This window comes from Symphalangus syndactylus, chromosome 3 (genome assembly GCF_028878055.3).
Source record: "Symphalangus syndactylus isolate Jambi chromosome 3, NHGRI_mSymSyn1-v2.1_pri, whole genome shotgun sequence".
Classification (NCBI taxonomy): domain Eukaryota; kingdom Metazoa; phylum Chordata; class Mammalia; order Primates; family Hylobatidae; genus Symphalangus; species Symphalangus syndactylus.
The window spans coordinates 102,022,911-102,599,626 of NC_072425.2; the positions used below are offsets into that span (position 1 = coordinate 102,022,911).

The 576,716-nt window shown below is 37.8% G+C and overlaps 4 protein-coding genes, 1 long non-coding RNA gene and 2 pseudogenes across 17 annotated transcripts; 4 read left to right on the forward strand and 3 right to left on the reverse strand.

Moving 5' to 3' along the window:
* The first annotated feature begins 35,025 nt into the window (after window positions 1-35,025).
* LOC129479464 (G2/mitotic-specific cyclin-B2-like) lies at window positions 35,026-36,385 on the forward strand (annotated as a pseudogene).
* A 2,615-nt stretch (window positions 36,386-39,000) lies between these two features.
* On the reverse strand, window positions 39,001-39,113 carry LOC129479916 (uncharacterized; annotated as a pseudogene).
* Window positions 39,114-57,848: 18,735 nt separating this feature from the next.
* On the reverse strand, window positions 57,849-298,680 carry UMAD1 (UBAP1-MVB12-associated (UMA) domain containing 1). Its single transcript, XM_063637086.1, has 6 exons — window positions 298,619-298,680; window positions 297,008-297,103; window positions 264,907-265,015; window positions 144,730-144,803; window positions 67,784-67,998; window positions 57,849-64,964 (listed from the first exon to the last, which is right to left on the reverse strand). Exons 2-6 carry the CDS (start codon window positions 297,101-297,103, stop codon window positions 64,847-64,849), a joined length of 612 nt encoding a protein of 203 aa, XP_063493156.1. The 5' UTR covers window positions 298,619-298,680; the 3' UTR covers window positions 57,849-64,846.
* A 167-nt stretch (window positions 298,681-298,847) lies between these two features.
* On the forward strand, window positions 298,848-302,780 carry RPA3 (replication protein A3). Its single transcript, XM_055272603.2, has 4 exons — window positions 298,848-299,119; window positions 300,325-300,399; window positions 301,751-301,859; window positions 302,416-302,780. Exons 1-4 carry the CDS (start codon window positions 299,021-299,023, stop codon window positions 302,496-302,498), a joined length of 366 nt encoding a protein of 121 aa, XP_055128578.1. The 5' UTR covers window positions 298,848-299,020; the 3' UTR covers window positions 302,499-302,780.
* Window positions 302,781-306,052: 3,272 nt separating this feature from the next.
* Window positions 306,053-315,038, forward strand: LOC134736320 (uncharacterized). The gene is made up of 3 exons (XR_010120280.1): window positions 306,053-306,611; window positions 312,391-312,496; window positions 313,818-315,038. It is a non-coding gene; the product is annotated as an uncharacterized lncRNA (long non-coding RNA).
* Window positions 315,039-321,823: 6,785 nt separating this feature from the next.
* On the reverse strand, window positions 321,824-362,904 carry MIOS (meiosis regulator for oocyte development). 12 transcript variants are annotated; one of them, XR_010120273.1, is made up of 13 exons: window positions 362,658-362,866; window positions 361,597-361,694; window positions 355,963-357,296; window positions 355,536-355,634; window positions 346,086-346,340; window positions 343,208-343,377; window positions 340,483-340,548; window positions 339,485-339,643; window positions 333,898-334,050; window positions 332,575-332,779; window positions 322,989-323,118; window positions 322,405-322,484; window positions 321,965-322,057 (listed from the first exon to the last, which is right to left on the reverse strand). XR_010120273.1 is itself a non-coding variant. In XM_055272607.2 (12 exons), exons 3-12 carry the CDS (start codon window positions 357,254-357,256, stop codon window positions 321,961-321,963), a joined length of 2,628 nt encoding a protein of 875 aa, XP_055128582.1. In that variant the 5' UTR covers window positions 357,257-357,296; window positions 361,597-361,694; window positions 362,658-362,904; the 3' UTR covers window positions 321,824-321,960. The 12 variants fall into 12 exon arrangements, 9 of the variants coding, with proteins under 9 accessions (XP_055128582.1, XP_063493138.1, XP_063493137.1 ...); XM_055272607.2 differs by lacking the exon at window positions 322,405-322,484 and having other exon boundaries at window positions 321,824-322,057; window positions 362,658-362,904; XM_063637068.1 differs by having other exon boundaries at window positions 321,824-322,484; window positions 362,249-362,848.
* A 25,991-nt stretch (window positions 362,905-388,895) lies between these two features.
* On the forward strand, window positions 388,896-575,228 carry COL28A1 (collagen type XXVIII alpha 1 chain). Of its 2 annotated transcripts, none has more exons than XM_055272611.2 (35): window positions 388,896-388,923; window positions 393,491-393,651; window positions 394,504-395,060; window positions 402,381-402,401; window positions 404,572-404,628; window positions 406,414-406,467; window positions 408,683-408,724; window positions 410,689-410,715; window positions 415,377-415,421; window positions 419,346-419,390; window positions 420,441-420,494; window positions 436,334-436,402; window positions 437,522-437,590; window positions 451,505-451,573; window positions 454,021-454,089; window positions 466,277-466,345; window positions 469,087-469,155; window positions 470,190-470,258; window positions 477,850-477,921; window positions 478,670-478,738; window positions 481,464-481,535; window positions 484,878-484,946; window positions 485,878-485,946; window positions 489,672-489,740; window positions 489,836-489,904; window positions 505,144-505,212; window positions 507,174-507,242; window positions 551,707-551,775; window positions 552,458-552,538; window positions 552,628-552,663; window positions 557,813-557,849; window positions 559,554-560,102; window positions 562,188-562,345; window positions 572,567-572,705; window positions 574,300-574,682. In XM_055272611.2, exons 2-35 carry the CDS (start codon window positions 393,528-393,530, stop codon window positions 574,470-574,472), a joined length of 3,378 nt encoding a protein of 1,125 aa, XP_055128586.1. In that variant the 5' UTR covers window positions 388,896-388,923; window positions 393,491-393,527; the 3' UTR covers window positions 574,473-574,682. The 2 variants fall into 2 exon arrangements, with proteins under 2 accessions (XP_055128586.1, XP_055128587.1); XM_055272612.1 differs by lacking the exon at window positions 388,896-388,923 and adding an exon at window positions 390,532-390,655 and having other exon boundaries at window positions 574,300-575,228.
* The last annotated feature ends 1,488 nt before the right edge of the window (window positions 575,229-576,716 follow it).

Genomic DNA, 576,716 nt, shown 5'->3' on the forward strand with positions numbered 1-576,716 from the left:
CCACATTTTGAATGTGTGCTGTATTTCTGTCCACAGCTGCAGTTGTAATTAGCAACTGACACATTCTGAAACCCATGGTGGCCCAGAAGAGCACATATGTGCACAGGCTGTGCCAACCTGGGGCAATAACTGCAACTGAAAGGAATGGGCACAGCTTGGTCAGATGGAAACTGGGGCAGGCAGAGAAGGGCTGGTGTTACTGTGATTACTAGAAGGAGCACAGCTGTGACCATCTCAACCCTTCTCAGCCAGAGGATGACACGGAAGCAGGGGACAAAAATGGTAAGAGGGTGACAGGAGGGAGAGGCAGCAAGAAAGAAAGCAAAAGAATCCAGAGAGGGAAACCCACAGATGCATGCTCTTCGCAGGTGGAGTATATCACAGATTCTGATAAAAATATTGTATGTGGTTGAGCACAAGTGAAACTTGGTGTTCTAGAAGACTGAAGTTTGCAACAAACAAATTCAGGGTTTGACCTACACCTGACAGATATAGGTCAACCCTCAGCCTGCTGCTCTCAGCAGCTGTAGCCAATAGGAGACAGTGCTGCCCAGCATGCCGGTTTAAGCTGCTGCTAATAGAGGGAAATCAACCTAACCCCATATTTCCTGCCTCTGCAGTCCTCACTTGTCTATTCATGGCCAACGCAGGCGCAGGCAGAGCTGCTGGCTTGCTGTAACTGCTGGATGACTGATATGTGGAATCTGGTGCTAGCATATATATTCCCACCTCATCTAGCTAAAAAATCTTTTGTAAAGCCTTTTAAGGGAGGACCATTAAAATTCAATATTCCCTCATTAACCTAAATGCTTTCTTAAATTCATATAACCAGAAGAGACTTACTAATTCTTCACACCAACAGAACTTTAGAGATGTTTAGAGAGAAGAAATTCCGTGACAGAGGCCTATTTTTGAAAGGATACAGCAGAGGTTAAGTGACTTATTCCATGTTACTTAGAGGTGATAGTTAAGACAGAAAGAGAACTGAGGGAGTGGTCTAAGTGAGGAAATTATGAAATTAAATCTGAAGAAAGAACATCATCACCAAATCACATTGGGTTAAATATCTATTGGAAATCCCAGTTCAGTAACACACATTCCTTTATCCTACATGTTCAGAGTAGTGTTAAAAGTGACTTCAGATATTTCCTATGCTCATGTTTTTTTAAAAAATGTCCAACCATTCTCCTCAATGAACATGACATTAAATCAAGCTAAGTCCAGTCACATGGCCTCAACTTTACTCACTAAAGCTAGCAGGCAAGGGCCTAGTGAGTTGAATTAGAGGTTTAATTAGAAGAACAAGCAATAAATGCTAAATGTTCTGTTGCAACTGTGTAACTTTCTGTGGGATTTTATGCCTTGTATCTTTTTTCCTGAATTCCAGACCGGTGGGGCTGCACTAGAACCCCAGAAGCAGAGAATTCCGTAATTCAGACTCTTTGATTCAGATATTTTTCTTTTCATCACCTTGAGAGAGCAAATAAATCCCCCAAACTACTTTTCCCGCCTCTCAAGCTTCTAGAGGATATTCTTGACTGGAATTTGTCCACGTTCTTTGTGTTTAAATAAATGTAATTAGGCCTGTTTTTAAACACTATGGAAAATATTAAAAAGAAAATAAAAATCATCTATAAACTTACCACTTAGTGGCAGCCACATTAACATTTTTGTGTTTCCTTATTTCTACACATATGTATACTTTCCAAAATTTGTCATAAATGTTTTAAAGGTGCTTCATATATTGCCAAATTGCCCTCCAGAAAAGTTAAATCAATTTATAATCCATTTTCAGTGAGTGGTGTAATTTTTAAAAGCCAGCTTTAAATTTGAGTTGAAAAATGATGCCCCACAGCTGTGTTTATTTTCTTCTATCTCCCTCACTCCTACAGTTGACTATTTGTTTCCTATGGTTATGGCCAATTACAGTGGACATTGTGTTTCAGTCCTCAACAACAATGTAGTTTCTGGAATTGACCCCAGCTCTAGGAATGAGTCCTGATTACTATTGAACCAAGCATAGTAATCCAATCTCTTTGGCTCGTGAAAGGTTCAAAATCAAAACATAGCATTCCTGTGACAGGAGATTTAATCCAGGTTGGTCCTAATCTGAGTCAATAAGGCTGAGAAGAAGCACTTGTATTTTGTTGCCAGAAAAGAGATTCTACGGCCTGGTGTGGTGGCTCACACCTGTAATCCCAGCACTTTGGGAGGCCGAGGTGGGTGGATCATTTGAGGTCAGGAGTTTGAGACCAGCCTGCCTCTACCAAAAACACACAAATTAGCCGAGCATGGTCCCGGGTGCCTGTAGTTCCAGCTACTCGGGAGGCTGAGGCAGGAGAATCGCTTGAACCCAGGAGGTAGAGGTTGCAGTGAGCCAAGAAAAAAAAAGAGAGAGAGAGAGATTCCACTTCTCCTCTGCTGAATGTGAACAGGAAAGCGTATTGTCCCCACGTGCTGCTGGGTGTTATCTTGTGAACCTCAGAGAAGTCAACCTGACTTTCTGGTTACATGCAAAAATATATTATTTCCTTAGTGTTTAGGTTAGTTTGATTTGGGCTTCCAATTTTTACAGTGAGAAGCTGTCAGAACCCTTTTTCTTTATGGGATTTTTTGGAGTTTTTTATTTTGTTTTTGCCAATTCCTATTAGGCATTATCAGTATTTTTATTGTTGATGTGGTAAGAACTCTACTGAGGGTGTAATCTTTTTTGTCTGTATATTATGACTATGTCTCCAAGTTTATCGCTTGTTCATTATTTGCTATGTAGTCTTATTTAATGCAGAGAAGAATATAGTCTTAATGTAATTAAATATACCAGTATTTTTCTTTGTGATATATTCCATTGCTTTTACTGTTATTCATTCAGTAATAAGTGTGTGTGTGTGTGTGTGTGTGTGTCTGTGTGTGCGTGTGTGTGTAGCAACCACAAGGTTCCAGGCTATAATACACAAGTGAGCCAAAAAAGATACAGTGCCTGTCTTATATCCTAGTTTATATCCTAGTGGGGGGATTGAGGGTAAGGCAAACATTAAACTGAAAAGCCACACAAATGAGTGTGAGCTGCCAGTGGAAGGTCCTACAAAGAGAAGGTACACAATATATGAGAACTCTAGTAGGAAAATTAGGCCTAACTAAGGAAATCAGGGGAAGCTTCCCTGGGGAAGTGGTGATTGAACTATGAATGATGAAAAGGAGTTAGGTAGCTGGGTAAGGGCATTACAGGCAGTGGGAACCAGAGGTGCAAAGGTCCTGCTCAGGAACAAGAACAGGAAATATGAGGGATGAAAGAAAGTAAATGTCACCAGATCCTGAGAGGGGCTTGCTATAAGATGAAGCTGGAAATGTTGAGAGTTTGGGGGATGGAGCTGGGAGAAGCCGACTATGCAGGGTTAATAAATCCATGTAAAAGAGTTCTGCCTCCTTCCTAAAATCTATGGTGTCATCTTTGACAACCATATTACCTTTACCCCCAACATCCAATTCTATCAAACCCCCAAATCCTATCACTTTTGCTTTCTACATATCTCTTTAATCTATTCACTTTAATCTGTCCATTTCTCTTCATATTTACCAACACTGCTTTAGTCCATTCTATCATCATTTCTGCTTGCACTAATGGAACAGCCTCCTCATTGATCTATTTGCTCCTACTCTTGCCCCAGTTTAATCCATTCCATGGTAATGAGAATTCAGACCTGACATTGATAGCATTTGATGACATAAGATAACATTAGAAGATCTAATGTACAACAGGAGGGCTCCACGAGATAATATTGTACTGTACTTGAGATTTTCCCTAAAAGAGTAGATTTTAGGTGCCACACACAAAAAACAAGTAATTATGTGAGATAATGGATGTTAATTTGCTTGACTATAGTAACCTTTTTACTTTCTATATGTATATCGAAACATCATGTTGTACACCTTAAATATATACAGTAAAATTTTTAAAATAAGAAATGCAAGAAAATAAACTTGTTAACAAAAAAGAAAGAAAACACTGACAAAGAACCAGTTTGGATTTTTGTTAGTTTGTTTTTTGAGAGGAGACGGTATGCAGTGGGCAATTCATGAGCTCAATCTTGGACCTGTTGAGTTTGAAATGCTCTTGGGATGTCCTGGAGAAGAAGCCAGGTAGGAGGTGAATGCTAGGTGGATATCTTCTGCTTTCCCACATAGAGCCACCCTCCGCCCTTCTCTATTCTGCTGTATCCAGACAGACTGACCTGTATGAAATGCATCAACATCCCATGTATCCTCAGCACCTGGTTCCCATGTTCTCTTTCTTCTAGTTAGGTTCAGCCAATGGGAGGTAGAAGCAGAAGACTGAAGGAAGAGCGTGGAGGCCGATTATTTATTCCATATTATCTCCATACTGCATTCTCTCTTCCTCTTCCTTCTCCTGTCCCTCTTCCCCACCTTCTCCTACTTCTACCACTCCTTTGCCACCTCCTCCTCTCTCTCACTCTCATTCAGTAATCATTTCCACCTCCTTCCTTGTTTAGGCCTAAAGTAGTAATGTTCCCTGAGATACTGTACCATTATCCTTTGTTGCCTTCCCTAAACCCTTTGTAAATGATCTCTTAACTAAAGTCTTCTTAATTACCCATTTTGAATGTGCCATACATTTCCTGCATGGATCCTGACTAATACTGAAAAGTTGGAAATGGTTAGGCTGGAGTTTGAGAGTCACCTGACAGGAGGTGGTAACTACAGCCATAGGCATGATGAGAATCCTTGGGAGACAGTGTAGAGAAGGAATGGGCCCAGAGGAACTCAAACATATAATGGTCTCCAGAGGAGGATAATCCTGCAAAGTCACTGGAGAAGTAGTGGCCAAAGTGGTAAGAGAAAAATTAGGGAAGTGTTATGAAAGCCAAAGGAAGCAAAGGGAATAAAAAAAGGGTTTGCAGTCAAGACTATCAACTGGTGCTACAGTCATTGGATTTAGTGACTTACGACATCCTGAATCTGTTACATATTTTCTGTGTTCCCTTGTAGTTTATAATGCTTTTAATTTTTTATATTTCTTTAACTTTTCTAGAATTTATTTCAGAATATAGTTTAAGGTGAAAATTTATCCTTCTTTAGCCATTATTCCAACATCATTTACTAAATAATTCATCCCTTTCTCTGTTACAATTACTTCATCATATACTGTTTTTAAAAGTACAAAGTTGATGCCTAAGCACTTTCTATTCGATGTTTAAGAGCTTCCTATTTAACTGTCATTGTGGAAAGGGTTGTCACTTTCATACGTTTCAATATCCTTTTGAGCAAGTCTAACTTCTTATTTCTTAATTTTCAGAATTATATTATTAATAGTCCCATTTATTCTTCCAGATGAACCTTAGAACCATTTTATCAATTAAAAAAATCCACTGGGATTTTGTTTGGGATTGTTTTAATCCTACAAATTAAATTGGGAAGAGTTTAACTTTATTATATTTAGCCAGAAACTTCACACACACACACACACACACAGACAGACACACACACACACATCTACTTATCATCAAGTCTTTTTTTAGTTCTAAGAGAATAAGAAGCATATTTTGTGAAAGTCACTTCCAAATATTTTATATTTACATTCTTCTGTCTGATTTTTCTTAGACATTCTTTGTTATTCTTTCTCTGACATGGTTTTGATGTAACAGTAATAATGTCTGTGGTAGCAAACTAGGAGAAATTAAGAAAATAAATTAAATAAATCCTAACATCAACCCCCAGATCCCAACATTGTTAACTTTTTGTTGTACCTACTAAACACTTTTTTTTTTCCCTGAGACAGAGTCTCAGTCTGTTGCCCAGGCTGCAGTACCGTGGCACAATCATAGTTAACTGCAGCCTTGACCTCCCAGCCCCAAGCAATCCTCCCACCTTGACCTCCCAAGATGCTGGGATTATAGGCGTCACTTTTTATACTCTTACCTATGTGTATTTTTATATGTTCCTTATACAAATGAGATACAATGTTGTTCTGTAACCTTCTTCTTTCACCTGCTCTACCAGGAATATCTTTCCTATCAGTACGTACATTTCTAACATATCATCCGTCATTGCTGCATGCTCTTCCATTGTATAGACGTACCTTAATTTATTTAACCAGTCTCTTATGTGACCTTTGCTGTTTCCCAATTTCCAGCATGAAATAATGCTGTGATAAACCTCTCATCTCCTCAACTCCAAAGATCTTTGGAGTTTTATTTTTATTAAATATTAAATATATACAAAAATATTTATAAAATGAATGTTTAAGTGTTTTTAAAAACAATACAGTGATCACTTATGTAGCCACTATCCTAAGAAACACCATATCTAATCCTCTATATGTCCCTCTCCAATCTCATCCTTCTTTACTCATCATTCCCTTTATTTTGTTTGTATTTTACCACATGCATATTTTTCCATGAAAGGGCCACATAAGCCAAGTGGCCCCCAAATGCCAAAGGAGCTGAGAAACCAAAGAAGGAGGCAAATAAACCCAGCTTGTCAGTATTGGCTGATTTATTGAGAGAACTTACAAACAGAAGCGTGGTCTTGGGTGGCCACAAGACAAGCAGATCTCCGCATTGTTAATCCTCAGAACCACGGCTTTATACCACAGGGAAAAGGTATACGTGCTCCAGCAAGACAATGAAAGGCAACCCTCCAGAACAGGTGAGAATGCTATGTGCGTCACAGCCTATAATTTGTGCGATAACATCAAGGTTGCTTTGATCTAAAAGTAGGAGTACATGTTTGTACACTAAGGACAGTAACTAAAACAGAAATCAGGAGGCATTCATGGGACTGGGGCTAATCAGAAGTCAACATGGTTGATTAGCATCCAAGATGGAGTCACTTTTGTCTCCATACGCACATATGCCTGAACATATATAATATGTGATTTTGCATGGTTTTGAACTATATAAATTGAAATTTTACTGCATAGATCTGTGACTTGCTTTTTCCACTCAATGTATTCCTGAGATGCAACCATGTTGTTGCACATAGCTACAATGTATCCATTTTTACTGTTATATGGTATTCAATTATATGAATATACCATATTTTAAATCTATTCTCCTGTTAATGAATAGATTTTGCTATTACAAGTAATGCTACTATGAACATCCTTGTACCTGTGTCACAGTACATGCGTATAAGAATTTCTCTTGGCCAAATATCAAAAGCAAAATTACTGGATCAAAAGCATGCACATTTTCAACCTTTTAGATAATGGCAAATTTTCTTCCAAAATGGTTGAAATAATTTACAGTCTCACTAACAGTGTATAAAAACTCAGTAGTTCCACATCTTTTCTCATTCTTGTTATTTGACATTTTAAAACTTTTGTCAAACTAATGGGATTGAAATAATATGCCATTGTGGTTTTAATTTGCATTTCCCTGATTACAAATGAAGTTGAGCATATTTTCATATGTTTTTTCACCATTTGTGTTCTCTCTTCAGTGAAGTGCCCATTTAAATCCTTTTCCCATTTAAAATAAATTAGGCTGTATTCTTTTTTATGGGCTTACAGTTTTTATGTAGTCTGGATGCTAATTCTTTGTCACAAAGGCATAGCAAATCCCCTCTCCCAGTTTGTGGCTCTTCTTTTTCTCTCTTTAGGTATCTCTTGATGTACAGAAGTTTTTAACTTTAATGTGGTTGACTTTAATAATTTCCTTTACTATCTGTGCTTTTCAACATAGCTTCAGAAACCCTTCCTTTCCTTTAATTGAAAAGGGCATTCTCTTATATTATCCTTCAAAAGTTTTAAAGCTCTACCTAAAGTTAAGTCTTTAATTCATCTAGAATAGATTTTTTGGCATGTGGTGTGAGATAGGGGTTCAAATTGAGTTTTCCTATAGGAGCAACCAGTTGTTTCAGCATCATGTATTTAAAGCCTATGCTTTCCCAGCTGATTTTCAGCTCTGATCAGCCAGCTCTGATATATTTGACAAGCAACCTGCCAAGTTCCACTATCCACTCTTCAACCCTTCCTCCTTCAAAAAAAAAAAAAAAAAACCTCGAAAAACAAAACAAAACAAAACAAAAAACCCCACCTTGTTGGGTTTTGAGTGTAATTGAATTAAATATATGGGCCAATTACAATAAAAGTGAAAACTTTACAATATTGAATCTTCCTATCCATAAACATAGTATTTCTTTCTACTTATTTAAACGTCCTTTAATTTCTGTCAATAATTTTATGATTTTCTTGTGTACGGATCTTATACATATTTTGTTAAATTTATCCCTAGGTATTTAATGTGTTTATAGTATTGTAAATGTTACCTGTTTTTATTTGTGGCTATAAAGAAATTCATTTTTAAATTATTAACCTTATAAGTAGCAATTTTGCTAAAAAGGCTTAATTCTAATTTGTATGCAGATTCTTTTGTATTTTCTATGCAAAAAACTCATCATCTGTGAATGATGACTATGTAACTTTTCTGCTCATCTAATCCTTACAAACTGTATATAAATTTTGTATCATCTTTCTAGTACCTGACTAAAGTTTTTTGTGGGTGATATTCAGAAGCTTATTATTTGTATTGGGTGTCATTCATGGTGCTTTTGTTTCTTAACTGTGGATTCATATTTCTATGGGAATTCTTTGAAGCCTAGATTGAAGGGAGTTCATTTAAAGAGGATTTGCATTTGTTTCTGCCAGATGCCCACGGGTACTACTGAAGGAGGGCCACTTTAAACTAAATTCTCAGCTTGAAGTTTTTCCAGACCACCCAGGTAGTAAAACTCAGGCAGCAATACTCACACATAAGAGTTGGCTTGTACTTATAAACTTTCGGGGAGATTTTCCTTCTCCTTTACCCAGTGCCAAGTTTTAAGATAAGCAAATTTTCTTGTTGTCTGCTGTGGGGGCAATTTTGTTTCTGGTATACCCTTTCGAGCTTTATGTAGGATGCCGTCTTTTAGACTACCTTCTTTGGGCTGGACCTAGGCTTTGTGACCTATTGTCCACATCTCACAAGGCTGTGAAAACTGGAGCTCAAGATCCCCTGGATCTGTCAAAACTGCTCAGTACAGAAGCCAGCATTAGAGCCTCTGTCATCTTGCTAGGGCCTTGCTTTGAATTTGTTTTGGCCTTACTTTATTACCAGTTCATTGATGCATTTTAAAACATATTTCTATATTTTATTCATTGTTTTTAATTATTCTCAATAGGAGGGTTGGTAAGGGTATCTAGTTTGCCAATGGTCTTCCATCCACCCCACTTCAGCTACCCATTCTCATACCCTAGAGCTTTTCATTCCCAAAATCTGTTTCACCTCCTAAATTTTGAATATCTACCCTATGGCCAACATTTCCTGTCTTTGAGTTCCTTTAATTTATCTGTTCTATGTTAAGAGTTATTCAACCCCATTAGGACTGCCAACCCATTCATCCTCATATGTTCGTGCTCACTGTCCACCTTCTCAAATTCATCTTAAAATTCTTCTTCTTCTTATTATTATTATTTGAGACAGGGTCTTGCTCTGTCACCCAGGTTGGAGTGCGGTGGCACAGTTACAGCTCACTGCAGCCTCAACTTCCTGGGCTGAAGTGATCCTCCTGCCTGTAGCCTCCTGAGTAGCTGAGACTATAGATGTGCACCACCACGCCTGGCTAAGTTTTTTATTTTTTGTAGAGATGAGGTCTCACTATGTTTCACAAATTGGTCTCGAACTTCTGAGCACAAGTGATTCTCCCGCCTCCCAAAGTGCTGGGATTACAAACCTGAGCCACCACGCTTAGCCTCAAATTCATTTTTATCCAGATTAGAATCTATGCAGGGTAACTGTGTTGCAAAATACAATGTGCCTTCTGCAATTGTGCCATGCTGTGGTACTGATCCTGTATTCCATCATCATAATCACTCCCTTACACACACCTTCCATGTCCTTATTCCTTTCCCCTTCTAATATTTAATCTGTCAACAACTACTGATTAAACCTAAATATACCCATCTACTCTGTACCTAGTTCTGGAAGGTAACAAGTAACTATGCTGACTGATTTCCTTTGAAATGTATGTGGCTTCAGTATGCTCAGCAATCCTATTATATTTCTCTAGTCAGTTCATTCTACTACCTTTCAAAGCAACTGATTCACACCTTCCTCTATGCAAATCCCTAGCCTTCCCTGAGCCACTGCTTTCTCAATTGGTGGATTCCCTTCTATTCTACTGGGGACAATAGAATCCAACAGTGGAGAGCTTTCTCATTCACCCACCACCAAATCCACTAAACTCCTTGAATCTGTAGTACTGTATATTCTTAGCTTTCCTTCTTGTAACTTTGATGAACTGTCAAAAAAGTGACAAATGCAAAAGTGAAAAACGCTTGAGTGTATGGATCCCACTTTTCCCCTCTACCTATCATTATATATAACTCCCTGTCATTCTGTTTGTCTTTTTGGTCTGAGAATGAGCACATGCTGTCAGATTTTTTTTTTTTCTTAAAACAAAACAGGAGACTTCTGCTTCTGGGAAGATGTAATAGACATACTTTCCCTTATTCCTCCAGCTAAATCAAATGAAAACCTCTTGGCATTACATATAAAAGAAATATTAAAACATTGAAAGGTGGAGAGAAGAAGGCAGACCAGATGGGGGATTTGGAACCTGAGGAACAACATAGTAATAGTTCTCTGTGCTTTTTGTTTGTTTGCCTCATATATCCCAGGCTTTGAGCTGAATAAGCTGGTAAGCCACAAACACCAACAGGCACAAACCAAAAAAAAAAAAGCCTCAACAAAAGCAAGATCTGTCAAGCCAAAGAACCAGGAAAGGGTCAGCCTAGTAAAACAGAAAACTTTTAGACAATGACCACTCCTAAAATGACAAAAAAACAAAAACAAAAACAAAAAAAAACAAAAAACTGTGGCCCTATTCCCATACATGCTAAGCAAGTCCTACTAGGAAGCCTAGACTGTAACCCTCTGCTAGGCTACACTGAGGCCCTCCCAACATGCTGTCCAAGAATGCTGAGTAGGGAGCACCAGGCAGTAATGACACACACTTTCCTCCACCATCCCCCTCCCCAGTACCAGTAGAGACCACATAGGGAGTTTGGACTTCCACTCCCACCCCCAACTGGGGTGCCATTAGAGGAGGCCTGGTGGAGCTTCAGGGTTTTCACCATGACCCAGTGGGAATGAGGCCACCTCTTCACCCCTGTATCAGTGGAGGCCTCATGTAGAGCAGTTATGAGGCACTTCTACCCCTCCCTGCCAGGAAGGTATCAGTGGAGGCCCAGTGGGAAGCGGAATTCCCGCCCTGCCCAGCAGTAATGGGGAGCTGTCAAAGAGCATGGACTTTGCCTGCCTGGGTCATCTTTGCAACCTTAGTGCCTGCACACTGCTTGGCATATGATAGGGGCTAGTTGCACAATGTTGCTCCGATCACTCATTCCTTCTGTACATCAGTTTCCTCCTCAGAGGAAAACGAGAATGACCATATTAGTGTCTACGTATAGGTTGTTGTGTGGAGTAACTGAATTTATACGTGTAAAGCTCCAAGTGTCCAACACATGAAGTGTCAGCCATTGCTGCTGCTGGTGTTGTCATTTATTCATTCCTCACTGGTTTACATGCCACTTAAATCTAACTTGTGTCACATCCCATGACTTTTGTAGTGTCTTCATTCTTATTTTCTATATATTCTGTAACTGCAATCATATTTCTCTCTTTATGCCCAAGAGATATGGAGAAGTGTGTTTTTTTATTTCCAAGTGGGTGGGAAATTTTTGTCGAAATGTTTTGTTCTGATTTGTAGTTTTATTATTCTATGGTCAGAGAATATGTCTGTGCACTTCGTGTTTTAAGAGATTTATTGATGTTTTCTTTATAGTCTAGTATATAAGCTATTTAAAAAAATAATTTCTTCAATTAAAATAATTTCTCCCTTTTTCCTCATTGTGAAGGCTTTTATGCTAGGGATATATCCTATAAACATACTTTCCAACACACCAAACTAGACAGTTAAATGAAATAAAAGCTTCAATCATGTTGAGTTAAAATGCTTTATTCCTATTCAATTTGCAGTAAGCACAGATTGCAAAGTTCCCCAGAGGGAGAGAAATGGGAGTAGGTACACTCAGCCTGCAGGTATGATTTGTTATTGTTCTTCTGCCTCTTTTCTCCCTCTAGTTTTCTTCTTGCAAAGAATTCCTTTAATTCCTAATTGTAGCAAATTGTATTTTCCAGTCACAGCGATATTTCTGGTCTCACATGCTCTTCGAGGATCTTGCTACTTCCCATCAAGAAGTGGCATCTATCCCCTTGTACTAGGGTGGACCTTTATGATTGCCTCAACAAAAAAGGAATAGAGTGGAAGTCATGCTGTGTGACTTCCAAGATGGGTCAACTAGCAGACATGTGAATGAACCTCAAATAATCCCAGCCCTCAGCCTTGGAGCGAAGACCAAGGCCAAGCCAGCGCTACAGTGCCCTGTGCGAAATCTGTAATGCACAGACTCAGTGAACATACTAAATGGTTGTGTTACATCATTGAGTTATGGGGTAATTTATGACTCAGCCACAGTAGCCAGGTCACTAAGGACACCAACTTATCAGAAGATTTCATGTAGAAGGAGGGTGTTATAATGCGAAAACATTAGACTAGGACCTGAGAGACTTGGGTTGTGAGCTAGATTAGCTCATAACTGGCTATGGGTCCTTGACTAAATCATGTAACCTTTCTGGGTCTTAATATCCACATCTGTCAAAGAAGATACCTGAACTTTTTAGTCTTCTTCAACTTCTACCATTAAATATCTCAATATAGAATATTTAATATTATAAGTGTTCTTATATTGGAAATATTGTTTCTTAAGATGCTGAATATCTATTTTTCATCAATGCTAATCTTGATTTTACAGGGCAATCTTATTTCTCTCATTTCCACATTATTGGAAATAATTTTCCAAAATATTGGTAGTAGAGGATAGAATCATTTTTGTCAGCCCAAATTTAGCATAAAATAAGTTAGAAAGCTGGGTAGGCATTTGATGGAGAACAGAGGGTTCCCCAGTCTCAGTTCATGGTAATACGTTAGCCACTACTCTGATTTTTATATTGTTCAGTGATTTCTGCCCACTATTTTGGGTGTTCTTTGTTAGTTACCACGTAACAAGCTGCCAGAATATGTTTACTGAGATTTTACTGTCTCTGTCTAGATCTAGCAGTTGGAGAATTTTAAGTATACTTTCCAAAGCTAAGTCTGCTACGGGATAAGTAAGGCTGGTTTCTCATCAGTTGTAATTCTCTGAAAGTTGCATTGTTAGGAGGATTCAGCTATTATTCCACATACTGTATTCCAGAAGCAGCTACAGCAAGTGCTTAATACGTGCTTTCCAACACACAATACTCCAAGGTCCCTAGAGTGGGATGACTTGGTACAGCTGCCCCAGGTCAATATTCAGGGGACCTAGCTGTTCTGGCAGCTTGTCAGTGACTCAAGGAGCACCAGCTGTTGCCTGTAACGTGCTTGTACCACCCTTGCCGAAAACAGTCTTAACCTGCTTCCCCTTCCTGGACTCACCAGAATCAGTGAGTCTCTATTCCCTTTGTATCATAATGCTCCCCAACACAGAACAAAATTAGTAGGCCACTCTCTGATAGGAATTATGTGCTCCCTGAGAAGCAGTTGTTATTTCCTAAATCTGTTTATGATAGTTGTATTTTATTATAATAATGATGTGATTTCATTAAATATATAAATCAATAAAATGTGAAGACAAAAGAGCTGTTTCTATGAAAACAAGTTGAAAGCATCACAAAGTGTGAGTAATACAGCTGCAAAAGATTGTGGAAAAAAATCTAGAAGGATACTGTGCTCAGATCTCTTCCCATTTCTCTAGAAGCTCTCACTCTCCTTTAAAGAAATCCATACTTTAAATATTAGTTAATATGTAGGAGTTGTGCTTTATTCAAGAGTGATGTTCTGTGATGTCCTGTGCTCAAGGAAAAGGCCTTGCTGGCCAGGCCTGGTAACTCAGGCCTGTAATTCTAGCACTTTGGGAGGCTGAAGCAAGAGAATCACTTAATCCCAGGAGTTCGAGGCCAGTCTGAGCAATATAATGAGCCTCATCTCTACAAAAATTTTAAAAATTAGTCAGATGTGGTGGCATGTGCCTGTAGTCCCAGCTACTTGGGGGGCTAAGTGGGAGGGTCGCTTGAGCCCTGGAGGTCAAGGCTGCAGAGAACTATGATCACACCATTGCACTCTAGCCTGGGTGACAGAGAGAGACCCTCTCCCTGTCTCAATTTAAAAAAAAAAGAAAAAAGAAAAGAAAAGGCCTTGCCCCTATGTTAAAGGATTGGAAAATTGATGACATATACTTCTTTTTTTTTTTTTCAGTTAAAATGTTTGTGGAAAATCACATTTTTTGACTTGTTGCTTTAACCTACTTTTTAACAGACCAAACTCCTGGTCCCACTCCTGAGGGATAAGTTGGCTTGGACTATACATAAATTTGGCTCATCTCTATTTGCTGTTTCACCACAACAAATAAAGAGCTGCAGGGATGGCCCCTTCCTGCAGCCAAGCTACACACTGCCTCTTTGTGACTTTGTTTCCATATTGAGCTTACTCTTGACATGAGCTTTGGCCTCGTCTCCCCAACCCATTCCCCCCTTCACCTCTCAAATTAATTCTAAAGGAATGTGATTTATTCCAGGTTCCACAAACCTCACTGGGATAGCTCCATATAAGCTCATTTACCTTGGGAATTCTCCGCTATCTACCCAAATCTAGGAAAGATCCTCTGCCTCTTGCTCCAAGCAATCCTGTAGTACAGCACCTGGTACCTTTCCTTGATTCAAACAATATGTATTGGACACCTACCATGTGTCAGGCTCAGCATCAGGTACTGGGTATGTAGTGGTGACTACAATGGGCTAATTTCTATTGTCAACAACAGCTATGAGTGTATTATCGACAGAAGAGCAAAGTTTTTTTCTCTTTTTTGTTGATAAATTGGTAAACTGACTACAGAGAATTTCCATCGCACTTTTGCCTTGGGAAACAAATTCTTTATTTGGTTTATGTGCTTATGCATGCATTTATATACATATGTACTTATTTGGGTTTCTTGGGGGAAATTAAATGGGCAAGCGCATGTAATATTTTAGCTTAATCCAGAGATTGGCGAACTTTTTTTTATAAAGAGCCAGAGAGTAAACATTTTTGTTTTGTGGGCCATAGGTCTCTATCACAACTATTAAACTATGCCCTTATAGCACAAAAGCAGTCATAAACAATACATAATTGAATGAGAGTGGCTGTCTTCTAATTTTCCTTACAAAAATAGACAGGAGGCCTAGTTTGTACACCCCTAGAATCTATCGAAATACCTCAATGGCTCCCCCACTTGCAATTAAACTTGCTCAAGTCCCTCCCCTAAATAAAAATCAAAGAAGCCCACATCACCGCAAAAAGTTGTTTTGTACTCACCATCTCTCTTTCTCCACTGCTCATTTACCTTCAACTCTAGACAATCCGACCTCTGTGCTCACCACCTACTAAAATTGTCCTTATCAAGGTCACCGACGATCTCCATGTTGCTAAATCCCTCAGAGACTCCAGTCTTTTCTTTCTTACTCAATCTCTACACAGCTTTCAGCACAGCCAGCCACTCCCTCCTCCTTCTGGAAATACTCTCCACTCATCTTCTGAAACCTTCCAAGACTGATTTCCTTCCTTCAGCAGGAATACTTGTCAATCATCAAAGGCTCCTTCTCCTCTTCACAAACTGCACGATGGAGTTGCTCAGGACTCTGTCCTGGGTTCTACTGCTTCTCTCCCTAGGGGACTTCATCTATTCTGTAGCTTTAAATGATATCTTTATGCTGGAAACTCCTAAATTTACTTTTTCAGCCCAGATCATTCCCCCAGTTCCTTACTCATATATCCAATTGCCCACTTGATATTGCAAGTCTCTCAGATAGATGTCTTAAATGTAAAGTGCTGAGCAAATATAATTGAATAAATACATACATGAGTTTACCTGGTTTCCCAAGCAGAAACCAGAGCCTAATCATTAACTCCTCCCTTTGGCATTCTTTCGCATTACCAAAACGTAAGCCTTCTGTTTCCTAATCATCTCCTGGATCTTTCCCTGGCTCTCTATACCTAATTCTTAGGCTGGTATAGCAGCATCTGTTGCTAAAATACTGAAATATTTCCATATTTGTTTTAAAGAACTGCTGGCCTAAGCTCCTGTTGTGCTGGCTCCACCTCTGGGGCCCACCTGCCCCATCCAGCCTGGTCTAGCCGATGCCTGAAGACTCTGCTCTACTGCTGAGGCTTGCATCCATTCTGATGGATCAATGTTTATGCCAAAATAGCTAAGTATTTTAATATTATCCCTGCCTAATACCACAGTGACTAAAATATTCTAGCACTAGGAAATTATCTTTCACCCAGATTCCTGGAAAAGCTATCTGATATAGTTTGGATGTTTGTCCCCTCCAAATCTCATGCTGAAATGTGATCTCTAATGTTGAAGGTGGGTGTAGTGAAAAGTGTTTGGGTCATGGGAGTAGATCCCTTATGAATGGCTTTATGCTGTCCTCACCGTAACGGGTGAGTTCTCACTCTATGAGTTCACACGGGATTTGGCTGTTTAAAAGAGCCTAGCACCTCCTCCTTCTCTCTCTTGCTCTCTCTCTCACTATGTGATATGCCGGCTTCCCCCTTGCCTTCCACCATGATTGTAAGCTTCCTGTGGCTTCACAAGAAGCTGAACAGATGCTGGCACCATGCCTGTACAGCCTGTAGAACTGTGAGCCAAATAAACCTCGTTTCTTTGTTAATTACCCAGTCTCAGGCATTCGTTTATAGCAATGAAACAGACAAATACACCATCCAACTTGTTTCCCTACCTCCTGCCTTATTCATCTCCAGACTCTGCACAGCAGCCAGGGTGATTTGTCTAAAATGCAAATTGATGACATCTCTCCGCTGCTTAAAATCTTTAAACATGGGTAACTCTCAAGATAAAGCCATAGCTCCTTAATAACGTTCCCCAGACTTTCATGATCTGACTCCTTCTCATTGTTCAAATCTCACCTCCTCAGAGGCATCATCCTGATCCCATTTAAAGTAAGTTCTTGTTATTGTCTCTTAGCAACTTGTTTGTTTTCTTCATTGCATTCATTACAATTTGACATTATTATGGTGATTATTTTTATCTGTTTCCCCAACTAAACAATAAGCTCCCTGAGAGAAAATACCATGTCTATCTTGCACACTGATATTTCCCTAGCTCCTGAATATGGTTAAGTGAATAAATCTGGACCCCTGAATACTGTCTAGCTTCATCTCTTGCTATATTTTTTCTTGAGATTTATGGTTTAGCTATATGCAGTCAACATGCATTCAACAATTATTTGATAATGACTATTCTGGGTTCCCTAAACATTCCACATAGAATACTACCCTCTGCCTGGAATAGTTCTGTTTAATCCTCATGCCCTTTCACCTGGCAAACTCCTGCTTACCTTCCAGGTATCAACACTGTCCTTGCACCTGGACACCTTGTTAGTTCTTCCATGATAAAATCTTTATACTATAATTTAAATGTCTGTTTCTCTCTCTGCTTTTCTCACTAGGATGGTAAGGCAATGGCAATTAAGGCACTAATATGTTTGTCATTTTTCACTGTTGCCTCTGAAGCATCTTGCTCAGTGCCTGGCACTCAATAAATAATATTTAGCAGACGGATTTCAATCCTAAAGCAGATAGCCCAAAGTTCTGAGAGGGTACCAGTGAACTCATATCCATTGGGGTGGCAAGATTTTTTTTAATTTGTAAGTGGCTACAAAGAAAAAGGTGTTTTTGTTTTTGTTTTTTCCCCTAAGAATACATTTTCCTTCAGCTGTGTGCTTCTGCAATACGAAGTGACCCACCTGCAACTTATTGTTTGGCTTTAAGGGCAGAAACTTGTTCATAAATTGCTAAATTTACTTATAGCCTAAGTGAAAAGTGCAAAGTGTAGATGACAAAAAAGATATATGATGAGAATGGGTTTTGTAATGTCCCAAAAGGACACAACATGATAGCAAGATCTCTTCCTTAAAATAATTTTTTAAAAATGTATTCATTATGAATTCATGTAATTTAGTTAAAAACAGAACCTCTTTCCTGTACTCATTAATGGCAGTTTTATGGTTTCATTCTGCCGGACACATAAATATGTTATAATATAAACAAGCCAACGGTGTAATGAATCATTTCAGTCTTATTGTGCATATGTTTAGTTACCACAAATCTTGGGGAAAAAAGCTATTCACACTCTGCATTTTTAAATTATGCTAATGTGATTAGTCATTATGGTCCTACTTATTCTTTATGATGGATGCAAGATGTTTAAGCCTCTCATAGTACTTGTGAGGGGCCTGATTAATGCTTGAGACCCAATCAAGAAGCTGTTGATGAAGTTCTTTTTAACATATTAAAAAGTTATATACAACAGAAGAGTTGATCCCTTGCTCATATAAGATTACATAAACTAATAAAATAAGTGTAAATTGTATTAATGTACATTTTTATTCTTCCACAAAAATTTTAGCTGCTACCATAACCATTTAATGTATTTTGCCAGGATCTGTCCAGGCCACTGTTTTTGAAACGAAAGTGTAAAAATGACAGAGAAAGCTGCTATTAATGTTAAATATAAAGATGCACGGCCGGGCGCGGTGGCTCACGCTTGTAATCCCAGCACTTTGGGAGGCCGAGGCGGGCGGATCACGAGGTCAGGAGATCGAGACCACGGTGAAACCCCGTCTCTACTAAAAATACAAAAAATTAGCCGGGCGTGGTGGCGGGCGCCTGTAGTCCCAGCTACTCGGAGAGGCTGAGGCAGGAGAATGGCATGAACCCGGGAGGCGGAGCTTGCAGTGAGCCGAGATTGCGCCACTGCACTCCAGCCTGGGCGACAGAGAGAGACTCCGTCTCAAAAAAAAAAAAAAAAAAAAAAAGATGCACACACATCCACACCAGCAAACAAGTGTTTTCAAAACCTAGACTTCAAAACAGTTCACCCATTCTTGCATTTTGATGTTGTCATGATCAAGCAAAGTGAAAAACAGAAAAGACATATTTTGGTTGGTTATTATGCTGCCAAATCAGATTGTTCCCGTTATCGTCTTGCATAAATCCCAAGCTCAGAGGGAGAAGTGGGGAGCCAGGAGAAGAATATGGATATGTGTGTGAAAAGAGCAAAAGAACAATTTTAGAATTTTAAATGAGTCCAATAAATTGAAGACCTGATTAACAATCTTAGAAATAAATTTCAGGAGAAATAAATGTCATATATACTTTATATTCAGTGTTTTTTAAACTTTTTAAGAAGTAGAACCCAAAGAAATCTTATGAATGATCACAATCCATATATGATGGTGTGTAAGGCCATTCTCGTATTGAAATAAAGAAATACCGGAGGCGGGGTTATTTATAAAGAAAAGAGATGTAATTAGCTCATGATTCCGCAAACTGTACAGGAGGCATTGTGACGGCACCTGCCTGGCTTCTGAGGGGGCCTCAGGGAGCTTTTACTCAAAGCAGAAGGCAAATTGGGAGCAGGCATGTCACATGGTAAAAGCAGGAGCAGAGAGGGAATGGGCCCAGAAAGAACACACTCACTACCATGCAGACAGCACCAAGCCATGAGGGATATGCCCCCATGACCCAAACAGCTCCCGCCAGGCCCCACCTCCAACACTGGGGATTACATTTCAACATGAGATTTGGGCAGCAACAAATATCCAAACTATTAATATATCAGATAGAATATGAGAAATAAATAAGAATATTTCATAAATATTTCATTAGTTTAAATTTATCATATTTATGCATATCAATGAATTGGAAAAGTAAGACTGTTTTGATATTTCTGTGATTTCTTACTAGTTGCATAGTATTGAGATTTTCTTGACAACAAAAATAAGCTGCTGGAAATGGTAAAAATACGAGTTTTTAAACAAGTTGCCTTGTAATATCAGGACACTATTCCATTTATAAGTAATGAGAGGGAACTTCATTTGTTCTGAGAGCCACATTCTAGTTTAGTCTGAGACGAGTTGGCATGTTGTTGGTCTCTATTGTAATAATATTCAGTACATGGCAGGCTTGAATGTGCCTGTTTTAAAAATAGCATTTTGTGGCCCAGCGTAGTGGCCCATGCCTATAATCCCAGCACTTTGGGAGACCGAGGTGGGCAGATCACCTGAGGTCAGGAGTTTGAGACCAGCCTGATCAACATGGAGAAACCCCATCTCTACTGAAAATACAAAATCAGCCAGGCGTGGTGGTGCATGCCTGTAATCCCAGCTACTCGGGAGGCTGAGGTTGCGGTGAGCCGAGATCACACCATTGTACTCCAGCCTGGGTGGGCAACAAGAGTGAAACTCCATCTCAAAATAAACAAATAGATAAATAAATAAATAAATAGCATTTTTAATAGATAAAAAATTAGCAAAATTCCAATCAAATGTTTCTGACCCATGAGTCTCCTCAAGGACACAATAGCGTGGGGCAGGGTAAGAACATTGTTCTGGTTGGTCCTCTCCAAGCTGTAGTCTTCTCCACTACACAGGCAGGATTTTAACAACCTATCTGCTAGCTTTCCCTGCATGCCACCCCCCATACTGCCCTGCTGTAGACATAAATGATGTATTCCTTTTGCAGTGTTCTTTATTTCAGTTAATGGTATCATGACCTTAGGAGCTGCAAACCCCTTCAACTTTTCCTTTTCCTCACTCCTAACATTTAATATCTCCCAAAGGTCTACTCATACCATCTCCAAACTATCTATGGAATCTGATCTCTCATCTCCCCTTTGTCCCTGCTACAACTGCCTCCTGACTGCTAACTGCGGACTTCAGCCTCATCCTATCCCTCCCTGCCAGAGCTTCTGTTCTGAGACACACATTTGATTGGATCATTCCCTTGTTTTAAAGCTGGTAACACTGTCTTGCACCTAACTGGTTAAAGTTAAACCCCTCAGCAACTACAAAAGGCCCTGCATAGCCTAACCCCACCAACCTCCAAACTTCTTTCTTGCCGACTCCTTCAACCCAGGCAACCCTGAACTTATCACACTGCATGCACCTTAACCTTTGCATCTGTCTTCTTTGTGCCTGAAGAACTACTCATCCTCCAGGACCCAACTCAAACACTACCCCTTTTTCAAAGCATTTCTTGATTTTCCCAGGCAAAGCAAGTTGCAGCTCTTGAGCTTCCTTTGTAGTACATATCCTTGTAGCATCTGCTCTAATGTTTTGACTGCAATCATCCTCTTGTATGTCTCTCTTTTCTCCCAAATACTATGAACTTTTAGAGCACAGGTATTGTATCTCATCCATCTTTTTAATCCCAAGCATGTACCATCGTGCTTGATATGTGCCTGAAACATGATACACTTTCAGTGCGTATTTTTCAACTCTTTATTACAGCATTTCATGTGGAGTTTGTTCTTGATTCTTACAGTAATACACAAACAGAAACCACAATGGCATCCTGTAGGTTCCCTGTTGCAAAGAGCACACAGTAAATTGTCAGTTTCTTTTCTCCTTACTCTAATTTCTCCATTACATTGGGCACTTAAATCCTTTATCTTCCTCTGAGTTCATTAACATATTTCAGAAATGAATTTTGAAACATCTCTTCTTTATGGTGTTTTCTTTCCAAAATTTACTTATCCTGTCCCCTCTCAGGTTATATGAAACTTTCCTGGTGTTTAGAACCTCAAACAGAACTAACTTCTCTTCCTAATTTCAGGTCAGATTTTGGGGAATGTGTTCAGTTATCATGCTCCAAGATAGAGATTCCCTTTCATTGTTTTTTTCCTACTACATTTTATGCTTCCCCAAAGAGGTTGTATTCAAGTGATTTGCAAATCTTAGGTCCTCTGCCCCCATAGCCCTTGAGCCCTGAAGATGCTAAAGTAAAGCTGGAATTTTAATTATTTTTGTATATTAATGCTACATGCTACATTGAAGAATAATCATGAGTAAATTTTTACTGAATCATGGGATAGATTCAATCAAAATTTATCCCATGATATTATTACTTCTTTACAAACTCAGTTGCTTATTATTCCTGACCATTTGGATATTTTACAGATTTTATCATTTATTTGCTCGATGATTTTACTTGAAGAGAATTTAATAACACTTACTAGGATGATTGTTCTTTGTCATCCATTCAACCATTCCCACCCCTTTTCAAGGCGTAACATTTCCTATTTCCAATCCTCCTTGGGTTTGTAAAAAAAAAATCGCTTGGCAATGGTTCACTAAGAATTGCAATTTAATCCTTTGGAATAACAGGCTTTTCATCTGTGCTCCCTGCAATGATCCGACGATCTGCCACACAATCAGTTCCTTAGAAAAGAACAATGCAACTCAAAAGAAAAGAAAGTGCTGGCAACATGGTAAAGAACATGAGGCCTGTTATAAAATTTGTAAATATAAATTAACCTTCGGAGTAAATGGCATCAAAATATGAATTATTGCTCCCTTTCAAAAGAAGAATTAGGACATTTTTGGCAGCAAATGCAAATGAACCTGAGTGTCTGTGCTTTTGATCCGGACTGTGTAAACACAGGCTCATAACTAGGTAGTTTAGTGTTTATATTGGTGGAGTCTCTAAAGTTATGCTTACCAACCCAGGAACAATGCAACATTCAAGAAAGAGCAAACACAACCTTAATTCTTACCTCCCATGGCCCTTGACCTAAGGAGTGTTTATCTAAGTTGTTTTGCATCTTGTATTTTAGGGAGCTGGTTATTATTAAAGAATACAGATACAGTCCTATATATCTAAAATGCTACACACCCATTTATTTAAATGGGATTAGTCTGTTATAAAATATCCCCGTTTTAAGGCAATTATAGGCCATCAATAATCTGCAGGGTAATTTATCACCTCGTTTTCAGTCATTATCACTGTTAGTCAACCATGTGTTCCACAGCCTAAACATCGATGAGAGTTCACTGGGATTAGTTAGGTGTTTTAAGAGTCATTATCATCACCATTATTACTACAAATCACACCATTTATTTAGCACCAACAATCTGCTGAAGAAAGCAGGGTGGCACAATTTACAGTGGATAAGAAATAGATGCCACCTACAAAAGGAACATGGGAGTGAGCTCCAGCAAGAATGAATGAGGGAAGATGACTTGGCACGATCTTTAGAAAAGTGTATGGGGGTTATATATTTTCATATCTGGAATGCGGTCTCCTGGAAAGACACATACTTTGTAAAAATCCTTATGTTTCTCCAGTGGCCTGATCAATAGAGAACTAAGAGAAGTGACCAGAAGATATATTTAAAATGACAGAATTTAGAAAAACTGCTCATGACTATGGTACAACATGAATTTTTTTCTGCAAAGCCGATTGAGACTATTACTCTCTCAAATCAGTCTGAGCCTAAAATTGGTGTCTGAGTCCCCTTCTCTACCAGCACAGGCTATTTGTGTAACATCCAGAGGAGTGAGCCATCTAGTCAACCAAAGCAGGGTACAGAGAGGTTGGCAATCTGAGCTCAGCCAACAGATTACCACATAATAAAAAGGATGCATTTCCTTCTGATCATTACAAGAAATTTAAGACTCTACTATGCCTTATTTGGAACCTACCAGAAACCAACTCGAATATTCCTTTTTCTTTCTATAAAAGGTAAACATTAAAAGTCAAGTGACTTTAATGTGATTATAAACTTTAACTTGGATACTAAGCTTTTAAGGACAGAGCAGAGAAAGTTTTTATTTTTTATTTTTTTGGGCTTTCATAGAATTGGCCAAAACTTTGAACAAAGCTTAAGGGCGAAAGGAGCCATTTGGTGAAAATGTCTGAGTTCCTGCTTTATATTTTTATTTAAGGATTGTGAAAATTTGGAGTAAAGCAATAGTTCATATCAATAAAAGTTTAATTTATTTTATGTTTATTGAGAAGGAATTAAGTTCAAAATCATCTTAAATTTGGTGGCTAGTGACATCTGAATAATTAATGAAATTAGTTTTCATGAAAATCACATATTTTCTTTATATGAGATGTGATATGATTTTTGACATTTTAAAGGAGCTGTAGGATAAATAATCTATTATTATTGGGGTCAGATTTGTACACATGATAAATATTTGACCTTTTATATATCTTTAGGACTTCTGGTTACAATAATACTTAATAAAGGTTAAGGGCACTTCAAATTTTAACAAGCCCAGATTTTCTGTAATGTCTAAAGATTCATAGTACCTTCATTTTACCCCAATTAGCATCTGTACACATAAATGTAACTGAGGAAAAAAGAAAAACTTTTCCACCTATTTCAGTTTGGTGTTCTGAGTCTGAGATAAGTACATATTATAGAAAATGACTGCAGGAGAAAATAAAAAGCAGTGGCTTAGAGGATAATAGAGTCCAGGAATTCTTAAGTATCTGGGAAGATTTTAAAAGTAAATACAAAAAAGAAATTTTGGTGGGCTTTTCCAGAAAGCAAAGTAAGCCAATACATTTTATTACGTATTTATGGCTTTGGAAAATTTTTGTTTTCTACAAACCTACACCAGCTAGAAAAATAATTGCCAACTCTTCCCACAACGACTGATGCCATTTGTGATGTTGCTACTGGCAGAAAGATTTTCTCAGAAGACTGAAAAAAAAAATAAAGTATAAATATTATGGTTTTTTATTGTCTTTATGAAAAACTATATTTTTGGCCCTTGGACCTAAGAGATAATTTACATAGCCGATTACAAAAGCTCTCACAGAATGACTGCACACCTGCATTGGGTGAAATCGAAAGAAAAATGCTCTTGTTCAGTAACGCACCATATGCAAATTGGGGGAATAAAAGGAGCACAACAGCTGGCATGAAAAGAATATTTTACAGATTCTTAGGGAGCACTGGTCTGGAGGCATTCAGAAGCGCCATCAGGCTGGCAAAAGTGCACTATGCAACTAGGGTAACCTTCAGTATGAAAAAAAACAGCTTTTAAAGAAACAGATAAATGTTATTATGATCAAAGTCCAAAACTCATTGGCATTGATAACCGAGCATTCAGCAAAATGGAAACAGCCATTAACAAATTCATTAACAGCCTCTTTACATTCCCACCATCAACTGAAAACATATGTTTAATCTGTACTCTCCTTAATTTATTTCAATTATTATTGGTAGAAAAAAGGTAATCTGCTTGAATATCATAGAGATATGTCAATGACATGCTTCTCGTATTTCCAGGTCAGGTTGTGCACACCTTCAGTCAACATTTATATAAAATGACAGCAACCTTTGAAGGCGTAGTTCTTCCTTGAGCAAAGAAGTAATTATTCATCCAAAGGGACAGCCAACAGGATCTTAGAGGCAATGTTGCCTATGGAAAGAGCTCTGGACCATTCATAAGTTCAACTCACTCATCTATTAAATGGGGCTAATACCTGTCCTGCACATTTGCACTGTGAACATCAAACCAAATCATAACAGGTGAAAGCATTTTATGATGTGTAAGATGACAAATAAGTGTAAAGGATTGTGATTCATAAGTGAATTCAATAATAGCTACTCTTAGTTTATAGATATGAGAGAAGTCTCAAATCCCCAAAGAGTTTAATGCAATTATAATTATTTGATCCTTATATTTATTTTGATTAATAATCATATTCAGCAAGAAAGCTGAATTTCCTTTTCAGGCCACCCTCTGCCAGTATTTAAGCTTGCTTTTTATGTGTTTGTGAAACTCACTGAACTCAGCCAAGATTTTAACAGGGAAGTCCCAATGTTGATTAAAATGGCCTATTTTGGCACGTATGTCCTAAATCTAATCACCAGTGACAAGATAAAACAAAACAAACAAAACCAATGTCTCATTCCATGCAATCCCAGAACCCTAAGCTGTTCTCATTCTTGGTCTACTGACCAAAAGACTACCATTTTAGGCAAGAAATTACACAGATCATTGCTCTTCTATGTAAACTTCATAATAATACATTCATAATACACTAGGAAGCAACATCAAAAATATTCAAGGTTCAATTGTGCTTACAGAGTACATTTTGTTATTGTAGCTTTTATTTTTTTCTTTCTAGAGAAATTTACAATTGAGTATCTGGTCATGAAGTTCCTAAAAGCTGTTAGCCATGCAAGTAAGCTTTGAGGTTAGAGGTGGATAAGCCCGGAATAGAACTTCTTTGCCTCAAGTTTTACATGCTTATCATTTGGACTAATTTTTCTTTATGTGTGTAGGTGAGTGTCTGTGTGTGTGTGCATGTGTGTGTATGTCTTGTCTTTTCCTTTTGAGGGAAGAGGTCTAAGAATTGGTGGGCCTTTTTACAATAAATCTGGATAATATAACGACCATGTACAATGCTTTTTCCCCCTTTCTGTGGCCACTAGCCTTCAAGTCCTGAGAGTCCCTGGCCCCCATTCTGTGTTGCCTTTATGTAAACAGGTTGTGTCACATTGCAAGCTTAAGGCAAAAGGCCTGGCTGGGCCACTTTAGAGACAATTTTTTCATTTGTAAAATAAGCACTCTTGAGTTAAGGCTTTCAAGGCCCCCTTCAGCTCTGAAACACTCATGGATTATTAAGCAACACCTCCAAAGATGACCCAATGTATTCAGTGTATGAGCTTAATAAACTTGCTCATGAAATTTGAGACCTACTTCCAGCATCTATCATAAAAAGTTTTCCTATCTTCTTTATTGACTTGAGTTTTCATTTCTGTTTCTACAATTGACAACCATCTAACAACAACAAAAAGCCACAACTAAAATAAAATTTTTGCAAAAGGACATTTCATTTCTACTTCTACAATTGACAACCATATAACAACAACAAAAAGCCAAAACTAAAATAAAGTTTTTGCAAAAGGACATTCAATAAGTCAATCTTATCGGAGCTAATTGTCTACTCCGTGGGAATGAATATGGAGTATTTTACTGTGAACAGTTACACTTCAAATGAAAAATATTTACTGAGATGATCACTGGAATACCTATTGGTGTCAGAGCAGCAATGCTAATTATTAGCTGGCCACTTAAGCTGGCTAGTATCTACTCTAAACTGTTATTAACTGGCCTAGAATGAACTTCAGTTTCCCTATCTGTAAAGTGAGAACTGGGCCACTGATATAGCTCTTGAAAAGTATTTGTAATCATTTTAAGTCTCAGAGGGTGAATGACCACCTGGGAACATCTGAGATTTGGGGGGATGCATTTACTATTGGTGCCATTAGAGAAACCATTTAGTATTGCAGCAATGATTTAGTTCTGTTGCCTCAAGGGCCCCAAAGAGTTAATGCTCTTCCCATAAAGCTCCTGCCTTCTCTGTAAATCAACAAATTTATCAGATGGTGCTTTTGACAAATCAATTTGCTTGACACAGGCGGGCATTTTACTTCCAACATCTATTATAGAAAGAGTATGTTGACTCCTCTTGGATCGTAAAGGAATCAGGGGCCAAACCCCAACAGGCATCTACACAGCACTCTGCATCACAGAGTAGTTTGAAATTATTTATGAAACAGAGTTGTTAACTGCTGGGACCTTTTACTGCCATTATTGTAGTCTCCGATCTTTAGGAGAACAATGCCAAATGGTGGTGGCAGTTACTTGATAGAGTTGTGATTTTTAACATTTCATTATTAATGATAGCTATAGGATGTGAGCATCTATCCACCACCTGTTCTTACCTTCTTCCATCTGGACTCAGACAAAGAGGGACATTAAAGAAGGTGAATCCTACTTATGTTCTGGATCCGTTCTTCTTATCTCCTTAAGCAGCATTTTGATCAAATATTACTACTCTCTCCTGAGTCATCAATTTTTTTTTGCTACATTTTTCTTCTAAGCCATGTGAAAAACTCCAATCTTAAATAAATCATGTCCTACCTGGATTTTACGGCCTTCTTTGCTCTCTCCATCTCTTTCTTTTCTTTCCTTGCTATGTCTGGGAAAGAGAAGTTCATACTTACTGTCTTGGCTCTATCACTCATTCATTCCATGGCCCCTGTAGCCTTCTCTGAATGTGGTTCTATCTGTTTTGTTTGTTTTATTTTTGAGACAGAGTCTGGCTCTATTGCCCAGGCTGTAGTGCAGTGGTGCGATCTTGGCTCACTGCAGGCTGTTCTTCCTGGGTTCAAGAGATTCTCCAGACAGCCTCCCCAATAGCTGGAGTTACAGGCAGCCCCCACCACGCCTGGCTAATTTTTTGTTTTCTTAGTAGAGACAAGGTTTCACCATGTTGACCAGACTTGTCTCGAACTCCTGACCTCAAGCGATCTGCCCACCTCAGCCTCCCAAAGTGCTGGGATTAAAGGCATAAGCCACCGTGCCCAGCCTGAATGTGGTCACTATTTATGACAGCCTAGGTCCTCTACATTTTCAAGAACCTACAAAATGTTTGAGATCTAAAATCTCAAACATTTTAGAAAAATGTTTGAAAAAAATGTTTAGAAAAACATTTTAGAAAAATTAAAAATTGACTCAAATACAGAAGAAAATAGAACATTTTAATTTGTAATAATTTCAAAGGGAAAAGGTTAATCTCCTAAATTTTTATGACATAAATTTAATATGGAGTTTGGTGCATTTTAATGTTTGCTGTAATATATGGTTGGATCTTCAGAAACCACTATGCTCAGGATCTAGAAGAGTTTTAAATGACCCTGATAAGAGATCTAATTGCCAAATCTAGTGGGCCATTTTTAATCCTTATTAAAAAATGAAGCAGCATTGGATAATGTTGACTATGTCCTCCTTTCTCCTCCTTTGGTTTCTGTCATAGCACCATCTCCTAGTTTTTAACCAACCTCCTTGAATACTACTGCTCAGTCTATTCTGGGGTTTTCTTCTACATCCAGAATTCCATCTTGGTTGTCTTTTCTTGTTAAATGTTTTCCTTGACAATCTCATCCACATTCAGGTTCCATGCCCATTTATATTCTGAGCTCCATCACCATCTGCACTGGCAGTTCAACTTCAACTGCCCCTGAAAGTCTGCTCCTGCTTTCACAGATCCTGAGTAAATGGCACACTATTAATTCAATGGCTCAATCCAGAAATCTGGGAGTCATCTTACACTCTTTTTTTCCCCCTCTCATCTTACAGTCAATCAATCACCAATTCCTGTCAATTCGATTCTTGCAATCTCTTATATCTGTCCACTTCTCTTCATCTATTAACAGCACAACTCTGGGCCAAGCATGGTGGCTCACATCTGTAATTCTAGCACTCTGGAAGGTCGAGGCAGGAGGATTGCTTGAGCTCAGGAGTTCAAGAGCAGCCTGGGCAACACAGCAAGATATCATCTCTCCAAAAAAATTAAAAAATTAGCCAAGTGCAGTGGCATGCACCTGTAGTCCCAGCTACTTAGGTGGCTGACGTAGGAGGACTGCTTGAGCCCAGGAGATCAAGGCTACATAGAACTTTAATCACGCCAATGCACTCCAGCATGGGTGGCAGAGAGAGATCCTGTCTCAAAAACAAAAAAATTCACAACTCTGATTTTGTCACTCCCATGCTTAATCTCTTCAGTGGCTCTCAATGACCCTGGAACGAAGTCCAAAATCTGACCCTGACCCTCTCCATGAGCTGGCTGCTGCCTCCTCTCCAGTCTCATTTCCACCCATTCTTCCATTAGGGAGTACTTCTTTGAATCTCCAGATCATTTCCACAGCACACCACCACCTGCCACCATTACATTATCTTTGCACTATGGGCCTCATCTTCTGCAATTCCCCATCACACTTTTACTTACTTGCTTAATGTCCATTTTACCCAGTAAAAAGAGTACTTAATATTTGTTGGGTACTTTCTATGTGCCAGGAAGTTTTACACACATTATCTCATTTTAATCACAACAGTAACTATGAGGTAGGTTCTATTATTACTTCAATTTTAAAGATAAGGAAACCGAAGCATTGAGAAATTGAAGGCCATGCAGCTAGTATGGAGTAAATTAAAACTAAAACCCAGGCAGTCTACATCCAGGGCCCATATCCTATCCACAATTGCCTCAGTGGCCAGGTGCCGTGGCTCATCCCTGTAATCCCAGCACTTTGGGAGGCTGAGGCAGGCAGATCACCTGAGGTCGGGAGTTTGAGACCAGCCTGACCAACATGGAGAAACCTCGTCTCTACTAAAAATACAAAATTAGCTGGGCGTGGTGGCACATGCCTGTAATACCAGCTACTCAGGAGGATGAGCAGGAGAATCACTTGAACCTGGGAGGCAGAGGTTGAGGTGAGCAAAGATTGCACCACTGCACTCCAGCCTGGGCAACAAGAGCAAAACTCTGTCCCCGAAACAAACAAACAAGCGAACAAACAAAATATATATATATCGCTTCAGTGAAACAGTAAGGTCTACAAGGGGAGGGGCTGAATCTTGTATCTCCAGAGCCTAACACAGGATTGGCACAGAACGGGGGCCAACATGAAATTGCTGAAATAATAAATACAATTCAATTCTTAGATTGGCATATAGGGTCCTCCACAATCTTACCCTGACCTACCTCTCCAGACTCATATCCCAGTACATCTGTCCCTCCTTCCCCATGCCCTATCTTCTAGCCATATATGCAGTTCCAAGAATAGGCCATAGTGGTTCACACCTCTGACTTTTTTATATTCATAATTCACTCACTCACTTATCCATGTGTTCATTCACTCACTTATTATTCATTCATTTGCTAAACACCTACTGAATGCCAGGCAGACAGAAAAGTCCTGTGATAGATAGATGCTATAGGAACACAGAATAGGGATATTTAAGGAGTTTGGACTAAGGAGTCAAGAACATCTCCCAGGAGAATTAACGTTAAAAGTGAGTTTCATTTCCTTAGCATGTGCATATCTGCATGGCAAGCCCTTATTCATCTTTTGGACTTCACTCAAATGTCTCTTCCAGGGCTTTCTCCAAGGCAGAACTTGCAGACATTGTATTGCATGTGACCTTCCCCAACACCCCATCAGACTACAAGATCCTCTTAGCCTCTTGGTGTGTATCATGTCAGTACCTCTTCTGTTCCTGGTACAGAAGAGGTACCCAATAAAGAACTGATGAATGACCAAATAAAATAATGGTCCTTTTTGTGACAATACTCCATTTTAACTCATTGTACATATCTTTGCACTTACCTGAAACCATGGAATTGGGGCTTCTGTTCATTTACAGAATAGATATATTTTTAACATATAAATGAGAGAGATTAGGGAACATCTAGCACTACTATATCATTTTATTTTAGACGTGGATATATAAATTATGTAAAATAGCAATGTAAACATATACAGACACCACTCATATACTTTTGTCAATTTAGTGACTAATGACTTGAAGAAATAAGAATTCCTACTATAAGGCATATTCTCCTGAAAGCTTTGGGCACTATGGAGAATACTACATGACAGAATGCTAGTATATTTTCTGAAAGACAAGATGATCCCAATGATTTCCTCATCAATGAAAAAGGACTTTTTCATTATTAGAAATGAGCCTCAAAGGTTAGGCTGCTAATGTGCTTTTGTATACGTGTGCAAATAAATGCCATAAATAACACTTTGGACTAACATCAAAGCACACTTCTGTCTCACAACTCTTCTTTTTGGGGTTGACATTTGAAGAGGTTCTTTGAAAATTATAATGAGATACAAACTTATTCCAACGTCCTCTTCTCAACTAATACATGAAGGGCAGCTGTGACTGGCTTTCAGTGGACCAAAGCTCTTCCAGGAGTTACTTAGGGAGAAGCCTCACATTCTGCAATCCTGTTTCTGTTTGAATCTGTGAACCTGAACTACCTCTCCCTCCATTCTCTCCTGCCCTCCCCAACTCTCTCCCTCTAGATAGGTTTCTAATCTGTCCAGTGAGTAGCTGGAACTACAGCAGGAGTCAGTAAACTTTTTTGGTAAAGGTCAAGATAGTAAATATTTTCAGCTTTGGACCACATGGTCTGTGTTGCAACTATTTAACTCTGTTATTATAGTGCAAAAGCAGCCACACAGAATATGTAAACAACGGGTACCGGTGTTTCTCAACAAAAATGGGCATGCCTATTTTCCAATAAAATTTTATTTACGAAAACAGGTGGTGGGCCAGATTTGGCCAGTAGATCATAGTTACAGGCTCCTGGACTAGAAATATTCTAGGATCCCTGTTAGCTTTTCTCTGTCTTAGTATTCCATTTTCATGAGTCTGTGAGAGTTCACAATTGGGAGACAGCTGGAAAAAAAGAGAAGCATACTTTGAAGAATCATTGGCTGTGTGAAATTACTATATTTGACTTTTCTTTCCACTTGAGTCTTTTAACTTTGCAGCATAATGCCCCTATTATATTTAGCAATTAGAGTGCCATCACAAAGTAAAATGTAAAACCATTATTCCTTGAAAAGAGAAAAGGCTTGTGGTATGAAATGATGCATGCGAGGAGTGTGGGTGATAATTTACTCATACAATCATTTCTATTTCAGTTCTATGGCAAGTATTTCTGGAGATGGCTCAGATGGCAAGGAGATCTTTAAGATGTGCATGCCATAATTAACCTTTTTGTGTGTTCTGATAGAAATATCAATAGTCTTTCCTCCTTTAGCACTTTTAACTTTACTTATGGTCTATAGAAATGATTTGAAGAATAATCATTATAAGGGAAAAAACGCCTTTACATCTTGGGTTTAAAATAAAACATGTATATTCTTCCTATTATTTTTACTTTATGGCTAAGTTCTAGACACTGAACATCTGCATTTCTTTTTCCCTCCTTGCAAAGGGAGCTAGACCAGCCAATGCTTCTGTAGAGTGTAGATCCATGATGTACAAAGTGTAGTCTCTGGACTAGCAGCATCAGTATTTGCATCAGCATCTACTGGAAACTTGTTAAAAATGCAGATTCTCCAGTGCCATCCCAGACCTACTAAATAAGAAACTCTAGGAGTGGGCCCAACAGTCTGTTTTAGCAAGCCCTCCAGGTGATTCTAATGCCTGCTAGAGTTTAAGAACCACTGGTATAGATTAGATTATTACCTTACAGAAGCACAAGTTAAAGGGAAGACCTGGCCTCATATAAACAGCAGAATGACCTTAGAGCTTGGACATTTAGAAGGCACAGAATACAGGCAATAAGCCTATAACTACATTATGAGAAGAAAAAGGACCTGAGAAAGAAAAACAATGGGAAGAAGGGAGACATAGAACTTGAATGAGTAGGAGGAACTGGAAAACCCCAGGGTTCCATTTGCAGCTGTGGCTACAATCCTCTATGATTTGATGGGTGAGGACTGTGCTAGGCGAAGGGAAACAGAAATGAAGAGAACAGTCTCTCCAACCACAAAGAATTCACAGTATTAGAGTGGAAAAAGAAAAAAATGGCTCCTTTGAGAATCTACAATAGACCTAATATTTTAAGTCAAAGGAGGCTGGGCACGGTGGCTCATTCCTGTAACCACAGCACTTTGGGAGGCCAAGACAGGAGAATCATTTGAGCCTAGAGGAGTTCTGGACCAGCCTGGGCAACAGGGCAAAACAATGTCTCTACAAAAAATACAAAAATTAGCCGGGCTTAGTGGTGTGTGCCTGTGGTACCAGCTGCTTGGGAGGCTGAGGTGGGAGGATGACTTGAGTCCAGGAGGTTGAGGTCACAGTAAGCCATCATGTCGCCACTGCACTCCAGCCTGGGCGACACAGGGAAACCCTGACTCAAAAGAAAAAAGGATCAAAAGAGAGAGGTTGGACATCAGGAGACATAGAGGCAAGATGAAGAGAACAAAGAAAATAGAGGATATGAGGATAAACAGAGTATTAAAAAAATTTATTTGTGCTAGAACATAAAACATTTAGGAAATTTGTTCTTTTAATTCCTCCAATTACTAAAAGGTGAGCTCTGCTTTGATTTGGAGATAAAAATCCCTGACTGTCTTTATTCTCTTACTGCTTCACTGGACAGAACCACAGGAGAATTGCAACCAAAAGCCTTTCATTTCCTTATGATGCTTATCGCCAGCAAATAGCCATAGTAACACACTGACATAAACCATTAAGCTATGTATGGGTCGGTGCTATTTAAAGAATGTTTGCTTCCCCACCCAACCCCATTCTTATGTTGAAATCCTAACCTACAATGTCATGGTATCAGGAGACAGGGCCTTTGAGAGGTGATTAGGCCATGAGGTAAGAGCCCTCATGAAGGGGATTAGTGTCCTTATGAATAAGAAACCCCAGATAATTCATTTGCCCCTTCCACCATGTAAGGGTGAGAATACAGCCATCTATAAACCAGGGAACAGGCCCTCGCCAGACACTGAATCTGCTGGTGCCTTGATGTTGGCCTTCCCAGCCTCCAGAACTGTAAGAAATAAATTTCTGTTGTTTATAAGCCACCCAGTTTATGGTATTCTGTTATAGCAGCCTTAATGAACTAGAAAAATAAAAAACAAAACAAAACAAAACAAAACAGGAACATGTTCTTATGGTAACACAACCTGGTCATTTTTCAAGTCCTGCCACAGAGTATCAATCTTGGAGCCCCATCATAAAATCATTTTTGGGTTCCTAAGGAGAATGTTATAGGTGAGACCGTGCTATTAAAAAAAACACCAAATCAAAGATCATAGTGTTTTCTGGAAGATTTTTAGAAGTCATCTTTTCAAAACAGCCTCAAATGTTTTAAAAAATGACTTCACTATTTTAGTAATATATACATATATATAGATTTTAAATTCAAACAATACAGAAAAGCACAAAGAAAGAAGTAAATAATTTCCCAAAGTAAAGATTACTAACATTTGGTGAATGGAATCCATAAATACAAATAGAAAGCTAGACAATCAGGAACAGTTTCAGAGATCATATGGTACATGCTATTTTTTAAAACAAAATTTTTATTTTTGAATAATTTTAGGTTTATGGAAAAGTTGCAAAGATAATCCAGAGCATTCTATACCTCTTAACCAACTTCCTCTATTGCTAGCATCTTACATTACTATGGTACATTTGTTACAACTAAGAAACCAACACTGGTACATTGCTATTAACTAAATTCCAGGCTCTTTTTAAATTTCACCAGTTTTTCTACTAATGTCCTCTTTCTGTCCCAAGATTCACATTGCATTTAGTTGTCAGGTATTCTATTAGGACTCTCCAAAGAGACAGAACCAATAGGATAAATGGGTATATGCATAGAGAAAGAGAGACAGGAGTTAATTCTAAACCTAAGAGTCATGTGACTATTAGACATAACATTTTAGAAGAAATTGGAAATAGAGTTACAGCCAGAGCAGCACAAGTAGCTAAGAAAGCTCAGAACACCAAGGTACCAGTTCAACCCAGGGAAACAACGAATGTCAACAAACAACTGAAACCTACTGCTTCTGTGAAACAGCACAGATGGAAATGTTGGCTCCAAAGGGTCCTTCTGCCATACCTGAGGATGCCTCCATGAAAGAAGAGGACATCTGCCAAGCTTTTTCTGATGCCTTGCTCTACAAAATTGAGGATATTGATAACGAAGATTGGAATAACCCTCAGCTCTGCAGTGACTATGTTAAGGATATCTATCAGTACCTCAGGCAGCTGGAGATTTTGCAGTTCATAAACCCACATGTCTTAGATGGATGAGATATAAATGGACATAAGTGTACCATCCTGATAGACTGGTTGGTGCAAATCCACTCCAAGTTTAGGCTTCTTCAGGAGACTCTGTATGTGTGTGTTGCCATTATGGATTGATTTTTTACTGGTTCAGCCAGTTTCCCAGAGGAAGCTTCAACTAGTTTGGATTAGTGCTCTGCTCTTGGCTTCCAAGTATGAGGAGATGTTTTCTCCAAATATTGAAGGCTTTGTTTACATTACAGACAATGCTTATACTAGTTTCCAAATCCAAGAAATGGAAGCTAATTTTGAAAGAACTGAAATTTGAGTTGGGTGGACCCTTGCCACTACACTTCTTAAGGCAAGCATCAAAAGCCGGAAAGGCTGATGTTGAACAGCACACTTTAGCCAAATATTTGATGGAACTGACTATCATTGACTACGATATGATGCATTATCATCCTTCTAAGGCAGCAACAGCTGCTTCCTGCTTGTCTCAGAAGGTTCTGGGCCAAGGAAAATGGAACTTAAAGCAGCAGTGTTATACAGGATACACATAGAATGAAGTATTGGAAGTCATGCAGCACGTGGCCAAAAATGTGCTGAAAGTAAATGAAAACTTAACTAAATTCATCGCCATCAAGAATAAGTATGCAAGCAGCAAATTCCTGAAGATCAGCATGATCCCTCAGCTGAACTCAAAAGCCATCAAAGACCTTGCCTTCCCTCTGATGGGAGGGTCCTAGGCTGCAGTGGCCCCTGGGGATGTGTGCTTCATTTGTCCACTTTTTCTTACTGGTTTAGAACTCTTAATTTTATACATAGTTCTCTGGTCTGTTTCATGAAACCTCTTCTCAGACCAATGTTCTAAATGTATATCGAAGAAAAATAAAGCTACTGGTTTTTCTTAAGGTAAAAAAATAAAAAACAAAAAACAGAATATACCAATTTATCCTACTAGAGAGATCCTAAAAGATATTTATTATAAGGAATTGGCTTATGCAATTATGGAGGCCGAGAAATCCCAAGATCTGCAGCTGGCAAGCTGGAGACCCAGGGAAGGTGACGTGTATTTCCAGTCTGAAACTTAGCAGGCTGGAGACTAAAAAAACAGCCAATGTTTCAGTTTCAAGTCCAAAAGCCAGGAAGAAACTGGTGTCCCATCTCAAAGCAGTCAGGCAGGAGGAGTTCCCTCTTACGGAGTCTTTTTGTTTTATTCATGTTGTCTTCAAAGGATAGGATGAGGCCCACCCATATTATGGAAGGCAGTTTGCTTTACTCGGTCTACCTATTTAAGCATTAACCTCATCGAGAAACACTGTCACAGACACAGAAGATTAATGTTTAACCAAATATCTGGGCACCCCATGGCCTAGCTAAACTGACACATAAAATTAACCATCCCAAGTATACATGCTATTTTCAATCTATTATGTTAATATAATATCTGACTTGCCAGATCATGCCGTGTCACCCTTCACTTTAAATGCACAAGCAGATAGCACTTTGGATGCCCTATACTTCTGTCCTGACCAGTTCAGCTGGAAGCTTTCCATGAACCAATTTGGGTGTTTGAACCCAAACTTTTTTAAATTATATAATTTAAATAAATGTTAAGAAAACTGACAAAATATAAATGCAAAAAGAACAAATTTTTGTTTCCATAAAAACTAGATTGAGTATGCCAGAAAGACTGGATAAATACAGGGTGATTAAAAATTTGCTTCCAAGGTGGGTGCAGTGGCTCGTGCCTATAATCCCAGCATTTTGGGAGGCCAAGGCAGGAGGACTGCTTGAGCCCAGAAGTTTGAGACCAGCCTGGGCAACACAGCGAGAATCCTTCTCAATTTTTTTTTTTTAGTTTGCTTTCAAAATAGCTGTGAGCATGAGGCATGACACATAGGGGGCCGGGGGAATCTAGGAGGATTCTACACTCAGTTCCTTTCCAAGTGTCTTTCCTTTCTTGTTTTGTTTTTTAAAAATTGAAACTGATAATCTTAGAGAGTGGTAATTCATGCAAAAAAGATGGTGAGGGGGAATTCCAATCAGGGGACCACTCTCAAAGAAAAGATCTTGGCCCCAAATTAAGAGACTGGCAAATGGCAAATGACTATATATAATTTATGTTAAATATGCCATTGGGGAATGTATTACTCTGTTTTCACACTGCTAATAAAGACATAGCCGAGACTGGGCAATTTACAAAGGAAAGAGGTTTAATTGACTCACAGTTCCACATGACTGGGAAGGCCTCACAATCATGGCAGAAGGCAAAAGAAGAGCTAAGTCATGTCTTACATGGCAGCAGGCAAGAAAGCTTGTGCAGGGGAACTCTCATTTATAAAACCATCATATCTCATGAGACTTATTCACTACCATGAGAACAGTATGAGGGAACAGCTCCCATGATTCAATTATCTCCACCTGGCCCCACCCTTGACACATGGGGATTATTATAATTCAAGGTGAGATTTGGGTGAGGGACACAGCCAAACCACATCAGGGAAGATGAAAAAGTTCTGGAGATGGAAAGTGGTCATGATTGCACAACAATGTGAATGTAAGTAATCCCATGGAACTGTATACTTTAAAATGGTTAAAATGGTAAATTGTGTGTTACACACGTATTATCACAATAAAAATATGCAAAGTGTGTATTTTTTCAGATTCCTTGTTTCAACAAATACTTTTTTATTAATGAAAATTGTTGCGTTCAATAAACAGGCTTATTCTGTATTAAGTTTATTTTTTATTTTAGTTTAATAGGAGAAAAGGACACCAACATGAAGCTGAATGAATTTCAGGTAAATGATTCCCTTTTGAGATTTTAAGAGATATTAATTCTCTAACATTGCTCTAAATTTAATAGGAAAGATATGAAAACCTGTAAGAAGTTAGAGCAGTGGTTCTCAATCCATGGCAGTGCCAATTCCCTAGGGTGCATCTAGAAATGCATGGACATGTTTTTGGTTGTCACAATTATGAGGATCCTGGCACTCCCCAGAGATGTCAAACATCTTATTACATACCTGACAGACCTCATATCAAAACATACCCAACTCAAATGTCAATAGCTCCCCCAGTGACAAACACTGGGGAAGAGTCAATGTATGTTTTATTTTTATTTTTTCTAATAAAAGTCAATCTGGAATTCAAAAGTTGATTAGAATAAAATATATGTACATTACAGTTATTTCACATAATTTGTAGATTTTACCACCATTCATTTTTAAATGATTTTAAAGTTCCTACTGTAAATATATGCACATTTATAAACAAATCTTAAATTACCAAATTTGCAATGTATCTATTAGATATTGAATATGAAAATTTAGGATTGGCAACTGATAGTTATATCCTACCGCACTATTTCTATGACATTTTAGAGGGGAAAAAGATTAATTCATTTTAAATGAAAAATATATAATATTTCATAAATTTGTGTATCATCCTGTGTGTGCAGGAGCTATGTTATTCTTCTCTGTATTATTCCAACTTTAGTATATATGCTGCAAAACCAATCAACATATTTTAAAAATTATATTTCAATTTTTTACAATATCTGACAACTTCCTTATGAAATTTGATAAAAGAGACATCATTTCACTTTCTTCCTCCTCTCTCCCTCTTCCAAATGCATTTTGTTGGTTATATTATTCTTCATAACGTCTGGATTTTTAACATTTACATCTTGTTCTGAAACCATAATTCAAACCACTGTTTACTCTTCATTTCTATTTTAAATAATTTGGTGTTCATCATCTAACTTTTCTGTGCCTGGCTTCTCCATTTTTATACTCTTTGATTCGTCTACTTCGTTGCCTAGATTTTATTATACAAAAGTTTTAAATTTACTTATTTTTATTCTATAAAAGGCTCATGGATTCTCATTTCTTTACATTCTTTAATGCTTACTATCCATCTGTTGCATTTATCCTTAGGAGGATAATTTGGGCTTAAAATTTTAAAGTCATTCACTGTCTTCCTCATAACTTTGTAGATACTGCTGCATTGTCTTTGGCTTGGAAGATGGTGTGCAGACATCTGGGGTCTATCTTATTTTCTCTTTCATAAGTGACTTGGTTTTTGCTAGTATACCTATACTATTATTATTTTTAAAGAATTTTCTTTTATTATCTCAAATGTAATATGTTTGATACCTATACATGATTAAATATGTAAATTATAATCAAAATAAGATTTAAGCTTTTAAATAATTACTCAACTGAAGAACTAAAAGAATCCCCAATAGCACTGCATCTACCTATGGATTCCTCCTCTGTCCCATGTGCCTCTTCGCCCCCTGAGGCAGCAACTTTCCTGTATGGTTATCCTTCCTTTCAATATTCCTAATGGTTTTGTCATGTAAGTATGTATTCCTAAAAAATATCCAATATTATTTCATTTTGCTTATTTTTAAGTTATACAGAAATGGTATAATACTATATATTGTCTTTTGGAACTTTTTTCCTCCAACTTAGTATTTAAATTTTTACAGACTCATGTTGCATTGTGTTACTATAGAGTACTCATTTTTAATAGCATTATTGATACATAATTTACATAATCAAGTTCACCTGTTTCAAGTATATATTTTAATGGCTTTCGGTGTATTTACAGAGTTGTGTACCCATCATCATCTTCTAATTTCAGAGTATTTTCATCACCCCCAAAAGAAATCTTGTGCCAATTGGCAGTCATACCCAGTATCCCTCTCCCCTGCTTCCCTATCCCCTGGCCTGACTTTCTGTCTTTATTGATTTGCCTCTTTTAGGCATTTCACATAAACGGAATCATTCAATATGTGATTTTCTTTCATTTAAAATAACATTTTGAGGTTCTTCCATGCTGTAGCATGTATCAGTACAATCATGCATCACTTAAGAACAAGGATATGTTCTGAGAAATAAATTGTTAGGCAATTTCATTGTTGTGCAAACATCATAGAGTATACTTACAAAAACCTAGATGGTATAGCCTACTACACATGTAGGTTATATGGTATAGCCTATTTGTTCCTAGGCTACAAACCTGTATAGCATATTACTGTACTGAATATTGTAGGCAACTGTAACACAATGGTAAGTATTTGTGTATCTAAACATAGAAAACGTACAGTAAAAGTATGGTACTATAATCCCACCGGACCACTGTTGTATATGTGGTCCATTGTGACAGAAACGTCATTATGTAGCACATGACTGTACTTCATTAGTTTTTATTGCTGAATATGACTCTATTGTATGGCTACACCACATATTGCTTGTCCATTCATCAAAACCATTCATTTTCACTACTGTATAATATTCCACCAAGTAAATATTCTACAATTTATTTATTTTGTCTATCAAAGGATGGATATTTCAGTCATTTCCAGTTTTTTTTTTCTTTTGTGAATTGTGCTGCTCTGAACAAGTTCCTAGGCAACCATGGGTAATAGTTTCTCTAGGATATATATCTAGGAGTAAGTTACATTCATTCTCAAATTTATTGGATAATGCCAAATTGTTTTATGAAGCAATTATACAAGTTTACCTTCCCAACAAAGGTATATAAGAGATCTTGTTAACCTCCATCCTTTCCAACACTTGACATTGTCCAATTTCTTAATTTTTGCCAATTCTGGGTATATAAATGGTGTTTCACTTCAGTTTTAATTTGTATTTCCTTTATTACTAATGAGAATGAGCATCCTTTTATATACTGCCCATTCACTTTTCTCCTTTGATATGCCTGTTACCATGTTTTGATCATTTTCTATTGGTTTTTCTCAATTGGTGTGTACATTTTTGTTGTAACTATAAACTGTACCTTTTTTATATTACATTTTAAAACTGTCCATGACCACTGTTTGGAAAAGCAGTTGAAGAATGCACCTTCATTTTACACTGAAGGTTGCATCTCCCTAGTTTGCAAACTGTTCACTGGAACATAGTCTCTTTCTTCCACATTCCTTTTCAGAGAACTCTTGTGCAGGGGCTGTATCTCATATACAATGGTGAGAGAAGACTGCATGTTACATACTAATACTTATAATTTCTATAAAGTTTAGAAAAATGCAAAACATTGCAATTAGTATAGGTTGTTTAGCAATGTACATCTCTGTAGCAGAATTTTATAGAAAGTCAAGGCAATTAGAAATATCAGTGTAATGTAGGGGTTACTTCTGGGAAGGGAAGGGAAGGGGAAGTGGTATCAGGGAAGTGGGATCAGGTATATGTAGGGGGATACAATGGTATCTTTAATATTTTATTCCTTAAACTGGATGATGCATATATGAGTGTTGGTTATATTTCTATTTCTATATTTTCTCTTTTTTTTTTTGAGATAGAGTCTCACTCTATCACCCAGACTGGAGTGCAGTGGCACGATCTCGGCTCACTGCAACCTCCACCTCCCAGGTTCAAGCGATTCTCCTGCCTCAGCTTTCCGAGTGGCTGGGATTACAGGTATGTGCCATCACGCCCGGCTAATTTTTGTATTTTCAGTAGAGACAGGGTTCACCATGTTGGACAGGCTGATCTTGAACTCCTGACCTCAGATGATCTGCCCACCTTGGCCTCCCAAAGTGCTGGGATTACAGGCAGGAGCCGTCATGCCCAGCCTGTATTTTCATTTAGCCAACATGTTGTCTAACATTTTTCTGAAGGGCAGAGATCATTGTCAACTCTTGTCTATCACTCCCACATCCAGTCAGTCACTCTACAAATTTTGCCTCTTAAGTAGTCCCTGGGACTGTCCCATCCACTCCATCCTTACAGCCCCTTAGTGTGGGCCTTCATCATCTTTACTTGGACTATAGCAACCACCTCCTACCTCCAGCCTGAGCCCCTAGACTCTAGACTACTACTGAAGTGGTCTAACTAAAATGCAAACTATCACTGTCACATACCTCCCCGCTTAAAACCTTTCAACAGCTTGCTGCTGCCTGGAGAACAAGGTACAAGTTCCTGTAGCAAGGAACACCAGGCCCTTTGTGATCTGGTCCCTGCTTTTCTCCCCAATCTTGTCTGTCACCACTTCCTGCCCTGCATTTTAAGTTGCAATGACACTGGACTACTTACAGTTCTCCCACAGAGTAACCAGCTCCTCCTGGTTTGTGCAAGACTCTTCTGGTCTTAGCACTGACAGTCCTGCATCCTGGGAGCCCCTCAGTCCCAGGCAAACTGGGACAGTCATGGTATTGAACCTGAAAGTCCTGCATCCTAGGAAACCCTCAGTACCAAGCAAACTGAGAGAACAGTTTCCCAGTCTCTGTGCTGTTTCTGCAGATGTCTCAGCAACTTAGTCTGTCTCCCTGACCTCCTGCTTCCTATTTATTCTGAAACTATTACCCAAAGCAAACAGCAAACAAACTATAAAGTAAAACATAACAAACACAAAAAATAGGCAACTAATTTCTGTATATGGGTTTTAGGGCCTGACACCTTACTAAGTTAATTACTATCACGTTAGTTTTAGATTCTTTGTGATTTTCTTTGTATATTATCATATTATCTGAAATATTTATGGGTTGGTTTGTTCCTTTCTTTCTTTTTTTAAAGCAAACTTGGAATAGAAGAAATATTTTCACCTTTCTAATCATTATGCCTTTATTTATTTTCCTCATGTTATTATCTGGCTAGAAGCTTCGGTTTTAATGGTGATTAAAAACATGATAGTGAGCAAACGTATCCCATTTGTGATTTTACATGGAATGTTTTTAGATTTTCATCAAGAATGATGTTTACTGAGGTTTTGGCTGATAACATCATTCATGTAAAGAAAATTATCTTTTATTCATACTTTGCTAAGACTTTTTATACTAAATCAGTGGTTAACTTTATCCAAAGTTTTTCTGTTCCTATTGAGATTATATATGGGTTTCCCCTTTTAATCTATTATGTAGATCACAATTCTAGATTTCTAAATGTTAAACTACCCTTGCATTCCTGGGATAAAGCCAAGTTGGTCATGATAAATACACTTTTTTTTTTTTTTTAACTCCACCGGATTCCATTTGGTATAATTTATTTAGGCTCTTGAGTGACATTGGCCTATAATTTATTTTCTCAAACTGAATTTGTCTATTTTTGGTGTCCAGGTTATATGGAATGATTTAGAGAGTATTTGTTCTTTTCCATTTTGCTGTGTAAGTTTGTAAAAGATAGAAATTAACTCTTGAATGCTTAGTAATTCTACCTATAAAATTAAATGGATTGGTCTTTCCTGTAGGAAATTTTGAACTACTAATTCAGTTGCTTTACTAGTTATAGAATCGGCCGGGAGTGGTGGCTCACACCTGTAATCCCAGCACTTTGGGAGGCCAAGGCGGGTGGACCATGAGGTCAGGAGTTTGAGACCAGCCTTACCAACGTGGTGAAACCCTGTCTCTACTAAAAATAAAAAATTAGCTGGGAGTGATGGCATGCATCTGTAATCCCAACTACTCAGGAGGCTGAGGCAGGAGAATCACTTGAACCCAGGAGGCAGAGGTTGCAGTGAGCTGAGATTGCACTACTGCACTCCTGCCTGGGCGACAGAGCGAGACTCTGTCTTAAAAAAAAAAAAAACAAAGTTACAGAATCATTAACGTTTCTTAATTCCTAATTCAGCTTTGGTAAGTTCTATTTTTCTAAAGATTATTTCACCTCACCTTCAATTTATTGGCCTAACATTGCCCATAGTATTTTCTTTTTAATCTGTGCTATAGCTATATTTATATTCTCTCTTAATCCTTACATTATGTGTACTCTTTTCTCAGTCTTATCAAAAGATTGTCTATTTTATGAGTCTTTTCAAAAAGCTAATTTTATCTTCATAATTTTTTCTTTTGTAATATCATTTTCAACTTAGGGGATTCTGTTTCCTTTTTATTTTCTTTTATTCTTTTCCAAATACTTATGATGGTGCTTAGTTCATTTTCAGACTTCTTTCTTTCTAATATAAGTATTTATGGTTGATAGAATGCCCTCAAAAATACTGGTTTTGACATGTTACATTTTCATTACAATTTGGCTTTAAGTATTTTAAAAAATTCATTATGATTTCTTAATTGAGCAATGAATAATTAAGTATTCTATTTCCAAAGATGTGAGGACTGTAAAACTATAATTTTGCTATTGACTTTTACCTTAACTAAATTTTTGTCAGAAGTATCATCTTTCTTTTCATTTTATTTTTTCTGAGACAGAGTCTCGCTCTTTTTGCCCAGACTGGAGTGCAGTGGTGCAATCTCAGCTCACTGCAACCTCCACCTCCCAAGTTCAAGAGATTCTCCTGCCTCAGCCTCCCAAATAGCTGGGATTATAGGCATATGCTACCACACCCGGCTAATTTTTGTATTTTTAGTAGAGACAGGGTTTCATCATGTTGGCCAGACTGGTCTCAACTTCTGACATCAAGTGATCAACCTGCCTCAGCCTCCCAAAATGCTGGGATTACAGACATGAGCCACTGTGCCCAGCCCCAAAATACCATCTTCCTAAGGAATAACCTTTAGTGTGTGATACAGTTTAGCTGTGTTCCCATCCAAATCTCATCTTGAATTGTAGCTCCCATAATTCCTACATGTCATGGGAGGGACCCAGTGGGAGATAATTGAATCATGGAGGCAGGTCGTTCCTGTGCTTTTCTCATGATAGTGAATAAGTCTCACAAGATCTGATGGTTTTATAAAGGCAGTTCCCCTGCACACATCCTCTTGACTGCCACCATGTGAGACACGCCTTTGCTCCTCCTTTGCCTTCTGCCATGATTGCGAGGCCTCCCCAGCCACGTGGAACTGCAAGTCCATGAAACCTCTTTTTCTTTATAGAATACTCAGTCTCAGGTATGTCTTTATTAGCAGCATGAGAACAGACTATTAATACAGTGTGAGTCTACCGATGGTAAATTCTCAATTTTTGTTTAATGGCAAATGCCTTTTACTCTCATGATTGATAGATAATAGCTATTCGCTCTCAACACTTTATTATTCTACTGCTTTCTGTTTTCTGGTATCACTGTTGAGCACTCTGCTGCCAATGAAATGATTATTTCTTGGTATGTGATGTGTCTTTACTTTCTGGCTCTTTTAAACATTTTTGCTTTGTTTCTCTAGAAGCCACCACTATGCTAGCTATTGGTTTTCTTTTTCATCTTGCTTGGGAATACTGTCCTTTATGAAACTGGGGATTCACAGCTTTCAGCATTTCTGAACATTTCTCCTTGATTAATTTTATTATCACTTCTTGGTTGACTTATTCTTTTCTTCTGCGACTCTGATTTGACTTATTTTAGACCTTCTTATTTTATCCTCAACATTTTAAATTATTCTAACGTCTTCTGGCCCTTTTTCTTTCAAGATTATATTCTGGTTAATTTATTCACTTCAACCTACAAGTTCATTAATTCTCTTTCATCTGTGGCTAATCTGCTTTTTAACATGTCTTGTGTTTTCTTTCAATGTTTACATATTTTATGTAGACATTCCATTGTGTTATTTGTAAGAATTGCCTGATTATTCCTGATAATTTTCTGTTGCTTGCTCACTATTTTGATTCTATATTTTACTTTTTAAGTACTTCATAAACAGCATTTCTATGTCTAACAGTTCTAATATAGATGGCTTATTTCCTCTTGTCGCTTCATGTCTTTGGTTGTGAACTAATACTTGTCTGATTATACATTGTGGGAATCTGACGAGGTATCCTTAAGATTCTTTCCTATGGTGATTTGGTGTGTTTCTGCGAGTAGGTGGGAGGACTACTAACCTGGGGCCATTTACTACTCTTTGAGGGACCTGGGTTAACGCAAAATCTCAGATTTAGTTCCTTTTTCTTGCTGTTGACCCCAGGCTCAGTATCCCTGTTGCAATTTACAGTGCTTCTATTGGCATTTCCCCTCAGAATAATCACAGTTTCTCTCCCTTGCTTCTTGCTCAGGACATTTATCTGCTCATGGCTCTAAGCTTCAATATTGTCTCAACTTGTTCCTTTTTATTTTTTGGAGGGGAGGAGAAGTTGGACTTACAGATAGTTTTACCCACTTCCAGGAAGTCCAGCAGCAAACCAAAATGTTTTATTTCGGATATAATTGGTTTCGAGTACAGTGTCTTGTCTGCCATTGCTGCTGTAAGTGAAAGTGCTATTCTTAATCTGTGAAATTCAAGAAATAAAATAAATGTGCTGACCATTCTGCCTGTTTTCTCAGCACATTATCATTTAAAGGGTCAAGTATCTACAATTATTTTTGTATTTTCAATGTAAAAATAAGTAAACTGGGGCCCAAATAGGCTAAATGACTCACTCATTTCATAACAAAGGAAAACTAGAAACCATGTGTTTATGTCCAATCTGGTAGTTTTCGCAACAAATCCTTCTAATAATCTTTAGACCTGATTTTAAAAGACATGTTATGTTAAATTCCATCTGTAATTCTTTAAGTTATGACAAGGTCTACAATTTTATTTTTAAGTCTATGGATTCCCAAGTCTAGACACATATATTCATGTACAATCATATACACACATAAACTCAAGCCTATATATAAACTATTATAATTTAATATATAGATAAGTATGACTATAAAGAAGATAACTTGAAAGCACTAAGGGAAACTACAGAATCCTAACCTTCTCTTTTTCTAGTAAGCATGGCCTTTAAGATCAAAATACTTGTACACAACACAGAACATTTGTTTTCAATTACGCACAAGAGCAAATAACTTCTGCTAAAGATTATGAGGACCTGGATTAGCTATATACTATGTCTCAAGTAGTCTTTTAAATAATCTCTGCATTGAATTAACTCATGGGTTAGAATTATAAATTACACAAATACGTCAATGAAAAGGAAAAGTGAGATTTCTTGTGGGCAGTATTCATCAGCAGTTCTCTAGAAAATCTGTCAACATACACAGTCAGTAACATAGCACAAAGTTAATATAGTTCAGGGAGAACAAGGGGGAAAACTAGAGGCAATCAGTAAAGCAGTCATTTCAATTTAGAGAATCTTGCTATCAATCAGAGAATCTGAGAGGAAAAGATTACAAACACACCGTCGGATATGCCAGCATTCCACGAAGTTATAAATAGCTGCTAGTAGCGACCTTGGGTTTTCTTAAATACTATCTGGTAATTTCTATTTTATTAGCTTTGCTTAGATATATTTTATTTTGGTTATTTATTTTAACAGACAAAAATTATATAAATTTATCATGTACAATATAATGTCCTGAAATACATATATACTGTGAATTGGCTACATGGAGCTAATTAACACATGTATTACCTTACATACTTCACTTTTTTTGTGGTGAGAACACTTAAACTTTACAGCTTAAATCTAGGAAGCGTATTTTTAAAGTAATCAGGTTGAGGTCCTAAAATTAATTTTAGATGTTTTGAGGGTCGAGGGTGGAGACAGATGTTTCTTAAAGTTCTTTTCAGATGACTTGGCCATATATACCCCTTCTTAAAAGTTTTCATAGATATTGTCCCCCCCAGAGGGGAAAATTCTCCAAGAATATTTCAGTGTCTTTGTTATTTCCATGTTAACATGCAAGGGAAGATAATGTAGTTACTTTTTTTTCTCCTTTGATTTTCTCTCCTGTTCAGTTTTCATTCTCCACCCCTTTCACCCCAACCTCTACCCTTAAAAAACTTCCAGCATGTAGCTCCACTTCTCAAAAGCGATATTGTTTTAGTCTAATGTAACATTAGTTTGAATATAGTTGTGCTTAAGCATTTGTGAACCTTTAACAAATCTGTATTGCTGAGATTATTACAGCATGGTCCACATATGCTACTACTCTTGAAAACCACTAACAGATGAAGCTGTTTAGGAATTTTATGGGCAAGGGTCGAAGTGAGCTTTGAGTGGCAGAACCTGTATCACCCTGTGAAGTGTGGAAGACACTAAGATATGTCAATCTGGGTGGAGGGTAACATGGAAGAGGCTGGTTTCAACAAGCTAAGCCTGTACAATGGCATTCCCAAATCAACTTCTAATTTTGCAATAAATGATTATACACTAAAGATATTGCTCAGGACCTTTGTTTTTCCTAACTTTTAGCTTTTATATGATAATGTGTCACATTATACACAATGAATAATTAAATTACTTATATTACATACACCTGTAAATCTACTATACAATTTAAAAGTGAAATTATTGATATATTTCATAGACCCTAGGTGATCTCTGAAATTTTCAACAAACCCACCCCCTAGGAGACTACTCACTGTATGTGGGTGTGAATGGACACTTGAACATGTTTGCCTCTCTGGAGGGTCGTAAAATACGCATCATCAACTTAAACACCCTCTGTACTCCACAGTGCCTTGCATTGCTATTATGTTATAATAACAATGACAATTTTACTTAATAGGGAAATTGGCCAATTCTGAGTGATTTGACAATAAGAGAAGTTGGTGTTTAATAACACAATAGATTCTTTTTTTTTTTTTTTTTTTTTTTGAGACAGAGTTTCGCTCTTGTCACCCAGGCTGGAGTGCAGTGGTGCTCTCTCGGCTCACTGCAACCTCTGCCTCCCAGGTTCAAGTGATTCTCCCACCTCAGCCTCCCGAGTAACTGGCAATACAGGAGCGCAGCACCATGCCCCGCTAATTTTTTGTATTTTTAGTAGAGATGAGGTTTCACCATGTTGGCCAAGCTGGTCTTGAACTCCTGACCTCAGGTGATCTGCTCACCTTGGCCTCCCAAAGGGCTGGGATTATAGGCATGAGCCACCGTGCCTGGCCCACAATAGATTGTTTCTAATTGCTTGAAAAAATGTCCTTCAGAAAAGTCTCCTGACACAGAGTCACAAGTTAGGGCAGGGAGCGAGGCTTGTTAGACCTGGAGCCCAATGGAAGGCAGCAGGTGACAGCTGGCAGTTTCTCAGGAAAGACAGTTTACTCATTATTTTAGTGTTTGTGCTAGTGAATGCCTTCAAAGTGAAAGTTAATTTCCCTTTTGGATTACTTAGGATATTATTTTTAATGCTGAGGTTTTCCACATCCTTGGACAGATTTTTTTCCCAGAATGAGCATTTTTGTTGTTGTTGTTGTTATATGGTTATTTCCAACAACACGTAAAAATCAATTTGGGGGAGATTTTGTTATTTCCCATGATTTCCTCGTAGACGTTATTAATGACAGTCTTTGAAGAAAGAGAAACACAAAAGCATTTAGTGTTATGGATTAAAATGAAAGTTCAGTATTTTACTGGGTGGCAGGGGGTGGGTGGTAAAGAGAGGAGCGAAGCTCTCCTTAAAACATACAAAGGATGAAATTCCACCTACTCTGTCTAAAAATTCCAAACAATTAAAACACGAAGTTTGAATAAGAATAAGCTTCAGGATATTAAGACCATTCTGGACCTGTCTAAAGTCATGCCTGTTTATTTTGCATCTGTCATCTCAAATATGGTCTGTTAGAGAATCGCAGGGACAAAAGGCCTTTCTTAATCTATCCAGCTGCCTCCCACCCCTGCCAGAGCATCTCTGGGCTGTGCCTAGGGTAAGAGAGGCAAGCCAGAGGAGCATGAAATCAACCACAGTTTCTGCTTCCTTTTCTCACCGCTCCCCCCAACTCCACCCCCAATCCCATCGAGACCTCTAATTCTGAGTGGCTGGAGCTGCTTCTAATGCCTGTCCATGTCCCTCTCTGCCAGCTATGCACATGGGGCAGCCTCTAGAGAGGAGCACAATCCAAACCAAGAAACACTCAATGTCAGCTTCCTCAGAACTAAACTTTTGGGTTACTTTCCAAGCAGGCAACATTTTGGGGAATTTTGCTGTCACTTCTTCTGAAGGGCTTCCTAGGATAGGTTTTAATGTGCTTACAAGAAGCTGTGTTTAAGAGAGTATTAAGTTATTAGATTACTCCAGTAGATAAAATGTACTATAAGCATGACAATACGCTGTGAAAAAAATCTCGTATTTCTACTTTAATACTATCTAATGTTATGAAAGAGTGAGTTCTTTGAACTAGATGAATCTTGACTTATAAGGCAGACTGAATTTAGAGCAGATACAGAAGATGTAGGGATTTTAGAAGTGGCACAGAAATTCCTCTTTGATTAGGTTTAGTGGTATTACCTTTTTTAGACTTTCTGTATGTTTCAAGTTAGATGAGAGAATAACAACTTTAGGAAAGCAAATATATCTTTAGCCTTGGAATGGCAAATAGGCTTCTCTCCCCTTTTGAATTGAAAACCAGCAGGCAAAGATCATTGTTATTAGAGAGAAATGAAAGGCTTACTAGAAACGTACCCACAAAGCTTCAATTGGACAAGCCCTGGAAAGTTCTATATACAAGTTAGGATCTACCTAAGCCCAGGGAAATATTGGGTTTGGATTACAGTGACTGAGAATGGCTGAATGTTAGTGAGGCATTTAACTACACCTAGACACATGAATTCCTTTAGTTTGAGCTCTATATTGTGTCTCTTAATTACACAGAATGTTCCTTTATATTTGTATTTATGTGCTTAAATGAAGTTCTATTTTACTGGAGAAAAGAATTGTGCTTTGGCTCTGTTGATACACGCCTATAGGAACTCCTAACCAGAACGATATCACCTAGACCCTACCATCCACCTCACAGAACCCAAATTGTGTGGTTCTGTCAAATGATATAAGACATGGGAATAAAATAAACACTTTAGGGAACATTTACTAGTACACCCACTTAAAAGACATTCACTGAGCATCTCTCCATTCATGTTACTGGATACCAAAGGCCAGCACCAGACATGTAAGAATTCCTTGCCATATTTAAGAAATGAAAAGGGATGGATAAATCTAGACAAAGAGTTTTATCCCTGGTTCTAAAGGAAACTAACTTAAATTCCAGGGAATTTCAGAGACTATATGTTTTTCTATTTTTCTTCCTCAATATATATCATCTCCAACCTCACCCTGCCTTAGAATAAAGGGGATAAGGTGGAAAGAAAAAAATGAGCCAAATATCCAAAAGTGAAATAAACATTTGAACACAATCACGCAAAGGCCAGGGAACCAGAAATTAATGTTTCCTTACAAAGGATGGACGATGACTAGTTAGGGCACTAACTGAGTACTGAGGTTTGCAGAACTGAGTACTGAGTACTGAGGTTTGCAGAAAGGGCCATAGTGGGTGCTTACTGTCAGGAGAGACTTAGCCTAGCATTTCATGACTTTTGTGCTTTCCACTTTATCATCAGACAATTCCCTTCCTATAGTTTAGAGTAAAAAAGCTGATATATGATAAAATGAATACTACAACGAATTGGGGGAAGAGGCAAATTTAGTTGATTTGAAGGAAAATGATGTTTCAGTAGAGATGAAAATACATATTCAATTATGTTTTTGCGAGGATGGCTAAAAGGTAGTGAGACTTTCAGTCAAATATTTGGGACAAGCAACAATTAAGTCAAATGCGGGGAGGCTTTGTCCCAGCCACATCTAAGCAAGAAGGAATTCGTTACGGAATTTGGTACAGTGTCAGAGAAGACAAAAATCCAATGCTTAGCTATGAATATTTTCTAAAATTATCCCCTGAAGCTTCATATATTTGAATTAATAACAGTTCCCTAGGACAAAATGGAGTCTGGACTATGTGCCTTTCTAGCAAATACAGTAGTTGTTAGTAGTTGTTACAATGATTTTTAAACCACAACTATCAATATAAGAGTGGCTGCTGTATTCTGTGAGCCATCTGCTTCACACAGCCAGATGAAGTCATAGATATAAAATGCAGCTATGAGTTATATTATTGTATCTCCATAATGGTAGCATTTCACATATATTTTAAAACCTAGAAAAAGTGTCGAAAAGATAGGGTACAGAAAGAATTACATGTCCCCTCATCCAACCCCCAACTACAGCTTTAGTGACTCAAAGAAATCTTAACTAAATAGTACAGTTATTTTCAGATAAGATATTTAAAAAGTAGACACAGTTACTCTCAGAAGTGATCTAGTGTCCATGTCTACTTCATCCTTTATAAAAAGCAAGTATTCTCTGAACATCTCATTCATGAATAGAGAGAATGAAAGTGAATTAACTGGGATGAATAGTGACTTTAACAACAGCTAAAGGGATGCATCTAACGAAAATACCCAGCAGGACTTTGAAAATTCACTCACTGCCAGGCATGGTGGCTCATGCCTATAATCCCAGCACTTTGGGAGGTTGAGGTGGATCACTTGAGCCCAGGAGTTCAAGACCAGCCTAGGGAACATAGCCAGACCCTGTCTCTATAAAAAATAAAAGAAACTACCCGGGCATGGTGTCATGCGCCTGCAATCCCAGCTACTCAGGAGGTAGGAGGATCACTTGAGCCCAGGAGGTTGAGGCTGCAGTGAGACATGATGGAGCCACTGCACTCCAGCCTGAGTGACAGAGCAAGACCCTGTCTCAGAAAAAAAAAAAAAAAAAAAAATCACTCGCCATTCATATTCTAGAGAACTGTATCATCTCATTTGAGGAAACAGTACTTCTCACCTTCTCTGAAAAATATCCCTTGCCCCACCTACTTCCTTAGGCTACAAAAGTATTTCTCATTTTTTTTTCATTACTGTTCTCCAAAAGAGAAAAAAGAATTTAAGTACTCTCTTACGAGAGAATTAAATACTAAGGGATAAGATTTGTTGGGTGGGGATGAGCCTTGGAGGGCCACAAACCGTTTAATATTGAAGATATTTTTGGTCTCCCCAAAACCAGTTTTCCCATTGAGAATACTTGGGTTACGGTGACTTGACCCTTGTTCCTCCATCATATACTCTATTCCTTCTGAATTGTAGGAGGTTATTGCTAAATACTAAGCACTCAGGAAAGGCCTGTGGATGGTCAGCCAAGAGATCCAAGGAGAGGATGATCCTGAACCAATGCCACAGCACCCTCCAGACTTCTTCTTATGTTAGTATATACAACTCCTATTTGTGTAAACATTCCAGATATACTCAAATTAAAATTAGGTGAGGAACAGGGTTTTGCAAAACTGTTTTTTACTGTGGTATAATATATATAACAAAATTTGCCATTTTAACCATTTTTAAGTGTATAGTTCAGTGGCATTAATTACATTCACAATGTTGTGCAACCATTACCACTATTTCCAAAATTTTTCATCGCCCCAAATGGAAACTCTGTACCCATTAAGTAATAACTGCCATCCCTCCCACTAAAGTCCTTGGTAATTTATAATCAAATTACCATCTTTATGAGTATGCACAGAGATGCAAATTCTAGATATTTCATGTAAGTTGAATAACACAATATTTGTCGTTTTATGTCTAGCTTATTTCACTTAGTATAATGTTTTAAAGATTCATCCATGTTGTAGCATGTATTATAACTTTATTCCTTTTTTGTGGTTGAATAACATTCCATTGTATACACATTTCACATTTTATTTAGCCATTCATCAACTGATGGACAAGGGTTATCTCTACTTTTGGCAATAATAGAGTTTTTAAAGATAAGTAATATATGTAAAGCATTTAGAACAGTGCTTGGTACCTAGGAACTCAGCAAATGTAAGCTAAAAAAACCATTATTACTATTGCTAAATACCAACCTACCACATCCACTTTGTCAACTGTCTTTCGTTTCATGGGGAAATGAAGTAGTATGCGGATACACTGAAAGTGTCATGAAGACCTACCATACAATTCGGAGCAAATGGTAGGTTCATAGGTCTGTGGCCATCTGTGGTGCAGGTATAATGGATACAACCCCACTTATATCTGTCTGCCCATCCATTCATCCAGATTTTATTAAGTACCTCCTATGGGAAAAATACTATGCTTCAACCCTAAGCTGAAGTGACATATAATTAAATTGTTAAATGACAAAGAAGAAAAGGGGCAGCACTTAACCATTTCCAATGATGATGAAATAGTTCTACAATCAATCATGAGCTTCAAAACTTTGATTATAAGAGGTGCATCTCTGGCAGAGGATCTGCTTTAGGGGAAGGAGCATATACTAAAGAACACATTTAAACAGGGAGTGGGAAAGAGGTGGGGAGGAGGGAAGGTAATCTCCCTCTAGTGACAGTGGTGATAACACATCTTACTTCGGCACTGAAGACCTTTGACACTAACGTAGGTGGTCAATCATTTGAAATCCAACAACTCCAATAATGTTTGGAAGTCAGGTATTCATTGAGCACCTACTGTATGCAATGTTTTATTACATAAAATAATAATCAGCTTGCCTTTACATATCTTACAATGTACTTAGAGAGTTAAGATTCATCACACAATATTGTGAGAAAACAAGTGGAAGAAACAGTGGGAAAATCCAAATGCCAGAGCCAGAGGGGCTCTGAGATGACATGTGTCGGCCATTCCTGGAGAACACACTCATGAAGGGGCTGAAAACGGAGGTGCAGTGAGTGTTAGTATGTGTGCAGGCAGGATATAAGACCAAAAGAGGGAGCACTACCATCAACAGAGGAGTGACATGGCACCAGAAAGGAGATAAGGAATGAGTACGTGGAAAAGAGGTTGGCTTGACTGGGCCCTGTGGGAAATAAGGTTCAATAGTGAGAATGGGGCCAAAAAGGAGACATGTACTCAATAGTTCATTATTGCCAGGCTAGTGACAAGAGAATATGGCTTCATGTCTAGGTGCTGTACCTTTGCATTCTGTTTTATCACCACCACCCCTGTCCATTTGTCCATTCTTTCTATATCTTGTTGCATTACAAATCATACACTCCAGGCAAGGTAATTAAAAAAATAATAAACTAGCCCCAACAAATTTTCTTTGGATGCTCTGAATAACCACTACTCTGAATCACCTCCTTCCCTGACTTTCATTTAAACTGGCTCACTTACTTGGCATTTCATGATGATCAAACCTGTCTTTGGTGGTCAACTTGATACTGTTACTGCTACCTGCAATATTAGACTCTAGAATGAAAAGTGCTAAGGATAGAGAACTTGTCTTTTGTGTATTATGTCTTGTCATGCTTAGGGTACATTTTCTGGCACTCTGTATTTAACAAGCATAACAAAGCACACCCAGGCTGAAGGATATCACATTTGCTGTACTTCAACACAACAAAAGCAGCAAGCCCAGCGGTCTCGCCCCCTAGGGTGGTTAGAAATTTCACTGGGAAATGAGGCCCTTATCACAATCCACATAAAAAAGAAATCATGCCTCAGGTGTATCTCTACATATACTAGAAAAGCCCCAGTGGAAATAAGCCTGAATGGAAATAACCTACAACCAGAAGACAATTGGTTTGCTTAAAGGAGGTTTAATTCCTACAACCACTCTGATAGTTAAATATTGCCAACTGTAGAAACTTAGTCACTTAAAATTACTCAGGTGGGAAACCTAAGGTGGGTATAGAGTTTCAGCAGGTAGTCTTTCAATTTGGAAAAGAAGAAACTATTGACCCCTGACGCTAATTTAATCTAGCATTTTAATCAAAAGGCCAGGCGTGGTGGCTCACTCCTGTAATCCCAGCACTTTGGGAGGCTGAGGCGGGTGGATCACGAGGTCAGGAGATCGAGACCATCCTGGCTAACACGGCGAAACCCCCATCTCTACTAAAAATACACACAAAAAATTAGCTGGCCATGGTGGCGGGCACTTGTAGTCCCAGCTACTCGGGAGGCTGAGGCAGGAGAATGGCATGAACCCGGGAGGCGGAGCTTGCAGTGAGCCCAGACTGCACCACTGCACTCCAGCCTGGGTGACAGGGCAAGACTCTGTCTCAAAAAAAAAAAAAAAAAAAAGAATTTGCTTTTAAGTTCTGGAGACTATTTTTGCTGAAACTCTTTCTAATGAAAAATTGTATGACTTCTTGATGTTACAAAGTATTTGCAACTTGTTATTTAGGTAACAGAAATGAGAATTTTGTTAACAACAGGGTTTTTTTCTTCTTCTTCTTATAGGCTAAATCAAATTTTTAAGAGATTGGCTACTATTCCCCACTTATTGAAAATGATGTATTGTATATCCACACTTGCATCTTGGGAGAGAAGAGGACCCATGAAGAGGTTGCAATAATTAATGTGGTAACCACACTAGTTAGAAATTCAGTTAACTAATAGTGCACAAAATCATTATAATCCATTACAGAAATTAAAAAGTTAAATTCAGTCAGTAAACTGGCTATCAAATAAATGGACCAGTTAAAGAATATTTTAGAACCTGTTTTGATTGCATGAAAAATCGAAATTATGGTTTTCCTTCCTCAAATAATTGTTATTTTTTCCTCAAAAGCAAAATGAGCTTATCTTTCAATATGGTCCATCACCAAAAGGGTTAACATTTCCAAATCCTTCAGTAAGGTTAGACTACATAAAAACAAAATGCTACAGCCCATTAAAAAATCAGGTATTCCATTTTATGGTATATATTTACATCTACTCAAGTCCATGCTTTGAAAAGAGCCATGTAATTTAATTGGCATTAAATAATGTTAATTTAATAGAAGGAGGAAGAAAGGTCTTCCCAGGTAGATATTAGAATAAGCCAAAAAAAATAGGCCAGGCATGGTGGCTCACGCCTGTAATCCCAGCACTTTGGGAGGCCAAGGTGGGTAGATCATTTGTCAGGAGTTTGAGACCACTTTGGCCAACTTGGGGAAAGCCCGTCTATGCTAAAAACACACACAAAAAATTAGCTGGGCGTGGTGGCTCACACCTGTAATCCAAGCACTTTGGGAGGCTGAGGTGGGAGAATCACTTGAACCTGGGAAGCAGAGGTTGCAGTGAGCTGAGATTGCACCACTGAACTCCAGCCTGGGCTACAGAATAAGTGAGACTCTGTTTCAAAAAAATAAAATAAAATAAAAAATAAAGTAAACCAAAAAATAAAACTGAAGTTATAATACATAGATCCAGCCAGCCATGGTGGCTCAATGCCTATAATCCTAGTGCTTTGGGAGGTTAAAGCAGGAGGATTGCTTAAAGCCAGGAGTTCATGACCAGCCTGGGCAATAAAGTGAGATCCCATCTCCGCAAAAATTAAAATATTAGCCAGGCATGGTGGCAGGTGCCTATAGTCTCAGCCACTGGGGAAGCTGAGGTAGGAGGATCACCTGGGCCCAGGAATTTGGAGTCTGCAGTGAGTTATTATCACACCACTGCACTCCAGCCTGGGAGCAACAGAGCAAGACCCTGTCTCTAAAATAATAATAATACATAGATTCATAGTAACTTACATCCCCAAAATTTAATCTAAAGACTTAACACTGTCTGAAAGATTATAATAAATATAAAATGTCTTTATTGTATTAATGCTGATACAGGTCACCAAACAAAAGGGGTAGAAATTTAAAAAGCTAATTTATTTAGAATACAAGATATGTTTGGGAGCATTAAGGAAATGTAGCATATTCTAATACGGATATCTGAAAGGTTTCCTTAAAGGCTTCCAACACAGACACAAGGGCAACATCTAGTAGTCTAATTTAGATGGCATATAAACTCATGTATCTCCTTGAATCAACAGTGACTCAATCATTCACCTACTGGACAAATTTTACTGAGCACACGCTGTATGTCAGGCATCATGTTAAGCACAGAAGTCTATGTTGGTACCAATTCAGAGTTATGAGGCAGACAGGGAACAAACAATTACAATACTATGGATCAAGAACCCTGAAAGAGGGGAGCACAGGTTAGCACAAAAACATGGAAAGACATCAGTGCAGCTCAGCAAAAATAAAGGAAGACTCCTAGAGGAGATGATACAGAAAAAAAAAGTCTTGTAATAGGATTTAGCCAGGTGAAGAAGGGAAGGTCAGGGCATTCCAGGGAAAGGAAATAGAATATAAGGATAATCAAAGAAATTATGGCATGTTAAATGGTGCAGGGCATTGCTCAATAGGGCAAGAACACAGAATATATGAGTTGCAATATCATTTGCGGAGGCTGGAAAGGCAGGTGGGGGGCCCTTGTTTGCCTTAAAATGCCTCAATTTTCCAGAGACACCACAGAGCCCCTGAGGAATTTATCTGTATTTCTTAATATATTTCAACTGGCTTGAGTGTAGAGGATGGATGGAGGGAGGCTTAACTGGATGTAGGGAGATCAGTTGGGTGAAATGATAAAGACCAGGACTGAAGCAGGAGTAGTAGTAGGTCTGGAGTACACATTTGACAGACAAATCTTTTAGATGTATAATTAACAAAAGTTTATCATCAATTGAGTATGGAGGCAAGAAAGAAGAATGGATAGATTCTTAGATTTCTTGCTTGGGTAATCCAGGGCCTCAAATAATATGGTCAAGACTTCGAAACATGGAGGGAAGGATGGCTGTCAGTAGTAACCCAGCAAAATAGGTGCTTCTTTCTCCTAAAATCTATGTACTGGTTTATGGATGATAATTGGACTAGGCTAGGTTACGTGTTTATCACCTTGTGGTATAGAAATGGCCATAAGTATCACTGCTCCCACCAGGACTACATAAAGTGGTGCAGAATTCCTCAAAGGAAAGTGGGCAGAGGGAGAGATATGAAAAAGAGTGTAGAGCAAATAAAAATAGCAGCTACTGTGATTTGTTATAGAAGCTGAGAGTAAGGGTCAAGGGAGATATTTGATAGCAAATTATGTATATGGATATGGAACTTGAGAGAGTTCTGGGCTGAAGATTGATTTGGCAGATAAGGCATGGATATTATTGTGTAGGGAAAAGAAAAGGTAGAGAAGAGAGTCAGAGGCAGAATTCTGAAGAACACCAACATTTTACAAGTAGAAGTGAAAACAAGTCCCCAAAGGTCTAAAATGGAACGGTTACAGAGATGGAAGGAAAACCAGAAAAGGTGTCATAGACATCAAGGGTGGAAGACAATTTCAAGAGAGTAGGATTAATCAATAGTGATTAATTGCCTCAAAGAGAGATAGCCTGGGCGTGGTGGCTAACGCCTGTAATCCCAGCACTTTGGGAGGCCAAGGCGGGTGGATCACCCAAGGTCAGGAGCTCGAGACCAGCCTGACCAACATGTTGAAAACCCGTCTTTACTAAATACAAAAAAAAAAAAAAAAATAGCCTGTAATCCTAACTACTTGGGAGGCTGAGGCAGAAGAGTCCCTTGAACCTGGGAGGTGGAGATTGCAGTGAGCTGAGATCGTGCGATTGTGCCACTGCCCTCCAGCCTGGGCAACAGAGTGAAACTTCGTCTCAAAAAAAAAAAAAAAAAAAAGAGATAAAAGGCATTTGGCAGGTTTTAAAGGTGGGCCGAGTATAAACCAGTTCAGGGGAGGTTCTAATGAGGGACGCGAAGTCAGACTGCAGAAGTTGACAATGAATAGAAAGTAAGAAATTGGAGGCACAAATATAGACCACTCTCTCAAGAAGCTTGACTCTAAAGAGAAGGAAAAAAGAGTTGATAGTTGGAGTTAGACAGGAAAGCGCTAAACATGTTTATATGACGAAGGGATAGAACTGGCTGAGTAGGAAATGTAGGACAGAGATGTAGGAGAGTACTGAAACAAAGGTGCACTACTGCTCCTGGAAAAACCTTTTTTTTAAAAAAAAACAAGGTCATTAAAAATACCCAAACGTGCTTGGAGGCAAGCAAATGAAAAAGGAAAACATTTTTCAAGGACAGGTCAGATAGGACTAATAAATTCTGGGACAGGAATACACACTACCATAACCAAGAACACACAAGGGAAACTTGACAGCTAGATAAAACCTTGGACCAACATACACTGTATTGTCTAGAATCAGCTCTTACTCATCATGAAGACATATGTAGTCATTACGGGCAGAGGAGAACACAACATGAGAAACACGGAAAATACCCTAAACAGATAAAAGGCACAATTTGTAGAGGCCTGGTAAGCTAAGCATTATTTTCAATTGCACAAACACAGTTCTTCCCAAGGCTGGAGAAATGGCAAAAGTTTTTAAATTCTATTCCTTTGCTTTTGGGAAATCTCATGTATAAATAACTTAATGATTTATTTCATTGGTTCACTCATTCATTCAACAAATCCTGACTGAGGATTTATCATGTGCTAAGCACAAGCCCAGTCAGAGCACTGATTCTTAAGTGAAATAGGGGATGGGGATTAATTTTTGAAAAAGCACATTCAATTTACCTATGATCTTTGTAATGGAAAATACAAAGTATAACCTGTCAGAAATCTTCTTGGCTGGTGGAATATATAGAGGATACAGTGAAAAAACACTGCAGGTCACATTAGTTTTAAAAGCAGGACAGACATTGGCCCAAGGACTGAAGCATTTCTGTTTAGAAGAGATTCAATATGAAGATAAAATATGTAGATTCCTTCTTCCTCCTTGAAGTTCAATTTCTAATTTCAGGATATGGAATAGGCAAAACATGGAAGAAATATCCAATTAATTTGTGGAGATATAGACCTGTATTTTTTTTTTTCTAGCCTACTGACCATCTGTTCTTTAAGGTTCTTAGCGGGATCATTCCATTCTCTAAATCATCTTCATTTCTTCTATATCTTTAGGGTTAGGAAACTCAAACAGCTACCTGAGGTAGAAACTTCCAGATTTGCTTTACAGACAGTAGCTAAGTTTCCTGCAAAAAGAAAAGGAAAGTTTTGTGTTCCTGTTATAAGCTGTGTTAATTGATGGCTACAACTGGTATAGTGTGAGATAGAAGACTGCATACAGTCTAGTCTGTTCCAGGCTCAAAAATAGGTGTGGATAAACATAAATTCTCCTGAAGATCCAAAAGAAGGATGAGGGGAGAAAACTGCAGGAAGAGAATGAGTATTTAGGTTTCATCTTATACCAACTGCCTGTGTGCGTTTCGGCATCCATTTATTTATTTATTTATTTATTTATTTATTTATTTATTTTTGTCCTGAGAAGGCCTATTCAAATGACTAAGTTAACAACATCACACACAACATGTTAGCGTACAATGTACCCTGTAGATGTAAAAATTCACCTTTGTTTTCCCCTTGTTCTTGAACGAAATCTTCCTTGCTAGCCTCCCAAATCTTCCCAGCCATTATGTAGAAATACACTCATTTTAAAACAAAATAAATTATGTACCTTTTGAAAAAATTAGAAGAAAAACCATACACATAAACACACATATGCACAATGACATTGACACTACTCTGTTCCTTCTCCCATGTGCCTCAGAGTTATAGCCAACACCTGTGGCCACACAAGGGGCAGATTTGGCAGCTGCAGAACCCAGATGTCAGACACTGGATTGTACATGCCTGGCAGCAGTCCTACGTTGGAACCTGTCTCCTTAACTGACCTCTGAAATGCTCTATTGTCTGACTCCCTTTCTGGCCTGGGTAGTGACTTGCAAGCTCTCTGTTGGGGCCGGTTCAGAGTCAGTCAACTGATGGTTTGTTCTGCATGCAATTATCCTTTGCTTTATCTTTGATTGTAAGGCATTTATTTATTTATTTATTTATTTATTTATTTATTTATTTATTGTAAGGGTGAAAATTGGGATTGGATAAATTCTTGACAAGGAATTATGTTCAAGTTTCTTGCAAAGACTAAATAAGTTGTTTTTTGCTTTGATTGTGTGTTTCCCAAATGAAACTGAATGAGATCCACTCACCCAATTTACGTTTTAGCATGCAGTGAGCTTTCGCTAATGAGAAGTAAAATTATGAGATTCTTGGGCACTTTTCCCCTCCAAAAGAAGATTGGTTTCCTTTTATTGCTGCTTTTTCTTCTTCTTTCTTTCTTCCTCCTCCTCCTCCTCCTCTTCTTCTTCTTCTTCTTCTTCCTTTTATTGCTGCCTTCTCCTTCTCCCTTTCTTCTTCTTTTTTTTTTTTTTTTTTTGGCAGGGTCTTACTCTGTCGACCAGGCTGGAGTGGCACAATCACAGCTCACTGTATCGCCTCAGCTTTGACCTCCCCAGGCTCAGATGATCTCCAACCTCAGCCTCCAGAGTAGCTGGGATTGCAGCTACCAAGCCCAGCTAATTCTTTTGTAGAGACAGGGTTTCACCATGCTGCCCACGCTGACTTCTACTGCTTCTTAAAACTACCTCTTAATGTTGAAAATGAAATCCATCTTTCTTTAGAAAATTAAGGAGGTACAATTTTATTTTTGCTATTACTAAAAAAAAAAGTCTCACCTTTTACAGAGAAGAGCTCTTTGTATCATGAGTTGTCCTGATTCTTTAAAGAGGAAATAATGACATTACAATCTCATTTCCATACCACTTGCTGAAGAATGACATTATTTATAAGATGCAACCATCTTTGGAATAAGGTAGGAAAAGGCCAGGTATCTACGAGGGCTCCACTTACAATGCAACACTGTTAGCCCTACAAGGAAGGTCTGTGGTATATATAATTATTCATGGCAAGCTAAGGGGATACATGCCTGACATTAACAGGAAGATAAATTTTGAGGAAACCATAGAATATACTGTCATATCCAACATAAAATGGTATTCATCTGCACCATGTAAAACGTTCCAAATTTTATCGACTTTCATAAAAATGTAAATATGTCTCTTGGATAGCGCTGATTAAGACTTGGAAAAAAGATGGAAGATTCCTGAGTTCATACTAATATAAATAATTGATAAATAAATTGGGCAAAAGAGACAAATCTCTTATGCAGAAGAATTCCAAATAATTTATGTGATAGTCGCCTTTCAAGGAGGTGGAGTTTAATTACCCACTGCTTGAGTGTGGGCTGTGCTTTGTGATTTAATTCCAAAGAGTATAGAAAGGTTGGGAGGAATAACTTTTGCAGTGGAGAAACCTGAGAAGCACTACTTTGGCCAGGTATTCAAAGTCAGCATCATCAGTAATGAGTCATGTTTATAGCTTATACTACCCTCAATATGATATAATCTCACTGAAGGGCGTATCACCCTTTTAATATTTCTCCAAAAACCCATATCTCTAGTCTAACCATGTGAAAACATCAGATAAACCCCACTTGAGAAATATTCTACAAAATACTTAACCAGTACTCCTCAAAACTGTCAAGGTCATCAAAAATAAAAAGTCTGAGAAACTGTTGAAGTCAAGAGGTGCCTAAGGAGATATGACGACTAAATAAATGTAATGTGCTATCCCAGATAGGCTGCTGGAGGAGAAAAAGGACATTAGAGGAAAACTATGAAATCTGAACAGGGTGTGCAATGTAGTTAATTGCAATGTACCAGTGTTGATTCCTTGGTTGTGACAAATGTACTGTAGTTATGTGAGATGTCAACAACAGGGGAAACTAAGTGAGAGGTATATGGGAACTCTCCGTAGTATCTTCATAATTTTTCTGTGAATCTAAAACTACTCCAAAATAAAAAGTTTATTTAAATTTTTAAAAGACTGACATATTGTCATATCGACTGAAACAGAGTTCCCTGCATCAATCAATACCTCTTTCTCTCTTTCCCACACACACCTATCTGCCAAACCATATGGCATAAAGAGTCCTTTTCCTGAAACATAAGAATACTTAATCCTTCAAGCCAATGTAGTATGAATGGAATTGGACTTATTCTGAAAGTTTTAGATTTCCCAATAATACCTAGATTTCTCAATAATAACTACTAGGTCATGCCCTCAGTAATATGCGACAAATGCTCAAAAGATAATGTCCATAAACCTGTATTTCCCAAAAACATTAAAAGACAAAACATCCTTCAACTACATTTCCAATAAACTTATATGTTGTGTGAGTTATTGACATAATTAATAAGATAATGCATTAATCTCTGAAAGAAACATATTCTTTGCTAGATTACTGAGGGCAGTGTTCATTTATTGATCAATTGTTACCATGGGAGGCACAGAGGTAGTCTGATGCACTACGGTTTCAGAACATGAGTGAGATTCTTTCCTTGCTTCTCCTTACTTGTCATTTAGAATTATGAGAAATGAAATCTCTGGGAATTTTAGAGGAATTTTTTAATGCTGTTTTGAATTCACCATTTTTCTTTAAGAGAAGAAAAAAACAAGTGTTGACGTCAATGAATGTTTACCATAAAAAACTATTATGGATTTGATCTGCAATTGTTAATAAAAATCATGCCTTTGTTAACATTTTAATGGTACAATTTTAAAGTTCAGTTGATCAAAATTTAATTAGCCAGGATAATAAACTGGTCAGAATCGCCTCTCTCATTCTGTTTTTAGGAAAGAATGCAAATGTCTTTAAAGAAAGCTTGGGAAAAAAATACATGCAAGTTCTTGAACGTATTTTAGGGCTAAAAATAAGATTCAAGGCTGGGCACAGTGGTTCATGCCTGTAATCCCAGCACTTTGGGAGGCCTAGGCGGGTAGATCATCTGAGGTCAGGAGTTCAAGACCAGCCTGGTCAACATGGTGAAGCCCCGTATCTACCAAAAAAAAAAAAATTAGTCAGGCATTGTGGCAGGCACCTGTAATCGCAGCTACTCGGGAGGCTGAGGCAGGAGAATCGCTTGAACCCAGGAGGAGGAGGTTGCAGTGAGCCGAGGTCATGCCATTGCATTCCAGCCTGGGTGACAAGAGCAAAACTCCGTCACAAACAAATAAATAAGTAAGATTCAGTAAAATCACCTGCACATTCTATACCTATAGTACTTTGCAATAATAACATATATTAGGAAAAAGACTGTAATAATGAGAAAAAGAAAAAAATGTTCACTATGGAATTCTTAGCTAAGGCAGAACAGTCAACTAACATATTTTAGGAATATGTCTCATAGTAAGGTATTTAATATGGAAAAAAATACTGGGAAGGAGGGGGATCTACAGTTAGTATAGGTACCTTGTTTATATATTACTCTTCAAGAAGTTCAATTAATATGTATTTTGCATTTCATTATAGCATTGTGTGTGTATGGTCAATAACGAGAATTATAACAATCCCTTTCCCAGAATACTGATGATGCGCTAGGCTCTAGGCTGCCAGGCATTTGACATACACCACCTATAACTTAACATAACGCTGCAAGTTATGAACAATTAGTGTTTAACAATTGAAAGAACTGAGGGCACCAGAAGTCAGGGGACTGATTGAAAGCCCCACAGCTTATAAGGGAGAGAGCCATTACAAACTCTGTCTGGCTGCCTCAATTGCCTGAACTCTTTCCCACAATATCATACAGCTTTGTTATCATATATTATAATTACTAACACTATTAAAGCAGGCAATTATTTATCACTAAGCGGTTTAAGTCATATAGTCTTTCTAGGCTTCAATTTTCTCTTGGGTAAAATGAAGTTGACTTACTGATTTCTAATGTTTCATAGAAATATTAATTTATATACAGAATAAAAAATTAAATCGTAATTTTCACAATATTTTTGTTTAAAAAAGAAGATCATTAACATTGGCCCTTACTAAATGTTGTGATGATGGGATCAATCTAGAAATGCTCATGTCATCTCTCTCAAATCACTCCAGTCCTATTAAGCCAGGACTAGTGATCTTACCATTTTTAATGTTATTCCTTAAAACTTACATGTAAGAGGAAATTGCATATTTTTCCCAGCACTATACAAACTATATACTAAAACTTTTTGGCTCCTAAAGAATTAACAACTTGCATTCAGATATAAATAATGCAAAGAAACCCACTTCTCTGGATCAGAAAATAATCAAAAATTTTATTTTAATTCACATTTATTTAAATATAACATTTTTTATAGACACATGAAGGTACTTATAAACATTTATAACATGGTAGACACAAATATAGATGAAATGTTTAGGTATTTTCGACAAAATTTCACACATAAATTAGACAAACTGACTATGTGCTTGCATTTAGTTTCAAGGGAACATTAACGTAGATATTTGAAAAGGATGTTCTTTTACAAAACTACTATAAAATATTCACATTTGCATCAGTAATAAGTCATATTTCCTAGACTGATGCTTTATAAGAACTATGTAAAGATCTAATTTAATCATTAACATCATATGCTAACATTATATGTAAAGGAAGCATTTTTGTCAATAGAAATGTTCCTCTAACTTTTAAATAACATAGCATTTGTATTAAAACCATGCCACATTTATTAAACAAACATGCATAATACTTTAAAACTGGAATAATTCATGTACTTTTATGCACAGTGTTTAGTTTCACTATGGCACTCTATCTTTGTGAAAAAATATACTTAAAACTTGGCACAGAGTTAATAAATCATATTGCTGGTAATCAAAATAAATGTGATTTCAATTTCCCATGGCATAGAAAATTCTCTATCACAATTTACCTTTTCCCTTTACAGTTTATTGACCAATGGCAGTTCTGTTTTCATTATAGTAAATAATAGATATTCAAGAACTAAAAGTCATATCTAGGTGTTCTGCCTATACTCTAATTGGAAATAAGTTGATTTTAGTTTTTCCAGCAGTAAAACATTTCCATCTGTATTGTGGCCAACAAATTTCTAAATAAGGGTGTTATCAGCAATAATATGTATCATCATGAGATTTTTTTCTTCAGGAGGCAGAGAGGTTGAAAGGAAGTGTGTATCTCTTCATAAACTGGGAACATACGTGATAAAAGGAGAGCGAATGGCAACCGAGGCAGAAGCAGGGAAAGTTCTTTGGAAAGCTGGTCAGAGAGCACACGGAAGTAGCAAAAAGGCAGAGAACAGAGGTGGGAACACAAAAATTATTCATGATGGAAAGGGCTGCCATGGGTTTCAGAAAACCGAAATGGGCCACTCCAGAAAGAGCACGCAGAGCAAGTCTAGCATTCTCATATCAGCAAACTAGCACTGCTGTTTAGGACAAGTTTTAAATTTCCACATCAATGCGTCTGAGGAAATTAAGCTAACTGGCAACTTTTTTTCTGAATTCATTCATAAACACTGTGGAAGAAAAGAATTCAGGAATAACACTAATTCAACTTCCTATAAACCAGAGAGGAGACTTCACACCCACTTCTAGCTCAGACTTTGGAGCTGTGGTAACTGAAAAATGCCACAATTCTTTTTCACAGTTCTTCTAAGATAAATTTGAGGTGTTATATTTTGAGAGACCATCTGAAGGAATTGACTCCTTTCATAAAACCTTCATAGCCTAATTTTTATATTTATTATATGGGAGAAAGGAAGTAGAACTTAAGTTCAATTTGTGTACAAATGTAACTTTTTCTTAAAAATAGAGTAATGAACATAATGCTATTTTCTTTGCTTTATGATCCTTGCTTTGCTGAGGGCCTTAAACAGTGAAATGGCAAAGAACATCAAACGGGTTAAATAAAATAGGTGAACATATTTTAAAGCTGTTAAGGTGCCAACAGACATAAAGATTATGAATCACAGAGCACTGAATTTTCAAGAGTGAAATCATACCAAAACCGTGATAAGTTTTCGCTGACATCATAGGAGAGTAAGTGGTCGGGAAGGTCAGTGATGGTGCCCTGTACTGCCAGAACATGCGGGGCCAGGGTGAAGGGCACATCGCTCAGGAGCTCGGCCATTAATGAGCTGTTCTCCAGAGTCTGGCCTGCCTTATTTTCCATCTCAGGGTCTGATACAGTCACACTGGATGAATTTTCTTTGTTGGTCTAAAAATACATATATTTAAAACATTTAGGCCTTGTGAACTTTGAGGTTTAGTAACGGTAAATGTGGCATTAATACATCAAAATGATTGAGAAATGTGGACTATATAAATATTCCCAGATTTGAACGCAGCTCTTTACTTTACTTTAGGATTACATTCATCCAAATCTCCGTTAGGCTTTAAAATGAATGCTAAACTTTAACTCAGACTGACCACCCACAGACCCCTTAAACACAAAATGGCCTTCTTGTTATTTCCCTTGCTCAGATAATGTCTGCAAAGTCTGTCTCTGCTTTTCCAAATCCTATGTACGTTTTCAGGCTCTGCTAAATTCTCAGCTGCCCTATAAAATCTTGTATCACTGGAGTCTAAAGTGATCTTGCCCATTTCAGAATGCTTATGGAGCAAATTGCCTAAGATGTTATTTGGTGTTGCCTATATGTGTCCTTGCTAATTGCTGTTCCATATGCAAATATATCTTATCTCCAACTAGACTATAGGGTCCTTGAAAGCAAGCAATCTATCTGGCATATCTTTGTATTTTCAACCTTGCACACTTTACTGTTTGACACTAATATATACGTACTCATAATTTATCTCTAATGTATACCATGAGTATTGATTGATTGCCTGATTGTCATTGGAACTAGCCTGTTATGTCACAAAACTTACACAATTTTTTTGAAAAGGATATATCTTGTTCAGTTTCTTTACAATTAATATCTCTTGCAAATCACCTAAATATCAATCAACAGAAGAATGGATAATATATTGAAATTTATTTACAGCAATGAAGATGAATGGCCTGCCACTATGAGCACCTGGAACCTAACTCAAACCAGCCTGGGCAAAAAAATGACTCCCCCCTCAACCCTCAATCTCAGGCAGAATAAAACTCCCAAGTCTTTACAGAGGCCTACTAGCTCCTTCACGATCTGGCTCCAGGTGTGCCTCTGACCTCATCTCCAGCTCGTGTGCCCTGGCCTATTCCTTTTCAATTCCACTGTCTCCTTGCTAGTGCTCCTTGCAAGTGCTTGCTCGTGCACACCGAGCCTGCTTCTGCCTCAGGGCCTTTGCTTTCCATTCCCTCTCACCAGGACACTCTTCTCTTAGACATACACAGGGCTACTTCCCTTACCTCCTTCCAAGTGCTAGCCCAGATGCCATCTCAATGAGGCCTTTTCTCACTTATATAAAACTTACTTTTATGTGGTTTTTGTTTGTTTTTTATTTTTTTGAGACGGAGTCTCGCTCTGTCACTCGGGCTGGGGTGCAGTGCGTGATCCTGGCTCACTGCACCCTCCCTGTCTCAGCCTCCCAAGTAGCTAGGACCATAGGAGCATGCCACCATGCTTGGCTAATTTTTGTATTATTTTTACAGACAGGATTTCACTATGTTGCCCAGGCTGGTCTTGAACTCCTGGACTCAAGCGATCTGCCTGCCTCCCAAAATGCTGGGATTACAGGCATGAGCCACTGCACCTAGCCAAGAAGCTTTTGTAGCACATGTTCACTGCTGTATCCCACATGCCTAGAACAGTGCCTACTGCTCAATAAAGATTTATTGGGCTTTTTTTGGTTGGTAGGCTATTAATTACTGCCTCAACTTCACAACTTGTTATTGGTCTATTCAGGGATTCGACTTCTTCCTGGTTTAGTCTTGGGAGGGTATATGTGTCCAGGAATTTATCCATTTCTTCGAGATTTTCTAGTTTATTTGCATAGAGGTGTTTATAGTATTCTCTGATGGCAGTTTGTATTTCTGTGGGATCAGTGGTGATATCCTCTTTATCATTTTTTATTGTGTCTATTTGATTCTTCTCTCTCTTTTCTTCTTTACTAGTCTGGCTAGTGGTCTATTTTGTTGATCTTTCAAAAAACCAGCTCCTGGATTCACTGATTTTTTTGAAGGGTTTTTCATGTCTCTATCTCCTTTGCTTCTGCTCTGATCTTAGTTATTTCTTGTCTTCTGCTAGCTTATGAATTTGTTTGCTCTTGCTTCTCTAGTTCTTTTAATTGTTATGTTAGGGTGTTGATTTTAGATCTTTCCTGCTTTCTCCTGTGGGCATTTAGTGCTATAAATTTCTCTCTAAACACTGTTTTAGCTGTGTCCCAAAGATTCTGGTACGTTGTGTCTTTGGTTATAAATGCTGACAAATTCTTTGACTCTAAGTCTAAAGGAGAAGAATAATTTTCTAGGCCGGGCACGGTGGCTCACGCCTGTAATCCCAGCACTTTAGGAGGTTAAAGTGGGCAGATCACCCGAGGTCGGGAGTTCGAGACCAGCCTGATCAACACGGAGAAACCCCGTCTCTACTAAAAATACAAAATTAGCCGGGTGTGGTGGTGCACGTCTGTAATCTCAGCTACCTGGGAGGCTGAAGCAGGAGAATCACTTGAACCCAGGAGGTGAAGGTTGCAGTGAGCCAAGATCGCCCCATTGCACTTCAGCCTGGGCAACAAAAGCAAAACTCCGTCTCAAAAAAAAAAAGAATAATTTTCTGTATGAGAAATAATTTTGTAAAACTTTTTATTAAAGTATAAAATACACACAGAAAAGGTTACCTCATAAGTGTATAACTTGCTAAATTTTTACAGACAACACACATGAGCAACCAGCACCCAGATCAGGAAATAGAAAAGACCAGCCCTCAGAAGCCCTCCTGGTGTTCTCTTGCAGTCACAATCAACCCCCGTCCCGTCAATCACGATCCTTATTGCTAATAACACAGAATTGGTTTTGCCTGGTTTTGTATTTTAATTAATTAATTAATTTATTATTTTGAGACAGAGTTTTGCTCTTGTCACCCAGGCTGGAACATCCAGCTACTTTCTGTATTTTTAGTAGAAACAGGGTTTCACCATGTTGGCCAGGCTGGTCTTGAACTCTTGACCTCAGGTGATCCACCCTCCTCAGCCTCCCAAAGTGCTAGGATTACAGGCGTGAGCCACCATGCCTGGCCTGGTTTTGTATTTTAAATGAATGCAATCATACAGTATGAACTCTTGCTTCTGGCTTCTTTTACTCAACATTATGTGGATGAGATTCATCCAAATTATTTCATGTTAGTTGAAAAAAATCTTGAAGAACATATTGTTGGAGAAGTGATATATTCTGACTGATGTTTTAAAAGAATCACCCTGGTTGCTGGGTTGACAGCAGATGGTAGAGGTGGAGTGGCCAGGGAAAGAAGTGGGAAGATAGCTGGGAATGAGAGATTACTTATGAAGTCGATTAGAGCAGGGATAGCAAAGGTGAGATAAAATGGTTGGATTTTGGATAGACTTTAAGGGTCAAATGAACACAATTTGCTGATGGAATGGATGGTGGGAGTATGAGAACAAAAGCACAGTTAAGGATAAAGCCAAAGTTCTTGGCCCTGAGCAATGAGACATATGGAATCACCATTTATAGGGATGGGAAAGAGTACCAGGGAGCAGGAATGGGTGGGAAGATCAAGGGTTCAGTTTTGGAAGTTTCAGTGCCTAGCAGACATCAGGTGGAGCTGTTAGTAGGCAGGGGGATATAATTTGAATCTGGAGCTGGATGAGATCTGGTGGAGAAAGTGGAGAGAAAATTAGAACAGACAATATTTTCTAGGTGTTATGATGTAAATGGGGAAACATATATGGGCCAGTAGTTAAAAAGGGATGTGTAGTCAAGAAAAGTTTCTTTTGATTTTTGTTTTTCTTTATAAGTTGGGAGAAATAATGACAATTTATAAGCTAGTAAGAAGCAGCTCATAAGAAAGGAAAAAATCCATAGAGAATTTATAGAGAAGGAACTCGTCACAAAGCATCTCCAACACCTAAAACAGGGGCCGTCAAGAAATATTTTTTAGTGAATGACCTCGAATTAGTAAAGTTAAAAAGCACATGCCTATAAGAGTGGTCTTATAATTTCATGTGAAAGTAACACCAGATTACTGTTTTAGGACTGCAACTAACAAATGTAATCATACTCTGTTATGATAAAGCTTGTTATAAAGATGTATGTCTGCAGTGGGCAGATCCTATCTCCTGAAATCTAATTGGGACTCACAATGCTAATTATCCTCGGGTCAGCCAAGAGTGCAAGTATGAGTAATGACAGCACCATTCTATTCTCTTTAAAGCGCTTCCCTATACACTGGTTTATATAGAAAAACTGAAAGGGAAGCAACATTTGGGTTTACCATAAAACCTCAAGATTCCATATGCACCGGGGCTTTGATCACCTGTGAGCCCGAGAACAAAGTGGTTAGGAGCACACATTCCAGAACCATGCTGCTTGGTATAAATCCCAGGTCTCTTGTTTATTAATAAGCAAATGGCCTTGGGCAAATTATTTAACTTCTCCGTGCCTCAGTTTCCTTAGCTGTATTATGAGATTGATAACAGTTAACTATTTCATAGGATTGTTAAATGCAAGGATTAAATAAAGTTACATTTATAAGTAAGCAGAACAGTGCTTGGCACATGTTAAAGTAAGTGAATAAATAACATTTTAGAAATGCCAGATCCCATTTGGGTTTAGAAGAAGTTTAGAATCCATTCATCTCTTTTGTTTTGACACTCACTGGTAGTTCAAATAATACCTTTCCCTCTCCTTTTATTTCTTGCTTTCTCTTTTAATCTCATGTGTAAATGTTCCCTAGATCTGGTAGTCTTATTCCACTCAAGCTTTCTTTTCTTTTTTGGTTGTGTATAGAATGTTCTAGAGTTTCATTAGCAAAATCATCTCCTTTTTTAAACAAAAGCATTTCTGACATCCCACCTTCTCCACTAAAGTGGAGGTATAGGCATACATTCTTTTATTGCACTTTGCTTTACGGTACTTCATAGATACTCCATTTTTTACAAATTGAAGGTTTGTGGCAACCCTGCATCAAGTAAGTCTACTGGAGTCATTTATCCAGCAGCATGTGCTCACTTTGTGTGTCTATGTCACATTATTATAATTCCCGCAATATTTCAAATTTTTTTGTTATTCTATCTGCTTTGGTGAGGCATAATCAGTGATCTTTGATGCTATTATTGTATTTGTTTTGCAGTGCCACGAACCATGCTCATGTAAGACGACAAATTTAACTGATAAATGTTGTGTGTGTTCTGATTGTTCCACCAACTAGTTGGCCATTCCCCTATCTGCCTCTCCTCAGACTTCCCTGAGACAGCTCAGTATACTTTTAATTAAGACATGTACATTTGTTTAGACATACTGCTATTGCACACTTAATAGATGACAATATAGTGTAAGCATAACTTTTATATGTAGTGGGAAACAAAAAAATTTACGTGGCTCGCTTTAATGCAATTTTCACTTTATTGCAGTGGTGTAGAACTGAACCCAAAATATCTTCGAGGTATGCCCGTACATTACCTGTAGCATTTTGCTTTCTAAACACATGACTTCTTTTTTTTTCTTTTTTTTTTTTATGGCTGAGTAGAGCAGACTTTACTGATGGGACATGAAGGCCCCTCCTCTTTCGGAGGTCTGCGTGGAACTGAGGAGGGGAGATTCTTGATGTGGTGGGAGACTGAGTGTGGCAAGGACTGCCCAGCAGCTGAGGGTCTCTCTCTTCCTCTCGAAACACACAGCTCCTAAGGCTTAACTCTCCAGCAGCAATATTTACTCCCTTGTTCATATTTTTATTAATCCTCTTTTTTTTTTTTTTGACAATTCTTTGTTATTTGTGAGAACGTAATTCCTTGAGGACAAGAATGTATCAAACTATATCTAGTACAGTAAAAAAAATTGGGACATGGTTTCTCGTTCAAGTTGTCCTGATAAAACTGCCATCTGACCTGAAGGGGGTTGCTTTACCCATTTGAGCCTCAGCCCACTATTATGTAAAATGAGTGAAGAGGGACAAAAGATGAAGATGATGAAGACAACTAGGATGACAATGATGACAAGACAGCAACTACCATATACAGAACCCTTTGTGTCAGGCTGTATCTAAGCTGTTTAAATGTATTTGTTCATTTAAGTCTTACGACAGCCTTGTAAGGGTGTGTACTCCTATTAGTCCCGTATTAAAGACAAGAGGACACTGAGGCACAGAGAGGTTAAGGAAGTTGTCCCAGGTTACACAGCTTGTCAGTGGTGAAACTGATAATCAAACCCAATGACCATTAAAGCTCTATATTCCAAGATCTTGCACATTTCAGACATGCTTTGGATAGAATGATTGACTGAATGAACAGTGCTTCAAAAATTTTAGGGTACAGTATTAGAAAATATAACAGTTACTAAAGTAGCATATCTTGGCTTAATTTAGGAAGAAAAAAGATGCTAATATTTTGTACCCTAAAGAAGAAAGGACTGAGAAAATCATTAAGGTGACAGATCTTACAGACAGGCTGAAGAAGGATGGAAAAGCAACTCTAATTTAAGATATATTTATCCCTGGAAATGAATCTACCAGCAGTCTGGATAAGACCATGGGAAAAACACCATGGACAGTGAAAAATTGTCTGTGAGTTGATAATTATTGAAACAGACATGAAGGTAAGTGGGAATGCACTATAGTATTCTTTCCACCTTTGTATAAGCTTGAAAATTTTTCATAATTAAGTTTTTAAAAATTAGTTTAACAATATGATGGGCAAAGTGTTCCACCAAATGCCTCCTAGGATGATGTGAATTTCAGCTGTGCTGTAAGCATTACTCCAGCATCTATCTCTTAACTGTTGGCTATAGTGCAACATTACAGTCTCCAAGGAGGCTGCCTGCCCTCTTGGCAGCAGGGTGAGTGCCATGATGCAGCTGCTGTAGGCATGCTGAGAGCTGGAAGGGAAGAAATATAAGCCAAAACAAGAGTAAGTCACAAAGAAAATGTGAGTCAAAATTCAAGGACCCTACAGCCTATAAACCTGATCACTAAGTCTGGCAGCCAATGGAAGCAGTGGTGGGGGCTGGGGGTTTAAACAGGTGCATGAGTTCCCCTGCAAAAAAGCAGCTTTCTCTTAGACACAAAGTCTTGTGATTTTTTCATTTGCATAATAAAATGGGTCTTTAATGGGAAGAATTAGTATGTTAACCACAATAGAGCAAGAAGAAAAGACTCAATTAACCTTTTGGTTAATAGCCAAATTCTAGAAAATTAATTCAAATACTAAGTTCATAAAGCATATTTGTTATTTTTGTGATGAATCCTGTTCACAGAAATGCTGCTATCAGAATGTTTCTGAGCATAGTTTCTTCATAAACCTAGCTTTAATACTTCTTTTTCAAATTAGTGGTTGCCCTTACTTAGTTTAAATATGAGCATACCATGTCAGATTTTTTTAATCTTACAAAGAAAATTAATATTCTTATTTATATCATTACAACAAATAAAGTTTGCTGTTATAAGCTGTTTTCATGTGTTTGTGTAAAAACTATTTCTTGTTCATCAGTTAACCTGTTAAAAAATTGACTGGCAAAATTTATTTTCATTCCTTACATTCTATTATCTTTATTTCAAATAATTCAAAGAGGTTTACAGGCACTCTTCCTCCCTTTCTTGCAGAGGGGTGTAAAAATTCATGAGGTTCAATCTTAAAAATCTTCTCAGAGCTTAGGAAAAAACACACTCCAAGAATACAAGGCATATAACACTTTTCAGCAAAGGGTTGGAAAAATGAAGTCACTTCCCCGGAGCAACAGAAGGTTAGTGGCATCCTTGTGAACCTCACTCTTGGGTGTTTGAAAGCAAGGAAATTCAGGTTTAAGAACAGACAACTACATTTTTCCTGGCACAAAATTCCAGTAACCACCATGAAGTCTATTAGGAGGCGCCAACTTTGCAGACGCACTAACAATTGGAGACCTCATCTACTTAGCTATATCCAACTAAATTATGAATATTTTATTAATATGAAAGTCATCTATATTTGGCTTCTTTTAAAACCTCCTGCTTTTTTCTGCAACCTATGCCTCAGACAGAGATAAAATAGTATGCTATAAAAGCAAAATATTGATACATTAAAATTTAGAAACCAGCCTTAACTAAAACAGCAATAGAACCTATTAAAAGAACATGAAACCAGGTATAAAACACCCTTCTAACACATTCAATTTACATGCAAAGAAGGTAGCTATACCAAGCATATTTCTAGAAAACAAGTTACAAAAAGAAGAGGTAATATCAAGCTCTGGCTGTCAATGCCTTTAAATTCTAATGTCTATAAATAAAAGACATGCTTCTTTGAACAACAGCCTGAACAAGCAACACTGTCACTTTATCTCCCTAGATAACTATCCATTCTATTCTGGCTTCAGCTGGTATCTGCTTGCATTACATCAGCTTCTTGACTGTGGGGTGAGGTGGAGGGGCAAATCTGAGTTAGAAGCATCAGGGGACAGAGGTTAGGAGAAGGTGATATAAGCTATGGCACAGTTAAGGCAGTACTCAAGCTTTTTATTTTTTGTAAGAAGCTGGTCACTAATAAATGTCTGTCTAGCTATTAAAAGCCTGAGAGTTGGTGTCTTGCACCTATATAATTCCTAAGCAATAGTCTCTTTTCACTTGGGAGAAATCATACTGCAACGGCAAAGATTGTTTCCTATTTTTCTACAAGTTCCCAGTACCCAGAACAGCACCTATATATACAAAGTGCTCATTAAATATTTTTGAATGGCACTAGATCTGGTCCCCTTCTTTTTCAGATACTCTATGCACTCAGACTTGATTTTAAAATTGAAGGGTTAGGTCAAAGAAAGAAATAAAAACCCAGGACATGTTGTCACTGATACAGAAATTAGGAGGGAGAAGCTGAATTCACAGAAGATTTCTATCTCCATGTGGCCTGGGTGTTAGGTTCGCCTAGAAGTGAGGGCTCCAGTTCAAGAATGCTGTATTTCAGTAGCAAACTAAGAGGCTAGGTTAGAAGGCAGATTATTTTCTCCATTCCTTTCCTAGTCCCTGACATCATTTAGGTTTACCTTCTGGCTCATGATTTTTTTTTTTAAGTATTTTTTCCATTTTCTCTTCTTTCTCTTTCCTTCAACATTTCCACCTGCTTGTGCCCCCTGGTTCTCCAATCTGTCTTTTAAAAAGAAAAAAAATGTTCTCCTGACTTCCTCTTTTCAGAACTCCAGCTGAACATACATACAAGTGCAGAAGGGGAAGTAAGCAGGCTGTTACTTGCTTCTGTAATCTGTTCCATGTATTCTTGGAAAAGTGGTTTGTCTGAAGCTGGAAAAATCTTCTGTACTAGCCAACTAGAGTGGGGGCGCGGTGGAAAGAGGAAAGAGAAGCATTTCAGGAAAGGAACCAGGCAAGAAATAGTGCGTTAAATGCAGGATTCTATTTAATACTGGTTTTGAAAACACAAAAGGCTGTTTCAGTGATTTTTTAAAAACTGTTTTAAAGTTGGTTTATAGAAATTCATAAACTCTGACCGTAAGCTGTCCGGGCAGCTCATATTTTCCCAGTAGGCCTTCCCCCCTCATGATTCTCAGCACACATTTCACCTTTCTCTTCTCTCCTCTAGCCCTATATCACTACCTTCCTCCTCACTGCTGGCAGGTGGGCCAGCCTCCTATTTCACAGAGAAAACAGGAACCACCAAGTGAGGATCTCCTCTATCTGCCCCACCCCCCCAAAAATGTAGCTGCATTTGTATCCAACCCCTTCCCCTGAGCTTCCAGGGCTGCAGATCCACCCAGTGCAAACTCTTCAAGGACATGGCTTCATCAATTAGGGGGAGTCTCCAAATTGCTAATCTTTCCTAGAAGCAATTAACCATTTTAAAAAATTCGACTCAACTCTATATTGCCCATTGGAATATCACCTACCTAACTCCCATACTATCTTTCCATGTTTTTTTCACAGCCAGGCTGAGACCACTGTTGGCACACGCTGTCTGCCATGCCTCCCTCACCCACTGCAACCTGCCTCCGGCCTGCACCCCTCTACTGAGTCTGCTTTCACAAAGGTTACTAATAATCACTCTCTTGCTAAATTCAGAAAATGTTTGGAAGTGCTAATCTGAAATGACCACTTTGTAGCACTTACTGCTACTGACTCTCTCTCTGAATTTTTATTTCTTGGCTTCGGTACACTTGTTAGTTTTGTTTTCTACATGTCTTAGCTGGTTATTCTTTTTGTCTATTTCTCAAGTGATGGTGTTCTTTAGGGTTTCATTTCTGTTCCTTTATTCTTCCTAATCTCAACACACTTCTTTGGATGAGCTTATCTGATATGGATCATGCCTACTGCTCCACTCTTCCACTCCCCCAAAAGTGGTATGTATGTAGATACATGCACATATACCAATCTCAAACTCAGATTTCTCTCTAGAGTTCCTGATCCATATGTTCAACTCCTATTATACATTTCCTTTTGGATATTCCACAGGACATCTTACACTCAACATGTTTTAAACCTGGCTCTTAGCTTAGTCCCTTCCTTACCTTAACCTTACCTCAAACTTAATGCTCTTCCAATCTTCCAATATTTTCTGTATCAGTGAAGAGAACCTACATAGTTGCCCAACACAGAAACCTGTATCATCTTTGACATTTCCCTCCCTCTCACTTCCTCCATGCAATAAATCACTGAGTCCTATTGACTTTTCTGCTTTTAATATCTCCCCTAGTTCATCCATTTCTCTTCAGGTTCATGTCATTCTCTTCATTCAGGATACTAAGGTCTTCTTCCTTGAATGCTACAAGAGTTTCCCATGTACAGCTTTACTACCCCATACTACACTCTTCCTACCACTTGTAGCATATAAAACACATTCTCTTCCTTGCTTAACATTCCTCAATGCCTTTGAAAAAAGACCAAACTCCTTATCACGACACACAAGCATGACCTGGCCTTGCTTACCCCTCCAATTTCTTGTACTGTTATTCCTAAACTCTTTACTGCATCCATACCAAGCTATCTGCTGTTATCCAAACCTTTTCATGGTGCCTACTGCTTTCTACTCCCTCAAAAGTAGATATGTATGTAGATTCATGCATGTGTGTGTACACACGCTTTCTCTTTAGTTCTGAGCCTTGGCTCATTTAATTACTTTAACCTAAGTTAAGACATCCTCTCTTCTACTCCCTTCATCTTGCCTATTTCAATTTGCCCTTCCAGGTCACACAAGCCTCTTTTAGAAAGACTTCCCCAACTAACTCCCCAAAACTGGGCCAAGTAACCATCCCTGTGTTCCCATAACACCTTGTGCATACTTCTCTCACAGCACACATCACACTCGACTAGAATTCCCTGTCACCCACACAAAGCTATGGGCTGTTCAAAGCCATGGGCTACAGCTTTCATTCCCATTTCCTTCTCAGCCAGCACAATGTGGGGCTCATAACAGATAATCAATATATGTTTACTGAATGACTGAATAATCTAAATTTCTTCATAAATTTTATATTCACATTTCTTCTGAATAAGCTAGGAATTAGGATGTTGGGCCTCAATTCCTGCAATTGTTTCTTTTTCTAAGATTTTACTAAACCCATTTTGCCCATTATCAACAACATGATAAACTACGGATGGTATTAAATGCAGAGATAAACTGGTTTGTGACTCCAGCTACATCCATTTCCTCAAGCATGAGATAAGTTGTTCCTTGACTTGCCAAATGAACAGCTTTACAAATATACCCCCTAAAGGAGGTTTATTGGGGTCCTGCTACAATGTAGATGAAACCGTTGGGGAAAGATTTTTCCTACAGACCCATCTTCTCACTGAGCTAGCCTCATATACTCCAAAGTCCCCTTAACCAACCTGCCTTACACAGCTCTTCTCTCCCAGGAACCGGTGTTTCTCTCCAGCTACATGGCATAATCTGGAGGGCCTGCAGTGTAGCCTATGCTTGGGGACAGTGGACATGAACAGCAACAGGGTGGCAGGACTAGGTAGGTACTGAAAAGGAAGGACAGCCTCAGAGATGAGAGCTGCAAAGGAGGGTAGGAAAGGGGATGGGGAGGTGAATTCCATTTATTTGATTGCTCTTCACCTCTGTTAGAGGGAAAAAGCCTCGTATCTACTTCTCTGGTTTCCATAAACAGGAATTTTTTTCTGTAAGGAACTCTGGCCTTCTGCTCCACCCCTTATTCCTCCCCAAGGAGGTAGGCTGAGTTACCTAGTTGGTGGGTCTATATTGTTTTTAGTCACAACACTTATGACACTAAACGCGTGGGCTTTTTCCTCATACCAACCAATTCTCCAACTCCCCGAATAACAACCGAGTGTTCTACAATTCATTTCAATTCCAACGCTAACTTCCTGGAGGTAGCCCAAACCCTACAGGTTCAGGGCTCAGTCTCACAAGGCTGCACCCATTTCAGATGGCAATCACAAATTCAGGTCACAAGTACAATTTGACTGACCAGCTATAAAGTTGGGGATTCCCACGACCCCCTCCTCTGGGTTGATAATTTGCTAGAGCAGCTTACAAAACCCAGAAAAACAATTTTCTTCACATTATTGGTTTATTACAGAGGATATCCTCATCTCATGAACAGTCAAACAGAAGAGATGCATAGGGCAAGATCAGGGGAAAGGAGCAAGGGGCTCCCACACCCTTTCCGGGGACCTCACCCTTCTAACACCTCAATGTGTTCACCAATCCAGAAACTCTTGGAACCCACTATTTAGAGGTTTTTATGGAGGTTTTATTACATAGGCATAAAAATCATTGCCACTGGTGATTAACTCAATCTCTAGTTCTTCTTCCTTCCCAGAGGTTAAGGAGTGGGTCTGACGGTTCCAACCCTCTAATTACATGGTTGGTTCCTCTGGCAAATGGTCCTTCATTCTGATGCTATCCAGAAACCACCAAGAGCCATCTCATTAGTACAGTGGGTCCTCAGATAACATCGTTTTGTTCAATGTTACAACATGGATGAGAAAAAAAACTCAATTCTTCAAGGGGCCACTGTGTGTGTGTGTGTGTGTGTGCGTGTGTGTGTGTGTGTGTGTAGTTTTCATGTTCTCCTCATGTCTAGGTGGGTTTTCTTCAGGTACCCTGGTTTCCTCACACATCCCCAAGCTGTGCATGTTAGAACTGGTGTGTCTGCGTTGTCCCCATCTGCTTGGGTGTGGGTGTGTAGGAGTGTGCCCTGTGATGGGATGGTGCCCTGTCCAGCTCTGGGTACCCCCTGACACCCTGAGCTGCTGGGATATGCTCCAGCGAATCCAAACTCGAATAACTGGGTGAGTAATGTTCTTACTTGTCCTTACTAATATTTCTAAATATAGAGCTCACATTTATTTCAGTGTTTACTATTAGAAGTGTTTTGATCTTTATTTAGAAGTTTGGTGATTTTTTTTTGTGACCACAAATATACCATAGCAACTTAACTCTTATTTCTATCAATTAACCTATGGTAAAACTGGTTTTGTTATATGTCATTTTGCTTAAAGTTGTAGCTTCCAAGAACCTATCGAGGATGTCAGTGGAGAGTTTACTGTATAAAAGTGGGCATGGTTGAAAGGAACTTGTTATGGATAACAAAAGATGCTCCTCTCACCCCTATTACTCAGGAAATTCAAAGTGTTCTAGAAGCTCAGTGCCAGGAACCAGAGACAAAGACCAAATATATATTTCTTATTATCACAGTGGATGACAGACGTAAGTCTATATTTCTAGGTGGGCTAAGCTAAACCCTAATATCCTAAGGCCCAGGAAGAGTCTCTTTCTCCTTATCTCTCTGCTTGGACTGGGGAAAAAAAGTGACCAAAGGGAGAGTCTGTTGTGGTGCCTTAAACTTCCCCACAGATGTAGACATGGGACAGTGGGAGTGCACAAGTCCATCTTAGCTATTACACTATCCACCCACAGCTGTATGTATCTTGTTTCTCTGTCTGGTGGCTCTTTGGTCTTATTTCTCCATTGGCTCTGGATATAAGAAGGAAAAACAGTGCCCTTTATTAGGACTTAGGACCCCCACCAACTTCTACTGCCCAAAGCAACTCCATTTACACAAAAAAGGCATATTAACCACACCAAAACAAAACACAAAACAAAAACCGAAGTAAAGCAGATGTTAAATGATCTGGAAATTTAAAATATAACAAACTAAGGGTTTAAAAAACTTGCATGCCCTAAAGTACTATATGAAACAATATATTGGTATAATTTTATCAAAGTTTCATGATAATTCAGTTAGATCTAAGAGATCAGAAAAGTTCTCATCAAACCTTGGAAAAATAACAAATAACATTTGTACGGTGCTTTACACAGTTTTCAAAGTAGTTCACATGTATTTAATTGGAACCTCACAACTCACTAAATTTGATACGGAAGCTATTTCATTCTTATCTTCTGAGGCTCAGAGGTTAGTGACTATCACACCACCACTAACTGGCAGAGACTTACACTTTGGGTCTTCTGACTTAAAATCCAATGCTCCCTGTCCCATACTCCACGTCAATGACAGTCACATATAAACTACAAAACAAGTATGTATCCCCTGTGTCCAGATCATAACAATGTCGATGCAACCTACATAAGCAATCTCTAACAATGTAATCCAACTTAGCCAAGCTGATTCTTTTTTTTTACATGAAATCAGCAATATTTCAATTTTATGTACTGTAGCATAATTTCACAAAAAATGTTTTACTGAAGTTTACCTAGACATTATCATAATTTCTTTATGAGTCTAAGCAAACTGAATTGGTTAAAGCCTTCCAGTAAATTTCCAGCAAGGGAAATAATTTGAAAGGATACTTGTCTGGAGTTTTTTTGTTTTCTGTTTTGTTTTTAGGTCTCAAGTTCAGCAATTTCTTTATGGACAAGCGTCATCTGGATTGGCAAGTGAAGGTCCAAAAATAAAGACTGTGCCGCTATAGAAACTGAGTTTAAACTAACAGTTAAACTAAGCATCTTATTACTAGGTCAAATCTACCAAGCTGGCTACAACATGTAGTAGCTTAGAAAACTATAGCATCTAATCTCAACCAAGCTTGCAAAACAGTTAAGGCTTTTGTGCACGAATTCTTCAAGCTTATTATGTATACCACAGGTCTGAAGAACTTGATATCCCTTGTTAGTCACACTGGATTCTATTAATACTTAACTTCCCATTTATATAGCCTTATTTATTGTAAGTATCTATTCAACTTCTTCAGAATGTAATGCAACAAGATCATATTTTTTCCAGATAATTTAAAAGGAAAACAATGAGAAATGATCTTGCCCATCTCCTCAGCATGCTGAATATTAATTTCACTGAAGTGAATAATACTCATTTCAGTGAAATAAAGTACTTCAATCATCTACATATACAATAAGAAAGAAAATGGAACACTTTCCATTTTTAAACCTGGTAAGAAAATATATTATACTTATCTGTTTTTATATAATTAAATAAATTGACGTCACTTATATGATATTGACTGAATGCAAATAAATGGCATAAGATACAGTCAGAAATACAAAAAGAAAGTAAATCTAAAAATATTAAGTACCAGCTACATGTTGGGTTTTTTGGTGTGTGCTTTGATAGAATGAACATTTGCCATTCTCATAACCTAAGTATGATATATATTTTTAAGAACAAATAATTAAATATTATGACAAACAACAATGAATACAGTTATTTCATGTTAAGGCTGTTGTCTGAGCACAAAAAACTAATCTTCTCTGCCGCTCTTAATATATGCTGAAAATTTATGCTTTGCCACTGTTTCTACCATTATTATACAAAAACATACATATATAATACTTAGTATGTACTTAGAATTGCTCATGTTCACCCTATGTATAAACATCTCTCTAATCTCAAAAAGTAAATAATTCTTCAAGAAATGGGAAAATATTGGAGAAGAAAAGCCTTATTTTCTGTGTAATTTGAATTTGATATATAGGGTAATCCACATACTTGGAAACACTATAGTTGGTGAATGCGCAACTGTGTGTTTTCATATACAGATGAAAGTAAGGAAATGTGTCATACCAAATCGAGTACAGAAATTATGAGGGTAGGCTAATTAAATTCCACTGGGCGTATGAGTGATAGTGTTACTCACACTTGCTGCACCTAACCCAGAACTCCACTAGAAAAACAATGTTTGGCAAACTGAAGAGGTGAGCAGAAAGCTGTGTCACTTGACCTTGGCTCTCACTTGCAAAAGGTTGTATTTCAAAATAGAAGATGGGGTTGGCAAAGTAAATACTGCTGTGTTTTCTCCACCCCAGTATGAGGATGAAGTGGCCATTCAGAATGGCAGGAGGCTGAGTCCCTTCTTGGTGCACAGTCAGAGCCCAAAAGAGTGTGCTATTATTTCATTTCATGGCTAACTCAGGACAGTAGTTTGTTATTGTGGTAAAATATACAAAAATAAAATTAACCATCTTAACCATTTTTAAGTGTATAATTCAGTGGCATAAGTAAATTCACAATGTTGTGCAACCATCAGTACTATCCATCTCTAGAATCCTAAACAGAAACTCTATACCCATTAAACAACTCCCCATCCCTCCTCTCCCCAAGCCCTGGGTAAGCTTTTTGTAAACACTTTGCGTTTCTATCAATTTGCCTATTATAGGCACCTTATATAAATGGAATCATACAATGTATATCCTTTTGTGTCTGGTCATTTTACTTAATAAAATGTTTTCAGGGTGCACATATGTTGTAGCATATATCAGAATTTCATTCCTTTTTAAGGCTGAATAAGATTTCATTGTATGTATATGCCTCATTTTGTCTATTCATTCATCTATTAACAGACATTTGGTTGTTTCCATCTTTTGTCTAATGTAGGACATTTTATTATTATTATTATTATTATTATTATTTTGTTTTGTTTTGTTTTGTTTTGAGATGGAGTCTCACTTTGTCGCCCAGGCTGGAGCGCAGTGGTGTGATCTTGGCTCACTGCAAGCTCCGCCTCCTGGATTCACGCCATTCTCCTGCCTCGGCCTCCTGAGTAGCTGGGACTACAGGTGCCCGCCACCACGCCTGCTAATTTTTTTTTTTTTTTTTTTTGTATTTTGTATTTTTAGTAGAGACAGGGTTTCAAAGTGTTAGCCAGGATGGTCTCTATCTCCTGACCTCGTGATCTGCCTGCCTCGGCCTCCCAAAGTGCTGGGATTACAGGCGTGAGCCACCGTGCTCAGCCAGGACAATATTTTTAAGTAAAAGATGGAAAAGTTGAGAAACAAGTCTAACAGATTCATTAGGATTTGATGAATATAGGAATACAGAATATTTAAGTAGATGGAAGACAATTAGCAAGGGCCCGAAGTGAGGGAAACACAAACTATGATTCCTGCTTATTTTGAATTATAAATTTATTTAGGTAAGATAAATTTGTACATTTTTATAATACACTCTTTGCTTGTCTTTAAAAATCATAATTAAAGTAAATCTTTTCAATTTAATATTTTATAAATTAAAATCTGAATATAATTGACACTATTTCAATCTTGTTTGAAACAGCTCCATAATCCCTAAGACCTTTCACACACACTGGAACTCTACACTACAATTCTTTTCTGTGGTTATTATAAGGGTACAAGATGTCCTTACCCGCTCTTGGAGAAAGTCTACCCAATAAAATAGAGTAAATAATACTAAGAAGTGATTAAAAATGAGAAGCCACAATCGTATCTAAAAATCATGAGAGGAAAATTTAAAGTTCACACAGCTTAATAAATTTCAAAAATTATAATGCTTCAACAAAGTAACAAACTTTACATAAGCAACCTGGAATTTCTTAAAGGAAAATACAGACTGGTGAAAAAATGCTTTCAGATCAACAACAGAAAAGTTGATTAATGTATAATCAATTCTTAAGGTCATCTTTTTCCAGGATTCCTAGTATTTTTGGGAAAAAGGTAATTATCAGAATATATGCTGTTACTTGTACGTCAAGTTGAAAATTAATCTGCAAGACTTAGTAGAAAGAGCACTAGACTCAAGTCTCAATGACCCCTGCCTCTACCTAAACTGTGTGACCTTAAGCGAATCATTTAACCTTTCTGGGTTTCAATTTACTCCTCTGAAACATGAGATAATTGAACCAGATGATCCAGCTCTCAAATGCCATGCTTCCAAGTAGACTTAGACCACAAATCTGCAATAGTAAAAATTCTTAAGGAAACAATACTTAAATCAATATAAATGGTAACAATAGAAAGAAAGTAATTACTGAAAAGATACTCGTAATTCAGAAAGATATTCCAAAGGTTATTTGAAGGACTCATATAACGGAAGAATACCTAATTTCACATTGCTCTTGATTATGGTAAGAAACATAAACACTTAGGAGTCAAATAAGAAAAATACAGTTAAGTGCCAATCTTCTCATAAGCATGGCCTAAAAATAATCTTTATAATTATTAAGAAGTCAGAATGTATTTTCTTAGGCTAATGAATTCACAATAGAGATAAAAATCCTACATACTTGTAATACACAGATGTAGAAAAATTACTATAATATGCCTTGAAATCAGAAAACCATAAATTAGGTTAAATTAAAATTTATCCTGAATGCTAGTGCTTGAAAAGGCAATTTAGTTTGGAGGAGCTGAACTCTGGCAAAGGAACTTAGGAACACTTTCAAGATTGCTGGCCTCAGTTTGCTGGGGGGTATTTTCATTAGAAATATCTCTAGCAAATACATGAGTTGTGTTCTTTAAAATTTTTTGTTTTATTCCCATAAACTGCAAGGTGATAAAGTAAAATTTTCCTGAGATTAGTGGCAAAATCTGGAGAGAGAAGGGTATTAAGAAAGATGTACATGTATGAAAGAAAGCCATTAGCTAGAGGTGGAAATGACTGGTTACAAGAAGTGAAAGTGTGAGCATAATCCGTCTGCTAACTGTCAGAAATGGAAAATCGGATGTTAGAGGGAAGAACCTCACATACTTCCTTCCTGGCCACCATGTGACTTTTCCATGGGTCAGGCTGGTTTTTCTGATGGCCGAACTAGGGAAGAGAAAAGCCCGGAATGACTGAGAGGAAGAAGCAACATCACACAGCTCTCTAGGACCCAGATGATTACGTATTTCACCAAAGTTTCTAGGTAGTCAACTTTTAAAACCCAGTACCAGATTTTCCTTTAGCCTTCTAGAAATCATTGCTATGGTTTCAACTGCCAAAGTGACCTAAAAGTGAACACCTGTAATTTCCCAAAGTGTTTTTAAGTGTATAGAAACTATGCTTACAGACCAACAGAGCTTCTGTTTTTCCCTCCTCTGCCCTCTTTGCAGGTGAGTTGATAATAAGAATTCTCTAAAGAAACTAAATAATTTATGGTTCACTCCTGAGGGTAAAAATAAGGTGGTTTAAAATATGAGCCTTGATACATACTAATAAATAAATTATATTAACTGTTACTGATTTTAGTTTCATTAACTTTACACTGAGTCAGTCTTAAGCTTCTGATAGTGTGCCTATTTCTACTACCACAATTATCGCTTCACACTGAATGAGCACTTACTTGCCAGTCACTGTTTTAAGCCCTCTACCTGAGTCTAATTTAATTTTTCCTTTATGAGGTAGGTACTATTTTAACCTCCACTTAACAGATGGGGAATACTGAAGTACAGAGAAGTTACAGTCTAACTCTGGAGTCATAAGCTTAACTACTATTTTTTTTTTTTTTTTTTTTTATTTGAGACGGAGTCTTGCTCTGTCGCCCAGGCTGGAGTGCAGTGGCGCAATCTCGGCTCACTGCAAGCTCTGCCTCCCGGGTTCACGCCATTCTCCTGCCTCAGCCTCTCCGAGTAGCTGGGACTACAGGTGCCTGCCACCACGCCCGGCTAATTTTTTGTATTTTTAGTAGAGACGGGGTTTCACCGTGGTCTCGATCTCCTGACCTCGTGATCCGCCCGCCTCGGCCTCCCAAAGTGCTGGGATTACAAGCGTGAGCCACCGCGCCGCCCGGCCGCTTAACCACTATTTCATGCTGCTTCCCAAATCCAACAGAGTATAAGGACATTTCACTTCATGCCTTCTAAAATGCAAAGCTATTGTTTCTAGAGACCAAAGATTATCTTCTCTTTCAGAAAGGGTTATAGATTCTTTTCTAATCATCATACTTATGTTTTCTCCCAAAACAAACAAAGCAGATGGAATATGGAGGATACCATTTTTTTGGAGGGGGAAAAACATTGGCCGTTGTATTATGTGTTATTTTTATATCCAGCTCGATATGCTAATTCTATGTGGATCTTAGACACCCTGAAATTACAGGCTGTTTGGACTATTTTAATCCCTAAAAGCACTGTTGTGATCCCTGAATAATACATTTTAAAAATAACTGTTTACCTTAACCAAATGTATTCCAGTTAAATTTAAGAACTTAAAGTCACAACACACTGTCCTTTGTTCATGAGGACGACTCTTCCTGAAACAAGTCCTCTGTGGTCAATTGTCCAGTAACAGGGACTGACTGCATTCAACTGCCCACATTCTCTAGCCCATAGCACTTGGCAAGCAATGGCAAGAAGGTGCCAGATGGCTGGGACCTAGGCTGCAATCTGTTCTCAGGAAATGAAAATATACCTTGCCTTTAACAGGCTGAAACACATGATCTGGGCCCACTTAACATGATTCCTGAACCAATTATGCTAAGAGATTATATCAGAGGCTAGAAAAGAGAATGAGAACATTTCCGGGACTGAATATAGTTGTAAACTCCTGGGTGGACCCTTAAATGTGGAAGAAAAGGGGAAGTACATCGTCAGTATTTATGCCCAAAGTAGTACAAAAAAGAGTGGTGCTTTCATGCTCAAAGAGTACAGTTGACTTTTTAAAAGACCCATATGTATATTTTACTTCCTATTTATTTAATTGCTTTGAACTAAAACCTAAACAAAAACTGATTAATGTGATATAGTCCAAAACAGAATTTTTATGGAGGTTGCTTGAAAAGTTATTGAAAATATCTGGGATCATCAATTATAAAAAGTAAAGCAAATCACAAGTTGAAAAAAATTTTAAATTCTGAGTAGACAGTGAGAAGGAAACATAAAATCTATTCTCACTTGCACAAAAATGTGCCCAACTGATGCTATTCCTTCAGTTTTCCTTTTTATACCCAAAAGTTAATTTGTTTTTGAAAAGAGACCTGTATGGTCAATATATGTAAAGTATATGCTTTTCTGTAGCATGAGCTTTGTATTGTCCCCAGTGTGGTTTACTTGAGTTTAGGGAAGCTCAATTAATATAATATATCACATCAATAGAATAAAAATTTAAAACCACATGACCATCTTATATGGTCAACTCAATAGGCTCAGAAAAAAACATATGAAAAAAAATCCAATACCCTTTCATAAAAAGAAAAAAAAAACACCCAATGATATGGTTTGGCGGTGTCCCCATCCAAAATCTCATCTTGAATTGTAATCTCCATAATCCTCACATGTTGTGGGAGGGACCTGGTGGGAGGTAACTGAATCATTGGGGGTGGTTTTCCCCATGCTGTTCTTGTGATAGTGAGTGAGTTCTCACAAGATCTGAGGGTTTTATAAGCATCTGGCATTTCCCCTGCTGGCACTCATTCTCTCTCTTGCTGCCTTGTGAGGAGATGCCTTCTACCATGACTGTAAGTTTCCTGAGGCCCTCCCAGCCATGCAGATCTGTGAGTCAATTAAACCTCTTTTCTTTATTAATTACACAGTCTTGGGTATTTCCTCATAACAATGTGAGAACAAACTAATACAATAAATTGGTATCGAGGTAGTGGGGCATAGCTCAAGATACCTGAGAATGTGGAAGCAACTTTGGAATCGGGTAATGGGCAGAGGTTGGAACAGTTTGGAGGACTCAGAAGAAGACTAGAAGACGTAGAAAAGTCTGGAACTTCCTAGAGACTTGTTGAATGGCTTTGACCAAAATGCTGATGGTGATATGGACAATGAAGTCCAGGGTGAGTAGTCTCAGGTGGAGATAAGAAACTTGATGGGAACTGGAGTAAAGGTCATTCCTGCTATGCTTTAGCAAAGAGACTGGCAGCATTTTGTCCCTGTCCTAGAGATCTGCGGAACTTCGAACTTGAGAGATGATTTAGGGTATCTGGTGGAAGAAATTTCTAGCAGCAAAGCATTCAAGAGGTGACAGAGCATAAAGTTTGAAAAAATATGCATCCAGATGATACAGTAGAAAAGAAAAACCCATTTTCTGGAGAAAAATTCAAACCCTCTGCAGAAATTTGCATAAGTAATGAGAAGCCAAATGCAAATACCCAACAATGAGGAAAATGTCTCCAGGGCAGGTCATAGAGCTTCGTACTAGCTCCTCCCACCACAGGCCTGGAGGCCTAGGAGGAAAAGATGGTTCCCTGGGCTGGGTCTAGGGCCCCCCCCAAGCCCTGCTGTGTGCAGCCTTGGGACTTGGTGCCCTGTATCCTAGCCACTCCAGCTATGGCTAAAAGGGACCAAGGTACAACTCAAGCCGTTGCTTCAGAGGGTGCAAGGCCCAAGACTTGGCAGCTTCCAGGTGGTGTTGGTATTGAGGCATGCAGAAGACAAGAATTAATGTCTGGGAACCTTTGCCTAGATTTCAAAGGATGTATGGAAACTCCTGGATGTCCAGACAGAAGTTTGCTGCAGGGGTAGAGCCCTCATGGAGAACTTCTGCTAGGGCAGTGCAAAAGGGAAATGTGGGGTTGGAGCCCTCACGCAGAGTCCACACTGGGGCACTGCCTAGTAGAGCTGTGAGAAGAGAACCACGATCCTCCAGACCCCAAAATGGTAGATTCACTGACAGCTTGCACCATGCACCTGGAAAAGCTGCAGACACTCAATGCCAGCCTTGAAAGCAGCTGGGAGGGGCTGTACCCTGCAAAGCCACAGAGGCAGAAGTGCCCAAGGCCTCAGGAGCCCACCTCTTGCATCAGCATAACCTGGATACGAGACATGGAATCAAAGGAGAGTATTTTGGAACTCTAAGGTTTAATGACTGCCTTATTGGATTTCAAACTTGCATGAGGCCTGTAGCCCCTTTGTTTTGGCCAATTTCTCCCATGTGGGACAGGTATATTTACCCATTGCCTGTACCCCCATTGTATCTAGGAAGTAACTAACCTGCTTTTGATTTTACAGGCTCATAGGCAAAAGGGATTTGCCTTGCTTTAGATTAGACTTTGGACTTGGATTTTTGGGTTAATGCTGGAATGAGTTAAGACTTTTGGGGACTGTTGGGAGGATATGATTGTGTTTTGAAATGTGAGGACATGAGATCTGGGAGCAGCCAGGGGTGGGATGGTATGGTTTGGCTCTGTGTCCCCACCCAAATCTCATCTTAAACTGTAACCCCCATAACATCCAAGTGTTGTGGGAAGGACACGGTGGGAGGTAATTGAATCATGGGGGTTTCCCCCATGTTGTTAATGTGATAGTGAGTTCTCACAAGATCTGATGATTTTATATGCATCTGACATTTCCCTTGCTGGTACTCATTCTCTCTCCTGCCGCCTTGTAAAGAGGTATCTTCTGCCATGATTGTAAGTTTTCTGAGGCCTCCTCAGCTACGTGCAACTGTGAGTCACTTAAACCTCTTATCTTTTTTTTTTTTTTTTTTTTTTGAGATGGAGTTTCACTCTTGTTGCACAGGCTGGAGTGCAATGGTGCAATCTCAGCTCACCACAACCTCTGCCTCCCGGGTTCAAGAGATTCTCCTGCCTTAGCCTCCTGAGTAGCTGGGATTACAGGCATGCACTACCACACCTGGGTAATTCTGTATTTTTAGTAGAGACAGGGCTTCTCCTCGTTGGTCAGGCTGATCTCAAACTCCTGAACTGACGGGCTCTGCCTGCCTCAGCCTCCCAAAGGGCTGGGATTACAGGTGTGAGCCACGGTGCCTGGCTAAACCTCTTTTCTTTATAGATTATCCAATCTCAGGTATTTCATTATAGCAATGTGAGAACGGACTAATACACCCAAGAAAGAAAGAATAGAAGGGCTTTTCTGCAACCTGATAAAGTGCGTCTATAGAAAACCAAAGCTAACAACATTATTAATGGTGAAAGACTAGATGCTTTTGCCCTAAGACCAGGAACAAGACAAGGTATCCATTCTTGCTACTTCTATTCAACATTATAGCAGAGGTTCTAGTCAGGGCAATTAAACAAGATATCGATTATAATCATAATAGTTATCTAAATTAGGAAGGAAGAAGTCAAACTATCTGTATGCACAGATGATATGATTTTCTATGTAGAAAATCCTAAGGAATTCATCAAAGTACTATTGGAACAAATAAGTTCAGCAGGTTGCAGAGTACAAGATCAACACACAAAAATCAGTTGTATTTCTATATACTTAGAATGAACAATCCAAATATGAAATTAAGATAATTTCATTTACAATACTATCAAAAATAATAAAATGATTAGGAATAAATTTAATGAAAGAAGTACCAAACTCATACTCTGAAAACTACAAAGGATAATAGAAAAAAAAAAAAAAGAAGACCTAAATAAATGGAAAAAAAATCCCACACTCATGTATCAGAAGACAGTATTGTTAAGATGGTAATACTCTTCAAATTGAGCTACAAAATCAATGCAATCCCTATCAGAATCCCAACTGATTTCTTTGTAGAAAAGTGGATCCTAAAATCCATATGGAATTGTCAGGAATCCAGAATTGCCAAAACAATCTTGAAAAGGAACAAAGTTGGAGGACTCACTCTCTGATTCAAAACTTATTGCAAAGCAATAGTAGTCATGAGACTGTGGTATTGACATAAGGAGAGAGATATTGAAATGAATTAAATGTCCTGTGTGATATTATGATATACATATATACTGGTTTTCGTCCACAGTTTCTGGCTCCTAACTCCCATAGCATTTGTTATATAATGTTGGGGTGCTTTAGGCCTCAGAAAAAAGACTCTCTCTTTCTGACCTTCCCCTGCCCTCTTTTCATGGCCCAAGGCAGGACTCTACTCTGAATGTTGGGCTATACGACCCTCATTCCAGAGAGGGTCCTGCCTCATACCCTGGAGGAAGAAATGCTGCACAGAGAGGCCAGAAGAATGTGAACAGACAGGTCTTGCTGGGTTTCCCCACTCAGTTTATTAATATTAGATCATATCCATTTTGTCCAGTCACATTTCTACATAGTTGTCAATCGTCTCTCCAAGGATGTCTGCATAAAAGCCTAGGAGGACAGGGTTCAGGGGCTTCTATAGAGCTGAATATGTGGAGGCTGACAGGAAGGAACTCACTTACGTGTTGGAAGGTTAGCCCATGCCAGCTCCACAGGAACAGAGTTCCTGTGCTCACGACCCTTCCAGACCTTACCCCATGTATCTCTTCATCTGGCTGCTTATTTGTATCCTTTAAAATATCCTTTGTAATAATCAGTAAACATGTTTCCCTGAGTTCTGTGAGCCACTCTAGTAAAGTAGTCAAACCCAAAGAGAGGGTTATGGGAACCCCAACTTAAAGCTGGTCTGTCAGAAGATCCAGGGGCCTGGACTTGTGACTGTTGTCTGAGGTGTGGGGCAATCTTGGGGACTGAGCCCACAATCTGTGGGATCCGACACTATCTCGAAAAAGATGAAGTAAAATTGAATTGGAGGACACCCAGCAGGTGTCTTCTACAGAACTAATTGCCTGCTTGCTGGTAGAGTGACATCCCCACATATTTTGAGGTCACAGACATCTTCTGTGTTGGCTGCTGTCATGTTGATGTGAGAGTAGAGGAAAAACAGTTTGAGTTTTTCCAAACATGCAGAAATAAAGCCACGTATCTGCGGTCAACTGATTTTTGATAAGGGTGCCAAGACCATTCAATGTGGAAAGAATAGTCTTTTTAACAAATATTGCTGGGACAACTGGATAGTCACAGCAAAATAATTAAATTGGACGCTTATCTCAAACCATATACAAAAATTAACTCAAAATTGATCAAAAGCCTATAAAAGCTAACACATAAAACCCTTAGAAGAAAACATAAGGGTAAAGCTTCAGGGCCTCACATTTTGAAATGGATTCATACATATGACACCACAAGCATGAGCAACAAAAGAAAAAATAGATAAGACCTCATCAAAAATATAAACGTCTATGCTTCAAAGGACATTATCAAAAAGTAAAATGGCAACCCACGGAATGAGAGGAAATATTTTAAAATTATATATTTGATAAAGGACTTGCATCTAGAATATATTTTTTAAAAACCTCAACAACTCAAAAGACAATGAATTAAAAAGAATAAGCGAAGGATCTGAGTAGACATTTCTCCAAAGCAGATATACAAAAGTCCAATAAGCATATTACTAGTCACCAAGGAAATGCAAATCAAAACCACAGTGAAATACCACTTCTCACCCAGCAGGATGGTTATAATCAAGAAGTCAGATAATAACAACTTCTGGTCAGGATGTGGAGAAACTGGAACACTCCCACACTTCTGGTGGGAGTGCAAATGGTGAGGCTACTTTGGAAAATGTTCTGGCAGCTTCTCAAAAGGTTAAACAGAGTTATATAAAACCTAGCAATTCTACTCCTAGGTATGTATCAAAAAAATTGAAAACAGGCATTCAAACAAATACTTGTACATAAATGTTCAAATAGTATTATTTACAATAGTCAAAAGGTGAAAACAACTCAAATATTCATAGACTGATGAACAGATAAACAAAATGTGGTATAGCCACACAATGAAATATTATACAGCAATAAAAGGAAAGAGAAGGAATAGAGTACTGCTTCAACAAGGATGACCCTTGAAAACGTTACATTAAGTGAAAGAAGCCAGTCACAAAAGACCACATATTATATTATTCCATTTGTATGAATCATTCAGAATAGGTAAATCTATGAGAGACAGAATAGATTAGTTGTGAAAACTTCACTTTTACTTCCAACATATCAAAGCTACATGTTCAAGTAAAAATATATATACTGGTCATAAGTTAGGTTTTATATATCTTTGAACACTTTAAATTAGACTCATAAAAGAAATATTTTCATTATTTCCCCAAACATTTTTGGATATCATAAATTCACATTCATTTTAAAATTTATTGTAACCCATCTATAATATTTAGATGAACTTAAAAGAAATGTATATTCTACTATATAAGGTGCTTAAAAATCACTAATATATCTTTGTAAGACCCCCAAATCCTTCACTTCATTTTATTGTTAGCATTATTCTAGTAATAATTATCCTCAGATATATGAATTAATTGAAAAAAAATCAAGCTCTTCCATCATATTAAGATATATGTTTCTTAAAAAATTACCTTCATGTTTAATAATTATCAAAATATGGAATTACTTACATTGTTTTGACTGATTATATACCAGAAATAATTAAAATAATAAGTCAGAAGAAATTTTATAACACTTGGCCTTATGGTCATGGTAAATATACATATATTTTAAATTAACATATCAATTTTCTTTGTTGCCAAGAAATATGATATCGTGATCAATAAAAGATGTTCAAGATAAAAGATACAATTCTTTGGGGTGAAGTAGATGGGAATCTGAGTTCAAGGAGAAAAAGGAATGATGTAAAATTTCTGAATTGAGAAAGAGCTTAGCTTGTTCATGTATTTTTTAAATGGATGATGTAATGTATCAAATTGCTATGGGATCTCAATTCCATTGGATATATTATTAACTATATTTGAAAGAATATGAGTTTCATATTCAAATATCAATATTTGTAATATGTAAAAAATTCTTGTCTTTGTAACTATTAAAGTTATAAAGGAAAAGTTTTATGATAGCTTAAAAATGTCATGGGGGTAGATAGTTTTTAAAACTTCTTTTAAGAATAATTGTTCTAGGATTTATATACAAAATTGTATCTTCACAATTACTAGCTATTGCCAAATTGGTCTCTAGAGTAGTTGTATAGACTTATACTGGGCATGAAGGTTTTCCTTTTCCCGACAACATCATCAAAAATGGGTGTTTTCAGACTTTTTAATCTTTGCCAATCTGAATGTGAAAAGGCATCATATTTTAATTTGCGTTTGCTCCACAGTTTTATCTAAAACTCCTTGCTTCCCACTGAGCATATCCTCCTAACTCTTAAAAGTCTCAGCTTAAAACCACTCAGAAAGGCCTGCTCTGTCCACTCCATCTTAAAGTATATGAACCCATTCACCCCCATTCTCTACACTGCTCTCTGTTTCACTCCATAGGTTATTTCATTTGCTGTACTTACCACAGTCTCATGTAATTTTATTTGTTTGCCTATTTTTATTTTAGTTTAGTATTTGGTCTGAATCTCCTACTAAATGGTAAACTCCATGAGGCAGGGTCCCTGTCCACTCTGTTGTATGTGCAGTATATGAGAGAATACCTGGTATAAAGTAGACACTCAATAAATACTGTTGAATGAATGACCATTGCAGCGTTGGGCCATGGAGTGGTGTCATCCTCTATCCTTCCTTCAGAAGACCTCCCAGAATTCACTAGACCACAGTACCTGTCTTGCTCTTGGCCACACTCCTTAGCTTTACAGTGGGTAAACTTCTTTGTGCATAACCGTACAACTACTTTTATAGTGAACTGTGTTGAACTGCAGGACACAACATAAACATGGTAGTTAACAACTCCCCATTTGTGTGACCTCAGAAAAGCTACCTTATGTTTCTGTACCTCAGTTACTTTTTATTCTCAAACACAAGAAAAGCAACTGTGGGAAGTGTTATAAGGAGGAGCAGCATGCAATGAAAAGAAATGGGATGGGCAGTAAAAATGGAAATAAGTGAATCTATTTGTAAGATGTGAGGATTGAATGAGATAATGTTGGCAAAGATCCTCAATACAGAATGCGGAATGCAGTAAGTAATCAATAAATCTTAGTTACTATTACACTCTCTATAATGAAATTTGAACATGTCCATCAAGTCCATCATACTCAGCATTATCCCAAATTTCAACATAAGGGAAATATTTCATTCCAAGAAGTGCAAGTAATATAAAATCGAATCATAACTTACATAAGAGGTAGAACAATAACACTTTAAGAATGTGGCATATAGAGTTTTTCAAAGAACAAGAGAAATTGTATTGTTATCCTTGCAAATTGAGAAAGTAGTTTAAATAAAGTTGGCAGTAAAATATGAAAAAATTGCCAGCATATGGATAGCTTAAAAAATTCTTTCCTTCAAAAATACTGATAATTGACCTAATAATCCTAAAAGCAGACTTGACTTTCTGGTTGTCTTTTCCTTTAAGTTTGATGACTGAATAATAATTACAATTTTTATAATGATTTACTGGCTTTCAAACCCGTGTCACCTTCCAGGCAAGATTTCATAAATCTCTCCCTTTCCCTTCCTTTAACAATGCTCAGAAAAATAACTTTTTCAAGCAAACATTTCAATAATAGTAAGCTTGATGTAGCATATCCTGTATTGTCATTTTTGAGAACACCGTGTCATTTGACTCTACCTTCCTTGGTGGAAGTACTATCTTTGGTATTGAGTATAATTTTAACCAAACTGTGAACACTTTAGACACCAGACCAACTGTTGATATAGAAACTGAAGACTTCCTGCAGGAAACCAACCAACACTTGTGTAACTTCAGCCCAATTACCAATTTCACGGCAATGTATTAAAAATTGCTAAAATGTGTTTTCTTTCTGAAAACATTAATCATGTGTCATTTTATTTTGAGATGGCAAACTGAAACACAGATTGGCCATAATATATATCTTGAAACATTTAGTAGCATAACAGAGTCTGTTAAAATCAGTTATTTGAGGGAAGAATGAAACAGAGACTAGTAAATTTGAAACAGGCTATACTTTAGTCAATTAATAATGTTAACATTGGTTAAAAATTATCACTTTTCAAAATACTATGCCAGATAATACGTCATTAGTTCAAAGGAGCTCCTACAGCTATCTTTCAACAATTCATTTATTTAATAAGTTTAAAAATTCCTCACTGGCTTAATTCATATTGGTTTGATACATCAAATGATGACTGTCAACTAAAAATATCTTAAGAATTTTGTAGCTACATGTAAAAAAAACCAAGTGGCTTTAAGAAATTTGGCCAAATAGGTGTAGATAATGGTTTTGGTTTTTGCAGTTAAAAAATGTGCATCCTGGGTGCCTCATGCCTGTAATCCCAGCATTTTGACAGACTGAGGCAGAAGAATTTCTTTGAGCCAGGAGTTCAAAACCAGCCAGGGCAACATAGCAAGACTTCATTTAGATTTGAGTCCCTATAATGTGCCTGGCACCAAACAGAGTGGGGAAGAGTCATGATGCTGCCTTGGTGAGAATTACAGTCCAGTGCGGAACTTGGGCAAAACACTAGGAAACCAACTGTGGGAAGTGTTATAAGGGGGAGTAGCATGCAATGAAATGAAATGGGATGGGCAGTAGGGATGAAGAGGGAAAAAGACAACTAATTTTGACTGCACATTCAGAAAAACGCTCACTGGGGAGGTGATGCTTCAACTGAAATCTGGAGGAAAGGAGACAATGTCATAAAGAATGGGACCTGAAGCTAATTCAGGTAGCCAGGGTAACTGAGCATGTGGCCTCTCCGATGAAATGGTGATGACAATACTGTCATTCCTATCTCGCAGAGATCCAGTGACAACATATATATATAAAGCTATGTAAACTGTGAAGCATCAGCTAGACTGAAAACCATCTTGGTTTGCTCAGAACTAAACTGCTTCCTGGAATGCAGAACTTTCAATGCTAAAACTGGACAGTCCCAAGTAAATCATGCTCATTGGTCACCCTAAGCTGTATCACTTTAAAACAATTATTATGATAAAATATATTTTTAAAATAGAATGAAGTCTTTTAAGTAAACTTATGTGACTCAATTTCCATACTTCCATGTTAAAATATTTGAAATTTTGGAAGAGTTATTACTGAAAAGCATTGGTTTTAACAATCTAACTCTCAGTACACATCAAGTTTTAAAATCCAATTCAATGTTATAATAGCAGTATTTGGAATAGCCATCAAAGCATATCAAAATTTTACCATGATTTTGAAAATCCAATTTAAAAATATTACTACTCAGCTGAGCTTTTTAAGATAGTCTCATCTGTTTACATTTATTTTATACATGTGATATTTTATGAACATCGTATTTGTAATGAAAGTATCTCTGGCTATTAGTGTTGTATGAATTGTAATATCTCTTGCAGGTAATAATTACAAATTTTTACATATCTATGGAAAATAAGATGTCAATATGACCAGATTTGACCAAAAACTCTTAGTTCAGTGGGAGAGTATTTCTAGGGAACAGGAGAAGACTACAGATATTTTAAAGAAAAGAATAAATACTTGATCTTTACTTTTGCTTTGAGATAAAATGGATACTATGAGATATTATGAAATATCATGCTATATATTCTTTACACGTGTCTTTTAAATCTGCACAACTACCTTACAGATAAATAGTATTACCCCCAATTTACAGATAAGAAAGTGAGACACAGACACATTAAACAAATGGTCCAAGGTCATAGTTCATACATCACACAGCACTACTCACTGTTCTTAAGAACTGAATTCTGGATTACTTTACTATGACTGAGTAAATCTCTCACTCAAATATAGACTGTTCTCACAATACTAGCAAAGAGAGTGTTAAAGCTTAGCAAGAAAAAATAACTAGTTGCCTAGTATTAAAAATTTACCAAGGAAATACATAGCCTGGAGGCCTTATTCTTACTGGCATCATTTCTCAGTTATATGCTAACATGATAGCTGTTATTGGAAGATACCCAATAAAAATTTGTAATTTATGACATATTTGTATTACAAGTATGCAAGGAAATTTGAAAACCCTACTACAGTATTAACTAGATCTATTTAAAAAATATTTCTGCTGCCATAACGGTTCTGTATGTAAGGTTTTCATAGGGAAAACCATCGCCATTTTAAGAATAGCTAATAACTGATATTTCAAATTTATGAAACAAACAAAAAGGAATATTTACCTACAGTATAGAGAGACTCTTTGCTTTAAAGAGTTCAGTGAAAAATTCTGAAGAATAGACATTTCCTCTTATAATTAAAGTGTCAGAGTCACAAAAAGCTAGTTTCACTGAGAAGGGCACTGGTCTTAACATTTAAAAGAAATTTCTAGTCTCAGGCTTTACTACTATACTAAAATGCTATGTGACCTAAAGCAAGTCACGTAAATTCTCTAAATTCTATGAGGTTTCCTTAACTCTAAAATGACAGGGTTAGAAGAGAAGATCTTTATCCCTATAGAGCAGCTCTGTTAAATAGAAATTAATAAGAACTACATATGTAATTAAAAATTTCCCAGTAAAAAATTAGCCACAGTAAAAAAGAAACAGCTAAAATTAATTTTAATAATATCTTTTATTTAACCCACTATATCTAAAATGTCAGTTCAAAAAATAATCGGTATAAAAAATTATTAATGAAAATTTTAAATTCATTTTATGACACTAAGACTTTGAAATCCAGTGCATATTTTACACTTACAGCAAGTTTCAATTCAGACTACCCACATTACAAGTGTTCAATAGCCACATGTGACTGTGGCTACCATATAGGACAGTGCAGCCCTAGAAGTCTATTATATAATAATTTATGTAAATCTTTTTATGTAAAAAAGATTTACCTTGGGTGGGGATTCCTTTGTACTAAACAGAAATTATCCATATTTTTTCTACTGTTTTAAAGTATAAATTGTAAAAAGATAAGTTCTTAATGCAAACTAAAAATCTTATTAGAAGCATAAAGGCTGTAAATAGTAAATTAAGGAGTCCCTAATATTTCATATGAACATGTTTAACATATTAGTTGGATCACTAGCATCTTACATGGCACTGGAGGGTAGGGATGAGAAACCTGTGGATGGTAGATGCCTAAGAAAAAATGTACTAACTTAATGAATCAGCCTTGTGTTCTTAGAGTCTAACTTTATTTCTTACAGTCTAACTTTGAACTAAAATGGAAAAAAGATAAGAAAAAAGAATCCAGATAATCATGTGTTAGGTGAAGTCATACAAAAGAAGGGGTGTCATTTTGATCTTAACATCAATGATGTTTCCAACACATTGCCAATTCCAACACAGTGCTGTTGGGGAAGATACTACCAACGCCAGTCAATGCTATAAAATGCACCTGGGCTCCTTTAAGAGGACATACTAACAATACAAAATAAAAGTTAATAGCAGAGACATAGTTAGGTAGGACACTTTAAAACAACCAGGACCTACGTGATAGATAGTATTCAAACATTTAGCTGCACCTTGAAAGGAGAAATAGTAAGTCTGCAGCAAAGAGCCTGTTGAAAGCAAAAAGAAAAAAAAAATTCTGGACTGTGTCAGAATTTGTGCCCTCATGTCAACCAGTTTCCACTCTGAGATTCAGATTAAGGTTCTACAATAATCACATCTGCAAGTGACGGCATACAGGGTATGTGGGAAATGCTGTGCCAGCCTCTTATTAAGAGAAAGAAGAAGAGGGGACCAGAGTGGTCCTCAAAATAATTTTGGCGTACATTTTTATTTAGTCAGGTAGAAGGTGGCTATGAATTTAGGAAAAGTATTCAGGCATTACGCAAAAGCATTCCTTCATTCCCACTGGCAAGCCAGAAAGGAACACTTTGTCATAAAACCAAGAATTAGTATCTCACTCAGTTGACTCTTGCAAGCAAATGTCAATTTTAAACATAAAGCATGGCAGGCAAGGGTGCAGGGGCCAGGGTGCAGGGCTTCCCTGTTAGTTTTTGCAATTATGGGAAGGAATGGCTTTAGGGGGTTATAGAACTGACATTACTTGGCCTGGGGCATGTTAGTTGTTCTGTCAGTTTGGTAAATTGTGGAAGTATAATTTTTCCTGGATGGAAAGGATTTTATCTAAGAATCACGAAGTGATAAGGAATCCTCACTGCAGAAAACATAGCAACTCTTTCATTACATCTCTTTTTTACTGGGTCTTAAGTTTATTTCCAGCCTACTAGGTCTATATTCACGAACAAGTTTGAATTCCATCCAAATAAACAGCACAATAAAATGTTAGGTAATAACAAATAAGACAACTATAGGTAGTATACTTCATCTCTTTTCATATATTATGTGCGTGTTAGAATACGAATATTATTCTTCACTGCTAATCCACTCAGAGGCTAGTTCAAATAGGGGGGAGGGAGGAGGGACAGCATTAGGAGATATACCTAATGCTAAATGACGAGTTAATGGGTGCAGCAAACCAACATGGCACATGGATACATATGTAACAAACCTGCACATTGTGAACATGTACCCTAAAACCTAAAGTATAATAATAAAAAAAATAAAATAAAAACAGTAAAAAATAAAAATAAAAAAAATAGACTAGTTCAAATAAACAGGGAGGTACACAAAGCTCTCTAAGCAATTAGAAGAACAGTACCCTAAGTTCTAACAATCTTTCACTTTAAAACAGGTTTACCATTCTTCACAGGAGAATATACCAGTCTTTAGCAATCATTTTAGTTCTAGAACCACCCAATGAGCAACTGATTCAGCCAAGAAAGAGGTTCAACTTCACAGTGAATCTCAGAATAGACAAACATGGGCCCTGATAGGGACACCTGCATGCTAAAGCAATTGACCTTTCACAAACTTTGCAGTCAAATGCTCAACTTTAAAAAGCAGTGAGCTTAAAATGGCATCTTCTGCTTTTCTTTCTTAAAGTGGCAGAGAGACTTTACTTATTTTCTGCAAAATCAGCTCACTAACTAGATTCTTAAATTTGTATGTCCAGAAAAATCCCTCTTTGAAGGGCTAGGAGTACTGGGTGAACCATCTCAAAAAGAATCATATTATTTAAGAAACGGCAAGAGTATCCATTTGGCCCATGGCGTTCCCCCTTCACAGTCACAGGACAGACCCTACTGGGTTTTTTTAACTACCTTTGTCCCCTATAGACTGAGAGGTCTGGGAGGGCATGGACAGTGTCTACCTTTTTTAACAATAACTGTATTCTATCTTCATCCCTGAGTACCGCGGCTGGCATATCACAGGTGCTTAAATATTTATTGAATGGGGAGAAAAAGAATTTTCTCAGGATAGGCTAAAAGAAACAAGGATGGATCACCAGTGACCAAGATTCTGAAGAATACATATTGAGTAAGGGATGTACTCTTTATTTTAATAATAGCTTTCTTCAGATAATAAGCTTTCTTAGTGAAATACCCACAATAGTTTTTTTTAAAAAAAGGTAACTTAATTTGCCTTGCCACGTTTTACTCAACACCATCAGGGAACTGCCCACAGGTTATCAGAAAATACAATACTATTTCTCTTTTAGACCTTAATAAATCATTCTAAAATTTGACGGATCACAATCACAAGTTGGAAATAAGACATCTTAAGACCTTGTGTCATATTGGCAATGCCAAATCAGGTTTTAAAGCTGTCTAGGTCTTGGTTGTGCTTATCAAAATAAGGTCCACTTTTTGGATTAGAAATACAACAACAAAAAATAAACGATGATAAAAACCATTATGTGTAGAAATTTCTAATTTGCAAAGCATTTCCACAATCATTTGCTTTTAATACCACCCCTGTGCAGAAGGCAGAGTTATCCTCATTTTACAGAGAAAGAACTGGGGCTCACAGAACTAAGCTACTTAGTGTCACGTAATTATAAATGAATAGTTGGGAATTTCAAGCTTGAAATGAGGACAAAGATGTTGCTGAAAGTATCAAAAATGATTGGTTTATAAAACATAAACTTTAGTTTACTGTTATTGCTTACCTAACATACCCAACAGAGACACTGTGCAGAAATTACATTGTTTACTGTCTGGTGTCATTGTCCAATGTTGTCATCATTATTTTTGTTTCATACAGGGCCATGGAGAAAAGTGTATGGCATCCCATATCAGATGATAGCTTTTTAAATTAGATCTTTTATTCATTTATAATACAAGCTGACATGAATTATTATGGAGTGCAAAGACAATTGGAAACAAAATACAGGAGGTATGTCTCTTTACAGCAAGCTAAAATCTGGTTGGATATAAAGAGAGAGATGTATCTCGTTACTCTTCAAATTAGAGCAGAACTATTCTGGAATATTCCAGATGGGAATATTTTCGAATTCTTTCTTTGATATTGTCTTTTCTAAGCTGCTTGCATGCCAGCTTTCCCAGTGATCCAGTGAATGTATATTAAAATATATTTTTGTATGCAATTGTACAAAAATGTGATCATTTATGAGCCAGGTGTGGTGGTTCACGCCTGCAATCCTAGCAGTTTGGGTGGGAGGATCACTTGAGCCCAGGAGTTGAAGACCTGAGCAACATAAGGAAAACCCGACTCTACAAAAAATACAAAAATTAGCCGAGTGTGATGGTGTGTGCCTGTGGTCCCAGTGTACTTGGGAGGCTGAGGTGGGAGGATCACTTGAGCCTGAAATGTGAGCCACGATCGTGCCATTGCACTCCAGCCTTGGCGACAGAGCAACACCTGGCCTCAAAAAAAAAAAAAGATCACTTGTTATATTGACAGTTTGTACCTATAATTCCTTGCATTCTTTAGTGGAACCACATCTTCAGGAGTCACTAAAGTACCCACAAGTACACATTAGTTTAAATAGTACTGTTTACCCGACTAATAATACTCCTTCTTTTGCGGAGAAGGGAGTAAGAGTGTATAAATGCACACAAAGTAATTTGGGAATGTAAAATAAAATATTAGAATGTTATATGTTTAATCCCTGTCTCCTCTTCCCAATCCCAACCCTGGCACAAGTACACTGAAACACAACTAAAGGGCTCTAAGTTTCCTATTAGTGGGAAAATAGCAATCAGCTGTCTTAGCCTTCAGGTTTTGACAAGAGAAAAGAAGGTACCCAACTCCTAACCTGCTAGCTTCTGACATCTACAGACTGCTAAGCCAGGCTATAATGGGGTACAACTCCTCCAAGCTTCACAACAACTGTGGAAGGTCAATTCAGAATATTGCTAATTTCTAGCTTTTTTGCCTAACTTTATTAGGAACTTTCCTTGATGATCATCTAAAACTAGTGCTTTTTAACCTTCTGTGAAGAACCTTTGATAAAACATCTGGAGACTTTCCCCAGAATAATGCTGCTGCTATGCCACTGTCAATAATAATGATGATGACAATAATAACAAAAATAAAAAGAGCCACCATTAATCGAGTGCACACTATATACAATAAATTGTGCTAAGTGCCGTTCAAGTAGTAGTCAGGGATCCTCTGAATCAATCCTCCTTCCTCCCATAGTCCCCCAGTCTACAACAGTTCTCTCTACTGCTTCTTTTATTGGCTTGGCAATAAAAGAAGAATTGGCTTGGCAATGCCAACATTCACGTAGTTACGTGAACCTGAATGCACACTATAATCACCCAGGGAGCTCTTTAAAAATATAAATTCCCCAGAAACCACACCCAGAGATCCTGATTTAATTGGTCTGGGGTGGGGCCGGGGCATCAATATTCTATGAAATTTCCCTCAGATTATTCTGGTGTGCAGTCGGGGTTGAAGACCACGAGCATATACAACCCATCCAACACTTCATCCTCTCAGTTCCATGTCCTCCAAAATCCTTTTCTTTCAACCGAGCTGGGTATTCCCATGATCATCTCAGACCCTGACACTAACAACTACACTAACCCCAGAGCTCTATTTACCTAACAATCTACCTCACATACTCTGGAAGCTACACACTGCCAATTCTGTGACCTGCCCTGACCCCCAAAATGGGGGGGGTCCATTTTTGCACTGTCCAGGTCACCATCATGTCTATTCTTTCTTTATCCAGCTTGAATTCTCTGTTTCATCATTGTGTACACCCCAATTCCATTGCCTGTTTGTTCCAACCATGTTTTCAGCTAGCAAAACCTCAACCTCAGTTAAGCCCAATTTTCTGCCAACTGCAAACCTGCAGGCACTTGAGCAGCTGGATATGAGTTGGAGGAAAGCGCAGAATCAAGATGACTAGTTTCATTTTAAATTTATGGTCATAAATCTCTAGATGTGATCTTCGTCTTCCCACAAACAATCTACCAGCCTACATGCAACCGTACCATATATTCTTCCCCAATCCCCATTAAACTTGTCAACTTGACCCTAAGGCCAAACCACTCATTTGTAGATTGCATTGCTTCTTAAGAACTTTGTTCTTGGAACTACCTTCTCTTCTTCCTTATTATGACCTTTCCCTCTCTCTCCCGGATCATTCCTATTAGCATTCGAACATGTTATTGTAAGTCCTATTTACAAAGAAACCCTTTTACTCATGTCTCCCTCTAACCTACTGTTCTATTGCTCTGCTCTCGTGTACAGCAAGAGTAAAAAGGCTCAAAAAAAGTGTTCATCGGGCCGGGTTTGGTGGCCGAGGCAAGAGACCGGCTTGAGCCCCGGAGTTCAAGATCAGTCTGGGCAACATAGGGGGACCCTATCTGTACAAATAATTTTTTTTTAACTAGCCTGGCATGATGGCATATGTCTGTGGTCCCAGCTTGGGGGAGGCTGAGGCAGGAGGACTGGCAGAGCCCAGGAGATTGAGGCAGCAGTGAGCCATGATTATGCCCTTGCCTTCCAGAACGGGTGATGACAGAGCAAGACCCAGTCTCAAAAAAAACAAAAAAAGTGCCCACCCTTGCTGTTTCCATACTTCCTTACTCCATCCCCACTGTGTAATTTATTTCATTTATTAAAGAATGAGGAGCTACTATAATATGTGTAAAGCATAAAGAATAAAATACAACAATCAGCTGTGTTTCACCACCCAATTTAAGGAACAGAACATTACCAGGAACTCTGGAGTCTGCTCTCACTCCCATCTATTCCTTTCCTCCCCTGCTAGAAAGTAAATGCTAGTGTGAATTCTGCATTTATTCTTGCTTTGCTCTTCTTTATAGCTACATGACAAATATATAGATCGATATATCTATATATTTCTCTCTAAATAATATATTGGATAGCTTTGCATGTTTTGAATTTCATAATTGTATTTATTCTTCTGTGGTTTGCTTTACTCTCTTAAAACTATGTTAAGATTCATCCATACTGCCATGTGAAGCAGTTTTAAATCTATTTTCACATCCTTAGGGTATTTCATTTGTGAATAAACATTATTTATTTATTCATTCTGTGGACGATGGATATTTGTGTTGTTTCTAGCTTCTACTACCATGAATAGCACTGTGATCATTCTTGTATGTCTATTAGCGTACAAGAGTTCATCTAGAGCACATGACCAGGAGTAAACTTGCTGGATCATGAAAGAATCACATATTTAATGAAGAAATGCCAAATTATTGTTAAAAGTGGTTTTACTAATTGTATTAGTTGACTGGATAATGTTGATTTTAAGATAATAATCATTTAACGTTTATTGATATTTGCTCTATGGTCCTGTATGCTTTTTATTTTCATAAATCTTCCATGCATCCTTGAGAAGAATGTCTCTTCTATACGTGTATGGTCAATATCAACCTTATTAACTCTGTTGCTCAAATCATTTATTCCCTCACTAATTTTTACTCTCTATTTCAGAGGTCAACAAACTATATCCTGTGGACTCAATCTGTTTAGTCTGTTGTTGTATGGCCCAATGAGCTAAGTATGGTGCAAAGAGGAATACACAAAACAGACTATATGCGCCCTGCAAGGCCTAAAATATTTATCTGGCCTCTCTTTCAGAAAATGTTTGCTGATCCCTGGTCTATTCAATAAATCAATTACTAAAAGAAGTAGATTCCAACCTCCAATTCTGATATTTTTTCTTTTTATCCTTGTGTTTCTGTCCATTTTTTACTTTATATAATTTTAGTCTGTTATTGGGGGCATACAACATTAGAAGTGTCATATTTTCCTGGTGAAATGAATCTTTTACCATTATCTAGTGACCCTCTATCTCTGGTAACAGCTTTTGCCTTAAAGTCCATTCCACCTATATTTGTAGTTATGTCACCCTATTTCTCAAAACATTTATGTACCCTTATGTAGGGTTTTCATGTAAACCACAGTACTGTATTTAGATTTTTAAAGCTAGTCTATCTTTTGAATTTAATCTAATAAACTGTGCTTTTTAACAGGAGAATTTAATTTACATATAGTAACTGATAATATTCACATTTGTTCTATCATCTTGTTATGCTTTGTCTCCCTTTCTTTTTCTCCTCTTTTCTTAACTTCTTTTGGGTTGACTAATTTTTTTGTTCCTTTCTAAATCTCCACTAGTTTAGAGTTATACTATTTCTTTTCTTTAGTGAATACCCTAGAAATGTTAACATGCATACTTAGTCAGTGGCTTTTGTTTTTGTTTTAAGCAACTTCCTACATAAAGCAAGGACTTTAGAATGCTTTCACTCTAATCACTTCTCTGCGGAGTTGTTGGCTGTAAGCCATTACACTATTGTTTCACCAATCAATTTTAGTTTAGATTTATTCTCATATAAACCACTTTCTTAGTTCGTCATTCCCTCTTATAGCTCACGTCTTCCATCTGGGATCATCTTCCTTCTGCCTGACGTATATCACTTAGAATTTCCTTTAAAGAGAGTCTCTTGCTGCATATTCACTCAGGTTTTATATATCTGAAAAAAATTATTTTGCCCTTAATCTTCACATTTTTGCTGAACATGGACTTCTAGATTGAGTTATATTTTCTCACCACTTTGAAGATATTATTTGACTGCCTTTGGATCCAGTGCTGTTACTGACAAATCAGCTTTAGGTCTGTTAATTCCTTTAAGGCAGTCTTTTAAGGTCATTTTGTTTGTCTTTGGTGTTATACTGAGTCACCATTATATATCTAATGTAGATTTCTTCCATTTATTCTTTTTCGTATTTGGGGGGCTTTTTAAATCTGAAGACTGATTTTCTTCTTTTTACTAGTTTTGGAAAGTTCTTAGCTCCTAATTTTCATATATTGTCCCTGCCCCATTCTCTGACCTTGTCTCTCCATTAAGATGGATGTTAGACACACCTCTTCATTATATCCTTCATGCTATTATTACGCATTTCTATGTCTCTCTGTGTTATATTCTGAGTAATCCTTCAGATCTGTTTTCTAGCCTATAAAATCTCTCTTTGCTTATGTCTAATATACTCTTTAACCTATGCATTGAATAACTGTTTTTAATTTCTAATGTTCTATTTTTTTCCAAATACACTTAATTTTTAAGTCTCATGATCATTATAATATTTTAAGTTTGCCTTTTATTTCTTTAAATATAGTAAACATATTTAGTTTATATTATGTAAGATATACCAATATCTGAGACCTTTGCAGATCTGACACTGCCATCTATTTTTGCTAACTCTCACTCAGCCTTGAGACACACCTATCTTGATATATAGTAAATTTCTAAATTTCAAAGGTATAAAAAATAAATTATAGCATGAAACAGAAAAGATAAAACATATTCCCTACTAATGAAGAAAAACCAGGTTGGCTAGAAAACCAAAGATTGTAACATAAGACTTTCACAGCTAGTAAAATTACTGTTCCTTTGTAAAGATAATAGAAAACCACTTTCAAATATCCAAGAGCTTAAGAATATACTGAAGACATTTATAAACTAATATGTAAACATGTTTACCACTAAAATTAAGAAATTCAGTAAGGTTAAATTATGGTATACAAATTGACAGTAAGCATTAAAAGCTGTTAAATATAGAAGTCAGTATAATTATTATAGCTAAGAAAACCTATTAAGAACAGTTAATACAATTAATTAAATGGAATCTTTAAGACTATATTAATAAAGACCATAAAATAGCAAGACTGTGGATGATTAAATTTCTCATGCTATAGGAAGAAAGCAAAAGATGTAATTCTTTGATTTGATAAAAAGGCAAAATTTAGATTAGAGAATGTTTTCAGTGAATGTAAAAATATCCACTTATGTAAATAAAAATAATATCATCTTCCAAACCAATTGAGAAGAAAACAAGCAAATAAAGCAAGATATTACTCATAACTAAATGGAACTAAAAACTAAATGGACCACAAACTAAATGGAAACAAAACCTCAGAAAACCTAAAATAACTGATGTAAGATCATACATATATCAGCTATTTCAGTAAATGTAATTGTTTTAAATCCCTTTATTAACTGACAAATAATCTCCACTGCTACTTAAAGGCCTTTTATCATGCTGTTTATCATGTTGGCATACTATTGTATTTTCTTCATAGCACTTACCACTATTAGAATTATTTTGTTTATTGTACAATTTCCCACACTAGAATATAAACTCCCCAAGAAAGGACCATGGCTGTCTTGCTCACTTCTATGTATTGCTAAGAGTTTAGAAAAAAAAGTGTTGTTTCAACGAGTGAATGAATGAATGAAAATCACAGAGCAAGACTTTTTTTAAAAGCAAAAAAAAAAAAAAAAGCGGAAGTTACAATGAAAATGTCATATAAAAGTGATAGCAAAATGCTTTTAGAATACATAAAGACATTTTTGCTGTTGATAAAAGATAAAATCTATAATGGAATTTAAGTCACAAATCTTGCATCAAATAACAAGATCAAGATACACACAAAACAATAAAAAAGCAGAAATACAGACAGAAAATGATAGAATTACAATGACGATGAGTAACTAATACACTTCTAATAGTCTTTGACAGATTAAGTGAATAAAACATAATAGGATCAATGATATGGTTTGGCTCTGTGTTTCCATCCAAATCTCACCTCGAACTGTAAACCCCACCTGTTGAGAGAGGTGATTAGATCATGGGGGCAGTCTCCCCCATGCTGTTCTTGTGATAGTGAGTGAGTTCTCAAGAGATCTGATTTTTTTAAAGTGTGTGGCTTCCTTTGCTCTTTCTCTCTCTGTTCTGCTTCACAGTGGGAAGACGTGCCTTGCTTCCCCTTCACCTTCTGCCCTGATTGTAAGTTTCCTGAAAAATAATTGGTAATATCTCCCTGAATTACAAGCTTACTGTCTGCTATGGACGAATTGTGTATCTCTTCATCTACCCTACACACCCCCACCCATACGTTCAATTCATGTGTTGAAACCCCAACTGCCAATGTGATGGTATCTGAAGATCAGGTATTTGGGGAGATAATTAGGGTAAGAGAAATTCATAAGGGTAGGGCCCTCATGATGGGATTTGTGGCTCTATAGGAAGAAGAGGGAGAGAGTGTTCTTTCTCTGCCTGTGAAGACACAGCAAGAAGGTGGCCATCTGCAAGCCATGAAGGGGTTCTTCATCAGGAACCGAATTGGCCAGAATCTTGATCTTAGACTTACCAGCCTCCAAAACCATGAGAAAAATAAATGTCTGTTGTTTAAGCCACCCAGTCTATGGTATTTTGTTACAGCAGCCTGAGCAGACTGAGACAGTGTCCAATGACATGGTGGAGTGCAGCCTAAAAATATAAAAAGCCTGGGAAATAGGATAGGAAATTTATGGATGTCATATCATATCAGGTTATCTAGAAATGTTAGGGACAGGCCAGGCATGGTGGCTTATGCCTATAATCCCAGCACTTTGGGAGGCTGAGGCGAGTGGATCATCTGAGATCAGGAGTTCGAGACCAGCCTGACCAACATGGTGAAACCCCGCCCCTACTAAAAAATACAAAATTTATCCAGGCATGGTGGTGGGTGCCTGTAATCCCAGCTACTCAGGAAGCTGAGGCAGGAGAATCACTTGACCCCGGAGGCAGAGTGTGCAGTGAGCTGAGATCACAACATTGCACTCCAGCCTGGGTGACAGAGCAAGACTCCATCTCAAAAAAAAAAGAAAGAAATGTTAGGGAAACTTGGGTAGATCTCCACATTCTTGAGGCTGATGACATGATAGGTTACCCATGGAATCTCCTTGGAAACCAGTGCTTGACAGAATAAGACGGGAAGCAGACTTCTGTAAGATTAGATAGGAGAATACTGTTCCTCTCTGGCATCTTCATTTCAAGTATTTCAAATAAAACCTGAAAAAGTAACCACCATGTTCTGGCTGCTATTCCATGATTAAAGACATATATAGAATTATGTTTTTGTATATTTAGCATATATGTGTAGTTATTCTAATTTGTTTTTCACAGTGTAAAGGTTAATAGGCTCCAGTAAGTATATTTCCTATCCTGCCATCTTTGCCTATTTGTGTAAATGTGCCATAGTAACCAAGAGTTATTCTCTGAAATCTGCGCTCTTCCTGACAACCCTATTTTTTTTTTTTTTTTTTTGAGATGGAGTCTTGCTCTGTCGCCCAGGCTGGAGTGCAGTGGCGCAATCTCAGCTCACTGCAAGCTCCGCCCCTCGGGTTCACGCCATTCTCCTGCCTCAGCCTCTCTGAGTAGCTGGGACTACAGGCGCCCGCCACCACGCCTGGCTAATTTTTTGTATTTTTTAGTAGAGGCGGGGTTTCACCGTGGTCTCGATCTCCTGACCTCGTGATCCACCCGCCTTGGCCTCCCAAAGTGCTGGGATTACAAGCATGAGCCACCGTGCCCGGCCGACCACCCTATTTTAATTGAAGGTACTTACCTCGTTCTTCCCAGTCATGTTGACCACCTGCACTCTGTAGAGTACTTACTACAGTCTGCAGACAGAAGCACCTTTCTTATGTCTACAGCTTGTTCTAAATTCCTATAAGGTAACAACTGTACTTTGCCCATCTCTGAATCCCCCTTGGTGGTCACATGTAAGGACAGTTGCCAATATCAAGAAATACTAACATCACAGTATGCCTCATGTGTGTAGTAACTCTCTTTTTCACTCCCAACGCCAACAGTCCAGAGATGACTCTGGTCTTAATTTCCACGACATTTCTGAGTGTATGTGTTCTCCTGTAGTCTGTTCCACTGCAGTTCATCTGGCATGGTGAGGCCTGCCCGATTTCACAGCCCAGCTCTAGTCTATCACTCTCCATCAAAACCACGGAGTGGCTCCACAGTGTCACCTGAATTAAGTATAAAGTTTTCTGCCAAACTTTCAGGGCCCTCCACACTGTGGTCCCAAGCTGCCTTTCCAGTCTCATCTCCTATCCCTTCCTTTGCAAAATAACTACAGTTCTAGCAAGACAAATCACTCTTTTCTGAACCTATGTTTTAGTAGATCCAGTCCTTTGCTCAAACCCTTTCCCTCATTTCTATCAAACTTTCCCTCTTGTCTATGAAAAGCTGACCGACCTGTTAGGTACTATCTCAAATGCAACTACGAAGAAGCTTCTCCTGATGTCTCCAATCAATGTGATCACCGCCTTCACTGAATCCCACCTGCACTCTGTAGAATACTTACTACAGCCTGCAGACAGAAGCACCTTTCTTATGTCAACAGTTTGTTCTAAACTCTTAGAAGTTAACAACTGTACTTTGGCCATCTCTGAATCCCCCTTGGTGGTAGCATGGTACATTATGCAAAGTAGAGTTCAATGATCATCACTGAAGAGAACTGTTAAAGAGTAGATGTCTTAAAAGAGGCCGTTACTAAACTCACCATTAAAAGCCAAAAACGTTCCCCTTTCACTTAGGAGATTAGTGGAGACAAATGGCTCTAACACTATCTTCCGGGTCTACTCATTTTTCTTCTACTTTTCCGTATAAATAGAAGTTACACTGTAGTGATTAAAAGCACCCTGTAAAAATGGTTTCACCAGACCATATCTGGGAAGAGAGGATCAGTCCTCTTTAGTGAGTAAGGAGGATATAAGGTGACATGTTTGAATTGGAGACAGAAAGGAAATGGAATTTTCAAGGGAAAAAAAATTACAAAAGAAAAACCTGTTTCACAAAACGCAGTCTGTGGAACATCTTTCCACTGAATGTCAAGATTAAGAAAAACCAATAAAACCTTTGAAACTAGAACCATGTGAAAGACCTAGTAGGCTCAGTGGCAAAATACAAAGCTATGGTATGAAGAACATAAAATCTTTCTCAAGTAACTGCAAAAGCAATTCTTCAATATTCAGGAGCCTCCATGGCCCCAAAATATGCTTAGCACAAATTGCTTATTACACAGATAGACACAGTCAACATTCAAAGGGCCAGCGTTTTCAAAAGAACTTTTACCAGGGCTGTAATTAGTTGTTCAGGCAAAAACTGCATACACATCTAATTGCACAGACAATTGGCTAATTGTATCTTCAAAATAAAGGGTAAAGGGTTAATTGTATCCACATCTGGCCACAAAGAAAGAAGTTGTCCTTTGAAAATATGACACTACATTTAGAAGAAAATTTGCATTAAACAACCCTCCCTATTACTACTAATAATTATAACAATACCACATGCTTATAAATTAATACCTTTCATCGTGATCCTGAAAACACTTTACAAACATTAATTAATCTCACAATACTCCCACGAGGTATGAAAGGCGATTATCCCAACGGTGTCAGTGAAGAAATACAGCAAAGTTAGGTAATTGTCAAAAAGCCACAAAGGGAATCAGAGCTCCCAGTTAGTTCCAGGCTCTCAATGCTGACTCAAGTCACCAGGGAGGTTCAATGGGGAGCTTGGTTCACATAATCAACAAAAAAGAGCCTAAAAACAACACAAAACTAAGGAATCCAATTTCAGAAGAGTAAAAAGTGGCCTGTGATTTACAGGCCACTTTGACTCCTTTCATTGAAAGGTACCCAGAAAGACAGGCTCAAGAATGGAGCTAACAAATAGAACTTCTTTGTTCCTTAGTTTGATTTTATGATCAAGTATTTTAGATAATTTTTTTAAGAGTACAGAGAATTGATATGATGCATCACCAATGAATGGTACTTTCAAAAATATATAACAAGAATAAATTTCTGTAAGAGATAGGTACTTAGAATGTCCTGGTGACAGCAACTGTTTAAGATGGGGACATGCTGAACACAAAAATATGGGTAAGAGGCTAAAACAGAGTAAAACTAATGTCACCTTAACTATAAGGCTTGAGGATTTACATCAAATTAATAGTCAGGAGAATCCAATTAATACTAGCCAAGAATATCTAACTTCATACAAATAATTTTCCTTATAAATGCATAAGTATATCATTAGTATGTATTGTAATATTATCTTAAGAATCAGAGAAATACAAGCATTTATTTTATCAATAAAATACACATTTTAAGGACTGGTATAATTAAAAAATATTCTTGTAGCCACATGAGGAAATGTTTGGGTGATTTGTTTATTCACAAAAACTAATAACAAATTTTTCTATGCAGATACTTAAAAAGATGGGAAGATATAAACAGGCTTCAATTTACATTCACTTCACTTATCCAGTACTGTAAGATATATGATGGGCAAGTAAAGATTCATAGAACTTACAGTCTATGTGTTTGTTTATATTGACTCAAAACCCTGCTGTATCTCTTCTTACAAAGGTTCTGAGGTAATATCTGACATTAGAATAAAGAAAATATCTGACATTAGAATAAAGAAAACCATTGAAACAGAAAGTCTGGGACAAGGAAAGTGAACCAAAACATGCTGAAGGTAAGAATCAGTATGACTGTGGTTTCCACACTTTGAAGTTGGCTCACAGTTTTTGGGCACCCAGAGCAAAGAAGAAAAACACGCATGTTAAAAGAAAGAAAGAAAAAAGGAAAAGAAACCAAAAGGGAAAAGAAAGCGAAAGATATAAAAGAGAGAAACCAAAACATATAATTTTTTACCTGATAGAGGTAAAAAAAATCAATATAGTATGAAAGTGCTTCAAGCAGAGAATGCACTTCTGATGGGAGAACCTGGAAAGGCTCCAGGGAAAACAGTCACATTCTAGGCTGGAAATGAAGGGCAGGGCTAACCTCCAGCGCAGCTACTACAAGAAAGGTATTCCACACTCAATCTGTAGCAAGCAGACAGGGAGCTGTGTGATTACAACGCATGTTTAGGAAATGGCAAGTTGATTCCAGCACAACGTACAAGGTAGACACAGTCCTAGCGGGGGGTTGGCCAGACCTGCAGGTCCACTGGCAAATGCCTGTTAAGGAACAAATAACATAGTAGATTTTTGAGGGCGAGGTGGGAAAATAATATAACTTTTCTTTTTTAAAGTAGAAAACTCTAGCACTGTGTAAAGAATAGACCAGAAAGGCAAAAGTCAGAAGAAGATTTGTCAGAAGACTCTGTAGTAAATCAAATGAGGGAAAATAAGGGCCTGATCTCTGGTCCTGGCACAGGAGAGGTAAAGGAGAGGACAGATAGGAGACTCTCTGACAGCTCCTAGTGAATATAATCAAATGTGAGGAAACAGATGAGTCAGTCACACATTACTTGAGGGTGCCTGGCCTCTTAATCCTGTGTGACCAAGGAGATCCAGAAGCTGATACTACATGCTTTTTCTAATGTTTTACTAGGTTTGATGACAACAAAATTAACATATACCTTTGTGTCATAATATTTTCCATCAATGAAAGTATACAAAATTGTTTTGTAAAATGCTCGTGCATTGCATTTAAAATTATGTCAGAATATGAAACGTATGTTTCTTTAAAAGAAAAATAAAATGTGCTATTTCAGCCAGATTCATTATATGAGACCTAAAGCACTGTGGTTCTAGTTCTAGCTCAGGTTTCAGCACATTCCTTTTTTTGTCCATTTATATTTACGAAAAGGAAAATGGGCTTAACTTTTTATCCAGGGATTTATATGATTTGCATTCACTAAGTGTCTTATTATCTACCTCCCACATTGCCAGGGATAACACAAAACTATGATCAAAGTAGATGCTTAAAAATTACATGCTGAATGAATAAATTCAAGAATTAAAGTCAAACAGAAATCACCTGTTCCCCAAACTTGTAGAGAGTTATTGCTCTTTGCACTGGACTATCTGTTCAATGCAGGTGTGCAAATGATTGCTGCTGCTCATTCAGTAACAATTTAAATGTTCATCAGGAAAGATTTGTTTCCTAAATAACTTATCACCAAATTTGCTGTTATGAAAAATTGCTAGATGCCCTATACAAAGCCAAGTCCTTATTTATGCCAGTGCTAAGAATTGCTAGAAAAAGAACATTGACAAGAAAATGTTTGGGAGCTATTATAACACACTTACATTTCCTTAGACAGTGACATGACTATATGATCAATATTATATAATTAGACATGTTATCCCTTATAATAGTGTTCCATCTTTGCATTTTGAGGAAAACCACTGATTTTTATAATTTAAGGATAACATTATTGTCAATGACCTCCTAACCACATACAAAATAGAGTTCAAACTTTTAAATTTGACATTCAAAGACCTAGATGACCTGGGCCAATCGATTTTCTTGTCATAATTCCCTCTAATCTGTTCAGTCATTCCTAAGTAGTGGAGAGAGTACCACTGGTTGTACAAGCATGGAGGAGGAGGAGGAGCACTGGGAAGCTGGAGTTCAGGACAGCTTCAAAGGCAAAAAGGAGAAGGAAAAATGAAACGCAAGGTTGTGTGCAAGACAGGTCAAGAGCTATCCTCTTTCTTTTTCTGGATCAAAGCCTTTACAGGCAGCCCCTTAGCCCCTGCACAAACTAGCATGCGTGTGTACACACAGAAGTCAGCAGGGATGGGGTCCCTACGGGTTGATATAGCCGCAAGAAGCTCAGGACCAGGGGCTCTAAGAAGAAGCATGAGTCAGAGCTGTATTCCCCAATTTTGATTCAGTGACTCGGCTTAAGTGTTTGGTCTGAACCCAACAAATCAGAATTTGAGTTTGTGCCACAGATTAGGTATGTGACCTGAGTAAGTCAAACTTTCACCTTTCTGAGCATCAGTTTTCTCAACTCCTCAAACAGGGAGAGCTATATGATATATGTGCATGCACTGTACTCCGCACAGTCTCTAACCACAGTAGAACAACAAATAACAGCTTTTATTATTATTACTGAATGCCGGATCTCATTCATCCATTTTAACCAACCAGCAACTATCAAATATCCAAAAATACTGGCCAGGTTGTAAATTCAAATGAATTCTGTGAAAATATTTTGAAATTGATGAAAGGTTTTCATAAGTATTTTCACAAACAAGACGGTAGTGGTGAATGACAAAGAGTCTCTTTCATTCCACAACTTTTTAAACATTATCCAATAACCTGACATACTCAAAAGAAGAAAAAGACTTTGAAAATGGTCTTACAGTGGCTTCTTGAATAATCGTTTGCCAAACAAAAGTCATCTATAACATTTTGGCTAAAAACTGATTCTATGAACAACCTATAAGAAGAGGGGTTAAACATATTTATATATTTCCAACTTCATGTACATGTGAATTGGAGTTTTTGCTGCTGGTAGTAATTTTCATTAAAAGGCAGAATTGTCTTATTGGAGGTAGAACTTCATCTTTGTCTTAAACCACATGCCATTGAGCCAAATATCCCTTTTCTACTGACTGATCACAAAATGTTCCATTGTGCCCACTGAAGAACTTAATTTGTTTACTGTTAAGTAATGAACTAGAAGTTATATCTTACTATTACTTCTAGCTCATTATGCATTTAAAATTTTTAATATCACTGCATTTTCTCAAGTTATCTTTAGTTGGTAAGTAAAATCAGCTTTATGTATATGATACTGGCATAAAATTTCCTCTTCAAATATATGTATTAAAACATGAGTCAATTCTAAAACTGTGGATAAATAATATTTTAAAATACTAAAAATATTTTTAAAAATATATCAGAGATACAGTACGATAAATATCCTAAAATAATAGGTGGCACAAGTTGAATACAGGGGGACTGCCCTCTGCTATTCTCGTTTGCCTGCCAAATCTATTAATCTACCTTTTGCAGACCTTCGTTGGCCACTGCAGCCACAGCAATTACTCTTTGTATCTGGAATTTTTCCTATAGAATTTAGTCTATACTATGTGATTTTATTTTTACTACATGATTAATGTAAAATCATATGCTATAATATTCCATTATTTAAATTTTCATGTGATATATAAACACACATATATATATATATATATATATATATATATATATCCTGGACTGTGAGACTGATAAAACACTTCAGGGGAAAAAGAATTAATCCATCTCCTTTGGCACTGAGCATAGCACTATGCAAATGGGGCACACTATAAATATTTTCTGAATAGTCTTATAATTCCTTATAATCCATTAAAGTAATTGCATCTTAAGGAATGTTCTCTAAATGTTGATGAAAATAAACTAAATTTTAGTTCTAATTATTTTGAATTGAATGATCCATAAAGGCAAAATTTGAGTTGTTATAAGATTAGTAGTTGTGTATTGGTGGACGTTTCTTCTTCTTCTTTAATTACAGGTAAGTATGGTGATGGGGTGGCAATGTGCCTAGCTAACAACATTTCTGAGCCTTCCTTGCTGATAGATATAGTCAATGAGATGTAAATGAAAGCTGTTGTATGGGGCTTTCGGAAAATTACTTAAAGGGGGGTGAGTTTTACCCTAGTCCCCTCCTGCTATGGTTGAAGATGCAGTGACCATCTTGTAATCTAGAGGCAACCTGATATATAAAAATCACACATCTAATAAACAGCATGGGTTGACCAGCTATCCAGGTAAAAAATCAAGAACCATTTTTCTATTCACGAATTGAGGTGAAAGAAATAACAAATGGTGGTAAGTGAGCGGCTAATGCACAGGACCAGTTTAACAGGATGGAATTTACCTAAAGTTTTATCAAGTGGATAGTTGATCCACTCAGGCACTCAAACATTTCTCAAGTGCTTGCCATTTGTGAGACTTAGTACTAGATACTAGAGAATCGAAATGATGATGATTGTGTCCTATCTTCAAAAATTAAAGGTGGTGATGCAGAAAGAGAAAAAGTTGAGGAAACTATAGTATCATGGAGCCACTATTATCAGCCCTCAATTGCCTAACCTGAGACATTTCTAGATAAAGCAAAACAAACCCCTGTTTTGTTAAGGCCACCAGTTCAGGAATATCCATTACTTTCAGTCAAATGCAATTTCTGATTCATCCATGTACATACAGTCAGCCCTCTGTATCCTTAGGTTCAATATCCATGGATTCAACCAACTACTGATCATAATTATTAGAAAAAAAACAATACGACAATAAAGTATAACTTTAAAAAAACTATATAATAACAGCTATTTATATAGCATTTACATTATATTAACTTTTACAAGTAATCTAAAGATGACTTAAAGTACATGAAAGGATGTGTGTAAGTTATATGCCTATACTGTGCCCATTTTATACCTGAGACTTGAGCACCCTCAGATTTTAGTATCTGCAGAGGTCATGGAACCAATCCCCTATATACTGAGGGACAATTATACATGTTATAGGCACCATCTAGGGAATCCTATTTGAGTGGTGATTAAAAGGTCCTCAGCTTTTTCACAAACACCTTTTTCCTTGGTACTGTAAAGTGTATATTTGTTATAAAATATATCATGCTAATATTATTCATTCTTTGGAAATAGGGTGATATGGTTTGGCTGTGTTCCCACCCAAATCTCATATTGAATTCCCACATGTTGTGGGAAGAGGCAGGTCTTTCCCGTGCTGTTCTCATGATAGTGAATAAGTCTCATGAGATCTGATGGTTTTAAAAATGGGAGTTTCCCTGCACGAGCTCTCTCTCTTTGCCTGCTGCCATCCATGTAAGATGTGACTTGCTCCTCCTTGCCTTCCACCATGATTGTGAGGCCTTCCCAACCATGCAGAACTGTCAGTCCTTAAACCTCTTTCTTTTGTAAATTGCCCAGTCTCAGGTATGTCTTTATCAGCAACATGAAAATGGACTAATATATATGGACTTAAAGTTTCTGTAAAACTATAAATGCTATCTGAGAAGAGTTAAACTTTAATGTATCAATATAATTGACTATCTCATTGTGAATTGACTTATTAATTAACTTCAGTGACGGGTAGGCCCTGAGGGGATGGAACACAAGATATTAATAGAAAAGTTTTCCTGTAGGAAGATTACACTACCCCCCCAACCTCCTACCCACTTTATTCCCATCCCTAAGATATTGACAGGCAGCCTTAGGGGTCAAGGATATAAAAACAGAAAGGAGAGCTACAGACCTGAATGGCACGTGTGCCAAAGGCAAACTTACATCTCTGTTACATAATGCTACCCATGACCAACCCTCTATATGGGCCTATTTTATTTATTCTACAAAAACACACAAACAAACAAAACCCAGTTAACTAATAAACAGCATGGGTGGACTAGCTATCCTGGTGAAATATCAAGAGCCATTTTTCTATTCACCAATTGATGTGAAAGAAATGACAAATGGTGGTAAGTGAGCAGCTAATACACAGGACCAGTTTAACAGGATGAAATTTACCTAAAGTTTTACCAAGTGGATAGTTGATCCACTCAGACACTCAAACATTTCTCAGGTGCTTCTTATTTGTGAGTTAGTACTAGATAGTAGAGATTCAAAATGATGATGATAGTGTCCTATCTTCAAAAATCTTCCAAACTTCTACTGGTGATTGTCATGTAAATAAACCATGACAAAACATTGTGAAGTATGTGGTACCACAAGTGTATACAAAAGCTCAAGTAGGATAGCAGAATTCATTCTAAGGATGATGAAGAGTGGTCAGAGAAAGCCTCACACAGGGAATGATACCTAAACAGGATTTTCCAGGATGATAGGATTTTGCTATGGAGATAAAAGAGGATATGCATTCCAGTCAGACAGAACAATGAACAAAACCTGATGATATGAATGTTTTATGTATGACAAATATTTGTTATTGCTGTAGCATTGAGCACTGAGGAAGAAGTAAAAGAAGGGGGAATTAATTAGAACACAGATCAGGGAGGGTGCTGGATGCCATGCTAATCAACTTGGACTTTATCTGGTAAGTAGTTACTGAAGGTGAGCCAGGGATACTTGGAATGGAGAGAGGCTGGAGGAAGGAATATCACCTGGGAAGCCTTAGTAATAATCCAGATGACAAAGGATGAGGACATGCAAGTTACAAGTGGTTCCTCTCTGATTCTGTGGAGCGGAGGGCAAGGTGGGAGGTGGGGGAGGGAAAGGAAAGGAAGGTTAAAAATCATTCAGCTGATGGTAATGTTTGTTTTTTGGAATAGTCACTTTTTATCCACTTGCCCTCAACATTGTTTATAAGACACCCAGGAAATGCACGTTCTCTATGAATTCACTCTTTCCAAGTTTTTTGTCTGGGATTATACTGCTAGGGATTTAATATTAAATGAACCAAAAATAAAGAGGTGTGAGAATGAGAAGCTGAAGCTTTTTGCTGTAGGTGTCTTCTTAGCTTTAAGAATCAATATTATCACTTTACAAGAAAGCATTTTTCACCTAAAGGGAATGGAGAGGGGATGCATTAGATTTCTTATATTGAAATCTGTCTTTAAATCATCCTTATTACCATCTTTAAACATATTATTGTGAAAATTATCCAGAAATATATACACTAATAAAATGTTTTGTAAAAATAAAAAAGCACTTTCTCTTTTTTAAAAAATGAAAAGTAGGCAAGATGTGAATAGAGTCTGCCCAATTCCCAATTCCTATCTCCCAAAAAACATGTGGACAAATGAGAAAGCATACCTGAGGCACTTTGGGCTTCAAAAAATATTGGGCAAACAGAGTACAGGAGGGCCAAGCATCACCTTTGCCAGATTTGGGAATTCTTTGAGTTAATAAGAGGGCTGAGTTATGGCGGGGGTTGCCAGATCAAATATAGATAACTGTTTTTGGTCTAAGTATAACCCAAATATTGCACAAGACAAACATACTAAAAAATTATTTGTTGTTTATTGGAAATACAAATTTAACTGGGCATCCAGTAATTTTATTTGCTAAATCTGGCAATCACAGTTAAGGGAAAAAAGTTAGCTGAATTAATGACCTATTTATCTTTTTGGGAGTGACATTTTGGCTTCCTTTATGTAATAAGGAGTGTTATTAACTACATATTAGGGGATTATGAAGCACAACAATATAAAAGTGTGAGCTTAAATGACTAATAAATTACAAAAACTTTCCCAACAACATTGGGATCTCATCTTTTAAATACTGTGCCCTGTATAAAACATCAAGGGAGGAGCACTCCTAATTAATAAAACAGAATATTAAAACCTTAAAGAATAAATAATGTTCATTGACACATTATTAGCACTATAACCTCACAGACAAGTATTCTGAAAAGCAAACAGCCCATAAAAATATAGAGGCATGAAAATTTTTCTAAACACATGTCACCTAAAAAAAATTTATTGTTGACAAAGCATATTTTCATTATAAATGACAGAGAAGACAACCAAAAAAAAAAGGTTTTTCATCTTCATAGAAGTCTTACTAATATGTCTTCAATTGATTGTTAGAAAAATAGGATGACGGGGCATCTCTGGAATCCAAGCAAGGTAGAAAGCCCAACTGTTCAAATCTAGGAATTTTTCTGTATTTACACTAAAGCGTTATGGCTATTTCTTATGCACTTTAAGCTTACTTTTATTACTTCCAGAACCCTTTCCACATTAAGGCACAGATATAAACTGAGAGCTACTTACAGGGTAGATACCAAGTGGTCTGTGTGCTGGTGGGATATAGACCTCCACCTTGCATGCATATCAGCTGAAGAAAAAGAGCCCTTATTCATCAAATTTAAAAAGCGCTCTCTCATTTCATGCTAATTGTATGGTCCTTTGCATGATATACAAAAGATTGCCCAAGATAAAAGGCATGAAAAAGAAAACGACCAGGCTCGGGTTGTTTTTTTTTTTGGGACAAGATTAACTTACTACCTTTTCAGAGAAAGCAGATGACTAATTCAAATATTACACTTATTTTCATAGACTGACCTTACAGATTTCATTATTATCAGCATTTACCCAACTGCCTCTCTCTTTTTCATACAGTGTGACTTCATTGTACTATTCTCAGTGCGCCCAAACCCTTTAAGTTTTTGTCAAACAATACATACATTAAAAATTTTAAATAAAGTACTCAAGCTTTTCACAGGTAAATAGCTAAAGCCCTCTGGAAAAGAGAGGCTTATTATTAATAAATGCTTTCCAGTTCCTACCATATGTAGGTTTTGCTTTGGCTGATATAATACAAAAGCACATCAAAAACTCATTTTTGTTTACTAATAAGTAATAATAATGTAATATTACAGTAATATGTAATAATATAATAAGTGATAGATTATTACTCAAGGGTTGTAAGATGGTAAATCATGATAATTTATGACATAATTTATGGGATATAGTAAAATACGAATTGGGTCTCTGAAAACCAATTTAGATTTATGTTACCATAAACATCAACTAGATACTAACAACCACATAAAAGCCATCTGGGGAAGAGGCAGAAAGGAGAGAAACAGTAGGTACAGTTCAATCATTTGGCTGCACAACCGCAAAGCAGTACTTAACCTTCCATATCTATCGATTGCTATTAGTCAACTGAATCAGGACTGGCAATTTCAAAGAACAGCTGCTTCAACCTGGAGCCCTTGAAGAGACCAAAGAATAATTGGGCTTCTCAGATTTCCAAAGAATTGACTGTTCAGAGGTTAAAAACCAAATCATATAAGCTTTTAATATCTGATAATTTACTGTACATATTACGAATTTTTAAATCTATTAGACTGGCATTGTCCAATAAATCGGTGAGGTGAAACACGTATAATTTTAACTTTTTTGATAGCCACATTAAGAAAGTTAAACAGGTGAAATTAATTTTAATATCCTTTTTTAAATCCAATGTATCAAAAACATTATCATGGCAACATGTAACTAATATAAAATATTCAGATATTTTACAATCTTTTTTTCATACCAAGTCTTTGAATCCCAGCATGTATTTTACATCTGAATACAGACTAGTCACATTTCAAGAGCTCAATAGCCACAAGTGGCCAAGTGGTGACTGCATTAGGCAGTGTGGTTAAAATTTCACAAACTGGGGGGTGGGGGAAAAGCTTTGTTTTAATTACTACCTAATGTTTTCCTGCGAGTCAGATCTCAAGCCACTAGTGAGGTTACTTGTTCTTCTGTGTTCATGAACACAGTAAGCTACAAAATACCAGAAAGCTATACCACTAAAAACAGGGATGGAATCCTAAAAAAGTCATGCTTAATTTTCATTAATAACAAGTACTTACATATTAAACTACTGTTTTCCTGGTTACTTTTCAGATTCTGCAACAAACTCAGGAGTTTCAGTTTTTCTCTGAGGATCTAATTATCAGCCAAATCACCCAACATTCAGTGAAATATTCACATCTTTACTATTTGCTAAATATTTGAATAAAATAATATTTCAAAGTAATAAACTATTCAATTCCTAAATCCAAACTGGCTTATGACTAATTGGTAGGAATTGTAGATTTTCCTCATGAAAAGAGTTTGAAAAAAATCAAGAAAAGAATAACTAAAAGCAAATGAGTACCAAAATACACTAAATTCCAGGCTAACAAGCTCTTTGGCCCTTATGAAACTACAAAAGACAGCTTAAAGTCTTGCATGCTAAACTGAGACCTGACAGGCCATTTTGAGGAGCTGAAGCATAGATGATCATTAGTAAAAAAATAAGTCACAGAGAGGTGCCAGTATTCAATCCTCAAATCTGAATATTCAAAATTTAAAGGACATAATATCTTAAAATAAATGTTACTTCGTTTTTTGTTTCTCATTTATTGTTAGAAAATTTTAATTTCAACTTGAATTGTGAACCGACTGATACTGCCAGGCAATATATGTAGAAACCAAAAAGTCAGTGGAATTATAGATGCTATAATCAATATATAAAAAGATCTTGAGATACAAGCTGAATATTCATCTTAATCACTTATAATGAGATTAGGTAATTCAGTTAAATACGTCAGAAAATGAAACATTCTCATATTACTATGCTTTAGTCTACAATTTATCTATAATTTAATCAATAATTCTCATAATATATCTTCCTCAGATCTCATACTCTCCTGTATCACCATCTTTCTGCATTAGTAACTCCTTAACCCTTAACTGAATTGAGGAAAAGCAGTGGTTAAAACTGATTCATTTGGTTAATTAATGTTTAGCCCTGTGATGCCCTAAAATTTGCCTGAGTGACAATTACCTCTAAAAGACATAGTTATAGCCTTCAATCCCAAAGTTAGTCATGGTCAATTGTTTTGCTTGATCTTGATATGATGAGTCTTAGAACTACAACACAATTTTTTTAACTACAAATCTTTGGCAGAGTAATAACCCATACATTTTCAGATATGGAGAACAGAGTTTAACCGAGCCTTATCCAAAATAGGTGTGTAAGAAACATTGGGTGAAATAAATGGGATGGTCTGCTATTTCAACAATGTACCTGGATGAGAAGTTAGAGAACTGTATTAATAATTTATTAACCAAGCTGAACAGGTTTTAGTTAGGCAATGATAAAAATGCAAATGCAAAGTTACTCATCAGATATTTTTGTGACAAAATACCTTTTTCAGAATGTGAACCCATTTTTCTTTCGGAGCGAAACTAAAACTATTTTTGTTGAAAGCACAAAACACTGGTTTTGGTTCTCCATGTCAACAGGCATGGAGAAAACAAGTAATATACACGTAGCTTTGTCCAACTCAAAATGGCCCTCCTCTTTCAGATCTGATTCAGTGGCCCTTTTGCATATGTGTGATTTCTGCAGGCTCCCAGCATGTGTATAGCATGCCTAAAGAGACCCTGCAGAAATCACATTTATGCAGCTCTCAAGAATCTTCTAGTAATTACCTACAACTTATCAGATATAGCATAATATAAACAACTGCTGAATGTTATTTGATACATCAAAAATGGGGGCTTAAAATTTTGAGAAGTAGTAATATATTCATGGTTTGAAGAAAATCTTCAGATGCTTGTCATTTACTTATTTTGTCAAATTCCTAATTTTTGTGCAAGAAGATCCTGTACTATGGGGCTAAAAAACATACACAAATTTACCCTTAGGAATCACTGCTTAAAAATAAGAGGAAAGGGCTGGGCATGGTGGTTCATGCCTGTAATCCCAGCACTTTGGGAGGCTGAGGTGGGTGGATCACCTGGGGTCAGGAGTTCAAGACCAGCCTAGCCAACATGGTGAAACCCCGTCTCTACTAAAAATACAAAAATTAACTGGGTGTGGTGGCATGCACCTGTAATCCCAGCTACTCAGGAGGCTGAGGCAGGAGAATCGCTTGGACCTGGGAGGTGGAGGCTGCAGTGAGCAGAGACTGTGCTACAGCATTCCAGCCAGGGAAACAGAGCAAGACTCTGTCTCACAAAAAAAAAAAAAGGAAAAAGCCTGGGCAACATGGCAAAACCCTGTCTCTACAAAAAATACAAAAATTAGCATGTTTTCTTTATCCAGCCTTCCACTGATGGGCATGGAGGTTGATTTCATGTCTTTGCTATTGTTAATAGTGCTACAATGAACATAAGTGTGCATGTGTCTTTATAATAGAATGATATATATTCCTTTGGGTATATACAGTAAAGGTATTGCTGGGTCAAATGGCATTTCTGTCTTTACGTCTTTGAGGAATCACCACTGTCTTCCACAATGGTTGAACTAATTTACACTCCCACCAACAGTATATAAGCATTCTCTTTTCTCCCCAACCTTGCCAGCATCTGTTATTTTTTGACTTTTTATTAGTAGCCATTCTGACTGATGTGAGATGGTATCTCATTGTGGTTTTGATTTGCACTTCACTGATCATCAGTGATGTTGAGCTTTTTTCCATATGATTGTTGGACAGGTGTATGTCTTCTTTTGCAAAGTGTTCGCGTGGTACACATAAACCATGGAATACTACGTAGCCATAAAAAAGAACAAGACCATATCCTTTGCAGGGACATATGGATGCAGCTGGAGGCCTTTATCCTTAGCAAACTAATGCAGGAACAGAAAACCAAGTACAGCATGTTCTCACTTATAAGCAGGATTTAAAATGATGAGAACACATATCGACACATGGAGGGGAACAACTGGGTCTTATCAGATGGTGGAAGGTGGGAGGTGGGAGAGAAGCAGAAAAAATAACTAAGTACTACTAGGCTTAATACATGGGTGAAATAATCTGTATGGCAAACCCCCATGACACACGTTTACCTATGTAATAAACCTGCACATCCTGTGCATGTACCTCTGAACCTGAAAGTTTAAAAAAAAAAATTAGCTGAGCCTGGTGTCATATGTCTATAGTCCCAGTGACTCGAGAGGCTGAGGTGAGATCACCTGAGCCCAGAAGGTGCAGGTTGCAGTGAGCTGACATCATGCCACTGCACTCCAGCCCAGGTGAGAGTGAGACCTTGTCTCAAAAAAAAGGGGGTGGAGGGAACATATTGAACATCTAAAAAGTACCATTGAAAATTTGTCTTTAGTCAGGAATGGATACAAAAATGGATGAGATACAGAAAAGAAAATCCAAAATACAACTAAGTTTTGAGGAAAGTCATAATACATAACAAATAAAAAATCAATGTGGCAGGTTAAACTGGACAAGAAAGGCAAGAGTCACTTTAGGATTTGAGAATTAGAATCATCATTCAGCTGGTAAAATGGGAATTATTAAACATAACCTGAAAAACTAACAGAAACTGTTAAGAACCTGATGAGAATAATTCACTTCGGAGAGATGAAGTAATGTTTCAAATATATTCCCATTACTCTAGCACTGAAAGGTAAGGAGGTTATGCAAAGTTACAGCTTTTCATTATTAAGAATAATACTTAGATAATAAGTTCTTCTGTCTTTAGTCTGACTGTTCCTGCACACATCAAACATTAAATATTTATTGAGTGGCTGATGTATGTCACGCACAGGGAATAATGACGAGTCAACCCGAATCCCCACTTCATGGCACTCCTGGTCGCATGTACAAGGTGTTAAGGGACCAGAGGGGAGACTAAATGGCATTGAAGATGAAAGATATTTGAGCAGGGGGTTGAAGGATGAACAGGAATCTGCTCAGTGAACACAAGAGGTATGGGATAAAGTTCTGCAGAGAAGTGACAGAAATTGCACAAACTTCAAGAGAAAGGAATATACTCAAGATACGGTAAGAAACTCTGTATGGTGACACAGAACAGACCTAAATGTTTACACAGAGGGGCAGGACCAGATCATGAAGGACCATATATGCACGGTGGACAAAAATTACTGGATTTTATCCTACAGGCAGCTGAAGAGCCTCTGATGCCATCAAGTAAGGCAACTACATGGTCAGATTTGTGGGTGAATGGATTGAGTGAAAGTAGGACTGGGCATTAAGGGCTATTACAAAAACTTCTTTGTAGTAATCCATGTGAAAGATAAGGCCAGAACCATTGTAGTTGCAGGGGGAGGTAGAGGAAAGGACAGATAAGCAAGGCAGCCACAGGAGGTAGAAATAAAGTGACTTGGTGATCAATTGGGTTGAGAATGAAAGAGGAAGAAGTCAAGGATAATTCCCAGGATTCTGACTTGAGAAGATACACCTCCATGCCAAGTCATTCTATCAGCTTTCCTTTTGGACTTTGGCTCACTCAGATTGGTCACTGCTGCTTTGCCACATTCTCTTTGGTCCCAAAGAATGTCCTCGAATGCTACTGACACTGGTGGCATATATCCCAAGCAGTCATTCCCACCTCTGAGTGGCGGTGATAAGAGAGAAGCACCACTTCTTCCTCTCCCAGCCTCATCTCTACAGCCTTCAGCAACTAACAGCAGCAATCTTTTATAGAACACTCAGTTTAGTTCTGCACACAAATCACTGAAGTCAATATATATTGTGGACCTCACAGGAGAAGGCACTACGGAAAAGAGAAGCAAAGTGAAACAGCAGGTTTCTGCAGCGTTATTTATATAGTGGAGACAGGAAAACAACATGATGCAAAGCATAGGTTTTGTGGTTTGTCAGGCGCAAGTCTCAATTCCGGTTCCATTAATGTTACTGTTTTTTTGTGACCTTGGGAAATGGGTATTGTTGAGCCTTGGTTTCCTCCTCTATAAGATATATAGATAATATTGCCTACCTCGTCTGTAAAAATTAATGAGTTAATACATGTAAAGGTCCTACCAGCATTGTGCTTAGCTTATCCAAGATTTTTTTAATTAATATCCTTCTTTATTTCTTGTCCCACTATGACTACTCAAAGATTTCCTGCCCCCAAATAGAATCCAGTCACCACTAATGAATGCTTCTCTCTATTTGTCCTCCCACCCCCACTGATATCTATTGTTGGACAAATGAAGCTTCTAAAAGCAAAACAGGTTGATACCTATGTCAGAGACCTCTTATAGTCTACCCAATATTCATCCTTCATCTTTAATAGAATCCTGATTTTGCTAGGGGTAGCAAAGTACCAAGCTAAAGTAGGCTCCTTCCCAGGCTCCCTTGCCACTAGGGGTGGCCTTATGTTACAATATGGCCAGTAAAACTCTGTTAGAGATTTTTTGAAAAGTTTCTGGACACAGATAGTTTTATTTTCCCTTTGCTGTCTTCCTCCTTCCTGGAAAGTGGATATGATGGCTGGAGCTGCAACAGCTAACTTGCAACTATGAGGAACTATAGGACTTTGGTCTTAACATTCCTGAGCTCCTAAATCAAAACTTTAACTACCTTCTATGAGACTTCTTGTCACATGAGAAAAATTAAGCCCCAAATGATACCGCTGCCTTTTACTGTAACTCTCAATTGAGCATAATTCCTAAATGATTTAATCAATTCTACTCTACTCTGGCATGATTTTTCAGGCATTAACCATAATTTCCTTCCAATCTAAAAAGAAACTAACACTTACTGAGTATCTAGTATATATCAGATACTGTGTATATAGACATACAAATAAATATTACATTTTGACTCACCAAATTCTTACAGTAACCCTGTACAATAAGTGGTAAAGCCAAGATCTGAGCTACAAGTCTGTCTGATACAGTTCACATTCTTACAGCTATCCACACTACAGCAAGGGTTATGAAAATTTGCTACTGTGAGGAACCATTACTCCCAAGACAATCTTTCTCTCTAAGTTAGAAAGGCACTTGTCCTACCTCCTCTATACTGATATCCAAAACCCAACTGGTAAACCATCTAAAAAGCATATCCAGAGATTGAAAGTGTATACAGAAGGGAGACCATGAAGTGGCTGATGTGACAAGTAGTGAGAGTTGCAGATGCCTGCGGTACACCCTGCCTGAAAGCAGCTTGGCAAGGGTGATGACCTGGAAAGGAGGCTCCTTTCACCTGCGTCTTCAAATCAATAAGGACCCTGAAGAAATCACATTGCACTGGAGGTAAGTGTGTAGCCGACTGCCAGACTCCACCTGAGGCGTGGGAGAGACAGGTTAAGGAAGGTACCCAATGTCACACACATTCTCGCAGTCAAACCCCTATGTAGGATTTTATCAGAGATTTGAAAGAGGAGCAAAAGATGATTAAAATTAGAGGTTATGTATACTACTTACAACCTATTAAAATAAAAAGCACACTCTAAATACAAATATATTTTGTAGAAGTATTACATAAATATACTTACATATAGGAATATATTTTAACCCTTTCCTCTACAAAATGAATCTGAGGCAACGAACAAGACTCACAATAAATTTTAAAATTATGTCCAGGAAAAATATAGAACAGGAGCATCAGGTGAGAGTAAAATAAAGTATGCAGATGCATATCTCATAAGGTCTTAAATAGTTACTAAAACTGAACTGTAAATTTAGGTCGGAGCTTCCCCCTAGCCAATGGAAAATGGAAAAAAAAAGTTAGGCACAAAATTTACAATGGCCATGAGAAAAAGAGGTTATTACCACCTCAGGAAAAACAAAATATTTTGTTAGTATAAAAGCAATATGACAGTGGCTCACGCCTGTAATCCCAGCACTTCAGGAGGCTGAGGCAGACGGATCACAAAGTCAAGAGATCGAGACCATCCTGGCCGACATGGTGAAACCCCATCTCTACAAAAAATACAAAAAAAATTAGCTGGGCGTGGTGTTGGGTGCCTGTAGTCCCAGCTACTTGGGAGGCTGAAGCAGGAGAATTGCTTGAACTTGGGAGGCGGAGGTTGCAGTGAGCCAAGATCACGCCACTGCGCTCCAGCCTGGCAACACAGCAAGACTCCGTCTCAAAAAAAAAGCAATATGAAATTAGAATACCTAAGTAGGACTTCACATAGGAAACTATGTAATGTAATAGACAATGCCTTAGTAACACCTCCATAATAAATATCACAGTATATTCCACACAACAGTTTCTCACCAAGTTATTCAATCAAACTGAACAACAGTACAAGGAAGGCAATCTGTGCGGCACTAAGGCAATGAGGTAGAAGTATACAGCTCTCCGATGGGTTGGTTTGAGCTAGTCATAAATGCCAGAATATCTTGATGAACAAATAAACAGCATGTTCTTCAAACTATTTTCCAAGAGAAACCATCTTAAAAAGTAGGGTTATACAACCATTTACCAGCTTTTCAGCTAAAAAGTTCTGAGAAAGTTTTCATATGCTTTTTTTGTAATGTAAATGGTACTTCAGTACACTATCACTGTGCTCTTATGTGTAGCATACACCAATCTTTTCTCCCTCTGCATGTGGCATAAAAAGGCAGAAAAAGGGGCTGGACGCAGTCACTCATGCCTGTAATCTCAGCACTTTGGGAGGCTGAGGCGGGTGGATCATGAGGTCAGGAGTTCAAGACCAGCCTGGCCAATATGGTGAAACCCTGTCTCTACTAAAAAATACAAAAATTAGCTAGGCGTGGTGGCGCGTGCCTGTAGTCCCAGCTACTTCGGAGGTTGAGGCAGGAGAATCGCTTGAACTCAAGAGGTGGAGGTTGCAGTGAGCCAAGATCGCGCCACTGCACTCCAGCCTGGGTGACAGAGTGAGACTGTCTCAAAAAATAAAAAAAGACAGAAAAAAATGTGGATTGTTATTACTTTAAAAACAATTATAGCTTTTAGCTTTTATATTAGGAGGTTCTAATACATATATCTTTCTATTACATAACTAGTATCAGAGAAAATGTATAAATTCACACCCATAATAATTTCTTAATTAATTTAAAAGGTGATGTGTGAAAGGTACTTTCCAAGGAGTGCAACATCCCCAAAGCAGTTATCACACACCCTTATACAGATGAAAATCAATCTCAATTCTTGAATAGGGCAGAAAGAACACAGATGTTCATTAAAAACAAAGAAATCTGGGCCGGGCGCAGTGGCTCACACCTCTAATCCCAACACTTTGGGAGGCCAAGGCGGGCAGATCACAAGGTCAGGAGATCGAGACCACGGTGAAACCCTGTCTCTACTAAAAATACAAAAAAAATTAGCCGGGTGCGGCAGTGGGCGCCTGTAGTCCCAGCTACTCGGGAGGCTGAGGCAGGAGAATGGCGTGAACCCGGGAGGCGGAGCTTGCAGTGAGCCGAGATTGTGCCACTGCACTCCAGCCTGGGCAACAGAGCAAGACTCTGTCTCAAAAAAAAAAAAAAAAAAGAAACCTGGCACATAGTAAGGAATGGGGCTGGCTACGCCTGGAGAGAAATGTAAAATCTATGTAAATTTTACTAAGATTAACTCAAGTATAATTTTTTTTCTATGTATTCATGCTGGTGCACTCATGTAGGCATGTTCATAAGAAGACGCCTCAGTAGGTACAAAGTGGAATATTCAGATAAAGTCAGTTAGACCAGATACATACCTACATGTTACTTTTCCACTGCCTGAAGATTCAGATGAAATTTATCCTTCAAGAAGGAATCTCTAGTGGTGGGAAGACATCATAAAAATGGCTGCACTTAAACTCTCTTTATAGTCTCAAGAAGTTACAATGGTAATATAAACCAAAGGAGGACAAAATAAGGACCATTTGCTACTAATTAAAAAACAGAGAATTTGAAAAAAAAAAAAAAAAAAAAAAGATGGCTGTGTGAAATAGGGAACAGTTGTTCTCCCAACATGGACCTCTCACCCTGCTGATTTTGTGGTTTTTAAAGCTATAAAAGTAGAAACTGGAAACAATGACAACAAGGTGACTATCAAAGTAAAAAGAGAATATTATATATCGTTTTTTAAATAATAATATCTGAGTCGAAGACAGAAAACTAGATTTGGTAAACAAAAAGCTAGTATTTCCACATTTTGAGTCCCCCTTCTAAATACATATAATTAACACATGTGTACCTCCACGAACTGCAGTAACAATGTTCCAGTTCTTAGATTCTAATTACAATCAATTGTGATCAATCAACAGATGTGTTGGGCACTTAAAGTTACATAACTTTAACAAACAAAGATTGCTAAAGTTAAATAAATATCATTGTGGTCATTTTAAGGTACCTAACTTCATCCAGCAGAGCTACAAAAGCAGCAGGTTAGCGGGTTTCTGGCAGGGAGTAATTGGTGCTGAGCAACAGACTGTGTACATGAGCAGAAACATTGCATAAAACTCACATTACTGGCTTACCCACACCATATGTGCAGTTTGGATGGAAACAGGGTTGCTCTCATACACCTCACATGGTTTGGCCTCATTGGCTAGGGTAAATGAACATTATGTTTCAGTGTGCTAGTTAACCCCAATGCAAGCCAGAAGAAAGCACCAGAATTACGACCTTTCAATTATAATTTTTCCAGCAAAAGTGAAGTTAGGATACAGATGTTGCAGTAACAAAAATATACCAATTTGAAGTTACGAAAAAGACCTTCACAAACTTTGAGAAGCAGGCTATAAGTTTATCTTGGCAGTGTTTTGGGTAAACAACCTGTGCTAATCTTACTGTAAAATAAGTCAAGATTATCTATAGACTAAAAGAAGTAACAATGTGAGTATTTTTAATTGTGCAGTGACCAAATTTATGATTTCCCAACACAAACACTCTTAGCAAAAGCAAGAATCTTTGAAGTAATTTTTGCAGTCTGACAATTTACCTGCAAGGACCATTGAACTTTCCCCACCCAACAGGCCATCAAGCTTGATTAATCAATGCCTAAAATCTCTTCATTAAGCAGCAGATTCTCATCTCCCTTCCTCCCCTATCAAAGCATTATTTTAAAGGTTGGCATTTTGTGGCAAAACCCCAATTCACTTTCCAAAGAGGTAAACAGCCATGACTTCTGGGCAGGGAGGGCGCTCAAACATTGCATCTAATTCATTGACTTCATGGACTAAGAACTGAAGTTGAAGAAATCTTAGCAACATATCCTACATCATACTTAGTGAGCAAAGGAGTCCAACAAAAGTGCACTCTCTATTTTGTTATATGACCCAGCAATTCAGATGAAAATAAAGGTTGGAGAAAGGCATTCTACAAAATCTTCTTACCAAAAGGTATGCTGCGTAAGAGGATAAACACGTCAAAGAATTAAATTTACCTGTTCAAATGACACAGTGCAATAATCTAATTATGCTTCATATCCCAAAGAAATCAGAAATTAGAAAGGGTTTTATATTAGGAAAAACAAAGAATGAACAAAAATCCTGGCAATTCTTTGATAAAATTATGTTCTCATCAACTAATTATCATAAAGCTAGAAATTCATATCTTTAAATTAGGAGTCTCAGCATCATAGATAAAAAGAAAGAAGTGAGATGTTTAGACAAATATATGTCCAAGCCAGTAACCCATAAACTTGTGGGCGAAAATATGCCTTTATAAGTGATTCAATGACATTGACAGGTTGATTAATGAGAAAAGTTTGGGCCATGTGATGTCCAAAGAGATAGGAAGAATAACCTCCCAAATCACCTCACTCTTCTCCCTGCTGGAAAGGTCTCTGTGTGTCAGGGGACAGATGTTTTGACAAATCATGGTCAGATGTGGTACTCTGTGATCAACTAATTAAGAGACCTTAAACCTAAATGAGTCAAGGGAGGAAAGTGCCAACATATCTCCTTCATGATCATTCTCAATAGACCAACTGTTTCACTGTTTTACTATCATACAAAATGTTCTTCTATTAAGCAAAAACTATCCTTGAGTAAATATGTTGTTTCCTTATCACCAACATTACTATCATTTAAAATATAAGATACATTGATTATAGACAAATTGGAAGATCAGAACACTGGAAAGAATGATTTAACCTATATAGGTATCATCTCAAGTGTAACTACTCTTAAGGTTTTTATGTATTACATCATCTTTTTCTGCATAGTTTTTATATAGCAGCAATCATACTGTATACACAATTTTGTATATTGCATTTTTAACTAAAATTACAAAACTAAGTACTATATCTGTATATTTTATTGAAAACTCATCATCAGTGTCATTTATAAAAACTGAAAAATATTGCACTGACTGAATATGCCATCTTTTTTGAGCATAAAACTTGTGGATTTAAAAGACTATTTTCTTAGAACAGAATCCTAAAAGTAGAATTACTGTCAAAGTATATTAACATCTTTATGGCTCTTAATACCTATTGCCAAAATGCTCTCCAAGAATGGTTGTACCAATTTAAACTGCCTTCAATAGCAATATCCATTATATTTGTATTTGGACTATGAATATCTTCTGTGAGTAAAGAGTTTCATAATCATCTTGTTACCCTCCCATGCTTTAAATTAATATACTTATTATATACCATGTTGCATTAAAAAATTCTTAAAACTGAAATCCTGGCATCCACTAGAAGAACTGTTGCTATATTTGAAATTGTTCTTGAAAATCTCCCCTCCAGTCTCCTTTTTTCTACACTTTGAGTCCCCAGTTCCCTTCTACACAAAACCCAGTTTTTAATGCAGTAATCTTATTCCATTCTTTGAGGAGTAGTAACCAAAGTCTGTATCACATGGGATTCACAAATCTCAAGGATATTTTCATTCATTTCAATAACTACCTGAAATAAAAGCAACAAGGAAACCGGTCCCTACAGAATCTGAAGGCTCCTATGGCTCTATGAAAGACATAATGGATGTAAGAAAACACATCAGAAGAAAAGTGAACACGTTTTATTAAAATGTGCATCTCATACCTTTTTCATAAAATCAAATTTTAGGCTGAGGGAAAGGAGTGGGTAGGGAAAGGGAAGATGCTGATCAAAAGGGACAAAGTTTCAGTAAGACAGGAAGAATAAGCTTTAGTAATCTAATGCACAGAATGGTGACTTTAATAAATAATAATACACTGTATACTCAAAATTGCTAAAAGAGATTTTAAATGTCTTTACCACAAAAAAAGATAAGCGTGTAAGGTGATTTGTTAATTAGCCTGATTTAATCATTTCACATTGTAAGCATGTATCAAAACATCACACCGTACCCCATAAATATATGCAATTATTACTTGTCCATTAAAAATAAAAGTTTTTGAAAAGAATGGAACAAAAGAATCAACTTTTCCCTAAATTACTGAACTATGAATTCTATAATGCAGCTTCACATACAATGCAGCTTCCATACCTAGCTCAAAAGAATTCAAGCTTTTGTTTACCATTGTACAATATTCCAAAGTGACCGCTGTGTACTAAATTGAGAAGTGTGTTTGAAATTACCTGAATAAACAAAGTCCCTTAAATCCTTCCTTTACCTACTAGAAATATCATGCCCCTAACAATTTTAGCAAAAAAACAGTTTTTATTGTTATTGCTACTACCTTACTATTTTTGCAACTCTATTAAGTTTGCTAGTACAAATTGGCCATAAGATTGTTCTATCTCTTCATTAAGAAATTTATATTAAATATGCAATAAGTTACTTTTGTTAACAGAAATTCGGGGGAGATGTTAGTGCCAGTTTCTTAATATAAATAATTTTTGTGTCTTCTGTCAGTATAACCACAGGAGTATCTCAATACCACCAGCTGATAATAATCTTTATAAATCCTACTTTGCAGCTCTACCATCTGTTAGTTATTATTTTATATGTGTCTCCATATGCATATGCGAATTCGTTATCACTCAAGACAAATACACAAATGGAATTATGGTTTTGTGGGGAGCATTTTACTGGCTTGTTTTTGTATTTTATTATCTTTAAGACACTAAGTAAATAAAAATAAGTACATAAAAATATTCCTCAGTCTTTGAGATCAAAAATAAGTTCAAATTTTTAAAAAACTGCAGTTACAAATACAAGAAATTTAAGTTCAACCAACACTTAAAATAAACAACCTAAAAATATCTGCTAAAACTAGATTAAAATTCAGTCACCAAAATTAGACATACTTATATTAAAAACTAAAACTAACACATTCTCAATTCCCAAAATACACCTTAAAGGCAAAAAGAACAGGTCCGCTGGTAAATTATTAGCTAATATGGTTCCAGTTTTCACAATATAAAACACTTTCCAAGACTACAAATTTAAAAAGAATGACGACTTGCTTACATATAATGTTTATTCTCTTAAGAGATGAGTCATAATGGCAAAAACTCAAAACTGGGCCCCTACAGGTTTATCTCCCTGAGCTGTAAGTTACAGGCTCCAAGACTAGTAGAACACAGTAAAAATAGATGCAATATCGTTACAACTCACTATCAAAATTTACGCAGAAGGACAAGAAGGAAAAAAGAATGAAAAGGATGTGTCTAATCCTTTAATTGGTTAATTAGTTTGAATGGTAACTCTTCCCTCAAATATCAGAGTCTAATGACATTAATTTTAAGAAGCCCAAACATGGATTTATACACATTCACTCTCTCCATACCAAAAACATGGTGAACTTTGTTAAAAGTTACAAATGACTCTTAAAACACAGAGTAATGCACAACTTAGTAAAAATCACATTTCGATGATTAGACAGTTCAGTGACGTGTCTCCTAAAGTTACCATATTTTAGGTGATAATATCTTAGGATGATACGTAGGAAACTATGATGTAGATGTAGTATTAATTAATTTATTATTGAGAGAAACCTGAAACTACCTAAAGAGAGAGAGTGAAGAAGAGACAAACAGTACTTCAGGAAGTACTGAAAACTTACGATTTTTCTGGAGTGAATGCTAAATTATCATCACTTTCATGAACTGCAAAGTCTCTCAAATTACTTAATACAAATACGCTGTTTTCCATAGACAATCATTCGTGTAAATGCGCTAAAATATCCCATAATCTAACTCTGTAAAAACTAACCTATTTGATGCCCAAACCAGATCTTCTTCTTTAAATTCTATTCCATCTAGATGTTAGAATTTCCGTAATGTCGAGAGATGTACTTGAATGGAGAACACAGTTTTGAAATATACTTGGGCTATAAAGTGTAATGAAAAATATCACAGACACTTAACAAATATTTTAACTGTCATTAAAATTACAGTGTAGCATAGGCCAGGCTACATTCATTTCATTTTTTAACCCCTTATTACCAGCCATTGAGATTCACATGTGTAAAGCAATTTCACATTGGGATTTGCTTCTGTATTTCTAAAATGTTCTTAATGAAGAATTTCATTTCCCAGGAACTTCTTAATCATAAAAAATTAATCATATAAGTAGACAAAATTATTAATAGTTCAAAGCTCATCTAATGCATGATGCCTTTTTTGACTCCCCTGGACAATATCCTTCTTCCATCGAAATCTCACAGCTACCTTTGTAGTTATGACGCGTAAGGAAATTATTTCACTTTACAGTATAGTGATTTGTTAAATTTTCCATGAATAGATTGAGAATTCCTGCATCAATAAGTCAGAGTCACTGAGTCTTACGTATCTTTGTATCCTCCCTACCACCATGTCTAACACAATCCCTTGAAACTAAGAGGCAATCTATATGTTTATCTGAACTTGCCAAAATAAATCTCTTTCGGTATACTAAAAGCCACCTTCTCCAAAGGGTTCTTAGAAAAGTAAGCTATATTTTGGCAAGTACAAATGTTATTTTTAAGCTTTATGGAATCCATGCTAATTTACTAATTATGTTCTCATTATAGAGAATATTTCAACACTGCTTAGTCATTAAAAAATAAAATAATTAGAATCTTTCCAGTTAGCACAATAGTTATGATTTCTTAATCAGATGTATATATATATATATATATATATTTAAAACTAACTGAAGTTATTAAACTTTTCCCTGCTAATGTAGTAAGAGTGCCGAAAATAATGTAAATTAACAGATTTTTTAATGGATAACTCCAAAGAAATGCAAGAAAATTTTTTTATGGTGAGAAAAGACGTAACTGTGTGTTTATTATGTAAAGTAGAAAACAGAATTTAATAAATATAAATGGATTATGTATTTTTTCATTTATCTATCCAGAAATCATTGACAGGGCATTTATGTTACATCACATATGTCTAACAGTATGATAGTTACTGAGGTCATAAAGCTAATTAAGCTATAACCCCTGCCTTTCAAGAACCTGCACTATAGTGAACTCATAAAAGACAATCTAAGCATTAAAAGGACATTGGGGTTGTCTCTGGCTGAGGGAGCAGAGAAAAGGGTTTGCAAAGGAAGTGACATTAGAACAGGGTTCAAGGTTTAAGCTTCATTGTGCAGGTTTCAAGGGATTTTAGGGGGGAGCATGGAAGTAAAAAAAAAAAAAAACTTGCTGTTCTTTTTTAGAAAGAGATTTGGGGAAGAAACTGCTCATCTAATAATAGTCTAGTGAGCAGATGAGGACCTAGTTGATGTAGGAGAAACCACATTTGGAAGATATTGGGTAGGCAGAAACATTAGGACTTGGTTATAGATTTAATGAGGGAGTGAGAAGAAGGAGTCAAAATGACATTTAGGCCTTTAACCTGGCAGATGGACAAAGACATTAAATAAAATCTAGATGATCAGTTAGCAATTATTTATTGGGTAACTACTGTGTACCAGACACTATTCTAGACATACAAAGTCTGTTTTCATTCCAGTCAGGAGAAGCAGATAGCAAATGAATAATCCAAGATAGTGATAAGTGTGATGGAGAAAATAAGACAGAGTTATGTGACAGTGACTGGGGGAGGGACACATTAGCTGAGGTAGTCATGAAGAGTGACACTTCAATGATAAGGAGGAAGCCAAGTGAAGCTCTGGTTTAAAAAATCACTAGCAAATACAAAGCCTGAGATAGGAAAGGGCTTAACATCATCAAGAGACAGAACGGCAGGCGGCTGGTGGATGGGGATGGGGAGAAAAATGAGATTAGAGAGAGTATGGAGTTCCTTGTAGCCCACTGCAAGGAGCTTAGCATTTATTCTAGTTACTGTAGATAGTCAGAGCTTTTAAGCCAAGGAGTGATGTGATCTGACATATTTCTGTCTGCTATGTAGAGAATGGGCTGGAGGAGAAAGAATGGGGGCCTGATAAAAGGGGTGGCTTAGACTGTTCTAACAGTGATGATGTTGAGAAGCAGTCACATTCCGGATATAGAGGGCAGGATGGCAGGACTTAGTGACAGACTGGATGTGCAGTGTGAGAGAAAGAGAAGAACCAAGGTACCTCAGGGGGTTTGGTTCTAAATCATTATATAGATATAGGGTGGTGATATTAAACAGGGATGATTAAAACTTGGGCACAGAAAGGCTTCAGGGTGGTGGCGCCAGGTATCAATAGTTCTTCTATGGGTTAAGGAAAGGCTGAACTGTGTAGAAATTTGTAAGTGAAATGTTACATAGGCAGTTGGGTACAGAGTCTAGAACTCAGGGGAGAGGTCTAGATAGAGACATATTTTAGGAGTCATCAACTTCTACACAGAATTTAAATCTAGGAGGCTGGATAAGACTCATTTTTGACTATATCTAGGTAGTGTATGAAGGGTAGAGAGAGTTCAGCAGTGTTTTCACTTTTGTTCTGTTTTGTTTTGTTTTCTTGAGACAGAGTCCCGCTCTGTTGCCCACACTGGAGTGCAGTGGTGCGATCTCAGCTCACTGCAACCCCCGCCTCCCGGGTTCAAGCAATTCTCCTGCCTCAGCCTCCCAAGTAGCTGGGACTACAGGCACAGGCCACCATGCCTGGATAATTTTTTGTATTTTTAGTAGAGACAGGGTTTCACCATGTTAGCCAGAATGGTCTTGATCTCCCGACCTCATGATCCGGCTGCCTCAGCCTCCCAAAGTGTTGGGATTACAGGCGTGAGCCACCGCACCCGGCCTCATTTTTGTATTTTATTTTTGGAGATGGAGTCTCACTCTGTTGCTCAGGCTAGGGTGCAGTGGCACAATCTTGGCTCACTGCAACCTCCGCCTCCCAGGTTCAAGCAGTTCTCCTGCCTCAGCCCCCTGAGTAGTTGGGATTACGGGCGCATGGCGCCACGCCTGGCTAATTTTTTGTATTTTAGTAGAGATGGGGTTTCATCATGTTGCCCAGGCTGGTCTTGAACTCCAGAGCTCAGGTAATCCACCCGCCTTGACTTCCCAAAGTGCTGGGATTACAGGCGTGAGCCACCACGCCCAGCCTCATTTTTGTATTTTAAAGGGGAGGAATAACAAATCCCATTGTAGATGCTTACTGTCAAGTTAAATTACTACTTGGCTTTTCTGTGGCAAAACATATATAGCCTCTGAAAGTATTTCATTGTTTCCCTCTTGCATTGGGATTTAACCCTGTGGTCTCATTTATAGTCTCCCAGTCCACTTTTCTTTTTTTCTACATTAGTGAGCTCTCTGATAGCAAACACTGTCCTCTCATTGCCCAGCCACTACTTGAATAGAAGGCAGTTTTGAAACATCTGTTACTGCATGAGTATGTACATCCAGCCTTAATGATTAACAACTGACTATATTAATAGAGAGACTAGAAAGTAGCACAATAATGAGCTTGTTTGAAAGCTCCGTGGATTGTAATCTTAAAAGCATCTTTCCATAAGAATTAGTCTTGGAATTCTTTCTACCAATGAATCAACTTTGAAAAATAGTCAAGTTCTGCTGACATTTCCAATGAATCACATAACTAAGTGCTATGGTCTGAATGCTTTGTGTCCCTCCAAAATTCATATGTTGAAACCTAATCCCCAAGGCGACTGTATTAGGGGGTGGGAGGGGAGAGCTTGCATTAATGGGATTAGTGCCCTTATAAGGGGCTGAAGAGACTAGAGTTCTCCCTTTATCATGTGAGGACACAGCCAGAGTGCAAACCAAAAAAAACGGGCCCTCACCAGACACAAATCTGCCAGCACCTTGACCTTGGCCTTTCCAGCCTCCAGAACTAAAGAAATAAATTTATGTTGTTCATAAGGTATCCAATTTATGGTATTTTGCTGTAGCAGCCCATATAAAAGAAGACACTAAGCAACTAAACTCAAGTAATCGTGGATGATTTTTGAACCATCCTGGTGGTTATTTCCCAAATCCCAAACATATCAACTTTTATTTCCTATCAGAGATGCTACTTATGGTCAGCACTCACTACATGTTTCTGCCGCCCAGGCTGGAAGCCTTGAATTCCTGGGCTCAAGCAATTCTCCCACCTCAGCCTTCTGAGTAGCTGGGACTACAGGCGTGTGCCACCACACTCAGCTAATTTTTCATTTTTTGTAGAGATGAGTCTCTCAATGTTGCCCAGGCTGGTCTCAAACTCCTAGCCTCAAGCAGTCCTCTTTCCTTGGCCTCCCAAAGCACTGGGACCACAGGTATGGGCCACTATGCCTAGCCTCACCAAATGTTTGAATAAATGAAAGAGATCAAGTTGCTTCAACATATAAGATGGACATTTTTCTTTGTCCTTGTATCCTACTTTCACCATTATATATTCAGCTCCATGCACAGTATCTTGAGTACAGTCAGTGTAATAAATACTTACTGCATGCATAAGTGAAAGAATGAATGCACAGTTTTATGAGAAAGATGATTTTCTTCCTCCTCATGAATTTACTTCCTATATCACATCTTTAAATAAGATGTTTTAAATAAGATGATTTTTCCTTGATTGTAAAATATTTGTTCACGGTGAAAAATATAAATGTAAAAAATAAAAATATCTCTTAAAAATATATTACTCTCTACTTATTACTCATGATTGTACTTATTCATTTAACAAATCTTTTCAACTACGTACTGTGGGCTACGCATTAGGGAACCACGGTGAATCACACTGGCCAGGTCCCTGACCTCCCTCTAGTTGTATGCAGCAATACCCTCATGTGCTACAACTAGAATACAGGTAGAGGTGTGTCACTACGTAGAAAGTTTCAAATTTCAAGATAATCCTTCCACCCTAGTACTTAACATTCCCCTTAAGTCTTAAAGATGATTATTTTGGTGATTAAATAATGTTAGTACATTTCTATATAGTTTTCAAAAGTATCCTAACTACATTTTCATGTAAACCCTTAGAGAGCAAATAGTTTTCTCATGTGAAAAAGAACAAACACCCTAGTTTTTCTACAGAATACTTTCAAGGAGTGTACTTTGATGCTGGAACTAGTAAGGCAATGGAGTTTTGAATGTTTTTTTTTTTTTGAGACGGAGTCTCGCTCTGTCACCATGCCGGAGTGCAGAGGCGTGATCTCGGCTCACTGCAACCTCCGCCTCCCAGGTTCAAGCGAGTCTCCTGCCTCAGCCTCCCAAGTAGCTGGGACGACAGGCACATGCCACCATGCCCAGTTAATTTTTATATTTTTAGTAGAGACGGGGTTTCACCATGTTGGCCAGGATGGTCTTGATCTCTTGACCTCGTGATCTACCCGCCTAGGCCTCCCAAAGTGCTGGGATTACAGGCGTGAACCACTGCGCCCGGCTGAATGGAATATTTTTAAGCCTTTCTCTACAAGTTAATGTACTGCCTATTTATTGAAATATATTAGTAAATAATCACTCAATTAAAAATAGTTTAAATGTTTTAACTGAAGGACTTGATTTCTGTTTTGTTTTGTTTTTAACAGAAAGTTTTCATTTCTAGCACTAAAAGAGTTTAGCACTTGGCAAGGCACTCCCTGTACTGCTATCCACTGACTTTCAGCAGACCACTTGTTTCCCTGTATTCAGGCACCTATGGCATAGCAAGAGCAGAAGTTACTATTTATCCTCGGAGGCATAAGTAATCATAGTGACTTGTTCAGTTTCACCGAAAAGGACTTACTCTGTTTCACTTACCTCCAAAGGTTGGTTGGCTTCTATGTCCGAAGTTTTGCCTCTTGCTGCCGTTCCTTGCTCATCTGTTGTATCTCCTATGAAGTAAAATATATATCTGTTTTTAAAACTTGACCATATTACTGAGGCCAAACTACTTGCTATTTGTTTGAAGTATCTTTTATTATACATTTCACATCATGGAAGAAACCACTATTTCCCTTGTTTCAAAGTAAACAAGCTAACTTAAAAACAGTAATTATAAACAGGTCTCATATATCATTCATAAATACATATACACACAACCTAAATGTATCCTGTTTTATCTAGATTTACTCTGGAAAAATCAAATAAATTCATATTTTATAAATTAAGTCATATTTCAAATAAACTTGGAAAGCTTATGACTTAAGGCAAATTATGTTGAAATAAAAACTCTTTATGATATGGATAACTGTCCTCCAAGTTAGTTTTTCATAAGGCTTACTCTTTGTAAGCGTTTGTGTGTCTGTGGATTTGCGTTGGAGTAGATGTGTATGTTTATATGTAATAATTAACCAGATGACAGATAATCCTTACAGCAGGAAAGAATAATGAACAAATGCATAAACTAGCCTTCATTTAATACTTTGATTCCTAAGGCTAGTGCCTGACTGGGTAACATTACTAAATGAAGTTGGTGAGTAGGCTGGCTTGAAGGACATAGGATAGACACAAACACACTTGGGTAAGTATAAGCAGAATTTCATAATTGGCCCATTTTATTAATTATCGCTAATGGTTTGTGATTAATACATGATAGAGACTACCTATTAGCCTACTTCTTTGAAGCATAATCAGATGCTAATTTAGCAATTTGTAAATTGCTTTTTCTTTAAAATTGGGCAATCTTAGGAATGTCCACAGCAGGGAAGATTACCAAAGAAATGGATGATGGCTTAGCTGACACTAATGGTTAGAAATTTGTTAATGTAAGGAAAAGTCATGAGTCTTGACTGGAGATAAAGTAAGAAAACCTTGTCTAAGCTTAACTTCTCCATATGCAACACAAAAGTTTAGTTTACTAATGGCTATAATCAAGGAAGAGTCTCATGAAAATTGTGAAGGATTAAATATAAGCCTGTTGATGAGAATGATACATTAGACTTTGGGGACTCAGGGGAAAGGGTGGGAGGGGGTGAGGGATAAAAGACTATACTTTGGGTATAGTGTACACTGCTCAGGTGATGGGTGCACCAAAATCTCAGAAATCACCACTAAAGAACTTGGCCGGGCGCGGAGGCTCACGCTTGTAATCCCAGCACTTTGGGAGGCCAAGGCAGGCAGATCACGAGGTCAGGAGATCGAGACCACGGTGAAACCCTGTCTCTACTAAAAAATACAAAAAATTAGCCGGGTGTGGTGGCGGGCGCCTGTAGTCCCAGCTACTCGGAGAGGTTGAGGCAGGAGAATGGTGTGAACCCGGGAGGCAGAGCTTGCAGTGAGCCAAGATTGCGCCACTGCACTCCAGCCTGGGCGACAGAGCGAGACTCTGTCTCAAAAAAAAAAAAAAAAAGAACTTACTCATGTACCAAACACCATCTGTTCCCCCAAAACCTATTGCAATTAAAAAAAAAGTTTGATTAAAGTAATAAAAAATATTTATAAGCCTGTTAAATTATAAAATCATGAAACAAGAACTAAATTGGTAGCTTACATATTTAAGATAAATTAACCCACAAAATGTTTACAATGCATATTCCACCCTATTACTTTGTTCTCTGTTTTGTGCAACATCATTATTGTTGGGCAGGGCCCAGCACACAATAGGTGTTCAATAAACATTAGTTGAATAAATTAGTGAACTTCTCTTTGTAGTTGATGGTAAAACTGTGACAAGGCCAGGCATGGTGGCTCACGCCTGTAACCCCACCACTTTGGGAGGCCAAGGTGGGTGGATCACTTGAGGTCAGGAGATCGAGACCAGCCTGACCAAAACATGGTGAAACTCCATCTCTACTAAAAATACAAAATTAGCTGGATGTGCTGGCACATGCCTGTAATCCCAGTTACTCAGGAGGCTGAGGCAGGAGAATCGCTTGAACCCCGGAGGCAGAGGTTGCAGTGAGCTGAGAACGTGCCATTGCACTCCAGCCTGGGAAACAACAGCGAAACTCCATCTCAGATAAAAACAGTGACAAGATAAGACTTTATGATACATAATAAAAACTATATTTGAGCATACATGTTTGTAAAAACATATTTGTGAAGCAAAAGAAATCCCCTATGTCTGAAAGTGAGGGATAAGAGAACCTCCAATTTACACTGGAGAAACCAACGCATGAGGAGTTTGGTTTGCTTAGTTATAGGCATGAGACCACAGGAACCTGAGTGGCCAAGATAATACAAATGTCTGTACAACAAGGTCAAGGTTGTGTTTAACAATGCACATGCATGATGTTTCTAAGAAAATATGTATAACTCACTATAAAAGGTCCTTTACTCGAAGAAATATTATTTATCTTTTAAAAAGATTACTATTCCATCCAGTCACACAAACACTACATTTGGTTAAAATCATGCAGCACAAAGTCCTTCCTTCGCCATTTTCTGACGTGGAGGTGAGTATCTGCACAAAACTTTCTCCCTACTGCTTGAAAAACCAGAAAGGTTATCAGCCAGTGTTCTTAACTTCACACAACACATCTGCCTGGAAGCAATCGCAGAATCACTATTTACTGAAATGCCATGTCTGGCGATGACTCAGATAGGACAATAAATGATTACAACGAAAACTGCCATCTGCAAGATTGTTTCTCTGTAAACAAAGGCATAAAAATGAAAGCTGAACAAACAACAAACAGAAAAGAATGGGTCACAACGAAATATAATTTTTGAAGTTTTTTTTCCACCCCTTGAACAATTATTTTATTATGGTAAAAATTCAGTTATTTTCTGTATTTTCTCTAATCCATATAAAAGTTAAATACTATAAAAATAAATAAGCAAAAATGGGTATGAGAAATATGAAATAAGGTACTTAAGTTTTCAAATATCAGTTAATTCTAATTTATATCTTAGATAGATAAATTTCATTTGCAACTCAGACATTATAACAAAAACAAAAACACTGACAATTTCATAATACCTTACCTTTCATATAGGCTTTTAAAAAACATCGCATTTGATTACTGTCGGGCAAGCACAGTAAGATAACTCTGCCCACCCCCAATTTACAGGAGAGTGAAACCTAAGGGGCAAAGGCACTCAGTGACCTGCCCAAGGTCTCCCACATAGAAAGCAGTCACAATGGGAGCAGAACCCAGTCTCTTGACATCTCTGGGGATTCTGTGGTCTGGCGAACAGTTCCAATGCATGTGGGCCAAGGTGGGAGGAAACTAGACTCTGAGTTAGGGAACAGGGTGTGAAGAGAGGAGCCAAGGGCTCTGATAGGGAGCTCTGAAGGCAGGATCTTGTGCCTTCTTGTCCTGCAGACAGTTTTCATTACTCCTTTTTGCTTCCATAGGCCCCACAGATTATCTGTTTTCTTCCCTTTTCAATGGTGACATCAAATACTTCTGACTGATGCAAGACTTTATTCTTCCTTCTGCTCCTTCAAAGCAAATACACAGTTCCCTTCATATTTTTGAGGAAGTTTTTAAGGCTAGAAACAATTTTACAAGACATAAAAATTGTCCTTATAGTACAGCCATGCGATTTTCTTTGTTTCAAATGTAGTTTTTATTTAGAGTGAGTAAATGATAAAGGCTACATATACATACTAATGAAGCTCTTTTAGAATTTAAAGGACTGAGGTGAAATTCATCTATATTTTAGATGAGGGGTTAGCAAATTTTTTTTTGTAAAGGGTCAGATAGTAAACATTTTAGTCTTTGCAGGTCATAAGGTCTCTGTCACAACTTCATAATTCTACCATTGTAGTCACAAGCAGTCATAGAAAATATGTAAACTAATGAGTGTGGCTATGTTCCAATAAAATTTTGTTTACAAAAACAAGTGGCAGCCTGTAGTTTTCCAGTCTGTTTTAGAGAAATATACGCCTTCCATCTTTTCTGGGATAAAAAGTTGAATGATGGCCAGGCGCAGTGGCTCACACCTGTAATCCCAGCACTTTGGGAGGCTGAGGCAGGTGGATCACTTGAGGTTTGGAATTCAAGACCAGCCTGGCCAACATGGCGAAACCATCTCTAACAAAAATACAAAAATTAGCTGGGTGTGGTGGTGTGTGCCTGTAACCCTAGCTACTGGGGAGGCTGAGGCAGGAGATTTGCTTGAACCTGGGAGGCAGAGGTTGCAGTGAGCCAAGATCACACCACTGCACTCCAGCCAGGGCAACAGAGTGAGACCCGTCTCAAAAAAAAAAAAAAAAAAAAAAAGTTGGATGATGTTTCAGCTATATAAGGAGGTGAGAAAGGAATGGTCATTAGAGTACCATCATGATCCCATTCTACTGGGTGAGGATGGTTGAGGGGAGAAATGATGCTGAAGAGTGAGCACTACGTATAAAGGAAATTGGAAAGGACAGAAATTTCCAGTGATGGGAGAGGAACCAAATCCTACTTAGGTCACCCAGAGGAGGCTTGTCTGAAGGGGTTGGTGGCAGGTGGGTGATGGGGCAGACACTTGGTTCCCACTCCTTATGTAATCATAATAGGTTCATTGTCCATGCATGTGGTAAGTCAATACACTGAGTGGTATGATTCGGATGTGTGTCCCCTCCAAACCTCATGTTGAAATGTAATCTCCAATGTTGCAGGTGGACATGCTGGGAGGTGTTTGGGTCATGGGGACAGATCCCTCATGAAGTACCCTCCCTGTGGTAATGAGTTCTCACTCTATTAGTCCATGTGAGAGTTGGTTGTTTAAGAGTCTGGCATCTCTCCTGCTTCTACTCTTGCCACGTGACACACTGGTTTCCCTTCACCTTCTGTCATGATTGTAAGCTTCCTGGGGCCCTGACCAGAAGCAGTTGCCAGCATCATGCTTCCTGTAGAGCCTGCAGAACCCTGAGGCGAAATAAACCTCTTTTCTTTATAAATTACCCTTCTCAGGTATTCCTTTATAGCAACATAAACAGACTAATATACTGAGACACTGGGCTGCAGCAGTAAAAGAACTTTAATCTTAGGGCCACCAATGAGGAGACATGAAGAAACCTCAAATCTGTCCCCCAGAGGAGTTTGGGGGTAGGGTTTTTAAGGGTTTTGGAGTAGGCCAAAGTGTGGAGACCACTGACTGGTTGAAAATTGCAGGGTGAAGTCATGGGGCAGGGAGATGAAGAAAGGGTATTCTCTTGCTGATTTGGTTCCTCTGTGGGGGTCTTTAAACTGGTTGGTGTTAGTTGTTCCACTAGAATCCAGGATCTGCTTAAGTAATTCTTCAACAAGAGCTTAGGATTCTAGTGTCAGGGATACTATCTTGAAAGAAAACCAGAATCCTATCTATAGGAACAATGGGGATACAAATGGTCAGTATCTGGTGTTACATAAATTTTGGTTACAAAGAAATGGTTCAGCCGGGCACGGTGGCTCACGCCTGTAATCCCAACACTTTGGGAGGCTGAGGCAGGTGGATCACCTGAGGTCGGGAGTTTGAAACCAGCCTGTCCAACATGGAGAAACTCCGTCTCTAATAAAAATGCAAAATTAGTCAGGTGTGGTAGTGCATGCCTGTAATCCCAGCTACTTGGGAGGCCGAGGCAGGAGAATCACTTGAACCCAGGAGGCGGAGGTTGTGGTGAGCCGAGATCATGCCATCATACTCCAGCCTGGGCAACAAGAGCGAAATTCCATCTCAAAAAAAAAAAAAGAAAAGAAAAAAAGAAAAAGAAATGGCTCAAAGTACAGCCGGAAGAATGCTTAATTATATCTATATATTTCTGTTCAGAATTCCTGTTAACCCTGTGAGGTCACTTCCCTTATGCTTCCTTCAACATGGAGGAAATTCCATTAACATTCACCTCAGGCCTCTCTCCACTCTCCTGTCCACTGGGTGTTGCATTTGGGAGGACTTGGCCGCAAGTGGTTCTGTCCCCTTGTCAGAGGCCTTTGAACCAGTGACTCTATCTTGAATAGGATCTGGATAAAATGAGGCTTAGACCAGCTGGGCCACATCCCCAGGAGGTTAGACATTCTTAGTCACAAGATGGGATATGAGGTCACAAGATAAACATCACAAACACCCTGCTGATAAATGAAGATGCAGTAAAGAAGGAAGCCAAAACCAAAATGGTGACGAAAGTGGCCTCTGGTCATCCTCAATGTTCATTATATGCTAATTATAATGTATTGGCATGCTAAACAATACTCCCACCAACATCATGACAGTTTACAAATGCCATGGCAACATCCAGAAGTTAGTCTATAAGGTCTAAACGGAAGAGAAACCCTCGGTTCTGGGAAATCCCTGCCCCTTCCCTTAAAAACTCATGAATAACCCATCCTTCAATAAATAACCATAAAAATAGCCAACCAGCAGCCCTTGCAGCTGCTCTGCCTATGGGGCAGCCATTCTTTTACTCCTTTACTTGCTTAATAAAGTTTCTTTCTGCACCCTGTGGACTCATCCCAAATTCTTTCTTGCAGGAGATCTAAGAACCCTCCCCAAGATCAAGATTCCTTTCCAGTAACTTCTCCTTGCCTCTCTCTTAAGAATCAAGGAACACAGGCAGCATGTTGCTGTCTGCTCTGATCCTCCACAGAAACATCCTCCCACTTGGGGAAAAGCCTGGCCAGCTCAGCATATTCTGTAACTGAGTGGAACTAGCTGACAAAAAAGCCAAGCTCTGTAAAATATTTGGAGGTTTATTCAGATCCAATGTGTGTGTCCGTGACCCAGGAAACAGTCTCAGGTCCTGAGAAAGTGTGCCTGAGGTGGTCAGGTTACAGCTTGGTTTTATATATTTTAGAGAGAAAGAAATTACACGCAAAGACATAAATCAATACATGTAAGGTATATATTGGTTCAGCCTAAAAAGTTGGGCTATCTCAAAGTAGGGGTTCTTACAAGTCACAGTTGGATTCAAAGATTTTCTGATTGGCAGTTGGTTGAAGGAGTTCAGCTTTGTCTAAAGACTAGAAGTAAATGCTTGAGTTAAGAAAAAGGGCATTGTGGAACCCAAGGTTCTTGTTAAGTAGATGACGCCTTCAGGTAACAGCCCTATAGAGAATATCCTAAGTGTCTCTCTTCAGACCTTAAAGGTGTCAGCCTTTCATTTAATCTCTCCTAGATCTGGGAAAGATCTAGAAAGGGAAGGAGATTCTCTACAGATGCAATTTTCCCCACAAAAGACAGCTTTGCAGGGCCATTTCAAAATATGTCAAGGAAATATATTCTAGGGTAAAACATTTTTATTTCCTTCAGGGTCTGCTATCTGTCATGAGGTCCTATACCAGTGTCAGGTTGGAATTTGGTATCTTATTGCTACAAAGAGTCTGTTTTTTTTTTTTATTTTTTGAGACGGAGTCTAAAAAATAAAAATAAGAGTCTGTTTTGTCAGTCTTATAATCTCTCTTTTAACATTAATGCTAGTCAGTTGCTCCTAAACTCCAAAAGGGAGGGTGTATAACAAGATCTCCTGTCATAATTGGGAATTCAGTTTTTCAGGCCCAGAGGGGCTCTGTTCAGTCTGTTGTGGCGGTTTAGGATCTTACTTTTGGTTTACACACTCAATCTAATTCTGGGATTCAGATTAGGACGCCCTTTTGCTCCTTGTTATAAGCCACATTCTTCAACACCAGCTTTATAGGCAATAAAGATGAGAGTTTGGTCTCCATCTGTTCCTTTCTCCCCGCCCCTCGACTGGCCAGATCTCATTTGGGGAAGAGGGCTGTTATTATTGGCATGCCCGTTAGCCCAACAAGACTGGAAATGGGCTGCTGTGGACTGCATTGGAGCCTGTCTGCATGCAAAGGGCTGTGAATACAGAAAACTGTTTTTCTTTTTCTTTTCTTTAATTAAAGATGATTTATCTAGAACTCTGTATCTGAGAATACAATCTATGAAACACTGGTTGCAAGGGGTTCACATGGAAAAAAATATTTCTATGGTAAAAAATATGAGAAAAACCTTCAGAATGCAAGTTCTCTTCCAGTTGATTTCCTAATGCACTTTAGCATCTAAGAAATTCTGCAGTGAAGAAACTTAAAAAAAAATTTTTTTTCAAAGTGTATTTGACTGTGGAGCCATTTTATTCATCTGACACCTATTAAACATCTTGCAGAGCTTCATTAACACGCCATGGGAAATGCTGATATAACATTAATAAAGTTAAATTTGGTTATAAAATATATTCTTTTCATCTGACTCTTCAGAAGACTCTCTATATGGCCAAATTTATTTGCTTTTGGACATTCATTTTAGACAATGCTAACCCACACTTTTTTCCTTTCAATGTTTTTTCATGGCTGCCTTTTAATTCATGACTCCCTGTTAATGCATTTGGGGCAGACTAGCAGTATGTGACTGCATTCTGCTACACGATTCTGATTCCAGAATAGTTGATCATCTATAAAGAAGAAAAAGATAGCCAGGCACCTTGAAGACACAGGAGAAAGCCCCAGTACTTAAAAATATCTCCCCCACAAATTCCACTAATTAGAGATTCATTAGGGTTAATGAGCTCGCTTTTAAAATGCAAATACCCTCTGGGAGTGTTTGCCTATTAGTCATTCACCAAGTGAAGTAGTGGAAAGAACAGGGGAATGGCCACACCATTAACTCCTTTTCATTCTTCAGTCATACTCATTATTCTAGGCAGCCTGGCACTGTGGAAAGAGAATGGATTTGAAATCTGACAGAACTCTACCCAAATCCTTTACCAAATCTATGACCTCGTACAAGTTACTTCTCAGTTCCTCAATTTCCTCATCTGAAAAATGGGAATAATGATACATACTAAGGCTGTTATAAAGATTAAATGGGAAAACATATTAGATACTAATTGCAGAGAAGGATGGGAAGCCAGGGTAAGGTCTTGGTTTCGACTGCTATTTTGTCTTTGCATGTAGCAATTAGTGATATGCTCATTTAGCATCAGAGAATCTATAGACTGAATGTGTGTGTCCTCCCCGACCCCCGCAAAATTCATATATTGAAACCTAATTCCCAATGTGTTGGTAGTAAGAGGTGGAGCCTTTGGGAGGTCATAAGGTCATGAGGGTGGAGCCCTCATCAGTGATTAGTGCCCTTAGAAGGGGCTGAAGAGAGCTGGGTTGTCCCCTTCTGCCATGTGAAAATGAAGCAAGAAGATGCCTTCTACGAACCAAAAAGCATGCCCTCATCAGACTCCAAACCTGCCAGCATCTTGATCTTGGACATCTCAACTTCCAGAACTGTGAGATATAAATTTCTGTTGTTTGTAAGCCACGCAGTTTATGGTATTTTGTTACAGCAGCCCAAACAAACTAAGACAGAGAGGATGAGAGGGGAAGGTCCTTACATGTAATCTTATTAAATGCTCTGGCAGCATTGTGAGGTAGGCTTTATTGTATTCATTTAACAGAGGCAGACCTGGTACTAAAACCCAAGTCTGTTGACAATGACAAATTATTCCATAATATCATGGTGCTTCCCATTACTTATCAAAGCTTGAGTTAAGTTATCCAATTCAGTTTTAAACACATTACACTTAAATCTCTTCCAATTCAGTTTAGTTTCTCCTCCTACTTTTTCTAATTCTGTCCATTTAATCCCTGTCTGTTTTCCACCATAATGAAGAAAAGAGGCATAGAGAGAAAACAAAAGTACTAATTGGTTAAGACATGGCTTGCCCAGGAGCCTGGTCAGGATTCTGTTGACAACTGTTATAACCTCAAAGGAAAATGAGCCAAGAATAGGAACAGCTAAGCCATAGAGGAAGGAATGCAGTTAGCAAACAAATATAGGAAAGGGTTCAAGCTGACTGTGAATTAAAGAAAAGCAAATTAAAATGGCACAGAGCATGTAATAAATTAGCATACCAAAATTATTAACACCCAAAATTGGCAAAGGAAAGAATTGGCACATGCAAAGTGAATGCTCAATAAACATCTGTTGATTTGACTGTAGGTGGGAGAAGGACAGTAAGAAAGAAAATGCTGCATACACACTCACTAAGAGCTAATAAAAAGAATTATAAATGATTGCTAAAATATAAAGAAAGTTTCAAACTAAGGGTTCACCAGAACAGGTAGTCTTATATATTAGTGAATTTTCACACATATTTCTATACAACTTTTAGGCACCATGTTAGATTTTAAATGTGATTGCTATTCAAATTATACAGCTCAAAAACATGCTTACTACTTTAAAAGCATTGGGCCACACTGAATAGTTAAGCTTGCTTAATCTGGAAAGTAAGAACACCAACAAATCTAAATGAGGTCATATCCACCGGTCAGTCCTACCGGCCTGCTCTTAATTAACTTGTCTTGGGCTTCACTGATGTCCTTAGTTCTGAGTCTTGTTACTTTGTAGCTATGGGGTAATAATTTTTCTGGAAGATCTTGACGGAACCCCAAAACATCAATTTAGCCATTTAACACTTTGTTAAAAACAATTCTTACTTCTAGGCTGGAAGACTAGAAACTGAAAAGGCCAAATTAACTTTGTATATGTACACTTGTACAATACTGTATTATGCTGTACAAATCTGCATCTTGAAAGATTTTTTTTGTTGTTGCTGCTAATATCTTTCCCATGTCAGAGTAAATTTACATACTGCTGGAAGCATAAGTTGGGTCAACCATTCCTCAGCCTGAATCCCAAAATATTGCCAATAGAAAGCTCTACAAAGGGCTGTTCTCAGCATTACACTGACAACAGGCTCTACAGACTCTGCTGAGGACAAACAGGACTGCCATAAAAAAATATTTTTGGTGTGTACAGCTTAAAGCCTAAATATGTAAATAGAAAATAAAATATGCTCCAGCTGGGCACGGTGACTCTCGCCTGTAATCCCAGCACTTTGGGAGGCTGAGGCAGGTGGATCACCTGAGGTGGGGAGTTTGAGACCAGCCTGGCCAACATGGTGAAACCCCGTGTCTACTAAAAATACAAAAATTAGAGGTGTGGTGGTGTGGGCCTGTGGTCCCAGCTACTTGGGGGCTGAGGCAGGAGGACTGCTTGAGCCCGGGAGGCAGAGGTTGCAGTGAGCCAAGATCGTACCACTGCACCCCAGCCTGGACAGCAGAGCAAGCGAGATTCTGTATCAAAAAAAGAAAAAAAGAAAAAAAGAAAAAAAGTCACTTGCAAATCACAGATCATGTAATAATCAGAAGAAAAAAACACATGTTAGAGATAGCACAATGTGATAACTAGATGAAGGCAGAGTTCAGTTTCAAAATGCAGAAGCTGGTTGGTTTTATTAAAGATGTCACACACGTCATTCAGCTATACAAGATGAACGTGATTACTGCCCTAATTAGGATCAAAATTTGCTATGCCATACTTAAAATGTTCATATCAGGAAAGAGATTTGGTCCCTTTAACAACTCAGCTAAGCCTAAACACTACAAGGCCAGAGGGAGGAAGTTCTAACCTGTTCACTGGCCCACTGACTAGAAGCAGACACACAGCAATAGTGAATCACCATTAGGAGCCTGAGAAGAAGGGCCTGAATGGGCCTGAATCCAAGTTTAGGGTTATAAACTCAGGGCTGCCCTCCTTTATTTATGAGACTTTTAGTTGGGCTACAATATGCAGACAGAATAAAGTGAAAATCATAGGCTGGCATGGGATGGATGTGCCCCCCAAAAGCAAGGTGCTATTAGTAGCAGGGAACAGGGTTTTCACCTGCAAAAACACAGATAAATCCTGGGATGTCTAGTTACCAGTAGGGCAGTGCATCTCACATTCCGGTGTACACAGGAATCCCCTGGGGTGCAAATTCCTGAGTCTCACAAGAGAGTCTGACTTGAAAAGTCTGGTGAAAGGCCTAAGAATCAAAATTTCCCAGATACTCTAATGCAAGTGGTACATGGACAACACTTTGAGAAACACTGAAGCAGACAGAGAGCCTTAAACAGTGGACAGACTATTATCTGCCTACTTTTTACAGTCACTGTCTCCTCCTTCCTTCATCGATTCCGCCCACATTGTTCTAATATGTAAAGAATAGATAACTCCGTATGAAGATTGGGGCTCACTAAGTAAATGTTCCCAAAGGAATTGAAAGCAGAGTCTCAAAGAGATATTTGAACATACACCCATGTTCACAGTAGCACCATACACAACAGCCAATGGTGGAAGCAACCCTAGTCTGCATTGACAGATGAATGAATTAAAAAATGTAGTATAAACATATAATGGAATATTATTTAGCTTTAAAGGGAAATTGATACATGCTACAACATGGATGAAACTTGAAGACATTGCTAGGTAAAATAAGCCAGTCACAAGACAAATACTTTATGATTCTACTTATATGAGATACCTAAAGTAGTCAGATTCATAGGGACAGAAAACAGAATGGTGGTTTCCACGGTCTGTGGGGAGGGGAGAAGGGGTGTTTTGTTTAATGAGTACAGAATTTCAGTTTTAGTTCTAGAGATCTGTTGTACAACAATGCGAATGTACTTATCACAAATAAACTATATACTCAAAAATAGTTTAAGGTGGCAAATACTACATTGGTTTTATTACTAGTAATGAAAAAATTTAAGAAATAAGATGTTTTTCTCTATTTAAAACAATAAATTGGTACTTTTTCAATTTGTTTTAGTTTTGTTCTAACAATTGTTTTCATACAGATGTTATAATAAGTCTCTACTCCATATTCACATTGTTATTTTAATAAATAGATATTTAAAGGGAAAAGGAAAGTCATGTGAGGGAAATGTGTTTTTTTTTCTCTCTGCCGTAGAATTGGTTATGGCTCAATAAAAAGACTTACTACCTGGCTACAAGAAATAGTTTGACCACCTGCCCAGCTACTATGCCTTGCAGCAAAAAAATAATAACCAGTATCAGAGGAACACACTTTGACCACTTTGTACTAGTACAATAACGTTGTTTTTGTTGATGTGTATCTGCAAGTTTGCTTGTATGTATATCACCAGTACTGACAGTGTTTGTGATACTGCATATCAATATGCTCGACTCTAAAAAAATTTAAACTGCTGGTTATAAAAATAGAAATTTTTAAGTAAATGAAGAAATTGAAAATATAAAGTGTTAGGTAACAGATGAAGCACAATTACAGATTATGGAGAATTTCAGGGCTAATACGTATATCCTTTAATGATCTAGAGCAAAATACCTAGATTTCCTCTGAAGATGGGACATTTTTCAATCTTCTTAAGTCTTGATGTCACTAGAATGGGAAGAGGAGGTTGCTGCAAATGAAATTCAAGTGTTTTGGTGGGGAGAGGTTTGATATCAACAAATATTCTAAGTCCCCACCCCCACCAACTCCCCAGCCCCTTTACCTGACTGCTGGCTGTGCTTCCTGTAGAAATCACAGAAAATCTGAGGAGTTGAGAGAAGGAAAAGGAGAGTCACCAGGTACGAGGCAGCGGACAAATCAGACATTGAGAGCCTGCTACTGGTAGATCCTAATCTAACAGCTTGAAAACTCTGACCTCAGGAATTCCAAAATAGGATGATACTATAAAATCAGAAATATAGAAAGGTATAAAAGCAAGAGCTCATTAAGAAGGAAGAAGCACTGGGTGACAGTGAGCAAGTGGCAGGACTAAATAGTATGAGAATAAATAGTATGAGAACCTGCTTGATTACAGAGTAAAATGTGATGATAGAGAAGGGACCACTCTTAGCCTAAAATATTCCCCAACACAGATTTCAACCAGCTAACAATTATGTACTCAATCTTCATGCTTCAGCTTCAACACAACTACCTCAAGACTACCCCAATAAAACCCATGTCTGCTTTACAAGTTATATGTTCTCCTTCTTCTCCAAACCACTTCACACATATGCAATCACTTAATTACACGCAGTCCCTTGTTTAATAGTTGTTGTTCCCACTAGACTATCAGTTCCACAGGGACAATAATGTGTCTATTTGCCACAATATTCTCAGCATCTGGTAAAGTGACTGGCACCAAGTAGGCTCTGACTAAACGGCTGTTTCCTGACCGCGGCATCGCGGCAAACATGGTATGATCAAGAGAGGGCGGAAAAAGTCTCAGAAAAATTTAAGTTTCTGATGAAACTATGGGTTACGTGAAGGAAATTTAAGAGGATACACTTTGGTAATAGGAAATAAGCTTATTAATAGCACTTTGACCTGGGTGAAAGGCAGAAGCTGAACAAAAGGCTTAAGGAGAGATCTACAATCACAACTCTAATGTGAAATTTGGACAGGATTTCTACAATAAGGACAGGGTAGCTCAGCTATAAGATACTTGGAAATACTTCCCAGAAGTTTGCAAGGGTAGAAGAAACAGGGCAAGGAGTCAATAGTGACTTTGAAGCTGCATTAGGAAAACTGATAGGTCTCTGGTATTCTGTGGACAAGACAATATGGGAGAAAGGAGAAAGAGAAGAGATTTTACTGGGTTCTGCATAGTTACAATGGAGTTTGAGGTAAATAACATGAAATATAAAAGTTGGCTGAGACTCCAAAGGAATTTTGATAAAGTAATTTTATTTATCATATTGTATTCAATGCTGTATTTTAAAGTTTACTAATATGTATTTGATTAATTTAAAACATCTATTTTTTCAAAGCAGTACTATACTAGAAACACATGGCAACAAACTTACAATTTTTTTTTAATTCCTCTAAAAATAACAGTACTGTTTAAAAAATCTGGAGTCATTTCAGTTTGAAAAGAAGGAATCACTAATATCAAGACTGGTTAAAGAGCAAAAACATTTACTCCTTTAAAGTTAAGAAAATTATATATGGTTTATATACTTTAAACCTATATTTCTAATTACCAACAAATTCCACAGTACTGCTTGGTTTCATAAATTAGATATTCTTGAAATTAGACTTACTTCATTAAATCCCCATCATATATTTATATCATCATGACTCAGTGTTTTCGAATAAGTTCAGCGGTTTCCTAGGGGGCAGGTTTAGTGAAATTAGAATTCAACTGGACACGTGCCTTATTGCAAAACAGATTTTAAAAATTCTAATCTCTAATAAGTTGTTTTAAGGCTTGGAGGACTAGCGTGGAAAAAAAAGAGAAACATATTAACTAACCAGCTGTTTTATGCAAAGTTGTCTAAGAGTAGCGACTTCACTCAAATCAACTTGTCTCAGTCAAATCCCTTCTCTTCTCCCACTCCCATGCTTTAACCACATCCGGACTTAAAATGAGGCAAACCTTCCTCCTCCTATGGCTGTCAGGTTCTCTCTTCACCCTGGGAGAAAGCACATCAATCCCAGTGAGAGCAAGGCATCTGGAAACCAGAGCACAGTGGCAATAGGGAGAGCCTTTCAATCTAAGGCAAGAGCAAAGTATTTCTCTTCTCCACTAAACTGATAATAAATTCAGTGGGCAATAACACAAATTATAATAACAATAAAGATTACAGTTATTATGTAAAAAATATTTCTCTGAACAAGGCTTACGGGGGGTGGGAGGGAATACTGAATGTTTACTCTTCTGTAAAGCATCAGCTGATCTGTACACTATGCATCTACCTCCCCATCTCATAGCAAAATTAGTAACTGATGATGGTTGACATTTTCAGTAATGTAACAAACAGGAGTTGTGCACCATCTGATAGACTGCAATGAAAAGAACACATAATTATTGTGATATTCCTAGCAAAAATTTCTGAATCATAACCTGCATCTAACTGCAAAACATGTCAGACAAACTCAAATTGAGGGATATTTTACAAAATAATTAGCTTGTAATTTTCAAACATGTCTAGATATTGAAGGTCAAGGAAACACTGAGGAACCATTCAAGATGGAGGGAGATTAAAGAGACATCACAAGTAAATGCAACATGTGACTGGATCCTTTTGCTGTAAAGGACATCACTGGGACAAAACATAAATGTAGGAGATGCCCTTGCTTTTAGGAAATGCACACTCAAGTCTTGGGAAGTAATGAGACATCATATTGTCAATTTACTCTCAAAAGATTCCAAAAAAAACAAAAAGCACTTTGTACTGTTTTTGTGATCTTTAAGTTTGAAATTATTTCAAAATAAAAAATAAATAAGAGGAATAGTTAGGATGATTAGAATACATGGATATGATATATAGATAGGTATAGAGATAAATATATTGATAGATACATCTCACAAGTTCCTTTAACCCACCAACTAAAATGGAACTAATCCTTTACCCCTTTCACCTTCTCCTCCTAGGTACTCTTTGTGTCAAGGAAGAAAAAGTATCACCAATTGCCCTTCTTCCTCTTCCTCCCTCACTCCCCACATCATGTCAGTCAGCTAGCTGGCTCTTTTCTTTGCTGGCCTCCACATTCAGCTTTCTAAAGCCACTGACTCTACTCAAGTTTAGGCTACCATGATTTCTGTGATTTCCACAAGTGGCCACACAATCAATCTCCCTTTCCCCACTTGTTCTCTTTCCTTCAATCCATTCTCCTACTCTTTCTTAACACAGACCTGGCCTTTGCCCCATCCCACAATTATTTTATGGCCCCTATTGTGTTTAGGATAAAGGTCAAATTCCTTTTCATGGCTTATAAGTCCAGGATGATCTGTCCCCTGACTAACTCTCATCCCTTTTCATTCCTTTGGCTCCAACTCTACACTCCAATCATAAAACAACTTTCAGATCCTCAAATCTGCTTCCTTTCAGGTGTGCTATTCTGTCTGTCTTGAACATTCTTCCCCATTCCATCTCACCTCTTTCCACTGAATACACAATCAATATTGAAGAAATAGTCAATTTAATGAGTAAATGAATGATTGACTTCTTAAAAGTCTTACTGCATTTCTCCCAAACCATTGTTCAGAAAGTTTTCATTCTATCACAACTTTTTACCACACCCAGATTCACTTCTTATATAAAATTCTATGCCTACTTGATTTATTGGTGTCTTTTTCTCTTTACCTGCTAAAATCTGAAGGATTGATATCAGATTCTTTAGACACTTGGAAATGACCATACAGGAAAAGTTCCCCACAAATACTACACATGCCACAAAAACTCCAACACAGTTCAGACAATTAGAGAACCTTTCTAAGAAGGGGGGGCAGAAACTAATGTAAAACATATTCAGGTGATATGGTAATATGTAACTGGGTTGGTCTTGTTTATTTTCTGATATAGCACTTTTCCTCAAAAGATTTTAAGTAGGCCAGGTACAGTGGCTCATGCCTGTAACCCCCGCACTTTGGGAGGCCAAGGCAGGTGGATCATGAGGTCAGGAGATCGAGACCATCCTGGCTAACACGGTGAAACCCCATCTCTACTAAAAAAAAAAAAAAACACAAAAAATTAGCCAGGTGCGGTGGCGGGCACCTATAGTCCCAGCTACTTGGAAGGCTGAGGCAGGAGAATGGTGTGAACCTGGGAGGCAGAGCTTGCAGTGAGCTGAGATCATGCCACTGCACTCCAGCCTGGGCGACAGAGCAAGACTCCATCTCAAAAAAAAAAAAAAAGATTTTAAGTAGAAAATTTGAAGTCAAGGAAATCATAATTTCCTTGAAAATTTCACAAAAGGGGACAAACTCCTTATAATAAGCTCTTTCCAATAACTTTATTGAGTAGGAATGATTTTGCTGATTTAACAAGGGAAGGAAATAACAAAAGAGAGTTTAAAAAGTTCCCAGCATCATGAAACTCCTAAATAGCAGAGCCATATTTAAACTAAAGTCTGCCTAGAGTCAAGATCCACACTTCTTCTAATACAATTATAAAAGGAAACAATTCACTCAAAATTTTCTTCATAAGCAATATCCACCTTCAGAATGGCATACTATCAGTTTGCCATAGGCAAACTGGATCCATTTATCATCTTTAATTTCTTCCTTAATTCTTTAATTTCTTCTTCATCTTTAATTTCACCTCCTTTTGGTGAATGTACTGAATTAGAGTAGACAGCATACTGTGTCAACTTTTGGTCTTATTTTGCTTAACCAGAAGTACAGTATACTGATCATTTTATAACATTGTACAAAACAAACTGAATTACCGTGTGTAACAGGGTGCCTGTGAAAAGTTTTTTGTTGTCAGTTTTTAAGTATTCTGCTGGTGTAATTGTTTCTGGCTTTGGTGCTTTGCTTCTATTTTCTTTTAAGGACTTGGAACCAGTTTTACACCTCTCTAATGAAAGCACATCAGTTTACCTCTATAATTCCCAACAGTTCGTTTTTAAGCTACAAATCTTGGTAGTTAAGACCTGGAAGCAGCCTTTGAGATTATTTTGGCTACTGCCCTTCATCCTCGTTTCCAAACCCATTTTATAAGTGAAATCTGAATACAGTGTCCTGATTGTCCATTCTGATTCTCACTTCCCAGCCTCGTAGCTCAACAAACACCCAAAGACACAAACCATGCAGCATCTGAATTTCTTTTTTTTTTTTTTAAAAATAACTTCTATTCTACAAAAGATAGGATTCTCAAGTTGTCATATTCCAATTCTACAGTCATGAGAAATAATTAATTCCTTTGATTTTGATAAGAGAAAAAAATGTATTTTAATAACCAACAGCCCTGGCTTACAGACTATTTTGAGCAAGTTACAACTATCTGTAATTGATCTGACCTAGTTTCATTTTACAAACTTAGACAAGATGCGTGCAACCAGCCTGTCTCTTACAAGGATTAAATGAGACCCTAGATAGTCTCTTCCTAAAAATCAGCAAAACCACCATCTCAAAAGAGGACAGTTAATCTCCAGATCAGATTTTGCCAGTGAGTATGTGGGTCCACATAACAGATTATACACTAGGTTGGGTGGGGTGCCTCATGCCTGTAATCCCAGCGCTTTGGGAGGCTGAGGGAGGCGGATTACCTGAGGTCAGGAGTTCGAGACCAGCCTGGCCAACATGGCAAAACCCCGTCTCTATAAAAAATATAAAAAAATTAGCTGGCAGGACATAGGCGTGGGCAAGGACTTCATGTCTAAAACACCAAAAGCAATGGCAACAAAAGCCAAAATTGACAAATGGGATCTAATTAAACTCAAGAGCTTCTGCATAGCAAAAGAAACTACCATCAGAGTGAACAGGCAACCTACACAATGGGAGAAAATTTTTGCAACCTACTCATCTGACAAAGGGCTAATATCTAGAATCTACAATGAACTCAAACAAATTTACAAGAAAAAAACAAACAACCCCATCAAAAAGTGGGCAAAGGACATGAACAGACACTTCTCAAAAGAAGACATTTATGCAGCCAAAAAACACATGAAGAAATGCTCATCATCACTGGCCATCAGAGAAATGCAAATCAAAACCACAGCGAGATACCATCTCACACCAGTTAGAATGGCCATCGTTAAAAAATCAGGAAACAACAGGTGCTGGAGAGGATGTGGAGAAATAGGAACACTTTTACACTGTTAGTGGGACTGTAAACTAGTTCAACCATTGTGGAAGTCAGTGTGGCGATTCCTCAGGGATCTAGAACTAGAAATACCATTTGACCCAGCCATCCCATTACTGGGTATATACCCAAAGGACTATAAATCATGCTGCTATAAAGACACATGCACACGTATGTTTATTGCGGCACTATTCACAATAGCAAAGACTTGGAACCAACCCAAATGTCCAACGATACACTGGATTAAGAAAATGTGGCACATATACACCATGGAATACTATGCAGCCATAAAAAATGATGAGTTCATGTCCTTTGTAGGGACATGGATGAAACTGGAAAACATCATTCTCAGTAAACTATCCCAAGGACAAAAAACCAAACACCGCATGTTCTCACTCATAGGTGGGAATTGAACAATGAGAACTCATGGACACAGGAAGGGGAACATCACACTCTGGGGACTGCTGTGGGGTGGGGGGAGGGGGGAGGGATAGCATTAGGAGATATACCTAATGCTAAATGACGAGTTAATGGGTGCAGCACACCAATATGGCACATGGATACATATGTAACAAACCTGCACATTGTGCACATGTACCCTAAAACCTAAAATATAATAAAAAAAATAAAAAATAAAATAAAATAAAAATTAGCTGGGTGTGGTGGCGCACATCTGTAGTCCCAGCTACTTGGGAGGCTGAGGCAGGAGAATTGCTTGAACTCAGGAGGCAGAGGTTGCAGTGAGTCGAGATCACACCACTGCACTCCAGCCTAGGTGACAGAGACTCCGTCTCAAAAAAAAAAAAAAAAAAAAGAGGTTATACACAAGACATTCTGCTATTGTTGCGGTTTGTAGGCACAGAAGGTCAATAACGTGGATTAACTAGGATTAAAGTATTATTTTCTGATTACATTTGTGGTTCAAGTTTATAGGTACTTAAAACTATCCTTAGGATTAAACAAAAAAAACCCTACAATTTAAAATGAATAAAAAAGAAAATAAAACAAATGTAAAAAATTGAAAGTAAACTGAGAAAAAATTATTTTATTATCCATGCAATAGCATGTAGATACACGACTTCGACACATTTTCTTATCTCTGAGGAAAAAGATGAGTTAAGACAACCCCTGACACAAATACTGGTATCTCACATGCACACATGTATGACGGCATTCAGATGAATACATGCTATAAGAAGGAAGAAAATCACTAGAGTGATCCAAAAGAACAGAAAAGTATATGAGAATATGTGAGAAAAAAAATCTGAGAGGAAAACTGAAAGATTTTTATTTTTTCCCTTATTTATCCTGAAGTTTATTTTCCGTTAGTATTTAAAAAAATTATTCCCAAGCTATTGTATTTTTTAAAAAAGAGAGAAGAAAAATAGAGAACAGACAATAAAAAGAGAAGTTTTTAAAAATGAGAGAATGGAAAAAGTATAGAGTAGTATAATGGGTAAATAATGTGGTTTTCGTAACTACTTTTCCTAATGTAATGATAGATTATTTTTACATTCTACAACTTCATTAGTTTTATGTTTAACTTTGTGACTTGCTGCTTCATTCATATGTCTTGTTTTGTTTTGTTTTTTAAGTCAGGTTTATTGAGGGATAATTTACATACTATAAAACTCACCCTTTTCAGTGTGCAGTTCTATGATTTTTTAAAATCATTTTGTTTTAGTATAATTAGTGTGTAACAATTACACATTTTCAAGTATCAAATTTGATGAGTTTATATATATTTGTGAAGGCATCATCACGACCTACATAATGATCCATCACCCCAGAAAAGTTCCCTTGTACTACTTTGTAATCCATTTTTCCAACACTATACACTCATTCCCAGGCAACCACTTTGCTTTCCATTACTATAGGTTCACATTTTCTAGATTTTTATTTAAATGGAATCACATAGTGTATTTTTTCATTTCTCCTGAGTAAATACCTAGAAGTAGAATAGCTGCGTCATATAGTAGGCATATGTTTACCTCCTTTACAAACAGCCAAACTTCCAAAATGACTGTACCATTTTATATTCTCACCAGAAATATGTGCAATTCCAATTTCTCCATATTCTCACCAACATTTGGTATGGTCAGTCTTTGTCATTTTAGCCTTTCTAGTGGGTGTAGTAGTGTATTAGTCCATTCTCCTGCTGCTATGAAGAAATACCTGAGACTGGGTAATTTATAGAGGTTCAATTGACTCACAGTTCTGCATGGCTGGGGAGGGCTTGAAACTTACAATCATGGCAGAAGGCACCTCTTCAATGGGTGGCAGGAAAGAGAATGAGAGACAGCAGGGAAAATGCCACACACTTATAAAACCATCAGATCTCATGAGAACTCACTATCATGAGAACAGCATGGTGGAAACTGCCCCCATGATTCAATTACCTCCAACTGGGTCCCTCCCAGGACACATGTGATTACGGGGATTACAATTCAAGATGAGATTTGGGTAGAGACACAGCCAAACCATATCAAGTAGTATCTCATTGCAGTATTAATTTACATTTCCCTAATAACTACTGATGCTGAGCATCTTTTCATGCACTTATTTGAACAGACAGAAGCCATACTGAAATGGATCAAAAGAAAGCATGAATGGTGAAGAAGGAATGAGCTCAAATCACTCTTTGGAAAATTTTGGCAGTGAAAATGGAAGAAACATATATGATAATGAACTTAAAGAGGGTTTATTGGCTATGGGCAAGGACCAGTAGAGGAGATTAAAAGAACAAGAGAAAGACATGAAATAATTGATGAAGAAAGGTTAGAGAAGAAATGGGATCAGAATGTGATAAGGATACAGGTTACCTTTGTGAGGAAGAGACAGAAAGTGAGATTGAAATTAGGCGAAGAAATACATTTTGAGATGGTGGCCAGGGAAACTCAAGGGCTTTGTTCAACCTTCCTGGCAAAATTAGGGAGGAGCTTATCTATTGACTCTAAAATAGAAGGAACTTGGCCTGGGGCTTGAGAAGGATGACAGGAGTTGAAATTGGTGTCATGAGAAAGCGGTGGGTTGGGAATCAAACAGAGATAAGTAGTGAGATTATCAAACAGCTTTAAGAGCACTCACAAAGAATCTATGTTTGTAAAATTTAATATTTGCTGTATTCCCTTTCCTTGGTTGTCAAGAGTTCCCCCAAAAAAGGACATAAATGGGTCAAACAGTTCCATAACTATACCACCTCACAACACGTTTACATTCTCAAGCTCTCTGTCTCTCTTTCTTTTTTGAGACTTACAACCTGTTTGGTACGTAGAACAGGTTCCACTCTATACATGAAGAAACAGAAAGTGAGAGAATGGCTTTCCCACAATGCTAGGCTAGCTGGAACTTGAATCCAGATTTTTTGATTCTGATTCTAGTAATTAGCATGTCCCATAATTCTATTGCTGCATCCTGCTGCTATCTACCTTCAATGCTCTTCATAATTGTTCTGACCTTAAAAACTGCCTCAGTTTCTTAATTGTTATTCTACCTTTCTAATCCACCCCACACTCTGCTCCATTCCTTCCTAAACAACATTGCTCATGTTCTACAGAAGCAGAAGTCTGTTGAGAAGTCAGAGTAGCATCTAAGCCTGAGAAGCTGCTCAGAGAAAGGGGAAGAAGAGTTTGGTGCACCTGAGGACTCAGTTTGCAAACAGAAAAAGCACCAGCTATCAAGCTGCAGCCACGGCTTGCCATTTAGAATGGATTGCCTGATTCTCAGTGTTTTCTTAGGGTCTGTGTTGAAGAGAGACAAAAGAAATCAGTAGAGAGCAGCCATCAGTGAGCCAGAGAGAAAGAGCAGCCCGGGTTCTTCTCTAAAACAACCAATCTAATACAGACTCGTCCTCCTTATAATACCTCCCAGGGCAGGGCTGCAAGGCTGGAAATGGTAAGAGCATTTGGGCTGTAACTCCTCACTCACCTCCTCCCTTCAACCAGCCTTCCAAATTCCCCTAACTGAAATAAAGCCTAAGAGTCTCCTCCAGAAAATCAATATATAATAATGTTTTAAAGCAAACCTGAAACTGGCATCTTTACTTTGCTTAGGATGAAAATTTTGGTTTCTAGTGTGTTGGGCAATCTGTATAAAAAGTTATAAAGGTTAAGTGTCTAGTACAAATAAATCTTGGTTATTTGTGAACACAATAGGTTTCTGTTTGGTTTTGTTATTGTGTTTTTTTTTAGAAATTAAGCTCCCTCTGACCTTGAAACAGTTATTTTGCTACTGTAGACTGTGATGCAAATTAAGGCATTTCTATTCTTATTTCAAAGTCTGCTGCATAAAATAAGTGTATGCCTTTAAAAGTCAATTGATAGCCTAATGTTGCACATTTAGCTACATCAACACTTCAACAGCTTATTTCATTATTATTTGACTAACTCATTTTAAAATTTATCAAGAAAAGTATAATTTTCTCCTCTCATGGTTTCTGGTCTTAAAAAACTAATACCCTAACAGTTTTGAAAGATCCCCTAATGTTGCAACTTGTGTACAAAGCAGGTCTAAAAAGCAGCCTCACAACTTTATTATAAAAGTAGGTCACTTTTTTAAATGCATTAAAGTTAACGTAAATATAACTGCAATTCTTTATTTTAAGCTTTGTTTTGAAGACAGATCTCTCACAAACTAAACCATCTTTAAAACCTGTAGTTTTTAGTTTGCACTCGTTACAAAAACAAGCAATTATTCTATAGCAGAGCATCTCATGTTTCCTAGAGCTAAATGATATCGTGAAGTAGCAAAAATCTTGTGGACCAGAATGATAGCAATATTTCTCCTTTGAACGACTAAACAAAAAAAAAAAGAATAAATTTAAGGGGAAACCCCTCTTTTAAAAAAAAATAAAAAGGCTTCTTGTGTTATATCTAATCCACTTTCACACAGTTTTTCTTAATTACACTACAGCTGTCTGGTAAGGCACAACTGACCACTTCCATCATGAAAACAAACTGTACCCTACCATCTAAAGTTCTCGATTAAAAAGCAAATGTTTTTGTGAGCCCAGAGAAAACGGGTGCAGCTGCTCCATTTCACGAGGCAGGCACCTCTACTCCATTCAGCTGTGAAGAATGGCAATGACTGTAAATTGTTCTTCCTGATCGGTTCCACAATAAAAACAAACCACACTACTTTCAATTTTTCAAAGCCAATTTTTTTAAGCCTCCAGTACACTGGAAACAAGAGTTGTGTTCTTCTGATTCATGGCCTTTGATTTCTACATAAACATCCCTGTATGCATGTAAAAACAGGTCCCCGCAGGATACTCAGAGACTGTATATATTAACTTACCAGATGTACCAGAAGATAGAAATGCCATCAGCCTACCTTTCAAAGCAAGATACTATTTAACAGCTTAAACTGCCTGTGACTAAAGAATGACTGCAAAGAATATACCGTATGTGGAGAGGCATTAGGTAGTTCATGAGAAAACTTTAGCATATTCACAAAAAGTACAACAAATGGTTTTCAACTTGTGTTTTAAGGCTCTCCATTAAAATCCATAGTAAGGAATTAAGGTCAAGAAACATCTGCATTTTGCAACTAAAACACAAATGTTTAGCTATTATTAGAAATCTAATAATAGCTAAAATGATTGACGCAAGTTTGTTGAGAAACTTCTAAATATTCCCAGTTAATTTACAATGCTCAAACAGTAATCACAATTTAATCTTGAGGTCTCCAAAGTATTTTTTTAATCAAACACACACTTGTCAATTTCAAAATGTTAGAGCATGCTTCTGCCATATTTATATAAATCATATATATATAGATATATATATATTACAAGCATGCAGCACTATACTAATATTTAATGCACATTTTTAAACATATACAAAAATAGTTATTAAGAATAGGATAAAATTGTTTATAAATAGAAGTTTTAAGACTTTGCACACCTCCTATGGGTAATCTTGCACACCTCCTGAGGCACCAGCCCCTCCACTCTCACTCCAACCCATGGAGACCCTAAGTGGGCCATAGCTAATGTGAGGCCAAACCATGCCCTTAGTGGCTTTGGATGAATTATTTGATTGCTCTAATTTCTATCCCTGCCCTCAAGAAGATTGTTTGTAGAAACATAAGAATATAATCTAGTTTAGAATAGCTTTTAATTCTGACTCATGACTGGAGGGTTGCAATGGAACTCAAATGTGATAAAACATTATGGAGATTTAAAGTACAAGAAAATGTTCAGATCTGTGAACCCCCAACTTCAGTGGCAAAACTGCTAGCAGCCAATGATTATTCTCTCACACCTGACAGCAATCAAAATCACCTAAATCAGCAAAGAGGTTTATACTGAAAATAACATCCTGTGGCTGCTGCAGTGATGGCACCCCCTAACCATCAGCTTTTCCATATAGCTCCAATATATTGATACTTCACCTTTCCAAACTGTCTCATTTACAACCTCATTCTCTCCAAAAACCCTAGCTATATGTGATTTCAGGCAAAGGAAGTTCTCAACAAGTGATGAGACTTTATTTTAATTAAGCCCTGTCAATAATGCAATGTAATACATATTTATTGGGTATATACAACTTAGGCTGGTTTTGCTAGAAGCTGTCAATACAAATATCCTTGTCCTCAAAGAGTTCCAAGAAAAAAAAAAAACTAACAAACACCTCCATCTAACAAAAATTTACCTCATATTTGCCTTCTTTCTTTCTGTCATTTGTTCTCAGGCTCCTTTACAGGGTCCTCTTCCTCCACCTCCTGTGTTACTCTCTAGGGTTGCTCTCTTCTCACTCCATCTCTAGGGGATCTTATCCAAGACTAACTCAACATACACCAAGACATCTTTAATTACCAAAGCCATTTCTAAATAACAAATATTTTTCTTAAGTTATACATCATATGCCCCATACTTTCAACTGCTTACCTGATTTCTCCAACTAGATGTCCAAGAGCAGTTCACCTCAACACTTCCAGATGATTGTGAACTCATGATCGTCTCCATAAAACCTGCTCCTCATTTTTTTTTATACTTTAAGTTTTAGGGTACATGTGCACCTCCTCATTCTGTACTTTCTCAATTCATAAGAATCATCATTCCTTCAACTCTCATAATCACTGAATGTCAAATTGTAATCAATCCTACCTCCTAGATGCCTCTCAAACTTGTCTCCTCTCCATCACCATCACCTTAATTCAACACCCTCCTAACTGGTCTTTTCTAATTTCTGCCTTCCCTGACTCACCCCTCAACATCACAGCCGAAGTAATGTTCCTACATACTCAGACCACCTACCTCTCTTGCTTAAACGAGGCGAAGCAAGCAGTATCTTAAGAGTGGTGTTTTTATGCCAAGGGGGATTGGGAAATGTTTATAAGATGGAAGGAAAGGGACTGTACTAAGAAAGGAATGAGAGTCAATGATAAATGGAGCAAGGTCCCAGAGCATTAGCCAGGCTAGGCAGGTTCCAGAGCCCTGGAGGAGGGGATGGCTTGATAGATACACTTGCCTCCAGGGGAGAAAGAAAGACTGTAAGGATGAATGTGATGAAGGTAAGTTTGAATGTGGAGGGGAGGTAAGCTGAGGGAGTATGTGCCAGATATTATCTATTTCCTTAGAAACATGAGAAAGGAGGTAGATTATTACTTTAAAATGAGGGGATAAGTAGGGCTGACTGCCTGAGAAAAGCTGTTCCAGTTTGGAACAGTCACTACTAATAATGAAGAAAGCAGCTGATTAGAAATAAGTTTGAAAAAATAAAAAAAGGAAAGAAAAGTCATCCTGAGCACTTGAGCTGAGGCTGGAAATCATAAATCTGTACCAGAGACAATCAGCACAGTGAGAGGAGAGCTGGTTGCAAAGGTGGTGAGCAGGAGAAGCGGGAAGAGTGTGATTATGGTGCTGATGGGCTATAAATCACCAACAGCTCTCAACGCCTACTTTTATCCATTTAGCTCAATTTCCCCAGGGCCAGTGCAGTTTAGCCCCTCTTCCTCTCCTGGAATGTGTGTTCCAACCATAATGAACATACTGTACCATTTCCAGAACATGCCACACTATCAGGACTCTGTCGTAGGACATGCTGTTTCCTCTACATAAATGCACTTCCCCCTACTCCCCTCTCCTTCCCTCTGTCTTCCTTCACTCCAAAAAGAAACATTCCAAAATAAATTTGATTGGCCTGGGTGGGCAGCCCACCAAACCAATAAGCTGGGTACACAGCAAGCACTCGACAAGCATTTCACTGGGGAAGGAATCATATGATATGTAGCAAAAACCCATCCTGTCAATGAGGGAGGCTCTCTAAGGCACATGAAGAAAAGGGGATAATGGGTATCATCAAGCATCCCCTCCACCCCATCATGTTTAATAAATTTGTATATCATTCCTCAGGTCCTTGTTTCCCTAATCTAAATTCAAAATATAATCCTCTAAAGTTCTCCAAAACTTAAAAAAAAGAACATTAAAGAGCAATTATTTTTGAGATTTTTATGGAATTTAAAGCTACTTAGTCTCCCTAATTGACAGAAGCAGATATATTGTTTTCACTGACAGTTCCTATCTCTACAACTATTTCCCTTACCATGTTATCCTAAAAGACAAATGAGTATCTGGAGCTCAGCTTGACTGGTATGCCCAAATGTGCAAATTGCAGCCAAACAAAAGCTAAATTTCTGGACAGATGAATGAAAAGGGACATCTGGTCTTGGTGTTTCTGCTCCTCCTTTCTTGATTCAGAGTTCAGAAATTCACAATGCACTGGTCCTTTTAGTCACTACTCATTCTAGCCCCCCCTTTTAATCATCTCCATCTAATACCAGAGAGATCTACAGGTATTAATTAGTTGCTCACTCATTAATTCAGTAAACAGCTACTGACTTAATTAATATGTTATAGACACTGGAAAACATACAAAGATGAATAACATAAGAAGCTTACTGTCTGGGGAAGAAGAGAAAGTACAAAATTATTACATATAATATAGTAAAGTGCTATAATATACTATGCATTCATTTATTTATTCAACGAATATGAAATATCTAATATATACCAGGTACTACTTTTAGTGCTGAGGATTCAGCAATGAAAGAAGTAGGAAGAAAAAAAATAACACTTGTCCTCAAGGAGTCTAATTGACAAACAAACGAGCAAATAAAATGAAGCAGGACATTGAAGGCAGCAATTCCTCCAGAGCAGGAGGAGTTTTCAGGCCTCCTCAGAGAAGCTGATAGCAGTTTAATCTCGGAGGATGAGCAGAAATGCACAGGCAGAAGAGGAAAGTGATCCAGGAACATGGTCCGAGGAAGCAAACAGCCTAGACATGTAAGAGAACAGTGTGTGTAATTCAGAATGGCAGAAATACTTGCTCCAGTAAGAAGTCTGAAGGGGGATAAGTAAGCCCAAATAACCTTCTGTTAGACTGTAGTTAAGAAATGAGGAAATCCCTCTCAAAACACACGTTTGGCAAAATTATGCTTGTTCTCTAATGAAGGCTGCTTTTCTGTTTCCATTTTTTTCCAGAGGTACAGAAAAATAAAATTTTTAGGCAATGAGTTTGACTAAATTTTCATTTTAAATTTGATAAATCTGCCAGGATATTGGGCATATAAAAACGAATCATAATATTAATTAATTAAAAAGTAAGCAAACACAAGAACCAAAACAAATAAATTTCCAGGTTCCTATGGGCTGGAAATTTTAAAAAGAAGCCTTTCTAAGATAGGAAAGTCATGAATAAGAAAAAAAAGTCATAATAGAAAAACCAGTATGTTCACGTTCACATTCAGAGTATGACATATGCTACACAAATTAATATTTACATATCTGAAAGACAGCTAATTCCTAGAATGAAGAAGCAAGAAAGCATATACAGTATTTAAGGATGTGAGGCAGTAGAACACAGAGGTGAAGAGCCAGCTTGCTTGGGATCTCATCTCAGCCTTGCCTCTCACTAGCTTTGTAACCTCGGGCAAGTTGCTTAGTCTTGGCTTCTTTATATGTAATACAGAGTTATAATAATGGTATCTACCTCAAAGAATTATTTTGAGGCTTAAACTCATAAATATAAACAAGGCTCTTCAAACCAGTACCTGGCCCCTAACTGTTACTGTTGTGAGGTGGTAATGGTTATTGTTGCTATTATGATCCAGAGCTGGCACTTTACTACAGAATCCATATTAAGCTACTGGCGATCTCCTGAAAAAATGTTTATCCTTTTATTAAATTGTGTAAAAATGCTGCTTTCCAGCTACTACTACTCTGGAATTGAAACCTAAAATAAACATGCTTAGCAATGCAGATTGTTTAATCCTACTTTTGTTTAAGAGCTTAATTTCTGGCTGGGCACGGTGGCTCATGCCTGTAATCCCAGCACTTTGGGAGACTGAGGCAGGCAGATCATGAGGTCAGGAGATCAAGACCATCCGGGCTAACATGGCAAAACCCCGTCTCTACTAAAAATACAAAAAATTAGCTGGGTGTGGTGGCAGGTGCCTGTAGTCCCAGCTACTCAGGAGGCTGAGGCAGGAGAATGGCGTGAACCCGGGAGGCGGAGCTTGCAGTGAGCCGAGATTGTGCCATCCAGCCTGGGTGACAGAGTGAGACTCCGTCTCAAAAAAAAAAAAAAAAACAAAGAGCTTAATTTCTTGAAATGCTCACTCTTCACAATAAACAGTAATGATCATCTCTGAAGCAATACACTCATGCCATCTTTTTTTGGGGTGAAAGGACCGTAAAAGACAGAACTTGAAACTGTTGCTTATATTATACCTGTCTAGAGGATTTATGAAGGCAGAATAGGCAAGAATGCCTATAGAATCCACCAAAATATAAATTCCACTAGACAGTAAGTTTCCATAAAGGCAAGGATTTTTGCTGAGTTCACCAATGTGCAGTCAATATCTAGATCTGTGCCCGGAACATGGCAGGATCTTAATATTTCAAAATAAATGAATAATATGGTTTAAAATGAATTGTCCAAATCTTAGATAAACAAGTACACATTTGTAGGAAATTACATATATATTTAAATGAAAAAATGAATACTAGGTAAGTTTTTAAAACAATCACAGGTTTGAACTTTAAATGAAGTGCTATCTTCAACATTAACCAGCTCACAATATAAGAAGGAAAAAAATTAAACACTGTGGAGAACCTGTAGATTGCCTAAAGAGGGCTATAAGTTTTAAACCAAAGCAGCACCTGTATTATTGAGAAGAAGAAATTCAACAAGAAGCAGTTATAAATATATAAATTATAAGGCTTTGGGAGTTCTTTTATTATGTGAGTAACAGCAAGTATTTTCTGGACTTGCAGCTGGTATACTATTTCTAAACTACACAAGGACCTATTTTATTCACTACGGAGTTTGAAACCTGAGGCAATATCAGTTTATTAATCAGACGAACTTTACTGTCAAACAGTAAAAGTTTTATTTCCTAATATAAACTGTGGATCTGCAAAAAGAAGTAACAAATAGCATGTCATTGGGCATACCTGGAATAAGCAATAACTTGTAGTAAAATATATTTTTAAAAATTGATTAACTACACATGTACTCCGGGAGAAAAACAGACAAGTAAATTTTGCTGCTATTGGCAAGGCTGCTCTATTATAATCTTATGTTTTAGCGCAATCACTGTTAACATTAAAAGAAGAAAACTGCTACATTTGGGTTCTATCTGCCATATTTGGATTCTAACAGAAGACCCATCCCAAACAAATGACCAGAAGGCTAATTCTGATTACAATTCTTATTCCACTATTACAATGATATGTAACTGAGGAGAACTGTTCTACCATTTGTTATATATACAAGGACTACTTTGTTGGCTAAGAAATTAATAAGTATTCAAAAAAAACCCAGATACTAAATAGAGGGAAACAATTATTTCCAAAATTTTGAGTAGAACATTCTATTTATAAAACCAGATAGATATATGCTTACTAAATAAGCCGGTAGGAATCCCAGTTTCCCCTCCTACTTAGCATACTGTATCCCCAGTGCCTAACAGAGAGTTTGAGGCTTAATAAATATTGACTGAACATATTAATGATTTCTCAGTCAACAAAGGTATTGCTCATAACAAGAATGTGAGCTTCTTAAGGCCAAAGACCTCACATCATTCATAATCCTCAGGGCAGGCCTACCTCAATCCCTAACACAAAGACAAAACTCAAGAAATGACTAATGGGTCAGTAAAAGTAAACAAAGTCAATGACCTAAACAGTTTTCAATTTTAAAAAGCAAATTTTAGGATTGTAATATTAAGCTACCAAAATTATTAAATTTGTTTAATATGATAAATTTACTTTTCATAAGATTTTAAATGAGAGTAGCCAAAAATCAAAATTTAATCAGAATTAGAACTTTTTATAAGTCATCAATAGTTTCTGAAGCAATGGTGTCATTAATTAAATATCATTGTTTTTAAGCACTGGAGTACTGCACTTGAAGCAAAAGGAGTATTTTGAAAGAAAGATCTCAAGACCAGGTTAAAAATTTGGCTACTGGAAGAAAAAGGGCAGACACAGAAGAGACAGATACATAGAGTAAACTGATGAGAGGCCAGATATCAGTGAAGGAACTTGATATTTTTGATCAGTGAGATGTTGTCCCCACTGGCATAAGTAGAAAGCTATATATTTGTCAGATTTGGGAAGGGAAGACTAAAAACAGGACTTCAATAATTTAAGTGTGTGAACACTTAAAGACAACTTAAGACAATACCTGATTTTCTATGTCCTTTAAAAAAAAAAAGAATGATATTAAGAATTACAGCAGAGGTGTCACCAGTAGTAGGCAGTGACAGCTGAAGCACAAACATGATCAGAGCTAAGATACAGCAGGCATATACAGGGAAGGAAGTGCTTTCAAAAGAAACAGCAGGCCAGTTTTGGAGATCAGAAGTAAAACAGTCAAAGAAATTCTAGAAGCCAAGATCAAAAAGGGTGCTTAGAGAAAGGGCAGGGTACCCTGGCAAAGACATCAGAATGGTTCTTGAGTATATACACTGAATCACATATTGTAAACAAGAGGCAGAGTAATTGGACCAGTATAGACAACATTAAAAATATGACCTCATTGTTAAAATACACTGCTTCCAATTAATTCTGGCACTGTTACCTAATGGAGTTCCTCATACAGTCCAAACTTACCTCAAGTGATCCAGCTCCCATCACTGCCTTCAGATGTTACTTCACTATCTGCATAATTGACCTAGGTATTGAGAACTGCCTATGAACAAGTTCACACTACTCTCACCTTCCATAGTCTCAGCTTCATCTAAACAAATTTGTCTTCCAACAAGTTGCTTATATCCACTGTATAACTTCATATTGCTTTACTACTTATCCAAAGCAAAGATATTTTATTTTTTAAAATTATTTTTATTACATTAAATTCTCCCCTATTCTAAGAACTGTAGCTTCTATTGTTTCAGCACTCAATATATTGATAGCTACAGGTCTGGACATTCTTAAGTTGATACAAGACAAATGTGGTCTTAATACTGACATTTGTAAGAGATTTCTGCTTCCCTGCTTTATTGTAATGAGCTTGTAAGATGACCCCCCAGATATCAACGGCTCTTTGTGACTGCCATATCACACCGCAACCTCATATCTGCTTTGCTGTCTGATAGCACCTGACTCCCTTTCATTACTATTAAGCATTGTCTCTCATTAAATATCTATTTCAATTATTTGCTCTTACATGTATTAGCTTGCATTTTCTTAGGCTGAATCTCACTATTTCCTATGATATTTCTAAACCTTTTTGGCATCTTCTTTTCTACTGCTATTTGAAATGCTTCCCAATTTACTATCATTTCTAAAACTAGTTGACATACTTCGTTTCCAATTTCAGATTTTTAATGAAAATGCAAAGGAAAACCAGATAATATATCTTCCTAGAGGCTGTATTATTTCATCTTAGAATGAATTTAAGTAAAAGCTGTAAATCATTATGCTATTAAGTCAAGTAAACCTGAACTGTTTACTTATTACATAAATCACTCTACTATTTTTGTAACTAATTTTGCAGTTTTAGTAGAGATGGGGTTTCTCCATGTTGGTCAGGCTGGTCTCAAACTCCCGACCTCAGGTGATCCAGCAGCCTCAGCCTCCCAAAGTGCTGGGATTACAGGCGTAAGCCACCACGCCCGGCCTAAATTTCAATCTTAAATATATTTAAATTTTTAAAATTCAAACGTCTTTGTTACTCCAATGACTGTAAAAATGTCATTGGCTTTGCATGTTCTCATTTATAAATGAGAGCTAAACATTGAGCACACATGGACATAAATACGGGAATGACAGACACTGTGGTCTACTGGGGATGGAGGAGGGAGGAGAATGTGGGCTGAAGAACCATCTATTGAGTACTATATGGCCACTACCCAGGTGATGGGATCCATACCTCAAACCTTAGCATTATGCAATAGTCCCATATAACAAACTTGCACATGCACCCCTTGTATCTAAAATACAGGCAAAAATTTAATTGAAGAAAAAGTAATAAAGAAATAATTTTAAAATGTCATTGGCTTTAAGTAAATAAAAAGCACTTCAATTAAATATCAATTATCCATATTTAATATTTTAAATACTACCTATGTTTATGACAGTAATATACATTTTTCCCTACTAGGCTGTTTATAACTTGTTTCCAATGCTCAAAACAGTTAAAAATATAATTTGGCTAGAGAATTTCAGGATATCTATTTCCTAAATACTAGGTTTACATAAACACAAAACTCCTGTTTTATATCATTGTTTATTTAATATCACTCTAATATTCTCTATTTTCTTTTAAGAGTGCCGACTTAAAAGCATTTAAAAAAAAATCAAACCTGCTAAAATTAGTGTTATTCAATGCATTTTAAATTAATGTGCTTTCAACTCACGAGGCCTTCGATGAAAACAAATTCTAATCCAACCCAGGAAAGTGGAGTTAAGTGTGCAATTTAGGAAAGAAATATGGCAAGTCCATATACGTGACTCAGTCTTCAAGCGATGTTTACATCACTCTAAGACAGGGAATCCTGTCTCTGTCTGCACTATATTATGACCCTTGTCATCGCCTGCCCTGGAGCAGTTGCATATGCATCTACTTCTCCCACTAAGCAAGTCTCTCTTGAATGGCAGAAGCAAACGAAACCTTTGTAATTTCCATGAGGCATCCCATAGCAATTTGCACAAAGCAGCCACACAATCAGTGTTAAGTTATCAGAAGAGCAAAGTTCTTGACTTTGCCTTAACACACAAGACCCATGAAAAATGACAGGAAAAGTAACTTACGCACATGGGGTGGGGTTAGTGGTAGTGGTGGTAAGAATGTTAGCAAGAAACCTCGAATGAAAATATTAAAATGTGTTGTGACTTAATCAGTCGCTGATGTACTTAAACAAGAGTCAAGATTTTTTTTTAAGTAACTTTTCATACTTCCCAAGTTAGAAGCTGGGGAAGCTTCATTATTTTGTTTGAAAGTTCTCCGAATTAGACACACCCATATGACACAGCCAATGTAAATAATTTGTTCTCCTGGTGTTGCCACTGCTGAACAATGATGAACGGATCAACAGTACAGATATTCCCCAAGGAAGAGTGATCTATTGTGTAACAAATACATTCCAAAACAAGGAACTGTATTTAGGATAGGTTTCTACTTTCTGAATTCTGACACACCCTTAGTCCCTAACTGCCTATAAATCAGTCTCCTGAAAAACCTGCAACTGATTTTTCAAAAGCAATGCAATTCAACAAACATTTATTGAGCGCCCACTGTATAAAAAAGCACAAGAATGGAAACCTGAGGGAAAAGGGCCTGCAAAGGAGATGGAGAAGAAGCAACTTTCAGAATAGAAGGAAAAGATACAGAAGAGAGAGGTGTCTGAAATGCAAAAGAGGAGCTGGTCAACATTCTCAGATGTCACAAAGGGGGAAAGCTGAGATTCTAGAAGAAAAGGTATCAAAATTCTTACTGAGTAAATGCAAACAATTGGGATCAATAAATAATAAAATGAGTGTCTTTCCATGTAAAGAATGATTCTGCCTTATAAATCTATTCCCCAATAATAAGTTCTAGTTCTATTAATGTCACTACTAACCTGCCTACCATCCAAACTTGAGATTTCTTCCTTTTCCTTTTAATAACAAATGTGATCCGTTACCAAGTCCTATTACTCGCACCCACAGAATTAGGGTCCCAGGCATGGTAACACAGGCTGTGTACTGCACAAGGATGTGAAAAGGGGAGGAGCATTGAAACCAAAGACATATCCTTAATAATTTTCCAGCAGATGGCAGTCTTATTCTAATAAACATATTACAACAATTTTCTAACAGATGGAGGTAAAATGTCTTAAAGAAGTGGTACTTTTTTTTTTTTTTTTTTCAGTTAGGTCTCACTTTTATCACCCAGGATGGAGTACAGTGACACGATCACTGTATCCTTGACCTCCTGGGCTCTGGTGAGTCTCCCAAATCAGCCTCCCGAGTAGCTGGGACCACAGGCACATACCACCATATTGGCTAATTTTTTGTATACTTTGTAGAGACAGGGTTTTACCGTGTTGTCTGAGCTGAACTTGAATTCCTGGGTTCAAGCAATATGCCCACCTGGCCTCCCAAAGTACTAGGATTACAGGCATAAGCCACCGTGCCCAGCTAGGGGGACCTTTTTTTAATTCACAAAATGTGCTATGCAGGTCAGTGGTGGCCCTGCCCACAGTATTTCCCATCTATTTTCTAGCCTTCATTCTGGCTGCAGCTACCACAAATCTGATTCACATAATATCTTACAATAGCTTCCAAACTGATCCCCTAATTTCTCCATACTTCATTCCATCCCAGAAGCATTTGAAAAAATTCCCAAAAGTAGTGTTTTGCTAGTATAACTTTTCAAAAAATCTTCAGTGGTACTGTTATTTTTTTCAATCTCACATTCAAGGCCCTTCATAGCATGTCCTTAACCTTCTCTTTTAGTCTGTTCTTTCACTGTTCCCAAGAGGTGCCCTACACCTAGCTGAACCTAATTACTCTCTACCTTACATATGTCCTGTCCTTCCCTGCCTTGCTATCTTTGTTTATGTCATTTCCTCTGCCTCGAATGCTCTCCAAACTCAGTCTTCCTGCCATAAGTGCTAAATTACATTCAGTAGTATATTCCGAGGAGAGGTTTTTGGATGACTTAATATTGTCTTCAGCAAGCATCTGAAGAAAAATCCCCTCACTTTGGCTTTGGTTGGTATTCCAGTTATCTATTGGTGTATAACAAACTACTTACAACTCAAGACAATGATTTTTTTTTTTGTATTTTTTTGTATTTTTAGTAGAGACAGGGTTTCACCGTGTTAGCCAGGATGGTTATTTTTATTATATCTCACAACTCTGTGAGTCAAAAATTAGGGCAGAGCTTGAGCATTTCTTCTGTTCTGTGTAGTGATGTTAGAGGTTGCTCTAGGGTACTGGTAGTCAGAAAACAGTTGAAGGACAACGTCACTCACATTTGGTAGAATGGCTAGAAAGTTGGGTTCAGCTGGGAATGTCAACCAGATCATCTATACACATGCCTCTACAGCATGATGGCCTCAAGCTGGTTGGACTTCTAAAATGGTGGCTCCGGGCTCCAAGAGCAAGTGTTCCAGCAAACAAAGCAGAAGTCACATGGCCTTTTGCAACTGACCCTTGTAAGCCAGGGTCTCTTTGACCATATTCTATTGACTGAGGCAGTCATCAGCTTGTCCAGATTCAAGAGGAGGGGGCGTTGACACAACTTTTCAATGGGAGAGTGTCAAAGAATATGCAGCCATGTTCTAACACTGCCTAAGTTAGGGTAGAAGGGGGATAATATGGCAGACTTTCTCCCAGAAAGGTCTGAGCCACTTCTCTTACTGTTCCCTGAATATGTCACCGTCTTATACTTTTTCCCCTCGTATATCTTTCCTCTGCCTGGAAAGCATCTCCATTCCTCCTGCTTCCCTACAAGCATGTCTAATTGTCATACACCTTTAATGTCTTCATCCCTAAAGGACCAGCTTAAATTTGCCTTCCTCCAAGACTCCTTTCTAGATCCTTTCAGTCAGTTTTAATCTGTTGTTTCAGGTTCCCTAGTACTTTTTCTTCATGATAGTACTTTTCCTATTTATAGTTTTACATTAGATTTTCATTTATGTACAAAGCAAAAAAGAGAGAAAGGCAAAAAGAAAAATAGAATGCTGTAAGCCTGTGGCCTTGTAAATTCTCAGTCAAGTTTAAAGAAGGCGCAAAATGCTCGATGTAACTGGACTCTTCTGGAATCAAGTAGAGGGCTTGAGTCCTATGTCCAGGCTGATGCCGGATGAAGGTGACCCAGCACATGTAGACAACATACTTTAAAATATGTTATTTATAGGAGAATGGCGTGAACCCAGGAGGCGGAGCTTGCAGTGAGCCGAGATTGCGCCACTGCACTCCAGCCTGGGCGACAGAGCGAGACTCCGTCTCAAAAAAAAAAAAAAAAAAAAAAAAAAAAATATGTTATTTATATGTTTATTCTAAATTAATAGCAGTTGTAATTCTTATAGATTCCAGGAAAGATAAACAAACTTGGAGAGAAGGAAGGTTTAGTGTCTTGTGTCCTGCTTAATGATAGTTTCTAATACTACATACACTTTTGTCCTCAAAAATGTTCAAAATGGAACTTTCCCATGTCAGAGTAAAATCCATATCTGGCATAATCTACTGAAGAGATATACTAACGGGCCTGTGAGGTAATACAAACAACAAAAGCCAGTAATTCAAGCTATCCAGTTTAAATAACCATATAAGAAGTGCAATTTTGAGCTAGAAAAGATCTAGTTCAATCTTATGATGAAAAATCTGAGGCCCACAGAATGTGACTAGTCCCCAAAGAATTCATTTTCTGTATAAAAACAAACACAACAAAACCAAAGCTACAAAGATCTGTGAAGCAAGATATGTACAAAACTTCTGTGGCAGTATTGTCTCAAACAGGGTGGGGAGAGAAAACGTGTCCATAAATGCCCACTACTCGGAGAAAGGATAAATTGTGGTATCTTCATACAAAGAAACATTACACAGTAGTCAAAATTAATGAACTAGAGCTACAAATATCAACACGCATAAATATGAAAAATGCAACATTGAATAAGAAGGCAAATTGCAGAATACAAAGAAAATGACAAGACATATAAAATGTTTAAGTAAGTAAAACGGTACTATAAATAGGTTGGAATTACACACCATATATGGTAAAAGTATAAGAAAATGGCATGGGAATGAATGGCTTCTTCAATGGGGGCTGAAGGTGTACAGAGGCAGCTTCCACAGTATCCACCCACTATGTTTTCTTTCTAAAGTTGGAAGGTAGGTATGTGGATGTTGGTTGTATTATACTTTATAACTTTTATAAAGCTTATTATATAATAAAATTTAAAGATAAAAAGATTGGTAAAAACAGCTTTTACACTTTAAGATCTTCACTATAAAAATTCAGCATAAACAGAGGGAAATAAAGATTAGGCAGTCTACATAGGGAATGATTCAAGACCACTGGGATAGGCTATGTGAGAAAAAGGAAAAGCAAAGATGCCTCTAGTTCTCAAAATAAGGTAAGAAAAACAAACCAAAAATCCAGCCAAGGCCAAACGCGGTGGCTCTTGCCCGTAATCATAGCACACTGGGAGGCTGAGGTAGAAAGACTGCTTGAGCCCAGGAGTTCAAGACCAGCCTGGTCAACATAGGGAGAACCCTGTCTCTAATTAAAAATAATAATTAAATTTAAATAATTAAATAATTTTTAAAAAAACCCAAACAAGCAAGCACATTTTAAAAATCTTAAATAAACCACATCCCAGATTCCTCCCTCAACTTTCGCATTTCTGTTTTGAGTGAACCCTACCCCAAAACTTCCACTCTAAACAAACCATAAGAAGATAGGATCAAACACAACACAACACAGAACCCTGCTGCAGCCTCTGGAATGGTGGCGGGAGTGGAACCAACAGCATAACTAAGACTTAGTGGGCATATATTACGTACCAGGCATTGAAAGCTTTGAGCTTTTTCTGCATTCTCTACTTAATCCACACAACATCCCTAAACGTGGGAATTGCTACCATGCTCATTTCAGAGAAGCTAAAGAAATTGTCAAGGCCCCACAGCTAGCAAGTGGTGGAACCAGGAGGCTAGCCAGATCCAGATAATAATCAACATGCTTTTCTGTCTATCTAAAATGAGAATGACCAAATATCTGTAAATTAACTCTTCAAAAAAGTTACCTCATTTACATCTGGCTCCAAAGCATGTTTAATGAGATTAAAGTAGCTTTACTTTGGTAGTATAAGTATTTCTCCTTCTGCAACACAGCACAAAGAACTTTATTTTATAGATCACTCTCTTAAAAACAACACCTGTACTACGGTTCACATGGTTGTCAAGGTTTAAAAATGAATACAAATAATAACAAAAGCAATTCCAAGGGGAATGTTTCTTTTGAGAGACAGGATTAGATGGAAACATCCTAAAAAATGAGAAAAGGAACGCCATCTGGAATAATTTTATTTTCTCACATCTTGGATACCTCATAGTGTGAAAAAATGTGAAAATAAAGGATCAGGAAGTCTTGAAGTTGAAGAGTCTCAACATCTCAGAATCCAAGATGACACCTTGAATACATAATATAATTGATAGTTGCTTATGAATGGATATTCTGTCTGTATTTTTCTCCTTTTACTAACAACTAACACATTTACGTCATTCATCTGTTAATAAAAGTAGTAACTCATGTCTCAAAGAAAGGCAAAATCCCATTCATTTAAAACAAAGAAGGAGCATATTAGTTTACCACAAAACAGAACAATGTGTAGCTATTCTATCAAAGTGGTACTTCCCTTTCAGGCAAGCAGGTACCACACACTGTAGCAGTGCCAAAGACTCCCAGGAAAACTCGGCAACATCAAAGCCTGAGGTCTTCAACCCTGGCTGCCCAGTAGAATCACCCAGACTTTAAGGAATTCTGAGCAGACTGTAACTCTACATATGATAGGTAAAACAGTGTAAGTGTCTAGCAGATTACATAAGAGAATATTTTCTTGATCATGGGGGAGGCGAAGATTACTTGCACAGCAGAAAGTGCTAACCAAAAGGGAAACAGATTGAGAAACTTAACATTAAAATTAAAAAACTTTTTAACAAGAGACATCTAGTAAAAAGCAACCCATGATGTGGGAGACAATAGTGACCAGCGCATTCATCAAAGAACAGAGTAAGGGGCTTGGAGCTGCTGTAGCCATCTTGCCACCAGAAAGGGGCAGCTGGTCTGAAGATGAGGCTTGCACACAAAGAATAAGATCCTGGGCCATCTTTGGAACCTTAAATCAAGATATGCCCAAAGTCAGTCCAACTCGTGGACTGTTTGGTTATATGTGTCAACAGATGCCCTTTTTCATTTAAGCCAGGATAAGCTAGATTTTCTGTCACTTTCTTCATAAATAATTGCAAACAATACTCAGTTCAGACCCACTCACACTTTAATTCTCAACTCTCTGGGCACATTAACAAGCTCTTTTTTGGTCAATTCACCCGGTGTAAATCCCCATGTCCTCAAGTCTGATTTCATGATAACTCCAAACTGGGGTGGTTACTTGCCTGATCTTACACAGAAAAGGCTATCTTCATTTTCCAACAACTATCTTTACCCTTTGGGGTCCGACTTCACACTATGCCTAGTTTTAGCATTTAGTCTGATATCACTTCATAGTCCTTTCTTTCTGATTAAGTCTCCCTATTTCTTGAGTCCCCCACTCCCAGGGCTCAAAGCTCTAACAAACACTACTTATTCCAAGCAATGTAGTTCACTTGTTTATTCATTTGTTCATCTAAAACATTTATTTAGTGATAAGTGTGTGTCAATCCATATATTTATAACCATCACCATATCTTATATAATAATCCCTTGAGATTTCAAATAATCATTAAAACTTCCAAAATTCTACCTTCTTAACTTTTATGTTTAAATAGCTCATGGGAGTCTGCCTTGCACCAGTGGCACTGGGATGCTAACATTACATACACACTTAGCCAGCATGTTTTTAGTAGTCATTGCTTAATTTTAAAAATGGTTTCTTAACTTGTAACCACTCGGATTTTTTTTTAAATCTTAAATTTTTCCGCAAAACTCTCCTTGACTTTTAATGTACTTGGAAACCATTTTGGAGTGTCTTTGCCAATACAAAAGCCCTTTCTTTAAGCCTGGCATAGGCTGGACTGTAGTGAGTGGCATAAAGAGGAAGCAGAGAGATTTTTCTCCTTTTGCACACTAAGTTTTTAAAAAGTGCCACCAGATGTGAAAGAGAAAATTTAGACTCTGAATTCTGAAATTCAATCTCGCAAGAAAGAGGCAACAAATTCTTAAGACATAGTATACTTCAGCTATCTGCCATAACACCATTTCCTCTTGTAAATGAGCTCTTGATTAGAGAAAGTCTGCATCATTTTTTACTACAGTTAACAAGGTTTATATTACTTCAGTGAGTGCTATTGGGAAGGAAAAATGGGGTGTCTTTAAAAGGAACTGGTGGTCAAATAAATGAGACACTAAACAAGACCTTAAATTTTGTACATGGAAAGTCTCTGCTTTACTAAATAACATTTCTGATGGATTTTTTAAAGAATAAAATATTTGTGTCTAATCCTGATATTACAGATTAATAGCTGTCCAACATAGCCTGAACTGAGCAAAATAGCAGTGAGAAAACAGATCAAGGCAGGCATTCGATGTGGAGTGAAGACTTGGAATTTGATTTTGAGATAGATTTGAAGCCACCGGAGGGTTGTGAACAAAGGAGTGACATGATCTCACCTACACTTAAATTAAAAAGAAACACCCCAGCAGCTGTATGAAAAAAGACTATAAAAACAGAAGAGAATATTATACTGCTAATAACTAAATGAAATAAATCTGTAAGTTGCTGTGAAAGGATGTGCAATCATACGGTTAAGTTGAAAAGCTAAGATGCAGAGTATGATCTTGTTTGTGGAAAAAAATATGTATATACACAGACACACCACATGTACACATACTGCAGTGATGTCCTTTGGATTTTAGAAAATTTACAGCTGAAAAAAATAAATCCACATACCCAAGTTGTTTTAAATATACTTAGAAGTTTTCCAATAATGGAATTATTCATTTTAAATATAAACTGAATTAAAATTAAACCTTAATGAAATGAAAATTTAAAAATCAGTACATGTGTTACATTTCAAGTTCTCCATAGCTACATGTGGCTGGTTAGTGCACACCACCCTACTGAACAAAGCAGATCTAAACAACTGTAAAACATACATAAGGAAAGCTACCCATTTGATGAGGGATTAATAACCAGAATATATAAGGAGTTCAAACAACTCTGTAGGAAATAAAACTAATAATCCGAATAAAAAATCGGCAAACAATTTGATTAGCTAGTTCTCAAAAGAAGACATGCAAATGTCAAACAGGCACATTAAAACGTGCTCAACATCACTGATCATCAGAGAAACGCAAACAAAAATTACAATAAGATATCATGTCACCTGAGTTAAAATGGCTTATATTCACAAGACAGGCAATTACAAATGCTAGAGAGGATGTGGAGAAAAGGGAACCCCTGCACACTTTTTGTTTTGTTTTGTTTTTTTCTTTCTTTTTTGAGATGGAGTCTCGCTCTTGTCGCCCAGGCTGGAGTGCAATGGCGTGATCTTGGCTCACTGCAACTTCTGCCTCTCAGGTTCAAGTGATTCTCCTGCCCCAGCCTCCTGAGTAGCTGTGATTACAGGCGCCCACCACCACACCCGGCTAATTTTTTGTATTTTTAGTAGAGACAGGGTTTCACCATGTTGGTCAAGCTGGTCTCAAACTCCTGACCTCAGGTGATCCACCCATCTGGGCCTCCCAAAATGCTGGGATTACAGGAATGAGCCACTGCACTGGGCCCGTACACTGTTGGTGGGAATGTGAATTAGTACAACCACTATGGAGAACCTTTTGCAGGTATCTCAAAAAACTAAAAACAGAGCTACCATATGATCCAGCAATCTGACTGCTGGGTATATACCCAAAGGAAGGAAAATCAGTATATTGAAGAGATATCTGCACTGCCATGTTTGTTACAGCACTGTTCACAAGAGCCAAGATGTGGAAACAACCTAAGCACCCATCAACAGATGAACGGATAGTGAAAACGTGGTATTTATACACAGTGGAGTACGATTCAGCCATAAGAAAGAATGACATCCAGTTATTTGTGACAACATGGATAGAACTGGAAGTCATTATGTTAAGTGAAATAAGCCAGGCATAGAAAGACAAACATCGCATGCTCTCACTTATTCGTGGGATCTCAAAATCAAAACAATTGAACTTATGGAAACAGAGAGTAGAAGAATGGTTACCAGAGGCAAGGAAGAGTAGTGGGGAGTTGGGGGGATTGATGGGGATGGTTAATGGGTACCAAAAATAATAGAACGAACATGACCAAGTATTTGACAACACAACAGAGTGACTATAGTGAACAATAATTTAATTGTAAATTTTAAAATAACTAGAGTAGAACTGAATTGTTCGTAACACAAAGGATAAATGCTTGAGAGGATGGATACCCCATTTTCCGTGATGTGATTATTACACAATGTATGCCTGTATCAAAACATCTCATGTACTCCATAAATATATACACCTACCGTGTACCCACAAAAATTAAAATAAATAAAAAGATGATGTTACAACAATTTTTAAAAATACATAAAGAAGGTTAAGTATTTTCTTCTTGGGATTACAAATGAGGGTGGAGTAGGGGTCTTTTACTTCTCACTTTATGCCTTCTGGAATATGTATGCTACATAATAAATATATTTTTTCATGTTTAAAACCCTTAACTACAGACCAGGGTGGATCCAGGTTGTAGGGTATCTCAATCTTATGCAACTTTTCTAGACCTTTTAAAGAAAAAGAATACAAAATTATGAATAAAAAATTAGAAGAGAAAGTGGAAGTATATTTAGAACAGAAAAATTACAAATTTTAAATAGCTGAAAAAAAATCATGAAATTCAGAAAAATACCATCCTATTTTTATTTATCCAACAAACCTCTATAATGTTTTTTCTAAAATTTTTGATTATGCATATTTTGACAAATGACAATTTTATAATACAATTTTCTACATATAAAATTAAAAAATAATTTGGTATCTCTTCTAATTATGCTATAAAAAGAATTTTTAAAAATACGTGTTGAGGAAAGCTTCTTTTCACTTCACAACTCACGTTGGGTTTTTAGGATCATTGTAAAATTTGGGAAAACTTTCATAAAATTTTTTTCATTTATGAGTTGCAAAATTTCAGGGTATTTCAAAGTTTCATATGTGGCAACTAATCTATATACTCTTTGAATTGAAGATACTCCTTAATTATAAAGCTGATTATAGTTACATATTATGACATTTTATGTTGTCTTTCTCGATATGTATTTTGTGGTTAAATCAAGAGAAACTTAAGTGTTTTCCTAGTGTATTCATATGATTCACTCTTTTTTATTAACTAAGTTTTCAAGTAGTCTATCAAGCCTGTTTATTATCTCTCTTAGAAACTTTTCTTTTCAATGAATTACTGCTTTTGTTATAATCAATTTTTTTACAACATGCTTTTTGATATTAAATAATTTCTACTTATTTCATCATTCATCTTTGTTGCTTTAGTTTTATGTTCCATTATCTAAATTGTCTCAGTTCTTTAATAAATAAGTGCAAAAATGAGAAAATAACCCTATGTGCCTAAATTAGGAGTCTATAATTTCTCACTTGTGTTATTGAAATGTTTCAAACTATCTTTCAAACTATAGTTTAAAGTTGTATATTCTCAACTCAATTTCCCTTTAGCCAGATCTGATAAATGTCTGTGATCATTCCAAAGCAATCCCATGTGAGGAAATGTGATAGAAGGACGGTCAGAGTAGAAAAGAGATAGCAGTGTTAATTAATTATGCTTAAATACCTTTAAATTCTTCAAATTTTGCAAAACCATATGCTCATGTGAACACATTGCTAGAGGTCCTCACAGAGCCTTGGAGGAGGTCTGTGCAAGTCAGAGGTCCTGAAACCTAAATCCCAGTAAATTCACTCCTGGTAAATTTGCCTCTGATTACAGGTAAACAGAGCAGTTAGAAGATCCAACTAAAGCCAAAGGTCCTTGGCTCAAGCCCAAGAGGAGCTGGGTGTTTGTCCCCACCTGTCCCTCCACCCTCATATATAACATTCAATTTCAGGGTGACATATGCTTATAGGAAGTGTTAGTGCAAAGTCTAATTTACTTTCCCTGACTTTTCCACATTGTAAAGCTAGAATTGCTTACATTCCTCATTTTTGCCAAAATTGAGATTCACACAGGTTGAAATCTTAGTTAACCAAAAATCTCTAACTTATCAGAAATTTCTTCAGTTTCAGTTTCACCAATCTATTGTTTCCATTGGCACATCTAGTCTCTCTCTCTTTACAATTCTTGAAACTTTATCCCTAGTTTAACATACCAACTCTAAAAGTTTTATTTGCCCCACACATTCATTAAAATTATCTCTCATTTATAAAATATGGGCCAAAATCATGATACGTATAATTGGGGAGAGATATAGTCATCGACAGAGCTCAATACTGTACTTCATAAGCTGAAGTAATGTAACTGGTGGTATAACACAGAAAACAATAATGACAGCATTATATTCACATTGCTCAGCTATATACACAAAGAGAAGCCTGCATAATATCAAATGGATAAATAAAGTAGAAGTCTCGACTGGCTTTTAACAGTTAAAGCTGGTTTTCAGTTTCTCTTTACAATTCATCTTGTATTTTTAATATAGGGAATTTCAAGGTATTATGGGGTCATTACTTCTTATTAAATACTTTATTGACACTGTTTGCTATCTCTATTTACCCTTTCTTACTTTTAAATCCAGCAATAGGATTAGAACAATTATTGCTTTCACCAAATTCTGAAACATCTCAAAAATACATACAGTTAAGAGCACTCTGCAGCCAAACTGACTGGGTTTATACCTCAGCTCCGCCATGTTCTAGGTGTGTGATTTTGAGCGAGTTACTTAACCTCTCTGTGCCTCATTTATCTTATTTGTAAAATGGGGATAAAATAATGCCTACCTCATAAGTATGCTAGTGAGGATTACATGAATTCATGTTTGTAACTACTTAGAACAGTGCCTTACACACAGTAGTGTTGTATACGTGTTTGTTAAATATAAGAAAAATATGTAACCGTGTATAATATAAAATGGGCAGTCATTAAAGAAGCTATAATCAAGAAATCAGGTAGTTATTCTAATTTGAGTGGAGTTTTACTATTTTCCATCAAGTACTGTACATTTCAAACTGCCAAAGATAATTAGTTCAAATTTAGAAGCACAAACACATTTCTGGGCCAAATAAACAATTTGTACATTATCAATACCATATCTATCTCTGATCATAAGGAAGTCAAAGACTGACAAGCAGCTTAGCAGAGTCTGATGTATGTGAAATGGACTCTAGCTGGGCAGCTTTAAGGAAGTTATTTAATTTTTTGGAAACTCCGTTTCCAGATTTGGGCAAATGGGTACAAATACTACCTAAACTTCTTAAGATATTAGTTAAAATTACATTATATAAGACATATATAAAGAGCTAGTATGTAGTAGAAGATACTTAATAAATATAAGTTATTATAATTGCAATTGACCATAATTCTATTTTGCTAACATTCCTCTTTATATATTATACCTTACATTATAGACAACTGCCTCTCACCATTCTAGCAGTATAATTAAGAATATTTATCTTCCCTATTCACTTTTGTTAAGATGTCAAACATAATCAATGTCTGACCTTGTCTTGGACTGAGACTGAATAACATTGGTGAAAGAGATCCTTCATGGATATTTATGAATGCAAATGTGACACATAACATCCTTTCATTAGTAGTTACATTATTAAAAGTTTAACAGAACTTAGATAAACTATCCTGGAAAATAATAATCTTATCTTGGATGTTTTCTGTGTAATAAATGTTTCAATTTATACCACCTTTTACGAGAACATAGAAAAATCTCAATATATGCTATTTTATAAATCTTTTCATCATGTCTACATATTAGATCACAGCAAATATCAATGCCCAGTTTTATTTTAGAAAAATATGAGAGTAAAGATTTATGACTTGCCCTCCTAAGCATGCCAAGAGGGGAATTCACATAATTTCTCACTTTTCTGAAGGAAGCCTTTGCAACCAGTACTGAGAACACTATAAAATTAAGTACTGGAAGCTAAAATATTCTATAAGCCATGAAAAAAACGCTTACCCACTCCCATTCCTGGAAAATGCATTAACTAATGTTCCTCAAATATTTTTCCTTGGATTAGGCAGAAATAGTTCAAACCCACAGAAGACACATAGCTTTCACGTGGAATATTGGCTATTAAAGTGTGCACTGCTGGAAAGTAATTAAACCCCACTGTACTCTCACTTAGGTGAGATTATAAAAACCTAGAAAAGAGTCCTTCAAGGAAAATGTGTCAAAACCATTTAAATTAATTTAGCACATCAAATTTCACTCTATTTATTGTGGAATTGTTGCAGTTATTTTAACATTAAAAATAAGTAACTGATAAATTGAATTTGTTATGGAATCCCCCACAAACCTGTCCTCAAATCTATCATAAAACACCAATACCAAGTATGGAAAGGCTCATGCTAAAAAATTTGAAAACATTATCAAGGGAAATTTTTTTAAGCAAATACAGAAATCAATGCAATGCAATCGCACTGATCTGGGCGAAGAAGAGCCCACAGTAAAAGAAAATCATGCGTAATAGGATATCTCTAGCACAGCAAGAAAAAGAGGGATAAAACAGGGAATTAGGAGTGTGAGAAGTTTGGCAGTTCTTAGATTTACTGATGACCCTGTCTGGCTGATAGAGCTAAATCCTAAAGTATCCTTCTGATAAATATTACATTATTTTCCCCCAATTTTTGCTCCTAAAAATAAAAGAATTTTTAAAATTTTTATATATACAAATATATATACACATGTCTATAAATGTACTACTCACCCCCAAAGAACAACATGATAAATCGTATTTTAGCAGAAATGAAGGTAATAGATGGGAATTTGGTAAATGTGTAAATCAGCATTATGATTATATTATTAATATTAATGTACCACCACAGGAAAATGTTGATAACCTTGCTGTAAATGTAAATCTAAGCCAAAAATAAGTCCTTCCTCACTTGCTCCCCTCAAAAAATTACAGCAGCTCTAACAATAAGATGTTGATTAATTTATATTCCAATCTGGGAATGGTTAGTTCTGTGGCAGAAGCAGATTTCAAAATATCACTGTTAGTCTGCATATTTCTAGAAATCTTTATTTTATAAATGCATATTGAATTTTTATGTTATAATTTATGGAATATAATTTGGTTTAAGGAATTATTATAATTTTATGACATAAACAATTACATAATAAAAAGTAAATAATAAAACATATAACTTTATAAAATAAAATATATAGGCTGGGCACGGTGGCTCACGCCTGTAATCCCAGCACTTTGGGAAGCCGAGGCGGGCGGATCATGAGGTCAAGAGATCGAGACCATCCTGGCCAACATGGTGAAACCCTGTCTCTACTAAAAATACAAAAAAAAATTAGCTGGGTATGGTGGCAAGCCCCTGTAGTCCCAGCTACTCAGGAGGCTGAGGCAGGAGAATCGCTTGAACCCGGGAGGCAGAGGTACAGTGAGCCGAGATCGTGCCACTGTACACCAGTCTGAACACAGAGCAAGACTCTGTCTCAAAAAACAAAACAAGAAACATATAATATATAATCATAAAACATATACTTTATTAGATGATTATGCATTGTTTTCCTACTTTTTTGGTTCAGAAATGGCACATCACCTAATAATTCAAGGATTTAGATTTAATTTCTATACATTTTCCCCAAAACACAGGCAAAACTCTTTTCCTTTAAGGAAAATTATTTGTTAAACTGAAAATAATGAAGACTAAGTTTTCCGTTAAATGGAGAAATAAGGAAACCTAGCAAGTAACAATGAAGATTTCCCATTTCCTGAAACCCTGACCTAAGGGGCTCAATGCTAGAGATGAAAGGACCAAAAACCTCCATGTCTGTTCTGTTTTGAGTTACTCCTCTGGCAGCCTCCTTGGCAGTTTCAATTGCCTAAAAGGCTTATTATTTCTTGGAAAAAATATACTTCATAATTACTAAGTATCACGATAACCTAAGATTTGACGCTTTCTGACTGTCACTGTAATGGAAAGAGAGCCATCCTCTACTACTCTGTGACCTTGACCAAGTCACTGCATATCTTTGAGTCTTGGTTTTCCTCATCCATGAACCAAGATGAAAACATTTGCCCTGCCTTGTTCTAGGGATTTCTAAAAGGATCTAATAAAGTAGCACGTATGAAATGCTCTATGATATAGCAAGTGTTAAACAAATGAGGTGCCATTAACAGTTACAAGAATAATACTGATTACCTAATTAAATTAAATATACTTAACTATAGTGGGGCCTTTTGAAACTCTCTCGTTTAAACAATTTCTGTTCTCCTGTAGCAACTCCAAAACAATACTAGGATTTATTCCTTCCTATTATTTAGGGAAAAGTCTTCATGGCCTAATGGCTAAAGTATCTCATTACTATTTCTCACCATGCACTTGAAGGCAACTTTGCCTACTTAACAATAAACATCATTTCTAATTAGATGTATGAAGTGCCTAAAATAAACATGGCAATAACTTCCAATAACAGTTCACACACACACACACACACACACAGACACACACACACACACACACACAAACATGCACTCCACTTAAAAGAAATATAAACATTAAAAAAAAATCTTTTATATCTATAGGGCTTTAATACCTGAAGATAGCAATAAGAAAGAGGATTGTATGTGTAAACTGTGCCAAAGCCAATAATAAGGCATTCTCGAGTTGTGTTTGAAATTCTTTAAATAAGGTGGCCTTTTTAGCGAATTAAGATAAAGGTGTGAAACATTTGAGGGACAGGGCATTTGGCTGGCATTCTGCCACGTTCTGCACCAGATAATTTCAGTTGCTGCTATTTGTCTCATATGTTTTTTATTCTTCCTCTAGGGAAGTCAAAGCCTTTTCACTTGCAGGCAAATTTTACTGTAGCTCTGGTAACTACTTTACAAGGTGATAAGCATTCACAAGAGGCTTTTATTAGGCCAGTAGCTAAGGCAAAAACTACATGCACATATTTAAGCAACATGTGTGAAATGAAAGACTTTAAACGTGTATGAGTTCCAAGTTAGCACACTAAAACTGCTTATCTAATGAAAAGGCTGGGGATAAGAGGAAGGAGCATTTTTAAAGAGTCTAAAATGCAATTATAAAATTGTATATTTTCTTTGCCTTCAACTCAACATATCAGGTTGTTTAATTAACTATATCATTTCCTGCATTTGCTAACCCATTGCTCTATTTTGCCCATTTGCCCAAAGTGCTTCCCTCTTTTTCCCAACTGATTTTGCAAAGTTAGAACAGTACACTGTGTTTTACCATGTTTCTTCTACTCAGCTCCACACACAGTGAGCCAAAGAAGTACAGTACAAACTCTATGGTGCATGCAAACTATGAGAGCAACTAAGCATTTAAATACGAAAATATTAATTAAGACGCAAGGTTTAACAGTACTACGCTAATTGGAGAGGAAAAAAAGACCATCAGAAAGGCACCAATTGGCTGAGTGTGGTGCCACGTGCCTGTAGTTCTAGCTACTCAGGGGGCTGAGGTGGGAGGATCTCTTGAGCCCAGAAGTTTGAGGGTGCAGTGAGCCATGAAAAGGTAAGTCTTGGTCCCAGACAGACCTGGATAAGGAAAGAGAAAAGAAATAGCCCAGGAAAAGACAAGAATAAGGAACCAGCGTAAACTTCCAGGGCCCAGAGAGGCTGAGCAAAGAGCTCCAATGAGGGGGAATGGAAAGAAAATGTGGGGACACAGACCATTTGTCATTGTACTAGACTACTTTTTACAGACCACGAAGTAAAATATACTCAGTGATGTTCGAGTCTCCTTCTATGATCTGCAAGTTAATATCATAAATCTAATAAAATAAACTCTCCCTGGTTTATAAAGACAGTGATTTTCCTGACAACTCAACTTTCACCTGACCTGTTCGCTCGACTATAAGCTTACTGAGAATGGGTTCCATCTTATATTTATTCCCAAAAGTTGATCACAGTGTCTAGTACATTAGTAGATACCAAAATAAATGCTTCCTGAATTCTACAGCACAGAGCCAAGGGGTAAGAAATGGACTTGGCCAGCACAGAGGCCTTTCTCAGTTTATCACTGATAGGCACATCCCGTAAGGAGTTCAGAGTTTCCCAAAATAAAGTCATGATATAATTAGAAATCAGAGAGAAGCAACAGTAGAATCTCAAAAATAAAGTACAGCTGACCCTTGAACAACACAGGTTTGAATTGCAGGAGTACACTATACATGTATTTTCTTCCCCCTCTGCCACTCCTGAGACAGCAAGACCAACCTCCCCTCTTCCTCCTCCTCTTCACCCTACTCACAGTGAAGATGACAAGAATGAAGACCTTTATGATGATCCACTTCCACTTAATGAATAGTAAGTATAGTTCCTCTTCTCTGTTTTTCTTAATAACATCTTTTTTTCTCTAGATTGCCTTATTGTAAGAATATAGATTATAAAACACATACCATACAAAGTATGTGTTAATAGACTGTTTACGTTATCAGTAAGACTTCCAGTCAACAGTAGGCTATTAGTAGTTTAAGTTTTGGGGGAGTCAAAACTTATACACAGATTTCCCACTGTGCACAGGGGTCAGTGCCCCTAACTCCCATGTTGTAAGGGTCAACTGTATTATGAGAAGACAACCTACAGAACGGGAAAAAATATTTGCAAATCATGTATATCTGGTAAAAGGCCTGTATCTAGACTACATAAAGAACTCTTACAATTCAATAATAAAAAGACAAATAATATGACTTAAAAATAAACAAAATATCTGAATAGACATTTATCCAGTGAAAAGATATAAATGGCCAATAAGCACATGAAAACATCATTAGCCATCAGGTAAATGTAAATCAAAACCACATCACACTCACTAAGATGACTAATTAAAAAAAAAAAAACAAAACAAAACAAAAACACAGTAACAATTAGTGTTATCAGGACATGGAGAAATGAGAACCCTTGTACACAGCTGGTGGGACTATGAAATGGAGCAAATCCCTTTGAAAAACTGTCTGGCAATTCCTCGAATGGTTAAACATTGGACTGCCATATAATCTAGCAATTCTACTCCTAGGTATACACTCAATGAAATGAAAATACATGTCTACACAAAAGCCTGTACACAAATGTTCACAGCAGCATTATTCATTATATCCAAAAAGCAAAAACAACATAAATGTCCATCAATCGGTGAACAGATAAATAAAATGTGGGATAGCCATACAATGGGATATTATTCAACAATAAAAATGAATGAAGTAATGATATCTGCTCCAACACAGAGAGGTCTTGAAAACATAAAAGAAGCCAGCCACAAAAACCTACCTATTTTAAAATTTCATTTATATGAAACGCCCAGAATAGGCAAATCTATACAGATAGAAAGTAGATTCCTGAGTGACCAGGGCTAGGGGAAGGAGGATTTGGGGGAAATAGTGAGTAACTGCTAATGGATACAGAGGTTTCTTTTGGGGTGATGAAAATGTTCCAAAATTAACTATGGTAATGGTTGTACAATTGTGTGGATATGTTAAAAGCCATTGAATTGTAAACTTTAGGTTAATGTTATGGTATATTAATTATATCTCAATAAAGATTTTATTTTAAAAATAGTTTGGGGTGATGGAAAAGCTTTAGAAAGAGACAAGGGTGATGGTTTCACAACATCATAAATACAGTCAACACTACTAAATTGTACACTTGTAAATGGTTAAAATGGAAAATTTTGTTATATATATTTTAACACAATATTTTTTAAAAAGTGCAGAATGGAAAATATACATGTATATGTATAATATACACATATATGTATATTAGCTTACTTTCCCCTGCTTTAATAATGAATAGATTCTTTCTCCAACAGACTCACTTTGTCCAGAGTAGGAAAATCTCACATCTAAAACGTGTTATGAGCCCAAACATACATAAGGGGAAAGTATTAGCATGACTTTGGAAAATTTATTGAAATAAATCAATCAGTTAAAAAAATCTGTAAAAGATATCAAAACATCTTTAAACACCACTGAACATTCTTTTTTCAATGTTATAATTTATAAATTTTGTATCTGTTGTTCTTTAACCTGCCTTAACACTGTTTTTGACAAATGATGTTTGTTAATTGTTTTGCTATTTCATGTTGTGAGGAAATTAATTGACTGTTACAATTCAGGTTTTAACAAATTGCATTTCTACTATCCTTTGCTAATTATGCTGTGCTAAGATTTTGCATAACAATTCACACTACATTTAATCTACTTTAATTTTAAAGCAACTTATTTGTAAGTACGTAAATGTATACAAATTTCATCCTGCACCACCAGACCAAAACTGATTGTGTTGTTTCTAAACCAATTTTAGATACATACTTACACAGAAATTCACATTCATGTGAATAAACTAAAAGTAACATTTAAATACATACCACCCTCTTCAGATTTCAACAGGAATGTAAATACATATATACACAGAGACCAAACAAAAACAACCTAGTGCATGGAGTGTAAAACACACGTGCTTTACAATAAATATTTCTATACAAATCTTTTCCAATACACTGAAAATTATTACCTTAACATGATTATATTTTGAACATATAGCACTTTGATGGGGTTAGTTTAAAGCAAGTCTATTATGACAGAAAGAATAGTAAATATTCTACCACAGTGCCATTTTATAGAAAATAAAGCATCAATATCAGAAACTGTAAAAATTAAAATGTCAAGCAATAGTAACTTTCTCATCAATCAAGCTGATTTTAGAGAAATAAATATAGAATTTCAAATGTTTGATTATTCATATTTATTTTATTCTTAGTTGACAATCATGAAAAATCACTTGAAAATTACGGTTCTTTTAGGCTCATTACGAAACAGTATTAATCCTTTAATCCTTCTAGAAATTGTCCTGACCCTTTTCACAAGATGGCGCCGAAAGCGAAGAAGGAAGCTCCTGCCCCTCCTACAGCTGAAGCCAAAGCGAAGGCTTTGAAGGCCAAGAAGGCAGTGTTGAAAGGTGTCCACAGCCACAAAAAAAAAAAAAAAAAAAAAAAAAAAGATCTGCCCGTCACCCACCTTCCAGCAGCCCGACACTGCGACTCCGGAGACAGCCCAGATATCCTCGGAAGAGCGCCCCCAGGAGAAACAAGCTTAACCACTATACTATCAAATTTCCGCTGACCACTGAGTCTGCCATGAAGAAGACAGAAGACAACAACACGCTTGTGTTCATTGTGGATGTTAAAGCCAACAAACACCAGGTCAAACAGGCTGTGAAGAAGCTCTGCGACACTGATGTGGCCAAGGTCAACACCTGATTAGGCCTGATGGAGAGAAGAAGGCATATATTCAACTGCCTCCTGATTACGATGCTTTGGATGTTGCCAAACTTTCATAGTATCAACAAGCATTTACTAAACATCTATTATGTACCAAGCCCTGTGCTGTACAGTGGAATTGTCTCACATCAATATTCATTTAAAAATAGTATTTATGAAAATTTTTCAGACGCAGTTGGTGAGAAATATTTTTTCAACACTATAACTATAAAACGATTGATTTTATTACACTAAAAATAAAAAATATTTTTTATTTAGTAGTAAAAAATGACTTTATTTTTTCATTTTACAAAGGTGTTCTATTTTTAATAAGTTGACTTAAAGCCTTTTACTTAATAGTCAAGTTTTACAAGGATGAAGAAATGCAGGTTTTTCTCTGCTCTTATCATACTAATTGTAGTTAACTGAAAAGTCTACAGTTGTTTTCAGCAAATCAATGGTTTAAGTTTGTTTAAGTTATTGTTGGTTCAATAAGCAGAGAGGATCTCAACTGGCATTCTAATCAGGTTTCAATTCATTACATTACAGTGGTTTATTTTTATTATTATTATTATTATTATTATTATTATTATTATTATTATTATTTGAGACGTTGTCTCGCTCTGTAGCCCAGGCTGGAGTGCATTGGCATGATCTCGGCTCACTGCAAACTCTGCCTCCTGGGTTCACGCCATTCTCCTGCCTCGGCCTCCTGCGTGGCTGGGACTACAGGCGCACGCCACCACGCCCAGCTAATTTTTTGTGTTTTTAGTAGAGATGGGGTTTCACTCTGTTAGCCAGGATGGTCTGGATCTCCTGACCTCGTGATCCGCCCGCCTCAGCCTCCCAAAGTGCTGGGATTACAGGCGTGAGCCACCGTGCCCGGCCACAGTCTTTTTTTTTTAAGACTATTTTTTCCTTGCTCTTTAAAGGAATCCAAAGTTCTCCTAGTAAGTTGAGCACCTAGAGAAACTTTATCAAGACTTAACTCCCTGAATTACTGTCACTTCATACAAAATAGAAGCTTTATAACCTGAAGAAGTTTATGTAACTGCACAACTGCTCACTGCCATGCTATTAGCTACCTTAATGGTTTTGTCAATTAAATGGAATGTAAAACAAAAAAAGAGTCTAAAAGTCAGGCTTTGCAAGAATTTAAAGAAAAAATGAAATCCTAATTTCAACATTAACAGAAGCAAACTTTAAACTTATTCCCACAAAGGGCAGACATGAATTCTCACAATACATCCTTGGAGGTAACTGCAAACATTATACAGGTTTGGACCCAAATACTGGAATTCTTTACTCATTAAAATTTGCAATTGATAAAACAGATTTGGGTTAAAAGAGAAAAGGAGAAAGGAAGAAACAAAGAAAAGCCAGTTTTCAAATCGTCTTCAATTCTGGTATCTACATGTCAAGACATAAACAGATGCTGGATACAGTCCAAAAAAACTAAAATGATCACAAAATCATTGATTGCTGTATAAGGTATATTACAACCGAGGGTTATGACTTCTCAGTATGGAAAGGGCAATGCAAAAGACAGATTAAAAGAGTATATAGTGTTATGAACAGTATGAAGGGTATGTCCTACTTGAATTTGTCCACTAAATTTCAAAATTCTAGAAGAAAAGCAATACCAACTTATACTTGAAATAATTTAGGGCAAATAAAAGAATGTTTTAAGAAGTTGATAGAAAACTTGTCAATCTTACCATAAAAAGTAGCATAAAGCTAAAATTATAACCGTTTGAAGAAGGATTTAGTTGTTTTTTAAGGATTTATAGACAAAGTAATCTTGCAATTCCATTTGTGTGGGGAGAGAAAACAGATAACTTTTTTTAAGGTTATCGCAAAGGATAGACATGAATTCTCACAATACATCCTTGGAGGTGCTTGTAAACATTATATAAGTTTGGACCCAAATACTGAAATTCTTTACTCTTACTAAACCTTGCGATTGATAAATTAGATTTTGGTTAAAAGAGAAAGAGGGAAAGGAAGAAACAAAGAAAGAAAAGCCAGTTTTCAAATGAAAGTGATAGCCTGCTGCCCAGAATTTCAAATCTGTCTCATGCCTTGAAAGTAGTAGCAATCCAGGGTTTCAAGAACTTTTAACAATCATGCTTCTACCTGAAGGGGAAAAAGGGTTCACTGTATAGTAATTAGATGCTTACAGTCTTGACTTATTTAAGCTGCCTTCCTATTTTCCCCATTGACACAGGTAGCAAGGATGCTGACTCAGATTTCTCTTCAGGCCTGCCTGGTTAATCTTCCTGTGCTCTCCTTTGTATAGACAAATAAGCAGAATCTGAATGTCTTCACAAGTTTCTCTAACTACTCAATAGCAAGCTGAGCCATTTCTTCCACTTTTCATGAATCTGTCGTCACTACAAAGTGAAAAATCAAAGGATCTCATAATTTCTCTGCAAAAAATAACTCGATTAGTATAAACTCTTACAGTTTCCATTTTTAACATAATATCAGGAAATATTAAGTGCTTTCTGACCCTAATATAAATATCCAGATTTTCTAAAGTTTTTGCTTGATTGATTTGCTATGTCACTAGGAACATCAAACAGTTTCCTTGAGAAAAATAGATCTTGAAGAATCTATTTTAAGTTTGGAAAATATTTCTCACCATTTTTAGACAGCAAAGGTGCTGAGGTCAAACCACATTGCACAAGAGCAAATAATCAGTTACTTCAAAAAAACACTTGTTAAGCTTGCTACCAAAACAAAACAAAACTATTTTATTTTGTTGAGAGTACCATGAAAAGAGCAGGTGTTAGTAACGAAGAAAAATACCAAATCTCACCTAAGGCTACAGCAACTTACTAAAAATATGATAAATTTCACAGGGACCAGGCAAGGTAATGACAGTGAGATATAATATTGACTGCATGATTAAACCTCAAATGCCTGCTGATGCAGCAGTTCATTACTAAGTATTTACATGTACTCATCCGTGGTCTGTGGAATTAAAATCTTTTAACAAACTATGCTAATTTCCTACTTTAAAACTACATTAATCTAAGCTACTTAAAGTATACTTACATAACAATTAAGTGACACTTGAAATGCTTTAAGTTTATAATTTGTCGTCCAGATTTTATGCCTGAATAATGGTGCTGAAAAGTAAAAATAATTTCTCATCCTTTTTCCTGAAATTTCTCCCTGTTCTTTCAAGAATCCAAACAACAGGATTTCATTCCCTGTGCTGAGCCTCCTTTCAGTTTCCTCTTCCTACCTGTCTCAGCTGAAAACTTAAGACCATTCACCCTACAGCCAATGGTTCCACCTTCTGCAGCTATCATCTAAATTCCAAATGCAGCCATGACAAGGCATCTGCACATGGCAGCTGTAAAAGAAACACTGGCACTTTACTGCTGAGAGGAAAGGTAGTGCCATTTTTTGAGCATTGGTACCCTCCCAGAGAGGATGACAGCTGGCAACTCTGTCCTACAGAAAATAGGAAAGCAAGAGAAACATATACAGAAATGCCTACATATGACGTCACTCGGTAGCCACAGCCCTAAAAGTATCCCAGAAAAAGGGCAAATCAGCGGTAAAGCTAAAGCAAAAAATTTTCCTGAACAGCATTTGGTTACAAGGACAAATAAAGTTCATTTATATTCATTGCTTAGTGGAAGATTTCTTTTACAACCATGTTATTTTGCAAAACTTTTATATCAATGCAACAACTTAGTCCAATGACTTTGAATAATAGTCCATTAAACATCACCAGGTCCTGCTTGAACCAGTGGTTAGTGTCAAATACCACAGCAAGTCATCCAACTCAAATAGAGATGATTTAAATTTTATGACTTGATGAATACAGCAATGATTTATTTTTTGGCACTAAGGGCATAGGCAGAACAAGCCTCTGTTTTGTTTGTTTCATTTTCAGGTTCAGAGAGTCAGATCCCATGCTGGAAAAAATTTTACAAAATATACTAAATTCTTCCAATGCCTACACCAGTGGTTGGTCACACTAAACTTCTTTAAGAAATGGAATTAATTCTTTTAATAACTACTGTTTAATATTCTATAGACCCTTTGATCAATTCAGAAAAATTATACCCTTTTATGTATTAAAGTGACATTCCTCTGTTAGCTTGACTTTAGAATCCATTTTCTCAATTGATAACATGAAAAACTAGATTATGTTGTTTGTTTTAAGGTGACTAGCAAGACAAAGTTTTAGTGATGCTAAATTTTCCACTGCAGAATAATGACTAATATTTATTGACTTAGTGTATGCAAGTGCTGGGCGAGGCCTCTGGCATGTATTATCTCATTTAATCTTCACAACAATCTGATAAAATTTAACTACTATAAATTATGCTATCTGCCCACATTCCACATTCTTAAGTTACTATACACAAAAACACAATATACCCAGCTTCAAGGAGACTAAATTTAGCAAAAACTTAGGTAGGTAAATCAAGCAAAAACAATCATTTTTTGATAGGTGAAAATATAAGCACAATTAACACTTTATAAATCTCAATGTACACTTTAAAATAATAGTACAACCACTGCTGTCCCCCAAAATAAATAAACTGTCATAAGTGTAATGAATCAAATAATACTGAGTTTTTCCCACTGATTTAGTTCTTCATTCATGCTGTGGCAGTAGTTTGTTTTCTCCAGGCTTTTAATCCTACAACATGACTAAATGTTATGTGTTCTTGTGATTGAATAATGCACAAGATAAAAACAAAGTCCAAAGGTAAGAACTGGTGGTAGGTAGAAACCTAAGGTTTCTGCTGGAGAGAAGGGGAAACTGCTGTTGACTGAGCACCCACTGGGCTGGTATTTTAATTTACATAAGTTATTAGAGCTAAACGTCACAACAGCCCTACTGAGTCCATGTCATCATCCTTGTTTCACAGCTGAGAAAACTAAAGCCCAGAGAGGTTAATTAATTCACCAAAGTCTCAGCTGGCAAGTAGCAGAGCTGAGATTCAGCTCCAAGTGTCTGACTTAGTAGACAATGGGGTTTTCCCCTAAATTAATATATAGAAATTATATATAATTTGTAAGCTTAACTCCTTTCTCTCCAAAAGACGACAGGATTCGCAAAATGTAGCTTTAGAGAACCTATTGGGCAGGGGCATGGCCCAAGCCAAAGAAGGAAAACCCCTCTCAGAGCAAGGTGACCATGGCAGCTTCTGGAGAAGCAGTGGGGCTTCGGGGAAACCAGAGGCCTGGTGACCTCTGGCGATCCAGGTTGTTTTCAGATTGTTTCCCAACACTGGGGAATGAAAAGCGGCCAGCTCAGCAGGAGGCCGCTGGAAGCCAGGCTTCAGCTGTCAGCGATGCATTGGTAAAGGATGACATCTGTCTTCTGAATTGTGGAAAAGCTCAGAAGAGAGATACGGTGACTCCCATCTCAACATGGACCAATGAGTCTGTTGCTTCTTATTTTCCCAGTCACTGGATATGAAGACATCAAGAAAGGACTTTAGGATTCAGAGAGAGAATTATTTCTTAAAGAAAAGAGTAAGACTTTGGAAGAAACATTTTTAGTAAATAAGATGAAGAAAAACATGTTCTGCGAAATGAAAACCAGTAAATAAGGGCTATCATGCACATCGGGAGGCCTGCATTGATGCAGATCATTTGAAGAGCACACTGGAATCAAATAAATAAAGACGACTGAATCTCTGAAAGTAGTGCGTGAATAAATGTAATCTAAATAAGCAGAATTCCTCCTCCTATGCACAGAAGTAGAAACTCAGCAGGTGAAGAGTCATTTAAACCCACCTTCATCAAATTGGGAGGTGGAAAATTGAGCTGTGATCTGAAGATCCATGTTTTAGAATGACAGCTGGTACTTATAAGGAAGAAACGTGCAATTTCAAAATAGAGCTGCAAAAATCCAAAGGGATCCATCTCAGGAAGAAGACCTAACCAACAGACACTTTCAAAAACTAAGTTTTTCAAGTAGTAATATGCAACATTTATATTAGGAACTGAAGAGAGAAATGACTACTAAGAACACTGAAAATTCTTACTACAACCAGGAAGGCCTTTGTCCCAAGAGAATGTGTTGAAGACATTGGGGAGGACAACACGAAACTGCATTTCATGCATTTCACTGCAACATTCAAAAGACATGCCTCTTTCTCACCAAATGGTAAAGCTCTTTGTAAGAAATGCCACAGCTTCTCCATTACCAGGAGATCTAAATATTTCATCAGGGAAAGCAATTCTCCAATCATGGACAAACAATGGTAGATCCATTCCTATGGATGTGCCTAATGATGGTACAAACTTTCAGAAACACAATTCCTATAGCAAAAAATCTGTGGAAGATACTTTCTGGGTGTTTCCAAGTTCTCCTAAATTCAGTGAGGCAGACTTTGGGGAAACTAAAACTATTGGGTCAAAATAATCAAAACTGCCTTGATAGAAATTAACTCTGAAGAAATTCATATTTAAGATAAGAATATGGCTGGGCGTGGTGGCTGACACCTGTAATCCCAGCACTTTCGGAGGCCAAGGTGGGTGGATCACCTGAGGTCAGGAGTTCGAGACCAGCCTGGCCAACATGGCAAAACCCCGCCTCCACTACAGATACAAAAATTAGCTGGGTATGGTGGCACGCCCCTGTAATTCCAGCTACTTGGGAGGCTGAGGCAGGAGAATCACTTGAACCCAGGAGGAGGAGGTTGCAGTGAGCAGAGATGGCGCCATTGCACTCCAGCCTGGGCAACAAGAGTGAAACTCTGTCTCAAAAAAAAAAAAAAAAAAAAAAAAGGTGAGGATGTGGGATTTACCCCAGTGGTTTTCCAAGAAATGTCTACAACACATTAAAATTAAGCTTGGATTAAAAGTCTGCAGAAGTCTTTAGAGTATGTGTGTATCTGCACATATTGTACCTTTAGAATTACCTTTAAATTATTACTACCTTTCCTTCTAATTTGATCCCATAATGGGTTATTTTTTGCCAAAATGTCTGTATCCTCAAGAGTGGTGTGTTACCAGGCCGGGCGCGGTGGCTCACGCTTGTAATCCCAGCACTTTGGGAGGCCGAGGCGGGCGGATCACGAGGTCAGGAGATCGAGACCACGGTGAAACCCCGTCTCTACCAAAAATACAAAAATTAGCCGGGCGTGGTGGCGGGCGCCTGTAGTCCCAGCTACTCGGAGAGGCTGAGGCAGGAGAATGGCGTGAACCCGGGAGGCGGAGCTTGCAGTGAGCCGAGATCGCGCCACTGCACTCCAGCCTGGGTGACAGAGCAAGACTCCGTCTCCAAAAAAAAAAAAAAAAGAGTGGTGTGTTACCAATGTCAACTTTTCTCTTTGACCTTGCAAAAATATTAATTTAAGGCATAATCACTCTTCATGGACAAATCATTGTTTATTAAACTGTAACTTATTAGATGTGTTCTTGAAATTTTTTTACACCATTGGTTTCGTGAGACGTAAGTATTTCATGACAGAAACTACTAAAATAATACCCTGTTCACACTATATTTATTAAATATAATTTTAGGACTATAAAATATAATTTTATATTTACTATGTAAAAATAGAATTCAAATTCAATGTGCTTTTTGGTATAGTAGTCTTAGATCTTAGATATTTCCTGAGCATTGCAGGAAATTGCAAAGCATTGTTAATATACTTGGGGTTAAACACATTGTTTTATGTATGAAAAAATAAAATTAGCTAGCATATCATTTTCCTTTAAAGACCACAAGATATATCATAAGGTGGTTAATGCAAATTAATGGAAATGATAGGTAACTATTTTAAGGGAAGAATGGAAAACAAGAGAGATCAAAAAAGTCTTTGAGGCTAGGCATTTGGTGTCAGCATGGTATGGTGAAGGGCTTTATTTTAACAAAATTCCTTGTGATCTTGAGTATTTATGATGAAACTTGAAATGTACAGTAAAATTTATATACTTTTGAATATAATGAAGAATAACATCTTTCAAATTTACTTGGGTGAACACTGAATAGGGAGAGAGGTTTAGCTCTGAAAGTAAAAGCACCAAAACATAGCTTAATTAAATAGAAAAGATAATTTCAAAATATTAAGCTTCTTATATTCATGAAATAAGGTTTCAAACCTAAAGACCTTAATTAAAATTTAAAAATCTTAATAATAAATAAAGGTTAGCTACAACACCAAGGCACAGGAACCAGAGAATTTCTGGGAACTAAGAGAAGATTCACATCCACACTAGGGTAAATATAGCAGTTTAATTTGACCTGGTACACCCAAAATCATACCACAGGGGGCTCACAGCTCTGAGATGTCGTGAGCTAACAAAGTCTCCTATGATTACAAAACTGGGAACAATATCTCAAAAGGAACTTAAGCCTATAGCCCTGCAGTAACTCTAAAAGAACTTTGATAATAATGACATTGATCAAAAACATCAAAAGTTTAAAAAAAGGGTGGTTGCGCGGGGGAGAATACTCTTATACATACCTTGTAATTAAAGCACACACTGTTAATTCTTAACTATAACAAAAAAATGAAAAGAGATTACATTCCTTTGAAAATCCAAGGAAATTAAAATCTCATGATTATCTAAAAGAACCTGAAATTACACTCATATTTTCTTCTCTAAAGAGAGGTGTTCATGTTATGTGTGACACAAGTCTATAATCAATTTTTAAAATATCTGGGAAATCTGTCCTGGTGTATGCTATCTAGATTCAAGATAGCTCAAAGCTACTAATACAAATGGACTATTTTAGACATATAAAATGCACATCTATAAAAAGTCATATATTATTATAAATAACGAAAAGTTTAGTGACAGAGCTGAAAATAATATTTTGGGAGAATATCTAACTTCAATTGACATGACTGGCTAGTATTAAATACTGGCCTGGGATAATTTTGTACCATGTCTGGTGACATACTAGATGGCAAAGTCATAACTACCATATATTGCTAATGTTTTCTGTGTATCATTCATTTCATGTCATCATATTAATTCAAAACATGAGCACCATCTATTCTAACAAGGGACCACAATTATAAAGTACGGAATTGAAGGAGGAATTCCTTCAATCAGGAATATGAAGTTTATCCTTATTGCTTGGCCTTGCTTTCTAAGATAGCAACTGTCATGTCATTAAAGATATTCTCACTAAACCAATCAGTAAGATCAGCAAAGGAAATGCATCAGTGAAGCACCCAAAATGTCAGGCTTCAGGGCATACTTAAAGCCTAGTGGTATCTTCAAAACTATACACCAAGACCACTGATGTCTTTCTGAGGTTTAAATTGGCATTCAGCTGACTACCCAGAGATTCTGGAGTTTCCAGCCAAATAAAGGACAAACATACCAACTGGGTATCATGTGCTACTTGATGCTGTTTTAAAAAAACAATACAAGATAACAACACTCTTTGTCCACAAAAATGCCTGACATTTCTGGCTTAAGATTTTTGGGGCCTAATAAATAACTCCATTACTTATGACAGAGGTTTCTTTCATTGATGGGTTTATTAAATAAATAAGTAGTTCATCAGTTTACAGAATGTGTTGTTTCACACAATTTAATATGAAACAACTAGCAGGTGGTACTATTAAGAACCATCAGTAGTAGGAATTGTTTCATAGATGACCAACTTAATCTACCTTTGGAACACTGCCACCCTTTATAAGGTTTTTCCACATAACACATTCAAAGTTTTAGTGCCCATCTACTCAGGGTGTTTATGAAATCCTTGTGCAACTTTAAACTTGACCTATCCCACTGAACTATATTTTATGGGACTGTGTTAAAACTGTTGTGTATTCATCCAGACCACATTCTTTAAGAGAACTTCCAGCCAGGATCATGAATGCAATTTATGAAATCACTCGGCAGCAGCTGTAGAATGTTTTCAATGAGGTGGAAAATCAGACTGAATGTTGGATCACCAAAAGCTGGTGGTTATGTTGAAGTCTATAAATTTAAACTGCAATGTTAAAGTCTTATGCACACTGATTTAAGTAATTTTAAATTTTTTTTCTGTCACAAATACAACAAAGATTAAGGTTTAAAGTTAACATGGAAATTTTTAAAACACCCCAAGTGGCTATGATGTTATATATATCTATTAGAAACTTTATTATTTTTCCCAGGTTGGAAGACTAATAGCAACTCATTAGAAAATGTTTGCCTTTTCACCTTACTGTTCTCCCTACTTCTTTCTCTTCACAGAATTTATTGATTATAGAAGTTAAGGACAATTAGTAAATTTCAAGAAAAAACACTCAACTGGAACTTCATGGGAGAATCTACTTTTTTGTGTTTAACAAAAACATATCAGTTGGCTAATATTCAGCCAATGAATATTTTCTTAAAAGGAACATGAATTACTCATTGCATTTGCTTACTAAATAACAAGAATAATTTAATGAATCTCAATGGCTAGAGCAAGCAATCCAAGCGAAGATGTAAGAATATCGATCTAAAATTGACTATATAAAACAAAATAATGGTCATTAATATTTATCTCAGATATTTTTCACAGTCCTCTAAGGTGGACCCTCTTACTGTCTCCATTGTACAGATAAGGAAAATGAATCATAGCACTGTTAAACAATTTGCTCAAGGTCATCAGGTCAGTTAAGGCAGGAGATAAACTTCAAAGCTAGTCTGTGTCCACAGTCCAAGCCCTTAGCTACTACACTTCTCCTGATTATGGTATTTTTATACTTAAGGCTTCTTTTACACATTTTAATGGATCGTTATAAAGATTCTGAGTCACTGATCAAACAGCTTATTTCAAATTTGCTCTAGCGTTACACTCCATAGAAGAGATTTCTATTCTTTCAAAAAAAATTTTCTGAAAACTCTCTTTTATTGCGGCAGCTTATAAACAAATAGGCAATTTAGCAGTCTTTTGGGTTAATTACCATGAGCGAATTAACTTAAATGCCTATGAGTCTTTGGCATAATTCTCTAGAATGCAAAATGAGCCAATCTTATTGATTCTAGTTTTAACAATACCTCTAGAAGTGTTTTTTTGGGGGGGCGAGTGGGGGGGGATTGTTTGTTTGTTTTTCCTTTTCCTTTTTCTTCCTCACTGCTACCACTTTGGTCCAGGACATCATCATTTCTTGCTTAAACCGCTGAACATTGCTTCCAAATGTCCTCTAACCTGTTTCCTTTACAGACCATGCCCTACACTATTACAATAGTTCCATCCTTAAAACACATACTTGAGGCCGGGTGCAGTGGCTGACGCCTGTAATCCCAGCACTTTGGGAGGCCTAGGCAGGTGGATCACGAGGTCAAGAGATCAAAACCATCCTGGCCAACATGGTGGAACCCCCCCCACCCACTGAAAATACAAAAATTAGTTGGGTGTGGTGGCATGCACTTGTAGTCCTAGCTACTCGGGAGGCTGAGGCAGGAGAATTGCTTGAACCCGGGAGGCGGAGGTTGCAATGAGCCGAGATTGGGGCCACTGCACTCCAGCCTGGTGACAGAGCAAGACTCCATCTCAAAAAAAAACAAAACAAAAACAAACAAAAAACATACTTGATCATTTTACTCCTTTCCCCCAGGAGGAACTTTCAACACATTTACAACTCAAAGTTCAACAACTTTAGTGTAATATACAAAGCCCCACCACCATTCCCACACTGCTTCCACTTTGACTACTACCCCTATCCAGCCCCAACCATCTTTTAAATCGCACATATCTCAGTATATTTCATCAAATATTATTTCCTTTGAAAATTGTCATCTTTCTGCTTAATATTGCTTAGATTTAGGTTTGGGAGATTTTGAGGGTTTTTTTTCCCCAAGGTTTTTGTTTTGTTTTGTTTTTAAGAGAAATGCATGCTTATTAATACATGCCTATTATTTAAACCTATCCACTCAGATCATCTGGCTCAGATCAGGAGCAGAGAGGGTGAGACAGACACCCAGTGTACCTTTTGAAGGGCTTATACGTGAGGATGTAGGCAATTGTTTTTCTCTAGAATAAGAATGAACTAGGCAAGTATGAATGCAATTAGAGGTAAGCTTAAAGGTAGAAAAAGAAAGAGAAGCTGGATGAGACAAGATCAATTGCTTAAAATGAGGACTAGCAGAGCGTGCAAGAAGCAGCAAACATGTCCATCAGTCTCTGTGGGCACATTAGCACGTGGTTCTCAATCTTAGCTGCACGTTAGAATCACCTGGGGATTGGCTAAAAAGTCCCTGCCAGGTGTTCTTCAGGCCAATTACATCAAAATCTCTAGGAGTAAATCGCAGACATTGGTATTTTTTAGAGCACCCCAGATGATTCCAAAGTACAGCCAAGGTTGAAATTCACCCAGTTAAGACAAAAGTGATGAGAAAAGACCACAGAAGAGAGCTGACAGCTCACATAACTGGAAAGCAAAGATACATTATCGTGCCCATATCACAGTTGTGATTTTTTCCAGGAATGCTTAATAGCCTGGGAGCAAGGGCACAAAAAGGGAAAAGTCGAGTTTATCCAGAGTTGAAAAGTGGCAGGGTCCTAAAGAATAGAGACCTGATCTTAGAACATTGCAACTATTGACCATGGGCTCCAGACTGGGTAAGAAAAGTCAGGAAGTGATGAGAGACTGAGCAAACAGCTGTCAATGAATTCAGTGAATGAGTGGGAATAGTGGCAGGAAAGAGGGACAAGTTGACATGAGAGGGTAGGATTTCTGGGTTTAAAATTTACGTTTTTCAAGGTAGCACTACTCTGAGTGATTATATAATCTGGAGCAAGACCACAGCAGAGAATGACTGCGGTAGAAAAGAGAATGGCTGGCTCCATTGAAAAAGTCTTTGGAGACTGAGGTTAGCATGTTCACCAGGGCATCATGAATTTTAGAGTTGTCCAGGCTAACTATAGGATCTAGGAAGGGAAAAAAATCAAGTCAAAGGGCTCTATGAAGTCTGGGGCACAATCCAGAGTGAGTAGAGGATAATGGGCAAATACAAGCTCAGAAGATGGCAGCCTTATCAATGAGGTAGAAAAGAAATAGCCTGAAGTGGCAGAATGACTGCAAGAGACTGACACCCTAATCACAGAAGCCAAGTACCACGTGTGTGACAGAATGAAGAGCATCTGTCTGAGAGAACAAAGTCCTCTCAAAGGATGAAAATGAAACATCATTTCAAACCCATAATTGTCCAGCTCATTCCCATCTTCGGCTTAATGTTCAACATTGGCTTCCACGGCTCTTAAGATGAAGACATGACCAGTGCCTACAAGGTCTAGCATGACCAGGGTCTGCCTAACTCCCGAGCCTCATCATGTTCCATGCTCCATCCTGGCTCTCTGCACATCAGTAGAAGGGCCTTTTCCCACTCACCAAATGTGCTATGTTCCCTCCCACCAAAGAGCCATTAAACATTGCTGTTCCCTCAGTCTCAAACTCACCTCTCCCTTCTCCATCCAGTTAACTCATTCATGTTTCCATTTCCAACGTAAATACATTTATGTACTTATGGAAGCCTTACTCAATCTTCCACATTTGGTCAGCTGCTCTCATACCACTTATGAACATTGTAGTTTTACACTTATTTAGGTGATCATATATCTAATGTCTGTCTCTACAACTGGACTGTCAGTTCTATGAGGGCACAGGCTGTATCCATCATATTCACCATACATTCCTAATGCCCAGCAAAGTCACTGACATACGGTAGGCCCACTATAAATACTGTTGAATAAATGAATGAAAACATGGATACACCACAAATGAGAAGGAACATAGTGAAAAGGCTACGGGAATCTTAATACTATTCATATAGCAGCAAGAGATACCACTTCTTGAGTGCTTCTTGTGTAGCAGATATGGCTACTTATTTAATCCATGGATCAACCTCTGAGATAGGTTTCTTTTTTTTTTTTTTTTTTCCTTGAGATGGAGTCTCACTCTGTCACCCAGGCTGAAGTGCAGTGGCGTGATCTCATCTCACTGCAACCTCCGCCTCCCGGGTTAAAGTGATTCTCCTGCCTTAGCCTCCTGAGTAGCTCGGACTACAGGTGCACGTCACCACACCTGGCTGATTTTTGTATTTTTGGTAGAGACAGGGTTTCACCATGTTAGTCAGGCTGGTCTCAAACTCCTGACCTCGTGATCCGCCTGCCTCGGCCTCCCAAAGTGCTGGGATTACAGGTGTGAGCCACTGTGCCCGGCCTGAGATAGGTTTTATCATCTCAATTTTGTAAATGAGAAAACTGAACACTCAAAGAGATTAAATGACTTGCCTGCTGGCCCCCAGCTGTGAACGGCGAGAACCAGGATTTTCCCAGATAGAGGTACCCTATCTTTATGTCAAGTTGACTATAAAGACCCCTACAGTTAAAGCCAAATTATCCTCAAAAAAGCAACTCTAGATGTGTACACATGTACACACATATCTGAACATGTACCAGTTTGGCCTCAAGCTGGTACTCTGAATAGGGCATTTTACCACAGAATGGAGGTCCCAAGAGTTAAAAATAGGGCCAACAGAAGAAAATAGGTTTGGATGGTGTATTAGTCAGGGTTCTCTAGAGGGACAAAACTAATGGAATAGATACATATATGAAGAGTTTATTAAGGAGTATTAAATCACACAATCGTATATAAAAAAAGTTGATTAAGGAGCATTAAATCACACAATCATATATAAAGAGAGTTTATTAAGGAGTATTAAACTCACACAAAGGTCCCACAATAAGTCATCTACATACTGAGGAGCAAGGAAGCTAGTTCAAGTCCTAAAGCTGAAGAACTTGAAGTCTGATGTTCGAGGACAGGAAGCATCCAGCATGGGAGAAAGATGGAGGCTGGGAGGCTAAGCCTGTCTAGCCTTTTCACGTTTTCCTGCCTGCTTTATATCCTGGCCAAGCAAGCAGTTGATTAGAGGGTGTTCACCCAGATTAAGGGTGGGTCTGCCTTTCTCAGCCCACTGACTCAAATGTTATTCTCCTTTGGAAACATGCTCACAGACACACCCAGGATTATTACTTTGCATGCTTCAATCCAATCAAGTTGACACTCAGTATCAACCATCACAAGTCCACCTCTTGTCAACTTGAACTCATACACATTTCCTGAGGTCATATATAATTTTCAAATAAAGACAATAATAAGGTCATAATTATGCCTAACATAATTCAACTATGCTATGTACAACCGAAAACACACCAATCCCCAACCAAAATGCTATTTACATAAAGTTAACAATACTTAAATGCTGATATGAAGTCAATAAATCTTATGTCACATGATAAAGTAAAACAGAAAATGAAGGCATTTTCTTAGTAGAGTGTATACATGAACAAGCATGTTTTTAACAAAAAGAGGAAGAAATACTCATTGAGAATTACAGTCCTCATTTCTGCAACTGGTCATGTGGTTGTAGCTAGTATTGATGACTACCTTTTTCTACTACCCATTCTGTATTCCCTTTGCCTTCAGCACACACCTCAACAGGTCATGGGTTTTTTTCCTGGTGGAGTGACCCAAACTTTCATTCCTGAATGGTCTTGTCCATTTGTAGTCCTGCCTGGAGTGGGCTGTTGTAGTTTCCCACTGACCTGAACCACAGGGCATGGTAATGCTAACAGACACCCTAATGGATCTCCTCTATTCCATGCATACTCTTCTTTACCTCTGTTGTGAAGTAGTAGGCTGATTTCATCTTGATAGTCCAGGTCAATCACCCCAGCCAACACTGTATCTCCCTCCTTAGACGGTTGACTTAAAGGTGGGAGGTGCCTAAAGGGTTTAGCTGGTAATCTTAACTTCCAGTTTAATGGAATCGTTGTTGTGTCTCCTGGCAGTGTTCCTCCCTCTGGAACTAACACCTCTATCTGGAACTAACACCTCTGGGCCAGCAGAAAGTAATGTCACAGGAAAAGGAAGCAAAATTTTGCTAGTGGGTCACTAGGGGTGAGGGTGAATGGTGCCATTTCCACTTCCACCCCTTGATTCCTGGACCTGTGAATCCTGGCTATGGGAGAAACAGTACCATATATTGGACACTGATTCAGAGCATACACGGCCTTCTGGAGAACTTTGTGTCAGCCCTGTAAAGTGTTGTCACCTAATTGGCGTTGTAATTATGACTTCAAAAGGCCATTCCACTATTCTATCAATCCAGCTGCTTCAGGATGATGGGGAACATGGTAAGACCAGTGAATTCCATGAGCATGAGCCCACTGCTGCACTTCTTTAGCTGTAAAGTGAGTGCCTTGGTCAGAGGCAATGCTGTGTGGAATACCATGATGGTGGATAAGGTATTCCATGAGTCCATGGATGATAGTCTTGGCAGAAGCATTGTTGAGGTCACCCGTTAGTGAGCACTCACATGGGATACAAATATCTTCACAGTTTTTGACCAAACAGGTCCATCCACATATCTCTTCCCCAATTTTCTTTGTCACCAATTTTCCAATCATGCTTCTTCCAAGTCCCTGACCATCCAGCCAAACCACTGGCTACAGCCCATGAGTCAGTATATAATCATACATCTGGCCATCTCTCCTTCCATGCAAAGTGCACAACCAGGTGCAATGCTCAAAGTTCTGCCCATTGGGAAGATTTCCCTTCACCACTGTCCTTCAGGGATGTCCTAAGAAGAGGCTGTAGTACTGCAGCTGTCCACTTTCAGGTGGTACCTGCATATCGTGCAGAACCATCTGTGAACCAGACCCTAGTCTTCTCTTCCTACGTCAACTGATCATAGGGAACTCCCCATGAGGCCATTGGTGCAGTCTGGGGAAGAGAAGGCAGGGTGGCAGGAGTGGAGACCATGGGCATTTGAGCCACTTCCTCATGTAACTTGTGCCTTCACCTGCTCAAGCCCAGTCACATATATACCACTTCCATTTGATGATGGAATGCTGCTGTGCATGACCCAATTTATGGCTAGATGGGTCAGAAAGCACCCAGTTTACGATAGGCAGTTCAGGTCACATGGTGACTTGATGACCCACAGTCAAATGTTCAATTTCCACCAAAGCCCAGTAACAGGCCAAGAGCTGTCTCTCAAAAGGAGAGTAGTTATCTGCAAAAGACGGCACGGTCTTGCTCCAAAATCCTAGAGGCCTCCACTGTGATTCACTTACGGGAGCCTGCCAAAGGCTCCAAATAGCATCCCTATCTGCCACCGATACATCAAGCACCATTGGATCTGCTGGGTCATATGGCCCAAGTGGCAGAGCAGCTTACACAGCAGGCTGGACCTGTTGCAGAGCCTTCTCCTGTTCTGGACTCCACTCAACACTGGCAGCCTTTCGGATCACTCGATAAATAGGCTGGTGTAAAACACCCAAATGAGGAATGTGCTGCCTCCAAAATCCAAACAGGCCCACTACGTGTTGTACCTCTTCCTGGGTTGTTGGAGGAGCCAAATGCAGCAATTTATCCTTCACCTTAGAAGGAATATCTCAACAGGCCCCACACCACTGGACGCCTAGAAATTTTACTGAGGTGGAAGTTTCCTGAATTTTAGTCAGATTTTTTTCCATTCTCTGGCATGCAAATGTCTCACCAGTAAGTCCAGTTTGTTTTCTACTTCTTGCTCACTGGATCCAATCAGCATAATGTCATCAATGTAATGGACCAGTGTGGTATCTTGTGGAAGTGAAAAGCAATCAAGTTCTCTCCAAATAACATTATGACACAAAGCCAGAGAGTTGATATACCCCTGAGGTAGGACAGGAAGCTGAAAGCAAATTGCTTCTGGTGGACCTTATGGACAGGAATGGAGAAAAGGGCATTTGCCAAGTCAATGGCTGCATACCAGGTACCAGGAGATGTGTTAATTTGCTCAAGCAATGAAACCACATCTGGTATAGCAGCTGCAATTGGAGTCACCACTTGGTTAAGCTTACAATAATCCACTGTCATTCTCCAAGATCCATCTGTCTTCTGCATAGGCCAAACAGGAGAGTTGAATGGGGATGTGGTGGGAATCACCACCCCTGCATCTTTCAAGTCTTTAATGGTGGCACTAATCCCTGCAATCCTTCCAGGGATGTGATACTGTTTTTGATTTACTATTTTTCTAGGTAGAGGCATCTCTAATAGCTTCCATTTCCCACCATAATAGCCCTCACCCTACTAGTCAGGGAGCCAATGTGGGGGTTCTGCCAGCTGCTAAGTATGTGTATACCAATTATGCATTCTGGCACTGGGGAAATGACCACAGGATGAGTCTGGGGACCCACTGGACACACTGTAAGTTGGACCTGAGCTCCATTAATTACCTGACCTCCATAAGGCCCTATTTTAACCAGAGGACCACATTGGGTCCCCTGGAATTAACATCACCTGAGATCAACCGTGCATTGGGGAAAGGGAAATGATGAGGCATTTCAGGGACTATCTGAAATGACATTATCAGTTACCCTGATAAAAGGCTGGAGGTCTCCTTGGGGAAGGATGGGAGAAAGATTAACAGCATAAATTGTCGGTAGTATAATGGGGTCCTTCCTCAAGGGGACCCGGCCTCCCCTTCATTCAAAGGGTTCTGGGTCTGTAAACTGGCTCAATTCTGGAAATTGATTGAGGGGCCATGACTCTGTTTTTATAATTCAAATTAGTCTTTCGTCCATTCGATCTGAAAATTTTCTTCTCATATAAATTAAGTAGGAATGCAGTAGGCTTCCTATCAATTTCACTTCTAGGAACACTGTGATTAATTAGCCAATGCCAGAGCTCTACACGAGTCAGACTATTCTGATTGTTGCTTTGCCTCTGCTGTCCATTACAGTAGCTATGCCTACCTTGCCTTTGATGGTTGAGTGCCACCACTTGGCCCCTGCCACCTCAGGATCCAGTTATTCCCATCATATTTAAATTTTGTAGTTGAGTGACTATGGTTGCCACTGTTGGTTCTGACATACAGAGAAGAGCAATTATCGGGCTCTTGAAAGATACAGGTGCTGCCCTCACAAATCTATTTTGCAAAGCACTGGTCAAAAGTATATCTTCTGGACCCTCCCAGCTGGGAAGAGTAGGTCTAAAGTGACTAATCCACTCCACCATCCCAATCTCCCTAGGCCTTTGGATCCCTTCCTCTACATTAAACCAAGGGAGATTAGGCATTTCCAGCTCGCTCACAGTGGGCCATATTTTAATCCATATTTCAGCTAATCAAGCAAATAAACTATATTAGAACATTTTTTAACTCCCTGAGCTGTAACATTAAATGCAGAATCCCTACTTAGTGGGCCCAAATCAATAAATTCAGCCTGATCTAACTCTATGTTCCTTCCACCATTATCCCACACCCTTAATATCAATTCCCATGCCTGTTCTCCAGATTTCTGCTTATATAAACTGGAAAACTTAAGCAGTTCTTCTCAAGTGTAGCACACCTCCTCATGGGTCACACTCTGAACCTTGCCTCTAGGGGCCCACCAGGACTTTCCTCTGGTTATAGGTCTAGAAGCAAACAGGGGTGTTGGCAGTGGCTCCTGAGGAGAATCAACATTATCTTGTCTAGCAACTGCCTCAGGGGAGGCCATCACTGTTGCCTCAGGCAGTGCAGGGTTTATCTCCTCAAACAAAGGTGGAAAGGCTGATGGCAGCATGAGTTGGAGAGGGAATGTTGCCAGTACTGGGAATGGAGAAGCTGTTTCTTCTGGCAAAAAAGATTCATCAGGGTTTACAAGCTCAGTGTCCCCAGCTTCATCAGGGTCCTCCCACACATCCCCATTCCAAGTTGCAGGGTCCCATTCTTTTCCAATCAATGCCTTCACTTTAACAGTAGACACCTGGTGAGGCTGTGCATGCACCTTCCATTACGGGTCAGCCACTCACATGATAAGAGCTTGTGTCTGTTTTGTCACAATTTTAGCTCTTTCTCTACAGGAGGTAAGACTCTCACTGAGGGCAGTCTTAGGAGATTTAAGGCTCAGTATATGCTTCTGAAGCCAGGAGTTAGAATCCCTGAATTCATCATTTTCCTTCATCACTTTGTCCAGTGAACTTAGGAGCAACCAACCAACTTCATTACATTCCTTAGTTCTCCACATATAGCCAAAGGTATTATGTACAGAGTCACTAAACTCTTTGCTTCACATGAGCGGTAAATCAGGTGTGTCAAATGCATTTATTTTGCATAACTGTCTAAACAGTTCATGCCAAGGACTATCAGTGTTCTCCATACTGTTAGAAGTAGAGTCCTCAGCATTATTGGGTCTAATCATATTAAGCAGCCAACTCCAGAATACCCAAAACCAACGAAAGAACTCCATCCTTAATATTCTGTTCCTCTAGAACCACTCCTGGTACCAAAATCTATATTAGTCAGGGTTCACTAGAGGGACAGAACTATAGAGAGAGAGAGAGAGAGAGAGTTTATTAAGGAGTATTAAACTCACATGATCACAAGACCCACAATAGGCCATCTGCAAGCTGAGGAGCAAGGAAACCAGTCCAAGTCCCAAAGCCGAAGAACTTACAGTCCGATGTTCAAGGACAGGAAGCATCCAGCATGGGAAAAGATGTAGGCTAGGAGGCTAAGCCAGTCTAGCCTTTTCACGTTTTCCTGCCTGCTTTATATCCTAGCCAGGCGGGCAGCTGATTAGACAGTGCCCATCCAGATTAAGGGTGGGTCTGCCTTTCCCAACCCACTGACTCAAATGTTAATCTCCTTTGGAAACACCCACACAGACACACCCAGGATCAATACTTTGCATCCTTCAATCCAATCAAGTTGACACTCAGTATTAACCATCACAGATGGGGAGTTCAGTAAAATCCCTGAGAGGGCAGGTAGCAAAATCCTCATGGGCAGTCACAAAAAAGATCAAGGAGGAGGAAGAGGCAGCACAGCGATTGATTCACTGCCTCTGCAGAGATCTTTCCTGGGGTGGAAGTGAGTTTTCATTCCAGCAGAAGATCATAAAAGTGACAGTTCCTGCTGATGACAAAAGTCTCCTCCATATTTTATGAAACATAACTCTGCCATCACCATTTAGTACTTATTCAAATGCATGAGCTTCTTTTTAAGGAAAAATGGCTCCTAATGGCAGTATCCCCTATGGCTCACAATTATGCAGCAGTAGTGTGGTTTTCATGCAGGCGCCTTAACATTTAAAGTAGAATTCAAACTTGACCACAATGACAGGTCCAGAGCTCATGAACCTCTGCACACATATGGAACATGTGAGAAAAGAAACTTTACTATGTTTTTTTTCTATCTAGTTTTGGTCAAAAATCCAAATGACAGAAAAAGAGATTCACATACTGTATTAGTTTCCTAAAGCTGCCATAGCAAAATGGTACAAACTTGGTGGCTTAACACAACAGAAATGTATTCTCTCATATTTCTGGAGACTAGAAATCTGAAATCAAGGTGTCAGTAGGGCTATGCTCTCTCCGAAGTCTCTAGGGGAGAATCCTTCCTTGCCTCTTCGTAGCTCTGGTGGTTTCTTGCAATCCTTGGTGTCCCCTGGCTTGTGGTGGCATCATTTCGATCTCTGCCTCTCTCACATGACCATTTCCTCTGTGTCTCCCTGTGTCCAAATTGCCCTCTTCTTATAAGGACATCAGTCACTGAAGGAGGAGGGCTCAGTCCAATGAGTATGACCTCATCGTAACTTGATTCCCTCTGCAAACAGACTCTATTTCAAAATAAGGTCACATTCACAGGTACTGGGGGTGAAATCTTAAATATATCTTTTTGGGGGGACAGAATTCAACCCATAATTCATACTAACCACCTAGTCTGGATTACTAGAAGGCAGCACCCCTGCACTTAGCCTTCACTGAAGGCTCTTAATTCTTCAGTAAAATGCCCCTTGTTTTTATAAAAAAGTTTAAATAAAAATATACAAACAAACAAATTGGCTTCTTCTACAAAATCACTATTGAAGATGCTTTTTTTTCTCAAGAAGTCTTTTTATAATTACCATGAAAAAAGTTCATTTCTGTTGATGACAGTGAAAATTTTTCTTTTGTTTGGCAATTAGGAAGCTTACTAGTCAACACTACAGTACTACACTAATACTCAGTAGTCTATAGTACCATAATACTACAGTAGTCTGGGTGTTTCTCAAGTTTAGATGGGGAGAGTAAGTTAGGGAGGGAAATGATTAAAAACACAGATGCCTGGGACACACTCCAAAACTATAAAATCAGAAGTGATGGGGAAGAGGCCCAGGGTTATTCACTTCTGACAAGCAGCCAAAGTCATTCTGCTGTACACCCACTTTGAGTGCCACCAGCCTAGGGTTTTTACATCCCATTTCCCCCTTTATTCGCAGAGATGTATAGTTTGCGAGTTTTATATTTTAATGTTCTTGTGTCCTTTATTGCAAGCTATATTTTTTTTAGCTATTTACAACTAAGATTAAGAAGCAATTTCTAAGTATTCTACTTCTGAACTATACATTTGAAATAATACTTGTGACTATATTTTAGGTTCTGTAGCACTTTTCCAAAGATGACATACATTTTCAAACAGACGGCTTTATTCATGCTTACCAAGTCCCTCTGAGGTACAGTGGAAGAAGAAACTATTATTCTCTTCAAAAATAAAGGCTCAAGTCCAAGTCAAACTGAGTATTTATTAAACACCTTTAATGTTCAAGACACTTAAATATCACCTCATCAGGGCAGGTAATAGCCAGGGAGGTACTTCTCTGAATATGGAAAGGTTAGTGTACCACTTAAACACAGCACACTGATTTACCATCTCTTGTTTGTACAGAATTAAATAGTCTAGACAATTTAATTATTTTAATTGATCAGTGTAAGTTGTTGTGAACAATTCAGAATAAAAGCTCCAAGTACAAGTACTTTCTTTCCACATTATTCTTCTCATCTTCAGTTCACATATGAAAACTAAAGCCTCCTAAACTTAAGATTATAAAGTACTGCAAAGTACAATAGTCACTAAGGTGAAAAAAAATACTACTTTCTATGGCTGTCTATAGCTCAACTATCTGAAAAATATATAGTCGGTTTGAAGTCTTTTGTGAAATCCCTTGTGAGACTCTACTGTTGACTGTGGTTAGAATACATTCAAAAGTATAATCAGATTGCATCATCACCATCACCTGCTCAGAGGCAAGTTGAAGAAACATGTGCTCATGAGGCTGAAGCTGGCTTATTGTACTACACTCTCATGTGGGCTTGCCAGAGAGATTAGTCACCATTTTGCAGCTGGTTTCAAATTCAGTTGCTGCGATACAAGTGCAGATGCAATGGCTTACCCTAATTATATTGCTCCAGTTTAATCTTTCCATTTGTAGCATACTATATACTGGATCAAATTCAAGACTCTGGATTGGTTTCAAATAGAAGAGATTTCAAAATCACACATTTGTTATCCTCTCCTAAAGTTTGCTAATCATATTTCATCATTGTATCTTTTGGATCTTCTGAATTCATCCTAAAGGTGTTTTTAGCTCTCTAAACCGTCACTAAATCTTGATAATTAATAAAAACACAGAAAAAAAACAGTTCTTAAAGCTTTTTTTAACACAATAAAAGGAAAGTTATGTCATCTCCAAAAATACTCATATATTTTTTAAAATTTCAATTTTCTTCCTCTTTGGAATTAAATATATGAGCAAATTCTAAGGAAATTAATTGTAATCAGTGGTTTCTAAACTTAACTCATGGTCAAAATCACTTGGGAAGCTTTAAAACACACATACATTTCCCCCACTTCACCCTATACCTGTTGAATCATAATTTAAAGAGGTTTCTTTTTAAATTAATCTAGAAGTTAAATAAAGCTAATGCTGGTATTGCTTCTGAGAGTCAGAAAGAAAAAAGAAAGGTTCCTGCCTATCTCATGCAGGTCTTTTTAACTGCCTGCTACTGTCCATATTTAATAAATGCCATCTGTCAAGAATGATGTCTATACAAAGAGATGATGTAATCAGAAGAACTTTAAAATAAAAGAAAAAATAAAATCCTAGCATCATCAGATCCACAGAAGCTACTCAGATAAGAGGCTCCAAGAAGACATTTTTGGATGTGAAAAACAATGAGAAGGAGTGCAACACACATTTACAATCGTCTTAATTTTGTAAGTATCTGTTTCAATTTGTTGGATACATAGTTTTTTCCTTCAAAATAACTTAAAGACACACATAGTCAAATTTAGATTATGCATTTTTACTCCCTTCTTATTCATCTGTTCCATGCTAGTGCTGGGAATATGGTGGTAAGAACAGACAACCCATGCCCTCACTATGCATACAGTATCATCAACGGCATTATAAAAATATCAAAATAGTTTTATGGTTAAAATAAACTATATTATAAGAAATTCACGTAAGTATATTTCAAAATACCCTTGGGGATAAAAATAACATATTCAAGTTATAGCTGACACATTATTTGGAAAAATCACTCAAGTTCTGCAATTTCTTCTTCCCAAATTAATATCAGTTTTACTTCACTATCTGATCTAAAATTTATAACTTATTATACAAAAATGTGAAGTTAATAAGTGAATGGTATATCATAGGTTATTCAACACACTGCTAAAATTAAAAATCATTGTGTCAATTCTAAAAACTAGATTTCCCTAAACTCTAAAAGCTACACAACTATGACAAACAGAATCTATAGTACTCTGTGACTCTTAATATTATAATTAAACATCAAGTTTATTAATAGAAAAGTTTCGTAAACAGATTTTCACATGACATAATATGTTAATTTGATAATTATGGCCAATCATAAACTTAAGCATAAAAGTTGATGGTAAGATAAAAACAAAATCTTGAGGACAAAATTTCAAACTCATGCTCTCATCCAGGCCAGAGTTCCTGAACTATACAATTACAAACTAACTTTTTTGTTAAACTGCATTTTACTCTTTACAAATACAAGTAGTTTTCCAAATACTCCTTGCTGTTGATGCCCCAAAATGGGAAAAACAGATGAATTAAATAAGTAGAGGCCATGTTAGCCAATGTGATTGAGACCATTTCTTCATTTCATAAAAAAATCAGTTAAAGTGGGAAATCATAAAAAATACATGCATACCTTAAACATTTCACTTCAAAACAATAAATCATATTCATTTAATAAAGTAAATACTTCTGAAGTGGCAGAGTTGTCTGAGGTAAATACCTGAGGTTATTGTCTCATGCCAAAGAAATTAAAGGACGAGGACACACAAGGAGTGAGTTTAAGAGTGGAGTTTTAATAGATGAAAGAAACAGGAGGCTGGGCGAGGTGGCTCATGCCTGTTATTCCAGCACTTTAGGATGCTGAGGCAGGCGGATCACTTGGGGTCAGGAGTTCGAGACCAGCCAGGGCAACATGGTGAAACCCAGTCTCTACTAAAAATACGAAAATTAGCTGGGCGTGGTGGTGCATGCCGGTAGTCCCAGCTACGCGGGAGGCAGAGGTGAGAGAATCGCTTGAACCCGGGAGACGGAGGTTGCAGTGAGCCAAGATCATGCCATTGCACTCCAGCCTAGGCAACAGACCAAGACTCCATCAAGAAAAGAAAAGAAGAAAAGAAAAGAAAAGAAGGAAGAAGAAAGAAAGAAAGAAAGAGAAAGAAAAGAAAGAAAGAAAAAGAAAAAAGAAAAGGAAAGGAAGGAAAAGAAAGAAAGAAAAGAAAAGAAAAAAGAAAAAAGAAAAGAAAAGGAGAGGAAAGCTCCCTCATGCAGAGGAAGGGGTCCCGAACGGGTTTCTGGGTTCCAGGGCAAGAAGAGGTTGGTTTTATAGGAGGCGGTGTCTGATTTACATAGGGCACGAGTGATTGACCAGACCAGGTGTGCCATTTACATAGCATGGTCCGCCTCCCAGGTTCACGCCATTCTCCTGCCTCAGCCTCCCGAGTAGCTGGGATTATGGGTGCCCGCCACCATGCCCGCCTAATTTTTTTGTATTTTTAGTAGAGACGGGGTCTCACCGTGTTAGCCAGGATGGTCTCAATCTCCTGACCTCGTGATCCGCCTGCTTCGGCCTCCCAAAGTGCTGGGATTACAGGCGTGAGCCACCGCGCCGGCCTCCACCCTAATCTTTTATTAGGCAGATGGGTTTGCTACCTGGCCAGCGCCATGTTGCCTGCCTCTTTGCTGTGCACGTGGTGACAAACAAAAGGGAAGGTGGAGCCTCCATGTTGAACATACCTGGCTTCCAAGTGGCCTTTTACTATTGGCACAGCTGCCAGCATTCACCTGTGCAAGCTTCCAGCTTGCTTATCTATGTCTGCAGCTCGATCTTTCAGGCTGCTCTTTTGTTAGAAAAGAAATGATTTGGAGGCTGCTTTTTATTTAAAAGGAAACCTTGCCAAGGACTCTCTTAGCCTCACTAACTGCCTAAATTTCTTTCTAGCTCCTGTATCACTTTGAAGTTATAAGAATAAATACAATTTTTCTTGGCATTGTTCCTTCCCATGTTGTAATAATATCGAATCCTGATTCAAGCTGTTATTCAATACAACATACAACTATTTCTAGGACATCTATAACTACTTATGGCATGAGTAATTTTTGCCTCTGGATTGCTCTTATCTCCTCCTCCTCTTCATATTTAGATCCATCCTTTTCTGCCACAGCTTGTTTGCTTTCTGCATCCATAATTTCATTTTCAAAAAAAATTTTTTTAACTGTAACCATATGTCTGACATATATTAGTTTCTAATTTAAAAAATTCTTCAATTTGTCTGAGATACTTAAAAACAAATATATAACAGCAACAAACTATGTTTTATACTATCTCCTTGTAATTAAGGATTTTTTAAGTGATAGTTTTCACCAAAGTTTAGTAAATGGATAAATGTAAATTTTGCTCTATGCTATCACTATAGTATTTTTTTAAATGTTTGATGCTATTCTATTTTATATGACTGCTACTACTGCCTTATACTTCTTTTCCCAAATTAAAACTCAAAACTCTTTTTTACATCTTTTACATCTCTTTACAAACTCTGATTCATGGGTTACAGGAAGGATATTACATTCAATGGTAAAACTATGACTTTTAGGTCATTTTTTTTTCTGGAAATTTGTGGATCTTTATTTTCATTTTTTAAAATAATTGCTATTGAAAAACTTTATCCTCATTTGAATGAAAACAGAGCTCTTCTTTGTACTGTTCATCACTGCATACCCAACACCCAGCACAGCACCTAGCACACAGAAATATTCAGATATTGTCTGAATGCATGAATGTTTATGTAATTTCATGGAAGCATTAATTATTGAAATAAGAGTGCACTTCCCTAAGTTACTTATCAGGGAACTAGCTTTGATTGTCAGTAGCTTTGAGTTTCAGATTTGGGAAAAAATTCATTAAGTTAGCTATTCTAACAGCTAGCTGTAAGGTCTAAGGTCAACTCTTCTGCCACTACTATTCACCAAGATCATTGATGAAATTTTATTCATAAATCTGGTGAAAACTTCAGTTCTTATCCTCTTGTAGTTCACTTTGTCTCAGGTACTCAGAAAAAGGATGTGAAGACAATGCACAGGGAGTACAATCGTTTCAGGTAAGTTTATTTTCTTTATATGTTTCTATGCTGAAGGTGCATATTAATGGTGAGATATTCTGTAATTCAGAGTTCATCTCGTAGAACACTAAAAAAATGTATTTTTTTAAGTTCTAAGATTTGTGGATTTGCCTACAACAAAAAACTGCAATTTGTTAGTTCTAGTTTCATTGCTGCCTATGGCAACTGTAATTCCTCTGTAGTTTTTGCGGTTGTTGTTGTTTTTTAATTCTAGTGCCCCTGTTCTGCTTAGTTCAACTACATGGTACAACAGGTCTGCAAGTGTTACTATCAACTAAAAAAAAAAAAAAAAAAAAAAAAAAAAAATGTAAAATTTTTGAACAACCAGTTCATGAGGAAATAAAAAATTACTCCACACAAGTGCCCAACACCCTAAATTCTGACTTTCTCCCAGCTTCCAACCTGCTACTTGCTTTAACCTTCCCACAGGAAGGTTTTCAGCTGAGGCATTTATTTGCAGTTAGGGACACCTGATAGAGTTCTAAGTCTTTCTTATGTAAGACCAACATATAATACATTGTACACAATCTCCAACTGTTTTTAAGCAAATGAGAATTCAAAGATATTTACAAATCAATCTACCACTGATTCCTAGATCCTAAGGCATCTCACCCACACCTAAATTGACAGCTCCTTTTTTATTTTAGCAATTAAACTATATAGATTATTTCTAAAGCATTTAACAAAGTTTCGTAGATATAAGTACTCCCTGTTTATTCATGTTTAAGTACTACCTCTTAATTCATATTTTAATTAAATCATGCAATTATAATAAACAAGTACATACATTTAGGAGCAAACAGCTTGATATTTCAACAGCACTCTGCTGGAGCAGCCAAAGAAAGTCTGTTCGTCAGAGAATAAACTAGATGCTGTCAACATCCAAGGATTTATAGAAAAGTTGGAAATGCTGGTCAATATGCAAAGTCACATAAGTGGAGGTCAGTTAAGACTGATATGCTTTTCTTTGAGAAAAGGCCATGAATCAAGTCTCAACACATTTCAGGAATTTCTATCATTTGTACCACCCTCTCTGACCACAGCACATTAAATTAAAAATCTTCACCAAAAAGATAACACACAAAAAAACTCAATTTTTGGAAATCTTAAAACATTTAAAAATAACTCAGCAAAGAAGTATTGACAATGAAAAACGTGTGGGCCAGGTGTGATGGCACATGCCTGTAGTCCCAGCTACTCAGGAGGCCAAGGCAGGAAGATCACTTGAGACTAGGAGGTCAAGACTGCAGTGAGCTGTCTGTGGTCCCACCACTGCACTCCAGCCTGGGTGACAGAGTGAGACCCTGTCTCTGGAAAAAAATTTTTTAATTTTTTGAAAAGAGAAAAATGTGTAAAATGACAAACGAATGGAAATAATACAAATTAAAATTTGGAAGCTGCTAAATAGCATTTAAAGGGAAATACAGGGCATTTTTAATGAACATATTAGAATTTTTAAAAGCTTAAAAATGATGATCCAAGGACAAACAACCAACTTAAAAAGTCAAAATGAAACTAACAAAATAAACTCCAAAGAAAATGAAAAAGGAAATAATTAAGGTAAGAGCAAGAAATGATGAAACAGAAAATAAAATGCAAAACAGGAACAATACATCCTAAAACTGGTCTTTTGAAAACACTAAGAAAATAAATAGTAAAGCAATAAATAAACAATATTGCCATGGGGGAGGAGCAGAACATAATGAAAATCCCAGAGATTAAAAAATGGTAAGAAGATATCATTAAAAAAAAATCCGTCTATAAATTTATATTTTCTTGTTTGTTTGTTTGTTTTGGTTTTGTTTTGTTTTGAGATGGAGTCTCACTCTGTCACCCAGGCTGGAGTGCAGTGGCTCAATCTCAGCTCACCAACCTCCGCCTCCTGGGTTCAAGCGATTCTCCTGCCTCAGCCTCCTGAGTAGCTGGGACTTACAGGTGCACACCACCACGCCCGGCTAATTTTTTTTTTTTTGTATTTTTAGTAGAAACAGGGTTTCACCATGTTGGCCAGGCTGGTCTCAATCTCCTGACCTTGTGATCCGCCTGCCTCAGCCTCCCAATGTGCTGGGATTACAGGTGTGAGCCACCGCACGCGGCCCTAGAATATTTTTTAAATGAGCAATCACCTAGAAAAATATCTTACCAAATTGACACAATAGGCTAGTCTGCAATTATCAACAAATTCATTCAGTACATAAAAGCTACCCACTAAAGAAACACCAGGCCCAGATAATTTTTACAGGTGAATTCTATTAAAATCAAATCTTATACTAATTCTAATAACACTCTATGCCTATTATGTTTTTTCAATAAGCCTTTAGCCAACCAGGAGCAACCCAAAAAACAAAATGTACTGTATTTAGTAGTTAACAATTGCAAATATTATAAGCATTCTTTTTACAATCAAAAGTGGGGAAAAGATGTTTTCTTTGACACTTCTCTTCAACATACTAGAGGTCCGAGACCATGCAATAAGACCAAAAGATAAAATGAAACCACAAGGATTTGAATGAAACAAAACTCACTATTCACAGAGGTTATAATTATCTACTTAGAAAATTCAAAAGAATCTGAAGATGAATTATGAGAAGTAAATATTTTATCAAGATGGTTGCTACAAATACCAGCTACATGTTTCTATGCTGGCAACAAACAGAAAATACAATTTAAAAAATATTTACTATAATAATAAAACAAAAAAGCACTCTAAGAATAAATCTGACAAAAGGAGAAATGTGATTTTTATGAAAAATGCACAGCAATTTTACAAAAATTTATTAAGGAAACCTAAGTAAATGGACAGAAATATATTTCTGAAGAAGACAAAATATTGTAAATATAGCAATTCTCCCCTAAATTAATCTATATGTTCAATAAAATTTCAACAAAAATCACATCAAAGTGGGTGGGTTTGAGTGATTATCCATTTATTATTCATTTTTTATTTATTTGGCATAAGATGAACTGATGCTTCATCATATAGAAAAGCAGAGAACAAAGGAAGGTTGAGATGGTTTTAAAGGATGGTAATATAATGAGCTTTATGACATTGGCTCAGAGAGAGAAAAATAGCCTGATAAAGTAGGAGAACCAAAGATACTATACATGTAAGAGCAAGCTTGGAAGATACGTGAAGAAAAGAAGATGAATTAATCCAAAATAGTCCTAAGAAAATAGGTTATCCCTACAAAAAAAAAATTCAAATTGGATCACTATACCACACTGTAACCAAAGTTAACCATAGAGCTTGAAGAAGATGCTATAGGAAGATGACTTTCTGATCTCCAAGAAGAGACTTTTTAAATCAGACTGAAATATGAAAGTTAAGGAAAAGTTTTATGTATTTTAAAACTGTCACATCAAAATGTCTCTTCATTAACAGATAAAAAGAAAAACATATGTCATTAACTGGATTACTGTAAAATGCAACAAAATTCATAACTAGATCCCTTTAGAATCAACTTTTTAAATGACAGACAATAGGGAAAAGAGATAATAGTGATTTTACTGAGCAAAAAACCACATATGACTATTAAACATAAATAAAAATGTCCAATTCCATTATAAACAAGAAAATGTAAATTAAAAACACAAGATACCATTTTATAACCAACAGATTGATAAAAATTTAAGTCTCACAGTATTACATGTTAAAAAAGAAAAGGATAAGTATAAGTAGAATTTTCATATACCACTTGGGAAAAAAATTTGCCATTATTTACTAAAGTTAACATGTGCACAGCCTGTAATTCCTCCTGGAAATAAAATCTAGAAGAAAGCTCACATATGTGCACCAGGAGACATGTACAAGGATGTTTGTAACAGCATCATTTTGTCTTTTAATTGAACTTTTTGAGATAATTATAGATTCACAGGCAGATTGGAGAAATTATATGGAAATATCCCATGTAGCTTCTACCCGGTTTACCACAATGGCAACATCTTGCAAAACTATAGTTCAGTACCACAACCAGGATATTTCATTAACACAGACCAGATACAGAACATCTCCATAACCACCAGAATCCCCAGTGTTATCCTTCTATAGCCACACACACTTCCCTCTAACTTTCACCCCATCCTTACCCACCGGCAACCACTAATTTCTCTATTTTTTGTGTATAGTTTTGTCATTTCAAGAATGTTACATAAATGAAGTCATACAGTACATTACCTTTAAGGATTGGCTCTTTTCACTCAGCATAATTCTCTGGAGATTCATCCAGGTTGTTGTATATATCAATAGTTTGTTACTTCTTCTTGCTGAGTATTATTCCATGATATAGATATACCATAGATTTAACCATTCACCTGTTGAAGGATATTTGTGTGTATCCAGTTTGGCTCTATTATGAATAAAACTGCTATAAATACTCAGTTCTTATGCACATATACGTCTTCAATTTCTCTGGGATAAATGCCCAAAGTGCAATTGCTGAGTCGTATAGTAACTGCATATTCAACTTTTCAGAAACTGCCTATTTTCCAGAGTAATTGTACCATTTTACATTCCTATCATCAATAAGTGATCCAGATTCTCTTCATCCTTACCAGCATTTGGTATTATTACTATTTATTTTAGCTATTCTGATACAGGTTTGTAGAGACCCATCATTATGGTTCTAATTTGCATTATGGCTAATGACACTTATTCATGTGCTTATTTGCCATATGTATATCCTCTTCAGTGAAATGTCTCTTCATGTCTTTTGCCCATTTTCTAATTTGGTTTTATGTTTTTTTGTTTTTTGTTTTTTTACTGCTGAGTTTTGCGAGTACTTATTCTGGGGACTAGTCCTTTCATTTTGAGCAATTTTTGCATAAAGTGTGAGACACAGATCAAGGTGGTTTTTTTTTTTTCTGCCTACTAATGTTCAATAACAGCACTGTTTTTAGAAAAACAAAGCAAAACCCCAAATGTTCATCATCAGAACAGATATATAAATTGTGGTATATTCATCAATGGAATGTCAAATAAAAATGAAAGAACTAAAGATACATAGAGCAATATAGATGAGACCAGATACATGATACTGAGTGAGAGAGGCAAATTGCTGAAGAACATATGGTACATACATTGTGAGTGACTCCATTTATATATGGTTGTAAAACATACAAAACTACACATATTAAAAATGTGTTAACACTATTTAAAAAGAGACCCCAAAAAAGCAGAATTTAAAGAGTGGAATTTACCTCTGAGGTGGGAGTAAGGGAGAGACTAGAGAACTTCAAGGTTTACAATAAATTATATTTCTTAAACCAATTGGTGGGTACACAGGTGTTCATCACATTGTCATTCTGAATATCTTCTAATAATTTTAAAAAAAACTTTAAAAGGTTATTTTTCAAATTGAGATTTGCATAAGCAAGAGCTAAGAATAATATCTGGTAAGATGTCACTTTAAAGATCTTACCCTCAGCAGGTAAAAAAACGGTTATTATAAATTGTAATACAGGAACATACCAAACAGACCCTTGCTCGGGAAAGATGACTTCTGAGCAAACAGACGACTTCTGACAAAGCATTCTTATCCCACAAGACTCGTTTTGCCCTTGCAGGCTCAGCGCCTGACTTTTCTTTCAACTTCAAGTCCCCCAGTCATTCACCTTCTCTCCACACTGTTCCTTCCGCTTTGTTTTACAGCATCCTGCCCTCCTCGGGTGGCAATGCTTTAAATGAACACCAACATCTGACCTCTCCAGCTTATCCACAGGACTTATCTTCTTAAGAGATGGTGTGAGGACAAAGGGTGAGCCTTCCTGACTTGAATTAATGAGGACTCACAATTGAACAAGTTTCTAATGTTCATATTTACAAAGAATATAGTCTAGAATCTCAGTTAAATCCATATTAAAAGTAACTCCATGCATAATATTATTCACACATATAATTGAGATAAATCTCAGCATAGGGATAGAAAAACAAAGTTAATTTCAAACAACTAATAAAATTATTTAACCATTACAAAATCCCTTAACCATGTCGAATTTTGCAAAATATGTAAGAAATTATTATGCAAGACACTGAAAGATGTGTTATAAAGTAGTTAATTGGTATTTTTAATAGTTAGGACTCTGTTTTCCTCTTCTGTCTTCTCCGTCTCTCCTCTTTTCCTCCCACACTTTCTCCCTTCCTCTCCCCTTCTCTCTCTCTCTGGCTCTCTCTCACACACACACACACACACACACACACAGACACACAAACACAAACACACACCCCTTGCTGGTTAAAAACTTCTTAAAAACATACAACTGCCTATATTTGTATATATACATATGTATTTGGTGTCTTGTTATAACTTCCCTTTAAACCACATATTAATGGGCAAAAAAAGTCTTAACATTCTATCTGTTGAAAAGCTGGGTGTCCAGTAAACACAGTTGCTCGTTTCAGTCAAATCAGCTTATTTACTAATTATAAAAGATAATTTTAAGATGGCCAAAACGAAGTAGTAGGAAAAGTATATTACTACTTTAATGGAATTTGCTTCTATTTTTGAGGTCTGTCCCACAAAGTACAAATATGTTGACTTATTTTTAAAGGTTTCCTTTCAATGTTTCAAGTTATAAAGCACTGCTGCTTTTGTAAAAGATCCTACTGATTTCTTAATAGAGTGTTATATCTGATCCCCTTATATCCAAAATGGTAAATGCTGTCTAATAAATACATGGGTGATTGAATAAGGGTCACTGACACTTGGGTAACTGTTTAATACAGAAACAATTTATAATATATATCTCTCTACAAAACTAAAGCTGAGCAATCAATAATTTTGTCTTCCTTCGTCTACAAGTAGCTTATTCAACATTGACTAGTAAACCAAGGGTGAAAGGGAGGGTTGTAAATCACAAAGAAAAGATTCATTTTATTCTTAATTCCCACTTGAATCTATGTAAAATGTTAAGTTACAGACAGTTAAGGAGAAGCTGTTGTTTTTGAATATGTAATTGCTATTTAGATGATAATGGCATGGATGTCGCAGTAGAACCATGATCCAAATTTGAATAAGGTCTTAATGAAGGAGGCTAAGAGAAGAATGACGACTGAAATACAACAGTGTCAGCAACAGACCTTAATGAAGCAAATTACTTTCAGTACCTTTGTGATTCAGGAGGAGCTGCATTAAAAAAGTGACAACTAAAGGATCAAATGCAGGACCTTTGCAAACTAAACATGCTTAAAACATGACATCACTGTCTGGGCAACAAGGCATTGTGGAAAGCAGCCTCAATGTTTGGGTTTTACAGCTCACATAGCAAAATAACTACATTAAAAGATCTGGCTAGGCAAACCAGTTTCCTTAGAAAGCATCTTTATATTTCAAGTTAATGACATTTCTGAACAGAGGACTATAAATGCCCAAAGATACCTTGGCCGATTTTTAAAAAGCATTATATATTAACACTAAGAATAGCTTTAAGGCAAAATTAAGCCAGATTTTGGATCACAGAAAACTAAAGAGGTCTTTTTTAAATTCCAAAATGTCATTTATTCTTTTATTATTTGTTAGCTTTATGAAGTATACAATGCATTCTACTTAATAAGTAGTGGAATCACTTTATATATTCATATTTTAAAATCAATTTCCCTTTTACAAAATCACACAGAAGCAATTTGAGAGCATATGGCATTCCCACTGCCAAATGGAACATACGTTCAACATGTTTAAATGATTTATCCAAGGTAACATTGATGATGGTGCTAGAAACTGAACACAAGGCTTCTGGCTTCCAAGGAAAGTCATTCAAGGCAAGCAAAAAGTACCACAGTTACAAATTTAATTTGATACCTAGAGGATATTTTCTGAAGTCTTCTGAGTTACAGTAACTTGGTGATAACATTCATTCCATATTAATATTGTAGGCAGACAAGGAGTTTATAACCATAATGAATATAATATTTGCTGTACAGACCAGTATTCACACAGGATTGTAAAAACTGATTTTGCCTGTTTATTCCATCTCCTCAAATAATGTGCACAAACAGCAATCCTACCAACCAGGGAATGGTAGTACAATAGTTATGTATTTATAATCAGAAAACAACTCAATGCTAATTAATTAGTGTCCTGACACAGTCATGTTACTGTTTCTAGGGACTGACTAAAAATGTTTTGACTTCAAAGATAAGAATGAGACAAGAATATAAGCCTGGCATTATGAAAGATTTGCTGTCATCTCCCTGGGCCTCTGTTAGGATCTTAGCCACCCCTGCAAATGTTTGTGCCGCAATGGATTTTATTTTACATCTAAGTAAGTCAAGATGCTCTATCCAAAATATAACAAAAACAACAGATAGGATGTAGAACATACTGATTAAGAGCACAGACTCAGACAATCTAGTTTAAAATCCCAGCTGTCACTTACTAACCATGCACTCTTAGGCAAGTTAGTCAACCTCATCGACACTTAGTTTTCCCATCCGTGAGTAAGAAATAATAGTACTAAGTTCTTAGAGTTCTTATGTAAATGAGTTATTATTAGTTATCTTCATTATTACCTACTAGTAATGTGCCTTTGGATGGGTTACTTAAGTTTTGTATTTCTCATTTTTTCCAATTTTAAAAAATGGTATCTAACATTTTGAGGCACAATTTAAATGAGGCTTTGGAAACTCTGGAAATATTACATATATTGTTAGCATTGTTATATAGTTTTCATTTTTGGTTTTGGAATCACTGAACCTAGTTCCCATGCTCTGTTGGTATTTCCTGAACTTATCCCTCTCTCTTCCAATCATACATGCTGTAACCAGCAAACCCAGACTAGGGTGATAACATGAGCAGCCTCACTACTTCCACCTCTTCTAGATTTTCCCAAAATCTGTACCAATGGATAATTTTTAGACTCTTTTTGATGATTTTTTTCTTCTCAAAAGGTGATTATCCATTTTGTTCTGACTCAACATGGGCTTCACATATTTTCACTAATTACTCTCTCTTTCCCAAATCAGTCAACACACACAACACTATTGAGATAATCTACTTTCTTTGTAGCATCCTGACTCCATCATAACTTTGAATGGTGACTTCCATAATTTATTCTAGGGAATAATGACTTCATCCTGTATTTTTCCATGTAAAAATAGCAACAAAGATTTCTAATAAAAGATAATAGAGTACACATACCTTTTTAAAGCAGAGGTTATTTTTTAGAGCAGTTTTAGGTTCATAGCAAAATTGAACAGAAAGTACAGAGAATTCCCATATAACTCCTGCCCCTACACATGCACACCCTCCCCCATTTACAACCTCCCCACCAGAAAGGAATGTTTATTACAATTGATGAACATACACTGACACATCACTATCACCAAAGTCATATTTTACATTAGGGCTCACTCTTTTTATTTTATATTCTATGAATTTGGACAAATTTATAATGACATGTACCCACCAATATATTAACATAAGAGTAGTTTCACTACCCTAAAAATCCTAAAAACATTCAGTTCTCTCTTTATAAATAAGTTCAACTGTTTCATCTTGAACTCTAATTCATTATCCCTATAATAGAAATACTAATATGTTTATCAAAATAATGGATAAGCATAGTACTTAGAGCCAGATGATTACATACAATACGTATTAAGCATTTTGTAATAACACACTGAATATAAACACTGGGTGCAGGCTGTACAGAGCAGTGACCCAAACCAATTATATTAACTTAAACCTACATAGTTATTTTATTGTGCTTACATTATTTAGAACATGTAAAATTACTTTTTAAACTCCAAGCACTCTAATAATATAGGTGGTTATTATGATTAAACATTTTTAAGATTCTATTTTTTTATAAGTTAGATATTTTTCCAAAACAGAATCTTAATGACAAAACTAAATCACAGTGCATCAACTATACGAACTTCATTACAATCATCTTGGAAGTTTATATGCCACTTCCTATTCCATGCATGTCAACAAGATTTCTAAGTTGAGATCTCTTCTCATCATTGCATAAAATGTTCAAAAACAAAGACTGGTTTACAACATGTGAGAACAGGAGCTCCCTTCAATTCAGAACAACAACAATGTCAGAAAGAGTGTCAGTAGTCCTGTGTTACAGATGCCAAGAAGCACCATGGTTCACAGTCAGCGCCCTTCCTCTTCTCTATCTGTAACAGCATGCTGAGTTTATCAAGAATCTTCTTCATTCAGATGATGAATACTGTTTAGAATCTGCCCATCTTCTAGGCCTATTTTACTTTACCCAAATAAAACACATCTTTTTTTTCAATTGATAACCCTTTTGGGATTAAAGACAATCTATAAGTTAATCTGGCATTTAAATACAGAAGCTTTTTTTTTTTTTTTGAGATGGAGTCTCGCTCTGTCACCCAGGCTGGAGTACAGTGGTGCGATCTCAGCTCATTGCAACCTCCGCCCCCTGGGTTCAAGTGATTCTCACCCTCAGCTTCCTGAATAGCTGAGACTACAGACGTGCACCACCACGCCCAGCTAATTTTTTTTTTTTTGTATTTTAGTAGAGACAGGGTTTCACCATATTGGCCAGGCTAGTCTTGAACTCCTGACTTTGTGATCCGCCCACCTCGGCCTCCCAAAGTGCTGGGATTACAGGCATGAGCCACCGTGCCCAGCCCAGAAGCAATTCTTTATGGCAGCAGTTGTTAAACTCTGTGATCTCCAAGACCTCTTCATGCTCTCAAAAATTATGGAGGACCCAAAGGACTCTTACGTCAGTCATATCTGTTAATATTTTTCATATTAGAAATCAAAACTTCAAAACAAATTTTAAATATATTTATTAAGTTAACTGTTTTACATATTTACATGAAAGTTTCTATGAAAAATGCCTATATTTTCCAAAACAAAAAGAAAGGTAGTAAAAAGAGTAGCCTTGGTTGCAGTGAATTATTAGGAAAGATAAATGGAGATTGAAGAAAGCAAATACACCCAGGCATCCTCAGAGGGCAGGCAGTCATCTGAGATGTGGGTAACGGGCTTGTCATGAAATAACCATGGGAGGACCCACAGCTGCAGAAACCTGAATAGAATGAAAGGGAACTGATAAACAGATAGGAGGCAAACATAAGTAAATACCCTGTCGTTCTCTTAATCATCCTAATCAGCCTCCTAATCATATTTCACTATGAAATATAGGACCTTATAAGCAAGACCCATAAGGTCAACTCTGAATCAGAAAAGCTCAGACACACAGCGTTTAAATAGAGGGGAAGGTTCAGAAAAATACTACTTCATACATCTCTCATCTTCACAAAGCAGCACAGATTTACAAGCATATAAGAGTGAGCACTGAGAAAGTCTCTAGCAAACAACGGATGGCAAATGAAGTTGAGCAGGACAGTTTCCAGTATTACTAATTTAAGATATGTAAAATGTCACATAGATTGTAGTGTGCTTTGTTTTCTTTTAGCAAATGCAGAAACTGTCACATACCTTCAATTTAAGGTCCCCTAACCTAGTTTCCCCTTAAAATTTTAAGTTTCTCAGCCACAAATTTATCTTTACATGAGGTTTTGGGGCTCTAAGCCCCACAGTTAGAGAGGAAATGATACAGTTCATTCCTTAAATAGGTATGATAGATTCCATTCCTCCTCACACATTTTTCTCTACGAGAATACAGAACATGTTTATTAAATGTCTAATACACAACTGGAGTATTAACCAAATGGCCATAGAGATCCAAGTGTGAATTATACTTGTATGACTTTTTCTTTTTCTTAAGAGACAAGGTCTCCCTCTGTCGCCCATGCTGGAGTGTAGTACCGTGATCATAGCTCACTGTAGCCTCGAACTCCTGGGCTCAAGCAGTTCTCTTGTCTCAGTCTTCCATGTAGGTGGGACTACAGGTATGCACCACCATGCCTGGCATTTTTTTTTTTTTTTTTTTAAGATGGAGTCTCGCTCTTGTCACCCAGGCCAGAGTATAGTGGCACATTCTCAGCTCACTGCAACCTCCACTTCCTGGGCTCAAGCAATTCTACTGCCTCAGCCTCCCGAGTAGCTTTGATTACAGGCACCTACCACCATGTATGGCTAATTTTTGTATTTTTAGTAGAGACAGGGTTTTGCCATGTTGGCCAGGCTGGTCTTGAACTCCTGACCTCTGGTGATCTGCTCACCTAGGCCTCCCAAAGTACTAGGATTACAGGCGTGAGCCACCGCACCCGGCCCTTTGGTTTTTTTTTGTTTTGTTTTGTTTTGGTTTTTTTTTTGTTTTTTTTTGTAGAGATGGGGGTCTCACTATGTTACCCAGTATGGTCTAGAACTCATGGCCTCAAGTGATCTTCCCACATTGGCCTCCCACAAACTGGGATTACAGGCATGAGCCACTGCACCCAGCCTGACTTTTTCTTAATATAAATTTTTGGACTTCAGTTGTTTTCTCTACACTGAATATTTGTGTTCCCTCAAAATTCATGAAATGAAATCCTAATCCTCATAGTGATGGTATTAGCAGACCTTTGGGAGGTAATTTGGTATTGAGGGTGAAGTACACATGAATGGAATAAAATAATCCTCAGAAAGCCACCCTGACCCTTCCAACATGTGGGGAGCAGGGAGAAAGTGCCATCTATGGACGGAAAGAAGGCACTCACCAGACTGCCTATTTGCCAATGCCTTGATCTTGGACTTCCCAGCCTCCAGAACTCTGAGAAATACATTGATTACAAGCCACCAATCTATGATACTTTGTTAAAGGAGCCCAGACTGACTAAGACACCCTCCACAAAAGTAGTTATTTATTGGAGTGAGCAACTCTAAATATTTGAATAACTTGTAAGTATCACCACACTTCATGAGAAGAAAATATTAATCTTTACTTTCACTTCAGGAATTTATTTTTAAGTGTGGTTTTCTGGCTATAATCTATGAATAAACAAAAAACGTATTTCCACTTATATAAATAGTATTATTTGTAACCCGGAGCTCAGTTTACAGTTCTTAACATGCAAATTCATCTACTCATTCTCCCCCAACAAATATTTACTAAAAACTTAATATTTGTAAGGCATTATATGAGCACTAAGATTACAGAACCTTACAAGTTGTGGTGCACCAGCAGTTGTGGAATTGAAAAATATGTCTGCCCTCACTTAATATAGCTTTAGGGATAAATGTGAAAAGCCTGGAGGAAGGAAGTAGTCTTTTCTGGTCCTAAACTTGGAACTAAATCTATTTCCAAGATGACCTTACAGATTGGACCATCACATCCAGGCACCACCCTAAGGATTCAGTTCTCTAGCAGTTTCTAAAGTGAAACTTTCCACTGCTCCTGTTTAGTTCAGTCTGGTGCCACTATTTTTAAACAGCTTAATGATTTTCCTATTTTAGTGTAAGTAAAAACTAAACAAAACTGTACTTCTAATTCAAAAATTCTTACAAAATTCTAAGGAACTAAGGATATTAAATTTTTAACTTGAGGTCCAAGTTTATGAGTGATTAAAGCATAAATATATTTAAGTTTTAAATCAGTTGGATAAAGAATCAATGAAAACTAAAAACTAAATCTGTTATATTATTAAAATGAGTCTGATAAGAAGGAAAAACACAAATGCATTCTTAGAATTCTATTCTCCCATAATCAGTGAACTCAGCACCCCTTCAGAGTTGGGGGAACCCAGCCAGGCACGGTGGCTCACACCTATAATCCCAGCACTTTGGAAAGCCGAGGGGGGCAAAGATCAGCCTCGGCAACATAGCAAACCTGGTATCTACTCCCCCCCGCCACACACAAAAACTATATAAAAATTAACTGGGCATGATGGTGCACCTCTGTAGTCCCAGATACTTGGGGGGCTGAAGTGGGAGAATCATTGAGCCCAGGGAAGTCGAGACTTCAGTGAGCTGTTATCAGACCTGGGCAACAGGGTGAGACTGTCTCAAAAAAAAAAAAAAAAAAAAAGAGACAAGAGAGTGAGTTGGTGGAAACAAAATCCACAGCCAGAAATGTCAGTGTCTGGTTTTTGGCTCCAAATCACTTTGAGGTGAATTCATCTTAAGACAAGATTCCTATTTACCTTACCACTAAATAGTCATTAAAGAAGTGGAGCAGGTAATTATTAAGAGCTGGAGAAAGAAGGTTGAAAGGATGCTCCAAACCAAATTTAAGAAGCTGAGGCTGTAGCACCCACATTACAACTGGACTACTTGATAGTCAAAACTGTGGAATCAACTGCCTAAACAGGATCTCCAGTTATATGAAATACTACAAAAAAAGAAAAAAGGAAAAAACAGACAGAATAAAGCCTGCAATGATTCAACCTCAAACACATTTTGTTAAATCAGATGGATCTGGGTCTAGAAGTGACTTCTAAAGAAGAGGCTAAGCTGTAAAAACACTGAAAGTCAACTTACAGCTACTTCTCAATCAAAACTTCTACCAGTTTGGTTGAAACTGATGGCAGAGATGCAGCAGGAAATGCACCATTATATAAACCTTATTTTAAAAAGCACTAAAAAAATTTTCTCTAGTTACTTCAAGAATGGGAACTGTTATATTTTGCAATCTTCTCACAGAAATAAATCTGCCCTGTCTATATCTTACTAAATTTCATCCCAAAACACTAATGAAGCATATAGCAATTCAAAATAAATAATATCACATCAGATATAGAACTACCTATTTATTCTTAGTGCCTGTCAGCACAGTGTCTAACTCATGGGCATTTAGTAAGTATTTGATTCAGATAACATATTGTCTAGCCAGAACCTAAAGTGCAGAAATTCTCTATTTCTAATTAAAAGAAATGCACATTCTAACAATCAAATGAGTAGTGGGGTCAGCTTGCTACGGAATCCAATCCAGGCAACTCCCCAAAGTTTTTATTTCACAGCCCTCATGAAGGTGAGCTGAGGGAATATCAAAATTTTCCTCTGAAAACACTTCTGGTCTCAAACAGAGAGTCATTTAAGCAATGGAAAAACTCTGATTTATACTTCTCAAATTGGAAGATGGATACCCAAGAGTACATGCACCATGTGAAAAGAGGCATAATGACAAAGAAAAAATACAGTAAATCTCATATCCTCTAGTTTACTATTTGATGCTACATAATTTAAAGCATTTCATGTTAAAATAACCACAGCTTTATTATACACTGGGTGCTAATGTCACATGAATTTGATAATACCAGCTTAAAAAATTAAAAATGTCTTTAAAGTTAGGTGCCCACCCCAAGGGCTTTAGCAGGTACATATTCATGCTTCTTCCTTCCTGAGATACTTGGAAAATTTTGAGCAGGACTGCCACAAAAGGAAGCCACAATAATGTTTCAAAATGAATTTTACATTAGCCATTTTTTAAAGTTTCCAGTAGGTACCCATAAGATATCTCTTTTAAGAAAATAACTTACAGGAAATGAAATAAAATGGACAATTCATCTGTTTCATAGGTGTTTTAGAAAAAAAAACAAATGCTGCAACTTGTCTGGCAGAATAGAAGATCTGATATTAAAGCAACAAACACTAAGCAGTTCTTTGGGAAAATAATTAGATAGCAGAAGATATTATTCCTAGATAATAAGGAATCTGTTCAGAAAGCCAAACAATCAGCACTATTGCAAAGTGTATCAAAGGGTCTGGTACACATTCCATCAAGAAGTGGAATATGATCATCAAGATTTTAAAGGGTGAAAAAATAATTTTTTAAATAAAAAGAAAGGCAAAACAATCTGACTTATCCTGACTGAAAGTCATCTGATCTATCACAAGACCATTCCTACTGACTGCTTGGAATGTGTACTAAGACAGAAGTTATATAGACCTTGGAGCAAAGACAGGGTGTTTACTGAGCTCGCTAGGCTTAGGTCAGAGCTGGTTCCACTTCACATAGTCAAATGCCCAGGAAAAATCAATAAATCTGTGACTAGTCTTATGTTATTCTTAACAGATTTCAGATGGAATGTCTGAAAAGGGCAGCCTTTAAAAAAAAAAAAGAAGAAGAAGAAGAAGAAGAAAGAAAAAGAGAGAACATCTACATTTTAGTGTGGTTTCACAGGGCCCTACCTATAGAGTCAATAAGGGTAAACCAGTTGGCAAGAATCAGTGCCCACTATTGAGAGCTGACTTTGAGCAGTTCTAGAGGCAGAAAATCTTTACGGAGTGCTTTATTTAGCTTGAGCATGTGAGTCATTTGTTCTGTATGAGGGAGAGCTACTGGCAACAAATGAGGAAGAGCCTTCAGATCAATAAATTTCAGACAGTTGACACTGGTTAATAGCTGGGGAGAAATACACTTCCCTGGGATGAAATGACATCTGAATTTCTACAATTTTACTAACTAAATTCATATAACAGGTTACCTCTTCCCAAATCAGGTCTTGTGGTCAGTTCCAGTGGCTAAGCTCAGGACTTCTAAGAAGTATTTTTTTTATAGAAAATTAGAGTTTTATACTAAGATCTAGTATTATTTCACAGTTTTTACAAATTGTCTTTATCGTGATACTTCACCATCAGACCACATTTGTTTTGGGATTTTTTTTTTTTTTAATCTACCTAATAATTCTTATCAACTTTGGCTAAAAGAGTGAGTCTTGTGTGAGTTCAAGGAGAAAACAAATTACACTGGTAGCCTGGGCAACATGGCAAAACCCCATCTCTACAAAAAATACAAAAATTAGCTGGGCATGGTGGTGCATGCCTCTAGTCCCAGCTACCCAGGAGGCTGCAATGGGAGGATCGCTTGAACCCAGGAGGTAGAGGCTGCAATGAGCTGTGATCACGCCACTGTAATCCAGCCTGGGCAACAGAGACCCCGTTTCAAAAAAAAATTATACTGGTAACAGTTTATCAGAAAAAAACAAAAAAAAACAAAAACAGAGATATACACAGTAGGGTTTAAAAGAGCCTCCTATAGATAAAGGTCAATGATCCATCTCACTGTTTCACACCCCTGCCATGGTTGGATACTAAATCCAACCATGAGTGCATAAGATGTAGTGTGCATACTGCTGCTTAACTTATAATCAGCATTTATGACCACAGAAGACAGATGTAGAAAAATAAAGAACCTAAAGGTGACACATTGACAGATAATTCCCAACACACATAGATATTAAAGATGCTAGGTCTACATAGAACACAAGTTGTTGAGGATCCTTGCTGAGTTGCAAATGCTCAGAAGCAATCTTTTTTTTTATTCAGGGCCATGGTGTGAGGGGTCAGATCCTGTGAGTAGAAATTCCACTGCCAGAAATTCAATGTGTTACAGCTGCTAGTGCCAAAGAACATGAAAAGCTTGAGTGTTCTTGCTCTGAGACTAAACATTTAGGAAGTTCTATGCCTGAAAGTAACAAGGAAAGACCATGGTTGAGAAACATGTAACAAAAATTAAATCGACAGAATCAGAGTAAAAAAAATCAATGTATTATGTCTAGAAAAGACACAAAGACAAAGTTAGGAGATTATTCTCTCTCTACGGCCTTTCTTATCTAATATAACATAATCATTCTGTGTTACAAATGAAATCTTAAAGTTGGCTGGGCTTGAGAATTCTCTATGAGATAAACTGTGGTGGGGAAAATGTTAACAGCAAGTAAACAAATTATTGCACGGCTACCTGGTTGGCAGCAACAGTGATTTTCTCTACTTGGAAACAACAAGCTTCTCAAAAGAAGACGTACAAATGGCAAACAGGTATATGAAAAGGTGCTCAACATTAGTGATCATCAGAGAAAGCAAATCACAATTACACCAAGATACCATCTCAGCCCAGTTAAAATGGCTTTTATCCAAAAGAAAGGTAATGACAAACACTGGCAAGGATATGGCAAAAGGGGAACTCTCAAACACTGTTGGTGGGAATGTAAATTAGTACAACCACTATGGAGAACAGTAGGGAGGTTCCTCAAAAAACTAAAAATAGAACTATCATATGATCCAACAATCCCACTGCTAGGTGTATCCCCAAAAGGAAGGAAATCAGGATAACAAAGATATAGCTGTACTCACATGTTTATTGCAGCACTATTCACAATAGCTAAGATTTGGAATCAACCTAAGTATCTATCAAAAGATGAATGGATGAAGAAAACGTGGTGCATATGCACAATGGAGTACTATTCAGCCATAAAGAATGAGATCCTGTCATTTACAATAACATAGATGGAAAAAAGATATTATGTTAAGTGAAGTAAGCCAGGCAGAGAGAAACAAACTTCACATGTTCTCACTCATTTGTGGGAACTAAAAATTAAAATAATTGAACTCAGAGAGATAGAGAATAGAATGATGGTTACCAGAGTCTGAGAAGGACAGTGGTGGGGGTGGGGTGGGGAATGGGGATGGTTAATGGGTACAAAAATATATAGTTCGATACAATAAGTAAGATCTGGTATTTGATAGCACAACAGGGTGACTACAGTCTGCAATAATTTGTTATACATTTTAGAATAACTGAGGGAGTACAATTGGAATGTTTGTATTACAAAAAAATGATAAATGCTTGAGGTGATGGATATCCCATTTACCCTGATGTGATTATTATATGTATATGCCTGTATCAAAATCTCATATAACCCATAAATATATATACCTACTATATACTCATAAAAATTAAAAATAAAAAATTACCAATAAGCACAAGAAAAAGATGCTCAATTATCACTAGTCATGAGGAGAAAAAGAAAACATGCTCCATTCCTTCTTTGGAATGCTCAAATATGACTCACACAGACAAATTTCCAACTACTTCACAGTGCCCCTCTATAGGTATGGAGAAAAATCTAAGGTTTGCTCTTGTTCAAATGTCTAATGACTCAGTTGAAAAAAACTCAGTTGCCTTCTATCAACAAAGCATTAGTATTCCAGAACAACTGACAATAATGGCAACAAAAAGAGAGATCTCAGTCCTCAGAGGGAAAGCTCTTCTTTTTAATAATTGCCATTTTAAGATAATATGAAATATTAACTTTATTATCAATACAAAAACCCACCATAGAGGAAAAATTATTACATACACTCATGGTAACTAGTGCTAATATGATTAGAGTTTATAAGTTTAAACTTAAAATATCACATAAACATCTTACAAGATATTTAAAGAAGGATATAAAACTTCACGTTCATATATTGGTAAATTATTAAAATTGTAATAAAGTCATTACAAAATAAACAAGGCATAAATTTGTGCAATCCACTAAAAGTTATAGAATTTAAATAAACAATTTTTAAAATATAGTAGAATTTCACCTTAAAATAGACCTTAATGTTTAAAGGATGCCTCCTGATACACTGGAAGTTCTAGTTTCATGAAGCTCTTTTGGGAATAAAAGAACTGCCAACATCCAGGAAAACATGAGAGAGAAACCCAAATAAAAAGTTGGTTAACTTCTTCCCCCAAAACATCTTTTCCCCTTGGAAAGTGTATACATTACTAAGCTATTGCAGAATGAATGAAAAGTTTAAGATGAGATTTTCCTATATTATACATTGGCCTTAAGTCTACCGAAATAATGTAGATAGATAGATAGATAGATAGACAGACAGACAGATATAGATATTTTAAGAGTAACTATTCATATTTACTTAGTAAATGTTTGGTGAATTGTATACTGGAAATAAGAAGCACAGTGCAATTTCAGTAGTAATAGTAAAATGTACTTCTGCTTTTAGAAGAACTACAGCTCCCTGAGAGATTCAAGAATTCAGGGACATATACCTTTGGGGTTCCTTTTGACTTTGGAGTTATACAAGTAATACTTGTTTATTACAGAATAATAAACTAGATATAAGTAATCAACAGGAAGAAAAAAGATTAAATTACCTGTAATCATATGGTCCTTAGGTAAACGTTTTTCCTCCCACAGCTATTTTAGACACATAAAATATATATAACAAAAAGGTTCACATGAAATATACCATTTTAAAAACCACATTTTGGCCAGGCACAGTGGCTCACGCCTGTAATCCCAGCACTGTGGGAAGCCGAGGCAGGCAGATCACGAGGTCTGATCACGAGATCACAAGACCATCCTGACCAACATGGTGAACCCCGTCTCTACTAAAAATACAAAAATTAGCTGGGCGTGGTGGTGCAGGCCTGTAGTCCCAACTACTCGGGAAGCTGAGGCAGGAAAATCACTTGAACCCAGGAGGTGGAGGTTGCAGTGAGCCGAGATCACGCCACTGCACTCCAGCCTGGCAACACAGCAAGACTCCGTCTCAAAACAAACAAACAAACAAAAAATACATTTGCTTGTGTTTTGATGATAAATTACTAAAAGTGGAATTTCTAAGGCAAAGGGAATCAATCTACCTTGTTAAAGCTTCTGATACATATTGACAATTTGTCTTCCAGAAAGACTGTATGAATATAAATTTCCGCCAGCTTAGAGGCAGGTGGGTGCACATAGCATTCAATCCATTTGCCTGTTTTCTCTGGGCTTTCATTCAGTGTCATTCTTCTCTCTTGGAATGTCTTTTGCCTCTTATTTCTACCACATGGTCTGCAGGAGTACACGAAAAAAGTTATAATTCTCCTCATGACTGCTAGCAGCACCAATTTTTGTCTCTACTCCTGCCCACATTATTTTCCTGGTGGGGACCAGACTATACCTCCCCATCACCCTCCACCACCACCAGACCCTTCTCTACCTGCTGACTAGCTGCTTTCCAGAGTAAGGGAAAATGGTGATATGTGTGCGAGAGTGCAGAAAAAGGGGGCGAAGTACTCTGTTTCATTTACAGAATAGAACCCCAGGGGTAAAGAGGAATAACTGTTGATAGCTACAGTTATCAACATACTTTACTATGTGTAGAAGCTTAGTGTTTTCTCAATCTAACTTCACCTCAGTTTCTAGCATTAAACTATCACTCCTAAGTTTTGGAACAGTTATGAAATTTTTCCTTCCATATTTGCATGAGTATTTTAATACAAGATTAGTCGGGGCTAAACTGAGCTACTAGCCAGATAAAATTTTAACTAAAAAAACTTCATGACTTTTGTTTGGCAGCTGGTAAACCACTTTTACCCTCCTGAGAAAGAACTCAATGTATCAGAAAACACTTCAATACCATCAAATTTTAATTCAATAAAGATTAGAATAAATTAGGGATTTATCAGTCTCTTTAAATACATAGAACAAAAAAGTGTAACTAAAATGTAAAGCTCTTTCTAAGAAAACTTTAGAGATAAAAATCCAATTTACTTCCTCAGTCACTGGATAGAGAATCTATGCCCCAGCAAAGTGATCTGAAATGCATAAGATGAGAAAGAAAATAAGCAGCAGAGTTCCCATCTTCTCCTTCGAAATGTAATCTCTTCATATAGTGAATGTCATGCAGGGCTTGAAGTCAAAATGCTCTTTGCAGGGCAATATCAAATATTGATATTTTAAATTCTATAATACAAACTATCATTTTAGATGAAATTATGTATTTAGTAATTCTAAGTTTAAATTGCTATTAATGTTCGGTTTATTTTAATTGAATATAAAATCATGATTACGACTACAAATATCTAAAGAACGGTTATAAAAGTAGATATTATCAGTTGTTTACAAGTTTTTTTCCTCAAATAACCATTTTTTCCTTATTCATACATTTTATCTGCCTAATACTTGCTTGAAAATTAATGGTGGCTCTTTCTAGAATTTAAGGAAAATTTTGGAATGAAAAACCTGAAATTGCATCAGTTTTTTTCCCCTACAAACTGTAAAAAGACCACCATTATTCAATGTTGGCAGCATAACACCTCTGCCTAGTTCCAGGAAGGGTCACATGGAGCAAAAATTGAGAAATACAGGTTTGTACCATGCTGAGCTCTACATGCTTCAAGGTCCTGTAACCTTGGAGACCTAGAAGGAGCAGAAAGAAATTGCACTCCTTTAGGGGATAAAAAACATTTAAATATATCTGGACCGAAAACATTAAAATATATTTGATGTATTTACATATTTTCATAACAGGTATAAATCATAATTGAACTTCTGTGGTGAAAATTTAACCCAACTTTAGCAATAAAAAGATGCCTACAGGCTAGAAAAGCATTTATATGTGAAGGGAATGCTTTCACTATAATTGGTTCATACCATAATTTGGCATTTCATATAAGGTAGCTCAATACTATATTTACCTTCCTTTCTCTCCTTACCAAAAACAAAAGAGTTTACATATATTAAAGTACTCTCAATATATAAATATCAAACAGAAATATTTACATATGTGGCTATTTAGAATTATCCCTAAGATGTCCTTTTAGCTCTAAAACTTATGTGCTGCATCACCCCACCTTATAATTGCAAAATATTTAAAAACTGCAGCTCAATTTATAATAAAAAAATTTAAAAATACAATATTTTTTCTTACCTTTAAAACTCTTCTTTAACATCTGACATACTGGGCATGATTAATATTCAACTCCAGTAAAAACATAATATATACTTGGCTTTAAACTTTATAAAGTGATTTTGGAACTAGAAATTTGGGATGGTAAAAGGAAACACATACACTTCAATTTTTCTCCTGAACTTCCATGCTTAAAAAAAAAAATTATGGTTTCATTTATTGCCTTCAGCATTTTGGAAATACATTTCCAAATATGTAACATTTAAAATATGTGAGGGATACAGGTGAGCTGCTAGTTAAAGACTACATTATCATTAGCAGAATTGCTGACTTAATAACATAACTAGTCCAGATTAGTAAAGGAATCCCTGCCTAATATCAGTAATACGTTCCTGAAAATCAAATGGGTGGGAAAATATAATGGCAAGCCTATTTCCCATCACTTTAGATGGGAAAAATTACAATGTGGAATACATCATCTAAAACCCTCAACCAATTTCTTAAAACATCACTAAAACACAGTAAAAACGCCTATATATAAGTAGCAAACTATTATGTGAGCATGTTAAACTTGTTTCCTGATCACCAGTTAGTATGGTTGTTAATCACTAGCTGCTTTGTAGCAGTAATATGGTCTCCCTTGGTACCAGCAATATCCAAAATGCACATTTTTGATGGCAGTGGGTATACCATTCAAAATGTTTACTTATGACTCTGACAATCTATTAATTTCATTTAAAATTGAACTCCAGACTATTTCCAATTGTTTTGAGTTTAGAAAGACATAAATATAAATGTTTTCTATATAGACACAGACTGAAGAGCTTTATTGATATATACATATAAATACATTTCCATGAAGTTTGGGCATGAAAAACAGGGGCTCTACCAAGAAAAGATTATCCAGGGAGATAGCATTACAAGCACATCTGTCAAACATCAGTGCAGACATTTTCAGCTGCAAGTAACATAAACCTAGCTAAAAGTGGCTTAAACTTTAATGGGGGAATTTATTATCTCACCTAAAAAGTCCAGAGGTAAACAGCTCCCAGGTTAGTGAATAGGTCAGTTCAACAATGTCATCATGGTTGCTTCCTCGTTTTACTCTGCCATCTTTGACATATTACCTCTGTCTCAAGCTAGCTCTCCTAAGCAAAGTTGGCAATGATAGACAAAACATCATCAGCCATTTCACCCAGATCAAGTAACTGCCATGGGAAGAGGTGGCTGTCTCTTCTGTCTGTATCTGCCCATGAGTCTCTCAGTTGATCTTCCTTCATGTCCAGTCAGAAATGTGATGGGTACCCATTCCTAAGCCAATCACTGGCAAGGTGAATTAGACTATCATGACTGGCTTAGGCAAATGAGCACTGACTTTCTGGGGCTGGGAATAAGGTTGGCTCTCCTAAAATGCATGGTCAAGCAGAGGTAGGGAAGTAAAGGAAGCCCCTCCTCCCCACAGTAAGGCAGGCTTACCCTGAATGCTTACTAATTTGCATTTATATAACTAAATAAAATAAGTATAATTTAAATCCAAGTAATAGATAAGTTAAACAAAGACTTATTTTCATTGGAGAAAATACCTTAATAGAAGATACTACCAAGTTTTCTAACCAAATATTAAATGATTTACAAGTCATTACAAAACCTATTAACAATATACGGACTGAGGATCAGCTTTTTGAAAGTCATGTGCTTACAATTTTGTAAAATACGCAGCGGGTTAGATGTCCTTTAGGAGATTACAACATAATTGGCAAGAATACAAAAATAAAGGCGTAAATAACATTACAAAACAATAATATAGGAGCTGCTACAAAATACCATATGATTAAGAATCAAATAAATGATAGAAGATTCACAACATGAGATCAAAAAGAGAGCTATCTAGAAACTGAGGAAGCCACGAGAGAGATTTCATCTGACATGTTTACAATGAACAGGACACAGACAAAATGAAACAAGCTGGGCACTCTGCATGAGGAAACACTGGGCTGAGGGCAAGGAAGCAGAAAAACACCTTGGATTAGAATAGTCAGTGAAAAGGCAAACCATGAGCAAATAATCACTACTAATTATAAGTACATTTTCCTTTTTAAGATAACAAGTAAAAAGGTTCTCACATTCTACTTTCTGAAGCCAAACTAGTAAAAGTACCCAATGAGATATGCCCCACCTGACAACAACTCTCCCACCTTTACCATTAAGATAAAAATATCCTAAGACATCACAGCCCAAGTAGCTAGTAAACCAACGCAACATCTAAAAAAGTAATTCTTAATATTTTTGGGGTTACAGATCTTTGAGAATCTGATGTAATGCAGGGAATGTTCTCCCCCCCAAAATACAAACCTAAAATTTTACATGTAGTGTCAGAAGTTTCCAGACCACTGCATGCAGCCCTCCAAACTCATCATGGGTTAAGAACCCCTAACATAGCAACAGCAACAGGGACAATGACTGCTTATCTCAGTTATCAACTTCTTCAAGCTATTTCAGGGGTTACAGTTTTCCTTTGGTGCTGCCAAGCATATTTTCAGCTGGTGCATCAGGAAATGATGGATGCCAGAAATAAAAATCAGTCATTCCATAAGTTTACAGCTTAGTTATTTGACTTAGAATACTTAAAATTTTCAGAGCAATTACTCCTTTAAGTCAGTAGCACTATAGTGTAAACCTTGAATATCATGTATTTAATACTTATTAAAAATATGTGTGTGTATGTATAGTCATAAAAGTACATATCATTTTTGATGGAAATACCAGTTGTAGGAAGTGAATCCTTTTCAAATTTAACTGATAACCAGAGTTTGGCAGCAATTCTCTTTAATAATGTTCTGCTAGTTAATGCACACTTTAAACACTTCAGCTTTTAGTGAGTGTGAATAGACTTTCTGGTGGACTGATCATATAAGCACAGATCAGCCTTCCAGTTTGAGATGAGGGAAGGCCTATATGTGGCCCTGGCAGGGCACACACCATTCCTTTGCCTACAACATACATCATTAGTGATCCCCAAATTCTTTCCAGCTAAACTAAGTGCTACCTCAGAATCATTCTCCCAAGCATTTCACTGAACTGCCCAGGGTCAGCAAAAGAATTACAATTTCATTGTACTCCCTTTTGTCAGTACAGATCTGTGTACACAGTTTCCTTTTGCTTCATCTCCTCCAACAATGTAATGAAGACACCATGATATCATTAACATTTCACACAAAAGGAAAATGAGGCTGAAATGGTAAGTAGCCTGCTCAAAATCATACAGCAAGTAAATGACAGAACTTAAATAGAATCCAAATACTATTATTTCCAGTTCAGTACCTGTATTACTTAGGGCTTGGTTCATCAGCAAATGACATAATAAAATAGTTGCTCAAACAGAACAGAACTTTGTGTCTCACATAAAGGAAGTTCAAAGGAAAGTTCAAAGGACTGGTATGGCAACTTCACAACTCTTTGACTTCACTCTTCAGCTATCCTCACAACATACCCTAGTTCTCATGGACTTAGATGGTGGCTAGAATTCTACATAATCATCATATCCACATTCCAGGATAAGGGAAGTGGGGGCAGGGGAGAGGAGTAAGGAAGGTACACAGCAGTGTGTTTTTAAAAGATTTCCTAGAATCTGCAACACAACATTTCTTCTTATATCCCACTGGCCAGAAACTTCATCATAATCTTCACGCCTAACTGGAAAATGGCCACATGGCAAGATAAAGGGGGAAACAGATATTGAGGGACTAGTAGTGTCTGCCCCATGTCACAATGAAGCTAAAGAAGATTTAAAAGGTTAAATTATCAGGTGTTCAGAAAAATAACTTGCAGCATGATGGTTCTGGAAAGTTTATTAATTTGTTGTTGTTGTTTCTCTGACTTACTCTGTCAACCTGGTATGAGTATATGTGCATGCTTTCTCAGTGATGCATTCAGGACATGATGCTGCAATTAGTTTTTTCATTAAAAGATAATTCTCAATCTTGATGAAACTATAAAAATTATCTACCTTTTTAAAAAATTCTCAATAAATTTCTGATAAAAAATACAAAAAAACAAAACCCATAACTTTACTGCTTTAAAATGGTCTGATAGTTCCTTACTGCCAATGGGATAACATTCTAACATTTGAGAAGGCCACACAAGGCCCACAGACCATGTTTCTGGACACACTTCCCAGTAGAGGCCCTGATACACCCTCTCTATTCAGCCAAGAATACTGGCCATGCCTACGTATCAGATTCTTCTGAAGCTACATAACTTTACACAATCTGCCCCATCACCTAGAATGGTTTTGCTCCTCTACCATACCTTATAAAAATAATCATTCCAGCAATTCTCAGACATCAGTATGCATAAAAATACTGTAGAGTAAAACAGTCAACTCTTCCCAAGTAGCTATACTAAATGCATTGCTTGTTTAAAATGCTGATTCTCTGGCTATAGCTCCCAAAATTCTGTTTGGCTATGTGTGGGCAAGGCCCAGGAATCTGGAGCATCCCTACCAAGCAGCAGAGCACCTGGGATAGAGAAAGTGCTCAAGAATGTTCACTTACGGATTACTATAATCAAAAAAAGATACCACACTAATTTACCACATTCTTCTTATTTATTTAATGAGATATTATTCTTCCAAGGTAAGGCCATAATTCTATCATGATATAATGAAGGAAGAAAACATGTAAATTTTTTTTTTTTTCAGATCAGGAGTGAAAGTTTATTAAAAAGCTTTAGAACAGTACGGAAAGGAAAGAAAAGAAGAAAAGTACAACTTGGAAGAGGGTCAGGCAGGCAACTTGAGAAACCAAGTGGGCCAACACTTAAATTTTTTAGAAATTCACATTTATAAAGATTAATGTGGCCAGGTGAGGTGGCTCACCCCTGTAATCCCAGCACTTTGGGAGCCTGGGGCGGGCAGATCACAAGGTCAGGATATGGAGACCATCCTGGCCAACATGGTGAAACCTTCTCTACTAAAAATACAAAACTTGGCTGGCGTGGTGGCGCACACCTGTAGTCCCAGCTACTTGGAAGGCTGAGGCAGGAGAATCGCTTGAACCCATGAGGCAGAGGTTGCAGTGAGCTGAGATGGCACCACTGCACTCCAGCCTGGAGACAGAGCAAGACTCAGTCTCAAAAAAAAAAAAAAAAGATCAATGTGTAAGCCCAATAATAATTCTTCCCTTCATAATATGCATTGGTTGCATGCAATGAATTAAAAAAACAGATGTTCAATATGATAATTACTTAAGTATAAAAGAATATTGTAGTACTAAGATTACCAGAAAGACATTCAGGTCTTCCAACCCTATATGAATTACTCATACAAGGTAGAATATTCATACTGTACATTTTACTTAGAGTCTCATCCTCATTATCTATATCTTTAATATAATGAAATAATAAAGTTTAAATAAATATGAAAGCCACTCATCATAATTTTCGAGTTAAATCTGACAAAATGTGAAGTTACAGCATTAGTAAAGCCTGTAGGGAAACAGTAGGAGAAATTCCATTTACATAACATGGTGTGCATACTTAAAATGTTTTCCCTACAGATATTGTATGGAATAAGCACCCTTCAAGGAAATAGTACCATAGTGAAACAGTCAACTACCCCCAAATAGCTGTATTAAAACATGGCTGCTTGAATGCGTTAGTCTGATTTTTAAAAAGTACCTCAGATGCTGGTTTGAAAAGTTTACGGGTGTTAATCTGTCAAATAATTTCACATAAATTTATAGTTCTACTATGGCTAAAGCCAGAGTCATAGATCAGTTGGAATTCACATTGTATAATTAATTTAATAAAATGCTTCCCAGTTGTTCCACTGATTTTTCAAAACACATCTAAGGTTTCAAAAACTGTCAGCACTCCGTATCCATGAGCTCCTCATGGGTGGATTCAACCAACACTGGATCAAAAATATTCAGAAAAAAAAATTGCTTGTGGTTGCCAAGCCTGGTGGCTCAGGCCAGTAATCCCAACACTTTGGGAGGCCGAGGGGGGTGGATCACTCAAGGCCAGGAGTTCAAGACCAGCCTGGACAACATGGTGAAACCCCATCTCTACTAAAAACACACACACAAAAAAAAAATTAGCCAGGAATGGTGGCACACGCCTGTAATCCCAGCTACTCGGGACTCTGAGGCATGAGAATTGCTTGAACACGGGAGGCAGAGGTTGGAGTGAGCCAAGATCGTGCCACTGCCACCAGCCTGGGTGATGGAGTGAGACACTGTCTCAAAAAAAAAAAAAAATTGCATCTGTGCTAAACATGTACAGGCTTCTTTTCTTGTCATTATTCCTCAAACAACACAGTAAAACAACTGTTTACATAGCATTTACATTGCATTAGTTATTTTAAGTACTCTAGGGATGATTTAAAGTATATGGGAGGATGTATGTAGGTCGTATGCAAAAACTATACTCTTTTATATCAGAGGGTTGAGCGTCCATGGATTTTGGTATGAGCGGGGGTCTTGGAACCAATTTCCCACAGATACCAAGGGAAAACTGTATATTACTCATAGAAAATGAATTTCAGCTGGAAGCAGTGGCTCACGCCTATAATCCCAGCAGTTTGGGAGGCCAAGGCATGCAGACCACCTGAGGTCAGGAGTTTCAGACCGGCCTGGCCAACATGGTGAAACCCTGTCTCTACTCAAAATACAAAAATTAGGCAGGCGTGATGGTACGTGCCTGTAATCCCAGCTACTTGGGAGGCTGAGGCAGGAGAATCACTTGAACCCAGGAGGCGGAGACTGCAGTGAACAGAGACCGCGCCATTGCACTCCAGCCTGGGCAACAAGAGCAAAAACTCCGTCTAAAAAAAAAAAAAAAGGAAAAGAAAACAAATTTCATTTCATAGGATTATGTATGAAGCTTTCTACTCTCTTTCTATTTAATGATTTAATACATTGAAGGAAATGTAATTACCCAGAAATTCTGTGGTTTTATTTGCTTTTTGCTTATGGCTCAACTAAAAAAGAAACTGTAACTTTATATTTTATGAAGTCTGTTTCAAAGTGTCTGAACACATTATTTGATGATGGACAATTATTAGAGAGTGAACTGTAGTGCTTCGCAGCCTTGCATGAACTCTAGAATCATCTGGAGAACTCTGGGGGGAAAAAATCAATTCCTGGGCCTAATCCCAGGACCTTTTAATCAGAATCTAGGAATGGGTCCCAGCACCAGTATTTTTTTCTAAGTATCCCCTAATGCACAGAAGGGTTAAAATCACAGAGTTAGAGAGATAGATCCCTAATTTACATTTGAGTCAACTAAATCCACTGAGTCCCCGAAAAAAATGAATGACTTTCCCACAATTAATTGTGCCAAACAGAAGGCTCAGTTCTGCCTCTGAGTACAGTTGGCACCTCTCCTCTTCCTTCATGCAATTGCCTTTCACTGTACATTCAAGGAGTTAAGGAAGGGTGGTGCACCCCACACGGGGACGGATTAACCTAACTTTTTCACCTCTGAAAAACTGAAACTGAAACACTGCTAGATTAACAGGTAAACCAGAATCAGATAACAGTGACTGAAAATACTGTTAATTCTATCCATTAGACACACAACTCCACATTTCTTAATAGAAAAACAAGCATCTACATAATGAAGTTAGCTGAAAAATCCTGGCATACTTGCTTTACAATTTAAAGGTCAAAAGTAAAAACACACAAATTGCTAAGTAAATTAAATGTAAATCGAGTTTTTCTGGATATCCCGATATGTGGGTAAGGAGACAGCGACACAGTAAGTTGCTTTTTAATCCATAAACACTAATTTTTTAAAGATCTGGTATACATTTTTTGTAAGAAAAGTGAATAAAAATAGGAAGCACATGTTGAAAACCTGTTTAGTTTTTGTCACTGTTTTAATTAAAGCCTTCAACCCTAGACAGAATCAAAGTGACTTACTGTCCCTCATTCCTTAGAATGTAAATTTTTATGTACACAGCTAAATTTCCACTTTTAAATAAAGGAAACAACACAGCGATGAAGAGACTACCTTTAAAAGTTCCATATAAAAATATGATAGTTTAACTGAAGTATGTATACGTGGTTTGGTTCCCAGAATAAGGAATTCAGTAGGAGATAATCTTAAAAATAACTCACTTCTTATCAATATCTGATCATTTAGACTGGAAAACAGAAGGTAAGACTAAATTACATATTTCAATATGTTTTAAGTATTTTAAAAGGTGAAATCCAAGCTGCTGTGAATTATTAAATTCTGGTTCTAAATTCAGCAAGTGTTACAAAATAATTAGCTTAATGGAAACTAGAAGTTCTTATGCCCTACTTTAAGAAGCACCTGCATATTCTGAAAACCATGATGCATTTCAGTTGTACTGTAACCCAATTCCTTTAATCTCTACAATAGTGTTTGCCCAATTTCATTCTGCCTGCTTCAAAGTTATATTCAATATTTGGTCAACAATATTAGTGAACCAACAACAATACCTAAATTGTTCCTCTTCATTTATATCCTATTATTTTTTGTTGTTATTTTTCCTTCTTTTTGCTATAACATAATAAGCTAATTCATGCTTTTGTCTTAGTTTTGGAAGGAATTATATCCTAACATTTATGCAATATCCCTTTTCCTAACTTAAAATTACTATGAGCTTGCCACTACACTAGTAAATTTGTAATCAACTTAAAGATAATGTCTTAGAAGTACAATTAAACATGTCATAACAGAAGAAAACCCTGGTAATTACGAATAGTGCTGTGCTTGCTGGATTTTTAAATAGTAGTATAAGGCTATGAAAAATCGCCACCCAGTGATGCAAATGAAAACTGCAATTTGTTTTTGTGTAAAATGAGTACCCTGGAGGATTACTTCAACTTCATTACTGAATGAAGGAATAGCTATTACCTTCTTATGTGAATAGGAACTGGTTACAAGGGAAAGGATGTTTTTCTACAAGAATTTTTTTCCCTTATTCTTATTCAGCACACTAGACATTTTACAAAGGCTAAAAGCTTTGGAAATCTTAATGGGGAGAAAGGTTTTCCGTCCAAATGTGAGCTAACTGTATATGAACAGCCCAGATATTCCTATTACCAAAGCAAGTGTCTAGACTCTGCCCAGACCTGAATTTCAAGTCATGATGTGTTGATTCCATCAACTCTGCAATGCCATCTAATAATTGTGACCTAAAACCTATTTGTGTTAAGCAGAAATGCTTGCCTAGGGGAAAAGGTATTCTCAAGTGGAAAAAAATAGATAATTTATAGCTTAAACAACATAATTTACTCTGACCTTTCTAGAAATGGGTTATAAAGGCCACATAAGGAGATAATCTAACAAATTCTGTAGTGTCCATATTGATAAAAACTTGTTGCTACAAATATAATCATGTTTATAAGTCTTTACTTAGTTGTATCATTTAGACATCAACAAACACACAAACCAACAAAATATATTTATTTTTCTGTAATGTACCTATTGCACACGATGCCACAAAAAAAGTTACGTGAATATATGCTAATCACAATATATGTGTATGCAACTAAAAAAACTATCAGAACTAATAAATAAATTCAGTAAGGTTACAGGATACAAAATCAACAGCATTTTTATATGCCAACAGCCAACAATTTGAAAAAGAAACCAAGAAAGTAATCCCATTTATAAAGCTACCAGTAAAATAAAATACTTAGGAATAAATATAATCAAAGTGAAAGATCTCTAAAATAAAAATCATAAAATACTGATGAAAGAAACCAAGGAGAACACACATAAAAAAATGGAAAGATATTCCATATTTATGGATCGGAAGAATCGGTATTGTTAAAATGTCTGTACTACCCAAAACAATCTACAGATTCAATGCAATCACTATCAAAATACCAAAGACATTCTTCACAGAAATGGAAAAAATAATCCTAACATATAGAATCACAAAAGACCCAGAGAAGCCAAAACTGTTCTAAGCAAAAAAAAAAAAAACAAAATTAGATGAATCACACTACCTGACTTCAAATTATACTAAAAAGCTATAGTAACTAAAATAGCACAGTACCGGCATAAAAACAGACACATGGACCAATGGAACTAAATACAGAACCCATGAATAAATTCACACATACAATGAACTCATTTTCAACAAAGGTGCCAAGGACATAGATTGGGAAAAGGAAGTCTTGAATCAGTGGTGCTGGGAAAACTGGATATCTATATGCAGAAGAATAAAACTAGACCCCTATCTCTTGCCACATGCAAAAATCAAATCAAAATGGATAAAACACTTAAATCTAAGACCTGAAACTACGAAACTACTAGAAGAAAGCATTGGGCAAACGCTACAGGACAGTAATCTGAACAAAGATTTCTTGAGTAATACCCCACAAGCACAGGCAACCAAAGCAAAAATGGAAAAATGGGATTACATCAAGTTAAAAGGCTTCTGCACAACAAAGGAAATGATTAATCAACAGTGAAGAGACAACCCATAGAATGGCAGAAAATATTTGCAAACTAGTCATCTGACAATGGATTAATAATCAGTATATATAAGGAACTCAAACAACTCAACAGGAAAAAATAAAATAATCCAATTTTAAAATGGGCAGGCCAGGCATAGCAGCTCATGCCTGTAATCCCAGCACTTTGGAAGGCAGAGGCAGGAAGACGGCTTGAGCCTAAGAGTTTGAAAGTAGCCTGAGTAACATAGTGAGTTATTGTCTCTTAAAAATATATATATTTTTATCTATATATATTTATCTATAAATTAAATATATAAATATATATTTATTATATAAAATTAAATATATATTAAATAATATGTAAATATATATATTTATATATATCTGAATAGATATTTCTCAAGACATACAAAATGACCAATAGGTATATTAAAAAATGTTCAATATTGTTGATCATCAGAGAAATGCAAATCAAAATAAAAATGAGATATCATCTCAACCCAGTTAAAATGGCTTTAATCCAAAAGATAAGCAATAACAAATGCTGGCAAGGAGGTGTAGAAAAGGGACCTCATATCCTGGTGGCAGGAATGTAAATTAGTACAGCCACTATGAAGACCAGTATGGAGATTCCTCAAAAAACTGAAAACAGAAGTACTATATGATACAGCAATTCTACTGCTGGGTACATACCCAAAAGAAGAAATCAGCATATCAAAGAGACGTCCATATTCCCATGTTTATTGCAGTACTATTCACAATAGCCAACATACAGAATCAACCTAAGTGTCTCCATCAACAGATGAATAGATAAAGAAAATGTGGTACATATACACAATGGAATACTATTTAGCCATAAAAAAAGAATGAAATGCTGTCCTTTGCAACAACATAGATGGTACTAGAGGAGATCATGTTAAGTGAAATAAACCAGGCACAAAAAGACAAATTTCACGTGTTCTCACTCATATGTGGGAGCTCAGTTTTTTTTAAATTGAACTCAGGGAGATGGAGAATAGAATGATGGTTACCAAAGGCTAGGAAGGGTAGCAGAAAGAGGGAAATAAAATGGGGATGGATAATGGGTACAAAAATACCATTAGATAGAAGGAATAAGATCTAGTATTTGGTAGCACAATAGGGTGACTATAGTTAACAATAATTTATTGTATATTTTTAAATAACTAAAAGAGTGGAAATTGAATGTTGCTAACACAAAGAAATAATCGCTTGAAGTGACAGATATCCTAATTACCCTGATTTGATCACTACACATTATAAGCCTGTGTCAAAACATCACATGTACCCTGTAAATATATACAACTATTATGTACCCATAATGATTAAAAATAAAAAATTTAAAACAAAATAGATGTGTGCAAGTATGTGTCCATGTTAATAAAAGCATTAAAAGTATTTTCTATTTACCATTTGACCTACTTGACTTTTTCCAGAATATTTTATACAATATGCTCTGAGACTAAAGTAGATATTATATATGTCAGTACAGAATGATATGATAAAAAGAGAAACCTAGCAGAGCAAATCCATTTTTTAAAAAAGAGTTTACCAGATAATTAACTATAACTTTAAAGACAATTAAATATATTCCTAATAATCTGTCAGGATCTTTATCTGTCAATTCAGTTAAGTTCTTCACCAATGAAGGATGTTTTCACTAATTAAACCATATATATCAACTTCCAATTTCAACTTCAAGGAGTTTCCTGAAATATTTTAAAATATTTTAAAAATATTTAAACTATTAAATAGTAAAAAGTTTGGATTAGCCAAAATCAAAGCCAAACTTTATGAACAGTAATACAACAACCAACTTTCTTTTATTAAAACAAATAAAAAACAGCACTTTCTCTTTTCAATTGTAGAGAATACAACTTTTTTTTTAAAAACAAAGAGGTTAGGATGTCAATAATGTCTTAGAATTAAAACTGATGATAGAACTTTTTTACAAGGAGATGGATAGTTTAGTGGTTTAGAGGATGGCTCTGAAGTCAGATTGCCTGGGCTAATTCCAGATCTGCTACATACTAGCTGGAGAAACTTGGAAACATTAAATCCTAGCCTGTTTATGGTGATATAATAGTACTACCTCACTCACAGGGTTGTTCTAAGCATTTTACACACATGAACTCATTTAATCCCCTCAATAACTTCATGGGATAGGTACTGATATCGTGCTTATTTCCTAGATATGCTAAGTGGTACTGGGAAGGGTAACTAACTTGCCAAGGGTACAGAGTAAGTCAGGGAGCCACGAAGCCAACCCAAAGGGTCTGACCCAGGGTCAGCACTTTTAACAGCACGTCACTGTAGAGCCTCTGAGATGCTTCTGCGGAAGAAGGAAGAGGGTATGGGTGATGAAAAGAGAAAGAAGACAGAGGAAGTAAGAGCTGAGAGATGATGCTGACTGATACCATCAAAACTTCAGGAGAGTAATGGTACCCACAGAAGACTAAGTACAGAGGATTTTATGAAAATGATGAAGGGGTGGAGCTTTGCACCTGGGGGGAAATGAGGCTAAACAGAGACAAGCGTCAGCAGACAGAGGAGCTGAAGGGCAAAGAGGCCTCAGCCAACATCTGGGGGACCTGTCTTGTTTGGGTCATTTGAACGAGGTACAGCACCAGCTGCACTGCAAATTAAACTGCTATCCTGGGACTATGACAGAAGTGATTCTTCACCATGACTGTTCAACTGCTAGACATACGGTGCTGGGTATGACACCAATCATGCTAATCCAAGATGGTCCTGGGAAAACTCCCTCAGATGGAGCAGCTGGTACTGAGAGCATATTAGAGTAATTAGGTCCCAGAAATTCCTTCTTAAAATACGAAATTTGGAAGTTTGTGTGCCTTCTGAGGCTCAGTTAAAGAAAGACTACTTCTTAAACTAGTCTTTTCTGGAAAGGGAAAGGAGATCCATAGTAGATAATATTCTGAAGCAGAAGGCCCTGGAAACCGGGCTTCTGAGATAGCTACAAGACATGCAATGGAATGTTTCATCAGGACTACATGCTACCAGAAATTGGAGGAGATCTTAGCAGCACCAGGAGCCACTGCAGTGGTGGTTAAAATTTGTCTCAGAAATCCTATAAAGTGGCAGAGAAGTAGGGATAAAGTACATGAATAAGAAGTTTAAGGTCCAGCATTAGGAATTCTATGGGCTTTCAAAGATGCCAGTACACCCAACTTACATCCTTTAAATGGCTATTTGATAACAAAAAGAATAATGTCAATTTCTAATCATAAAGACAACAGAAAAGAGGCTGGACGTGGTGGCTCATGCCTGTAATCCCAACACTTTGGGAGGCCTAGGCAGGAAGATTGCTTGAGGCCAGGAGTTCAAGACCAACCTAGGCAACATGGCAAGACCCCATCTCTATTTTCTTTAAAAATAACTTAAAAAATTTTTAAATATGTACATAATAAAAACAACAGAAAAAAGCAGAGCTCCCTGTATATTTGTTAAGACTTCAGAGGTATTTTAAAATCAGGAATATATAACAGAGTAGAAAACATGAGTTTTTTGGAAAAAATTCTGAGAGAAGAATTTATTGTGAAACTCCTGAAAAAGAGAAACTTCACAGGAGGCCTGATGTACCCCTGAAGTTTTCTGTTAGGGAGGCTAATTCAAGAAGTGTGAAAAAAGTAACACTGGCAGCTTTCAAGGAACCAAAATCAGAGTTAACAGAGTCAGTTCTGACTTGGAAGCCAAGGCATAAATTCCTGACACACTAAGAAAGAAGGGTCAGATTAGCAATTAAGTCCACTGCACCCCACCTTATCCCAGTCAGGAGGCTACCCAGAAAAATCATTAGCCCTGGTCAAAGACTAAGCCCCACTATTTTACCTCAGGTATAAGGGATCTGGTCTGAAGAAAACAATTCTGAGCAACCTCCCAGCTACTGTCCCTGTCCCTGGACACACAAGACAGGTTCTCAAAAACAACAGGCCTGCCAGAACATGGCTGTAGAAACGATGGAAAATTCTATAGTAAAGTTTATCCAGGAGAAAAACTGTATTCTGGTCTCCCAGAGATTACCCTTAAATCTAAGGGAAACATCCCTTATTTCTCAAAGCCTACAGAGCACTGGCTGATGCTAGCAGATGCCAGTCTGACGGGGCCAAGATAAAGGAAATAAGAGGTAGGAAACCAGTATCTGGAAAAGGAGACCCAGATAAACATTCCAGGGAGTGAAGACCATATGAGTTAATGCAAATCTTCTCAGAGAAGGAGCAGGAATTTGGTGGGAGGAGGTCCAGCATGGAAAAGGATGAGAACCACAAGGAAACACTGGTTATACCCCACGCCATAATTTGGAAAGAGAATTTCTGGGAAGAGCATACAAAGATGTTGTGCAAAACTTTTCCTCAGGGGAAGAAATGTGACATGACATGGAGGAAATTTTACTTTTCAGAATTCTCCTGGTGAAGAATATTGTATTTGATTGTAAGAAATATTTTTTAAAGACACTAAAATCTTTAAAATTTGCAGGTATTAATTTTATAATAGAAAATAGTCTTAAATAGGAAACACTATTTAACATATTTAGATTTTAAAGTCTACTTCATTCAGCAAATATTTATTGGATGCCTAATTTAATTTCAGATGCTAATTTATGAAACAAGGTTAGTACTATTTATGAGACAGAACTTGAATTCATCAAGGATTCTTGAAGACTTTAGATTTTCCACAGGTAAAAAAAAGGGAAAAAAAGAAGTGATTTTACGGATTTAACTTGGAGAACACAGCCAAACCAACATGTTAAGAAAAGTCTCACTTGATGACACTATTCCAAGTAATTGATGACCTTTATCTTTACAGATTTTACTTTTTAAAAATTAAACACAAATTAATTCTGAAATTACAAGAAATAATTTAAAATCAATCATATAATTTTCAAGTAATTTTTTAAAGAAAACATAATTCATCTAATTATTTTGTTTCTTAAAAAGACTCACCTAAAAGGACGAATCCATCTGCTTCTGTCTCTGGTACTGAGGGCTTTTTAGATTCCGGAGGCTTTCTGAAGAAGTGAAACATTGCTGCTGCTGCTGCTGCTGCTGCTACCTGAAATAGAAACATTACACAGTGTCAAATTCACATGCAACTGTAAAACTCTTACCCTTTTTAGCAAAAAGTTAAGCATAAGGATATAACAATAGTTACTCTTAGGAATTCTATGGCCAGACGTAAAACCATGAGCCTTCTCTAGCTGTCAGCCGAGAAAGCTAGAAAATGATCTTCCAATTTAAACTTCTGTATCCCTTGAAGTTCACAGTGCAACCTCTCTCAATTTCTGAAGATTCAGAAAATAACCCAGGAAATCCCTACATACAAAACTCAAATCAACAGATAACACGAGAATCTGGAAGTATCTTGCTAACCATAAAACAGACACTGGTTTGGGTAATAGGAAAAAAAAAAAAACCTGTCCAGGTTTCCTGTCATGTTGTAACTACCGTTACATGTTATCATGTTATCAAGTTGTCATGTTACAACTACTGTTGTAACTCATGTAAAACTAAGGCCACCGGAAAAAAAAGAAAACATTTCAAACATCCCCTACTGATGGTTACCTAATTTAGACACTCAAACACTGTACCTGTATTAGTCTATTCTCACACTGTTATGAAGAAATATCCTCGACTGAGCGATTTATAAAGAAAGGAGATTTAATTGACTCAGTTTCACGTGGCTGGGGAGACCTCAGGAAACTTAAAAGCATAGGGGAAGGTACCTCTTCACAGGACGACAGGGAGAGAATGAGTGCCAAGCCCCTTATAAAACCATCAGATCTCATGAGTACTCACTCACTATCACCAGAACAACATGAAATGGCTCCCATGATTCAATTATCTCCACCTGGTCCTGCCCTTGACACATGGGCATTAATACACTTCAAAGTGAGATTTGGGTGGGGACAAAGAACCAAACCCTATCAGTACCCATTATAAAATTGCAGCCAACTTTAAATTCCCATCAGTGCAGATCCTTGTGTTGGTGAGATTATTGTGACCATCCCCAGTACACACATGCTCACACGCACACAAATACAAGCACACATACACAACCCTCTTTTGCTACTATTCCCATTGTTATACATTCAAGTATGCCAACAATTTCTAGAAAACAACTAGGGAAAAAGTTGAAGGGTACTTGCAAGGACCCATAGGATTCTGAGGACAGTTCCTTACAAGCCAAAAAAATAAAAGAGAAAGCAAAGAATAATCCTGGTGGCAGCAAGTGCTCCAAGTTTTCATTGTCATCTATTTCACCCATAGCAGAAAACCAAGAAGGGAGGGTGAAGATTTAATCTGAGGGAAAGCCTTCCAGCAACTGAAAATTATACTGGGATTTGTGCTGGTTGGCCTGACCTGAGCTGTAGAGCAGAGAAGGATATGAACCCCAACATAAGTGAATGGTAAAAGGAATCTATTTGTTGCTAGAAACCATATCTGGCAGATTTCACTTTTAAAAAAGGAATTCAAAATGGAGAAGAAAAACACAAGCCATGTGAAGAAGAAAACATTCTAATAAGAGAAAAGGAACAGCTTCTAAAATCCTTAAAGAAAGTGCTTACTGGATATAGTAATAGATACAAAAGAAAAGTTCGAAAATAGTTTGGCACTCTCTATAGAGAGCAAGGAGAGATGGCCTCTACTGAAACTGGTGAAAAACAAGATTAGATGAAAAAGCAAAAGAAAAAGATGAAAAGACAAGGAATCAAATGAAAAAAGTAACTGAATAAGATAAAGGGAAACCCCCACAAGGAAAAAATGAGGTCAGAAAAGAACTGGTTTGCAAGCAGAAATGTAAGAAAATAGAGTTCAAATTAAATGACTTACACAATTGGAAGAGGCAACTACTTTTCAACCTCGAACAGTTAAAAACAAAACTGAGAAGGCCTTTAAGGAACAATAGCTAATTAAAACTCAGCCCCAGCTAAGGATCAGATAAAGGGTATAGCTGATATTAAAACCTCAGTGTAGACTAATGTGGCACTCAGTAAATTCTTTCTCTTGGGATAAAATCGTTCAGAAAAAAGAGACTAAGGGTGTGGGTCTCCAACTGAAGCCTTATGGAGCCAAGATATCCTCAAATAAATAAAGAGAAGAGGGGGGCATGCACAGAGGTGAAAAAGATAAGAAATACAGGAAATCTAAGAATTATATCTAGCAAAAATTTTAGGTCTGGCTATTGACACATGAAGCTGACTGAAGTTAAGTAGATAAGAAGCCAACACAATTTTTGAGAGTTGTACTGCAAAAATAATCTGGTCTCAATTCAAAGAGGAATATGATTATTGAATGCTTAAAACAACCCTTAGACACCAATTTTCTACAGATAAGAAGCTGCCAGAGAAAACTGTTCAGCCCCCAAGGAGGCCCAGTGCCCATTTCCGTTGTAGCCAAGGAAGTTACCGAAAAGGAAAAAATTCCAAGAGGTTGAAGCTAATGGCATGAAAGACAATGGATGGAGGAGCCTCTCCCAGGAAGCAGAATCTGGACATAATTAAGGAACATTCTTGGGCCCAAGATAGGGGTCCCCCAAAATTCTACTGTGGAACTGCAGAATTGCTACAACTTTTGACTGTTCTATCTCTCTCTTTGTTCGCCTTTGTAAATGGGAGTGGTTTTGGCAATTATGCTTACCAGTTCCACCAGTGTGTAAGGGGAAAGGAGGGGCAGATTACTTGTCTTTTTAGTTCATGAAGTCTCCAGATGAAGAGTACCACATCCGAACATGATGAACAGACTCTTGTGTATCAGCCAGAGGCACTGAACTTTGAGCATGATCCTATAACTGAATGGGGCAATGAGACAAACAGCCTTGGGGAGGGGTGAGTTACTTTGCCTATAGTAGTAGAGAGAGAGATCTGAATACATGGTGAACACAAATGAGAACCACGGAATCGTTAGGGCTGTTTACCAGCTCTGTTTTATGGAGACATAATAGGACAGTTTTCTCTTCCCTCCTTGGAGTTAGATGTGGCCATGTGACTTGCCTTGTTCACTGTGCCACATGCCATTAGAGTGCTACAAGAACTTTTGTGGATATAGAGAGACCCTTTAGAAAGTGGCTCCTCTTCTAACATATGAATAACAGCCTTTTAACAGAAGGACTCAAATTTCCAATGCCTTTTCATGTCTGGCCACAAGTCAGAAATGGAACAAACATGGCTATCACAAAAGTAGTTTTAATAAGTCATTCTCCAACCCCAAAAGTTTAAGTTGTTATAAAAGCCAGACTAAACTCAAGTGTAGTATAAGAAAACAAACAACTTGTTTTTAACCCAAGTATTGTGTATGGAATTTATAACAAGTAATTAAGTGAAACGTTAAAATTTTTAATGACCTAAAACATCAAATTTAAACACACTGGCTGCAGCAGTCTGTTACATAGCATGACTTGCTGGCAAAGCATAACATTATAATCTGTCACTTCCAAACATCAGAACATTATAATATCCCAAATATATTATAGAATCAGGGATAATTTAGGCTCCAGAAGGCAAGGCATGCAAAAAAACAGGTCAGGAATAAGGCAAAGGAGGCAGAGACTATAGAAAAAAACGGAGAATGGCAACAAAGATTTGCTTTGGATAATTTCAGACAGTTCCAAAATTATTACAAAGGCATCAGTCACCCTCGTGTCTATCACTCCAGCAATCTGACCACCAACTTAACTCCTTCCCCAACTACAGTCCACCTCAAGATGTTGTTCTGTGGAAACATGCTTCCTAGTTTACAATAAGAGTCTTGGGATTCCCTTGTATGATCAATACTGCTGCTGATGCTAAAGACTTATACCACCAGGTACCTAAGGTCAGTCTAACCATGTATCTTGAGTAATCCCCTCCATGCATGAAAAGAACATATGCTAAAGCACTAAAATCTGCAATCAGCTTATCTTAATCCCATGATATTCTTTTCATATCACTCAAAAACACAGTGGTATAAAAACTTAACCTGGAGTGGAGAAAAGGACTGGCAAATACCATTCTTAGATCTCCCCTCTATGAGGGGTAGGGCAAGATTTAGTTACCCTGCCTAAGACTAGTAACTGGAAAGGCGAAGGGGAATAACTACAAATGCCACTAACATTTACTGAGTTCCTACAATGTGTCAGACCCTATATACAATACAATACTGTATACAATAGTCTCCTCCTTATCCCTGGGGGACATGTTCTAAGATCCCGAGTAGACACCTGAAACCAACAATAGTACTAAACCCTATATACAGTATGTTTTTTCCTATACAAAAGGTCCCCCAAGTAATGTCACTTCATTTTAATATTGATGAGAAAAAAAAACTTGATTCCCAGCTGGCGCCACTGTCTATGTATGTGTAGAGTTGGCCCATTCTCCCTACGTCTGTGTGGGTTTTCTCCCCAGTACTTCAGTTTCCTCCCACATCCCAGAGCTATGTCCATTAGGTGGACTGGCACTTCTACGTGGTTCCTCTCTGAGTGAGTGTGGGTGTGTGTGTGAGTGCCCTGCAATAGAGTGGTGTCCTGTCCAGAGCTGGTTCCTCCTGAGGCCATGAGGGCTTAAGCTGCCAGAAGAGCCTCTGGCCAGCTGTAGCACTTAACTAGAATAATTGGGTAAATAATTATCTTACTTGTTTTATTAATATTTCTTACATGCATGTATCACTAACATTCATTTCAATGTTTAACATTAGAAAAGTTTTTATCTTTATTTAGGAGTTGATGTTTTTATGAACAGAAATATGCCATAAGAAATGAACTCTTGCTTATATCAATTAGCCTATGGTAAAACTGGTTTCATTATATGTTGTTTCACTTAAAGTCAGTTTCTAAGAACCCATCCATGATGTTAAGTGAGAATTTACTGTATGTACACACCTATGATAAAGTTTAATTTATAAATTAGGCACAGTAAGAGATTAGCAATAACTAATAATAAAATGGAACTATAACAATATATAGTAATAAAAGTTATGTGAATGTGGTCCCCCTCTCTCTCCCTCTCTTAAAATCTTATTGTACTGTACTCATATATTTTTTTACTTAGTTGCCATAAGTAACTGAAACAGTAAAAATCAAAACCATAGATAAGAGGGGGGACTACTGTATGCTCTATCTCCAATAATCCTTACAATAGCCCCACAGGTATACACAATTATTCACATCGTGTAAGTAAAAGAAGTAAAGTAGGACCAGGCATGGTGGCTTACACCTGTAATCTCAGCACTTTGGGAGACTGAGGCAGGCAAATTGCTTGAGCCCAAGAGTTGAGACCAGCCTGGGCAACATGACGAAATCCTGTCTCTACAAAAAAAAAAATTAGCCAGGTGTGGTGGTGTGTACCTGTGGTCCCAGCTAATCGGGAGGCTGAGGTGGGAGGACTGCTTGAGCCCAGAAGGCGGGGGTGAAAGTGAGCCACTGCACTGCAGCCTGGGTGACAGAGCAAGACCCTGTGTCAAACAAACAAAAAAGAATTGAAGTAAAAAACTAGGTTAAGTATTGGTCCAAGTTTACGTAGCTAGTAGAGTAGAGCATAATCTTAAACCAAATCCTATTGGCACCAAAACTGAATGCTTTTCATCAGTAAAGCATCAGAGACCAGAAACACTTAACACTTAGGACATCTGTGTTGGACTTTCTTTAATATAATATTTCTCAATGTTAGTCAAATACATTTGATTAATTCCATTTCTGTCTTTGTCAATCCCTACTTTCCCAAGCCTTGCTCAGCTCTAGGCTGTGAAGACATTTACTAACTGTACAACATCTATGAAGACCTTCACTTATTTCATACTTTTATAATATAAACATTTATTAAGTGCATAGGCCAGACAATGATTCAAAACTGCAGGTGTAGCAGTGAACTTACATTTAGGGAAAAAAAAACTGCGACCTCAGCCCATCATATTTCTGAGGCAATCCTTAGCAGAATTAGGAATAATTTAAGTGGAGGGGATCTGTATAATCCTGCTGCCCCAAGCCTAGTATGTGGTAAGCTCTAAGTACTCTTGCTTCTGATATGCATGGCCTTAACAGCTGGACTTCTGCCTGGAATTCTCAAGCACACTCCAGTCTCATTTCCTTCTCTGTAGTTTTCAATATTTTTAAAATTGTCTACAATGAGCAAATTTTACATTTATAAACAGGAAACATACCAAATTTTATTCTCAAAAACCCATTATTAGCTAGTGGCAACTTGCCTAACTGAGCTAGAACCCAACCCATAATGCATCTTAATACTCAAACACAGGGATCCTGGAACTACCTCTATACAGGTGGGGGATAAAGAATTCACCTCTCAGCCAGGCACAGTGGCTGACGCCTGTAATCCCAGCACTTTGTGGGGCCGAGGCGGGTGGATCACCTGAGGTTAGGAGTTAGAGACCTGGCCTAGCCAACAAGGTGAAACCCCATCTCTACTAATAATATAAAAATTAGCTGGATGTGGTGGCGCATGCCTGTAATCCCAGCTACTCAGGAGGCTGAGAGGCAGGAGAATCACTTGAACTTGGGAGGCGGAGGTTGCAGTGAGCTGACACCCCACCATTGCACTCCAGCCTGGGCAAAAAGAGTGAAACTTCGTCTCAAACAATAAATAAATAAATAAATTCACCTGTCCAAACCACAAAATGGGAGAAAATTCCTGGAAATCACATATTTGATAAATAATGTATACAAAGGATATATAAAGAACTCTTAAAACTCAATAATGAAAAAACAGCTCAATAAAAACTGGGCAAAAAATATGAACAGCGACTTCACCCAGCAAGATACATGAACAGCAAACCACCACATGGAAAATGACCCATATCATTAGTCAATAAGGAAAAGTAAATTAGAATCTCAATGAGATACCATTATATACCTATTAAAATATTTAAAATTAAAAGGATTTGCCCTGGTCAGGTACAGGGGCTCACATCTGTAATCCCAGTACTTTGGGAGGCTGAGGTGGGCAGATCACTTGAGGCCAGGAGCTCGTGACCAGTCTGGGCAACATGGCAAAACCCCATCTCTACTACAAAAAAATACAAAAATCAGCCAGGTGTGGTGGTGTGTGCCTTAGGTCCCAGCTACTCGGCAGACTGAAATGGGAGGATTGCTTGAGACCAGGATGTCAAGGATGCAATGAGCCAAGATCATGCCACTGCACTCCAGCCTGGGTGACAGGGCTATGAGACTCTCTTTACAAAAACAAACAAATAAACAAAAAACAAAAACAAACAAACAAAAAAGAAAACACTTTCCCAAGTGTTGGCAAAGGGCAAAGATATGGAGAAACTGGAACTCTTGTACACAGGTGGTAGAAGGGTAATATGATACAACCACTCTGGACAACAGTTTGGCAGTTTCTTAAAAACATAAACATATATCCACCATATAACTTAGACCTTAGGAAATGAAAACATACGTCCACACTTGTATACAAATGTTGTAACAACTTTTTTTTTAATAACCAAAAAATGGAAACAACCCAAATATCCAATAACAGGTAAATGGATTTTTAAAAACTGCCATATACATCCCATTCAGTAGTAAAAGGAGAACAAAATAGTGATATATGCTACAACATGCAACAATCTCGAAAAAAAATCTGATGGAAAGAAGCCAGACAATATAAAAGTTCATACTATATGATTCAATTTATATAAACTTCTCAAAAATACAAACTCGTGTACAGTGAAAGAAAGTGTATCAGAGGTTGCCTGGGGAGGGGAGGGACACAGAGGGAACAAAGGACGGACGGATAACAAGGGAGTAGAAGGAAACTCTTGGAATTGATGGATATGTTCATTATCTTGACAATAATGATTGTTTCAGCGGTATAAGCACACATCAAAACTCATCAAATTGTATACTTTCAATGTGTTACCGATCAAATCTCAATAAAGTTCTTTAAAAATTTATTAACACAATTAGATGTCACATATAAGTTTTAGTTCACAATTATTGGGAAAACTGTCCCAAATCTCTTAACCCACTTTGTGTTACAGGGACAGTCTTTATATAAAAAGCAAAATGTTTCTTTTCTGCATGCATCACACAAAACTAAAAAATAAAAGGACACTGTATTGACTTTTAATGGTATACACAGACTGCATAAAAAAGGTCCTGCCTGATTGCTTAGCAGGGCAGATCCTATTGTTCTGAACAGAGGTAGGAGAGCACAAGAATAGATTTCTTTTTTCCTATTACTCCAAGGCTTCCCTTTTAAGTAATATTATCCATGACAAAAGGATTAGGCAACATGGTTTTCTCAATTTGATTATCTCCTTTGAATTTCAACAGACTACTAGTTAATGTAAATATATCAAATAGACTAAAATTCCTGTGTGATTGATGCAGCTACTGTCTATAGACAGAATAATGTAAATACATGTGTATGAATGTGTGTGTGTATATATACATATATCTATATACACACACATTTTATTCCAAATACAATAAATACGTAAATTTCACAGTGCTGAAAAATTAAAATCCTGAACAATGTTTACTCTTCCTCCTTTTGTACAGTGAAATGCATGATTATGCAAATATAAAAATTTAGACAACAAGTTTACTAATTTCTCCTCAGAGATACCAAAATAGTATATAGGAAGGTAGGCCATGCTTTTGGTAGCTTTAATCTTGAGTGATAAGAATACACAACCTAAAACAACACTAGACAGCATAAAACATTCCAGAAAGATCAATGTGAATTAGAACTCTGCTAGGCTTCGCAGTCTAGGTAGCCTTGAGTTTAACTTCATCTGATGTGTATAAACAAAGAAGAGAAGGAAGGCCTTTCCTGTAGGAAGGATCAACATGAACAAAAAGCATAGTGGGTATAGAGGAAAGCAAAGAGATTAACCTCACTAGAGGAAGGAACCATGTAGATAAGCAACAGAAATCAAGACTGCAAAAGAAGGGAAGAAATAAATTACTGAAGAGGTGGAAGCGTCAGGAAAGTGTCAGCATATTCAGAGTGGCAAAACAGGATTTCTTGGACATTACTGGGCAGTCTGGAGTCTTGAGCAAAGTTATTTAAGAGAGATTAAGTGTAAAATGGCATGCTAGAGAGACTGAGGAGAGCCTGGAGTCAAGAAGTTAGATAGTTGTAGTGAAACAGGACTGGATTAAGATGGGTGAAGTTTGAATGAGAAAAGAAGGGATATACACAAATGATATGGAAAAGTGGTATTATGAATAAGAAAAGGGAAGTAGGGGACTTTATCTTAAGAGAAGAAAATAATAGTAAATTCCATTTCAATCGGATTTTCCAAGACAAACTGGAAATCCAGCTATTATGTTAAAATCTAGGTTTTAAATAATAGCAAGAAATTCACAATGTTTACAAATACTGTGCAGATGGTAGAAATCCTCTAAAACTGGACTTGGCCTTCAGGTGGCAAAGTGTTTTAGACCTAGGTTAGGAATTAATAGCCTAAATCTAATCAGTAGAAGGAAAAATTGTTTAAGACTTTAGAATTCAGTAGATTTCCTGGCTAGCTCACCCATTCAGGTTATTCCTACCTTTGCTTGTTTTGACTAGGCTATTTTATAAATCTGTAGGAATAGGAGATCAATTGTAGAAAACTGATAGTCATCCATGTAATTCCTATCCATAAAAATGCTTCTGGTAAAATGCATTTGTTATTGCCCCAGGGATACTAACCAATTTTGCATCCATTTATAAATTTAACATTCCTTATTTGCCTATCAGTGTGTGATGATGCTTTGATTTCTCTTTTGAAACAGTTGCAGTATCTCACTAGTTCTCTCCTTAATTAACAAGTTCAGTATTTAACAGATTTTAGATTCATAGTAGAGACATGATTTAATCCTCTTTTAAAATTTATCCTTTAGTATCACTTAGACTACTAATTAGGATTACATAAAGACTCTCCCCCTGTTTTTCCATCCCACCTAGGCTTTTTATTTTGTAGTTTTTGATATTGGTGTAATGGGGAAGAGATACAGATGCCTGAGAGGATAAGCAAGGGAAGACATTTCAAATGATGTCACTATTCAGCTCCACAGAACAGCTTGGAAACTAATTAATTAAACTGAAGCATTAACATAAATTTTACTTCCACCTCATTTATGCTCAGACTTTTAAAAAATGAAACAAAAACAAAGAAAAACAAAGAAAGAAAAAACTGTATCTTAGATTTAGGTGTTTGCTTCAAACTGCAAGTCCCAACCCTTGAGTGGAAGTAAACAATTTAGCAGGTCAAGACCAGACTTTTTTATTTTTTAATGGAATGAAATAGAAAGAAAAAAAAAGTAGAGGAAGAGGGAGAGAAGGCAAAAAGATTGAGGGCATTATACATGGTAACTAATGCTTTATAAACTTTTGCATCTGGGTACCTGTGCTGGGGTATAATAAGAAATCTATTTTCTAGTTTGGGCTACAGGCAAAAAAGTTTTTCCAAAGCACTCACATGCTTTTTTGAATTTTTTTGAGAAAATTGTGCACCCTCTTGCACTTTTTAAGTTCACATATAAAACTTTCCATTGAAAATTATAAAGGACATAGTTTCTAGCATACTATAAATATTTACATGTTGAAACAAAATCATTATATCTTTCTTTTAACTTTATTCAATGAAATGTAAACACCATAACCTTTTAACACTCACCATTAACCATTTTAAAAATACATCAAGAGGGGTTGCTGGCAAGATGGCCGAATAGCAACAGCTCCATCTGCAGTTCCCAGTGAGATCAACACAGAAGGCGGGAGATTTCTGAATTTCCAACTGAGGTACCCGGCTCATCTCATTGGGACTGGTTAGACAGTGGGTGCAGCCCACGGAGGGCGAGCAGAAACGGGGGGGTGGGTGGTGTCGCCTCACCCAGGAGGCACAAGAGGTTGAGAAACTCCATCCCCTAGCCAAGGGAAGCCTTGAGGGACTGTGCCGTGAGGAACAGTGCACTCCGGTCCAGATGCTACACTTTTCCCATGGTCTTCGCAACCCACAGACCAGGAGATTCCCACAGGTGCCTATGCCGCCAGGGCCCTGGGTTTTAAGCACAAAACTGGGCGGCCATTTAGGCAGACACCGAGCTAGCTGCAGTTTTGTTTTTTTTTTTCATACCCCACTGGCACCTAGAACGCCAGCAAAACAGAACCTTTCACTGCCCTGGAAAGGGGGCTGAAGACAGGGAGCCAAGTGGTCTAGCTCAACGGATCCCAACCCCATGGAGCTCAGCAAGCTAAGATCCACTGGCTTGAAATTATCGCTGCCAGCACAGCAGTCTGAAGCTGACCTGGGACGCTCGAGCTTGGTGGGGGGAAGGGCATCTGCCATTACTGAGGCTTGAGTGAGCCGTTTTCCCCTCACAGTGTAAACAAAGATGCCGGGAAAGATCCAACTGGGCACAGCCCTCCACAGCTCAGCAAAGCCGCTGTAGCCAGACTGCCTCTCTAGATTCCTCCTTTCTGTGCAGGGCATCTCTGAAAGAAAGGCAGCAGCCCCAGTCAGGGGCTTATAGATAAAACTCCCATCTTCCAGAAACAGAGAACCTCGGGGGAAGGGGCAGCTGTGGGCACAGCTTCAGCAGAATTAAACGTCCCTACCTGCCAGCTCTGAAGAAGACAGCACATCTCCCAGCACAGCACTCAAACTCTGCTAAGGGTCATACTGCCTCCTCAAGTGGGTCCCTGACACCTGTGTCTCTTGATTGGGAGACACCTCCCAGCAGGGGCTGACAGACACCTCATACAGGAGAGCTCTGGCTGGCATCTGGTGGGTGCCCCTCTGGGACAAAGCTTCCACATGAAGGAACAGGCAACAATCTTTGCTGTTCTGCAGCCTCTGCTGATGATACCTAGGCAAACAGGATCTCGACTGGACCTCCAGCAAACTTTAGCAGACCTGCAGCAAAGGGGCCTGTCAGAAGGAAAACTAACAAACAGAAAGGACTGGCCGGGCGCAGTGGCTCGCGCTTGTAATCCCAGCACTTTGGGAGGCCGAGGCGGGCGGATCACGAGGTCAGGAGATCGAGGCCATCCTGGCTAACACAGTGAAACCCCGTCTCTACTAAAAAAAATACAAAAAAAATTAGCCGGGCGTGGTGGCGGGCGCCTGTAGTCCCAGCTACTCGGAGAGGCTGAGGCAGGAGAATGGCGTGAACCCGGGAGGCGGAGCTTGCAGTGAGCCGAGATTGCGCCACTGCACTCCAGTCTGGGCGACAGAGCGAGACTCCGTCTCAAAAAAAAAAAAAAAAAAAAAAACAGAAAGGAGTAGCATCAACATCAACAAAATGACGTCCACTCAGAAACCCCATTCAAGGGTCATCAGCATCAAAGACCAAAGGTAGATGAATCCACAAAGATAGGAAGAAACCAGTGCAAAAAGGCTGAAAATTCCAGAAACCAGAATGCCTCTTCTGCAAAGGATCATAACTCCTCAGCAGCAAGGGAACAAAACTGGTGAGTTTGACAAATTGAAAGAAGTAGGCTTCAGAGATGGGTAATAACACACTCCTCTGAGCTAAAGGAGCATGTTCTAACCCAACGCAAGGAAGCCACGAACCTTGGAAAAAAACGTTAGATGAATTGCTAACTAGAATTACCAGTTTAGAGAAGAACATAAATGACCTGATGGAGCTGAAAAATACAGCACAAGAACTTCCTGAAGCATACACAAGTATCAATAGCCAAATCAATCAACTGGAAGAAAGGATATCAGAGATTAAAGGTCAACTTAATGAAATAAAGCATAAAGACAAGATTAGAAAAAAAAAATCAAAAGGAATGAACAAAGCCTCCAAGAAATATGGGACTGTGTGAAAAGACCAAATCTACGTTTGATTGGTGTACTCGAAAGTGACAGGAAGAATAGAACCAAGTTGGAAAACACTCTTCAGGATATTATCCAGGAGAACTTCCCCAACCTGGCAAGACCGGCAAATTCAGGAAATACAGAGAACACCACAAAGATAATCCTCGAGAAGAGCAACCTCAAGACACATAATCAACAGATTCACCAAGGTTGAAATGAAGGAAAAAATGTTAAAGGCAGCCAGAGAGAAAGGCTGGGTTACCCACAAAGGGAAGTCCATCAGACTAACAGTGGATCTCTCTGCAGAAACCCTACAGGCCAGAAGAGAGTGGGGGCCAATATTCAACATTCTTAAAGAAAAGAAGTTTCAACACAGAATTTCATATCCAGCCAAACCAAGCTTCATAAGCAAATGAGAAATAAAATCTTTTACAGACAAGCAAATGCTGAGAGATTTTGTCACCATGAGGCCTACCTTACAAGAACTCCTGAAGGAAGCACTAAACATGGAAAGGAACAACAGGTACCAGCCACTGCAAAAACATACCAAATTGTAAAGACCATCAACACTATGAAGAAACTGCATCAACTAACTGGAAAAATAACCAGCTAGCATAATAATGGCAGGATCAAATTCACACATAACATTATTAACCTGAAATGTAAACCAGCTAAATGCCCCCAATTTAAAGACACAGACTGGCAAATTGGATAAAGAGTCAAGATCCGTCGGTATGTTGTATTCAGGAGACTCATCGCATGTGCAAAGACACATATAGCCTCAAAATAAAGGGATAGAAGAATATTTACCAAGCAAATGGAAAGCAAAAAACAGCAGGGTTTGCAATCATAGTCTCTGATAAAACAGACTTTAAACCAACAAAGATCAAAAGAGACAAAAAGGGCATTATATATGGTAAAGGGATCAATGCAACAAGAAGAGTTAACTATCCTAAATATATATGCACCCAGTACAGGAGCACCCAGATTCATACAGCAAGTTCTTAGAGACCTACAAAGAGACTTAGATTCCCACACAATAATAGTGGGAGACTTTGACAATTCACAGTCAATATTAGATACATCAACGAGACAGACAATTAACAAGGATATTCAGGACTTGAACTTGGCTCTGGACCAAGCGGACCTAATAAACATCTACAGAACACTTCACCCCAAATCAACAGAATATGCATTCTTCTCAGCACCACATCACACTTTTTCTAAAACTGACCACATAATTGGAAGTAAAACACTCCTCAGCAAATGCAAAAGAACGGAAATCGTAACAGTCTCCCAGACCACAGTGCAATCAAATTAGAGCTCGGGATTAAGAAACTCACTCAAAACTACAAACTACATGGAAACTGAACAACCTGCTCCTGTATGACTACTGGGTACATAATGAAATTAAGGCAGAAATAAATAACTTCTTTGAAACCAATGAGAACAAAAATACAAGGTACCAGAATCCCTGGGACACATCTAAAGCAGCGTATAGAGGGAAATTCATAGCACTAAATGCCAACAAGAGAAAGCGGGAAAGATCTAAAATCAACACCCTAACATCATAATTAAAAGAACTAGAGAAGCAAGAGCAAACAAATTGAAAAGCTAGCAGAAGACAAGAAATAACTAAGATCAGAGCAGAAATGAAGGAGATAGAGACATGAAAAACCCTTCAAAAAATCACGGAATCCAGGAGCTGGCTTTTTGAAAAGATCAACAAAATAAATAGACTGCTAGCAAGACTAATAAAGAAGGAAAGAGAAAAGAATCAAATAGACGCAATAAAAAATGATAAAGGGGATATCACCATTGATCCCACAGCAACACAAACTACCATCAGAGAATATTATAAACACATCTATGCAAACAAACTAGGAAATCTAGAAGAAATGGATAAATTCCTGGACACATACACCTTCCCAAGTCTAAACCAGGAAGAAGTCGAATCCCTGAATAGACGAATAACAAGTTCTGAAATTGAGGCAGTAATTAATAGCCTACCAACCAAAAAAAGTCCAGGAACAATTGTATTCACAGCCAAATTCTACCAGAGGTACAAAGAGGAGCTGGTACCATTCCTTCTGAAACTATTCCAAACAATAGAAAAAGAGGGGCTCCTCCTTAACTCATTTTATGAGGCCAGCATCATCCTACACCAGGCAGAGACACAACAAAAAAAGAAAATTTCAGGCCAACATTCCTGATGAGTATCGATACAAAAATACTCAATAAGATACTGGCAAACTGAATCCAACAGCACATCAAAAAGCTTATCCACCACAATCAAATTAGCTTCATCACTGGGATGCAAGACTGGTTCAACATACACAAATCAATAAATGTAATCCAGCATATAAATAGAGTCAATGACAAAAACCACATGATTATCTCAATAGACGCAGAAAAGGCCTTCGATAAAATTCAACAGCCCTTCATGCTAAAAACTCTCAATAAACTAGGTATTGATGGAATGTATCTCAAAATAATAAGAGCTATTTATGACAAACCCACAGCCAGTATCATACTGAATGGGCAGAAACTGGAAGCATTCCCTTTGAAAACCAGCACAAGACAAGGATGCCCTCTCTCACCACTCCTATTCAACATAGTGTTGGAAGTTCTGGCCAGAGGCAATCAAGCAAGAGAAAGAAATAACGGGTATTCAAATAGGAAGAGGGGAAGTCAAATTGTCTCTGTTTACAGATGACATGATTGTACATTTAGAAAACCCCATTGTCTCAGCCCAAAATCTCCCTAAGCTGATAAGTAATTTCAGCAAACACTCAGGATACAAAATCAATGTGTAAAAATCACAAGCATTCCTATACACCAATAATAGACAAACAGAGAGCCAAATCATGAGTGAACTCCCATTCACAATTGCTAGAAAGAGAATAAAATACCTAGGAATCCAACTTACAAGGGACATGAAGGACTTCTTCAAGGAGAATTACAAACCACTGCTCAAGGAAATAAGAGACGACACAAACAAATGGAAAAACATTCCGTGCTCATGGACAGGAAGAATCAATATCATGAAAATGGCCATACTGCCCAAAGTAATCTATAGATTCAATGCTATCCCCATCAAGCTACCATTGACTTTCTTCACAATTAGAAAAAACTACTTTAAATTTCACAGAACCAAAAAAGAGCCCGCATAGCCAAGACAATCATAAGCAAAAAGAACAAAGCTAGAGGCATCACACTATCTGACTTCAAACTATACTACAAGACTACAGTAACCAAAACAGCATGGTACGGGTAACAAAACAGAGATATAGACCAATGGAACAGAACAGAGGCCTCAGAAATAATACCACACATCTATAACCATCTGATCTTTGACATACCCGACAAAAATAAGCAATGGGGAAAGGATTCCCTATTTAATAAATGCTGTTGGGAAAACTAAGTAGCCATATGCAAAAAACTGAAACTGAACCACTCCCTTACACCTTATACAAAAATTAACTCAAGATGGATTAAAGACCTAAACGTAAGACCTAAAATCATTAAAAGCCTAGAAGAAAACCTAGGCAATACCATTCAGGACATAGGCATGGGCAAAGACTTCATGGCTAAAACACCAAAAGCAATGGCAACAAAAACCAAAATTTTTAATAAATGGTATCTAATTAAGCTAAAGAGCTTCTGCACTGCAAAAGCAACTATCGTCAGAGTGAACTGGCAACCTACAGAATGGGAGAAAATTTTTGTGATCTATCCATCTGACAAAGGGCTAATATCCAGAATTTAGAAAGAATTTAAACAAATTTACAAGAAAAAGCAACCCCATCAAAAAGTGGGCAAATGATATGAGCTGACACTTCTCAAAAGAAGACATTTATGCAGCCAACAAACATACGAAAAAAAGCTCATCATTACTGTCATTAGAAAAATGCAAATCAAAACCACAATGAGATACCTTCTCACGCCAGTTAGAATGGTGATCATTAAAAAATCAGGAAACAACAGATGCTGGAGAGGATGTGGAGAAATAGGAAGGCTTTTAATACTGTTGGTGGAAGTGTAAATTAGTTCAACCATCATGGAAGTCAGTGTGGCGATTCCTCAAGGATCTAGAAACAGAAATACCATTTGACCCAGCAATCCCATTACTGGGTATATACCCAAAAGATTATAAATCATTCTACCATAAAGACACATTCACAGGTATGTTTATTGCAGCACTGTTCACAATAGCAGACTTGGAACCAATCCAAATGCCAATCAATGATAGACTGGATAAAGAAAACGTGGCACATATACACCATGGAATAGTATACAGCCATAAAAAAGAATGAGTTCATATCCTTTGCAGGGACATGGATGAAGCTAGAAACCATCATTCTCAGCAAGCAAACACAGAACAGAAAATCAAACACCACATGTTCTCACTCATAAGTGGGAGTTGAACAATGAGAACACATGGACACAGGGAGGGGAACATCACACACTGGGGCCTGTCAGGGGGTGGAAGGCTAGGGGAGGAATAGCATTAGGAGAAATACCTAATGTAGATGACAGGTTGATGGGTGCAGCAAACCACCATGGCACATGTATACCTATGTAACAAACCTGCATGTTCTGCACATGTACTCCAGAACTTAAAGTATAATAAAACAAAAAAAATTTTTTAAATACATGAACGAGTTCTTTACTAACAGCAAGAGACTTTACATTGTTCTTTTTTCTCCTTCAACTCATATTTCCACTCCACTTCCACCCTCAGAACCATGCACCTTTTACAATGGTGTATACAGAAGAATACAAAGTGGTGGCAGCAAACTCACTTTTAAGAGAGCCTGTCCTGACTGGGCGCAGTGGCTCACACCTGTAATCTCAGAACTTTGGGAGGCAGAGGCAGGCGGATCACCTGAGGTTGAGAGTTTGAGACCAGCCTGACCAACATGGAGAAACCCTGTCTCTACTAAAAATACAAAATTAGCCAGACATGATGGTGCATGCCTGTAATCCCAGCTACTCGGAAGGCTGAGGCAGGAGAATCGCTGGAACCCAGGAGGTGGAGGTTGCAGTGAGCCAAGATCACACCATGGCATTCCAGCCTGGGGAACAATAGCGAAACTCCATCTCAAAAAAAAAGAGAGAGAGCGCCTGTCCTAAATATATACACTTGCTATATACCTACAAAAATATTTTTAAAATTAAAATACATAAAAAAGAGCCTGTCCTCTAATTTAACACTCCTAATCTTTTCATTCATCCCCTAAATGTAATGTCACATCATACACATACATAGCATCCATTAAAAAGGGAAGTTATATGAGTTAGTAAAACTTCTCTAATATAACCTTATAGATGCTTTCAGCCAACTGAGAATTTAAGTGTTATTACTTTTAGCCAAAACAGCACATATAAAATACTTAGGAAGTTGGAAGATGGTAAGCTACAAATCAATTATAGAGCATCATGCCAGGGAGGACTCTGGAGGAATGCAAAGGGTTCCAGAGAACTTCACTGTATAGGGTTCAACAGGAGCCAAACTGAAACTTTTTATTTAATTTATTTTATTTTTTTCTTGATCCTCATAATTTCAATCATTTTCTTATTTTACTTTATACTAAATTAAAGGCAGGAAAAGCTTTTTCCAAATGAGACACGTGGATTTCAAACATGAAATCCTTAAACGCGATATAGGAAATCCTAGGTGAAAGAGTACTGGGGGAAGGAGCAGTCTAGTTTATTCCCACAACTGGATGACTTTTAATGGCTGGCTCTGTCGGCCATGGAGAGCAGGCCAGAGGCTTCACTTGATAATCTCAACTGCCAGCTACTCATCATTAGCATGTAAGATATCCACTACCAGGAACTGTCTGGAATCATTGCTGTTACTGTAATAGTAAATCCTGCTAGCATGGCAAGCATTACATAATCCAGAGTTACAAATTTTCTAGAATAGAGTGGGCCCACCAAATCCATAGGTCCTGCAATCCTACTATGAATCAAAAATATTCAAAAAAATAAAGAGCAGTACAACAATTAAAAATAATACAAATTTTTCTTTTCTTTTTTTTTTTTTTGGAGACAGAGTCTCGCTCTGTCACCCAGGCTGGGTTACGGTGGCGCAATCTTGGCTCACTGCAATCTCTGCCTCCAGGTTCAAGCGATTCTCCTGCCTCAGCCTCCCGAGTAGCTGGGATTACAGGCACCCGCCACCACGCCTGGCTAATTTTTGTATTTCTTAATAGAGATGAGGTTTCACCATGTTGGCCAGGCTGGTCTCGAACTCCTGGCCTCAAGTGATCTGCCCACCTTGGCCTCCCAAAGTGCTGGGATTACAAGCAGGAGCCACCACGCCCAGCCCAAATTTTAAAATATAACTATTTACATAGAGTTAGATATTCTAAGTAATTTAGAGATAAAGTATATGGGAGGATGTACATAGGCTATATGCAAATACTATACCATTTAATAAAAGGCATTTGAGCATCTGTGGATTTGGGTATCAGCAGGAAGTCCTGGAACCAATCCCCTAGGAATAACGGAAGGATAACTGTACTGTCTCTACAGAATCACTTCCCATATCCATATGATAAAGTCATCTTGAAAACTAACAACTTCACCTAAGAAAATTTTAGAACAGAACCTCCCCTCTTCTCAGATCCTATTTCCATCGCTGAATACAGATGGCCTCACTTGGGTAAAACAGACATCAAACAATTTTACTCTCCTCCATTACTTTGTAAATAAATTTAAGCCTCAAAGTATCTACTAGAGAATAGTCAGGGAAGGTTTTGGTTTTGTTGTTGATGGATTTAAGGATTTGTTTGTTTTATTTTTAACTGAATGCCCTGTGGTTTTCAGTAGCCTAGCAGTGATAAGAAATGACTGCTTTTTTTCTCTACTGCTTCTTATTCACAATATGAAAAACAGAACAGAATAATAAGGTCTCCCCTCAATCTACTAATTTAGGGAGGAAAAATCTCATATTACATTAGACCAAGGTTTCTCAATCTCTCCACTCTAAGCATTTGGGATCAGATAATTCTTTGTTGTAGGAGGCTGTCCTTAGCACTGTATCATGTTTAGCAGCATCCCTGGCTTTAACCCACAAAGTGCCTTCCTATCCCCCCAGCTGTGACAACCAAAAATGCCTGCAGACATTGCAAAATGTCTCCTAGGGGACAAACTGCCCCTGCCTGGTTGAGAACCAAGACATTACAAGAAAGTGACTTCTATTTCAACATTAACCACTCAGCAGCACTCTCTAGGTAAAGACATTCCCCTAGGTCTGGGAGTGTCAGACTTCACCTGAGACCTCTCAGAATACTGCCCTTTTCTTCAGTATGAACAATGACAGTGAATAATAAAAAATGTGTTGTAACTCCTCTGTGAATGGGTATGATCACCTAGTGTGTGATGCATTTCAATCAGAAAACATCTTAATTTCAAGAGGTTGTTTTTTTTTTAAATGCTATACATGTGAAAACCATAGTTTTTTTCCTAAAGAAGGATGCTAACTAGCATCCTTAGAAGATAAGGTTTAGAAGATAAGATTACTGCCTTTTTGAGAGCTTATAAACAAACTGCACTAAGAATTTATCATTTGGGTCTCAATCACTGACAAAGAAGGCAATTTACAGCCTTTAGTGTTATCCTGAGTCATCTAAATTAATGACACAATAACACATTCATATGTTTTAGGAAAGTTACAAATATAACTACATAACTGCCACAAACAAACCATTTTGATTTGAGTGTAAATAACACTACTGTACAAGAAGAATTTCTGAAGTAACTTCATTTAGTGTTGCATTTTTAAAATGAAGAAACACCCTGCAAAAGAATTCAGACAACTCTAACAAAAAGCATCTCTCCACATAAAACAAATACCTTAGGTGAGACAAACACATCTAAATAATGTCCTAAGGGAGAATTAAGTCATGGGATGTGAGGTCACACCTCTTTACAACTCTCTACAGCACTGGGGACCAAGAATAAATTTAAAAATAAATAAAACATTATTCAGTGTGGGTCTTTAAAATATTCTATTTGCTCGCTCATTTTAATGTTTACACAAAATAGGAGCCATCACATTCAACATCCAAAAAGAATCACTCCCTAAACTGCCAACTAAAAGTTACTTGACTTTCAATATAGCCTAACTGCATCATCATAAGGCTTATTACTTCCTCCCCATTGAAGAACAAACTTCTTTTAACACTCAGTCATTTGTTTGTTCACTATTTAATTCATTCAACGAACATCTTTTGAGGGCCCAAAATTGGCCAGGCACTGTGGTAGGCCCTAGACAAACAAAATTAGACAAGGCACTTTCTCCAAATTCAAGGAATTAACCAATCTACTTCCTGCCTCTTTATCCTACTTCCCTACCACCTCTCACAATGTCAATGGACACAAAGCAAGGTGCTAAGTCCTGTATAAAACCAGCATCAACCGTGCATCAACCATGCAAAATGTTACTCACATTCTAGTCTAGTCAAAAAGCATTGCTAGCTGTCTAATGACTTGCTTCAGACTGCTGAGTAAACAAGACAGCCAGCTGTTTTACAACAAAATGTACGTAAAGAAATACACCAAAAAAAATCGGCAATAACTATATCAACTAAAAATAAGAGACCATATCTCAAAGTCTGAGTCAAACTTCCATGAACTGCATGATCAATGGGTATAGACCAAGAAGTACAATCGACCAAGAGTATATTTCTTTACTGGGAAATCCTATCAAAGGAATGAATAAATGGCTAAGTGGGCAAATGAGCAATGTAAAACAGGAGTATGAACCACAAAGAAGATGTGGAAAATACTTTGTCCATCCCCACTGCCTGAGCTTAATTCTAAAATACAAGAGCTATACCTACCAGAAAAAAAGACTGCCAGACATCCCACTGCATGGAGACCCCAAAGTCTTACAGGACTAGATTTCCTCCCTTCCTTCTACCCCTCCCTGACAAGATCTTCTTCCACTTCCATTCAGAGGTCACAGCTCTTGTAAGGGGAGAGAGGGAGGAGTCAGGAGGGCAGTGGTTTGAATGGTGTCTAATTGCCCAAGGAGGACTCTGTAAAACAGAGTACAAGACAGGAAAAACTCTGAGCACAGCAAAGAAAGAAGGTTGAATTTCAAGTTCAAAGAACTGTAAACTGCTCCTAATTCTTCAACTCACTCACAGACCTTTTAAAGTCTGAGTCTCGGAAGACCCAATTTCCACCCAGCAGAGTCACATATGATGAATGCCTGTTAGCCACTGGGAATTGAGTGAACCAGGGAATGTGTACATCCATCTGACTTTCAGGACTAGACTCAGAAACAAGAAGCTGCCAGCAATAAAAAGTCAAGTGAGGGAGACTAAAGTAATCTGACACAGTCTCTCCTTCAATGAGAGATCACCAGAATGAGATCAACATGAGGATGGGAAAAATACATACCCAAAGCAATGGCCACAGGGAAAATAATATGGACAGGAGGCAGGAAAATACTAGACAGAAGAGGGCAGTTCCCTTGCAAAAGCCCCACCCTCAAGCCTGAAAACCTGCAGCCCTAAATGGGAACAGGCATTCCTGTTTCCATACCCAAATGTTGCCTTTTGGCCTGCCACACCCTCCATCCTGTACCCTTATAAATCCCAAACCCCAGCCAAACAGACAAGCCACGCCCGCCTTTGTCACAAGTCCTGCAAGGAGGTTCAGGGAACTCTCCTGTTTCAACAACGTTAGCTCTAGTACTAACATACACTCTTGTGGATTTGTAGATCCTTGTCCTTTCTGGTTTCTATGTAATTTTTTAAATCTTTTATTGATTTAGCCGTATATTTTTAAAAATATTTAATCCAACTTTTTTAGATGGACTGTACAGGGAGCGATTTCTCTGAATGTCTGATTTGCTATATTACCAGAAAGATGTGCTCTGCTATTGCTTTGGGCTCTTTGGTTACAGAGGGGTTGCTCAAAGGTCATGCACCTGGCTTTCTGTACCACAAATGCTCTTTTAAGAGAGCCAGTATGGGAGTTCTGCTAGTTGCTGAGTATAACAAATCCGGGCCGGGCGCGGTGGCTCAAGCCTGTAATCCCAGCACTTTGGGAGGCCAAGGCGGGCGGATCACGAAGTCAGGAGATCGAGACCATCCTGGCTAACACGGTGAAACCCCGTCTCTACTAAAAATACAAAAAATTAGCCGGGCGAGGTGGCGGGCGCCTGTAGTTCCAGCTACGCGGGAGGCTGAGGCAGGAGAATGGCGTGAACCCCGGGGGGCGGAGCCTGCAGTGAGCCGAGATCGCGCCACTGCACTCCAGCCTGGGTGAAAGAGCGAGACTCCTTCTCGAAAAAAAAAAAAAACAAACAAAAAAAACAAATCTGACTACACATTAACCAAGATCTCAGTGAAGGTTATAATAAAGTGTTGGGGAGGGACAGCATTAAAGGTAAAGGTAAGTCACGGCCAGAACCTGGAATGTCTTTCTTATATGTCATGCCAAGGAGTTTGGACTTAACAGTGATGCTGGAGGAAATCACTGGATGGAGAGTGATCAGTCTGGTATTTTAGGTGGACCATTCTGGGTTCATGATGCAGAATGGCTGGATTAGTAAATCAAGGTGCTTTTGGTACAAGTAACATTGCCACTTTAACCAGCTTAAACTTTGTTTTACCTATTAATTGTGGTAATAAACATATTACATAAAATTTATCATTTAACAATTTTAAGTGTACAGTTTAGTGGCATTAGGTACATTCACATTGTTGTGCAGCCACCACTACCATCCTGTTACAACTGAGGATCAAGCAAATAATGAGACATGAAAGCCTACAGCAAAATCACAATTTAAAACAAAGCAGACATTACAAGAGTAAAATATTATCATTACAGTAGTTTTGGGAGAAATTAACCATCCATTTAGAATTCTATACCACAGAAAGATAATAAAACTATGCTTTGAGAACTCGAATGAAATAAACACTCAGAAAAACAAACATGAACTGATGAAGCTGTAAAAATATTAAGCAAAGAAAATGATAAATATATGGGTAATTTCAAGCAGATATAACTGCATAAAGCAATAATAATGTCTAGGCGGAGTTACAAGAATGTAAATTGTGGGATTACAAGAAATCAAAACAGAACTAAATCTCTAGACGACAGCATAAAAATTGGGAAAAGGTAAATGGAGTTACAGGTTCTGTCTTGACCCAAAGTAACTTTTGACTTTAAGATTAATATGCATGCTTCTTAATCTGTCCATGCTGCTATAACAAAATACCATAAATTAGGTAACTTATAAACAGAAATTTACTTCTCACAGTCCTGGAGGCTGGAAAGATCAAAGCTCCAGTATATTCAGTGTCTGATGAATGCCCACTTTCTGGTTCACAGACAGCCATCTTTTCACTATAATTTCACATGGTTGAAGGAGCAAGGGATCTCTCTGACTCTTTTATAAGGGCATGAATCCAATTCATGTGCCCTCTCAAAGGCCCTACCTCCTAATACTATATGCCATCACCTTAGGGGTTAGGATTTCAGCATATGAATTGGATGGGGGGGAGAGACAAACATTCGGATCACGGCAGCAGGTTAAAATTTGTAGGGTGGCCCCCCCCAAGAATACAGAATGTATAACATTCAAATTAATACGGACTGATAACATTAAAAAAGAAAAAAGTAACAAAAAAATAAATGCAAAAGAAGGCAAGAAAGGAAAAAATAACAACAAAACAGAACACACGGGAAGCAAAAAATGATGTGGAAATTAATCCTGCTATGGTTTGAATATGTTCCCCAAAGTTCATGTGTTAACTTAATTGCCGATGCAACAGTGTTGAGAGCTGGGACCTATAAAAGGTAACCAGGTTATGAGAGCTCTGACCTCATAAATGGATTAATGCCATTATTGCTAGAGTGGGTTATTGGAGGAGTAGGTTCCTGAAAAAAAGAATTAGTTTAGTCCCCTTCCCTTACATTTCTCTCATGGTCTCTTGCCTTTCTTTCTTCCTCATAACAAGCCCTTGCCAGATGTGGGCCCCTGGACCTTGGACATCCAAGCCTCTAGAACTATAAGACATCATTTTCTTTCCTTTTTTTTTCTTTTTTCTTTTTTTTTTTTTGAGACGGAGTCTTGGTCTTGTCGCACGGGCTGGAGTGCAGTGGCACAATCTTGGCTCACTGCAACCTCCACTTCCTGGGTTCAAGTGATTCTCCTGCCTCAGCCTCCTGAGTAGGTGGGATTACAGGCATCTGCCACCATGCCCGGCTAATTTTTGTACTATTAGTAGAGACAGGGTTTTGCCATGTTGGCCAGGCTGGTGTCAACTCCTGACCTCAGGTGATCCACCCACCTCGGCCTCCCAAAGTGCTGGGATTACAAGTGTGAGCCACCATGCCCGGCCTTTTTTTCTTTCTTTCTTTCTTTTTTGAGACAGGGTCTCACTCTGTCACCCAGGCTGGAACACAGTGACACGATTTTAGCTCACTGCAACCTCCACCTCCTGAACTCAAGCCATCCTCCCACCTCAGCCTCCCAAGTAGCTAGGACCACAGGCACACACGCCACCATGCCCAGCTAATTTTTGTATTTTTTGTAGAGATGGAGTTTCACCATGTTGCCCAGGCTGGTCTCGAACTCCTGAATTCAAGGGATCTACCTGTCTTGGCCTCCCAAAGTGCTGGGATTACAGGAGTGAGCCAATTCCCCTGCCAATTTTATTTTCTTCATAAATTACCCAGTCTGTGGTATTCTGTAATAGCAACACTACATAGACTAAGACAAATCATAATACATCAGTAGCCACAATCAATATAAATGGACAAAAGAGAGAAAAAACAAATCACCAGCTATATGCACTATTTACAAGACAGACACACCTAAAACATAAGAACACACAAAAAGTTAAAGCTGTCAGGCCAACACAAACACAAATAACAGAAGAGCCACACAGTATAAAGTCTAAGGTTTACTGGAGAAAACTTAAGCAGAGAAACAGCAAATCACTCATGATCTGTCAAATGCTAGTGCTCTCTTAGAAAGGAATCCATCCCCCATACATCTAGGCAGTTATGTCCTAATGGAAATCTCCTGATTTAGAAGGAAGTGACTTCTTTAAGAAGAAGGGGGCCACTGGAGCCCACTGGCTGGTATCAGCCTGTTTTTACCTTCAGCTGAGACCTGCCAGGCCAACTGTCAGCTAAGTACAAAAGAAATGAGAAAATAAGCATTCAAGCCCATGGGTCTTGTCTCCCCTAGGTGAGATATAGGATGGAAAAAGACGAAATAAATTCTAACCAAAAGACAGCTGGCACGTCTATAATACTAGCAAATAACAACAACAAAAACTTTAAAGCCAAGCCAGGCACAGTGACTCACACCTGTAATCCCAGCACTCTGAGAGGCCAAGGAGGGAGGCTTGCTTGAGCCTAGCAGTTAAGGACCAGCCTGGGCAACAAAGAAAGAACCCGTCTCTACAAAAGAAAGATTTTATTTTAAATTAGCTAGGTGTGATGGCACATGCCTGCAGTCCCAGCTACTCGGGAAGCTGAGGCGAGATCACTTGAGCTCAGGAGTTCAAGGCTGCATTGCACCACAATCACGCCACTGCACTCCAGCCTCAGCAACAGAGTAAGACCCCGTCTCTTAAAGAAATGTATATATATAGAGCAAAAGTCATCAGGGCTTCAAGGAGAAGTTTGACAATGCTACCATCTATAGGCTATGTCACATATTTATCAATAATTGAGACATTAAGCAGACAAAGAGAACAGAATTATGCGAACACTGCAATTTACACACTGGATCCAACAACTGGAAAATACATTTTTTTGCCAAGCACACATGAAAAATTGTCCATGTTCCTAATAAGCCTTAAAGCAAGCTCACATAATTTCAAAGAATTAGTCTCATATAATTTCAAAGAATTAGACAAACCATACCCTCAGATTATAATGCAATTTCACTGGGAATTATCAAAATAATTTTAATAAAACCTATACATTTTGAAACAAAAATAATGCATGGGTCAAAAAAGAAATATGCTGAAAACTAGAAAATACTTAGAACTTAATGTACATCTGCTTATAAAACTTGTGGGAAATGTCTAAAGCTCTAGTCAAAGATAACTATAACGATCTAAAAGTTTTATAGGTGAACACTACCAAACACTTGATAGATAATTTCAGTTTTATGTACAATCTTGGAGATTGAATACAAAACTAGTATAACTGATAGGGACAAGCGGCAGAAGGGTGGGGTCCCTGGCGAGGGCTCCACCCTTAAGCCTGGACCCACAGCCCTAAATGTGAACAGGTTGTTTTTGCACCCAAATGTTGCCTTTTGGCCCACTATGTCTCCCCTATTCTGTGCCCATATAAACCCCAAACCCCAGGCTCCACGAGCAGAAGAGTGGCAGAGCAGCAGAACGGTGCAGCAGAGGTGCAAGAGAGGAAGCATCTGAGTGTCAAGGGGAGTTTGGCTGGGGACGGTCAGAGAGAAGATTGGCCATGAGACAGCCGAACTCCAGGGGAAGATCATCTTCCCACTCCATCCCCTCTCCAGCTCCCCATCTGTATAAGTTCATTTTCATATTGCTGATAAAGACATACCTGAGACTGGGTAATTTATAAAGAAAAAGGGGTTTAATGGACTCACAGTTCCACGTGGCTGGGGAGGCCTCACTATCACGGCAGAAAGCAACAGGTACTTCTTACATGGTGTCAGGCAAGAGAGAATAAAAAAAAAAAAAATCAAGCAAAAGGGGTTTCCCCTTATAAAACCATCAGATCTCGTGAGACTTATTCACTACCACGAGAACAGTATGGAGGAAACTGTCCCCATGATTCAGTTATCTCTCATCAGGTCCCTCCCACAACACATGGGAATTATGGGAGCTACAATTCAAGATGAGATTTGAGTGGGGACACAGCTAAACCATATCACCATCCCACTGAGAGCCACCTCCATCACTCAATAAAATGCCCACATTCACCATCTTTCAAGTCCATGTAACCTGATTCCTCCTCGACGCTAGACAAGAATTCAGGATGCGCTGGGTGTGGGAACCCAAAAAGGCTGTCACACTGACTCCAATGAGCTATTTAACACTTAAGCCATTCCCAGACGGCAGGGCTAAAAGAGCACTGTAATGCCGCTAGACACTGCCATGGGGCTGGAGGCCAAAATCATTCACCCCAGCTCCTGCACCTGCTCACCTGCATACTCCCCCTCCCGTAAGGCAGCCGAGCAAATGAGCCACACCCTGGTTGCAAGTCCCACAAAGGGGTCCAGGGAATTCTCCTGTCTTATAACCATAATGCCAAATTTTGACAAGGGCTATACAAAAAAGGAAAATTACAGACCAATCTCACTCATGAACATGGATAAAAAAAAATCCTAAACAAAAACAACAGCAAATCAAATCCAGGAATATATAATAAAAGACAATATATCATAACCAAGCTTCCAAGATGTGAGCTTGGTTCAAACACTGAAAAATATATACTCATTTCAATCATCTCAATTAAGGCAAAAAATGCATTTGATCAAATTCCATAACCATTCAATTAAAATGCTTATCAAACTAGGAATAGAAAGAAAATTCCTTAACCTAATAAACAGAAATTCAAGTTGGGAAGGACTTCGGGGAATACTCCTTAAAGGAAGCTGAATCTCATGGAGGTATACTCTTGCCTGTCCACTTCTCTGCCACATAGAATGTGAATTTACTTGATAGCTGAAGCTCCATCACTTACCTGGCCTATGAGGTGACCATAAATATGGAACTAGACATTGAATGTAGAAGTGCAGAAAGACAGAAAGAACCTGGGACCCTGAGTCTTACTGCACTACCACACAAGTACTAAGTTGCACAGCTGTGGACTTCTTTCACATGTGAGAATAAGCGTTTGTGCATTAAAGATACTTTTGTTTATGCAGCCAAACCCCATCTTGACTTAAACACTATTTCTATTCAAAATGGTACTGAAGGCTCTATCCTAGGCAAAAGGTAAGAAAAATAAATAAAATATGTAAGAATTCTTAAGAAACAAACTATAATTATTCAAATATGAATAGAAAATTCCAAAAAAACTGATAGAAAATTCTTAAAATGGCATTTCAATACACCAAAACAATCAGTTAAAATCTTTAATTTAAAAAATGATACCATTCATAATAGCAACAAAAACAAGGTATCTAGGAATAAATCTAAGCTAAAAGTCAAAACTTTTATGTAGAAAAGTATGGGACTTTTTGGAAAGATTTTAAGAGGACCAAAATGGCTCAACGATAGTAAGAGTTGACATTCAGCTGTTACTTTTCCTGAAATACATCCAAGGATTCAATGCAATTTTGATCAAAATTCCAACACAGTTTTTCATGGAAATTCATAAGCTACATTCTATATGGAACAGCAAAGAGACAAAAATCACCAAGACATTCCTGAGAACACAGCCCCAGACATCAAAAGTTATGATAAGGCTACACTATTAGGGAACATCACGCTCCGGGGACTGTTGTGGGGTGGGGGGAGGGGGGAGGGACAGCATTAGGAGATACACCTAATGCTAAATGACGAGTTAATGGGTGCAGGAAATCAACATGGCACATGGATACATATGTAACAAACCTGCACATTGTGCACATGTACCCTAAAACCCTAAAGTATAATTAAAAAAAAAAAAAAAAAAAAAAGAAAATAGGTAGTGGTTCAGGGATAGAAAAATAGATCCATAGAATAGAATTGACTCCACACATATCTGTAAATTTAAGGTGACAAGTGAAGGTCAGTGGCAAAAAGGTGATACAGTCAAATTAAAACAAAATAAAGAGATTGGAGACCTATCTGACAACATACATGAAGAGTGAATTCTAGATGACAGACTATTAAATATGAAAGGCAAAGCTCTAAAAATTTTAGGGAAAATAGAATACCTTTAAGAGTAGGATGTATGAAAGAATTCATAAATGAGATTTTAATGGACTTTTCTCCTACACTAAACTTAAGGGGGAAAACGTTTAACTATATTAAAAGAGGTCTTTCTAATAATAAAAAAAAAAAGGACAGAATGAAGGAAATGGAAAGATAGGCCAAAAACGGACAACACTTGTACCATTACAATATCCCACTAATAAAAAGCTCTTAAAAGTCAGTAAGAAAAAGAAAAATCAAGGAAAAAAAGATAAACAAATAACCAATAAAAATCTGAAAAAGTGTTCAAACTTTTCAGTAATCAGGGAGTGCAAATTAGGGTCACGACAAAAAAACATTTCATATCCATCAAACTGGGGGAAAAAACTTCAAGAGTTGCCAAGAATATACAATAACTGTAACTCTCTAATACTCCAGGTAAGAGAGTAAACTGGTACCACCATTTGGGGAAATCATTTTTTTACTAGTGGCAGAGATCCAAGTTACCCCAAGTTACCGGTGGCCTATCCTTATGGGTCAGTAGCAACTTCAGTTCTTGCCTCCTCAGACGAAAAAATTTGACTGAGGGGCATAAAGCAGAAAAACAGACCCAGGCAAGTTCCAGAGCAGGAATGGAAGTTTACTTTAAAAGGACTTCCAGCCTCCAGAACTGTGAGAAATAAATTTCTGTTGTTTATAAGTTTAAAAAAAAAAAAAAAAAAGGCCTTAAAACAGGAAAGAAAGGAAGGTGTGCTTGTTAGAGACCCAAGCAGGAATGTTAAGGTTAAAGAGAGTAGGTCAAGTGTCCGATTTAACAGTTGATCCTTTTTTGTTTGTTTGTTTGTTTTTGAGATGGAGTCTCGCTCTGTGGCCCAGGTTGGAGTGCAGTGGCGCGATCTCGGCTCACTGCAAGCTCCGCCTCTTGGGTTTACGCCATTCTCCTGCCTCAGCTTCCCGAGTGGCTGGGACTACAGGCGCCCGCCATCACGCCTGGCTAATTTTTTGTATCTTTAGTAGAGACAGGGTTTCACCATGCTGACCAGGCTGGTCTTGAACTTCTGATCTGAGGTGATCCACTCGCTTCGGCCTCCCAAAGTGCTGGGATTACAGGCGTGAGCCACCGCGCCCAGCCCCGATCCTAGGAGTTTTATAAGCTTGTCTCTGTCCCATGATTCTTTCCTTAGGATAGGCTGCCCGCAGGCATAGAGCCCTCCTTGGCCTTGGGAAGTGTTTTTAGGGAGTTACGCGCATGCCCATCTGAGGCTTGCTTCCTTTTTCCGGTGGAGTGTACCTAGAAGAAGGTACTTTACCATTTTTGTCTCTTTTTTTTTTTTTTTTTTTGAGACGGAGTCTTGCTCTGTCGCCCAGGCTGGAGTGCAGTGGCGCGATCTCGGCTCACTGCAAGCTCCTCCTCCCGGGTTCACGCCATTCTCCTGCCTCAGCCTCTCCGAGTAGCTGGGACTACAGGCGCCCGCCACCACGCCCGGCTAATTTTTTTATACTTTTAGTAGAGACGGGGTTTCACCGTGGTCTCGATCTCCTGACCTCGTGATCCGCCCGCCTCGGCCTCCCAAAGTGCTGGGATTACAAGCGTGAGCCACCGCGCCCGGCCCATTTTTGTCTCTTAATATGCATGCCCAGGAAGCTGTTTCTCCCTCGGGTCTACATTCAATTACCATTTTGATAACAGGTGTGGACCATCAGGAAATGGCCTCTCCCTGGCGCTGTTGAATTATCATTTTTAGAGGAGCAAATTCGATAATTGCCAAACCATCCCCCAACATTTCTAGTGGGTTGGGGGAGAGCCCACTACTGTCCCGCGCTCATGCCTACCTGTAACAGAAAAAAAATATGATCTACGTACATTCGTCAACATAGATGAATCTCAAAAACAAAAGTCAGAAGATATATACGTTTCTATTTACATAAAGGTCAAAGATTGGCAATATTAAACAACATACCATTTAGCAATGCCTGCATATGTGATAAAACTGTAGAAAAGCTTAGGAAGCTTAACACAAATTTCAAGATAGTGTTTACTTATGGCTGTAGCAAGGAGGGCTTAATTGGGGAAGTGCAAACTGGTAAAATTTACTGATAACTGGTAAAGTTCCATTTCTTCAGCTGAATGACAGGCCCCATGGATTCATTTCATTTCTCTCAAAACTATGCAAATCGGCTAGCTATACTTTTCTCTGTACATCATGTATTTCATAATATTTTAAGTGACTCAAAAATACGCGAAAAGGCTGTTTTAAATTATCTTCTTGCTCATTTCCCTGTTTTTAAAGAAAGCGTTTACTTAAAAGCGGTCTTAACTGCAAGTAAACAAAGATATTAACATCTGGTACTCTCAGGACTGCTCTTTAAAAAAAAATTCACTATTACAGGGTACGTACCAAGGCTCATACCTGTAATTCCAGTACTCTGGGAGGGAGACGGGGGAGGGAGGGATCGCCTGAGCCCAGGAGTTTGAGATAAGCCTGGTCAACATGGCGAGGCCCCATCTGTACAAAAAAAAAAAAAGATCCTTTATTAGCTGGGTGTGGTGGTATGTGCTTATAGTCCCAGCTACTTGGCAGGCTGAGGTGAGAGGATCGCTTAAGCCTAGGAGTTAAAGGCTGCAGTGCGCTATGAGCATACCACTGCACTCCAGTCTGAGTGACAGAGCGAGATCTTGCCTCAAAAAAAAAAATGCTATTAAAGACATTGATGTGTGTACTCTCCCCTATATAATGCACATCAACTTGCTTTGCAAAACAATGCTAAAGTACAAAAGACTTAAAGCTTTAATATAAAATAGACTTTACTGACTTGCACCAATACAACCACAACTTTTTTATACACCACTGACGCACATCATTAAACACATTTCTGTTTAATGAAATCCTTTAAACTACTGTTAGTGGGTAAAACTAAGACAAACCTATTAAGTGCTAAGTAAACACTAAGGGAGACTATCATTTAATTATCGTACATGAGATTCAAATCTTAAATTGCCACTTGAAGTCTCAAATCGGATCTTTTTTGCCTAAGGGAATTCGAACGATGACAATTCTGTAGCTTTGGGCAAATTCACAGACTCAGTTTCCACAACGTTATAATACCCAATTAAAACTTCTGTCCAACTTCCACATTACCGTTTGAAGGTATTTTTATGTGCACTCATTCTAGAATATTCCTGGCAAGGCCGCCGGCTTCGGGTCACAAGATGAGCCAGGGACAGATTGGAGACTACCCCCAAATCTCCCAGGAATCGGTTATCTTCCAGACCTCCAGATCGCCCTCCGGAGTCTCGCAGTGTGGAGGGCAACGACAGAAAGACTGCTGAGAGGGTTTAAACTGTTGAGTCAAACATACGGCCAAAAGTTAGAGTCAACTGGGACCTTGCAAATCATTCCGCCTAACCCTTGGTTTTGCGGACGGGGAAAATACGCCTCAGAAGGGGGAACCCTAGCTCGGGGAACCCTAGCTCGGGGTCTAACAACGATTTAAGCTTGTCTCCTCTAGTACTGGCCAGTGGTCCTTCCCCGTTACCCATCCTTAAGTGCTTCTATTGGCTGCCAAGACGGAGGGGTTAGCGGGGTGAAAGAACCGGCGCCTCCGCAGTGTGGCCAGGTTGGGCTAAAAAACGTCTTAGAAGTAATCGGATCAATCTCTCTTCTTACAGGTGGAGAAACTGGAGAAAGTAGAGTGACGCAGCTAACGGAGTAAATCGACCCTCAGCCAACAAATGGCAAAAGCCTGAAGAAAGTGAGCAAGATCACTGATGACCCCGCTCCCCATCTCCAAGGGGGCGGGTATCACAACCCTACTCCACACCACGTATCATTCAGCAAAACTCCCGCGCCTCCCACGCAGAACCGGGGAGAGGGAAGGCAGGGCAACAGTAACAGCTGGTACGCAGCACCCACAGCACCGCGGCAGCAGCTAGTGCCGACTCCCGCCTAGCTCTTTTGACTCTGTTCGCGGGAAGAATGGGGAAACAGTAAGGTTGCGGCGCCTCCCGCGAGAAGAGGTACCTGAGGATGGCGCCGCAGTCCCCCGCCGCACCGGCACCGGAGCTCCACACCCCACTTCCGGGGTCAAGTCACCGCCGGGAATCCTATGATCGCAGAAGGGTAGTCTCAGGTTCCGCCCCCATCCAAGCCCCGCCTCCACTGCCTCTCGCCCAGTATCTGGCAACTTCCGGGACGCCGCGCGTCACTAAGCAGCCAATCTGCACTTCCGGACTCATCCCGCCCCTTCTCCACCCCTTTCAGAGACGCGCGATTGCGATTTAGGTTTCCGCGCATTTAATTGGAGAAGCTGGAGCGCTAGTCTTCGCTGATTGGTGCCGTGAAATCTGCCCCATAGACACCCGCGGGGCGCACAGTTTCAGTCGTCCGTGGGTTTCCCGCCAGCCGCAGTCTTGGACCGTAATTATGGTGGACGTGATGGAGTTTCCCAGGTCGCGCATCAACGCCGGCATGCTAGCTCAGTTCATCGACAAGCCTGTCTGCTTCGTAGGGAGACTGGAAAAGGTGTGCGGGTTCGCAGTCATGGGCTCCCAAGTCCGTAGCTGAAGGGAGGGACCCCGTGACCGCCTGGGTGGCGGATTCTGAGTGGATAACGGGGGATGAAAAAGGACGGAAAGCCTCCGATCACTGCTCTCCCGACTCCTTTATTTTGCACAAGGAGACTTTTTGGAAATTCTTTAGCCGTTACAGCCCCATTTTGGCGCTGTTTTATGGCACGGAAACAAGGTGTTTTCAAATGTTGAGTTCTAAAGTCCAGTGCCCGTCGCCTCCGTTCTAGCCGTGCTTACGTAAGGGAAATTATAAACATCACTCCCACATCTACCTTCAGATTTCTTAGTTTACTCAGACGTGACGGACACAGACAAAACTAATCTGCTGGTTTCCTTCTCTTCTAAAATTACTTATTTTTGCAAACCTCATTTCCTCGTTGTAATCGCTTTTCTGTAAAACATGCCTTGATTGTCCGCTTTGGGTCCCGTAGTAACGAGTTATCTAACCCCAGTATTAAAGTGAAGTTCCCTCATTCTACAGGTGAGAAACAGGCCCAAAGTCTTGGAATCAGTGACCTGAAAAGCTGAGGAAAAGAAAACTATTATATAAAGACTTATTTAGTAGCTCATTTCATCCACACATCCTCTTCCTTAAATGAGTGTTGCTCTGACTTCCCAAGTAGGGAAACTGAGTAGGAGTGGTAGGTGGTTGACTAAAATGCTCAGAAACTCAGCAAGTGGCAAAGCTGGCATTCAAACGCGATCTGAGAGCGCTCTTTACAGCTGCTTCCCAGGAGTAGGACCCAGATATTCTAGCAAGCAGTTCTCCTTTTACTTCATCATGCCTGATTTTTAAAACATACCCTCCGTGGGATATGTACTGTCTAAATCATGAGTGCCAGCAGATTTCACTTTTAGATAGGGTGGGCTTCCTTTAATTTGTTATTAGAATAGGGTTGCCATATTTAGCAAATACAGAAACTACTTACACTACAAAAAAAATTCTTGTTTATCTGAAATTCAGAATAAACTGTGTGTCCCATGAACAGATTTGATAACATGAGATTATAATTTGAACCAATAAGTTGAATAAACTGAATGAATAAACTGTTCAAAAAACAGTTGATTTGTGCTCAACTAAGGATCAATGTACTCATCTTTTGTCAAACTTTTTTGTTGTTGTTTTAGTGAGATTTTAATCATATGTTTCGTTTTTAGATTCATCCCACTGGAAAAATGTTTATTCTTTCAGATGGAGAAGGAAAAAGTGGAACCATCGAGTTGATGGAACCCGTATGTTTAAGTATTAATAAGTCTCATATATATTATAGTTAATTCTTCATCTGGATTTGGTTTGTTGCCGATGTTTCTAATTTTTGGGATGGATTTTAAAAAGATGAGCTGGTAGAACGTCCCTGGCTCTAAAATTTAATTCTTGTACTATTCTCTCGTTATATTTCCTTTTACATTTTTAACCAATTATTTTTTGGGCTTCATGATTTTTGAACATATCCCATAAATGTTGGATAACAATTCTCATTCCTTATGAAAGACCATAAAATCACATAAGAAAAATTTAAATTGCCTTTTTCTTCCTCAAGAGTTTTTTTGTTTCGTTTTTGTTTTTTGTTTTGAGGCAGGGTCTCACTCTGTTGCCCCAGATGGAATGCAGTGGCACCATCGTGGCACACTGCAGCCTTAGCCTCCTGAGATCAAGTTGCTCCCATCTCAGCCTCCCCAGTAACTGGGACTACAGGCATGCTCAACCATGCCTGGCTAATTTTTGTTTTGTTTGGTTTTGTTTTTTGTAGAGATGGCGTCTCCTTATGTTCCTCAGGCTGGTCTTGAACTCTTGGTCTCAAGCAATCCTCCTGCCTCGACCAGCCCCTCAAGAGTTTTCAATTTTATTTTATTGTCTATTTTCGTTCATATATTTCCAGTTTTTACTTATGTTTGCATTTTATGTTTAACGTACTTAAAACTTTTTTTGGTATTTTATGAAGACAAATCCATATGCTGTTTGGTTAATGTATGCAGAACACATTGTGAAATACAGATTATAGAAGATTCCTCTCATAGGAAATTACTGCTTATAGAAATGATGGACATTTTCAATAGTGATTTTGTCTTTAACTTGACTTGTAGCTTTGGACTTGAAGCTACTACTAAAGGTAACAGGAATTTTAACATGCTGACAGTTAAGTACTCAAACATTTGTTAACAAGTTACTTTGGGAGGCCGAGGCGGGCGGATCACGAGGTCAGGAGATCAAGACCACGGTGAAACCCCATCTCTACTAAAAATACAAAAAATTAGCCGGGCGTGGTGGCGGGCGCCTGTAGTCCCAGCTACTCGGAGAGGCTGAGGCAGGAGAATGGCATGAACCTGGGAGGCGGAGTTTGCAGTGAGCCGAGATTGTGCCACTGCACTCCAGCCTGGGTGACAGAGCAAGACTCCGTCTCAAGAAAAAAAAAAAAAAAAAAAAAAAAAAAAAACAAGTTACATTTTAACTTTTATACTGGTAATTTTTAAAATTACTTTGTTACTTGAAGTGAAAGATTAGTAACCTGTATAACAGTTTTCCAAATTAATTGTCAACTGAAAATGTGATAACACCAAATTGACATCTTGTTCTGTGTCTTAGCTTGATGAAGAAATCTCTGGAATTGTGGAAGTGGTTGGAAGAGTAACCGCCAAGGCCACTATCTTGTGTGCCTCTTATGTCCAGTTTAAAGAAGATAACCATCCTTTTGGTAAATAAAGCATTCTAGTATTGACTGGTTTTATGTAATTAACAGAAAAACAGTTTTATTTTTAGTTTGATATATATTGGTCTAGAGTTTTAGTACTGCCACATTTTCAATTTCTATAGAATTTTGTGATCCTAAAGGAAAATGGGGGTACATTTTGTTTTGGCCTGCTTCTAAGTAGTGCTTATATATGTAAGAAACTCAGTAAAGATTAATTAATATTTGTTGAAAGATAATTTTTTAAATATAACAAAAATAGTATTAGTTTTTTTGTTGTAATATATGAATTGAAGGAACTGAATAATGCATAATACCCAAAACACTACCAGGCGGAAACTGCCTGTGTAATGAACATCAAAATGGATGGTAGTCCCATGTCTTTTTTTTTTTTTTTTTTGGCGCCACAGTTAAATATAAGAATCCATAATCCATATCTCCATTTTTAGAAATTCACTTCCAAAAGGGTGAGAAAAAGGAAATAGGTAAAAATATCTTAGATAATAATTGTTGTTACACCTTTCCATTGTAGATTAAATGTTTGCTTAAATGTTTCTTTCAGATCTTGGACTTTACAATGAAGCTGTGAAAATTATCCATGAGTTCCCTCAGTTTTATCCTTTAGGGATTGTGCAACATGATTGATCTTGATGGATTTTCATACGATTGTAAATGAGCTATATTAAAGACTATTAAAGGAAGCCCCTCTTGTTTGAGGGAGAGATTTCTGTGCTTTCTCATATTTAATTTGCTGTTTTTAAGGTATTCCAACCTAGAGTTTTTGATGGAACTGATATATTGACAGTTCTCACCTAAGTCCTTTTATAAAGAATTGCTACTCCAATATATGGTCAGATTAGATGGAAGAATAAAGCAGTTGTCTGATTTAGGTTTCTATTTTATTAATAAAAACTAAAATGGTACATACGATTGGTCATTTCATTTTCATTCTTTTAGGCATGTATTCAAGCACAAACCTGAAATTTCGTAGCTGTAAGGTCAAGATTTAGACCTACCAAATAAAACCTTGCGCCAGCTGTGTTAAGGATTTGCTCACCTTTTCCCAAACTATACCTTGATAATTATTCCCTTGATACTCTACTTACAAAATGAATTAGATGGCATTAAAAAGGCAAACAGAGACTGTTAAACATTTTATGTTTAACGTTTACTCCTTATGTTCACTGAATCCATAGGATTCAGTGATGATGCTAAGAGTTAAACAGAATGACAACCAAGAAAGAGATCAGTGGGTTAGAAGGCAATACATTTGCTTTGGTACAAATTAAAGTATTTGATAGGTCCTTTAGTAAAGATGTCCAGAAGGTATTTGGAAATGTAGGACCGGACAGATTCGAGATAAAATTTGCTTAATATATTTAAAGTAGAAAAAGTTTAAGAGGTAAATCCTCCCTTATCTGCAATCTCAAAATTGAAAATGGTTTGAAAAGCAAAAGCATTTTCTAAGACAAAACTCATTTAGCCGCAACACCTGGTAAGAATTGTAGTGAGGCCGAGGCAGGCGGATGACCTGAGGTCAGGAGTTCGAGACCAGCCTGGCCAATATAGTGAAATCCCATCTCTACCAAAAATACAAAAATTAGCCGGGCATGGTGGGCACCTGTAGTCCCAGCTACTCAGGAGGCTGAGGCAGGAGAATTGCTTGGACCCCGGAGACGGAGAGTGCAGTGAGCCGAGATTGTGCCACTGTACTCCAGCCTGGGTGACAGTGAGATCCTGTCTCAAAAAAAAAATAAAAAATAAAAAAAAAAATACAGTGAGGGTTATAGTCTATATATACTACTATAGTAGTCATAGTCCCTATCAGTTTTTGTAAACATTCATATATTTCATTGCAGAAATATTAATATATTTGATTAAAGAGTGCTGCCCCTCTCTGTGTAAAGTGTTACAAAATATATGGTTGTTACAACCTATGACTTTGCTAAAATTCAAAAATTCAGAATTTTGAAGCATATGTGGCTTCAAAAGTTTCGAATAAGGGATTGTGCTTCTAAATCAGGGCACAGAGTGCAGAATTGAGAACATCATAAAATAAACGACAGAACCTTGGTGCACCTGCACCATTTATGGGGCAGAACTGAGAGTAAATGGGATGAGGAAAAGGATCATTGAGTTGAGAGAGGAATCACAACAGTGCCTGACAACCATTAAGTATTCAGTAAATATTTGTTGACTGAAAGAATACAGTTGAAAGGCAAGGAAGAGAGACTTTCAGCTGGTGTGGTGGTTCACGCCTGTAATCCCAGCACTTTGAAAGGCCGAGGCAGTTGGATCACTTGAGTCCAGGAGTTTGAGATCAGCCTGGGCAACATGGAGAAACCCTGCCTCTACTAAAAATGCAAAAAATTAGCAGGCCATGGTGGTGCACACCTATTATCCCAGCTACTCGGGAGGCTGAGGCATGAGAATTGATTGAACTCGGGAGACAGAGGCTGCAGTGAGCCGAGATTGTGCCACTGCACACCAGCCTGGGCAACAGAGCAAAACTCTGTCTCAAAAAAAAAAAAAATAAAAAAAGTTTCAAGGATTAGTGAACAATGTGTTTTGAAAGCTCAAAAACAATTGAAAAATGAGGATTAAGAATAAAAAACTGACATTAATTCATAATATACAGCACACATTTCTAAAAAGGATTAAACTATAAAAATAAAAAGGGAAACATTGAAAAAAGGAAATGGTAACTACAAAAACACCCAAACTAATATAGAAGATATAATTAGGCATTGAATTTAGCCCCAAGTCTTCCTGGGAAGCTAAGAAAGGAAAAGAACAATAGGTTATAGAGTTTTAATATCATTAAATTCACTAGGACAATCAAACTTTTTACTAACATTGAATTTTTGAAGAAAAGCACAATCTAATGTAGGGAATGAATGATGAACTACAATATGGTTGTCTTTAGCTGTAATTTTACAGATGTTCTTCCAGTGTTCACTTTTATTTTCATCTGAAAGTGACAAAATTGAACACAACTCCGAAAGCACCTCTTCATAAGGTGAGTTAAGTGCTCTGAATGATCACCTAGTATTACTAAGTTTATAGAATTTTGAGGTTGTCTTTTGTTTTTCTAGAGTGAGGTTGTCTTTTTAAGGTATTTATTTAATATGCATTGTATTATTTAACAAGCACTTTGAGTAAAAATCCTGGGCTAACTACTGGAGATACAAATAAAGGTCTAAAACCTGCCCTATGAAATCTCAGTCAACAGCTGTCTAGTATAATCTCTAGAAATGTCTCCACTCTTACTAGCTATTTAATATTTAACTAGTCCAAGGTTTCAAAGAAATCCACCAGCATTACAACAAGCAAATTCTGTAGGTTCTATTTAGTGAAACTCCAATTTGGTTTCTTATTTAATTTGCATAGAATTTGATTCTGATAGGTTGCTAAAAAAAATTAATAATTCTGGAACCACAGGTTATCTTTCCTAAGAAGATGATGTTAAATCTAGAATACCAACAAAGCATGTGTTTTAAGTTACTTTCTAATAGTGATGTTGGTTTGAGGTAAGCCACTTATGTTCTTTATGACCCCATTTGACCTACAGCATAACGTTTTGAGATGGCTAATGAAGGCCAGAAGTGTAGGCCATAAACAATTTATAGTGTAATACATTCATATTGATTGCAAGGATAAGACTGTAGTTTGCATGCTATTGTTTCCTTACATATTACAGAATGTAAATTTTAGACAAATATGGTGGCTTTTGCATATTAAAAAATTCAGTTTCAACATGACTGTTTCTTTGGTGGGCAGATAAAGAACAACAGTGAGGTATTCAAGATGCAAAATTCAGAAAACTTCCAGTTATCAAAAAATAGGGCTGTAAGTTGAAAGAAAGGAAAATATATGAGCAGAGTGACAGTTTTGGGCAATGCCATAAATGACACTATGACTTAATTAGCCCTCTTTTCTAAGCAACTATTCATTTTTCACAGGAGTTTGAAATATTACCCAGGAAAACAAGCCAATGATTTTGGCTGTGAGAATCTCATACCATAAAATGTTAAGGTAATATAGTTTGTTTAATAATGGGCTTAAATGAATGGTTTTGTTAAAAGATCTTAGTATCTTTTCATCTGAATCTTGAAAGATAATTAGCAGGGAGAAATCTTCTGTTGGTAATTACTAATTAAAAACTAGATAATTTAGCATAATTTTTACCTTGGCTACTAAATTAGGAAATATTTATTATTTAGATGGTAACATTTATTTTCATTAATTTAATTCTGCTTAACACAACATGATCATTTAAAGTTAAGTTGTGTCAAGTAAATTTATCATAACCTTACAGAAAATCAGAAACAGTGCTACATTTCACTCAAATGTTTTAATATTTTTATTTAGCATTTCAGAGCTTTAAATGTTATGAAAATATGGGAACTGATGAGAGAATACACTTTTCTTTTTAAGAGATGCATCTATTCTTTTAAGTGATCAGGGTCCCATTTAGTCAATTATTTTTTCCATATGGCTCAGAAATGTATGTCTTTGTTGGTCATGTATTTGATTGACCTTTTATGAAAGGCAGACAGTTGACCAGGGGTTGCCTCATTTTAGAATCTCCTCAGAAATGACTAAATGTTTTCCAGATGAACATACTGTGGACCAAGTGGGGAGCTAGGAATTAGAAATCATTGCCTCTAAGCCAGGGGAATTTGTGGACTATTTCTGTTGGGACTCAGTGACCTAAAGGAATTGACCCACTGAGCAATTTCCTTCACTCTCCACAGTGTAAGTAAGTCATGAAAACAACTCAAGGTAAGACATATATATTTATGGCTGCACACAGTGGCTGACGCCTGTAATCCCAGCACTTTGGGAGGCCACAGCGGGTGGATCACCTGGGGTCAGGAGTTCGAGACCAAGCTGGCTAACAGGGTGAAACCTCGTCTCTACTAAAAATACAAAAATTAGCTAGGCATGGTGGCACGCACCTGTAATCCCAGCTACTGGGGAGGCTGAGGCAGGAGAATCGCTTGAACCCAGGAGGTGGAGGTTGCAGTGAGCTGGGATCGCGCCACTGCACTCCAGCCTGGGTGACAGCGTGAGACTCTGACTCAAAAAAAAAAAATATATATATATGTATATATGTATATATATACATATATATATACATATATATATATATGTATATATATATATATATATATACATATATATATGTATGTATATATACATATATGTACCACTTGTTTCCATAGCAGAATTTAAGGCAGCTGCAAAGGCTTCTATCTTCTTTACCAAATGTAAGCTTTAGTTACCAGTGGAGGTATAAGGGGGCAATCAATTTATTACTGTGTTATTTGTCACCAGACCACTCATCTGCCAAAATTGACACTAATATCCCACTTTATCCCTTTTTAAGGAAAATAAAAATAACATTTCAATAGGAATAAAATATGTTCTATGTTGCTTTTCCTCTTTAATCTTCTGTCTCATAACCTAAACCTATTTAACATAATTTTTTTTTTTTGAGATGGAGTCTCACTCTGTCACCCAGGCTGGAGTGCAGTGGCACAATCTTGACTCACTGCAACCTCCACCTCCTGGGTTCAAGCGATTCTCCTGCCTCAGCCTCCCGAATAGCTGGGAATACAGGCATGTGCCACCACACTCGGCTAATATTTTGTATTTTTAGTAGAGACGGGGTTTCACCATATTGGCCAGGCTGGTGTCAAACTTCTGACCTTATGATCCACCCGCCTCGGCCTCCCAAAGTGCTGGGATTACAGATGTGAGCCACTGCGCCTGGCCCAACATACAAATTTAAGAATACATTTTAAGCAGTACAGGGAAAATAAATGATGAGTATATACAAACTCTAAAACTCTACCTAAGATAATTTATTTTTCAAAAAAATAATGCTTCACTGTATAATCTGTTATTCAGAGTTGAATGGTTGGTACTTTTTAAAAGGAAAAATAGGCCCCCGCAAAAGGGCCAAAATACATTTGTAAGGTTCACCTAAAATAATTGGAAAATATACCAGTTATGTACACATTTATGTTTTCTTAATCAAAAGAGTAGAAAGAAGTATAAGACACCAAATGCTTCTAGGTATGACTCCCTAAACAATCTGGAACACAACATTTAGCTTCCATAATTTTAAAACACAGGAACTAGAGATAAATTGTCTGATAGATTGTCTTATTGGAAATTAGGTTAGGGGATTGCAGGGATTTGGAGAAAGAAACTAATGCATAATGACACCCATTTGCAACCAAAGAACACTTCAAGGGATTTATCTAAAATACATTTCAGAAATGGATGATTTGGGTTGATGCATTTGAACCTTTAAAATTTTTATGAGTTAAAATCATTAAGTCAGTGACATTTAGAAACACTGCTGCTGCCTTCTGTGTTCTCAACAGATTCTAAATTCAGCTACATGTATCTTGTGATTACAAGATATGCTTACAAATAGCAATAATTGTTCCAAAACAAATTACAGAGTGGCACAGGAAAACATTCCCCCTCCAACAGAGAGGGGTAGTGGATTACCTCACTCATATAGCCTGAAGGTTATATAATGAAGATTGCAGACTTTAAAATGAAAAAGAAATGTATGCCAAAATAGAAAAATGATTTCATGAAAAATAAAGATAGATTCTTTTGTTTAGAGGAAAACACCTAAAGAATCGATGAGAAAATTCAGGCACAAATATTTAAGTGTTTATGGCTCTGTAAACTGTTTCTAAAAAGCTTATTTATTCATGTCCATAACTATTCATAGGATACAGTCATGCAAATAACAGCTTTATTCATATAGGGCTTGAAAATATTACAATTATATTGCACAACAAATGTACATTTGTACATATACATAATATATTACATTTTTACATTGTATGCATATAATTGTATTATAACGATGTTACATTTATATATAATACATTACAACTTAGAAATGAGTAATTTCTACTTAGTTAGATTCAGAATCCAGACAAAAGTATTACTCTTAATTTTAACCCATACATTTTAGTAAGAAGTGGACAGAGCATTAGCATGACATATTTGAATTACTTCAGTATACATTTTTATATAAGTAACCTCCAGGAAGTTGCCACACACATAGCACTTATTGCAATAGAGATTTGAAGAAGTAGGCCAAGGGACCATTTTATTTTTGTTTGTGGCAGTTCATTCCTTTAACTCAGTTTTTCTCCATCTTTTTAAACCCTTCACTGATAAATATTAAAAATCTCATGATTGAAGCTTCCCAGCTCAGCATTCAGTAACACCCTCCTCCCAGAACCCAGAAACCTAATAAAAAATTACTGACAGTGAGAAGACTGAATGTACCTTATGATAATTTCTTGGTGGTCTACCTGTTCAATATACTACAAACTCCATGAGGATAGGGAGGGGAAACTGGAAGATAATGGATGGGGATGGAAAAAAAAAAAAATTTTCACTTTTCTTTATACTTCTTGACTTTTGAGCCATGTTGTGGTGGTTAATTTTATGTGTCAACCTGGCTGGGCTAATGGATGCCCAGATAGTTGGTAAGACATTATTTCTGGATGTGTCTGTGAGGGTGTTTCCAGAAGAGATTCACATTTGAATCAGTAGACTGAGTAAAGATGATCCAGCCTCACCTATGTGAGTGGACATCATCCAGTCTATTGAGTGCCAGGATAAAATGGAAAGGTGGACGAAGAATGAATTTTTCTGTTCTTGAGCCTGAACATCCATCTTCTCCTGCTTTTGGACATCAAAGCTTTTGGTTCTTGGGCCTTTGGACTCCAGGACTTGCACCCCCCAACACACACACACACACACACACACACACACGTTCTCATGCCTTCAGCTGAGAGATACATCATTGGCTCCCCTGGTTCTCAGGACCTCAGAATTGGACTGAATTGCACCACTGGCTGTCCTGGTTCTTCAGCTTGCAGATGGCGCATCCTGGGACTTCTCAGCCTCCATAATCATGAAGTCAGTTCCCATAATAAATCCCTGTGTGTGTGTGTGTGTGTGTGTGTGTATCCTACTCATTCTGCTTCTCTGGAGAACCTGATACACATGTGAATACATTTCCTATTCGAAAATTAAACTAAAAAGTCTTCATGATAAAGAGTTGTTCCTGAATAGTTAGCCCTCAGGTAAACCAGGTTCATTTTTCAGTAGGATTCATTGTAACTGAATTGGCCAAGTCCAGTCACTTTGGTCTGTTAGTATATGAAGGTATCCTGAAAACAGGGAATCAGACATTTTGTTATTCTTGAAAATATGATTCTTTCTATAGTAGAAATGACTGAGAAACAAGATGAATACCAAGGACACACAGTTACTGACAAGAAGATTATAAAGCATAATATGCTAAGCAATGTTATAACAAAAATTATCTCTGAAACAAGACCATCAGGGACCTTTGCAGTACTATTAGTCCTCCTCACCCTAATTGCTGTCAAGGTATGGAGAATCTGGTTAAACGTTGAAAGCGAAATGATTATCATAAAAGAAACAAGGCACTGGGTGCAGTGGCATGCACCTGTACTCCCAGCTGCTAAGGAGGCTGAGACAGGAGCCCAGGAGTTCAAAGTTGTAGTGCACTAGGATCACACCTGTGAATAGCCACTGCACTCCAGCCTGGGCAATATAGCAAGACCCTGTCAAGGAAGGAAGAAAGGAAAGGAGGAAGGGAGGAAGGGAGGAGAGGGAGGAAAGAAACAATGACAGTGAAAAAATTGACCCAAGCTAACCTTCTAATTATAGCAGAAAAGGTGTAGAAAGAGGGAATTACATATAATTCAGGGCTTTTCTATATAGGTATTTTTTTTTCCTCAAAGTAAACACCATTAAAATTGAGCATGGAAATGAAACAAGCAGTGCATTGTAAATAAATACAAACATTGAATAGTCATATAAAATCTATGTTTAACCTCATTCAGAATTGAATATATGTAAATTAAAATATTTGCAATATTTTCATCTACTACATGGCTATAAGTAGAAATTTTTAAATGCTAAGTGTTGAAGGTGTTGGGAAAACAGGCACTTTCCTATGCTGTTTAGTTTATAGGGAGATAATTAGTTCAACTTTTGGAGGGCTATTTGTCAATATCTATCAGAATGTAAAATACACATAACTTTTGGCTCATAATTCCACCTAATTTACCTGAGAGATTAACTCACTCACAAGTACCCAAAGATTTATACTCAGAGATGCTTACTGCAGTATCATTTGTAAAAATGAATGGAAATACCCTACATTTCTATCAATGGGAGATATAGACATCTAATCACACACCATTCAGTCGGTTTTTTAAAATTAGATATATGTAGGCTAATAAGGGAAACTCTTCAAAATACATATTTTAGATAGGAAAAAAGCCATTAGAGGAGAGTTTATGCAGTATGATCTTATCCAGGCAAAGAGAGAGAGGCAAAGATGAACACAGAGAAACACAGCCAGAGGTGGTTTACGTATAGAACATTTCCTTACATGTGTACAGAGTTTAAAGCAGCTTTCCCTAGAAAGTGAGAGTTGGAGTTTAGGGAGGTGACACATAGAGCAGGAAGATAATGGGGCAAACTGCTAAGAAGAAATTTACTTCCACTTTATGTAATTTTTTTTTCTTGTGATAAGCCTGCATTTTTTCCCAATTTTTTACTGTGGCAAAATACATATAATATAAAATTTACCACCTTAACCATTTTTAAGCATACAGTTCAAAGATATTAAATACATTCACAATTATGTGTAACTATCACCACCATCCATCTCCAAAACTCATTTCATTGTGTAAAACTGAAACTCAGTATCCATTAAACAGTAACTCCCCATTCCCTCCCCTTTAGTCTCTGGTTACCACCTTTCTATTTTCTCTTTCTATGATTTTGACCAGTCTAAGTACCTTATACAGGGGGAATCATAAAGTATTTGTCTTTTTTGGTTAGATTATTTTGATTAGCATAATATCCTCAAAATTTATTCATGTTTCAGCGTATCAGAATTTCCTTTTTTTTTTTTTTGTCAGGGTCTTAATCTGTCACTCAGGCTGGACTGCAGTAGTGTGATCATAGCTCACTGCAGCTTTCACCTCTCAGGTTCAAGCAATCCTCCCACCTCAGCCTCCTGAGTAGCTAAGACTACAGGCATGTGCCACCATGTCTGGCACATTTTTGTATTTTGTGTAGACATGGAATCTCACTATGTTACCTAGGCTCTTCTTGAACTCCAGGCCTCAAGCAATCCTCCTACCTCAGCCACCCAAAGTGTTGGGATTTCAGGCGTGAGCCACCATATCCAGCTCCTTTCTTTATAAGGCTGAATAATATTGCTTTGAATATGTATACCACATTTTCCTTATTCATCTGTCCAGGACACTTGAGTTGCTTTCACATTTTAACTGTTGGGAATAATGCTGCTATAAATATTGGTACACAAATAACTCTGAGACCATTTCAAAAAATTGCTTTCAATTATTTTAAGTATATACCCAGAAGTGCAACTGCTGGATCATATGGTAATTCTTTTTTCTTTTCTTTTTTTTTGAGACAGGGTCTCACTCTGTCACCCAGGCTGGAGTGCATTGGCACAAGCATGGCTTGTTGAAGCCTTGAACTCCTGGGCTCAAGTGATCCTTCTGCTTCAGCCAAGACTACAGGTATGCTCCACCATGCCCAACTAATTTTTGAAATTTGTTTTTGTAGAGTTGGGACCTCGCTGTGTTGCCCAGGTCTTGAACTCCTAGGCTCAAGCAATCCTCCCACCATGGCCTCCCCAAGTGCTGGGATTACAGGTGTGAGCCACCACACCTGGCTGGTAATTTTATTTTTATTGAAGAAACACCATACTGTTTCCCACAGTGACTTTACCATGAGCCTGTATCATTTTTATAATAAAAAGTTAGCTTTAAAATTATTGGAAGTTCATATAATATACATCATACTAACAGAAGAATTCATCTGGTCCAGTTCATTGTCTATGAAATATAAGAGTACTAGACTTCAGTCAAGAGACTTGAGATCTAATTTCAGCTTTACCATCCGGTTCGAATACCTCTCCAATTGTCCAAATTGGTAGTTAGGCTGAAAATGACAAACAGGTGAACACTGGCCAGTTGGTAGTTGGTGCCTAGAATACTACGCTGAAAAAAGATCTGAGGGAAAATGGGAGCTTGATGAGCCACTTGTGCCAAAAGTAAAGAAGTGTGTGGTCATTCACCACCAGGTCAAGCCCAACTTGGCCTAACCTGTCCATCTCATGGTGTCTGAAACGAGTTGCTGTATTTCTCACTGGAGAATTTTAACATATAGAGGAAGTTTGCTATTGGCTCACATGTAGAAATCTTGTTACTATGTGGTTTTCTTATCACCCAGTGCTTCTTACCATGACCATTTTCTTCCCATTTTTCAAAATACAAATAAGTCTCAGCTATCTACATTAATCAATGTTAGGTAAAAATGTCCTCTACTTAGCAGTCCTCAAAGCAGCCTTTGTTAGCTTCTTCTTAAAATCCCACAAAGACAGAAAGAAATGAAAAGTCACAATACCACTACCAACAGATTGTGGAAAGAATGTTAATCAAGTATAGGACAGAGCAGCTGGATTGAGGACCTGTGATAGCTCCATTTCATTGTATAATCAGTGCATCTCAGCTCTGAAGAAAATGCACATGCACTTCAATTGGGTGACCAATATAATGTAGTAAAGGTAGTATCTTAATTCAGAGGCAGATAAAACCAACTGTTTATATTTGAATTTGAAATTCAACAGGGGAAGGGAGAGGAAACAATGAGGAAATAGGAGAAAGCCATGCTGGAAGATGAATTTAGATGAGGAGGGAGTTTAAGCTCAGTAATATTGAGAACTTGAGGAACTTGGTCCCAGGAGCAGAAAGAGATGCTAAAATACCGATTCCAAGTACCATTCATTTTCCTTGATGTATCATTTTACCAAAACTACAATCTGTCACTTTTTTGTAGGACTATGGAGACCCACATTATCTGCCATCTGTTTTAGAAATGCAGCCCACATCATCCCGACATCTAAATGATGATGTTCTTATCACTTTGTTCTCACATCTGCCTGCTGAAATATAAGAAAAGCTTTATTTTGCTGTATCTCAGTATCATTTGTAAATCTCCTTCCTCAAACTTCCCCCTTTCTGGATAAATTCCGACCTTTCAAAAATGCCTAACTCTATTCTTTTACTTTTTGTCTGAAGGAAATAATTTGGCAACTTCATTGGTCACCATTGAATGCAAATTGTAGCATTTCATAAATTTGCATTTCAAGGAACATGACAGTGATTAATAAAAAGTTTGGAAATCTTAGAGGGTTGTTCTTGAAACAAGAACAATCCTTCCATGCTTCCTTCCTCAATCTAAGGTTTTGTGATGCTCTCTGATGAGCAAAAAATCACCTTACCACGTCTGACAGAGTGACTCAGAAGGGATTACTTTTTGTTATTTTTAATGCCATAACTTAATTCTTTTATTTAAATGCTAATTGATTATCCTAGCACAATCCTCTAGTGGCAGAATCAATTTCAGTAATGATGTTAATGGCTGCAATATGATCAACTGAAACCTCCACCACTTGGTACAAAAGGAGTGGAAATGATAGGCAGCTCATTAATCATTTATTCCAGAGATGAATGTGTTCAGTTGCTGATAGGGTGCTGTAGGTGAATGCTGCCAAAATGAGAAATGTCAATTGTCAGGCCTCATGCATAATAACTGTGGAGCTATTTTTAAGCCTCTTTGAAGATTAAAGTTATGCCCTTTTTCCCTACAGTTCCGTCACATATGCTTGGCAAATTTTGGTCTCTGAGAATTCATTTTCACTATGCGCAGATGTCTCTGCTTGAGAAAAAATATACAGCTCAAAATCTAGCATATTTGAAAAGTTATCTAGAATCTGCAGAGGTCCACACACTGGAAGAGGACTCTAAATGAATACACAAGAAGTAAAAGATGCAAACCTGGAGATATACTGAGTAACTAACTGTTTTGGCCAATTTTTCCCATGAGATATGTTTTATCAGGATGATACACGTTTTTAATTTCCCAGGTCCCCATAGGGAACATACATTTTCTGTATTCATATAACATTTTCTGAAGACAGAAGTAACAAAATTCAATAAAATATATTTTAAAACAATGAAATGTTTCTAAAAGAGTGGTTGTTCCCAGATGACCTTGAAAATCTGTCCCCAGCTTACTTGTCTCTAAATTGTGTCTGGTTCTTCCAGTAGAAAAAGAGAAAAATGTACCCTGTCTGGAGTATTCTCTTTTGGAAGCCAACAGTATCTTAAAATTCATTGAAAGAGTTACACTCAATTTTCCAAAAAGCATTTAATGTATTTCAGAAAGCTGTCTATGTTCAAAAATGCTAATCTGTACTAAGAGTGACAAGTGACCATACATTCCATTTTTGAAGAATGGAAGAAAAAGATCAGAAGATTTAAAATGATAAAACATATTACTTTTTAAAGAAGTATTACTTTATCAAGAGATACTTCTCCCACATTTGTCACATTGCTGAATATGTTTGCTTTATAAATTACACATCTTCATCTATTTTGGGAACATTTATGTACCATAAAGATACACATCCATAGTTGTTCAAATATTAAGTATACCTACTTAATGCATAATAAAAGTTTGCAAATTGACGAGGAAAATAGTTTTTTGACATAACACCACAGGAACTTTGTAACATTCAAACTTTTACTATGAAATAATACATGGTGCTAAAAAGGATACTTAGCTTTACATTTTACAGTAGCAACTTATTTAACTATCATCAGCAAAATATGTGGCTGCAATGTGATATAAATCTGGATAAACATGAATTTGGACACCTATTATTTCAAACTCCAGGCTTTCTTATGTGTAAATGGAGCTAAAATTCTTTAAATAAAAAGATGTAAGATAAACAGTTTGCATGAATTCTTACATACATATCTGTTTCATGTTGTGAGACATTAATCCCTTCAAATCCTCCTCCAGACTTCCCTGTCTTTGTGACTTTATATTTTAAGAGACTAATTTGATTCCTGCATCTAAATTTCCAGTTAAGAAATTATGTTAAGGCAATATGCTTTTCATAAATCGAATGATGAAAGTCTCTACTGAATTATTATTGCTGCTGTTTCTAACGTTACATAAATTATCCTTTAACCCTAAAGCTGCCTTTTTAGCAAAGCATTTTAAAACATTGTGCCATTAGTAGATGAGTAAGAAAATTACATTTTTGAAAAATGTTATGGAAATCTCTATTTCCTCAAATTATTTTTAATTGGAAAATAATTTTTAAAGTCCAAAATGAGAAAATTAAATAGACATTTTCTGGCTTGCAGAGATGCTAAAATGATACTCATTTTATGCAAATGCTGTAGCAGTTGTAAATATTAAGCTCAATAGATTTGAATCTGCTGAAAACTATGCTTATATCTACCTCTTCCATTAGACATACAACTCCTCCAAGGCAACTATGGTGCCATCAATCCTTTAACATCAGAACCTTTAACAGTGTCCAGCACACGTAGGTATGGTTCTGTGTTTTGGTGAAGCAAAGACACACAGGCATGTTAGAATTCATCAAACCTAAATAACCTGCTATTATTGGAAATGAATTGAGCAAAGTGCACGCCAGATTAGACTGGACAATAATCACATAAATTCAGTACATAGAGGAGGACAGCTTTCCCACCACAGACCCAGAGCCAAAAAAGAGTCAGGAAATCTCATGACGAAGATACAGGAGAAAAGATATTGAAATAAAGTTATTAATCATGTACCACTAAGCTCAGGGAAAGCAGAATTATTTTACATATTCATTTCCCAATATGCTAAGTGGAGAACATAATGCACTACTTCCAAATGTAATGAAGAATTGAGAGGACTATATCTTGTTATTCTTGTATATTACTAGTGTAGAGTAAGAAATCTAGAAAATGCTTTCTGAACAATTAGATCTCAATCCAAATTTTCGTAATACTTTGTAGCCTGTTTTTTCACCTCATAGAATAAATCTTAACATATGATTGTTTCACTGTGTTTAGTAACAAGATACAAGGTCATGGATAACTTTTCTAAAAGCCAGTATATATATATATATATATATATATATATATATGGTGTGTATGTGTGTGTGTGCACGAGAGACAGAGAGAGACAGAGGAGAGAGAGAGATGCATGTACATTTATTTATATATTAATTATTGGGAAAAAAAGATACAGATATGAAAAAAATGTTACTCAAAATTCCACTCTTTAAAGATGGCCACTGTTAAAGTTTCTGTATTAACCATATCCCAGACAAATATATTTACATGCTAGATATACTATCCTAAAACTTCCCTTTCCTTTCACTTACCAATATATTAAGAAACCTTTGTCAATGAAAATATCTATACTAATTGAATTATTTCTTAGTTACCCACTGTATGTATATACAATAATTTATTCTTTTCTATTATTGGACATTTAGGTTTCCAAGTTTTTATTATAAACAATACTGTGTAGAACCGTATCACAAAAATATACATCTTTGTGCACTTATGCAATCGATCCCTCAGAAAATATTCCCAGCATACTATGTCAAAGGGTATGAACTTTTTTACGGCTTCTGATTAATACAGTTTACCTGTCCTCAAGACTTAAACTCTCATTAGCTGTTATCTCAGAATGTTTCCTTCCCACATCCATGAAAATGCCTATTATTTTAAATCTATGCAGTCAGGTGAACAGTATTCTACTTTTTAATCAGCATGTTACTGATTTAACATTTATTTGTCAGCCATTCTATTTTGCTTGCACAAGTCTTTGATTGATATTATCTACTGATTGTTTTTTCCTCAGCTTTGAAAATGTCCTTTCTGAATTAAGGCAATTTGTCATAAATGTTGTAGTTTATCAATTTGTTTGCCTTGTAACTATTTATGATTTTTGCCATATCAAATTTTGATGACTTGGAAAAGAAGCAAAGGTGTGCCTTTTGCTTTCTTCTTTTTCAATGCCATGTGCAGAACCAGTGACAACAGCATCCACTTCTTAAGGATTCTAGTATTTCTAGAATAGAAATACAGGAGGGGAGAAAATGGAGAGAAAACATTTCCTTTGCATAAAAACTAACCTCAAAAACAAATTGAGATCAATTTTTGAATTTTATCAAGTGTTTTGTACATCCAAAGAGCTATTGACGTGGTTCTCTTTTGGTGTATTAATACTAAACATAATTAAAATATTACCCAGTACTTAATTCTTGGAATAAACCCTTCTTTGTCGGAGTGAATCATTCTGTTACATACATAACCTACATAGTAGTACACAGAAGCGGAAAACAGAAATTAAAAGGGCAGATTAGGAGGTCAAGACTACTGGAATCTGTCTTGGCTGTATTTGCTACTCATGTAACCTAAGACAAGTGACCTGACGTCCCTATGCCTGAGTTGCCTCATTTACAGAACGGGGACAATAATGGCGTAAGTGCCTCATAGGTTTATTGCAAAAACAGGATAATGTGCTTGGCACCTGGCACATAAAAGGCATTAACAGTAATTTATATACTGCTGCATTTGACGCTAATTTTACTTGTGACTTTATCATGTTAAATTTGTGTTAATTTGATACCTGGGTTGTTAGCTTTTAAAAACCTTGGGAAGCTTTCCTTCTCTCTCTGTACTCTGGGAAGAGTAGTATTTTATAAAAATTAATATATTTATAAAGTGCTACTTGTTATAATCAACAAAGTAACCTACAACATTTTCAGGTAGGAGAGAAAACTGGCAGATGATGTAATAAAAGGAGTGAGTAGCGGACAGGGGAGCTGCTATCTAGCAAGGCCTGTTTCTGTCATTGTGATGTGGGTCACTAGACTTGATACAAAATATTGACCCAAATATGTGTCTCCTACCTCTCTGATGCCTGTCTGAGCAGATGTCAGAAATTGTGCCCACTAGCTTTAATTATGGCTATTCCGGGAGAGCAAGTCTCACGGTATACTTTTGAAATTATCACTACCACCCCAACATTGTAATTTAAATGAACATCAAGTGTAACAGAATGGCAGAAAAAGTACACAGAATAATCTTGGATACTTTCTCCAAGTATCCAGGTTAGGGAGTTCAATTTAAACGTAATTAAATTAAGAGTTGAGAACAGATATAAAAACTTAAAGTTTTCAATAGTCAGTTGTTAAATTCGCCATAATTTTTTCCTCTGGGTTCATTTTTATATCACATTTAACTCTTAGGAGGCCATTTGGAGGATTTCTGCATGCAGCAAAAACAGTAATACTCCAAATTTATCCAAATTATGACATTTTTCTTTTGAGACAGGACTTAGCTACTTTTGTTTACCCTACATTTGGAGTATAACTATTACTGGGAATTTTCATTCTTTTTAAAAAAACCTATTTCACCTAACTCACACCAAGGAAATTTTCATTCTTGAGACAAATGTAGATTCTTTGTTAAAATTATACTGTATTCATTGAAAAAGTACTGATACATGAGCAATCTATGAAAATGAAGGTAACAATGACTGCTAATCACTACCATTTACAGAGCACTATGTGACAGGGATATAGCACTTCATGGTTATTGCATCACCTAATACTCCCACACTCTATGAGGTAGGTATTTCTGTATCTTTCTTTTAACATATGAGGAAACTGAAGCTCAAAAAGGTCAAGTCACTTACCAAAGATCCCGAGGCTAGGATTATAATTTATGTTTCAAAGACCATGCTTTAACTACTTGCAGCCAAATGAATGACTGAAATTGAGTCATCTAATAAAATGCAGAACTACATTCTTTTAAATACTTACTATGTGAAGCATTGACAATGGGAAGCTACTTTTAAAATATACCATTTTAAAGGATAATACCTATTCTGGAAAGTGGGTTAAATTGAAAAACAGAGCCTAAAAGGAATGTTACTTCTAATATTAAGTATGAAGTCTGTCATCAAAATAAGTACCAATATTACTTCACGTGGATTATTTATAAAGGAATCATAATTTCTTGATTAGATACAATGACTTCAACCCAGACTTATTCAATCTTTTAAAAATAATAAAAACACTTTTATTACACTTGTCTATTGATCATGTTTAGGTAAAGTATCTTGTTGAGTTTATAAAACCAAATACCAGTGACTTAGTGATAAAACTGAGAAAATAATTTGAATCTACCTTCATTGTCCACGCACACTGAAATGCAAAACAGACACCAGAGACATAAATTGCATGTTTGGGCTTCACAGAAAACATTTTAGAGGTTGACATATACATACAATCTTAAAAATGTCACCCTCATATATTAGGATTACAAGTAAGCATATTAGATAATAGACTTTACATTCATGTTTTATACTGTATTTCCAAAACTTGTAACTATTTCAGATAAATTCAATAATTTTATATTTTACTTTAGCTAATGAGAATGAAAATGTATATGAGTCTGCCATTACTTAAAGCTGACTTTCATATTTAAGACAGTAAATTTGAAAGGAACACTTCAAATGAAATATTAAAGATAAAGGGTATATGTTAATAAAATGAAATCAATTAAGATTTACTCAAATGAAGGCTGGAAAAAGTACCCTTAATAGCAATCTTTAAAAAAAAAATTGCAATTCCCATGTCTTTCATTTGAAAAGACTGTCATGTAGGTGAGACATTTAGAGTAGATATGTACTACTCCCAATGTTTTCCTAGAAAAGGGTTTTATGTATCAGATACTCAAGGTAAAAAATAAATTTAATCTACTTTTAATATTTAGGTTACACCTCAAACTAATCTGACAAATCTGTTTTTATAAGGCAAAACTGCTAATACGAAAGCTCTTAAAATTCTTCAGTTTTATTTCTCCAAAATCTATAAAATAAAATTAGGTTTACTCTTTATGAACACAGCTTCAACTACAAAATTCCTAGTTCAGTCCCTCTGCATATGGCAGATGACAGAGAAGCATCTTGTAAATTCTTTGTATTTCTCTTACAACTATCTAGCTATGAAATGAGAAAAAAAAAAAAATTTAAATAAAGTCCCTGACTTAGCCCCATTAACACTTACATTTAAAAACTTACATCTAAAGTGGTCGCTGAAGTGACCCTATTTCCCCAACACTTCTTAGTCTACCTTGGAAAGAACAAGGTATGGTATTCCAAATCAGGACGGAATCTGACAGCACAGAAACACTGACATAGATTACACTAAATGGCTAGTTACACATAATCTTGCATAGACTTTGTATGCAGTAAAATGTTCTCAGGTGATGAGGATAAGATGACAAATTAATATGGAGAAAAACCTTTGAAGACAAATCAGGACATTGGAAAGCAAAAGGTACAAAGTGAAAATTTTGTATGTTCACCTGAAATGGTACATGTTTTTCTCTCCTGAAGAGAAAAAGTTGTAAGATAGATTCTTCATCTTGGCTTTTCTAGGAAGACCATAATGTCTATGCCAAAAGATTGCTTATCTTAAAATCAAAGTAAATGAGGGAAAAGGCTCCTTTAAAAAATACATATTTATACATACACACATATAAATATACACACACACATACACACATATATATAACAGACAGTAATAAAAAATATTCTCCAGTGTGGGATAGGGGCTCTGCAATTCTAAAAGTAAAAATCTGTAACTTTAAATTAATCTGAAAGAAATCTAAGCACAGCTGAACTTAAAACTATTGTCTGAATCATATAGTTAGTCATTTTATTTTAAAAGTGCACATATTTTACTGAAAGATATCCAGTTTCAGCTTTGAAGATATAGGCTCAAAGTCTGTTCTTGGCTCTTCCAGAAATTCTGCTTGTAGAGTGTTCATAATTTCAACCAAAACTTAGAAAGTTTTTCTAAAGTAGACTTTTCAACCTGCTGAACAGAACTCATGTCTATACTTTGATGTTTATTTCAGCAGCATTTGTCTCTGTGAAGCACATCAAAATCACTCAAACATCAAAACTGCTGATCTGATAGAATGATTTATTTTCCCATTACAGGTAAGTCATGAATGACTTGTTCTGAGGTATGTTTCTGAGCTATGAAGGACACCTATTAGAAAGTTCCACACTTGAAGGTTTCTCTTAAGGTGATAACATTTTATGGCTGGACAGTCTCTGCAGGTACCAGATTCCCTGTTGTATCCAACTGCATACATTTACACGTGCATGCAGACACAGGGCACTCTGCATGGTCCCTAAAAAAATAGGTCAAATAACAGTTAAAAATCCAAATTAGACATACATATATTTATTTATTTAAGTCTTTTTTTTTTTTTAAGAGACAGTGTCTCGCTATATTGCCCAGGCTGTACTCACACTTCTGGGCTCAAGTGATCCTCCTGCCTCAGCCTGTTGAGTAGCTGGGACTACAGGTGTGCACCACTGTGCCCACCTGTTTACTTATATCTATCTATAATGCAACTTTTCAAAATGGCATTTGGAAAAATATAGAAACTAAAACCCAGAGAAAAAAAGCATCAAAAGCATCAAATTATAAATTACTGCCAAGCTGAACTTTAGGAAGAAGTTAAGAAATACATACCTTTTACTTTCTACATATATGGCAAGATATTTCATTTATAGTTGCGAAGGTGACAGGGATGTGCTCAGAGTTTAAATTAGCTAGTGAGACAAATTGGGTATAAATGCTGTATCAATCAGGAGCACAGGGCCACTGGCACCATTCAAAATAAAATTCAAATACGTCTTGACAGTCTCAATTGCGTGACTACATAAAAAGCTTACTTAGAAGAGAACTGAGGCAGCAGTATGATATGCTTTTTTATCATTTCATTAGTAATTCAATTGCATGGTAAATTACAGCATATTCAGTGTAAAAACTGTAAACATATCCTCTCCCCTAATAAAGCTAAATAATGTTATTCAAACATTTAACTCATACAAAACATTTAAATTAGTTCTGACATAAGTATTACCTTTATAATTTAAGGTTACATAGGATATCTAATGATGACATGTTCATACCACCTTTGTTAACATGAGTGACAGTAAAAAATAAAATTCATACTTTGGCTAAATACTAATAGATAAACCCAAACTATTTAGAAGCAATCTGTGTTATCCCCCATAACTCCAAGCCTATCAAAGAAGAAATGTGCTGATTACCTGAACCAACTAAGCATATGTCCAGCATGTCCACCGTGCCTGCAATTATGACACCATGTAAACCAGTTGTTAAATTGGGCTAATTTTTTGTCCTTGCTCAAGTCCACTTTTTCATCTGATTTGGTTCCTCCTATGACAAAATAAAATGATCTTCATTAACTGTATCACAATATTATATTTAAAGTTACTTTCAAAAAGCATTTCTAAAACTGTGTTCTAAATATGAATCACACATCGTATTGAAATAGCAATTTTGATGGTAGGTTCTAGTTTAGATGAAGCGAAACTGAATGACAGGAGCTCCCCTACATTTTTAATAGCCAATATAAAAATGGAAAAAAATAATCAAAACCCACTAAGAAACAATCTAAATTTAAAACTTTGGAGAGACCAAATCAGTAGTTTAAAATCTTTCCACAAGGAAAATACCAGGCCCAGTTTACAAGTGAATTTTACTTAACATTCAAGGAACAGGTAGGGCTGGGGGTGGTGGCTCATGCCTGTAATCCCGGCACTTTGGGAGGCTGAGGCTGGCAGACCACTTGAGGCTAGGAGTTCACGACCAGTCTGGCCAACATGGTGAAACTCCGTCTCTGTTAAAAATACAAAAATTGGCCGGGGGTGGTGACACATGCCTGTAGTCCCAGCTACTTGGGAGGCTGAGGCACAAGAATTGCTTAAAGCTGGGGATTGGAGGTTGCAGGGAGCCGAGATTGCACCGCTGCACTCCAGGCTGGGTGATGGAGCAAGACTGTCTCAAAAAAGAAAAAAAAACAATCAATCAAGGGACAGGTAATTCTCATCTGTACAAGCCCTTTCAAAGAAGAGAAAAAGCAGAAAGTTTCCCAATGCACTTCATGAGACTTGTGTAACTTAAACAATTGCTTAATTAGACTTAATATTTTTACTTAATTGCTATCTATAAAGACATTATGCATCGATAACTATGTTCAAAATTTTGCTTGGACCATTGCAGGTCACACTTTCATGACCAAAAGGATAATCTTGCAGTCGGGATAGTTTTAAAAAATATCCGTTTTTGCTAGTAATATAAGGTGAAAGGATGTGTAAGTAATTCAGTGATTTAAGATGTAAACACGCTAAAATTATTCCTGAAAGGGTCACCAACAATTAATAATGAGAGGGCAAAAAGGAAAGGGGGAAGAGATAAAATATAGATCTGTTATGGACACTACTTTACACCTTTGTGTAAAGCTCTCATTAGTGCTTGTCACTTTGTTTTCGTAACTTCTAACATAAACAGGTAACAGACTGAATCAGAACAAGCATATCCTTATATTTTTCTGATGAAACTGGAAGTATTAAGGTCTATCTCACTGCCAAGTATAAAGGCTTAAGATCAAATGACTTCACATTTTTAAAAGATTTATAGTGAATTATGAAGACAAGTGCCACAGAACACTTTAGGGGAAACTAGAGTTTCACTTATGCATTAACGCATAATGTAAGAAGAAAATGAAGGAAACCAGTAGATAATCTAACTTTTAAAAAATGTGTCATTGTCCATAAGCTAAATTCTGTAAAGGCAAGGATTTTTGTTTTCTTTACTGTAACATTTCTAGCACTTGGAACAATAGGTACCAAATAAACATTTGTTGAATAAATAATAATTATAATGTTTATAACGATGTTAGAACTGCTTCAATAGATTTCTAATCTTCAAAGCACAATTGAGTATAAAAATATCAAGTCTCAGTTAAACAAGCTTATAGAAATTCCAGCTATTTGAATCACAAAGCACGATGGATGGATGCAATCTCTGATTGCAGGCAAAGCACCAGGGAGGTTTAGATACTCCAGCCATTAGCCAGCATTTGATTTCTTTTTTTCTTTTTTAATTTTATTATTATTATACTTTAAGTTTTAGGGTACATGTGCACAATGTGCAGGTTTGTTACATATGTATACATGTGCCATGTTGGTGTGCTGCACCCATTAACTCATCATTTAGCATTAGGTAGATCTCCTAATGCTATCCCTCCCCTCTCCCCCATCCCCACAACAGTCCCTGGTGTGTGATGTTCCCCTGTGTCCATGTGTTCTCAAATTGTTCAATTCCCACCTGTCAGTGAGAACATGCGGTGTTTGGTTTTTTGTCCTTGTGATAGTTTCCTGAGAATGATGGTTTCCAGCTTCATCCATGAGGACATGAACTCATCATTTTTTATGGCTGCATAGTATTCCATGGTGTAGATGTGACACATTTTCTTAATCCAGTCTATCATTGTTGGACATTTGGGTTGGTTCCAAGTCAATAGTGACTACTGTCAATAGTGCCGCAATAAACATACGTGTGCATGTGTCTTTATAGCAGCATGATTTATAATCCTTTGGGTATATATTCAGTAATGGGATGGCTGGGTCAAATGGTATTTCTAGTTCTAGATCCCTGAGGAATCGCCACACTGACTTCCACAATGGTTGAACTAGTTTACAGTCCCACCAAGAGTGTAAAAGTGTTCCTATTTCTCCACAACCTCTCCAGCACCTGTTGTTTCCTGACTTTTTAATGATTGCCATTCTAACTAGTGTGAGATGGTATCTCATTGTGGTTTTGATTTGCATTTCTCTGATGGCCAGTGATGATGAGCATTTTTGCATGTGTTTTTTGGCTGCATAAATGACTTCTTTTGAGAAGTGTCTGTTCATATCCTTTGCCCACTTGTTGATGGGGTTGTTTTTTTCTTGTAAATTTGTTTGAATTCTTTGTAGATTCTGGATATTAGCCCTTTGTCAGATGAGTAGGTTGCAAAAATTTTCTCCCATTCTATAGGTTGCCTGTTCACTCTGATGATAGTTTCTTTTGCTGTGCAGAAGCTCTTGAGTTTAATTAGATCCCATTTGTCAATTTTGGCTTTTGTTGCCATTGCTTTTGGTGTTTTAGACATGAAGTCCTTGCCCATGCCTATGTCCTGAATGGTATTGCCTAGGTTTTCTTCTAGGGTTTTTATGGTTTTAGGTCTAACATTTAAGTCTTTAATCCATCTTGAATTAATTTTTGTATAAGGTGTAAGGAAGGGATCCAGTTTCAGCTTTCTACATATGGCTAGCCAGTTTTCCCAGCACCATTTATTAAATAGGGAATCCTTTCCTCATTTCTTCTTTTTGTCAGGTTTGTCAAAGATCAGATAGTTGTAGATATGTGACATTATTTCTGAGGGCTCTGTTCTGTTCCATTGGTCTATATCTCTGTTTTGGTATCAGTACCATGCTGTTTTGGTTACTGTAGCCTTGTAGTATAGTTTGAAGTCAGGTAGCATGATGCCCTCCAGCTTTGTTCTTTTGGCTTAGGACTGACTTGGCGATGCGGGCTCTTTTTTGGTTCCATATGAACTTTAAAGTAGTTTTTTCCAATTCTGTGAAGAAAGTCATTGGTAGCTTGATGGGGATGGCATTGAATCTATAAATTACCTTGGGCAGTATGGCCATTTTCAAGATATTGATTCTTCCTATCCATGAGCATGGAATGTTCTTCCATTTGTTTGTATCCTCTTTTATTTCATTGAGCAGTGGTTTGTAGTTCTCCTTGAAGAGATCCTTCACATCTCTTGTAAGTTGGATTCCTAGGTATTTTATTCTCTTTGAAGCGATTGTGAATGGGAGTTCACTCATGATTTGGCTCTCTGTTATTGGTGTATAAGAATGCTTGTGATTTTTGCACACTGATTTTGTATCCTGAGACTTTGCTGAAGTTGCTTATCAGCTTAAGGAGATTTTGGGCTGCGACAATGGGGTTTTCTAGATATACAATCATGTCATCTGCAAACAGGGACAATTTGACTTCCTTTTTTCCTAAATGAATGCCCTTTATTTCCTTCTCCTGCCTGATTGCCCTGGCCAGAACTTCCAACACTATGTTGAATAGGAGTGGTGAGAGAGGGCATCCCTGTCTTGTGCCAGTTTTCAAAGGGAATGCTTCCAGTTTGTGTCCATTCAGTATGATATTGGCTGTGGGTTTGTCATAGATAGCTCTTATTATTTTGAGATACGTCCCATCAATACCTAATTTATTGAGAGTTTTTAGCATGAAGGGTTGTTGAATTTTGTCAAAGGCCTTTTCTGCATCTATTGAGATAATCACGTGGTTTTCGTCTTTGGTTCTGTTGATATGCTGGATTATGTTTATTGATTTTCGTATGTTGAACCAGCCTTGCATCCCAGGGATGAAGCCCACTTGATCATGGTGGATAAGCTTTTTGTTGTGTTGCTGGATTCGGTTTGCCAGTATTTTACCGAGGATTTTTGCATCAATGTTCCTCAAGGATATTGGTCTAAAATTCTCTTTTTTTGTTGTGTCTCTGCCAGGCTTTGGTATCAGGATGATGCTGGCCTCATAAAATGAGTTAGGGAGGATTCCCTCTTTTTCTATTGATTGGAATAGTTTCAGAAGGAATGATACCAGTTCCTTCTTGTACCTCTGGTAGAATTGGGCTGTGAATCCATCTGGTCCTGGACTTTTTTTGGTTGGTAAGCTATTAATTATTCCCTCAATTTCAGATCCTGTTATTGGTCTATTCAGAGATTCAACTTCTTCTTGCTTTAGTCTTGGGAGGGTGTATGTGTCCAGGAATTTATCCATTTCTTCTAGATTTTCTAGTTTATTTGCATAGAGGTGTTTATAGTATTCTCTGATGGTAGTTTGTATTTCTGTGGGATCGGTGGTGATATCCCCTTTGTCATTTTTTATTGCGTCTATTTGATTCTTCTCTCTTTTCTTCTTTATTAGTCTTGCTAGCGGTCTATCAATTTTGTTGATCTTTTTAAAAAAACCAGCTCCTGGATTCATTGATTTTTTGAAGGGTTTTTTGTGTCTCCATTTCCTTCAGTTCTGCTCTGACCTTAGTTATTTCTTGCCTTCTGCTAGCTTTTGAATGTGTTTGCTCTTGCTTCTCTAGTTCTTTTAATTTTGATGTTAGGGTGTCAATTTTAGATCTTTCCTGCTTTCTCTTGTGGGCATTTAGTGCTATAAATCTCCCTCTACACACTGCTTTGAATGTGTCCCAGAGATTCTGGTACGTTGTCTTTGTTCTTGTTGGTTTCAAAGAACATCTTTATTTCTGCCTTCATTTCGTTATGTACCCAGTAGTCATTCAGGAGCAGATTGTTCAGTTTCCATGTAGTTGAGTGGGTTTGAGTGAGTTTCTTAATCCTGAGTTCTAGTTTGATTGCACTGTGGTCTGAGAGACAGTTTGTTATAATTTCTGTTGTTTTACATTTGCTGAGGAGTGCTTTACTTCCAACTATGTGGTCAATTTTGGAATAGATGTGGTGTAGTGCTGAAAGGAATGTATATTCTGTTGATTTGGGGTGGAGAGTTCTGTAGATGTCTATTAGGTCCGCTTGGTGCAGAGCTGAGTTCAATTCCTGGATATCCTTGTTAACTTTCTGTCTCGTTGATCTGTCTAATGTTGACAGTGGGGTGTTAAAGTCTCCCATTATTATTGTGTGGGAGTCTAAGTCTCTTTGTAGGTCATTAAGGACTTGCTTTATGAATCTGAGTGCTCCTGTATTGGGTGCATATATATTTAGGATAGTTAGCTCTTCTTGTTGAATTGATCCCCTTACCATTATGTAATGGCCTTGTCTCTCTTGATCTTTGTTGGTTTAAAGTCTGTTTTATCCGAGACTAGGATTGCAACCCCTGCCTTTTTTTATTTTCCATTTGCTTGGTAGATCTTCCTCCATCCCTTTATTTTGAGCCTATGTGTGTCTCTGCACGTGAGATGGGCTTCCTGAATACAGCACACTGATGGGTCTTGACTCTTTATCCAATTAGCCAGCACTTCATTTCTATTAGATCCTGTTTTACTTTGGAAATGGACTCTTCTGATTTCACATACCAAAAAAAATAAATAATTTGCTGCTTTTTCTTTTTTTTAAACTTTTACTTTAGTTTCAGGAGTACATGTGCAGGTTTGTTATACAGGTAAATTGCGTGTCATGGGGGTTTTGGTGTACAGATTATTTCGTCATCCAGGTAATAAACATAGTACCTGACAGGTAGTTTTTCGATCCTCCTCCCACCTAGCACCCTCCAGTAAGCCCTGGTATCTGTTATTCCTTCTTTATGACCATATGTACTCAATGTTTAGCTCCTACTTATAATATGCGGTATTTGGTTTTCTGTTCCTGTGTTAGTTTGCTTAGGATAATGGCCTCCAGCTCTATCCATGTTGCTGCAAAAGACATGGCTGCATAGTATTCTATGGTATATATGTACCACATTTCTTTATCCAGTCCACCACTGATGGGCATTGAAGTTGATTTTATGTCTTTGCTATTATAAATAGTGATTATTCTCTAACTTAGCTCAGCAATGCCTTTAAAGATCATATTCAGGCTCTCCGTAATTTTCCTACTGTTTCTTATCAGTTCACTTCCTAGGTCCTTTCAAAACAATACACTTACTCTTCCCAAACACCCCCTGTACCTATCATAATACTTACCAATCTCTTCACCCTAGTTCATGTTTTTTACTCTTGGTCTACAACCTGGACGCCTTCCCTGCAATCTTCATATATTAAATCTACCAAACTTTAAAGGACTGGCTTAAATGGTAACTTCCTCCTGAAGCTTTCCAGATATCCTTCAGATAGAAGTAATATTTCCCACTTTCAAAATTCCTAATTCTTTCCTTATATAATAGTCCTAATTCATGTTGTGGGTTTAGATGTGTTTCAGAATCCAGGATGTTTGGGATTTTAGAAAAAAGTAGCAAATATGTGTACCTTGAGGGAAGTCTAAAGTACCCTGTAATCAAACTCATTAGTATTTCTGCAGTGAAACATGAATATTCACTAATAAAGAGAAATAAATATCTTAATAGCCTCACATCAATTCTGAACAGGTTTTGTGGCCAAATGAGATTACTGTAATTTTATTTTTAAAAGGCATTTGATTTTCAGATCTTTTTAGGGACTTTGAAATGACAGATAAGGAATTGTAGACCAGTATTTATTTTCTCGAAAATATCACTTATTTTATATTCGTTAACTACGCTTATTGCACACCAAAAGCTCCAAGAGGTTCTTTGATTTATTCCTCTCAGCACATCAGCATTACATTAATGTATCAAGTAAAATCAGTGTTCAAATATGTATTATATATATAAATAAATTATTTCTGTAGCAAATATGGAAAAAAATTCTATAACAAATATGGAAAAATGTTAATATTTGATAAACCTGAGTGCTGACTATTCATTGTATTAGTCATCATAACAAAGAGTTTGAAATGTTTTAAGATTTTTCTTCAAATTCTAGAAAATTATTTTCTCTTCTTACCTATTTCAAAAATAGAAAAGATTTTGAAAAACTGATATTCAGCAAAAAGGAAGAGTGCCCAGGTGTAAGAATGCAAATAATCCTTATAGCTTCCTGAGGCTTATGGTCCAAAAGATGTGTTACATTTAATTATTTCTATATATCTCAGTTCATATACATATATGACTTATTTATGATATATTTTACCTTGAGCTCTCATTGTTGTAGATATTCCAAATTGTTATTTTCTGTTTATTAGGACCAGAGTAACATAAAAGAGTGATCAGTATGTAATGTATAAAATAAAAATCCTCGATTAAAATTTAAATCAAAACTAAAATGTACATTTAAAACATTACATATTCCCTTCATTTCTTTAAAAAAAGCATCTAGATGGAAAAATAATCGCTAAGCCAATGATACCAGCAAGTCTTTCATAAATGTTAATGTAATGATAAAGCAGACTACTTAAATGAACAAGATACAGAATAGAATTATACAACGTCTGCACTAGAAAGGACCTCCAGTCCAGAGGAAGGTGCAAGTAACTCTCAATGTCACAGAGTGCATGTCACAGAGTTAGAATTAAAACAGACATTCTGACACTCTAACCAGTTCTTTATTCATTACACCTGTGTGCCAAATACCCAAAATGATTTTAATTGAAAATTTTGCCACAGTATCATTTTCAAGTTAGGTAAAAAGCTGGAATAATTCCAGCCACCAGGTATAAGATATTTAATTATCTACTATCCTCAAAATTTTTTTTCCCATATGTTTACTATAAAGAGTAAAAAATAATATTTCTAACCATTAAAAAATATAGGCTGGGCATGGTGGCTTATGTCTGTAATCCCAGCACTTTGGGAGGCTGAGGCAGGTGGATCGCTTGAGTTCAGGAGTTCAAGACCAGCCAGGGCAACAGGGTGAAACCCTATGGTCCCAGCTACTTGGGAGGCTGAGGTGGGAGGATCACCTGAGCCCAGGAGGCAGAAGGCAGAGGTTGCCGTGAGCCGAGATCATGCCACTGCATCCTATCCTGGGTGACAGAGTGAGATCCTGTCTCAAAAAACAAAACAAAAACGAACATTGTGTGTGTGTGTATATGTATATATTCCAAATTGTTATTTTCTGTTTATTAGGACCAGAGCAACATAAAAGAGTGATCAGTCAGCATGCAATGTATAAAATAAAAATCCTTGATTAAAATTTAAATCAAAACTAAAATGTAATTTAAAACATTACGTATTGCCTTCATTTATTTATATATATATATATATTATATATATATATAAATTTACTAGGTAACTGACAAACAGCAGAAGCAGCATCAAAATCTAGAAGTCAAGGGATCTGACTTCTAGGCTAATACTTTCTCTATGTATTTTCTTATTTATTATTATTTTTTAATTAAAAATATATATATTTTTAATTTGGGACAGAGTCTTGCTCTGTCGCCCAGGTTGGAGTGCAGTGGCACAATCTTGGCTCACTGCAATCTCTGCCTCCCGGGTTTAAGCAATTCTCCTGCCCCAGCCTCCCAAGCAGCTGGGATTACAGGTGCATGCCACCACGCCCGGCTAATTTTTTGTATTTTTAGTAGAGACGAGGTTTCACCGTGTTAGCCAGGATGGTTTTGATCTTCTGACCTCATGATCTGCCGGCCTCAGCCACCCAAAGTGTTGGGATTACAGGCGTGAGCCACCATGTCTGGCCAAAAAAATTTTTTATAGAGATGGGCTCTCACTATTTTGCTCAGGCTGGTCTCAAACTCCCAGGCTCAAGTAATCCTTCCACCCTGGCCTCTCAAAGAGCGGGGATTACAGGCATGAGCCACTGCACCTGACCCTTCTCTTATGTATTTCACAGGTAGGTTTTGAAGATGAAGGAAAAAATGTCAAAGTGCTTTAATGATGTCAAAAGATCCTTAGAAATACAAAGTATCTGTTAATAGGTGCGGGTATACTGACTTTTAAATAATCAAATTTGAACGAACTCCTCTTAGTGGAAACAGTGATAAGAAAATGGTAATATTTTAAGATTATTTCATATTTAAGTTTTTCTCACAAACTTTAAATTGGTCAGAACTTGTGAAATTACCTGAAGTATCAATAGATATAGATTTTGCTTTTAATTTACATAGTTGATAAATTATAGGAACATAAAAGCCTTCAAGCTAGTAAACTGCCCTTTCTTAGAAATAATAACAAACTCTAGCTAGTTTGTATTTTATTTGCAACATTAACTCAATTATGTAAGAATCATTTCAGTTCATAAAAGTATTTTGTAAAATTATGTCATACCAGGACAGCTAGAAACTGGTGTTCCCATATTAATGAGACAAAGCGCACATCGAGGAAGGGGTTTTCGACAGCCAGGACAACTTGTGACTTTAGATTTCGTTGGTGAGCCACTCACACCATACTGACTAAAACCTCTGCCCTGATGAGGCACAGCTGAACAGCTGTAGGAGATTGACTTGCCACAGAAATTGCAACTCACAAAAACCTACAAAACAAATGAAAGAAAAAATAAATGTAATGCAAACCATAATGGAATGCTAAATAACTTAGTGTACACCTAACAAATTATTTTTAAGTACTTTTAAAAAACTTTATATTTCAAAATTTATCTGCTAAGGCTGACTAGCTCTCATTTAAAATTTATACCTAGCAATTACATTTTTTGGGTACTTCCTTTTTAATTATATTCTTACTAATACCACAGAAATTGGTGGAAGAACTCAAAGTTTAGACTCTAACATTTTAGAAATAACAATGACTTCAGAATTCACACTGGGCCATTACAAAATATCCCAATATGACTTCTAAACCACAGTTCAGTGATGTAATCTTCTGAACAAAATTTTCTTATAAAGAAAACGCTGTTCCTAAGACAAAAAGAGTTAAAAAACTTATAATGGTAAATAGTTAAATTTTTAGAATAATAGCAATAGAAGCTGTTCATTTTGTTTTTACAGTAAATTGCTAGGCTCTTAATCACTTATCATATAGATTAGTAACATGTACTACCATGTAATGCTATTTTATCAACACTCTGGTTTTAATATAAGCACTTTCTCAAGTTCCTAAAATAAGAAAATAGCACCATCCAGTGCTCATATTGAGGATAACATAATATTTAATATCTGAACTAAGACGCAGTGACTTAATGTGGTATACCTTATGTGACAACCATCTCATTTTTTAAACTAACGCTAAAAAAAATTTCCATGTGTAATTAAACATATAGATATAGGTAATACTGCTAAAGTCTAAAAAACCCAAATCCTGCCTTACTGCACATAAATAATGCCAAAAAACTTAATACACAAGTGGAATTTATAAGATAATGTAATAGTTTAGAATCTGAAAGGGCTGGAAATACACTGGAAAACTTCAGGCCTGCTGTGGTTTGTTCTATCTGCGAGTAAAGCTCAAGCCACTGAGATGACTGTTAGCAAGAAGCAGAACCAAAGGACAGGAAGATCAAGGACAAAGTTCAGTCTAGAAAAGACAAAGACATCAACGGGAACTCAATATAAGCAAAATAACGAGCTAATAGTAACTTATTAAATTGAACATCAACATGTTACAATTTGATTTTCTCCAAAACAATGTACTTACTTGTGCTAAAGGCTTGGAACTGGGATCCAACTTACTCCTGTGAATATCAAATTCAGCTCGTTTATGCCAAAACCTCCAGGCATCTAATAAATTTCTATAATTCTCAATCCAGTACTGAACCCTTTCATCTTTAAGAACATCTGAAGGTGAACCCTAAAATGAAAACATGAATTATTTCAATTGTTTAAAATCTCCTGGCTAGGCCAGAGACTTCTGGGTAACATGTAAGTATGAGTAACACAGAAGAAATAGGCCTTTTTTTTTGGGGGGGGGGCCAAAAGCTGGCTCCTAATGAGAATAAAGAAAATTTATGGACGCTCCATTAATTTATCTCAAGCTGGGTTCCACTAATGACATAAATATGTACTTTATATATCATACCTGGCCAGGGAAGTGTAATTCTCTACCTTTTAGTTAAGTTTAAGAAAACAGAACTTTGTGGTTGAATGTTGTAAACAGTGATATGAATGCCCTTTATCCCAGCAATTAAAAACCTCTGGGTTCACAAACTCTGTTTACTATCAAATCCAAATGTAATACAGGCTGGGCGTGATGGCTCATGCCTATAATCTCAGCACTTTGGAAGGCCGAGGTAGGCGGATCACTTGATGTCAGGAGTTCGAGACCAGCCTGGCCAACATGGTGAAACCCTGTCTCCAGTAAAAATACAAAAATTAGCCAGGTGTGGTGGCAGGCGCCTATAATTCTAGTTACTTGGGAGGCTGATGCCTGAACCGGGAGGCAGAGGTTGCAGTGAGCTGAGATTGTGCTGCTGCACTGCAGTCTGGGTGACAGAATGAGACTCCATTTAAAAAAAAAAAAAAATCCAAATGTACACCAAAATTGCTCAGTCACATCTGAACTAACAGTTAGCTTGGTCCTTCCTATCTAGCAATGCATGGTGAACTGAGATGCTGCTTTTATGTATCTACTTATCTGTAAGTTAAACCTGTCTATTCTTACTCTTGCCTTCAATTAAAACATACATTTCTTGCCTTAAAAATAATAATAAAACAAGAAAAAGCAAAACCAAACCAAATACCTTCTTAGTTCTTTTGCCCCTAGCCACAGTTAAAAGCAACACCTTGTTTTAGTTAAATTTACTTTAGAGTTCTTCTCATTAAGATCTTCAAGTTCTTGCCAGTAATAATTTTCCTAAAGTTGTATTTTCCCTGGCAGCTGTGACATTCCACATTTCATCTATGCTTGCTTTAGGTTTTCTTTTTTTCTTTCTTTTTTTTTTTTTTTTTTGGAGACAGAGTCTCACTCTGTTGGCCAGGCTGGAGTGCAGTGGCACGATCTCGGCTCACTGCAACCTCTGCCTCCTGGGCTCAAGCAATTCTCCTGCGTAAGCCTTCTAAGTAGCTGGGATTACAGGGGTGTGCCACCACCTAATTTTTGTATTTTTAGTAGAGATGGGGTTTCCATGTTGGCCAGGCTGGTCTTGAACTCCTGACCTCAGGTAATCTGCCCACCTCGGCCTCCCACAGTGCTGGGATTACAGGCGTGAGCCACCGTGCCCGGCCGCTTTAGGTTTTCTTAGAAGACTTTCAGCCCTGTCCAGGATATCTTCCTTAACTTTACATAACGGAGAAAGGAGAGAAAGTCTCTACTTCCAGTGATGCTTTGGCATCAATCTGAAGGTCAGTTTTCTCAGTCCTACTTGAGGGCCAATAGAAAAGTGAAATTTCAGAGAGAACCTGGCATATATCTTACTTATAAAAAAAAGAACAAAAATCTGTAACAGCAAATATAATCTTTAGACATCCAATCAGAAACTGAAACAACATATCTTTCATCTATTAAATTCAGTGTTAATTACCAGAGTTAAATTTAGCTAAAAGAACATGTGAAACACATAGTTTACAATTTCATTTCTTAAAAAAGTAGAGATCTACTCTAGCCCTAATTATGACCAAGTAGGCAGAACTAAGTACCAAAGTAGCATATAATCCCTGGTTTAAAAAGAAAATTCACAGAAAAATAAGATGTTTTCATATCTCATTCTTTCCCCTTATATGGCAGGAAGGAGATAAACTAAGTAAGAATTTGGTCAATACATATACAGTAAGTCTTCTCTAGATCCTCTCCAATAAAGCCTAAAATCAAGCCACAACATGATATGTAATGAAAATAGTTCAGAGATTGAGTCTGACCAAATTAGAAGGGCTTGGGAAAATAGTGTTTTGATTAGTGAAGAGATAAGGAATCTGAACCGAGAAATGTAAACCAGGGGGCTCCAACCCCCGATATATCCCCAGGTCCATGGCCTGGTACAAAATGGGTCACACAGCAGGAGGTGAGTGGCAAGGCAATAAGCAAAGCTTCATCTGTATTTATGGCTGCTCCCCATCCCTCACATTACTGCCTGAGCTCTGCCTCCTGTCAGATCAGTGGTGGCATTAGATTCTCATAGGAGAGTGAACCCTACTGTGAACTGCACACGTGAGGGATCTAGGCTGCATACTCCTTATGAGAATCTAATGCCTGATCACCTGTCAATGTCTCCCATCATCCCCAGATGGGACCATCTAGTTGCAGGAAAATAACCTCAGAGCTCCCACTGATTCTACATTATGGTGAGTTGTAGAATTATTTCATTATGTATTACAGTGTAATAATAATAGAAATAAAGTGCACAATAAATACAATGTGCTGGAATCATCCCTAAACCAACCCCCTGGTGCTAAAAAGTCCCTGGTGCAAAAAGGTTGGGGACTGCTGATGTAAACTATAACAAAGTTAAGATTCTGTAACTGAAAAGCACAATAACTGAAATGAACAATTCCCTGGGAAGTTTAACAGCAGATAGAGGTGATGGAATAAGTCAACAGAATCAACAAATCTGGGCCGGACACAGTGGCTCGTGCCTGTAATCCCAGCACTTTGGGAGGCCGAGGCGGGCAGATCACTTGAGGACAGGCATTTAAGACCAGCAAGGCCAACATAGTGAAACCATGTCCCTGCTAAAAATACAAAAAACTAGCCAGGTGTGGTGGCACATGCCTGTAATCCCAGCTACTCGGGAGGCTGAGGCATGAGAATCACTCGAATGCTTGAACCTGGGAGGTGGAGGTTGCAGTGAGCCAAGATTGTGCCACTGCACTCCAGCCTGCGTGACACAGCAAGACTCTGTCTTAAAAAAAAAAAAAAAAAAATTAACCAATTTGAAGAATAGTGGGAAAAAAACATGGAAGGAAAAAGAATAGAGCCTCAGGCACCTACGAACACTATGAAGTGGTTTAATACATATGTAATAAGAGTCCTAGAAGAAAAACAGAATAAGATTGAGGCAGAAAAAAATATTTAAAGAAATAATATCCCCGTACTTCCCAAATCTGCTGAAAAACAGACTTGCAGATCCAAGAAGCTCAGTGAACCACAAACAGGATAAAATGAACCACAACCAGGCACATTAAGGTCATACTACTGAAAAATCAAAGATACAGGAAAAATCTTGGAAGAAACCCAAAAAGATTATCCTATATATAAATAATAGAAAACACTTTATTGATGGTTGCAAGGAAAACAAATTTACTTAAACATTAAAAATCAGAATGTAGGCTGGGCATGGTGGCTCATGCCTGAAATCCTAACACTTTCAGAGGCTGGGGCGGGTGGATCGCTTGAGGTCAGGAGTTCGAGACCAGCCTGGGCAACATGGTGAAACCCCATTTCTGTCAAAAATACAAAAAATTTAGCCAGGAGTGGTGGCGTGAGCCTGTGGTCCAGCTCCTTGGGAGGCTGAGGTGGGAGGATTGCTTGAGCTCGGAGGCTGCAATGAGCTGAGATCCACCCTAGCCTGGGTGAAAGAGAGCTAGACCCTGTCTCAAAAAAAAAAAAAAAAAAAAAAGCCAACGAAAAATGAAATATCACAGACAGGGAAACAAGCATAAGAACAGCTGATTCTCATCAGAAACAACAGAGGCCAGAAGACAGTGAAACTACATCTTTAAAGTGTTGAAAGAAAAAATAAGGGTGAAATAGACATTTTCAGTTAAAATTTGAGAGAATCTGTCACCTATATTACAAGGAATGCTATAGGATTTACAGAAAGGAAAAAGAATGCCAGGAATGGTAAATAAGTGAATAAATATAAAAGCCCATGTTTTCTTTTCATAATTTACATAAAAGACAAAATGCCTGTTAAAAAAAACACTGTAAGTTGGAGTATATAATATCTGTAAAAGTAAAATATATGACAGTAGGACAAAGGAATGGATGAAATGAAATCACACTGTTGTGACATTTGTGAAGCATGAAGTAAAACCCAGAAAGTGTCAGAGTGACATAAGAAAGGGTAAAGTAGAAAGAAAGCATGATGTGTCAGGTGAGAAATGTGAAGTATGAGGGGGTAAAATGTTGACTTTGATGAGTTGAGGGATGCATATTGTTAGACCCACAGCAACATCTTTTTAAAAAGATAATGAAAAGAGATATAGCTAAAAAGCCAATAGAGGCAATAAAATGAAACATGGAAATATTAACCCAAAATAAGGTAGGAAAGGAACATAGGAACAAAAGGAAAAAGGACAAACAAAACGGAAAACAAATAGCAAGATGGTAGACTTAACCATGACCATATAAATGTAAATGAAGGAAACACTTCAATTAAAGGCAGCAATTATCAGACTGGATTTTAAAAAAGCAAGATCTGTATTGTCTGCATTTTAAATATATTTTATAAATCTTGGTAAGAAGTTACTAACTCATTTGCACTCTGTAGCCATTCTATAGCCATATATATACAGTTTAATTTAAAAGACATAATTTTATTTCAGCAAGAAAAAATGTTATAGAAGGGTACTTTTTCTTCCATGGGCAGTGGCTTGATACATTAGACAAGTTTACTTTGTGGTCTGTGGGCTAGTATCTCTATATATACACAAGAAGGTGCAGTGGGAGAGGGGGCATTTTCCTGTGTTTACCCAGTACACAGTATGCTACCATATTGTGATATGAGGATAAGGGCAGGAAAGAGGAAGGTACCAACACCATGTAAGGATAAGATCAGCTGGAGGGCTACAGGAAATCTCAGGAGAATACTCTAAATTTTACCATTATTTCCAGCAAAAGTAAAGTTGATAGCAATCTATGCCTGGAATCTGTTTTTAATCACTGGACAGTAAAAATTGAGAAAATATAGATAAATTGGTTACCCCAAATACCCCCATTGATAATAAAAAGAGAAAATGAAAGCTGAGAGCTGTGGTATAACTAGACTTCAGCACTTCAAGTAAGACTGTAGTTGAGATCAGGAAAAGGCAATCTTTCTTGTAGAAGATGCAGTTATGTCAACAATTGGAGAAACTGAAGAGAGTTTCTCTGTTCCATTTGAGCTTTACATAAATTCAGATGCAGTCAAGACTGGCCCTTCTCAGACTGAAAGGAAAAACTGGATAACTCAATGAAGAGGCTTAGGGACAGTAAGATAAGGCACAAGTCTTCAGTAGATCAACTGATTAGGTTAAAACTAAATGCCTTCTAAAGATCCTAAGCAAGCAAAAGTGCATATTTACTTTCAACTGAGGAAAGAAAATATAGAATATTGTTACTTTTTTAAAAGCTGCTGTCAAACTGCACTGACCTGTAACATACAGTAACTTGCTGTTTGAACATCTCCAGTTCTATCAACATAACTCTCCATTAAGTCCACTCCATCTTTAGTAAGGCCTGTAAGCAAAATTCCTTCCAAATTTCCAGCCTCTTTCATTTCATTGGTCAACTTTTCGATGTATCTATTTAACTGGAAAATGTAAAGTGATTTTTCTAAAGCAATCTGTTTCACTATGTATTTTGTACTTCAAAACTACTACATTTTGAACAATTTCATTCCTAATGGAAAACATTTTAAAACAAAAGACTTTACTAAAATATAAATATGTAACTAAGAAGCCTACATCTATTACAAATTTCAAAGCAATATCCATAATCATTTAAAATATTTTAAAAAGGCATTTACTATGTTGATAATTAATCCATGAAAGAACTACAGATGGTTTATTATTTTAAAGAGAATTGTCCACATTATTCTGAGAAGTTTTTGCTGTCTATCATAGTAGTATGTAACAGAATCACAAAATCTGGAGTTGGAAGGGAACTTTAAGATCATCAAGAATAACCTCCTTTAGGTCTTCCCTGACTTCAACCCACTCCAAACTCTTGCCAAGATTCCTCCGTATTTCCCCAGCATTTTTCGTAAGTACTTAGCATATAGTATTACTAGTTGTTTACATGCATTTCCCCCTCATTATATACACAGCATAGGCATTTAGCATTGTTTAATGTATTAAAAATGAGGAACCCTTTCATAGCATCACTAAGAGGTGAGTTTAACATCTTTACCTACTAACTAATCTTACCCTCCAAAGAAGAAATATACTAAAATATTGTCAGTATTCTAAACAAATAAATTTAGTTATGGTAGACATTTTCAAAATATTTTTATCTAATAAATTCTTACCATACTTTTTAGAAGAATTAGCTTATCAATCTCATACATATGTAATTATAAAGACTAGTTTCTTACATAATTGTGACAGTATATATTAATTACTTCAAATGTGGAATTAAATCAGTTTTCACCTGAGTATCACTAAGGAATTTACAAGCAAATGCCACTCTGTCACGTACTGCAACTTTGTTTTCATACTGGAAAGAAGAGAAAAAGCAAGGAGTTACTTCTAGGAACACTGGTTTTAAATTTTTGCAGAGACTGAATGTTTTATATAAATAAAATGAATACGTTATTTCCAAATTTATTAATAAGTTATATTTATCTTGCACAGCCATTAATTGCCTGAGATGCCTTTCTTAACTCTCAAGAAATTCAGCAATAAGGTTTTGTCCTTGCAAAGTAAAAATTTACCTTTTAAATACTAGCCAAATTCAGTTTTTAAAAATCCAGGTCAGTCTTACATAACTCCAATATAAAACATATACAATGATGTACAGTATATCAAATTTAAGATGCCACATAATCTTTCCATCATAGAAATTAATTTTAGAGAACTAAGGAAATCTTTCCTTGGCTACTAAGTTAATCAGTAAATCTAAGAAATTTGTGAATTGGCTACACCAGTACACAATTTAGAAGAACAACAATATACGTTTCCAAGTACAAAGTGACAAGTTTTAAAACATAGACACATTCCTGTAGCTAAAGTTGTTATATAGGTGGTTTGTGGCAAAGATTTCAGAGGCATTATAATAACTAAAATTTTTGTAAACTCGTCAATATCATGAAACACTTTTGAAACATATTTACTACAAACGTAGGAAGGTACAATTAATTTTGTAATTTGTAAACATAATTTAAGGGTGGAAAAAAGATCCAATTTCCACTGAAGTCATTCTATGAAAATTTTACTTTTTTAACCGTAAGATCACTTCAGTTGATACCTATATCTTATCATATTTTTTCTATAAGATATGGTTTTGCCCTAAAGAGAGAACATATTTCATATAACTAGATTTAACTCTTAGATTCAGATGCATATGTTACAAAATTTTGATCTGGAAAGGGTTTTAAACATTATTCTGTCCCATTTTACATCTCGGGAAAGTAATACTCAAAAAAGTTAACTGAATGGCTATGGTAAATGGGGCAGAGCAAGGAGTCAGGCCTGTATTTTCTGACTTCCCAATTCAGTACTTTTCACATTCTTACTATTAACATTTTTTAAATAGAGCAACATTAATTATAATTATTTATACATAAAGTATAACTAAATACATAAATGAAACAGCTTGGAAATATGAACTTCGTACTCAAGATGACTGTTATCTAATAACTCAAATTTATGTATAGCAAAAGAAGGATACTGGGGCAGGGCATGGTGGCTCACACCTATAATCCCAGCACTTTGGGAAGCCAAGGCAGGTGGATCATTCAAGATCAGGAGTTCGAGACCAGAATTGGTATTTCTGGCCAACATGAGGAAACCCCGTCTCTACTAAAAATACAAAAATTAGCCGGCATGGTGGTGCATGCCTGCAGTCTCAGCTACTTGGGAGGCTGAGGCACGAGAATCACTTAAACCCAGGAGGTGGAGGTTGCAGTGAGCTGCCATTGCGCCACTGCACTCCAGTATGGGTACAGAGCAAGACGCTGTCTCAAAAACAACAACAACAACAAAAAAAAAAAAGGGAAAGAAAAGTACTTATTATGGGTCACTTAACTTAAAATACAGAAATTTAATATTTAAACAATATACATCTTCATCAATTCAAAAGTTAACAATCCACTCGTTTATCTAGTCTCTATCATTCTCTAATACTTCCTGAAAGTATTATTTTATCTCTTCAAGATACATTTAAAGTCTTCTGTTTAACAAAAAAGATTAATTACATTTAAAAAATAAACAGTCTTAGCATTATATATATTCATTTGAATTGGTCAGAAAAGTTCAATAGTAATTTATTAAAAGTAATAAAGTACATAAAGTGCAAAATACACATTTATTAAACATTTCATTAAGCTGCTCCAATAAAATACATATTTTTACAAATTCTTAGGGACTAATACTTAAATCACTTATTCAAGAAATGTATAATTGATAAGAAATGGTATAGTAGGAAACACAGAAATGAATTTCAGTGTAGAAAGTTCTTCCCATTGCTAGAAAGAAGCCAAGTAGTGCAAGGAAAGTTGTAGCACTATTGTTTAGCTTAAAACCCAATAGCTAAAACTGGTAAGCAAATCTCACTTCATTCTTTCTTTCCCCATTTTGTTATAAAGAACCTATTTGATAGTGTTATGATCACAGGTGGAGAAAAAGAATAACACAAAGACCAAATAAAAAGCTGAAATAGTCCACTGTAAGTACTGTTATCATTCCTAACAGGAACCACAAAGACTAACTGGGAGAAGATGTATGGCCACCTCCACCATAACTGATCAATAATCGTGAGTTGTTTTATTTAACACACACACACACACACACACACACACACACGTGCATGTGTCCACAGTGTATTTAAACAGCGAATATATTTTTATGTTTACATAGCTGTAGATTTCTACAGCTCAGTTCTTAAGCTAAAGGATAAAATCTTTATTCCTTCTATATCTGTAAATTATATTAAAACCATAAAAATCAAATCCAGTTTGGTATCAGTTAACTAACTCTAGGACGGGAATCACACTCAAGAAGAGCTGCTCAAAACAAAAGCCCAAGATGCCTTATTTTAAATAACATACACATCAAAATATAATATTTTATGCAACAGACATTTGAAAAGTTTAATAAAGTTAGATAAAAACTCCTATCTTAATTCAAAGGAAGATCTCAAAATCAAGTTAGCTTACCAAAACTCCATCATAAGATCCTGTTTCACTTGTCAGAAATGCAAACATGACACACAAATACGGGTTGTTTAGTTGTAATCGCAGTGTGCTACACATTTCTCTCCAAAGGGAGTTCTTCTCATCCGTATAACCCGATAAAGCCATTGCTACCACATTGAGATTCAGATCTCCTGCATATTAAAAACAGCCAGCTAATCAAAGTGATCAAAAGCTTAATAGCTCTTCTACATTTCTTAAACCATAAATAGAAATCAGAGAGTGACTTTTACCCTCAGAAAAATGAGCTCAGAGAATAAGGGTTTTGGGCTGCTCTGCCTATGGAGTAGCCATTCTTTTAATTCCTTTACTTTCTTAATAAAGTTGCACCTTACTCTAAAAAAAAGGGGGGGGGGATTCGGGTTTTGATTCAGACTGGAAAATTTGGCAAAGACAATAAGCAAAACATTTCTATCCTTATAAAACTCATGCCCATGTGTGCAAACTCTGTGCAGGAAAGCAGATCTTTTAATTTTCAAGTTCTCCATCCAGGCAGGGTCTTATATGTTATTCCTGTATATGTTCCCATATATGTATGTTATTGCTTACTAAATGAAGAAAAGTGAAGTCATCCTATCAGAATCACTGTCAACTTTAACAAGTTTATTAATGCAAAGGTATTTCAAAAACACTTACAGTAAATATTGCATCTCAAGACTGCAATATTCAACATCATTTTATTTTCCTATTCCTAAATATATAATGCAGATACTTACGTATATAAGTGTCAATGCAAAGTGCAGAAAGTAGTATTTCAATACTTTAATTACAGTATTACACTTAAAATTTTTCCAGGACAAAATGAACTATAAGAATTACCACAGAACTGCATTTAGACCCATTTGCAACAAAGCATTTGTTACCAATAGTCTTTTAAACATTTGTTCTTAGCAGTTTAGATGCATGCTGATAAGCTGCTAACTTTGCCTTCAGCAGTATGGCTGCCTAGTCTTCTAACCTAAGTTCAGCTTCAAAAGAAAAAACTGAATTTTCCTTTAACTTTCACTTTTAAGTATTTTCTACACTTATATGTAAGTTTTCTTAATCTATTTCTTGATTCTAATCTTTTTCTTTCTTTTCCAAATAAAGCAGTGTTTCTCACTTTATGTTCTTAACAGTTTTATATCCCTCAGTTCTTTTTTTTTTTTTTGACAAGAGAATGACATTTTTAATGTGCAACAAAAAAAGTGAATCCAGAATTCTACATTCAGTGAAATTATTTGTCAAAATTAAGGGTGAAGCAATAGCCTCACTGACCTTTCTGAATTACCTGGTATAAACCACACGATTTTAAAAGTCTCATGTTACAATCAACTGATCAGATCAATGCTGCCAGAAGATTCTTCTTGTAGGTGTATGTACCCTAAAACTTAAAGTATAATAATAATAAAATTAAAAAAAAAGAAAAATACACTTACATTTTATTTTTTATTTTTTATTATTATTATACTTTAGGTTTTAGGGTACATGTGCACAATGTGCAGGTTTGTTACATATGTATCCATGTGCCATGTTGTTTTGCTGCACCCATTAACTCGTCATTTAGCATTAGGTATATCTCCTAGTGCTGTATATTCCTCATTTCTATGAACATTTTCCCAAGTTACTTTGTGCTTGCTTCCTTTGCCTAATACATTAGATTTAAGGTCTTTTAAAATAAAAATAAAAATAGCAAAGAAGTATCTTTGGATTTTGTATAGAACAATTTACTTCTAAATGGAAAAGAATGTTTGACTCAGAGAAGTCTTCTCTTCAGTCCTTAGAATCACTGGAAAGATACATTTTCCCTATTAGTTAGTAAGGGTGTTTAAATCAACCACCAAATTTCCCAGGTACACAAGATAGGAAAGTATCACCCTTTCAAATTATAGCAAAATTATAATTAGAAATGGCTTTAAATATCAATTCTTTTTTCCATCATCACCTATTTTCTATTGCACTCTTAAATGAGGAAGACTTTTGTTAGAGCAAAGGTGAAGGAAAAGATGCCAATCTGAGCAAAACATTAACTATTTTAACTTTAAGACTACAAAAAAAAATTACAGTGAATTTCATGTTTTTCTCTATGCTACAGCTGAACTATAATGGGTTTCAAAATGGACCAGCAAGTAAGGATTCAGTATTCTGAATATTCAAAAATTATTTTTTAGGTGTACTAAAGACCAATAGCTAGATATATTTTAGTTATTTCCAAGTGAAATATTCCTGATAAGAAAAAAAACTCTGAGGTTTTGTATTAGGATTTGTTTTTCTGAGGATCCTCTGGCAAAATGCCAGAGTAAAAAAACCTTATTTCTTTCTTTTTAAAAAATACTAAATGAAAACTGTATTTTAATCGCCAGACTCAAGAAGCATTTTTGCAGATCAAAGTATTCTTTTTATAAGAATTTATATTAGCCTAAATAAAAGTGTCATTTGGAGTTTCTTAAAGGTCAAACAATAACCATCCCAAAGAAAGTATAAACTAAAACACTCAAATATGGATCATAAAAATACTTGTAGGCTAAAGTAGTCCTAATCTTTAAGAAAATGTATTTTTAAAAATGTTATGTGAACTATCTTTAAGAGAAAACATTGAAAATGGACACACTTGAGCACTCCTTATAATATTATACCAACATTTAAGACACATCTTTGTTTTTACAGACCTAAACCAAGGCATAAGAGATAAGCTAAGTATTTACTGTTATAGATACACTGCTGTGTTAATTTTCTCTTCCAACAAAAATTAAATGAAAATTTTAAGTGATTGGATATTTGAAAATTATTAGCCTCTTTAAAAGATTCTATGAACTGCTAACATCTTAGATTATAACTAATATCTTACTTTATAACCTAATACCTTTTTCGGAAGATGCCCCTTCATTCAGGATTTGGATTGCTCGGCGAATATCCAAGTTGAACAATGCCACAGCAGCAGCTCTCTCCCATTCCCCTTCTTGTACAAGGGAGTTCAAAAATGGCCCCACGTCTACATCCGTTCCTTTCTTTATCCACCCACAAAGCTGTAAAGCTAAGATTCTCTCTTCATTTAAATTTTGAATATCACTTTGCTTATCCAACCCACTCCAATTATGTCTGCTGCTTTCCACCATTCCTAAAAACAGAAAACATTTTTATATTGTTTTATTTCAAAATATATTTGGAAAATAAGTCAGTTTTACAGAGAACTATGTTGACACATTTAGAATATTTAACTTCTTGGCCATAATTTTATGATGGTGTAAATATGAAATATGCCACAAACACAACATATTTTGCATGTTTCTAAGTACAGTAGCTCCTTGAGTTACCAAAGAACTACTGAAATAAGAGCAAATGCTCAGATGGACTAAACTGAGTTACTGCTTCAGAGAAAGCTGCCTGGCCACCTAATCTAAAATAGATATACCTGTTATTATCTCACTCACCACCCATTGTTTCCTCTATTTCCTTTAGCACTTAACATGTGCTCCCATTTATTAATTTATTTTTCAGTCTTATCTCTTCTCCCAGTAGCACATAAGCTCCAAAAGGGCAGGTGTCTTGTCTGTTTTATTCACAAGGTATCCCTACTGTCTGAAATCCAGCAGAAGTGCTCTTGCTTTCTTCCTTCTCTCTCTGTACATTAAAAACAAGATTACAGACTTCAAAGTACTTTGAAAGTTTAAGGTAAGTAATAACTTTAAAATATAATGGGACTAACTTGAGGGCGATTTTTCCCCTTACTAAATCAGAAAACTTCATTTCTCATTCTTTTTTCAGAACAAACCCTTGCCTTCATGTAGCATTATTTACATTGCAATCAAGGCAGTTAATCCTAATGACATGGTAATTTCACTTAGGATGATACTTAGTGCCAAATAAAGTCAAAACGAATAAAGATGACACTTAAGAACTATAATAACAAATTCTTAAATGTTCTAGAAAGTTTTACCACCAAAATTGTCATTATATAATTATGTTTTTTAACAAAAAGGATTTTCAGAATAAACTAAATTACGAATTAGGCAACATGAATGTCCAACATTACCAACTTTTTATTTTTTGTAATAATTTACATTTGTAATTTACAGTAATTATACATTTATATATTTACATCTAATACTGCAATTATACATTTGTAAATAACTAGATCAACGGCAAACAGATAGTTTCTAGAATTCCTCATTCAACTTGTTGGTTGTAGGCAGAACTGTTAAAAAGTGCTGCATTCCTGGCCCGGCCCCCCCTCACCCCCGCCCCGTAACCACACTCTTGTGTAAACCCCTCCCCTTGTGTACAGGTAGAATCTGTAACTTGTCTCGAGATAACAGAATACAGCAGAGTTGAAAGCATTTTGCAGATATAATTAAGGCCCTTACTCAGTTCACTGAGTGAATCAAGGGAAGATTATCCTGTGTGGGCCTGACCTAATTAAGTAAGTCCTTTGAAAGACAGTCTAGAGGTAAGAGAGTAGCAGCAGGAGACAGATCTCCTGCTGATGATCTTGAAGATGTAAAAGCTGCTGTGCTGTGAGAGGGTCTGTGAGAAGGCCACGTGGCAAGGAACTGTGAATAGCCCCTAAGGAGCTGAGAGCAGCCTCTGGCCATTAGCCAGCAAGAAAATGGTTACCTCAGTCCTACAGTTGCAAGGAACTGAATTCTGCCAACAACTCCATGAACTTGGAAGAGCGCTCCGACCTCTAGAAATAAATATAATTTGGCTGATACCTTCTGGTTAGCCTTTCTGAGACTCTGAACAGAGGACCCAGCTAAGGTGTGCCCAGACTCCTGACCCATGGAAATGACGAGATAGTAAATGAATGAAAATACACTACCAAAGTTAGTTTAGCTATAGTCATTCTGGTCAAGGAATTAAAGGCATAAACAAACACAAGCAAAAATAAGAAAACACTAAAAACTTAATTGTCATTTGCAAGTTAAATTACATATATAAAATTTTTCTTTTTTTTTTTTTTTGAGATGGAGTCTTGCTCTGTCACCCAGGCTGGAGTGCAATGGCGCGCGATCTCGGCTCACTGCAACCTCCGTCTCCCAGGTTCAAGCGATTCTCCTGCCTCAACAGGTGCACACCACCACAGCCGGCTAATTTTTGTATTTTTAGTAGAGACTAGGTTTCGCCATGTTGGCCAGGCTGGTCTCAGGACCTCGGCCTCCCAAAGTGCTGGGATTACAGGCATGAGCCACCGTGCCCGGCCTATTTTTACTCTTTCCAAGTATTCAGACTAAATGATTTTTATCTTTTTTTTTATTTTTTGAGACGGAGTCTCGCTTTGTCACCCAGGTTGGAATGCAGCGGCGCGACCTCGGCTCACTGCAAGCTCCGCCTCCCGGGTTCACGCCATTCTCCTGCCTCAGCCTCTCCCAGTAGCTGGGACTACAGGCGCCCGCCACCACGCCCGGCTAATTTTTTGTATTTTTAGTAGAGATGGGGTTTCATCGTGGTCTCGATCTCCTGACCTCGTGATCCGCCCGCCTCGGCCTCCCAAAGTGCTGGAAGAAAAATTTTAGGCCGGGCACCGTGGCTCATGCCTGTAATCCCAGCACTTTGGGAGGACGAGGCGGTGGATCACCTGAGGTCAGGAGTTGGAGAACAGCCCGGCCAACATGGCGAAACCCGGTCTCTACTAAAAATACAAAAATTAGCCAGGGGTGGTGGTGTGCACCTGCAGTCCCAGCTTCTCGAGAGGCTGAGGCAGGAGAATCGCTTGAACCTGGGAGGCAGAGGTTGCAGTGAGCCGAGATCACACCAGCCTGGGTGACAGAGTGAGATTCTGTCTCTTTAAAAAAAAAAAAAAAAAAGGTAAAATAGTACATAGTCAAAGGTCTAAACTCTCTTTTATACCTAATTCATACTTTTAAAAACCTTGTGTGATTATCTGATTTTAGATTTTAGGCTGTGGCAAGTCTAAAATATTATGCATGTTAGTACATATTTTAAATTATATCCGATTGCTTTATGAAAAAGTTTCAAGATGTGTTATTTGTAAAATTTTGGAAATTCAAAAAATAGTTAAATAATTCCACTTGAAGTTACTTATTTTTAACCTGACTATTGGAAACTACTGCCAATTCAGGTCAAGGAGTTAAGAGGAAACTTCCAAAAAGTTTTCTTACTTTAACAGCACTTCCTACCCACTAAAAAGAAGCAGCATGCTACTTTATTTACAACTATGAGGGGAGTCAGCCTAAAGACAAAATCACTTTTAGCTTATGAAAGTGGATTTTTAAGGACTATAATGTGAAAACTTTTAGCGATTAATGATAAAAGTTAATAAAACACTTATTTAAAAAATTGAAATATTCATTCTGAATAACAAATTTAAATTGTCAGGGCAGAATGCAGTCATTTAATTTTAGGTAGAGGCTGAGATGTATTATAAGGTGTGTATTTTCATATCGCTCCTATAAATTTTGGATTTAAAGCTGGTATTTAGTGATAATACAATTTTAAAACAGGTGAGCAAAAATCAGCAATTTATTTTTCAAATGATTCCTTACAGCTTAATAATATAATAATGTTCTAATTTCTTAAGAGTTTTTATTTTATAGAAATCATGTCATGGAACAGAATAGAGAACAATACAGTCACGAGTTGATTAACAGAAGGGATACCTTCTGAGAAATGTGTCATTAGGCAATTTCGTTGTTGTATGAACATCACAATGTACTTACACAAACCTAGATGGTATAGCCCACTACACACCTGGGCTACATGGGCCTGTTGCTCCTAGGCTATAAAGCAAGCTTGTCTAACCCACAGCCCAGGACAGCTCTGAATGTGGCCCAACACAAATTTGTAAACTTTCCTAAAACATTATGAGATTTTGGGGGGATTTTTTAAAAACTTTTTTATTTTTAGCTCATCAGCTATCGTTAGTGTATTTTATGTGTGGACTAAGACAATTCTTCCAATGTGGTCCAGGGAAGACAAGATTGGACACCTCTGCTTTACAGCAAGTTACTGTACTGAATACTGCAGGCAACTGTAACACAACTGTAAGTATTTGAGTACCTAAACACAGAAAAGGTAAAGTTAAAATACAGTATTAAATCTTACGGGGCCACCATTATATATGCAGTTGATTGTTAACAGAAATGTCATTATGCAGTAGATGACTGAAAATGAATTCAAAGAGGACACTGCTAGGAGGTGGAAATATTAATATGTCCTGCATGTTAAGAACATGGTTATTGTATCACATATTTTTTCTGCTTAGAGATCCTTTTATTGATAACTATGCTACAGTTGATTATCAGAATTATCAAATAAGCAATATGATGTCGGCATGGGTTTTAACTTATGAGTTTAACATATATATAAATTTTTAATATATCTCTGAAAATGAAGTAAAATATATTTATGCATGTTATGTAACACTAAAGTAACAAAATTGTATCTCCTAAATTTGAGACTGTCCTATATATAAATAATAGAAAACGTTTTACTGATGGCTGCAAGGAAAACAAGTTTATTTAAACATTAAAAATCAGAATTTAGGCCAGGCACGATGGCTCATGCCTGTAATCCCAGCACTTTGGGAGCCCGAGGCAGGCAGATCACTCAAGGTTAGGAGTTTGAGACCAGCCTGGCCAATGTGGCAAAACCCTGTCTCTACAAAAAATACAAAAATTAGCCAGGTGTAATGGCACGCGCCTGTAATCCCAGCTACTCAGGAGGCTGAGGCACAAAAATCACTTGAACCCAGGAGGTGGAAGTTGCAGTGAGCCAAGATTGTGTCACTGCACTCCAGCCTGGGTGACAGAGAGAGAGACTCTGTCTCCAAAAAAAAAAAAATTAGGATTTAAACATTTCTTTCAAATCAGCAATCAGACACTATGCTCTTTGTAGCTACTAATTTGTTTCATTTTAGTATCTATGTAGTAACTAAGCAATACAATTATCCAGTTTATAAGAAATCCTAGCTATTTTGCCCCTTGAAGTCATTTTGCATAGACAAATTCTCAGTTCTCTAGATTAGATTTTACCTTTTTGTTTGTTTTAAAAAAAAGAGAGATAGGGTCTCTATGTAACCCAGACTGGTTTCAAACTCCTGGGCCCAAGCGATCCTCCTACCTCAACCTCCTGAGTAGCGGGAACTGTAGAGTTTACTCTTTAAGCATGAAAAATATTCTTTTCATGATGGATTAAAGCAGGCCAATATTTTTTATACAACTTTCTGCCATCTTAAAAGGAAGGAATTATACCTACTAATAACACTGTGAACTTGCTATACAGGTCTGTAGAAGAGATTCCCTCAAAAGCATGCATTTTTCTCATCCTGGTTGATTTAAACACTTAGCCCATTCAATAAACTAGCCTCAGTTCCTTTGCTTCCTTATCTCCAGTGGTCTACACCTCCAAGACTTTAGGTACTCCTTTCACAGCCACACTCGAAACTGTCCTCCTCCAAAAGACCTGCTTTCTAACCACAACCACGTAGCCTTCCAAAAATCTCACTTCCTTATATTTTTCACAACCTCGCAGTGTCTTCACCACTATTATTTTTACTTATCAGTCTTATCCTGTCTTCATTTTCATCTCTATCCAAATAAGATCCCAAGGGTCAAGTGAATCACTCTCTTGCCAATATATTTAATTATCTTGCCCTACTGTCCTTTATTCTACCTTCTGGTAAAATAATGTTACCCAGTAATCCTCCCATGTTTCTCAAGACTGCTGTCTCTCCTCTTCTCCATATCCTCTTCCTACAACCTCCCTGCTCCTTCTCAACAGGAGCCATAAAATGGGAAATCCCTCAGCCTCTGGCTATTGAAACTTAAACATCCTGCATACGGCATCCTTTTCCCCTTTCCTCTGGCAAATGTGGAGGTGTGCAGCCTTGTATCTAAAGCTAAAGAAACCTGTGCTCTGGATCCCATTCCCTCCCATTTCTAGGAACTTTGCTTCATTCTCTTCTCTCTGCATCTTTAACCTCTTTCTATGGGCTTCCTCCAATTAGCATTTAAACATGCTTAAATTAATCCCATGTTGAAAACAAAAATAAAGCAACACAAAGCTCCTGGCTCCAGATTTGTCTCCTCCTACTGAGTATCTTTTTGTCCTCCTTTATATAGTCAAATTCCTTGAAAAAAGTATTTATAATCGATGACTTCATTTCCTCAACCCACTCTGAATTTCTAATATAACTGCAATTTGCTATCCATACCACCAGTGAAACACCTTCTCCTAGTCCTAAATTCATTGAGTCCTTTTTAGTTCTTATTTGGCTGGATCTGAAGCATGGAGCACCGGACAACTGACCTCTCTTCCCTCGTCCACATGAATTTATATTAGGTTGGTGCAAAAGTGATTGCGGTTTTTGTCCTATAGATCTTTCTCCTACATCTCTCGACCATCTGCCTCAGTCTCCTTTAAGCCATCTCTTTCTTACTCCAAACAATTCCATCTACTCTATCAAATATCATTTATTTCTAACATACATTATATTCCTCCCCTGGGCTTTGAACTCATATCCTATTGCCCAAAGGACATCTCTACCTAAGCATCTTGATTTCAACTTGCTCCAAAATAAACCCAAATACTCTTCCTGTGTTATTCCTAATTAACATAATTAAAATTAACTAGTTTCCCAAACTAAATATATGTGTGCTATCTTTGACTTTTCCATCTTCTCCACCCCTTTATCTAATTAATCATTAAATTTTGTCCTATTCTCTAATGTATCCACATTTCTCTAGCTCCTCTGCTACTAACCTTGGTAAGGATAGCATCACGTCTTGCCTCCTTGCAGCAGGCTTCTATCTGATATCCCTACTATCAATCTTGATCCTTTTAAAAACACAAATCTGTCATAAATCCATCTGTTTCCCTGTCTTACAGGATGAATCTCCCTGAATTCTTAACATGATTTCTAAGTCTTTCCTGAGTTAGCCCACTGCTTACCTTTCTAGCCTCCATTCTTTCCTCACTTTCTCTCTCATGCTCTGTTCCAGCCATAATAATGTGCTATGCTCTCTACCCTCTGGGTCCACTGCACATGCTGCTCCCTGTCTGGACCTTGTCTTTAACTGTACCTCCTCTGAGAAACCTCTAATCCCTGCAACCAGATTAGGAGTCCTTCCTGTAATTAACTGTCTGTTCTTCCCTATGTTGTAACTGCCAGCTTACTTGGCTATATTTTAAACTAGAATATAAACTCCTCAAGAGCAGGGATGACATTGATCCTGCTCAATCTCCATGAAGGAAGAGATTTATGTATCTTCTTGAGAGTTATGTCTCTAGTTCCTAGGATAACTCCTGGCATATAGCATGCATGTAATAAATACTTGCTGAATGAATGAGCTTACTTCATATTGTAGTTGTAAAAATTAAAGTAACATGGGAAAAGCAATTAATTCATAGCAAGCACTTATACATATACTATTTGTTACCAAAATTCAGATTTAGCTGTATGCTCTAATGAACTTGTGTATTAGGTTACTGTGGACAAGATGGCTCAATGTGTTGACTTACCATGTGTTGATTATTAGAGATACGATTAGAGGAAAAGGTATGGCCAAATAAAACAGAAGACTGAAATCTAACAGCGGCATATTTGACAGTATTTCTCTACTTTTCACTTTTGGGTAGTAGAAACAAAAATATCTATACCAAACAAAACAAAAAGCTGAAAACCTAGCAATGAGAGAATGATGAATGAGGAAATCTTTCCAACAGTAGTCTTTCTTTAGTCTGGGTAGAGACTATTTTGACACAGGGGTGGGATACTCAGTTTGTCTCTAGTGCACCAGAAACGTAAACATATTACATTTTCCCCTTTTGCTTTTCCTCAGAGGTTGGCTTTTCCTTAAAATATATCAAAATACAAAAAACACAATAACCAACCTCTAAATAACTGAGTGCAGTGTGGCCTGATCTACTATATAGCTAAGACACTATAAATTCTATAAACTTGGTGTTTAATTCTTTGTAGCAATAGGCAATGGCTCTAAAATCATGAACGATGGTACCAGGTTCATTTGTGGGGGTAAAACAGTATGTGTGCCCTTTTACCTATGTTAATAAAAACAGCAGCTTCTAACTAAACTTATTCATTTTACTATTTATAATAAAGGTTACTTTTTTTGGTGGAGGGCTAATACAAAAACAATAAAATCAAACTGATCAGTAAGTAGTCTACTGCATCTTTCAGTAAAGTGAACCAAAGTAATTTGAAAGACCTTAAAAAAACACTATAATGTAATAGTTTAATTAAAACACTTAACCTACTCTAAAATATTTTATTATTTTGTATTTTGTTTGTATGGTATTGATACAAGCTCCGTAAAAAATCAAATTGGATTTACTACTTCTATTACTGCTCTTTGACTAAATAATGTTAACTACTTTTCTAACAGCTTGACTTGGGCCCAAATTTGACTTACCAAAAGCTAGAGAACGAATCCTAGATCACAGAGATACAGGTTGAGCATCCCAAATCTGAAAACTGAAATCCAAAAGGCTTCAAAATCTGAAACTTTCTAAGTGCTAAGATGATATTGAAAGGAAATGCTCATGGGAGCATTTTGGATTTCAGAATAGGGATGGTCAATCTCTAGGTATATAACGCAAATATTTCAAAATCTGAAAATATCTGAAACACTTCTGGTCCCAAGCCATTTTGGATAAGGTATACTCAACCTACAATTCTAATATAACCCATTATTCAATTCCAGTAAAAGAATAGGAACAACTGTTTAAAGCAGTCAGAAAAAAAAAATTTGGTTTTTGTCACTTTTACTTTATTCTTTAATAGTTTACCATACCAATTTTCAATCCTACATTAACTCACACATTAATTCATTCACTAACTAACCAAGGACTATATCGGGTATAATTCCTCCAGGTTAGGCCATATTTCATATCACACTCCTTGCTGTTAGATGGCTCAATGAAAGTATTTGGGAAGCAAAATAAAAGGGATCTCCTTCAATTAGAGATCTTTTTAGTTTTTAAGAAGCAAAATGTTGCGATAAAACCTGAACTAACAATCAGTAACCTATAAATTGTCTAGTGTAAAACCTCTCAAAGTGGGTTTTCAAAAAAATAACATTGAATAAACGTGTGAATAGATTTAAGAAGATCAACATCACTTCAGAGAATTGCGACTGCCTGCAAAAAGGGGTTTGGATATAAATACAAGTATGCATTTAACTCAGCAATACACTGAAATATCCAATCAGAAAACAAAAAAAAATTATGTACATGATCCTGAAATAACTAGATAATTTCTGCCAAATGATAGGGGGCAAAATAAAAGTACAAAAGTTATAAGCATATTGGAGAAAATGAAACAGAATTTTCTTACCCAAGGATGACTTTACAATTGATTTAATTCCTGCATAAACCAATGATACTTTGTTGCCTGGAGATTTCTGATCCATATCTTCTGTGTATTGCTTCATAAGTATTTAAATGCATAGGAAATACTAGTGATGCATAACAAAATATTTCAAAGCTAAATTTATTTTGATTTGGAGCCAATTCATAATAAGTATCAGTGTAAATAAGGTGGTTCGACTCTATTGCAGAGATACACTTTTCTTCCTCCTACACAATCTACAAAGCAGTATTTCAAGTTCAAAAGTTTAGAACAATTTTACTTTATAATGTTAGTATTATGTAACTTGTATTTGTATATAAAATATTCAGCATATTTACAGACTGACCTTTCAGCAAACTTCAAGAACATTTCCACCTGATTCACCTCACAAAATTCACAATGAAAAGGATATAGTGCAGAGTATACCAGAGTGACTTGAGCTGTGGATCTTCATTTCCAGCTAAAACGTGGTTCCTCCACACATGCTCTGTATCAAGTCCATACCTCGATAAAGCCCGAAGACGCATCTTCGTTGCTATATCTTTTTCTAAAGAATTATCATTTTCTTCTTCCGTACATTCATATAAATGACGACCACAAGCCCACATTAAAGATGTAATTGGGCTCCAGGCAAGAGATATCCTTTCAAAAACAGTGAAGTCAGACATTGTTCGGTTGGGAGTTACAACTATCATTCGATTTTGACTTGTTGGATGCCATGCAAAGGAAGCAATGTAATTGTCACAAGGTTGCACACTTCTTTCAATTATTGTGGGTTCAGTTTCATCCCCAATGGGAGTGGGTGTATGCTGCATATCATACAATCTAATAATATTACTATCCCTTGTTAAAGTGGCAAGTAGACCAGTCCTAGTGGGACACCATGCTACTTTTGTTAAGGGTTTTGGTTGCTCAGTCAATGTCAAAACTGGCTTCTCAAATTTTCTAAGATCCCATATTGCAACCTGACCTTCATAAAAGGAAGCAACACGATCGTGGAAATATGGGTCTACTGTCACACCCTGAACAGCTTTTGTATTTACGAACATCTTTTGGCTTGTATTCCGAAGATCAAATATAGCTAGGTTACGATGCATACCAGCAAGGAGAAGTTTCTGGTCTCGTGGAAGCCAACAAAGAGAAAGACAAGCGTCATTCTGTCCTAACTCATAAAGTGGTTTTGTTACTAATAATGTTGTTTCCGTTTCACCTGCTGAAAGTTTCACTTTTTCCATGGGAACTATATCAGGAGTATATTTGCTGCAGATATCCCATATTAGCACTGAAAAGTCAGCTCTGTGCTTATCTAAACCAGCAGCTAGCCAGTTACTATCCAGTGGATTCCAGGCAAGGGTATTACATTGTCGTGCATGTTTTGGAACAAACTCTTTTCCTATCAAATCTTTGAACTTTGAGTTATGATCTTGACCAAGGCTTGTAAGTACAACTCGACCATTTGCTTGTCCAACTGCCAGCAGACATTCAGGATCATAATTGAGATACCAGGCAACACATTTCATATAGGGTGTATCTGAATTTATTGACAGTAACGTAGCTGCAGAGTCTTCAGATAAACGTAAAGATCCAGCTTTGAGTTCTGAATTCACAGTAGATTCCACATGATAAAGACTTAGTTCTGAGTCACACACAACAAATCTATCAACCTGGTGTGGTGCCCATAAAATATCAGGTTTGGTACCGCTCATGTTTACTGATGTGATCAAAGGGTCCACTCAGATCCATTCACTGAAAATGTTTAAAAATAAAAAGTTTTAAAATATCAACAAAATAGAATTCTTATGTTGAATAAACTATTCAGAAAGTCAGAAAATTCTCTATTCAAGAACCCTCTTTTTCAATATATTTGTATTTCTTCCATCTGCTATGAATTCAAGAAAATATTTATTGAAAAAAAGGAGAAAGAACAACCACTTCCAATAATATGAGCTGGTAGGAATCTGAGAATCCCATCCTGGCTATATTTCCCATGATCAATTATCTTAATTGCACTGTTACTAGTACCTTCAGCTTAACTTCAGAGTCATAATGACTTCAGTGTGGTAAGCAAATTAATAAGTATTATCCCTTTGAAGGGGGGAAAACTTATGAATCATGTTCCTAAGCAATAGTTTAAAGCAGCACTGCCCAATAAAACTTTCTGCAGTGACAGAAATGTTCCATGTTCATGCTGTCCAATATGGTAGCCACTAGCCACATGTAGCTACTGAGCACTAGAAGTGTGACTAATTCAAATTTTAAACCTTAATTTTAACAAATTTTAATATAAATAACCATATGTGGTCATCGTAATGAACAATGGAGATTTAAAGTACAATGTCATACTAAGATAGCGGTTTCTTCAACTTTAGTAATAAGCATCAGCCTTGTATGGCAGAATAAACACTGGAATGTACAGAACAAACCTGAGTTCTAGTCCTAGCTCTGCCATATATTAGTTATATGCCTTAGAAAAGTCATTGTGTGTGGGGAATCCCTTTGTTTTCTCATCTACACAATGTAGGAGCTGGTTTAGATTAGTATTTCCCAAACTTCAGTCATGTAACACTTATGCCATTAATATTTTTCTTTAAACTGACTCATTTTTAAAATCTGAAAATTGACTTTAATCTCTTCATAAGGTCCATGAATCATGGTATGCTATGCTAAATGTATTTTTAACCTACACTGAAATATGTAACTATTAAAAAGGCTTGATTGTGTTTTACCTACAAAGCATCCTGTTTATGACCAGTGGTACGCACATACCACACTCTGAGAAAGTGGATTAAGTGATCATTAGAGGCTCTTTCAGTTTTCGCTTCTACAAACTTTGAGTAAGTGTTAAAGTAGAATTTTTGAAAAAAATAAATATCCTAGCAGCAGAAGCACACAAACTAAAATAGCTATAGTTAAAAATGGTGTTTCAATAATTGAGTTGCCTACAAAAATTTAAATGCCTGTTTCTAACTGAGGCTGGCAAAAGGTAATAGATTCAAAATGAATGAACATACTTAAAATCTTCATTGCAATTGGCATCTGTACAACTCTGTTGTCAGTTCTCATAAGGTAAAGCTATGGTTCACTTACCTCTCTATCTTTAGTGCCATATATAGCGCCTGGCATAGACTCCTAATAAAGATACACTAAATAGATCAACTCAAACATAATTGCTTTTCTTTTTGATCTTGCAAAAGTTTCAGTTAGGAATTACCAGTCTAAAATTTCATAGACTCATATAATTTAGACCAGGGGTCCCCAACTCCCAGGGCCGCAGACCAGTTCTGGTCCCTGGCCTGTTAGGAACCAGGCCACGCAGCAGGAGGTGAGCAGCAGGCAAAGGAGCTAAGCGTCATCTGTTATTTACAGCCACTCATCTCACACACTGCTGCCTGAGCTCCGCCTCCTGTCAGATCAATAGCAGTATTAGTTTCTCACATGAGTGCAAACCCTAATGAGAACTGAGCAAGAGAGGGATCTAGGTTGTGCATTCCTTGTGAGAATCTAATGCCTGATGTCACTGTCTCCTATCACCCCCATATGGGACCATCCAGTTGCAGGAAAACAAGCTCAGGGCTCCCACTGATTCTACATTACAGTGAGTTGTATAATTATTTCATTGTATAGTACAATGTAAATAAAGTGCACAATAAATGTAATGCGCTTGAATCATCCTGAAACCACACCCTCACCCTTCGTCCGTGAGAAAATTGTCTTCCATGACATCGGTTCCTGGTGCCAAAAAGGTTGGGGACCACTGATTTAGGAATTCTTATACTGGTTTTATTTCCTTCTTTAGCATTTCTCAAGCCCAAGATCAATCATTTCAATATTCTTACTAGCACCCTCAATGTCTTCATTTCCTTGCCACTTTGGGTTTGCCTTTCCCCAGTCCTAGATCAACCCAATTATTTATCATCTTGTCTCCTCACTCAGACTTCCAAGTGCTACCACACAGAGGATAGTCTCAAGCCTCTGAAAACTGTTTTCAGTAAATTAAGGTATACAACATATCTGGTGTGTGGTGCTGGAGGCTTTTCTTTTATTCTTCTTTCCCCTGGTCCTTCAGAAATTTTGCTTTATAGAATATCAGAGTAAAAATCTTTCTACAACACAACCTTGACCAGGCTATCCTTCCTTGCTTAAAACCCTCTAATGGTCTCCAGCTGCTCTTAGTATAACCTACAAAACCCTAAATGCTTTTGGTCTCTACCTACTGCACCGGCCTTGTGGCACAACATTCTTGCTGTCCTTTTACACTGTCCTTTTCAATTCCTGGAGTATACCCTCCTCCCTCATCACCATACCTTTGCAAATGATGTTTCCTCTGGTTAGATCACAGTTCCTTGTCTTCTGGGCCAAGTTAATACCTGCTCAACCTTGACATCAACCACCCTCCATCCCCTCCCTAGTCGAGGTCTGGTTACTCAGACATACACTGTCATTAAACAGTATTCTTTCCCTTTAATCATCCATCTCTGTCTCTTCTACTGGATTATACACTCCATGAGAGCAGGTGAAGTATTTTTTGTGTTCCATTGTACCTCTAGTCCCCAGTACAGTGCTAGGCACTTAGTAGGAAGTTAATAAACATTTGTTAAATAAATGCATGTGCTGAATGATCCCTCTGACACTTCTCACAACTGCTATCTCCAAGTTTTATCTATTTCCTCATGCTTCCACTTCTACCCTTCCTAGGAGAGGTTGGCTCCAGCCAAGATTTAAGTGTCTGCTATTATACTTTCATTTATTCTGTAACTATTGATTGGGCACCTTCTATGTTCTAGGCACGGTTATAAAGCTGGGAACACAGCAGCAAACATGAGCCGATGAAGTCTCTGGTCTAAAAAAAAACCTGCGCTGTAGTGATAAAATTAAGTCCAACCTTAAAAAGAGTTTAAAAATTTAAGAAGGAGGAGGAAGAGGGGCACCTCATGTAACAGGAAGCAGCTATGACAGCAAAGAAGAGGAACAGATACTGCCAAATAAGGGTTCATACTCATACCCCCACAAACAAAGGAAATCTCTTAATTGGAGACATCATGAAATCTGGGCCATTTTCCCATCTCATTGAAAAATCAATGTTTAAATAAACACACTTTTTATCTAGGCTTTCATTCCACAACCCTACTCGTTATACCAATGGTCTATGGTAAGCAATCTTGATGCCACATAGAAAAATCCATCTTACAAAACACAAAATACGGATTTTAGCATAAAATTTAAAACTTTGATTTACATGACTCTCAACGGAGAGTATTAGCATTTCTTCCAATATTATGCACCTAAAATACTTATATTGCCATCCACAAAATCTGATGACAGTAATTCATAAAGAATCAAAACTTGAGAAAAAAAGACTAGCTAATTCTTCTAATTTCACATAGGAGTAAAGTGAAGACCAGATGTTTGGGTGCTTATCCAAGGTGTCTCAACTTCCATCCTAGATTACTGCAAAGAGAAAGGATGAGTTACACAATATGCAAGGCGTGGTGCAAAATAAAAATGCAGGACCCCTTATTTAAAAATTATTTAAAACGTCAAGAGAGTGATAGCAGACTGGCCATTAAACTAAGTGCTAGCCATTCTAAATGCTGGGCTCTGTGCTACTGCACAGGTTGTACATCGTAAGAGTAGCCCTGTACAGAGAGGTGCATCTATGTCCACCCTTTTAAGAAGTGTATTTTTTTCACCATCTGATATACAGGATAAACAGTTCCTTGCTCATGAACATATATCACCAAGAATCTGGTGTAAAGAAAACAATCTAGAGTCAGAAATCCTACAGCCACTCCCCAGCTCAGATCCTAACAAATCTTGTAATACTCCAAAACCATAAAACCGAGATAAAATCTATCCCATTTACATCTCACAAAGCTGTGACAATCAACTGAAATGAGCTCTTCACATCACACAGATGTTAGTATCACTACCATTCCCTTAATCAGCCCTGAAAGTTAATGTTTTTTCCAAATGTTGGAGACATTAAAAAATTAGGGGTAGAAGGGGTGCGGTTTGCAATAATTATAGCTTGTATTTATATCCTCACCTTTCAAGTTTAACAAGTCTCACTTCCCATCAGTGATTTCTCAGCAAAGGAAAGCCATGCTGATTCTGTGTTCATTCACCAGAATATTTGTAACAGCACTGTCCAAAAGAAATACAGTGTGAGCCACATGATTTAAAAATTTCTAGTAGCCACATGTAAAAAGTAAAAATAGGTGGAGTTAAATTTAAAAACACATTTTATTTAGCCAACATATCAACAGCATTATCCTTTCAATATGTAATCAATGCAAAAATTATTAATGAGGATTGTTACTTTTTTTGGCACCAACTCTGGGAAATCCGATGTGTATTTTACACTTAACAGCACATCTCAATCCCATGTGGCTACTGGACAGTGAAGTCCAACACATTACAATAATACTAAGTGTACAAAGTATCCAATCACATGCTTTTTGATGTTGTCTTTTACTTTTCTTACCGCAGCAAATTACGAGAGCAGTTTCAAGAAATTTCCACCATCAGCATCTTCGAGGAGATGCACTGCACATATCCAAATTTCCCTTAAAATATACAAAAGGCCTGCAGAAGCAGTCATTTGCTAACCAATTCAGCAAAGTCCACAACATGTGTGAGGTTTCATTCATCTTCTTAAGGAATTTTCATTACTCGTATGAGAAGAGAACAGAGCTCACCGGGAGATAGGCCGTTTAAGAAGTATAGTATTTAAGAGGGTACGACGGGAACAGGGCACGTTGCTATTCCAGGTAAAGAAGAAATCTTGAGTCCGACTCTCCCGCTCCAGGCACCTGGCTGAGCCTCCCAGGAAAGGCTGGGACGCCGCTCCCCACAAGCCTGCCGCGGCGAAGGCTGCAGCGTGTTCCCTGAGCCCCGAGGAGGTCTCCGCAGGTCCCACTGCCACCCGCAGCCCCCGGTGGCTCCCGCTGAGGCCCGGCCGGCCGCCCGCCCGGCGCGATTACCCCACAGCGCGGAACGCGCTCCCCGCCGAGACGCCCGGGCCTTTCAACTAGGCTATCTCGGGCCCCTCGCTGCGGCCGCGGCGCTCCCGAGAGCCGAGACCCGGGCCGGGTCGCACTCACTGACCTGAGGTGGCAGCGCGGCCGCCGCACAGCCGCTTCCGGCCGGGACACCGCCCCTCCCGCCGCAGGAGCCCGGACGCGGGCAAGATGGCGGCCGCGGCGGTGCGGCCGGTATCCTGGAGCACTGGGCTGGGGCCCACGACCCCACCACCACGCCTGGAGAACGCGCAGCGGCGCCTCGGCCTTGGAAGGGGAGTTTCCCAGCGCGAGCCCCGCCCTTCCCCGCCCGGGAGGCGCCTCGGGGCGGGGTCACTGGCCGGGAGGCCCCGCCTTCCGCCCGAAAGCCACGGTGCACCCCGCAGGCCCTGCCCGTGGGTCCACAGGCCGGATCCCCGGGTTCCTAGGCTGGGACTGCTTCTTAGAACCACTCTGTCGTTTTTAAGCAGGGTCACACACTCTAGCTCACTGGGTCCATTTTAATTTCCATTAAACATTTTTTTTTTTGCAAATGATGTAGTAGGAGATCCAAGGTATTTGGTTAATGATTTATTCACTCATTAGTCATTCCACAAACTTGTCTTGAGCACCTGTTATGTACCCAGCACTGTGCTGGAATGCTGAGGAGACAGGAGTGAAGTAAAAAGACATGGTTCCGGCAGGAAACAGGCAAAGAGAGCCTTGACTTGATAGGGCTAACACAGTGCTACACAGCAGGGACGCCCGCTCAGTGTCGGGGGTCAGCAAAGCTTCCTTAAGGACTACTAGGTTGAGACAAGAAGGATGAGTATGGGATTAGCCAGGAAAGGGAAAAGGGCAGTGGGAACTGGAAGAGAAGAGCCTTCTAGGACTGAGAAAGAGCAAGTGCTGGGTCAGGAGAGAGGGCATAGCAGTGAGGAGGCAGTAGGTGTGGATGAATGAGCAGAGGAAGTGGGGAGAAATTAAGGTGCTGTCAGAAAGGGGTTGGAAACCAGTTTGGTGAGTTTGGATGGCATTTTCCTAAAGGCAATGATAGAGTCATCGAAAGTTTTTGATCAGGCAAGTGGTATGATCAGTTTTTTGTTTTGTTTTGTTTTTTTTGAGACAAAGTCTCGCTATATCGCCAGGCTGGAGTGCAATGGCGCTGTCTCTGCTCACTGCAATCTCCGCCTCCCGCGTTCAAGCGATTCTCCTGTCTCAGCACCTCGAGTAGCTGGGACTACAGGCGCGCGCCACCACGCCCAGGTAATTTTTTGTATTTTTAGGAGATATGGGGTTTCACCATGTTGGCCAGGGTGGTCTCATTTCTTGACCTCGTGATCCGCGCACCTCAGCCTCCCAAAGTGCTGCGATCACAGGCGTGAGCCACTGTGCCCGGCCAATATGATCAGTTTTTGCGCAGAGAGCTGGAGGGATAGAGTATCAGAATGAGGGATGATAGAAACGCAGGTTACCAGTGGCACGGAGAGTGGGCATGGAGAGAAGTGGGTGCCCTGGGGAATATTTAGAAGGTGGGATGAACAGAGCTTGGTGATTGACCAAGTGAATGACGGTGAAAGAGGATTCCAAGTTTTTTGTTCCCAAAAGTGAGTGAATGGTGCTGCCTCAGGTGTCACGAGTCTGACCTCGAGGCGGTCTTCAGATGTCTGACAGTCTTTGCTTGTCTGTTCATGCTTAAAAGTGGGTGGTCTTGGGCTTGTGGTGGTGATGGCTGTAAACAGCATAATGAGCTTAGTCCTGATGATCTTCGTGGCAGATGGTTTTTGATAAGATGATGAGTTTGGGGAAAGTATTGCCTTTCCAATCCTGCCATTAGAAGAGTGTAGGCTGAAGAAAGTGCTGTATTACTGAGAGGAGACACGACAGTATTCATCACTTCAAACACTATCTTGCCAATCTTCTCAGTGGTTTTGACCCTGGCCTCAAACCCCCACACAATACCTCAGATCAATACAAATCTCTTCCTTATCCACTCCTACTATATATACATAGTTGAAGACAACTTTTCTGCTTGCACTCAGGAGATGACACTGCCTCCTACTTCAGAAAAGAAAAAACTATTAGCTAGAATTTGCACAGCCTCCCACTACTTCCTCCTTCCCTCCTCCAATATCTTGATTCACTACCATTCTTATCTTCTTTTAGGTGACAAAGAGTAAAAGGAGGAACCCCGTGTATATCTCCTGAGACCTTGCACCATCAATTACTCCACTTCCATGTATCTTAGCCTCTCCATTTCTACTGGTCTTTACCTTCAACACATACTCAAGTCATTCCCATTTTCTCTTCAAAGGAGAGGATCATATTTGCTCTCTGTAATTCCACTTCCCCCTCTCTCCCTTGAATTCACTCCATTCAGTCCTTCATGCCCACCATGCCGCAAAACTGCCACTTGTCAAGGTCACCTGTGAGCTCCATGCTGCCAGTTTCAATGGCCAAAGCTTCACCTTTGCAACTTTTGTTGTTCTAGACTACTTCCTCTCTCGATATGTCTCGTTCACTTGGTTCCATATCATCACTTTCTTCTGGTTTTTCTTTTATCACCGTGACTTCACTGTTCCTTAAACATGACAAGCATGCTCTTGCCTCAGGGCTTCTTCACTAGCTATTCCCTCTGTCTGGAATGCAGAAATCTACATGACTCATACTCTGCCTTCACTCAAGACTGTGCTCACTTGTCACTGACTACCTATAAATTAGCTCCTTTGTTCTTGTCTTTATGACACCACAACTTCACATACATCACCATCTCTTTACTTTCCTATAGTTGTCTTCTTCTAGACTGTGTCTTCTCCTTATCCCCAGTTTTCATTCTGCATTTTTTTTCTTTTTAGTAAGAGGAAATAACACATTCGAATTTGAGCAGGGCACTTGGTGACCTACTTAGACATGACATTCCTTGGCCTCCCTTTCAGCAAGCTAAGGCTATATCAAAAAGTTATGTCCTGTAAGATGTGAGTAGAACTGGATCATGTCCATTAAAAGGAAAGCTGCTTGCTATACACTTTCTCTTCCCTTTTCTTGCTGTCTGGCAAATGGCAAAAAGAAATACAGACTGGAAATGGAAGCCACGTATTAAGGAAGTCAAAGCTGTTCTCACTAGCCTAAGTCCCAAACTAATCTAAGGGAGCTGGGGCACCTCCTCCCTTGGATCAACCACAGACTTCTGGACCATTATGCAAGAGAAAATAAACTTTGTTCTTTTAAAAATCGTTGTTTGTTTGCACCTGGTAGAGCAGCTAATCCAATTCCCTAACTAAAACAGAGGGGCTCTATTTTATTCTCTGCTTAATCACCAGGATGTAAAACAGTACTTAATAAATGTGGTCAATAAAAATGTATTGAATAAATCCTAAAACAACATATTTATTCTACATCCTCCTCCAGCTAATGTCCCTTTTTCAACTTTCTTTTCCACTCAAGCTTTGTGAAAGTATATATTTTTTCGTATTGCTGCTAGTTCTTCTAAAGCCCCTCACAGGAATAAGTGACACTTTTCTCAGTCTTTTTGGAAACTGATTCCCCTTCTCTACTAAACCAAGATCCTTGCGAGTAGCAATCTTTTAGCATAGAACTTTGGATTTCCTTTAGCACCTGTTGCATAGGTATCCAAAAAATATTTACTGAGTCGAGTGAGTGCTTTGTATCTTTGGAAACAGTAAACCGTAGCAGAGAACTTGACAGACTGGTCTGAGATTACACTAGTTGCCTTTACTAAACATGCGTTTTATAATAGATCCTAGGGCTGCTGTAGTTCAGTCTCAGTATTTTGTTTGTTTTTAATTTAAGCTTTTGTATTCCTAATAGGATTTTTTTTATTGTTGTTTTTTTGAGATGGAGCCTCGCTCTGTCGCCCAGGCTGGAGTGCTGTGGTGTAGTCTCGACTCACTGCAACCACTGGCTCCCGGGTTCAAGTGATTCTCCTGCCTCAGCCTCCTAAGTAGCTGGGATAACACGCAAGCGCCACCACGCCTGGCTAATTTTTATATTTTCAGTAGAGATGGGGTTTCACCATGTTGGCCAGGCTGGTCTTGAACTCCTGACCTCAGGTGATCTGCCTGCCTCAGCCTCCCAAAGTGCTGGGATTACAGGCGTGAGCCACCATGCTTGGCCAGGATGTTCTTTTTAAGCTTCTTCATTTATGTTGTGGTGATCCAGGACAGGATTTTTGTTGTGGTTTTAAAACAAAAAGGATTGCAGTTGAAGGACATCGAATTTCTTTCTTATTTACAGCTGCTCCTGGCAGCAATTCAGTTACTACAGTACTGGAACATTTTGTGAAGTCTGTGACTGGCTAATCCCAATTCTTTTTGTTTCCACATGCACAAAATCAGTCTGTACCTGAGAGAAAGTTTTGCTTTTAGATGGAGGCTGAGGAGGTATCAAGCTGAAATGAAGGCCCTGTAAACATATGCCATGGCTTAGTTAATCTTTTCACAGAGGTTGAAGATCAGAAGATCTGAGATATCTTAAAATAATGGCCTTCAAAAACTTTTCTAGCATATCCCCAAATAAATATTTAAATCAGTGCATTTCTTCATACATTTTGGGATTACATCTAACATTGTCAAAATAAATTTACATAGTTGTCAAGTATATGATTTCTAATATTTTTTAAATCTTTAAATTATAAGCAAAACAGGGCTGGGTGTGGTGGCTCATGCTTGTAATCCCAGCACTTTGAGAGGCCGAGGCAGGTGGATCACCCGAGGTCAGAAGTTCAGGACTAGTCTGGCCAACATGGTGAAACCCTGTCTCTATTAAAAATACAAAAATTAGCAAGGCATGGTGGTGCACACTTGTAGTCCCAGCTACTCGGGAGGCTGAGGCAGGAAAATTGCTTGAATGTGGGAGGCAGAGGTTGCAGTGAAGCAAGATTGCCACTGCACTCCAGCCTGGGCAACAGAGCGAGACTCTGTCTCAAAAAAAAAAAAAGGTTTTTGGAAAAATTTGACAAAGCATATCATGTGAATTCAGATTTGCCTCAATACCAAGAATTATGTTTAAATAGGACAAGAAAGATTTTTAAAATTTTTATTTTAAGTTCAGGGGTACATGTGCAGGTTTGCTATATAGGTAAACTCATGTTATGGGGGTTTGTTATATAGATTATTTAGTTACCCAAGGATTAAGCCTAGTACCTGTTATTTTCCCTGATTCTCTCCCTCGTCTCACCCCCCACCCCTGGTAGGCCCTAATGTCTGTTGTTTCCCTCTATATGTCCGTATGTTCTCATCTTTTAGCTTCCACTTATAAATGAGACCATGCAGTATTTGGTTTTTTGTTTCTGCATTAGTTTGCTAAGGATAATGGCCTCCAGGTCCATCCATGTTCCTGCAAAGGACATGATCTCATTCTTTTTTATGGCTGCATAGTATTCCATGGTGTATATTTACCACATTTCTTTTTACCAGCCTACCATTGATGGCCACTTAGGTTGATTCCATGTCTTTGTTATTGTGAATAGTGCCACAACAAACATACATGGGCATGTGTCTTTATAATAGGATAATTTATATTCCTTTGGGTATATACCCAGTAATGGTATTGCTCGGTCAAATGATAGTTCTGTTTTTAGGTCTTTGAGGAGTCACCACACTGTTTTCCACCATAGATGAACTAAATTATACTCTCACTAACAGTGTATAAGCATTCCTTTTTCTCTGCAACCTTGCCAGCATCTGTTATTTTTTGACTTTTCAATAATAGCCATTCTGACTGGGGTGAGATGGTACCTCATTGTGGTTTTGATTTGCATTTCTCTAATGATCAGTAATGTTGAGCTTTTTTCTTTTCATATGCTTGTTGGCCACATATATGTCTTCTCTGGAAAAGTGTCTGTTCATGTCCTTTGCCCACTTTTTAATAGGGTTTTTGTTTTTTGCTTGTAAATTTGTTTAAGTTCCTTATAGATGCTGGATATTAGACTTTTGTCAGTTGCATAGTTTGCAAAATTTTCTCCCATTCTGCAGGTTGTCTGTTTATTCTGTTGATAGTTTCTTTTGCTGCACAGAAGCTCTTTAGTTGAATTAGGTCCCATTTGTCAATGTTTGCTTTCATTGCAGTTGTGTTTGGTGTCTGTCATGAAATCTTTGTCTATTCCTATGTCCAGAATAGTATTGCCTAGGTTGTCTTCTAGGGGTTTTGGGTTTTACATTTAAGTCTTTAATCCACCTTGAGTTAATTTTTGTATATGGTATAAGGAAGGGGTCCAGTTTCAATCTTCTGCATATAGCTAGCCAGTTATCTCAGCACCATTTATTGAATAGGGAGTCCCTTCCCCATTGCTTATTTTTGTCAGCTTTGTTGGAGATCAGATGGTTGTAAGTGTGCAGCCTTATTTTTGGGCTCTCTATTCGGTTCCATTTGTCAATGTGTCTGTTTTTGTACCCATACCTTTCTGTTTTGGTTATTGTAGCCCTGTAGTATAGTTTAAAGTCAGGTATCATGATGCCTCCAGCTTTGTTCTTGTTGCTCAGGGGAGTGCTTTGGCTATTCAGGCTCTTTTTTGGTTCCATATGAATTTTAAAATAGTTTTTTTCTAGTTCTGGGAAGAATGTCATTGGTAGTTTAATAGTAATAACATTGAATCTCTAAATTGCTTTGAGCAGTATGGTCATTTTAACAATATTGATTCTTCCTATCCATGAGCAAGGAACATTTTTTTCATTTGTTTGTGTCATCTCTGATTTCTTTGAGCAGTGTTTTGTAGTTCTCCTAGGAAAGATCTTTCACATCCTTGGTTAGCTGTATTCCTAGGTATTTTATTCTTTTTTATTTTTTTTTTTTTTGGTAATTGTGAATGAGATTGTGTTTGTGATTTGGCTCTTGGCTTGACTGTTGTTGGTGTATAGGAATGCTATTGATTTTTGTACATTGATTCTGTATCCTGAGACGTTACTGAAGTCATTTATAAGCTGAAGGAGCTTTTAGGTAAAGACTATGGGGTTTTCTACATATAGAATCTTGTCATCTGCAAACAGGGATAATTTGACTTCTCTTCCTATTTGGATGCCCTTTCTTTCCCTTGCCTGATTGCTGTAGCTAGGACTTCCAATACTATGTTGAATAGGAGTGGTGATGGACGGCATCTTGTCTTGTGCTGATTTTCAAGGGGAATGCTTCCAGCTTTTGCCCATTCAGTATCATGTTGGCTGTAGGTTTGTCATAGATGGCCCTTATTATTTTGAAGTATGTTCCTTCCCTACCTAGTTTATTGAGAGTTTTTTAACATGAAGCAGTGTTGAATTTTATCTAAAGCCTTTTCTGCATCTATTGAGATAATCATGTGGTTTTTGTCTTCAGTTCCATTTATGAGACAAATCACATTTATTGATTTGCATATGTTGAACCAATCTTGCATTGCAGAGATAAAACCTACTTGATCATGGTAGATAAGCTTTTCGATGTTCTTCTGGATTTGGTTTGCCAGTATTTTGTTGAGGATTTTTGCATCAAGGTTCATCAAGGATATTGACCTGAAGTTTTCTTTTTTTGTTGTGTCTCTACAAGGGTTTGATATCAGGATGATGCTAGCCTCATGGAATGAGTTAGAGAGGAGTTCTTCTGCCTCAGTTTTTTTAATAGTTTCAAGTAGGAATTGAACCAGCTCTGGTAGAATTCATCTATGAATCTGTCTGGTCCTGTGCTTTTTTTTTTATTTTTTTAATTTTTTGAATTGGTAGTCAGCCACTGATTCCATTTCAGAGCTTGTTATTGGTCTATTCAAGGATTCAATTTCTTCCTGGCTCAGTCTTGGGAGGTTGTATGTGTCCAGGAATTTATCTGTTTCTTTTAGATTTTCTAGTTTATGTACATAGAGGTGTTCATAATATTCTCTGACGGTTATTTGTATTTCTGTGGAATTGATGGTAATGCCCCTTTTATTGTTTCTAATTGTGTTTATTTGGATCTTCTCTCTTTTATTTTTTATTAGTCTAGCTAGTAGTATATTCTGTTAATTAAAAAAAGAACTCCTGGATTCATTGATCTTTTGAATGTTTTTTTGTGTCTCAATCTCCTTTAGTTCATCTCTGATTTTGGTTATTTCTTGTCTTCTGTTAGCTTTGGTGTCAGTTTGGTCTTGGTTCTCTAGTTCTTTTAGTTTTAGATGTTAGGCTGTTAAATTGAGATCTTTCTAACTTTTTTATGCAGGCATTTATTGCTATAAATTTTCCTCTTAACACTGCCTTAGCTGTGTCCCAGAGATTCTGGTACATTGTATCTTTGTTCTCACTAGTTTCAAAGAACGTCTTGATTTCTGCCTTAATTTTATTATTTACCCAAAAGTCATTCAGGAGTAGGTTATTCAATTTCCATGTAACTGTATGGTTTTGAGCAAATATCTTAGTCTTTATTTCTAATTTGATTGCACTGTGGTCCAAGAGAGTGGTTGTTATGATTTCAGTTCTTTTGCATTTGCTGAGGAGAGTTTTGTGTCCAATTATGTGGTCAATTTTAGAGTATGCACCATGTGGTGATGAGAAGAATATATATTCTGTTGCTTTTGGATGCAGAGGTCTGTAGATGTCCATCAGGTCCATTTGATCTATTGGTGAGTTTGGGTCCTGAATATCTGCTAATTTTCGCCTCAGTGCTCTGTCTAATACTGTCAGTGGGATGTGGAAGTCTCCCATTATTATTGTGTGGGAATATAAATCTCTTTGAAGGTCTCTATGGACTTGCTTTATGAATCTGGGTGCTCGTATATTGGGTGCATATATATTTAGCACAGTTAGGTCTTCTTGTTGAATTGAACTCTTTACCATTATGTAAACCCCTTCTTTATCTTTTTTGATATTTGTTGGTTTAAAGTCTGTTTTGTCTGAAATTGAGATTGCAACCCCTGATTTTTTTCTGTTTTCCATTTGCTTGGTAGATTTTTCTCCATTTCTTAATTTTGAGCCTATGGGTATCATTGCATGTGAATGGGTCTCTTAAAGACAGCATACCAATGGATCTTGTTTCTTTATCCAGCTTGCCACTTTGCCTTTTAATTGGGGAACTGAGGCCATTTACATTCAAGGCTAGTATTTGTTCCTATCCATATTCTGAATTCTATTTCTGTCATTTCAGCCATCTCAGCCTTGTTCAGAACCCTTGCTGGAGAGGTGCTGTGGTCATTTGGAGAAAAGAAGGCACTCTGGCTTTTTGAGTTGTCAGAGTTCTTGGGTTGGTTCTTTCTCATCTTTGTGAGTTGATGTTTCTTTAATCTGTGAGGTTGCTGACCTTTGGGTGTTTTTTTGTTTCTTTCATCTAGTATGATGACCTTGAGGGTTTGGTTGTGGTATAAGATGGATTCAGTCAACTGACTTTGTTTTTGGAAGATTTTAGGGGGCCAATGCTGAAGCTCTCAACTCTTGGACTGTGTGTTCTCTCTCTGGGGGACTTGTATCAGGCCCTAATGTTGTTCTCTGGATCCTTGAGGTTAGGAATCCACTGTATGGGGGGTTGGGGTGGGGAGCTGAGGTGGTTTGGATTGCTGTTCACTACACTCTAATGGGTGGTGTTAGCCAAAGCATTTTGTAGTGCAGTAACACTGGGATCCATCCTCGTTCACACATGATAGCAGCAGTGGCAGTGGAAGCATAGTGAGGTATATGCTTGTTGGCTGCAGCAGGGTACAGATGCTGGGGTGCCTGCCTCCATGTGGGCATTCATCACAGCGGCAGAGGCAGCACCACTGGTGGGGGTGGGGGGGGTCCCTGCTGGCAACTGTGCATGCAGTCAGGCTGGTGGTGGTGTTAGCATGGGGGTGGGGTGCTGGTGGGCACAGGTCTGTGTGTATTCTCTGTGTGCTGCAGGCAACGGTGGTCCCTCAGGGAAGGGGAGGATCCACTGTTCTCTGTGCCTAGTTTCATTCTGAGGGCAGTGTTGGCACAAGGGCAGGGCACTGGTGGGAGTACGGATGGCTGGCTGGCTCTATGCCTGCCAAGGCTCCAACTGCAATGGTGGTGGTGGTGGTGGGGAGGTGGGGTGGAGTGCATTTTCACTGCAGCAGTAGCAGGGCAGGGAGCTTGCACACCCTGCACGGGTGGGCAAGGAAGGCAAAACCTGCTCATGCACATGTGCTCTGGGAGAGCAATGTGGGGGCTTGCTGTGAGCCTGGGGGAAACTGCTGTGTAGGAAGGGAGCAGGCAGGCTGGTGCATGGCCATGGGGGGCCACCCCTCTGGAGCTGGCTGCCAGCCAGGCATGAGCTGCCAGTACAGGAGCCGTGAAGTGGGTCCCCAGGGCACCTGAGGCTGCTCTGCAACCAGGTGTGGGGAGGCTGGGGCCCTGGGAGAGGCCAGCAGACCAAGAGGTGTTCAGGTTGAACTGGCCCCACTTGAAGGGCAAGATCACCTTGCAGAGTTCAGATCTCACAGTTTCCCTAGGGCTAAAGTCTCTTATGGGAGCAAGTTGAGACTAGGGAGATGGGCTTCCCTGGCTGTGCTCCACTACAGATGCTCCTGCACCAAACCCTTTAGGCTCTGTCTCAGCTGATGTGCTGCCGCTACCACTTCTCTAAGCAGCTCTTCCTGCTAACTCAAGTGTCTGTGCTGGTCAAGGGGGTCTCCTCCTGCTGGGATTCCAGAGGCCCATGGCGAGAATGGGTTGCTCCTTGTCAGTTCAATTCACCTGTTCCCCTGGGGTCACTGGGGCCAGGAATGAGTCCCAGTGTGTGGTAGCCTCATGCAGGGTTCCCAGCTTCTTCCCCCTTCAGCCCAGGTCCTGTGTCTGCCCTCCATCCACTCTAGGTGCCTTCCCTCTGAAGATCTGTTAGACGTGCTCCAGTCATCTTGGTTCCTTGGTGGCAGCTGTTCCACCTGGTTGTGTCCAGTCAGCCATCTTGCCCTCCCACCAGAAATTCAAAAAAAATTTCAGGTAGAAAAATAGTTCGATTGCTTTGAGTTTTATGTAGCTTTGGACTTTTAAAATGTCAGAATTTATTCACTTACTAAAAGTGATTTGGAAAATTATGCCTTTGGTTTAATTATTGGTAATTACACTGTCATTCTCTTTCCCTTGTGTATTGAACTAGGTCCAGAATCCAGTTTATGTAGACCCTGAACATGTTATGAGAATCTGATTGGTATTTGTCCCCTGTATTTAAAGATTAGCATTGGATTATTCCACATTGCATGCCTGTACCAAAACATTTCATGTATCCCACAAATATATACACATACTATTTAAAAATACACCTTTTTAAAAAAGATTTTTAAAAATAAATATTAACATTGGAATATTTCAAAGTTGTCAATGTGGATTGTCTCAAAAATAACCACTGCTTGATCTATATAATTAATTTTTTTAACAAAAACTTTATGATTAAGTTATTCTTCCATTGTAGAAAATTTTACATTGTTCTATTTTTTCTCCTTAAACTTGTATTTCCATTTCGCTTTTTCCCACTGGATTATTTGTTTATTTAAGAAAAAATTATATAAATATATAGCATCTATTATGTGTCAGAGATTTTAAGTATAGACTCATTTAACATACTATCTCAGGTTAGGTTTCCTGGGAACCAGATTCTAAGATGGAGACTAGGATGTAGCATATTCATTACGGAGTATTGTTGGGATCAGCACCTGAGGATGGGAGGAGGAAAAAGGGAGATTAGGCAAAGGGGGAAATTGAGCAGCTATGCAATGCCAAAAAAGGCCTCAGCCAGCCCATGGGTAACTCTGGAATTGGACTGGTGCTTCAGAGTTGTCCTGAGTTGGGGGCTGGGGCACAGACCTTTATGCTATTCCATTTATGTGGATGTGTCATTGAATGTGAACTGTCCCTTGGAGGAAGCATGATTTTGAGTGAGGCAATTTCCTCGGGTAAGGCAGTCCCCAAAGAAAGCTGACAGCTGAGGGCTGTCTGCTGGCAGCACTCCCCACAGCTGAAGGAAGAAGTCACTAATGACCGAAGGAAAATCTGGAGGCGCATCACAGGCCTCACCACATCTTCATCACAACTTTATGAGGACACTTTTATTTTTCCTATTTTGCAGATGAGAAAACTGAGGCACAGAGAGGTGAAATAAGTTAGGCAAGCTCATACATTTCTTAAACGGTTGTGCTAGGATACAAACCCAGACAATCTGGCGCCAGCATTGTGCTTCTAACCACTGGCTCGTGCACTCTCCAAGGGAACTGCCTTCTGATCTAATTATATGCTGTCATTAAAATAATCTTTTAAAGCAGGAATTAGCAAACTGTTTGTAAAGAGCCAGATAGTAAATATTTCCAGCTCCTCAGGCTATGCTGCCTTTGTCACAACTATTCAATTTTGCTCTTGTAGTGCAAAGGCAGCCATAGATAGTACATAAACAAATAGCCATGGCTCTTTACCAGCAAAACTTTATTTACAGAAACAGGTGGCAGGCTGGATTAGCTTGTTGGCCCCTGTTTTAGGAAATTATTTAAAGATTGAGAAAGCACTATGGTTTACTGTTACAGGAATGAAATATTATTGGATGAAATAATTATACTGATCCTAGCCTTATTTTAAAAGGGTAAGTTTTAACATATTTCTCTGTGTGGTAGGTTTAAAAGTGATCATTATTTTCTTCATTATACTTTTCTGTGTTTTCTAAATTTGAATGTAATTGTTATATGCATTACAATATAAAAATGTTTTTAATGAGAAAAAATGAATGTTATTTTAAGAGTATAATTGGAAGGATTAGGATGCTAAATTCCATAATAGACATATCATAATCCTATATCCACAAAGTTAAGGCACAAATAAGATTCAAGCAGCATATCAGATGCCTTATTAACTGGAGCAGTTTTAGCATGACAACTGCAACATGGGCAATGCAAACATTTCCTGCCTTGCTCATTGCTTTTTTTGTTAGTAATTTGGCGCATTTCTTCTAATGTGCACTGAGTCACTAAAGTAGCAGCTATCAAAATTGTTCTCAAATTGGCATCGTTAGTCCCAGTAAAACCACAGTCATTTTACTGCCTGATCTCTACCCCTCATTGAACAAGACTTGAGTAAATCACATTTGGGATTTTGAAACAGATGATGTGGCTACATTCTGCCAATGTCTCTGCTCCCACAGCTATTGCCCTGCTTTAGGTCTTAATTACTCCTCACCAAGACAGTAGTCTCCCCAGTTGGCCTCTGGCTTCCTGGTTCCTACTCATTTACTCTAATCCTTCTCCTCTGTGAGGCCAGATTGATTACTCTGAAGCATACCTGAAGCGACCCTTTACTTAGAGCCTTTCATTGGTTAACGTTCCCTATAGACCAACATCCAGACTCCTCAGTCTTGACTTAAGATGTCCGTGTTGCAAGTCATAATGGTTGAGAGATGAGAAAAAAAACTTGTATTTTCAATGAATCAGATTAACTTTATAATTAGACCCAGAGCAGTTATATAAACAGTTTTCTGTTGGTAGTAAAATAAGAAAAAGATTTCCAGAACAAGAACTGGGGGGGAGATGTTTATTAGACTATGAAGACTGCATTGAGGACCAGGGTCATTTTGAGAAAAAGATTAGGTCACAGAAAAATCAAAGCATATCTGATTGGCCTGAGTCAGTTATTTGGACTATTTCAGAGGTAAGGTACAATGTGTAACTGGAAAATCTTCAGATGGATAACAGACTTGACTCACATGCTCTAAATCCTGGAACATTAGCAGCTCATTTGAGAAGCTAAGCCTGACTTTCTTGGCTAAGTATAATCATAACCTAAGGAAGCAATGAAAGAGGGAAAAAACCCAGAAGCATAAAGAGAACGAGAATTAGAATCAGGACAGGCATGATGTGGACACAAATTTACTTCCAAAGTTTTAGCCTTTTAATGACTTTTATGCTATTCAGTTTTATAATCATTGTTCTATTGGCATATTTTGTCCTCTTTTTGAAAAATATTTCAAAGAATCTCCTACTTTAAACTTGAGAAGAAGGATTCAGTTTGCAACAGTGCTTAAGAGAAATCTCATTTACTAAATTAATAGATGTTAAATGTGTTGTATAAATGAGGTAAATATATGTTAATTATTTAAAGATTACCAAATTACATATAATGGTGAATATTTCTCTCCATGTAACATGGATAAAAGCATCTGGAATTTTTTTTAAGGGTTATCAACATGAGGTTGTCCCTACCTACTGTGGCCCAACATATTTTTTCCCACTTGATTTCTTAATTTATACTAGAGCTGTGCCACTGAATTGTTCCCAATTACTTTTCCATAGCACTTTCCTTATAACATGCTTTTGTTCCTTCCCCCCAGACCCCCAGAATGCCCTTCTCCAAGACTAAGAAAAATCAAATGCTATCCATCCCTCAAGATACATCCCTCCAGCCCCTCCTTGAAGTCTCCTGCAGCTAGAAGTAGCATCTATCCCCATCTGGACTCCTTAGCACTTTGCTGTACCTCCCTTAGTCCCCATCTCTTTACACACACACACACAGAGTATTATAATACTATTACCTATTATATTACATTACATTATTGTAGTTCTACAGGAACTACAAGGAATTCTACTGTGAATTCTTTGAGGGTGGGATACATTTTACAATCATCACTGTTTCTCTCATTATTTGTGGAATCAAAAAAATGAGCGCATGATGAAAAATTATTCAAACACGTACATGCTTTCATTCCAATTGAAAATTAAAAAATATTACTGTTAAAACAATATTGAAGGACATGTAATACAATTCAAATATTCCTACCATGCACGATTGTTTTCACTTCTCTGTGCCTCTTTCAACATTTATTTGTGTGCATACACAGCATATTTGTTTGTGTAACAGGATGTTAAAAATAGAATTTGTTACCTGTAGTTTTTGCTAAAGCTCTACTATACTGGAATAGAACAATAGGTGATGAATACTCCGTTCCTCAGTGAGATGCTACTTACCTATGCAGAGCTGGAAAAGATTTTGCAACCTGAAGACCCAATCCTTTCTGAGAGATATAAAAGAACAGAAGAGTCTGGAAGAGATTTCTTTGGAGAAATTCATTTTCTGTGAGTCTCACTCCTAATTCCCTATGAGATATCTGGGGGTGAAGGGCAGGTGCTGTTTCACACAGAGAGCTTGATCTGTGCATCTTGGAAGAGGGAGGTAGGTGGGGAACAGGGTGGGCTGCTTTGGGACCCATGCCTTAAAACTCAGGTACTGGGGCTGGCTGGTTCTAATGGCCAAGAGGTGAGAGGTGCACCTGTGGGGAACAACCTTCACTCTCAGAGTTTGTCAGGATAGAGGATATGTGAGTCTTGCCCTGCAGATTGGATGTAGACTACAAGGGCAAGAGAGTCAGCTTAAAGAAATCTGTAGAACTATCTGCCAGGACTGAGGTGACCATAGCAGAGAGATGTTGGAGGTATTCTGTTGGGAACAAGATGGTGTGAGGTAGAGATTGCATTTGATACCTGCTGAAGAAGACATCTTGCATTAAGGCCAGCATTAAGAGAACTTCAGATGAGAAATCCCTGGTGAAGCAGAGTCTCCAAAGAATGCATAAGAGCTCTGCAGTGAGAAAGAGATCACCTGAATACCTTCCAAAATCAAAGCATGGCAGTGACCAGCTAAGCAGATCTTTCCTGTCTTCTACCTGGAAGGGCCTGAAACTGCAATTCATGAGTTTGGAGAAGGCAGAGAGGCAAAGTGGGGAAATGGAAAAGTTGACCGTGTCCCCTTTCCTACTGCATTATTCCAGAGAAGAAACTTCAAGCTCAGAATATTGGCTACTACCTGGGATAAACATTTAAATTATTGGAACAAGAGAGTTTTTATAACTAAATTTAAAAGAAGTGATTTTTATATCAAAGACCAACCCGAAGATTCATGACCACTGCCTGTGATTTCATCCATGTTGCAAGGAAAATCCTGCCCACCTTCCCCAATAGGAAGAGCAGTGGGGGAAAAATAAAGTTGTTTTATGATGCATCTTATGGACTTCTACTCGACAGAATGGTAACATTTAACTGTAATCAGGATGAGCAAGCCACTTTATTAAACTAAAATTTTAAACTTTAATAAATATAATACAAACTGAAAAATAAAAATAATTTTTCAACTCTACACAAATATGTTAACTGCATAAACAGTGAGATGTTACACAGGGCTGAGGCCTATACTTCTTCAGTTTGTACATTAAATGTCTCCATGGAGGGTCAATTGCATCCTACTTATTCTGACAATTATCAGGTAGCAAGAGATTTGAGGAAGAGGCACCTTTCTAATCTGGGGTAGAAAAAGGAATGACACCATGTATCATGAGAAGTATTTTTACATAGTGTGCCGATTAAGCAAGTGCTCAGACTATTAACAATATTACTATGTGATGAATGTTTATACAGTGGATTCAAAAATAAGCTTCTTTCCAGAAAGCAGCTTAGTTTTCATTAATTATTACCAGCATCTTGGTAATTATTTATTTAATGGTTTAAAAGTTAAAGCTTCAATCTGTATTTGTTTTTTTAACATCAGCCAAGGAAATACATGTCTGTTATACTGCATCTTTGGAAGTATGCAATAAGTGTAACTATTGAATGTATATTGAAGAGCCACAAGACCTGAATTTAACTGGAAGAGACTATTTTAATTAGGAAGACAATCATCTCTTGTGATCAGCTTAAGGTTTTTGTTTTGTTTTATCTGGAACAAGCTAAGTTCATATTTAGAAAATAAAGTTAGTTTTTTGGGTTTTACAGTAAATTAGTAATTTAGTAAACTTTGACATTTCCACTTTGTCTCCAAACACATTTAAATTCTATCTGTCTGATTGAAGTTCTAAGGCATTCTGTGTTTACTTAGAAATGATTCCTTATATTAATGTTTACAAATGCTAAATTGTATTTGTTAAATACATGTCTTATTGCCTACGAGTTTTCCTTTCTTATAAGTTTAATATAAATGTCTAGGAAATAAGACTCCCATTTAATAGCTTATAAAGAATGCTGATGTCTGAGCTGTGGCCTTGACATTATTGGATACAAGTAAGATCTACACTGATGATTAAATCGAATTGGCTAAGATTATTCGTTCTAATAAAAGCACTGACTCCATGAAGTTTTCTTGTGGCTGAAATTAACATCCGTGTTCCTACCAGCTCTTTAAAATCTTAGTTACTGATAATTATTCCTTTTGACCTAATTTTTTCTTTACTTTGGATGTATTTGACATGGTAGAGGTTAGGGATTGGTGAGTATGTAAAGAATGAATTAAAATGTAGTCACTTTTAACTATATCCACATATACCCACAGGGAGATGGGGGTTAACACTGATAATTATTCTCAACATTCTTCTTCTGGGTTTGGAGTTAATTGAGAAATATACATAGTAGTCAGAAACATAGGGATCAAAATATCAGCATAGTTTTCCATAAAGCTGAATGTGCCTTGGACCTGCAACTCAAACCAAGCTTCTAAGTACCTGTACCCATGTCTAGATTTGGAGTTTCTCATCGGGGTATTACAGTTGCAAAGGGTGTCTGTCACTTGCTGCCTCCCATCCTTGGATTCTGAATAGTAAAAGAGGAAAAGAGGAAGTCACAATGCATAGGACTTTTAACATACTAACTCCACTAGTTCAAGAAAAGTCAACTAATGGATGTTAGATCAATGCATGTTAGACTATCTCCCTCCATCATAACACTGAGATGGGTCAGTGTTAGGGTTGCTAGATTTAGCATACACAAAAATTATAGGCTGCCAAGTTAAATTAAATTTCAGATAAGCAATTAGTTTTTTTCAGTGTAAGTATGTTCCAAAAGTTGCATGTGACATACTTATACTAAGTATGAGATACACCTAGCTCCTCCTTCTATGGGTAGCAGTGAATTAAGGGATATAGAGATGCCTAAAATTACACACTAGCAGAAGTATCATGAAAAAATGAAGGCAGAGGCATAGGGTTCCCATGACATACTTTGAGGAATTTTGTGAGTTTAAGTCATCAAAATCTTGGAAAGATATTTAGAAGACAATCACACAATGCTACAATATTTAAAATAGTTGTTCATTTTACAGTCATTGCTGATGAATGACTGCATACATTGCTGTGGGTACTATAAAAGAAGTAGAATTTTAAAAAAAATTCCTGCCCTTAATGAAATGTATATTATTTAAGTATTATTATATAACATAAAATATTCACTTCTCAGTACAAAACACAATAAGCATTGTTAGATGAATGGTACCATAAATAATGCTGGAAGAATTCAGAGCAAGGAATGATCTTTGTGGACTGCATGCCAGTTAAGAAGCATTAAAAAGTAGAAATTTGCCCCATTTCCTATGAGTCTAGAGATAGAATGAGCTTCAAGTACAGGAGAGAAAGAAATGGATGATGTCAAATGGTAACTGATGGTTTGTTTATAGGTACATATAAGATGTCTACTTGGGATTTCTAGGGCTATTTGGAGAGTGAGTATTTTGCAGGCGCTAAGGATTCTAGTTAGTGAAGCAGTGATCTAGTGGAAAATTAAAGTCTCCATGAGAAATGCTGAAAATAAGAATTAATGAGATCTGGTGGCCTAAGGAGTAGAGTCCAAAATGATAAATCTGTGTAACTGGCATGGTATCAACTCTGTTTTAACTATTGCTTAATAGGTTGAAGAGTTGAAGGGTTTTCAAAGTACTTTTTATTGTGAAAATTTAAAAACATGTATATTAAGGGTAATATGACAAAAATCTGTATACCAACCACCCAGAATTTAAATGTTTCAGGTTTTTAAAAAATTCTTCTCAGATCATTAGAAATAGAGTTGAAGTCCCCTTTGTATCCAGTCCCAGTCCTATTCCCCTTTCTCTCTCCAGTGACAACCACTATCAGAAAACTGGTGAGTTTCCTCCTATCCAAGTTTGTTATAGATTTACAACATGTAGATGTATCTATTTGACAGGTGTAAAATAGCTAACATTTTGTATGTTTTAAAATGTTATAGAAAATATATCGTATTTTTATATCATTCCATAGCTTTCTTTTCTATTTAAAATTATATTTTAAGGATATATAAAGGTTACAAGATATATTTGTTGAATAAATAAATCAATGTTGTTATGTCCCAAATTATTTATCCAACCTACTAATAAATATTTAGGTTGTTTCAAACATTTTATTAGAATAAACATTCTTGTCTATGTCTTTTTAACAAATGTGCTAGAATTTCTCCAGGGTATATTCCTGGAAGCGAAAAAAATACACATTTTTATTTTTAACAAATATTGCCAAGTTGCTCTGTAATGCAATTTTACCAAATCACCCTCCCACCATGTGTCCCATTTCCCAACATCCTTGCTAACCCTTTATTACTCTCTTTAAACTTGTCAATCTAATGAGAAACATATGATATCTAGGTGCTTTTAGTTTGCATTTTGATGAATACTAACGAGAGTCAATGCTTTTTCATATGATTGTTAGCCATTCTTATTTCCCTTCTAAAAAACTGCCATTTCACAGCCTGGGTGACAGAGCAAGACTCCGTCTCAAAAAAAAAAAAAAAAAAAAAAACAAAACTGCCATTTCATATCCTATTTTTTTCTTTTTCTTATATGTTCTGGATACTGATCCTATATATTATGAACATGTTCTAGTGTTGTTTGTCTTTTAATTTGTTTTTGAAATTACAGAACATTTATGGATTTTTACTGTTTACAAAGCTCTTTTGATACTAACCACAACACTGTGAGAGAGGTGTTATTTTTGTTGTTGATTCAGATGCTGCTGTTGCTATCCTTATTTTTACTGGGCTCCTCCTTATAGTCTTCACTTGCGGATGTGGAAGCTGAGGCTTTCAGAAGTTACAGATCCAGCGTCAAAAAGTGGCAGAACCAATTCTCAGACCTGTGTGCTGTACTCTTTTAAGAGGCAAGAGGGCACCGCACAGCCTGCAAGTTAGGTACAGTCTCTGGTGTGCTGAAGATGGCTCATGTCACCTTGTGAGGGTCAACTGCTAAATTTCCAGAAATTTTGTGAGCCAGTTGTTAACCACAGATATTATTAAATGTTGTATGATATATTTAACTTACAAATAAATAAATTACATTAAAAACAATAGTAATAAATATTCAAAACTCATTACTTCCTAATTATTTACTAAATCTTACTATTGTGTATGTACTTGAAGTTGTTTGCATCCATGGAACTATATGATGGAAATCCTGCATAGTGGTATGCTGCTATATATTTGTGTTTCTCTTTCCAACCCTATGTTCAGTGATGTCACATTAGTAATTTGAAATCTGACATAGTAGGACTTTTTACACAATAGAAATCTGCTACAAATTAGACCTTGAATTACTATCTTATTTATTGTCTAGGCCAAAGAAAGTGATGGAGAAAATAATAATGCAGATTAAACTCAAAAGTGTGTTTTATCTGTAACAGTTGAATAAGAAAAAAACTAAGAAAATGTTTCAGTATTTGAAAAGTATTATATTATTCAGCTACAAAGTTGCTTGTATCATTGACAAACAAATGAAGTTTCAATGCACATCCACCTTTTTCTTTGTTTCACTTTTGTCTTACTTGTTAAAGAAGAGGAAAATGCCAACCAACATTGTTGTTGGAACTACATTCATTCATCAATTACAACCATAGATTGGCTAAGGATATAAGAATTTGGTCAAAAATCAATGAAAGCAATCTGTATGAGTCAGTTTGCTATATAGAATTTATAATAGAGAATATTGTGTATTTTGTTATTATTTGAAAATTTTATACCATACATTCTTTATATCAATAACATTTCTAATAAACTTATGTATACATATATGTGTACAATACACTTTTTTCCCTAGAGAGACAGTTATTAAATACTTTTCAGCAGACTGCTGGGTACCATCTTTCTCCTTCATTTCTTCCACTTTCCTAGGCCAATTAGGTACTAAGCTCTTTGATTGTGCTTCTTAATATTTCTTAGACTTCTTCACTTTGCATTCTCATTGCTGGTACTTGAGAGCCTTATCTCTCATTGGTGTCATAGTAAGTTTCCTAGTAGATCTCAGCCTCCAAGCTTGTTTTCCTGCCATTATTCACACAGCAATCAGAGTGATTTTCCTAACATGAAAGTGTGATCATGTCACAACCCTGCTTAAAATTGTTCCGTGGCTCCCATTGCTTTCAAGATAAAATTTAAACCCTTTAACATGGCATAAAAGAAACCACTGTTTATCCTCTGCTCCTGCACTTCCAACTTCCATATCACAGTCTGGGTTGGGTGTCCTCTGTGTAGGTCTCTTTTATAGATGTTATCACACTATATTGCTGTTGCTCTTTTTGTCCTAATATTTTGTTATGAAAATTGTCAAACATACAGAAAAGTTAACAGAATTATACAGCAAACCCATTACCTGCCACCTAGATTTCACAATTGATATTTACAATGAATATATTTGCTCTATTGTGTAATTACCCATCTACCCATTCTTCTAACCCTCTCTTTTCTTCTCTTTTTCTTTCTTGTTTTTAGATGGAATCTCACTCTGTGGCCAGGTTGGAGTGCAGTGGTGCCATCTCAGCTCACTGGTTCAAGCAATTCTCCTGTCTCAGCCTCCTGAGTGCTGGGATTACAGGCATGGGCCACCATGCCCAGCTAATTTTTGTATTTTTAGTAGAGATGGGGTTTCACCATGTTTGCCAGGATGGCCTTGATCTCCTGACCTCGTGATCCGCCCACATCGGCCTCCCAAAGTGCTGGGATTACAGGCGTGAGCCACCGCACCTGGCCCCATCTCCTTTCTTTATGATGTATTTCAAAGTAAGTTGCAGACACTGGTACATTTTGTTCCCAAACCCTTCAGCATGGTATTGTCAACTAGAGTTAGATATTTGATTGCTTAATTTTTTTTTTTTTGGTAAAACTTGCCATTGCTCTTTACTTGCTTATTTTCTTCACTGGGTTGAAGTGACTGCGTCTACCTGTTTTCTATCCAGTGCCTCACATGTAGTAGAAACTAAGTTAATGTTAGTTAAGTGAATGAGTTTTGGATTTCATCAGATGTTACTTAGAGAGCTTCTTGATCCTATATAAGAGTAGTTGTATCACTCTTTGGTTCATCTCCTCCTTCTCCTGCCCAGAAAAGCTGTATAAAGCAACTTATATTCCACCCATTCAGCATCACAGACGATTAAAATTTTTAATCTGTTAATAGTTGACAAACTCTCACACTATGTCTTTCTACAAAGTCCCACAAGGTGGTGCCCAAATATCTTTTTTCAAACAACAGTCCCTCAAGACCCATGAAGAGTCCTGACTAAATTGTGTTAGTATTTGGCATTTCTGAATTTGGTCAATTAGAATAACAGAAAATATATAATTAAGTAAAAGTTACTCAACATTAAATAAAATTATATATGTGTAATTTCAAAATCTATAGTTCTGGATATAAACAATGAATAATAATAATAGGTACCTTATTTCTGTGAGGAATTTAGTATTATTAAAAGGTTGTTCATATCCCCAAATAGGAAAAAATAAAATTCACCTCAAGTCCCCTTTACTATAAACTTTGTCCATGAATAATTTACCCTTAGTATAGAACTTATAAGGGCAGAAGAAGAAACAAACTGTTGTGCAGGAGGAACTATATAATTTAGATGCAACGAAAAAAACAGATGACCCTATTACCTTAACTGGGAACAATGTTGTGTAAACTAGCATTGTAACGGCTTAATATAACAAGGGATAATAAGTTACTTAATGCTCTTAAAACACTTTTATTCCAGAAATTTAGGAGAGTTATTTTAAAACTTTTTTTGGACATTCTTATTAAATCTCAATACACTGACCAGAAAACCCAAGGAGGTATTGTGTTTCTGCAACTTAATATTCATGCAAATGATGATATCTACCTATATTACTGGCTATATTTTGATTAGGGATCAAAAACATGGGCTGTCAGTTACTGAAGTAGCTGAAACAATCCCCAGCTACTCAGATAAACCTGCCCAAACCTGGAGGAGAAAGTTTTTCAACCCAGGGTTCGAAGAGGTGGTGTTCATTGCTTTTAATGACCCAGGCATTAAGATTTACACAGTGTGAGGTGAGACTCTTTAATGTGCTGGATCTTAGCCCATGATGATTTGTTCTGAGCCATTTGCCACTAAAGTTAAATCCTTATAAATATAAATTATTAGCCATACAGCCTCCTTTTTCTCCTGCTCAAGCACAAGCCTGGATAGCGCAAAGGCCTAAAAATTTTCTAGGGCACTTAGAGATAATGAAAGATGGCCACTTTGATGCACAAAGACCTAAACTTTATTCCCTCACTGATTAATGATTTGACCTTTGGGTAGGTCTTAATATCTGTCCTCTATTTTATCAACTGTGAAATGGCAGAATTAAATAAAAGTGGTTTCTAAGTTTCCTTCCAGTTCAGAGATCTGACACTATTGTTTGTCCCCAATACAAGTTTAAATACCAATCAGTGGTAATCAAATAATTCACCAAGATCTAGAACAACACTGTCTAATACCTGAAAGTAAAATGAACTAGGTGAAAAATAGAAATATTTTTCCATTTAAAGCAGGGTTTAGTCCAGGTATAAATAGATCTGATCTTTCTCTATTTGTAGGCGCTGCATGAAAAAGTTAAAACTGCTGTATCCATTGACCAAAGAAAATAATTAAAGAAAAATATTGAACATTCAAACCTATGATAGGACTAGATCAATCTACTTTCAGATATTTCTTAGAAAAAAAATTGTAAAATTTTCCAGATGGCACCTTGATTTATTTTTGGTCTAAAATAATTGCATTTAGTCAGGAATAAACAACATGGAAAGAAGAAATATTAATATTGAAAAAACATTTTAGAGAAAGAGATTAATAGTCATAAGATTGGTATAATGGGAATTTAGGCCGTCACTGTAGCCTATAAGGCACTGTGTGTTGCAGATGTGACACAATTATTCAAGTTGGGGATTGAATGACAAATAATGAAGCAAGAGATCTTGGGGAGTAAACAATATAAAAGATAATTGAGTCCGTGTTGCTGTACACCAAAACTGTTCTAAACCATAAAGTTTATTAAATAATAGTAACAATTGAAAAATAGTAGAGGGAATGTGGAAGGATCAACTTAATCAGAATTTGGTGAGGGAATAGGGACTGAAGTTATGCTCTTCCAGATTTAAGCAATGCCATATCCTATATTTTATTACCAATGACAATTTTTGTTTTCTTATTGTCTTTGAGTGATTTTAATCTTTCCCTTTGTTGACAAATAAGACCAATACGGTTTTGGTATTTGCTGTGGTTTGCATATTTGCCCCCTCTAAACCTTGTGTTGAAATTTCATCCCCACTGTTGGAAGTGGGGCCTGACGGGAAATGTTTGGGTCATGTGGGTGGATCCCTTATGAATGACTTAATGCCATCCTTGCAGTAATGAGTGCGTTCTCTCTGTATTAGTTCCCGGGGGAGCTGATTGTTTAAAAGAGTCTGACACCTCTCTCCCTGCTCTCTTGCTCCCTCTCTTACCATATGATCTGCACACGCTGGCCCCCTTTCACCTTTTGCCATGAGTAGAAGCAGTCAATGGCCCTCACCAGAAGCAGATGCTGGTGTCATGCTTCTTGCACAGACTGAAGAATTAATTGTAAGCCAAATAAACCCCTTTTCTTTATAGATTACTCAGCCTTAGGTATTCCTTTATAGCAACACAAAATGGACTAAGACAGTATTCCTCTAATTACTGATGAAGGAGTTGAGAGAATGCCTAAGTCATATTCTGTGTCCAAGGATAACGAACCCCAGAAATTTCAAAGCTTTGGGGCAAGTGTTAGAAATTCTACTATATCAAGCTTTTCTGCTGACAAAAAGAAGAAAGAAAGAAAGAAAGAAAGAGAGAAAGAGGGAGAGAGAAAGAAAGAAAAAGAAAGAGAGAAAGAAAAAGAAAGAAAGAGAAAGAAAGGAAGGAAGGAAGAAAAAGAAAAGAAAGAAAAGGATCTTCAAGAACAAATTTCTTCAAATCAGGTATGAAGGTCATTAATTTCTTCCTTGTTTGTTGGTAATTTTTTTGCTACTCTAGATCAGCAGTGTGGGAGGTGGCTAAAATAGGGAGAAGCTTGTGAAACTATACTATGCCTTAATCTTGGTCGAAATGTATAATTTTGATTTGTTACTAGCCTTTTTTTTTTTTTTGTATATCTATGACTTCATGCAGTTAAAATTCTCTGAAATATGTAAGTCCTAGCAGACTTGTCTCTTTTTAAATGATTCTAGGACCCCAAAATATCATCACCACTGAAATTAAGATGTTGGCACTGGTACTAGAATCAATAAACACAATGCAGATGCTACTATGGTAGCATATTAAAAGAATTTGAAAAAGTTGAAAAAAGATTTTCATCTAGCAGAGCTTTGGAGAAGAGCAATTTATTGTATCATAGACCTCAAGTGATTGATAAACACTAAAAATTACTTCTAATAATAATTTATTTCACAAATATGACTGCTTACTCTGGGCTATTTATAGTAGTAACAATGAAAATAGTGTGCTATATTTCTTCTGTGAAGACTGTTACTACAAAATAACTGTCAGAAGGGCATGGGCTCCACATTGCCTTTTTCTAGTCATTATGGTTATCCATGCTCTCTTATTCGGTCTGGTGTATGTCCAATAGCATACTAGTTCAAGACCATCTGTTGGGATTAAGATTGCGGTGCATTGTTTCTCCGGGTGCAAAACTAATTGTCTTTTATAGATTGACAAAACTGAAGATTTTATTTTGCATAATCTTCCCAATCAACTTGGTGCTGATTTTCACGCTTGGGAATGAGAGGTGACAAATCTTTGGTTTGAGTTACCCTATTTAATGTTGGAGAATGAAAGGGAATGGATGAGTAAGTTGGACTCCAACCTCCCACCAACTTTAATCAAAACAGCTCCAAAGCAGGAGGGCTTTAGTCCATTTCCCCCATCTAGGAATCACCTGTTTGCTTCTTAGTGGCATTATTATTCTGCATGTTTTTAACCTGCCTCAGCAAAAAGAGAGTTGACCTGAAAAGATGCTACTTCCTTGTCTCTTGATTCTCGTCTTACAAAAGTAAAAAGTGTGACTAACACTCATGGGCTATCAGGTAAATACATGGTTGTTCCCTAGGAAATTCCATTGTTATTTCTGCATTATACCCACCGTTTCTTCTTTATGTTACCAAAGCCTCACAAAACTTCCTCAGTTCCTAGAAACCTGTTTTGCTTTTTTGAGGAGGAGACAGTGAAAACACAGACATTCACGTATTTAATGATGCAGTAGTTGTTATAAGTGAGGCTCACAGGTCTTATAAGCCTGAGTTAAAAGTTCATTTTGCCATTCTCTGGTTTTAGTGTGACAGTGGACAAGTTACTGAACCTCTCTCTGCCTCCATCTTGGAAAAATTTGAATTCTTACAACATCTACTGTAAGTACAAGGGGTCCTGGAATAACGTTTTGTTCAATGTCATTTTGTTATAACATTGATGAGAAAAAAAAATCAATTCCTGGGCCAGGCTCACTGTGTGGAGTTGACATGTTTTCCCCATGTCTGTGTGGGTTTTCTCCAGGTCCTGGGGTTTCCTCCCACATCCCAAAGCTTTGCCCATTAGGTGCATTGGTGTGTCTACATGGTGCCTGTCTGAGAGAGTGGGTGGGTGTATGAGTGCCCTTTGACAGGACTGCATCCTGTCCAGGGCTGGTTCCTGCCTTGCACCCTCAGCTGCTGGGACAGGATCTGGTCAACTGTGACCCTGAACTGGAATATGCAGGTAAACAGTTATCTTGTTTTTATCAATATTTCATAAATGTATATATAGCTTAGATTTATTTCAATTTTTATTATTAGAAGTGTTTTGAGTATTTAGAGGTTTAGCGATGTTTTTGTGACTAGAAATATGCCATAAGAGCTTAACCCTTATTTATATCAATTAGCTCATGGGAAAATTGTGTTCATTATCAGTTTTTGCACTTTATGTCAGTTTCCAAGAACCTACAGAGGACGTTAAGTGAGGACTTACTGTACATAGGTGGTTGTGCTTGTGAAGGATTAAATGAGGTAATGGGTGTGAAGCACTCAGGACAGTGCCTAGCACCTGGTAAGTGTCCATGATTTGGAGGCTATTATTGCTATAATAAGGAAATTCATACACATTAAAATGGCTCAGAAAGTTCATTTTAAATAGTCGTAACATGAACGTTTATATTGCTTCCTCGGATGATCTTGCCATTCTCTATTTCAGAGGAAGTTCATGGAGAAGCCTGCCTGTTAGTTGTCTAGGAGTCAGGTGGCTTCTTGGCAGTACATATTACATGATAAACATTGACTTAATATGGGCCATAACCACAAGGTAGAAAATAGGGAAAAAGGGAGTGGAAAAACCACAGTGACCTCCTTTCCTAGAGAGAGACCAAAATATTAACCGCTATAAACCTCTCATGTTACAGTTTGAACACATCTTAATAAATGATTAAATCCACTCTCTCATTTCATAAGTGGGGAACTGAAGCCCCCATAAGAGTTAGGGGCAGAACTATGACTATACTCAGACCACTCTTTCCCTGTATATTATATATACCTTTTATTATAAAAAATTTCAAAAATCACAGAAATACAAAGACTAGAACAATGCACACTTACGTACGTATCATCCAGCCTTAATAACAATCAAACTGTTACCTCTCTTAAAAAAACAGCTTTGAATCTGAGTCTGGTGTCATTTATACTCCTTCACAGAGATGTTCAGAACCAATATCTTAGAGCACATCCCCCAGGCAAAGAAATGTAGCAATAAAAAGAGAAGGACATACCATGAGAAAAAAAGGCAGGCTGTCAACCAATGCCTAAAATGTAGAAAGTTCTCTCAAGTGGTTTTTACAATAGTCTGGAAAACACAGTCTCGTTCTGAAAGGACACTGTTCCTTTAAATTGCTTACTGATCCCACCCAGATCTTGCACCCTGGCCAAATGCCTGACCACTCTTGCTTTGACTTAGTCGAATAAACATGAATAAAAGACTGCAAAAGATCCTAAAGCAAAGACACTTTTATTTCCCACAGAACAGAACAATATCAAATAGCTAACTTCACCCCCAACCACAGTCCTTGCTGTTGGCATTTACTCAACTAGTCTTTAATTCCTGTTTGACAAACTTTATAAGGTAAGACATAACGGATTTATTTTAGTCACTTGAAATCAGATAGGACCATCAAGGAACTGTGGAAGACTAAATGACTTACTTACATACTTATTAGGTGAAGAAAGCTTGTCAATAGTTTGTATTCTCTGCAATTACTTCAAATCAATTATTAGAAAAATATTAACATTGTTAAAATGTAGAAATTTAAAATTATTTTGAAATTGATTTTTAATTTACAGTCTTCTAAACTGTTTTACAATGATGTTAATATATTTTAGGACATGTTTTTCTTAATTTGGAACAGGGTTTACAATTCAGAATTAGTTATAGAATACTTTATAACTTGGCTAATTTGTCAATTTGAATAAAGTCTTTATTCAATCATTTTATATTTGTGTAGAAACTGAGATGCAAACATTGTAACTAAAGTTGGGTGGTGAACTCTGGTATAAGATCATTTTATTTTTGAAAAATTATAAAAAATAAAGTATCTTGGATTTATTTTTTGATCCTGATATTTACCCCAAATAAATTTTAGGCCAAAAGTAAAAATATGGTATTTGATTAATAATTATGATTGTTTCTGCATTTACAAAATTTAACCTATAGTAAACACAGAGGTTCACATTTCTTTCACTTAACTAATGGCACTGTTTCCTCTGAAACCTATTTTGCTTGTACGTGACATCAGAAAGAGAGAAAGGTGAGAATTATTGAAAACAGAGGCAAAATAAAACATGGTAAAAAGTGATTAGAAATGAATGGGCTCTCAAGACGCCAAATTAATAAAGGAGAAAGATGTTTCAGGGAAGCAGTAGAACTAACAAACTAGAGAAACAAAGCTAGAGAGATATGAAAATGTCCTCTGGCTACAATAGAGAAACAGAAAGAAATAATAAGACTTTGGCTTGGGAGGGCTAGATTAACAATGTCAGAGCAAATGAGAATAAAATATGAGATATTGTGATTATTGTCAATGGAAAAGTTATGTTTGTGAATATCATATATACAGGGATCAGTTACAAATTCATGATTATATGCCAAGAAAACAGTAAGAGCAGGTGCTTAGTTTTGGGAAAAGATAAATCTTTATTTAAAGCCAGTATTTCTAAAACCTTACATGAAGGGTTTTGAAGAGTTGCTTAATTATGTTGCTCATGAAATCTTGCTCAGTTCTCAATGGAATTCAATTCTCAGTCTCTTATTTCCAGAACTTCTGAGATGTTCCTTATGGTATGAACTCAACCAAAGAGAAAAGTCATATGTAATACCATGGCCATGGTGTTATTCCCTTTCCCCTTTGAAAATGCAATAACAACTGTGTTTTTCACGTGGCCTTATCTTTACACTAACCTTCAGACTTAAAGTTGTATGTCATTCATTTTTTTCCTTGGTTAGCAAAGGGATAACTTGAGGAGAGATGGCCTTTGTGTGTTCTGCTTCCTTAGCACACTTCTTGGTTTTGTTTTGTTTTTAATACCCAGCTGTCTTTACATTTTAGTATACCTTGTCTGAGGATCAGTTGGCATTTGGCCAATTGCTACCCAAGATGTTTGGTCATACCTATCCAAAGTTCTTTTAATACACTTCCAGCTGGATGATGCTATGTGAGGAGCAGACTGTGGCATGAAGCCATCCATTGGTCCTCTCCTAACCCAACAGTTTTGTTTCCCTTTGGGGTTTATCCATCTGGCATGTATGAAAAAAGTCAGTCTCCCTCTCACTCCTCACTGCCTTTGCATATATTTCCACCCTCTATTCAGAGTCTGGAAAAATCGTGCTCATAATTTCCCAGATTCTTATCCCCTGAAGGCAAGGTGCCAAAGAAGGAAAATGTGATTCCTTTTCCAGAACTCCTGAAGTCAATAAAGTTTCAGCAGGCAAGCATTTTTAAGCCATACTCAGTATTGATTTGAAATAAGCTTTCTTGTTCCCATTCTCTTGGGTATACTGAGGCAGCAACACGTAAGTCTTCTCCTCCCAGGGAAATCTGTGAGTTTAAGAGCCATTTGGTGTGTAGCTAGGCATATTGACTGATGAAGATTGAGGATTTTAATAAAGAATTAGATTTTTCATTGTTAATCCACCCAGAAAAATAGTTTCATAGGGCTATTCAGAGGGGGTGCTTCTTGGCTTTAAGTCCCGTTTCTGTCCATTAGTTCTTTTAGCCATCACTGGAAGAAAAGTGTTGCTTTTAAGCAAATCTATTATTTTTGCTCTCATACTCTTTTGATTCATTGGATATGAAGCTTGGAACCCCTGGTGGAGACAAAGTTTCCAAAGCTAGCGTAGAAAAGAGAGATGGGGTTCTATGGAAACAGAGAGGTCATTTAATTTTTACCTTGACCTCTGAATTCACTGAAGTTATGTGTGTAGTATTAAGCCTGAAAGGGTGGTGGTCGTCTACAATTCTACAAAATACTAGATTTGTCAGGAATCAGTTATAATGAAAGTGAATGAAATGACCATATAGCAATCTGAATTCCCCCTGAAGAATTTGGAAGTGTCAAAGCACACCCTGTGATTGAACCACAGTAATCATATAGAGTGGGATTGAAATGTTTTTAAATGGCTCTCCCAACTCTATGCTCCTCATAATACAATGGGGAATTAAGGATACTTAAATATAGTTCTTTGAATATATAGAAATATTCACTAATAAATGTTTGGTCATGGTGCCATGATTTATTTGGATTGAAATCTTTCAAAATCTCAATGTGAATATTTTTCTAGAAATATGAATGAAAACCTCTTTTTTCCAGGCACATGCCAGTTTTCAACTCTGCTGGCTTGAAATTTAAAAATAACAAACACCATATTTTATTAAAGTATTTGTAACTGACTTTTCTATTAAAGGTGCTACAAGGCAGATGATTTTTCACCATCTACCATAATGTGGAACAGATATTTTGTCTTCTATCTCCTGCTTTTGTCAGCGTTTACGAGTCAAACAGTATCCGGACAAAGAAAGAAAGGACCAAAACCAAATTTGCTTGCAAGGAAAAGTGATGTCCAGGGTAAAAAAAAAAGAAATTGTTTGTTTTTAAGTTTAGCCTGTTAAAAATACTTATGTGAATTTTTCTAAATAGCATTTGATATAAATAGCAAGCCATATACATGTCTACGTGTGATAGTCTACTTTGATAAAATTATATGATGATAATATACCTTACATACTTATAGCACATCAGAGTCTTTAATAAGAGCACTTGTGCACTTATTATCTCATTTGAGCCTCACAGTAACCTTGTAAAATAGGCAGGATGGAGATTGCCACTCATAGTATAGATTAAAAAAATTGAGGTCTTAAGAGGTCGAGTGGCACACTCAAGGCCATAGGCAAATTAACTAGTGAGATACAGAGCTGGGATTTAAACTTAAGTTGTGTTTAAGTTAGGTTTCTTCTCCACTTACTCTTGGTACAAGGGGTATAGTCGTTTTCTCCCGTGATTTCAAGAAAGTAAAAAAAAAAAAAAATAGAGACTCACCAATATGACACAACCTGAGAATTAGAGTATCATTTCCTTCTAGACAACTATGCTCAGTGTTAGTTGGATTTTTAAAATGTGATGCATCTTGACTTCCCATTTCCTCCCACTTTCAGCAGGTTTAACATTGAAAAGATGCTCAGAACAAATGATATCTTATTTATTTTTAATTTGCATGATTTTACAAGGAGAAAATAATTTATAAACTTAGACATTTAGTTTTTTACAATATAAGCCTTCTGTCCAACGTGTCTCTCTTACTCTCCTCACGCTGCTCTCAACATCAAACAATATACGACACACCACTTAAGGGCTTTCCTTATGCAAATTTGTTTCATGATAGGAATAATTATTTTGCCTAACCTATTTATTCTGTTTCAGGCTCCATTTGTTTCATAGATATTGTCTTCATTGTGGACAGCTCTGAAAGTTCTAAAATTGTCCTCTTTGATAAACAGAAAGATTTTGTGGATAGCTTGAGTGACAAGATTTTCCAATTGACTCCTGGTCGCTCCTTGGAATATGACATCAAACTGGCAGCCCTTCAGTTTAGCAGCTCTGTCCAAATTGATCCACCTTTTTCTTCCTGGAAGGACCTGCAGACATTTAAGCAGAAGGTCAAGTCTATGAATTTAATAGGGCAAGGTACCTTCTCTTATTATGCCATCTCCAATGCCACTAGGCTACTTAAGAGAGAAGGGCGTAAGGATGGTGTGAAAGTGGCTTTGCTGATGACTGATGGCATCGACCATCCAAAGAATCCAGATGTTCAAAGTATTTCTGAAGATGCCAGAATTTCAGGAATATCATTTATCACCATTGGACTTTCTACGGTAGTCAATGAAGCCAAACTTCGTTTGATTTCTGGGGATTCATCCAGTGAACCCACTTTACTGTTGAGTGATCCAACCCTTGTAGATAAAATTCAAGATCGTCTGGTAGGTACCTAATGGGTTGGTTATACAGTTATCATCATAATATTGACATATTTGTTGTAAATTCCATAAGAAGAGATACTGGGTCAAAAAGATGGAGAAAATGAGAATTCACCTTGAAAACAGAAAGAAGAATCTTTCTGAAGTGTCACTCCACTTTCTTGGCAGTTTAGTCCAGACAATCTGGAAAAGTTCCAGGCTAATTCCCTGGAATTGCATTCTTAACTTTATTGCTAGCTGATGCTGAGGATTTTGGAAGGGGTTACTTTCCAATCATATACCTTAGGCTCCTGTTTATATAGCCTACAATCATGAACGTTGCTGACTTATATTCAGGTTGTGCTCAACTTGCAGGGTTAGGCTATATTTGTACTAAGTTGGTCTTTTCCCATTCCACATCTGTACAGGTATTTTTGACATAATTTTGACATATTCTCTCTTACTGTTCTAAAGGACTGAGTATTTTTGACTCTGTCTCACCTATTGTTACCTTATGCTACTCAAAGTTCATAGACTTCCAATTTTTAAAATTACCTCCTTGTTTCTTAGATGTTCACAAGCCCATCCAATTTAAAATCATCTGCAACCTGCAGTCAAGCAACAGTTTCTCCCATCAAATCAATGAGTCCCACTTGATAGGTCTGGTCAGCTTTTCTTTGTTTGTTGCTCAGCTGTGTGTAAAAGCCTTTCCTTGCTGCTTTGTAAAACACACGGCACCACAATCAAAAGAAAATCCCTCTTCACAATATTTCTCAAGGAGAAAACTCCTAGAGATAAATTGGTTGATTTGCTGAGTGTTAAAAACTGATTTTCTTAAAAACTTGGATGTCTTTGATTTCCTGAGAAAGGAAGGCAAAGGTGTCCTTTATGTACTGAGCGTTTCATATGGCTGTTTTCTACAGCTTGCACAGAAAACTCAGGCTCTATTTCAGAGATTGTTTTGCTCCTTTTGTCTTATCCCTCGATCCTTTTCTCAACATTACTCTTATCTTTTTACTCTCTGTTGTTTTCGGCATAAGATCTGAGGTTTTCTTACCTAAATAATAGCTCTTAGGTATTGAGTACTCTCTCTGTATTAGGCATTTTCCTGAGCACTTTATATATTTTATTCAATGTTTGCCACAATCTTATGATGTAGGTACTGTTATTATACCCATTTTGTAGTTGAAAATTTAAGGCCGGTGAAGACCTCACAGTTTGCATGCTTAACCCTATAAAGGCATATTGAGAGAGGAAATAGTAACCGCTTTTTAAAAAAAGATTTTCTCAATCAGAACTGCTCTGAAACAGTTTAGTAGCAGCCCTCCTCCAAAGTTACTATTGTTTCTAGCCTTTTTTCCTTGGGGATTCGGGGTAAATGGGAGAATTATGCCTAGATCAGAGATACAGCTGATGGGCCCAGCCCTGTGGTGCTCAAGGTAAGTGCTCACTCTGAGCAGCTCTTTTGCATGAAAGGGAAATTTGTAGTGGTTCCTGGCTAACACTTAGCCCTGCCTGTGCCATGACTTAAGGGGCCCTTGCCACTGAATGTAAAACAGGGGGCTCCAGCAGATGCGGGAGGGAATCCTGGTGATGTGATTATGAGTGGGCTGTTGTTACTTATTCGTCTTCACCTTAAGATGGGTAAGAGCTGACCATAGAAGATGCAGGACAGGCAGCTCCTTGTTTGGCCACATGTGTAGGCTCAGGTTGTTCATATTCACACCGGATACACCCTCGCTGAGAGCACCTGCTTCGCTGAGAACACAGGCTCTTGGCAGTAGACTGGAAGCAAAACTGTTTGTCTGTTCCTGGGGAACCAGAAAATGACCGAATAATATTGCTCTTCCTTAGCATCTGGCGACTTCAGCTTGTTTGTTTAGCATCTGTGATTTCAGCTTGTTTGTTCAGATGGAAGCTCCATGAATAAACCACTTTTTAGAAGGAGGTGCTGCTTTCCAAACACTTCCAGGATCCAAAGTGCTTATTAGGCTCTTCAAAGAATGGTATACCAACTTTCAATGTTTCAAATTGCCACCATCTAGAAGGCAGAACTTGACTCTTTTTTTTTTTTTTTGAGACGGAGTTTGCTCCAGGCTGGAGTGCAGTGGCACAATCTCGGTTCACTGCAACCTCTGCCTCCCAGGTTCAAGCAATTCTCCTGCCTTAGCCTCTCAAGTAGCTGGGATTACAGGTGTCCGCCACCATGCCTGGCTAATTTTTTTGTATTTTTGAGTAGAGATGGCCAGGCTGTTCTCAAACTCCTGACCTCAGGTGATCCGCCCGCCTCGGCCTCCCAAAGTGTTGGGATTACAGGCGTGAGCCACCGTGCCTGGCCCAGAACTTGACTCTTGATGAGACCATTGGAAAAATTCTTTATCTAATCCCTTTCTATTACATCTTTAGTTGAATTTTTAAACTTTTTATTTTAAAATAATTGTGTAGTTGACTTTTTAAATAAGTTAATTAGATATGATTTAAGTACACAACTGCATCAACTTAAAGGGCACAATTCCATGAGCTTTTGACATAGGTACACACCTATGAAACTACCAACACAATTAGGATAGAGAACATTTCCATTACCTCCCCAAATTGCCTCATATCTCTTTGTAAGACCCCATTTGCTCCTGAGCTACTGATCTTACTATTGTGACTCTAGATTTGTATATACTTTCTAGACTTTTATACAAACTCAAATAGTATGTATTATTTTTGTGTCAGGCTTCTTGTACCCAGTATAATGATTTTCAAACTCATCAGGGTTTTTTTTTGTATCAGAAGTTTACTCCCTTTTATCATAGAATAGATTTTAATTGAATTTAATGGATACGAATGTACAGAATGAATAGATTCTTCAGGAACCAAGACAAAACAAATCATTGCAAATTCCTTGATGCCTCTAGTAGGAATTATCATGTAAGAACCCCATAGAAACATTTTAGTTCTGAATTACCCGAAAGAGACTTAATGATTCCAAATTGAAGGAGACATGTAATATATTTTTATTGCTATTTTTATTATAATTTACCTAATAGTATTGAAACCAAAGAAACAAATTCAACCCAAAGTCCAGGATATATTACTTGGTCCTATAGAAGAGTAAAAGAGGATATGTGAAAATTAAAAACAATTTTTTCCCTCTGTTGCCTTTGATGTTAAGTATTTAAAAAGCCTTTATGGAAATAAGGGTTGTGACAGATTTGTCTTTTTTTTCTGAAGGATTTTTTAAAAACATAAATTTAAGGTATTCCCTCCCTCACATACCAAGAAGAGATCAATGTGATGATGTCTATATCATCTTTAGAATCCTATGCTTTATTAATCTATTAATTATGATCACTTTCCATTTTTTCAAGACTTCCTCTGTTTAGGGCCTTATTTTTGTTTTCTGTTTTAGATTTTATAGTGGCCGTTTTGCTACCATTTTAAGTTGAATTTTTTGTCACAGGGTTTGTTCTCCTTGCCTACCGAATGCTTTGCTGTCATTCCATGTGCTGTGATATTTGTCCATTCACATGTTTTCTGTCCCCTTCCCGTAGCATAAACCTTATACTCCTTGAAAAATTGGTGGTTGCATTCTAGCATTCTGGTTTCGCATATATAATATATGTGAATATACACCATATATATGAATCCATTAATGAAATTCTGACTGCATCTTCTTTTGCTCTCATGAGACCCTTGCCCTATTTATCCCTTCCATTGAAACTCAAGCATCCCCCCAGTCTGTCAGTGAACATGCCCTCCCCTCAGGCTTTGACACTGTTCTTGCAGCCCGCTTCCCTGCCTGAGTGCAAGCCCTCGCCACCTCCCAAGGCCTCCGGCTCTGTCCATGTGGGCCCTTCCGTCCACTCCCTTTAAATGTCCCTTCTAACTACTTCCTTTGTCTTATCGCCCACACTAGTCCTTATGACTTTTTTCCCCACAAACTTTGACATATAGGACAGCATACCATCAATGGGTGGTCCTTTGCATTCCTCTCCTCAAAACCATCCAGAAAACCCACCTATTCCAAGAAGCCATCTTGTAACTGGCTCCCGCGACCCTGGCCTAGGAACTCCTTCCTACTCGGGTTGCTGTGTGTTGTCCTCTGTTCCTGGAACTTATAGCCTATAAGAGCCCTCAGGGATGGGGCTTTGTTCTTTGTTTGAAACAGTCTTATCTATTGTGTAGTTTTGTGTTCATTTTGTTTCCATAGAAATATAAATTCCAGCAAACACAAAATTAAATGAGTTCCAAAAATAGTTTTTTGCATTGCTATGGTTTTAAGCCTTATGCCACATCTTTCTAAAGAGCAATATGGCAAAGAAGAAATTGAATTTTGAAAGAAAGAACTGAAAGAAGTATAAAATTACACATCAGGCACAGTAAGAGCTGAATTCATAAATTTAAAAACTGATTAAGATATTGCTTATTGTGGCTGGGTGTGGTGGCTCACGCCTGTAATCCCAGCACTTTGGGAGGCCGAGGCAGGTGGATCACTTGAGGTCAGGAGTTTGAGACCAGCCTGGCCGACATGGTGAAACACTGTGTCTACTAAAAATACAAAAATTACCCTGGCGTGTTGGCGTGCTCTGTAATTCCAGCTATTCCAGAGGCTGAGGCAGGAGAATTGCTTGAACCCGGGAGGTGGAGGTTGCAGTGAGCCAAGATCATGTCACTGCACCCCAGCCTAGGTGACAGGGCGAGCCTCCATCTCAAAAAGAAAAAAAAAAGATATTGCTCATAGTTAAAAGATTTTAAATGCCATATATATGACATTTAAATTTTTCTTTATTTCAGTAGTGGTTTTTAAATATTACAATTTGACTTGAATTATTAGTTGTTTTACTGCCTCTGTTGAACTTCTTTTTTTTTTTTTTTGAGACGGAGTCTAGCTCTGTCCCCCAGGCTGGAGTGCAGTGGCTTGATCTCAGCTCACTGCAAGCTCCGCCTCCCGGGTTCACACCATTCTCCTGCCTCAGCCTCCGGAGTAGCTGGGACTACAGGTGCCCACCACCACGCCTGGCTAATTTTTTGTATTTTTTAGTAGAGACGGGGTTTCACCATGTTAGCCAGGATGGTCTCGATCTGCTGACCTTGTTGAACTTCTTTTGAATTTCTTTTCTCTCTCCTTCTCCCAGAGGAAACCACTCTCTGATGTGGTTTGAAATATTTTACATATTTTAATAAATCAGATCATATTGTATGTATCTATCTACAACTTGCTTTTGCATTCAATGTTTTTTTGGAAATTTTGTTGAAATGTGTAGATCCAATGCATTCACTTTAACTGCTGAGTAGTATTTCATTTGCTAATCCATTCCACCATTGGCAATTATTGTATTTACAGTTTTTCGTTACAAAAAGCAAAGAATGCTGAAATGCGCAAGTGCAAGAATTTCCCTGTGGTATGTCTAGAAAGGATGTCAGGATAACAGGCGAAGGCAAGAATTGTCCTGGCAGCCTAGTGATAAAGCATGTCCATCTTCAGCTTTGTAGGCATAGCCAAATGTTCTACAGGGGTTAATACCATTTTAACTAAAACTATCAGTGTATATGAGTTCCTATTTCTCCATAGGACCTCCTAGCTCTTAAAGATACAAGTATCTCATCTGCTTTCAGCCTGGATTTACATGGCTAGTAATTTAAAATCATTTGGTTGGGAAGGGTGGTAGGTAAGACTCGAAATTTTGTAGGTAGTGTCTGTGGCTAGCTCCTGAGATCATGTAGTCAAACTTTGTCCTTTTTCATATATGGAGAAAATTACCTGGAAGGATTGTATGACTTGTCCAAGGCCACATAGCTAGTTAATTGTTGAAACGGGATGGAAACCCAGAATGACACTTAATTCCCAGCCTAATTTTTTCCCTAATAAATCGTTAAAGCATTTTATTATCTCATCCCTCTATAGTATTAGTTTGTATGGAAATAATGTAAAAATAAAACTAAAGGGATGCAGCATCCTTCATAAAGCTACATACTCTTATTTAGCTTCCTTGTTAGCTTTTACATTTTTAATATCTTGCAACAAATATTCCAGTGCTTGTTACTTCATCTTTCTATTTTATCGTATGTAAATTACCCCTTCAGATGAAATCATAAGGCACTGGTTTGACACATAATTTCTAGGTTAAGAAAGTACTAATTCTATATGTAAACATAGGTTAGTTTCTTTCCAGCGTTTGACTTCCAACATGGCCTTCAGTGCACTTGTCAGGTAATATCCCACTGAATTCAAGTATGGTAGTGAGGCCTAGGTGTTGGACAAAAACAAGATCATGACGTTTCTGCAAAATTATAAATTTAAAATAGTTTTGAAAAATATTCTGGCTAATTCATTCCTGTATGGTACATATGACATGCACTGAAGACTGTCAGGAGGTGCAGCCCAAGTGTGTTACCTCGGTTGAGTCACATTATAGTGGAACCATGTTTCCTTATTGCAAAGCAAGAGGTTGAGTCTGATTGACTAAGACTCATTAAATTTGTTTTTTTGTTTTTCATAATGATCATTTTTTATTATGAAATATTTATTACTTTTCTATCACTTAATTTTTTCCCTAAGTTAGCCAGTTATAAATGTAGGTCCTCTTTTACATAAGCAATGCATATTGCTATGAACAGTTCAAAATTTTTACCAAAATATTATTCCTAATAATGTTTAAATTTAAAAGCTGAGTATCTTTTTTTGCTTCTGTTGAAATTCTATAAATAAAGTATCCTATTAGAGGCTTTTCAAATTTGAAATAGAAAACTCCTCTCCTAGTGATCATAATAATGGAAATCTTTGTCTTCTCATAATTCAGATCATCTCAAAAAATGTCACTGGACTTTGTAATATTCTCTTTTTGGGTTTTAATATGATATAACACCCATTAATATTTCATGAAGCTATGACTGTATATTGTTTTAATCTTGAAAAATAAATCATGAAAAATAGATGCATGTATATGTGCATAGGGATGGAAAAAATTGAAAATATACAATTATATATTCTGCCTCAGTCTTTGTATGTAAAAGTGAGAGCTTTCTCATTATGACTGATTAACTTTATAGTCAAATTATGGAGATTACAGAGCTGATAAAGGAAACAAAAGATAAAACATAGAATGCAGTAAGATGAAGTTCCTAGAAAATACAGATTAATTTTTAATTGTAGTTGTATCTCTTATTATTACATGGCTCGGACTGCTCCTTGGGTGGTTGGCTGGTTGGTTTTATTGCTTTTACAAGTTTAAAAAGGCTGAATTGCTATTCTTTGTGGAAACTTCATATCCCATAGGGAATAGTTATGACTAATAAGTAGCTGGAGGCAGAACTGTGAATCGAGTTAATGCTTCATTCTTTTTTCCCTTGTAGGATATCTTATTTGAAAAGAAGGTAAGCACCACACGCTTTGATTACTACGAATTACTCTAAAAACTTGCATTATCAAATCAGCATTATAATTCACATTAGAAGATTAAGTGTGACTAAATAAAAATGCTTAGTTCTTTTAAAATGAGCCACTCTATTCTGAGGCAGCCATCTGATTTCTTTTATACTACCATATTCAATGCAGGTTGGAAAATTTAGAAAAAGTAAGAAACATTGAATGTGACTCCAGGAGTGATTTTAGAAATCGGTCATGAGTAAACTACATAGTTTTTGCTTACTTTGATGTGCTTCCTTTATTCTAAGCATGTATCTGACATCAGCCACATCAGGTCCTCTATTTTGGGGGGTGTTCCTGGTGTTGGCTAGGTTAGGCAGAGGGTTCCCAGCTAAGAGACAGAGTTTAGAGTCATCCCCTGCTGCCTGCCAATTGACTTTGAGCTCACTCTCCTTATGGTGAAGAAAAGGCAGCCTGATGATGGCAACCAGACCATGTGGCAAAGGAATCTGGCCAATAAGATTGGATGGGCCTTAGCACAATAGATAATCATCAACTTGCTGAGGATTCCTGTCCTGGACATGCATTTCTTAAAAGAAAGAGTTTGGAACATCTGAACTTTGTTCAATGAGCTGCTTATTTAACATCAGAAAATTTACAAGTATTGTTGCATAAAATAATAGGAGTCAACCAAACCTATATCACACCATGTTTTATTGAATTGTACATATTCAGATATACCCTTATGTTATATACCATTAAGAAAGGAAAAAAAAAATGGCCAGGCATGGTGGTTCACGCCTGTAATCCCAGCACTGTGGGAGGCCAAGGCAAGTGGATCACGAGGTCAGGAGTTCAAGACCATCCTGGCCAACATGCTGAAACCCCGTCTCTACTAAAAATACAAAAAAATTAGCTGGGGGTGATGGCGCATGACTGTAGTCCCAGCTACTTGGGAGGCTGAGGCAGGAGAATCACTTGAATCCAGGAGGCAGAGGTTGCAATGAGCCAAGATTGCCACTGCACTCCAGCCTGGTGACAGAGTGAGACTCCGTTTAAAAAAAGAAAAAGAGAGAAAGAAAGGAAAAAACCCTTGCCAGCTTAACTATGATACAGTGTCTTCTTATTAATTGCACTTTTTATTTTATACATGTGGAAATAAGTTTTTAGACATTTTGGATGTAGATTTTAAAATCCTGTATCACTTTCATATACACATATAAGGGAATAAGTAAGCAAAATAACTTGGTTATTTCTAGAACTTCTTCACATTAGAGTCTAAATCAACCTTGTCCAACTCACAGCCCACAAGCTACATGTAGCCCAGGACGACTTTGAATGCGGACCAACGCAAATTTATAAACTTTTTAAAAACGTTATAAAATGTATACACGGACCTTTTTTTTTTTTTTTTTGCTCATCAGCTATCGTTAGTGTTAGTGTATTTTATGCGTGGCCCAAAGCAATTCTTCTTCTTCCAATGTGGCCCAGGGAAGCCAAAAGATTAGACACCTGTGGTAAATCTTCTGAATCATTTTTTGTCTGAGTTGTTGATGTCCTTGTTTTTCCACATAATACTGACCTCTATGCCAGCAAAAGCATTGGTGATGAAGCATTTCTTAAGAATGTTCTGGAATTTTCTCCCATTTCATTCTCTAAGTTTTGAAGTGCATGTGTAAAAAGCAACTACTTTGTCATGACTGAGCCTGATCAACAGCTGTTATAAGACTCATTCTGATTTCAGAGTTGTTAAAATGAGGTAGAAGGTGCATCTTAGAATTAGTAAAATATGGTGTAAATCAAATGTTTTCCTTTGCCTAGTAAAGGAGCATTTAATATTATTATATTATTGAGCTTTGATGTGTTATATAGAAGAGAAGCAGCAGAAATTCTAAAAGTCCACTGAAAATATTTATTTTCTCCTTTTAACTGGCATCTATATATTATATATGTATTTTTGATGGGATGTCTTTTATTTAACTATGCTGAAATTTAATAATTTTTTTTAGCTAGCTATTGATAGGTATAAATTTGCCTGGAATAATTTAATAGAGCAAAACCTCCATAAATGTGCAAGGTAAAATTTCTTTGAGAGTGCTCCAGTTGGTTATATACTGAATACAATTTGAAATGCTATATTTCACTGTGTGTTAATATCATATTTCATTATTGATTCAGTGTGAACGCAAGATTTGTGAATGTGAGAAGGGAGATCCAGGTGATCCAGGGCCTCCTGTGAGTATACTTCCACTTTGAACTTAAGTCAGAAAGTCCTAGCAATGATAGCTCTACTTGCTCTTGAAAACATCAGGGCTATTTTGCACTGTTGAAAAGCAATTGTTTGGAAATGGGAGCAAAAATGGAAATGCTACTTCTTTCTTCTGTTTCTAAAGGGATGCATTCTATCCTTAGAAATAAGCCTGGGATTTTACTGACCTGAACTGAGGGCAGGCATGTTTTGAAGTTGTTCCCACAAAGGACATTTATGTTCCTCCTTATAAAATAATTGAAGCCAGAATTTCTCAATAGTGAAGTGAATACAGAAAAAGCTAATACAAATAATCAGTGCTTTAAGCAAAGCTTTATTTCACTAGAAACATGAAGTACAAGGCTCTCTGAAAGTTAAATGTTGGCTTCACACGAATGCAGCAGTGCAGCAGCAACACCGTGTGGCCTCATGGACAGGAAGCTGGTCACGATGCTTTGGGGGATTAGGGTGAGTTCTGTGAAATGGAAGTAAGCACGTGGCAACCAAAAATAAATGGCAGGATTGACTATGATGATTCATTATTTGATAAGATAATCCAGGAAGGAGTGCTTTCTTTATTTTCTGGCCTAATAACTGGTAGGTGCCATGTCTGTACTGGGAAGGCATTTGAAATGACATCTAGATCACTGGAAATGCTGAGCATTTTTTTTAACATTTATCTTCATAAAGCATTCACTTGCTCATTCAGTCTTCTATTTGTTTGTATAATTCCAAATATCATCCTTAGAGTTCAGAAGAAGCCCTATGGAGAGTCTCACAAAATGCATGGATAAAAATTTTCAACTAATGCTTGTATTTGGGGGTGGGAGGGGAATGTGTACTGTGAATGAATTAGAATGTGACAAATTTTACCCTGAGACTCGGGTCCAAAGCCTACACTTCTTCAAACTATCCTACCAATCAAGAGATGTTTTTCTCCCCAAATACAAAGTTAGATGCATTATATGATAATGGGGCAGCCAGTAGAAGCTGACTTTGGCTAAAGCAAAGGTTTAGCCATCCCTTCCTATAAAGTCTTCGTTTATCCCCATGACACCAAGAGATGGCCAGGGTAAGAAATATTTCTTTATATTTTAAAATGAGCAATAAGAAAGCTCACAATTGCTAAGCACCTGACAATTTAGTCACATTCTTGTCACATTTCAGTAGAGATAAGCCACAGAATATGTTATTTAACATTACCGAGTAACCCCAACACCAGTTCTCAGAAAAGCAGGCTTTTTGGTTGATTAGGAACAGGAAAACAAAATGCTTTTCTGGAACAGGATTACAGAGCCCCTTTCTCCCATCTTTTGAGATTGTCTCCTGGATGTCAGAACCTCTTTGACCAAAGGCAAGTAAGCTGGCTTGGTCCTTTTAAAAGTGAGTGACAGAAGGGAATCGTAGAAGTGACCCACAATGAAGAGAGTTTGGGAACAACTCCTATCCTTCTGCCTGTTGCAGCTACTCCTTTAAATCTTTGCATGAGTTTGATTTTGTTTGCAAAACTGCTGAGAAGTAATTGTTTTGGGAAGAAGTAATTGGTGGGAAGAGAGAAACATTATTCTCTTTTGAGCAAATCTAGAAAATCTGCCAATTCAAAACAGTGGTTTTCCTGGTGTAGAAAAAGGGAGAAGAGAGTTGAATTTCTGCTTGGCAGGTAAAGGTTTTACAATTCTCCCTCATTCTAGGAAACAAAACTGATCATAAATTATTATAAAGTATAGAAAACAATAGAATTTCTACTTAATATTTTTTCCCTTTGCCTTCAGGGTACACATGGAAATCCAGGTATCAAAGGTGAGCGAGGACCAAAAGGAAACCCGGTAAATGAATAAACAGCTTTTCTTTAAACCAGCGTATCTCCTTCTAGACTTTTTTTTTTTTAAAACAACAATTTTAAAAATAAAAAGCATTGTAGTATATGGCAAAAATCTGACAACTTTTGTGAAGAATACAGGATGTCCACTTCCTATATTATCTATCTTATTTCTATTAGCTTGAATTCACAAATTCTGCGTAACATATATGAACATTTTAGTCAGTAAGTTTAGGAAACCTAGGGACATTGAATAAACAGAAACTAGTACTTAAACGATAGCAGCCCATCTTATTTAGGACATTTCATTAACTACTAATATGTGTTCCATATCAGATTGACATTGGCACTTGTGTTTTTAATGGGTCTACTTTTAATGATTAACTGACTGACAATAATAATAGAAAAACCACCAGATTGTTTCTCACTCCCAGAGCATCTTCAAGGACTTCTCCAATTCTTTTCTCTGTGTACCTATCAAAAAAAGTCCCAGGCTTTTAAAGAAAACATTCACCTATTCAGATCGTTGTTAGGATTTCGGTTCCAAGTTCAAGAACAACAGCAGTAATCACAAAGAGAAAAGTAGATATAACTATGTGAAAATTTAAGGCAAAATTCTGTGTAATGAAAAAAATAATAATTAAAGAAAAGGGAGTGATATGCTTTGGTTATGTCCCTACTCAAATCTCATCTTGAATTGTATGTAGCTCCCATAATTCCCACAGGTGGTGGGAGAGACCAGTGGGAGGTAATTAAATCATAGGGGGCGGGTCTTTCCCATGCTGTTCTTGTGATAGTGAATAAGTCTCATGAGATCTGATGGTTTTATAAGGGGAAGTTCCCCTACATAAGCTCTCTTGCCTGTCACCATGTAAGATGTGGCTTTGTTCCTCCTTCACCTTCCTCCATGATTATGAGGCCTCCCCAGCACTGTGGAACTGTGAGTCCATTAAACTTCTTTCCTTTGTAAACTACCCAGTCTCAGGTGTGTCTTCGTTAGCAGCATGAGAATGTCCTAATACAAGGAAGGAATATTAAAGAAATAGAAATATCAGGAAATATTTGCATCAAATGTAATGGACATTGGGTTAATTTCTATAGTACATTGAGTTAATTTCTGAACATAATTTTCAAGAGAGGAAATAAAACTAGTAAAGAAAAAAGTAAAAGCACATTTAGTTTCATTAGGTAATAAATTCAAATAGAGAGAATGAGATATCCTTTAGTAGTGATACTTTCATTTTAGAAACTTTGGAATCCAGAGGATTACTTTTTTTCTGGAAGTGGTTTTCTAGTTCACATCATTTGTTTTTGTGTGTGTTTTGAAGTTTAAAAACATTTATTTCATTATAGCAATTAACACAGCAATATTAAAACAATAATAACTAGTGATAGCAATGTGGCAGTGAAACTGGTTTGTTTTTCATTGCAGGTAACTTGACACAAATAGTTTGGGAAAAATTAGGCAATACATAAGAGATACTCAAATACTAATGAAGTTAACTATTAAATTAAAAATTAACTCAAAAATGAACTCTAAAACAGCCCTATTAGAAAATTTTTAGGGAGGTAATGAAAAAAATCCTAAGTTAAATGCATAAAAGTATTTTTGGCAATTGTCTGCTTGTCAAGGAAAGGGAATATAGCAGCCTTGGATAGCTTTACAACATACACATACATGCACAACCAAACAACCCTATACTCACTCATCTTATATACGTCCAAACTGATGCCATCATGTTTTCTTTTTGTTGTGTTAAACACCCATTATAAATGTATGTTCACATTTATTTCTTTGGTTTGTAATTTTGTGCCACATAATATATTTTCTTAAGTCTTGCTGAAATCAAGCAATCACTCTTGAGGACATTTTGGAAAACATTCCAAAGCCCCTTAGAGAAAAGCCAGAGTGGCTGGCTCCAAGTGAGTATAATGCTGTATTTGAGAACAATGGCTGTGTTGTTCAACTGGGATGTGGTGTAAGCTGTGAAAATGTACCTGGATCCTGCACCCTACACATCTGGCTTCACTGCAAAGGGCAAAGTTTATCTGAGTTGCTTTTTTTTTTTTTTGCCTAGATTGCATGGTAAAAATGTCAACAGGAAAGACTAAAGATGTTTCCTAATTGGGCTAAGCTATTAATCTTCTGTATAATGCATTTTATTGAGCAATCAGTCACTCTTCAGGGCTGTGGAATTTTGACTGTTTTTTGTTTGTCACAGGGCAATGCTCAAAAAGGAGAAGCTGGAGAAAGAGGTCCAGGGGTATGTACACAACTGGAATGCCTTCCTAAGAAAGTGATCCTAGGTTACTGATTTTGTGGTTGACCATTTTGACCCCTGTAGTGCAAGTGCAATAGTGATTTCCATCTACCTGTGCTCTTGATGGCTCAGGAAGGCAATCAGAAAGATATCTTAGAAGTAGAAATGTGGGGAGAAAATACTCAGCTAACAGGAGTGAAAATGGGAGCAGGAGTGTTCAACCCTATCAAATTCTCTGATGCTTAATTTGACATTGGTGAAAGGCTCCAATGAGAAAAGTATTTGCTTTATTTCTTAAGTTTTTTAAGATAAAGAATAAGTTAGAATTTCAGGAGCATAAGAACTACATGGTCTAAACTATGCTTTTGTTAATCCAATTCTGCAGACATTATAAAATTTACCATTCTATTTGATTTCTTATACCCCAAATTAGAAGATAGTGGATATTGCCCAAGAACTAATTACAGTATGTTTCTTATTTTTCACTTTTCTGGGCATTGCAGTAAGTGTATCAAATAGCAGAGATGTGTACAGTGCATAAAAAGAAGACCATATGACATTGCCCTTCTCTGCTTTTCCCCCTGGATGTGCCCTGGACTCAGACCCAGAGATGTTAAAAACTTCTCTTGGTATTTTTAATCAACTTCATTAAAAAATCTGATAGAAACTTTAGTAATGTCAACAAAAAATCTGAAATTTGTGTTATTCATTCAGGAAACATTTCTTAGGTATCTTCTACATATAAAGCATACAATTATGTAAAAATAAAACTAAGATAAAGCACTTGTATTCTTAAAAAGCTTATTATCTCATAGGAGACAATTCTACGTTTATCTTCTATTCCTCATTGACCACACATTTGGAAATTTTATTTCCTTCATGAAGTTTCCTTTTGTAAAAAAAAGTCAGGCCAGGCACAGTGACTCATACCTGTAATATCAGCACTTTGGGAGGCCTAGGTGCAAAGATCATTTAAGGCCACTAGTTCGAGACCAGCCTGAGCAACATAGTGAGACCCTCTCTCTACAAACAAATAAATAAATAAATAGATAATACTATTAATAAAAAAGTGATGCATAGAACAAAATTTTGTAGTCTGACTCACATGTAACTGTAATAATAGCTTATTTATTAAATAGGTTTCTTCAGCTCTCTCAATAAATCTGATAATTCTATTTCCACATTTGAAAAATATAGCTGTATGAAAGACAAAAAAATCCCATTTGAAGAGGACTTGCTGCTGCTTAGAGCTGGTAATTTCCCAGGCCATGTAATATTCACTGTTGTACTTCTTAAAGGGCCAAGGGCAGTGACACAATGGAAAAGGCTGTACAGGATTCCCAAGGGTGACACACAAAAGACAGTAGAAGTGCTGGCCTCTTATTTAGTATGAGATAAAAGACAGTAGCTTAAAGGTCACTGTCTCATTAGGGCTGATAAAGGAACCTTTCATTTCCTTGATGTTATATATTTTAGACCGAATTTGAAAGGAGGACCATAATGGATACAAATATTTACACACATTTTAAAGGCCATTATCTTAGCTCATTTTCAAAGCCAATTTCTTTCAGAGTCTCTGTGAAACATTCTTAGCTGCAATAGTTCATAGTTTAAAAGTCAATATAACAGTTTTGAAGGGACCATTATAGGCCATCACTTCTACAATGACTTTCAGTGTACATTATCTCCTCTAGTTTTGGGCCAAAGGGCAAGAAACTGGATATGAAAAAATACCTGAAACTGAGAATAAAATGTGATAAAGGGAAAACAGATTATTTTCTTCTCCTCAGTAAATGCATATTTCTCCAATCACAAAGAGAAGTGAAACAGTTTACATTTCTATGATCTAATTTTCCAGACTGTATAGATGTGTTTTTGTTATACCTTGTGATTGAAAAATACCTAATCCTTATTCTAATTCTGCCTTAGAGTATCATATTTTACTTTTTCTTTTCTTTTTAAATTAGGGAATTCCTGGGTACAAGGGTGACAAGGTAAGTTGGTAACAACAAATAGATAGACCAGAATTTCAAAAAGAAAAACAGAAACATAAGTGTACTTAGGAACTTAATAAAAGTTATTTTCTTTATTTTTGTAAGTCTGGATTCCCTCATTCCTGAGTTAACATAAAATAATAATAGAACTTAACATATGGGTGTGTGTTGTAAGGGATGGAGGGTACCATAACATTCCTGAGATTAGAATCCAGCCTCCTTCAGCTTTGCAAACATGAATTATTTTAATAGAGAACCCCAATTTATAAGCCATGCAGCACAGGTATGCAGGCTAAAAGTTTCTTTACACAAACAGATTCAGCAATACTGCAAGTAGGTTGCTCCCTTGGTGCTTAACTTCCTGTGAAAACCTAGACACCAAATCCTCTCCCAGGGAAAAGAGAGGATTTATCCTGGTTAAGCAGTGAAGAGCCACTGACTTCACTGAGTCAGGCAATTGGGTAGAGCTTGCAGGGGAGTAAATTTGGCAAACAAAAGGTATGGGTTGGTTGATGATTTGATGATTATTTGTGAGTTACAAGTTAGGATACCAAACTGCTTTAAAAGGGATTAACAAGTTGTACTGTGGCTCAGGAACCTCTGAGAGTGCTCACTGGTTCATTGATAAGTCTGTCCCACAGTTCTCGTTATTATCAGATTTTCTATCTGAATCAGAACATGCACCTATCATCCATTCCATCCTACAGGGCTACAACCTTCAGGCATGAGAAAGAGGCTAGGACTTTAGAGGGTCCAGCTCTGAGTCTCCTCTGGCCTCCCTACTTCTCATGGAGCCAGGAGTCTGCAGGAGGTCTGTGCTTCCTTCTCTTGGATCATGCATTGGGTAGCCAAGACTCCAAAAGGCCTGCTGCTGGGAGGGCATACAAAAACCTCCTTTCCATATCCATCATTTTCCTAGGCTGGAGGGGGAGCCAAATGGTAGCTGTTTGTTGGGGCAGGAGAGGTCATGTAGCGGGCTTTGTTGTGCTACCCGGTGTATCTTCACGTGTGTGCTCATGCTCTTGCTGTGGAAGGAGTTGGAGGTGGGAAGGGAAGTGGGGGCCAGGCTGCAGGGGGCTATGTCTGGCAAGGACCTCTGAGGAATTCATAAGTCTTTTAATTCTTTATTCCTTTTGAAGAATATTTGTTAAGGAAGGAAGCCAGAACATTATTAGTTTAGTTATAACTTTCAACTATTTAGACACATGGTATGTGGGCTTCCACTTACACTCTTGCCCTGGGCCCTGCAAATATTAGGGGTGAGCCTACATGTAAACCAATAAATATATCCTAATCGCTGGCAATTTTAGGCCTCCAAGGGGAAGAGTGTAAGAAATCCCATGATTCTACACTTAGCAGCCTTAAGAACTTGGGTAACTCAACGTCTTGGAGTATCTGTTTCTTCAACTGGATGGAATAAAATTTGTACAGGCCTGCCTAATTTACAGAGTGGTTGGAGAATCAAATAATGGGCGTGACAATGTATTCCAAAATGTTGGCTTGTCTACAAATGTAAGTGCCATTATGAAGAGGAAAGGAACAAATATTAATATGGGAAAACTAAAAAATTTTCACGGTTGTAAAATTATCAACTGTGTATATATAGTTGAGGAAAATTATGGGTGGCCCCCTCCTCCATTTTGATTTATATAGTGAGGTAGTTATCAACACAAGGAAGCTTTATACATATATTTTTTGAAAAGATGCATTTCACTTTCTGGAGAATTATTGATTCACTGGAAGAGTTCTCACTTGGAAAATACAAGCTGTCAGAGCAAAGTGACCCTGAACCATCGACATTCAAACCAGAATTTCACCAGGAGCAGCAGCATCAGAAAATAGAGGCTGAGAACAGAGCTGATCTGTTCATGGCTTTCTGAAGTACTCGCTCTCTGAAACTATGTAGTTGTGGCCATTCCACAGGGATTAATGAGCCCACTAAAAAGGAAAACGCCTTTGCAGAGGCAAATAACATGAATACAGTATTTTCATTGATGGCAATCTGTGCCCCCCAAAAAACAAATGCTGTTCCTCAGGCCCCTATAGCTAACAAATCTGTCTGGGCAAATGGAATGTGAATTGTAGCCAAAAGCATTTTGAGTGTATTTATGGTACTTTCTGTTTTATATTTTGGTGGTTGACTCATTTTATTCCCATCCAAAATGATTAAATTAATTGCTTTCTAATTGATTCTTCAAAAGTAATTTTCCATTTGCATTCAGAAATAAATGTTCAACTTGTTCTAAGTGAAAGCTCAGTTTTTCCCTGGGTCAGTTTGACTCACAAAAGGATGTGAAGAGAGAACAGACTTCTTTTGATCAGAGGCATAGCTGGCTCTAAGAGTCACACCTCCCTCTTTCCTGCTCCTGATGCCTGCAAGAGCCCAGGCAGTACCCTAGGCAGAAATGCCAGGTTAATGGAAAGTGACTTGCAGCCTATGACAGTGTGCCTTGTTCAGCTACAGGTGACTGATAAGAAAGGTCTTGAGAGCCTAACAGACTCAAGTTTGTGGTCATGGACAAAGTATGTAATGTCTCTGGGCCTCATTTTGCTTATCTGTGAGTGGAGATATGTATATATATACCTCACAAGGCTGCTATGGGGATTAGCAATAATGTAAAGGCTATGGCACACACTTTGCATCCATAATTGGAAGTTACAATTGTGATTTCCCTCCGTAGAGCACTGCTATTGAAACTGTGGTCTGCAAGCTGGCTGCCAGTCTGTGAATGGTTTATTGCTATTCTGCAACAAGATAAAGCTTCCACCAGCATATAAATCCACTATATTACAACGTATACTGTTTAAAGTTCAGCTGACATTTATTTTTCATAGCAAGACTTCCTTGATGAAAGAAGCAGTGCATTGATTTACATTTGAATGCAATTTCCTTGTCATTGTGTAGTGGCACTTCCAGTAACATGCCCTAGAGCATTACAGAGGCAGAACAAAGCAGCAGCAGCAGAAGCTAGTGTTGAGAGCACTGGACTAGGAGTCATTGGGTAGCCTGTACATTTAAGTAAATCATTTGACATCTCCAATTGTGTTTCCTTATCTTGAAAATGAGAATTGAATTGAGGATCAAAATAACGATATATATAAAAGCATTTTGAAAACTCTAAAGTGATTTATAAATGAGATAATATTACTATGATTATGAAACTTTAGTCATTTTTCTGACTGTCACCTTCTAGTTCTAAGTATTAGAAGCTTCAAAAGTCTGATATAATGGATTAGTATTCAGAGGTCCCAATTCTCATTATACTTGAGGAAACTAACCTTTTAAAAATATTTATTTTTGTTTAAAAAATTTAATTGACAAATCTAAAAAGTTCATATTTATTGTATTGTATAAAATATAATTTGATAAATGTATACATTATAAAATGGCTAAATTGAGCTAATTAACATACATATCACCTCACATAATGATCAGTTTTTGTGGTGAGAATGCTTAAAATCTACCCTTTTAGTGATTTTCAATACAAGACATTGTTATTAATGATAGTCATCATGTTGAACAATAGATCTCTTGAACTTATTGCTCCTATTTAACTAGTTTTGTATCCTTTGACCAACATTTCCCAAGTTTCCACCCATTACCCCTGGTAACCACCCTTCTACTCTGTGCTTCTGTGAGTTCAAATTTTTTAGATCTCACATATAAGTGAAATCATGCCATATTTGTCTTTCTGTTCCTGGCTTATTTCACTTAACATAATGTCTTCCAGGTTCAGGTTCATCTATGTTGTTACAAATGACAGGATTTCTTTCTTAAAGGCTGAATAATATTCCATTGTATACCACATTCTCTTTACTTAACCTTCTTAATTACAAAATTTTAATCTATAAAATTGGATTAATATTTATCTCAGACAGTTAAGGTCAGATTAACTAAGATAAAATATTTACGATAAACTATCACTGATAAACTCTAAAGCATAACTCAAATGTTGTTTTTTCAGCAATATTCTAGGGAAGACAGGGAAGTAGAGCATAATAATGAAAAATATGTAGCATGCTTGCTGCCAAGCCTGGCTCTCCTACAGCAGTCCTCGCTAACTCATCATGGCACCTGTTCCCACTAACTCACAATGCAATCTCACTTCAGAGCCTTTCTCTCGCAGTTCTCCAGGTGAACACTACTAGGTGATCAAGGTTGGTACTCAGGCTGAAGCATGGTGTTCTTGAAAAAATAGGAATTCCAAGTTAGAGTATCTGTGTTCAGACTCTGATTCTTTTACTTACTAGCTATTTGATAGAGGGAAGTTATCTTGTTGAGTTTAAATGTTCTCAATTATAAAATAAGAATGATAAAGCTGATCTCCTTGGGCCGTTATGTGGATTCAATTAAACCACATATGCAAAGGGCATCTAATATGTGGTTAGATGCTAGGTTCCTTCTCTTCTAGTTTCATCCATTTCTTAAAAATATCAAACCTTATTACATTGTTCCTGTCAAGTTAAGGATGACTCATGGGTAAAAATAATCAGATTTCAATGCCCATACAACCCACAGTATTGAGGCTAAGATTGTGTAGAAACCAAGAGTGCTTATGTTACAAGAGTCTGCTGGGAATTTAACAAACAAACAAACAAACATTCTTAATAGTGAATGACTGCAAGTGTTCTCTTATTTATTTCACTTATTTATTTTTTAGGGTGAACGTGGGGAATGTGGTAAACCAGGAATAAAAGGTGACAAAGTAAGGAACATGTTTTTAAAATGCTTACAGCTGTGATCCCTTTTGGGTTGCGTTTCCTTAAGGGGAAATTCCTGGGCTGAATTATGGTGATCTCACTACTAGAGCTGGAATCAATGGCTCAATTTTTCACATCTGTAAAACATGTGGTAGAAAACAAAGTGATGCCTAACTCAATAATAGAACCCCCAAATGCCTTTTTTATGGACCATTAAGACTTCATTTTCTGACACCCTAACCTTGGAGGCCACGCCTACTGAATGTTATGGTAAAAAGAATTATTTAACCTGCAAAGTTAATTAAAGCTGCAGTTGGGTCAGAGTAGAACTGCTTTCCAGATGTAAACACTGAAAACCGGCACTTTCCAAAATAGTGTGAAGAACTCTGAAATAAGTCAGTGAAATAGTTATAAACAGTGTGGTGCAACTAGACATAGAGATTTGGAATTTTGAAAATGTAGACACAAACAATTGGATAGATATTCACCTTTATTTTAAAAAATAAATATAGGCTGAACGCAGTGGCTAACGCCTGTAGTCCCAGCACTTTGGGAGGCCGAGGTGGGTGGATCACCTGAGGTCAGGAGTTTGAGACCAGCCTGACCAATACGGTGAAACCCTATCTCTACTAAAAATACAAAAATTAGCCAGGCATGGTGGCATGCACCTGTAGTCCCAGCTACTCAGGAGGCTGAGACAGGAAAATCGCTTGAACCCAGGAGGCGGACGTTGCAGTGAGCCGAGATCTTGCCACTGCACTCCAGCCTGGGCGACAGAGTGACTCCATCTCAAAAATAAATAAATAAATAAAGCACTTAAATTTGGAAATAATATTAAGTATGTTAAAGAATTCCTCAAAAGTCCAAATATATACAGAGAGTATATCTGAAACATGATGTTAAAGGGTCCAAAAAAGTACAGAGTAAAAAAAAATAGTTTTCATTATATTAAGAACTATTAACATCATGCCACCAAGATACCAAACTTTTTCAGTTTCTATGTTATAATTCTGGAACGGAGTCAAGGAGAGAAAATGAGGCAGAAGGTTAGGAGAAGAGGGTGAGATAATGACTTTGGCCCATGGAACTAAACACTTTAAATAGATTGAGACTTTCTGAATGCTTTTAAACTACTGTAGACTTAAAGGTCAGGTGCATCTGCAAAAGGTAGGCTTGGTAATTATCTCTGGTCAAAATGGGAAATGTGAAAATGAATAGATTCTTCCTGGAGTATAACTGAACATGGAAGTGTACCTAGATATTGGAAATACAGAAAAAGGGACACACATAGAATAGAATAGAAATGAAAGTCAAAGAATACCTGGGAAAGCTAGATGAAATTAAAATGGTTGACAAAGGATATCATATTTCATTGACTAAGATGTCAGGGATTATTAAATGTCCCATTATTTTCCATACCAAAAAGGAATAATAAAAAAAACCCACTGCCAATTATAAATGTAAGGTACAATTGATTGTAAAATATACCCCAATGTCAGAGATATAAAAATGTGAAAAAATGTGTCTTAGAACCAATGAGATATAGAGTCCTTGACACAAAGAGTTTACACAAGTTTATTTAGAAAAACATATGAACAACATGAAGAGATACAGAAGTGGAAATTAAAATGGGTAATAAATAAGAAAAATATCCGAATACAGCAGCAATCAGATAAGTGAAATTAATACATTAAAATAAGGCCGAAGCGGGAGGATCACTTGAGTCCAGGAGTTTGAGACCAGACTGGGCAACATAGTGAGGCCCCGTCTCTACAAAACATTTAAACATTAGTTGGACATGTGCCTGTAATTCCAGATACTTGGGAAGCTGAGGTGGGAAGATTGCTTGAGTCCAGGGGGTTGAGGCTGCAGTGAGCTGTCATTGTGCTACTGTACTCCAGTCTGGGTAACAGAGCAAAACCCTGTCTCAAAAAAAACAAAATAGGCTGGGTGTGGTGGCTTATACCTGTAATCCCAACACTTTGGGAGGCCAAGGTGGGCAGATCATCAGAGGTCAGGAGTTTGAGACAAGCCTGGCTAAGAAGGTGAAACCCCATCTCTACTAAAAATACAAAAACTGGCCGGGCGTGGTGGTGCACACCTGTAATTTCAGCTACTTGGGAGGCTGGGGCAGGAGAATCACTTGAACCCAGGAGGCAGAGGTTGCAGTGAGCCGAGATTGTGCCATTGCACTCCAGCCTGGGGGACAGAGTAAGACTCCATCTCAAAAACAAAACAAAACTAACAATAAAACAATAAAATATTATATCACCAGTGTGGGCAACTAGAGAGGCTGAGGTGGGAGAATTGCTTGAGCCTGGGAGATAGAGGCTGCAGCGAGCTACTCCAGCCTGGGCAACAGAGCAAGACCCTGTCTCAAACAACAACAACAACAACAACAACAACAACAGCAACCAAAACCAAACATACAAAAGTATTATATCACCTATCAAATTAGCAAACAGTGAAGTAATATATAATACTAATTGTTGATGGGGAGCCCATAAGATGAAGATACACTCTCTCATACTCAGGTAGTGGGAATGATTAACAAACAAACTTTATGGAGGTTTCTCTCTCTTTATTTCTATATATGGCATGAGAGACAAAGGACAGCCAGCGAGCCTTAAATATGTTTATGGTCTCTGCTTCCGTCATCCTCTTCTAGGTGACTATTCTTAGGAGTGAATCCGAAGTTGGGCAGAGATTTATACATAAAGATGTTCATTATAATATTACTTAGGTCAAAACTAGGGAAATGAGTAAATAAATTATGGTAGTTCCCTATTCTTGAATATTATCTGTTTACTATGACATGGAAAAAGGAAATTTTTTTTTTTTTTTTTTTTTTTTTTTGAGACAGAGTCTCGCTCTGTCGCCCAGGCTGGAGCGCAGTGGTGCGATCTCAGCTCACTGCAAGCTCTGCCTCCCGGGTTCACGCCATTCTCCTGCCTCAGCCTCCCGAGTAGCTGGGACTACAGGCGCCCGCCACCATGCCCGGCTAATTTTTTGTATTTTTAGTAGAGACAGGGTTTCACTGTGTTAGCCAGGATGGTCTCCATCTCCTGACCTCATGATCTGCCTGCCTCAGCCTCCCAAAGTGCTGGGATTACAGGCGTGAGCCACCGCACCCGGCTGGAAAAATATTTTTGATACAATGTAAGGCCAAATAGGTAGGACACAAAATCAGACATACACTTTGATCACATTATTTGAAGAGAAATCTATTGGGAATAAAACTGGACGAAAATATGCCTAAAATGTTAACAGCATTTGCTTCTGTGTGATTTTTCAAATTGTTTATTTATATGTTTCTATAATTGTCAAAGTGTGTCAATTGTTAACAGGTTATACTTTGATAAGCAAAAAAAAAAAAGTGGAAATCTGGGGAAATAAAAACTAGACTATGTTCTCCCTCACAAAATAAACTTTAAAGGGTTTCCTGGTTATGGGACAGAATGAAATATTTTCTATTAGAAGAGTATTGAATATAAACAGTGTTTTGCCAAGTTCAATGTTTTGAAGATGAGCAAAAGAGTGATCTAGATAGCATGGAAATGCACTACATTGTTAAAAATTAACTGACATTACCCTGTTGGAAGGAAATAATATTCCAGTAAGTTTATAGCCTTCTAAGGAATCTTATACAGTAATTTCTTTACTCTAACCAAAATGACCAAAATGTCAATATGTAGGCAAGGGACTTACATCTAAAGTTGTATTTTCATGGAGATTGTTTACTGAAGGAAAGTTTGACACTTCTATCCCTTGGCTTGTTAATTAGGATTATTTCAGTTTATTGCCTTTGATGTCAAGATAACCAGGGAAGATGGCAATTACCAAGAACACATTTCCTTCCCTCCTACCTAAAATCACTGCACGTTGAAGATGTATATTTAGAGAGACTTATTTTCAATTTTATTCCACAGGGATCCCCAGGGCCATATGGACCAAAGGGACCCAGAGGAATTCAGGTAAGGGGGTTAAAACCAAATCTAAGTTTGGATTAGAATCACCTGGGGAGCTTTTAAACCATCCCCTTGCCCACTTGCACCCTCTGCCAATTAAATCAGAATGTCTGGGGATTGAAGCCAGGCATTAGTATTGTTTAAGATACCCAGAAGATTCCAATGTGCAATAAATTTTGGAAACAACTTCCCTAATGTTTTCATTAACTTAACTAAGACTCCCTAAAGACAGGTACCAACAGGCAAGTATTAGTGAGTAGCTTAGGGGATGAAGTTAAAAAATTAAGAGTCTGGAAAGACAGAAAGTCAAAGTGGTTAAAAGCAGGATGTAACTATTTTTGCACTGCTACTATAATGTAGTTGGAAAAGTTATGCATTTTATCTAAATCACAGTATATTTATATTGTTCTATAACTACAGATAATATTTTATAATATGGACTGATTCTCTAAGGCATTTAAGTTAGACATACATAGATTTCAGAAAATAATTTGAATCTTTTCTTAGCCTAGGAACTTACCTGTTCTAAAGTTATAATGGTGCTCTGTGTAAGGAGTTAATTTCAGTATTTCAAAAAGCCTACAGAAAATTATAATTTTACCCAGAATTTCCTAGACACCACCTAGTTAACCACTAACTTCTTTGCTTTAGCCTGGAAATGTCAGAGCTAGGCAGTAATTCTGGTTATCACAGGTTCATTGGAAGCTCTACCTTCAGTTACATATGCCTTAGATATTTTAAAAAAGAAGATACTTAATTGGCAAAATATTTTTTAAAAGGAGTCAAGAATGTTGGAATAACGTTGGAAACACAGGTTTAGTAAACAAACATCTCATTAATTAAATGTTTGCTCTTAGCATAAGTGCTATTTTAGAAGCTACTTATTTGACACAAGAAATTTTATCTCATCCCACTTCTCGATTGAATGTGATTTCAATTTAGCTCTGAGTTACAGTCTAACTTCAAATGCCAGGATCTCTAGGGACCCTAAAGAATGATTCATTCCTGCTGGCTTTTTGTACACAGGACTAATTCTTGGTTTTCATCCTGGAGCAGGGAATTAGTGGACCTCCAGGAGACCCAGGCCCAAAGGGGTTTCAAGGCAATAAGGTAATCTTACCCTTTGATTAAAGACAGGCAGAGTGTGTTTCCCCTAGTGCACTATGGTAATGTATGTTTTATTAGGTAAAAGTCAATGGATTCTTTGAGGAAGTACCTTTGGAAATGCATAACAACCTGCAGATGTACACAGAGAATCAAGTCAAGTGCATTCAGGAAGTTAGCAACATACCTTTATCATTTATTATTATATTATTCAAAGGGGGGCATTGTTAACTATAAGCCATTATCTAGAATCTTTGCTGTGTTTCCTTCTTACTCCTGACTTTTATTTATTTTATGGCTCATTAGAAACCAAAAAGCAATAACAAGTGACACAATTCAAACCACTCTATTTCTCAAATGTAATGCCACCTTAATATACACTTCATAGGGGAAGGAAATTTACAATTGTTATACCAACAGAAATCAAGCTTTTTTTAATTACAGGGAAATCTCAACCATCAGCACCATGCCTGTAAAATCAGTCCACAGAAAACCAGCCAAGACAGATAGGGAGGGGTTGAATACAAGCCACGCAGAACAAAAGGATGCAGATGGGAGGGATCTTTAAAGGCCTGGTTATAAGGCTCTCTTGTCCAATGAGAGTGACCATTAATTTGCTAAAACAAGCTGTTTAGTTCCTTTTTAACTCTTCTCAATGTTTAGTAAATTTCACGGATAGAGTAAATATCCAGTAAATGGTGTCGACTTAGTGATTTGAGTGGTATGGAATTTATGGCAGTAATAAAAGCAGAAGATGCCATCCTCAACTGACCCTAAAGAAAGCCAGTTTTTTAAGGGTGATATTAAACTGAAGTTGTAGGGAGCAGTTGGGCTACTTGAGAGAGAGGAAAGAGAGTGACATTTTTAATGAGATAATGACAGTGTGTGATTTACCAGGCCACTTTTATTTGGCAAATTAAAATAGAATGGGCTTCTCAGCAGGCATGTGCTTAGGCTTCATCTGGGGAAACTGTCTTTTTCACTTCTTGCCTATGATTAATTCTCTCTGGGGAAAGAAATGGCCTTGTTGAATACTGATGAGCAGAAGTTTTCATAAAATTGCCTTGGCTACAGGTACAATCCTACAGTAAGAAAAATATATATATTTTGACAGACCACACAATTTTTAGAATTCTTTGATTACCTAAGATGATAATTTTCGTGTTTGTGAGAAAGAGGCTTACAGTCAGGGATCAGATCTGGGGTTTGCAGTAGTGATGGAATTATAGAATGTTTGAGCCACTAGGGATGTTAGAGATCATACTGGCTTAGCATTTTCATTTTGGAAATGAGAAATAAAGCCTGGAGATCAAATGGCTTGCCTGAGGCAGAGTCCCAGTGAGGTCCCATCATCTGTGGAGGGCACTGAGGTGGTGCTGGCCTGGAAATAGTGCCTGCAGCCTTGGGTGATGCAGGTCGTGGCTGGCAGTTGTGGTGGTATGGTAGCGAATGTTCCATAAAAAGGTGTTCCTCCTCCTCCTTTTCTTCTTCTTCTCTCTCTCTTTTTTAGAGATAGGATGTTGCTCTGTTCCCCCAGCTGGAGTACAGTGGCATGATCATAACCAACTGTAACTTGAATTCCTGAGCTCAAGCGATTCTCCTGCCTCAGCCTCCAAAATAGCTAGGACTAGAGGCACATACCACTGTGCCTGGCTAAATTATAAATTTTTTTTTGTAGAGCTGGGCTCTCGCTTTGTTGCCCAGTTGAGTCTGGAATGCCTGGCCTCAAGGGATCCTCCTGCCTTGGCCTCCCAAAGAGTTGAGACTACAAGTGTGAGCCACCATACATGGCTCAATTCTTTATGTCTAATAATGTTATCACTTAGGGTTAAAAACATATTTCAATAAAATTTAGCCTTTAATTTCAACAGTGTATTAATTTTTAATAATACATCAAGTATGTTTTGGGGGAGTTGGTTATAATTTTTCTGACATAATAGCACTTTGTGGTTGACTTTTACAGCATAATCATAAAAGGAGTCATTTTTCCAAAAGCATTTGAGCACTTCATCAATTTCCCAAGGACCTCTCTTTTGTAAAATATACATGACATAAAATTGCCACTGAAGTTTTAATCACAAAGTTCACTGCCAAGTGAACAAAGTTCATTGCCAATCAAAAAGCTGTCAATTTCTAGATAATGTTGGGGATCGCTGGGAGTCTACGAAGTGGGCGTGAGTTCCCCCTTTTCTTTCTAGTTATAGTTCTGGTTTAAGGTCTCAACTCTTACTTTGACACTATTACTAACTTCTATGTAATTTCTACTGCTCCTTGGATCTGTTAGCTGGAGATTCATGTCATATTGATCATTAGCTATTTTTTTTCATTTTATACACTTACTAGTGTACTGTCATAAAAGTCAGTTTTCAGGGAATGATTTCATCTTGCCTCCCAGAAGGTACTATACTTTGAAGACATAATAAGCTATTTTTGTTCCTCAATCTGGAAATAATATTTTATAGTGACATTTATTTTTATCCATTATCATTTTATTAGACAATTTTAAAGGAAGCTGCTTTTGCAATTTGTGCAAAGAAACCCTCTAAAATTCAGTAATTCTCTATTTTGTAATGGGCACAAGGAAGATTATTTATTTTGAAACTTCTATAGTAGCTAACATTTATTTATTGTATATTTATTATGTATAGGTAAAATTTTAAATGCTCATTTAATACTAATACCACCTTTTGAGACATGATCTATTCTTATTTCCATTGTACAGATTAGTCTACTAAGGCACAAAGAGTTTAAGCAATGGGTCCAAGTCTACAGAGCTAGTAAGGGACAGACTGAGTATCGAAACCCAGAAGTCTGCTCTTAGCTACCATATTATATTTATCCCTTTAGGAAAAATTGCTGAATTTCCTGAATATTTGGCCTGAAATAAATGCATTTCTTTTTGACAGTATGGAAGTTCTATCTGTCTTCCCTTCTGGTGGACTCTGGCTAGGGAGAACAGTTTGTTGAAAGGTGCGTTTCTCCTGGGTTTTAATGTTCATCTGAAAGTGCAGGAGAGAGGAAGGTAATATCTTGGGAGAAAGAAAACAATAATGCTAATTGTGCATTTTCAAATATTATATTTCATATAAGACCTTAAAATAGAAACCTTTAGACTTGTAACATTTGCAAAGATTCCATGAGAGGTTCTAGATAGGGCCTGACTATGTCTATGAATTTACAAATGGTCGTTCTCTTGAATTACGCTCACTCTCTGTTGCTTTAGGGATTGGCTTTTCTTCATTAAAGGGTTTTCAGAAAAGGTGGCCAAAGAACAAAAGGAAAAAAATGCGTGTGTTAAATCAGGAAAAAATGTGCTCCTGGCCCATTTTCACAAATTATTTCTGTCAATAATACTTTCCATATGTAAAGTAGCTCCTAGTCTGCCCTGAATGACTGTTGCCTTAGCAACAAAACATAGATGTTTCTCAGAAAGAAGCCTTAGCTCAGAGTCCACCTCATCCTCTACCACACACAAAGGTCATCTCGTGGCATTCATAAGAACATCTCAGCCAGGCGCAGTGGCTCACGCCTGTAATCCCAGCACTTTGGGAGGCCGAGGTAGATGGATCACGAGGTCAGGAGTTCAAGGCTCAAGACCAGCCTGGCCAAGATGGTGAAACCCCGTCTCTACTAAAAGCACAAAAATTAGCCAGATGTGGTGGCAGGCGCCTGTGATCCCAGCTACTCCGGAGGCTGAGGCAGAGAGTTGCTTGAACCCGGGAGGCAGAGGTTGCTGTGAGCCAAGATTTCACCACTGCACTCCAGCCTGGGCAACAGAGCGAGACTCTGTCTGAAAAGAAGAAAAAGGGAACATCTCAATAGTCTCTGAAATCAGTTAGAATTGTAATCACACAAGTGCCCAAGAAGCCTTATCCCTGAGACCAAACTGAAATTGTGACTCAAGAGACAGCGCTGTGCTCTGAGGAAAGACTGAACCCCTAAAAACCCAACACTGCTGCCTTCCATGGGGCTGTCATGGTGGCTCAGGTTGCAATCACATCTGACCCTTGAAAAAGGCCTTTAATTACTAGGAAGAATGGCTCATGATTGGTAGGCCTTTCAAGTCACAGAGGACAAGTTACCAAAACTAATTTTGAACAAATCAACACAGTGGAACACTGGGTTTGCCCAGCCTATATTAGGTAATTTTTGCCATTTTCTTGATGTCTTTCTGAGGTTATTTCTGAAGGGCATTTCCTTCTCAAATCTCATGCAAATCCACTCTTTCTAAGACTCTCTTTGTGCCTTGGGAGGAGGGACTGCACAGTGGCGTGTGCAGGAAGCAGCTGGTGATATTTCGAAGTATCCCAGCATTAGAGCTTCAAGGCCGAAAGGGCACAAAGAGATATCCCTGATGTTTTTTCCCAAGGGAAAGTACCATACGCTAATCCTCAAACAGTTAAAAAATACTGCAATATTATATATTTATCTTAAAAAATGAATTGCCTTCCTTCTCCTAACTCCTTCCATTGTTCTACTCTAGGACGTTCATAATATTCCTGCAGGATATTTGTCCTAAGTGTTTTCTTCTTGCTGTACAGTCAAGTGTAAGAAACTTAGCATTCTTTTACCTGTGAGACTTGGTCTTACTTTATGTTCAATTTAAGCTTCTGAGATATTAAGAAAATCCATAGAGAAATAGCACTAGACTGGCCCAGTTTAATAAATGGATATGGTCAGGGTAAATGACACAAACATTCATCCAAAATGGACAAAAGACCTACTATTAGTGAATGAACTACAACCACATTTGAAGAGGAGTTCATTGCAGTGAAGGTGATGAGGGTAGTACGTGATACATTTAGTTCACCCTGAAGTTTGCACCACACCACAGTTTTTGGATACCCTACTTTTCTGAATCCTACTTTTTCAAGCTTCCATCCCAATTTTTGAGGTTCCCAAGCAAAGGATATATTTTTCAGGTTAAAGATATACTAATGAGGAGATTAAGTAAACAAGAGCTAGATGTACAGACCCTGAACTTAAAACTGTAAACATGCTAAACATCCCTACACAACATCCTGTTTTCTTCAAAGTGTTCTATGAAAAAGGGTTTTGGTAAGAGGGCTGGCTGTCTTCCTTTCAGATATGATATTAGGAATGCATGTGTGGATATTTCTGGGAGCTGGAAGTGTGCTAATCAAGTTTCTCTCCTTTGAGCTTCCATGTATTATACCGTTAAACATTCCTAGTCTTCTTTCAGATAGGAACCATTGGCAGAAGAACTGGACAGATATGAGCGAGTCTATCACTATTTTTGAAAAGTCTAAATCAGAAGATTTGGGAACAATGAGTCAGGAACACCACTATCTGGGAGATTCAAAAATTCTGCTTTGCACACTCATTCACACACAGTTACATGAAGCAACAAATATTTCTTGAATGAATGAGTGAATAAAAGGTTTTAAATGGCATGAGTGGTCAACAGTATCATACTGAAGACAGGTTATGTGGGCAGTTGCCTATGTGGTAACTTAATTCGGCAATATTGAGGTCATTGGGAAGATTCAAAAGAATAATTTCAGTAGAAGGGTCAAGGAGATGGCAATGAGTTGTGGAGAAAACCAGAGAGAAGGATGTAGTAGTCAGGAATATTGACCATTCTTCTAACATAGTTGGGTAATAAAGACAAACAGGACAGTGTTGACATACCCCATCAAAAGCTTCCTGTGCATTAAACAATCCAATGTGTTAGTTCTACTTTCTTCTAAAAGTGGCATGAAGACTTGGGGTTTAATTTGTATTTTTTACAGTTTCTTGTATACAACTTAGAGTCTTACATTTTCCATGTCAGTATTTTCATTAGAATAGAAATCACTAATGAAGATTTAGTAGGTTTAAAAATACATTATTGTTTTGGTCATTATTTAAGTACTTGGTTTGGCTCAAAATTAGCTTAGTAGCTAGGTCAACCTACTAAACATAATTAATGTTTCCAGTTGTGGGTTGGAAGTAGTTCAACATAACAAATATGAACAACTATAAAGAATTTTAAACTTTCTCCTCAAACAAGCATCTTGTGTAGATATATTTCAGTTCTTATATAAGTCAAAAACCTAACAATTTCCTAACATCGTGATGTTGCTTTCAACCACTTAAAAAGTCATGATTTGTAACAGGATATAATTCCTTATAATTTATCACTTGAAGTGAAGTAAATCAAGTGAAAACATGTAGACACCTACATTTCTTGGTAAAGAATAATTAATCAAACAAAAAACTGTTTTAAGTTCACAATTCTCTTAACAGAAGGACTGTATTTTTGGCTTCATGTAAACTATTTTAAGTATAGGGTACTTGAACATGTCAGCTTTTCTAGTTGTCCAAAAACAATAATTTGCCTTCTGGTTCTTCTGGCAGGATAACAACTTTCGACAAGGGTTGTGACTGCTCAGTGTATAGGAAGAATCCCTTTACAATTTTAATTATAAATAACTGTTAAATGAAGACTCATAGCCAAGCTGCCAAACGATGTGAATGTTTTTCCTTCAGAGATGTCAAAGTCTGAATGCTATTTCTGTTCTGGGCCTAATTAAAGGGAAAGAATCATTAGTAATCCAGCAATTCTTGCTGTAGAAAAGGCTTTGACCTACATGCACATCTGCCCACCAAGACTCTAAATGAGCTTATTAACTCGTTTGACATGAGACAACTGATAGTGACAACTTGAAGTGGCTGCCAGAACATGTGGGATGTCAGCCAATAGCTTCAAGGTAGATGATTTCTATTCCCAAATTGCTGATGCATGTGGTTCTCAGCAGATGGGGTATATATACTCTCTGTGTGTGTGTGTGCGTATGTGTGTGCAGATTGTCAGGTAAAAGCTCTGATGGACCAAGGAACTGAAAATGCTGCCAACATTTCCCACAAAGTGGCTGAGTTTAACCTGCATGCATAGTCAAAGGGGGCACTAATGTGGAACAGAATCAGCCACTGCAGTGTCTTCAGAGGGATGTCAGAATGTTTTCTTTGTAATTACATCAATGTCCTTATTTATTTCAAGTAAGTTGCAATAGCAAGTTTGCAACACAGAAAATTAATTGTATTCCAAGGGTGCTTTTTTGTGGTAAAATATATAATAACATAATATTTATTATTTGAACCATCTGTAAGTATGCAATTCAGTGGTATTAAATACATTCACAATGTTGTATAACCATCACCAGTATCTATACCCAAAAATTTTTCATTGTCTCAACATAAACTCTGTACCCATTAACCAATAACTCCCCATGTTTCCCTCCTCCCAGCCTCCAAGGGTAAGTTTTTAAGAAACATTATCACACTGTCATATGCACCCATCTGCTCTCATAAATCAATGGCCTTGTTTTTAGGTTAATGGAGCATGTCCACCCTGAATTTTTACCAGCAACTCATTTTGTGCTGGAGGATTCTAAACGGTGTCTTCTAAAGCTGCGATTCTCAACAGCTCTCCTAATGGGCTGTTGACTGGTCCTTCCTTTTAGAGAAAATGACTTGCATTTTCTTAGATTTTGTTATATATAATGAAGTATGACTTTCCTATTAGTTGAAACACATGAATTGCCATGTTTGTAGGCCAAACCTGATCAAATATTGTCAATTTCATGTGGTTAAACCTAATAGCATTCTAGAAGGTGAGTTAAGAGTTATTAAAATGTGGTTCAATATAATTTTTTATTATATTCTTCACCAATTCATTGTTATTATGGAGTTTTTTCTGCTTTAGAAAGCACAAGTAGGTAGAGTATATGGACTGGACTTTCTCTCTTACCTAAATAGCTGGTATTCAAAAAAGATTTTAGTTGGAGATTTGACATAATAGTGGTTCCAAACTCAGTACAGTTCACTACCAGTTTATACGTAGATTTACCTTGTGTGATCACAGTATTGCCAGTTATAATTTACATTACTTTTAACATTAAGTGACAACCAAGTAAACTTTATGTACCTGAAATAGCATGTGCATCAGCTTGGATAAATTATATTTCCTCTTGGCTTATATTTTATTTTAGAGATGCTTTGTCTTCATATGATGGATTTTCAGTTATGAGTAGATTGTAATTATATGACTTTTGTATTTTTCATCGTGTAATAAAGATATGAATTTAGTCTGCAGTCATACAATTTTTGAAATACTTTAAAAGAAGAATTAAAAAGTTTCAAGAGGCAGTTTGACATAGTGATTAAGAGTACTGGCTTTAACGTCAAACCGCTGGGTTTCAAACCCAGTCCTATATTTTATTGGCTGTATGATTTGGGCAAGTTACTTTACCTCCCTATGGCTCAATCTTCTCATCCATGCAGTAAGTTAATAACAGTAGCTACTTCTGAGAGCTGTGGTAAGGATTAAATGAGTTAATACATGTCAGTCACATAGAGCAGCACTTGTTGCATAGTAAGTGCCATATGTGTTGGTAATTTTAATTAAGTAGTTAAGTATTTTGACAACTGTCTTTATACTAACGTAGACCAAGTTTATTCTGATAAATTTTCTAAAAACAAGCCTTTTATAACACAACACTTCCTCTGAAATGAGAAACTTGGTGCTAAAAATGGAGCTTGATTTAACAAGTACTCGATAAATATTGATCCTCCCTCCCTCCCTTCCTTCCTTCCTTCCTTCCTTCCTTCCTTCCTTCCTTCCTTCCTTCCTCCCTTCCTTCCTTCCTTCCTCTCTCTTTCCAAAAGGAGGCTTTCTTGACCTTTCTCCCAATTCTCTGTCTACAGTCATCACTTCACTGAGTTTCAGCTGAGAATGTATCCCGGCCATACTTGAACCATTCTGCACCTACAAAATGTTCATCCATCATTTTCTTCCATTTGGAAAGTATTAGAATATTTGCAATAAAACTTAAAATATTAAAGTTGGTGCCATACGTATCTGGGAAATTATTTTTAAAAGTTGCTAAAACATCTTTGTAATGTTAAGAAAATATGATAAAATTGTTCATAATTGTATTATCAAAAAAAGTGTAAAGTTCTGTCCTCAAATAATTCAGTCTTGGATAACCATTTGTTATGTATTATCTTAGAGAAATGAAGGATTTGCTTTTGGTTAGAATCAGTGCCAGAGATAGGGAGTGTTAGTTGGTTTTCTCAGCTGAATTTTCCTCTTCATTGTGGTTTCATTACTCTTTCAGCTAAAAAAAGATTAATTGTGTCTGGGTGAATTGGTAGGAGAAATTGTGTAATAGGTACTTGATATCATTATGTAGTTTATATACAGTTACTCCTAGTTGAAAACCTAAGCGAACCACAGGGAACTCCAGAGGAGCATTTCTAGACCCACAGCTCCCTCAGCCCAGAACAGCTTTCCAGTTTTATTCACCTCCCACAGCTAGTAGAGCCCCTGCTCCCTAATCAATGCTCAATAAATGTCTGGTGCATGGATGATTGAGTGAAAGACAGTAATGAGCTAAACACTGAGAATGCAAAGCTGAACAAAATCATATACATCATCCCCATGATCTAGTGGGGAGGAGATGGAGAATATTAAATGCAAAGTTGCAACTGTAATGAATGCTCAGGAAAAAAAGGAAAACAATGCTATCAATACTAAAATAGTGATTTCATCTTATCAGAAAAACCCTTCTTGAAGCCATGCTGCTTAAAATAAGATCTGAAGGGTAAGAATCACTATGAAAGAGAGAGGTAAGAGCGTCCCAGACAGACAGAATAGACTGTGCAAAGATCCTGTGGCAGGAGGAGCAAGGCAAGTACAAGGAATTCAACAAAAGCCAACGTTGCTGGGGTGGGGAGTGAAGAGGTGACTGATGACAGATGGATTGGAGAGGCAGGGCCTTGCAAGGAGCTCTGTCTTAGGGAAAGGCCTCAGAAGATTTTGCTCAGATTAAAATTAAAATTTAAAAATTGCTCTGCAGCAATGGAGGGAATAAATTGGAGCATGCTAGAGTGGGTGCGAGTAGAGTACTAAGGACTTTGTTGTACTCTGAACAAGAGGTATTATCAGTTTGCTGTAGACTGGGGACGTGTGGTAGAGGACTGAAGTGGATGGATTTGAGAGATACTTAGGAGGCATACTGATAGGTGTTGGGATGCATTGCATATGGTGGCAGAGGGAGTGGGAGGTGTCACGAATGACCCCTAGGTTCCCGTTTGACACAGGAGGGATTCTGGTGCCCTTCCCTGAGGTGGGAAGGGCTGGAAGATGACTATATTGGGGAGTGAAAGATGACAATTTATCTTTGGAAATGATGAGTCTCTTTTTGAAATTCTCTTTTTCACCTCCCCACAAGACATCTTTGTATTCTTCCACTCCCACCTGACTTAAATGTTGGTACTGTTCATGGTTCTGACCTGAGCCTTCAACCTCGTTAATCACTCTAAACCGCACTGCCCACTAAGATAGCCACATGTGTCTACTGGGCACTTGAAATGTGGCTGGTCCAAATTGAGATGTGCTGTAAGATACACATCAGATTTCAAAGACTTAGCATTAAAAGATAGTAAAAAAAAAAATTAATACTTTAAAAAGTATTGATTACATGTCAAAATGATAATATTTTGTATTAAGTAAAATTTATTAATTATAATTTACCTGTTTTTTTATTTCTTAATGTGGCTAGTAGAGAATTTAAAATTACAAATGTGGCTCGCTGTCTACTTGCACTGGACCATGCTGCTCCAGACAGTGGCCCTAGTGTTACCTTGTTTCCGGCCTGTTGGGCTCACAGGGCTGCTGACTGTCCCTAGAATATTTAACATCATTTTATGTCTCATACTCTTTCTTCTTCTGTAACTTTTGTTTCTTTTCTTTTCCATCAGATTAGCTATGACTCCTACTTCTTTGTTCAGATCAAACATCTCCTCTACTATATGAAACTTTCCCAATTCCTTAAGGTAGAATTAAACATTTCTGCCTCAGAGTCTTATGTATTCTGTTAATATCTTTATTATGCTAATTCACATGCTCGTATTTGATTTTATATTCATTTGTCTCTCCAGCCAGATTGTAAGCTTCTGCAAAGTGCAGGTGCAATCTGATTTATGTCTGTAATTAGGTAACCTGATATTCAATTATAGACATAAATTGTTATTTACCTATTATTAGTTTGCTGCTCAAAAAAGGTCTGGTGAATAACAATTAAATCTATACATATTAAACAGGTGTTGCGTGACTGGTTATGACTTAGATGTTTTGCAGACAATATCTTGAATCCTCTCAACAATGCTACAAGGCAGATATAATTATCCTCATTTTGCATATGGAGATCTTACAAAAGCTCAAATTGTTAGTAACTGATAGAACCAAGGTTCTACAAGACCAAATGATTCAAAGCCATGGTTTTTTTCCTGTGACTCCATGCATGAAGGGCTGGGTGTGGTGGCTTACACCTGTAATCCCAGCATTTTGGGAGGCCAAGACAGAAGAATCACTTGAGGCCAGGAGTTTGAAAAAAACCCCAAACCCCAAAACCTATTTCCTATGATTGTTAGAAGATTAAATGAGGTAATGTATATAACATGTCTGGGCAGTGCTGATAAATAGTAGGTTTTATTAAACATTGGCTTCCTGTCCTCTTGAAGCCCACAGCATGGGTGTTCTTAATTTCTGAGAAGGACCAAGGTAGTTTACCTAAACTTTTTGCTGCCTCCACACATGCTCACACTCACATTCACACACATTCACACTCACATGGAGGTAATGAGAAACATATTTTTTCTGGGGCTACTCATTTTAACCCAGACCTCTTTGTTATACTTGCCTGTTATTCTGATGGCAAATGAAAGTAAAGTAGAGAAATAATTAGTAGTACTGTGGGCATGCAATCTTTTGGGCATGCAATCTCTGTGTGTGTGTGTGTGTGTGTGTATGTGTGTGTGTATGTTGCTAAGGGCTGGGGTAGGAATATTAACAGGAAAGGCATCATGCCTGCCATCTTACCAGGGCTATGCTATGTTGGCAAATTCCCAGAAAATCATTCTGACTAGAGTGCTGACTCTTCCCTCCCTGTTTTGTTTTTACCCAGACAGCATATTTTAGAGTCAGGACCACTTTCTTTACTACCTCAGGAATCTCTGTAGGAAAGAAAAACGGGAAACGGGAAGGGAATAAATATGAGCTATAGGCCAATACTGTTTTGTGGATCCTACCTTGAGATACCAGGCTCCCGAGAAATAAATTTAAGCAAGTGAAATGTGAAGCTACATTGCTAAGGGGCTGTGTTCAGGTAAAGGAGAGCAATCCCTCTGTAATCTTCAGATCCCTGCAACTGCCTTGCAAAGCAATATTAAGATATTGCTCAGCTGCTCTTGGTACTTGACTGAGGCTAAAGGGATTTCATGGGCTCAAGGTAAGAGAGCTGCTTCTACTCTTGATTCTCCTGGTCCATACATTTCAAGGTAATGACCAAACAAATTTCTTGTCACCAACCTTGGCTCTTGGTTTGTTTCTGATCAAACATCAGATAAGTACCAAGTAGGGCAGAACTTCCACTACTCAAAAAATCCTCAAATTCTCTACCAAATATATAATTTAGATGCCTTCTGACCCATTACAGAACCAATGCTACATATAGAAGGGACAAAAAATGAATAGAATAAGAATAAGTGAATTTAGGGTCTTGTATTGTTATTATTGTATTTTTTTTTAGCCAGCCAAATTCAGCAATGGGTGGATGTTATTATTGTATTTTTAATGGCAATATATATATATATATGTAACATATATACATGTTATATTATATATATTTAAAATTTTTTATTTCAATAGTTTTTTGAGTACAAGTGTTTTTTGGTTATATGAATGAATTATATTGTGGTGAATTCTGAGATTTTAGTGAACCCATTACCCGAGTAGTGTATGTTGTACTGAATATGTAGTTTTTTATCCCACACCCTATTTTTAAATGGTATGTTTTATCTCTCAAGCTGGTCCCTTAAGTTTAGGAACTATGTCTTCAGATTCTTCGTATTTTACTTCATGCCATTCCATATAGCAAGTACCTGGTGTCATTTGCTGAGTGATGGAGACAGTCACCCATATGCAACCTGTATAACTGACAAGGAGATTCAAACTTGAATGGGGAGCATGAAAAGTTGTAAGAAAAAGGCATTTGGAAGTGAAAATTTGGAATCTCTAGACAGCTAAATATTCTCTGGCACTTGGTTAAACTGTGAGATTAAGTAAACAGGTCGGGTGCAGTGGCTCACGACTGTAATTTCAGCACTTTGAGAGGCCAAGGCAGGTGGATCACTTTAGGCCAGGAGTTCGAGACCAGCCTGACCAACACGGCAAAACCCCATCTCTTCTAAAAGTACAAAAATTAGCCAGGAGTGGCGGTGGGTGCCTGTAATCCCAGCTACTCGAGAGGCTGAGGCGGGAGAATTGCATGGGCCCGGGAGGCAGAGGTTGCAGTGAGCTGAGATCACGCCATTGCACTCCAGCCTGGGTGACAGAGGGAAACTAAAAAAAAAAAAAAAAAATGAAAAGAGAGAGAGAGACAAATAGAGAGAGGGAGAGAGAGTCAGAGAGAGAGACAGAGACAGAGACAGAGATTAAGTAAACAAGTTCAAATTTAGTGAGAACTTTTATGTCTGATATTATGAAGAGAGATAAATTCCACGGCCAAAAACATGTAAAATGAGAATGTCAGTCACTTGGCTGCTCAGAAAACTTAATCAATATAGAAAAACAAGTACAACCTTAGGGGTTTAAGGGAAAAAATATTTGCCAGACTGACTTGTACTCAACAGGATGCAAAGTAAGTACTTTCGAATTCAATCCATTTAAATATCAAAGGATCATAAATGTGGATGACTCGTTTTGTGGCAGGATTCCTTTGTTTTAAATCACCCTGAGCCTGGGCATATCTTCTGGGGAACTGGTTTGACTCTGACCCTTCTTAGCACTTCTCTTTCTCTTTTGCAACTGGTCAAAGTCAGCAGACTTTTTTTTTTTTTTTTTAACAGACGCTCTGTTGCCAAAGCTGGAGTGTGGTGGCGTGATCTTGGCTCACTGCAACCTCTGCCTCTCAGGTTCAAGCAATTCTCTTGCCTCAGCCTCCCAAGTAGCTGGGACTATAGGCAAATGCCACCAGGCCCAGCTAATTTTTTTTTTTTTTTTTGTATTTTTAGTAGAGACAGTGTTTCACCATGTTGGCCAGGCTGGTCTTGAAGTCCTCATCTCAAGTGATTCACCTGCCTCGGCCTCCCAAAGTGCTGGGATTATAGGCATGAGCCACCACATAGGCTACAGACCTATGTGAAGCAATAGTAAAGCAATGTCTTTACCATATCCACAGAATGTTGCTCTGGTTACCAGGTGTGCCTTCCAAAATCACAAGCTTCTGGGGCAAATTGAGACTTTAATATTTCTGAAAATTCCTTCATCTCCCTTCATCTCAGAGAAGGCTTGTTTCACTTTCCTGTTTCATTTTACTGTTGGTTAGTGAAAGCATGAAGAGAAATCTTTGGGTTGAATGAAATTTTAAATAGCAAATATTCATTAGCTGAAACATGAGTGTTCAGAAATCTTCCTTAGCATAAATTAAAGGTACATGTGTGAATGTAAAAAACTGGAAGGAAATATACCAAAATTTTATAGTATTAATAGTTATAGATAGGTAATTTAAAATTTTCTTTGCATGCATGCTTTTCAATATATGACAGTTTTCTACAATGAGACGTATTATTTTGATAAACAGAAAAAAATCATATTATGAAAAGGGTAATTGGAGTCAATAGCCACTCCCCTTCCCCTATCATCATGCCACAGGGCTTAAAGCCTGAGAGACCTAAAGAGCTGTAACTGTGTGAGTGGTATTCAGGTGTGAGTTTGGGCTGGCCAGGTAATCTCTCTGGGACTCGGGTTTCTCACCTGTGAAATGTAGGGGTTTGAGTGCAACAGTCGCATCTAGTTCTAAAATGCCTGAATTCTATTATGGGCCCACCACATCATAGGCTGTTATTATTTCAAAATGCTCTGGTTTTGAGTAACAGAAATCTTGAATAATAGTGGCTTAAATCATAAGAACTCTTGCTGTTGAGTAAACAGAATATTTGAAGGCAGGTAGTTCAGGACTGGATCAGTTGCTCATTGAGGGTATCCAGGAGCCAGACCTCTTCAACTGCTGGCTTTTGTCCTAGAGATTGCTGCCTTATAGTAACAAGATAGTTATCACATCTCTATGTAGGAAAAAAGAGGCAGAGGCAGTTTTTTCCTTTGCATCCAGTAAGGTCCTTCACATCTCATTTGTCAGGATTGAGCCATGTGACCAACTGAGATGAATCAGTGACGAAGGGAAAGGAGACCCCCATCTTGCATTGGGCCAATGATCATTCATCCTACACCTCTGAGGGCAAAGAACAGCTGCCCACTGACTGACTCAGTCGGGGGTTTATCAGCAGGGAAGGAAAGCTGAGAAAGGACAGCCACAGGGGAGGAAACAAAATATGTCTTCCAGAGCACTTAAAGATTTGTGAATGAATGAGTGATGGCCGTGTTATGTGTTTTATGGATCCTGAAAACACTTGACTTTGCGGGCCCCTTCCTCCATAAAAATATTAAAAAATTATATTTATGAATGCAAGCTGTATTCATTGTTATATAGTCATTATGTTTATTTTTATTTTGAATCAAAAAATTACAATTGGAACATATTTGCAGGCTCCTAAAAGTATTGTGAACCCAGATATTGTGACTACTGTGCCTAGTGGATAATTTGATCTTGGGTCTGTGTTTTCTTTCCAAATGAATTGTAAACAATTGAGGGCAGGCATGATGTACTAGGTTTGTTGTTGCTCTGAAGGCCCCTATTGCAAAACCATACATCTAAGAGCTGCTTAATCAATACTATTGAGTTGACCTAACATATAGCTGATGTCACTATTTCTTCCTCTAGGGTGAGCCAGGTCCTCCTGGTCCTTATGGTTCTCCAGGAGCTCCTGGCATTGGACAGCAAGGTGTTAAGGTAAAGATACTTGTCTTTTTGCCCACTGATGACTGTTGAATTTATTGTAGGGCCTGGGGGAGCCGTGATTTGAACTCCATTTGGCCTAAACCCAATACACACAAGGAGACTTCCTGAAGTTACTTCATTTTATATGCTTGGACACAGCAATGTGCTTGTCAGGGGCAGTTACCACAAGAATAATTAATGTATTTTTTAATTTTGTTGGAATGAAAAACTTACTTGTCTCCAAATACCCACCCTTTTGCCAAGGTACATGTAGTTCTGTTGTTTTCATGGACTTTAAACATTCACATGCAAATATGTTATTGGGAAGTGAAACAACTTAACACATCAACAATCATGGTTCACATTGAATAAGCATAAATGGCAGAAACCAGAAGGGCCATGGCAATGAATAGGTCAATGTTGGCAGAGAGTTTTGTAGAGAACTAGAAAGGGAAGGAAGGAACGTCCATCCTGTGAGGCTGTACATTATGCAGAACATATTAATAAAGCAGAAGTGCCTATTTTGAATGGCTTTTCTAAGTGGTTGTGACAATAAGACTTTAATGCAGGATTAAAATAGCAAGCAGTACAAAACAGTGTACTTTGAATGTAATTGAATATCCGCATGTATAGCATTTCAACAATAAGCACATTGAGACTCCAGGAAAGATGGAGTTTATGCTGGCAGAGTTATGGAGAAGTTTTCTGGAGGAGATGAAGTCTGAAAAGAGCTTAAAGGAGAGATGAAATAGGATAGAGTGGGGACAAGGAAGGGGTGACATTCCTGGATGGTGGCAAGAGGGCAGGGCACAGCACACACACTGTCAGCTTAGTCAGCTCAGTAACCAACATGCATTGCCACACAGTCTGTCCTGCCAATTCTTACACAATATTTTGTGAAAACTGAAAATGCTGAACCACATTTGGACAAGAAGAGATAATAAACATTTTAGGGTAATTTGTTCACTTAAATTCTAGCTATTTCTCTTCCTCTAGAATTTTTTACCTTTATGAATATGAACATTTTGTCTATTTCGCATTTATCCCTGTTGAAATCTTGAAAGAACTTTGTGCTATATTTATTCTTTATTTAAAATCTCAAGCTTTCATTCTATTATTTCTTTCTCTTAGGGAGAAAGAGGCCAAGAAGGAAGACCGGGAGCTCCAGGACCCACTGGAGTTGGTGAGCCTGGACAGCCAGTAAGTAGCAAAAATTCTAGATGGAATGAAAAGGACAAATATAGTTTTTACTTGTTCTCTCTGTTTAGAATAAATGGTCAAATTAATCCACCTTGTGTCTATTTTATTTATTTATTTTTTTGAGACGGAGTCTCACTGTCACCCAGGCTGGAATGCAGTGGCATGATCTCGGCTCACTGCAACCACTACCTCCTGGGTGCGAGTGATTCTCCTGCCTCAGCCTCCAATTAGCTGGGACTACAAGTGCACGTCACCAGGCCCAGCTAATTTTTTTTGTATTTTTAGTAGAGACGGTGTTTTGCCATGTTGGCCAGGCTCATCTCGAACTCCCGAGCTGAGGTGATTCACCCACCTCAGTCTCCCAACCACCTTGCATCTTTCTGAGCAACAAATGAAAATAAATATGCGAGGACCAGATCCAAGTGCTATTTTTCACAACACTTGAAATAGAACTATGTATATATGTATATGTGTAAATATATATGATGTTTACAACCAACTCTCTTTTACTGTAACTTCTTACAAGATTAATCAACTTGAACAAGAAGAAAAGAGTTCTCATGTGTCAAAATTTTCTAGGACGATCTGGACTCAAGCCTAATGTTTATACTTTATAATGGATTTCTTTGTAACCATGAGAAAAGTCACTGAGAATAAGGATTTGGCTCATTATCTAATCCATGAGTATGCTCTAAAGCTAGGATGGATAATGGTAGACAGATAATACCTGTGTTATTCACAGCATCTCTTTTGTGTAGCTTTGAAGTTTACGGTTGTTAGAGAAGAAAAAAATTTCTATTAAAAGACATTTGGAGAGCAAGTGAATAAAATGTGATTATTCTGGTATAAGAAGCTTGTTAGCTTTTCAAGTAATCATTCTCCTAGGGAAAAATAGTAGCTGACTCACTTAGGTACAAATAAAAACAACTGATTTTGGATAGCTGGTCTTTGAAGTTGTCTTTGCACTGCATAGTTCCTCACATGTGTATATTCACAGAAACATACACTTCCTTACTGCACTCTGTGAGTGAAATGGCCACTATTGTTTAGGTTTAGGCTTTTCACTAATGTCTAAACATACTAATTCAAAAAAGAGAGCAACATATGGAAGAATACACTGGACTAATCATCTAGAGATCAGTGATCTAGTCTTAGTTTCCACTAAATAAATGGTACCATTAAAGATAAACCACTAACTTATTTTGTTCTCTATTTTGGTTTTGTGTTTCTGCTTAACAAACTTCCTCAGGACTAAGTGCCTTAAAACAATAATTTGTTATTTCTTATGATTTTGTGGGTTGACATGAGAGTTCTGTATAACTTGAAGTCAGATGGAGTGCTAAAATGGCTGGAATGTTAAAAATGGCCTCACATGGCTGGCAGTTTGGTGCAGGTTGTTGTCTGGGAGCTTAGCTGGGGTTGTTGCCCACAGACCTCAGTTCTCCTCCACATGGGCAGCTACAGTGGTTGCTTGGGCTTCCTCACAACATGGCAGCTTGAATCCAAGCAGGAGTGTTCCAATAGGCAGAAACCACTCATCATGTAAGGTTCAGCCTCAGAAATTATACAGCATCATTTCTGTGACATCTAAAATAAGTACAGGACCAGCTCAGATTCAAGTGGAATAGAAAAAGATTTCACCCACTTATGAAGAATATCAAAGAACTTGTGGATGTATTTAATTTAGCAAAGTCTCAAATTTTAACTTCTATAAAATTTAAAGATTGGGTTCTCCTTAGGTCTATGATTTTCAGAGCTGGAAACATTCTGAAAATGTCAAAGAAATAAGTCATAATTAATTTTTTTTTTAAGAGAGTCTTTCTCTGTCGCCCAGGCTGGAGGGCAGAGGCATGATCTCGGCTCACTGCAGCCTCTGCCTCCCAGGTTCACATGATTCTCCTGCCTCAGCCTCCCGAGTAGCTAGGATTATAGGTGCCCGCCACCATGCCTGGCTAATTTTTGTAGTTTTTGTAGAGACAGGGTTTCACCATGTTGGCCAGGCTGGTCTAGAACTCCTGACCTTAGGTGATGAACCCACCTTGGCCTCCCAAAGTAATGGGATTACAGGCGTAAGCCACTGTGCCCGGCATAAAAAATTTTTAAATATAGATTGATGATTGTTTTTTCCAAAGAACTTTGTGCTTTGCTATTATTTATACCTTCCAAACTCAGCACTAAACTTAAGAATGAATGTCACTTATTGTCATTCTTAAAATGTTTTTGTTTTTAAATAATGAAATATTTTAAGCATATTGGAAAATATAGAGAATGAGTTGGTAAACCTCCACCAGGTAGACAATTATACTTAGTACGTTTACTACTCTTGCTTTAGATTTTCTTTAAAAAACATAAAACATTATGGATACAGTAAAGTCTCCCCATCTTTTTCAGACAATAGAAGAGGAAGAAACACTTATCAACTTAATTTGTGAGGCCAGTTTTCCCCTGATACCAAAACAAAATACTAAACATAATAAGAAGAAAACTACAGACCAATATCCCTTGTGAATATAGACATAAAAATTCTTAACAACATGCTAGCTAATAGAATTCAACAATATATAAAAAGAATTATACAGCATGACTAAGTGGGGTTTATCCTGTGGATGCAAGCCTGGCTTAATAATTGAAAATTAATCAATGGAATACACCATATTAATAGGCTAAAGAAGAAAGATCACATGATCACATCAAAAGACACAGAAAAGCATTTGACAAAACTCAAAACCCTAATAAACGCTGATAAATCTCTCATAAAAACTCTCAGAAAACTAGAAATAGAAGAGGAACTTCCTCAATTTCTATGAAAAATCTAGAGCCAACATTATGCGTAATAGTGAAAGAGTGAATGCATCCCTCTAAGATCAGGAACAAGACAAAGATGTCTGCTCTCATCAGTCTTATTCAACATATTGGAAGTTCTAGCCAGCACAATAAGACAAGAGAAAGAAATATAAGGTATTGGTATAAAAACAATAAATAAAACTATCCTTATTTGCAGATGATATGATGGCCTCCATAGAAAATCCCAAGAAATCTATACAAAAATCTCCTAGAATTAACAAGTGAGTTCAGCAAGGTCACAGGGTACAATATCAACATACAAAATCTATTTAATTTCTGTATACTCGTAATGAACACATAGAAACTAAAATTAAAAGCACAACACCATTTTTGATTGCTAAAAAAGAAAAATATTTGGGTAGAAATCTAGTAAGACATGTATAGGACTTGTATAAAACTACAAAACAGTGATGAAAGAAATCAAAGAATACTTAATACATTTAGAGACATGTTTATAGATTAGAAGACTTAACTATGTAAAAATGTAAATTCTTCCCAAATTGATGTGAAAGTTTAGTGCAAATGTTTTTGATACCCCAGCAAGATTTTGTTTAGACTTGGACAGGGCTATTTTAAAGTTAATATGGAAAGGCAAAAGAGCTAGAATAGCTTTTAAAAAACTTGAAAAAGAATACACTTGGAGAAATTATACTAACTTTTCTGGTCTTAAGATTTATTATATAGGTACAGTAATAATGACTGTGTGGTATTGGCAAATTATAGAAATATGATCAATGGAACAGAATAGAGACCCCGGATTCAGACCTACACAAGGATAGTCAACAGATTGTGAAAGCAATCCAACAGAGGAAACAGTCTTTTTAACAAATGGTGCTGGCGCAATTGGATATCTGTGCAAACACAAAAAATGAACCTCAATTTAAGTCTCACACCTTATACAAAAAGTAACTCAAAATGGATCATAGATTTAAATATAAAATGTAAAAACTATAAAACTTTTAGAATAAAACATATGAGAAAATCTTTAGGATCGTGGGCTTGATGAAGATTTCTTAGACATGTCACCAAAAACATGATCCCCCCTAAAAAGTAATTAATTGGACTTCATCAAAGTGGTAAATGTTTGCTCTGTGAAAGACTCTGTTAAGTGTCTAAAGAGACAAGGTGCTGATTGGGAGAAAATATTCACAAACTACACATTTACAAAGGATTTGTACTAGGAATACATTTTTTAAAAAAATTCTCAAAACTCAATAATAAATCAAAAATCGAATTATAAATTGGGCAAAATATCAAATATATGTACATATCTCAAGCATATATACACGCACATACACAACTTGGTATATATATATCTATATATGTGTACATATACTTGTATATATTTTTACATATTTTGTTTCTTTTTTTGTGGTTACTAAACTTTAATATGTGTTCTTTTTATTAACTTTTATTTTAGGTTCAGGAGTACATTTGCAGGTTTGTTATATAGATAAATTGCATGTCACAGGGGTTTGGTGTAGAGATTATTTCATCATCCAAATAATAAGCATAGTACCTGATAGGCAATTTATCCATCCTCACCCTTTTCTCACTCTGCACCTTCAAGTAGGCCCAGTGTCTGTTGTTCCCTTCTTTGGGTCCTTGTGTTCTCAGTATTTAGCTCCCACTTATAGGTAAGAACATGCAGTATTTGGATTTCTGTTTCTGAGTTAGTTTGCCAAGGATAAGGGCTTCTAGCTCCATCCACATTGCTGCAAAGGACATGATCTCATTCTTTCTTATGGCTGTGCAATATTTCATGGTGTATATGTACCATATTTTCTTTATCCAGTCTACTGTTGATGGGCATTTAGGTTGATTCCTAACATGTTTTCTTGACTAACAAGTTTGAAATGTCATCAATATTGCCACCCACTCCTGAAAAATATACTGACCATATGAGACTTTTACTTCAATCATTTCTTCCAACTTCAGAGTATTATTCCTATTGAGTTAGTTCTACTTTATTTTCATCCTGCCAAAATTATTATTTTTGAACTTTTTTTTAGTCAGTATTTGTATAGTTTTACCCATATATTTACCCATTTCTTAATTGACATAGCTTCCTAAATTTCTCTTTTCTTCTTGGCTGATTTCTTTGTTTTTTTCAATAAATACTTCTTTCAGAAGATGTTTTCAGTAAAAATATGTTAGCACTAAACCCTTTCAGCCTTTGGTTGAAATGCCATTGTTTAGTTTGCTTTGTAAGAATAGCTTAGCTGGTGCAGTCTGAATTGTGTACTAATTCCATTGTTTGCCGGCAACCATGGTTTCTGTTTCCATGTCTTTAGTCTGTTTATAATTTCTTGTAGTAATTCATTTTTGCTTTAGGCTGCTTTTGCAATTTTTTTTATTCTTTAGATTTCCTGTAGAGGAATTATGATGCATATAAATGTGAATATATTTTCACATATACTTTTTCAGATTTACTGTTTCATGAATCTGGGGACTCCATAGTTTTAAAAAGTTCTTAGCTATTATTTCTTCAAATATTTTCTTTCCCCATTCTATTTATCAAGAAATCCTACTAGATATTTGGTTGCAATTGGATAATTTTCTCAAATCTAACTTATAATCCACAAATTTATCTTCATCATGTTATAAAGTGTTCTTAACTCATTCATTGTATTTTTAAGTTAATAAGTATTTTAAAAATTCTTAGTTATTTTTTAAAATCTGCCTTTTATTAACTATATTTATTATCTTTTTACTATACTGTTCTTGTATTTTCCATTATTTCCTTAAGACCATTAAGTATTTAAAGTACTTTTTTGTCTCTATTATTTTATTCTATTATTTGACATTCTTGAGGAAGTTTACATTATGTCACTTTACTTTTATTCATTGTGAGTTATTTTCTTTTATGTTTTGTACTTTGCCATCTGAATTATTTTCAGCTGGGCTTTAATTGTGAATCCTAAGCGTTCTTAGGATTTGAGAGGAGTTTGTGTTTGTATCTCTTTTGTATTCCAGGGGTTTCCTTGATGCTAATGTCTTGACTAAGGTGTTCATGAACCACTTAGATAATGTCAATTGAAATCATAAACTCATACACAGCACAGGACCAGGGTAGAAATTTTTAGTCATTATGAGTCCAAGCCAAGCAGACAAGATTCTTGTCATTCGTATCATTGTGTTGATGGGATGGCTTTTTTCTACTTTGTTCTTTCGTTGACTATATACAGATGCTCCTTGACATACAATGGAGTTACATCCTACTATACCTGTCATAAATCAAAAATACTGTAAGTTGAAAATGCATTTAGTGTTGATAACACCGAAGATGGTTCCCAACTTACAATGGTTTGATTTATATATATTTTTTACTTTATGAGGATGCAAACGCAATGCATTCAGTAGAAACCATAAGCCCATTGTAAGTCATAAGGAGGTCCTTGACTTACCATGAGGTTACATGCTGACCAACCCATTGTAAAATCCAAAAATCTTTCTTGTAAATTTGTTTGAGTTCATTGTAGATTCTGGATATTAGCCCTTTGTCAGATGAGTAGGTTGCAAAAATTTTCTCCCATTCTGTAGGTTGCCTGTTCACTCTGATGGTAGTTTCTTTTGCTGTGCAGAAGCTCTTTCGTTTAATTAGATCCCATTTGTCAATTTTGGCTTTTGTTGCCATTGCTTTTGGTGTTTTAGACATGAAGTCCTTGCCCACGCCTATGTCCTGAATGGTATTGTCTAGGTTTTCTTGTAGGATTTTAATGGTTTTAGGTCTAACATGTAAGTCTTTAATCCATCTTGAATTAATTTTTGTATAAGGTGTAAGGAAGGGATCCAGTTTCAGCTTTCTACATATGGCTAGCCAGTTTTCCCAGCACCATTTATTAAATAGGGAATCCTTTCCCCATTGCTTGTTTTTGTCAGGTTTGTCAAAGATCAGATAGTTGTAGATATGTGGCATCATTTCTGAGGGCTCTGTTCTGTTCCATCGATCTATGTCTCTGTTGTGGTACCAGTACCATGCTGTTTTGGTTACTGTAGCCTTGTAGTATAGTTTGAAGTCAGGTAGCGTGATGCCTCCAGCTTTGTTCTTTTGGCTTAGGATTGACTTGGCAATACGGGCTCTTTTTTGGTTCCATATGAACTTTAAAGTAGTTTTTTCCAATTCTGTGAAGAAAGTCATTGGTAGCTTGATGGGGATGGCATTGAATCTATAAATTACCTTGGGCAGTATGGCCATTTTCACGATATTGATTCTTCCAACCCATGAGCATGGAATGTTCTTCCATTTGTTTGTATCCTCTTTTATTTCATTGAGCAGTGGTTTGTAGTTCTCCTTGAAGAGGTCCTTCACATCCCTTGTAAATTGGATTCCTAGGTATTTTATTCTCTTTGAAATAATTGTGAATGGGAGTTCACTCATGATTTGGCTCTCTGTTTGTCTGTGATTGGTGTACAAGAATGCTTGTGATTTTTGTACATTGATTTTGTATCCTGAGATTTTGCTGAAGTTGCTAATCAGCTTAAGGAGATTTTGGGCTGAGACAATGGGGTTTTCTAGATATACAATCATGTCATCTGCAAACAGGGAGTGGTAAAAGGACATGAAAAGACACTTCTCAAAAGAAGACATTTATGCAGCCAAAAAACACATGAAGAAATGCTCCTCATCACTGGCCATCAGAGAAATGCAAATCAAAACCACAGTGAGATACCATCTCACACCAGTTAGAATGGCCATCATTAAAAAATCAGGAAACAACAGGTGCTGGAGAGGATGTGGAGAAATAGGAACACTTTGACACTGTTCGTGGGACTCTAAACTAGTTCAACCATTGTGGAAGTCAGTGTGGCGATTCCTCAGGGATCTAGAACTAGAAAAACCATTTGACCCAGCCATCCCATTACTGGGTATATACCCAAAGGACTATAAATCATGCTGCTATAAAGACACATGCACACGTATGTTTATTGCGGCACTATTCACAATAGCAAAGACTTGGAACCAACCCAAATGTCCAACAACGATAGACTGGATTAAGAAAATGTGGCACATATACACCATGGAATACTATGCAGCTATAAAAAATGATGAGTTCATGTCCTTTGTAGGGACATGGATGAAACTGGAAAACATCATTCTCAGTAAACTATCGCAAGGACAAAAAACCAAACACCACATGTTCTCACTCATAGGTGGGAATTGAACAATGAGAACTCATGGACACAGGAAGGGGAACATCATACTCCGGGGACTGTTGTGGGGTTGGGGGAGGGGGGAGGGACAGCTTTAGGAGATACACCTAATGCTAAATGACGAGTTAATGGGTGCAGGAAATCAACATGGCACATGTATACATATGTAACAAACCTGCACATTGTGCACATGTACCCTAAAACCTAAAGTATATTAAAAAAAAAAAAATTCAAAAATCTTAAGTCGAACCATCCCATCTGAAGTTGGAGACTGTCTCTATAAGTTTGTGGGAATCTCAGTTTCTCAGTTGTAATTCTGTCTTCGTTTTCCATTGCGTGAGCCAAAGTCTTTGCTGCTGTTCCTCCCTCTAAATTTCCTAGCCTTCTTCCCACCACACAAACACACTTTTCTATTCAGGACAGCTGTAGCACCAGCTTAGATGCTTACCTAAGATACTTAACTTATATGCTAGAGTTCTCGAGTTTTGATTCTCTCTTTTTGAACCCTGTAATTTCTCTTATATTCTTTGGACTCTTCCATGCCTTTAAAATTCATCTTAAAAAATGTATATTACCTGTCTTTCTAAATGTTTGTAGTTGAGAGTTTTTAACAATATTACCAGAACATGAAATTCTTGCTTGCTTGATTGCTTTCCAAGTCATAATTACAGAGTTATACTTAATTGGGAACTAAAATCGTAACAAAGGTGGGAAAGATCCTAAATAACATATCAAAATGTTGCACCAAAATGTCATTATAAAAAAATCAACAATGTGATTTTTTTTTTTTTTTTAGACAGAGTCTCACTCTTGTCCCCCAGGCTGGAGTGCAATTGGGCGATCTCGGCTCATTGCAACCTCCACCTCCCAGCTTCAAGCGACTCTCCTGCCTCACCCTCCCAAGTAGTTGGGACTGCAGGCTCCAGCCACCACACCTGGCTAATTTTTGTATTTTTAATAGAGATGGGGTTTCACCATGTTGGCCAGGCTGATCTCGAACTCCTGACCTCAGGTAATCCGCCCGCCTCAGTCTCCTGAAGTGCTGGGATTACAGGCCTAAACCACCACGCTCGGCCAACAATGTGAATTTTTGAATTATTTAGAAGTAAGGTAAAGACTTATCTTAGGACTGACAAAAGTTCTACAGAAAGTCCTTTACTTGTGTTTCTTTGCCTGAATTATTTCAAGTGTTTCATATTTAGTATGACTCTCTTTTCACTACCACATTAATATAAATCTGCTGATAGATTGAATTAATACTCTAGCTCTGAGACCTACTTTTGAACTGTCATCTGTAATCTTTATGTGATTACCACTAGTTTTGTGCTGGTCTGGTAGATGTAACTGATTCATAAAAATTAAATTGGTTAAGACTGTCAGGGTGATCTGTTTGTTTTTTATGCAAGGTTATTCAGAGCACTGTAAATAAACAAATAACCCCTGAAAGAGAACTATAATTACTTTGAGATTAAAAAATAAAGTAGATGGCACTGTTTGAAGATAATGGACAGTTACTACTATTATTAGCATATTTATCTCTAATGCTTGCAATGCATATTGAAAGCATTATTATTGGTTATTAACACTATTGAGATTACTATGGAAAGTAATAAGATGAACGTAATGGACAATCATATTTTATCTCACTGTTAATGTCTCAGATAAAGCATTTCACTGATCAGGCTGTGTTAACTGATAATTAAATTCCTTCATTATTTATTTTTTATCAGAGGTGTTTGTTAGAAGCCAAGTAAGTATGTCGTAGTTGTAATTGGTTCTCATGGCCTTAGAAAGGACACTGAGTTTTTTTAATAGAAGGATTTCTGTCTTTTAAAAATAATCTTTTGGTACTATCTTAATAAATTAAACTATAGCTCATTTAACCCAAGTACCTTCTACTTCTCTTCTCTGGCTAATGATCATCTTCCATTCTGAGTGTTTAACTGGAAGACTTGAGAATATACTGATGGCGTGGAATATTATTCTGATGGTTTAGAGTAATTACACTTTGGATCACTGCTTTTTTCTCCTAAAAGACTGTCCATGAGCATTAACTCTCTGTTCTCAGCAGCTTTGAATACTTGGCTCCTTAAAGATCCAATCTTTTCACCTCCACTTTAGCTAACGTACTCTAGAAGTGCAGAGAATGGAGGAAGATTCAGTGTTTATTCTGTGCAGCATGCTTTTTACACATTGTTTAATTTAAATCATTCACTCTGAGACTGCCTTTATTTGTAAAAACTTCCATGAAAGGACATTCTTAGCAATTACAGGACTCAAGTAAAATAATTTGGATAATGATGGCAGATATTTATTGAGTGCTTAATCTGTAAAAGATTTAAATCTCTCTGACTTAATCCTTACATGAACACTTGTGGTTGAGGTTGATACTATTATTATCACCATTTTGAGGAGGATGTTGTGCTTTGCAGAGATTGACTTACTTGTTTAAGGTGAAACTGCTACTATGTAGCAGAGCTGGGACTTGAACCTCAGTCCAAATGACACCAAAATCTGCTCTTAACTATTATGCAATACTGTCAGCTCCATGAGACAGGGAGCAGTTTTGTCTGCTATCCCTAGAACCTAGCACAATGCCTTTTACTTGCTAGGAGTTTGGTGTATCTTTGTTGGATGAATGAAAAATGTTGAGTGAACTGGAAAAATACTTCCTTACATTTAATGTAAATTGTGGTTTTTTAATTTGTCATATTATTAGGGAAAAAAAATTTGTCAATGTTTTCTTTGTTAAAGTATGTGTTTTCTTTGTTAAAGTATGTGATGTTGGCTTGGCACTTTTGGTTTAGTTTGCAATCTATTAATAATTTGGTTTAGTTTGCAATCTATTAACAATTTTCATGCTCCTATTTATTTGCCTACTAGCTAATTGCTCTGCCAGTAGAATAAACTGTCATGGATATTAGTGCTTTCATTAAGGTCTTGGAAGTGTTAAAAGCTAGGTTTCTGTTAAGTGTTACAATTTAAATTGAAAAAGATGTTAGCTTTTTCTTTTAATTAAAGTCTTTACGAAATCAGTATGCACACATACTAAAGAAGATTGTCTTGTAAAATATAAAACATTAGGGAAAGACAAAAAAATTAAACACTGAAAAACAGATCTTTTTCTTACGAATCTATAACTATGATCAGTCACTGATAAGTATAATGCCGCATCCTCGTTCTGCTACTGGGCTTGAGGAGAAAAGCGTCTTAAATCACCCTGGATTATTGTATCTCAAGCCCAAAGATCATTCAGTGTTTGTAGTGTGCTGGTTTAGGAACTTGTGGGAAACTTGGCAGACTTTGTTCCATCATAGGTTTATTTCTCTGGCAAGTGAAGCCTAATTATCTGTTTAGATTCATCAGAGAAAAAGCTTCAGTTTTTTCTTCTAAGATTCTTATTGTAAGTTCCTTTACTACTTTTTTACCTTCTGGCCAAGAAGAAAAGGAGAGAAAAATGATCATCTTTAAAAATTCCTGATTTAAATGAAAACCTCACTATTACTCTTTTATTTTTCCATTAGTACATTTTCTGCAAGTCCATTTCAAAGCCTGAGACTGTGTTTTTCTTAACTCATGTGAGAAGTCATCTTTCCTAGTGGCTTTCTGAGCAGTAGTTACATGAACTTCTTAATTTGAATCATTTCAATTGAAAATCATGTTTCCCCTTAATGATCCTATCAGATTTCAATTTGCATATAAAACTGCCTGTGGGTTCAACCAGTTCCTGAAATAATTCAAGTTTTAATCCAAATTTATCAGCACAGAAATTGAAACACATGTAAACAACACTTAATGCTTTAAAACAGCTGTGTGATGATTTCTTCATAGCGCTCCCCTGATAATTAAATTATTAAATCACTCTGCATCCTTCTCTGGGCCACACAGTTCCAGATTTTTAGCATTTCCTCAGATAATTTATTTCTTAATTCTTATTTCAAAGCATCATTTAATTTCCATTTTCTTCTACTTTGAGAACACTGGAATAGAACATTTTATGTCAATCAAATGGAACGAGTATTTGATACAATGGGAATATTATTCTTCGTAGCTCTACAATTCTACTGATCAGTATTGAGTTTACTAGAAGGATTCTCACTAAAAATTTAAATAGAGCCACAGTCATTAGCCATTCCTTGGTATTCGTGGGGGATTGGTTTAAGGACCTCTGTAGACACCAAAATCCACAGATGCTCAAGTCCCTTGTATAAAATGGTGAGAGGTGACAGCGTGCTGGCAGCCCTCACAGCCCTCGCTTGCTCTTGGCGCCTCCTCAGCCTCGGTGCCCACTCTGGCCGCGCTTGAAGAGCCCTTCAGCCCACTGCTGCACTGTGGGAGCCCCTTCCTGGGATGGCCGAGGTCAGAGCCCGCTCCCTCAGCCTGTGGAGAGGTGTGGAGGGAGAGGCACTGGCGGAACGGGGGCTGCACGGCGCTTGCGGGCCGGGTAGAGTTCCGGGTGGGCGTGGGCTTGGCGGGCCCTGCACTCGGAGCAGCCGGCCGGCCCTGCCGCCCCGGGCGGTGAGAGGCTTAGCACCCGGGCCAGCAGCTGCGGAGGGTGCGCCGGGTCCCCCAGCAGTGCTGGCCCACCGGTGCTGTGCTCGATTTCTCACCAGGCCTTAGCTGTCTGTCTGCGGGGCAAGGCTCGGGACCTGCAGCCCGCCATGCCTGAGTCTCCCCCACCCGCCGTGGGCTCCTGTGTGGCCTGAGCCTCGCCAACGAGCGCTGCCCCTGCTCCACAGCGCCTGGTCCCATCAGTCGCCCAAGGGCTGAGGAGTGCGGGGCACAGGGCCCGGGACTGGCGGGCAGCTCCACCTGCGAGCTGCTGCAAGATCCACTGGGTGAAGCCAGCTGGGCTCCTGAGACTAGTGGGGACTTGGAGTACCTTTATGTCTAGCTAAGGGATTGTAAATACACCAATCAGCACTCTGTATCTAGCTCAAGTTTGTAAACACACCAATCAGCACCGTGTGTCTAGTTCCGGGTTTGTGAATGCACCAATCGGCACCCTGTATCTAGTTAATGTGGTGGGGACTTGGAGAATCTTTATGAATGCACTGTTCAGCCCTCTGTGTCTAGCTCAGGGTTTGTAAATACACCAATCGACACTCTGTATCTAGCTAATCTAGTGGGGAGCTGAAGAACTTTTGTGTCTAGCTCAGGGATTGTAAACGCACCAATCAGCACTCTGTCAAAACGGACCAATCAGCTCTCTGTAAAACAGACCAATCGGCTCTCTGTAAAGTGGACCAAGCAGCAGGATATGGGTGGGGCCAGATAAGAGAATAAAAGCAGGCTGCCCCAGCCAGCAGTGGCAACACGCTGGGGTCCCTTTCCATGCTGTGGAAGCTTTGTTCTTTTGCTCTTTGCTATAAATCTTGCTGCTGCTCACTCTTTGGGTCCACACTGCCTTTATGAGCTGTAACATTCACTGCAAAGGTCTGCAGCTTCACTCCTGAAGCCAGCGAGACCACGAACCCACCAGAAAGAAGAAACTCCAAGCACATCCAAACATCAGAAGAAACAGACTCTGGACACGCTGCCTTTAAGAACTGTGACACTCACCACGAGGGTCCGCGGCTTCATTCTTGAAGTCAGTGAGACCAAGAACCCACCAATTCCAGACACAATGGCATAGTATTTGCATATAACCTATGCATATCTGGTATACTTTGAATCATCTCTAGATTACTTACAATACCTAATACAATGTAAATGCTGTGTAAATAGTTATTATGCTATAGTATTTAGGAACTAATAAAGTAGAAAAAGCCTGTACATGTTTAGTGCAGATCCAACTATCCATTTTTTTTGGCATGTGAACTGAAATATAACCATTCTCTTTCTTCCTCTTTCCTCTCTTTCATCACTCCTTCCATTTTCTCTCTCCTGCTCCTCATTTTCTCCTGTCCTAACCAGGGTCCCCGTGGTCCTGAGGGAGTACCAGGAGAGAGGGGCTTACCTGGAGAAGGATTTCCAGGACCAAAGGTAACAATACCTTCTGTACCAGGAAAAGGTGCTTTGTCTTGCATGCTTGTGAATTACAAATTTTAAAAATGTGTCCTGGCCAATTTTTAGAAGTTAATTATTTTTCTGACCATCTTTATTCCATTAAATGGAGGAATATGTAAATTTCCCTGTAATGCGAAAGTACGGTAAAATTTGGAACTACAAATAAGTAATGGAAAGACTTCTACTTCGTGTAATTACTACATATGAAATTAGAAAAATATCTTAAAGTAGTTTGCAGTCATTTAAAGCCACAGTGATAAGTAACATCCTTATGCCCAGAAGTTAAATCATTGAGTGTAGCTATGGCAATGCTTTGCTCACGGCTTTTTTCAAGAAACACAGATAAGAAACCAATCTGTAATAGTACTGCCATCAATATAATAAGAAAGAAAATTTTACTACAGAAACAAAATGTTATGAAAGACCTCCTTTTTTAACTGGCCATTGAGAATTTCCTGTCATTTCCCTTATGTAATTTTTGGAGCTCAAGTTGTTCTGCGCCAAGGGTTGGCAAACTTTTTCTGTAAAGGGGCAGATAGTAAATATTTTAGGCTTTGTGAGCCATATGGTATCTGCTGTAACTACTTAACTGCTGTTGTAGCTTGAAAGCAGCCATAAACAATGTATAAATGAATGAATGTGGCTGTTCCAATAAAACTATATTTATAATATAAAAACAGCAGTGGGCTGAATTTGGCTTATGGGCTGTAGTTTGCTGTCCCCTGATATAGGCAGTTTGTATATAATCTTTGGCACATTTGCTGAAGGGCATGTTAAAAAGTGTTTTCCAAAATACTTTGAGCAGCATCAACAACATTTCAGAGTACATAAAGATACATTTTGGAGTCCTTCTTCCTTTATTTCCAAAGTCTTCCCCAAAAACACACACATGCATATACACACATACTGTCCAGAGAAGTACATGCTGCTTTCTAAGTGTCTGAGACCCTCCACATCAGTCATTCCATCAGGTTACTAAGATACGGCCTTCTCAGTATGGCCTCATGCTCTAAAAGTGCGTTTCATTCTCAGCTTCTTCCACCATGATCAATATTCAATTATCTATGAGAATCCTAAATCTCTACTAGAGGGAAAACAATTAGATAAAAACAAATAATTCATCCTTAGTTGTGAGTGACTGCTGGGTTAAATTTTAAAAGACGCCCTTGTTAATGAACATATTTTAATTTGTCATGATAATGGAAATAATATGTTGGATAAAGGGATATTACTAACACCTTTGACTAATCACAGTATCACTATCAGAAGACAGGTCAGCAACTTGGCATGACATCACCGAAAGTTTTGTAATACACAGTTTGAAATTTTTTTGGCACTTAGTAAATTTCTACTTCTATTTATGTGTAGCCCAAATAATCTGAAAAATTCAAATAGAATTATTTCTCTTTAAAATCTGTGTTTTTTAAAGAGAAGGAAATAAATGAGAAATGAATATGTGAAACATTAAGAAGAATATTCCCGGGTATTTCATAGTGACAGGTTCAACATACTTTTATATTATATAAGGTATTATCATACTTTATTGATACTCTTGTATGTAATAGCTCATGGGCATTGACCTCTATCTCATCAAAGAAAGAACACATCATGTTCTGTGCTGTTTCAGGATGAAGTATATGCAGTTATATTCTGTGGTAATGATCAGAAGAACCCAGAATTAGAATATTTCATTCTCCAACTAGTCAGACCAATGGGTGTTCTCTATATGTGCTATTTGGGGCTAATTTGTAAATGTTCTTTGATTTTACTCTTGGTTCTAATAAATTTATTAAATGAATGCTGCTTCTGATTGATTATATGGTTTATTTTTCATAAAAATGCATGAAGTATTATGACTTAACATACATTATATTAAGGACAGAGCTGTTCACTTAGGTCATGTAACTATAGGAGCATATCTAAGAAGATTTTCCATGAATTCTTTTAAACATAAATTTTCAATGAATGTTTATAAACAAAAAAATGTAGTAATCTAATCCTACCAAGTATTAGTTCACATATTAGTACGAGAGATAAATTTTCCTTGTGTGATGGACCCAGTTTCAGCAATATTAAGGAAAAGGAGGCTTGATCCAGCTAGCTATACTACATGATTGATTAGGTGATCCATTTCCAGAATATTTTTGTTTAAATTGGGAACTGAGCTCTTTTCTAACTTCAGGGATGCTACATATGTATTTTGCTTGGATAGCTTCCTTCTTGTTTAAGTGTTATGACTAATGTATTTTTTGCAAGTTGCAAATCTGAGAGTCAATTAGAATTACCCATTTGTAGTAAACAGTGACTTTGGATGCTTCATTTAAAAAATAATTTTGAAGCACAATTCATAGTATTTGTAATGTAAACTCTTTTAAAATTCAGATTTTGGTTGGTGCATTGATATCCCTCCCTTGTACTTTCAGGGTGAAAAAGGTTCTGAAGGACCAACTGGCCCACAGGGATTACAAGGCCTGTCAATCAAAGGGGACAAGGTACTGTATAATAGGGTGTACACTAGAAACAATGCCAATAAAATTGTCATTGTTCTTTATGTATGTACATTTCTGAACTGTATACATGACAACCATGCCACACAGGTATCTGGTTAATTATAAATCTAGTATGTTCCTTTTTTAAAATAATTTTGTTATTTCCACAGGTTATTTGGGAACAGGTGGTGATAGGTTACATAAGTAAGTTCTTTAGTGGTGATTTGTGAGATTTTGGTGCACCCATCACCCAAGCAGTATACACTGAACCCAATTTGTGGTCTTTTATCCCTCACCCTCTTCCCACCCTTTTGCCTTGAGACCCCAAAGTCCACTGCATCTTTCTTATGCCTTTGCATCATCATGGCTTAGCTCCCACATATGAGTGAGAACATACAATGTTTTGTTTTCTATCTCTGAGTTACTTCACTTAGAATAATAGTCTCCAATCTCATTCAGGTCACTACGAATGCCATTAATTCATTCCTTTTTATGACTGAGTAGTATTCCATCATATATATATATATATATATATATATATATATATATAAACAAACACAACACTATAATATATATATCATAGTTTCTTTATCCACTCATTGATTGATGGGCATTTGGGTTGGTTCCATGTTTTTGCATTTGCAAATTGTGCTGCTATAAACAGGTATGTGCAAGTATCTTTTTCATATAATGACTTCTTTTCCTCTGGATAGATACCCAGTAGTGGGATTGCTGGATCAAATGATAGTTACACTTTTAATTCTGTAAGGAATCTCCACACTGTTTTCCATACTGGTTGTACTAGTTTACATTCCCACCAGCAAGGTAGAAGTGTTCCCTGTTCACTGCATCCATGCCAACATCTATTATTTTTTGATTTCTTGATTATGGCCTCATTCTTGCAGGAGTAAGGTGGTATCACATTGTGGTTTTGATTTGCATTTCCCTGATCATTAGTTATGTTGAGCATTTTTTCATGTTTGTTGGCCATTTATATATCTTCTCAAGAATTGTGTGTTCATGTCCTTAGCCCACTTTTCGATGGGATTGTTTGTTTTTTTCTTGATAATTTGTTTGAGTTCATTGAAGATTCTGGATATTAGTCCTTTGTCAGGTGTATAGATTGTGAAGATTTTCTCCCATTCTGTGGGTTGTCTGTTTACTCTGCTAACTGTCCCTTTTGCTGTTCCTTTTGCTGTGAAAAAGCTTTTTAGTTTAATTAAGTCCCAGCTATTTATCTTTGTTTTTATTGCATTTGCTTTTTGGTGCTTCATCATGAAATCCTTGCCTAAGCCAATGTCTAGAAGAGTTTTTTCAATGTTACCTTCTAGAATTTTTATAGTTTCAGGTTTTAGATTTAAGTTCTTGATCCATCTTGAGCTGATTTTGTATAAGGTGAGAGATGAGGATCCAGTATTATTCTTCTACATGTGGCTTGCCAATTATTCCAGCTGAATTATTCCAGTTGAATAGGGTGTCCTTTCCCCACTATATGTTCTTGTTTGCTTTGTCAAAGATCAGTTGGCTGTAAGTATGATGGTTTATTTCTGGGTTCTTTATTCTGTTCCACTGGTCTATGTGCCTATTTTTATACCAGTACCATGCTGTTTTGGTAACTATGGCCTTATAGTGTAGTTTGAAATCAGGTAATTGATGCCTCCAGATTTGTTCTTTTTGCTTAGTCTTGCTTTGGCTATGTGGGCTCTTTTTTGGTTTCATATGAATTTTAGAATTGTTTTTTCTAATTCTGTGAAGAATGATGGTGGTATTTTGATGGGAATTTCACTGAATTTGTATATTGCTTTTGGCAGTATGGTCATTGTCACAATATTGATTCTACCTATCCATAAGCATGGGATGTGTTTGCATTTGTTTGTGTCATCTATGATTTCTTTCAGCAGTGTTTTGTAGTTTTCCCTGTAGAGGTCCTTCGCCTCCTTGGTTAGGTATATTCTTAAGTATTTTATTTTTTTTTGCAGCTATTATAAAAAGGGTTGAGTTCTTGATTTGACTCTCAGCTTGTTTGCTGTTGGTGTATAGAAGAGCTACTGATTTGTGTACATTAATTTTGTATCTGGAAACTTTGTTGAATTCTTTTATCAATTCTAGGAGCTTTCTGGAGGAGTCTTTAGGGTTTTCTAGGTAAACAATCGTGTCAGCAAACAGGCAGTTTGACTTTCTCTTTACTGATTTGGATGTTCTTTATTTCTTTCTCTTATCTGATTGCTCTGGCTAGGACTTCCAGTACTATGTGGCAGAGGGGTGGTGAGAGTGGGCATCCTTGTCTTGTTCCAGTTCTCAGAGGGAATGCTTTCAACTTTTCTCCATTCAGTATTATGTTGGCTATGGGTTTGTCATAGATGGCTGTTATTACCTTGAGGTATGCTCCTTGTATGCCAATTTTGCTGAGAGCTTTAATCATAAAGCATTGCTGGATTTTGTCAAATGCTTTTTCTGCATCTATTGAGATCATCATGTGATTTTTGCTTGTTGTTTTGTTTTTTTGAGGCAGGGTCTCACTTTGTTGCCCAGGCTGGAGTGCAGTGGTGCCATCTTAGTTCACTGCAACCTCCACCTCCCAGGTTGAAGCAATTCTCCTGCTTCAGCCTTCTGAGTAGCTGGGATTGCAGGTGCCCACCACCACATCCAGCTAATTTTTATGTTTTTAGTAGAGACGGGGTTTCACCATGTTGGCCAGGCTGGTCTTGAACTTCTGACCTCAAGTGATCTGCCTGCCTTGACCTCCCAAAGTGCTGGGATTACAGGTTTGAGCCACCATGCCCAGCCTGTTTTATTCTGTTTATGTGGCGTATCACATTTATTGACTTGTGTATGTTAAACCCATCCCTGCATCCCTGTTATGAAACCCATTTGATCATAGTGGATTATCTTTTCAATATGTTGTTGGATTCAGTTAGCTAGTATTTTGTTAAGGATTTTAGCATATATGTTCATCAGGGATATTGGTCTGTAGTTTTCTCTTTTGGTTATGTCCTTTCCTGGTTTTGGTATTAGGGTGATACTGGCTTCATAGAATGATTCAGGGAGGATTCCCTTTTTCTCTATCTTGTGGAATAGTGTCAATAGGATTGATAATTCTTTGAATGTCTGGTAGAATTTTGCTGTGAATCCGTCTAGTCCTGGACATTTTTTGTTGGTGATTTTTAAATTACCATTTCAGTCTCACTGCTTGTTATTGGTCTGTTAAGAGTATCTAATTCTTCCTGATTTAAGCTAGAAAGTTGTATCTTTTCAGTAATTTATTCATCTCCTCTAGGTTTTCTAGTTTATGCGCATAAAGGTGTTCATAGTAGCCTTGAATGATCTTTTGGATTTCTGTTTGGATTTCTTTTGGATTTTTGGTGCCAGTTGTAAATCTCCTGTTTCGTTTCTAATTGAACTTATTTGGATTTTCTCCCTTCTTTTCTTGGTTAATCTTGCTAATGGTCTATCAATTTATCTTTTCAAAGAACCGTTTTTGTTTCATTTATCTTTTGAACTTTTTAATTTTCAATTCCATTCAGTTCTGCTCTGATCTTGGTTATTTCCTTTCTGCTGAGTTTGGGTTTGGTTTGTTCTTGTTTCTCTAGTTCCTTGAGGTGTGACCTTAGATTGTTTGTTTATGCTCTTTCAGACTTTTTGATATAGGTGTTTAGGGCTATGAACTTTCCTCTTAGCACCGCCTTTGCAGTATCCCCGAGGTTTTCATAGGTTGTGTCACTATTGTCATTCAGTTTGAAGAATTTTTAAATTTCCATCTTGATTTCATTTTTGACCCAGTGATCTTTCAGGAGCAGGTTATTTAATTTCCATGTATTTGCATGGCTTTGAAGGTTCATTTTGGAGTTGATTTCCAGTTTTATTCCACTGTGGTCTGAAAGACTGCTTGGAATAATTTCAATTTTCTTCAACTTATTGAGGCTTATTTTGTTGCATGTGATATGTTTTATCTTGGAGAAAGTACCATGCACTGTTGAATAGAATGTATATTTTGTGGTTGTTGGGTAGAATGTTCTGTAAGTATCTGTTAAGTCCATTTGTTCCAGGGTGTAGTTTAAATCCATTATTTCTTTGTTGACGTTCTGTCTTGATGACCTGTCTAGTGCTGTCAGTGGAGTATTGAAGTGCCCCACTATTATTGTGTTGCTATCTGTCTCATTTCTTAGGTATATTAGTAATTGTTTTATAAATTAGGGAGCTCCAGTGTTGGGTGCATGTATATTTAGGACTGTAATGTTTTCCTGTTGGACAAGGCCTTTTATCATTACATAATGACCTTCTTTGTCTTTTTTAACTGTTGTTGCTTTAAAGTTTGTTTTGTCTGATATAAGAATGGCTACCCCTGGTTGCTTTTGGTGTCCGTTTGCATGAAATGTCATTTTCCATCAGCTTACCTTAAGTTTAAGTGAGTCCCTGTGTGTTAGGTGAGTCTCTTGAAGGCAGCAGGTTGGTTGGTGAATTCTTATCCATTCTGCAATTCTATATATTTTAAGTGAAACATTTAGGCCATTTACATTCAATGTTAGTATTGAGATGTGAGGTACCATTCATTGTGCTATTTGTTGCCTATATACCATTTTTTATTATATTTTTGTTTTATAGGTCCTGTGAAATTTATGATTTAAAGAGCTGCTGTTTTGATGTGTTTCCAGGATTTGTTTCAAGATTTAGAGCTCCTTTTGGCAGTTCTTGTAGTGCTGGGTTGGTAGTGGCAAATTCTCTCAGCATTTGTTTGTCTGAAAAAGACTGTATCTTTTCTTCATTTATGAAGCTTAGTTTCAGTGGAAACAAAATTCTTAGCTGATAATTGTTTTGTTTGAGGAGGCTGATGATAGGACCCCAATCCCTCCTAGCTTGTAGAGTTTCTGCTAAGAAATCTGCTGTTAATCTGATAGGTTTTCCTTTATAGGTTACCTATATAGGAAAGATTTCAACAGTTCATTATTATTACCTCTGCTGTAGGGTTTTTGTAGATACTCTTTATAAAACTTAAAAGTTCCATTTAGTGCTTGATATGTTATTAAAGAATTACAATTAAACATTAGTGAGGTGTTTTTGCCTCACAGCTGTTAAGATTCTTTCCTTCATCTCAACTTTAGGTAACCTGATGACAATGTGCCTAGGTGATGATCTTTTTTGTAATGAATCTCCCAGGTGTTCTTTGAGCTTCTTGTATTTTGATGTCTAGTTCTCTAGCAAGGGTGGGGAAGTTTTCCTCGATTATTCCTCCAAATATATTTTTCAAACTTCTGGATTTCTCTTCTTCCTCAGGAACACCAATTATTCTTAGCTTTGGCCATTTAACATAATCCCAGATTTCTTGGAGGCTTTGTTCATATTTTCTTATTCTTCTTTGTTTGTCTTTGTCAGATTGGGTTAATTCAAAAACCTTGTCCTTGAGCTCTGAAGGTCTTTCTTTTGCTTGTTAAATTGTATTACTGAGAGTTTCCAGAGCATTTTGCGTTTTTTGTTTTTTTTTTGAGATGGAGTTTTGCTCTTGTTGCCCAGGCTGGAGTGCAATGGTGTGATCTCAGCTCTCACCACCACCTCCGCCTCCCGGATTCAAGTGATTATCCTGCCTCAGCATCTCCAGTAGCTGGGATTATAGGCATGCGCCACCACACCCGGCTAATTTTTGTATTTTTAGTAGAGATGGGGTTTCTCCATGTTGGTCAGGCTGGTCTCGAACTCCTGACCTCCGGTGATCCATCTGCCTCAGCCTCCCAAAGTGTTGGGATTACAGGTATGAGCCGCCGTGCCCAGCCTGCATTTCTATAAGTGCTTCCATGTTTCCTGAAGTTTTGATTGTTTTTATTTATGCTATCTATTTCATTGAATATTTCTCCCTTCACTTCTTGTATTATTTTTTAAATTTCCTTACATTGGGCCTCACCTTTCTCTGGTGCCTTCCTGATTAGCTTAATAACTCACCTTCTGAATTCTTTTTCAGGTAGATCAGGGATGTCTTCTTGTTTGGATCTATTGCTGGTGAGCTAGTGTGATTTTTTGGGGGTGTTAAACAACCTTGTTTCGTCATATTACCAGAGTTGGTTTTCTGGTTCCTTCTCATTTGGGTAGGCTCTGTCAGAGGGAAGTTTCAGGGCTCAAGGCTGTCGTTAAATTCCTTTTGTCCCATGGGGTGTTTCCTTGATTTAGTAGTCTCATCCTTTTTCTAGGGATGTGGCTTCCTGAGAGCTAAGCTGTAGTGATTGTTATCTCTCTTCTGGATCTAGCCACCCAGCAAGTCTACCAGGCTCCAGGCTGGTACTGGGGGCTGTTTGCACAGAGTCCTATGATGTGAACCGTCTGTGGGTCCCTCAGCCATGGATACCAGCGCCTGCTCCAGTAGGTGAAATGGACTCTGTGAGGGTCCTTAGCTTTGGTTGGTTAGTGCAGTATTTTTGTGCTGGTTGGCCTCCTCCTGGGAAGTGGTGCTTTCAAGAGAGCATCAGCTGTGGTAGTATGGGAAGGAACAGGTGGTGGACGGGGCCCTAGAACTCCCACGAGTATATGCCCTTTGTCTTCAGTTACCAGGGTGGATAGGGAAGGACCATTAGGTGGGAGCAAGGCTAGGTGTGTCTGAGCTCAGACTCTACTTGGGTGGGTCTTGCTGTGGCTGCTGTGGAGGATAAGGGTGAGGTTCCCAGGTCAATGGAGTTGTGTACCTAGGAGGATAATGGCTGCCTCCGCTGTGCCATACAGGTTGTCAGGGAAGTGGGGGAAAGCCGGCAGTCACAGTCCTAACCTAGCTCCAATGCAAACCGAAGGGCCAGTCTCACTCCCACCTTGCCCTCCCAACAACACTGAGTCTGTTTCCAGGCAGTGGGTGAGTAGGGCTGAGAAGTTGCCCCAGGCTTCACACCTCCCAGCTAGGAAAGTCAGTAGAGCTTTCCTTCTTCCCCCGCCTGTGGAGTCTGCACACTGGATTCATGCCCTTTCCTGAGTTCTGGCCAGGAGACTTCTCAATCTGTTGAAATTATTACAAAGTTCAGTTGGAGGTTTCCTTCCCCCTGTGGGCTTTTCCCAGTGCCTCTGGCAGCCATCCTCAAGGACCCCAGTGATGTGAGGCAGAGATGGCTTGCTAGGGGACCCACTGAGCCCACAGGGATTTTCCCGCTGCTTTCTCTACCCCTGTATTTCGCTCAGCTCTCTATATTGACTCAGCTTCCATAATCTAGACCTTCAGGTTCCCCAGTGGGGGTATGTGTTCAGGGGCGGACAATCTCTCTTTCCCATTTCTATAGTTTGGGCACTCACAATATTTGATATGTCTCCCGGTCCTGCAAGAGCAATCCATTCCCTTCAGCAAGTCCGTGGGTTTTCTTGGCTTTCCTAATGTATTCTTGCAGTTGTTCTGGAGCAAAGGTTCACAATGCGAGCCTCCATATGCTGTTCTTTCCATCCGAGTGGGAGCTGCGATCTAGTCCTGCCTCCTGTCCACCATGATCTCCAAATCTAGTATATGCAAGATGTGTTATTATGTAGGACGACTTATGATCTGAGAAATTTGATTATTTCTATTTATTGTAATGTCTCACTTATTTGGGTTCTGACATCCAGTGACTTCTACCATCAGCAAAGCAGCTTTGAATCCAGACATTATCAAAAGACATTTCTTCTTAGTAAAGAAAATAGTTGTTAAAAACATTGACTTGGCCGGGCGCAGTGGCTCACACCTGTAATCCCAGCACTTTGGGAGGCTGAGGCGGGTGGATCACGAGGTCAGGAGATCGAGACCATCCTGGCTAACACGGTGAAACCTCATCTCTACTAAAAATACAAAAATTAGCTGGGCGTGGTGGCAGGCATCTGTAGTCTCAGCTACTCGGGAGGCTGAGACAGGAGAATGGTGGGTGAACCTAGGAGGCGGAGCTTGCAGTGAGCCGAGATTGCACCACTGCACTCCAGCCTGGGCGACAGAGCAAGACTCCATCTCTAAAAAAAAAACAACAAAAAACATTGACTTGACCTTCTTATAGAAGTGTATATTCATCCCTAGGCTCCCACTCAAAAATATTATCTTAAAATCAGGTTAAAATAAGAAAACTCATTTAAGAAAACTAGTGTTGATGCCCTCCAGCAAGGACCAACAGGAATCCATCAAGAGTTTTAACAAGGCTTGTTGACTCTGAAGGGAGGAAGGCCACATACAATGAAGCTACAGTGACTCAGGAAGAGGATGAAAGATATTTCATAGGATTTGCGCTTTTGTTAGGTGATTTTGGGAAGCATTTAAGAAATCAGGGATGGGCTCTGGATTTAATGTAATCAATAATTGGAGATAAGTTTAGGATTGAGTATTTAATGAATCTCATTAAGTTGGGACAAATGGAGTTAAGCTGAGTCATAACTGTTAGAAGTAGCAGTCACTCATTTTAGCCAGTATTGGAGGTTTTTTGATAATTTGAGGGTTTTATACAGTGTTTGCTGTTTTTGTCTGTGCTCAGATATAATTATGGAGTAGTCTGGCTTTCATTTTGGTCCATCATAGTCATGGGGTGGCCTTGTTTGATCTTGATGATTTGTCAAATTGTTCATGTTTTACACCACGGCCTACTTGCCAGGGTCAGGGTCAGGTCAGCTCCTCGTTGTTAGGGATTGCTTTTCTCTTTCTCACTGGCTATTTGTTTTCTTTAAAACAGCTTCAGATTATACCAGATTAGAAATGGGAATGGAGCTGGTGATAGAAGCTACTAGAGGCTGATACAGCCATAAAGAGCATTGGAAGTGAAGCTGCCAGAGGGGGAAGGATAGAAGAAATGTGTAAAAAAGCAGAGAACTCATATCAATTTGGAGTCATTTATATATCAGCCTTTAAGCATATCATTATACTGTATATTATATTAGAATAACAATGGATATTCATGATTATCTCAAGTGTTGGGTTTCAATCATGAATGACTTATTTTTATTTGCTGGTAGTTATCTCTTCTAGCTGTTTGTATTTAAATAGCAGAAATAAATAGTGAGTGATATGAATTTTAGATGCAATACAATTCTTTGTTCAAGTCTCTTAGCTCTGGTTGTACAGCAGCTCCAAAATACTCCAAAAAATACATAAGATGCTCTTTCTTCCTTTGGAGCAGCAAGAACTGAATACAACAGAACCATTGTTTTATGAGTTCAGTAAATTAACTTTTTCAGGTGGCGTTGTGACATGGTGCATGTATTTTTACATCTGGAGCTCATGCAAAGAAATCACTTTGAAATATCAGGATATTATTACATAGCAAAGCTTTTATCTGCTGTTCCCTCAATACCATCTTCTTTTTCCTTTCTTCCTTTCCTATTCTTTTACATATAACACTAGATTCAGAGGGCTTGATGTCTGTGATTCAAGTGATAATATAAACACGCCTCTGCTAAGGCCTCTCAAATGTATGTAAATGGTACAAAACAAAGTTGTACCTATGGCACAGGTATTTAAATGTCAATAACACTGCACAAAAAGGGACCTTCTTTTATGTGTTTAACAAATATTTGCAAACTAGTGGCTATGAGTTGGGTTTTGGAGTCAGAGTGGACTTGACTGTCACCTCTGCCGTCTAACAGTTGTGTGACCTGGGGTGAGTTACTTACACTCATCTGAAAAATGGGGATGGCCACTTTACAGGGGTTGTTGTGAGGATAAATGAAAGGATGTAAAGCATTTAGCACAATATCTGATGCATAAGAAATCAAGTTCTGAATCAAAATAACCCAGCTCTGAGCCAGAACTGGATTCCATTATGTTTTTCTTCCATAATATTTATGTAGATCAAAGGTTGATAGAGCACTAAGGAGTGTATTCCAGGGCATCTCCTAGTGCAGGTTCTATATATTTAATATTATATAAAGTTTGATCTAATGATACATTTTTCTTTTTTTTTTTTTTTTTTTTTTTTTTGAGACAGAGTTTTGCTCTTGTTGTCCAGGCTGGAGTGCAATGGCGCCATCTCAGCTCACTGCAACATTCACCTCCCCGGTTCAAGTGATTCTTCTGCCTCAGCCCCCTGAGTAGCTGGGATTACAGGCATGTGCCACCATGCCCGGCTAATTTTGTATTTTTAGTAGAGATGGGGTTTCTCCATGTTGGTCAGGTTGGTCTCGAACTCCCGATCTCAGGTGATCCGCCCACCTCTGCCTCCCAAAGTGCTGGGATTATAGGCATGAGCCACGGTGCCCAGCAAATGATACATTTTTCTTCATAAAAACATATTTATTTAGCTCAAACATTGGCCAACTGTGGAGCTGGCTGCCTGTTTTTACAAATAAAATGTTATCAGACCACAAGTATACTTGTTCACTATATATTATCTATGGCTACTTTTGTACTACCAAAGCAGCATTGATCAATTACGAGAGACATTATTACGACCCTCAAGCCCAAAGTATCTACTATCCAACTGTTTAAAAGTTTTGCAGCCCTAATGTAGTCTAAATACAACTGCCATTAAAATGAGCATCTTAACCATGTTACTCAATCCAGCGGTCAATTCTCTGTCATCAACTAATTTGCCCTGTTGGTAGCATTTGATAGATGGATCCCTCACCTTCTTGAAACACACTCTTCACTTGGTCTCTCTGGCTGCTTCCTTCTCGGTCTCCACTGCTCTGACTTCTTCATCTCTCTGACCTCTAATGATTGGAGTGCTTAAAGGGCTCAGTCCTGGGACCATCTCTTTTTTCTATTACTTGGCAAATTCACTCAATTATGGCCTTTAATATCATTTATATACTGAGGGCTCCCAAATTTGTGTTCTCATCCCAGGCCTCTCCCACCTACTTGATATCTCCATTTGGATGTTCATTTTAGGGATCTCAAAGTAAACGTGTCCAAAACTGAACTCCTGATATCACCCTCCACCTCAAACCTTGCTTTTCTCTCAGGCTTCTTCTTCTCGGTCAATGACAACTCTATTCTGCCAAGAGTCCTCTCAGTCCTCAGCAAATCCCATCACTCTATCTTCAACATTATCCAGGTTCTGAGCACTCCCCACCACCTCCACTCTCAACATTGTGGTTTGTGCCCCATCATCTCTCATGTAGACCCCCTTCAGTCTCTTCTCCATACAGCTTCCAGATGGGGCCCTAAAAACCAAGTCAGATCTCTAACTTCCCTTCTCAAAACCCTCCAGTGGCTTCCTAACTTACTCAGAGAATAGCCAAGTCCTTACAGTGGCCTCAAAGGCCCCGCTGATCCTTCTACCTGACTCCACTGCCATAATTCTCTGACTTCATTGTCTACCACTCTCCCTCATGGAGATGGTTCCACCCGCACTGTCTCCTTGCTGTTTCTGGAACATATCAGGCATCGTCTTTGCTTTGGCTGTTTCTCTGCCTGGAATGCTTTTCTTTTAGGTTTCTATCTGGCTCATTCCCTCTCGTCAGTGATGTCATCTCTGGACATCTTAACCAAAATCATTGCTGCCTTCTCTCTTCCCTGATTAATTTTTCTCCTTCACATTTATTATTCAACATACTAGTTATTTTATCTACCTGTCTTGTTTACCATCTTGTTTCCCCTACTAAAATCTAAGCTCGATGGAGGACAGAGATTTTGAGCTGTTTTGGTCACTTGTTTTCCTAGCGTTTGGAACACTTTCTGGCTTATAATGGGCACTCAACAAACATCTGTATAAAGACACAGAAAGAATGAATTATGTTCTTTTTGCTGGTAACTTTAATTTTGTTTTCTCAATTTCATGGAAGAAGAAAATAGGGCTCTTTAATTTTGCTGCATTCACTTGAGATCATTTCTTCATTTCAAAATGCATTTTAAATAAGATTTGGAGGGAAAGGGTATTTAGAAAATTTAAAAATATTTTTCTTCAATTTATCTCTCATTCTATTTTTATTATATCCTATGAATTTTCTATTTTTAAATATTTCTGTTACAATCTTAGCAGGAAATGTTTGTGTCCTAACAACTGTTCAGGAATTTTTGTTTGTGAGAAAAATGATTGATAAATATAAGCCTATACAAATGCTCACCAACTTAGACTGAATAGCAAAAATGTCATTTACTATTTTGGAGAATTTGAATTATAAACTGTTTAAAAGGAATAAAATAAAGTTTTATAATTTTCCATGTTGAACTTTTTTTATAGTATAAAGATAGATTTTAACATAGCCCAATTCCAGGTTAGCAAAGTATGAAATAATAAGATTTTATTTTATTGTTATATTTCCTGGCTTATTTTCTGTGCAGGGGGATATGGGACCTGTGGGACCCCAAGGACCAATGGGTATCCCTGGAATCGGGAGTCAAGGGGAACAGGTAATTAATGCATTCTTCCTTTCCCTTCAGTGCAGAACATTCCAGCCCAATCCTGGTCTTCATTGAAGGCCAGTCCTGCAAACATCTATGAGTATATTTGACAGTTAATTGCAATGGAATATAAGTCCAGAAGTGAATATAGGGAATCTTTCATGAGAAGATTTTATTTTTTAGAACTTCCAAAGGCTTAAAAAATAAGTAGTGTGTTTCTTGATGCTGTGACTTTTAACATTAAAACCTAATTAACAAGGTAAATGTTTTGGTGCAATATTTTTAGTTCCCCTTGGGAACAATAGTTTACTTACCTGCTGGTTTGTGTATTTTTTTCTCCTTGAAGCTTTGTGAAAATTAAATCCTACCCTCTCCCAATGGAGTAGAGTAGTATCCTCTTACCAACCACTCTAACTAGCCACATACCAATTTTTTTAAAAAGTATTATAGTTAAAACTTGGACCAGGATCAGAGATAACCACTTAGTTTAAGGGGCAAACTTCTGGAATAGAAGCAAACCACAGATATAATATATAAATAATATATAAACCTCTTGGTGAGAAGAAAAGAAAGATCTGTAAGAATGTCTACATTCGTGACTAGAACCATTTCCAAAATCTTCTGATAACTTTTGGAAAATCTGGGTATTGTGATAAATCTAAATAATGTGAAGATAGTATAACAGTACTCTCTACTGTTGTTTACCATGTAGTTTTTTGTTTACCGTATACTTTGTTGTTTGCCGTATACTTACACAGTCTTATTAATCAAAGCGACCCACAAATCCAGTTTTATGTTAAATATCTCCTGGTTAGAAAGTGGCAGGTCAGGTTTGATTAAGATTTATGAGTAAGGTTTGAATTATTCTATTGCTTAAAGAACGAATAGTGCTTCCTGTATCTAGGGTAGTGGGAGAAGGGAAGAATTTAAAAAATGAGATAATTCCAAATGTCATTGTTGAGATTCACTTTGGGTTTATTTCTAATTGTCTGCTAATTTATTATTATTATTACTTTTCTTGTTAGTCCAAACAACAGCAAAGTTGGATATGACTCCTTTTTCCATTCCCTTGCCTTTGGCAGAGGTCCTAGTCTAACACATTAGGAATCTTAAGATACAGAAGAAGCCAAGATAAATGTATAAATAAATATTTAGATAATGAAGAGCTGGACATTTGGGCTACTCAAATATCATGATTTGATGATACCAGCCGACATTCTCAAGCCTTGTAGTTTATTTGTTGGTTTTAGCAGGGGCTTACTGATCCCAAAAGTGGCCGGACAATGCTGTCAGATCTTGGGTCTTGCGATGCTCCTGGTGCTGAGTGACCACTATGGGGCTAAATATGAGGTTCGAAGACAAGTCTGTTCAGATGGCCTGTGACTTCTGGACCTCCTACCTACAGCTTCCTGTCGCCTTTAATGCTGTTCCTTGGTGGAGGTTGTTGTTATTCAGCTTGGGAAAAAAAAACAAAACAAAACTCTTGGACTTCTTTCCTTTTCTTACCCCCTTTTCTTCTTTTTGAAAAGAAAAAATTTCGAGGTAGATGTGTCCTTACAGAGCTGATCTCTATTGGAAATGAGATCTCTATTTGTAAAATGATCTGAGCAAGAAAAGAATTTATTTACCTTTTAAAACAAATGATATAAATTCTACTTAAATTTAACCTCTGTCTATGCAATTATTCAATGTTCTTTAATTTGATGTGTTTATCCATTGAATTCTTGTTATATTAGATCTTCCTATTTCTCTTATAAAAATGAATGTTTTCCCTCATGTGTTTATGGGGGAACTTCTGTTTCCAGCAACCTGTTTACAGTATCTCTTAAATGGCCCACAGATTTTTGTTAAATATTTGGAGGCTTGATCAACTCAGATCTTTTACAAAATAGAATGAAATATAAACAACCACATATACAAATGTATGCATATGTGCATATCCCTTTTTATACCCGTGTTTAAAAACTTCCTTTATATTGTGAAGGAGGGAGTCAAGTGTTTGAACCTTCTTCAGTTTGGTATCTACTGACTATTGCTTCTTAGAGCCTAGGTCAAACCTTCAATTTACCTCCTGATACATATATATTGGGACAACATGATACAGTTTGGTCAGTAGATACAGTTTGGTATCTACTGACTATTGCTTCTTAGAGCCTAGGTCAAACCTTCAATTTACCATCCTGTTACATATATATTGGGATATATTTTTGCCTGCATGTGACAGAGATATTAAATGGGTTAACTAGATGTAATTTTATTTTCCTTACTTAAAACTCCAAGCTGATATAGTGCCTCTATTAATCAGTCTTGATAGTCTGCCATACTGAGGGTGCTTTCCTCATCTGCATGATCCTGGATGGCCACCCTCTCTTAATTCCAGCTACTGAAGAAGAGGAAAAGGGAAGGAGAAGGCATACCTCTTCTTTTGGCATGAACCAGGAATTACACACATCACTTTATTCACAACCCATTGGCTAGAATCTAGCCCACATGGCCATGCCTGGCTGCAACAGGGACTGAGAAATGTGGTCTTTATTCTAGGCAGACATATGGGCCAGCTAAAATTTCTCTTAATATGGAAATATGGAAGAATGCAAATTGTGGTTTAACTAGCAGCCCCTGGCACCCCACTCCACAAATGCTTATTGAGTATAAGTAACTTATTATGGGGTATGAAATAAAGTTTCACTTTAGAGGATTTGAAACTACTTAATTTCACTAACACTATTTTATAAAATTTTATTTTAAAGGGAATCCAAGGTCCTGTTGGTCCACCTGGTCCACAAGGGCCCCCAGGACAAGGCTTACCTGGTTCCAAGGTAACTTTGTAAATGAGAGCGGAGTTTAATATATCTGTAGTATAATTGCCAGTGCAAGGGAAGACAGCAGATAGAATTAACTTAAAAATCAGAGATCTCTACTTAATGCAAAATGTTACTGATATTCCTGACAATTTAGAAAATGTAATATGTATTCTTTATGCTTTAAGAAAGTTTTATTTACACAATTTTCATTTGTTGTTTTCTTTGTTACTTTTACTTATGAGATCCTATTCTAGCAACTCAAGCAGTAATATTAATAGAGGCAACCAGTGGTTATGTGTCTCTCTAGGCTGGCTAATTTTCATTCTCACCACCACTCTGACAGTAGGTGCAACTACTAAAACCTTAGCTAAAGAGAAGGAGTCAGAAATGACCTAACAAATAAAAGCGTTTTATGTACTTGGGAATCAAACCATCTCATAGATTGGAACTATTATTTTTTCCTTGAGGAGGAGCATCACGCTTATTTAACTAGTTATCCTTAATATTGCTTCTAAGAATCATGAATCATTGTTAAATAAATAAAATATTTCTCTGAGACTACTCACCTTAGAACACACTCCTTAGAGCTGTCCGTGTGAGAAGCTGCTCAATGGACCACTCTGACTATTGAGAGTTTTGATTTGGGGCTTGTCCTTGAAAGCTTAAGTTGTGTTCTCTGCTTATGACATTGCTCTTGATCAGCAGTTACCTTGGCTTTTCCTGTGCCAATTTTAGGTGTTCTAGAATGCAACTGCCTATCTTTTCCAGATACCCTCCACAAGGGGCTCCTTAAGATCAATTTTGAATATGCTATATGGCCTATATTTTAAGTGAGACCATATATATACATCGAACATTATGTACATTTTTCATTTTTATATATTCCAAATCTGGTGCAAATCCATCCCCCTGAAGGGATTTCAGGCAATATATATGAATTGAGCACATGAAACTGTTTTACTTTGTTGATATAAGACAGGTTTTAGGAGATCAACAGCAGGAATATATTATTTTCACTTTGCTGCTGTATTAAACTCTTTTCTTACTAGGGAGAAGTAGGCCAAATGGGACCTACAGGCCCTCGAGGACCAGTGGGAATTGGAGTACAAGGTCCAAAGGTGAGTTGACTGCTGCTCAGAAGTGGTATGATACTTTATGTAATATTATATAAGGTTTCCTTTATATCCAATTGCAGTACAGACCCTGTGTGTGTTATCTAACTCTATATAACGGGCTCCTTTTACTTTTTAAATGCGGCTACTACCACTGCAAAAGCTATAATTACATGTATGGCTTGCTTTATATTCCTCTTGGACAGTGCTGCTCTAAAATATATACTCCACTGGGGTGGCACTTTGTTTATCTTGGTTTATTATAGAATCCCCAGCTTTCAGGACATGATAGATTCTCAATAAATACTGCTGAATAAATGAACGAATACTTAGTTTACCCTTCAGAGTTTCTATAACTCATCCTGAAGTTATATAGGATCTAGAGAGCCATGCTGAGCACTCAACTTCACCATTGTTCTGTTGTTATTGTCATATTCTTATGAGCATTTGAGTATTAGACGAATATATAAGATGTAGGTCTAAGAAGAATATACATGTTACATATATAAACATATGATTACAAACGATAAAGTATTAATATAGTAATAATAGCTGCCATTTTTACATGGTTTCCATGTGCTACACAGTATACTAAGTGCCAAGTTTGACATATATGTTTTTGTATATGTATGTATAAAAACATATTGTGTTTTATATGTATGTCAATTGCAGAGAGGCAATATACAGTATAGTAAGGCTCAGCCGTTAGACTACCCAAGTTCAAATCTCAGTTTCACCACTTATGACATGTGCAATCTTAAACTTACTTTAAAAAATGAAGTATTTCGGCCGGGTGTAGTGGCTCACACCTGTAATCCCAGCACTTTGGGAGGCCAAGGCGGGTGGATCACAAGGTCAAGAGATCGAGACCATCCTGGCCAACATGGTGAAACCCTGTGTCTACTAAAAATACAAAAATTAGCTGGGCGTATTGGTGCGTGCTTATAGTCCCAGCTACTCAGGAGGCTGAGGCAGGAGAATCGCTTGAACTCGGGAGGCGGAGGTTGCAGTGAGCTGAGATTGCACCACTGCACTCCAGCCTGGTGACAAAGTGAAACTCTGTCTTAAAACAAAAAAAAGAAGTATTTCAAATATAGTCACCATATAGAGAATAATACAAAGAGCACCTATGTATTCCACGGCCCAGCTTTATCAAATGTTAACGTTTTACCACACTGACTCTAGACTTTTTAAAAGAAACATTGTAGGTGTGGCTGAAGGTCCCTGCTGGCACTCCCCAGTCCCACTGCCCACCCTTCTCTCCTCACACATAATCATTATCATGAATTTGGTGTTTATCATTCTTTTGAAGTTTTTATAATTTCCCGCACATTTTTATCCATAAGCCATATATCACTTTTTTTGTGTCCTTAAACTTTACATGATATATCGTTCTGCAATATATTTATAGTCAGCCTTATGTTTTATTTGTGTTTTTGTATGCTTCTAATTCATTGATATTAATCACATTATAGTATTCCACTGTATGAAAATATCTCATTTTATATTTATTCATCTTCATGGTGGTGGATATTTAAATTGCTTGTCATTCTTTTGCTTTTGCCAACAATGCTGCCACAAACATTCTGTTTCCTTTTGTATACATTGGAGGACAAGTTTCTTGACTTGTAGAAGATAGACAGCTAGAGGTAGAATGGGAAGATCACAGGGCATGCGAGTCTTCAATTTTGATACTGCAAAAATCTTGTCCAAAATGCTTGTGCCAGTTTACCTTCCTGCTAGCAATAGGTGATGATGTTCCTTTCTCTAAATCTGTGCAAATATGAAGTGTGTACAAATATATCTTATTGTGTTATACAAACTGCAAATATCTTCTCCTAGGCTGTGACTTATTTTTTTCACTTAGAGTACTGCTTAGTATACAGAAGTTTTAAATTCCGATATATTTCTATCGCTTTATGATTTGTGATTTTTAAATATTATTTTAAAACATTTCTTGACCTGAAATTCATAAAGATATTCTTATGCATTTTTTTCTGAAAATTTTAGTGTTTTGTTTTCAAAATTTAGGTATTTAACCCACATGGAATTTATTTTTGTGTATGGGTCAATGTTGGGATCTATTTTTTATTACTATAAATAAGCAAGTACCCCAGAATCAGTTATTGAATAGTTCATCTTTACCACACTGATTTGTAGTACCACCTCTTTCATATATCAAGCTTCCATATTTTGAGTATCAGTGCCTGAGCTGTCTATTCTACTCCATTTGTCTATTTATATCTCTCAGTGCTATTACCTCCTTGTCTTGATTATAATAGGTTTATAATATGTTTTGTCATCTAAAAGGAAAAATACTCTCATCTTCTTTCTTGGTTATTATTGACTCTAAGATACATGTTTTAGGGTTGGCTTGTCGAATTTAACAGGATACACCATTTGGTTTGCACTAAATCTACAGATTAAATAGCAAGTCTTTCATACCACAGAGTAAAGCTGTAATTTTTCAAGAAAATATTTGTAATTTTCTCCATAAAGGTCTTGTACTTTTTTAGTTAAATTTATTTCCAGATACCTTGAAGAAATTTTTGTAATTGTGAATTTTTTTTCTATATCTTTTAACTAACTAGTATGGTCTATAGAAGTTTTTTTGTTTTGTTTTGTTTTGTTTTGTTTTTTGGCATATTGATTTTGTATCCAGCCACCCTGTGAAATCTGTTTGTGGATTCTCTTGCTTTTTCAGTCCCTATGTACAGAATCATATTGTCTGAAAATAAAGTTTTACCTATTATTTTTAGCTCTTCTTTTATTTTTTTTTATCATTTTGTACTGCTAGGATCACTTGTACAATGTTTAAAAGAAACGACTTCAAAAGAAGTGCTTCTAAAATTTCACTCTTAAGTGTGATGTTTGCTGAAAGTTTTTGATAGATACCCTTTATTAGGTTAAGGAAATTCCCTTCTTTTTTGGTTGTACCAAATGTTACTTATTAAATATAAATGATTACTGGATTTTATCAAATTATGCATCTACTAAGATAATTGTGTTGTTTTCCAATTTTAACTTGTTAATATGATACATTACATTTACAGAGTTTTCAGATGTCAAACCATCCTTGCATTCTTGAGATAAACTCAATTCATTATGTGTACTTTTTTATGATGATCATTCAACTGACTAATCTTTTATTCAGGATTTTTGCTTTTATTTTAATAACTATGTGTTATCTTATTGGCATATAATAAATGCACATGTTTAAAGTATACAATTTGATGTTTTGAGATATGTATATACCCTTGGAATCATCACTGCAATCAAGATGATAAATATTTCTGTAACCCTCAGAAGTTACCATCTATCCTTCTATCCCTCTGTAACTTCTTCTATGTTCACTAATATGCTTCCCACAGATCTGCTTTCCAATTATCCACTAACATTGATCTGTTTTTGTCATCATAGACTAGTGTGCATTTTCTAGATTTTTATGGAATTATATACTATATGATATTTTCTGGCTTCTTTTAATGCAGCAAAATCATTCCAAGATCCATGTCGTAGCATATATATGAACAGTTCATTCCTTTATATTGCTGAATAGTATTATATTATATGGATATACCACAATTTGTTTATCCATTCACCTGTGTATAAATTTTGTTTTTTTCCAGATTTGGAATATTATAAATAAAATTTTTAAATAAATTTTATAAATTTTATTATAAATCAAATGTTATAAATGAACATTTATATATGTGTTTGTATGGACATTTGTTTTTGTTTTTCTTGGGTAAACACCTAGAAGTGAAATGGCTAGGTCAGAAGGTAGGTATTCATTTAGCATTCCAAGAAATTGCCAAATAACTTCCAAAAAAAAAATCTTTGCTTATTATTTTTTCTGGTTATAAAATTATAGTGTGCAGTTGCTTTTTCTTCCTTTTAGTACTTTTAAGATGTTGTTCTATTGTCTTCTCACTTGCATCGTTTCTGATGAGAAATCTGTTATCTTTATATTTGTTTCTCTACACGACATGTCTTTTTTTTCTCTGGCTGCTTTTGAGATTTTCTGTACATCACTGGTTTTGAGTGGTGTGATTATAATGTGCCTTAGATATGTTTCTTGTGCTTGAAGTTCATTGATATTCTTGGTTCACTGATATTCTTAGATCTATGAGTTATAGTTTTCATCAAATTTGGAAAATATTTGGCCAGTATTTCTTGAAATAGCATTTCCTCACCTCAGGAACTCCAGTTTTACTTATATTTGGATTTTATTTTTGTTTTGAGACAGTCTCACTTTCACCGAGGCTGAAGTGCAGTGGCACACTCTTGACTCACTGCAGCCTTGCCTCCTGGGTTCAAGGGATCCTAGTACCTCAGCTTCCCACGTAGCTGGGATTATAGGTGTGCACCACCACTCCTGGCTAATTTTTGTATTTTTTAGTAGAGATGGGCTTTAGTAATGTTGGCCAGGCTTTTTGGATGTTTCAGGTTATTTCACAGTTCACTGGTGCTCTGCTCATTCTTTTTCAGTCTTTCTCTCTGTGTTTAATTTAGGATAGCTTTTATTGCTATATGTTTTAGTTCACTCATCTTGGTGTTATTTCTGGGTAAGTTTCAATGAATTGATTTTTCTCAACACAAAGTGCTATATTTTTCAGCCTTTTTGAATGCCTATTTTTTATTTTTAAGTTAAATACTATCATTAATATTAATATTTTAAAAGATGGGGTCTTGCTATGTTGCCCAGGCTTGCTTTGAATTCTTGGGCTCAAGCTGTCTTCTTGCCTTAGCCTCCTGAGTAGTTGAGATTACAGGCATTTACCACCATGCCCGGCTGAACACTTTTTTATTGAATCCCCAACATTGTGAATTTTACCTTTTTTTGTGTTGGATATTTTTGTATTCCTCTATTTTGAGCTTTGTTCTTGGATGTTTTTTAGTTACGTGAAAACGGATTGACCCATTTTGGTCTTGCTTTTAAGTTTTATTAGGTAAGACTACAGCAACATTTAGTCTAGGGTTAATTTTTCCCCACTGTTGAGGTAAGACCCTTTTTAGAACTCCAATTTATGCCCTCAGAATTGTGAGGTTTTATTTCTTGCCAGTAGAAATAGGCACTATTCCTGGTTCAATGTCAGTTCTCTCTAATCCTTTAAGTTGGTTGTTTTCCTGGCCTTGGGTAGTTTCTTCATACACATGTACTGAGCAGCATTCAACTGAATACTCAAGATGGATGCTCAGCAGATACTTAGAGTTTTCTGTGTGTGACTCTTTCTGGTAATCTACTCTGTGAACTTTTGATACCTTGGTTCACCCAGTTGCATGTTTGTCTCCTCAGAGAGATGCCTGAACTTTCCCTGGTTTCTCAATCCCTGCGTTATGACCTGGAAACTTTATACAGGCACTGGAGGAAATTAAAGCATTTGATTGGAAGCTTAAATTGTGCTATATCTCATAGGGAGACTGGTCTATAATTTTGTTTTCTTGTCTTGCCATTGTATAAATTTTTTTGTAAAGGCTTTATAAGCCTCATAAAATAAATTAGGTAGACTTCCCTCTTTTTCTATTTTTTTTAAGAACTGTTTGTATAAGATAGAGAATAACTGTTCTTCAAAAGTTTAGAAGTTTGGTAAGTCTTGACTGTAAAACCAACTAAGCTTGTGATCTTGGAGGGAGAGAAAGTAGAGACTTTCAATCACTGACTCAATTTATTTAATATTATTGGTTTATCTAGCTTGTTCATTTCTTTTTACAGCATTTATATAATTCATATTTTTCTCAAAGATTGTTTTCAATACATTTTAAAAAATTATCACCAATTTTCTATGACTTAAAAAATTTTTACTATATATATAGTTATATCTTTCATTTTTGATATTATTTATATCTTTAAAAAAAGTAATCATTCCTATTAGAAATTTATTTACTTTTATTAGCTTTTAAAAAGGCATTACCGGCCAGGCACAGTGGCTCATGCCTGTAATCCCAGCACTTTGGGAGGCTGAGGCAGGTGGAACACCTGAGGTCAGGAGTTCGAGAATAGCCTGACCAACATGGAGAAACCACGTCTCTACTGAAAATACAAAATTAGCCAGGTGTGGTGGCACATGCCTGTAATCCTAGCTGCTTGGGATGCTGAGGCAGGAGAATCACTTGAACCTGGGAGGCAGAGGTAGCGGTGAGCCGAGATCATACCATTGAACTCCAGCCTGGGCAACAAGAACGAAACTCCATCTCAAAAAAAAAAAAAAAAAGGCATTACCTTTTAGTTTTATGAATCTTCTTACTTTTTGTTTTCAAGTTTATTATTTTCTTCTCTCATCTTTATCATTCCATCTACTTAGTGTTAGATTTACTGTGCTTTTTTTCACTGGCTTGTTTAGGTTAGTTGAAGTTGCTTTCAATTATTTTCCATTTTGTTGCTATTAATAAATGCCATAAAGATGTTTTAAACTGTTTGAAAGTAGCATATTTTTTTTCCTGAACATTTTCAAGGATTTATTACTAATCATAAATTAACTTGAAAGCAAGTGGAATTACTGAATATTAGAGCTGGAAGTGGTGTTAGGGCACAAATTTGTTATTTCACTTTTATATTAGTTTTCTAGAGCTGATGTAAGAAAGTACTAGGAACTGAGTGGCTTAATACAACAGAAATTTATTGTCTCACAGTTCTAGAGGCTAGAAGTCCAAAATCAGTCTTCAGGGTTATGCTTCCTCCAAAACTTGTAAGGAAGATTGCTTCCTGGTCTCGTCTTAGCTTCTTGGATTGTCTGTCAATCCTTGGCATGCCTTGCCTAGCAGATGCTCACTCCAGTCTTTGTCTCTCTTGTCACATGGTGCTCTCCCTATGTGTCTGTCTTCAAGAGGCATTTTCCTCCTCTTATAGTACCCATTGTATTAGTCCATTCTCTCATTGCTTTTAAATAACTACCTGAGACTGGGTAATTTATAAAGAAAATAGGTTTAATTGATTTACGGTTCTGCAGGCTGCACAGGAAGCATGATGCTGGCATCTGCTTGGCTTTTGGGGAGGCCTCAGGAAACTTACAATCCTGGCAGAAGGTGAAGGGGAAGCAGGCACATCTTCACATGGAGGAGCAGGAGAGTGAGAGAGAGTGAAGTGGGGCATGCTACACACACGTTTTTGAACAACCAGATATCATGAGAACTCTATTATGAGAACAGCAAGGGGGAGGTCCACCCCCATAACTCAGTCACCTCCTACCAGGCCCCTCCTCCAACACTGGGAATTACAATTCAAATAAGATTTGGGTGGGGACACAGAGCCAAATTATATCACCTTTTATACTGAATTAGGGCCCCCTGTAATGACTTCATTTGATTAAATCTGCAAAGACCATGTTTCCAATTAAGGTTACATTCACAGGCACAAAGAGTTAGGATGTCAACATATCTTTTTGGGGTCACAATTCAGCCCATAAAAATAGAATCAAAAACTAAGGCCTAGGGATGTTAAGTAGCTTCCTTCTTCCCAAGATCAAAGAGTTTAGTATTAATTGCTAATCAGATTTCTCGGAGACTTTTCTCAGACACTGTAAGATACATCCAATTGCAAGTACCTCAGAATGGAGGTATGAACTTTTGGGAAATAAAATATTTGTTCATCCACCAGGGAGAGCCAGGCTCAATAGGGCTCCCAGGACAACCAGGAGTACCAGGAGAAGATGGAGCTGCAGGGAAGAAGGTAACACCAAGTTTTTCGTATTACTGGAGTAGGAACTATTGAACCAAACTGATACCTTGGTCCTACAGGAGCTTGAATCGAACCATTCAGGACAAACTTAGTCTCTTTAAGAAAAAATATCTCACAATCCCAAATGTCCCTTTTCACTTATCCCTGAGAGAAGGAGTGGCCTATTCAAAGGCTGAGATAGTGTCTCACGTCCTCTGCCTTCTGTCTGGTGTTTTGGTTATGGCCTAGTGTCTTCAAGATTTCTAGAAAGCACATTAATTTAAACTTAAGAGAAAGCCACTCCCCCCGCCCCCCCAAGAGGCAAGTCTGTAAATGCATTCGGGAAATGAGGCCATTGTAAAGATTTCCTGAAGTATTTTGAGTTGACATTTGAAATACTCATTTTTCAATAAAAGCAGCAGAAAAACATCAGATGGAAAGGCTGAAGGTCTTCCCTGTTTTTTAAAAAATCTACCAAATGCGAATGAAGAGCCAAAGGAAAATGAGCTTATTGCTTTGGAAATTGGCTGAGAAATTACTTTTTCATGATATTCCAGCTGCTCTGAGTTAAACTGGAGTTTGATGTTACTTTATTTCAAGTTTATAAACTTCCAAATTGATTTTGAGACTAAAGTGAAGGTATGGTGTGTTTTGGAGAGTCTCAGCTGAATCCACTGATGATAAAAGGAGACAAGGTGGGATGATACACACAGTCTGTCTACTGGAGGGTTAGCTAAGAGATCAGTGTCCTTTTCTCTAGGGAGAAGCGGGGCTTCCGGGAGCAAGAGGCCCAGAAGGACCACCTGGAAAAGGACAGCCTGGCCCCAAGGTATGGAAGGTTGGAGGAAGCAGCCTGTGTTCTGGTCCTCATACTGAGGGGCCAACTTGGAAGAAATTTGATTGTTATTCTTACTATGTCAGTGTGTTTATGTCTGGCTAAAAGTATGAATATTATCTTGCAAACTTTTGGAAGACAGCAAGCATATATGATTCACTTTTATTTTCCTAACATCTATTGTAAGACCCAGCATATAGAAGAGTTTGACACATGTTTTCTCAATAAATGGTCAGACTGACATTTAAAAAACACATAGGAAGGAAAAGAAGCCTTGAGATACATCGTTGAGATTTGACAGTCCATAAATTTTCTTTATTTATAAAATCTCATGCAATAAGAAATATCACTTTATTGAATGGCCATTTCACTTCACAACTTGGCATAAATTTATTTTAAACACTGTAGACATGCTAGTTGAATAACATTTTTATATATTAAGATGAGACTATACAAATTCATCAATAGGATAAGACCACTAGTGACATAAGCTATAGCCTCTAAGATTCCAGATCTTCCTGCAATTTTTTTTTTTTTTTTTGAGATGGAGTCTCACTCTGTCCCCAGGCTGGAGTGCAGTGGCACGATCTCAGCTCACTGCAACCTCCGCCTCCCGGGTTCAAGCGATTTTCCTGCCTCAGCCTCCCAAGCAGCTGGGACTACAGGTGTGTGCCACCACACTCAGCTAATTTTTGTATTTTTAGTAGAGATGGGGTTTCACCAGATTGGCCAGGTTGGTCTGGAACTCCTGACCTCATGATCCACCTGCCTCAGCCTCCCAAAGTGCTGGGATTACAGGTGTGAGCCACCGCGCCTGGCCTTCTTTCTATTTTTATGTGCAGTTATCAATTCCCATGTAAAGATTGTTATGGATTATATACAAGTCAAGTAAAAATAAAATTTGTATATATATTAGTGTTCTATTCATAATTCTACTAAAATAGTAGTTGATGTCTTGTGAACATACTCAGTAAAATTGAATCCTTAATCTTAAATGTGAAGATATGAAATTTAAATATATTTGTAGGCTTTTAAACATTTTTGTTTATTGATTTACCAGTCTCAGGGATCCTTTTTGGGTGGGGTGATGGGGATAACATCATCACATGAAATATACTTTTAGAAATGCCGATCTGCTAACGTTCAGGATAACTGTTGTTTTTAGGATGTGCTTTTGGAAAATAGGCACTTGGAGTTAATAATTGAAGCCATGAGAAAGAACAATGTCTCTAAGGAAGAGAGTTGAGATTTAAGCCCCACATTGTGAGGTAGCTGGAGAACAAGCACTCAACAGAATAGGCAGAATGGTAGCATGTTAGGGATACTGAGGAGAAAGGATTTCAAGATGAAAGCAATGGGTGGTATCTGATGCCACCAATAAGGCAAGAAGAATGTGCATTGGAAAGAGAGGCTACTGAATCTGTGGCTTGAGGTGACTTGTGGCTTATGAAAGGCTATTGGAGAAGAGTGGTAGGAACATGTTACATAGCCCAGGTTTACCATGGTTCAGTGTTGGCGATTTATTACATGTAATTGGGTTCCTGCTGTTCATTTCTGGGGTGATTTAGGTCAATAACCTAAATTAGTGGTAGTGGAGGAAAGAAAATAAAGAGTTGTGGTTGAATTTTGTCTCTACTGGTAAGTGATAATGATATAAGATATTTGTACATTCAACTTTCTTTTTTTTTTTTACACCAGTGCCACTGCTTTACATTAGTGTGGACCATGGAAACCTCTGTGGATTCTATAGGAGGTCATCTCTTCTTAATAAACTGCCTGCTTTGCTGATGACCTTAGTATAGTCCAATGATTCTCAAAGTGTGGTCCCTGAACCAGCAGCATCAGCATCACCTGGGAATGTTAAAAATGCAAATGCTTGGACCTCAGTGCAGACCTACTAAATCAGAAACTCTGAGTGGAGGGCCCAGCAATCTGTGGTCTAACAAGCTCTCCAGGTGATTCTGTTGCTCAACTTTAAAAACCATGGTATAGTAATTTATATTATAAATATTTAAATAGCCTCAGCTGCAGACCACGAGGAATTTTTTTTTTTTTTCATTTGTTGAGCTATGTACAGCCCTGGATATGGCGCCTTGCAGTTGAACTCTAGTTGAAAGATAGTTTTGAAGGTAAAGGAATTCTTTTGGGAGAGCACTGTTTTACACAACCATGCTGGGCAACAGCTAGTAGTCAGTTCCTAGCTCTGCCCCAGGTTAATGCTCAAGCATCTTCCTGCCAATAAAACTATTGGTCTCTTTTGGGGGAAAGAAACAGACTCCCCAGTGAGGAAGAAATAGGGCTGTGATTTTTAAAATGTCTCATTTCGTGTTTTAAACTTGAAATAGAAAAATTGAAAAACAGCATGAAAAAGCATAGATAGTACTCATTTCTGAAACTGTGAATATCTCAGAACCATCTGTTAATAGACCAAGGGTGAAAATGAACTATAAATTCAAATAAAAGTTCCAAAAGAAAGATACAAAACTTAGATTTTTGAAAAATAGCAAACCATATTGAATAAATAGTAAAGGCTGAGCAATCTGAAGTCATCTGATCTCCTCAAGAACATTGACAAATCCTGCGCAACTGAGCTGTGCTCAGGACACACCACTTTAAAATTGGTATTAGTTGAGAATCTGGCTCCGCTATGGTCCTTACTAGGTTAGGGGAGGTTGCTAATACCATGTGAAAATCTGTATTTTCATAATTATTTTGTTAGGGGGATGAAGGCAAGAAAGGGAGCAAAGGAAATCAAGGACAGAGGGGACTTCCAGGGCCCGAAGGACCAAAGGTATGTTTCTTGTATTCTGACTTATGCTTTGAGAAGTTTGTATTTGTGTCTGGTTTTAATATAGTATTAGATTTCCACTGAAAATTGGATTCCTTGTTTCCTTCCCAACAAGTACAAAACAAAAACCCCAAAATAAAAAACCTATAGAAAACATACTATTCCCAGACCACAACAGAATGGAATAGATTGCATAAAATATGTAATACTCATAGAAATACTTATGTTTCTAATTTGTCTGTCAGTCCTCTCTAGTAACAACCAAATATTCAGAAGTTGGGATAAAATTGAGACCATAGGAGATATCAGTTCTTCATAATCTTGCTTTGCTAAACAACCCAAAAGCCTGAGAGTGAGAGGCAGCACAGTGATGATGAAGGCTCTTCTTTGGAAGGCTGATTGCATCCTGCTGTGCCATGAACCTCTTGGAGCAAGTCGCTTCAATTATAGAAAGAAGTTAATGATATGTTCTATTTCACAGGGTTGTTGTGAAGACTAAAAGAGTTAATAAAGCACTTAGCACATTTCCTGGTATATAGTAAGTGTTGAATACATCGAATTATTCAGAGAAAAAAATCAATATGGTGAAATGGAAAGTAGGGGATCTATGTACTGGTAAATTGTTGATAACAGGGTGCTGAGGAAGAAGCGAAGGGGATTGTGAGGTGAGCTATTAACTATGTGTCCTGGCTTAGCCTCAGAGACCCACCATTAAGGTCATTTGAATGTGTCAGGAAACAGAAACTGCAAACCTAAGAGAGTTCATGTCTCTAGAAAGATACTCATTGTGAGAAAGAGACAAGGAGTATATTTTAGGACCAGATGATTAAAAAGCACATTTTTAAAAAATGGTGCTGACAAGATCAGATACAAAACAAAACATCACCTGTACACCAGTGACTCTTAAAACTTCAGTGTCCATTCAGTGTCCATCGGTATCACCTGGGGATGATTACAAATCCAGATTTCTTGTTACCATCCTCAGCTCTCTGGATTCAGTAGGTGAGTGAGCCCAGGAATCTGTGCTTCTCAAGCAAATGCCCTGTGCTGCAGGGAGTTCAAGAAGCACATTATGAGAAGTGCCACTATGAAATGGATGTGTTGTATTAGTATTAATAACAGATTAGTCTTTATGTCCTAGCTACTCTATTTCAAAGTGAACGTTTTTCGTGTTTTGAAATAAAGCTGTTTTTAAAGATGAAGGTGAAGAATTGCCATGTGTTAAAGCATAATCACCCCTTAATACAGGGCCTTTAAGACCTGTATTTTAATACTCTCCATGATACTTTTCATAGTATAAAAGTAATTGACCCCTTTTTTTGAAAAAAGAAGTAAAATTAAATCTAGAGACATAATTTTGCTTTTCCTTTGGTTTTAGTGGAGAATTTTAACAGGTTCATGTTCTGTTCCTTTGTCAGAGGCTTGGATGGGGGGTTTTATGTGTTTCCCAATTCTTGTCATGTCCTGTGCCATTCCCTTCCAAGTTTGGATTTAAGGACTGGCACATACATGCCTTGGCAAGAACTGGGTCTCAGTGGGCCAGTGTGCTCAGCTTGTTGGTTGTATTGGCTAATCAATACAGCGGGAGGCTTCAGCTCTGAAGATGAACACGGCCCCAGCCAGGAGTCATCACTGGTGAATCTGACTGATGGAGTCCCTGCTGGAGGAAGCAGGATGACTGAATAGGAAGCTCATGCAATTGAATTTTCAGAGGACATGAGTCCGATGGAGGCAGGATTAGTCAGCAGTCTGAGAACCTAGAGGGTCATGTTTAGACATAGCATAGAAATAGCTCATTCTCCACGACTCATCTCCACAGTGTTTTTTGTTTGTTTGTTTTGGTAAAGGTCCAGAGAGTAAATATTTTAGGTCCTGTGGCCCAAGAGGCAAAATGGAAGATATTATGTAGTTACTTGTATAATGACCACTTAAATGTGAAAGCCATTCATAGCTCAAGGCTGTACAAAACAAGGGGGTGGGCTGGATTTGGCCCACCTACTGTAGAGAAGTGGTTTCCAAACTCTTTTGATTATAAACCCCTCCAGTAGAATTTTGATCACATGCCACAGATTTTTAATTTTTTAATTGTAATTTTATTTATAAGCTATCATACTAATATGTTATGAATTTATGTAAATAATTGAAATTTTAATAGATGAGATGAAAATATAGAGACAAGTTGTAATATTTTCTTTATATCCCAGTGGGTCATTTGGAACACCTTGTGGTGTGTGGTGACAATTGCTCTGGAATGGTGTTCTTCACCAGGGGTGCTTCATAAAATTTCATAATCCTGGGCCCCAACCTCTAGAGCTATTGAATCAGAATCTCTGGAGTTTGAACCCAGAACTGTGCATTACCAAACTTTCCTGATAATTCCTCTGCTCTCTAAACTCTGAGAATCACTTGTCTAGATCCAGATGGAACAGAAGAATTACCTGTTGCTCCAGATTGAGGCTTTGAGACTCTAAATATTAGACATCTCCCCCACTACATGTTTAAAATTTTCTATTAAAAATGTCATTTTTCAAAATCATAGGGGTTCTTTTTTTTTTTGAGACAGCGTTTTGCTCTGTTGCTCAGGCTGGAGTGCAGTGGTGCGATCTCAGCTCACTGCAACCTGTGCGTCCAGGGTTTGAGTGATTCTCCTGCCTCAGCCTCTTGAGCAGCTGGGATTACAGGCACGTGCCACCATGTCCGGCTAATTTCGGCTATTTTTTTTTTTGGTATTTTTAGTAGCGATGGGGTTTTGCCATGTTGGCCAGGCTGGCCTCAAAACTCCTGACCTCAAGCGATCCACCGGCCTCAGCCTCCCAAAGTGCTGGGATTACAGGTGTGAGCCACCACACCCAGCCCATAGGGGTTCTACTTCTTAAAAAAGATGTGAGATAACATAGAAGGGAAGACTATTATACCTTTGGTCATTAAAATAAAACAACAAAGAAAAAAGAGTTATAACCTAGAAGTACACCCTAAAACATTTGCTGAAGATAATTGCTATATTGAAAAAAAAAATTCTCTTTGAGCTTCCCAGCATACAACACAAAAGGGAAGCACCATGAATTACATAATTTTTATTAGCTAATAAGAGGTTGCACAAGACATAAAATGTTCCTAACATTCAGTGATTAATTGAACATAGTTATTTAAAAGCACTGAAATCTTACTAGTCAATAACTTTAGCAGTGGTTTACAAAAGATGCTCAAATTATTGTCACATTGGTTTTTGAAACAGAGGTCATAATATAATTTAAAAATCTGCAGACATTTCTATACTTTTCTTAATATTGTCTCTATATGTGCTTTCTCTGCTTGAAATGTAGTGAGCATTTTGCTCTTTTTAAGGGTGAACCGGGCATTATGGGCCCTTTTGGAATGCCTGGAACATCAATTCCTGGACCACCTGGGCCAAAGGTATGTGTTCTTGGGGATTATTTTCTTTTTCTTGACCCTTTGGCAGTTGGAGAAAAAAAATCATGGTATCAGTGAACTAGAATTTTAGTTTTGGAAGAGCCTTAGAAATGATTCAGTTTAACTCTGAAACTTCACAGATAAGCAAACTACAGCCAGCAGCAGAGTTAGGACCAGAAACCAGATTTAGTGCTCTTGGTCCCAAGCTTGTCACTTTACCCTTCATTACGTCTTCCAAATCCTAAACCCTAATGCAGGTAAGAATTTAGAACATTTATTCAGAAGAATCTACCAGGATTTATAATTGAAGAGTTTAGCAGAAGAGATATCCACTCAGGTTGGTTGATCGGTTTATTTTTTGAGACAGAGTCTCACTCTTTCCCCTAGGCTGGAGTGCAGTGGTGCGATCTTGGCTCACTGCAACCTCCACTTCTTGAGCTCAAGTGATTCTCCTGCCTCAGCCACCCAAATAGCTGGGATTACAGATGTGCCACCATGCCTGGCTAATTTTTGTACTTTTAGTAGAGATGGGGTTTTGCCATGTTGGCCAGGCTCATCTCGAACTCATGGATTCAAGTGACCCGCCTGCCTTGGCCTCCCAAAGTGTTGGAATTATAGGTGTGAGCCACTGTGCCTGGCCTTCACTCAATTTTAAGAGCATTCTCAGCCATTCTTAAAGTCTAAATATTTGAGTCTGAATTGCCACATATTATTTCAATGGACTTTCTCCCAACAGCAGTAATAGTCTTTACTGACAGGTGTTATTTACTTAGGATTTGAAATTCCCCTCAAATATGTTTGAAGAATATACTATCTCAAGGTCTGAGATGGACAGATTAAGCTCTTTACAGAGTGGCCAATGGTTTTTTTTGCTATGTGTGCTTGTGATTTCTCACACAACTGTAGCCTGTGAAATGTTATTTGAAATGTACAGGGAGATAGAGGCGGACCTGGGATACCTGGATTTAAAGGAGAACCTGGACTTTCTATTCGAGGACCAAAGGTATGCTTTATTCATGTTCTTTTTTTTTTTCTGTATCTGAAATAAACAAAGGTAGATTTAATGCATAAGTTGATTTTTCTACTTGTGAGTTTTCTACACTGATGAACTAAAATGTAAGAATATAGCTATTCCCTTTTATTAAAAAAAAAAACAAGCAATCGCGTAGTTTATTTTTCATACTTGTGGGAAAAAGTAGCTCTTATGGTTAAATTTTTGCTGATTAAACAATTGTTTGAAAATGCTCTTTTGCAATGTCTGTGATACAAGGCATTAAATGGCCTCTGGCCTCTTCATTTACATATTAGTGGCCGAAGTATCTATTCTGCAAAACATGTCCAAAAAAGCGTGTGTGCTTGGAAGCTTTGCTGAATAAAAATTTCCTTCTTTATTTATCCTTTTGAGTTATTTCAAAGGGAAAGACAAATAATTAAGAAGAAACCAGGTTTCCGTAATCATATCTGGTTTTTCATGGCAACGAAGCACCATTTTTCCTCCTCATGCTATACCCAGCACCACAGCAAAATTTAGCATGTATAGCATTCCTAGGTGTCAACCAGCATATCTCTGTTTATGAGGACAAGCTTCAGGGCCCCATCATTAGCACTTTTAAAATCAATAGCATGTTGCTACGTAGCTTTGAAACTTGCTTATATTCTTGCATACTAAGTTGTCTTATCTAGATAAAAGGGTTCAAGTACTAAACTGATGACCTTCAAAGTTAAAAGAAGAAAACATGGAGTCATTTTTTTTAAATAAAATATGATCCAAAACCTGTTGTATAAAACGGACATAAATTGGAGTGGTTCTTTTTAAAGGTAAAGGGAGAATCTTGAGCCTTCCCTGTTCTTATTGCTTTAACAGTCCTCCCTGCTAGAGTGACAGCTGCCCTAGTTTGCCCGGGATTGAAGGGGTTCCTGGAACGCATGACTTTCAGGGCTAAAACTGGGAAAATCTTGGGCAAACTTGGACGAATTGTTCATCTACTTCCCCCAGATCCCAAGGTAACCCAAACTATGTAGACCACTCTCTTTAGAAACACAAGCTATATAGACAGCTCATGAAGACAATAGCAAATTTTCTAATGTGAAAACTACAGATATGACCTTGATCAATTATATTTGCATGACAATTTTGATAGATTGAAGCTGTGTATTCACAATCCATGATTTATACATCTCTCTCTACTTATACTTCTGTTTGCAGTAGGAATACAATCCAATTAAATGTGCTGCTAGAGTTTATAGGCCCCACCTGTTTTCTGTTGATGATTATTAGGCATTATAGGTGATGGTATTTAAAGATACTTGCCTTTTCACCCAATCATTTTGCTACTGCCCTGGACTCTAATGATACTCTTTCTGTCGTTCTTCCCTAGTTCATTAGTTTTTCAGTTCGGGGAGGGTCATACACACCTTTGAATGTCTGACGGAAGTTTTAGCACATTAATTTCATTTTGTGTAATACTTCAGGGGTCTCCCAGATGCCCCATAAAGCTGATTTCAAAATACTAGATTTCCATTTTTGCCCTAATTTCTATTGAATGAGAGAAACACTTTGAAGTAAATAACTTTGTAGGACATTTCCTTGAATCCAGTACAGAAAAGCCAAGTGGCAAAATTCCATCTTTAAAAATACGGTAAGGAGTCCAAAATAAAAACCTGCTCCTCCTCTTGCTCCTTGGTATTTCCTATTAATAATAGAAGTAACAAGCTACCTGAGATTTTTGCAGGAGCAAGGACAAAGATCTCTATAAAAAGGATGTTTGTACACTGTGAGTGTTTTCATGGTTTTCCCCTCCACTGTGGTGTCAGACGTTAAACAAGAGCAGCTGCTGATAATTTGTTCTAAGTTTGGACCGTAGAAGTAAAAACGGAAAAGTAAATTTTGATTCCAATTTTCTTTTCCTTTTAACTCAACCAGGGAGCAGTTACTGCTTTAGTTTGTTGTTGGCCCTCTCCTTGTGTAAATATGGAGATAAGTGGAAAACTTATTTTGGGACAAGTTTCATATGCAAATGTTTAGAGCTTCATCCTTAAATGTAATTGGAATAGCATAAAAAATTGGTTCTGAGAAGTGACCAGTTCCCCGTAGTTGGAATACACCAAAATTTACCTATCCTGAAGACCATGGGCTTCCTTTCTCTCATTCAACGTTAAAAAATCACCTTGAGTTTTTGTTGGTGATGAATAGTAGGTTAAATTTTTATAAGTGGCCACATATTTCCTAGATGATCATTCTTAAGAAGGTTAACCACATAAAAGCAGCCGTTTAGATTTAAAAGGAAATAACAGCTGTTGCATTCATGGTTTTTAAAATAAAGTTTCTGATTGCTTAAAGAGTATATAAAAAATTTTCCCCTGTTCCCAGTCAATTATTCATTTATCGGAGTATAGTTGAGAATAGTTTTTGAGAGTTGGACTTTGGGCAGTATTTTCACTTGGAATAATGGCAATTTGATATCCGAGTTTGCTTGCATATAAGGAAAATTCTTAAGAGTCCTGCTACTTTCTTTCTCCGTTCTTGGAAAACAAAGGTCTGCCTGTTGTTAGAGTTTCCTCCCAATATAAAGAAAAACGATAAATATTTTAAAACATGAGCAGCTCTTTATCAAAACAAGGGCTGCATATTGACAAGGGCTGTTGTAAGAGTCATCAACCAGTAACAGATCAGTGGAATGTGTTGTAAAAACAAGTATTACAAGTTTTACAAGTTTTAAATATAAGTGTAATGGACTTGTAGGTAATCTTTTTTGTTTTTTTTGGTTTTTTTTTGTTTTTTTTGTTTTTTAAATGAGACAGAGCCTCGCTCTGTCACCCAGGCTGGAGTGCAGTGGTGTGATCTCTTCTCACTGCAGCCTCAGCTTCCCGGATTCAAGCAATTCTCCTGCCTCAGCCTCCTGAGTAGCTGGGATTACAGGCACCCGCCACCATGCCCAGCTAATTTTTGTATTTTTAGTAGAGACAGGGTTTCACCATGTTGGCCAGGCTGGTCTTGAACTCCTGACCTAGTGATCCACCCGCCTCAGCTTCCCAAAGCGCTGGGATTACAGGCATGAGCCACCGCACCCAGCCACTTGTAGGTAATCTTCTAAAAGATCTTTCTTAATTTTTTTCTCTCCCCCCGTTTTACTTTAGTCAGAAATTTTCTGATTTCTGTTTGTGAGACAGTTATAAGTCTTAGAAAACTCTGTTGTCTAAAGGACAATAATCACCCCTCCCTGCTCTTTCTGTAGGAGACTAAGGGCTGCTACTAAAAGTTTTTGATGCCTAAGGTCATCACTGTAAAACAATGTTTACAACTTTTTCCTAGGTCTCAAGATATGAATCACAAACTCTATCTCTTCATAACTTGTTTTTGAAAAATTGATGTGTTTTTATTTTCATCTGGGTTTATTTATTCCCTGTATAATTTGGGCCCCATTAATGAGGCAATAGATTTAATGCAACAATAGGAAACTGTAGTTATCCCACACTCAAAATTTTGCTATGTATTCTTTTCTACTCTTCTCACATTGTGCTTAATAAATTTTCTTTTTTATACTTTTTCTTGATTTATGATGCACTAAGAATTTATAATTTTAAGAATTAAAATATTAGCAATAAGTCATTTTCTAACTCCTGAGTTAGAAATCGACCATTGACATATTGAGTTGGTGTTATGCTTAAGTTTAACCAGGCGTTTTATAGTTGAGTCTCATGATATCACTGATGTTGGAATTTACCCAGGGTGTCCAAGGCCCTCAGGGACCAGTGGGTGCTCCAGGACTCAAAGGTGATGGCTATCCTGGTGTGCCTGTAAGTGGGACATTTTTTTTCTTCCCTCCCTCCCTCCTTTTTGAGTGTTGCATACTACAAGGATGCTCACTCCCTCCCTTACTGTGTCATCTCAGGGACCTCGTGGATTACCAGGACCCCCTGGGCCGATGGGTTTACGTGGAGTGGGAGACACTGGAGCAAAGGTAAGACTTTAAAGTAGGCAACGTACTAGCTTCTAAGAGTGCGCCTATAGGTAGGTGACTTTGGTGAAGATACAATTTTTTATCAACTAGAAGAGTAGAGGTGTCTGAAATAATTGATGAAGTTATTTGCCCTTACGTATAGACTTCCTGGGGAACTAATCTGAACATGTAGACTAACTTTATGGTTTGGGTCCTCCTTCTCTGATAGCAACTCGCATTCCTTTGCTGCTTCCTCTTCTTATACTAAGATCAGGGTTCAAGTCGGAGATCTCCTCTCTCCTCTAGCCATACTCTTTCCCTAGATACTCTCGTCCAGCCCCATGACTTTAACCACTGTCCACACACTGATGACTTCGAAATACCTATCTTTTCTCCCTTAAAATCTGGTCTCATGTATCTAATTTCCTACTATGTATCCCCTCTTGGGTTTCTCACAAACATCTCTAATTTAAAATAATCCACAATAAGATCCTTGATTTTTGCCCCATAACCCTGCAAATGGCTCTCCCATGCTCAAGCCAGAAGGATTAAGCATCATCCTTTGTCCCTTCCTTTCCCTCTCCTTCCTCCACGCCTAGTCCTTTGGTAAATCCTGTCAATGCTACTGCCAAAATATATCTCAACTCTGGCTCCTTTTTTCTTTCTGCTTCTGCCAGGCAGACTATGTCATCTCTTACGTGGGCTGTAAAAATAGCCTCTTCATTGGTCTTCCCTGTTCCACCTCTGTCTTCCAATAACTTAGCAGGAAGAGCGGTCTTTTAAAACCATAAATCAGAGCGTATACCATTCCTTCCTAGAAACACCCTGGTGGCTTCTCTTTCAGACTTTGAACACTTCCCATGGCCTTGAAGATCCTTCATGCCCCGACCGCAGCTTCTGTCATTTCTCCCTGGCTGCCGACATTCAGCCAAAATGGCCTGCCCTACTTCAGCTCATTCCTGCATCAGGGACTTGCCAGGATGGCTGATTATTAAAAGCTTAGCTCAAATCTCACCTCCCCAACCACCCATACAGAAAGCATTACTACCCCAACCCCTCTGTATGTTTTCCATGTAGCGTGTATCACTTTCTGAGATCATCTTGCTCATTTATTCCTCTGCATATTCCATGAGAGTGAAGGTTTTCCTGGAGACAGCCTTCTTGCTTTGTTCCCTCCTAACTTCATGTCACCAGAACTAAGTGTACCATTCAGTAGGACCTCTGCAACCTGTTGAATGAATGGAAAATGAATAAATGATCAATATTACCCTAAAGGGAGAATTTTTCCTTTGAAATATGTCTACTTACTTAGTTTTTTTAATGTTTCCAGGTCATTAGAGAGAAAAGATATTGTATGTGCTTAATGCCAACTTCTCCCCTTGGTTTTTGCCCCTGCCACAAAATTTAGAAGTGCCTCTTTGCCCTCTCCCAGGTAGGATAAAAGATTGGAGACCCATGGCACTAAATTTCATCTTTAAAAGGGAATCTTGATAGCTGCCTCATCTGTGCTTCTGGGGGTAATGGTGAGAGTCCAATGAGGATGTATCTGGAAGTGCTGTGTACACTGTACAGACAGGACAAACCCGAGGTGCTTCGATGAAGGATCTGGCTTGGTCTGACTGCGGACTACATCAGATTCTTGAATAAGCCTCAACTGTATCAATAAACTGCACCAAATTTGGGTACTGATGTATTCTTTTTTCTTTAAGGCATAGCACCTGTCAAAATCCTAAAATAAAAAAAATAGAGAAATTCAATAGGTAAACCTCATATTTTATGCTGTGAGTGAAACAATGGTAAAAACTTGTATATTGAATATTTAGGGAAGTATAAGCTTATTTCTATGTAAAATAAGACATGAAATAAAATATGTTAAATATATACTAGAATGCATGTATTCCAATGGAAACAGATGATCATTTACATTTTCACAGAGTAGATTAAAAATTTTTTATGTAACTACACATGATGTTATATTATACGATTATGTTACTGCTTTACATTGAGCAATAATAATAACGACAGGCACTTAGGCACAGATAAAGAACATTTAAAAAACTAGCCAGGTGTGGTGGCTCATGCCTGTAATCCCAGCACTTTGGGAGGCTGAGGTGGGCAGATCACCTGAAGTCAGGAGTTTGAGACCAGCCTAGCCAACATGGTGAAACCCCGTCTCTACTAAAAATACAAAAATTAGCTGGGCGTGGTGGTGCACGCCTATAATCCCAGCTACTCAGGAGGATGAGGCAGGAGAATTGCTTGAACCCAGGAGGCGGAGGTTGCAGTGAGCTGAGATCACACCACTGCACTCCAGCCTGGGCGACAGAGCAAAACTCCATTTCAAAAAAAAAACAACATAAAAAACCCAATTCTTATGCATATTTCACTGTGTCAGATTATCTAAGATACAGACTAAAACATTTACTAAATGATTGCATATGCCATTTTCCTCCAAAAGTCCCCTGTATTTGCCTTCATCTGCATTTTAGGGGGAAAAACATAAGAAACAAAGTGTTCAAAACTTCATCTTGCCTATGGTTTTTCTGAAATGGCTAACATGCTGCCAGAAGATGTATCTTAAGTGAAACTCCCATTGTGTGTGTGAGCCCACATGGGAGGCTGAGTGGAAGCAGCAGTCCGTGGTTTGCTTCCAGCTATAGGCAGAGCCCAGGGAGGAGAGCACTAGGTAGGACCTACCTGTCTGCACGCCTCCCTCTCAGCTGCTTTTCCTTTCTTCCATTGCTTCTTGTCTCTTCCCATGGAAATTGTGTTGTTCAGAATTTTTCTAGCCCTGGAAGGAGATGTTAGGAGGGTGAGCTGGTCTTAGAATCAAGGGAACTTGGATCATAAACTTGGAAATAAAGGAAAGTCTAAAAGAAAATACCAGCTTTTAAATAACTTTAAAAATCATCTCTCCTTTTTTTTTTTTTTTTTTTTTTTTTTTAGTATTTTTTTTTTTTTATTATACTTTAGGGTTTTAGGGTACATGTGCACAATGTGCAGGTTTGTTACATATGTATCCATGTGCCATGTTGATTTCCTGCACCCATTAACTCGTCATTTAGCATTAGGTGTATCTCCTAATGCTGTCCCTCCCCCCTCCCCCCACCCCACAACAGTCCCCGGAGCGTGATGTTCCCCTTCCTGTGTCCATGAGTTCTCATTGTTCAATTCCCACCTATGAGTGAGAACATGCGGTGTTTGGTTTTTTGTCCTTGCGATAGTTTACTGAGAATGATGTTTTCCAGTTTCATCCATGTCCCTAGAAAGCACACGAACTCATCATTTTTTATGGCTGCATAGTATTCCATGGTGTATATGTGCCACATTTTCTTAATCCAGTCTATCGTTGTTGGACATTTGGGTTGGTTCCAACTCTTTGCTATTGTGAATAGTGCCGCAATAAACATACGTGTGCATGTGTCTTTATAGCAGCATGATTTATAGTCCTTTGGGTATATACCCAGTAATGGGATGGCTGGATCAAATGGTATTTCTAGTTCTAGATCCCTGAGGAATCGCCACACTGACTTCCACAATGGTTGAACTAGTTTACAGTCCCACCAACAGTGTCAAAGTGTTCCTATTTCTCCACATCCTCTCCAGCACCTGTTGTTTCCTGATTTTTTAATGATGGCCATTCTAACTGGTGTGAGATGGTATCTCACTGTGGTTTTGATTTGCATTTCTCTGATGGCCAGTGATGAGGAGCATTTCTTCATGTGTTTTTTGGCTGCATAAATGTCTTCTTTTGAGAAGTGTCTGTTCATGTCCTCTGCCCACTTTTTGATGGGGTTGTTTGTTTTTTTCTTGTAAATTTGTTTGAGTTCATTGTAGATTCTGGATATTAGCCCTTTGTCAGATGAGTAGGTTGCAAAAATTTTCTCCCATTGTGTAGGTTGCCTGTTCACTCTGATGATAGTTTCTTTTGCTGTGCAGAAGCTCTTTAGTTTAATGAGATCCCATTTGTCGATTTTGGCTTTTGTTGCCATTGCTTTTGGTGTTTTAGACATGAAGTCCTTGCCCACGCCTATGTCCTGAATGGTATTGCCTAGGTTTTCTTGTAGGATTTTAATGGTTTTAGGTCTAACATATAAGTTTTTAATCCATCTTGAATTAATTTTTGTATAAGGTGTAAGGAAGGGATCCAGTTTCAGCTTTCTACATATGGCTAGCCAGTTTTCCCAGCACCATTTATTAAATAGGGAATCCTTTCCCCATTGCTTGTTTTTGTCAGGTTTGTCAAAGATCAGATAGTTGTAGCTATGCGGCATCATTTCTGAGGGCTCTGTTCTGTTCCATTGATCTATGTCTCTGTTGTGGTACCAGTACCATGCTGTTTTGGTTACTGTAGCCTTGTAGTATAGTTTAAAGTCAGGTAGCGTGATGCCTCCAGCTTTGTTCTTTTGGCTTAGGATTGACTTGGCGATGCGGGCTCTTTTTTGGTTCTGGCCAGAGCAATCAGGCAGGAGAAGGAAATAAAGGGTATTCAATTAGGAAAAGAGGAAGTCAAATTGTCCCTGTTTGCAGATGACATGATTGTATATCTAGAAAACCCCATTGTCTCAGCCCAAAATCTCCTTAAGCTGATTAGCAACTTCAGCAAAGTCTCAGGATACAAAATTAATATACAAAAATCACAAGCATTCTTGTACACCAATAACAGACAAACAGAGAGCCAAATCATGAGTGAACTCCCATTCACAATTGCTTCAAAGAGAATAAAATACCTAGGAATCCAACTTACAAGGGATGTGAAGGACCTCTTCAAGGAGAACTACAAACCACTGCTCAATGAAATAAAAGAGGATACAAACAAATGGAAGAACATTCCATGCTCATGGGTTGGAAGAATCAATATCGTGAAAATGGCCATACTGCCCAAGGTAATTTATAGATTCAATGCCATCCCCATCAAGCTACCAATGACTTTCTTCACAGAATTGGAAAAAACTCATCTCTCCTTTTTTATAGAGGCCTCAAAATCTCTATGTGGCCTTTTTTTCTGAAGAAAATTTCTGGAAACACACACACATACACACACACCACACACACACACACACACACAGAGCACAGAGAGAGAGAGAGTGTGTATATGTGTGTGTGTGTGTGTGTGTGTGTGTGTGAGAGAGAGAGAGAGAGATTCATAGACAGAAACTGGCAAAGAAAGGAAGATAATTCCAGTTAACTTTGCCCTTCTTGCTTGGTAAAGTACGGGAAATCCTGAAAATACCAAAAATTGTCCACGGCAGCAGAAGCACAGGACCAAAATGTGTGCAAAATTTCTCCCCTTTTGAGTTAAAGTGACAGAGAAACTGTATATATGTGTGTGTGGTAGTATAGCCATATGGATCCTGATATGTTTTTCATTTAAGCTTTGTGTAGTCGCCTTAAAATTGTGGCCTTAAGGCATTAACTTACAAAACAAATGTGGTTTGAAATGAGGAAACCATTAAGGTTGACAATGAATTTATGGTGGGTTTTGGTGCTGTTTAGTTAAGGTCACATGTGTTTAGCATATGACACAGACACGAAACTCAAAGCTTCTGTGTTTCAAAACATATAAAAAGCAGTCCCTGACATCTAGCACCCTTGTGGTTCTCCATGGCTTTTTTCCAAGTGGAAAAATTCCCTACAACATCAGTGGTTATTGTCCTTCTAGATACAATTACCTTGAATTTAATTCAAATTTGGCAAGACCTTCTGAGATATTTCCAAAATTCTTATAAAAACTACAACTTTGAAGGAGAGAGGAGATACAGATTTTAAACTCACCTTTGAAACATGCTGGGAAGAGGAACGGATAATTTGGTTTCTTGCTAAATGGGAAGTGCTCATCCAGTGTCCTCACTCCTGGATCCAATCTCCTGGCTTGTTGGTGGGGAAGCCAAGCTCCAAGCCCCACCCATCACTGCCTGCTTTTCTTCACTGGAGCCTTAGATATTAAGAGCACTTCTTGTGATTTGAGGGCAAACATGCCATACATCTCATTTCTCTTCGAGGAGCTGCAGATAACTCTGTTCCTGTGTTTTCACCCCCAAAGCTTTGTAAGGTACATGTAGCATGAGGGCTGATTTCCTGATGTCTCTGATGTAAGAGTTTATTTCTGGCCTCACAGAAAAGGAATATAAGAGGTGGCTCTCCTGAGTTCACTAAGGGCAGGTACAGCCTACCATGCCCATCTCTTAGCTTTTTTCAGGCCCTCTCAGGGAGCTGGATCATCATAGAAAAAGCTATGACCCTCTCCAAAGCCTTAGAGTGGTTGAACTTAGCCTAATCTTTGCATAGAAGAGATCTAATCTGGATTTGGGGTTAGGACCTCTTAACCATCAAGTTGTTGGCATAAGTCTGTTGGCAGAAAAGACTTGTTGAATTGTTGTTATTACAGGTATAATGACTATTATCATTGTCATGATTATGTATTACCTAAATATTTCCAGAATATTATGACATTTTTAACAGTCCTCCTGTTTTATAGATGAAGAAACAAAGAACCAGAAGGTTGAGCAACTTGCCTCTTTACAATAGAAACATTTGTGATACTATATTTGTTTTGTATATGAGAGGGGCTATGGATATGGATGAATGAATGAAAAATTAAATGGATGAATAAATCAGAGCAGAAAGCATGACTTACCCTGATCCACAGATGCTCAATCTCCTATGCTGTCCATCTTCTATCTAGGCACTGTTTTGTGTGCAGTTGGATTGTTTCTCCCTTCAGCCTAGCTTTTCTGTTGTCAAAACTTAAATTATATAAACATTAAAGAGAAGCATAAACCCCAAACCCAAAAGAGTTAAATATTTTTCAGTAACTTTAAATGTTTGAGTATTGTAAATACATGCTTTATTTGACAAAAGTGACCCATAGCCATAAAATGCAAGTCTATGTGGAATTCCACTGAGTATCATTATTCTAAAAATGTTCCCAGCATCTGAATTGCCCCTCTGTTCTCTGCAATGGCTCACATATGTACACTCCACCAACAGGCATTGGTGGAACAGAGGACCGATTCACACAGAGATGCATTAGGAATGTGTGAATTCCATTGGCAGACATAGACTGGACAAGGAACTCCATTTTTGAACCGTGCCCAACAAGGAGGGCTGGCCTAGGATACAGACAATAATGAAGTTAAGGGCATGTAATTCCAAAGTGGACTTGAGGAAAGCCACCTCCCTGTAATATGATGGCAAAATTGCTTCAGCCTGGACAATCAGCCCAAAACAGAACTAATTAAAGCCAGAGCCATACAAAGTTTAGACGCTAGGCAGTTTGACCCAGAGGTTTCAGAAAGGGTCATATCCAAGACCAGGAAAAGGTGACTTTTCAAGATTACTCCCCAATGCAGTTATATGCCTGATCTCTAAAATCTGGGCTGCACTCTAGTCCACCTCATGACTTTCAATATTGCTTTCATCTCTCCGTGCTGTTTTCCTAGCTTTGTATGTCTCTTCTTATGAGTATGTACATACTTTTCCTTCAGCCCTGGAGACACATGGTAAATACCCTTAACATTCATCGCCCACATCACCATAAACATATTGTTATTTTTGATCATGCAGACTTGGAGGAACTTTCTCCCAGTGGAAAATTATATTCAGTTTTAGTACAAGACAGGCTGCTCTTCTCCCTGTCGTAAGGGGCAGTGTCAATATTTCTGTTTTCAAGGTTTCTAACCAAGCTAAATAAGAAAGACTCTTCCTCTCCAATGAAGTTCTTGGCAAAAGGCCATCATTTGCTTATCTTTGATGAGATGATTTTGAGAAAAGGAAAAAAACAATAAGAAGTTTAAAAATTGTCAGGGACTATGAGATACAGCTGTTTTGGGGTGAATATTAAAGTTTTAGGAGATAAATTGATTCAAGTAATTGAAAATACTTTAAATACTTTGAAATTTAAAGGTGAAAAAATACTTGAGAGGAAATGTAGCAATTTGAGAACTTTGTTTTCTAGTATTTGTATAATTATTTTCTCATCCCCATGATGATCATGCTGACAGTTGGTACTGTCTTCCTATTCATATTAAAGGGTGTCATTGAGAAATGACTGAGTCATATGACAATGGTCATTCAATAATCAATACACATTGCCAATATGTGCATATGCTTAGAAAAAAGCCTCTAAAACTTCCATTGACATTCTGGCTACACGAGTGAGGTATTCTAGAGGTCTTAACACATGACACAGGTGGAATTATGTAATTCATTCCAGAGTTCTGCCTATGTTTGTGGTAGTTGGAGTAGTTATATCTTAATTTTATTTAAAAACCAGAAAGAAAGAAACATAAGGCAGCTGCTATCATCACTTTGACTTCTACCTTATTTTAAAACCCAGTCATTCCTCAGTTTCATCATTTAGCAGAATCTTTAGAGTACCATTCCTTGGAACATCCTTAAGGGGCTGATTCTTTCACAGTGAATTTAATTTGCTTTTATTGTCCCCAAAGTAGAAAAGCATGAAATCACTTTTGGAACAAGTATATCTTGCTTCCACCTTCTTCTCAAAGAGTGGCAGGAACTTAGCTGGCACAAAGGGAGAGAGTATGATTAAAGCCTCATTACTGTGTGAGGGAGTGAGGGGGAGGAAAATAATCTAATGGACTGATTATTTTCTCAAATATTGTATTGATATTTTTAGAAAACTCATAAGGTATAATGGGTTGTTTCCTTGTCACTGCTCCACCTTGAAACCTTGCCACTTATTAGCTGTGTGACCTCAGCAAGTCGTTTAGTCTCCCTGAGGCTTAGCATTCTTATCTGTGATTTGGGATAATAATGCCTACTTCACAGGTTTATTATGATAAATTAATAGACTAATGTACGTAAAACATCTTTATGAATTCTAACATATTAAAATATAATTAGTGGTAGTAGCCATTTTATGCATCACGCTGCCAAATCACACACATTGTAGGATGGATAAGAAGAGAGATTAAGAACTGGTATAGGTAGGAGATCTGGAATGAAGTCAATTAACACATTGGAGTAAACCGCGAAACCAAGGATTAGCAATGGAGGGAAAATGGGAAGGGAAGACTTAGGGGCTGGATTCTTGTGCAGGTCATGTGGGATCCGTGTAATACAGGATGAATCTTATAATCCGGGATGTTCTTCCCCTTGAGAGGGTGTGATTGACAATGTAGGGAAAGGACTTTTACAGTTTCACAGCCAAACAGTCGAGGTCTTTGCATTAAATGACAGTTGGAAAAAAGTCTATGGAAAAGTTAGCGTCTTGCATCTAGTCCCAGTCAACACCAAAATGGGAGATGGGTTCTGGAGTCATACCTGGGTTTGAATTGCTTCAGACTACCTAGTTTTTGGCAAGTCATGTATCCTGCTGTAGCCTCAGTTTCCTTATCTGTAAAATGGAATAAGTTGATGTTGATAAGATCAGGTAAGATAATGAATGAAAAGTGCCTGCTGAATAATAAACTTAATAAGTATTATTTTTATTTATTATTTATTATAATAGTTTTAATATTAACCAAATTGAAGATTTACTAATGAGAAAATGAATGAATGTATTTGCTCTCCTCTTTCTTCTTTCATTTAAAAAGGGAAAGCGTCAATGTGTGAGTTTTAGAACTATCATAAGATGATGTGTATTTTTAAAGGAGTTAAAATTATCCACTCTGCAAGGTGATGGTCTAAGTAGTCTTCACTGAACCATTTGTTAAGTTCATATGCACAAATACTGCAGACAGTCCTGAATTTGGCCATTTCCTGTGAAAATGAAAGTAGTATCTCCCATCTAGAATCCCTTTTGTGGGCCAAGAGGAAGTGGTATGCCATCTAAACAGTCCGTTATTCTTCTTTTGAGAGAGCGGTTGCAGGGGTTAGGGATAAGGCTAAGACTGTCGTCTTAGGAAAGTGATAGATGTTGTTACCAATGGCGACTCTGGAATTTGCTCTCATGTCTGTTCATTATCTCCTAATACAAGGGCTCCCTCTGCAGGCTCCAACAAGCCTCAGCTGTTGCGTGGGAAGCTATGTCCAGCTACGCGAGAACCTGTTGTAATTCCTTTATTTGTGAATGTAGCTGTATCCACTGACAACAAACCGTGTATCTGAAAATATCACAGGTCAACGCACTTCTTAGGTACCTATGGTGCTGCCTTATGACAAAACCAGTGCCGTCAAATGGCCAAGCAAGACCTGCCCGCAGTTCTCTTGCTCACATTTACCAGGTGTGGTGGCCTAACATGGACACATGGCCCATGGAACAACAAAAGATCATTTTCAAAGACCCCACCATAGTGGAGAGACACTACTTCTGTGGATTCTTAGATCATTAAATGCCTAATGTTCCCATCTATCAAAGTATGGTACATATACACTGAGGAACAACTCTCATGCTGTGTTACAGACCAATTCTAATATCTGCAGAATGTTAAGACCTGATTTAAAGTCTGTTAGATTCACAAAAGCATTGCTATAAGTCATTTTCCCATAGTTTGAAAGATACAAAAGATTATTTAAATATGTGAAACATAGCTATATGTCAACAATTATATGGATAAGGATGGACAGTTTGTTTTAGGTGAACACTGAAGGACCACAGATGACGTGGAACACACCTTAAATTCATTGGCTGAGGCTGCGGGACAGAGAGAACGGTAAGGTATCTACAGGGTCAGCTGTCCTACTGCAGTTGGCCTTCAGATACTCCCAGAGGTTGAGGGTTAGGGGGAAGTGAATAAGGAAGACTATGAAGGAGAGAATGAATAGCAACACTGAGCATTGACAAGGCTGGCCTGAGAGAAACTATGGACCTATTTTAACTGCTTTTCCCGCTTGCTTTCCCATGTGTGGGTATTAGTATGATTAATACTAGTCGAGGGGAGGTTTTAGCTAACATTCTCACAAGAACAATATCAAGAATTAAATACTAGAGTGTCAAATTTTTTCTTAAAACATACTACTTTGTTAAAAAAAATTGTGCCTTCTCTCTGTATCCCTATGTTAAAAAAAATTATGTAACATTTGGTATATCCCAAGAATACACACAACACATGTAAATTCTAATGATGTTGAATCTACCTGTGTGCTCCTCCCCTTTGCCCAGTTTAATATCTTTAAAATCATGAATTATTATTAAGGAGGTCTATTACAGCAACACTATCTCAGGCTCACTGGAGAGACTTTTGCTGGATATTGTTTATGGATTTTTAAAAATTATATTAAAACAATTTATTATGAAAATTAAGCATGCACAAAAGTGGAAAGACTAGTGAAATGAACTCTCATTTACATATCACACTTCCTTAACAATTATCAACACATAGCTGATCTTGTTTTAGCTATATTCTTCACTCCTCCCCTTGCCACATTATCCTGAAGCAATCCTCAGACATCACCCATATAAAGCGTTAGTATTTGTCACCCAAATGTAAGAACTCTTTTTAAAAACTTGAGTGCAATACTATTATCAAACCTAAAACAAACGAACAATTCCTTAATACAGCAAATATCCAGCATTCACATTTCCAAGCTTGTCTTATCCATTTGCTACAATTGGTTTGTTTGGATTGGGATCCAAATCATGCCCACACATTGCATTTGATTGAGATAGCTCTTAAATCTCTTTTAATCAGAGTAGACTCCTCCCTTGTTTTTTATTTTATTTTATTTTATTATTATACTTTAGGTTTCAGGGTACATGTGCACAATGTGCAGGTTTGCTACATATGTATCCATGTGCCATGTTGGTTTGCTGTACCCATTAACTCGTCATTTAGCCTTAGGTATATCTCCTAATGCTGTCCCTCCCCTCTCCCCCCACCTCACAACAGTCTCCGGAATGTGATGTTCCCCTTCCTGTGTCCATGAGTTCTCATTGTTCAATTCCCACCTATGAGTGAGAACATGCAGTGTTTGGTTTTTTGTCCTTGCGATAGTTTACTGAGAATGATGTTTTCCACTCTCATCCATATCCCTACAAAGGACATGGACTCATCATTTTTATGGCTGCATAGTATTCCATGGTGTATATGTGCCACATTTTCTTAATCCAGTCTATCGTTGTTGGACATTTGGGTTGGTTCCAAGTCTTTGCTATTGTGAATAGTGCTGCAATAAACATACGTGTGCATGTGTCTTTATAGCAGCATGATTTATAGTCCTTTGGGTATATACCCAATAATGGGATGGCTGGGTCAAATGGTATTTCTAGTTCTAGATCCCTGAGGAATCGCCACACTGACTTCCACAATGGTTGAACTAGTTTACAGTCCCACCAACAGTGTAAAAGTATTCCTATCTCTCCACATCCTCTCCAGCACCTGTTGTTTTTAGCTCGCAGTTAGTGAATGTGTTATTTGTACTCGCGGATTTGCTGATGATATCCTCATGGTGTTGTGTAACGTGTTTCTCCCTCTTCCGTCTATTACTGTAAGCTGGTAGTAATAGCTGGCAGGAACTTGGGGACACTCAAAGCTGGTAGGTCTAGAGATGTGTTTACATCCAGGTTCAGTTTTTTCTAGGCCAGAATGTTGATAGGTAGGGTGGTGTATTCTCTAATGCATCACAGCAGGAGGCACATGGTGTCTCGCTGCATCCTTCCTTTTTTTTTTTTTTTTTTTTGGAGACAGAGTCTCACTCTGTCACCCAGGCTGGAGTGCAATGGCATGGTCTTGGTTCGCTGCAACCTCTGCCTCCCAGGTTCAAGTGATTCTCCCACCTCAGCCTCCCTGGTAGCTGGGAGTACAGGTGCCTGCCACCACGCCTGGCTAATTTCTGTATTTTTAGTAGAGACACTGTTTCATTACATTGGCCAGGCTGATCTCGAACTCCTGACCTCGTGATCCACCCGCCTCGGCCTCCCAGAGTGCTGGGATTACAGGCATGAGGCACTGCGCCCAACCTGGCCGTATCCCTCCTAACCTTTTCACCTCATCATGGAAGGGCACAGGTGAACGGAAATGAATGAGAGGAAGCCACCAAATCTGGGGTGAGTTGGGGTGACTGAGCAAAGAGGAGTATTATTTTTGATAAAACATTCAATGATTTTGGGTAAGATTTACTTAACTATGCTTCCTTGTTTTGTTGGAGGGTGTCAAAATGTTTGGAAGAGAAAAGACATGTCCTTTTAAGATGTAGCAAAGTGTACGAATCAGGTGTAGTTGGAGAACTTCAGGCAGTGAACTTACACACTCTCCCTTTGAAAGTACTTCAGAGGTACTCAAGAAAGGAGTGAGAATGGAAATGTATGTACTACAGGGTTTTCATGTTCTCTACTTGGAGCCCTTGATGTTGGAGTGATCTTTTCAGCCGGCAGGAACTTGGGAACCCTCAAACATGGGAGTCAGTAGGAGAGAGGTGTTAAAGAGATAATTAGCACCTGTAGCCTTAGAAGCAGCTAAGTACTAAGTGGAACAGATGGAGACAGTATAATAAAAGTGGCCTGTAAGCAAAATAGAAATACATAATTATGAAAGTAGATATTAAAAGAATTAAGTCAGCAATAAAGTACAGTTTTAAAATGGCCCCCGTCCTTTTAAGGGCTTGTGTTATCTAGAAGTATTTTAGAGTTTATAAGTAGAAAGTAAATTAAAAGATGGACTGTTTTTCTGGATAAACAACTTCAACATTTCTTATAATTTATGGTTTTTGCAGTGTTGGAAGCTAGAAGCTGTTTAGCTGGTAATAGGATGTGGGCAAAACAGGACCTAAGGCAAAGGTCTTGGGAGATAGCAAAGTCTGACCCTGGTTCTTTTTTTTCTTTATTTATTCAGGCATATTTTACACATTATAGAATTCATCCTTTTTAAGTATAAAATTCAATGATTCTTTAAGTAAATTTGCTACTAAGCTATACAGCCATCACCATAAATCAGTTTTAGGACATTTTTATCCCCACAGTAAAATCCCTCATGACCATTTATAGTTAATCCATGTTGCTATCCCTGGCCCCTGGCAGTGACTAATCTACTTTTTGTTTCTATAGAGTTACCTTTTCTGGATATTATTTGTAAATGTAATCATATAATATATCTGGCTTCTTTCATCAGTAATAATGTTTTTGAGGTTCATTCATGTTATAGCATTTATTTATAGTTTATTCCTTTATATTGCTGAATTTACAGCACTTTGTCCATTCACCAGTTGATGGGCATTTAGGCATTTAGGCTGTTTCTAGTTTTGGATTATTATGAATAATGCTGCTAAGGGCAATCATATGCAAGTCTCTATGTGGACATACACTTTTATTTTCTTTGGGTGTATATGTAGGAGTGAAATGACTGTATCATTTGGCAAATTTATGTTGAACCTTAAACTGCCAAACTGTTTTCCAAAGTGGCTGCACCAGCAATTATGAGGGTTCCTGTTTTTCTACATCCTTCTAGCCCTGCACCTTAATAGCTGTGCAGACTTGGGCAAACCTTAGTTACCGCTTTAATAAAATAGGTGGGTGGAGCTGACATATACCATGTGCCTATTCTGTGGTAAAAATCATGATAGAAGCACTTACAAGCTTTGTCTCACTTAATTCTGAGCCCTATGAAATGTAGATATTATTTTCTACATATGTGATGAATTTACCGAGGTTCAGAGAAGTTACATAAACTAGACATCATTATAATGCAGGATTATTGTGAGTACTAAATTACATCAAATAACATATATGAACGCGTGGCATAGTCTTGGGAATACAGAAGGTAGCTAATGAAGCAATTTTTATTTCTCTCCTTCTTCCCATCATTAGCATCTCTAGTAGATCTAGACACAGGGCGTCACCTACCCTCATCAGGTGCCACCAATTTTCTGGTAATAGTTACCAGCTATGAAGCTGTCATGCCTTAGTGAAGCTGAAAATCCTTTTTAGAGTTTATCCTGCACTTCCAGTTAATGAGGTGGCAGAAACATCATAACTCAGATAGCATAATCTTTGTTGCATACAATGATAAACGCAACTAGTTCAGGATATGATTATATTTCTTAATGGTTGTTTTTTATTCTTGTCTCTTCTTCCATCCTCTATTCACAATACTCGTAATTACTTTTCCAAATTCTAGAGAAGAGAGTTCTGAAAAAAGTTAATGTTGCCGAGAAGTTAATTGACTTGATTAATTTGAAATGGACCTGGATCTGTTGGTTTGAGGATTGCCTAAGTGGTAATAGAAAAGTGATCTAGGAGAAGAGGGTTCAATTAGTACCTTAATCACATTCAAGAAGTTTTTGATATTAAAATATATATATTTAAAAAAACATGAAGTCTTTAAAAAATTAGTAACTTGTTATTTGTTGTGTCTTTTCAGGGAGAGCCTGGGGTCAGAGGCCCTCCAGGTCCTTCTGGGCCTCGGGGCATAGGAACCCAAGGGCCAAAGGTGAGTCCTCAGCTCAGTGCTTTGTGTGAGGGTCAGATATCATCAGTGACAAACAAGTGAACAGTAACTTCATAATAAGTGTTCATCTTGGTGTTGACTTATTTTTTTCTTGGTGACTGATGAAAAGTCTTATTTTTCATATCAGGTGAACGTTCAGTAAAATAGAACATTCGAGTTTATAAAGCCATTCACTTCCCCCAAAAGAAATGAGCAAGTCAGCCTCTTTTTAATTTCAAAGTGCTCAGAACATTTCTGGGTTTCTTAGAGGCTGTGCCGTCGTCAAGAAGCACATCTTTACTTTGGCAGAGGTGCCTCAGGTGGCCTTTTAACAGGTCACCTGCTAAAGTGTCATTGTGCCCTTTGTGCCCCAGCTACTCTGGCAGGGCGTCAGTACAAGGGTCTAGATTGATTGTCCCTGGAGAAGACGGAGCAACTTCTTTTGGCCCAGTTTCCCTCCTTTCTATGTCTCCTTCAGTTTGGTGGTTATTCATCCTTTTATTCTTTTAATCCAGTGTTTCTCAAAGAGGGAGACTGTGTTTCCCTTCCCTGGCCTCAGAGAACATGTGGCAATGTCTAGGGGCATTTTTTGGTTGTAGTAGGTCGAGTCCAGAGATGCTGCCAACCATTCTACAATGCCCAGGACAGCCTCCCATCAGAAAGAGTGACCCAGCTCAAAATGTCAATAGTGCTGAGTTTGAGAAACCTAGTTTTAATTGTTCATTCACTTGCTCAACAAATTTCTTTGATTTGTTTGAAAGTAGGGTAAAGAAGTAGCAAGCATGTTCAGTAGGGAAAATAGATGTCAATGAACCACCCACCACAAATGCAAATTTTGAATTGGTATATTCATGCCAAAAATGCGCAGACGTGAATTAGAGCCCATTCTCAGATAGGAGAGGGAAAAGGCTGTATGAGTCAAAGATTTTACTGAGCATCCCAGAATTACCAAGATTCTCAGTTTATCTCTGTTTTGTCCATCCACTCAATTTTGGAAGTATGCTATTTTTGAACCTTCTAGATCACTTTAAATGGATGAAGATCCCCACCCCCCCAAGATGTTAGTAGTCATTATCACTGGGTGATGGGAAGATGGGTCTGTTTTTCTTATTCATGTCGTCTTTATTTCTGTTTAAATTTTTTTTGCAATGGGCAGGTATTCCTCTTATAATCAGAAAAAAATCAAGCTTTTTTAATGCTAGAAAGAAAAAGACTGACTATACAATAACTTATATTAACCCAGCATTTCTGAAGGCTTCTTCCATCCGATGTTAATTTAGGAACTTCTGGGATAAGCAACGTTACACTAATTTCTTTATTGTGGGACTTGTTAGAGCCATTAATCTACTACATTAGTGTGCACTGGAGATCTCCAAGGGAAAGCGCATGCTATTTTCCAATCTTGTTCCACCACGAAGTGCTTCCAAAGAAACATGGGCTCAGTTTATGAACAGATACTGGGAAATGCTACACTTGCTTATTGCTTCATCTACATATTTTCCTAAAAATTTGGACATTGATATCCACTGAATCTTTAACTGCAACCCCAGTGAAATCACACCTTATATTGAAATGGAGCAACATCTTAAGGCTATGTGGAGCCACATGTCAGTGGTTTTCATACGTGGTGCAGGGCACCCCTGGTGTTCTTGGGCTTGGTGGTAGGGCAGTGAAGGGGGCCCAAGCAGATGAGGCCCTGGGCCTCCATTTCTGCTTTTAGGCCAAGCAGCTCTGCTTACTGCTTAATTTTTATTTGGATTATATTTAAGGTTTTGTTTGCAAAGAATTCTGTGGTTTAAAAATATTGAGGAAGCACTCTAAGTAAAATAGTAAGTAGCTTATAGGCAGCATGAAAGTCCTGGTCAGACTGAAGTAAGAATGAAGCTGAGGGTAGTAATACTTAACATTGTTTCTTCTTTGATCTTCTTACATTTTGTCTTCAAATTCTCCCCATCTTCTAACAGGGTGATACTGGGCAGAAAGGCTTGCCTGGCCCTCCCGGCCCCCCTGGCTATGGATCACAGGGAATTAAAGTAAGTGAATAGGGTTGTGCTGGAGTCACCTCTGATTTCACCAGAGTGATCGGGAGAAGATGTTGTAGATAACACAAAAATGGCTATTGTGAAATAGATTTGTTGTGAGCCTAGCAGTTAAATGGCATCCAGTATTTAGAGACATCATCTGGAAGTGTAAAAATGGTATGAGTACAATACTTTAGCAAATGCTCAACATTATATAAATTGCTTGGTGCAAAAGTGAACTGTTCTATGGTTTGTTGCTTTCCCCTCTTTGTGAATTGAATGGAGAATTTATACTCAGCTGCTCTCTCTCTCTCTCTCTCCCTCCCCCCCTCCTTCCCTTACCTTCCTCACCTGTATCCTCCCTGGTAGCCCAGGGCTTCCCAATCTTAGCTCACAGTGGAATCACCTAGGGAGCTTTTGAATAGTACTAATGCCCTTTCCCAGAGGAACGAAATCCGAATCTCTGGGAGTAGAGCGTGGGTGCTGTGGTTTTCAAAGCTCTCCAAGGGATTCTCCTGAGCAGCCAGGGTGAGAACTTGTATTCTAGGCCCTGAGTCTGTGTTACTGGAATTCATAGCCATCTGCATGTCACTTTGTTTCTGCGTCAGCAGCAACAAGCTCATCCGGCATGGTGGGACTCTCAGGGTCTCTCATGTCTCAGTAGACAAATTTGGCATCTAAACATTGCTGTGTAATTCTAAAAAATTCCGTCTTCTGCTTCTAATATGTTGATGTTGTTGTTCTTATCGGTTCACTCTCTTTTTTTCCGATTCCGCTGCTGCCCCCCTCATGAGCTGGTTTTTTATTTTACATGTACTTTTATATATATATATATTTTACCATGCTTAAGCTTTGAAACTGAGTTATTCACCTCTGGATGATTGAGATTGATTCTAAAACTGTGGGAACATTCAAAATAAACTCCTTTTCAAATAGCAGAACTTCTTAGTAAGTAGGAGACAGTAGGAGCTTAAGATAATAAATGTGAAAATCCTGTGTTGAAATTAAACTGCCTACTTCTGTGTAGAGAGAGTGAGCTTACTCAAGAGCAGAACTCATAGAATGTGTGTTAAATCTCCAGTTTTGTCACACAATGTCTAGAGCTTCTACAGCAGGTCTTTTAAATAACAGTTGTTCATCTCTCGGGCTAAGTATCCAAGCGAAGGCCAAATAGGCCAGTTGCCTATATTGTACAAGCCCTGGAAAGAAAATATAGCAACACTCTGCTTTCTCATAAACAACACCAATCTCATACTTAATCTTTAAATTCTATGGTTAAAAGGTGGTAGTGTTGTACACACAGTTTTGCATGAGTTTGCTTAGGGAATAAACCTATGCCAAACCACAGGTCTTGTCAGCAACATAAGCTCAACTCACACGTGCTGTTAGTTTATTGCTGCCACCTCTTTAGGCCTGGGGCTGGTTTTCTCCACTCTGTTATCTGGGAACTACTTCCTCATTCTCACTTGGGTTGTGTTTAGTTAATCCTTACCAACTATAACTTATCTGACTTCCTGCCTATCCTTATGCCCTCAGGGTTATGCTGTGTCCAAACTCCATCCTGGGTGAAACCAGGTCCTGAAGCCTCCCATCATAGGAAAGAACCAAAATCAAAACTGCCACGTATCCCATCTTATCAGAAATGAGATAAGCTTTTCCTTCACTTAGGGCTGTAGCCTGATGCTGCTTAGCAGTGAGCCCAGACTAAGGCTCACTCATAAAACTTCTCTAGGCGGGGTGCGGTGGCTCATGCCTGTAATCTCAGCACTTTGGGAGGCCAAGGCAGGCAGATCACTTGAGGTCAGGAGTTCAAGACCAGCCTGGGAAACATGGTGAAACCCCGTGTCTACTAAAAATACAAAACTTAGCCTGGTGTGGTGGTGCATGTCTGTAGTCCCAACTACTCAGGAGGCAGAGGCATGAGAATCGCTTGAACCCAAGAGGCAGAGGCTGCAGTGAGCTGAGATAGTGCCACTGCACTCCAGCCTGGATGACAGAGCGAGACCTTGTCTTCCCAAAAAAAGAAAACCACCCAGCACTTTGGGAGGCTGAGGTGGGTGGATCATGAGGTCAGGAGTTTGAGACCAGCCTAACCAATATGGTGAAACCCCATCTCTACTAAAAATACAAAAATTAGCCAGGCATGATGGTGCGTATCTGTAATCTCAGCTACTCAGGAGGCTGAGGCAGGAGAATTGCTTGAATCCTGGAGGCAGAGGTTGCAGTGAGCCAAGATCACACCACTGCACTCCTGCCTGGGCAACAGAGTGAGACTCTGTCTCAAAAAACAAACAAACAAACACAACCAGGAAAACCTCTTTAGACATATTGGATTGCCTGGCATCCAGTTGGCAGCAGGACAGAGGTTCGTCCCTCAGGACTTCCACCTCATTTTCCTGACTGTGGCAAAAACCACAGTTACTTTTGCACCAACGAAATATCATCACTGCAAAAGGGAGGGAACTGAAAAACCAAATTGGTGGCATTCTTATGAGTCATTTCAAGGATATAGGAACAGTAAAATTTCATTTCTTACATTCATTTGTTGACTTATTTCCTACCCCTTTGCAAAGAGCATTCGAATCAGTGAAATCTGCTTCTGTTGGTGTGTGTGCTTAGTAGGTTTGATGGAAACCTTTGTTGCTGTTAACCTTTAACACAGAGGCCTGAACTGTACTCTGTCTCTCTATCCCCTTCCACTTATGGAAGAAATAAGGGTTGTAGCTGCAATCACAAGTGATTTGCTTCAGCACTCACCTAACTTAGTTGCTAGAATAGTGGTTCTTCAGCCAGTCATTCATTCATTCAACCAACCAGCCGATACTGATTGAGCATCCTCTATGTCAGGCAAATAAGCCAAGTGCTAGTATAAAGTAGTGAGTAAAAATATGTGAACTTAGTCCTCATGGAATTTGCAGGCTATAAAATAATTAGACTTTGAGTTCTGGAGAGTATAGAGGATGGCACAATGGAGTGAATTTAGATTACAGCAGTAGGCAGGGCCCTTGTGAGGTCCTATGGGCCAAGTAATGAGTTTGGCCTTAATCCTAGGAGCAAGTGGAAGTCAGAAGAATGATCTGATCAGTTTGGAAGAGACTCACTCTGGCTACCATTTGTAGAATGAATGGACATGACTGGAAGGAATGTGGGAGTAGAAGGGCTTCTCTTTCCATGTCCCTTCCCATTCTCTTGACTCTCTATGTGGAAGAGCATGATCTTCTGGGAACCTCTTTCCCCTGCCTTTCCTGGGGCTCTGGGACCACCTAGGGCTGCTGCTGTGGTAGCTCTGGTCCTGGAAAACCCTGAGAGCATGGTGGGCTCACCCCTCTTTATTTAGTACCATGGCACCCTCCTGCCATTCCTCTGCTGGCCCAACTGGCTCTGCCCTGAAGAGGAACTCCAGCTCCTTCAGGGCCTTGGTGCTTTTTCCCAACCACAAATGTCTGTTGTTGGGATCGATGAATATGGGACTGTGGCTGTTTGATCCTAAAATGGCCTTGGACTTTCAGGTTCATGTCACAGGCCAGGAAGTTATATGATGCTGCCATCTTGTCCCACTGTGAGCCTCCAGCACTAACCCAGATATAGACTCCAGATATATCAGAAGTCCCACAGATTAAGTCAGAAGGGAGAAGGAATGGGTCTGGGTCTGGAGAAATTCCTTTATATGCCAAGTAGCTATTGTGAGGCCAGGAGGGATGTGATCAGAGGGTGGACCACCCAGGTTAAAAAGCATTTAGACAGACGTGGATGACTTCTCCCCATTCTTCATTTCTAATTGGGAGTTATGCCAGTTTCCCCATCTCCATTCTTGTTTAAGTCCATTCCAGTGCCCTGATCAGCCCTGACATTCCCTTAGTACTTATTTTCAGAGGACCCAGAAGTCCTTATATAAACACAATTCCTGGTAGCCCTCCTTGACTTTAAAGACTTTGTGAGGTAGATTTGTGGACTGGCTCTACTATAACTCTTCCTATGCATAAATGCTTTATTCATTGAGAGAATTAGCTTCCATCCCACTGGTTTTTGCTCTTCCTGTAGGCTTGAATATGACTGATCCACCCCTGGCTGAGGATACCTCTTGTTGGGCTATAGCAAAGGAGGGACTGACTATTTCATGCCTAACAAGTTTGTTATCAGTTTTAAAAAATAGCCTCAATGACATGCTGGGTAATTTGGTGACGTCTATCCAACAGAAACCCTGGGGTCCCCAAAACTGACAAATAGTAATGACTGCAGTGGTCGCACAGCCACAGGACTAACGAATCAACCACTGAGACATCTGAAGCCCATAAATAGAATGAAATACATTCTACATGACATCTCCCCCCATCTATATTCTGACCTCCATGGTGTAAGGGAAAGAGAATAAGGGACTTATTTCTCAGTGGCTTTAAAGCCACTCAGATCTTGGCCTGAATCTGGGCTTTGATTTTTTCTAGTTGCAACCTTAGACAAATCATTTATCTTTGCTGAATCTCAGCTTACTAATCTTTAAAATGGGGATAATAAGGCTTATTTTACACGATGTTAAAAAGCAAAAATTGCATAAACTGTCTAGGACACAGAGTTGGTATTCAACCAGAGTGTGGGCTATGGAGTCAACAGATTGGAATCATGGCTTCTCCACTTCCTGAGTATTACGTCTTTCCCTCAGTTTCCATATATGAGTAATGGGATAATACAGTACTATTTCCTAAAGTTGTTGTGAGGAATGATTGAAATTAGACAGTATGTGTAATGCATGTAATACATGGTTATATATGTGGAAAATGTTTGCAGCTATTCACATTATTATTTCTATCTGCTTCGCTTCCCTTTCTGCTAGTCCCTCTTGTATTTCCCAGGAAGAAGGCCTAGAATTCTAATACTCAAGTGATTTAATGCTCTTAAGCATAATGTGTTGGTTACATTAGTTTGTGTAGGCATTGTTCCAATACCAAACAGACACCCAAATGTATAATGGTTCAAACATAGTAGAGGGTTTTGCTCACATTCCAGTCCAGTGTGTGTGTTCCTGGTTGGTGGGTGATTTTCTTCCACAAAGAATTTTAGAAAACCTTGCCTTCCATTTATGGTTCTTCTGTTGGCTGGGCCTCTTTACCACTTACACCCAGCAGGCAAAAAGGGAGTATGCAGAAGAGGTATACCTGCTTCATAAATTCTTGGCCAGGACTTGACATGTATCCCCTCTGCTCACATTTTATTAGTGAGAACCAGTTGCATGGCTGTACTTAATTGCAAAGGGGCTTGGAAAGGTAGTCACGCTTTGTGCCCAGGAAGAAAAGGAACCAGAGGTTTGGTGAAGAGTCAACAATCATTGCCATTCATAATTTAACCTGTTTCTAGGAAAGATGGAAATTTTAAGTTATTTGTTGCTCTGAAGTATATTGGTGCCTCTAGAAGAGAACTGAAAGTATGGTGGTCTCCATGGCAACTTCCAGAATGCCCCGTCATTCTCCTGATACGGTGGGCACAGACACCTGGGCTTGTAAGGACTGGATTTAGTCCATCATTTATTTTATCCTATCCTAAAAAGAGAACCTTAGAGCACTGAAAATCTTCTTACTTATTTCAAACAGCATCAGTATTACTCATGGATGACTTAGAAATTGTCGGTAGACCGGCTGAGAACCGGCCAAAGAGCTGGAGGGGGCTTGGGGTTTTTGGAAGGACCAGGAAAGTAACAGGAAATGCTCATTCATGTCCATAGCAAAGCTAGGGCCAGAGAATGAGGGACACCTAGAATTTAGTAGGAGCCCATGATTCAAAGGCTGGGGAGAGATGAGCAGGAAAGGATCAGGGGAGGGGAACAAAGCTGGCACAAAGAGCCTGATTTCGGGAGAAAAAGAGGAGTAGCAGTTAGGCTCCTGAAGGAGAGTAAGGGAAGGTTTGGAGTCCTGGGTGATTGCTTGGGATGCCAGCAGCATTTGAGACGAAGCAGGGGTGTGAAGATGGGTAGGTCAGCTCATCTTGCAGAGTGTAGCATAAATGGGCACAGCCAGAAAATTGCTTCTCCCTCCAAAGCTCTCTGATTCAGGAATTATTAATGTCATTTCTTAGGAAGATTTCTTTTGGTTTGTCTCAGTTGTGCTACAATAACTGTGTTTCTGTAAACTCCAAGGGCTCTTTTAATAGAATCAGGTGTCTTTGCTACCTCTGGCTTCCCTTTACAAGAAAAAATAATGTTTGAAAGAATGTCAGGATTCTGTAGTGGAAATCTCACATGGAGCCTGCCAACCTTCTGCCTGGCTCCTACCTGTGACCTGATTGCTTTGAAAGTGTTTCCAGAATCCACTTGACTAGATCTGTGGTTAGAATGAATCTTTTACAGCACAGAAAATTGCCATGCTTGAAGGCCAAATAGAAATGATTTATTCATTGAAATTTAACTAACTTAATGGGGAAAAAGGAATCTCATTTATTAAAAAAGTCAGGGATGGGTTTGAAGTACACTAAGTTGTAAGTACCTGCAGAAGGGTTAAAAAGTATTGACATGAGGAATTTTTCTTTCATATTCTAAACTCATAACCATGCTGTACAATGGTGTTAATTATGAAGGGAGCAACCCACGTATATTTTAATATTATGACTTCGGCATTTGAGCTTAAAGGTTTTTTTTCTCCTTGACTGCAAATAAACAACAGCATTAAAAAAAAAGAAAAAGGAAGACAAAACCAATCTTGGTAGTAGTAAAATCACTGCATTCAAGTTGAACACACCTCAGAAATTAATAGAAACAATAAGTTATCCAATTAACAGCATAGCATAGACGATGTGCTTGCGTGCACCAGAAACTCTCTTTGAATTAACCTCTGTGACTTATCTCGTATTGTAATTTTGAAATTCACACAATGACTCCACTTCATAAAAAGAAGGAGTCGAGACCACATAAGAGGCTTCAAGTTTTAAATAGTTTGGTGTTTTAGGATTATGCCTGCCAAATCAATTGTGGCAGGGGGTCGAGGGTGTGGCTAAAAATTATCTTGGTGATCAAAATCTACAAACCTGGTTATGGACATTGAAAGCATCTCTATACCTTTATTATTTTTAAAACCAAATTGAAAACAATTACCTGGGTTATAAACCAAAATCAAAAGTCCACAGTATTCTCTGTAGGGTAGTACACATCAGGGCACATTTGCATTTATTAACTGAGGCTGATCTGTGGCCATTTGTATTTTTCACTTAACTGGTTCACGCTTTCATTTTCCTCCTGGACCAAGTTGCTTTCATTCCTTCAAGCCAGTTAAGGAAGAGGATAATTTTTAAAAAATAATTCCTAAATCAAAATCTGAGGATATAGTAGGCTGTTTTCCTCTTTCAATCTCATTATTAAATTTTCCTTTGTAATAGCCAATTCTCCAAATCAGATTTGGAATGAAAACTTTAGGCTCTCAATTGAGTGGGGCTTGAATCATCATTATTACCGGCTTGTATTTCTTGCCTATTTGCTATGAACAAGGTCCTGTGTGATGACAGTGACAGTCACAGATTTGCTGAAATACCACACTCCCTACACTGCCATGAAACAAAAAGGAAAGGCAAATTTTGAAATCATGTTTTTGAATTAAATAGGGTGCCCTACCTCAAGGTTTACTATAGTTTCCAAATTCCAAAAGAAAAATAAAAAACGGCTGCTGACTTGGTAATAAAGATAAGACATTGTTCAGTACCATGTGCTGATTCTGAATATTTGAAAAGGAGATTTGAAAGGTGGAGCCAAGATGGCCGAATAGGAACAGCTCCGGTCTCCAGCTCCCAGCCCCAGCGACACAGAAGACGGGTGATTTCTGCATTTCTGCTTGAGGTACCGGTTTCATCTCACTAGGGAGTGCCTAACAGTGGGTTCAGGACAGTCGGTGAAGCGCACTGTGCGCGAGCCGAAGCAGGGCGAGGCATTGCCTCACTCGGGAAGCGCAAGGGGTCAGGGAGTTCCCTTTCCTAGTCAAAGAAAGGCGAAACAGACGGCACCTGGAATATCGGGTCAGTCCCGTCCTAATACTGCGCTTTTCCAACGGGCCTGGAAAACGGCACACTAGGAGATTGTGTCCCGCACCTGGCTCGGTGGGTCCTATGCCCACAGAGTCTTGCTGATTGCTAGCACAGCAGTCTGAGATCACGCTGCAAGGCGGCAGCGAGGCTGGGGGAGGGGCGCCCGCCATTGCCCAGGCTTGCTTAGGTAAACAAAGCAGCCAGGAAGCTTGAACTGGGTGGAGCCCACCACAGCTCAAGGAGGCCTGCCTGCCTCTGTAGGCTCCACCTCTGGGGGCAGGGCACAGACAACCAAAAACTCAGCGAGAACCTCCACAGCCTTAAATGTCCCTGTCTGACTGACAGCTTTGAAGAGAGTAGTGGTTCTCCCAGCACGTAGCTGGAGATCTGAGAACGGACAGACTGCCTCCTAAAGTGGGTCCCTCACCCCTGAGCAGCCTAACTGGGAGGCACCCCCCCAGTAGGGACAGACTGACACCTCATTCAACCGGGTACTCCTCTGAGACAAAACTTTCAGAGGAACTATCAGACAGCTGAATTTGTGGTCTCACGAAAATCCGCTGTTCTGCAGCCACCAGTGCTGACACCCAGCCAAACAGGGTCTGGAGTGGACCTCTAGTAAACTCCAACAGACCTGCAGCTGAGGGTCTTGTCTGGTAGAAGGAAAATTAACAAACAGAAAGGACATCCACACCAAAAACCCATCTGTACATCACCATCATCGAAGACAAAAAGTAGACAAAACCACAAAGATGGGGAAAAAACAGACCAAAAAAACTGGAAACTCTAAAAAACAGAGCACCTCTCCTCCTCCAAAGGAACGCAGTTCCTCACCAGCAACGGAACAAAGCTGGATGGAGGATGACTTTGATGAGTTGAGAGAAGAAGGCTTCAGATGATCAAACTACTCTGAGCTACGAGAGGAAATTCAAAACAATAGCAAAGAAGTTAAAAACTTTGAAAAAAAATTAGAAGAATGGATAACTAGAATAACCAATGGAGAGAAGGGCTTAAAGGAGATGATGGAGCTGAAAGCCAAGTTTCGAGAACTACGCGAAGAATGCAGAAGCCTCAGTAGCAGATGCGATCAACTGGAAGAAAGGGTATCGCTGATAGAAGATGAAATGAATGAAATGAAGAGAGAAGGGAAGTTTAGAGAAAAAAGAATAAAAAGAAATGAACAAAGCCTCCAAGAAATTTGGGACTATGTGAAAAGACCAAACCTACGTCTGATTGGTGTACCTGAAAATGATGGGGAGAATGGAACCAAGTTGGAAAACACTCTGCAAGATATTATCCAGGAGAACTTCCCCAATCTAGCAAGGCAGGCCAGCATTCAGATTCAGGAAATACAGAGAACGCCACAAAGATACTCCTCGAGAAGGGCAACTCCAAGACACATAATTGTCAGATTCACCAAAGTTGAAATGAAGGAAAAAATGTTAAGGGCAGCCAGAGAGAAAGGTCGGGTTACTCACAAAGGGAAGCCCATCAGACTAACAGCTGATCTCTCAGCAGAAACTCTACAAGCCAGAAGAGAGTGGGGGCTGATATTCAACATTCTTAAAGAAAAGAATTTTCAACCCAGAATTTCCTATCCTGCCAAACTAAGCTTCATGAGTGAAGGAGAAATAAAATACTTTACAGACAAGCACACGCTGAGTGATTTTGTCACCACCAGGCCTGCCCTAAAAGAGCTCCTGAAGGAAGCACTAAACATGGAAAGGAACAACTGGTACCAGCCCCTGCAAAAACATGCCAAATTGTAAAGACCATCGAGGCTAGGAAGAAACTATAGCAACTAACGAGCAAAATAACCAACTAACATCATAATGACAGGATCAGATTCACACATAACAATATTCACGTTAAATGTAAATGGGCTAAATGTTCCAATCAAAAGACACAGACTGGCAAACTGGATAAGGAGTCAGGACCCATCAGTGTGCTGTATTCAGGAAACCCATCTCACGTGCAGAGACACACATAGACTCAAAATAAAGGGATGGAGGAAGATCTATCAAGCAACTGGAAAACAAAAAAAGGCAGGGGTTGCAATCCTAGTCTCTGATAAAATAGACTTTAAACCAACAAAGATCAAAAGAGACAAAGAAGGCCATTACATAATGGTAAAGGGATCAATTCAACAAGAAGAGCTAACTATCCTAAATATATATGCACCCAACACAGGAGCACCCAGATTCATAAAGCAAGTCCTCAGTGACCTACAAAGGGACTTAAACTCCCACACAATAATAATGGGAGATTTTAACACCCCACTGTCAGCATTAGACAGATCAACGAGACAGAAAGTTAACAAGGATATCCAGGAATTGAACTCAGCTCTACATAAAGTGGACCTAATAGACATCTACAGAACTCTCCACCCCAAATCAACAGAATATACATTTTTTTCAGCACCACACCACACCTATTCCAAAATTGACCACATAGTTGGAAGTAAAGCTCTTCTCAGCAAATGTAAAAGAACAGAGATTATAACAAACTGTCTCTCAGACCACAGTGCAATCAAACTAGAACTCAGGATTAAGAAACTCAGTCAAAACTGCTCAACTACATGGGAACTGAACAACCTGCTCCTGAATGACTATTGGGTACATAATGAAATGAAGGCAGAAATAAAGATGTTCTTTGAAACCAACGAGAACAAAGACACAACATACCAGAATCTCTGGGACACGTTCAAAGCAGTGTGTAGAGGGAAATTTATAGCACTAAATGCCCACAAGAGAAAGCAGGAAAGATCCAAAATTGACACCCTAACATCGCAATTAAAAGAACTAGAAAAGCAAGAGCAAACACATTCAAAAGCTAGCAGAAGGCTAGAAATAACTAAAATCAGAGCAGAACTGAAGGAAATAGAGACACAAAAAACCCTTCAAAAAATTAATGAATCCAGGAGCTGGTTTTTTGAAAAGATCAACAAAATTGATGGACCGCTAGCAAGACTAATAAAGAAGAAAAGAGAGAAGAATCAAATAGATGCAATAAAAAATGAAAAAGGGGATATCACCACCGATCCCACAGAAATACAATCTACCATCAGAGAATACTACAAACACCTCTATGCAAATAAACTAGAAAATCTAGAAGAAATGGATAAATTCCTCGACAAATACACCCTCCCAAGACTAAACCAGGAAGAAGTTGAATCTCTGAATAGACCAATAACAGGTTCTGAAATTGTGGCAATAATCAATAGCTTACCAACCAAAAAGAGTCCAGGACCTGATGGATTCACAGCTGAATTCTACCAGAGGTACAAGGAGGAACTGGTACCATTCCTTCTGAAACTATTCCAATCGATAGAAAAAGAGGGAATCCTCCCTAACACATTTTACGAAGCCAGCATCGTCCTGATACCAAAACCTGGCAGAGACATAACCAAAAAAGAGAATTTCAGACCAATATCCTTGATGAACATTGATGCAAAAATCCTCAATAAAATACTGGCAAACCGAATCCAGCAGCACATCAAAAAGCTTATCCACCATGATCAAGTGGGCTTCATCCCTGGGATGCAAGGCTGGTTCAACATATGCAAATCAATAAATGTAATCCAGCATATAAACAGAACCAAAGACAAAAACCACATGATTATCTCAATAGATGCAGAAAAGGCCTTTGACAAAATTCAACAACCCTTCATGCTAAAAACTCTCAATAAATTAGGTATTGATGGGACGTATCTGAAAATAATAAGAGCTATCTACAACAAACCCACAGCCAATATCATACTGAATGGGCAAAAACTGGAAGCATTCCCTCTGAAAACTGGCACAAGACAGGGATGCCCTCTCTCACCGCTCCTATTCAACATAGTGCTGGAAGTTCTGGCCAGAGCAATCAGGCAGGAGAAGGAAATAAAAGGTATTCAATTAGGAAAAGAGGAAGTCAAATTGTCCCTGTTTGCAGATGACATGATTGTATATCTAGAAAACCCCATTGTCTCAGCCCAAAATCTCCTTAAGCTGATTAGCAACTTCAGCAATGTCTCAGGATACAAAATTAATGTACAAAAATCACAAGCATTCTTGTACACCAATAATAGACAAACAGAGAGCCAAATCATGAGTGAACTCCCATTCACAATTGCTTCAAAGAGAATAAAATACCTAGGAATCCAACTTACAAGGGATGTGAAGGACCTCTTCAAGGAGAACTACAAACCACTGCTCAATGAAATAAAAGAGGATACAAACAAATGGAAGAACATTCCATGCTCATGGGTTGGAAGAATCAATATCGTGAAAATGGCCATACTGCCCAAGGTAATTTATAGATTCAATGCCATCCCCATCAAGCTACCAATGACTTTCTTCACAGAATTGGAAAGAACTACTTTAAAGTTCATATGGAACCAAAAAAGAGCCCGCATCGCCAAGTCAATCCTAAGCCAAAAGAACAAAGCTGGAGGCATCACGCTACCTGACTTTAAACTATACTACAAGGCTACAGTAACCAAAACAGCATGGTACTGGTACCACAACAGAGACATAGATCAATGGAACAGAACAGAGCCCTCAGAAATGATGCCGCATAGCTACAACTATCTGATCTTTGACAAACCTGACAAAAACAAGCAATGGGGAAAGGATTCCCTATTTAATAAATGGTGCTGGGAAAACTGGCTAGCCATATGTAGAAAGCTGAAACTGGATCCCTTCCTTACACCTTATACAAAAATTAATTCAAGATGGATTAAAGACTTATATGTTAGACCTAAAACCATTAAAATCCTACAAGAAAACCTAGGCAATACCATTCAGGACATAGGCGTGGGCAAGGACTTCATGTCTAAAACACCAAAAGCAATGGCAACAAAAGCCAAAATCGACAAATGGGATCTCATTAAACTAAAGAGCTTCTGCACAGCAAAAGAAACTATCATCAGAGTGAACAGGCAACCTACACAATGGGAGAAAATTTTTGCAACCTACTCATCTGACAAAGGGCTAATATCCAGAATCTACAATGAACTCAAACAAATTTACAAGAAAAAAACAAACAACCCCATCAAAAAGTGGGCAGAGGACATGAACAGACACTTCTCAAAAGAAGACATTTATGCAGCCAAAAAACACATGAAGAAATGCTCCTCATCACTGGCCATCAGAGAAATGCAAATCAAAACCACAGTGAGATACCATCTCACACCAGTTAGAATGGCCATCATTAAAAAATCAGGAAACAACAGGTGCTGGAGAGGATGTGGAGAAATAGGAACACTTTGACACTGTTGGTGGGACTGTAAACTAGTTCAACCATTGTGGAAGTCAGTGTGGCGATTCCTCAGGGATCTAGAACTAGAAATACCATTTGACCCAGCCATCCCATTACTGGGTATATACCCAAAGGACTATAAATCATGCTGCTATAAAGACACATGCACACGTATGTTTATTGCGGCACTATTCACAATAGCAAAGAGTTGGAACCAACCCAAATGTCCAACAACGATAGACTGGATTAAGAAAATGTGGCACATATACACCATGGAATACTATGCAGCCATAAAAAATGATGAGTTCGTGTGCTTTCTAGGGACATGGATGAAACTGGAAAACATCATTCTCAGTAAACTATCGCAAGGACAAAAAACCAAACACCGCATGTTCTCACTCATAGGTGGGAATTGAACAATGAGAACTCATGGACACAGGAAGGGGAACATCACGCTCCGGGGACTGTTGTGGGGTGGGGGAGGGGGGAGGGACAGCATTAGGAGATACACCTAATGCTAAATGACGAGTTAATGGGTGCAGGAAATCAACATGGCACATGGATACATATGTAACAAACCTGCACATTGTGCACATGTACCCTAAAACCCTAAAGTATAATAATAAAAAAAAAAAAAAAAGAAAAGGAGATTTGAAAATATCACCAAAAGTTAGAAAATTATGTGAAAGATTTCATTTGAACTGTCATATACTAAAACTACTCATCATGCTATAATTGTCCATAATTTATAATTATGGTACGCATGCTGCTGGTTTAAATTGGTCTTTTTCCTCTCCTTTTCCTTCATTTCTTCCTTTCTCTCTCCCTTCTACCTACCCACCTACTCATGTCTGTCTAATACATAAAGATGTAGACACCACATATTTATTTATTTTTTCATTCTTGTAACAGATTCTGTCCATGTAAAACCAAGTCAAGTGAAGGACATGATTAAGTTACTCTTAGCTGCTCCTACCACCTTTATAGCCCATGAATTTCATTGTTGAAAATTTATAAAAGGCATTTTATCTTTTTCCTACCCATCAGTGGTTGGTCAGAAGTAAGTTACTAGTATAAATTTTTCTCCATCTCCTTTTAGCAAGATAAGAGGTATTTTTAGTATTTAGAGCTTTGGGCTCCTGGAGAGAGGTAGGGAAATATTACACTCTCTAAATTTGATGTATTATTTTATTCAAGCCTTACCATCCTATGAGGTAGGCTACAGAAAACTAAGGCACAGAGATGTTAAATAGCATCTCCCAAGTCACTCAGAGCTGCTCTTCACACGACCTACTTGAAGTAATCATGCGTTAGGTAGTAATCAAATCAGAGTAAATGTTAGAAAAAGGAAACTGATCAATTTGAGGTCTTAAAAACAAAATGTCACTCAAAATTTTAATTTGCATCTTGAAATTTAAAGTTGACACATGGAGATGTGAGGTATATAAAGTGAGGTCTTTTTTTCCTGATAATCTATTTTTTTTATAAGATAGAAGTATTACATAAAGAGCAATTCTTTTTCCCCAAGTACAGTTCTTCAGAATCCAGGAGTTGGATTTAGTGACCTTTTGAAATCAATGCTAGCTTTACAAGGAAAAACAACAGCAGGATCTGGGCTGGTATATGTAGCTGCACTGGGGTGGGGCTGTAATAATCACTTCTCTTACATTCAAAGACTTACCAAGTTCTTTCCTGTTTGACTGGTTGAAGGACATATTCTTTTGTACTGCAATCCTCTGTGACAAATTAGTGCATAGTATGTAATCTGAACAGATTTTTATTGCTCTTACAAACACCTTAAGAACTTTACAATTGTTGACTTTTTATCATCAGCACCTCTCCTTACCTAGTTGCAGATAAGTCTTTTTGTTTTAATTATAAGAAGTGAGGGGAAATGAAGTAAATTACGTGCTCAGGGTTACTTACAGAACCTCTAAAAAAGGAAAGATAATGAAGGTTTGAGTATTTGTGGCTCAAATTGGCAGTCCATAAAGATATTTAGCCCCAGAGCAATCTGTCTTTGATCTTGCAAAAATTCTTCAGCAGCAGTTCTTCAGAACAACTTTCACATTGTCAGAGTGGGAATCATGAGCACGGCTGTAATGCAGGAACTAGTGCCTATCCTGCTCTAAGAAAGCCAAATGAGAAGAACAAACAGTATTAAAATGAAGAGAAATGGAGGCAGAGAGACACAGAAACAGAATTTAAGAAGAAAATGGAAAAAGAAATAGAAGAAAAGAGAATAGGATATTGGCTGTGATTACTTCGTTAGGACCCCTTGTTTAGTAATGCTTTTGGCCTTAAAGTCTTTTATTATCTGAAATTAATGTAGTTACTGTCCTTTGGTTAAATTTTACTGGTGTTCTATTTTTAATCCTCTAACACTTAAATTCTGTTTACTTTACCCTGATATTGTTGTTTCACATTTTAATCAGTTTTTAATCCCCCCAAAATATTATTTTTGGATATAGTCACTGTTTATTTAGATTTATTCATGTATTTACTATTCTCTTTCTCTTTAATCCATCTTGCATCCCGGATTGAAACCACTCTTTCTGCCTGCATTGTATTCTTTAGAATTTTTTTTGGTAAAAGTCTACTAGAGCAATTTTTTTCCATTCTAGTTTGCCCGAAAGTATCTTTTTTTCCTCCTTAATATCTTCTTAAAAGATATTTTCCTAAGAATAGAATTTCAAGTACAGTTTTTCCTCTGAGTGCATGGAAGATTTTCCTCTGTCATTTAGTCTCCATTATCGCTCTCGAGAAGTTATCTGTCAGTCTAACTATTCCTTTCCCGATAATTTATCCTTTCTTGGTGGCTTTTGATACTTTCTCTTTTTATTTAGTGTTTTGCATTCTTACTATTATGAGTTTAGATGTAGATGGCTTTTTATTTATCTTGTTTAAGATTCATTAGAATTCCTGATTCTGTGGACTAGTATATTTTATGATTTCTGGAAAATTATCTGTGTTATATTTTCAAAGATTGCTTCTGACCTAGTCTTCTTCCCCCTCTGCCCCACTAACCATCTTTCTGAAACTTCAGTTAGTTAAACGTTTTAGTTCTTTCCTCTCTACATATCTATACATATCTTTTTTATATATATTTTTTCAATCTAATCATTCTGAGTTACATTATGGCTGTTATTTTTCTATTCTATTTTCCAGTTCATTAAATCTTTCTTCAGCTGTATCAAATCTGTCATTTAACCAGTCCGTTGAGTTTTTAGTTTCAGTTACATTTTTCATTTCCAGAAGTTCTATTTGATTTTTTAAAACCCACATAGTCGTTCTATATAGGTAGAATATTATTTTAGAAAAAGAATTCAGTCCATATCACTTCCTTGCTTAAAAAGCTTCTAAAGTATTCCTATAATATTTTTTAAAGACTAAAAAAAAGAAAGAAAACCACTAATCTGGTATGTTGTAATCTGGATGCTGTCCACCTCGTTGACTTTATCTTGCATCTCATTTTATCTCACTCAATACAATCAGAGCACATTGGCTTTCATCCTATTCCTCAAAAACAATATTCACTCCTTTGAGCCTTTGCAGTATCGTTTCTTCCATCTTGGCATTTGACATGGCTGGTTCCTTCTCTTTATGACAGTATTAGCTCAGATATTATGTCCTTAGAGAGACCTCCCTTGACCACACTATCCTGCCCCTACCCCATTCTCCATCGTTTTATCATGTTATCCTGTTTTATTGTTTTCATAGCACTATCATTATCTGAAAATATTTCTTTCTTTGTTGATTATCTGCCTTCTCAAAGTAAGAAGAAATTCTGTGAGCGCAGAGGCTGTGTTTCTTTTATCCCCCTCTCATTCCCAGCACCTAGCAGAGTGTCTGGCAAATAGTAGGCACTTAATAAATATTTGTTGAATGAATAAGCAAAGTAAGGAACACTTGAATGAATGTATGGAGGCTACTTGGTGGGTGATGACAAAGCTCCACCTGCAATAATACTGTTAGACCCACAAAATGATTCATTCATATATACTTTCATTCAACAAACAATTATTGGATTACATTATTAAAGAGAACCCTAAACTTGTGAAGTGATTCTTTTCTAAATCCTAGTGTTCAATAGTAGAAGTATCTCACTCTTACAGGTTGGTATACATGGTGTGCCTAGCAGGTAGGCACTTGCTTGGTACAGCTGGATTTGATTTTTTAAATTGATACCTTTGTGATCAAATTATCACTATAAAGCAGCAGGATCACAATGAATGCAATAAAAGTGAATGTACTTGTTTGACATGAATAAAGCTAAGGGTATTGTGTCTGTTGGTTCTTTTATATGCTTTGGTTTTGCCCCATGATAGGGTATATATTTAGAAAATGCTTGATTGATCTGATCTAGGTCCTACTTTTAAAGACTCATATTAATATATTAAAGAGCTAAGGTGGAGGAGCCTTACTCCATCATTGCCTATCACTAGATCAGCCAATCATTAAGCAATATTGTTACAGTTTCCATGGTCCTCTTAGATTAATAATTAAATTAGAAATAAATGAGACACTTGACGCTCTCTAGTTGTGGTTTCTACAGGGAAGCTTGTCTTGGAAATGGACAGCTTTTCCTGTGAATTCATATTTGAGGAGATGACATTTAGAGAGTAGTCCTAACACATTCATTACAATTCATCTTTGTTGGCATAAAGACAGTGAACTTTTATAAGACTTTATAAAAGGCATATGCAATTATGCCTTAAGTGGTACCTCTTAAATTTCAAAGCAGAAAATAGATTTTTAATCCATTAGAATACTAGTCTTCTGAAAATTCTCCGACTGGCTTCTGTCGGTTTTGGAAAATGAAATTTGATGTGTTAATAGTTCCCATTGTGATTATTATGCCAGTTTTAGAAAGAAATAAATCTTTCACAAACCTCAATCTATCTTAAATTACCATACTGTGTTGATTTTGTAAACAATTTTATTTGCTATATTTTCCTGCTATGTATATACTTAAATAACAGTGTACACACACTCTTTGCCGGGGTTGTGAGATGAATAATGCTAATATGTCCTTCAAAATAGAATCTGCTTTTGTTTTACATATAAAGAAAATTAGTTCATATACAAGTTTTAAAATCAGATCTTCATTCTGCTTAAAGTGAAGGATACTGGCTCCACTAGTCAATCCTTGCTAGTTGTACAAAGTTTTATTTCAGAAATTTATTCAATAAATAATTATTGAAATTAGCTGGGCATGGTAGCACATGCCTGTAGTCCCAGCTACTCAGGAGGCTGAGGCCAGAGGATTGCTTGAGCCCAGGAAGTTGAGGTTGCAGTGAGTCGTGATCATGCCACTGCACTCATGCCTGAGCAACAGAGTGAGACTCTGTCTCAAAAAAATTAAAATAAAATAGTAAATAAACGTTTACTGAACATATGTAAGTATGCCAGTCTCTCTTCTAGGTGCTTGGGACATATCATAAGCAAAAGAGACAAAAATTCCTGACTTTATGGATATTGCTTCTATTAGCAATAAATATAATAAATAAAAAAGTTATATAGTATGTTAGAAGGTGAAAACTGCTATGGCAAATCAAGGAGAGCAGGGTAGGGGGGAATAGAAGTGTGTGATATAGTTTTAGTGGATGGCCTTATGAGTAGATAATATCCGAGCAGAGACCGGAGGAGGTGAGGGAGACAGCCTTGTGGATTTCTTTGGGAAGAACATTTCAGGAAGAGGGAAGAGCTTGTGCAAAGGTCCTATAGAGGCAGGAGGGTGGCTGGCATGTTCAAAGAAGAGAAAAGAGACTAGAGTGGATGCAGATGAGGTCAGGGAGGTAACAGCAGTGAATCTGGGGTGGGCCTATAGCCACATAGGCCTTCTTAGGTCCTTGGCTTTCCCTCAGAGTGAAATGGGGAGCCATTTGCTGGGATTTGACCAACAGCATGATATGGTCTGACTTACTCTTTGAAAGAGTAACTGTCTCCTGGGGTCAGTCACTCTTTCAAAGAGTAAGTCAGACCACATATAAGCTCCTTGACCTCTGAGGGGTAGGAGTGTCTCCTGCTGTGTGTTTTAGTATCCCTCCCCTGCCTTGTTTTGTGTCTTTCACTGACTGATTTCTGTATCATATTCTATTTGCTTGGCCCTGCCACATGGGCCCAGTGTTCATTTGAGCGTAACTTCACTAAATCCTTTTTCCTGATCAGTCTAATAAAAGAGTGATGTGCAATTAAAAAAAATCACTGTGACTCTTGGGCTGAGAATACACTGCAACAGGGCCAGGATTGCACCAAGAAAGCTATTGCAGGCAACCAGGCAATTACAAATGGCATTCAAAAATCTAGTTCACATAAATTTAACTTCTTAGGAAAAGATTTTTATCTAGTGGCTTGTGTCTAAAAGCTGAGACATGGAATGGAAAACATTTTATTAGGACAAAATTGATGCCAGGTATATAAATCTAATTGCAAATCTACCCACTAAATTGTAAGCTATTTAACCATACAAAACTGTATTTTATATCTGGACTGTAGCATAAAACAAAAATCCTGTGCCTAGATGAATATTTTCATTATGCATTTAGCAAGAACAACGGTGGAATCCATCCTTTCTATCGCCTTAGTCTGTAAATATTATGTGGTGAGACATTATAAGTCACATTACCAGGTTTAGTACATACATTTAAGAAAAGTAGCACTCATCCTTACTGACTTCCTTACCAATGTCCAGTAAGGAAGTGTCTGTCTATTATTGGCCATTAACAAACATTCTGGAATGTACTTTTTAATAAACTAAACCTTCATCCACAGTAAAATGTGAGTGTGAGTATAAAATAAAAAATCCATTTTATAATTTAAAAAGATTTTCTGTATTTATCAAGAAAACAAGTCAAAAGAGGCGTTGAGAAGGCTCTTTAAGTTTATGACATACACCCAAAGAGATCAGCTTCAAAAACTAGTATACACATATGATCTGGGTACCCATCCTCAACTCTTCTCATCCCCTTGGCTTTGATCTGATTGTACTGAAAGTCTTTCACTTCCCCGTGAAAGATGCGTTTCCTGGGCCAGGTGCTTGTTCACGTGCTGTTCCCTCTTCTTGGAGAGATCCCTTTCACCCCAACTTCAACAGGTTGACTTACATATCAGGGCTCATATTAGATAGTCTGTCCTCCAGAAGCCTTCCCTGTCTCTTGAAGCCTGTGCTCCCATGGTACACTGACTAGTCCACATGAGTAATCATTTCTTATCTAACCACCAGACTGTGAGATGGTAGGTGTCTTGTTTATTGTGTATACTGAGCACCTAACATACACCTGGATACACAGTAGCTATCCAAGGAAAAAAATGAGTCCTCTCTGTAGTCTTCCTCAGTATTTATAATCTTGCCCATCTTCCAGAGCATTTATTCAACAAATATTAATGAGCTTCTATGTGCTGGGTACTGTGTTACGTGCTGAAGATGGAAGAGACTATCACAGCTAAAGCCCCTATGCATGCAGATTAGATTCTATAAAGTCTCCATCCACATTCCCTTAAATCCATTTGGCAAGAAAATATCAAAAAATACAGTGGGGGAGAAAATAAGGACCTATGGATTGAGTCTGTTGTCCCTTTACTTTATAAAAGATAAGTTGGTCTTGTTTAGTGTTTTGCCTTGGTATTTATTTACTACCTGATAGAACTGGTGTCAACGTTTTCATCTCATCTCATAGTGAGAACTATATCTCTCTAGTTTGATTTTCTAAATACCTGTACAAAGCAATTTTCTTTAAATATGAGACAATTACTACGTGCAGTCTCTCATTTGCTAATTGAACAATGAATTGTATTTGTGATAAAAGTATTGAACAAAGAGTAATATATGAGGTGGGATTGGGAACTAGTAAGATTGAATCCATATACTACACACTAAAATGAGTCCGTTCCTTCTAAGCCATAGAATATAGGTATTTATAATTTATCTCTTCTTATTGCATAAGATAATGACATTGCAACAAGCCTTGACGGGAAGAAGCAAAATGTTCTGATGAAATTATGAGCTGGAACTAATCCTAATAATCTCAGTCAATGTGCAAAACAGTTTCCCAGAGTAGCCAGCTGTATTGATGGTAGATTTTAAAGTATGAATTAAAGGAAGACTCAAGGCAACTCCTCACCCATTGGGAGAATCCCGTCACTACACGCTTTTGCTTATTTTTTCAAAAAGCCTCCCTTATGAGCATTGTTATTTGTCCTTCTGTACTCTGCATTCCTGGCTCTTAACATTGAATCCTGCATGTTTAGAAGTGGAGTAGAAGCTCAGGCAATGGACAGAATAAATTTGGAGGCTTCTCAATTAGGGATTGGAATAAGAATCCATGCCTGCCATATTTGAGGAATGTCAGTGACAATTTGGAATGCAGTGAATGTTGTGATATAAGAAGTTCTTGAAGGGTTTTGCACAGAGGAGTGACCTGATATAAATCATGATTTAAAAGGATGGTTCTGTGGCAGTATGTGACAAATGGGCTATAAAGGGACAAAAACAAATAAAGAAGTAAGATAGAAATGTATTGCCAAAGTGCAGGCAGGAGATGGTGTGGGCAGGGTGGTGATGGTGGAAGTGATAAGGGGTGATTACATTCTGGACTGAATATGGGGTATAATATAGACAAAGAAGTCAAGGATAACTAAGATTTTTGACCTGAATGACTGGAAAGGTGAAATTTCCATTTTCTGAAATGGGAGACTTTATATAATAGGAATAATGGAGGTGGGTAAGTGTTGAGAAATCAGAAATTCAGACTTGGGCATGTACAGCTAAATCTTTAAATGGACCTGCTAAGTGGGTATTTGGGGATAGAAATCTGGAGTTCAGGAGAGAGGTCAGGACAAGAGAGATAAATTTTATTTACCAATTTATAGATGGTATTTAAAGTCTTGAGACTGGATGAGGACGTGTGGAGAGTGAGAGTATACATAGAAGAGAAGAAATCCAAGGACTGGGCCCTGGGTCTTCCAGCATTTGAAAGTTTGTATGATGAAGAGGACCTGGCAAAGGAGGCTGAGATGGAGTGGCCAGTGGGGTAGACAGAATGAAAAGAAAGAGGTGTCCTGGAAGCCAGATGAGGAAATATTTCACAGAGAGCTAATTTTGGTGCTGCTGATTAGATGAGAACTGAAACATGATCATTAGATTTGACAACCTGGAAGTCCTTGGTGACTTTCACAAGAGCTGTACACACACACACACCCACATGCACACACACGCACCCAAATACCCACACATCCTATGGGAAGAGGGGAGAGGGAGGGAGAAATAAAAAAAATGGAAAGTCTTAATTGATGAATTAGGGTAAAGGGAATATGGGAAATATTTGTATTATTCTTGTAATTTTTCCTGTAAGTTTGAAATGATTTTAAAATAAGAAATTTTAAAAAGAGAAAATGATAAGAAAGAAGTGAAGACAAAGTATACAGGCAACACTTGTGAAAAAGAAGTATAGAAATGGAGTTATAGAGGAAGTAATATGTGTGATTAAGGAAGGTTTTTTTTTAAGCTGGGAGATATTATCGTATGTTTTATGCTGCTGGAAACAATCCAGCAGACAAAAAATCCATAATGCCAAAGAGGAAGGAGTTGCTAGGCAAGTGCTTGATTTTTCAAATAAGAAAGGGCTTCTTCAGATCCCCTCCCACCAAACATGAGAATGTGTTCTACAACATTCTGAAGGGCACCTGGCCATGCAGACTCTGCTAGGGGAGAATACATTTCCTAGTTTTTTCCACCTTCTATAGACACATTCCTCATATTCCTTGGCTCGTGGCTCCTTCTTCCATCTTCAAAGCCAATGGTTTCCATCTTTTCTGTCTGACTCTGCTTCACCCTATTTTCTATTGCTTGGCCTTCTTCTCTCCTGTCTGTCCAATCTCCCTCTGCCTTGCTCTTAGAATACTTGTGGTTACATTTAGGGCTCACACGGATAATCCAGGATAATCACCCATGCCACAATCCTTAACTTTTTCCATGGATAATAGGGTTCATAGGTTCCAGGGATGGGGACCTGGATATCTAGGGGCCATTGTTTAGCCTACTCAAGTATTAAATCAGCACGAAGGGGGCTTTGCCCTTTCACTGCGTCTGGGTCCATCCTTGTCTGTTAATGAACTGATAAATGGAAAAGAGAAGAGTAATTTGAAAAGCATACAACATTTTATGGAATCCTTTCATTCAGAAAAGTATACAGAGGGATTGAATGCTTTGCTTGGAGGCCCCATTCCTGCTGCTGTTGTAGCGGCTGTGGCCACACGGGTCAGCAGTTCTGGCTGGCTTTGCATACTGGCAGCTCTGCTGAAGTGGCCTATGCAGTCAGCAGAATGCTGCTTAAATGAAGTGTAGTATTTTTCTAACTTGTGGTAACTCCCTTATCTGCTTTATTTAACTGTCTCAGAGGACAGTGCCACAGAAGGTTTTAATAAAGTGGCCCTAGACTCAGCTCCAGATTCCAGGCCCAGAGAATCTGGTTGTAAACACTTCTTCAATTGACCCACATAATGAATTCTTGGATGGCATTTTTCCATGTATCCCTATTTTATTATTTCTTTTCCATATTAAACTCCAAAAATTTGTCATGAAATTTGCTTCCTATCAACCTGAGAGGAACCCAGGCTAAACAAGACAAAATTTAGGATGCGTAATCTCTAGGCAACTTCTACCAAAAAGATGGCCAACCTCCACATCCATTCTCTCTAGCTCAGAACAATATGCAGGGCCCTGAAATAGGCACTCAGAAGGTAAAAAGGCTAATAAGGAGAAATGCCTCCACTTCGGGAGTTTATGGTAAGTAGGACAGATAGGATGTGAGCATCCAAGCCTGTTATGAGACACATGCTCTAAGAAAGTTGTGGGTTGATATGGAAGATATCACTCTTGGCTCGGGTCAGGGCAGATCAGGGAAGACTTCTTGGATGTGTTTGGGAGGCTGGAACTTGCCCACAGACTGGATGAGGGTGTTCAGGAAGCACAGAGGTCAGAACACAAAAAGAATCCTGAGCCTGAGGGGTAAGTGGAGAAAGGAAAGCCAAGAGTGAAAAGCAGATGTGGCTGAGGTGTATTTGATGGATTTGGTTCTGAAATGCCTAGCATATGGAAAACTGTAGAAAGTAGATATGAAGTTACACCTGGATCTAAGAGACAGGGCTGAGACTGCGGACTGGAGAATTGGAGATTCTATGACTAAAGTCATAGAAGTGGACAAGATTGCTAAGGATAACATGAAGGTAAAAGTAAGGGACCCTGGCAGAAACCTGCCTTGAGGATACAGGGAGCACCAACAGAGGCATCAGAGTAGTTAAAGGCAAACTGACATCTAAACACACAAACCACTAAACACTCAGGAGGACAAGGAGACTGCATCGTGCAGATGGCCAGCAAAGAGAGCATTCCAGACATCCTTGTCTCTAGCAGAGTCAACTGTCATAAAGCCAACCGTGTCTGTCTGTATTTAGCACTTGTGGTGTGAGCATATTCAAATGCCATGTGAGGCATTCATGAAATTTGGCAGGTTTTACAGACAGCTGTTTAGACAGGAGAGCAGGACAAGTTAATGTATGCAACTGAGTCCAACTGGAAAAGCCCCTCAAAGCCATGGCACCCTTTGCACTATGACTTATCCATGTATTTAACTCTAGGACTTAAACTAAGAACAATTTTATTGTCAGAAAACAGGACTAAATTCTGTGAATTGGATAGAAAATCAAAATTGTGAGCATGTATCCATGAAGCAATCAACATAGTTAAGTGGCTTGACTGTTGCTGAGATTATTGGCAAATATTCATTTGCTACTTGTCCAATCACTTTATCATTTGCTAGTGGTTATAAACAGAAAAAATGGAAGCAAGGACTAAAAATTTAAGAAAATGATTGCAGGAAACAATCTCCAAGTGGAGAACATTTGACTGTAAGTATTGAGAGCTGAGCTAAGCCAATTTGGATATTTATTATTTGTTAGATTCTGTTTGATGACGATCAGAAGAATGGCCTCTAAGAATAGAATTCAGTAGGAGTATCTGCCTCCTCCTAGACAACTTTGCTATCAGATGGCATGTTTCAATTGAAAGAAATTTCAGACAGAATTCTACCCTGGGTTCAGCTATTTATTATAAGCAGGCATAAACACTTTTACTGAAAGATTGGTCAAAGTTCCAATTCTATATATTTTAAAGCATTTTGCATGAAATGAACACTCTCAGGCAAATGCAAAAATATTCTCATGACAGGACCAATTAACCTTTTAGTCACATCAGGTGAAGGGATTCTTCATTATGCGATGAGAGTAGGAGGCGCTTGTTCTGAATGGAGCTCAAGAATTGGGTGCTCTACAGCAAAAGAAACTACCATCAGAGTGAACAGGCAACCTACACAATGGGAGAAAATTTTTGCAACCTACTCATCTGACAAAGGGCTAATATCCAGAATCTACAATGAACTCAAACAAATTTACAAGAAAAAAACAACCCCATCAAAAAGTGGGCAAAGGACATGAACAGACACTTCTCAAAAGAAGACATTTATGCAGCCAAAAAACACGTGAAAAAATGCTCATCATCATTGGCCATCAGAGAAATGCAAATCAAAACCACAGTGAGATACCATCTCACACCAGTTAGAATGGCTATCATTCAAAAGTCAGGAAACAACAGGTGCTGGAGAGGATGTGGAGAAATAGGAACACTTTTACACTATTGGTGGGACTGTAAACTAGTTCAACCATTGTGGAAGTCAGTGTGGCGATTCCTCAGGGATCTAGAACTAGAAATACCATTTGACCCAGCCATCCCATTACTGGGTATATACCCAAAGGACTATAAATCATGCTGCTATAAAGACACATGCACACGTATGTTTATTGCGGCACTATTCACAATAGCAAAGAATTGGAACCAACCCAAATGTCCAACAATGATAGACTGGATTAAGAAAATGTGTCACATCTACACCATGGAATACTATGCAGCCATAAAAAATGATGAGTTCATATCCTTTGTAGGGACATGGATGAAACTGGAAAACATCATTCTCAGTAAACTATCACAAGGACAAAAAACCAAACACCGCATGTTCTCACTCACAGGTGGGAATTGAACAATGAGAACTCATGGACACAGGAAGGGGAACATCACACTCCGGGGACTGTTGTGGGGTTGGGGGAGGGGGGAGGGACAGCATTAGGAGATATACCTAATGCTAAATGACGAGTTAATGGGTGAAGCAAAACAACATGGCACATGTATACATATGTAACAAACCTGCACATTGTGCACATGTACCCTAAAACCTGAAGTATAATAATAAAAAAAAAGAGAAAAAAAAAAAAGAATTGGGTGCTCTATTTGGCTGGTGGGTGGAACTCACTCTTATGCCCAATTTGTGCAGGGGGTAAGGTACCTGTACAACATTTCTAGCTACAACATGCCTTAAGCACTCCTTATTTCATCAAAGATAAATTGTTTAACAAATGGAAGAACATTCCATGCTCATGGGTTGGAAGAATCAATATCGTGAAAATGGCCATACTGCCCAAGGTAATTTATAGATTCAATGCCATCCCCATCAAGCTACCAGTGACTTTCTTCACAGAATTGGAAAAAACTACTTTAAAGTTCATATGGAACCAAAAAAGAGCCCGTATCGCCAAGTCAATCCTAAGCCAAAAGAACAAAGCTGGAGGCATCACGCTACCTGACTTTAAACTATACTACAAGGCTACAGTAGCCAAAACAGCATGGTACTGTTACCACAACAGAGACATAGATCAATGGAACAGAACAGAGCCCTCAGAAATGATGCCGCATATCTACAACTATCTGATCTTTGACAAACCTGACAAAAACAAGAAATGGGGAAAGGATTCCCTATTTAATAAATGGTGCTGGGAAATTTGGCTAGCCATATGTAGAAAGCTGAAACTGGATCCCTTCCTTACACCTTATACAAAAATTAATTCAAGATGGATTAAAGACTTATATGTTAGACCTAAAACCATTAAAATCCTACAAGAAAACCTAGGCAATACCATTCAGGACATAGGCGTGGGCAAGGACTTCATGTCTAAAACACCAAAAGCAATGGCAACAAAAGCCAAAATTGACAAATGGGATCTCATTAAACTAAAGAGCTTCTGCACAGCAAAAGAAACTATCATCAGAGTGAACAGACAACCTACAGAATGGGAGAAAATTTTTGCAACCTACTCATCTGACAAAGGGCTAATATCCAGAATCTACAATGAACTCAAACAAATTTACAAGAAAAAAACAAACAACCCCATTAAAAAGTGGGCAGAGGACATGAACAGACACTTCTCAAAAGAAGACATTTATGCAGCCAAAAAACACATGAAGAAATGGTCATCATCACTGGCCATCAGAGAAATGCAAATCAAAACCACAGTGAGATACCATCTCACACCAGTTAGAATGGCCATCATTAAAAAATCAGGAAACAACAGGTGCTGGAGAGGATGTGGAGAAATAGGAACACTTTTACACTGTTGGTGGGACTGTAAACTAGTTCAACCATTGTGGAAGTCAGTGTGGCGATTCCTCAGGGATCTAGAACTAGAAATACCATTTGACCCAGCCATCCCATTACTGGGTATATACCCAAAGGACTATAAATCATGCTGCTATAAAGACACATGCACTCGTATGTTTATTGCGGCACTATTCACAATAGCAAAGAGTTGGAACCAACCCAAATGTCCAACAACGATAGACTGGATTAAGAAAATGTGTCACATCTACACCATGGAATACTATGCAGCCATAAAAAATGATGAGTTCGTGTCCTTTGTAGGGACATGGATGAAACTGGAAAACATCATTCTCAGTAAACTATCACAAGGACAAAAAACCAAACACCGCATGTTCTCACTCATAGGTGGGAATTGAACAATGAGAACTCATGGACACAGGAAGGGGAACATCACACTCCGGGGACTGTTGTGGGGTGGGGGGAGGGGGGAGGGACAGCATTAGGAGATACACCTAATGCTAAATGATGAGTTAATGGGTGCAGGAAATCAACATGGCACATGGATACATATGTAACAAACCTGCACATTGTGCACATGTACCCTAAAACCCTAAAGTATAATAAAAAAAAAAAAAAAAAAAAGATAAATTGTTTTAATTATCCCTATGGAGCAAATCCAGATAGCAATAGTTGAAGCACACACCTGAGAAGTGCGGACTACTGAATATGCTATTTCAAGTGTTAGCATCCCTAGAGTGCAAATTAAGTTAACTTGCACATATACGTATTCATGATATGATCTAAATGGAAGTGTATTAAGGTAAATTACAGACAATATAATTATTATCTTACTTTTTTACATAAATAGAGCAAAAGCCACCGTGGTAAGCTGAATAATGGTTCTCAAAGATGTCCACATCTGAATCCCTGGAATTAATACATATTACCTTAAATGGCAGAAGGAATCCTGAGATGGAGAGATTGTCCTGGATTATCTGGGTGGGCCTTGAAGGCCCGAATGTCCTTTATAAGAGGGAGGCAAAAGGAGAAGAAACTATGAAAGATGCATCATGATGACGGAAACAGACAGGAGTGCGGGAAGATAGAGGAAAACTGTTGAACACAGGTGGCCCCCAGCAGCTGAAAAAATTAAGGAAATAGATTCTCTTCTTACAGCCTCTAGAGGAAACCAGCCCTGTTGACACCTTGACTGTAGCCCAGTGAAACTGATTTCAGACTTCTGACTTCCAGAACTGTAAGAGAATACCACTAAATTCATGGCAATTCATTACAACAGCAATAGAAAACAGATACAGCCATCAGTATTAATGTCAGCAGCATCTCGGTCCAGCACAGGGCCATTTCCATGGGAGCTTTTCTGAAAACCCTTGCTATACGTGGCTGACAATGCTTAGGTTATTAACAAAAGCCCTGCATTGAGGGCCATGGAGAGAGCGGAAGAGGTACAAATGGTGCAGGTTTTAAACTGTTTTTAGGAACAGACTCAAAATCAGTCCCTGAATCTATAAAAAGTCAACTATTTCTCTGCCTTTCACCAGACACAATGGAACTAGATCACCATTTGAATGAAAATCAAATATAATGAAGCCATGTTTTTATTCCATTAAGCCTGTCGGGATTGTATTCTGGCCAGGTACACTTCAACAAATGGCTTGCCTGATAACAAGTAACTTACTCATTGATTCTGTTCCCAGCCAAATAGAGTGCTTTACTGAACAAGCATTAGGCTGTCTTAGTCCCCATTAGAGAATGTTAACATATCTATATGGGACATTAAGTTAGAGAGATTGAATTGCACAAAGGAAAAGGATTTTAAGAAACTGGAAGCTGCCGATTATCAAGTTAGAGAAGGGGAAACTGCCTGGCTTCTGCTCTACACCAAGATAGTATTAGGGAATGAAAACCAGCAAAGCCTTTGTTCAGAGGGACTGTCAGCTTTGCATTTGAGTGGAAGTATTAGTGAAGCCTTGGTTTTATCATGTATATACTTGCTCCCAGGGTTATCACAAAAATTAAATGAGTATATGAGCTTAATTCTTTGCACATGGGCACACAATAAATGGCAGTTGCTGGTTACAGTAGGAGAATTAGGATCAGAACTTCAGGGAGAAGGAGATCAATGCCCAAATGGCAGACCACTGGGTTGCTCTAGGGGGTCTCTGGATAAGGTCCTTCTATCAATATGTACAATTTTATGTACTACAAAGGCTAATGAGAAGTACATTTACCTTCTCAAGTGAATTAGCTGTACTCACAAAGCAGAAAATGATCCCTTTCAAAACAAAGGTAGTTCCTGGATTCCAGGCCAAATACTTGTTGACTGTTCGGGTAGGTCACTGCATCTTGTTAACTGTTATTAACCCACTAAGTCAACATCTTAATCCTGGCTTTTTTTTTTTTTTGACCTAGCAGAAGGCTTTCACACCCCACTTTCAAAATGTACAGTTCCTCTGGTTCCTAATTAGCAATACTATAATTAGAAAGGAGAACAGGCAAACTAGAAGAGAAGTAGAGGAAAGAATGATAAAATTATTTATTCTGGGACGTTTTGGGGGCCATGAAAAAGTAGTGGGCATGGGTTTAAACTTTTAATATGGTTGCATGATTGCATCCCAGCAAATAAAATTTTGTACTAAAGTAAAATTCTTCCTCTTCTCAGAGCTTTTACAGCAAGTGCTGTCAAGCAGGCATGTTCCAATTGACTATAACTGATGGTTAGCCAGAAGTTTCATTTGTTTGTAATGTGTAACCAGGTATCTATGATTTATCAGACAGGACTGCAAATCTTAATGGAGGAGAAACCCAAGCTTCTGTTTGAGCTGGAAATACCGGCCATTATTATTGGCCTTAGTTAGCCATTTTTCTTTTCGCAAAAGTTGGAAAATGATAAGGAAGAAAGCAACTTAATAGTAAAATGAAAAGAGTACAAAGATGAAAGATTAAAAGGTGAAATGTTTTCGCTGAATTAAGCCTGGGTTTGGGCCAAAATCCCATTCAGGTACCACAGCTGGTTTGTTTGTGTTTTTTTAAGACGGAGCCTTACTCTGTCGCCCAGGCTGGAGTGCAGTGGTGTGATCTTGGCTCACTGCAGAACTCCATCTCCTGACTTCAAGCGATTCTCCTGCCTCTCCCAAGTAGCTGGGACTACAGGAGCACACCATCACACCTGTCTAATTTCTGGTATTTTTAGTAGAGACAGGGTTTCGCCATGTTGGCCAGGCTGGTCTCGAGCTCCTGGCCTCAAGCGCTTCTCCCACCTCAACCTCCCAAAGTGCTGGGATTACAGGTGTAAGCCACCATGCCCAGCCCATAGCTGTTTTTTTCTCTGACCTTCCACATTTCAGTCTGAGGCAGTGAGCAAGTGCCGAAATCCAAGAACAGCTCATTTTTTTTTCCTTAAGAGTGAACCTCCTAGTACAGTTTTGTAAATGTAAAATACCTATCTCTTCTTAGAAATAAGTAGTGTGTTATAAATAATTACCTCTATTATTACCTATGAGATGACAGAGGAACCTTGGGAAGGCATGAACTCAAACAGGAAGGGAAAAGATTCCTTTTCTTGCTGTCCAGCCCTGGTGTCCTACTTCTCCATTAGCATTTATATTATCCCTGTGTAGGTAGAATTCACAGTCTGGGGGGGAAGATAACCAGCATCAGACCTATAAACTGGCTGTGTCCAAGTGGACAATCCTGCTGGTTTAAAAGATTGAACTGACCCTTCATAGCTATAGCATCCTGAATTTCCTTATTGTCACAGCCAACCTCAGCAATTGCAGCAGAAAATACAGCTTTCAACACATCTTCAAATGAATTTAAGAATAAGTTAAATAAACCTTATGAAAAGTAAGAATATCAAAGTGCAGAATATCATTAGTTTCCCATATTATAAAATCAAATTTACAGAAAGCTTATACAGGATTGGAGGCTGGCAAGATGGCTGAATAGGAACAGCGCTGGTCTCTAGGTCCCAGTAAGATCAATGCAGAAGGCTGGTGATTTCTGCATTTCCAACTGAGGTACCTGGCTCATCTCACTGGGACTGGTTAGACAGTGGGGGCAGTACACAGAGGGTGAGCTGAAGTAGGGTGGGGGCATTGCCTCCCCCAGAGAGCACAAGGGGTCAGGGAACTCCCTCTGCTAGCCAAGGGAAGCCGTGAGGGACTGTGCCATGAGGAACAGTGCACTCTGGTCCAGATACTATGCTTTTCCCACAGTATTCACAGCCCACACACCAGGAGAGTCCCTTGGGTGCCTATGCCACCAGGCCTTGGGTTTCAAGCAAAATACTGGGAGGCCGTTTGGGCAGACACCGAGCTAGCTGCAGGATTTTTTTTTTTCATACCCCAGTGGCACATGGAACGCCAGTGAGACAGAACTGTTCACTCCCCCGGAAAGGGGGCTAAAGCCAGGGAGCCAAGGGGTCTACTTCAGCGGATCCCACCCCCACAGAGCCTAGCAAGCTAAGATCCAATGGCTTGAAATTCTCACTGCCAGCACAGCAGTCTGAAGTTGACCTGGGATGCTCAAACTTGGTGCGGGGAGAGGGGTCCACCTTTCCCCTCACAATGTAAAGAAAGTCGTGGGGAAGTCCCAACTGGGCGGAATCCTCCACAGCTCAGCAATGCCACTGTAGCCTGACTGCCTCTCTAGATTCCTCCTCTCTGGGCAGGGCATATCTGAAAAAAAGCAGCAGCCCCAGCAAGGGGCTTATAGATAAAACCCCCATCTCCCTTGGACAGAGCACCTGCGGGAAGGGGTGGCTGTAGGTGCAGCTTCATCAGTCTTAAACATCCCTGCCTGCTGGCTCTGAAGAGAGCAGTGCATCTTCCAGCCCTGCGTTCAAGCTCTGCTAAGGGTCAGACTGCCTCCTCAAGTGGGTCCCTGAACCCTGTGTCTCCTGACTGGGAGACACCTCCCAGCAGGGACCAACAGACACCTCATACAGGAGAGCTCTGGCTGGCATCTGGTGGGTACCCCTCTGGGATGAAGCTTCCAGAGGATTGAACAGGCAGCAGTCATTGCTGTTCTGCAGCCTCCACTGGTAATGCCCAGGCAAACAGGGTCTGGAGTGGACCTCCAGCAATCTCCAGCAGACCTGCAGCAGAGGGGCCAGACTGTTAGAAGGAAAACTAACAAACAGAAAGGAGTAGCATCAACATCAACAAAAAGGACGTCCACTCAGAAACCCCTCTGAAGATCACCAACATCAAAGAACAAAGGTAGACAGATAAATCCATGAAGATGAGGAAAAACCAGCACAAAAAGGCTGACAATTCCAAAAACCAGAATGCCTCTTCTCCTCCAAAGGATAACAACTCCTCGCCAGCAAGGGAACAAAACTGGACGAGAATGAATTTAACGAATTGACAGAAGTAGGCTTCAGAAGGTGAGTAATACCAAACTCCTCTGAGCTAAAGGAGCATGTTGTAACCTAATGCAAGGAAGCTAAGAACCTTGAAAAAAGGTTAGAGGAATTGCTAAATAGAATAACTAGCTTAGAGAAGAACATAAATGACCTGATGGAGCTGAAAAACATGCACGAGAACTTCATGAAGCACACACAAGTATGAATAGCCAAATCAATCAAGTGGAAGAAAGGATATCAGAGATTGAAGATCAACTTAATGAAATAAAGTGTGAGGCAAGATTAGAGAAAGAATAATGAAAATGAATGAACAAAGCCTCCAAGAAATATGGGACTATGTGAAAAGACCAAACCTACGTTTGATTGGTATACCTGAAAGTGACATTGAGAATGGAACCAAGTTGGAAAATACTCTTTAGGATATTATCCAGGAGAACTTCACCAACCTAGCAAGACAGGACAACATTCAAATTCAGAAATTACAGAGAACACCAAAAAGATACTCCTCGAGAAGAGCAACTCCAAGGCACGTAATTGTCAGATTCACCAAGGTTGAAATGAAGGAAAAAATATTAAGGGCAGCCAGAGAGAAAGGTCAGGTTACCCGCAAAGGGAAGCACATCAGACTAACAGCAGATCTCTCTTCAGAAAACCTACAAGCCAGAAGAGAGTGGGAGCCAATGTTCAACATTCTTAAAAGAATTTTCAACCCAGAATTTCCTATCCAGCCAAACTAAGCTGCGTAAGTGAAGGAGAAATAAAATCCTTTACAGACAAGCAAATGCTGAGAGATTTTGTCACCACCAGGCCTGCCTTACAAGAGCTCCTGAAGGAAGCACTAAACATGGAAAGGAACAACCAGCACCAGCCAATGCCAAAAACATACCAAATTCTAAAGACCATTGACACTGAAGAAATTGCATCAACTAACAAACAAAATAACCAGCTAACATCATAATGACCGGATCAAATTCACACATAACAATATTAACCTTAACTGTAAACAGGCTAAATGCCCGAATTAAAAGACACAGACTGGCAAATTGGATAACAATTCAAGACCCATCAGTGTGCTGTAGTCAGGAGACCCATCTCATGTGCAAGGACACACATATAGGCTCAAAATAAAGGGGTGGAGGGATATTTACCAATCAAAGGGAAAGCAAAAACAAAAAAAGCAGGGGTTGCAACCCTAGTCTCTGATAAAACAGACTTTAAATCAACAAAGATCAAAAAAGACAAAGAAGAGCATTACCTAATGGTAAAGGGATCAATACAACATGAAGAGCTAACTATCCTAAATATATAGGCACCCAATACAGGAGCACCCAGATTTATAAAGCAACTTCTTAGAGACCTACAAAGAGACTTAGACTCCCACACAATAGTAGTGGGAGACTTTAACACTGCACTGTCAATATTAGAGGGATTAACGAGACAGAAAATTAACAAGGATATTTTGGACTTGAACTCAGCTCTGGACCAACTGGACCTAATAGACATCTATAGAACCTTCCACCCCAAATCAACAGAATGTGCATTCTTCTCAGCACTACATCACACTTATTCTAAAATTGAGCACATAATTGGAAGTAAAACACTCCTCAGCAAATACAAAAGAATGGAAATCATAGCAAACAGTCTCTCAGACCACAGTGAAATCAAATTTGAACTCAGGATTAAGAAACTCACTCAAAACCGCACATCTACATGGAAACTGAACAACCTGCTCCTGAATGACTACTAGGTAAATAACGAAATTAAGGCAGAGCTAAATAAGTTATTTGAAACCAAGGAGAAAAAAGATACAAGGTACCAGAATCTCTGAGGCACAGCTAAAGCAGTGTTTAGAGGGAAATTTATAGCACTAAATGCCCACCAGAGAAAGTGGGAAAGATCTAAAATCGACACCCTAACATCACAACTAGAGAACTAGAGAAACGAGAGCAAACAAATTCAAAAGCTAGTAGAAGACAAGAAATAACTAAGATCAGAGCAGAACTGAAGGAGATAGAGACACAAAAAGCTCTTCAAAAAATCAGTGAATCCAGGAGCTGGTTGAAAAGATCAACAAAATAGATAGACCACTAGCTGGACTAATAAGAAGAATCAAATAGATGCAATAAAAAATGATAAAGGGGATATCACCACTGATCCCACAGAAATACAAACCACCATCAGAAAATACTATAAATACCTCTATGCAAATAAACTAGAAAATCTAGAAGAAATGGATAAGTTCCGGGACACCTACACCCTTCCAAGTCTAAACCAGGAAGAAGTTGAATCCTCGAACAGACCAAAACAAGTTCTGAAATTGAGGCAGTAATTAATAGCCTAGCAAGCAAAAAAAAGCCCAAGACCAGATGGATTCACAGCCGAATTCTAACAGAGGTACAAAGAGGAGCTGGTACCATGTCTTCTGAAACGATTCCAAACCATAGAAAAAGAGGGACTCCTCCCTAACTCATTTTATGGGCCAGCATCATCCTGATATGAAAACCTGGCAGAGACCCAACGAAAAGAGAAAATTTCAGGCCAATATTCCTGATGAACATCAATGCGAAAATTCTCAATAAAATACTGGCAAACTGAATCCAGCAGCACATCAAAAAGCTTAATCACCACGATCAAGTCGGCTTCATCCCTGGGATGCGAGGCTGGTTCAACATACACAAATCAAGTAACATAATCCATCACCTAAACAGAACCAATGACAAAACCACATGATTATCTCAATACATGCAGAAAAGGCCTTCGACAAAATTCAACATCCCTTCATGCTAAAAACTCTCAATAAACTAGGTATCGATGGATCATATCTCAAAATAATAAGAGCTATTTATGACAAACCCACAGCCAGTATCATACAGAATGGGCAAAAACTGGAAGCATTCCCGTTGAAATTTGGCACAAGACAGGGATGCCCTCTCTCACCACTCCTATTCAACATAGTATTGGAAGTTCTGGCCAAGGCAATCAGGCAAGAGGAAGAAATAAAGGGTATTCAAATAGGAAGAGAGGAAATCAAATTGTCCCTGCAGATGACATGGTTGTATATTTAGAAAAACCATTGTCTCAGCCCAAAATCTCCTTAAGCTGATAAGCAACTTCAGCAAAGACTCGGGATACAAAATCCATGTGCAAAAATCACAAGCATTCTTATACACCAATAACAGACAGATAGCCAAATCATGAGTGAACTCCCATTCACAATTGCTACAAAGAGAATAAAATACCTAGGAATATAACTTACAAGGGATGTGAAGGACCTCTTCAAGGAGAACTACAAGCCACTGCTCAAGGAAATAATAGAAGACACAAACAAATGGAAAAGCACTCCATGCTCATGGATAGGAAGAATCAATATTGTGAAAATGGTCATACTGCCCAAAATAATTTATAGATTCAATGCAATCCCTATCAAGCTACTATTGACTTTTTTCACAGATTTAGAAAAATCTACTTTAAATTTCTTATGGAATCAAAAAAGAGCCCACATAGCCAAGACAATCTTAAGCAAAAAGAACAAAGCTGGAGGAATTACGCTACCTGACTTCAAACTATACTATGAGGCTACAGTAACCCAAACAGAATGGTATTGGTACCAAAACAGATATATTGACCAGTGGAACAGAACAGAAGCCTCAGAAATAACACTACATCTACAACCATCTGGTCTTTGACAAACCTGACAAAAACAAGCAATGAGGAAAGGATTTCCTATTTAATAAATGGTGTTGGGAAAACTGGCTAGCCATATGCAGAAAACTGAAACTGGACCCCTTCCTTACACTTTATATAAAAATTAACTCAAGATGGATTAAAAACTTAAGACCTAAAACCATAAAAAAAAACCCTAGAAGGAAACCTAGGCAATACCATTCAGGACACAGGCATGGGCAAAGGCTTCATGACTAAAACACCAAAAGCAATGGCAACCAAAGCCAAAATTGACAAATGGGATCTAATTAAACTAAAGAGCTTCTGCACAGTAAAAGAAACTATTATCAGAGTGAACAGGCAACCTACAGAATGGGAGAAAATTTTTGCAATCTCTCCATCTGACCAAGGGCTAAAATCCAGAATCTACAAAGAACTTAAACAAATTTACAAGAAAAAAACAACCCCATCAAAAAGTGGGTGAAGGATATGAACAGACACTTCTCAAGAGAAGACATTTATGCAGTCAGCAAACATGAAAAAAAGCTCATCATCACTGTCATTAGAGAAATGCAAATCAAAACCACAATGAGATACCATCTCACACCAGTTAGAATGGTGATCATTAAAAAGTCAGAAAACTACAGATGCTGGAGAGGATATGGAGAAATAGAAATGCTTTTACACTGTTGGTGGGAGCATAAATTAGTTCAACCACATGGAAGATAGTGTGGCAATTTCTCAAGGATCTAGAACCAGAAATACCATTTGACCCAGCCATCCCGTTACTGGGTATATACCCAAGGGATTATAAATCATTCTATAAAGATACATGCACCCAAATGTTTATTGTGGCACTGTTCACAATAGCAAAGGCTTGGAACCAACCCAAATGCCCATTAATGATAAACTGGGTAAAGAAAAGTAGCAATATACACCATGGAATACTATGCAGCCATAAAAAAGGATGAGTTCTTGTCCTTTGCAGGGACATGGATGAAGCTGGAAACCATCATTCTTAGCAAACTAACACAAGAACAGGAAACTGAACACTGCATATTCTCACTCATAACTGGGAGTTGAAAAAAGAGAACACATGGACACAGGGAGGGGAACATCACACACCAAGGCCTGTCGGGGTGGGGGGGCTAGAGGAGGGATAGCATTAGGAGAAATGTCTAATGTAGATGATGGGTTGATGGGTTCAGCTAACCACCATGACACATGCATACCTATGTAACAAACCATGTTCTGCACATGTACCCCAGAAATTATAATAAAAAAAATTGAACTGAAATTAGTATGACCATAAATCCTAGGGAAGTATAGAGGCTTCTGGTAACAGTAGAAGCCTCCTGAATTCAAAGAGCAGAAGCTGTTTCTGCGTAGGGAGAAATCCACACCTGTAGCTTTGTTTTAGGTCTTTTGATGTTCTTTTAGCCTTTGGGCTCCCGAACTTTGAGTAGGCAGAGTACCTGTATACTCATATGCTTTAGCCACTGCAGCAGTGGTAGCTGACATCTTTTTGCAACCATTTGGCACATTTATTCATTCATTCATTTTATATATTAATGTTTAACTTTTATTTTGAAATAATTTCAGACTTGCAAAAAAAGTTGCAAATACAAAGAATTTTTTATATATCCTTTACCCAGATTCTCTAAATGTTAATATTACTGCATTTGCTGTATCAAACACTTCGCGCATATATATATATATGTGTGTCATATTATTTTTCTGAAACACTTGAGAGCAAAATTCAGATTTGGGACCCATTTACCCCTAATACATCAGTATTTTTGCTACAAACAAGCACATTCTCTTATCTAACACAGTACAATAATAAACATCAGAAAATTATTGATACAATACTATTTAATCTATAGAACTCATTTAAATTTTTCCAAGTGTTCATCTAATTCTTTTTAACTTTTTAAAGTGTTGTTTTATTCTTTAGTAAAGGATTATTTATATGCAGTAAAATTTACCCTTTTTAGTATGCAGTTTTTTGTGTTCTAGCAAACCCATACGAGGAGGCCTCTAATGGTCTGGGCATGGTTTCCTGACCTTCCCCAAGTAGTAGGGCATCTCTGAAGATCTGGGCCCAGGATTCATTCTTGCAAGGTTTATTCTGTTTCCTTCAAAAGGAAACAGAATGTGGTCTGAAAATTCATATGGTCACCACATTCATATGATGAAATTTCAACCCCCAAGTCGATGGTGTTAGGAAGTGGGGCCTTGGGGTGGTGATAGGTCACCTCTGCCCTCAGGAATGGAATTAGCACCCTTATAAAGGAGGCCCCAGGGAGCTGTCTTGTCCCTTCCACCATGTGAGGACGTGGCAAGAACGTGCCACCTATGAACCAGGAAACGGACCCTCACCAGACACTGAATTTGCTAATTCCTTGATGGTGGGCTTTCTAGCCTCCAGAACTGTGAGAAATAATCTGCTGTTGTTTATAAGCCACCCAGTCTATGGCATTTTGTTATAGCAGCACAAACAGACTGAGACCTGTGGGACTGCTGCTTCCTGTCCCAGGCTGGCACCACAAGGGAAGCCTACTCCTGACCCTAGTCCTGGCCCCCGTCTTTCTCTTGAGCACTGGCAAAGTCCCTGAGAAGAGTCTGTGAGTAGCTGTGATTTTCCCTTGTGCCTGCAGCTCCCAGGGGTCCTATCCCCTCCTGCTATCCCACACTCAGCCTTTAGCAACCTGTTAAAAATTTTAGCTAAATTCTTACCAGCTTGTATAACATGCGGCACCTCCAGCAGGTAGGTGAATATCCAAGCCTGTGTCTGCTTGAAGGACCTTGACTTTCCTTAGATGCTGAATTGGCTGGTTGCCTTGCAACCACAGCTGTATGATGGATTCAAGAAAAGCTGTGACTTCACAGATTAGTTCTCATTTTTTGTTGTTGGGGCTTTAAGAATGAGAGTAGCATTTTTTCCACTTTTCTTCACACTGGCAGAAGCCAGATGTCCATTTTACATTTTATGATCATCTATAAATTTGATTTTTTTCTTACCACACCTTACTGAGAAAACATTTCGAAAGAAAAATCATTGTTTCCTGATGTATCAGTAATGCAAAAATAAATGAATGGAAACATTCAGGTAGATGTGCATTATTCTTAGAAATTTCTCTCCCAGAGATCAAGCAGTCATCTGAAAAATGAAAATGATCACATCTTTATCAGGACACGTCTAATGTGGTGATATAGTGATTAACCAGGGTTTGAAATTTAGATTTAATTATAGCTTCCAATAAAATAGGTTGTTTCCTGCAGTTGCTTCTGACCCACACTCAAATCATTGTTTATCATTTTCCTGAGACTTATACTTTAAAAGTCTGATTGGATAGCATTCACCTCTGCCAAGATCAGACATAGATTTACTTGCTAAAGGCTTTTAGCTAGATAGTCTACTCTGAAAGTTATAGGAAGCCTTTAAGTATTTTGAAGGGAAACTAGCGATTAAAAAGAAAATGAATTGCCTTTATTGTAGGGAAATCTAGCTGCCTGCAATATCTATAGTGTTAACAATTATATCGAAAATATTTATATTGTGAAGTAATGCAAAAGAAGTTCCTGAACATTATCCTAACACGATAATTTGCTACTCTAATGTTTTTTCCCTCAGGGCATGTGTCATGCTTCCCCTTACATCAATAGGTTTTAGCTATATTAGGAAATTGTGTCATTTCTTAAAGGCAGCTAGTTAGTCACGAACATTTATTGGACATCTTCTGTATTAGCTACTGGAGGAATCTGAAATATTGCAAAAGAAATAATTATTCTGAGTAATTGTCAGAAAGGTATGGCATTCTTTCTGGATTCACTTTGTCTAAACATATAACTCCCAGTGATAATTCACCATCACACCACAGTCTCAGCTCCTCTGTTTATCACACTGTTCTGTCCTTTCAGGTTGAGACAAAGCCAACCATGGATTTCCTCTTAGTGTTCTCCCATGAGCCTTTAGTCTCTCTTATCCCTGGCCAACTGTACCCCCTAACTTAGGTACAGCGGTCTGACGCATCTCCCCTGCAACCCAAACCTTCTACCAGGTACCTCATTGAATGAAAATGTCCTCATTCACCACCACAGAAAATCTGAGAAAACAAATTTATACTGAAGTGTAATTTACCAAGACATCTTTCTTAAGAGGATATCTTTCCTATAATATTTGTGTTTGTTTTCCTTTTGATTTGAACAGAAGAAGATGGTATAACCTCAGGCAGGTAGCTGCCTGCAGTCCTGCATATCACTCTGGGGGCTGGCTGCTAGTCTGTGTGTAGGCAGACCCCACTAACCTTCATGTTCAGAAGCAGGCTGCAGATCCACTCCTATTAGAGCATGTTTTGCAGTGAGCATAATGAGGTTGTTCTGTGTTATCTATACATTCCCACCTATTCATCTTCATGACACCTATGTTGGGAGTGCCATCTTTGGAAACAAGACAAATTTTTCTCCTCTCCTTTTTTTGATTGAATTTTCATCTTAGAATGCCAGTGTCAGTTTAATGTTTAGGGCTTATTTAACTGACACAAATTCCTATCCAGGGTTCTGGGGCTCCCAGTGATACCAAGTTTCCTGATGGGAAAAGATTACAGTAGTCCCTCCTTATCTGCAGGAGATACATTCCAATATTCCCAGTGGGTGCTTGAAACCTTGAATACTACCAAACCCTAAATATGCTATGTTTTTTCTATATACACATACCTATAATAAGGTCTAATTTAAAATTAGGCACAGTAGGAGATTAACAAGCACATAATAAAATAGAACAACTATATGCAATATACTGTCATCAAAGTTATGTGAATGTGGTCTCTCTCAAAATATCTTATTATACTATACTCAATTATTCTCCAACCACAGTTGACTGTGGGTAAGTGAAACCATGGGAAGTGAAAGTACAGATAAAGGGGGACTACTGTATTCTCTTCTGACTTTAAACTGAATAAAGAAGACCAATCATCCCTACTTGTTCCCTCTAAGCAACTAACAGAGGAAGCACTCCTCTTCGGGGTGAGCCTCCTTAGGTGGGCCCAAGACATTGCAGTGCAACACTGCATACCCATTCCCAGTGGGCCCAGTATGTTACTGCACTGGGCTTGGCTCAAGAGATACCGAAGTGAAAAGACATTCAGTGAATTAAGTTCTCTGTAGTCTCACCACTGTAAAGAACTTGTTTTCAGTCCTCTGGTGTTGAATTGGGGAGGCAATACCATAACCCCATACCTACAACCAGTTTAGAAACACATGTAAGAGAATAAAAAGAACCTTAGAGTTCAGTCAAGCCAATGTGCTGCGAGAGGTTAGGGATGGGTGTGTGAAAAATTGAGCCCTTTAGTTCAACTTCAGAGAATCTGTACTGTGTTCATTTTATTTTGTACCATTTTATATAATATTTGTTTCGATGTAAGAGTTTCCTCCTAGGAATGTATACAACTGTGCAAAGGCATATAAAAGGATATTTTTAAAATATTATTTTTAATACAGAAATATTGGAAATAACCTAAATGTACATCAAAAGGCTAATGGATAAGTTGTATTCAGTTATTTAATGAAATACTGTATAGCAGAGAGAAGATCAATAAATTAGAACCTCATATATATATATATATACCCACACACAAATTTCAAATGGATAATGTTGAGGTTTTTTTAAAAAATTGGATGCATAAATATATCATTTATTGGAAATTTAAAATATTAAAAATATCAGCCAGGTGCGGTGGCTCATGCCTGTAATCCCAGCACTTTAGGAGGCCGAGGCAGGTGGATCATCTAAGGTCAGGAGTTTGAGACCAGACTGGCCAACATGGTGAAACCCTGTCTCTACTAAAAATACAAAAATTAGCCAGGCATGGTGGCACGCACCTGTAATCCCAGCTACTCAGAAGGCTGAGGCAGGAGAATCGCTTGAACTTGAGAGGTGGGGACTGCAGTGAGCTGAGATCATACCACTGCACTCCAGCCTGAGTGACAGAGTGAGACTCTGTCTCAAAAAAAAAAAAAAAAAAAAAAAAAAAAACAGAAAACACACAACAAAAAAAGATGTATTATTTTGAAATGTAGTTAAAGCATAAAAACATGGATACGAATGATAAATATGAATTTCAGATAGAGATTTTCTGTCTCAGGGAAATAGGATTGAGGATGAGTACCGAAGAAGTTTGAATTGTATCTGTTTTATTTTTTAACGTGGTAGATAGGTGTTTACTTTATCCTATATGATTTTGTTTTGAAAGATTTCATTATAACAATTTAAAAGAGAATGGGCCCTTTTGATTTGAAAAAGCTTCACAGCGAATGAACAAGGTAAAGGACGCTTAGGGATGTTGAGATGCCCAAAGTTGTAATGGTCTCCAAGCAAACCTCTGTGGCCCCTTCCAGGAGTGCCTCATAAATCCCATCATGCCTCCTGGAGTAGTGGCTCTCAAGCTTTAGCAGACTTTTATGGCAAAATGCATATTTTGCCTTTACCTTCACCTGTGATTCTCATTTAGTTGGTTTGAGGTTGGGCCTGGGAGATGCAATTTTTATCAAGCATGCCAATGATCTTGGTGGGGATGATCAGGATAGTTTTGAAAACCACAGATCAATCCTGAGCAGCCCATGGTCCTTCAAGCCTTTGCCAGAGACTCATCACTAATAATTATCCAGAGTCAAATAAGGATTGAGTATAGGATCCAAGGAGCATTAGAACTATGACTTTCTATACTTGCTAGTGATTGTTTCTGTTTCTTGCTCCACACCATGAAACCCCTTGGAACCTGTGTGGTTTTGGTGGGGCAAGAAATAATGTTAAAATGTGATGGAGAAATCTGGAAACAAGTCCTGAATGTTGCTACAAATTATAAGAGACGGAACTAACAGTATAAGGGGAATTACATAAACATTAACTTGGCATTAATTGTAGACGGATGCTGTTATATACTCTTTTCCCCGTTATTAAAATGACATTTTTTTCTTTTCTTTTTTTTTTTTTTTTGAGATGTAGTTTCACTCTTGTTGCCCAGGCTGGAGTGCAGTGGTGCAATTTCAGCTCATTGCAACCTCTGCTTCCTGGGTTCAAGCAATTCTCCTGCCTCAGCCTCCTGCGTAGCTGGGACTACAGGTGCGCACCACCATGCCAAGCTAATTTTTGTGTTTTCAGTAGAGACAGGATTTCGCCATGTTGGCCAGGCTGGTCTCAAACTCCTGACCTCAGGTGATCCACCTGCCTCGGCCTCCCAGAGTGCTGGGATTACAGGCGTGAGCCACCGTGCCCAGCCAATAACATGTGTTTTTTAACATACCAGAAAACATGGAAAAATGTAAAGAAGATGAAACCCACCTTTACTACCATAGCTGAAATAGCAGCTATCTGTTGTGTGTGAACTGGTTGATGTGCTCATAGCTTGAAATTAGCCACAGTGAAAGTATTTACACCACAGAAATAGGCAAATGGCATAAATCAGAGCCCTCACTCCTATCCTAGTCTTAGTTGTTAATCACTTGCTAGCAAACCATTGAGCCATACACATACACACATACACGTATGTATTTATATGCATATATTTTTATATATATATATTTCCCCCCAATATTTAGATAATACTATAATGCAGTTTTAAACTGTAAGTGTATTTCTGACCCAAAGAATATCCAAGCTATCCTGGGAAATTAATAGAACATCTCTTTCTCATATCCTATGTAGGGGGAACAAGGACCACAAGGCTTCCCAGGCCCAAAGGGCACAATGGTCCATGGCCTCCCAGGCCAGAAGGTAAGTGTCTCAGGATCTTAGAGAAATGCTTAGGCTTAGGATCTCAATAGCTTAACTTTAACTTTGGAAGAACTCTCATATATGTGTCACACTTCCCCTTACAACTCTCAGAAGAAAAACAATCCACTTGAAATAAAATCCTTATGCATTGCTTTTTCTACCTATAAATAGGTTCATTTTATAAAATGTCCTTTTCTTTGAGAGGTTGAGGCAAGGGGATTGCTTGAGGCCAGGAGTTCAAGACCAGCTTGAGCAATATAGTGAGATCCCATCTCTATGTTTAAAAAAATCTCATTTTCTTTATTCTCAGAAGATAACTAATAAAGGATTTATTAGTTATCTTACAACATACTTACAACATACCATGTAGGAGATACCAGATAACTCAGGTACCCGATAAATTGTGTAATAGTTGTATGTCCTGAAAGGTGAGCTGATTAGATGGTATTATATCTCAAAGTCTCTTCACTCTGAGACCTCTGGTTCATCATGAATTAGATTATGGTATCTGATGGGATGTAAATAAGTTACCCCCAATTTTTTTTCAAATACTGCATTTGTATAAACAAGAACTGAAGGTCTTCAAGAGATGCCAGTTGCAGATAAACCAAATTATAGAGCTTTTCTTATCTGGCTTTTAGATTCACATTCTGAACCTATCATTTTACCCTATTGTGTAAAGGGAGAGCACGGACAACGGGGCGATGTGGGAAAGAAAGGTGATAAAGGAGAAATTGGAGAGCCTGGATCTCCAGGAAAACAGGCAAGAAGTAGTTTTTAATGTCTCACTGTGATTTTATACTGTAACTGTTTCCAACCTATATTGACTTTTACTCTTCTTCCACTAAGTAGGGTTTACAAGGACCCAAAGGAGACCTAGGACTTACAGTGAGTATCCATTCTAGAGGGTAATTCAGGGTTTTGTGCTTGCAAAATTGTTGCATTCATGCTTTAGCTTTAGAATTATGAATTTTTTGGATGCAGAATCCCAGTTTCTATTTAAATGAGAGCAGCTACTACCAGCCCAGTGTTGACTTAGATGCATGAGGTAATTGAATCTGACTATGAGGGGAGAAATAAAACTTTGTCCTGCTTTATGGTGGGTGTGTGCGACTACTCCACTCGGATCCTTGGTAGAAATGATCACACTGCTGTTACTGGCCAACAAGGAGGTGAGCTGTTTCAAAAAAGCCAGATTACCAGATGACTTTATGTGGTCCATCTCATTTTAGAATGAGGACACTTTTTTCCTGAACTAGTTCCTTTAGAAGTGCTCTGAGGAGAGCAGCAATCACAAAATTGGGATTACAGTTATATATTGATTCAATTATTCAATAAGTATTTTTTGAGCATCTATAAACGTTTCCCTGTTCTTCTCCCCACACCACTAAGAACAAAAAACTGACTCTGTAAAGTCTCATGATTGGAAGGCAAAGTCTCATTCTTCCTTTCTGATTTGAAGGCAATCCATCTTCTGGGGTTGAGGAGAATCAGAGACCTTTTCCTTTTTTCCTGTTGGACTTTTCCAGGGTTGTGGTCTAGCGGGGCTGATTCAATGTACTGTACTAGGAACATCCAAGTGTGAGGGCGTGGCAGTTCAGGTGGTGAAGGCAAGAGCTGAGAGCTGGGCATGTGACCAACAGAACTGCACATGTGTTCTGCGGGCTGTTTGCCTTTTTCTCTTTGTTGTTCCCCACCACAAGTCAGACCCCCCAGAGATGCCCATAGTAGATGAAGTAGCTACATATGCACAATTTCTCCCCAAAAGTAGCAGGGGAGAGTGTATGTAAATGAGCAGAGGAACATTCCCTGTAGGTTTATACCTGCCCTACTGTCCCAACATGGGGAGAGGGACTGGTTTCCTTTCTCCATTCATTTATTTATTCATTCATTTCACCAACCTTTATTGGATGTATCCAGTAAACCTTACTCTGGATCTGGCTCCAAAATAGGCACTGAGGAAATAGTGGAGAGTGAGGCTACTTCTTGGACCTGAGAGAGCTCACAGCCTGGTGGAGAGAAAGACAACAAAGATGTTCACCTACAGAGTGATAAATGCTATGATAGAAGATGTGGTCAGGGGGTCCAGAGCAGACAAAATGGTGTATGATGGTGTTTGAGGGCAGGATAGGCTTTATCTCTTGAGTGGAAGCTTTTCAACCAAGAGGCAGAGACCTTAGAAGTAGGGACATCATTCTGCTGACTTTGGCTTTCTAGATTCTGGAAGAAGAGACTAGCAAGACGAGAAGAGTGAAGGAAAAGAGAATTTGCATTAAGTGAGAATTTAGTGTGTGACAGGCTCTGTGTTAGGCTCCTCTACACCAGTACATGTTAGGCTCCTTACCTAGTACTGCAGGGTGTTCCTGCTCTGGAACCCTCATCCTTCTCCAGCTGCACTCCTTCCTCCAGGTGAGAAGTCCTTGGGGCCAAAGGGCATGCACGTATGTCCCTCTATGCCACACCCTGGATGCATGGGATTCCAGAATTCTCGGTTGAAATGGCCACGGGTTTGGAGAGCTGAAGCACTGGCCTGGATGCATGGGCCCAGCCAAGAGGTGGCCAAACAGCAGGTGGTTTCAGGGGATTTGGACAGAGCTTGGAAATGAGGACTGGTTCGCGGCATGAATGCTGGCCAAACCCCCAAGCAGTGTAGGACTGGTGGGTTGTGGTACAAGAAGACAGTGACAGGCTGATGGCCATAACCTTCTCTTACCTAAGATCCCACCTTTAATCTGCATGACAGCTCCATGAGGTAGACAGTATCTCCACATCAAATGGAGACACACAAGTCAGGTTGGACATTATACCCAAAGTCAACTAGCTGGCACGTAGCAGAGCCCTTATAGCTAGAGGTGGCCTGTCTGATACCAAATTCAGGCTGCTCCCCCATGAAAGCTGTTCTCAGAAGGCCTCTTTCCTCTTTCCTCTCCCACTCTCATCCTTTCTGTGATTGAATGTGTCCCCTAATAGCTATCAATTGTGCAGATTCATTTCAGACTGACAAACTCCTCTTTTAAGAGGCAAATGCCGTTGATGGCATTACATGTTTTAATACATCTCATAAAATTATTTAAAAAGACTCTGTTTCTCCACCTGTCACTTCGGTGTTAGCATTTCCCAGTGTCTGGCCCCAGTCTTCGCTGTCTTCAAACTCTCAGGGAATGCAGCCACTAAAGGCAGGGGGACATATAGTTTGAAAAGGCTAATTCAATAGTACAGTGAAAGCATATAGTGAATGAAAAAATAGTGTTTTTATTTTAAGCAGAAAGAATATATTTATCAAATGTGGGGAAGGGGAAACACACTGGTTTTAAAAAGGCTGAGAAGCCCTGCTCCAGGCAATCTTATTTTTAGTCCCTGTTTTAACAGCCAACTGTACATTGGCATTTCTTAAATCTGCCTCCTGCTTGGACAGTTCTCCCGAGCACCAGATCTTACATCCTTGGCTGCCCATGGACATCTCTAGGTGGATGTCTTACAGATGTATGAGACTCAGCCAGACTCAAGCTGGGCTCAGTCATCTTCATGAGCTACCAACCTGCCCCTATCCCACTCCTGCCTCTCTCAGAGTATGGCCCCACTGTCATTTGCCTCCTCTTAGACTCCTTTCCCTCATCCTTTCTTCCAGTTATTCACCAAGCCCCTCATTCTTCCTCTGGAATGTCCCTCCAGGCCTGTCCTCCTCATCCATTACTACTACCACAGCCTTCTGATGTCTGTTGTTTTTTTTTTTTTTGCCTGAATTATTTAGGAAACTCAGACCCCTCCACTGGCTGCTATGATCATCTCTCTTAAATAAGTTCCACCAGAGCTCTTCTCTGCCTAGGGATCATGTGAGTCCCACTGCCCAGGATAAAGTTCACACTCTTCAACATGACACAAGGTCTTCAAGAGTCCATCTGTCTCCAACATTTCTTGTCATTGTTTCTGCTATGTGCCCTGATTCATAAGTTTACTCGAGTACTGTAATGCAGTATGCTCTGATAGAAGGCCGACCACCTTGCCTGAACGCTCCCCTTCCCTGTCCCAACCTGGTCAGAGTCTGCCTCCCTGGACCACAGTCCCATCCCCAGTTTCCTGCCCCAGGAATTCCCAGCAGATCGAGATGGTTCCTTGGGTCTCCATAGCACTTATGAAAGTCTTCGTTTGTCTGCTTCTTCCTAGACTGTGAATCCTTTGAGGGGTATAAATACGATGCCTTCATCATTGGCACCAAGTAGCCAAGGTAGTTATTCATTGATTTTAGTGGAAGAAATGAACTCTTCCAGTCACTTAAATGCAAAGAACATGAAGAAAAAATTAATATATATGGTGACTTCAAGCATTTTAAACCTGATTATGCCACAAAATATCTTGCAAAATTAAAATCTAACCTTGTACATGCATTGCTCTTATAAGTGAATAAAAAGCAAATATTCCCATAGAAAAAGATAAGACAAAGAACATACACAGATATGCACAAGAGAATACAACTTGGAAACATGCATATGAAATGAAATGTAGCCTCATGAATAATTTAATTAGTGTAATTTAAAACAATGAGAGATTTTGCTCTACCAATTGACAAAGATGATATAATAATAATAGCCAGTATTGTGTGGCTAAAATAAAACAGATATTGTAATATACTACTGTTGGAGGTGTCAGTTACCACAACTTTTCTAAAGTACAGTGTGAGAGTGTGTATCACAGAGCCTTTAAGTGGCCATACATTCAATTTCAGTAATCAAGTTTTTCAGAATCCTTAATAATGTGGAAAATGAATTATAATATAGTATTAAGTGACAAATTATAACCATAAAACTTGGTGTATAGTATTTTCTCCATTTATAAAAAATCAAACAAATATATAAATACATATATTTCCCCTTTCTAGATATACTTAATATAAATATATAAATACATACATTTTACCTTTCTATACATGTTCTTGTTGCACATTTTTTAAAATGCCTTTTTAAATGTGGAAAAGCATGACAAGGCCTAGAAAAAAAGAAGACTGTTGACTCTCATTTTGTAGAATTGTATTATATAACTCAGCATTGCAGTAGATGTTCTTTTTATATAGCCACTTGGAATCATTAGCTTTTACTTAGTTTACAGTTTAAAAAGTTAAAATACTATGAATATTCCCCATATATTCTACTTTTAAGCCATGTTACAGGCTACATCACCTCCACCTCGATTTGACATTATAGATTTGTTCTTAAAAATTTTACTTTTGCACCTATTAAACTTTATTTTCTTAGATTGGGTCCACTGGTCCTTCCTGTTGAGATCTAGGCTTCTGTTAATCATCTCTTTTAGCTTCAAGTGTTTGACAAATGTAGAATCTTGCCTTCTCTAGTCTCATTGTAGTTACTTATAAACACACTGCAGAGGGAAGGGCATTGGCAGCTTTATTTCTAGTACCCAGCTCATTTCAGGCCCTTCTGATGGAGCTTGTGGGCAGCAGGACAAGGAAAGAGCACTCAGGAACATGGGGAAATGTCACAGAAGAGCCAAAGTGAGAGTGTTAAGAAGCTGAAGAGAGGACTTGAAAAATCAGGAACTAGTACAGAAAAAGAAGAGAAAATACAGCATAGAAGGAATTTTCTGTAGGCATTGGGGCTTGTCTTGGTTGCTCAGCACATGTGGTTTAAATTGTATAACTGAGTGTATATATAGCACCACAGCACTGTAGGTATGTTACAGTTGCCAGACCCTGTGCTAATGTGTGCATTAATATTGATTAATCCATACCATAGCCTTGAGACACAGATACTGTTAGGGCACCAAATGCCCAAGGTCACACAGCTGATAAATGCTGCAGTTGCAATTTGAATTCCAAAAGTCTCAGCTGTTAAGTTTCACAGCTCAAACGCATTTTAGTTATGGTCTATTATAGTCAACTTTTGACTTCTGTGTTATTTATTTTATTTTCTGCAGTGGAAGGATTAAATCAAATGGTCCAATGCTGATTGTAATATCTTTTATGGCTATAGGAAAAATATTATAGTCATACATATAGTAATACATTTTTCTTTTTATCCCCTAGAAAGAAGAAATTATCAAACTTATTACAGAAATATGTGGTAAGATTTGACTATCAAGAAAAAAACATCTCTTTAAAGTATCGGCCCCACTATGTACTGTGCTGGTGAGAGAATGTGTTCGTCCACATGTATATTATATAGCTAGTGGGAAAATGTGAAGCTCATTTGAAAAGTCAATGGTAACTGAAAGGAAGCAGTAAGAGAGACTGTGGGAATCCTGATGTAAGAAAATAAAATCATCTTCCCAGGCTGGTTAAGGCATGTGAAGGTGCCGGCCTAGAGTATGTAGGCAGCCGGGCCTTTTGTTAGTATGGTGCTCGTTTGTATTCAGTGACATTTACCTGAGCTGAGAAGAAAAACTCAACAAAGGAAATATGACTACAAGAGCCAAACTGGTATTTGAGTCCAGCCTAGCTGGTGATTAGAATGTCTGTGTTTTTCCTGAAGCCATGAATTCTTTCTGAGTAGAGTTTTGAGTTGTACTCAGTCCCAAAGGTGGGAGGACAGAGTCAGGTGTTCACCTTGCTTCACAACTACTAAATGCTTCCATGACTGAATGGTAGACTTAGAATTACCAGAAAGAGGAAGTAAAGAAAAGAAATTAGCTAAAAGACAAGAGACTAATGGAATAATGATGGGAGAATCTTCTTGGCTTAAAGTGGTCAGAGGCAGGCATATTGTCCTTCTACACAGAGAATCCCAGAACCAGCTTATTCCCTAAAAGACTGCTGGGCCTAAGAAGCAGCCTGGGAGTCTCTCTAGTGAGAGACCAATCTAGACATGGCTTCTGGGTTCTAGAAGCCCTATAAAAATAGCACATGATTTCCTGATGGTTTTCTGTGGCAGGCTTGTTGAACAACACGAAGATATGAATAAAGAAACAGAACCCTGATAATTTATATTTCCTGGTGACTCTGGCAACTGCTTTAAGTGGTTGTTTATCAACCTAAATAGAAGGTTTTTTTTAATTGACTAGTGTTCTCGGGGATTACTCCCCTCAAAAGCTTTCATAGCATGGATGTACTGCTGGCCTCCTAGATAATGTGAAAGCTGCCATAGTTGTCATTGTGGGTGATTGGAGACATAAACTAGAGTAGTTAGGGATAGCTGTTCCTGTGTACATTTAAGGTCCCAATAGTTCTACCACAATGACAATTTTTCATCCCATTATTTCATCCATTGGCCAGTCTGGTGAGCAAATTTCAATTTTCATATAAGGCTATGGTTGAAGACTGAAATATCAGCTTTCAGATTCAGATTAAATACAATGGTGGGATGATAAAGAGCAAATGTCAGATGGTGGTTACCTCTCTGGGAGAGGAAGAGGAATGTTATTGGGACGGCATCCACAGGGCATGCTAACTCTTTAAAAAAAATTTGTTTTATAATCCAAGAAATGAGCATGTAAGTATGTATTATTTTATCAACTACAGTGTTTTTCCCTATATATATAAAATATATATAAAATATATATAAATATATATAATATAATATATAATGTATATATAATATAATATATAAATATATATATATAATATTATATATATATATATATATATATATATTTTAAAAGAGTCAAGTATGGAAACCAGAAGGGAGACAGCTGTCAGGTATTTTCACAATCACAGAAAAGGAAGAGAATAATTCAGGTCTCAGTTTTGTCATTGCCTTTTTCTCTCCTCCCTTCAACAATCTGATGTCAATCATTCCCACAATTTTTCTGTCTCAACATTCACCATTTAGGTTGTGGGCCCAAATGCAAAGAGACTCCACTAGAGCTGGTGTTTGTGATCGACAGCTCAGAAAGCGTGGGGCCAGAGAACTTCCAGATCATTAAAAATTTTGTGAAGACTATGGCTGACCGGGTTGCTCTGGACCTTGCCACGGCCCGCATAGGCATAATCAACTATAGCCATAAGGTGGAGAAGGTGGCTAATTTGAAGCAGTTCTCCAGCAAGGACGACTTCAAGTTGGCTGTGGACAACATGCAGTATCTGGGGGAAGGCACCTACACAGCCACCGCTCTCCAAGCAGCCAACGACATGTTCGAAGATGCAAGGCCAGGTGTAAAAAAAGTGGCCTTGGTCATCACTGATGGGCAGACAGATTCTCGTGATAAAGAGAAACTGACAGAAGTGGTGAAGAATGCCAGTGACACCAATGTGGAGATATTTGTGATAGGGGTGGTGAAGAAAAATGATCCCAACTTTGAAATATTCCACAAAGAAATGAATCTAATTGCTACTGACCCAGAGCATGTTTACCAGTTTGATGATTTCTTTACCCTGCAAGGTAAGGAAGGCTATCTGGCCCAGGGGAAAGGCATTTATGTTGTTCCTCTCAGTACCATATCACTGGTTTGTCCTGACCAAATAGAAAAATCTGGAGGCTAATAAGGCTTATGCCAACATTAAATGGTAACACATAAACTCTAGAAGATTAAAAATGTTTAATATCATTCAGTTTGGAGGGTACAATCTCTTGTCTTTATTCAGGGTTAATAAGTGCTGAGTTGGCCTTGGAGTTAACTAGAGTCCATGGTCAACAGACAGGAATGGAGAGAAAGAATAGGACTTGGGGATATTGCTAACATGGGTTAATGTTCAGAAAGTTACCTAACTAAAATAAGGGATTGAGCAAGCCAGAAAACAGAAAACAGTCAGGAAATCAAAATGAATTAAGAAGTACATGCTGAATGAAAAAAAAGTTATGGTCATCTAAAGAGACGAGAAATGCAAGTAACTGGGATGAATTAGAGGGCATGTTCTATTCTCTGTTTTTATGAAAGCAGATGATGAGTAAACAGGTTGATATCAGGAATTTATCTCAAAGAACAACCTTTTATTTATTTATTTTGAGACAGAGTCTCACTCTGTCACCACGCTGGAGTGCTGTGGCATGATTGCAGCTCACTGCAACCTCCACCTCCTGGATTCAAGTGATTCTCCCGCCTCAGCCTCCCGAGTAGCTGGGACTACAGGAGCCCGCCACCACGCCCAACTAATTTTTTGTATTTTTAGTAGAGATGGGGTTTCACCGTGTTAGCCAGGATGGTTTCAATCTCCTGACCTCGTGATCCACCCGCCTCGGCCTCCCAAAGTGCTGGGATTACAGGCATGAGCCACTGCACCTGGCCAAAGAACAACCTTTTAAAATTCATTGTACAATGCCAGGCACAGTGGGTCACAAGGTCAGGAGTTAGAGACCAGCCTGGCCAGCATGGTGAAACCTCGTCTCTACTAAAAATACAAAAATTAGCTGGGCATGGTGGTGTGTGCCTGTAGTCCCAGCTATCCGGGAAGCTGAGGGAGGAGAATTGCTGGAACCTGGGAGGCAGAGGTTGCAGTGAGCTGAGATTGCGCCACTGCACTCCAGCCTGGGTGACAGAGCGAGACTCTGTCTCAAAAAATAAATAAAAAATAAATAAAATTTATTGTACAGCCAGTGCTAATCTGATGGGCTTCTCTATGCTAAGTTTATCCTTTCACATTAACTGATATTTACTAATGAGCCATCCTAGGACATTGATCTAATTTAATCTATGATTAAATTATGGTCAGTAAGACTTTATAATAAAATTTATCCTAATTCTTTGGAAACTGATTATTCATTCTGGCAGGCCTGTACCTGGCAAGTTTGTGAAGTAAGTGAAAGGCTTCAGTTTGGCTTCATCCTTCCTCCTTTACCCACTGGGAGTGGAGTCTGATGTGGCTGGACACAGCCCATCAGTGCCTCATGCCCTGCCTACTCCGTGTACCAGCACACTGACCCTAAAGAAAGCATACCATTCTCAGAAACTTTCCATTTGCTATTTCTCACCTTCTCCAGAGCTTTCTAACCTGGGGTTCTACTTCATCAATACCCTGCTGGCTGACTGGTGGGTTTGTTTATCTGATAGTTCAATCTCACTGGGCTGTGAATGTGTTAGAATAGCCAAAGACATTTCAGAGCCAACTTATATTTTAATCCTTGAAGAACTTTATCATTCTATCTGGAGTTAGTAATTTGTTACAGCCTGTAAAGAATATTTTCAACTGGCTGGCCATTTGCTATCCTTAAAGCCAGAGGTAGTTGCCAATTCAACTTATTATGGGTGAGGCTAGCTCTTGACGAGGAGTGATTGATGTTGAACAGAGACACTTTGGATGAACATACATTAAAGTCATTCTTTTGCCTCTTTGTGTCATATATGTCAAATTATTTTAGATGACCTCTTACACAGGATGTAAAAATGCTTTTACAAGTTAGTTAACTTAGCAGTTGATTTCAAGTAATGGGAAATTACATATTTTAAGGAGAGTGTAGATCTTTTAAAATGAATTTTAAGTATTGTTTCATTGCTTCTACTATCTCTCTTTTCTACTTCTTTTTTAAAAGACACCCTGAAGCAAAAATTGTTTCAAAAAATTTGTGAGGATTTTGATTCCTATCTCATTCAAATTTTTGGTTCATCATCACCTCAACCTGGATTTGGGATGTCAGGGGAAGAACTCAGTGAATCTACTCCAGAGCCTCAAAAAGAAATTTCTGAGTCTGTAAGTAACTGTCTCACTTACTTTGTGAGCTTAAAATGATGTATTCTCTCTGTTTCATATCAAAGATCATTCTGCCCTGCATTGTCAAGAATCAGCTGAGGCACGTGTATTTTTAGGTCCTTGGCTCTAAATGTTAGTATCTTGGCTCTAGATTTCCAGTTCTGAAATAGCATTAGGTTTTGTAGGGTATTTTTAAAAACTTACATATTTTATAAAAGTATTTATTAAATATTGCTGATAATATTTTTATATTATACTCCTATCACCATCAAAGTAACCATGTATGCTAAAACAGATTAACATGACACTCTGAATTCACCTACTTGCCATGCTGTGCAGTGCCTTTCATACCAGGCCACAACTCTCCCTCTTCGTCTGTGCATCTGCTTCCCACTTTGTACCCTCTCATGTTTTTTCTAAATATGCATATGCCCAACTGGCCACTCTCCCACACTCCAAGCCATGCATTTGCTCATTTGGCTTCCACCTCCTGTGCTCTGAGTGAGGACTGTGAGGGAGGCTATATATGCATATGGTGCAAAGTAGATGCTCTGTTTCAGAGCTCCTCAATCATATAGCATGTGAAGAACCACCTCCTGAATCAATTGAAACAAATTGTCCTCATAGCAAGCTTCTGGGAACTGACTTCAGCCAATCAGATTATGGGCAAATATTAGTTTGTTTAAGGAGAAAATGGGGGAGCCTTTTATAGGTACTGATGAGTGCTATAGTCTCTTCTCCACCAAGTTGCAACTTGGGCAAGTCTAGACCAATTTCTATTACCCCCATGGACATCCTCTGGCAAGCAGGCACACGGCAGTCATGCCCCTGTTCTGCAGGCTCAGTAAAGTCCTTGCACTGCCCTTTTCTGAAGCCTTCATTCATGTACATGAAAGAGTGATCATGAGCATGTGCAACAGTGTTCTAACATGAGGATTCAGCTAACAGTCTACTTAGACTAAGGCCCTAATGAACATTCGGATCAGTAGTTGGACTCAGGGCCATTCAGGAATCAGGCCTAGAATACCATTCCTAAGGGCACAGACTATAGAACTCACTAGATTCTCATATCCTGTTCACAAAAGGGCAGAAAGGCCTCTAACATATTTCTATTTGATTAAGTAGTAACCAACTGCAAAATGGGTAATTCCAGTCAGGGCAATAGATTCTACTAAATTGCAGATTGAAATTAACACAAACATTTATACTCCATGGTCTATACCAGGTGTCAGCAAACTCTGTAAAGGACCATATGCTGAATAGTTTTGGATTTTCAGGTAATTTGATTTCTCTTCCAATTACTCAAGTCTGCCTTTGAAGTAGAAACATAACCATAGATAATACTTAAATGAATGAGTATGAATAAGTTCTGATGAAACTTATTCACAAGAACAGATAGCGACTCAGACTTGGCCCACAGTGGTTTGCCAACCCTGATCTATATTGTGCATTTTAAAGTAAATTCCAGACAATAATGGACGCAGTCTATCTCCTCCTGAGCATGGACCGCTACTGGGGCCTCTCCTGTTTGTGTGACTTACCACTTTGTCCCTCTCTTTGTCAATCGACATCCCTTTCTAAAGCCTTCCTAAACAAGAACAAGCTCAGGTTTCATCCAGAAACTGATGCTTAAACTGAGCCCTCCTTATAATCACTGAATCACATTTTTTGCTATATTAATACCAATGAATTCCAATAGCATGTATTGATTATTAACTGCTGTGATAGATGGTGTGGCTCTTAAGACATGGCTCCTGCCTGAGAGAAGCTCACATTCTTTCAGGGAGATAGGTCAGTACAAGATGCATTACGAATTTTAGCCAGAGCTATGAAGGAAGCACAGAGATGATGCAATTGATTTCAGGAAAGAGTAATGGGAAAGTGTCTTAGTCTGTTGGGGCTGCCATAACAAAAATACCATAGACTGAGTGGCTTAAACAACAAACATTTATTTTTCACAGTTCTGGAGGTTGGGAAGTCTAAAATCTGGTGTTTGGTGAGGGCTTTCTGGCTTGTGAACAGCCACCTTCTCGTTATGTCTTCACATGGCTGAGAGGCAGCTCATCTCTCACATCACTTCTTATAAGGGCATTGATCCCATTCATAAAGGCTCCACCCTCATGACCTAATCACCTCCCAAAGTCCCCACCTTCAAATACCATCACACTGGGGATTCAGGTTTCAATATATGATTTTTGGAGAGACATAAACATTTAGTTCATAACATAAGGCATCACAGAGGAGGTGACATTGAGTCAAGTTTTAAGAATAACTAGGAGTTTTTCAAGAGAAGAGCAGGGGGAAGGGTATTCCTAGCAAAAACCAAAACAAACAAACAAAAAAAACAGTAGGCAAAGGGAGACTTTAAAGTGCCATGGCATTTCAAGAAAGTTGAACAAATTCAGTCTAATTGTAGCCTAGGGTGTGGGTGGCAGAGTGATGAGAGTTAAAGCTGGACAGGTAATGTAAGGACTAATTATAAATTTCTTAACGTATTAAGGCAAGGAGCTTGAACTTCATCTATAGGCCAGGCAGGCAGAGACAGCAGAGGAGTTTTAAAAGCAAGAGTCATACAGTCATATTTGGTTCACAGAAAGAACAACCCTGATTGCTGTGTGAAACATACGTAGGAGGAGGAGATGAGGAGACTGGAGGCTGAGATATGAGGCGTCATAGTCCAGGAAAATGATAATGAGGCCCTGAAAGAAGGCAGGAGCAGTGGGAATAAAAAGGAGGCACAGATTGAAAAGCCATTTCTAGGGTACAATTAACAGGATATAGTGATTGAAAGGATTGGAGGTTAGGGGGAGGGAGGGGTTTGGGTAGGACTATTGGGTTTCTAGCATGGTGATGAGATGGATTGAAACACTATATACTGAGATGGAGAATATAAAAGGCATGGTGGGTTTTTTTAAAAAGGAAAATAGTGAGTTTAGTTTGCACCATGTAAAGTGGAGGTGCCTGAGGGACATCCAAGGCAGTTATGACACATAATGAGGAAAAGTAAGAACAGATGCCTCTGTATCACGTCCCAGGAAGCCCGATGACCTTGAGAGACAAATGACATTAACAGATTAAGACATATGAAGCTTTCTAGTAGCTGGGGAGGGGAGGACGTAAGAAAAATACAACCAAAATACTCTGGATTTATAACACCAAGAGCCATATGAAGGGAAACCGAACATCAGCTAGGTCTCTCTAGGGGAACTTTGACCCAGATAGTGAGACCTTGCAATGAACTTGACCTTCTCGGATAGCGCCTCTTGTCTCTAGGCTTTCTCATTCTGGCTCTTTTTAAAGAAGCACCAATGCAAAACTGAATTTTTAAACAATTATTTCCTTATAGATATTTGGTTTGAACAAACGTGCATTTATATTCACATTTAAATCTTTGACATACAGTCATACATCGTTTAATGACAGGGACACTTTCTGAGAAATGTTTCGCTAGGCAATTTTGTTTTTGTGTGAACATCATAGAGTGTACACACACAAATCTAGATAGTATAGCCTACTACACACCTGGGCTAGATAGTTTAGCCTATTGCTTCTAGGCTACAAACCTGCACAGCATGTTACTGTACTACTGTAGGTAATTGAAACACAACGGTAAGTATTTGTATATCTGAGCATATCTAACCATAGAAAAGGGTAAAAATACAGTATTATAATCCGATGGGACCACTGTCATGTATGTGGTGTAGTTGACCAAAGCATCATTATGCAGCACTTGACTGCACACACACGCACGCGCACACACAATATACACATACACACATACAAAAATGTATTTATGCCTCTGTGCATGCAAACCCACCTTTAATAAGTATAATTACAGTATCCAAACATTTAAAATAAAATGAATCTGTTACAACCTTTCTATTCTCAGATCCTTCCTGAGCCTACCCTAGGCAATACTGCAAAGCTAGTGAACAATGATCTCAGAAGTACCATTTCCCTTTTGTTGTCTCTTCCTTTTCACTGTTGTCCTTTCTGTCACTCCCTTAAGACACCTAACTCTGTCCTTCCTTCCTCTTCTTCTTTCTACCAAAATATGTTCTTAGGGAAAAATAAAATTAACATTCTCTCACCGTGATCATGAAAAACAATCAAATTCTTCATAAAACCCTACATAACAACTAATTATTAGTATCACTACAAAAGGTTACTGTATAAGTATTATTTATTGCTTATAATAGACTTGTTACCTTGAGAATATAACATGCACCTGTGTTATGGAAGAGGAAAAAAACAAAAATAATAAACATATTGCTAACTGATCTAGAAGAAATATTCCAGACCTGGAAGTCAGGAAACCTGGCTTGTGGTCTCAGTGCTGAAGCTTAGGACTATTCTCTTGACTCCAAAGTCTGTAGTTTTTCTATTTTATTATTTCTGAAATTGGGATGCATCTATTTAATGTGTGTGGTCTTTTTTCAAAACTATTTTAAAATTTATAGTATATCTCACGATGAATGACATCTTAGAAATGAAATCTGATAGCTGCCTGACATTAGGGGAATCACCTATTTTCCTGAGGTCTCAGTTTTCTCATCTGTAAAATAAAAGATTGTTACTAGAATGTTCTTCCTGTTCTAAAAGTATATGATTACAGCTGTCAAAAATGTTTACTGGGTAAAGCCAGAATGCAGGCTATTTTACTGCACTAATGTGTGAGAGGTTTAAATAGAACAAAATCCTGTATTCCACCCCTTTATGAAAGCCACAGTTAATCCAGAGAGGTGCAGCCCAAACTCAAGGTGTTCCTAAAGGCCCCAGTAACTTTAAAATGCAAATAAATAACCTTCAGTTTAAGTATTTGAGTGCAGAGAGACCTGACAAAGAAGTGTGTTTGATTCTTGGGGAGAATCAATCAAGAAGGACTCCTGAGAAGCCAGACAATTTGAAGATGCTGGCTGTGGAGCGCACTGGCAGTAGAATCCCCAGAGCCAAATTGGAGAAATTTTGACCCACACTCCTGGGAAAATGCTAAGTCTTAACACAAACACTAACACAGATGGTCATTAGAATTCATCCAGAGCAGACATGTGTTCAGATTTGAAGACTTTGTAATATATGCAAAATTCTGGGTAATAAATTCAAGGAAAATGTTTGGAAATCAGAAAGCAAAAGACCTTTTGGATGTGGCATCTGGTCAGCAAATCCTCCTTAGCCCATGCATGCATACATGTTCTTGGGATACTGCACTGAGTCTGTTTTCCTCCCTTTAAAGATCAGCTCAAAGGCTGAAAGAGAGTGGTGATAACACGTCTGCTTGTCCAGCTACACGGAGCAGCCCTGGACTCCAGGTTTCGCCTCTCAGGTGCCCCTAGACTCCTTGTTTGTACCTTTTACTATGGTGTCCCTGCTTGGAGCTGGAGCCAGCCTTCTTTTCCAAGGCAGGCCAGTGTGGCTGGAGTAGAAATGTGCAGAGCTGACAAGCAAGCTTGTGTTTTCAGATTTAAGATTTATTAAAAAGAATAGAAACAAACATTTGACTGCGTACTCACCACCCAGAAGTAAACAGTGTTTCCATTTGTTCATTTACTCTTGCTTCAGATAAAGTCCTAGCTTTTTCCCTCCAGAGCTCTTTTTCCTCCTCTCTCCAGAGGCAATCACTACCAAGAATTGGGTGTGTATTCTGCCAGTCGTTTGTGTTGGTTAAATCCAACATTTAGAGTTGGAAGGCATGTTAGGGCCTAATTTTTTTATTTGAAAACTGATGATGCTGAAGTCTAGAGGAATTAAATAATGCAAATTTATCCCTTTCTCTTTCGCTCTTTGCATATCCTTATTAAGTTCAACCTAATGAGTATAACAGAAAGATTAACCCATTGTGAATTTGTTTAATGGATACTTTTTGCCTATTCTACTCTATGGAGATAGAATAAAAAAGAGGTAGAGAAAGAAGAAAAGAAAGAAAAAAAGATAATTTCTCTTATCAGGGAAGTGGTATTTATACATAGGAAACAAGAAATTATACAAGATAGTGGAAGGGAGGAAATTTTTTTTTCCTCTGCCCATCTTAGGGTTATTAGTGAGGGCCTTGTAAATTAGACTGACAAAAGGCAGATTAACAACAGAAAAGCACACAGAAGTTATTAACATGTAGCGTATACACATAGGAGCATGGAGATGAGTAGCTCAAAGGGGTGATAGCTTGGTCTTATATGGCATCTTAACGAAAGAACAATAGAGCTTAGAGGAGTGACAAGACAATGGGAAAGGACTTTCTACAGCAGCAGATGGTGGGAAGGTAAACATATGGGTGAACTAATGGAAGATAAGGATTAGTGAATTGTTTGTTATGTAGAGTCCTCTGGTGTATCTCTGGGCTAAGTAAGGGACTAGACTCCTCTCGAGTCGTTAACCCTGATTTTCCAAGGAGGGATTCCTTTACGAATGTATGTCCTGCATTTAGACAAATGAGCTTGTATCTGATTTTCAATTGCCTTCAGTTCAAAATAATCAATGTGCCAAAGTGGCATATTTTGGGAGGCATATTCTGTTACTCTTCAATAGGATAGGACTAAAGGTTAAATTCTACACAATCAGCACCCAGTATAGAAGAGTCAGAAGGTACTGTGCATCATCTAGAAGGGGAGAATCAGTACTGACTGGGTTATTGGAGAAGGTTTTGCAGATGGAGACCAACTTTTCCTAGGCTGTGGCGGACGGGTTGATATTGAGAGCCTGAGGCAGAATAGAGAGGAAGAAGGAATGAAAGGTCCTGACCAGATATTCTGGGAGTAGTGGAAGGCAAGGTTATAAAAATGTGGAGGAGGCTGGGCGTGGTGGCTCACATCTGCAATATCAGCTACTTGGGAGGCTGAGGCATGAGAACTGCTTGAACCTGGGAAGTGGAGGTTGCAGCGAGCCAAGATCGTGCTGGGCAACAGAGCGAGACTCTGTCTTCAAAATAATAATAATAATAATAATAAATGTTATAAAGTCATGGTGAAATATGTAGAATTATCATAATATAGTATATTTTTTAAAATAGCATAGAGCATAGAAAACCAAACATACAGTATTTTTTTGTAAAAAAAAAAAAATGGATATGCACATAGAAAAAAGACTAGGGAAAAATATACCTGAATACCAACAATGACTATCTTTAGGAGGTAGAATTACTTCTAATTTCTATTTTCTTTTTTTTGATATCCACATTTTCTAAAATTCCCTTCAATTAACATGCTTGCTTTTGTGGTCAGGAAATTATAAAAATTGCAAGCCATAATAATTATGCATTTGTTGAAATAATCTGACATCTCACTGAGCCAGAAAATTAATGAAATTATTTTCATTTATTAAAGTTAATTTTGCTTGTCTTGGAATCTGTGGGGTAATGTTAACAGATGTCAAAATTTCCAGATGATTATGTGATTGAGAATGAAAACACACATTCCTAAGCTTAGAAGAGGTAAAATATAACTTTTGAGGACTCAGGACTTGAACAAGGTAAAGATTTAAAGGCTGAGTTAATTCCTTGAAGAAAACTGTGCTGCTTAGCCTGCGTCTTCAGTGGAACAGTCTCACCTTCTAGACCGTATATCTGAAGTGTAGACTAATGTCAGTTGGCTTTTATGTTTGATAAACTACTCAAACTCTTACTTCTTGCTTAAAATCAAATACGTGCAGACAAAAAACAACAGTACTTTTTTTCCTGAAGGTTTGTCACTAGCTTACCAATAACTTTTGGAGAGTTTCTTAATCATTTATAGCTTTGTATTCCCCCCAGTAGAAAATAAGGGACTCCAGTGCTGGGCTCAGGAGGCCAGTATGGGAGGATCATTTGAAGCCAGGAGTGTGAGACCAGCCTGGGCAACACAGCAAGACCCTATCTCTGTAAAAAAATAAAAAAGAAGGGACCAAGAAAGTTTTCCTCTAGCTTTAAATTCTCTAGTATAATGATTATTTTTTAAAGTTCACATTCAAATTGCTGTATGTGCATACAGGATCATTCTGAAAGAAAGAAGAACCTCAAGTAATCCATAGTTTTGTCTCCACTTGTACCAAAAGTTATGTTTAGAGGACAGTGAAAAGTTCCTATTGTATTTGAATTGTGTGCCCTTTATATGGGGCCAATGACCAATCCAAATGGAAATCTTTGCTCTCAGTCACCTGATAGTAATTTAGTCACTGTAAAAAATACACATACATGAGTAATGGTACTAATTAGTTTTTCCTTCTTGTGTGTGTATGTGTGCATGCACACACACAAAAAATCAAAAGCAATAGAACAGCTTAGCTGGCAGAGGGCAGCTAATGATGACAGCATACCAGGATCCCTGGGTAAAAAAAGCATAAAAAACTATCTCGGTCACCTATTTGACTATTTAAATAAATAAAAAAGCAAACAAACATAAACAAGAGAAACTCTTGCAAGGATAAATAACCAAGTGTCAGGACTCAGGTGAATGACTGATTCAATTGCAAACAGCTGGAATCCAAGGAAAATTTTGAAAAAGAAAAAAGAATATAATTATTCCCATAAAAGATTTGTTTAGCTCCTGGTAATTGTCAAGAATGACTGACATGATTTTTTATTATTATACTTTAAGTTCTGGGGTACATGTGCAGAACGTTCAGGTTTGTTACATAGGTATACATGTGCCATGGTGGTTTGCTGCACCCATCAACCTGTCATCTACATTAGGTATTTCTCCTAATGCTATCCTTCCCCTAGACCCCCACCCACCAACAGGCCCCAGTGTGTGATGTTCGCCTCCCTGTGTCCATGTGTTTTCATTGTTCAACTCCTACTTATGAGTGAGAACATGCGGTGTTTGGTTTTCTGTTCCTGTGTTAGTTTGCTAAGAATGATGGTTTCTAGCTTCATCCATGTCCCTGCAAAGGACATGAACTAATTCTTTTTTTATGGCTGCATAGTATTCCATGGTGTATATGTGCCACATTTTCTTTATCCAGTCTATCATTGAAGAGCATTTGGGTTGGTTCCAAGTCTTTGCTATTGTGAATAGTGCTGCAATAAACATATATGTGCACGTGTCTTTATACTAGACCTTAAACAAATTTACAAGAAAAAAACCACCCTATCAAAAAGTGGGTGAAGGATATGAACAGACACTTCTCAAAAGAATACATTTATGCAGCCAACAAACATGAAAAAAAGCTCATCATCACTGGCCATTAGAGAAATGTAAATCAGAACCGCAATGAGATATCATCTCATGCCAGTTACAATGGCGATCGTTAAAAAGTCAGGAAACAATAGATGCTGGAGAGGATGTGGAGAAATAGGAACACTTTTACACTGTTGGTGGGAGTGTAAATTAGTTCAACCATTGTGGAAGACAGTGTGGCAATTCCTCCAGGATCTAGAACCAGAAATACCATTTGACCCAGCAATCCCATTACAGGGTCTATACCCAAAGGATTATAAATCATTCTACTATAAAGACATGATTTTTTTAAAAAAGTAAAACGCCTTTCATTCTTGTTTCATTACATATCATAAATTTGGATGAAACTTGGAAATTTTAGTCCAGAAAATTTGCTTTTGAAATGAAAATCCTTTGTTCTTTAGATATCAAACATTTCTTAGAGCATCTTAGATATTAAGCATCCTACAGCATTTGGTATTAGCTGGGGTCTGATAATAGAAAGAGCAGGCAAAGGTGTCTGCAGCTGAGATCTGGGTAAGCAATCAAAAAGTGGCCATATTGTTTTTATTTCAGCTGTATTACTGTCTTCTGCTACCCTAATTCCCAATCTCAAAATTGATCGAGTTCATGGTAAATATTTTGGAATATATTGTTAAGATGTCTAGTGTTAGGAAATGGAGAAAGGTCATAAAAATGTTAAAGAAATGAGGGGTTATTTTCTCATAGCAGTGGCTAAGAATGAAAATAAACTCCTCTCAACTTCACATCTTTCACACCTGCTTTGGATGTCCTAGCACCCAAAAATCTGTGTCTGGAGGTGGGCTCTGTGTGTGTGTGTGTGTGTGTGTATGTGTGTGTGTGTGTACACACAAATACACCCACACCAAGTTGTGGGAAAATCCCCAACTTGGGTATTCAGGGATGCATGACACAGAGGAGGGGCATTATGTCCTGAGTTTTATTTGAAATAGTTAGTATCAGAGAGCTAGGGAAACACAGCATGGCTGAACTTGTTATATGTTCCCAAAAGCAAACTGTATTTTTTTTACTTGATATTATCAGAAACACAAAATGTGAATTTTTTTGTGTGTAGTTGAGTGTCACCAGAGACCAGGATGAAGATGATAAGGCTCCAGAGCCAACCTGGGCTGATGATCTGCCTGCCACTACCTCATCTGAGGCCACCACCACCCCCAGGCCACTGCTCAGCACCCCCGTGGGTGGGACAGAGGGTAGGTAAACCAGAACTCCAAGTCCCATTTTGATTCTACAGTCTTGTGCACAGATTTTGTGCACAAAGGTAAGAGAGATCTGCCAATCTGCTACTGTATCTACAATGTGAGGAAGGCACAGGGTTACCCAGAGAGAAAATGTTACGATTCTAAACAAGCAGGACGAAATATAGTTTTCACTGGACTGTATGTAGAATTTGAAAACTGGCTGGCTGTGGAGTAAATTTGGTCTATAAAGAATTTCAAAGTTCTTATAGTATTTATTATTTTAATTTGAATGCCTTTAGAGGGGATTATATTCTGCTGTTTGCCATAGTCTGTACTGCTCCCTATTGTCTTACATGTGCCCTTCACACATGTAGGCATTTGAATTTGTGATCCTTTTATTGCACAGGAAAGAGAAACAAGCTAAAATCTAGATTCTGATTCATTAACATATTTTCTATGGAGTTAATATCTATAGAAAAGTATTATTATGTACATATTTTCTGCAGAACATGAGAGACAATTTTTGTGCTCAAAAGTTTAGATTATCTTTAAAATAAATTACACAATATACATTATTTGGTTTTGTTTTTAAGGGCAGAGGTAGTAGAAATCTATGGCTCATTTCCATTTGGTCTAGGGAGTCTTCATAGTAGAGGTAGATTTAGAGGTAAGTTTTAGAAAATAAATGAACCAAGACATACCCCAAATCTGGGAAAATGTTTGAGGAAGAGAAAGTGCTGGTTAGCTATTGCAAAATAAAGTTTATGACATATAAGTCCCAGATAGCAATTATCTATTTGGGGGTTTTTTATTTGTTTTTTGGCTTCTCCCACCTTGGAATCACTTCCTGAAGTAGGAAATACTAATCAAGGCACTCCAGAGTACCATACAATAAAAAGGGATTTAGCAAATGAGGAGTTCCATAATTAAAGGAACCTTATTAGGAGAATGTGGCTTTATTGTTACAGCTGTCCTATGCTTTCTTATAGTAGATGTATTTCTACGATAAGACAATATGACATTAGAAGGTTGTATCATGTTTTTAGTGTCCTGCAAGAGCTGCTCCTGTAAAAATATAATTGTAATATAAAGACAGTCCTTCATTTTACTTTTTTTTTTTTGGTAACTTAAACAGTTTTCCTTTCATAGTGGGCAATTGCATGTGATCATAGTGGTGCTTTCTGTGAACAGAATGGGAGGAAATGTGTACAGAAAGTGGAAATATTTTTTATTCGAAATATTAATTTGATTGTAAATTAAATCCAATGTAAATGAAAGAAGTCCTGTCTTTCTAATCCCCACAAAAGTATTAGCCAGTGAAGTCTCACTTAGGCTTTCAGGGAAATAAACACTTTTAATGTGGTTTAATGAGGATCAAAAACTCTCATGTTTTCAAAAGAATTAATATCTAGTAGCAGAGTTTCAGGTGGTGAGGGAAATATTTTGGGTTTTAGGGAATCCTTCTTTCACTTACTTAGAACCATATTTTCTTGGTTTGTTAGTGTGCGTGAAGAATAAATTTATTTATATAACTTTATACAGTTTTTATTTTTCATGTCTTCAGTATAAGAAAAATCCGTAACACATTTTCCTTTTCTCACTCTAGATCCTAGATGTTTGGAAGCCTTGAAGCCTGGAAACTGTGGTGAATATGTGGTTCGATGGTATTATGACAAACAGGTCAACTCTTGTGCCCGATTTTGGTTCAGTGGCTGTAATGGCTCAGGAAATAGATTCAACAGTGAAAAGGAATGTCAAGAAACCTGCATTCAAGGATGAGCAAGTAAATTAGCCGTCTCTATCAAAAGCCTAGAACTCCCTAATTTCCACGTATTTACCCAATACAAATACAGCACTATATTTGAGTGTATGCTGAGTATTTACAACTTATACATGTAATTGAATTCTCACTACAGCCCTGGGATGTACGTATTATTAACCACTTATACAGGTAAGGAAGCTGAGGCTCTGAGAAGTTTAGTAACTTGTCAACTGTCACCAACTAAAAAGTGTCAGAGCTGAGGATTTAGACTTAGAGCTGTGTAACTTCAATACACAGACTCTATCTAGTTCACAACCTGCCATGTGATTCTGATTCCTTTAATTCCTGTTGTATGTATGATGTCAGCTCAAACCCCTACCCCTGCCCCTGCCCACACCTCCACCCACTCACCTCCCTAACCTCCTTATGTCCCTGACAGTAGCAAGATGTAGGTGATAGGAAGGACTTTGGTGTGGGAATTAGAAATGATGTAAATGTTTATGCAGGAGTGCTGGGATAGGAGTAGGGATGGTGAGGGTGGTTAGATTTTTGCCTCACGTGCCCTGAAAGTGGTAACAGGGAGAAGCCAGTCTGAATTAAAATTACTTAAATGTATCACAAACTGTCACTTTGTATTCCTCCAACATGTTTGGTAACAAGTGTTTAATGTATGTTAAAACAAAGAAGCTTTTTATACCCTTCCACTAAAATATGTCAATGGGCCCTTGCATTTTATGGCGTGGAATGGGAAGGCCCTTGACAGCCAGGAACCACTTGAAGTTGGCATCCACTCTTGAACAGTGTGTATTAAAGACAGGACTCACACTGAAAAGTGAGCCACCAAATTGAAATGTGAGTAATAGAGAGTAACGGAGAATTGACTCTGTCATTTTATAATACTTTTGCAAGATCCTGTCTGGGAAGAGCATTAGTTCTGAGCTGAGTTCAGATAGCACTTGCATATTTCTTTTCTTTTCTTTTCTTTTCTTTTCTTTTCTTTTCTTTTCTTTTCTTTTCTTTTTTTCCCAGACAGAATCTTGCTCTGTCACCCAGGCTGGAGTGCAGTGGCACAATCTCAGCTCACTGCAACCTCCCCTCCTGGGTTCAAGCGATTCTCCTGCCTCAACCTACTGGGTAGCTGGGATTTCAAGCACGTGCCACCACGCCCGGCTAATTTTTGTATTCTTAGCAGAGACAAAGTTTCACCATGTTGGCCAGGCTGGTCACGAACTCTTGACCTCGTGATCCACCTGCCTCGGCCTCCCAAAGTGCTGAGATTACAGGCTTGAGCCACCCCTCCCGGCCACATATTTCATCTTACAAAACACTTTCTCAGCTGGGCGCTGTGGCTCACGCCTGCAATCCCAGTACTTTGGGAGGCCGAGGTGGGCAGATCACCTGAGGTCAGGAGTTCGATAACAGCCTGGCCAACATGGTAAAACCCCGTCTCTACTAAGAATACAAAAATTAGCCGGGGCTGGTGGTGCATCCCTGTAATCCCAGCTACCCAGGAGGCTGAGGCAGGAGAATTGCTTGACCCTGCGAGGCAGAGATTGCAGAGAGCCAAGATTGCCCCACTGCTCTCCAGCCTGGGTGACACAGCAAGACTCTGTCTCAAAACAAAAACAAAAACAAAAAACAAAATACTTTCTCCTTCTATCAGGTCTACCCTCATTCAATTCAACAATGCAAAAAAGAGCACTCAAGGAAGAAGGAGATGGAAGAATAGCCATCTTGGCAGAAATAATGATATGTATAATTTTTTTATTTAATTAAAATTGTATTATGTAATACTTGATACTACAAAAGAAGATAATGCAACATGCTTGTCAATTTTTTTTTATTATACTTTAAGTTTTAGGGTACATGTGCACAAAGTGCAGGTTGGTTACATATGTATCCATGTGCCATGTTGGTGTGCTGCACCCATTAACTTGTCATTTAACATTAGGTATATCTCCTAATGCTATCCCTCCCCCCTCCCACCACCCCACAACAGGCCCCAGTGTGCAATGTTCCCCTTCCTGTGTCCATGTGTTCTCATTATTCAATTCCCACCTATGAGTGAGAACATGCGGTGTTTGCTTTTTTGTCCTTGTGACAGTTTGCTGAGAACGATAGTTTCCAGCTTCATCCATGTCCCTACAAAGGACATGAACTCATCATTTTTTACGGCTGCATAGTATTCCATGGTGTATATGTAACATGCTTGTCAATTTAAAAACATGATCAGATGAACACCAGTGAACACATCACCTAGA

Bases quoted from the DNA above. Each gene is read 5' to 3' on its own strand.
- UMAD1 (XM_063637086.1), bottom strand. From the start codon at position 297,103: ATGGGGCCTCGCCATGTTGACCAGGCTTATCTCAAACTCCTGGGCTCA. The intron at 144,804-264,906 runs GTGAGTCTTTTT...TTTACTTCATAG, and splicing joins AGATGGATTCGTCCTTTTAG to GAGATACAACAGATGAGCAA. The intron at 67,999-144,729 runs GTAAGTGAAACA...ATGTATTTTTAG, and splicing joins AAGCCAACCAACCTTTGGAG to ACCAACAAAGAAAATTCATC.
- RPA3 (XM_055272603.2), top strand. From the start codon at position 299,021: ATGGTGGACGTGATGGAGTTTCCCAGGTCGCGCATCAACGCCGGCATG. The intron at 299,120-300,324 runs GTGTGCGGGTTC...TTTCGTTTTTAG, and splicing joins TCGTAGGGAGACTGGAAAAG to ATTCATCCCACTGGAAAAAT. The intron at 301,860-302,415 runs GTAAATAAAGCA...TGTTTCTTTCAG, and splicing joins AGAAGATAACCATCCTTTTG to ATCTTGGACTTTACAATGAA.
- MIOS (XM_055272608.2), bottom strand. From the start codon at position 357,256: ATGAGCGGTACCAAACCTGATATTTTATGGGCACCACACCAGGTTGAT. The intron at 339,644-340,482 runs GTGAAAACTGAT...TACATTTTCCAG, and splicing joins AATTCCTTAGTGATACTCAG to TTAAATAGATACATCGAAAA. The intron at 322,058-322,988 runs GTAATCAGCACA...CTATTTTTTTAG, and splicing joins CATATGCTTAGTTGGTTCAG to GGACCATGCAGAGTGCCCTG.
- COL28A1 (XM_055272611.2), top strand. From the start codon at position 393,528: ATGTGGAACAGATATTTTGTCTTCTATCTCCTGCTTTTGTCAGCGTTT. The intron at 408,725-410,688 runs GTATGTACACAA...TTTTTAAATTAG, and splicing joins CTGGAGAAAGAGGTCCAGGG to GGAATTCCTGGGTACAAGGG. The intron at 507,243-551,706 runs GTAAGTGAATAG...TATCCTATGTAG, and splicing joins ATGGATCACAGGGAATTAAA to GGGGAACAAGGACCACAAGG.